This window comes from Canis lupus, chromosome 26, assembly GCF_011100685.1.
Source record: "Canis lupus familiaris isolate Mischka breed German Shepherd chromosome 26, alternate assembly UU_Cfam_GSD_1.0, whole genome shotgun sequence".
NCBI lineage: Eukaryota > Metazoa > Chordata > Mammalia > Carnivora > Canidae > Canis > Canis lupus.
In genome coordinates, this window is record NC_049247.1 from 5,260,267 (window position 1) to 5,825,916 (window position 565,650).

General features: G+C 52.9%; 3 protein-coding genes and 8 long non-coding RNA genes across 51 annotated transcripts; 5 read left to right on the forward strand and 6 right to left on the reverse strand.

Moving 5' to 3' along the window:
• Positions 1 to 281: 281 nt before the first annotated feature.
• Positions 282 to 86,835, forward strand: SCARB1 (scavenger receptor class B member 1). Of its 10 annotated transcripts, XM_038574750.1 has the most exons (15): positions 34,431 to 34,627; positions 36,843 to 36,904; positions 38,075 to 38,148; positions 52,208 to 52,365; positions 53,933 to 54,074; positions 57,078 to 57,281; positions 60,392 to 60,487; positions 62,028 to 62,143; positions 63,964 to 64,130; positions 70,183 to 70,301; positions 74,387 to 74,460; positions 78,274 to 78,325; positions 79,151 to 79,297; positions 81,757 to 81,885; positions 85,798 to 86,835. In XM_038574750.1, exons 1-14 carry the CDS (start codon positions 34,446 to 34,448, stop codon positions 81,883 to 81,885), a joined length of 1,722 nt encoding a protein of 573 aa, XP_038430678.1. In that variant the 5' UTR covers positions 34,431 to 34,445; the 3' UTR covers positions 85,798 to 86,835. The 10 variants fall into 10 exon arrangements, with proteins under 10 accessions (XP_038430680.1, XP_038430681.1, XP_038430683.1 ...); XM_038574752.1 differs by lacking the exons at positions 34,431 to 34,627; positions 36,843 to 36,904; positions 38,075 to 38,148 and adding exons at positions 282 to 391; positions 674 to 885; XM_038574754.1 differs by lacking the exons at positions 34,431 to 34,627; positions 36,843 to 36,904 and adding an exon at positions 29,501 to 29,567.
• LOC111092668 lies at positions 2,813 to 14,244 on the reverse strand. The gene is made up of 3 exons (XR_005379091.1): positions 13,952 to 14,244; positions 7,907 to 8,012; positions 2,813 to 3,435 (listed from the first exon to the last, which is right to left on the reverse strand). It is a non-coding gene; the product is annotated as an uncharacterized LOC111092668 (long non-coding RNA).
• A 20,432-nt stretch (positions 86,836 to 107,267) lies between the features above and the next one.
• LOC111092645 lies at positions 107,268 to 149,786 on the forward strand. 3 transcript variants are annotated; one of them, XR_005379094.1, is made up of 4 exons: positions 107,268 to 108,192; positions 116,309 to 116,395; positions 145,807 to 146,076; positions 146,167 to 146,430. It is a non-coding gene; the product is annotated as an uncharacterized LOC111092645 (long non-coding RNA). The 3 variants fall into 3 exon arrangements; XR_005379096.1 differs by lacking the exon at positions 107,268 to 108,192 and adding an exon at positions 115,903 to 116,159; XR_005379095.1 differs by lacking the exons at positions 107,268 to 108,192; positions 145,807 to 146,076; positions 146,167 to 146,430 and adding exons at positions 115,903 to 116,159; positions 149,387 to 149,786.
• Positions 149,787 to 150,494: 708 nt separating this feature from the next.
• Positions 150,495 to 154,510, reverse strand: LOC119866119. The gene is made up of 3 exons (XR_005379093.1): positions 154,336 to 154,510; positions 153,530 to 153,738; positions 150,495 to 153,022 (listed from the first exon to the last, which is right to left on the reverse strand). It is a non-coding gene; the product is annotated as an uncharacterized LOC119866119 (long non-coding RNA).
• Positions 152,777 to 155,572, forward strand: LOC119877580. The gene is made up of 3 exons (XR_005379092.1): positions 152,777 to 153,904; positions 154,024 to 154,131; positions 154,406 to 155,572. It is a non-coding gene; the product is annotated as an uncharacterized LOC119877580 (long non-coding RNA).
• A 48,521-nt stretch (positions 155,573 to 204,093) lies between these two features.
• On the forward strand, positions 204,094 to 204,664 carry LOC119866087. The gene is made up of 2 exons (XR_005378984.1): positions 204,094 to 204,217; positions 204,367 to 204,664. It is a non-coding gene; the product is annotated as an uncharacterized LOC119866087 (long non-coding RNA).
• A 39,457-nt stretch (positions 204,665 to 244,121) lies between these two features.
• LOC119866135 lies at positions 244,122 to 251,708 on the reverse strand. Its single transcript, XR_005379098.1, has 3 exons — positions 251,577 to 251,708; positions 245,434 to 245,619; positions 244,122 to 244,642 (listed from the first exon to the last, which is right to left on the reverse strand). It is a non-coding gene; the product is annotated as an uncharacterized LOC119866135 (long non-coding RNA).
• On the forward strand, positions 250,676 to 462,134 carry NCOR2 (nuclear receptor corepressor 2). Of its 29 annotated transcripts, none has more exons than XM_038574764.1 (49): positions 250,676 to 250,692; positions 279,802 to 279,849; positions 316,564 to 316,778; positions 324,352 to 324,479; positions 326,059 to 326,236; positions 332,315 to 332,494; positions 335,394 to 335,507; positions 344,853 to 344,909; positions 351,930 to 351,982; positions 361,559 to 361,625; positions 367,843 to 368,015; positions 368,956 to 369,049; positions 371,668 to 371,846; positions 375,186 to 375,240; positions 377,586 to 377,684; positions 392,651 to 392,811; positions 394,172 to 394,344; positions 396,460 to 396,522; positions 408,839 to 408,981; positions 416,113 to 416,260; positions 419,348 to 419,398; positions 420,431 to 421,064; positions 427,970 to 428,090; positions 429,007 to 429,163; positions 433,467 to 433,631; positions 434,412 to 434,551; positions 435,271 to 435,373; positions 435,608 to 435,712; positions 436,027 to 436,130; positions 439,796 to 439,946; positions 442,369 to 442,509; positions 442,903 to 442,989; positions 443,621 to 443,919; positions 445,468 to 445,822; positions 446,506 to 446,727; positions 447,318 to 447,569; positions 448,354 to 448,503; positions 448,640 to 448,789; positions 448,882 to 449,101; positions 450,731 to 451,272; positions 452,319 to 452,468; positions 452,700 to 452,845; positions 453,305 to 453,498; positions 454,355 to 454,504; positions 455,101 to 455,249; positions 456,053 to 456,106; positions 458,959 to 459,180; positions 460,193 to 460,372; positions 460,980 to 462,134. In XM_038574764.1, exons 3-49 carry the CDS (start codon positions 316,674 to 316,676, stop codon positions 461,159 to 461,161), a joined length of 7,746 nt encoding a protein of 2,581 aa, XP_038430692.1. In that variant the 5' UTR covers positions 250,676 to 250,692; positions 279,802 to 279,849; positions 316,564 to 316,673; the 3' UTR covers positions 461,162 to 462,134. The 29 variants fall into 29 exon arrangements, with proteins under 29 accessions (XP_038430692.1, XP_038430693.1, XP_038430691.1 ...); XM_038574763.1 differs by lacking the exons at positions 250,676 to 250,692; positions 279,802 to 279,849 and adding exons at positions 295,095 to 295,431; positions 295,721 to 295,777; XM_038574765.1 differs by lacking the exons at positions 250,676 to 250,692; positions 279,802 to 279,849 and adding an exon at positions 291,317 to 291,492.
• On the reverse strand, positions 302,664 to 308,275 carry LOC119866136. Its single transcript, XR_005379099.1, has 3 exons — positions 308,132 to 308,275; positions 307,152 to 307,266; positions 302,664 to 302,808 (listed from the first exon to the last, which is right to left on the reverse strand). It is a non-coding gene; the product is annotated as an uncharacterized LOC119866136 (long non-coding RNA).
• Positions 462,135 to 468,642: 6,508 nt separating the features above from the next.
• Positions 468,643 to 484,550, reverse strand: RFLNA (refilin A). Of its 2 annotated transcripts, XM_038574794.1 has the most exons (4): positions 484,240 to 484,368; positions 473,543 to 473,722; positions 472,016 to 472,125; positions 468,643 to 470,002 (listed from the first exon to the last, which is right to left on the reverse strand). In XM_038574794.1, exons 3-4 carry the CDS (start codon positions 472,087 to 472,089, stop codon positions 469,672 to 469,674), a joined length of 405 nt encoding a protein of 134 aa, XP_038430722.1. In that variant the 5' UTR covers positions 472,090 to 472,125; positions 473,543 to 473,722; positions 484,240 to 484,368; the 3' UTR covers positions 468,643 to 469,671. The 2 variants fall into 2 exon arrangements, with proteins under 2 accessions (XP_038430722.1, XP_038430721.1); XM_038574793.1 differs by lacking the exon at positions 473,543 to 473,722 and having other exon boundaries at positions 484,240 to 484,550.
• A 24,896-nt stretch (positions 484,551 to 509,446) lies between these two features.
• Positions 509,447 to 513,261, reverse strand: LOC106557806. Its single transcript, XR_005378985.1, has 3 exons — positions 513,182 to 513,261; positions 511,109 to 511,185; positions 509,447 to 509,710 (listed from the first exon to the last, which is right to left on the reverse strand). It is a non-coding gene; the product is annotated as an uncharacterized LOC106557806 (long non-coding RNA).
• Positions 513,262 to 565,650: the final 52,389 nt, after the last annotated feature.

Genomic DNA, 565,650 nt, shown 5'->3' on the forward strand with positions numbered 1-565,650 from the left:
ACAGATGGAAAGAAATGAAAGAATTCAAGAAATGTCAGAACAAGAGTGCAGAGTCGATGGGGACAGGACTGGAAGCAGGAGGAAGACCTCCCCGGTGAGGCTGTTACCCGCAAGACAAATCTCACAGTGTGCTCAGGTGGTGCAGGTGTCCAGGTCCTCTCGGGAAGCTTTCTGAGGATTGTGTTTCAGGAACTGGGTTCCCCTATCTCAGGGCCGGCAAGCCTGTTGCTGAAATAAACACTTTCCACCCTGACAACCTTTCTCCCTTGCCAGCAGGGCCGGACTGGGACAGAGGAGCATGAAGAGAAGTCCTTTCTCCCACGGAGCCAGCCGATTGCACTAACTCCAGTCCAGGTGGCAACATGAGAACCCACACAAAGTGCGAAATCAGGTGAGGCTGCCCCAAGGAAAGAGCAGAATGGGACACAGCCTGGGGCCTGTCTCAGACAGAGGCAGCTGGAGAAGAGGTCAGCGTGGGAGTCCCTCCCTGCCGGGCAAACGTGGGTCAAAACATTTGGCCCTCTGAAAGTTCCTTCTCCCTCTTCCCATGGCCTATCTTGAGTGAACATCAGATTGCTCTGGAAGGCATGTGAAAACACAGATCCCTAGACCTCGCCTGATTCAGCAGGTCTGGGCCACGAACCAAGAATTTGCATTTCTGTCACATTCCCAGGTAACCGGGTGCCTCTGCTCCTGGGAACGTGTGGAAAGCCACAGCCTGGGATGCGCGGCTCTCCGCCCTCGCTGCACACGCGGATCCCATTGGGAGCCAGAAACAAGAGCAAGCCCCATGCTGGACCCCAGGCCAGAGGATCTCCAAGGCGGGGGCCCAAGCTTGGCATGCCGTATAGACCTCAGGATTCTTCTGGCCAGCCAGACTTGAGGGTAACAGCCCAGTTCCTCCTGGTCCATCAGATGACAACTCAGAAAGTGTTCCCTGCCTCCCCCTAATGGGGTCAGGCCCCCTATTCATTCATTCATTCATTCATTCATTCATTCATTCATTCCACTAGCCATTATGCCCCCTAGATGCTGGGGCCTGCTGTGAGAAAAGGCAAGGTCTTTGCCCTTGTACTGCTTTTATACCAGTGGAGGCGATAGATAGTAATGATCAGACTGGACATTATCAGGGTGTCATGGAAATAAAACAAGGTGATGTGATAAGGCGTGTTTCTCTAGATACAATGGCCAGGGGAGGCCTCTCTGAGGAGGTGACATTGGAGTTGGACCTCCAGAGAACTGCAGTGGAGACCAGTTTAAAGCAGTGAGCACAGCACATGCCAAGGTCCTGTGGTGGGCATAAGCTGAACACATGGGAAGATCCACAGAGGCGAGGGTGGTGCAGCTCAGGGAGTGAAGGGTGGGTAGAAGAGGGGTGGGGAGGTGGCCTGGGGCCTTGTGGGCCCCAGGGAGGGGTGTGAACTTTATGCCTGTGCAATGGGAAGCCAGTGCAGGATTTAGACAGGAAGTAACTTGATCCTGTTTGCTTTGAAAAAGGGCCACTCTGCGACTCACCAAAGCGGATTCCTTTCCCTGAGAGCATTTCTCTTAGGTGCCAGTTTAGACTCAGTGGTGTGAGAGTAATATCTTTGTCCCTAGGGATCTGGAACCTGGCTGATATACCCCCATTTCTCCCTTGCCCATGGAAATGCTCGATAAACACAGTTAACCCAACGGCCCTGCAAGTGTCCAGTGGTCCCCTTGGCCCTACCCTGTCTCTGGCCAAAAGCCGTTTTGGCTGTTGGTTGGCAGCTGTGTCCAGAGTGGCGTCAGCATCCGTCGCTTGCCAGATAATATTTTTAGATGCTGCTTCTACCTAGGTTCCAGCCACCTGCAACAGATGCCTCAGTCTGGTGGCCAGGAATAATTCCCCCTCTGGAAAGAAACAGGCAACGTTGCTGTCTAGATCTGAGTGAATTTTTAAGACAGGCAAGGGCCTTTCTGTCTCCTAGAGGATTCTTTGTACTGACATTGGCATGTTCCTGCCAGCCGTGCAGTGGCCTCTGCCTGCCCTGATACTGTGGAGCGTGTGCCCGTGCCTCGTTGAGCCCCAGGGAGGGCAGTGGGTATTGCCAAGGAGGAGTCCACAACGGGAACTGCGGTTTTCTGGGCAGGACAGGCAGTGAAACAGATGGGACCTGCAGCAAATGAGCTGTGCAGTTAGGCTGCAGCACAAAAACTTGGCTTTCCTTTCAAAAGCCAGTGTGGTGTCAGGCCCACACATGGGGAGAGGTTAAGTGGTTCTATTGAGTTAAAAAGAGGAGCCTGAAAACTCAGCCCAGATTTCAATAAACCATTGCTCTTACACTTTGGACCTTGGAACAAAAGCCGAGAGAGAGAGAGAGAGAGAGAGAGAGAGAGAGAGAGAGAGAGAGAGAAAGGGAGGGAAGAAGAGAGGGAAAGTGGGGAGGAGGGAGGAGTGAAATTTGGACTATGAGCCTTTTGTGCACTTCAGATACTTCCCTGAAAGCTGCCATAACCATGCCACCCTCACATTCCGCATTTCAGTTCCTTGAACACACAAAATTTGTGCTCACCGTAGGGCCTTTGTACTTACTGTGCCCTCTGCCTGGAATCCTTTCCCTGGGTCTCCACATGGTTGGCTCGTCTTCATTCAATTCTTTGCTCAAATACCATCTTCTCAGAGAAGCCCTACCCTCACTCTCTCTATCAAACCACTCTTTTTTGTTTCTTTCTCAGCATTTTGCATTATCTGAAATTGTTTTATTTGCTTATTTATGGGCTTGTTTTTGTGTCTGCCTCCACCCACCAGAATGCACGTCTAGGAGAGAATGGACCTCTCTCATGATCTCCAGTGCCCAGAACTACTGTCCTGACACATAGAAGACACTCAGTAAACATTCACAGAATGAATCAATCAATAAAGCTGTTGATTGTGGCTGCTGGCTGCTGGCCAGAGGGTTTCATATCTGTATCCATTGAGATGCTTTTGGCTGAAAGTACTAGAAAGCACAAACTCAAACAGTTTAACAATGAAGACATTTATATTTCCATATAGGGGTAAGTCCTGCAATGGGGCAGCTCTGGAGTTCTCAGCTTCAGTGCCCAAGGATGGCCATCACAGAGGACCCAGGGCCTTCCCATCCTCTTTCTCTGGCATTTTCTGCATATAGGATGCAAGATGGCTGCCTCCTACCTAGGCATCTCACCCAGATGGGATGTCATCCAGCAGAAGAGGTGCAGAAAGCATCTTCTTCTCCAGCCCCTTTGAGACCATTTTTCCTGAGGTCCTCCAGCACACCACCTCCTTGTCTTATTGGCAGAATTTGGTCACGTTTCCAGCTCCTAAGCCAATCTGAGTGAGGTGAATGGTGTTCCCAAGTCTGGCTTAGCACCATCAGCATACTTTCCTGAGGGGTGCACAGGGGTCCCCCTTTTGGAGCATCCGTAGCCGCTTGGAGGAAGGCAGGCCCTCTGTTTTCAGTAGAGAAGGGAATGGGAGAGAATGAATTTTGAGAAGGTGGCCCATTGATGTCTATTACACATGAATTTATTTTTTATTATTTTAAAAGATTATATTTATTTATTCATGAGAGAGGCAGAGACGCAGGCAAAGGGTGAGGCAGGCTCCATGCAGGGAGCCCGATGTGGGACTCGATCCCGGGACCCCAGGATCACGTCCTGGGCCCAAGGCAGGTGTAAACCACTGAGCCACCAAGGGATCCCCTCCATTCATCTGTCGATGGACACCGAGGCTCCTTCCACAGTTTGGCTATTGTGGACATTGCTGCTATAAACATCGGGGTGCAGGTGTCCCGGTGTTTCACTGCATCTGTATCTTTGGGGTAAATCCCCAGCAGTGCAACTGCTGGGTCATAGGGCAGGTCTATTTTTAACTCTTTGAGGAACCTCCACACAGTTTTCCAGAGTGGCTGCACCAGTTCACATTCCCACCAACAGTGTAAGAGGGTTACCGTTTCTCCGCATCCTCTCCAGCATTTGTGGTTTCCTGCCTTGTTAATTTTCCCCCATTCTCACTGGTGTGAGGTGGTATCTCATTGTGGTTTTGATTTGTATTTCCCTGATGGCCAGTGATGCAGAGCATTTTCTCATGTGCATGTTGGCCATGTCTATGTCTTCCTCTGAGAGATTTCTATTCATGTCTTTTGCCCATTTCGTGATTGGATTGTTTGTTTCTTGGGTGTTGAGTTTAATACGTTCTTTATACATCTTGGAAACTAGCCCTTTATCTGATACGTCATTTGCAAATATCTTCTCCCATTCTGTAGGTTGTCTTTTAGTTTTGTTGACTTTTTTTTTTTTTTTTGCTGTGCAGAAGCTTTTTATCCTGATTAAGTCCTAGTAATTCATTTTGCTTTTGTTTCCCTTGCCTTCATGGATGTATCTTGCAATAAATTACTGTGGCCAAGTACAAAAAGGGTGTTGCCTGTGTTCTCCTCTAGGATTTTGATGGATTCTTGTCTCATATTTAGATCTTTCATCCACTTTGAGTTTATCTTTGTGTCTGGTGTAAGAGAATGGTCTAGTTTCATTCTTTTGCATGGGCCATATAAATATTTTAAACTTTTTGGCCCATAGGGTCTCTGTCACAACTACTTAACTCTGCCATGAAAGCAAGCAAGCAGCCATAAATGACACGTAGTGAATGTGCTTGGCTGTATTCCAATAAAACTTTATTTGTGAAAACAGGCTGTGGCCAGATTTGGCTGGTGGAGTGTAGTTTGATAATTCCTGGTTTAGAAAACTTAAATCAATAAAGGATTTTTTCAGGGGGAATGTTTCATCCTTGATTTTTTTTTCTTTTTTTTACAGTTACTGCTGCATGGTGATAATAAGAAGCAGACTGAGTTTGAGTGGGTTTTATTATTGTTTGTATGTATGTATGTGTGTATGTATTTATTTAAAAGATTTTATTTATTTATTTATGAGAGACACACACAGAGAGAGGCAGAGACACAGGCAGAGGGAGAAGCAGGCTCCATGCAGGGAGCCTGATGTGGGACTTGATCCCAGGTCTCCAGGATCACACCCCGGGCTGAAGGCGGGGATAAACCCCTGAACCATCCGGGCTGCCCTATTATTGTTTTTAAATGACCTAGAGGCACTGCATTGTGGGGGACTGTGTTCACTGTCTCAGCCTTGGTACACCTCCGATTCTCATTTTAAGAAGAGGCCACGCAGGTCTCAGAAGGGATACTTGGGACTCGGAGGTGCCCAGGGCTCAGCAGGGATGTCTGGAAAGTACAAAGTCCCCATCGATGGCGATGACGTGTGTCCCCTTCCCGCCCCTCTGCGTCGGGGGGGGGGGGGGGTCCTCTCTCTGGGACAGGCCCGGTGTGAGTCAGTGCTGCTCAGGGAAGCCAGTGGGTCGCCCCACTCACACTTGGCAGCACTTCTCCCTCCAGCCCAGGACAGGCCCAGGAAGGAACAGGTCCCTCCAGAGGGGACTTGACAGTTTGGAGGCCCACAGTCCCTGGAGGGGGAGAGATACGGAGAAATACCCTCTCCTGGAGGCTGCAGAGAACTCTCCAGAGGGTCCACTGGACCTGTTTTTCCTCCCCAAGCCCTCCCCACCCATATTTTATCTGCTACCTCCCTCTCCATTTCTTGGTCAAAGACCGACTCTCGGGTCTGCTTCACTATAGCTCAGCTTCCAGCCAGGCTCCTAAGAGATTTCTCAGAGCTCTGACCACATATCCTGTACTTCCTGGGGGTTCTTCTTCTATTCTTGCACGGCTCAAACTTTTATCATTGTGTGGATATCAATCCTTTTCAAGTGTGCAGTCTGTGGCCTCAGGTGCAGTCACATTTCTGTGTAGCCATCCCTACCATCCATCCCCCCGACCGGAGTCTCTGTCCCCAGGGAGCACCAAGGCCCCAGCCCCTGGCGCCCCCTCCTAGGTCCTGTCCCTAGGGCCCTGACTCCTCTGGGTGCCTCGTAGGTGGACTCGTGGGGGAACGTGTCCTGTCGCGGCCGGCTGCTCTCACACTCAGCGCTGTGTCCTCAGATCTCGTCCACGAGATAGCAGGTGTCAGGGCCGCGGGTTCCCATGGCTGCATCACATGCCAGCATATGGACGGAGCTCACTTTGTCCGCTCACTGGTCTGTGGACACCTGAGTTGCTTCTACTTTTTGGCTGTTGTGAATCACGCGATGCACGAGGGTTCCTTCTTCTCCATGTCTTCTCCAACATTTGTTATTTTCTGGGGTTTTTTGATTGGTTTTGTTTTGTTTTTTTTCCAGTAGCCACCCTAATGGGGATGAGGTGCTGTCTCACCTTGGCTTTGGTTTGTATCTCCCTAATGGTTTGTGATGTTGTGCCTCAGCTTTTCTTTTTTAAAGATTTTACTTATTAAAAAAAAAAAAAAAAGATTTGGGCAGCCTCTGTAGCACAGCGGTTTAGAGCCGCCTGCAGCCTGGGGTATGATCCTGGAGACCAGGGATTGAGTCCCACGTCGGGCTCCCTGCATGGAGCCCGCTTCTCTCTCTGCCCCCCCCCCGCCCCGTCTCTATGAATAAATAAAAAAAAATTAAAAAAGAGATTTTATTTATTTATTTGATGGAGAGAATGAGAGAGCACGAGCAGGGGGCATGGCAGAAGCAGGTTCCCTGCTGAGTAAGGAGCCTGACGCAGGGCTCGATCCCAGGACCCTGAGATCATGAGAGACCAAGGCAGATCAGATGCTTAACTGATGGACTCAGCTAAGTCCAATCGGACTTGGACTATTGGACTGAGCCACCCAGGCTCCCTTCTTTTCTTTTCTTTTCTTTTCTTTTCTTTTCTTTTCTTTTCTTTTCTTTTCTTTTCTTTTCTTTTCTTTTTTCTTTTCTTTTCTTTTCCTTTCTTTACTTTTTTCTTTCTTTCTTCCTTTCTTTCTTTTTTTATTTTTTCAGTAGGCTCCACACCTAATGTGGGGCTTTAACTCCAGACCCTGAGATCAAGAGCCGCATACTCCAGCTACTGAGCCAGCCAGGCGCCCCCTCCCTCCCTCAGCCTTTTAAAGCTTATCCTGGTCAGGATCCATCCTCATGTCTCCAGTTGGCACCGCGCTTCCAAATAGGAGCTTCTATCCTCTTATGAGCGGGCAGAAATGGAGCAGAGTTCTTAGCTCACGGCTGCTGGCTGAGTTCTCCCCACACACTTCCACCTTTGTCCTGGGAAGTGATTTTGCGTTGGAGGCTTAGCCCTTGTCAGAGAGGCAATATCTCAAGTGTTGAGAGCCAGGGGCAAAGGTAATGTTTGGTTGCCAGCTCTTAGAGAAGGAAGGTGGCTGGAGGCTCACAAGGTGTTAGATGATTCTGCAACAAGCTGAGATTTTCTCAGGGCAAGACTGAGTCTCCAGGGAGATGTCTGGGGGCTCTGAAGACCACTGATAGTTACCATGCCATAGGGGCATTTTTGCCCACTGAAGAAAAGCAGCTCCTAAGAAGTCATTTGCATCAGGAGGAGACATTGACATCTTCATTAAAATTTATCGGGGACACTTCTGCCCCAGGGTCTTTGCATGGACTGTTCCCTCTGCCTGGGAAGCTCTTCCTTAGAAATCTGTGTGGCTCATTCCTGCACTCATGCACTCACGAGAGTTGCATGCTCTACCAACTGAGCCAGCCAGGTGCCTTTGCATTTTAAAAAAAGTAAAAAAGAATCCAGTTGAATTAATTTTAATAGTGGATTTTATTTAATGCAACATATCTGAATGTTGTCATTTCAACGTGCAATCAATATAAAGATATTGAGACATTTTATATTCTTTCTTTTATATGAAGTCTTTGAGACCTGGCACGTGTATGACACAGTACCCCTCCCTTGGGAGGAGCTCCGGTGCTCAGGAGCCACGCGTGGCCAGTGTATTGGACAGTGCAGAGCTGACATGTTATAAAATTTACCAAGGATTATGTTTATCACTTATTGATCTTGCTTACCTGCTGGAATGTCATCTCTGCAAGGGCCAGGGAGCTTTGTCATGTTCACTGCTGGGTCCCTGGTACCTCACAGGGTGCCCGACTCATAGCAGGTGCTCAGTCAATGCTGGACGAATGAAAAAAAGAAGCAAATGTGAGCTCTGGCTCTGTCCTTGTCCAAACAGCAACCACGGTGGCAGATGTGGCCAAACACGACCGTCTCCTCTTCCTCAAGGGCTTTTTCTTTTCTTCCTGTCCTTTCCCTCATCTCTGCCTTCCCTCTACTCTACTACTTCCTCTTTTCCCATTCTCCACTGTTTCCTTCTCCCAACAAAGAGCGTCATTATTCATGTCCAGGCTCTGGAGGCAAGTGACTTCGGTTCTGTCCCTGCTCTGTCACTTCCCAGCTGCGACTCTTTTGAATCAAGTCATTTCTTTACATGCAGTACATCTGGTTTGGTGCCCCCGAGGGTAGTACTGAGTCTTGCTGGGCTGGGGTGGGGCAGACAGCATGTGGCTGCCTGCATAGAGTGATGATTCCATCTAATGCTGGCACCTTGCTAAGTATGTAATCAGCAGTATCTCACTTATCTCCAGGACTACCCCCGGAGGTGGGCACAGATGAAATCATCCTATTGTGCAGGGAAGGAGGCTAGAGTACAGAGAGTGGAAGCGACTTGCCAGAGGTCACCCCAGCTAATGCAGCCTGACTGCAAAGGCAGATTTTTAACCACTGAGTCTGGTAGCCATTGTTCATCAAAACATGTTAAGGACCTACTGTATGCCAGGCACTGTTCTAGGAATTGGGGACATAGTCATGGGCTAAATAGACAGATTCCTGCCTTTTTTTTTTTTTTTCAGATTCCTGCCTTTATGGAGCTTTTCCATTCTAGAAGGAGAGCCAATGCATTATGTAGTGTGCTGGAGGTGATAAGCACCATGCAGAAAAAGTAAAGCGGGGAAGGGAGATAGGGAGTATTGTGGGGTGTGGTGTGTAATTTAAAAAGAGTGCATAGGAAGGAAGTTCTTCCTGAGATGACGTTTAAGCAAGAACTTGAAGGGAGGGAGGGGGAGCTCCATGGGGTGTTTGAGAGAAGAGTAAAGGGACTGGTAAGTGCAAAGGCCCTGAAGCAGGAGTGAGGCGACAGGTTTGAGGAACACCCAGGAGGTAAAGCAGGTGGGACAGGATGGAGAGGGGACACGAGGTCAAGGGGATGATGGCGGGCTGTGGGGAGGCTGTGGTGAGGACTTCGGCTTGTACTCTGAGCAAGGGGGGAGCTGTAGGAAAGTTGTGATTTTTTTCAATGCAACTTTACTGACAGGTAGTTCATATAGCATATAATGCACTCATTTAACGGCTACAATTCACTGGATTTTAGCCTATTCACGGGGTCGTGTAACCACAATGGGGACATTTTCATCACACCAAAGAGAAGCCTGGTACACCTTTGCTCCTGATCCTCCCCATCTCTCCCCCATCCGGCCCCAAGCCAGGCCACCACTGATCTGCTTTTGATCTTGTGGATTTGCCTTTTCTGGACGTTTCCTATAAATGGAATCATACACTATGTGATCTTTTCTTTTTTAAAAAACGTACTTATTTATTTTAGAGAAAAGGGAGGGACAGAGGGAGAGAATCTTCAAGCAGACTCCCTGCGGGGAGTCAGTGCAGAGCCTGATGCAGGGCTCCATCCCATGACCCTGAGACACACAGAGAGAGGCAGAGACACAGGCAGAGGGAGAAGCAGGTTCCCTGCGGGGAGCCCGATGCGGAACTCGATCCCGGGTCTCCAGGATCACGCCCTGAGCCGAAGGCAGATGCTCAACCACTGAGCCACCCAGGCATCCCTCAGGGTAATGTTTTCAAAGTTCATCCACATTGTGGTATGTATCTGTACTTTTTCCCTTCTGGTGCCAAATAATGCTCCATTGTGTGATAGTCCATATTTCATTCGCCTGTTGGTCAGCTGAGGGACATGTGGCTGCCTCCACTTTTTAGCTGCTGAACCTAGGGCTGTAAAGATCCTGGGTGCATTTTTGTGTGGACGTGGTTCTCATTTCTCATGTATGTACCCCAGACTGGAGCAGCTGCGTGTTATTATTATTTTTTAAATATTTTATTTATTTGTTCATGAGAGGCAGAGAGAGCGAGACATAGCAGAGGGAGAAGCAGGCTCCCTGTGGGAAGCCCAATACAGGACTCACTCTCAGGACCCCGGGATCACACCCTGAGCCAAAGGCAGATGCTTAACCACTGAGTCACTCAGGTGTCCCAGCTGTCTTATGTTAAGTCTGCGTTTGGCCTTCTGAACGATGCTTTCCACCGTGGCCGCAAATCTACAATCCCACCGGTGGCATCGAAGGGTTCTGGTGTCCCCACAGTTTTGCCAATACTCACTATCTGTCCTTAGATCGAGGGTCGGGGGGGGGGACGTCTGAGCTGAGACTGAACGTCACTGGACTTGGTTTTTACAGGGTCCCTCTGGCATCCGCGTGGAAACTATCTTACTCTGATTCATCCTTCTTTCCTTCTGCGTTTTTGTCGGCTTTCCTTATCCCCGCAAGGCCTCGCTCTCTGAAGCATGACGAAGCCCTTTCTCCGGCTTCTTAGGTGGCACCCTCGTCCCCGTGACGCCCCCCCATCGGAAGTGACTCCCTTGGGTGAGATCACGGCTGGTCACGTGTCGCAGGCAGCCTTTCATCTCCACCCATGTCTCTTGTCAGGGGACAGGCCAGGCCTGCCGCGAGGGCACTCCTGCCACGTCCTTGAGGCTCTCTTGGGTAAGCACCACGCACATTGGGACCTTGAAAAGCTTGTAATAAGTAAAAGTTACATTGGGTGAGTTGGTCAAGGCGAATGAGCTCTATGAGGGAGGATGGGTGTCAAGGAAAGGGGAGGCATCCGGCCAGGGCCGACCCCATGTTGTAGTTCATTGGTTAGTCTCAAAAACCGCAAAGTCAATGAAATAAGACAATCCCCATAGCCGATGGCCGTTGAAGACCTTGGGGGAATTCAACGAACTAAGTTCATTCTTCCTCGAAGCTACCTGATTGATCAATGCCTTAAGTGAGCTAATCAATCGGTCACTTCAAGTCTTTAGTGTGTATGTAACATGTGCTGGGCATTGTCGCAGGTGCTGGGGATACAGCCGTTAGCAAAACCAGACCAGCTTCTGGCTTAGGAGCCGGGGGAGACAAAAGAGAATAAACAAGACACGTTCAGATAAAATGGGGTGGATTTGGTGCAGTGACTGGTGGGTTGGGGTTCCCATTTTGGATACAGAATAGTGAAGGCTTCTCTGAGGAGTGGACTTTGAACTGAAGCCTAGAGGAGGAGTGAGCCGTGGGAGGGTCTGGGGGAAGAGTGTTCTAGGCACAAGGTACAGCAAATGGAAAGGTCCTGTGGCAAGAGAAAGATGGGGCTGTTCAAGGAGCAGAAAGAGAGCCCAGGAGGCTGGGAGTACAGTGAACGAGTGGAGGGTCTGGGAGGTGGGGTAGAAAGGTGGGCAGGAGCCAGGTCGTGCAGGCCTTGGGACAACACAGGGCTCAGCTGTGCTCACCCGTTGGGGAAACTGATCTAAGCACTGCCACGATGTTCCAAGGATGCAGTTAATCCTCACAACAACCCTTAGAGAAAGGCTCTTATTGTCTCCACCCCACAAGTGAGAAAACTGAGGCCAAGAGCTAGCCAAGCGGCTTGCCCCGGGACTCTGCCTCAGGAAACCCTAAAGCACCGGTTTCCTGAGACTTGTTTCCCTCTGACACCACAGCCCTGCCCTGGCACCCCGATCCAGGTCAGGGGTTAGGCCCCTCCTGCACACACCCTGGGCAAGGTCAGGTCTCCTGAGGGGAAGAGTGCCAGGCAAGGCTCTCTGGTCGGTATGCAGCGGGTACTCAATAAATACTGACTCAGGCCAGGCCGTGTTGCTTTCTTCCAGGGCTGGGTGAGAGTTTCCGAAGGCCTCCTTCTGTGCCATTAGGGACTGGCCTGCCTTAGCCAGGTGCCGAGGACACTGCCTCCCACTCCGTGTAACTCTGGGACCAGTCCCTTGTCCTTTCAGTAGTCCTGTCTCGAGAATGAGAGGCTTGGCCTCCATCGGGGCTCCAGGAACTGTCAGGTGTGGAGTGGGGGGCAGGCTGCAGGGACTAGGAGGCAGGCCAGGTGGGGGCTGCAGAGGACTGCAGGGGAGCACATGCCCACCTGTTTTATTTTCTTGGAGCACTTGCTGTCTGCAATTATCCATTGCTCATTTGCTCACTTGCTCATCATCTGTGTCCCTCTTCATTAGAAAGCAGAGACTGAGGTCTGTTCCCTAACCTCTCTGTACGATTTCCTTCTCTGTAGAATGGAGCCATTCTGTGCAAGGCACTTAGCACAGGGCTCAGCATCTGGAAGGCTCTGCATCGGTTCATTCTAAAGTGCTTATTGTGAGCCAGGATTACCTGGCGGGCAGTGTCCCAGACAGAGCCTCTGCCCCCAGCATTCTAGTTGGGGGGGATGGTCAGAATGCAAAGAACAAATGAATGTGTAACATGCCAGGTGGTGCTCAGCGATAAGGGTGAGGGGCAGACTGGGAGAGCTGGCGCTATTTTGTTCTACACAAGGTGGCAGGGGAAGGCCTTTCTGATAAGGTGGCAGAGCAGTCATGAAGGAAGGAGCCAGGCAGATATCTGGGGGAACAGAGTGTCGAGCGGGGTGGGTGGGGGGGATGGGGGTGTATCAGGCCCTGAGGCGAGGCGGGAGTCTGCAGGGCCCGCTCAGCGAGAGCCAGGCTACAAGAGTGGGTGTGAGGCTGGGGGCTTGAGGGAGGAGAGCGCGGTCGCAGAGCTGGGGGTGGGGGCTCTGCAGAGCTGGGGGTGGGGGCTCTGGTGTTTCTGGTGAATTGGGAAACTCCCACGAAGTGTGATCAATGACGCTGGCCCTGACAGAGGAAGTGGGAGAGGAGGAGGGGCGGGGGGGCGAAGGGGGGGCGAAGGGGGGGCGGGAGGGTCCGGGGAGCCGCGGGATGAGGGCGGGCAGCAGGGGAGGGGAGCAGGTGAAGGGAGCAGCAGGAGCAGGGACACGGAGGAGGGGGGGCGGAGAGGCGAGAAGGCGGGGAGGCAGGGGGAGCCCAGCGCCGCCGCCACCCCTGCACGCGGAACGCGAGGCTCTCCCGCCGCCTCCCGCGGAAACGGAAGCGAGGGCGTGGGGCCCGAGACTACCCCCGCGGGGCGTGTCCCCGGACCGTCCGATCGGCGCCCCGCCCCGGCCCCGCCCCGGCCCCGCCCCGCCGGCCCCGCCGGCCCCGCCCCCCGCCGGCGCGCGCCCGAACCCGCGAGCCCAGGGCGTCCGGGGGCGGTCCGGCGGCGCGGCGATGGCTCATAAAGCCGCCGGCCACCTGCCGGGCCGCTCCTGCGTGCGCCGCGGCCGTGGTGGTGCCCCGCCGTCGCCGCGGCCCGCGTCCCCAGCGCCCCCGCCCGCCTCGCCCGGGTCCCGGTCCGCGTCGCCCCAGGGCGCAGAGCCGCGCGAGCGCCGGACGGGAGCCGGGGCGCGCAGACATGGGCAGCCGCAGCCGGGCGCGCTGGGCGGCCGCGGGGCTGGGCTTCACCGGGCTGCTGTGCGCCGTGCTGGGCGCCGTCATGATCGTGGTGGTGCCCACGCTCATCAAGCAGCAGGTCCTCAAGGTGGGTGAGGGGCGCCCGCCGCGGCCCGCGGGCGGCGGGGGCTGGAGCGCGGGGCGCCGACCAGGGGGGCGAGCGGGGTCGGCGCCCCGGGGCCCCGGGAGGCCGGAGCGCCCCGCGAGGACCCTCCCCGACGCAGGCGGCGGCCGGGCGCGGCGGGGGCGGCGGGGGCACCCGGCCTCTCCAGGAGGCGCGCAGGGGCGTCGGGGAGGCCTGAAGAAGAGACCACCGGAGCCTGATCCCCGTGAGGAGCCCGGCGCCCAGGACGGGCCTGGAGTGGGGCCACAATATGGTGCTGCCCTCGCCGCTTCCTCCGGCACCCGGAGGCCGAGCCTACTAAAACTGGGGCTGCACTTTGCCTTGTTTCCTGTGAGCCCTCCATTCATGTGCTCCTGTGAAACTCACATGGGTGCCGGGGCCTCCGCAGGAGGGTGCTCGCTAGAGCGCTCTGCAGTCGGCGAATCTCCCCACGGGAAGCCCTTCTCGGAGCCCGGGCGCTCAGTGCTCCCCGGCGTGGCCTCCCTGATGCAGATTGGAAACGATAAGCCGCTTTCTCCTTAGATTCACACGGAGGCAGGCACAAGCTCAAGGCTGCATAAGCAGAAGGCTTTCCTCTGATCTCAACCTTAGGCACGATTGCCCTTTCAACCATGGAGACAAATTAGCTGGCCCCAGACCAGCAGACTCTGCCCTGGGTGTCTGGACAGCCTGCTTCAATGAGCTGGAGTTAAGGAAGGCCAGGGGCAGTGCAGAGGATCACAGCATTTCAGAGCTTTGAATTTTTTTTTTTTTTATAAATTTTTATTTATTTATGATAGTCACACAGAGAGAGAGAGAGAGAGGCAGAGACACAGGCAGAGGGAGAAGCAGGCTCCATGCACCGGGAGCCCGACGTGGGATTCGATCCCGGATCTCCAGGATCGCGCCCTGGGCCAAAGGCAGGCGCCAAACCGCTGCGCCACCCAGGGATCCCCATTTCAGAGCTTTGTAGCCAGAGTCAGCACAAGCAGTGTGGGGAGGAGAAACTGAGGCTTGCCTTGCCCAGACACTGAGCTGGGTGGGATAAAGATATGGATAATGTCACTTGCTCGTCGACTTCTCTTTTCCCCTTAGCTTACTTCTTGAAGGTGGGTTTCTTAAGAATGAGACTTGTCTATATTTCATGCCTGTGCCTCCTGCCCAGTACAGTATGCCTGGGAATGAATGAATCACTGGATGAATGAACACTACAATCTGCTTTTATCTGGCTGCCCCTTCTTGGGACCTGGCCATCTTTTTTTTTTTTTTTTTTTAAATAAAGATTTTATTTATTTATTCATGACAGACACACAGAGAGAGGCAGAGACATAGGCAGAGGGAGAAGCAGGATCACGCCCTGATCCCAAGGCAGATGCTCAGCCACTGAGCCACCCAGGTGTCCCTGGGACTTGGCCATCTTTAAACATGGTGTGACGGCTGGCTTTTCTCAAGGTCTCTCGGAGTTATATTGACCACACTTTGTCCTTTTTTATTTTGTTTTTTTTGTTTTCAAGTCTTGTCCCATTCAGCCCTGTAGTCTGATTCCAAGGAGGTCCTGGCTGATGGTGACACTGAACCTTGAGTTCCTCTTCATTTTTTTTTTTTTTTTTTTAATTTTGCCTCTGGGGATGGCAGGAAAAACTAGTGTAGGGTTACCTTGGAGCGTTAGAACTGCTTTTTCTCTCCCATGGTGGCCAAGGGGTTATGCTTTTCAGAAAAGCTGTGTGAGCTCCATCTCAGTGAAAGCCCACGATGTGGTTTCTGTGAGGTGTGCATCCTGGAGACACTGTCACCCAGGTGGTATAAGCATAAGGAGCCATCATGACCCTGTGCAAAGAGCTTCTTTATTTGGGGGTGTGAGGGTGGGTGGGCTTTGTAAGTTGATGAAGAGTCTCATCGGCCCCATCGTCCTTGGACGGGCTTCAGGGTGATTTCTTTCCATGGATGTCGGTCAGGGTAAGGACCATCTGTTCTGTGCACCTCCAAATTCCCCACTCTAACTCTGGGCTTCCAAGGCGGAGAGTGCCAGGATCGTCAGTTGTGCTCGGGTTAGAATTTCCAGGCTTGAGGTTGAGTGAGAGCCACCCAGCATCCTATGTGAATATCCCAAAGATGATTGGTTTGGGTCTGAGTGGTGTGAAGGCAGGAAGGCAAGCCCAGCCCACGACAGCCACTTCTTGGGCAGCCCAGGCTGAGCCCCAGCCAAGTGCCTTCCCGTGGAAGAAGGATGTCTGTGTTCAGGGGACTGAGTGGGTGGGACACTAAGAGAGGGAGGGACTGCCTGTTGGTGTTTTCTTTGGCTGTACATGGCCATGTGCAACTTGAATGGGAGGCCTTGTGCTTTAATTTCTTTTTTTTTTTTTTTCTTTAAATTTATTTATGATAGTCACACAGAGAGAGAAAGAGAGAGAGAGGCAGAGAGAGAGGCATGCTCCATGCACCGGGAGCCTAACGTGGGACTCGATCCCGGGTCTCCAGGATCACGCCCTGGGCCAAAGGCAGGCGCCAAACCGCTGCGCCACCCAGGGATCCCTAATTTCTATTTTTTTAATGCTTTTTGGTTAACTAAAGGAGTCCGCGTATAGAAGAAATGAATTCTTGCTTGCAAAAAAAATTCAAAGGGAAGGAAAAATGTTCCCTCCATTTTATTCCCTTTCTCAGATAATACCACTATCGTTGGCGTGTATCTCTATATGTGCTGCCGAAGCAGCACTGGCGTGTATCTTTCTAGACCTCTGTTGATACATACGACGTGAGCACACATTTGTACACGTCGCTGTGTATTTTTGCATATACTGAGTGAGCTAAACTATGTATAAATATTCTGCAATTTGCTTTTTTTAAAAATACTTTATTTATTTATTAGAGACACAGAAACAGAGAGAGAGAGGCAGAGACACAGGCAGAGGGAGAAGCAGGCTCCATGCAGGGAGCCCGACGTGGGACTTGATCCCGGGTCTCCAGGATCATGCCCCTGGCCAAAGGCAGCGCTAAACTGCTAAGCCCCCGGCCAAGTGCCCCTCCCCTCCCCGCCCCACCTGACTGCCCTGTAATTTGCTTTTCAATTCATGGATATTTCTTGAAAATGTTTCCATGTCAGAATGTATAAATCTGTTATGTTTCTTTTTTCACTGCTGCATGGTATTCCTATCCCCTTCACTATCTCCCTGTGTATCTACTGACTGGTTATTGTCTCTGTCTCAAGCAGCTGGTGAATGTCCTGGTACACACCTCTCTGTGTTTGTATATGAATGCTTTGCCTAGGGTAGATTTCCAGAGTAGAAACCTCTAGACCACGAAGTAGGATGGGATTGAATTTTGACAGTTCCCACCCAATTGCCTTTCTGCAAAGCTCTAGCATTCATACCTCCAGCAAGAGTATGACACACCCAGTTCCCCCACATCTCTGCCATCACTGGAGATTATGCTGTATTGTGATCATTTTTTTGTTGTTGTTAATCTGCTGGGTTTGATTTACATTTCTCAGGTTGCTGATGGGATTGAGTAGGGATGTGATGCATTTTGAAACTGGTGTCAGTTTCCAGAGCCCAGGGTTGCAGATCTGGCTGTGCCATTTGCTAGCTGGGGACCTCACGCCAGTTACTTCACCTCTTCCTTCAGCTCCGAGTCGGGTCAGTTGTAGTTTGCCTGCCGGCAAGATTATAAAGTACAAAGGCGATTACATGTGTGACTAGTTTCTTATTTGAATCTGACCACAGCCTTGAGAAATAGATTGAGCTATGCTTTTGTTCTTTCCTACAGGTAAGGAAACTGAGGCATAGCAAAGGTGAACAGCTTGCTGGGGTTTATACAGCTTGTGGCGGTGGTAGGCCAGAGCCACAGTCCTGAGTCAGGCGCACAGGAAGTGAGGTGGGGGCCCTTCGTCTAGGGGATTGCTGGGCAGACGTTGGAAAGAAGGGACTAGATGTGTATGTGTTAGCACAGACAGTTTGTACAACATGTAAATAATTGAAAAACACTCAGGTGCTATTTATGGTTTTTTTTTGTTTAAAAAACATTTTTTTTTAATTTAAATTCAATTTGCCAAAAAAAAGAAAAAATAAATAAATTCAATTTGCCAACATACAGTATAACACCCAGTGCTCATCCCATCAAGTGCCCCCCTCAGTGGCCGTCACCCATCCCCCTACCCTCCTTCCACTATTTATGTTTTTTAAACAAATGTCACAAAACAATAATCTGTATTTTCAATGGGTGACTATTAGTGCAGGTAAAATCAGAGAAGGGGTGGAAGGGCACATGTCGGCCTGGCAGGGCAGAGGGGGAGCATCGGGCTGCGGCCACGGAGGACATACTTTATCTGTAATGCTTCTACTTTTTAAAAAAATATTTTATTTATTTATTCATGAGAGAGAGGGAGAAACACAGGCAGAGGGAGAAGCAGGCTCCATGCAGGGAGCCCGACGTGGGACTTGATCCTGGGTCTCCAGGATCATGCCCTTGGCCTAAGGCAAGTGCCAAACCGCTGACCACCCAGGGATCCCTGCTTCTACTTTTAAAGAGAATTTTTATTTACTTATTTATTTTGTAAAGATTTTATTTATTTATTCGTGAGAGACACACACACAGAGGCAGAGGGAGAAGCAGGCTCCATGCAGGGAACCCGATGTGGGACTCGATCCCAGGACTCCAGCATCACAACCTGAGCGGAAGGCAGATGCTCAGCTGCTGAGCCACCCAGGTGTCCCCCTACCTTTTCTTTTTTTAAACAAAGAGAATATTTGTTTGTTATGTGTTTAATTAAAAAGTAGTAAGGAATCCATAGCTTTCCCCAAAGAACGGCCAAAAGAATTAGCACCCAAACCGTGGGAGGCAGCAGAGGAGCCATGTGGGTTGAGGTCACCAGGAAAGGTCCAGGGGGAGAAGTGGGACTCATTCCTTCTACTTTCCCTCAGTAGGTAGGAGTGGACCGGAGGCGTCTAGCTGGAAGGCGCTAAGGAGTGCGGTCGTGAATTACTGTATGCCAGGCAGTGTTCAGAGCATCTTTGTGAATGTCATTGTCATCTTGTTTAGTCCTGGGAGAATCCTGGGACACTTCTCATTATCATTGTCAACAGTTAGGGAGACAGCGGCTTTGGAGAGGCATTTGCCCCAGGTAACCTTCCTGATGTGTGTGAAAATATCCAGGAAGGGCACATGGGTGGCTCAGTGGTTGAGCAACTGCCTTTGCCTGAGGTCATGATCCCAGGATCCTGGGATCGAGTCCCACATTGGGCTCCCCACAGGGAGCTTGCTTTTCTTCTTCTTCTTCTTTTTTTTTTTTTTTTAAAGATTTATTTATTTATTCATGAAAGACACAGACTGAGAGGGAGGCAGAGGGAGAAGCAGGCTCCTCACAGAGAGCCCGATGTGGGACTCCATCCTGGATCTTGGGATCACGACCTGAGCCAAAGGCAGGCGCTCAACCACTGAGTCACCCAGGTGTCCCTAAATACATAAAATCTTAAAAAAATATATCCTGGAGGAGGACCAGGAGAAATCTTATATCTCCTGTCTAGAACTGAGCCTGGCATGCGTGGTCCTGCATTGAATGGATAAGGATAGCACAGCCCAGGTCCCTGGCAGTGTATTTCCAAGTTAGCAGGTGTCTCTGGTCCAACTGGGAAGGCCCAGCAGTGGGAGGGGTCCCTTGCTGCCTGGCCCACAGGGGAAGGGGCTCGCCTGCTGGGCCACCATGAGATGATAGGCCTCTGAGCCTTCTCCACATGCAGGAGGGGAGCTGGGTCCCTTCTACTATCTTCAAGTTGGTTTTCTGGTTGGAATCAGCCTTGGGTGCTTTACCCACTAATAATTCCAGCTGCTGAAGGCTTCCTCAGCTTGTGTTTCCATCTCAGTAAATGACACCTCCATTAGCTTTCCCCAAGTGCAGAGGTGAAATCTTGGGCCATCCTTCATGCGATCTATCAGCAAATCCTATCGGCTTTATTTTCAAAGCATATCCGGATTCCAGCCCCTTTTCGGCGTCACCACTGCAACCTTCTCCATCTGTTGCCTGGACTGGGGCAGTAGTCTCATCTCTGGTCTCTGTAGACAGCCAGAGGGATCCTGATATAACAGTCATTAAAAAAAAAAAAAAAAAAAAAAAAGTCGTCAGATCATGTGCCCCCCCAGCTGACCACCCTTGGAGGTTCCCTGTGTTACTGTGAGCGAGTTCTGTCCTCAGTGGCCTGGAGTCCCGCACAGTCTGGGCCTCCTTCCCTCTCTTACTTCACCCTCTCTTGGCTCCCTGCTCACCTGCCGAGCTATCTCCTTGAAGTGTCTGCTTGCATTCCCCTCTGTCCAGATGGCTCACCCCCAGATATCTGTGTAGCCTGCCCCTCCTGGCCATAAAAGCAGCCTCCGTGATGTTTATTTGTGCGTCGTCTTTCTGCCTCACGAGCACGGCTGTGTGCTGGGGTAGGGGTGCACTGTGGCTCTCACTGCAGTGTCCCCGAGGGCCAGAGCAGCGCTTGCCTTTGCGGTCAGATGGTGGAGCAGAGAGGTGGTCAAGTGCTTTAGGTTGGCTTGTTTCCTTATCCTCTCTCCCCCCACAAGACTTGGGCTCAGACTCTGTTTTGCTCCCTCTTCCCTCAGCGAGAGCCACCCAGAGAACCTCAGGGATGTCATGCCCCTGGGGGGCTTTGTGCCCTCTGGCAAATTTCCTCTGCCCATCAGTTGAGAGGTGGGGGTTGATGCAGATAAAAGGTACTGAGCACTTCTTACTCACTGGGCACCGTTCGAAGTGTTTTACACGTAGTAGATCATACCGTTGGGAATCCAGATGGCTACTGTTGCCTCTTCTACTGAGGGAATGGGAAGCACAGAGCCATGAGGTCACTTGCCCCAGGTCAAACGGCTGACATGGCAGGACTGGGATTGCAATCCGGGGAGCCTGCTGCCCTGTAGATCCCGCCGTCCCTGCTCGGTGGTGCTCAGCGGCTGGAGTTCCTCCCTGGCAGCGGGGCGGGCAGGCCCTCCTCGTCCCCTCCCTCCGGGCCCACCTCTGCTTTTGCTTTCCCTGGCCAGCCAGAGGGCTCCCCGGCAGGCCTTTGTCCTTATAGCCACCTCCCCAGAACTGCCTCCGGGATGCGCTCCTTCCAGGGCAGCCTGGCACAGCTGGGCTGTGTTCTAGAACCACAGACATCAGGTCAGGGGAAGCTGGCAGGGCGGCCTCTCGGGCCTGTGGTCCCAACAAGCTCACGGTGGGCTTGGCCCGCTCTGCACCTCGGTGAAGCCCAGGCCGCCGTTGGGGGACACTTCAGAGCCACAGAGTGACCTCTCCCGTGCTCGCCCGCGGCCTCGGCCCCTGGCCAGATGGGGCCCCGCGGTGGCGCTGCCTGGGGGTGCGGATGGGAGGCTGGGCGGCACTCCCTCTCGGGGGCAGTTGGGAGCCCAGGTTGGTTTTGTTTCCTCTTTCCCAGAGGGGGACTTCCTGTTCCTCCCGGTGCATCAAGGGCTCCTCGTCCCACTCTATGGTGACAGCTGGAAACCATGGGCTATTTTTAGCTCCCCCGAGTCTGGTTTATTTTCATTTTCCCTCCCTGGCTCCATGAGGGCACATGTGTGCACATGGATGTTGGTGTGTGTGCACGTGTGCTGACTGCACTCATGACTGGTGACACATGAACGCATGTTGGCAGGTGCACACGCATGCATGTGATCATGTTCTGGAGCACATGTATGCACATGTCGGCATGTCAACAGGGAGTACGAGTGTCTGTGCATTGGCATACACGCGTATGTGTATGGACGTGTATACACACATGTTGATGTGCAGCCACACGTGGTGGCACACGTGCTTGCATATCTGGACACACTCGAGCATGCATGTTAGCATGTGTCCATGCGTGTTGGGGTGCGTGTATCCATGTGTGGTGATGTGCCCCATCACAGCCTGGCCCTCTCTTGGCCTGGCACGGGGGTGTGTCCATTGCATCTGGCTCTTCCCATTCCATGAAATGTTCCTTTCCCAGAATGACTAATACTCGCTGTGCCTCCACTCAGTGATTCAACATGATTAGCTAGAACTTGGTTCAGCTCAGTTACCTGGAATCACCTTGTTCTGGCCTTTCTCTAGCAACGAATGACACAGAAGTGAGTCATGAACCGGTGTCAGAGACTTGCTTGATGAAGTTTCCCTTGGGCCCATCCTGGTCACAGTGGACACAGGGCACAGGCATGTCCCCTCTGTCGTTGTCTGCGGGGCCTGCTGGTGGTCACCAGTGCCCAGAAGGGCCATCCCGTGTCCTTGGTCAGCTGCAGAGGGGCCCCTGGCTCATCAGCCACCCTCCAGGGCTGCTTTCCACTCCAAGGCCGATGCACACAGACTTCTGGTTCTTGATCTGAGAGCCGGGGGACTCTGGTGAGGAGTGTTGGGCCCCTGCCCAACCAGATCCACAAAGATCTGGTAACTTCAGCCCCATAAACACATTTATTGTGCAGAGAATTCCATTGTATGCCTAGGCCCAAAATAAAACAAAACAAAAGGAGATGATCTTTTATGTACCTCATTTCCCTCCCCCTTTTCAAACGTGACCTTGGCCTCCACTGGCCCTGGGAGTGGCTGGCAGGAGCAGAAATGCAAAGAGAAGCAAAATACCACAAAACAGTCCATTCTTGGCTTTGCAGCTTGACAGGGCTCAGCAGCTGGGATCACAGGGTATCCGGGGTGATTCTGATCCAGAGTTCAAGCTGGTGGGTCTGCCTAGCACCTGCCTGAACCCAGAGGTCCAGGATGTTGGTGACCCCAGGCCTGGCTGTCTATTTTGTGCCTCCTCCTCCTCCCTCCCCCCGCCCCACTGTGTCTTCCTGTTCTCCAGCAGCCTTGTGCTGGGGAGGGGGAAGGAACAGGAGTGGCCTGAACCTTGTTTGCTTCCTGGCATTTTGGGTGAAGTTCCTTCCACCTTTTCTGGAAGCGCCTAGAAAGACTCTTGAGACACTTTAAATGTCTGTTGTCTTGGTTTTCCTCTCACCTCCGTGGCCAGGCTCTTTGTCTCATTTCTTGGTGCCTCGTGATCTCCCTGACCCCTCGCTGTTGGTGTGACCTGGGGCTCAGCTCTTGGACATCCTTTCTGTGTCACGCATTCCCTGGGTGAGCTCAGCCAGTCTCGGGCAGTAAGTGGCATCTATGTCCTGGCTACTCCCAAATTGATGTCCCAGGCCCAGGCCTTTCTCCAGTCCCAGCCTCCGGCATCCAGTGGCCCACTCCGTTATCTCAGTTTGGGTAGTGGGAAGTGCTGGCAGGACCCTGCCCGACACCTGGCTCCTCATCACCACGCCCGGACCCTGTCCCTCTGGCCATATTCCTGTCTCCGTCTGTGGCTCCTCTGGCTACTAGCCGCCCAGGCTGAAAGCCTTGGACCCAGCCTCGATTCTTGTCCTTCTGTCTCTCTCTCACTTTGCACACTGGACCATCGGGACGTTTATGGCTTCCTTGTCACAGTATGTCCAGAATCCCACCACTTCTTGCCACACCCATGGCTACTGCCCCTCTCCAAGGGGCCACCAGTTCTCACCTGGATTCCCATGGGCCTCCCTGTGTTCACCTTTGCTCCCTGGCCGGGTTTTCTTCACACAGCAGCCCAAAAGAACCCCGTGAATTCTGCAGTCATATCACCATCCTCCTCTGTTCAAACCCCCCCACAGTGGGCCTGTGCCATCCCCCTGGGAGTCAAAGTCACATCCCTCTGTTGGCCCTCTAGGCTTGCACCATCCGCTCCTGACCCCTTCCTGCCCTCCCCTTCGCCTTACTCTGGCCATTCCTGAGACACACCAGCACATTCCAGCTCAGCTCTTCCCTCTGCCTTCAACTCTCTCCTGATGTGCAAGACTCGCTGTCCCACCATCTTCAGGGCTTTTTCTAGATCTCAGGTACTCTGGAGGCCCACCCTGACCTCCCCTGTTTCAATTTGCCGGCACCCTCCCTGATCCCCTGGGCTCTGATCCCTGCTTACCCCACTGTTTCTTCTGTAGCCTGTCACCCTGTGAGATACTACATAGCTGTGCATTGTGTTTGTCGTTTGTTGTCTATTTCTCCCCGCGAGGATGTGGGGCCCATGAGGGCAGGGACCTTGGTTTTGTTTGTTGCTGTGTCCCAAGCACCTGGAATGATGCCTAACACATAAATCATAGGTTCTCAAATATTTATTGAATGGATGTTTAGAAGACAAGGGTGGTTTCATAGGGAGGTTTGTGACTAGTGGTGGTTTGTGGTCCTGCACGGGGATGTGGGGCTGACTTCCCTCCCCTACATGGGCCCCACTGCAGATCTCTGGCAAGCTTCCTTACCGCGCTGTCTGCTCCTGCATCTTTTTGCCACTCTGCTGTCTGTTCTCTCTGCTGCAGCTGGAATGCTCTTTAGAAAATGTAAGTTGGGTCATTTCACTACTGTGATTAAAAACTTCTTGTGTGGCCGGAAGCCTATCTGCCCCCATAGCCTGAAAGTCTCCTCTTCATGGGCCCCTGCCTGTGTCAACTGTCAGAGTTCTTACCCTGTTCCAGCCCCATAGGCCTTTCTTTTCTTGCAGTGCCCCTGTGTTCTTTCCCACCCCAGGGCCTTTGCATGTGCTATTCCTGCTCCGTGGAATGCTTTCCCCCTGGCTCTTATGCTTGGTTCCTCTTTTATGCTTCAGCTCAAATGCAACCTCTTGAAAAAGATATGCCCTGACCACCAACCTGCCCCGTGAACCCCACTCCCACTGTCTACCCTGTCTGTGCTATAACCACTCTGTGTTACTCTCTTCCAAACCTTTGCCATTCTCAGAAGTTATATTGGTCATATGCTTGAGGTTCCATGAGACAGGGCCTTGTCTGTGTTGTTCATGTCCCATCGTTGGGGACCCTGGTCCAGGGCAGAGACCTGGCTGGCATAGGACTTTGGGCTGAGGCTGTAAGGGATCCCAGCAGGGACCCTCAAAAACATGAGCTTTGGAACTGGACTCCTTAGATTCCATTACTGGCTCTTCCACTCCTTTCTATGTGATGGTGGTGAGTTACTTAACCATTCTGGGCTCTGGTTTCCCCAGGCCCACCTCCTAGGGTTGTAGTGAAGAAAATGCAGGAATATACTTGCTATATAGCACAATGCCTGGCACAGAGGAGCCACCGGGAGCCTGGTCTCTGTGATGGGGTCCTGGATCCAGCACCTGAGTCTTAACAAGCCTCCTATGACTTCTCTGTGATTCTGGTGACTGGGTGGTTCCTGCTTTGCTTGACCCCTTCTCTGTCCCAACATGATTTACAAAGATGTCGTCAGGGCTGAGTGGTGGGTCAAGAAACAGCACCTGTCCTGGCTGAGGCGCTGGGGGAGGCATGGGAGCTGGTCTGGAGCCCCTTCCTTCTGCTTCCTGGAGGGAGCAGGGATGGTCACTTGCATGGGGTGAGGGGTGGGGGGAAGAGCATGTTTCCCTTCTGCTGCATTTAAGCCGAGAGTCAGCATTAAATTAAAGTGGAATCATTTATGTGCCAACTCTGGTCCCCACCAGCAGAGACTCTATGAGGCTGGAGAGGGAGACTCCGGTCCCTTCTGCTGATAATTTTACTTTGTAAGGGACAGTGGAGGTGTAGTCCAGGTGCCCTCACCCATGCAGAATCTTTACCTTGCACTCAGTGAATCATCTGTCGATTGGATTCTGGGTTCAGATCAGCCTGGAGAGCACAGAGGGAGGGTGGGGAGGGAATTTCTCATGGCCCTACTTTTCTTCCTGGGGACCCTGTAATGAGGCAACCGGCAGGCTGAATGCAATCCTGGAGTTAAAGATTCCTTTTTTGGGGTATGTGTGCTTCCGTATCACTCACCAGCGTCTCTATGTAGGGCCCACTTGCACTCTTCGGGGGAGAGACTGGCTGCTTTACAGTTCCCAGGGGTCTCTGGAGGGAACCTTGTGGAGGGAGTTGAAGGGTAATTAGAGAATTTTCCTAGTGACTGGGAAAAGGTGCTGTGAATGTTCATTGGCTCTGATAGGCTGGGCCTGTGTTTATGCACCCCTCGGAGCCAGTCACCTTGGCTTGAGAAATGGGCTGCAGTGATTGGCCCAGGGAGTTAGGTTGGTGGGCTGGTGCCCTAAATGAGAAGGAAGTGGGGTAGGTGGGGTGGGGTTGTTAGCAAGAGAGGAAAGGTAACAGGTAGCAAAAATGGTTGAAAGGCCCTTTGCCCCAGAATAGCTTTCCCTCTTCATGTCATTGCCTCAGTGACCCTGGCAGTTCCAGTGTTTGGTCCAATCGAAGACCTCTTGAGGGAGTGGTGACTTATCACCTAATTGTTTTTATCAGGGAAGGTTTCACAGTCTCTCAGATCATTTTATCTGGAACTCAGCTTCATTTTTAATTTTTCCTTTGGGGAAAACAAAACCCAGAGGGAGCGGGGATTTGCATGAGGCCACAGAGCAAATTGGCAATGAGTGCTGGCAGGGCAGATTGTCCCAGGTGAGCAGATGAAGTGGGATGCTGGGTGGAGGCCAGATGGGCCAGGGGAACAGGGCTTGGGAGAGGCTGAACAGTTGCAGGAGCACCTGGCATCCTCTATCCCTGTCTGCCATGTCCTGGCGGCAGGATTGGCAAGAGATGTTTTTTATAAACCGGGAGAGGCATCAGAGCTGGAGGTGTGCCAAAGTTCAGGCTTTGTCTGCCTTCGGTTGGCGGTTCCCAGGGTATGTGCTGGAGGGGAGGGTGGTGAGCGAGGGACGAGCTGAGACCCTGTGGCCTTTATCACAGTCTGCGCAGGTGCAGATGGGGGGGTTGACCTGGAACCCTCGTAGCCAGCAGTAATATTCTGCAGTGGGGCTTAGCACACCTATAAGCAGTAGTCCCTGGAGGAATGACTACCAGCCTGCTGGCCCTTGCCCCAAACGTTGGGGCACATCCTTCTTCAGTGAGGACAGTGTGGAGGTGTGTGGGGTAGGGGCCCCTGAGTGCATCCCTGACAGGTGCCCTGGGTGCCTACGTGGTCATTTCCATTTGGGTAAGAGGCATGGGGCAGAGTGGCAGGCTGGGAGCTGGTAGGGGGTACTGAATGAGGTGGTGCAGCAGGTCACTGCCAAGGTCCGTCTCGAGTTCTCAAATCCCTGGGGTTCTCTCCAGCCCTTGGCCAGGCTTTTGGCATCCAGAAGATAAGGTGGATCCAAGAGCGTGGGCCTTGGAGCCAGACAGTCTGGTTCAGATGCTATTGCTGCCATTTCCTAGTTGTGTGCTTTTGGGCAAGTGACTTAACCTCTCTGTGCCTTACTTTTTTCTCTGTAAAATGGAATTAATAAAAGTATCTCCTCTCTAGGGCTCTTAAAAAGTAGAGTTGGCATATGTAAAGCACTCAGGATAACAGCAAGTGTCACATGAGTGTTTGCTGTTGCTATTGCCTTAACCTTACGGACATGTGCTTATAGAAGGATTAGCCTGCCTCTGTTTCTCCTAAGTGGGATTGTACTGCACCCTCTTCCCTACGTCTTGCCATTCTCAGTGCATCGTTGTTGCTTTCTTTTCTAAAATCTTCCCAGCTCACCTGGGTAGCTCTCACTGGTCTGTCTGGAGGCCTGGGAAGCCTCCACCATGTGCATGTCCCAGCCATTCCTACGAGGGGCCATTTGGTTTTGTAAAACAACCAAAAAGCAGCCCATGTTTTTTTTGTTTTTTTTTTTCCCCACCTGAGGCTTTAGTTTGAAACATCTTATTTTGGAGAAATTGCCAGAACCGTGCAGGGGGCTGGCGTGAGCCCTCTCCCGAGCTCCGCTGATTGTTTGAGGTTTGTTTGTGAGGGGACCAGGCCAGTTTTTTTGGCAGGATGCCCCTCAATTTGGATCTGGCGGATTGTTTCCTCATGAGTGCACGTTTTCTTCCAACAGATTCCGACACAAAAGCCTCCTTGTATGAATCAGATGGGAGTAGGGCTCTTCTGGCTGAGTTGGGGTGGGTGTCTGACCCAACCCCCCGGCTTGGCAGCCCCACCTGCAGCAGGCCAGGACTCCAGGGAGAGTTTGAACACAAGCCCCCACTCCTCCACCCCCGAGACAGCAAGAGCCAGTGATGCCTTCTGGCCTTGCCCCTCTCAGTCGTCCCCCCTCCGCCAGCTTTCTGTTCTCACTCTGATTCCTGCCCCTTACGGGAAGCCCCCAGGCCCCAGGATCCTTCCAGCAGCCTTTTGCCCTCCCCGCCTTTGGATTAACCGTGGAAGCATGACCACCTGTGGGCTGCACCGGACACTCTCCTCTGCCTCTGGGCTGCAGAGCTGAGGGGGGCATCAGGGGGCCCTGGGACACTGGAGCGGGGGTGGGGGCGCCCCTCTGTTCTGCACCCCCCCAGCCCATCCCTCTGAGTCCTGTGGAAACCCTGTGCCCCATCAGCCTGGCCCCATCTGGCCTCTGGGCGGGTGCTGGAGGTCATGCTGGCCCTACTGGGCCCCGAGCCCGCTGCAGCCGGAATCCCTTGGCAGCTGCGGGAGACTCTGCATCCCCGGGACTTCCTTCGCCTGCCTGTTCCCAGGCTTCCTGGATTCCACCCACGGCGGCCTCTCGCTTCCTTGCTGCAACTCGGGAGTCTTTGATTTCTCTCTGGGGTGAAATAAAACGGGCTTCGAGGGAGGTGCCGGAGACACATGCAGTTAAGCAGAGACCTCACATCTGCGTGGTTGCCCCAAGACAGAAAAGCAGAACCCCGTGTACCCCCCAGAAGCCCCGCAGAGGAGCTGTTCCTGGCCTGTTTTGCTCCCTGTTGTGTTCTCCTGTCTGCATCTTGAGATTTGGTCTGAATGTCCGTTTTCCCAAAATTCATATATGGTAAACCTTACGCCCAGGTGATGGTATGAGGCCTTTGGGAAGTGATGGGGTCAGGAGGGTGGGGCCCTTATAAAAGCATTAGAGCCTTTTTATTTAGAGAGAAAGAGGGTAGAGGGATAAGCAGACTCCATACTGAGCAAAGAGCCCGACCCAGGGCTTGCTTGATCCAGTGACCTGAGCCAGCACCAAGAGTTGGAGGCTGAACCAACTGAGCCCCCCAGGCACCCCCATTAGTGCCCTTTTAAAAGAATCTCCAGGAGCCCCCTTGCTGCTTCTGCCAGGTGAGGGCACAGCAAAAAGCCTACGACTCAGAAGAGGGCTCTCACCCGACCATGCTGGCACCTTGACCTCAGACTCCCCGCCTCCAGAGTGTGAGAAACAAATGTCTGTTGTTTAGAAGCTGCCCTATTATGACATTTTGATCCAGCGGCCTGGGTGGCCTAAGACAGAAATTGGTACCCAGAAACTGGGGAAGGGGCCGTGGAACTGGGTAATGGGCAGAGGCTGGGAGAATTTGGGGCACAGGCTGGAGAGAGCCCACATTGCCACGAGCAGACCATTAAAATTAGCCCTGGTGAGGACTCGGAGAAAAGGGGAGCTGGCGAGAGCCCCCATCTTCTCAGAGAGCACCCTTCCTGATGGTCGTGGGCAGAGTATGGTCACCAGCGGACATGAGGACCTGCTTGGAAAGCAGAGTAGAGACCGTTGTTGAGAGAAGGGGGCAGAGAATGTGCTGGGTTGAGTGTGCGTCCTGGTATCTCGTGGAAGGAGCTTGCACTTGATGAAATTGGACACTGAGGCACAGTGTGGAAGGTGTGGCTTGCCTTCTGCGGGCGCTTGTAGTAAAATGTGAACAGAGGGGAGGCGACACATAGGTTGTTCATCAAAGGGGACCAGAACTGAGACATTTGGAAACTTCTCAGCCTGTCCATAGTGGAGACAATGAGAGAGCCTGTTCAGAAGAGAAGGCCAAGGGTGTGGCTAATGACCGTTTGATAAGGGGATCATTGTGGGTGTGAGGCAGACTTCATCACCCCAGCAGTGGGAAGACAGCCAGCGGGAACCGGAGGGGAAGGACAAGGACAGAGTGAGGGAAGGAAGCTGGAATTCTTAGATCTTTACGGGATGGACTGTGGGACCGTTCGGCCGCACCTGTGCTCTTCTTCAAGATGAGGGAAGGACCCCAGAAATGATTCAGAGGCCATCAGAGGAGGGGCATCACCTGGATTTCAACCAGCCAGGTGACTTCTGCCCCAGGGTGTAGAGGGGAGTGTAGGCGTGCTCTCCAGGCAGAGGGTGGTTGCCCAGTGGGGCTGCTGGATGGACTATGTTGGGGTGATGCCCAGCACCCCACGGACCCCAGGCAGGTGGAGCCAGCGCCGTGCAACTCCACCCACGACAGCTGCTGCATGGGCCGTGCCCAGCAAATTGCGGGACGGCTTGGCCACAGCCCCGGTGGACCCGGAAAAAAAGCAGGACATCAGCCTAGGGGCATTGTTTTCCAGCCTTGGGGTTTAGTGTTGCTTGCCCCGTTGGGTTTTGGGCTCCCCTTGGACCTGTTCTCCCATTTTTCTCCTTTTGGAATGAGACTGTCAAACCTGGATTGTGGTGTTCCAGAACCCTGCGTAGCATTTTTGATCTCACAGGCTCACACCTGACTTAGAGATTTAGAGATTGAGGTGAGGCTTTGGATTGACTTTGGAGTTGATGACTTGTGAGAAGGGCCTGGGTTTTTCGGAGCCAGGGTCAGATCACTATAGTCAACGTGTTTGTGTTCCCTTCATCTCACACACTGAACACCTGATGCTCTGGGCGATGGTATTAGGAGGTAGTTTGATCATGGGAGCAGAGAGCGAGAGCCGTTAGGTGCCACGGATGAGATCAGTGCCCTTATAAAAGAGACCCCAGGGAGTTTCCTGCCCCTTCCCCCATTCAAGACACGTTGAAAATCTGCAGCCAGAGGGACGGCTGTCCTCCGACCACGCTGGCACCCTCAGACTTCCAGGCTCCTTATTGTAAGAAATAAACATCTGGGCAGCCCCGGTGGCACAGCGGCTTAGTGCCACCTGCAGCCCAGGGCGTGATCCTGGAGACCCTGGATCGAGTCCCACGTCAGGCTCCCTGCATGGAGCCTGCTTCTCCCTCTGCCTGTGTCTCTGCCTCTCTCTCTCTCTCTGCATCTCTATGAATAAATAAATAAAAATCTTTAAAAAAAAAGAAAGAAATAAACATCTACTGAAATAAATAAGCCATCTCGTCTTATGGTATTTTGTTCTAACAGCTCAGCCCAGATGGTCTGAGACCCACATAGATACTTTTTGTATCTGTTTTTACTTCTCATTATGTTGGTGATATCTTGCCTTGTTGCTGCAAAAAGTCACACCTGATTTTCACGGTTGTACAATATACCGCGTGGCCATCTGGGTGTCTCCTGTTCATGGTGGCCGTGAGTCCCTGTGTGCTGGGTTGTGAGCACTCTTGGCCCTTGCCCCAGAGTGTCCTCACCCGTGTTCCCCAGGGGTCCACAGCAGGGGTAGGCCTGCCGGTCCTGGCATGTGCATCTTTAGCTCTGCTCTCACGTGCCCTTGGACATACCTGGAGTTGGGAGCCCTTGGGGAGGGCTCACCTGGGCTCACGGCTCGGGACTCTGAGTTGTGCTGTCCTGGAGTCGTGCTCTGGTCTTGAGGCCTGCCTGCATTGCTGCATGTGCACTCGGCTCAGTGCTTCCTGCTGCCCTTGGATTTCTTCATGTTTTGTTCTTTCCCTTCCTGCTGGTGCTGGTTTTGTGGGCTCTGGCCTCCATGAGCAGCAGACATCCCAGCCCCACACCTGTAGTTCTCGGGGACTTCCTCAGGATGCTGGCGGTGGATTGCTGGGTCGTAGAGTGCCAGAGAGCTGTCTTCATTCACCGTAGCTTCCAGAAGGGCAGTTGCTGTTCCTCCCACGTCCACGCCAGTGCCTGCTACATTCAGGCCTTCTTGAGCCTCTGTGGTTGCCATGGGTGTGGTTTTGATTTCCGTGTCGTAAGTTTCAGTCACCTTTCTTTTGTATGTCATTGGAGTTGCAGAATCCAAGGCTCAAAGTTTGAGGAGTCTGTTGGGGGTCACATAAAATGGACCCCAGGCCTTGGGTGTGGTTTAATTGGAAATCTCAGGCTCCTGGTGGCTGAGGCCAGCTAACTCCAGAGTGGCAGAGGTTGTGAGGTTCTCCAGAGAAAGCTCAGGGCACGAGGTTGGTGTGTGTCCAGGACCGGGAGAGAATGTGGCTGACCCCTCACCCCCTCTGTGCTGTTCAACACCAGCTTGGGTGTCCCCACCTGCTAATACTGGTATGTGACTGTGCATGTGTGTATTAATTTCCTAGGACCTCTGTGCTCACACGGCCATGTGCCTCTGTGTCCTCTCCTTGTCTTATAAGGCACTTGTCATTGGATTTAGGAAAAACTCATCTCCAGATCCTTAACTCGATTCCATCCGTAAAGATGCTATTTCCAAATAGGGTCACATTCTGAGGTCCCAGCTGGATGTGAATTCTGGGGGATGTTCTTCAACCCACCACAACATGTGTTTCTGATCCTCGGGCCTGCAGGTCCCTAGGTTCAAATTCAGCCCCCAGTTCTGGGGTTCTCTGGGAACTTGTTTTTTTTTTCCAACAGCTACTTGGGGCCTGTGCAGCAGGGCTGATTTTCTCAGCTCACATGGCCTCAGATGGCCCTCTTACTTGTCACGGCTGGACTGATGTGCTCTGCAGGCCAGTGCTTGCCCAGAAAGCCCCTGCTGACATCAGAAGTGAGATAAAGAAATAAAACAAGGGGTATGATTTTTAAAAATTGAAAGCATACAAAAAAACTAGTACAAGCTCAAAATAAGGTGCAATATGAAGAGCCACCGCTCCCTGCCCTGACAATGAGTATTTGCTCCAGTAGGTCCTTGGTAACTTGGTTTACTAGTTCCCTCCTAAAAGTCAGTGTTTGTGTCTTTTAGAGACTGGCACATCCTTCCTTCCCAGGCACACATGGTACATACTCGGCATGCCTTTCTCTGCCGTGGGTCTGGTACCTGGCGGTGGATCTTGGAGATCCTTGTTCTGGCATGTAGATCACCTCAGAGGGCCCTGGCTGGAGGCCCTCCCTCTTCCCTGTGGACTCTGTAAACAGAAGCTGCCGAAGCAGGGCTGTGGCTCCCTCATTCCCGCCAACACCTTGGGGAAGAGCTCGTTTCCCTGAGATCCATCTTACAAAAGCCTTCTTGCTTAGAAACATCTGTGTGTCTTCTGGAACTTTCTTGGGGGAGCATATTAGATTTCTAGGGCTGCCGTATCAAATGATCACACTTGGTAGTTTATTTTTTATTTTTATTTTAAAAGACTTATTTATTTATTTATCTATTTATTTATTTATGATAGAGAGAGAGAGAGAGAGAGAGAGAGGCAGAGACACAGGAGAAGGGAGAAGCAGGCTCCATGCCAGGATCCCGATGTGGGACTCGATCTTGGGACTCCAGGATTGCACCCTGGGCCAAAGGCAGGTGCTAAACCGCTGAGCCACCCAGGGATCCCCAGACTTGGTAGTTTAAAGCAATAAATACATCCTCTCTCAGCTCTGGAGGACAGACACCAGGATTCTAGACTTTTGGCCTGCCTCGCTCTTCTGGTGGCTCCAGGTGGCCCTTGGCTGGTGGCCACATCCCTCTAATCTTTGCCTCCCTTTTCACATGGCCCTTCTTGAATCTTGCCACTGGATTTGGGACCCACCATGTGATCCAGGATAATCTCATTTTGAGATACTTAGCTGAGTCTGCAAAGACCTTTCTTCCAAATAAGGTCAAATTAAGGGTCCAGGTAGACATGTCTTTTGAGGGGCCAGCATTCCTCTCCCTACAGGAAGGATGATACTAACAACAGCAGCTAGCATTGATTGAATGCTTGCTGTATGCCAGGCACCAAGCTGCACGTAGAACAGCTTATTATATCCTCATAATGCCTCCGTGGTGTGATTATGTGTGTATTCCCAGTGGAGTCACAGAGGCTCAGAGAGGTTGAGATACTGCCAGAGATCACACAGCTGCTGGTGGAAGTGGAGCCTGGATCAGCCCCTGTGCCCTCTGCTTTGGTTCCCAGGGTTGTAGCTCAGACCTGATTGGGGAGGTGTTTTGTGTGACCACACACTCCCAATTAGAAAATTTTATATAAGTAAATTGGTACCCAGCATTTAAAGATAGGCAGATTTATATGGAGATCTAGATTTGTAGCTGTTCATGAGAGTTAGCTGGGATCTGTTCTTTGGTTGGTTGAGGTCTGCTCGTTTCAGCAGGACGATGCTCTCCAGCTGTGTGGCTGTGGGCAAGTGACGCTTCTCCGGACGTCGGCTTCCTCATCTGTAAAACGGGGATAGTCATAGCCCTGGCCACACAGATGTTGTTGCGAGGGATAGATCAGTTTAGTAAATGGGACGTGATGGGCCCGGTGTATATTCAGCTGTGCGGTGGCTGCATCGGGCTGGCATTGTCAACACCAATTCCTAGGCTCTTTCTGGAGTAAATTCAGAATTTGTTCCTGGAGGCTGTCCAGCGGTCCTGGGTGATGGAAGAGATCCCAGAGGAAATCTGGGCCATCGGGAGCTCCTGAGCCCTTAAGCCCACCGCAAGCATCCTGCCTCAATTTCCCCATCTGTAAGGTGGGGGTGCTGTGAGGATCCATACAGCCGAGGACTGGGTGAACACAGTGCTTTGGGCACTACCCGTTCCTGATAAGAGCTGGGGGTGGTGATGGTGGGGGTGGTGAGGCACTGTGTGTTCAAAGGACATGGAACAGGACAGTGGCAGACCATTGAGGCTCGGGTAGGTGGCAGCAAGGGCCTGGAGGCGGGAAGGCTGTCCTTGGCAGGCAGCCTGGCCCTCACCATCTTCTCCCATAAGACGCAAGGACTGACGTCTCTGACCTCCCCTTGTGGCCAGGGAGCAGTGAGTGTGGTGGACGGTCAGCGGTCATGGCCACCTGTGTCCTTGGTGGGGGAGGAAGGAAGGCTGGGGCTGGACAGAGTCCAGCTGAGGTTTGAGATATCCTTCAACCCTGGGGGGCAGTGTTGGGAAGGGCTTCTTGAACCCTCTTGGTGGTTTTGGATGGCCTTGCATTTCTGCAACATCTCTGACTTTTTGAGAGCTCTCGCACCTATAGTCTGGTTGACCCACCGCGGTAGAGGCTGGGAAGGCTCCAGGGGGCCCCCTCCTCCCGCCAGGAGCACGCTTTGCATTCATCACCCTCTGCCTCAGCTGATTTCGGTCCCTGTGGATGGATGGGTCAGGTCGGTTTGTGAAGCAGGGAGTGGAACAGACAGGAAGGGGCAGGAGGGGGCCGAGTGATTAGGAAGGCTGCTCATTCCTTCGGCACGTGTTTGCTGAGCACGTACTGTGTGCTGGGCACAGGGCAGTGTAGGAGTGCCTTTGTGGGCAGAGCTGACCGGGCCCCCCTCTCAGCTACTGACATGGTAGCTGCAGGGAGGCCCGTGCACAGGCAGATAGAGAGGCTCACAAATGGTGTCTGAAGGGAGCAGGGCAGGTGAGCTGACCTTAGGGACTGGTGGGGTGGCTGGGTGGGCCTTTCTGAGGAGGGGTCAGGCATGGGAGTGGCTTCCTGGGTGCAGCATGAGCAAAGGCCCAGAGATGGGCAGGTGGTTACTTTAGTGTCTGAAGAGGAAATAGCCAGTGGGGCTGAGGATGGGGAGAGGCAGGCTGGGGCCTTGTAGGACATGGTGAGGAGGTTTCGATTTGATTCTAGTTTGTCGGGACACCTTCGGAAGACAGGAACAGATTTGAGATTTCTTTTGTAGGGAGAGCCACCGAGTTGTGCCAATGGACTGTTCTTGGGGTGTGAGGGATGGAGGTCGAGGACAGCTCGTAGACTTCTGTTTGAGGGGCTGTGGGATCTCTTCCAGGACAAAAATACCAGATAGGAGGACAATCAAGAGCAGACAGTGTGGCCTTAAATCTGGCCTTAATTTACTGGTAGGACCACTGAGCAACAAAAAACAAACAAAACAGACCAAGGACTTTAATAGAGATTTCTCTGGAAGAGATGCACAAATGACCAAAAGCATCTGAAAAGATGTTCATCACCATCGTCAGGAAAGTGCCAGCGGAAACCCCAGAGATCCCCCTCATACCCATCAGGATGGCGACCACAAAAAACCAGAAGCTCACCCATGTTGGCGAGGGTGTGGAGAAGTCGGAGCCCTGGTGCACTGCCGGTGGGGAGGTGGAATGGTGTGGCTCCTGTGGAAACGGGTGCGAGGTTCCTGGAAAAATCAGACATGGAATTGGCATATGACAGCAGTTCTGCTTCCAGACATCTCCCCCAAAGAACCGAGAGCAGACAAGCAGATATCTGCACACCCTTGTTCAGAACCACATGATTCACAACAGCCAAAAAGTGGAAGCAACTCAGGTGTCCACAGACCAGTGAGCGGACAAAGTGAGCTCCGTCCATATGCTGGCATGTGATGCAGCCATGGGAACCCGCGGCCCTGACACCTGCTATTCCGTGGACGAGATCTGAGGACACAGCGCTGAGTGTGAGAGCAGCCGGCCGCGACAGGACATGTCCCCCATGAGTCCACCTATGAGGCACCCAGAGGAGTCAGGGCCCTAGGGACAGGACCTAGGAGGGGGTGCCAGGGGCTGGGGCCTTGGTGCTCCCTGGGGACAGAGTTTCCTTTTTTTTTTTTTTTTTTTTTTAAAACCTTTCCTTTTGTTTGTTTTTTTTTAAGATTTTATTTATTTATGATAGTCACACAGAGAGAGAGAGAGAGGCAGAGACACAGGCAGAGGGAGAAGCAGGCTCCATGCAGGGAGCCCGATGTGGGATTCGATCCCGGGTCTCCAGGATCGCGCCCTGGGCCAAAGGCAGGCGCCAAACCGCTGCGCCACCCAGGGATCCCGGGACAGAGTTTCCTTTTGGGCCGATGAAAAAGTTCTGGGGACAGATGATGGGCCTGGTCGCACAACAAGGTCAGTGGGCTTGATGTCACTGAAATGTACACACCTAAAAATGGTGAAGTTGAGAAGTTTTACGCAATTAAAAAAAAATCGTGGTGGGTGAGACCGGAGGGGGAGTCGGGTTCACAGCTGTGGCCAGATCGCCCAGCCCACTGGCCATGGTCAGATTACAACATGCTGAGCTCTTGCAAAAGACTAAGGCTTTGAAGGAGGCAGCGGGGAGCTTCTGATTCCTCCAGTCTCAAACCTCTGTTGCCCCATTTTATGAGACCTTGGCAAGCTCCACACTGCGTTCTTGAACTGGAGCCAAGGCGAGCGAAGCAAGCTCATTTAGTAATAATTCTGGTGGCACGTTGAAGCCTGAGTGCCTTCTTCAGGGCGGGTCCCGGGTCACTTTGGTCGCTCTGTGGTGCTGCCTGGAAGGGAGGCGAAGACTCCCTGTGGCCGAGTGGCGGCCAAGGTGGAGACGACAGGGGCCAGCGAACTTTGGGAAGGACTAAATAGTAAATATTTTTTGCTCTGCAGGCCGAACAGGTTCTGTGTCACCCACGCTCACCTGTACCCCTGGACTGCAGGATATGCTACAGGTGATGCACCCCTGAGTGGGTGATGCTGTGTGCACTACAGCTTTATTTATGGGCACTGAGATGTGAATTTTAAAAAATATATATATATTTGGGGGAATCCCTGAGTGGCTCAGCAGTTTCGCGCCTGCCTTTGGCCCGGGGCGCGATCCTGGAGTCCCGGGATCGAGTCCCGCGTTGGGCTCCTGGCGTGGAGCCTGCTTCTCCCTCTGCCTGTCTCTCTCTCTCTCTCTCTCTGTCTATCATAAATAAAAACAAATCTTAAAAAAAAAAAAAAAAAAAAAATATATATATATATATATATATATTTGATTTATTTATTTGACAGAGAGAGAGAGTACAAGTAGGGGGAGCAGCAGAGGGAGAGGGAGGCAGATTCCTCCACTGAGCAGGGAGCCTGATGTGGGACTCGATCCCAGGAGCCAGAGATCATGACCTGAGCCGAAGGCAAATACTCAACTGACTGAACCATGCCGGCGCCCCCCTGAAATGCAAATTTTATGTAACTTTCACACGTCATGAAACAGTGTTCTTTCTGTACTTTTTTTCAAACATTAAGAAATGTAAAACCAGGAGTGCCCGTGTGGCTCAGTCAGTTGGGTGTCTGATGTTGGCTTGGGTCTTGATCTCAGGGTCCTGGGATCAAGCCCTCCCCACGTTGGGCTCCCTGCTTGGCGGCGAGCCTGCTGCTCCCCCTCCTTCTACCTCTCCCCCGCCTTGTGCATGCTCTCTCTCAAATAAATAAATAAAAATTCAGAAAAAAAATTAAAAAGAGAAGTCGACAGACCTATTGTGAGCCTCTGGGATGAGTGGAAGCGGGCGTCAGGACAGACTTGTCCTGTGGGCTGCAGTTTGCTGGACCCTGTCTTTGTTGCAAACACCCTGCTTTGTTATTGGAATGACGTTAAGGAATTAAAGGCCCTCTTCTCCTCTGCTTGACTCCTACGTGGAGAAGGGGTTCCCGAGGGTGATCTGTGCCTGCCGGAGAGAGCAAGGATGGGTGGACTACTGGATTTCATCACGGTGGCATATTTAGGGGGTCTGGAGGAGGCCCTGATTTGAGGGGTGGAGGGTGGGATTGGGCTTGATCCCCCCAGGGACGGGGCTGAGGACAGTGTGTGCCTCCCAGTGGTCCTCTGTTCATCAGTGATCCTTCCTCTTCCACACCTGCAGGGAGCCGTCCTGAGGCAGAAGTGGTTAGAGTGCAGGATTTGGGGCAGACTGGAGGTCACAACCCTCCAGTGCAAGTGAGTGGTTTATTTATTCATTTTTATTTATCAATACTATCATTTTTAAGATTTTATTTATTTGTGAGAGACACAGAGAGCGGCAGAGACCCTGGCAGAGGGGCAGGCAGGCTCCCGCGGGGTTGCCGGGATGCGGGGTATGTACGTGTTCTGCTGTAGCAGGTACTGCCCGACAGTATTCCAAGGTGGTTGGACCAGTTGGTTCTCCTGCCTGTGATCTGTGGGAGCCCTGGTGCGTGCTAGCGCACGTCCGTGAACACGTTGGGTGCCCCTGCGCTCCTCCGATTGAGTATCTGAGTCATTTCTGAACGCCAGATCTCCTCTCTCACTTCGTGCTCAGCTCCTGTTTCCTTGACGTGCCCCGTAACCCTGAGCACCGGTGGGGAGCACACGAGATGCTCAGGCAGGGTTGGAAGGAGTGAATGAGTGAGTGAAAGCTGTATTCCCCTCCTGCGTTGCTGGATGCAGGGACGGCGTGCAGGCTCAGGCCCCTGTGAGGGCGGCAGGCGGCAGAGCGCTGGGACGGCCTGGTGTCAGGGGCCTGGGAGCCGAGGGCCTTGTGACAGCCGGAGACGCACCTGCCAGCCAGCTCAGTTCCAGCAGGCTGCGGCCATGAGGGGACACACATCTCCCCGGTTTTCAAAAGTTGTCGGAAATCCGACATTTATCTTACCATTTAAAAAGTATTGTCAACAGATTCAGATGTTTTGAAATACCACGCGATCCAGAACTCATCCCCTGGCTGAATCTGGGTCCCCCTGGGGAACCTGCTGGCTTTTTGAGGGCTTTGACGGGACCCTCCTGGTTCTGATGCCATATCCCAGGACAGGGGAGGCTGGCTTCTGGGGGCTCCTCCCCACTGGTGTTCCTGGGTGGGGGTGTAGCTGGCTGGGTTCTTTGTGGAGTACGCCTCAGTGGATGATCTGCCACTGTCACGTCACTGTCCAGCAAGGCTGCCCTGTGGTCACTGAAGTCAGGAAGAGGCAGTGGCGGGCCTGTGGCAGGTCGGTCTGCAGCTGGAAGGTGTTTGAGGTCCAGAGTCATTTGTGAAAGCAGAGGCCTCCCCCCCAGCCCCTGCACAAGTTGGAAGAAGCCACCCAGAGTGTGTCCAGTCCTGGGTTCTCTTTTTCTTTTTTTAAGATTTTATTTATTTATTCATGAGAGACACAGAGAGAGGCAGAGACACAGGTGGAGGGAGAAGCAGGCTTCTTGCGGGGAGCCCAATGTGGGACTCGATCCCAGGACTTCGGGATCATGACCTGAGCCAAAGGCAGATGCTCAACCACTGAGGCCCCCAGGTGTCCCTGAAATAACTTTCTTTTTAGAACAGTTTTAGACATACAGAAAAATTGGGGAGAGAATACAGAGCTCCCACATTCCACACGCCCCATTTCCGTTGCTAACACCTTTCATCAGAGTGACCGGCTCGTCCCAGTAAGTGGACTGACGATGATGTGTTGACTGGGGTCCACACTCTGGCTTGCCTGGGTTTTTAGTTAATACCCTTTCTCCGCGCCAGGATTCTACGTGGGAGCCCTCGTCACCTCCGGTCACAGTGTCTCCCCAGGCTCCTCTAGGCTATGACGGCTTCTCAGATTCTCCTTGTTTCTGGTGACCTGGATATGGAAAGCTCAGGGATTTTGTAGGATATCCCTCTATTGGGATTCGTATGATGTTTTTCTCGGGATTAGACCAGAATTCTGGGTTTTTGGGAGGAAGACACAGAGGCAACATGTGCTTCTCACCACTTTGTGTCAGCCTGATGTCACAGTTGGGGTAGGTCCCGTTTCTAGTCCCTGTGGCACAGATGAGAAAGTGAGGAGCAGGCAGGGAGGCAGCTGTGGCCATCGGGCTGGGGCCCCTTTGCTTGTAGGGACGGCCCTCTGCCTCTCCTCTCTGTCCTGGTCCCTTGCAGCCTCCTCGCTGGTCTCCCAGAATCGGATTTGTTGGGACACCAGCACCCTTGCTGGGCCTCCGTGGGCTTAGGCTGTGCTTACCTTCTGAGAAGCGCTCACCTCCACCTTGAACATTTTTTGCTTTAATTTTTCTCTTTTTAAAAATCAGAATTTAGGGTCACCTGGGGGGCTCAGTTGGTGAAGCGCCTGCCTTTAGCTCAGGTCATGATCTCGGGGTCCTGGGATTGAGCCCTGAGACATGCTCCCTGCTCAGTGGGGAGCCTGCTTCTCCCTCTCCCTCTGCCCCTCCCCCTGCTTGTGCACACCCTCCTGTCTCTCTCCCTCTCTCTCTCTCTCTGTCTCATAGATAAATAAAATCTTTTTTTTTTTTAATTAGAATTTAACACCCATACAGGGGAGTACACAGTGTCAGCTGTAGCAGTGGATGAATTTTTATGTAGGTTTACATGCTTGTCATGCTCGTCTGGATCACCTGCCGAAGGCTGTCCTTCTCCTTCCCTGTCAGTGTTTGCCTTGGGGTACAGCTGCCCCCACCTCTGTCACCAGACTTCAGCTTTGCCCACTCGTGGGATCGTTGCTGGAACGGACTCCTCCAGCACGTTTTCCTGTGTTGAGCTTCTGTTGGTTGACATGGTGCTTGGTTCCTGTGTGTCATTGTGGGCATCCAGCGTCCACTCCTTTTCTCTGTTGGGTGGCATCGCATTGTCTGAACATGCCACCACTTGTCATCCTTCCCCTTGCTTGTGGACATTTGTGTTTCCAGGTTGGGGCTGTTATGAGTGAAGCTGCTGTTGACATTTGTGTGTGCATGGATATGTGTTTTCATTTCTCTGAGGAAAACCCTAGGAGTGGGATTGCTCTCTCATGGGGCAAAAGCCTGTTCTACTTTAGCAGATAATGCCAAACGTTTTCCAATGATGCACCTCTTACTCTTGCACCAGCAGTGTGAGCATTCTGGTTGCTCCATTCTGGGCCACCATTTGTTGTCATTTGTGTGTGTGTGTGTGTGTGTGTGTGTGTGTGTGTGTGTGTGTGTGTTAGCTATTCCAATATAGGCTGGAGAATCTCACTGTGAGTTTCATGGACACGTCGACAACGACTAGACCGCCTAGGAGCAGTGGGGTGGCTCCAAGAGGTTGTGGGGATCTAGTCTCCTATCTTTCTGTTCCACTATCCTTTGTTTGTAGCTTCTGTTCTCAAGGTTGCCTCATGATCTAAGGTGGCTGCTGTAGCTCCATCCATCATGACTGCAGTCCAGGCAGCAGGAAGGGGAACTCGTCAACAAATACATAGGCATTTGTGATGTTGATAATGCCGGGAAGACAAAATAGGGTGGTGGATAGAATGTGACTATGGAAAGGCCATTTTAGAAAGGATGTTTTTTTTCCTTTTCATTCGCCACAACAATCCCCATACTTAGAGCCTGATATGTAGTGGGAACTCAGTAAATGTTGTTGAGGGGAATGAAGAGTGTTCAGCGAAGTTCTCATTGAGAAGGTGACTTTAGATGTAAGGGTAAGGGGGTCACCAATGAAGACATGGGAGGGAAGATTGCCCCGGGCGAGCAAGCAGTCAGTGCAAAGGTCCTATGGCAGAAGCTTGCCTGATGGGCTCAGGAGCAGTGAGGTAGTTGATTGGGAGGACTGATTGCAGTGGTTATAGGGAGCCAGGTCACTCAAGACCTCATATCAGGTCACTATCAGGGATTTGAATTTTATTCTGAGGTAAAGAGGGAGCCATGGGAGGTGTTTGAGCAGGGGAATGACATGAGCTGACTTGTCTTTTAGAAGCATAACTCTGATCCTGGATGTAGAGCAGACCAGGAGCAAGAGCAGAAGCAGGAAAACCACTGTCAAAGTTAGCGCATCAGTCCAAGCAAGCAGGGCTGGGTGCGACGTGGTGTTGGAGAGAAGTGGATGGACTTCAGCATGTCTTGGAGAGAGCACAGCCAAGACATGCTGATGGAAAGGTGTTGGGTGGAAGGGAAGTTGAGGAGTCCGGGATGGCTCGATTTCCTAGCGGAAGAAACTCACCCCGTGGTCTTTGCAAACTGCTTGGGTTTCCTATAAACACTTTTTCTTTTAATTGTCTTTAAAAATCAGAAGAGAGGGATGCCTGGGTGGCTCAGCGGTTGAGGGCCACCTTCTACCCAGGGTGTGATCCCGGAGTCCTGGGATCGACTCCCACGTCGGGCTCCCTGCAGGGAGCCTGCTTCTCCCTCTGCCTGTGCCTCTGCCTCTCTCTCTCTCTCTGTGTCTCTCATGAAAAAATAAATAAAATCTTAAAAAGAAACAAAACTAGAAGAGAGGGGAACAGTAGGCAAGGGTGCGGTGTTCCCAGGCCTCAGACTGACTCAGCACATGCTCTGGTCTTCCCTGAGCTGGCGGCAGCACGCAGGGCGCGCCTCCCAGCCCCGGGATGCAGGAGGCGGTAAGCGCGACGTGCTGGCCCATCTGGAGCGGGCAGGGCCGGCCGGCTCAGAACTGGGCCAGGCCTGCCTCTTGGCCCCTTGGCTCACCTGCTCCCAAGTGTGTTTCTCTGGAGCCTGTTCCATCTTATCGCTGGGGGAGGGATTAGGTTTTGCAATTCAATGGCCGGGTCAAGTTAATGATTGTTTCCTGGGGCTGCCCTGAGCTGGGTGGGAGAGGCGGTAAGGATGCGGCCAGTGTGGGTACAGAACCCATGGGTCGGTCTCCCCCTGCCCGTGACCTCGGGGAGACACTTGGCCTTCAAGCCTCCACGGCTGTATCTGTTAAATGAGCCTTAGAGAATCCAGTGAGGTGAGGCAGGCACAAGTTACCGAATGCTGCTCTACAGATGGGTGATACGGCTCCCGGCTCCCCGTGTGTCCCCCAGCTCAGGGGCAGAGGCCCCATCTCGTGCATCCTCGTGTCCTCAGATTCCCGGTATAGCATCTAGCACGGGGTGGGTGATTGTGCGCAGGGTGATTAGCAGACCAGCCAGACTTGTTTCAGCGCGTTCCCGAAGATGTCTCAGGGGAGGTGGCACCTGATGAGTGGGGCTATGGTTTGGGTGCCCTGGGATCCCGGGCACAGGGGCGAGTGCTGTGGGAGTGGGGCTGAGCTGCCTTTCCAGAGTGGACTGGTGTGGGGAGAACGAGGTGAGGCCTTGAATACCGAGCACAGGGATTCATACTTGAAGCTGCCTCACATTGAGCACCTACTGCATGCACTTTTGGCTTCCCGGTGCTAAATCTCATCCACAGCTCTGCCAAGTAGGGGCGGTTACTATTCCCGTGCTGCAGACGAGAAAGCTGAGGCGCTAAGACACTGCTGGAGGCCTCAGAGCCAGGAAAGCGGAGGTGGGGCCCTGTCGGGTGTGTCCACACCTGTGCCACCTTTAGGGAGATAGTACAAACCACGAATGCTAGGGCTTTGTGTGATTTGGAATTTTGTTTTTTAAGATTTTATTTATTTATTCATGAGAGACACAGAGGCAGAGGGAGAAGCAAGCTCCTCACAGGGAGCCCAATGTGGGACTCAGTCCCAGGATCTCGGGATCACAACCTGAGCCAAAGGCAGACGCTCAACTGCTGAGCCACCCAGGCATCCCTGATTTGGAATTTTCTAGGAGCTACATGAGAAAAGGAGTAAGATGGGGGAATCCCTGGGTGGCTCAGCGGTTTGGCGCCTGCCTTTGGCCCAGGGTGTGATCGTGGAGTCCCGGGATTGAGTCCCGCGTTGGGCTCCTGGCATGGAGCCTGCTTCTCCCTCTGCCTGTGTCTCTGCCTCTCTCTTGCTCTCTCTCTATATCTATCATGAATAAATAAATAAAATCTTTAAAGAAAAAAAAAAAAAGAAAAGGAGTAAGAAACAGGTGAAATTAGTGTTATTTACCCAGTGCATCCAAAATATCAGCTCACCGTGTGATCAATATAAAAACAATTATTAAAAAAAATAAAAAATAAAATAAAAATAAAAACAATTATTGATGAGATAAATGTATATTCTTTGGCTTTCTTTTTTTAAAGATTTTACTTATTTACTTATGTATTTTTTAAGATTTGCTTATTTATTTGAGAGAAAGCATACAAGCAAGGACACAGGGAGAGGGAGAAGCAGACTCCCCACTGAGCAGGGAGCCTGACACGGGACTAGATCCCAGGACCCTGAGATCATGACCTGAGCTGAAGGCAGACGCTTCAGTGACTGAGCCACCCAAGCACTGCGGCTTTTTTTTCTTTTTCTTTTTGGACAAAGCCGGCCTGTAACTTATACCAGGCCCATCCCTGCTAGACTCGACACCTTGGAGCACTCGGTAGCAACACCTGGCAGGTGGCTGCTGCCTGGGCGGGCAGGTCTATACCATCGTGGCCCAGCCCTGCAGCTGCACCACCGACCCCTCCTGTGGACAGGGAGTTTCTGGGTAACCAAGGGTGTGCACCTTGGAAATTTCTACACTGGGCTTCTTTAAACAAAGAAAAGCCCACATGTGTGTTGATTAAATGAAAAATAAAGGGCGCATGGGGAAGCAGGGAATCTGCTTCTCTCTCTCCCTCCTGGTCATGCTCTCTCTCTCAAATAAATTAATAAAATCTTAAAAAACATTTTTTTTCTTAGTACGTCAGTTGCTTCTGGAGGCTGCAACTTCTTCAGCCTCGGTTGCAATGCTCCTCCTCAGAGAGGCCTTCCTGGATTGCCTTTTTTGACAGGTCGGCCCTCTTACTCTCCCTCTGGCTTTCTTTTTTCCCAGTGTCCTCAGGGCCTGAAGTTATGTCCTGCAAGGATTTGTTTATCTGGTGTTCATCAGTGCCCCTGGCCCCAGGGGTGTCACCTCCACCAGGGCTGGGCCTTGCTGCTGTCTTCTCTGGGGCATCTGCTGTGCTCAGGATGCTGCTGGGCCCCCAGCGTGTGCCCTGTGGGTGTTTAGGGAGCCGGTGAATGGTTGGGGTGCATGGTGCAACTTTCCACGACTATCTAGGACCCTGGAAGTCGTCGGGGACCTTCCTGCCTTGCAGTGAGCTTGAGGAGCCTTGTGGCGGTCTGGTGGGTGTGCCGAGGGGAGCACTGACGTAGGGCCCCAGCCTCACTTCCCCATTCTCTCTGGCGTCAGGGGAGTGAGGACGGGCCCTGGGAGCTTTGGACCAGGATGCCAGTCTGGCCAGGTGCGGGTTCAAGTGACGCTCAGGTCATTTAGCTTTGCCTTGGTCTTAGCCCCCGTATTGGGCTTTGTAGCATCCCCTGTCCCCCCGGAAAAGATATATCCAAGTTCTAACCCATTACCTGTGAATGTGACCTTATTTGAAAATAGGGTTTGGGGGCACCTGGGTGGCTCAGTGGTTAGGGTGTGATCCTGGGGTCCCAGGATTGAGTCTCACATCGGGCTCCCCTCAGGAAGCCTGCTTCTCCCTCTGCCTGTGTCCCTGCCTATCTTACGAATTAATAAATAAAATCTTTAAAAAAAAGAAAATAGGGCTTTTGCAGAAGAAATTAAGGTAAAGAGCAGGTGGGCCCTAAATCCAGTGAGAATTCCTTCTACAAGCACAGGGACACAGAGACAGGAAGGCAAGATCACAAGGAGGCAGAGGCTGGAGGGCCGTGGCCATGCCCAGGGACCACCGCAGCCTCTGGGGGCAGGAAGAGCAAGTTGGGACCCCCCAAGGTGTGACCTTGTGAGAACTGCCCCAGGGGTGATGCAGAGGCCTTGGTGCTGGGAGATGGGCCTGGTGAGGGCTCTGGAGCCTGGTTTTAGCAGGGGGCTGGGACTTTCTGGCTCTTTGGATTTGGCGAGAGATGCTTTTTTGGCTCCAAATGGAGGTCCCGTGCTTTGCCACTGGTGGCCAAGGGGCACTGAAGGTCCTGGGGGTCACGGGGCCCCTCTCAGCCTCTACTGCTCGCAGCTCAGAGCTTATCCCAGCTCCATCCTGGAGGCCAGGCTGAAGGTCTGAGTTCCCTGGAACGACAGGCACATGAGTCCCTGGCCTCTTCTGCCTTCCCTGGGGTCCCGGGCTTCTTTGTGGAGGGCAGGGCTGACCTGGGGTCCCTCCAGGTCTCTCTGTGAAGGGCAGGGCTGACTCAGGGTTCCCCCTGCCAGGCCTCTCTGTGGAGGGCAGGGCTGACCTGGGGTCCCCCTAGGCCTCTCTGTGGAGGCAGGGCTGACTCAGGGTTCCCCCCCCCAGGCCTCTCTGTGGAGGGCAGGGCTCCTCTCCTGCTCCCCCACTCTGCCTTGGGACTGCTGTTCTGCTCTCCCTGGGCAGTGTCTAGAGCCCCTCCCTGCCCACCTTGGGGGGTAGCTGGGGGCTGATGGAGGAGCCCATGGAGACTACCCTTGCTGGAGGATGGCCTGAGCTGCAACACCCATTGACCTTGTCCTCAGGCTGTGGCCTGGCCTATGAGGTCCAGAAAATTTTACCACCCAATTGTAATCGTACAGATTTACTTAATTGAACCATAGACTAATAGCTAAAATTGTCACTTTGGCCATCCTGTGTACCCTGAACTGCTGTCCTGGCCCAAGCTGGGGCCCAAGTAGGCCATGCTCTCTATGTATTAAAAAAAAAAAAAAATCTCTCTCAAGTAGGAGCTGTTTAAAACCCACACAAAGGAGGAAGCAGGTAACCACTCTTTAGACATTTCCACGTTGACATTAGTTGTTCCAGAGCTCACGTTGCTTGTTGACTCAGCAAAAGTTTGGGTACCAAGCACTGTTCTGGGCCCAGTGAATCAACAAACAAAGCAGATGAAGATCCTGTCCTTGTGAGGCTATGACCTAGCGGGGGAGACAGAGAAGGAACAGTAAACGTAATTATAAGCGACAAGGACCATCAGCAGGTTAAGGGAGTTTAGGAATTTGGGGGGTAGATCAGGTGAGAGATTTGACTATGTGGCCACCTTTGGAAGAGCATTAGAGGTAGAAAGAATAGCTAGTGCAAAGGCCCTGGGGCAGGAGTGTGCCTGCACTCATAAGGGCCAGCATCTTACAGACGGAATGGAATAGGATATAAGTTTCATATCTCTAGGGACCTTGTAAAAGTGAGATCACAGGATTTGTTCTTCTGTGACTGGCTTGTTCCACTCAGCATACTGTTCTCTGGGTTCATCTGTGGTGTGGCAGGTATCGGCCTCACCTTCCTTGTTAGGACTGAGGAACGTCCCATAGAATGCAGGTACTACACTGTGTTTGCCTGTTGGTCGAGCTGCTGTGAATAGTGCTGCAGGGAACACGGGTGTGCTCATGTACACGCTTTTTAACAGGTGACGAAAATATGTTCCATCTCTTGATTTTGGTTGTCAGACAAGAGGTGTTAACATTTGATAAACCTTGACAGGGCGCTCTTAAAAAGCATGAGTGTTATGGATGAACCTCGAAAACATGATACTGGGGGAAAGAAGCCACATGTGGCCTCTGCTTGTTTTTATTTTAATTTTTAATTTTTTAAAATTTAGGTTTTTAAAATTTATTCATGAGAGACACAGAGGTAGAGACACAAGCAGAGGAAGAAGCAAGCTCCCTGTGGGGAGCTCGATGCGAGATTCAATTCCAGGACTGGGATCACACACTGAGCCGAAGGCAGATGCTCAACTGCTGAGCCACCCAGGTGTCCTCCTCTGCTTGTTTTTAAGAAACAGGGTATTTTGGACATAAATGGACGACTCGTATGATTCTTTTATCAGAAAAAAGGGCAAATTTATAAAGTAGGTGAGGGGGTGCTAGGGACTAGGGGAGGGAGGGGAATGCTAACGGGGACAGGGTTTTGTTTTGGGTGATGAATATGTACTGGGCATAGACAGTGGTGGTGTTGGCACAATTCTGTGCATACATCTAAGCCACTGAATTAGACACTGTAAGTGGGTGACTTGTATGTGAATCACAAATCATTAAAGCATCAAGAAATGCCAGCATAATGTTTTCATGGTACACCCATACGTTCATCCTTTTAGGTGTGCGGCCCGCTGAGTTTTATCAGATGTGTACACCTCGCCCTTGTGGCACCTGAAATTAAGAGATGGGTTGTGTTCGTGACCCCCACGTAGTATCTGGATGCTGTTTTGCAGTTGGTCCCCTACCTGCACCTGAGCTCTGGCAACCACTGATCTGGCTTCTGTCCTGAATGTTTTCCTTTTTCCAGCTGTCCTGGAAATGGAATCATACTGTGTGTCGCTTTTTGCATCTGGCTTTTGTTACTTAACATGCGCTCTGGAGGTTCATCGGTGTGGCGGACGGTGGGTCGTCGGTTCCTGCTTGTGATCAAGCGGTGCTTCGTTGTTTGCGTATGTGGCAGTTCATTTATCTGTTGATGGACACTTGAGTTTTAAAATATGTTTTGGAAACATATTCATTATAGATGGGCATTAAAGTAGTCATGCTCCAAAGGCTTGAGAGCCTGTATGCAGGCTGTGGCCCCTCCAGGGATGCCCTCCCCGTCCTCTTCCCTGGCAAAGTCCAACTCACTCTTTTTCAGGACTCTGCTCTCATGTTCCCTCTTCCGGGCAGCCTTGCTGACTGTCCAGGAACGGGCTCGGAGGGTCTGGTTGGATGAGAGGCAGTGGTGTCTTCTTTTCCAGTCTTTGTACTCTGGGCTGTGGTCTTTGACCTTGGGGGGAAGGGGTGGGGATGGAATCGGCCACATCAGGTGAAAGGCCGTGAGCTTGGCCAGCACTGCTATCTAATCAGCCGCTTGGTCCAGTTGCCTCCGCTGCGATGCCGATCAAAACCAGTGCAAAGTCTGTCCCCAGCTGTGGGTGGGGGTGGGGCGGTGACAGTGATGGGGAGGAGGACAAGATGAGGCGGTCGCTACCTGGCTGACCTTCCAGTCGCTGGGGCTCGGCTATACCCTGTTCAGGCATTTTACCTGTATAAATTCACGTAAAACCTCACAGCGGCTCTGCGAGGTAAACCCTAGCATTGTGCTCATTCTACGGATGAAGAGATTGAGGCTCACGGAGGAGCAGTGACTTATCCACTGTCACCCAGCCAGAAGGCAGAGCTGGGTCATCGAATACTCACTGCGAGCCAGTGCCCCAGAGCCCGGAGCACCCTTTTGTTGGAGAGGGGGGGGGGGACATGTGGCTTTATCTGGTGACTCATTTCTTTGGCTGTGATTTGTCCTCAAAGCAGAGTGAGCTGGACAGTGGATGAGGGATTCTGGAGTTCTGAAAACTTCTCCGGGTCCAGATGAGCAACAGGGCTGGGGAGCGAGGCAGGAACCAGAAACTATTTTATTTTATTTTATTCTGTTTATTTATTTAAAAATTTTTATTTCTATTTAGAGAGAGGGAGTGTGCACGCACTCATGGGGCAGGGGGAGAGGGGCAGAGAGAGAGGGAGAGAGAGGATCCTAAGCAGGCTCCACGCCAAACACAGCTGGACACAGGGCCCCATCTCATGACCCTGAGATCACAACCTGAACCGAAACCAAGAGTCAGACGCTCAAGTGCCTGAGCTACCCAGGCGCCCCAGGAAACTGTCTTTTTAAAAACCACTTAGTTGAGGTATGATTGATATATTTTTTAAAAATGTAGATATTTAATGTATACAACTTGATGAGTTTGCAGATAAGTATACACCCTCGAAACCATCACCACAACTTATGCATAAAGATATCTGTCACCTCCAAAACTTTCTATGTGATTGTTATTATTACTTTAGTTATGCAAGACGAGTAAGCCTGGAGACCTGCCTACCGTACACCATTGTGTCTCCAGTTAAGAAGACTGCATCCAGGGGGATCCCTGGGTGGCTCAGTGGTTTAGCGCCTGCCTTTGGCCCAGGGCGTGATCCTGGAGACCCGGGATCAAGTCCCATGTTGGGCTCCCTGCATGGAGCCTACTTCTGTCTCTGCCTCTCTCTCTCTCTCTCTCTCTCTCTCTCTCTCTCTCGCTGTGTCTATCATAAATAAATAAATCTTAAAAAAAAAAAAGACTGCATCCTACACTTAAATATTTGCTAAGAGGGTAGGTCTTATGTTACATATTTTTATCTCTCTCTCTCTCTCTCTCACATACACACACACACACACACACACACACAGAAGAAGAAGGAACTGGGTCTGATGTGTTTTCTCTTGGTGGAGTGTCCTGGCGGAAGCCGGGCCAGGCAGGGACCCCCAGTTACTAGCCCTATGAGTGTCTTTTCTCTGGGGAGGGTATGGTGGAGAGGGCATGACGGGACTAGCAACCTCTTACTCCTCCCTTCGGGCCTGTTGAAGATTTGAGAGTTTCCATCCTGGGTGGACCCCATGCCAGCCCAGCAGCTGCTCACCTGAGGATGAATTCCACTCGCCAAGCCCGTGTCCCCGGGGTCTGGGAGGGTCACCTCTGCTGTCAGACCTGCTGTGTGGGGCCTGGGGAGAGCCACCCAACCGTTCCAGGCCTCCGTTTCCCCATTAGAAACATGGGGAAGGGGATCCCTGGGTGGCTCAGCGGTTTGGCGTCTGCCTTCGGTCCAGGGCATGGTCCTGGAGTCCCAGGATCAAGTCCCACATCGGGCTCCCTGCATGGAGCCTGCTTCTCCCTCTGCCTGTGTCTCTGCCTCTCTCTCTCTCTCTTTGGGTCTCTCATGAATAAATAAATAAAATCTTTAAAAAAAAAAAAAAGAAACATGGGGAGGTCACCCTCTTCCAGTTGATGATGCTGGCGATGTGCTGCAACAGGTATGGCAAAGGGGTGGCCCGTGTCCCAACTATGGCCTGAAGGTGTGCATTCGATTGGCCCCTGGGTGTGTTTGATCTTGAAAAAAAAATTGTTGGTATAGAAACAATAGGGAGATTCCACAGAGTCTTTGTTGCTTTGTCCAAATCATGTTTATGAGTCACCTTGATTTGTATGTGTTAGATGCTCTGGATATAAAAATGATCCTGTGGCTTCCATGGCTGGTAGGAAGATGTGTTTAGCAAATAAATGATTATTATACCCCCAAAACTCCAGATTTTATGTGAAATCTTCCAGTTTTTTATTCTTGGCAATTAATTCAACTTTTCTTCACTTAAGCATCATGTTGGTCAAGTGAGATATGGCTGAGGCTACAGAGTCATTGGTTTCCATTGTACAGATGGGGAAACTGAGGCTCAGGAGGTGACCATCTTGCCCCTGTGGCCCTGGGATCTGGCTATTTCCTTATTTGTTCCTTCCCAGAGTCTGCTGGTTGGGGACACGGGGCTGGGCCTGACCAGGCAGCTCCTGCCTTCCACCTCCTCTGGAGTCTCTCTGCCCATTGGTTTTGGCTATTTGGGGACCGTAGAGGTGGCTTCCTTGTCCTGGAAAGCCATGTTCAAAGGAACATGGAAGGTGGTGCTTGCTACCCAGGATGCTTAGCTTTGTGGTATCAGGTATCTATCTGATGGCTTGGGTCACTGTGTCAGACCCAGACTCTGAGCCTTGTGGGGCCCATGATGTGGCCGGCCATGTTGGGGGGGGATTGGGTGGTATGAGAGGGAACCTCCTTGTGACACTGCAGCAGGGGCTTGTAGAGCTGAGGAGCAAGGCAGGGATTAGAGGCCAGTGTATCTGTGTATCTGACAGACAAGCTGCAGACCTGTTTTCTTTGGCTCTGTCTTGGCACCTCCCTGCCTCAGGGCCTTTGCACTGGCCTTGCTTTTATGTGGAATTACCACCCCCACCCCCGCCCCGCCAAATCCATGTGTTCCCCTCACTGCCTTTTGTTTTAATTTTGTTGTTTTTGCTTGTGTTTTGCTTGTGTGACTACTGTTTAAAGTTGCAATCTTCTTCCCCACGCCCTGCCTCTCACACAGTACATGTTGTGCCTTCGTGTTTAATACCTCCTAGATTAAAGACACCACAGAGTTGGGATTGGGGTCTGTCTCGTTCACTCATTTATCCCCAGCCCTTAGAAACACGCCTGGCACGTAGTAGATGCTCCGTAGAGTGAATGAATGATGCACTTGGCCACAGGGAGCCCATAATCCCGCAGTCTGGCTGCAGCTATCTCCTGATCTCTGATCAGGCTTCTGTTACTAAAACACATTTTAAAAAGTAGCAGCAGGAATACATTGGCTGTGAACTGACACTCTGGAGCAGTGTGTGTGCAGAGCTTCCCCGCCACCCAGGAGCCACCTCCCGGATGCACTGGCGGGGCCTGGCCACGCAGGCTGGCTCTGGGCAGCCCTGGCGGGGGCCCCCACAAACCCTCCTCATGGCCCTGTTTGTTTTGCTCCCCCGCTGCAGAATGTGCGCATCGACCCCAATAGCCTGTCCTTCAACATGTGGAAGGAGATCCCTGTCCCCTTCTACCTGTCCGTCTACTTCTTCGACGTTGTCAACCCCGATGCAGTCCTCCTGGGGCAGAAGCCGCAGGTGCGGGAGCGCGGGCCCTACGTGTACAGGTGAGGATGGAGGGGGCTGAACTGGGGTGGACTGGGTCTCCCAGGTGGATAGTCTTTGTAGGGTTGGGGGTCATTTCCCCACTTTACAGAAAAAGAAACCGAGGCCCCTAGTTGTGGAGGGGTTTGCACAAAGTCAGTCTGCTTCCCCCAAGCTGGTGTTCTGGTGGTCAAGACCTGGCACTCTGGAGAGCAGCCTCCTGCAATCAGGCAAAGGGCATGCCTTCCCCGTGCCTCAGTTTCTCCATCTGTAAAATGAGGATGACAGTCTCCACCATGGAAGGGGGCGTTATGAGGAGTGGATGAGAAAGTGGGGCGCCCTTAGCACAGGGCTTGGTATGCAGTACGTGCCCAGTAAACGTTCCTTGCCAGCACATTATTACCACTGCTGCCACGGCCTCTTCGCTTGGTCGCAGTCTTTGGGAGAGCGCAGCTTGTTGAATCGGCTGGAGCAGTTTTCCGAGAGATGAGGGAGGACTGTTCTGGTATAAGGCCTGATTCCAGGCTCCCGCCCATCCTGCTTTCTGGGATGAACCCCGTTGCAGAACGGCCATCCCGGCGGAGCTTGTCCATGGAAGGCTTCTGTGTTGGTTTGCCAAAGTTCATGTTCATTTCTTCATTCTGGAAGCATATATTGAGCACCTCCTGTGTACTAGGCACTGTGCCAGTCACCGTGAAAGGCAGATCCAAGCCCCTGCCTGACAGAGCTGACATGGGAGAGAGTAAACATGTGAACAAATCAGGTGATCGTAAGTGTGGTGAGAGCAAGGAAGGTGAAGCATGGAGAGTGCTGGAGGGAGGGGCGTGGACAGAGTTGGTCTAACTGGAGAGTCAGGGAGGACCTCTGTCAAGGGGACACTTCCCTGAACGTGGGTGGTGAGAAGGGGGTGCCACCGTGTGAAAATATAGGGGGAAGAGGGCCCCAGGCAGAGGCGGCAGCCAGTGCAAGGGCCCTGAGTCAGGCAGAGTCTGGTAGTCCAGAAAGGAGAAGACCTGAGTGGCTGGTGTGGTATGAGTGAGGGGAAGAGTGGCAGAGGTGAGGCCCAGGCATTGGACGGGGTCAGGTGTGGGGATCTCGGAGGCCACCTTAGGAGCTCGATTTTATCCAGTATACAAGGGAGAGTTGTTGGGGAGAGGAGGACATGATCTGATTTCTACTTTTCAAAGATTCTCTGGCTACTTTGTGGAGAATGGATTGCAGAGCAAGAGCATGTAATGCAGCTGATACTTAACGTGCACTGACCCACTCCGTGCTCACCACGGCCCTGTGAAGTGGGTCTGGTTATCACCCCCATTTTATAGATGGGAAAACAGAGGCCCTGGAAGTGAGTAATGGAAACAGGATTAGAGCCTGGGCCCTCTGGCTCCAGAGTGCACATTCCTAACCACTGTGCTACCGATCTCCCTCAGAGAAGCAGGTGCACGCATGCACTGGGGAGTCTGTGAAGGATGTGGTGCTTGGCCTGGGGGAGGAGCATGTTGGGATTGGGGTGCTCTTTGGGGGGCTCCTGGCAAGTGCCCTGTCCCTGTGCTGCGAGGGCCTGCTGACCACCGACTTCCCTGCCCACAGGGAGTTCAGACACAAGAGCAACATCACCTTCAATGACAATGACACAGTGTCATTCCTTGAGTATCGCAGCTTCCAGTTCCAGCCTGACAAATCCCATGGCTTAGAGAGCGACTATATCGTCATGCCCAACATCCTGGTCTTGGTAAGGCTGCCCCCCGGCCGCGCCCCTGGCCCCAGCCCTCATCTCTGCCCCCAAGGGCTTCCATCTCTCTTCTCGCCTGCCCTCTCCCCCTGCCCGGGCTGGCGCTCAGTGTTAGGGTTGGGGGGGTACAGCCTGTGGCTCTTGGGACCCGGCTTGCCGCCCGCTGAGTTTCCCAGGCACATCCTTCTGCTCTGGGTTGGGGGTGTCAGCCAAAGTCCTTGTCTTTCCCTTCTCTCTCTACAAATCTAGAATCTTCACAGGGAGGTCCTGGTGGGAGACTTCATGGGGCCCCCGCAGGCCATGTCCTCTTCTGCAGCATTTGCAGGCAGGGCCTTTGTTCTCTGCAGGTGAGAACCCTAGCGGTAGCTGGATTCACTAACCACTAGCCATGGTGTGCCAAGGTCCCCGAGACCCCCTCCAGGCTTGCTGCCTCCCTGGGGGGCTCACAGGACTCAGCGCACTGTCCCACTCTTGTCTGTGATTCGTTACAGCAGAAGGGCAAAGGCAGCAGGGCAAAGGCAGCAAAGGGAAGAAAAAGCACATGGCGTGGAGACCAGCATCCAGCCTCCATGAGCTGTCCCAGGGGAGCCACACAGGCCACCCTTCGTTCCCCCAGCAACGAGTTGTGGTGGCACCTGTGAAGGGTTGTTGCCAAGGAAAACACTAGAGACTCCATGCCCAGGGCTTTTATTGGGGGCTGGTCACGCAGGCCCCTTCTGCCTGGCTCCTCCCAAGATTCAGATCCCCAGGTGGTCAGCATGAAGCACACTGTTTGTACACACAGTCCCGACACCACAAGCCCCCCATCAGTCAGGGAGTGCTGGGAGCCCCCTCGAAACCCAGACACCAGCCATGGGCCAACCTTGGGGGGGGTGGGCCTTTCTAGAGAGACAGAAGCCTCAGGCCTATTGTGTTCACTTTCTGCTAGCACTCAGTGTTTATGGGCCTAACACACATTCCCTTGTTTCCTTGCCGGTGATCCCAAGGCTGGCGCTGGGCCGGGCTCTGGATCTGAGGTGAGCTCGCCTGCTGAATCCATTGGCTGGACGGGACAGAAGAATAGGTGCATCCCAAAGCCTTACAGCTGCCTCCCCATTCCTCCCCATTCCTCCCCACCCCCAGGCACATCCTTCATTTTTGGCAGTGAAGGCACCTTCCCCCCACCGACCAGGTTGGCAATGCCTGTGTGATAGCGCCCCAGGGTTTGTGAGCATTTGTGAAAATGGACAGTCTCACATAGTCATGAAGAACAGAACCGGTATGAGCTGTTGGAAGATGGTGACTTTAAATATAAATTTCACATGGCTTTGACCTCAAAAATTTCCTTTGTAGGGCCGTGCCCTCTTGAGAGGATAACACAGAGAAAAGATGTTTGCACTCAAGGGTAGTTATTGTGGCAATAATGCAATGTCAGAGCACACTTCTAGAAACAACCTAAATATTGTTCCATCGTGTTTCACTGTGGGAATTTATTGCGGCCAGGCAGTGCCTGAGGACGCAGCCAGTAGTAGGAGGCAGGGCCGCAGGCAGTGGTGCGGAGCAGTCCCCAAGGTACACTGAAGTGAGGGAGAGGCAAGGTGCAGAACCCACACACGGTGCCACCGCTTATTATTTATGAAGGAGAAATACTTGCACACACACACCCACTTACACACATGTGCTTTTTCTTTATATGTTTCAAGTGGGGTGGGCAAGCTTCTTCTGTAAAGGGCCAGATAGTAGATATTTAGGCTTTGAGGGCCACGTGGTCTCTGTTGGAACTACTCAGCTCGGCCCGCTAACGCGAGAGGAGCCAAAGACAACATGAATGAGTAGGCATGGCTGTGTTCCAATAAAACTTTATTTCATAGGCACCAAAGGTGAGTTTCATATAACTTTCATGGGTTTTTTTGAATATTTGTTTTTTCCCCAACTATTTGAAAATACAAAAAAAAAATTCTTAACTTTCACACTGTACAGAAACAGGTGGTGGGCTGGCTTTGGCCCATGGACCATAGTGTGCTGGTCTCTGGTTGTGGATGTCTCTGGAGGAATACTCAAGAACTGATAGCAGTGGGCAGCCTTGGAGGAGAAGAATGGGAAGGGGAAGGACAGGGGTTGGACAGGGTTGTGTACTATATATCCTTTTGTGATTTTAAAAAATCCTGTGTTTATTACCTTTCAAAGATTATTATAATGGTAAGGAGATCCTGGTGATTTCCCAAGGAACCCAACCTCTTTGGCCCACGTTTTAGGAAATGCTGGCTGTGTTCACTTTCTTACCTTGGGATGAGGTGCCTTAAAAAAATAAACCAAGTGCCAAGACAATATCTCCAGAGGAGAACAGAAATTAAAAAATAAATTTCTGCATTCTAAGCACCTAGATATTGGGTAGAGCAGATCTTTGGGACTCTTGGCATTTGGGAGGGAGCTATAAGGAAGTGGAGTAGAATCTTAATTAAGATTCTTTTGGATACAAGGGGATAGTAAAAGATGCTCCAAACCGTCATGAGCAAAAAGGGAATCTATGGGCTCATGTTATAAAAAAAGGCAGAGGCTGGCTGCTTTCAGGTATGGCTTGATCTAGGGTGCAGATTGGGTTGCCCAGATTGAGTTGGTGCCCTGCTCTGGCAGACCTGCCCCTTAGGGTGATTATGGCCTTCAAGGAGGGAATAGGAAGCTCTCCCTTCTATCCGACAGCCCCCGTGGAATGTTTCCCACTTCTTGTGGCTCTGACTGGGCCCTGTACACATTCTCAAACCAGGCCCCTGCCATGTGCCTGCCTCTGGGACTGAGGATGGAGTTAACTTCTCCTGAATCTCGTAACACAGGTGGTCCTGTTACTGGAGGATTAGAGAGGATGGTTCTGGATGCCCCAGACACCCTACACATCTGCTGCAGACACCTTCCTGGGCCCGAAGTTCATTCCCATTGATGAACCCTGCCTCAGGCCTGGCCTCAAGTCAGGGATGTGTGGACCAGTTGTGTCTAGCCTGTAACCTGCAGTGTCCCCTTGCTCTGTAGGCTGCGGCGATGATGATGGAAGATAAGCCCATGAGCCTGAAGCTTATCATGACTTTGGCGTTCAGCACCCTTGGGGAGCGTGCCTTCATGAACCGCACCATAGGCGAGATCATGTGGGGCTATGAGGACCCCCTCATACACCTCATCAACAAGTACCTCCCAAACATGTTACCCTTCAAGGGCAAGTTTGGGCTATTTGCAGAGGTAAGTGTGGCCCAGTGACGAGTTCGGGGCCTGTGTCTTGTTCTCCGTTGACAGCCTGGCTGGGGACCTGGGGATAGTGGGTTGCAAATGGCAGAAGACCCAACTCAAACTGGCGTAAGACAAATAGAGAATTTTTGTTTTGTTTTAAGATTTTATTTATTTATTCATGAGAGACACAGAGGCAGAAACATAGGCAGAAGGAGAAGCAGACTCTCTGTGGGGAGCCCAATGCGGGACTCAATCCCGGGACCCTGAGATCACGACCTGAGCCGAAGGCAGATGCTCAACCACTGAGCCACGGGTGCCCTAGAAATAGAGAATCAATTGGTTTATATACCTGAAAACTCTAGGCATTGATTGAGGTGCAGCTTGATCAGGTTGAAATGATGTGATTGGGCTGGGCATGGACAGCTGAGGGCTGCTGCCGGCAGAAGGAGTGGCTGCTGGGGAGGCAGGTCCCAAATGCTGATTACGACGTTGCTCTCAGCTGCCTGCTTTTTTCTTTATCTTGACCCCCGTCACCTGGTAGTGATTGGGTGCCTGAGCTGTGATCTGATGCAGAGTCTGACTTCGGACTGCGGCTCCCTCTGCCATAGGTTTTTTTTTTTTTGTTTTTGTTTTTAATTTTTATTTATTTATGATAGTCACAGAGAGAGAGAGAGGCGCAGAGACACAGGCAGAGGGAGAAGCAGGCTCCATGCACCGGGAGCCCGATGTGGGATTCGATCCCGGGTCTCCAGGATCACACCCTGGGCCAAAGGTAGGCGCCAAACCTCTGCGCCACCCAGGGATCCCTGCCATAGGTTTTAACGAGCCCTCTGGGTTGCTCCAGACTCAGCCTCCCCTTTGGGCTCTGCTGATCTGTCTTGGGGGAAGCGGGAGGGAGAAATTGTGATCCTGTACCTGGCATGTGATAGACACTTAATACGTTTTTAATCAGGATGACAGGTTCTGAGTGTGTGGGTAAGTTGGCAAGTTTGGAGTAAGTGACATGATTCCTTTGAAAACATCTTGCAAACTTGTGAATGAATGAAAATTATTACAAAGTGAGTAGCATCCCTGTAATATATATTTGTGTATAATGGAAACCCCAAAATAACATTCCAGCAGTGACTGTTTAGTGTTGATGTGGTGTCTTCATATCCTCTGGGGATCTAGAATTCTTTGCTTTGTCATCCTTACAGTGTGATTCTCATACTCCAGATTACCACATGGCCCAAAATGGCTGCTAGAGCACCAGCTACCACATCCCAGGAAATATAAGAGGAAGGGAAGAAGTGGTTGGGGATGGAGAGGCAGGCAGGGGAGTTGAGGACAAAACAGCATGTGCCAGCTGTCTCCGTCTTTGGGAGGGAGAAAACCAATATCTACTTACTTTCTTTTTTTTTTTTTTTTCTTTTTTTTTTCTACTTACTTTCCTTTGGCCAGAATTTAGTCAAGGGGCCACGCCTCGCTGCAAGGGAAGCTGGGAAATGTAGCCTCTTAGCTGATGTCCTGAGTAAGGTTTGGGTTTTGTTACAAAGGAGAAAGGGGAGCAATAGACTTTGGGTACTAAGTGTCAGTCTCTGATATACTTTGTCTATAATGATTATTCTTCTAGGGTCCTTTTGGGGGAGCCTTTGTTAATAACAATAATAATAAAGACTAGCATTTGGAGCTCCTACTGTTTTTCAGGCGCCGCTTAACTGTGTGTATACATTTGCTCTCTTCGCACTCCCAGCGTCTCAGGGCTCCTGTTCTTCCCTTGTAATGGTTTAGGTCTAGGCTCATGAAGCTCAGAATGAATGGGTGACATGACTCAGATCTTAGGAGGCCAGAGCAGGGCTTTAGACCGGGCCCTGCCCTGGAGCCTGTTTGCCTAACTAGTCATTGATTTAGCCACTCAGCTGGTAAACAACCCTATTGAATTCTTAGTGTGTATTCCGTTACACGTTACATGTTACACGGAGGGAGCCGCCTGGGACTCAGGGAATCGGTGCTTCTAGATTTCGCCCTGCAGTCACTCATTTCTTGGTATTTTTTTTTTCTTAAGATTTATTTATTCATTCATTCAGAGAGAGCGAAGAGAGAGGCAGAGACACAGGCAGACATGCAGACACAGGCAGACACAGGCTTCCATGCAGGAAGCCCGATGTGGGACTCGATCCCGGGTCTCCAGGATCACACCCCAGGCTGCAGGCGGCGCTAAACTGCTGCGCCACCGGGGCTGCCCTCTTGGTATTTTTTTTTTATGTGTCTCTAATGTGTCTCTAATGTTATCAGAGAGAGGCAGAGCCATAGGCAGAGGGAGAAGCAGGCTCCCTGTGGGGAGCCTGATGCAGGACTCGATCCCAGGATCCTGGGATCACGACCTGAGCTGAAGGCAGACGCTCAGCCATTAAGCCACCCAGGCACCTGCTTTGTGTGTCTTTGCAGTAAATTAGACATGTGTTTTGTAGGGAAGAACCTCAGTGCCAAAGCCTGGGCCTTACTATCCAGAACATGTTCAGTAAGTGTAGGATCCTAAATCCACTAGGAGGGACCAGGTCATACTGTGGAGTAAGCAGCCCCAGAATGTCAGTGGCTTGATCCTGGTTCGTATGCCGTGTCAGTGTGGGTGACCAGGAGGCTCTCTGTTCTTTGTGGCCACTCAGGGACTCAGACTGAGGGAGGTCACAGCTAGACATACTTGCACGACCCCTACGCAGCAGCAGAAAGCAGGGTGACAAAAGCATGCCTGAGCTCCTAAAGCTTCCACCCCAGAAAGGGCATGCCCCGCCGCCCCATCTACTTCTGTCTCATTGACTGAAGAGGTCACATGACCATGCTTTATTTTAAGTTGGGGAGGAGGGTGAGGTGGTCATTCTGCTATTCACCTGGGAGAAGGAGACTTTCCGTGAGTTGGGAAAGGAAGATGGGGATGCTTTCAAGGGAGTGCCCCTTCTAGAAAGCCTTCCTCTTCTTGGTCCTCAGGCCCTGGAGATGCAGCACTGAACAAGGTATCAAGGCCTCTGTCCTCTGGGTGCAGTGGGGAATGGCCTCTAAGTGAACGGGTGGGCTTGAGGGCCGGGCCCCAGGGCCTTTGCACCGTCCTGAGGTTTAAGGATGGTGTTCTCTGTTGTTATCCACAGCTGAACAATTCTGATTCTGGGATCTTCACCGTGTTCACGGGGGTCAAAGACTTCAGCAGGATCCACCTCGTGGACAAGTGGAATGGGCTCAGCAAGGTGAGGGCAGGGCCACCTGGCTGTGCTCCATGTTTGTCTTCAAACTCTGGAGGGTGGTCACATCTGTGATGGAGAAGCTTCCGGAGGCGGGGCATCCCCCATGGTTAAGGCTCGACTAGCTCATCATCTGGATGGATGGGTGGGGGATGGAAACTCTACTTAGTTAGCACCTAGTGGGTACCAGGAAGTGAGTTATTACTTTCCTTTTGTTCCTAATTTACAAAATACCTCTAAGGTAACACACTGATGTTGTAACCAGCCATTGCATTAGAAGATATTATTGAGTTAAAAAAAAATCACACTTGAAACACAGGAAGACATTCACATTAAAAAAACAAAACAAGAGGGACAGATCTCATGTCCCCTTTGCACCATGTCTCACACCGGCCATCCTGCTCCCTGGCGCACAGAGGGAACCCAGTGGTGGGCAGTGGTGGGTATGGAATCCTGCCCGCTGGGACCCGTTCCACGCCCGTGTGTGTGCATAGACACATGGTGGATTTGCTGCTTCTTTGAACATGATGAAATCATTCTACGTGCACTGTTCCACAGCTTGATGTTTTCCACCTTAGTTTAAGCTTTTTCTCGTGATGCTTGCACGTGAGTGACAGTACATGGTGCTGCTGGTAGCTACGGAGTGCTCACCACGGTGGCCGCTGCCAGGACCGGGGCTCTGGGGCCCAGTGACACCCCCAGCCGTGCACAGAGTGGCCAGCTCGCCATTTGCAGCCGGCAATAACCATTCCCAGGGGAGCCTCTTTGACCCCTCTGGCTTGTTTTTTCATTGCACAGATATGTGTGCGCACATGACCAAACTTGCTCTGATGGCAGGGGGAGGGGTGCAGAAAGTGAGAAGTCTGTGGTTTTCTTCCAAGACTCACTTTCCAGAGGGAACTACTGTTTTGAGAGCTCCCCCCACCCCACGGTCCCCGGGGTGGCCATCATTATGATTTTAAATATATTTCTTCCTGTGTCACCTCTTTGCTTTATCTGTTTTTAATTATTATTTTTAAAAGATATTTGAGAGGGAGAGAACATGAGTGGGGGAAGGGGCAGAGGGAGAGGGAGAAGCCAACTCCCCCTGAGCAGAAAGCCCGGTGCGGGGATCGATCCCAGGACCCCAGGATCGTGACCTGAGCTGAAGGCAGACGCCTAACCCACTGAGCCCCCCAGGTACCCCCCCCTTTATCTGTTTTTAGGAAGTGTCTAGTGACTCCCTCCTTGAGAGGTGAGGATGCCACCTCTGCTGCCCACAGTGCCCCTTGGAGATGGGGGTGATTTTACAGACGAAGTTACTGAGTTCCCAGCACATTCAGGGTTCCACATTAGTGAGGGGCTGAGGTCAATGCTCCTGGCTGTGTGCACTGCCCTCTCTCGCCTCCCACGCTGCTGGCCTGTTTCCCTGAGGGAACTGGCTCCTGGGACAGAGTGGTCATGTTCACCCTGGGACCCCGGTCTGTGCAGTCACCACCCCACTTTGGGTGTGCAGCAGCACCCAGGAGGGCATTTCTGAGAGCCAGGTCTGAACGCTTCCCTGCAGGTCAACTTCTGGCATTCTGATCAGTGCAACATGATCAACGGGACTTCGGGACAGATGTGGGCACCGTTTATGACTCCTGAGACCTCGCTGGAATTCTACAGCCCTGAGGCCTGCCGGTAATTGCTGGAATGTTCTGGGGCCTGCTGGGCCTCCCGGGTAGCGGAAATCAGCTTTGTGGGTGCTCACAGCCTAATTGAGTGGCTTTTGGCGTGCAGTTGGGAAGCATTTGGCTCTTTGTTGGCCCTTGGCACTGTCTGGAGTTCTCCTAGGTTACGTCATGAAAAGCCAAAGTGCTTGTGATGCTTTGGCAGGCCCCAGAGAGGCTGCTGGCCATGCAGTGCTTGGTGCGGTGGTGGCGGTGGCAGTGGCAGTGGCAGCAGCAGGAAACCATCAGGTCGTAGAGGGCTGGGATTAGGTGAGCATGGGCTCCCTGTGGCTTCTCTCTGGCTGCCCTCATGTCCATCTGGATGCTGAGACATCTAGATGCCTCCCCTATGGCCCCTGCAGGCTCTAGACTATGGCCTCAGAGGCTTGCTTGGGGTAGTGGCTTCCAGGGGCCCCAGTGTAGGTGAGAAGAGACAGTGGACCCTAGGGCCCACCTCTGGCCACTGCCTGGCACTCTGCTCCATTCAGGCCACTCTGGAAAAATCCTTTACTTGAGATTTACTGATGTGAACTTGGACTCCTCTGCCTTCCCAGCAGACCTCTGTGGCACCTGCTGCATTAGGCAGAGACGGGATGGGCCCAGTTGCTGTTCCTGGGGGATTTATGTTCTGGCAGGGGGACTCAGGCAGACACACCGTGGGGCAGTGTCAGAGAGCCTGAAGGCCTGTGCTGTGTGTATGTTCACTTTTTAAAATTGGAAGTTTCATCCCAGAGAAGAGTGGCAAGAGCATGCCATTTCACTCCGTTTTGGGAGTTCTCTTTGGCCCTGTGCGCTCTGTCCCCAGACCTTTGGGGAGTACGTTGGCCATCTCAATACTTTAGTGGGTGTTTTCTAAAAACAAGGGTGTCTTCTTGCGCAACCACATTTCCATCACCAGCACCCTTGTCTGGGCTGGTGCTGTCCAGTCACAACACGGTGTCAGTCCTGTCTATACTCTTAAATTTTCTAGTGGCCATGTTAAAAAAAGTAACAAGAAGTAGGTGAAGTTGATTTTAATGATAGGTTTTATTTGGCCCACGGTATCCAAAATATTACCATTTCGGTGTGTAAACAATATCCACTGTTATTGAGATGTTTTACATTTTTTTTTTTTTGTATCAAGCTGTAGAAATCTGGAACGTGTTTTATGCTTACAGTGCATCCCACCCAGTGTCGCCCTGTCCAAGGGTCTCCGTGGACAGCAGGAAGGCAGGACGGTTATAATCTGAAGATCCTGTTCATGCTTAGAAGTGGAATAGAGCAGGGTTAATAGGATGAGGGGGCGTGCTGCTGCAGCCTGTGGAGGTGGCCGCTGAATCGCCACCCATGTGGAGAACTATAGTCTGATGTGTGAGCATCGGGGGAAGGGCAGATAGGGCAGCAGATGCAAAGGCCCGGGGGCAGGAGGAAGGATGTCTGAGCAATCGCCAGGAGGTTCGTGGGGTACAATACAGGGCAGCCAGAGGCTGGACCTCATAGAATCTGTTGAGCCACGGTGAGGATGACAGATCTTATTATAGATGAGATGGGAAGCCATTGCCGTTTTAAGTGTTCTTGTTTTAAAGCGCCACCTGCTCTCGGGGAACAGACGAGTGTGGGCTGGGAGGCTGGGAGAGCAAATAGCAGGCTGTTGGCAGTTCCCCGGGGTGGGGGGAGAGCCGGTGGCTGCGGGGACCCGGGGGCTGGCAGCACTGGCGGGGAGAAGTGGCTCGGCTGGGCTTACCTTCAGTAGGACGGGTCTCGCGGCCCGGTTCCCGAGGTCACCCCCACCCCCCAATCTGTCCCCTGCAGGTCCATGAAACTTATCTACAAGGAGTCGGGGACGTTCCAAGGCATCCCCACCTATCGCTTCGTGGCCCCCAGCACCTTATTCGCCAACGGCTCTGTCTACCCGCCCAACGAGGGCTTCTGCCCATGCCTGGAGTCTGGAATTCAGAACGTCAGCACCTGCAGGTTCAGTACGTGCCGTTTCCCACGGGAGGGCAGCGGGCGGGTCTCCTCCCAGGCTGCCACATCTCTGGCCTCTACTCCTGATAATCCCATTAGGCCGGAGATAAGGAAGAGAAGGGAAAAAAAGGCCGTGTAGATTAGTTGCTGTACTAATGAATTCCCACAATCTCAGTGGCCCAGCGACATAAACAACATAAACGTAGCATCTTAAACAGTTCAGAGGTCCGACGCAGGCCTAGGGCCCGGTGTCAGCAGGCCGTGTTCCTTTCCGGAGGTGCAGGGGGCCAGGTGGTGGGCTTTCTGAGGCTGGCCGGGGTTCCCTGGCTCCTGGCCCCGCGTCCGTCCTCACCGCCAGCAACTCCGTGTCTCTCTGATCCCATGTCCGAGGCCCCATCTCTCTCTCCGGTTCTGTCTTCTGGCTTAAAGACCCTGGAGACTATATCCCACCCCTCCCCCCCCCCCTACCCCGGGGATAATCCGCTTTTAGAGCCAGCTGATCTGCAGCCTCCATTCCCCCTGCGCTGCTCCCCGTTGCCCAGGGACCTGGTGTGTTCACAGGCTCTGCAGACAGGGACACGGATGGCTCTGGGGAGGCCTCGTCCCGCCTGCCACCCCAGGATATGTACCTCGAGGATGTGGCTTCGTGGGAGGGGCCCTTCGCTCCCTGTTGGGAGGGAAGGAAGCTGCCACCAGTCCGGCTGTTCCATAAGATCTCGTTGGCCCGTGTGTGGTTGTGGGCTGGAGTGTGAGGCCTCGTGCCAGCGGTGTCATCTGGCGTCACATTTTCAAGCTGTGTGCCAGTCCCCTGGAAGTCCGCCTCAATTGCTCAATTTGGACACCTGGCTGTCACCTCCAGTGCTCCCCCTCGTCCTTGCCCAGCGTATCAGGAAGCCCGTCAGCTCTGTCTGCAAACAAAAGGAGTCCCTACTCCCTCCCGCTACTCTGCCTCCCGTTAGCCCCTCTGTGACATTGCTGTCACCTTACACACCTACTGTTTCCCAGACTGTCCAGTGCCATCACTACCGGCCCTGGTCGGGGGGTGGCTCTGTAAATTGAAATTGGTTTGAATGCAATTAAATTAAAAGGCAGTGCCTTAGTCACACTGGCCACATTTCAAATGATCACCACCCATATGTGCCTAGTGACTTCTGTATGGGACGGCCAGTGCAGAAGGAGGGCATCCTCACCACTGTGGGACCTGTTCCGGAGAGCCGCCCGAGGGACCCTTCTAAAACACGGATTGCCAGCCAACGCTTTGCTTCAAATGTCTTACAGCTCCCCCCACACACATAAAGTGAAGCCCTGACCTGACCGTAGCCTCTGTGCTCTGCAGGATCTGGCCTGTGCCAGCCTCTCGAATATCATTTCTTCCTGTACTCCCCCCTGCCTTCAGCCCCCTGCCTTCTCCCTGTTTGTAGACTGTATCAAGTTTGGTCCTAACTCAGGGCCTTTGCATCAACTGTTCCCCCGCCTCAAAAGTTCTTTCCCCAGATATCCATGTGGATTTGTGTGGATTATTCCCTCCCCTCCTTTTGATCTATTCAGAGGCCACCTCCTCCAGGAGGCCTGCTGTGATTTCCCATACTAAAGTTGTCCCTCCTTACCCCTCTGTCCCCTCTATCCCTGCAAGCTGCTGTCTGTCATTCAGCCTCTGGTGTGTTCTTGCTGCCCATCACTCCCTGAAATCACTGTGTATTTTGTTTTACTTATTTATTGCCTGGGTCCTCCACCAGACTGTAAATGCTGCTGGCAGGGCTCTGTCCTCAGCTTCTAGAATTGTGACCAGTAGGTAGTATTTGAGTGTATGGGTGTGTGTGTGGTTTATCCTGCACTTAAAAAATTGAGGCTCAGGACTGGGACATGCCTGAGTCCCCACGGTTGGTAGGATAAGAAGCCACTCCTCATTTGACTGGGTCTTGCCTTCTGGGGGCCTGTCTGGCTGAAGCCACGTGTCCCACTGGAGATGGGGGTTTGAGAAGGGTAGTTGGCCACAGGGTTGTCCGGTTGGATGACTCCCAATGTTCAAGCAGAATGGGGTGCTCTGTAAGGTGAAGGGTTTGGAGCTGGGGTCTGGAGGTGCCCTCTCTGTCATGGCCTTGTGTGACCTATCTGGCCTCACCCTCTGTTTCATGCTTCCCTTCCTGGTGTCTGTGGGAATTTCTGCTTGTGGGATGGGGTGACAGAGACCTGCTGGGCTGTGTGCTACTGCTGCTGTGGCAGGTGACAGCCGCAGCAACCTAAGCCGTTAGGAGCACTCCATGGCTTGTGTGATTAAAGATCCCAGAGTAGGGATGCCTGGGTGGCTCAGTGGTTGAGCGTCTACGCCTTTGGCTTGGGTTGTGATCCTGGGGTCCTGGGGTCGAGTCCCATGGCCAGCTATGAGCCAATTACCAAGTCACACACTCAGCCCCTGACTCCATGGGTGGGACCAGCCCTGGCATAGCGTGGGAGGGGACAGTGGGTTCCAGAGCTGGGATGTGGGTTCCAGGAGAAAGGGTGGGTGCCAGGCAGGCATGGGCTATATAGGTCCATCCACGTCAGAGGGCTAGGGACGAGGTCTGCACTGCCCCATCTTAGCACATCTGCCAGAATAACCTCAGAAGTGCAAGGGAATTTTATTTTTTATTTATTTATTTATTTGTTTTTTAAAGATCTATATATTTATTTTAGAGGGAGCAGGGGTGCGGAGGGACAGGGGGGAATGAGAGACTGCTACAAGCAGATTCTGTGCTGAGCGCCAAGCCTGACGTGAAGCTCGATCTCACAACCCTGAGATCACGACCTGAGCCGAAATCTAGAGTCAGATGTCCACCTGACTGAGCCACTCAGGCACCCCTAGAAATGCAAAGGAATTTTAAACTATCTATGTAAATAAAATATTCTTTTTTTAATGTTGAAATAAACATGGGTGCAGAGGGTTGCCCAAAGGATGTGTGCAGGTTGAAATTCCACAAAACGCACACGCTGCTGTAACTAGCACTCGGATCGTGAAGCAGAACAGGAGTGGCCCCCCAGCAGCCCCCGGGCCCCTTCCCAGCACTGGCACGACGTCCAGCAGCACAGCTTTACTTGCCTCTGGTCTTTAGGTGAACAGGATCATACGGTGAACACTGCATTTGTCTCTCTTTCTGGCCTCTTCCACCCATTATTGTGTTGGTGGGGTCTGTCCGCATTGGGTGTTGTGGGCACCCTCTTCCTCATTGGATGATGTGCCACCGAGGGAGCGCACCATCGTGTCCTTACCCGTTCAGCCATTCACGGGCATCGGTGCTGCTGCCTTCTGACCATTAGCCCAGTGCTGCTGGGAACTTCCTGCCCGTGTCTTTCAGCACACTTTTGTCTGCATTTCTCTAACCTTTTGTCTGATGATAAGAAATACCAAACATTTCCCTTTTACGGCCTTGAACATTTCTTGGACCTGGAGGACTCTCACTCCTCAAACTTCCGTGCTGCTCGAGGCCCTCAGACCTGTTCATCAGACCTCTTCGTCGTAATCTGTGGTGACCCTGGGCAATGAGGTCTAGCTGGGCGAGCCATAAAGCTATAAATTAATGGCCACTTAATCCCTGTGCCGTTTGGAAATAAAATATAAAGGAATGCACACGTGCATGCTTGCTGGGAAGATGGGGAGCCTGGCTTGCTGTTAAAAGAACAAGCCTGCTTACTATCTGAAGCAAGAATTGTGTCATGGACGTTGGTCTGACCCATGTCAGGTGCCTCCGGCCTCCTTTGAGATTTACCGCCTTCAAGGGCCTGGTGTGGTGACCACTGCCCTTAGACGGTCTCAGTGTTGCCATCTGTAAATACGGGGCTCCTCGTGTTCGCTCTGGTGGTCTCTTTTCACAGCAGAGGTGGGAGGGTAAGGAAGGAGGGTTTCCAAATGATAGGGCATTGTATCTGGGGTACTCAAGGCAGCTTCGAGGCTCCGAGGAGATGGCTTAAAATAACATTAACTGATTTGGGAGAGAGGGTTAGTGAGAGAGTCGCTGTTGGTGTAAGAGGCCTTCCCAGCACCTATCTTTCTTTTTAAAAGATTTTTATTTTTTTTAAATTTTTTACTATTTTTAAAAGATTTTATTTAAAAACATTTTTAAAATTATTTTTTAAAGATTTTATTTTTTTTTAAAGATTTTATTTATTTGAGAGAAAGAGCAGAGTGAGAGAGTGACCATAAGCAGGGGGAGAGGCAGAGGGAGAGAGAAGGCAGGCTCCCTGCTGAGCAGGGCGTCTGAAACAGAGCTCAATCCCAAGACCTGGGATCATGACCTGAACCGAAGACAGATGCTTCACCGACTGAGCCACCCAGACTCAGCATTGATTTTGATTTTTAAGTAATCTCTGCATCCAGCATGGGGCTTGAACCTGCAGCTCCAAGATCAAGAGTCACAAGCTCCATCGACTGAGTGAGCCTGGTGCTCCCTGTCTTTCCTTTGAATCGAAAAGAGCAGGTCTCAGGCTCAAAGCCCCCATGCAGGCAACGGTATCTAGTTAGAATGTGCAACCTTCATTGTTTCTATTGTATTTCTTCCTATATTTGCTGTCTTATTGTGGCAAGTGTCTGTCAGTTATGGCTCAGATAGAAAGCCCTGCCTTAAAATATAGCTATTTAAATAATGGCATTTGGGTCAGAGCTGCACATTATATAATCGTGCAGGGGGACCCAGATATGGCAAAATTGAAGAGGTACTTGGCTGAATGAATCAATGTTGAGAAACACGAAGGCAATGAATGTAAAAGCATCCCGGGAAAGATAAAATCAGGCAGCAATGAAATGCCATCTTTTATTTCAGACTGATAGTTGGCCTTGCTAAGTGGAAGGAATCTAGATATTTGAGGCTGCCAGATACACATAACACAAATGGTGGTCACCTAGTAGGTGGTGGACGTGCTGTTGGTTTTACAGAGGAGACCTTGTGAGTTTTATTGTTGTTTTTTCCTTTTTTTTATATTGAGGTATAAAGTTCATATAACATAAAATTAACCATTTTTAAATTATGTACAGTTCAGTGGCGTTTAATACATTTACAAGATTGTGCATCTACTGTCTCTGTCTAGTACCAGAACATTCTTATCCTCCCAGAAGGAGACCCCATACCCTTTAGCAGTCACTCCCCATCTCCCATCCCCTAGTCCCTGGCTAGCACGATGTGTGGTGTTCTGTCTCTAGGATTTGTCTGTTCTGGATCCTCTTGGGTTTTCTGGGAGAGGCTCATTCTTTTCCTCGTTAACTCATTGTCCATCAGGCCTGTTAGACGTTATCCTGAGCACACGAGGATGCGCTGGCGTTTGCCTTGTGCGATCAGTTGATGGAGAGGTTTGTTTGGCTTCACGTTTCTGGGTGTGAATTGCTCACACAGAAGGGCCTGAGTCAGTCCTTATTCACACTTGCGTCCATCCAGTAGACTGGCTGCTGGGAGAGAAGGAGCAAAGCAGGTGTGTCTTCTCCCTTCCCATGGATGATAGGGAGACCTGGCTGCAGGCATTCACACCTCAGCGCCTCTGGGGGCTGCCGCATTGCCTACAGAAGACAGTCCAGGCTGCTTGGCTTGGCCATCAAGATGCCCCTCCCCCACCCAAGTTCGGATCTGGCCTCAACTTACCTTTCTGTCCTCATCTCCCATAATTCGCCTCCATGTACTGTCTGCTCCACGTGCCCTGTGCATTTTCCCATCTCCCTGCCTTTGCTTCTGCCATACTTTCCACCTGAAATGTTATTCTGTGGCCTTCCCTGTCTGGCATATTTTCACCATCCTCACTTCTTTCCTGTGATCTCCCCCACCCGAATCAGCAGCTCCTCTGTTATCATTCCTGTGGTACAGAGCTTGTCCATTCCTCATGGGGGGCATCTCTCGGGCCCTTGGTAGACATTTACAGACTGGGTGAGGGAATCCTCTCTGTCTAGGTATTGTTGTTTGCATCTTGCCATCATCTGGATGTTCTGCAGGCGGTGGTCCTCTTTAACTTCCTGTGCATCCCCAGGGCCTGGCACAATGCAGGCCTCTGGATGTGCCAAGGCTCTCCCTTGTCTGATGACCCCTCCCCCTCCCCTCTGCCTTCTAGATGCGCCCTTGTTTCTCTCCCACCCTCACTTCTACAATGCTGACCCGATGCTGGCAGAGGCAGTGCTTGGCCTCCACCCCAACCAAGAGGAGCATTCCTTATTCCTGGACATCCACCCGGTGAGCCCCTGCTTGTCAACCTGTGGAGGGTAGTGGGTGATTTCTGATTGGTGCCTACTTGGACCCCAGGCACTGAGCTCTTCTAGAGTGGGGGTGATGGGAAGCCTGGCTTTCCTTGGAATTGATTGCTACTAGAATATCAAGCCATTAGAGGTCCCTACTTTGCCCTGACTCCATAGTTCAAGGGGTTCATTATCTCTGTACAGGTAATTGTCTTTATAAAAGGACCATAAGACAGTAAATTAATTAGAATTATCAGTCTGCAAATTAGTGAGAGGAGCCCTCTGGCTGTGCCAACATATCAAAAAGATATAGGTCCCGACAAGAGCCTGGAATAACTTGCAAATAAATTGGGTTCTGGGGAATTTGTCCTCTGTGACATTCTGTCTACAGGTGGGGACCAAGCAGGTAGCAGACCCATACATGTGGCCCTCCCGTGGGCCTATCTGTACCTGGGTGTCTTACCTCTTAGTATCTCTGTCACTGTAAAATGTGCCCATTTAGAGTTACTGGCTTTTGCTGTTGATTAAAAAATCCTATGGGCTTCTTTTCAAGATTTTATTTATTCATAAGAGGGGCAGAGAGAGGGGCAGAGACACACTGTGGCAGAGGGAGAAGCAGGGTCCCTGCAGGGTGCCTGATCAGGACTTGATCCCAGGACCCTGGGATCACGACCTGAGCCGAAGGCAGATGGTCAACCACTGAGCCACCCAGGCATCCCATTCCTATGGTTTTCTTTTCTTTTCTTTTCTTTTCTTTTCTTTTCTTTTCTTTTCTTTTCTTTTCTTTTCTTTTCTTTTCTTTTCTTTTCTTTTTTCTTTTCTTTCTTCTTTTCTTTCTTTTCTTTTCCTTTCCTTTCCTTTCCTTTCCTTTCCTTTCCTTTCCTTTCCTTTCCTTTCTTTTCTTTTCTTTTCTTTCTTTTTTTTCTTTCTTTTCTTTCTTTCTTCAAGAGAGACACAGAGAGGGAGGCAAAGGCATAGGCAGAGGAAGAAGCAGGCTCCATTCAGGGAGCCCAATATGGGATTTGATCCTGGGACTCCAGGATCACCCCCTGAGCTGAAGGCAAGCTCTAAACTGCTGAGCCACGCAGGCATCCGCCAGTCCTATGGTTTTCTGTTTCGTGTGTGGCCACACAGGCTTTTGCTGAGCTCTTCTGCTGGATACTGTTCCATGTTGTTCCTCTGTGGACTCAGATCTTCTGGGCTCCTGACTCGACCCACCGGCCCCTGCAACTCCACGCTCTCCCTCTCTCTCTTTTCACTAAAATCCAGACTAGTTAAGTCAATTGTGACCACACACACTTCACATCCAGCAAATACTGCTCGCATACTCATGGTGCTGACACGAGGCAGAAATTTTCACACGCAGTAACTCTGTAAATATTCACAATTATTTAGGAAGGGATGAGCACTGCTACTCCTGTTGTGCAGATGGGGAAGCTGTGGTCCAGATAGGTCAAGTGATACAACTTGTAAATGGGATTTTTGGCTCCACAGAGGAAAGGTCCATTCTGTCTTGCTCATTGCCTGGATTCCAGCCGTTAGCACAGAGGCACTAGTATCTCAGTGGGTATGGGTTTATAAAATGACAGAGTAAGTGAGGGACAAAGCTGAATTCAGACAATTCAAACAAATAATTCAAAGCTAAATTCTGATGTCCCCACCTCATGTCCTCTGCTAATATCTAGTTAATTTTAATGAGATTGTTATTAATTAAATTGATAGCAATTAATACAACTGTGTTCTGTGTTCCAAATTAAGTTCATTTGTTATTGCTAGAAATGTTAAGGCTTTTCCATGTTGTCTTAACATTTTAACCGGTTTTTAAGTTTTTTGTTATAAAGCTAAGTTGACTGTTCACCTGTTTCTTTTTTAGTTGATTTATTTAATTAATTGATTTTTTAAAAGATTTATTTATTTGAGAGAGAGTGAGTGTGCACCGGTGTGAGGTGGGGGAGGGGCAGAGGAAAGAATCTCCAGCAGACTCCCTGCTGAGTGTGGAGCCCTATGCGGGGCTCAATCCCATGACCCTGACTGATATCATGACCTGAAATTAAGTCGAATGCTTAACCGATGAGCTGCCCAGGCGTCCCTGGTTCCTTTATTTTACTGCCCCCTCCCTCTCTCTGCCAGCTTCTGGGGGAATCCAGCAAGAACATGACTGGATTCTCACCCATGACTTTTATTCTAGTGCATGTCTTTCGCTTCTCCCCCCATGTTGGGGAACAGGTGGCTAAGATTGGGGAACCAGACAGATGCCAGTAGGTGTTTTGTTGCAGCCACAGTATAAACTGGCTTATTCTTTGGATTTGGGTCCGCTGGAGGCGCACAGGGAAAGGAAATGGCCTTTTGATTTTTGGTTGTTGATTTTGGGGGAGGAAGGGCATGGGACCAGTTTGCTGCCTGAGCAGCGTTAGCCTGGAAAACAGAATACCTGTTGGAATTGCTTTCCTGGTGGCTGCTTTTCTGCTCCTGCATCCAGGAAGGGTGTGGTAAAGGGAGTGTGTTCATGGTCCCATGTCTTGGTTCTGTAAAGTGCTGGGAATGGGTGGGGTTTTGCCCCCTAAGAAGGGGCCCCACAGCATTTGGAGGAGCAGGGGCCAAGGAGAGAAGGAAACGAATTTCCTGGGGAAGGAAGTGGCCCGGGGAAGGTGGGGGGACCTCCGAATATAAAGTCTGTTCTAGAAAGCAGGGTTGGGGGGGCGGGTTATGTCAGGGTCTCTAAGGCCACCCTCAAATTTGATGATTTGCTAGGTGGACTCCCAGGGCTCAGCATATAGTAGAAATAATAGCTGTAATTTATTTCAGGGAAAAGACAAAAGCACAAAGCAAAGGGAAAGGGCACCTGGGGTGAAACCAAGGGGTGGAGGCAACCAAACCAGGTACAGGGCCCTCTCCCATGGAGGGCACACAGGACACACTTAATTCCCCCAGCAGTGAGCTGTGTCACCTCCCAGGGGAGCCCATTACTGACTCAGTGCCCAGGGTGTTTACTGGGGGCTGCTCACACTGGCTCCCACTGCCTGGTACCTACCAAACTTCCAGACTCCCCACGGGAAAGCTGATGGCCAGCATAAATCATGCTGTGTGTACAAACAATCCAGGCGCAGTGAGCCCCCCCTTATCAGTTAGGGAACGGGTGGGGGGGCCCTCCCGAAGTCAAGCCAGCCACTGGCCAGCCTGGCCAACAGGCTTCTCCAGGAGTGCAGCCTTGGGCTTGCTATGTTAACACGTTACCACACAGGACGGACTTACTCCCATCCCTCCAGGTTCTTGGGTTCAAGCTCTCCCCCATCCAAGGAGCACGGCCTTTGCCCCGTCCCGCTGTGCCACCCAGGCCCACGAGGCCTGCTTATCAAGGAAGATAACGTCCTTTCCCACCCACGTACGTGGTCATCGAACAAGCATTTACGGTTCTGAGACTGGCACCTTATTTTGCCGTGCAGAAATTCTGGGAGCTGGTGGGGGCAATTAGCTCCTTTTGCTAATGAGGATGAGGAAACGGGCCTCCGTGGAGAAGCAGCAGCTGTGGCCTCCCTGACCTCAAACCTTGGTTCCTTCCTGCTTCGGGAGCCACCCCTCTGAGCTTGGTTATATGTGTATGTCACCTCTCCTGCTATTTTTGTATGCAAAAAAATTATCCAAAAAAAAAAAAAAGGTTTCCGCCACAAAGGAAGTTTGTTGTCACTGCCTCGAACTTGGAAATTAAAAAGTTCTTGAGAAAAAAGCAAAAGGCAACCATAAAATTAGACATGAAGGACCAATACACAAGGTTTGAGACAGGAAAAGTTGAAAAGTTGTGTGAATCCGGAGGAGAGTGACTTTTTCCACATGCAAATCTATTTTGTTTAGCTTAGCTGATGGACCGGGGGAGGAGGGTGAGTGCAGAAATGACATTCTACACCTGGGGAAGCCCGTGCACGGAAGAGGGAAGTGTGTGTTTGCCTGGAAGGGCTTGGAGTCAGGGGGTGGGGTGGGGAGGTGGGGGGAAGGCCCCTGTACCCACTGTCTGGAGCAGGGACAGGTGTCTGGAGTGTCCCCGGTGCTCCAGCGAGCGCAGGCCCCTCTCTGTGCTTGCCGCCACAGGTCACTGGGATCCCCATGAACTGCTCCGTGAAACTGCAGCTGAGCCTGTATATCAAGGCCATTAAAGGCATCGGGTAAGTGACCGTGGGGGCTGGGGCCGGGATCCCAGGGACGGGGGTCTCCCGAGGGACAAGCTAATGGGGAGGGAGATGGTCCTCCTGCATGTGGAGTCTGCTCCCTGCCCTGAAATCCTGGTTTTCTCTCTTAACATCTGTCTCCCAAATTCACCAGACCCTTGCATCCAAGTGGTTTCCCATTCAACAGAAAATTGGAAAAAAACAAAAAACAAAAAACAATCCTGGCAAAGCAAGTATTTGAACATGGAAACATACCAAATAGCATTTTAAAGTGTGACTCTTCACTTTATAGAAGACATTTTTTTAAGCCTTGATTTTGTTTTTGTTGTTGTTTGTTTTGGATAGCGAGCTTACGGAGATATAATTCACATACCATAAAAGCACCCTTTGAAAAGGTACATTTCAGGGTGATGGGACTAAGGAGGATACATGATGAGATGAACAGTGGGGGTTATACTATATATGTTGGCAATTTGAATTTATTTATTTATTTATTTATTTATTTTTTATTTTTTATTTTTTTATTTATGATAGTCACAGAGAGAGAGAGGCGCAGAGACACAGGCAGAGGGAGAAACAGGCTCCATGCACCGGGAGCCCGATGTGGGATTCGATCCCGGGTCTCCAGGATCGCGCCCTGGGCCAAAGGCAGGCGCCAAACCGCTGCGCCACCCAGGGATCCCCGGCAATTTGAATTTAAATCAAATATAAAAAAAGAAAAAAGGTACACTTCAGTGATTTGTAGCATATTCAGAGTTGTGCAGCCATTGCTCTGTCAAGTTTAGAACGTTTCCATCACCCCCAAAGACACCTGTCCCTGTTAGCAGCCATTGCCCCTCCCCTTCCCCCAGCCCCTGGCAACCCCTTGTCTACTTTCTGTCTATGGATTTGCCTGTTCTGGACACTTCCTATAAAGAGGATCATATAGTAATGACCTTCTGTGTCCAGCTTCTCACTCAGCATCATGCTTGCAAGGCTCATCCATGTTGTAGCAGCTTCTTCCTTTTTATGGCCAAATCTTATTCCATTGTCTGCAGTGGGCATGTTTCATTTATCAGCTGATGGATATTTGGGATTTTCTTGTTTTGGGCCATCATGAGCAATGCCTGCTCTGAGCATGCAGGTATACATTTCTGTGTGGATGCGTGCTTTCATTTCTTTTGGGTAGATGCCTTGGAGCAAAATTGCTGCATCAGAGAGAAACTCCACGTTTAGGCGTTGGAGGGGCTGCTGGGCTGTTGTGTACAGCAGCTGCCTCGTTGACCTTCCCGCCAGCAGTGTGGGAGCGCTCCAACCTCCATGTCCTCGTCAGCTCTTGTCAGAGCGTGGTGTTGTGATGGAGCTGGGCGAGACGGTGCACTGACTTAGTCATTATGGTAGCATCTGGGTTCTGGTTTTTGTCTTTTTTTTTTTTTTAAAGCATATTTGAAATAGTTTCATTAAAAAAATTTCCCTAGGAAGAATTTCTGGGCTGCAGGAATGTGAGCATCTCTTCAGCTTTGTAAAATGCCTTTCAGCTGGAAAGAATACGCGCCTCTCTTTTGCTCCCACCCTGGCTTTTAAGTTGTGCATTGTGAGGCTGTCAGAGGGTTTGCTCGTGGAAGATTTGTGGGTGGTCAAACGCCCTGCCACCAGGCATCTGCCACCCAGCCTCGGGCTTTGGGGCCCACACCACTTCATGGGGGCAGGAGGCAGCAGGTGACTGGGAAGAGCTGGGCAGACTGGGTGGGGAGGGCACCAAGGGCTAGCCCCTGCCTGCATCAGGGAGCTCATGCCTGCTGCCGCCCCATCCGATGCATCTTCAAATGCATTTTTCAAAATCTGAATTTTATCAGGGGCTTAATTTTCACCTATTGGAAGTGAATTTGAATTTTTTTTTAAAGGTTTTATGTATTCATGAGAGAGACAGAGAAACAGAGGCAGAGGGAAAAGCAGGCTCCCTGCAGGGAGCCCGATGTGGGGCTTGATCCCAGGACCCTAGGATCACACCCTGAGCCAAAGGCAGACGCTCAACCGCTGAGCCCCCCAGGTGCCCCGTGAGTTGGATTTCTTGACAAACGCTGCTCAAGCCAGCAGTACACGTGGGCCGCTGAGTTCTGCCTGTTGGTGACCCCAGGGCCTCTACCCTGACCTCTCTGGGCCTCTGTGTCTGCATCTGTTCAGGATGAGGCTATGCAGATGTCTGACCTCTAGTTCAGGCTGGAGCAGTGGCCTCCAGGGAGCTGGTCTAACAGCAGTGATTCCCACCATCCCCGAGGGCCAGTGGCAACGGGTGTGGGAAAAGACCGGAGGCACAGCTGCCCGCAAGCTGAGCTGTTTAACTGTGGCTTGTCTGGGGAACTTTTGTGTTGTTTGCCCACAAGATAAAGGCAGCAGAGTTGCATGCTATTTGCATTTAATTTACATCAGTTCTTACAAATTCGGATAAAAAAAGACCAACGTGGACCTTCTATTGTATTTCTGTAGTGTTTTTATTTTATTTTATTTTTTAAATTTATTTGAGAAAGAGCCCCAATCTGAGGGGAAGGGCAGAGGCAGAGGGCAAAGCAGACTCCCCACTGAGCAGAGAGCCCAGTGCGGGGCTGGATCCCAGGACCCCAAGATCATGACCTGAGCTGAAGGCAGATGCTTAACCCACTGAGCCACCCAGGTGCCCCTCTGTAATGTTTTCTGTGTCTCCTCTGTAGGTAATGCTGTGTAAATTCATTTCACTGCACAATACTCTACGTAATAGGTGGCCCAAGAGATGTTTAAGAGTGGTGATTGAGAGATTTTGGCCTTTTGTGTTGACTTTGGTTCTGTCCCCTACTGCATTCCATTTCCCCTGTGTCCAGCTATGCCTTCTATAAGCCAACCCACGCCTCCCGTCCTCCACAAGCAGCTGCAGAATATTTTCGTCCATTTGTTTGCTAGGATTTAACAATGACAGCAGTAACAAACCTGGAGCACTTTCTATATGGTGGGTGTTCCTCTAACCAGTCTGGTCATGTTACTGCATTTTGAGCAGTAGAGCCCCATGAGGAGTGCCATTGTAATCACCACTTTACAGAGGAGACAGAGAGGGTGGGGAGCGTGCCCAAGGTCACACAGTTAGCTAATAAGTGTTGTGTCAGGGGTCTCCAAGACCACTCTCAGGTTCGATGACTCAATGGGAAGACTCATAGGATTCAGCACATAGTCCTACCTGTGGCTGTGATTTATTACAGTGGAAGGATTCCAACAAAATCAACAAAGGAAAAGGTGCATGGGGTGAAGTCTGGATGAGCCACACAGTAGCCTCCAGAGCCCTCTCCCAGGAGAGTCATACAGGATACCCTTAATTCCTCCAGTAATGAGTTGTGACAATACGTGTGAAGTGTTTTTACCAGAGAAGCCCATTAGAGACTCAGTGCCCAGTGTGTTTATTGGGGCCTGGTCACGTAGGCAGCCTCTGTTCTGGCATGGACCCAGATTCCAGACTCTCCAAAGGAAAGCAGGAGGTGAGCATAAACCCTATTGTTAGTTCGCTGGGTACACTGCCATCCTGAATATCAAATTTGGGGTTTTGTTTCTAAAAGGAACAGAGGGACCTCAGCCAGGTCACTGGCAGTCCCCACCTTATAGGAGATGTGAATTTTTAATTCAGAAAGATATTACAGGTTGTCAAGTTGCTCCCTCCCAGGAAATGCCCATTACTCAAGCCTGCACCAATCCACTTGTTACAAAATCAAATCCCTCCTGACCCTGGAGCTTAGGATCACATGACCAAAGCTGCCTGACATTAAACACCCTGACAAAACTTCTTACTTGCTTTGTCTCACTTATTTCCAGACAAACGGGGAAGATCCAGCCCGTGGTCCTGCCATTGGTGTGGTTTGAAGAGGTGAGGCTGCTTCTGGTTGCCTGCCTGGGTGCCCTTGGGCACAGTGTTTGGGACCCCAGGCAGGAACCAGTGTGGGCTTTGGGGGCAAAGGGCTGTTTGTGGAGGGTAGGGGTAGGCTGGCAGCTGGAATGTAGGATGTAGAACAATCCATGAGAAGCTTCACAAAGTCCAAACCCTTCCTATCAGTTATCCCACTGCGTTGATAGGTGAGAAAGACAGAAGCTGCATGAAAACTGTAAAGCCCTGGTCCACAGTATAATTTTGAAAATGTGCTTGATCACTTCTCCTGAGAGAAGGGAAGTTGCTTTCCAGGGGGTCAGCTTTTCACTTGAACTTTTTTTTCTCCTGGCTTTTTGGGGTTGCTTCTGGCCAGTGCATCTTCAATCAAACAGAACTAGCATCCAAAGGAACAGCCTGTTCACATCACAGTCTGGACAGGTTTTTGGAGGCGGAGCTCTGCTCCATGTGGTCATTCAGGGACACTCATGCTCCTGCTGGCATGTGGTCCTGCCCTCTTCAAGATCCTCAGAACCCACCCCAATCCAGGAATTGGGACCCATGCAGGAGAGAATCCCGTGGCAGGTGTCTATGGGCCAGGTCCGAAGTTGTAGCATACTAGGCCCAAGTCCCATTGGCCAGAATATGATCGCATGGCCTTGCCCAGCTGCAAGGGAGTCTGGGAAATGTAGTCCCATTGTGTGGCCCCAAGGAAAATGAGACTCCCTTGCAAGCTCCATCACAGACCTGTGGTCCTGAGATGGGGAAGGGGTGGGGGGTCCGAGGATGTGTGGCTCCACGCATTTGTTTGCTGTTCTCCATCCCCAGAGCGGGGCAATGGAAGGCAAGCCCCTGAAGACCTTCTATACCCAGCTTGTGTTGATGCCCAATGTGTTGCACTACGCCCAGTACGTCCTCCTCGCGCTGGGCTGCATCCTGCTGCTCATCCCCATCATCCACCAGTTGCGGAGCCAAGTAGGTAGTGGCCAGAGTGAGGCCAGGGCTGAATGGCCCATTGCTTGCCTGCCGGGGGAAGGTGGGGCTCAGATGGGGTCCCCTGGGCATCCCTCCAGTCGTCCCCGCAGACACTCCCAGCCTAGAGCCCACCTTGGGCAGTGGTCCCACGTCTCTGCCTGGGGCAGGGGAGCTGTCACTGCATGCTTGCCTCTCTCACATCCCACAATGTCACTTTTCTGCTGGTCCTGGGAGGCCTGGGGACTCTCCCTGGGAAGGGCTGCCAGTGGGCTTCGGGTGATGAGACCTGGTACTTGAATACTTGAATGGTTTGTTCATCATGTCAGCACCTGTGGGTGCCAGGCTCTGCAGGGACGGGGCAGATAGCTGTGAACAAGACAGACATGGGCCCTGCTCTGGGGGAGCATGGTATTCTAGTTAGGGAGACACATGCAAACCGAGTAAACAGGAAAGGTAATTTCGCTGATGATAAAGATGTCAGAAAACGTGACAGACAAGGTCAGTGCTGTCCAGGAGAAATACGTGAGCCGGGTGTGTGATTTTAAATTTACATTTTCTAATAGCTATGTTAAGTAAAAAGAAATCAATTTTAATAATATATTTTGTTTAACTTGGAGAGGTCCAAAATACAACCACATCAACATGTAATCAATATAAAAAATATAAAAATATTTCACATTGTTTTTTCATGTTCAGCTTTCGAAATGCAGGGTGTATTTTATACCTACTGCAGGTTTTGATTTGGACTCATCCCATTTTAAAGGCTTAACAGCCATATGTGGCTACTGGACTGGACAGCACAGCACAGCATTCAAGGGGGTTGGGGACAGCTCTAGAGAGAGTGTCAGGAAAGGCTTCTCAGGAGGAGAGGTAGAAGTTAGCTCAGATGTGGATGGTGATGACGCACTCTGCACAGAGTCACAGAAGGAGTGCTCTGAGAGAAGGAATGGCCAGTGCAAAGGCCCCAAGGCCGAGGTGGGCGAGGCATGTGGGAGGGCCCTTAGGCCCCCATGGTGCCTGATTTCTTGCTTCAGCTTTGGCAAACAGCTCTTCTGACTTCTCTTTCTCGGGGGCAGCTTGCATGCTTGCTTGCTTGCTGGGGTCATGACAAACCTTCCCGGGTTTCAGGGAAGTTTGGGTTTCAGACCCTTTACCCGATTTGCCTTCCAAATTCCCCGTCCTCTAGTGGGGAAGGTTTGCCCTGGTGCGAGGGTGCGGGGGCCCATGCGCTCTCACCACACCATCGCTCTGCTGCTTGAGCTCCTGCTGACTGGTGGGTGTGAGCAGCCCGCTAGGGGCCCGGGAGGCCGGGCTGAGGAGGGCTGGCACTCCAGGGAACCCTATGGTTCTTAGGCTGATTTATGTTGGGAGGGCGGAAGGGACTAAAAGCCAAGGCTCCCAGCATGTGGATCCCTCCTTGGGTGTTTCCACTAGTGAAGATGCATTGCCACAGGCGGGGGTCCTGGGGACTGGCTGGTGAGGGGCCAGCCCAGCCTCCACCTCTGTTTCCTCTCTCCTGAGTCTCCATCAGAAGTGGGATGGGAAAGGAGAGTGAGGAAACCTATGTGAAATTGCTGGCTATAGGGCCCCTTCCCCCCAGGCCTGACCCCAGGTGAGCGTGTGGCCCCCAGACTCCCTGAGGATGCCACTGAGACTCCCTCCCCATGGGTGGCACTGGAGGCCACAGAATGGAAATTTATTCCATGACTTTTTATGTTGTTGTTGTTCGGAAGCTTAACGGGGGGGTCAGGCCTCACTTATTTTTATGTTATTTGTCCCGATTAAAAGAAAAAAAATTTATATGCTGATGAACTCAACATATTTTCATTTCACGCAGATTTTTCTTTTTAAGTCATTCCTTTCAAGTAGCAAGCCTCTTTAACAGAAAATTCTGTTCCTGGCCCATTTAAAACAAAGAACCAGCTCAGCCCGCTGGTTCTTCACCAGGGCGTCCTGCCCACTATGGCCCGTCTCCCCACCTTGTGTCCTGAGCCACACCTAGATGTGCAGGTGGGTAAACCCTTTCCTGCGTAGCTTGTCTGTTGGACCAAGCACGTTTTTTTGTTTTTGTTTTTGTTTTTGTTTTTGTTTTTGTTTTTGTTTTTTTAAAGATTTTATTTATTCATGAGAGACAGAGAGAGAGAGGCAGGGACACAGGCACAGGGAGAAGCAGGCTCCATGCAGGGAGCCTGATACGCGACTCGATCCCGGGTCTCCAGGATCATGCTTTGGGCTGAAGGCGGCGCTAAACCGCTGAGCCACCGGGCTGCCCCCGAGCACGTTTTCTGAAGGCATTTCTTCCCCTAGTGAAGGGCACCCATCCCCCAGGTCTCAGCATTCCCATTCATTCACAGTTGGGCTTAACACCCTGCTCTTTGCTTTCCAAAAATTGAAGAACCATGTCAACCTTTTGTGTTTGGCTGCGGCGTCAATTATAAATTAGCTTGGTTATCTTCTAGGAGAAATGCTATTTATTTTGGAGTAGTAGTAAAAAGGGCTCAAAGGATAAGGAGGCCATTCAGGCCTATTCTGAATCCCTGATGACACCAGCTCCCAAGGGCACTGTGCTACAAGAAGCAAGACTGTAGGTGGGTACCAGGTAACGCCTCGCGCCCCCCCTCCCACTCCCCTTCCTGTAGCGAGTAGAACTCTTGTGGCTTGAAACACTTTGGATCTCACACATTTCTTCAGCCTAAACTTCATCTGGAGTGTCTATAGACTGCAAATTCGTACTTATATATTTTTGTGTTCTGAGCCAATGGCTGTTTTGTGGTCCCAGGCCTGGTAGGAGGTGGAAGGCGATAGCACTCGGTGGGCTGCTGTCTCATTTGCACAGTTGTCTTAGGGAGGTAGGGTCAAGGTTCCAACCAGCTGCTCAAACCTCTGGTGCCCTAGACGCCTCTGAGAAAGTTGGCTCAAAGTGCAGAGCCCTGGGCATCCTTCTGGAGCCTCTGGAATGGATGGAGCCCAGGAATCCTTATTTTATTTTATTTTATTTTATTATTTTTTAATTTAATTTTATTTTATTATTTTATTTTATATTTTTTATTTATTTTATTTTATTTTATTTTATTTTATATTTTATTTTTAGGAATTCATATTTTAATGGACACCCCCAAGGGGATTCTGATGTAAATGATCAGTTGTTGGAGAAACGAGAGTCTAAATAAATCTGGGATGGGGATGCCGGGGTGGCTCAGTTGAGCATCAGACTCTTGATTTCAGCTCAGGTCATGATCTCAGGGTCGTGAGCTAGAGCCCCATGTTGGACTCCATGGGCATGGAGCCTGCTTAGGATCCTCTCTCCTCCTCTCCCTCTCTCCCTCTTCCCCCTCTACCACCCACCTCTGCTCACATATGCTCTCTCTCTCTCTCTCAAAACAAAACAAAACAAAAAACAAAAACAAAAACTACCCAAACCCTAAATCAATCAATCAATCTGGGATGACTGACCAGGAAAAAGAATTTCAGCATCAACTGAACACCAATTGCATACCCGGGATTCAGCCCGACGGTTGGTTTGCCAGGTAGAATAAAGACATGCAGATAAACACTCCCACCCTTTTAAGAAACAACAACAGAAGGATGTCCAAATTTCAATGCCAGATAACAATGAATATATTTTAGGGTAGGTGTGTGCCGTGCTGTCACTGGGACGTGCATATCCTGAAAACTGAATTGTTTACCTGACATTCAGCTTTAACTGGACCGATTTTATCTGGCAGCCTACCTGGGGAGAAGCATGCTTGTGCCCGTGGAAGTTCACCTTCTCCGTCGGGTTCCATTAGGTCTGAGGTCCTAGGAGAGCCGAGTCCTGCTCCTGCTCTGCTCCTGCTCGGGTTGGGGGTGGAATGCAGCAGGTGGAGGCCCGGCCCTAGAGTTTGGGGTCGGGCAGGGGCGACTCGCTCTATGTTTGTACCTCTGATAAATAGCTCTTACTTTGGTTTCTCAGAAATGTGCCGCCCCCTCAAGCTTCTGGGGCAAGCCTGCTTGGGTTTGAATAGCTTTCTTGAGAGCCACAGAGCGAGGGCGAGGCAACAGCCCTGCTCTTCTGGGCCAGTTGGCTGCCTCCACTTGGCTTCGATTGCCAGGACTGGAGGCGGAAATAAAATAGAAAATGCCAAGTCGTGGGCGCAGGTGCTGCAGGCCCTGCAAGGAGGGAGGGGCAGCTGTGTCCCCAGCCAGGCTCTGTGGGGCTCCTCCTGCCAATCGGGGAATAGGAGGATGGGCCCTGAGCATGTTAGAGCTGAGTATCCACGGGATGTCCTTGAGGGCACAGTCCTCGGGCTCAAAAGCCGGGTGTCCTAGCTGGAGACTTGTCTCCCTGTCTCCCAAGAATCTCTCTGGGATGCCTTATTGTGCATAGGTTGGCCCCTTGCTAGCCATGATTCCTTTTTGTGGAAACTTGGTTGGCGTTCTTAGGGTGCAGGGGTGGGGTCCTCAGGCACAGAGAAGGTGTTATTCCCTTTTAGCACAGATAGGGCTGGTGGTTGTGAGGCGAGAGCCCTGCGACTGCCAGGGACATAGCCAACACGTCCTGCCAGCCCAGCCCCCCTCCCAATAAAGTAAAGACAAGACTAGGGTCTCTTTTTTTTTTTTTTTTACCCACAGAACCTAATTTTAAAGTTATTAGGGGAGTTTTTGACTTAGAGATTCTACTGCCATTCCTTCTGGAAGGCAGCTCAGCCTCCACATCAGATGACGCTGCCCCTCCCCCCAGTCATGTTTGCTTGGGGAATGCAGTGTCCTGTAGGCTTTGGTTTGGGAGGCAAGTGCCTGGGAAGTGACCAACTAGTGGTCTTGGAGACCCAGAATCTCTGCATGGTGGGCTGCAGCCTGTGCTGAACCTCAGCATGGGTCCCTGGGGGAGGCCCCACCTCTTGCCTCGCACCGGGGCACGGGAGTAATCTTGAGGGGCTGCCCTGCTTGGGAGAAAGCAGGAAATGGGGGCCTGTCCCAGCCTAGGAGAGTATTTAGAGTATTTTTATGTCAATAAGAAAGACAGCCACTCTGTGCAGACCTGGCCAGCTCTAGGGCAGAGGGTTTGGCAAATGGAGCATGACAGCCCATTTGCAGCCCCCTTGGATAGGTGCCCTTGTGCAGTGAACATCTTGGACAACTGTACATGGAAGCCCTTCAGGGAAATGTTACTGGACCTTTCCTACCTTCTCAGTAATTTCTCTTCCATTCTAAGTCCTCACTCCTCTGCTAAACAAAAGTGAATAGGAAGAGGAGGAATATGGTTCATGTTCAGGTTCCTTGGGGATTTGTTACATGTGTCTTCCTTGGGGGTAGACCGGGGGTCTTTTTAGTCTGGTTTCTCTTTTTATTTCTCACCAAGGCTTTCTTAAATTGTGGCTCATGGGGCCACATTGCTGAAGTTCTGGCCACCCCAGGTGTCCCATGTTGCCCCTCTATGGTGGCGTGTTGGGGTGTGGGGGCCTTGTCTCACTCTGGCCTGGCCTGCCCACAACCCATATTCCTGCCCCTGGCTTGAATGGGCTCAGTCCTGGAAGCCTTTACATCTGTCTCCAAGGGAGAGGAGCCAGAGTGGGGGATTCGATTCTTCCCTTCCCTCTGTCCTGCCCAGAGTGGGGTGGAGGTTGATTCTCTTCACTGCCTGGAAAGCCAAGCCACTGGGGTTCGTGAACAAGCATAAGTGGATGGAGGTTCTGGGGGTACTCCAGCCCTTACTGCTGGGCCGGTGGGGGACCCCTCCCTTCTTCAGAGGAAGGAAGGCAGAGGGCTGAGAGGATGCAGAGATGGGTGTGGGTGGGACCCTTCCCAGTCCTTATCATCATTGCTGCCTTTAACAACTTAGTTGAGAAACTAAAAAAGAAAAAAATAAAATAAAAGTAGATAAATTACAGTCTCTGATATTCTCTGTCACCCAGACTCAACAACATTAATCATGAACATTCTGTTCTGTTTCACCTTTCCCCCCGGAGGCAGCCACTGCCAGGAATTCAGTGTGTCAGTTTTCCCCTCTAAGTCTGTATAAATATATCCGCGAACAATAGATGATTAAAATGATTTTCATGGGCCACCCTGCAGCTGGCTTTCCCCTCCTCGGGTTTCGGTTTGTGAAAGCTGTCCAGGTTCAATGCCATCTTGTGACTCTATTTTAAAAATGCACTCCTGGGTCGCTGGACATGTAGGGGGTTTCCAGTTTTTGTGCTCACGGTGCTGCAGAGAAGCCCTGGACTCCTTGCTTGGCCCTCCTCACCGGATCAGGCACGTCCTCTTGGGCTTCGGTTTTGGCAACCCCGGGAATGGGGCGAGGGCACGGCGAGATGGCGTGTAGGGAGACAGGAGGCTCTCGTAACTGCATTTCAGGGGTCTGTACGTCACTCCAGCCTTTTCTCATCTTGAGCTTGATACATGGGTGTTGCTGATGGGGGGCGGGCAGGGAGCTGCACCATGCTGGAGGATGTGGGTGCATGGCCAAGGGTGGGGCTGAGTGTCGGGCTTGGTGATCCAGCTCCCGTCTTTCTCCACAGGGTCCCAGAGATGCCACGAGCCAGCCCAGCGTGGCCACTCAGCCAGACCGGCTCCCCAGCCCCTACGCCCCGCTTCTTCAAGACTCTCTCCATGGACGGCCCATCAGTCCTACTAAAGTCTGAGCACCCCAGTTGCTACATGCGTGTCCACACACTGCACACCCCCAGCACACGTACACACACAAGTGCACAGGCGTGTGCAGGCACACTCAGGGATGGAGCCGCTGCTGACGAGACTCAGGGGGAGCCTCACTAACAAGAACTGTCTGGAACCTTCTGTCCAAGTGACCCACAGTGCTGTGGGCACTGGGTCCCCTCCCTCGAGTGAGCCCAGCCTGACCCATTCAGCCCAGGGGCCCAGGCTCCTGAAGGCTCAAGTCACCTCCCCCTGGTGCCCTATCCATAGTCACGAAATACTGCAGTCCCTGCTTGGTGGCTCAGCCACATAGGACAGGGCTTTTACTCTGGAGGGCTGGCTACTGTCCCCAAACCCAGCCTGGGAACACAGACTTCTTGTGCCAAAGCCATGTGGGCGGAGGCTGCCCGGTCCAGCCCAACCAGACCCGGAGCTTTGGCCATTGACCATCCACCTGGGCTGAAGGCGAGACACCTTTGCAAGGTCTCAGTCAACAGTGTGAACTCGAGATGCATCTCAAGGCTGCTCCAGCGGTCTCCTTCCCCAAGCAGACTTTAATCTCCCTCGAGTCTGCATGGGTACCAGGCTTGGGTGTCTGGGGCCCCATTCCTCTAGCCTAAACTGACATCTTCCTGTATGCTGAGCCAGCCACTCCCTGTTGGGGGTGGTGGGAGTCTCTGCCCCAAGCTGTCCCCAGCAAGGGCCCTCAGCGTTTGGGTGCCGGGGCAGAGGTGCAGAAGCCCAGCCGCATCAGTCTGGGTGTCTGGTCTGGTCGGGTGGGAGACCCATCCACCCGTGACTCCTGCTCCTCCCTCTGCCTCTTTTCTACTGTAAGAGAAGTGAAGTTTATCATCTTTTAAAAACAAATCACTGTTGAAGAATAAACCTTTTATAAACGTTAAGGCTTGAGTTTGTGATAGCCTGTGTGCGGGGGAGTGAGGGGCTTCCTGGGAAGATCTGGGCTCCTCGTCAATAGCTCCTTTCTGGTAGCTGCCAGGAGCGCCGGGGCTGCTGCCTTGCCTTCCCATTGTTTTCAAATTTCAACCTTGTTTATATTTAACATTTTATATAAATACTGCATGAATGCAGTTCTTGTTTAGGAAGAGCAGGATCCAAAGCTGCTTTGACCAGTATCCCAAGGTAACTTGCCACTTTGGCATGGAGCCCGGCTGGGCTTTTTTTCTGTGCATTTATATACAAATCAAGATGCCTGTAGGACATGCACAGTATTGTTCTGGGCTCTTGCTCTTTCTTGCTACATAAGAAGCAGAAAAGAAAAGCGGTTAAGACGAGGTATGGAACCCGATGGCCTGGGTTTGAGTCTGAGCTCTGCCTCTTACTTCGAGCAAGTCAATTTGACAGCTCAATGTCATTGGCTTGCCCACCTCTGCACCTGCCTCTGTCTGAGAGTGGCTTTGCGAGGATGCAGAAGTTAGTACGTGGAATGCTCTTAGAGCATAGGGGGCACATGGGAAGGGCTAGCTATATACATTTTCCATTATTACATTTCCTTTTTTTTTTTTTTTTTTTTTTTTTTTTTTTTTTTTTTTTATGATAGGCACACAGTGAGAGAGAGAGAGAGGCAGAGACACAGGCAGAGGGAGAAGCAGGCTCCATGCACCGGGAGCCTGACGTGGGATTCGATCCTGGGTCTCCAGGATCGCGCCCTGGGCCAAAGGCAGGCGCCAAACCGCTGCGCCACCCAGGGATCCCCATTATTACATTTCCTATTACGATTTACCATTTTGGGGTTTTCTCCACCCAAGCTGATGGTTCAGCTGTTTCTGTCTGGGACACTGTTCCCGGCCTCGACATATCGAGCTACCTCCTTGTAAGTGACAGCACAGTGTCCCAGGTGCAGATGCCTGCACAGCCCCTCTTGGTGGACATCTAAGCTGTTTCCAACTTTGTCCCACTGCAAACACACTTAGCATTCTGAGGGGCCGGCCTCTGCGGAACAGCCAGCTCCTGCACTATGCCCGGCACCCTGGGCGGGCTCTCTCTGGGCGAGGTGTGGAGGGGCAGCTGCGCAGTTCCTGGGCATGCTCCTGCAGCCTTCCGCCACTCCGAGGTGGCCCCCAGTGGGGATCAGCAGCCGGGGTCCCACGCTGGAAGTCTCAACAGAAGCCGAGGTTGACTGTGCACAGGGCAGAGCCCCACAAGAACAGGGTCATTTCTTCCAAAATCAGGAGAAACCCCAAATTTTAGGTCGAAAAAACGTTTTTAAACCACATATGTCTATTTTCATCTTGTAGCAGTGCTGTTGCAAAATGCAATTAAAAAAATTTTTTTTGAAAAAAATTTTTTTGGGTGGGAGTTTTTGTTTTTGCAAATATTTTAAAATATTTTTAATGCTGGAAGGAGCCTGCAGAGGTCGCCTGCAGCCCCTCCCCAGGCCGCAGGAGCCCCTTCTGGCTGAAGGCAGCGACCTACACCTGGCAACGGCTGCGTGCCCCTTGGGCTCCAGAAGGCCAGGCGTCTCTGTTCACAGGTGCTCCAGTGATGTCAGAAGTGCCATGATGACATAGGCAGCAGCTGGTGATGACGCAGAGACGCTCTGATAACACAGAGAGGCCTGTGATGGCTGGGGAGGTGCTGTAAGAAGTCAGAAGTGGCGTGATGGTGCGAGCCTTAGGCTGTGTGCAGGTAGCCCAGCAGGTGCAGACGCCGGGTTTAGGCTCGTGGGGGGCCTCGCCACCTCCGCCCCCGTGTGCCGCACACCCTCCCCAAGGCCTTTTGTGGGACCATCTACCTGCTTGCTCTGCTGTGGACCTTGGAGAGCTTCCATCTGATGTTTCAATAGCCATCCAGATGAACTTTTCCTCGCACTGTCGTCATGGCCGTTTTAAAATAAAACCATGGTCATCCCCGTTTGCACAGGCCTGATGGGACCTAAACATGATACCGCCACGGAAAAACACACATGCAAGCTACTGTCAGAAATGTTCACTTCCCCTGTCTGGAATGCCTTTCCTCCTCCCCTAGAAGTTCAGCAAAATGTTATAGAATGTATGCTTTTATTTTATTATTCATGAGAGACAGAGAGAGAGGCAGAGACACAGGCAGAGGGAGAAGCAGGCTCCATGCAGGGCACCTGATGTGGGACTCGACCCCGGGTCTCCAGGATCATACCCTGGGCTGCAGGCAGTGCTAAACTGCTGCGCCACCAGGGCTGCCTGAATTTATGCTTTTAATAAACTCTTTTAAATCATTCTGTAGTACTTCTTTGCAACCTAAATACCTTTAGAAGTTTAAATGAGTGTTTTAATTTCTTCTTGTGACCACAAAGGTTAACATTGTGCTGGTCCAGACTGCCGTTCTCTGTAGGTACAACTGACTAACAACATTATGCCTCATATTTGTTATCTATCACACAAAGAAGTTAAAACTATTGGAATGCATCTCCTGTTCATAGGTATTTTATATTTTCTTTTTTAAAAAACATATTTATTCACGAGAAACACACACAGAGAGAGGCAGAGACACAGGCAGAGGGAGAAGCAGGCTCCATGCAGGGAGCCTGACATGGGACTCGATCCTCGGTCTCCAGGATCACGCCCTGGGCGGAAGGCAGGCTCCAAGCCGCTGAGCCACCCGGGCATCCCTTTTTTTTTTTTTTTTTAAGATTTTATTTATTTATTCATGAGAGACCCACAGAGAGAGAGAGAGGCAGAGACACAGGCAGAGGGAGAGGCAGGCTCCATGCAGGGAGCCCGATGTGGGATTCGATCCAGGGGCCCCAAGATCACTACCTGACCACCTGACCAAGGCAGACACTCAATCACTGAGCCACCCAGGTGCCCCTACTTTTTATATTTTCTTAAATGTACAGTGTTACAGAAGTGTGTGTAGAGTTCTAGGAATTGTAACACATACACATCTGAGTAACCACCACCGACCAAGTTACAGAACAATTTTATGATCCCTCCAGATTTCCTCCTGCTTCTCCTTTGCAGTAAATCCTTCCCCTGAAGCCTAACCTCTGGCAACCAGACAGTTTTGCCTTTTTGAGAATGTCCTATAAATAGAATCACACGGTATTCGGATTTTTAAGCCTGCTTCTTTCACTTGCCTTGAGATTCGCACAGGTCCTTGTATGTATGAGTTCGTTTCTCTATTGCAGAGTAGGATGCCACTGTGTGCATGTACTGTGGGTCTGTAGCCATTCAGGAGTTGCAACGCCTCTAAAAGTGTTTCCAGGTTTTGGCAATTACGAATAATTCCTAGGAGTGGGATTGGTGAGCCATACGCTAACCCTGTGTTTAACATTTGAGGTGAGACTGGCAGACAATGTCCAGCAGTGATGGTATCCCGCATTCCCACCAGCAAGGTGTGAGGGCTTCACCTGTTTTGCATAATGGCCAGCATCTTGGTGTTTTAAAAACTTTTAGTCATTCGCAGTGGAATCTCATTGTGTGTTTTCAAAAATTTTTATCCATTTCATTTAGAGAGAGAGTGTGTGAGTGAGGCAGGGCCAGAGGCAGAGGGAGAGAGAGAGAGAATCTTCAAGCAGACTCCCCGCTGAGCATGAGCCCGACACCAGCCGGATCCCGGGATCCCAAGATCATGACCCGAGCCGAGGTCGGATGCTTAACTGACTGAGCCACCCAGGCGCCCCTTACTATGGTTTTTATTTCCCTGGAAATGCATCTCTTGATGATATGAATGCGAGTTCCACTTCACCCCTCATTGATTCATGTATCCTTCAGTGATGAAACTTTTTCTAGAAGGAGACCAAATTTGTTGTCATTTCCATTCTTATTTTGGTAGATGTAAGCTAGAGAAGTCTTGTTTACATAAATAAGCAACGAGGAGTTTACATGTCCTGATCGCCATGTCACTCAAATTTTAAACCCTTGAGTAACGGGGCAGAAATCATATGGTCATCTGTCATCAAGAAGTATTTTTGCTGATCTGTCTGCCGACAAGTCCATTTGACCTTTCGCACATTTGTAGAAAGCAACAAAGTGGAAACCACCCATCTGCAACAGGATTGCAACAGGATTACTCAATCTTTAGATTAGTTGTCCAAACCAGTATTCAGGAGTGTCCCTCCAGTGGGGACTAGGGGCAGCGGGTGCCTCAGGAAGAGGCTGGGAGGATGGTCTCCGCTGCCTGGGCCTGCTCTTGGGTAGACCTGCTGACGAAAAGCTCATGGGGGCCCAGCCTCCAAGGCGGTTCCCTTGAAACCCTCATTTGCTCTCCACGCCCCAGCTTAAGCTGATAACCTTGAGGATGCCGGACTTCCCAGCACACCCAGTACAGACATTTTTTAAACTTTTGCAGGTAGCTCTGCTTCCTTGTAGAAAAGAAAGAAAAAAAAGGGCAGTTATCCATAAAGCATGCTGTTGTGTGTGCATGCGCGCGCGTGTGTGTCCATGCCTGTGTGTGTGTGTGTGTGCCCATGTCCCAAAGGAGCACAGGATGTAAGAAGGGAATTTGCTCATCATTGTGTGAACATCTTGCTTCTTGATATCTTTGTAAGATTCAAGTTGATTTGTTATTTGGGATACATCCAATGACTTCATCCAGGGCTCAGTGAGGAAAGTGCCCTCTGGCCCAACGGCTACAAGGACCAGCGGTGCTGACAACCTCAAGAGACACTTGTCACACTTGAATGTGGCATTGGTTTGAGGAATTCTCAGGAATGTCTTTGACACTGAGACTCTTCCCCATTCTCTTACTTTACACCCTCACCCCACCTACCATGTGATTCTGTTAATATTTTTTTAAAAATCTGACTCATTTCTGAGCACCTGGGTGGCTCAGTGGTTGTGTCTGCCTTTGGCTCAGGTCATGATCCTGGAGTCCTGGGATCGAGTCCCGCATTGGGCTCCCCACAGGGAGCCTGCTTCTCCCTCTGCCTGTGTCTCTGCCTCTCTCTCTCTGTCTCTCAGGAATAAATAAATAAATACTAAAAAAATTCTTTGACTCATTTCTTAAAAAAGAATTTTCTTTTGAAAAAAAAAAAAAAAGAAGAAGAAGCCATTGTATCTAAACTTGTGGTCCAGTGGGCGAGTTACCTGTTTTCCAGTACCTATGAAAACAGATACATAACTAACTGTTCAAGTTTAAAGATGGTCATCCAGGTACCACTAGACCGGCCCTATGTGAGGACTCTGCACTGTTCCTTACTGTCTCCCACACTTGCCCATCTTCCCGCTCTGCTTGTGGACTACATGTTACCCTTGTATGGAAGGTTTCCCCCTGTCTCCTTCCGTCCTGGCCATCCTCAAAGGCTCAATTGCAGCCACACCATCTCCCCCAGGAAGCCTCCTTGATTTACTCCTGCTGGCCCACATTTCCCCCATCTTGGAATTCCTAGGACACTGTGTACCCTAGATGATACTAGAATGTTCTAGAATACTAGAAGTCCTAAGTCTAGATGCTATAGCCCCCAACCCCAACGGGCTGTAATGTAACGCTGGCCAAGATTGTGCAGAAACTGGGATATGTTTACCCAAGATGCTTACTTACATTCCTCTGCGTTCCTTCTTCCTTCACTCAGATGGTCATTCTCCCAACCTTGGTTGCGTTCTCACCACGCACTGTGAATAAAATCACGAGGGAGGCTCTCCTCTCTGAGAAAAAATGGGGAGCCCGACGTGGGATTCGATCCCGGGTCTCCAGGATCACGCCCTGGGCCAAAGGCAGGCGCTGAACCGCTGGGCCACCCAGGGATCCCCTGGGGATAATTTAATACCTGCCCTGCTGTATGGAGCCTAAAAGAGTTGGCGGCCCCATGGGAGGGGTTGAGGGCTGCTTGGGTGCGTCCTTGACTGATGCCCCTGGGTCCCTCCCCTGGAGGCTCCGCCGGCCTGGCCGCGTCCTCCCGGCTCCCGTGCATGTCCCCTGCGGTCCCTTCTGCATGCAGAGGCTTGAGGTCTTTCTGAAGTGTGACCCACCACTAGATTCACGCTTTGCTTAAGCCCGCGTGTCTTCTCCGCAGCTTGATCATCCAGGCCCCTCTTGGGGGCTGCGAGGAGAAGAGAAGGTCGCTCCCCTCCTCCGGCCGCGGTGAACGACCTCTGCGCAATTCCAGGCGGGGCCACTGGGGGGCGAGCTGCGCACACAGGTTGTTAGGAGCCCTGCGGGGGGGGGGGGGGGGGGGGGGGGGGGCGCATCAGCTCTTAGGGTGTTCCTTAAATTGGGGAGTGTTACCTGGGGTCGCAGCCTGGCTTCAGAAACTTGTAACCTGAAGAAATTGCATTTTGTGAAAATGGGCATTTTTGTCTAGGAAGCGTTTTCCTTAAGATTCTTCAGATTTTCAAAAGGGCCTTGACCCCTTCCAGGGGTATGACAGGCAAGAGTGACACCCCTAAAATAAAAACCAGGGTCATGTGATGTTCGCTGTAGGCTAATCCCTGTTCTGGTCCAGTGTCTGGTCAGCCTTGGGGAAATCTAACCTCTCTGAGCCTTGGGTTTCCCACCCATGAAATGGAAGTGAAGACTGAGAACCCTGGTGAGGGCGGAATCGGAATGGATGTGTGAGCATTCTCTCCGGGTTACGGGGTCCAGGACTATTACAAAAACGCTAAGCCTCCAGCAAGCATTTATTAGATCTCTCCGGTGTGGGGCCCTTGCTGGGTGCTAAGAGGGAGTCGAGCTGAGAGGGCTGTGTCTGTGCACGCATGCATTCATTCCTCAGCAAATGTTTCCCGGGAGCACACTATGCGCCAGGCAGTCATGTATATGCTGGGAGTGGTCTTGGGTTGAGTCTCTCAGCAGGAGAGGCTGAGGCAAAGGGGTGTCCTGAGCCAAGGGGTGTCCCAGGAGGACAGAGGAGGCTCTCACAGCCCAAGGGCACTTTTCCAAGAGTTTCGGAAATGGAAGCACATTGAAGCCAGGGGTGCCCAAAAACAGTCAAAAGGGATCTATTGGGATCTGTTATGGACCAGTGTTCTCTACCTCAGAAATGTGGTGGTGGATAAAGCAGAAGTCCCTGCCCTCATTCTAGTTGGAGAGACAGCAAACAAATGAAGGAAAAAGTAAGATACCCCCAGGGAGTGATGAATGTCAGGAAGGAGATAAAAGCAAGGTGGCATGATGACAGGGGATTGCTAGAAGTGTTTCTAGAAGTGTCCTCTGAGGGGGCCATTGATGCTGATTCATGAGGGATTTGAAGGAATCGGGAAAAGAGCACTTTAGGAACTGGAAACTACATGTACAAAGGCCCTGAGGTAGCAACATGTAGATCAGAAACAAGTGGGCTGTGGCTGGAGTGTAGTAAGCCGTGAGGGTGGCGGATTGGGAGGAAGATGAAGTGGAACGTCAGGCAGGGCCTTGTAGTGTGGATGTTTTTTTAAATAAAGATTTTATTTATTTATTCATGAGACACACACAGAGAGAGGCAGAGACATAGACAGAGAAGCAGGCTCCTCGTAGGGAGCCTAATGTGGGACTCCTGGGATCGAGTCCCAGGACCCCAGGATCACGCCCTGAGCTGAAGGCAGAGACGCTCAACCACCGAGCCACCCAGGTACCCTTGTAGTTCGGAAATTAAGCATAATAGGAACCAATGGAGGGTTTTAGGTTGGTGAGCGTCATGATGGCTGTTCTGCTGTGTGAGGAGTTGCAGTGGGACAGGTGTGGATTCAGGAGGGATCCAGCAGGAGACACTCTATGCTTTGAAACCTCTCCTGCCCCCTGCTCTTGCTGCATGACCCTCAAAGCACCCCTGCAATGGCTGAGGCAGGAGAATCAGGCCACTTTTGCAGGTGAGGAAACTGAGGCACATTCTTGCTTCCTGAGTCTGTCTTCTTGCTTCCTGAGTGACCCCTTTAGGGGAGGGTGCCTCCCCTTGCTCTTTGCTCTCAAAGTCCTGAGCACCTGACCTTTGCTTATAAGGCCTCTGTGTGTAAGCATTTGGTCCTGCTGGGCATCCTTCCTTCGACTCCATGCGCCTGAGGGCGGGCGCTATCTGTGGGGTCCCCTCTGCGTCCCCAGCACCTGGTCAGGTGTGTGTGCAAATGAGAGTTGTTGGATGAAGGAAGAAAGGATCAGATGGGAGAGGAGCTGGGAGTGTGACGGGGGCAGAAGAGAAGAGTGCAAGTGCGGCCGCGGCCACCAGGGGGCGCTGCGGGACTGAGCCACGACTGTATTTTGAGACTGAATAAATTACAGGTAAAAAATGAAAATTTGGGGGCACCTGGGTGGCTCAGCGGTTGATCATCTGCCTTCAGCTCAGGGCGTGATCCCGGGGTTCTGGGATCAAGTCTCGCGTCAGGCTCCCTGCATGGAGCCTGCTTCTCCCTCTGCCTGTGTCCCTGCCTCTCTCTGTCTCTCATGAATAAATAAATAAAATCTTTTTAAATGAAAATGAAGATTCGGCAGACCGGGGCTTCACAATTTGTGCTCCCTTGTACGTTTGCGATGAGCAAGCTGACAGCCTGTGCACAAGAGATGCCCTGCAATATACCTGTGTGAAGTTAGGGGGGGCTGTGGACATGGGAATTAGCAACGTCTGCACAAGGCAGGATTTGCTCACCGGAAATGACCTTGATTCTTTCAGTCTGGGTGGCGGGGCCTCACCTCCAGAGTGGCTCCCGAGTCTGAACGTGGGATTCCTGTGAGCTCAGGGCCCAGACCACACAGAGCTGCCCTTGGTCTCCTGCTGGGATGGACCCCGTCCTGATGAACACTTTGGGTGTCCCGCAGACGTAAAATGTCAGACCCGAGGGGGGCCCTGGTGTACAGCCTAAAACAGGTCGTTGCTAAAGTTGACTGAGCACTTGCTGCGCATGGTGCATTATTTTAAACTCCTGGTGTGAGCTCCTTTCATTCTCCCCACCACACAGGTAAGTGCCCTTGTCATCATCATCTGGTTTTACAGATGGAGAAACAGAGAGGCACCGAAGCACAGAGGCACAGAGGGGGAGTAAGTGTCTGAGGTCTTATGGCTGGCCAGAGTCTGAGCCCAGATATGCTCCGCCACTGGCTACGTGTCTCCTTGTCCAGTTAACCAGGACTCATCTCTATTGCTGGCCACCAGAGATGTCTGCCTTCTCTTATCCCCCCTGGAATCCCATGGGGGGTGACTGAATATAATTTCCAACCAAAGGGACAGGCAGGTCCTGGTTCTGGAGAGTCTGCAAAGGTGGGGAGATGAAAAGGGATAGCAAGGCTCAGATCCCCCAGACACAACCCCAGGGAGTCCATCTAAAGGGAGGCCCTGCATACCAGGGATGTACCAACCATTGTGGAAAGGCTCCCAGCAGGGGAACATTCAGGCTCATTCCAGAGAGGTTGAGAATGGAAGGGAAGAAAGGAGTAAGAATAAACATTTCTAAAAATAGTACTTGGCTCTCCAAACCCTACAACAAGGCTTGAAGAAGGGTGGCAGATGGGGGGAAGCAACTCAGGACTTTGGAATAGAGACCCCCCCCCCTTCAGCTTCGGTGTAGGTGGGGTTCCTGCCTCTCTGACTTCTTCCCTCTCTGCGGTTTAGGAACCAGCTGGGTGTGTGTGTGTGTGTGTGTGTGTCCAGGACCGCCGTATCTTCCTAAGGGTGAAGGCCAAATGGCAAGGTCTTGGAGTCCCCAGTCATGAGTTCTTCTAGATTCCATGGCACATTTGCCACAAAGCCTTAGCCACAGCCAACTTGACAATGTCCAGAAGTGCTTGGCTCAGGAAAAAGGGGAACTTCAAGACAGAGACATTTGTCTTCCACTTGAGGCAGCAGATGTGAGCAGCATTGGCCACGATGCACGTTTCTGCAAACTAGGTCTCATTTGCCTCGTCTACTTCCATTACGGAATGGGACTTCCTCTCCCCTAGGAAAACATTTCAGCAGATGGATTGGAATGATGTGCTGTGGAAGCTATGAGAGTGGAGGCCGGGCCTGCGGCAGTTTTCCAGAACTGTGGAACATTCTTTTGGTCGCTGGGATCTTCTGTCTGTTTCCATGACCCACCCCATCTGCTCATCCCTGGGCTGCAAGATTTCTTCCATTTTAGGGGACGGAGACTCCCTGATGAGATGCTAGTGTCTCTGGGTCTGTTTCATGGCCCAGAGCTCAGTTCTGTGGTCTCTTACTGTGGCCACAACAAGTTGTTTGAGGGAAGGGCATGATTTCTCCCATGATATCAGCCTTGAAGATCAGGCAGGCGGCAGGGTTTGGAAGCTAGAGCTGTTTGCTGGAGAGCTCATGCAAGTTCATTGTGTCGCTCATGTAAGTCGCTTGACCTCTCTGTGTCCCAGCCAACAGGCATTAGAATTCCTGCCCTGTTCATTTCCCAGGTCCTCATGAGGATTGTAAAGAAGGACCTCTTATGCACTTGACGCTGGAAATAGTTTGCAAAGAGGCTTTGAAATATGTTTGCAAAGTAGTGTTGGAACAAACCCTAACACCCAGCAGGCAGTTTATTGAAAGTGTCAGGTCTAGTGGAGCTGAGCTGTAATACTGGACATCACCAGGAGGTGTCACTGTCAAACACGTCACTGGCATCCTCATGCAGGTGAGTTCTTCATGTGGTTTTACTCTTCTTGTTTTTTTTTTTTAAAGATTTTATTTATTTATTCATGAGAGACACACAGAGAGAGGCAGAGACACAGGCAGAGGGAGAAGCAGCCTCCCTGCGAGGAGCCCAATGCGGGACTCCATCCCAGGACCCCAGGATCATGACCTGAGTCAAAGCTAGATGCTCAACCACTGAGCCACCCAGGTACCCCTCATGTGGCTTTTCTCTGAGTAAAACCAACCTCTTTAAATGATGTATGGAGATCAGTGCAGGTGAGCTTAAATGCTCACGGAACCAGGCAGCAGTATTTATGAGCCTGGAAGGCCAGGTGTTTGGTAGGGTAGCTTGAGTGCTAGCTAGAGGGTGGAGGTATGTCCTGCCCAGGGCTTGGCTGGACAGTCAGTGGGTGTGGGAGAGGCAGCTGGTGCTTTGCCATCCTCAAGGCAACACTTTGTCAACACTTTGATTTTTTAATTATCTTTTAAAAATATTTTATTTATTTATTAGAAAGAGAGAGAGAGAACAAGCAGGGGGAGTGGCAGAGGGAGAGGGAGAAGCAGGCTCCCCGCTGAGCAGGGAGCCCAACACGGGGCTCAATCCCAGGACCCCAGGATCATGACCTGAGCCAAAGGCAGAAGCTTAACTGACTGAGCCCCCCAGGTGCCCCTTGTCAACACTTTTAAAGGTACACAACTGACACCATAATGGCTAAGACTGATGAAATACGTGAAAGTGTGAAAATGTATTGTCAGACCTAGGCTTAAAGAGAGTGGCATTTTGTGTGTTGTGCTCTGGGTGAGCGACACCCCTCCCTTCACACGCCAGGCCTGGCTGCCCTTATGTCATTGGAGAACCTGGCTTTGCCTTCAGTCATGTCGACAGCTGCTTTATTAGGATGCAGGCTATTGTTGCCAAGTCTTCCAAATTTTTTTTTAATTTTCAGAAGAAGATGGTTTAAAAAAATATGAAATTTCCTGATTTTTAATTATTGGCAACAAACCCCGATTAAATAAAGAACTATGTGGGCCAAATGAAACACATCTTGGAAAAGACTTTCAGTTTTCGAGCAGTACTTGCCTTTGCTTGTTAGTTGTATGATCTAAGCATGCACATCTGTGGCTAGAAACCCCTTCCTGGAGGTGTGTGGGTGGGTGTCTTTCATCAGCCGAATTCATGGAACATGTTTATCTTATATACAAACCAAGTAAAAAAAAAAAAAAACACAAGTGAAAAAGATCCTACTTTGGGGTTTATAAGTGGTAACAAAGAAGACGTAGGTCTTTAGAGTCAGAACTGGATGTGAATCTCAGCTCTGCTATTTACTAGCTGTGTGACTGTGGGCAAGTCACTTAACCTCTCTGAACCTCAACATCCTCATCTATAAAAACGAGGCTAGCAAAAATACCAATGTGGTAGCCATGGGTAGTGTGTGCACCACATACTTCCAGTTTTTACCTTCTGGGCACATGGGAGATGGTGGTCCCTTGGCCCTCTTGAGGTTGGATGGGGTCCTGTGATTCCCATGAGAGGGGAGTGTTATTTGTAACACTTAGTGGGCTGCAGCATTTACCTACTGGTGTGAGAAGCTTCAGAACCCCTTTTCCCTCTGCTTCATCAGTGTGGGACCCAGAGTGAGGACTGCACAGAGCCCAGCCCCTCTGACTTCTGTAGAATGAGCAAGAAATAAACCTTCACTATTTTTTTTAAATTTTTATTTATTTATGATAGTCACAGAGAGAGAGAGAGAGAGAGGCAGAGACACAGGCAGAGGCAGAAGCAGGCTCCATGCACCGGGAGCCCGACGTGGGATTCGATCCCGGGTCTCCAGGATCGCACCCTGGGCCAAAGGCCTGCACCAAACCGCTGCGCCACCCAGGGATCCCAAAAACCTTCGCTATTTTAAGCTGCTAAAATCTTGGGAGATTTGTGTAACTACAGAGTGCATCACCTGGACCAGCCCGGCTGGTACAACCTACCTTTGGGAATGTAGGGAGGGTTCAACGAAATAACGTATCCAAGGGGCTTAGCACAGTATCCGTCACGTAATGAGCAGGAAATAAATGGTGGAGTCCTCTCGTTCCCTCAACAAATACTTGCTGAGGGCCTACTGCTTGCCGGCCCTATTCTAGGCACTGGAGTTAGAGGAGTGAACAATCAGACCCAGATTCCTGCCCCCCTGGGCTTGCATTCTCCTGACCTGTAGGCTCTCCTCCCTCAGCGGTGCATGAGCAGCATAGGGCCGTGGGCTTTGTCCTGAGCCCACTGAGGGATTGAAAGCAAGTCTGTAGACACCATCAATGGCAGACAGATGGGGGTTGGGGGTGTTCCTGGCTTTCTAGGAGGCCACAGGCGGATTGTGACCCTTTCCAGCCAGGTCCCCAGGATGCCTGCAGAAACGTCCGTCAGTAACGGAGGTCCTGGCGACTTCACCTGGGGAGTGAACAGAATGGCTGGTAGGAGACACATCCACACCTAAACCGGAAACTGTGCGAAAGGGGGGACACCAGGCGTTTCTAAAAGGACGCTCACATCCTTCAGATGCCTCTTAGTGCTTGGCTTATGTCTTTTAGTCCCTAGAGATTTATCCTACGAGGAGGAATTCACTGCATTTTACAGATGAGGCAGTTGAGGCTCAGAGTGGTGGAGCGAGCTGTCCAAAGCTGCACAGCAGGGTAGTGTGGCATCTGGGATTCAACCCCAGCTTGTGTGCCCCCCGTGCTGATCTCTCATGATATTCCGTCCTGGGCTCCCTTCTCAAGCAGACTCCCAGCCAAGGTACTCTTTGTGCTTTCTGGTTTTGGTTATTTTGTCCCTGTTGCCTGAGAACCTACTGTGTGCTGGCCCTGAGAGGCACTCAATCTGCATCCTCTCATTCCATGTTCACAAGGATCCACAGCAGTCACTATCACCCTTAATCCCATTTCACAGAAGAGGCCATCGAGGCTCGAGGATATGACCTGTCTAGCCAGGTGGCCAGCTGGTATCGGGCAGCTCTGCGGAACTGATGCTCTGGAAGCAGAGAGGGTGGTGTCAGAGGGAAGTAAAGGGTTGTGGAGCTTCAGGTGCACGTCCCCTGGGGGCTGATTGCCAGGGAGCTGCCCTGGCTTATTGTCTCTGGCCGTGACCCCAGGGCAGTGATAATTCTAGGGTAACTTCAGGTCATGTCCCAGGGGACAGGAGTGGCCTTGGACCAGACCAGAGGGTATACGTTAGTGACCTATAGACATGCTGACTTTAGCTTACACAGTGTTTAAAGTTGGGGGAGGGGCGGGGGTGGTGAAACAAAAACTAAATTAATGGCCAATACTTAAAACTCAGGGGATTTTGTATGAAATCTGCATTTCAGCTACTTTTGCAAAATCAGGAGATCTGGTCACACAGGGCCCTCTTGCCTGCCTAGCCGCTGCTCCCTGGGTCTGAGAAAGGGTGCATATTCTATGTCTTTGCTGGGCCAGCCTTGCTCCTAAATGCTGCCAGTGGTGGCATTTGACCCCTTGACCCTGCACTGAACCTGCCCTCTTAGAACAGACTTCTAGAAGCTGTCAGAGGGTTGTCCCGGACACGGGAACACATCAGTAGTGTGTGGACCACCCCCTGCTCTGTGACTGTCCCTCATTTCTACTCTGCTGCCACTTGAAAACGTCCCCTCGGATCTCAGTGTTGTATCTTGAGAAACAACACTGAGCAGCAAGGACCAAGCCAAGTGCAGAGGGCGAGGCCGAGGTAACCATGAGGATAACGATCATGTCCCTCCCTGCCTAAGACGTCGGGTCCTGATCCTCAGAACCCCAGACTGTGTGATCCTCCATGGCAAAGGGGCTTTGCGATGTGGTTCAGTTAAGGATCAGGACATGGAGCAAGGATCCAATCCCGGATCATGCAGGCAGCCCTATGTGGTCACAAGACTTACAAGAGGGAGCCCCCCGCCCCCCACCCCAAGTCAGAGCTGGAGGTGGGAGGGTGGAAGCGGAGGTTGCAAGGATGGACATGAAGGTGGGACAGGGGTCATGAGCCAAGGGATACGGGCGCCTGAGAAACTGGGAAAGATGAGAAACAGATGGTCCCCTGGGGCCTCCCGACGGAACACAGTCCTGCCGGCACCTTGCTTTGACTCCTGACCTTCAGAACTACAAGCAAATGAAGCAAGGCCTGCGGCTCTAAGCAGGCCAATGAACGCCAGGTTATTTGTTGGGGCAGCAATAGGACACAGGCAGGGTGAGATGCTCTGCGGCGGACGGGGGACCACAGGGCTGCATAGACCTGACAGGTCCCGCCCGGGGCCCAGTGTAGGCACCTCAATCTATGAAGTCCTCTCAGTAACCCTATGAGAATGTGAGGCCCAGAGAGGGAGAGCCACCTGACCCGGGTCACACAGCCTGTGGGCTCGGTATGGACTTGAAGCTGGGCCGTGGGGCTTCAGGTCTGCCCTCGTGGCTCTCACTGCTTTTTATAACCCAAGGTCAGAAGTACTTGGCTTTCTCTGTGCTGTGCTGTGGGCTGTGCTGTGCTGGTGTGCGCCGTTCGTCCTCCGGTCCCACTCCCTCCTTGTCCTGGAGGGTGACCGTGTGGCCTGCCCTTCCTCGGCCGCCTGGCAGGGCTCACGGATGGGCGGCCTCAGCGGGAGGTAGGGGGAGACTGGAGGCATGCAGCCTCAGAGCCCCCCTGCTCCTGCTGCCCAGGAGACGCAGTCACCTCCTCCGCAGCTCCCTCACCCCCACTCAGGTGTCACGTCCTCTCGCTGGCTGCCTCCTGCCCACGGTGGCCACAGCCCCCCGAGGGTGCTGGTGGGCCCCTGGGCACCTCTCTGCCCCTGCTCGGCACCTGCCTGCACCTCTGTCGGTAGTTCCCTTGATTAAAACCTCTCGGGATGCCTGGGTGGCTCAGTGGTTGAGCGTCTGCCTTTGGCCTGGGATCTGATCCCGGAGACCTGGGATCAAGTCCCACATCGGGCTCCCTGCATGGAGCCTGCTTCTCCCTCTGCCTGTGTCTCTGCCTCTCTCTGTGTGTGTCTCTCATGAATAAATAAATAAAATCTTTAAAAAATAATAAAAATAAATAAAAAAATAAAATAAAACCTCTCGAACCACTGGTTTGGATGCCAGTCCTGCTTGACGTTCGGAGGCCATTGAGGCTGGTCCCCACCGTGATCTCATGGGGTGGGTTTATGAACCCATTTTACAGCTGAGGCAACCAAGACCCAGCGAGGTTGATTTGCTCCCCCGAGGTGCCCAGGTGGCTAGCCATAGGGCCAGGAGGCTCTGCGCCCGGGGCCAGCCTCTGCCCTGTACACTGTCTCCCCAACCAAGTGGGCGTCCTCCTCCCCACAGCCTTGGGTTTCCTCCTCTGTCAAACCAAGAAGAAACATAACAAGTACCCGAAGTGTTGCTCTGTAGACAGGATTGTCTTTGTACTTACCCCCTACCCCCACTTTCTTCCAACCATCTAGAAACTGTGGGTTGGGGTCCATTTGCCCCTATGTGCATGTCTACTTTCTCCACAAAGCTGATACCTGTATGGTGTTCTAGCTTCTTCTCAAGCATGTAAAAGCTCCTAACATTCTCCATGGAGCCTTCCCTCAGAACCAGGCAGACCTGTGAGTCTCAGCCCTGACGCTGCTGGCCTTGGGCCATCCCGGCCACAGTAACACGCTTAGCAGCACTCCTGGCCTCGGCCCACTAGATGCCAGTAGTGCCCAACCCTTGGTGGTGACAACCAAAAGAACCGGTTCCAGACAGTGTCAGGTGTCCCCTGGGAGCAGAGGTGTCCCTTTCCTGAGAAGCACTGGTTCTGAGTTTGAGTTTTCACTGGTATCTGTTAGGAGCCACGAGGCTTTTCCAAGTGTGACTTTGCTTGGCCCTCCTTGCCCCAAAGCCTCCCCAGAAATATTCACATCTTAGCCTGACTTTTGGTTGCCCCTCGAATCTCCAAGAGCCCTTTCTGTCATTGCAAAGGGGGTGCCCACTATGTCTTTCGCTGCCCGTCCAAAGCCTGTGTTTGCCCAGTCTCTGAGGAACCCCTCCCCAAACCCTCCCTGTTCCCTCTGAACTTTGGCAAATGTTTCTTCCGCTCCTAACGACCCAGAGGAGTTGCAAAATGGGATTTCCTCCAGACGCTCTTCCCTCGACCTCCCTGCCCCTGGAGGGAATTAATTTCCTGGAAAAAAAAAAAAAAAAATCTCATAGTCCACCGTTCTGCAGGACTGGAGTTGGCGGGCTGTTATTCGGTGCTGGGGCTAGGGTCCTCCCTGACTTGGGGGATGGGGAGGGAGGGGAAGGCGTCCGGGACTGGCGGAAGCCCAGCTGCCGCCCTGAAAGCCTCCCTGCCACCTCCCGCCACCCTGTGAGCTTTGTCATTGAAGAGGCAGGACACACACGGGGCCCCAAGATATCCATTTGTCTCCCTCATTTGCAAGCACTGAATGAAATCGTTCAGCATTTCCCGACAGGACAGAATGCAGCAACTCCAAATGAGCTATTTATGGGCCATTTTTTTCAGCATTACTTGCATATTATAATTAAGAGATAATGTCAGTGGAATAGAACATTGTCACCGGGTAATGGTCTCCCGCTGCTTCCGAAATGTCAAGGCAAAGTCACAGCATTTATCAAAAATAAATGTTGGCGGGAAGACGCGACGTTTGTTTTCACAGCAGGGACATTAATCCCGGGACAACGATATGGCAATGTCTTTATTTCTCTTTTCCGGAGTGATGGATGCCGGCACGATCCTGTGTGATGGATGGAGGGTCTTGCTGGCTGCCGGGGGGCGGACAGTTGGGGCAGAGGTGCTGGCTGCCTGGCCGGGTGGCCACGTTTGGGTGGGGTTGGCTGTCCTCAGCCTCCGCCCAGAATCAGCAAATTCACTCTGCACCGATGTGCTGGCGGTGGCCTGTGGAGGTGTCCTGGCTCCCGATTGGGCAGGGAGTCTTCTGCAGCTGGCGGCGGCCTGCTGATTGGGCGGGCAGAGGGCGGACACTTGGCAGGTCCTCCTTCCTGCCACCATGCTGGTCCCTGGGGAGTGGGCACGGTGATGGAGAGGCGTACCCTGGGCAACCCCAGTTTCAGCATCGCTGCCCAAGAGAGGGCCAGCATGGGAAAGGGCAGCTGAGCCGGCCAGCCACCGGGCGGCCTCCTGGGGATCCGGGGCACAGGGACCTCTAACTCTGCAGGCAGCCTTCATGCCCCTGCTGCATGGCCTGCGAGGCTGACATCTCTTCTGCATGGCTCCCCCGAGTGATCTTGCTCAAGTGCACAGCTGATCCTGCAGCTGATCCTGAAATCCCCCTGGTCCCTTGGGACAAGGTCTCACCTTCTTGAGGGCTCCGATATAGCTTTCCCAAAGTCCTGGCAATTCCTCCAAGTGGCTGGCTCTGTCTCCCACCAGCAGAGGCCTTGACTCTTTCCTTCCCCTGGGACGCCCTTCTCTGCTCCTGCCTACACACAACCCCCAATTGAACTGTCTCCCATTTCTTCCTCAGGCCTCCAGTTCACCAACTCCTCTTCCAGGAAGCCCTCCCCGACCTCCCAAGCCTTGGATATGTGCTTCGGCTCTACTCTGAATCACACCAACATGACTGCTTGGAGTTTATATGAGTTACCTATTGGCAGAACAACACTACAAAACAAATCCCCCCAAATATCAGTGATCTCCAACAAGAAGCATTTCTTTGACTCTTGTGTTTGCAGGCCAGCAGATGAGGCTGGACACGGCTGGGGTCTTCTGTCTCAACTGGTGCACGTCTGGGAGTGGCTGGCCTGTGGCTGATGGAGGGTGGGATTGCTGGGGAGGGGGACGGCTCTGCATTGCTCCCCTGGTCTCTCCACCAGCAGGCTTGCCTGGGTGTGATCCCTGGTGATGGCAAAGGTGCAGGAGGGCAGGCAGGAGCATGGCAGGCCTCATGCAGCCTCCCGGGGAGCCGGCCCACCTGTACATCCATTGGCTGGAGCCGGTCTCAAGGCCAGTTCAGACTCGAGTTCAGACTCGAGGGCAGGGGAAATAAACTTTGCCGGCTTACTGTGAGGAACTGAAAGCCACATGGCAAAGGGCGTGGAGATGGGGTGGGGTAAGGAATTGGGATCCTCAAGGTGATCTGTCATGGTTTGAGTCAAGGTCTTACAACACACAGTGGGCACCTAAAAACTGCTGCACATCTATAGTGATTCTTCTGATGGTGGCGAAGACAGCGAGGTGCGTGCGTGTGTGCATGTGTGTATTGTGGTGAGAAGACACAGCATAAAATATATCGTCTTTCTCGTTTTTCAAGCAGGCAAGTAGGTGTTAGATGGATTCACATGGTTGTCAAATCTCCAGAACCCCTTTCATCTGTCAAACCGACACTCTGTCCCCACAAAACACCAACGTCCCAGCCCCACGCCCAGCCCTCCAAGCCCCTATCCTATGTCCCATCTTTATGCTTGCACCTCCTCCAGCTGCCTCGGGTCACTGGAATCACGCAGTATCTGGCCTCTTGTGATAGACTTCTTTCACTAAACGTGATGTCCATGAGGTTCATCTATGTTGTAGCAGGTGTCAGAATGCCCTTCCCTTCTAAGGCTGAATCCTGTTCCACGGTGCGCATAGACCACGTTTTGCTCGTCCATTCATCTGTGGAGGGACACGGGGACCGCTTTCGCATTTTAGCTGTTGTGAGTCGCGCTGCTACATACGTGGGTGTACAGAAACCCCTTCGAGATCCTGCCTCAGCCCCTTTGGGAGTATGCCCAGACGTGGGATTGCTGGATCAGGGTGCTGTGTGTTAGCTCAGTGGGGAAAGCCTTTGGAACGAGAACTGTGGTCCGCACGTTTGACAGAGCAGCAGCAAACTGGGCGAGCTCCGGGGTCAGGTGGCCTGCTTTAGTTCCCAGCTCTGCGGGTTCCTAATTGTGTTTTCTCAGGGGGGTCACTGCTCTGGCGCTCAGTTTTGTCCTCTGTGAAATGGCGATAAAGATAGTATTGATTCATAGAGAGAAAAGATGAAATGAGTAAGAAGAGTGCCTGGCACATAGCACACACTCAGTAAATAACACTCGTGTGTTGTTTTAGGCAAAGTTGTCTGATGATCGTGCATTTGACACCTCTCCCTACCCCCCAGCCCCGGGGGCGGGATGTGTTGTAGCCAACGGGTGGCTGTGGGAGATGCCTTCATTCTCTCTCAGAACACAGCCAGGGTTTCTCCACACGCGGGGAAGCCCCAGGACTGCGAGGCTGGAGTTTGGGGACCAGCCTGGGCCTTGGGAGGGGTGAGGGCTGTGGCGGTGGGCAGGGCAGGAGGGAGGTTTCCTGCCTCCGCAGATGTTCAGCGCCCTGATTCAGAGGCCTCCCCGGCCAAGCCTCCTCTTCCCCTGCGCAGATTGCAATTTGGGCCCGGCAGGAAGAGAGAAATGAGCTTGCATAATAGAGGAACATTTGGTTCTCTCGGCTGGGCCTGCAGAGGGGGAAGGTTTCTGTGCTCAAGTGCGCAGCGCGGGGGCAGACTGGAGAGGTTTCCTGCTGCCGGCGGTGGAGGGGGGCGGGGGGCCCAGTCCACCCAGGAGGAGGAGGTGCTGAGGTGGATGAGGGGGAAGCGGCTCTCCCTGCCCCCCACCACGGGGAAGGGCACACAGGGAGGGGGTAAGGGGCTCTGTTGTTTTCAGAGACAGGAGAGAGGGTTCAAGTGAAACCACCCAGGGCAGTGCTGTGGCCTCAGGAATGCTAAGCAAGCTCACAGCAGCAGCCGGCTGTCCCTCTGTCCCTGGGCCCTCCGGGACACTTCTCAGCTCAGGGAAATCTGTGTCCTCAGGACAGAGTTGAACATAAACTTCTTGATCTAAGGAGGTGGGTTGGAGCCTCCATGGTGGGCCCTCCCCAGGGCCATGGGGCTGGGAGAGAAAGAGAGAGAGAGAGAGAGAGAGAGAGAGAGAGAGAGAGAGAGAACTGAGCACAGACTGGCCAAGGTCAGGAGGTCGATTCCCAGATGCGACACCCCCCTTCCTAACTGGACCCCTGCCTCTGCTGTTTATTAGGGAATTGAGATAGGACAATCCCCCCTACGACCCTGGGGGGTTCAAGGCCAAGTGGGAACACAATCATGACTCTCTAAGGGCTTTTGTAATTCTCGATGTGTTGTTTGAGTCCCTGACCTGGTTTAGGCCTTGAGACAGCGCAGACTGCTGAGGAGCAGCTTCTCAGTCTTTGGACACCTATTTGCTGGGTACTGGCTCTATCCCAGGCCCTGCTCCAGGGGTTGGGGGTACCATGGCCAGCAGAGTGGATGAAGAGCCATGCACTCAGGGAGGTTATGTTCTAGGGAATGTAATGCAGAACGAGGACATACCTGACAAGACGTCACATCCATACGGAGGGCACAGGGATGCCCTTTGCTGTGTGACTTGGTACTTCTTCCCACCAAAGGGCGAAGGTGTATTTCCCACCCCTTGACTTTGGGTGTGGCCAAGTGATCTGCTTTGACTTTGTCCAAATGAATGAAGTGGAAGTGATTCTGTACTATTTCTGTCCCTGGCCCTCAAGGGACCTTGTACTTTTCTGTACCCTTACCATTGTGTGAGACAAACATGTCTTGGATTGGCACCCACTGATCCAAGGAGGTGGAACAGCCAAGCCTGGCCTGGATCAGCCAAGTGACGGAGGTGTCGATGATAATATGTGATTTTTTTTAAGATTTTATTTTTAAGTCATCTCTACACCCAATGTGGGTCTGGAACTTACAGCCCTGAGGTCAAGACTGGCATGTTCCACTGAATGAGCCAGTTCTGCTTCACATGAGCAGCTGACACCACTTCTGTTTATGACTTATCGGTCCAGGTAAGTCACACGGCTGGGCCAAACTTCTGGGGGTTGGGGTGGGAGTTGAAAAAAATCCATGTGATTGTTGTTTTAAGCCACTGAACTGAGGGGTTATTTGTTATGCAGCACACTGGTGGCAATAGCTAACTGATAAAACCAGCTCTTGACAAGTGCTATTATTAATTAACCTCATTCTATAGGCAAAGAAACTGAAGCCCAAAGAGGTGAGAAGAGCTTCTTAACATTATAATTAATGTGTCCAAGCCCAGACAGGAACCTAGCTGACTTGACTCCATTTGGCTTATTGATTCAGCACATTTTAAAAAAAGATTTTATGTATTTGAGAGAGAGAGAGAATGAGCAGGGGGGAGGGGTAGAGGGAGAAGGAGAAGCGGACTGCTTGCTGAACAGGGAGCATGACATGGGACTTGATCCCAGGATCCCAGGATCATGACCTGAGCCAAAGGCAGATGCTTAACCAACTAAGCCACCAAAATGCCCCATTTATCACGTTTTTATTGAGCAACTACTATGAGCTTGTAATTGTATTGGAAATTAGAGATAGCACAATGCAAAAGATACTCCTTTTGCAAGTAACCTTTGTTTTAAAAGGACTTCACTTTTCTTAGAGTTTCCACAAAAGTTAAGACTTGGGTCCCATCACTTGGTGTATATGCCTCTCCTGGAACCACTCACAGCTGTGACAAGATGCGGTGCTCTAATTGGCCAGGCTGGGTCACGTGTCCACCTGTGTTACTGGAAGAAAGGATGGCCTGACCTGAACCAGATGGACTTACAGCAAAGGAGAGGTGGTTTTCCCAGAGAAAGAGTGGGTGCTGTTAAATCTTAAGAGGGGGAAGTAGATGCTGGGCAGAAAAAAAAAGCAATGCTCACTCCAGATGTCTGAGGTCCTGACTGAGACCCCCCCACCAGCATCTCTGTGGTCCTCAGGGAAGGCCCCTTGGGTTCACAGCTGCTCCAGGCCTCCCCCTACCTCCGACATCCTCGCAGGAGCTCTGCCCGATGCTTGGAAGATCAGATGTGATTTATTCCTGGCATCTGTGTTACCACTTGCTGCGAGGTGCTTTGCAGTGGAACAGTAAGTCACAGGGCCATTTATCTTGTTGGCGGCTTCTGATGAAATGAGCAGCCTGAGCAGACAGGGCCTTTAACGAACACGATCAGGGCTGTTCATTTAGAAACCAGGAAACCTTGAAATTGGCTTTAATTGAAGGGGTGAGCAGAGAGGAGTTTGGCTGGGTTTGTTCAGATTGGAGACACCGCATCTCCAGAAAGGTCACAACGATGGGCAGATCTGGCTTTGAATCCTGGACTTGCCTATACATTTGACTTTGGGCAGGCTCTGTGACCTCTCCCAGGCTCGGTTTTCTCACTTGTGAAATGGATATGCATTGGTCAGTCCAGGGTCAGTTATGCTGTAGTAACAAACAACCCCCAAATGTCATGGCTTGAAACAGGCAAAGTTTGTTTTTTGTTTATGCTACATGTTTACCGTGGGTTGGCTGTGAGCTCTGCTCCACACTGCCTCACTCAGGCATCCAGACTGATGGAGCCTCCCAGCTACAGTGTGGAGCATTCCTGGGCATGGGGCAAATTGTGTGTACTGGTCCTTATAGGGTCTTCACATGAGCAGCTCACATCACTTCTGCTCACATCTCATTGGTCCAGGCAAATCACACAGCTGTGTGGAACTTCTGGTGGTAGACAGGGAAGTTGAGAAAAATCCTACTGTGTGACTGTTAGCAAGAAAACCAGAAGGGTTATTATTCATCAGAAAGCAATTCTGCTGAGCCATCCTAGAAGTCAGGGTTTTTCCTCTCCCTCCTGGAGATGCTAATTATCTGACGCTAATCCATTCCATACTTATGGGCCAGAGTCCTCACCCTCCCTCACTTCGCTGTCACTCCCTCTGCTGCGAATTTCAATGAACAGCAGTTATTATGCTGCTACATATTAAAGCAGGCCAGATTCGCATTTAAAGAATCCCTATGGTGGCCACTCTCAGGGGACCCAAATCTGGCCCAGAGAGGGCTGAGACCAAGTGTTTACCTCTCACTGTATCCCCAGAATCTAGAACTGTGCCTGGTACATGGTGAATGCTCAGTAATTACTTGTTGCCATTGTGAAATGATGCACCCAACATCACAGGCCCTGGAAAATGTCAGAGGCAGGATTCTAAGTGTTTACTGCTGCTGTCCCCATGGGTCACTGCTAATTATTGGGCACTCATCATGTGCCAGGCCTCCTGAGCCAACTGCCCCACATGCATTAACCCTTTAATCCTCTGAACAACCCCTGGCCCATTGTGGTTGACACAACTGTGTCAGGATTCTTTAAAAAAAAAAAAAAGAATCTTAAATTTCCCCCAGTTTTATTAAGATATAATTGACATATAACATTGTTGTAGTTTTGGGTGCACAACATGATGATTTGATATATGTGCATATTATGAAATCATCGCCATAATAAGTTTAGTTACCATCCATCATCACACATCGTTATAATTTTTTTTCTTAGAATGAGACTTTTAGGATTTACTCTCCTAGCAACTTTCAAATATACAATATGGTATTGCTAACTTCAGGCAAGAATCTTTACTGAGATATTCATTCCTGTTTATTCATCTTGCAATTTTCCCTCCTCTGATTCCAAGACAGTATCTAGCCCTTTGTATTTTCTTGAGTTTTGTTTTTGCCAAGCAGAAGGTAAAAGCTTCTGGAAGATAGTCCATCTCTCTGCTTTGTATTAATCTAGGCTCTCTAGAGAACCAGACCAACAGGATCTCTCTCTCACTCTCACTCTTTCTCTGTCTCTATCTATAGACTTACTATAAGGATTTGGCTCATGTGGTTACGGGGCCTGAGAAGTTTCAGTCTGCTATTTGAAAGCTGAAGACCCAGGAAGGCCAAGGGCGTAAGCTTCATCCAAGTGCGAGTCTAAAGCCAGGGGAAGACCAATGTTCCAGCCTCAAGACATTCAGGCAGAGAGAGCAAATTCTCCTTTATTCACCCTTTTGGTCTATTCAGATCTTCAACTGATTGGACAAGGCCCACCCACACAAAGGAGAGCCATCTGCTTTACTCAGCCTCCCAATTCAAATCTTAATCTCGTCCAAAAACACCCTCATGGACACCCAGAATAATGTCCAGCTAAATACCTCAGCAGCCCACATTCCAGTCTGATTGATACATAAGATTAACCATCACATGGTTTTGTGAAAACCCCAAGTATTAGGGTAGAATATCAGCTGCTATAATAGAATCCCCTGCCCCCCCAAAAAACCCCACATTGGTTGAAACAAGAGAGAAGCTTGTTTCTCTTTGATGGAAGAGTGCTGAGGGAGGTGTGGGCCCAGGGAAGCCGGGAGCTCAGCTCCACAGTCCTGGTGGGGGGGTGGAGGGAGGTGGGTCCTTCTATCTTATTCTAGCAACCCTGGGACATGGTCCTTCATGGCATGGGTGGAGTGGAGTCAGAGCTTTATCCACATCCAGCTCTCAGAAAGGGGGTGGCCAGGGGGTAGGCCCGTATTTCTGGTAAGCAGGTGATGCAGAAGCTGTACACACTGCTTCTGCTTGCATTCCGATGGGAGCAATGGGGACTGAAAGGTGTATCTCTGGCTCAGCAGCCATGGGTCAGTGGAAGTTTTCTCCCAGTGGGACAGGAAGCATCCCGAGTTCGTGGAGAAGCTGCTGTTGGCTCTGGAGGGGGACAGAGAGAGGGAAAGAGACTTTCACATGCTTGGGTCAGCAGGAAGGAGCCATTCCATGGAGGTGCCCCAGGGAGGTGACAGGATCTAGAAGCTGCATCATGTACCAGGAAGAGGGTGCTCTAAACAAAGAGGTTGCAGTGTGGACAAGCCTCTTATTCCCACAGAACAACACGGATGCTGAAGGTGGGGCTGCATGGTTCCCGATCCCAAGCATCTCAGGGGATCATTGACCAGAGGGACCTCTCAGACGTTTGCTGTCTGATGCAGCCCAGCATGGAGGAGTCCTAGTCCTGAGACTGAGACTGAATTTTCTATCATCTTGGAAGGATGAGGGCTTGGGATTGGCTCTATGTTGATTGGAAAGAAATAAAAATAGGTGTATCTTGCAGACCTGGATTTGTGGCCTGGGCTGTACACCCACTGCACTGATGTCCCTGTTTTACCGAGTGAGGAGACGTGCTCGGAGATGTCAGATCACTGACCCCTCATCACACAGCAAGTCTCCAATCACAGTGGGGTTTAGAGCGAGGCCTGCAGTTTGCAGACCTTACCCATACCACTGCTGGCCTTCCTACCCTGCTCGGTGTGCAGGTACCATGTGGGGTTTGAATGCAGGGCAGGAAGAAGGAATTAGGGTGGTGGTGGACTCTGGGAACCTCAGTAGATGGCTGTGATGTGTGACGTAGATTTACCAGGCATTCTAGAAAGTTCAGTAGGCTGCATCCTGGGAAGCCTCCCAAAGGTTCTTAACACGTATGTCTCAGAAGCAAAGGCTGTTTTTTAAACAAGTTGTCACCCACTTGGTCTCCCCACCCCAGGCTGGGCTGGAAACAGCTGTGAATTGTTTGAAGCTGCTCTTGCATCATGCTCCTCCCTCGCGGAGTACCTGCTTGGAGAACAGAAACCAACTCTCAGGCTTGACAGGGCCTGAGCTGGAGGATGCATGGCCGAGAGCTCAGTCTGGTCTGCCACTTCCAGGCCAGGCGGGTTAATTCATCTCTCTGAGCCTCAGTATCCTCATCTCTGAAATGGACCCAATAATGCCATTGCAGGTGCAGTTCAATGAGAAAACAGGTGCATGTCTTAGCCCCTTGTCTGGTGCAAGTAGAAAGAGCTCAGGGTAACGCTGGCATTTTCTTATAAAGTTGAATTTTCTGGTCTCGAGCGACTCAGCCATCTTTCTCTTAGGCACATGCCAAAGTGAAACTTGCCCTTGCCTCAGGCAGCGTGTGCAAGAATGTGCACAGCAGCGCTGTTCACTGTAGCGAAGCCTGGAGCCAACCGAAATACTCATGGGAAGGAACGTGGATAAATTGTGGCGTGTTCACAGGGTGGAATATTACACAGTAGTGGAAATTAATGCACATCATGTCCAGGCCAATGCACAATGGGTCTTAATGACAGTGTACAGCAAAATTTCCCGACTTCAGTGCTCTTATATTTTCTCATTATTGTTTTTCAACAGCAGTTTTACAGAGGCATAATTGACATATAATAAATCACGGGATTCAATGGATTTTAGTCTCTTCACAGACTTGTGCAACGACCACCACAATCAATTATTGCACATCTTCTTCACCCTAAAAGGAAACTGCAGGGATCCCTGGGTGGCTCAGCAGTTTAGAGCCTGCCTTCGGCCCAGGGCGTGATCCTGGAGTCCCGGGATCGAGTCCCACAAGGAGGCTCCTGCAGGGAGCCTGCTTCTCCCTCTGCCTGTGTCTCTGCCTCTCTCTGTGTGTGTCTCTCATGAATAAATAAATATAAAATCTTTAAAAGGAAACTCCATCCCGCTTAGCGGCCACGCCCTTAGGTCCACTGCCAACCCCCAGCAACTACCAGTCTGCTTCCTGTCTCCAGGACTGGCCCTTTCTGGACCCTTCATATCCGTGGAATCACACACCATGTGATCTTTTGTGTCCAGTTCTGTCCACCCAGCATGATGCCTCCAAAGTTCACCTGTGTTTGTAGCAGCTTCGCCTCTTGTTATGGTGGACTCGTAGTCTGTTGGATGGAGAGGCCACGTTTCCTTTAAATACTCACAGGTGACGGATGTTTGGGTTGTTCCCAGTTTTTGGCGATTGTGAATAGTGCTGCTGTGAAGATTTGTGTACAGATGTTTGTGTGGACCTCTGTTTTCATTTCCTCCGGCACTGCTGACATTTGGGGCAGGATAATTCTCTGTTGCAGGGGGCTGTCCGGGACACAGCAGGATGCTCAGCAGCACCCCTGGTGCCGACCCTCTAGACGTAGGTAGCACGGCACCTCCAGCCACTTGGGACCATCAACACTGTCTCCAGACATTGCCCAATGTTGCCCAGAGGCAAAATCGCCCCTGGCTGAGAATCAAGGGGGTAGAACAAGAGCATCCAGTCACAGAGGGCTACGAACAATACCATACTCTTGGTGAGCTTGAGAACACCTACGGCTTGGTACTGCATTATTCAGGGCAATGGTTCTCAACGTGTGGCCCTGGAGCAGCAGCCTCCTCTTGGGATGTGTTAGAAATGCAGATTCTCAGGCCCTGCTCCAGATCTTGGGAATCAGACGCTCTGGGGGTGGAGCCTGGAATCTGTTCCCACAGGTTTCTGGGTGATTCGGGGCACATGCCCACATGTACGCCAATAATCTGTAAGTAGAAAAACAAGGGAATGATGAACACACGCTCAGGGTTGTGTGCCTGGCCCAGGGTGAGGACAAGATGAATGTGCATGAAATCGAGGAATGGTGTTCACTTCTAGGAAGAGCTGGGGGCACGTGGGTACCCTCACGCGTCCTGCTCTTGTTCTGGTACAGGGGAGGGGCGTCAGAAGTGCCCAGTTATATTATGGAACAAGACATTTAAAAGTACAAACAGGGATCCCTGGGTGGCGCAGCGGTTTGGCGCCTGCTTTGGCCCGGGGCGCGATCCTGGAGACCCGGGATCGAATCCCACATCGGGCTCCCGGTGCATGGAGCCTGCTTCTCCCTCTGCCTGTGTCTCTGCCTCTCCCTCTGCCTGTGTCTCTGCCTCTCCCTCTGCCTGTGTCTCTGCCTCTCTCTCTCTCTGTGACTATCATTAAAAAAAAATAAAAGTACAAACAGAAGTGAAGAGACGGGCAGCTGGGTGGCTCAGTGGTTGAGGGTCTGCCTTCGGCTCAGGTCATGATCCCGGGGTCCTGGGATCGAGCTCCATGGTGGGCTTTGCACTCAGCGGGGAACCTGCTTCTCCCTCTCCCTCTGCCCCTCCCTCTGCTTGTGTTCTCTCTCTCTCTCTCAAAGAAATAAAATACCTACTTTTTTAAGATGAAGAGACAAACCAAACTATAAAATAAGAATAGGCACCCATCAATAATGGGAGTGAGTCGTGAGATTAGGATGACCCTGATTTTGTCATGAGATCCTGAAAGAACTAACGCTGGGCACTACTGCTATGTCTGAGTTTATTTGTTGAAAGGGGAGGAGAGGTCTTGCAGGGCCCCCACAATAAGGCCTCCCTCTGCTGCCTGGCTGGTCATCATGAGGTTTATCAGACGCCCCTTGGCTCTAGAAATTATGAGTAGTATGCTAGCTTACACACACACAGTCACACTGGTTCATGGTGTCCCATTTTACAGATAGGGAAACTGAGTCTGAGATTAATTGACTTGCTTGAGGGTTCAGTGGTTTGGGATTGGAGACTCAGTGCAGGCAAAGGGTCTATCGCTGGACCTTCAGGGGCTTGGGCAGGGTCACTCTGAACATCCAAGCCAAGGTCTCACTGGGATTTCTTCCAATGAAAGCCAAGTTCAAGATGTTTTGGTTTCTCTGTGAATGGCCCTAATCTTCTCTGTTATAGGCCTGGTTGGTTGGCTGGGGCTGTTGTTTCCTTGAAATACCCAAAAGATGAGGTCATAAGATCCAGAGAGGTGAAGACATCCCCCAAGATCCCCAGCAGAGGCAGGATTCTTAAGCAGCTCACCTCCTCCAGGAAGCCCTCTCCACCCCCCCCACCCCGCCCCATGCCTGCTGCATTCCCTCATCTCCTACAGAACTTGGGGGCTTAGGGACACATCCCCAGAGCCTCTTTGTCTTCCACCACAACTCAGTTGGTTGTCAGCCCTCCCAGGCAGAGCCCAAACTTTCATGTCTCTTCCCTCCCCTTCAGTAGATGCTCTGGATGTCAGTGGGCAGAGCAGAGACAGCCCTGAGGCTCATGCGGAAGGATTCCCGGAGCATTTGCCCCTTACTCCCCCACCTCGAAGCCTCTGAAGCAGAGGCACCCAGCTCTGCAAACAAAGTAAGCTGAGACAGGGAAGCTCCAACTCCCCAGACAACGCCTCAAGTGACTTTAGCTGCACTATGCGCCCAGAGCCCTGCCTGGATGAATGCATCCTAGACCGCCTATGGCCTTTCTCATGGTTTCGTCATGTCATCCCCATTTTACAGGTGCAGAAGCAGGCGCAGAGAGGCCGCCTGACTGGCCCGAGGTCATACAGCCACAGAGGAGCCTGGAGGTGGGTGGAGAGACTCCAGGTAGGCCGGTATTTATGGCTCCCATAAGGGAGGATACAGACCAAAGCCATGAGGCCCCTCAGACTGTTTTTAGGTTTGGGTCATGCCGTTTCTTCCAGGTTATATAGCCTGGGCGGGCAGCTCGAATCCTGGCCAAGGAATGTCACAGCGGCTCAGCAGGGCCAGGGTGGGGGCAGAGGAGGGAGTGGCGTCTTGGCAGGGGTAACAAATAGAGAGCAGATTGTGTTTTCCTTTGCTTCCACCCCCAGCAGGGGGAGGGGATGCACCGAACCCAATTACCCACTTACAATGGATGCTCTATTGTGGGATGAGGCAAGGTCAGGGCAGGCGGGTGAGGTGGGGCGGGGCGCAGCTCTGCCCCGGGCGCAGTGTCCCTGGCACAGCCGGTTGGCTGGGCCCCGGCTGACCTGGCTTCCTCCTGCGCCCCGCCTCCCTCTTCCTGGCTCACAAAGACCCAGCGTCTCTTTTCCAAAGCTGAGTGCTGCTCTCCAAGTAACCCTCATGCTCCCACTGTCTAGGACTTTCCACAAGAACCAAGGACCCTCCCCGGAGCACTCCAGGCTCCTTCATTCACTCCTCCCTCCCCCATCTCTGTCTCCACCTATCTTGTTAATGGTCTTGAAATGTTGATGGGTCAGGCAGCTTGGCTTCCATGGAGATTCACTCATTCTTCACCAGCCTGATAAGCACCCAGCACACATGGACGCTAAGGCTGTGTTCATCCACCTACTGTGCGGAGCACCCACTGTGTGTGGTCACTAGAGATACTTTCATTCATTCACCAAGTATCTGCGGAGCATGCACAGAGATACATGTGTTTATCAAATCTTTGTGGAGCACCTGCTGTGTGCTAAATGCTAGGGCTATGTGCATTCATTTGCCAAGTGTCCGTGGAGCCCCTACTTTGTGTCAGGTGTTTAGGATGCTGCAGCGAACAAGACAGACATGGTCTCAGGCATCCTGTAGTCCACTGCAGATGCTCAACCACAATTTGATGGGCATTTATTGCACACCAACTACATGTCGTGTTGTTAGGCTCTTGGAGGACACCATTGGAGATCATGGTGGTCAGTGTGGGTAGCAGGAGGATGAGCCAAAACTCAGATTCCGATGGGAATCCTGCCTCCATTACGAACTAAGTTTGTAACTTTGAAAGATTGATCTTACCTGCAGGATCTCAGTTTATTCACCTGTGAAACAGGCGGTACCCTCTTGCCTCATGAGGAAGGGCCTCCCTGAGACTGAAATCAACCCAGAAGAAACAGAGGGAATGAGTCTTGATGGTGCTGTTTTGAACCCCTGGATCCAGCTGTGCCTGAAGCTTGTGCAAATTCTGGACTTTTCAGTAACATGAGCCAGTAAATTCTCTTTGTTGCTTCAGTCACCTTGAATTGGGATTTTGTCACTTGAAACCAAGAGCTCTGACTCATAAGTAGGCCTTTGCTCCCCCCATATTTCATAGAACAGAAATCCCACTCATCCTGGCATATATGAACAGGGAAAATGAATTCCTTGGCTTTCTAAAAAGCTGATGAGAAATGAATAGTGGGAGAGGTGGCATGACCACTCCTTTCTTTTTGCTGTGTGAGGACATCCATTCTCCCGTGGCCCCCGACCTTGCCTCACTGAGCCAGAACAGAAATCACTTAACCTTCTGGGTCTTGGCTTTGAAAGGTTTATGATGGATGGTGCTCAGCCTCATGGGCAGAAATGGAAAATTCTCGGCTCTCTGGTCTGTCCCTTCCTTCTGCATTTCCAAGCTAGCCCAGGCCAGGATAGCTGGTGGTGAGCAAAACCTGCTGAGAATCTGAGGCTGCTAACTTTTCCCGTGAAGGGCCAAATAGTAAGTGTTTTAGGTTCCGTGGGCCGCAAGTTCTCTGTTGCACATTCTACTTTGTTTTTTGTTCTCTTGTTTCTGCTGTTTTGTTTTGTTTTGTTTCTTTAAAGATTTAATTTATTTATTCATGAGAGACACAGAAGGAGAGAGAGGCAGAGACACAGTCAGAGGGAGAAGCAGGCTCCATGCAGGGAGCCTGACGTGGGACTCCATCCCAGGTCTCTAGGATCACATTCGGGCTGAAGGCAGCGCTAAACCGCTAAGCCACCGGGGCTGCCCTGTTTTTTTTTTTTTTTTTTTTTTTACAACCCTTGAAACATGTAAGAAATTGAAAAATGTAAGAGGGCACCTGGGTAGCTCAGTTGGTTAAGCGTCTGCCTTCGGTTCAGGTCGTGATCTCAGGGTCCTGGGATCGAGTCCCACATCAGGCTCCCTGCTCAGTGGGGAGTCTGCTTCTCCCTTTCCTTCTGCTGCTCCTCCTGCCCATGCTCTTTTTCTCTCTATCTCATAAATAAATAAATAAATAAATAAATAAATAAATCTCTTTTTAAAAAAATGTAGGAAATCATACTTAGGCTGCACACAAACAGGCCATGGTCTAGATATGGCTCATGGTGATAGTTTGCCGATTCCTGGATTAGATTATGATAATGGAGACACATGGTCCTCCCTCCCTCCCTCCCTCCCCCCTCTCTTTTTCTTTCTTTCTTTTCAACAAAACCTTGTTCCTCTAAACCTAGGAAATATCCTGGAAATTCCAATATTTTGAGGTAAAAACTCCGATTTCCGTGTTGGCTCTGTGTTTTCTGTCTACCATGTGTCTCCTGGGCACTCACCACAATTTGTAACTACAGGGTTTATTTCTTTGATTGTTTTGGGGTTTCTGCCTCCTTGTTCTAGAAAGTAAGCTTCATGGTGAAGGAAAGCCCTGAGAGGCCCAGGGTCTGGGTTCCTGGCCACTGGGGACTGATCTCGGTGACTGGCGCCCGGCCAGAAGGTGTGGAAACCTGACGAGCGAACGTAGAGATGCTGGCTCTTGGCCGCGTGAGCAGAGCTGGGCGAGCGGGTGGCTGCCGGGAGCCGTCCCTGCAGAGGCAAACTCAATCCACTGTCCTGAATCACGCACTCGGGGAGGAGTGAGCTCTCCGTCCCTGGGGATAAGTGGAAGCCAGCTGCCTGCCAGGGCCAGCTTGCAGATGGGATTCCTGTCCCCAAAGGCAGGCCTTCCCCTGCCAGAGGACGCCTACAGCTCCTTGGCCTGCTTGAGAACTCCTGGCTAGGATTTGCTGGGATCCAGATTTGGCTTCTTAGGATCAGGTTGCTGCCAGGAGTCACCCCGTGATCTCCTACTTGTCGAGCAGAACTGGAGAGACATGTGGGTTCGGAAGTTCTCTCAGAGCCCTGCTCTCTGGGGAGCGTAAGCTCCGCAAATACTAGCAGCGGCCTTGTGAAATCCCGAGCCGTGCACTTGCCACTCACACGGCCTCCGTTCCAGTCGAGGGCGAAGCCAGAGCCCAGCGGGGATCAGGGCCTGGCAGGCCATGGAGTGTCCCCTGGGTGTGAGGAGCCCGACCTGGCTGGGCAGTCAAGGGTTCTCCCTTCTGTTTTTTTCTGGGTTTGGCAGCCACACCCCAAATCGGCAAACAGTTCCAGTGACTCACTCACCCTGATCATGCTGCTCGCACCTGTAAGATCTCCCTGGCTCATCTCAGGGTAGGTGTGAGCTGGTCGGAGGCCCAGAGCGCCTGGTGGCCGGACTGTGCCCCTGGCAGGTGCCCCGGGGGCATACTCACCTGCTTCCCTGCCCGTACACCATCCCAGGGATTTGCCACCGGGTTCCTTTTGACGGATGGGCTCCCAGGCTGGGCAGCTTGTTAAATATCTATCACATCACCCCTACAGGCCTCTTTGGGACAATGTGACCTCAATCCCTGACTTGCAGATTGAGGCTCCCCCATCTCTTATTTGAATTCCTCATGAGAGCCTCCCTTAAGAGGTGGGGCTCAGGTACATCCTTGTCAAGGTATTATCCCCCTTTCACAAAGGGGAAACTGAGGCACCAAAAGGTTGAGTGCCCAAGGTCACATGGCTTGGTTGCCTATTCAATTATTTATGTGTTTATGCGTCCGTTCAGTGATGGTGCTGGGGGTCAGAGGTGAAGGAGGCAGCCCCTGTCCTCACAGAGCATGGGGGCTGCCTGGGGCTGGGCACCGGCCACAGCAGGAACTTGGTTAAAATCCAGGGGTCCAGGAAGTCTGCCCCGAGGACCCCAGCTTGCAACCGCTCAGGGCTGAAGCAAGCAGCCCTATGCCAATTTCCAAACATCTTGGGCTTTTGGTGAAGATTAAGTAATTTATGTGTACCTACACTAGATGGAACAGAGCCCGGTACATACTAAGTGCTGTGTACGTATTGTTAATTGTTTTTTATTAATCTCATTTGACTATATAAACAAACAGCCTCATTTCTACTCAGTCCTTGAACATCAGTGGGAGACAGTAGCCAATCAAAGGTATAGATAGTGTTGGGAACAGTGTTCCAGGTAGAAGACTTCGTTCATGTGCAAAGACCTGTATCATTGCTGCACCTCAATGCATGGAGCGCTGAGTGCAGGGCTCAGTACCCACGGGGCAAAGGCTGAGCCCTGCCCTTTGGGGTTCACAGAGAATAAAGCAGGCCCTTTAATGTGAGGTGGGGAAGGAACAGAAAGATGCGTCTGGGGTGGGATGCAGAAGAGAGGGAAGGAGCCCTCCTCTTTCAGGCCTCATTTCTCAGATGTGTGTGGGAACAAGAACTGCAGGGATCCCGTTGATTAAAATGGGAGCTCGGTTCTGGGGATCCAGACACGCAGGTGTTCCTGGGAGATCTTTCTCCAGCAGCTCTCCTCAGTCTGTGAAAAGCCTCCTGGCGAGGTGGCTGCCCAGCCTTGCGGCGGTGGAAAATGAGGCGTCTGTCTTGTCTGAGTGTGCACAGGGACCCGCTGTGACTCTCATTTAAGAGCGAGGTGCTTCCTGACCAGAAATGACTCAGATAGATTTGTTGGCCGAGGGCTGCAGCTGCCATCCTGGGATTAATTTGGAAGTGCTGGCTCAGGATGGCGGGGCTGCTGGTGGCTCTCGAAGGTCAGGCCTTCTCTGAGTCTTCTGTCTGGGTCACTCTCAGGGCCTCTCTCTGAGGAAGCTGCCACCTCCAGAGAGGAAATGACTGGCCTGCAATTCACCCCTGGAAAATTCTGCTAAGGCTCCCCCACGCCCTTGTGTTCTAGTGATGGCTGCTGAGGGAGGGTGGGCGGGAGGGTGTATATTCGATTGTTCAATCAGCAACTTGTTACTCGATCAACAAATGCTTGTTCAGCGCCTCCAATGGGCCAGGCACTGTGCTGGGCCCGACGACACAGTTAAATAAGGTTTTGTCTCTGCTCTCAAAGGACTTCAGCCTCGGGACACCTGGGGGGTGCAGTCAGTTAAGCAACAGACTCCTGGTTTTGTCTCAGGTCGTGATCTCAGAGTCGTGAGATGGAGCCCCGCATGGGGCTTTGCACTCAGTGTGGAGTCTGCTTGAGATTCTCTCTGCCCCTCCCACCCCAACTCTTTCTCTCTCCCCAAAATAAATCTTAAAAAAAAAAAAAAAAGATTTCAGCCTCACATGACAGACATGCCAGCTGGTAATTACTCATCGTGACATTCTCACATGTTGAGACTTGTATCGGTCAGGCCCTCTTGTTTGCCAGTGATAAAACAAAACCTCAAAGTACCTTAGGCAAAAAAAGGTATTGTGGTTGGGGTCACTGGGCATGGGCATTAAGGAGGGCATGTGATGGGATGAGCACGGGGTATTAGATCAGACTAATCAACCACTGACCTCTACCTCTGAAACCAATAATACATTATATGTTCATTACTTGAATTTAAGTAAAACTTAAAAATATAGGGACACCTGGGTGGCTCAGTGGTTTAGCACCGCCTTCAGCCCAGGACGTGATCCTGAAGACCCAGAATCAAGTCCTGCATCGGGCTCCCTGCATGGAGCCTGCTTCTCCCTCTGCCTGTCTCTACCTCTCTCTGTGTGTCTCTCATGAATAAATAAATAAAATCTTAAAAAAAAACTTAAAAATATATATTAAAAAATAAAAATTTTTAAAAGGGGGAGAATAAATGTAGTGTAGCTAAAAATAACCACAGTTCTCTACAGCAGGGAGAATTCTCACTCAGCTCCAAGGTAGGAGGCAAGAGAGCTAGAGGGCATCAGGAGTTATTTTTTTTTTTAAGATTTAATTTATTTGTTCATGAGAGAGACACACACAGAGAGAGAGAAAGAGGCAGAGACACAGGCAGAGGGAGAGGCAGGCTCCACGCAGAGAGCCTGATGTGGGACTTGATCCGGGGTCTCCAGGATCATGCCCTGGGCTGCAGGCAGCGCTAAGCCGCTGTGCCATCGGGGCTGCCCGGGAGATTGGGTTTTATTCCCAATTTCCTGTCTCATGCACCGTGTGACATCAGGTAGGTGCTATCACTGTTCCCTCGCCTGTAAAATGGGACTGACACCACGGCCTTGCAACTTCCTGGGGCCAGGATCTTCCCTGAGTGACAGGCCAGCTTTGAACCCATCCTCCGCTACTGCAGACTAACCCGGGGATCCTGGATGGTGGGCGTGCTGAGCCTGGGGCCCTGGGGCGGGAGTGGGGTTAGGGAGCCCTTGAGTGTTTCTCAGTGGTTTTGCTTTATTGGGGCATTAAGTGGAATCTTCGTCTCTGACTCAGACTTCAAAGGAGATGGAACTTTGCGGCGCATCCTCCCTGGTCTGTTGATGGTGTGTGAGAAAGCGACGTGGCTCCTTCCTTTGCGGTCTGGGGGCTCCTGACCTGTCTGCACGTATCTCTTGCTGGCACGGTGCCAGCCGTGTTCCTCTGTCAGGGGTTCCTGTCAGAGGAAGGCTGGGACTTTGGCCTATTTTTTGAGAAGGAAGGGGCTCCTTCTGAGCCAGTGTGTCCCCTGGTTGACTCAGACTGGGTGCAAAGAGCCACATGACATATTAATCAGGACTTACTGGCTGCAAATGACAAGTCAAATCAAATGGATTCAAATCTCAGCTCCGCCTCTTACTAGCTGTGTGACCCTCGGCAAGTCACTTAACCTCTCTGCACGTCAGTTTCTGCATCTGTAAAAGGGAGGTGCCCTTCTGTGGGCAGCTGGATTTGCTTTCTGCGGCTGCAGCCACTAGGAATCCCTGGGGACCCCCACCCCACCCTGCTCAGTGAAGGGATTTTCTATTACATGCAGCCCAGTGGAATTCTAACTTCTGACTTGGCCCTTCCCTGGCCCTTTGTCCACTGACCACGAGGTGCCTGCTGGCTGCCTCCCAGACCTCTGCACGTGAGTCTGGCCTTCCTCTGGCGTGCCCCTGCTGCCCTGCACCTTTTTCTGATCACTCAAAGCCGGCTGCCTCACGCAGGGTGAGGAATCAGCAGTTTGTGCTGACAATTGGCCAGTGAAGGATTCCCGGTCAGACTGTGGATGCCCAGGTGCCTGCCCTCCTGGGGATTTGCTCCTATACCAGGCCAGGCCTCCACCAAAACCTTTGTCCTGAAGCTATCCTAAATCAGCTTTATTAAGAGGCAGAATCCTAAAACGGCCCCAAGGAGGGAGGGGGGTGGGAGGCTGCTTGTTTGATTGTTCAGCCAGCAAATTGTTATTCAATCAACAAACGTCCCTCTGTGCTGTGCCCACCTTGTATAATCCTCACCCCGTTGAGTGTGAATGTAATGGGACAGGCACTTCCTCGATCAGGTTACGTCGTATGTAAAAACCATGAAGTATGGTCACTCCCATGTGACAGTACATGGAAGTTTGTGGTAGTCGACAGGTCTTTGTTGGCTTTGAAGGGGTAAACGCCATGCTGGGGGCAGGGGTCTCTGAGAGCGGAGAGCCAGTACCCGCCGACCGCCGGCAAGGAAGTGGAGATCGCCGTCCTGCCCGGTTCTGCCCACAGCCAGAGGGTGCTGGTGAGGGGACTGTGAGCCTCAGATGAGACACATTGATTTCAGCTTGGTGAGGCCTGAGTGGAGGGCCCGGCCAGCCTGGCCTGCACCCCTGAGCCACAGCGACGGCAAGATGCTGAATTTGTGGTGAAGGAGTGAGGAGGATCCTTGGTACTCAGACCCATCAAAGTGTCTAATGTAACAGTCCTGTCTCCGTCTCTAAAGTGTACAGCCCTCCAATACCACTCTCTTCTTCTGGAGAAATCCATAGTGAGAGAGAGAGGAAAGAAGTTCAGCCTTTGTTTGGTCTATTGGTTTGGATTGGATTTGGCTGCAATTAATAGAAAACAGAAAATCCACTTAAGAGTTGATCAAATTAAAGAGCAGTTACTTTTCTCTTACCCTAAGAAGGCTGGAAGTGGGAAGGCCATTGATGGCTGCTGTCTTCAGGGACCCAGGCTCCTCCTCTTCTTTGGCATTATCATTCTTATCATGGCCTCTAACTTTGTCTCTTGGTGACAACCTGGCTGCTGTAGCTCCGATCATCACGTCTGCATGTAGGCAGGACGGTGGGGAGAGGGGCCAGGGCAGATTCAATAGGTGATTGGATAAATACACTGAAATATATCCATGCAATGAAATAAATAAATACTTAAATAAATATACTTAATAAATATACTAAATAAATATATTTAAATAAATACTTAAGTAGGAATGAGCTAGTGCCACCTACAACAACGTGGGTAAATCTCAAATTCATTTTGCTTTTTAGACACTTAGATGGCTTCCTAACTGCTCCCCCTGCCTCTAGGACGACCCGAAAAATAGTAAAACTTTTCTAGCAAGGCCCACAGTGCTCCCCGGGACTAGACTTAATATCCAGACTCAGAGAGAGCTGAGTGCACCAGGCCCTCCCTCCAAAGAGACCTGCAGGCAGCCTCAGCCGCAGACTGTCCTTTGTTCCTTGGGCTTTGGCACTCACACACCTTCTACCTGGAACCACCTCCCCGAGCTCTGCACCCACTGCCTCCTCCCTGCCCCGGATTCCAGCTCAGATGAAGGCTGCACAGGCAGGCCCTCCCTGACCTCCCAGCAGAGGAATCCCGCATCTTCAGCTTTGCTTTAGCCCCGCCCAGTGCTTTCTCTAAAATCGCCCCCTGAGTTTCTGAGTTTCTTTGTTTCTTGTCTGTCTCCCCTGGAGGATGGAGGCCCCGAGTCAGGGGTGTTCTGCCCACTGTCGTCTGGGGACCTTGGGGCACCAGGCACGGGGTGGCTGCTTCCTGGATCCTGGCCGAGGGGCCAAGGGCAAGTGCATGGCGCACACCTCTCGCTCGAGGCCGTGTCCCCCAGACCCAGAGCCACTCACACACGTGTCGTCCACTCACCTGGAGCTGCAGGTGCACACTGCCCCTCTCGTCTAAACCCGGCGCTGCCCCCCCTCCCGCCACCCCCGCTTTGGGTTGTTACTGATAGGCTGACCTCCCTGGTGGGAGCTGCTTCTGGGATTGCTGAGATGTTTCCCTCCAGGAAGTGAGAAACAAGGCTTTGAAGGTCGGAGGTGGGGGTGTGGAGGGGGTCTGGGCTGGGGCCGGTGCCAGGGAGGATCCGAGCTGTCCCCAGCCCCCAGCTCTGATCCAGATGTCTTGGGGGGTGGGGACAGGGGGCTCAGGACCCCCACTCAGGAAGCCTCGAGGGTGGGGCTTTCGTAAGGCACCTCTTGCTCCCAGCTGTGGCCCCTACTGGGCCGTCTTGCCAGGAGGGGGACATTGAAAACTAAGTTTTGGTGTTGGAGAGGAGGCCCTAAACTATCTCTCAGCTTCTGCCCTTCACCTGGGGTTGCTCTTGGGTCAGCAACTAGACATTCCTCAGATGGCGGCCAATTCAGCTGGACAGTAATCTGTGAGCCAGGCCGGCCCTGGTGGTCACCTTGCCAGCAACCATTTCCTTTCTAGCAGAGCCTGAGTTTTATTTGGAGGGTGAGCTGCCTTGTCCCAGAGGATTAATCAGATAGGTCTAAGGAAATCCTATTTCTAGTTGATCCAAAGTGGCCATGAGATATGCAGCTCTAGCAAGTGAGATATTAAGGGAATCCACCGGGGGCTGATTTCCTCCCTTTAATAAGAGAGGAGTGCATGAAAAGAAAGTTCCTCTTGCTGCCTTACCTTCCTTTCTTCACAGTTCACTGTTGTGTGAGGGAGTGTTGCCCGGAGCCACAGCAACCATTTTGTGACTATGAGGCAAACCGCGAGGCTGACCCACTGAGGATGGTGGAGCAGGAAGTCAGTAAGCTTCTAGATTTGTGGAATGCAAATCACTTGGAGATTTATACTCTCCGGACTTTTTTTTTTTAAGGTTTTATTTATTTATTCATGAGAGACAGAGAGAAAGAAAGGTACAGACATAGGCAGCAGGAGAAGCAGGCTCCCCACAAAGGAGCCCGATGTGGGACTTGATCCCAGAACCCAGGGATCACACCGTGAGCCAAAGGCAGACACTCAACCGCTGAGCCACCCAGGCGTCCCTCCAGACTTTTTATTATATGAGATCTTTAAATTTCCTTGTAGCTCTTACCTGCAGCCAGTGGCATCCCAAATCATTTGCAGGCATTTTATGTGGACTTCTCTTCCCTGCCTCCTTCCCCCTCAGTTAGGTAGTACTTGCTCATTTGGCAGAGCCCAGCTCAAATGTCACTTCCTCAGAGGAGCCTGCCCTGATTGCCTCCCTCCAAGAGCAGATCACACTTCCCTGCTTTAATGCTTTTTCTAGCATGGGTGACTTTACAAAGCCTCTGGAGCTCACAGTTGATAAATGCCAGGTGTGTACAGGAAACTGAACACGTCACACTCCACAAGACTGCTTGTTCCCACTCACAGAGATGCCTGGAGTCAGGCCTGGTGTTTTGCAGGTGCTCAGCAAATATTTGTTGAATGCATGAGTGAATATTCTGGATCTTAAAGATCTCACAGTTCAAAACTGTGATGAGATACCACTGCACTCCAGCTAGAATGACTTCATTGAAAAGATGGGAGGCCCTGGGACTCTCATACTCAGCTGGAAAGAATGCAAAATGGTGCAACCACTTTGGAAAACAGTTGGGGAGTTCCTGAAGAAGTTGGTCACACACCCACCATATGACCCAGTAATCCCACTCCTGGGTGTTTACGCAAAGAAATGAAGCGTACTTGTTCTTGTCCACCAACGTCCACAGTGGCTTTCTTGGTAGCAGCCAAAAACCAGAACCAGACCAATGGCCCGTCAACAGGTGAATGGATAAAACAAATGCTGGTTTATCCACACAATGGAATACTATGCAGCAAGAGTAGAGTGAACTACTGGTACTTGCAACAACACGGATGACTCCACGTCCTCATGCTGCACAGGAGAAGCCGGACAAGAGAAGCTGGCAGACAGGGCTGAGGATGAATGGGGTGGAGGCAGTGGGCCCTGGAGCCCAGTGAGGAGCTTCAGAGTGGAAGTCTGAGTCCTTATAGCATGCTGCGAGGTCAGTGAGATAGGGCCCTGAGACCCCCATGATTGCATTTTCTCCCTGTCTCTGGCTCCAGCCCTGCAGCCTCTGCTCTGCTCCCTGGACCCAGCAGGCTCCCTCCCACCGCAGGCCTTTGCACTGGCTGTTCCCTCTGCCCGGGACACTGTTCCCTCAGATGTAAACATGGCTCAGACCCCTCTTCGGTCTTGCCTTATGCTTGATTTCCTTTTAGGCAGTTCCCTCCATCTGGTAAAATTAAATGTATACACACATAAACAACAACGTGGATGGCTCTCAGAATACTTATGCTCCCTGAAAGAAGTCAGATGGAAGAGCCCTCCTGCGTGATTCCATTTACATGAAATCCCGTGTATATATATACACATTTCAATCACCTCTCTCTTGCATTCGGAAAGGTGTGGCCCAAAAAGATTGCCAGGGGCCACAGGTGGCTACTGAGCCCTTGAAATGTGGCTAGGGAGTCTGAGGAGGAACCGAATTGTAAATGTTGCTTTGTTGTAATTAATTTAAATTTAAAATGAAAAGAACCAAAGTGGCTTTGATGATGTGGGTGCAAATATTGAAGGAAAACGCTTTTTTGATGTTTGGTGCCTAGAAGACATTTAGGCCTCTGTGGAATAACCGGGGTAGGTCAGTCTACCTTTCAAACTGCCAGCTTTAGGAAATCCAAATACAGATCAAATGCTTCGGGTGGGGATTTGCAGCCACGGTGGGACGGTGGGACGGGCTGCAGTTGTAGAATACACACTGGCGTTCCAGATATTCATGTGAAAAAAAAAAGAAGAAAGTAAATATCTTGCGGATCATTTTTAAAAAATACTTTATTTATTTATTCATGAGAGACAGAGAAAGAGGCAGAGACACAGGCAGAAGGAGAAGCAGGCTCCATGCAGGGAGCCCCACATGGGACTCGATCCCAGGTCTCCAGGATTAGGCCCTGGGCCGAAGGCAGGCGCCAAACCTCTGAGCCACCCAGGGATACCGTTGTGGATCATTTTTCATGTGGATTAGAAGCCAAAAGGATGATGCTTGGGATCGATTAGGTTAAATAAAATATTACACTTAATTTCATTTCTTTCCTTTCCCTTTATGCATTTTATTAATGTGGCAACTGGGAGAATTTGGATTCCGTGTGTGGCTCACTTGTGTTTCCACGGAGTGGCGCTGCCCCGGAACGGCAGGGTGGTGAAGCCCACCTCTGCACTCACTACACCAACGGCTTCTAGAAGCTGGCCTGCTGTGCGCCTGGGTAGAAGGGCTCATCTGTCTGTCCGCAGAGGCAGGGCATTCCCACCCACAGGGGGGACGGCAGCTGCCGGGAGAGCCTGGGCACGATGAGTCAGTTCCTGCCTTAGGAAGGGGAACTCGGGCGTCTGCTCAGCCCTTGTCACCACAGCTCTTCCCCAGATCCCATGTGCCAGGCGCCTTTCTCCCTGCCCGCCCCTGCCGGATGGGGACTGGTTTGCATTATTTTGTACCCGAGGCCCGAGGGCATCTGAAGTTCACATCTGCTGGAAGGGGATCAGCCTGTGCCTTGTTCTCCCCATGAAACACGAATCAATACGGCATTGATCCGGAGGAGCCTGCCTTCCTTACCGAGTGCCTCTGAGCCGCGGGGTCCAGAGCCCGGGGTGGGGGAGCGGGGTCACAGACGGGCCGCTGCTTGGAGGACAGTTTGTGCACGCTGGCTCTCGGGTTTTTTTCCCCCAACATCAAAAAATATTATGGCCAAAAGTACATAACATAAAATGTACCCTTTCCATAATTTTTAGATGTACAGTTCAGTAGCACTAAGCACATGCCCATTGCTGTGTCTCCAGAATCTGTGCATTGCCGGCTCTCGGCAGGGCAGGGCGGGGCTGGTGCTGCAGGGTCATGGGAGAAGGCAGGTGTCTCGGCGGGGCTGGATTTCCTCCCCGCTTCTCTCTGGGGGCAAGACCTCAGGAAATGTCGCAACAGTCACGTAGGGTAATTCCAGGAGGCCTAATCAAGAGGCTATTTGCAAAGATGTGGGCAGGCATGGGGAAATCCTGGGTTAGAAATGGAGATGTTCCCACCCTGGGCTGGAAGGGCGGAGTGGGGGTTCCAGAAAACCAGCAGCAGTGAGAGTGGAGGCGGAGAGGTGCCCCTGGGGTGGAGAGGAACAGCCAGCCCAGGGTCTCCGCCTGGGCCTCCTCCATGGTCCTGCAGGGGCTGCCCGCTGGCCGAGGCCATCCAGAAGGCAGCAAGCGGCAGGCTGTGGGTGGTGTGGGTCAGCCTCAGGACAGAGAGCCGGGGCAGGAAGGAGGAGAGAGATGGGTAAGCAGAAGGAACTAGAACACAGGGCTGATTTGTTTCTTAGTGTAGTGAACACCTGTCTGCCTTCATAGCATCTGTTCCTCCTTCTTCTGGCAACTGCCCTACTTTTCATCAGACTCTGGCCTTGGTTCTCAGACTAGAGACGGTGCACACCCACCTCCAGGGACAATGATCTGGATGTAACATAAAATTCCCAGGAGCCATCTTGCCACCATGTGGCATCTGTGAATGAAGCCAACGTGGGGGAGGACCAGAGACTAGGGATGGGATGGGGTGGGGAGAGAGACTCAGAACTGATGATGTTACCTAAGCCCCTGGATCCAGCTTTGCCTGAAGCTGAACTATTCTTGGAATTTTAGTTACTTGAGCTAAAAAATCCCCTTTTTGCTTAAGCCATTTTGATTTGCACTGGCTTGCAAGAAAGATTCCCAACATTATCAGTTATTTTTTTTCCTTTTTCTTTTCTTCTTCTTCTTCTTCTTCTTTTTTTTTTTTTTTTTTTTTTTTTTTTTTTTTTTTAAGTCCAGCAAGAATGCTGAGCAAGCAGCAGATTCGGAGAGCACCAAGCCATCTTCTGCCTCTGGACTTTTGGGTCAGCATTATCTCAGCATCTCAGCATCAAGCCAGCAATGGGCCTGGAAAGGGTGGGGTCCGTCAGAGCCCATCCTGCCAAGCTGGGAGTGGCACAGGGAAGGCAAAACCCATTTGCCTGTTTCCTGGCATCAAGCGCCCCAGGGGAAGAGGTGGGGAGCCTGATGGCTAGAACACTGGCTCTGGGTCAGATAGATAGCAGGTCTGCTTCTTATTACCTATGTGGTCCTGAGCAATTGTTCACCTTGTGGGGCTCAGTTTTTGCCTTTGTAAAATGGACTAACATAGGAAAGAAAGGTGATAATGCTGGCACCGGCTCTTGGTAAGGCCCCAAGAGGGCTCCGGGCTTGAGTCCCAGCTCTGCTACTTCCTGGCTGTGGAAACTCAGGCATGCCCCTTCACCCTTCTGTGCCTCAGTTTCCTTTCCTAGAAAATGTAGATGGTGATAAAATTTCTTCTTTATAGAACTGTCACAGGGACTAAAGGATTGCATATAGATGAAGCCATTAGAACGGCACCAGGCACATGGTGAGAGTCCAGTAGCACCTGCTCTTTTACCCAAAGCCTGGTAGACAGTGTTACTATTGGCAAGGTTCATGATCCATCATGCTCTTGGCAATTCTCTATGAGGTCTCACTGAAGTCCCTCCCGAGGTAGCCAAAGACCATTTGGCTCTTGCATATGGCCCAACATTAAATATTTAACCTCCAAATGTCCCAGTTTCTGCATCTGCAAAATGGAGCATCAACAGTTCTTCACAGGGCTCTTATCAGGATGAAAAGAGGCCGTGCTCAGAGCAGCATGCACCCCATGCATGCACCCCATGCATGCACAGGACTCAGCAAATATGAACCATTATCAATAACAGTATTCCCACTCCCAGGAAGATCTCAGGGAAAAACCTGAGGCTCATGCCGTTCCAGTAGGCACAAGGGCCCAGACAGCTAGTTCCTTTACTCTGTGCTATAAAGAAAACAATAGGGCAGCCCTGGTGGCGCAGCAGTTTAGCGCCGCCTGTAGCCCAGGGTGTGATCCTGGAGACCTGGGATCGAGTCCCACATCGGGCTCCCTGCATGGAGCCTGCTTCTCCCTCTGCCTGTGTCTCTGAGTCTCTCATGAATAAATAAATAAATAAATACATACATACATACATACATACATACATATATATGGAAAACAAATTGATATATATGTGCACTTGTAGTTCTTGAAAGAGAAAGGAGGTGTTTGGAATTTTACGTTTTCAGCAGAAAAACATCAACTAGCTCCCCATGTCAGCCCCTGCCCTGTTCTACCAACTTCCTGACATTAACCAGCCCCCAAACATCCAACAGAGTCGAGTCACTCAATTCCTTGCTTGGTTTAAGAGGTCATGTAGGTCAGTGATATTCCAGTCTCTGGTGTCTCCCAGCCCAGTCTGAATCCCAGGCTGGCTGTATCGACTGGGTGACCTTGGGCAAGGCACTAGAAGAAGCCTTAAAGTCTTCATCTGGAAGATGGAGATAACTTCACTTACTCTGCAGTATTAGGGTACACATGGGAGCAGTGTCCCTCAAAAGACATTGGTTTTGGGATCCCTGGGTGGCTCAGCGGTTTAGCGCCTGCCTTTGGTTCAGGGCGTGGTCCTGGAATCCCGGGATCAAGTCCCACATTGGGCTCTCTGCATGAGTGTGCTTCTCTCTCTGCCTCTCTCTGTGTCTCTCATGAATAAATAAATAAATAAGTCCTAAAAACAAACAAACAGACATTGGTTTCTCCCTCACATGCAGGACTTATCAGTGCCTTTAATATGCCCAGTGTGCATCTCTAAGCTGGGATGAGAACATGTAGTTTTCCATGGAATCCCTTCTTCAAAGGCATCTTTGTGCTTCAATGAGTATGGCTCATGCTTGGTTGGTGATGAGGACTGTGGAGCACTCAGAGAGCGGAGTGTACAGCAGTTATTACACCACCTCTCTGACCCTTGCCCTCCAGCTGCAGGTAGGAGGGAACAGCTATCTGGTGTGGCTGGAAAGAAGATAAAAACCCAGCAAGCAAATGCGTCAATCAATTAACAAAGCATGGGAAAACACTTAGAAAAACAAAACTCTACCCCCTAGTGAAGAATGGGTTATCAGGTTAAACAGAAGGGGAGCCTGAGGAATAACACAGGCCCTTGAAGTTCTTTCGGAAGACCATCTGGAGAGTATGGAAATAGAGCGTTCAGTGCGGAGAGGTCAGGAGAAAGCAGCAGAATCAGACAAGTTTGCCAATACAACTAGATGTGTTCATTATCCATTGTTGTGTAACAAAGTACCACAAAATTAGCAGCTTGAAATGACACGCATTCGTTGGTTCTTTGGGTCATGAGGCGGGACGCAGCTTCGCAGGTTCCTCTGCAAGGCTGCTGTAAGTGTCGGCTCATCTGGAGGCCCAACTGGGGGTGGGTCTGTTTGCATGCTCACCCGGTTGTTGGCAGGATTCAGGTCTCTGAAGGCTGTCAGGTAGGGTAACACTGTTATGGGCTGAATTGTGTCCCCTCCAAAATTCACTTGGTCAAGTCTAACCTCCAGCCTCCAGAATGGAGAAATAAAGTTTAGTTGTTTAAACCCCTTCATCTGCCGTGTTTGCTATGCTAGCCCGCGCCGACTAATACGCCGGCAGTCCCAGTTTGCAAGAGGATGAGAGTTTCAGTTTTAAAACCAGTATAGTCCTGGGCAGGCCCGGGGTTTCCAAGGACGTGGGGCAAATCGGAAGGAGTCGGCTACCCGGGCTGCTGGGCTGAGGGCTCCCGGTTCTTGCTGCCCGCCAACCAGGGGCCACTGTCGGTTCTTAGCTGGTCATTGCTGGAGTCCACCCTTGGCTCTCTCATGGGGGCTTCCCACAGGGCCACCCGCTTTGTCAAAGCCAGCAAGGAGCCACAGGTCCCAGCAACGCTCCAGGAGAGGTGTGAGTGCCAGGTGGGAGGTCATAGGGACCACCCAGGGGCGGGGCAGCTACCCTTGCCGTCGTCCAGATTTGCTTGCGACTCTTAGAGATTGTTCAAGTCATAATAACAGTTAACATTCTGTGGTGCCTACTTGTGCCAGGCAGTGTTCTAAGGATGCATTTAATCCAGTACCGGTCAAGGAAAGGTTCGCTTTTGCCTTTTGCTGCAGTAAATGACCCCAGAATCTCAGCTAAACAATGACAGGTTTATTTATTTATTTATTTATTTTTAAATTTATTTTATTTTTTTTGGTTTTTGGCCCCTGGTAGGTCAGAGCAAATAGGTCTGCCCTGGGTAAACAGAGCAGTCATCCTTGGAAGGGAAGTGAATGTAGCGAATCATGGTGCGTTAGGCACAGGCTCTTAAAGGGACACATACCACTTTCATTGGAGTTGTGTGAACACACATACATTCAAGAGGGTGGGGAAATGCAGTCCCACTGTGTGCTGGGGCCGAGAACTGGAAAGCCAGCAGCTGGCTGAGGGGACACCCACTCATGACCATCCTGCATCCTCCACAGCTGTTATGAGTAGGTACAGTCATTAAGCACGTTTTTCAGAGGAGAAAGCCAAGGCTCAGAGCGGGTAGGTAACTTGCTCAAGGACATACAGTGTTTAAGTAGCTAAGCAAGGACATCATTCCACGTCCTGGAGAAAACCATCACATTTCTCATTCATTCTGTCTGTTTAGGGGCTACTCTGGGACTTGTGAGCGTGCACGTAGGCATGCATACACACACACACACACACACACACACACACACACACACACACCCAGACTGCACAGCAGGGTGCTGGTTTGGAGCATGCGGGGCTGTGGGAGGGCCCTTCCAGCCTCCCCTTGTTCCTTCTGCTGCTCAGCTGAGATCACTGTGATTTCCTGTTACTTTGTAATAATTTATGGCAAATCTAATGTGCCCGCCGCTGCATGAGCTCATCCGAATCCCCTTCTATTGTCTGAGCCTCATACCAGGAGACGTCCTCTGAGGGCCCTGGTATCATCACTCGGTGATTTATGGCGCCAGCTTCCCCGCCAATTGAGGCCGACCCAGTTGGAGGCTCGCCGCGCTCAGGAGAGACGGCAGAGAAAGATCTGGTCGGTTTGTTTTATCCCCAGAGGAGAACAAACCTGAGGAGCGAGGATTTTCAGAAGGCTCAAACCAGACAGCGCGTTACATTTTCTGCTGCTGTGTCCTTACAGAAACCTGGCTGGGCTACAGATGGCTCACAGGCATCCCAAGCTGACTGTGTTTAAAATTGACCTCCAACCTGCTCCTCCAGCCACCTCCCCGTCTCTGTGAATGCCAACTACACCTCCCATCGCCAGGCTAAAAACTTCAGAGTCATCCCTGATGCCTCTTGTTCTCATGCTCATTACAAAACCCTGTTGTTTTTATCTTCAAAATAGAACCAGAGTCTGACCACTTTTCACCACCCCCCTGTCCACACCCTGGTTCACACCACTGTCATCTCTTGCTTGGACTGGTGCAGTAGCCTCCTTCCCGGAGTCCTGGCAGACACCTTGGCCCACATGATAGATGAAAGCCAGAGGGATCCTGTTAAAATCCTAGTCATGGCTGGCTACTCCTGTGCTCGAAGGCCTCCCATGATTCCCACTGGCCTCAGAGTAAAAATGAGTTTTTGCTGTGAGCTCAGAGGCCCACATGCTCTACCCCCCTTCCCTTTCTGCCTTTACCTCCCAGGGTTGACCCCTGTGCTCACTCAGCATCACCCACACCAGCCTCCTTATAGTTCCTGACATTTATCAGGCACATGCCAGCCTCCAGGTCTTGGCGCTGGCTGTGCCCTCCTCCCTCAGATTCTTGTGGCTCATCTCTCATCTCTTTTAGAAACTTGTACCTCCTGGCATTCCCTGCCCTTGCCCTGGTTCGTCTTCTGTCCTTAGCACTTACCAGTATCTGACATATATATCTGATATACATCTAAAATACATATTTTGTATGTATTTTATTTTATTATTTTTATAGATTTTATTTATTTATTCATGAGAGACAGAGAGAGAGAGAGAGAGAGAGAGAGAGGCAGAGACACAGGCAGAGGGAGAAGCAGGCTCCACACAGGGAGCCTGATGTGGGACTCGATCCCTGGACTCTAGGATCAATCCCTGAGCTGAAGGCAGGTGCCAAACTGCTGAGCCACCCAAGCGTCCCTAAAATACGTATTTTTTTTTTTAAATACGTATTTTTAAATGCATGTTTCCCCTGCTACTTGAATGCTAGCATCTATAGGACAGGGAATCTTTCCATGTTGCTCAGTGCTGTATCCCTTGAACCTAGACAGCGCCTGGTACATAGTCGGTGCTCACTAAACTTTCACCGAGTGTGTGAATTCAGATGAGTTAAGCATGATCCTGAGGGTTCTCTGGGTCACAGCAGAAAGCCAGGCTGCTGTATACAGTCCAGTGATGGAATCGGGAGAAGGCAGAGGGGCCCCGGTGTTCCCGCCCACGTGGCCAGGGCCTCTGTCTCAAGGTCATCTGCAGGGCGGGGGTGGCCATGGTATTTCCCCCCTGGGATCGCTCTGGGGCTCAGCAGAATGGGTCTTTGTAGAGCACCTGCTACGGTGCCTGCCCCCGGCAGGGCAGAGGCTAACGAGTAGCCAGTTTATCTTGTTCCGTTGAGCCAGTGGGAGGGAGAGGGTAAAGGATACGCACCCCATCTCCCCGGAAGCAGCAGTCCCGCCCCGGCTGTGCTTTAAAGCAGAAACCTCTAAGAACTGCTTTGAGTTGCACTTGACTCATTAACAAAACCATACATTGTTCGTGTCTGTTGGGATCCAAGTTGACAGCTATTAACCTCGATTTTGCCGTTGTCTCCTCTACTGGGGAGGCAGCACGTTCCCTTTATAAGGTCTCAGGTGTTGTCTCCAGCCCTCAGAGCTGGCCGGCTCTGATGGCCATACCCGCGGGCCGGCGGCTGCAAGGCCCGAGGCCAGCGTTAGAGCGTGCCCCGGCACCGCCAGCCTCCCCCGCCAGCCTCCCCAGGCCTCTTCCCTTCTGTCACCAGTCCTCCCGTCCTAGCAGGATCTTTGCACCTGCCAAGCCCACCTCCCAGCGTGCCTTTCCCTTCCCTGTTCACAAGGCCATTCTCGCCGCCCTGTCTCTCGCATCTCAGCCATCCCCGGTCCCCAGGGGAGGCCTCCCTCGTCCCCGTCCCCGAGGCGAGCCGGGCATCCTCATTAGGGCTCAGCTGCCCTGCACGCGCTCCGAGTCTCCGCCCGCCCCACGCCCCGCGCCGCCCTGCTCGGTTCCGGTTCCCGGTTGCTGCTCCAGCACGCCCAGCGCTGCTGCCAGGGCGCCGGCTGGCAGACACTCAGTAAATATTTGTGGGATGTATGAACAAGCGGCCCACACTTGGTGTCTAGTAAACAATGGCTTCTTCAAGCAAATAGCACAGTCTGGTGCAGGGAGCGTGCGTGTGCCCCGTGGCCACCGCTCCCCGCCGGCCCGTTTTCACGCCTTTCCAGCTCCTCCCCGTCGGGGCTGGGGGTGTGGACGGGCTGACTCTCCCACCCTTTGACTTCGCCTTTAGCTGGCGGCTCTCCCCTAGTCCCCAGAGACCTTGCTGGGGGTTCCTGGCTCTCCGGCCCTCCTCTGTGGCCTCGGGGAGAGCCGCTGAGTGGCAGCTGGCCCGGGGGAGGGCGACCGAGCCTGAGGCCAGGGCCAGGGGAGCCCCCGGAGCGCCGGGCCCTGCCGCTGGCACGCACCAGCCACCTCCACGCTGCTGCTTGGCGCGCTGGGCTTCTGTGGCTGTTTGTTACACAGCTGGTCGGGGCGTTCAACAAAGGGCTGCTCGGTGTTCGAATGTGCAGCCTGAGAGCAAGAGAGGCGTCCAAAGAAGGCACCCAGCGCCACGTCTGGCACCCAGTAGGGATGCTCCCTTCCCCCACTTCCTCCCAGCAGTAGTGGGTGATGGAGGCCCATGTTTGGACATCTTGGTAACCTTTACGTGGTCGGCACTGGACTGTCATGACAGGTCACCCCAGCTGCCTTTGGTCACACGGGGCCCATCGTTCCCTCATTCTGTCCTGGCCAAGACTCTCGTCCCCGCGGTGAAGAGGCCCGGGTCTAGCAGAAGCCACTCCACAGTCCCGACCGTAGATGACTGCCCTCTGTGACAAACTGGAATGCTCTCTCTATCTGACTTGACTTCTATTTACTATAAATAGTCAAATAAGATCTCCCCCTCCCCTTCACGTGCAAAAACCATAATTATTTCAGTGCGATTCCCTGTCACCAGCCCTTTCAGAAGACACAATTAGTGCTGTCTGGGGATCCAATATTTCATGTTTGTACACAGTGATTGTTTCAGCAGAGAGGGTAGAGCAGGAACCTGGACCCGCGCGGGTCTCCAAGACACCGCTGCTCAGCCCCTGCGATGTAGAAGTGGGATTTTGCACAGCAAGCCGGGCCCTTTGCTTCCATCCTCCTCCCCACTGAGGTGTGCTCCCAGCCTGGTGGTTTCCAGGACTCGTGAGCACAGAGTCTGGGTCAGGCATGTGCAACTACAGATTTTGTAAGACGTGGTGGGCTTCCAGTGAGCTGGGCATGTGGGTTGGAGCCATATCCTGTTCCAGGGCCTGTCTCCGGCCACGGTGCTCAAACCAGATTTCCCAGAGGCTCCTGAAGTATTGCTGTTAGCCACCTGTTAGCAGGTGGGTGCTGTATCAGCTTCTCACTTAGACAGCCAGGCTGAGTGTGTGTAAAAGAAGGGGCAGGGCAGCCCCGGTGGCCCAGCGGTTTGGCGCTGCCTTTGGCCCGGGGTGTGATCCTGGAGTCCTGGGATCGAGTCCCACGTCGGGCTCCCTGCATGGAGCCTGCTTCTCTCCCTCTGCCTGTGTCTCTGCCCCTCTCTCTGTCTGTCATGAATAAATAAATAAAACCTTAAAAAAAAATAAAAGGAAGGGACAAGGAGGCAGGATGCTACAAGCTGCAAGTCTGTGCTTCCACGTGGCCCCCTGTGCCCTCACTCAGGCATAACCTCAGCCAAAGCAGGGCATTCCTCTGCACCCTGTTTCTTTGAAATAAGAGATCTTGGCTACTACTCGTCAAAGATGCAGATGCCCATGGGCTCCCATCCAGGGCTCCCCTCAGTGAGGGCTTCTGATCAGTTTATTCTAAAATTGCAGCCCTCCTGTCTTAGAACAAGTTTCCCGGGAAGCAAAGACTGAGACAAGGATCCTTACAGGGGTGATTTATAGGGGAAGAAGAGGCACGGTGGAGCCCAGAAGTCTAGGAAGCGAGTGGTCCCAGCTGATGAGCAGCCTCAGCCCGGTCCCACGCAGGGCCCTGGGCTTTGGAGGGTGTGCTGCACCAGCGTCAGACCCTCTGCAGCCAGTGGGTCAGCATGTATGTGTGTACGTGTTACAGTGGGAGGCTTTTGCTTTATTTTATGGTAAAATATACATGCTGTAGGCTGAAAATTTGTTTCCCCTGGAAAATTCATATGTTGGAATCCTACAATATGTGTCCTTTCGCATCTGGCTTGCTTAGCCGTATTTGTGAGGTTCATCCATACTCCAGCTTGGGTTAACACTTGTCTCCTTCTCTCCCCCCACTCCACTTCCCATATGTATTTTAAATAGACTTTAATTTTAGTTCTGGGTTCACAGCACCTTCATTCCTTTATATGGCCAAACAATATTCTATTGTATATATAAATCACATTTTATCTGTTCTTCCACTGAAGGACACTTCGGTTGCTCCCACCTTTTGGCTACTGTGGGTGGTGCTGTCATGAGCATAGGTGTGCAATTATCTGTTCATGTCCCTCCCGGGGGGCCCAGGCTTCTGTCCCCCCACCCATGGTGCCAGTCAGTGGGAGGGCGGGTACACCTGGGTGAGTAACCCCTGGCTCGGTGAGGGCTAGTCCCCAGGGGGTGAGGCAGCCGAGCCCCTCACAGCAATGCTCGGAGCAGCCAAGGAAAATGAGGGCTGGCCAGTAAAGGGACCTGGGGATGGGGTACTGAGAGGTCTCCCACACTTCCCACCCCTCACCTACCTCTGTGGCCTCACAAGGACTTCCCACCTTGATATGTGCAGTAATGCACTTACTTCCTTGCTGTCTGGCTCCCCTGCCTAAGAAGTGAGTGTCAGGAGCCCAGCACTGTGTCTGTTTTGCTCCTGGCGTGTAGTAGGGCTCAGTAGGCATGTGATGAATGAATGAATAGCCTGTGCTAAGCATTGCGCCAAGCGTTCTGTGCACACAATCTCTTAGAACTCTCACTGTAGGGGATCCCTGGGTGGCGCAGCGGTTTGGCGCCTGCCTTTGGCCCAGGGCGCGATCCTGGAGACCCGGGATCAAATCCCACATCGGGCTCCCGGTGCATGGAGCCTGCTTCTCCCTCTGCCTGTGTCTCTGCCTCTCTCTCTCTCTCTCTCTGTGACTATCATAAATAAATAAAAATTAAAAAAAAAAAAAAAAAAGAACTCTCACTGTAAGTCTGTGATCTCGGCACTGTGATTACACCTCTTTCACAGAAGGGGAAACTGAGGCTGGGGATGTTCAGTGAATTCCTCTATGTCACGAGGTTTATGAGTGGCAGAAGAGGGACATGAGCCCAGGGTTCCCACACTTCCGAGTGCGTGCTCCCAACAGCTGAGACACTTGGCCCCTTTACATTACAGAGTGGACCTGTCAACATGCGCTTCATTCATACTAAATCAACTGTGTGGTTGGAGAGAGAAATTTCAAAATGCAGACAACTGCCTAGTGCTGATGGACATTTGGGCTCTTTCCCCTTTCTGGCTATTTCAGGTAAAGCCAGTCAGGATGTTCCTGGTTATGTCCACTAACAAAGGTTAGCGCTCGTTTCTCTTGGGAGAATATCTGGGAGTGTGATCACTGAGTCATAGACCAGGCACATAGCCACTGACAGTTTTCCAAAGTCATGGTACCAATTTTCACTGCCACCCGCAATGTCCGGGAGGTCCAGCTGCTCCACATCCTTATCGACACTTGGCACTGCCAACCAGAGCTACATATTTTTGAGGTAACATGGCACCCAAACATTGTTCCAATGTGTATCTGTCAGGGTCCCATCAGGAAAATGGAAGCCACTCTAGGTGTTTCAACAAAAGGAACTTAATGGGGGATCCCTGGGTGGCGCAGTGGTTTGGTGCCTGCCTTTGGCCCAGGGCGCGATCCTGGAGACCTGGGATCGAATCCCACATCAGGCTCCCGGTGCATGGAGCCTGCTTCTCCCTCTGCCTGTGTCTCTGCCTCTCTCTCTCTCTCTCTCTGTGACTATCATAAATAAATAAAAATTAAAAAAAAAATTAAAAAAAAAAAAAAGGAACTTAATGTAGAGAATTGTCGCATAGGTGATGGGGGGGCCGAGAAGCCAGGAGTCAGCCCAGTGATCGGCAAAGGCAGGGAGCCACTGGCATTGCTAGACCAGAGGGACAAATGAAGGAGGCAGTGGTACCAGAATTAGAGATGAGGGTCCCCCAGGGGAACTAAAGCTTCAGCAGAGCATTTTGGCAGGAGCCGGAGGTATGGTAGAGATGGAGAAACCAGCCCAGGAGGAAAAGCAGGAGAAATACCCTGGGTACTCCCTTCCTCCTGCCTTCCAGTTCCAGCTGGCACCTCCCATTGGCTGACCCTGGGTGGAAGCCAGCTTATTGGACAGCCCAGCAAGTAAGGGTTATCCTCAGGCAGGCACGGGCAGGCTGCAGGGGAGCCCCTGGCTGTGCTGCTTCCCTGGGATGGTCCCAGGTAATGGTAATTTAAGAGACTTCTAAGGATAACTTTGATTATTTTAATTTTTAAAAGATTTTATTTATTTATTCATGAGAGACACAGAGAGAGGAAGAGACACAGGCGGAAGGAGAAGCAGGCTCCTTGCAGGGAGCCCGACGCGGGACTCCATCCCAGGACCTTGCAATCATGCCCTGAGCCAAAGGCAGATGCTCAACCACTGTGCCACCCAGCTGTGCAGATTATCTTAATTTGTTAACTGATATTTAAAATCTGGCTCGTTATGGTGCTCACTCTCAGGCCAAGTGTCCACTGGTCTCATGAGACAGTCCCTGCCCAAGATGCCTAAGAAAGCAGTGAGCTACCCTTTTCCTACAGAGGACTGAAGGGCCCTGGCAAGGAGCCTGGGCTGAAAGGCACCTCCCCTCTGACAGCTCTGTGACCTGGGCCAAGTTTCTCAGCCTCTCTGAGCTTCAGCTGTAATGACTTAGTCTACATAAAGCTCTTAGAGCAGACCCGGGCACACAGTAAACACTCAAAATAAATATTTCTTTGCTTTTCTTTTGTGAGCATCTGGGGTGGGTGCCCCCGGCACTTTTCACAACCGCAGCATGCATGAGCCCAGGCTCGTAGCTTTGAGGGTGAGGATATCTGGTATTAAGTAAAGGAACCCTCACAAAATGGACAAGTAGCTCCAAAATCTTCCTACAGAGAAGCAGCAGATGGAAGATAATTCTGGTAACACAAGAGCAGGTGAGCTGCAAGAAAACAGCTGAGTAATATAGAAGTTCATGTGCATAATTTACAAGTTAAGAGATATTCATATGGTGGGGGTTGGTGCTTAACATTTATTTTTATTGTCATGGGGTATGATCAGAAGTGTCTGGACCACTCTGGTATGGACTGACCTTCAAGAAAAGCAGGGTCGCAGAAGCCAGCCTTCATGGGATTTGTTAGAATGTGTTTCCGACTGCTAGTCGGTACCTTGAGTCATGCGCAGCAGAATTTTTGCTGGTACACAGTTCAGCTTTAAAAACATTTTTTTTGAATAGTTACACATTTATCGTAATGCGTACGAGAGAAAAATAAAATAGCACATATGCCTTTGGGCGATATTGGTGGAAAAAAAATCTTCCCAAAGACCTACAGAATTCCCATGTGTCCAGTATTTGTACATAAATTCTTGTGAAGTGTGGCCTCAGCTCTGTGTGAGCAAATATTCAGAGGAATGAACTTAGTGAGAACAAGAAAGTGGTTTTTACGACTGCCTATTGTTTATGGAGATGTTCTGTGTACCAGAAGCATTAAGGCACTCACAGAAGTGATGCCCGCCCACTCCGGTTTGGAGGCTGGGCGGGAGGGAGGGGCAGAGGATGCCTGTGTCTGTGGTGGGAGGAGGAAGGTTTTAGCTGGGTCTGAAACCTTTTATTTCTGTAAAAAGAGAGATCTGAAGTAAATTTAGCCAAATGTTAATATGTGTTTAATCCGAGCAGTGGGAGATATACAATCTGTTACATTATTAACTTTACCCTTTGTGTGTTTGAAATAGTTTGCTATTTCCAAAATAGGGAGAAAGTGAGTTTGGAATAGGGAGGGAGTAATAAATGTTGGAGTTTAGTTTGTTACTTGAAATATTTTTCCCCAAGAGCAGGATACCGGACATGTTAGAAGGATCTGAATCACACTCTGTACACATGCATTCAACATATACAAGTATAATGGGGTCCTTCTGTTACAACCTCGGTGATCAGTGCTAAGCCTTTGGGAACACCCTCAGAAAAGATCACTTCCTGGGCACCTGGGTAACTCAGTGGTTGAGCGTCTGCCTTTGGCTCAGGGCGTGATCCTGGGGTCCTGGGATCGAGTCCCACATCGGGCTCCCTGCAGGGAGCCTGCTTCTCCCTCTGCCTGTGTCTCTGCCTCTCTCTGTGTGTCTCTCATGAATAAATAAAATCTTTTTTAAAAAAGATCACTTCCTTTCAACCAAAACAAGACCATCTGGAGGCTATTCCAACCTCCCATGGAAACCTGTGACTACTCACTTTAGTGCCATTATTAATTAGGGAAATCTTTGATAGAGAACCTCAGTAATGGGGATTTTTAAAAAAATAGAAGTTCACTTCTCAGAGGTAAGTAAGCAAAATCAGGAAGGAGTTGTGGCTTCCCTCTTGTGGTCTAAAAGGGCTGCTGCCGCTCCAGCCATCTCATCTGAATTCCAGCCAGCAGAAAGGAGGAAGGCCAAAAGATGACCAGTCCTCTTCCCTTTAAGGATGCTCCCCAGAAATTAAACATACCTCCTCCGCTTACATCTCAGGGGCCAATGCTGAGTGATTTGGCCACACCCACCGGCAAGGGAGCCTAGAAAATGTCATCGCTTCCTGCCAGCTGTGTGCCCAGCTAAAAGTCAGGGTTTCTATTACTAAGGAAGAGGGGCCACTGGATACTGGGGAACAACTAGAGTGGGCTCTGCCACAGGGATGTGGGGGTGGGAGGCCTGCCTCCCAAGGAGGGTCCTGGGCCTTTGCCCTGTCACTGCCTCCTCCACCCCTGGAGCTCAGGTGGGGACCTGAGGGCCACCGCTGTGGACTTCCATCCCAGCAACGCTGCTAGGCCTGCCCCACGGTTCTTTGCTACATTCTTTGGTTGGCTCTAACTCCAGGATTTTGCTTAGTCACCCAGAACATGTGGAGCAAATTCAGGAAACTTTCAATAGAAATGAAAGCATTTTTTTTACCCCTCCATAAAAACAACAGGTACTCATTTTAGTAAACAGAAAAGAGAAATTGAAACGTGGAAAAGTAAAGAATTTACTTCAAGTTCCACCATCCAAAGACCATCAGTACTATAACTGTGTGAGGATGCTTCCTTCTAGGCTTATATCTACATATAATTGCCACATCTTTTTAGCCCGGTTAATAATCACTACGGTGCATATGCTTTTTATCTGATTTCTTCCTTTAGCATTGTCACGAGCTCTTCACCCTCGTTGCAACCCTGGTTAACGTGGCCTGCCTTCTGTACCAGCTGGTGGCTGGTGTCTTGGTTTGGTGGCATAACAGGGATAGTCCTGTTTCTTCTCCCTTTACTCCATCAGACCCTCATTTGAGCAAGATGTTTCTACGCCTTTTGCCTTGGGGAAGGGGTATAGCAGACAGAGCCTTCAAGTCACCTTCTGGATTTTGTTTCTCAAAGCCTCAAGCTTTGAGAGCCCCTAGAGCACAGGTTTCCAAAGTGGGGTGGCCCAGGGGGTGCCCAGGAGGATGCGCTGGGGGGTGGAGAGATTATTCCCAACAGAATTCCCCCCAACTGGCCCCCTGTTATCTGTTTGCACAACCCATTCCATCTCTCTCTCTCTCTCTCTCTCTCTCTCTCTCTCTCCCCCTCTTGCTTTCCCCCACCAGGAGCTGGAAGCCAAAAATTCACCCTTCCAGACCTCCCGGAAGCAAGGGTAGCTAGGGGAGAGGTGAGCTCACCTAGCTAATGAGAGGTGAGCAGAAGCTGGCCGGCAATTTCTGGGAGCGCCTTTGCTTCTCCACCAGCCCCACCCCCGTCCCTCCCCCTTCCAGCAAGCACCTCACCCCGTAAGAACTGTCTGTGGCCAGGAGCCGGAGCCCCCCAATGCTCCAGTGTCCCCACCATGCCCCGTTGCTCCCCGTCACTGTGGCCAGTCACCCACGGTTCCTCACTCGACTGTCAGCTCCAGGAGGGCAGGAAGGGGTCTCTTTTCTTCAGTCCTTTGTTCTGTGGGGCCCAGACCAGCACCTGACGCAGAGCCAAGTGCTTAGTAATCTTTGTCGAATGATCCATCTGCCAGGAGCTGCTGCCTTCTGTATGCTCGGCTTGATTAACGTTTGATGTTACCTGCTGGGTCCAGGTAGGCATTTCATTTTACGAGCCCCTGTTACACTGTAGCTTTTTAGTCTGTCCAAGTGGAAAGAATAATAATGATTCCCGACCTCTGAACGAGGTGTTAAGGGCTCCAAGCCCCAGCAGAACTTAGTAAGAGCAGAAGCTGACAAACTCGTCCTGTAAAGGGCCACACGATATTTTTGGGTTTCTGGGCCACATTGTCTTTTGCTTACGACTTCTCAACTTTACCAGCGTAGCAAGAAATCAGCCGCAGACAGTATGTAGTGAATGAGCCTGGCTGGCCGCGTGTCAATAAAACTGGATTGATAAATCGCAAGCACTGGGCCTGAGGGCTGTAGTTCGCTGGCCTCTGGTTTAGAGCTTGGAATCTAGAACCAGACAGTCTGGGGTTGAGTCGATTCACTAGTGGCGCAACTTTGGGCAATTGACTTAGTCTTTCTGTGAGTCAGTTTCCACATCTCTCAACTAGAGAGGGTGGGTCATTCCAGGTCCAGCAGGAGCCGGTGTTTCCCTCGGGTGGACCAGTGAAGGCTCCCTTCATGGAGGTGGGCAGGGTGCAGGGTAAAGGGGCTGGCAATCGCAGGTATGGTTTTCTCTCCTGGGTCTGAGGGGGTGGACGGAAGAAACGGCATTATAATCCTGCAGTGAGCACCGGAACCACAGACCAGGAGCCTGCCGGAAAAGCTGTGGTCCTGGAAGACAGAGCTGTTGCCAGAACTGATGAGACGAGAGAGACCTAGAGGAACGGACACCCCGGCCTCTCTCTCTTCTCCTGCCCTCCAGAGTCTTGCTGCTGCCTCCCCCTGGGAAACCTGGCCAGAAACCGAAGTGGGAGAGACTGGGTCAGCCTCCTGGTGCACCCAGCCCAGTGGAGTGTGGCTGCAGGGGCAGAGAGGGTATCCAGCACCCAGGCTGGTAATGACCTGATCATTGTGATTTTATTTATTTATTTATTTATTTATTTATTTATTTATTTATTTATTTATAAGATTTTGTTTATTTCAGAAGGAGACAGAGTGTGGGAGCTGGCGCAGAGAGAGAGGGACAAACAGCCTAAGTGTTCCCAATGCGGAGGCTCCATCCCACAACTCTGAGATCGTGACCTGAGCCGAAACCAAGAGTCGGCCACTCAGCTGACTGAGCCACCCAGGTATCCGTCTAATTCTGTTAAAAACACACCTATCTGGAGCACCTGGGTGGTGGCTCAGTCGGTTAAGTGTCTGCTTTTGGCTCAGGTTGTGATCTCAGGGTCCTGGGATTGAGCCCCGCATTGGGCTCCCTGCTCAGGGGGGAGCCTGCTTCTCCCTTTGCCTCTCCCCTTGCATGTGCTCATGCTCTCTCTCAATCTGTCAAATAAATAAAATCTTTAAAAAAACCCCACACCTGATGTTTGTGTATGCCATGTTCATAGCAGCGTTACTCACGACAGTCACAAGGGGAAGCACCCAAGCATCTGTCAATGAATAAAGTACATGAGCAAAATGTGGTCTGTGGGTGCAGTGGGGTAGTACTCAGCCTTGAAAAGGAAGGCGAGTCTGACACCTGCTGTCACATGCATGAACCCGGAAGACATGGTGCTGATGAAAGAAGCCAGTCACAAAAGGACAGATACTGTAGGATTGCGCTTACTTACACGGGGCACACGGAGAGTCCCATTCTTAGAAGGGCACATCCATAGGTTCGAGGCAGACATGAATTTTGGAGACTCCGTCCACCCCAGGCCCTGGGGTTGATGTGAGCCCATCAGTGCTCTGCGCTTGCAAGAGTTCTGTGCACCTGCCTGTGGCAAGTGCCAGAGCTGCCATTGTTATTCCACAGGAGAAATAGAAATCCCCCTCTTGTTTAAGCTGCTGCTTGTGGCGGGGGTGGGGGGGTGGGGGGTTCTGGTACAAGCTGCCAAATAAAAGCCTGTCAGGGCTGTGCACGCTCTGTGCCGGAGGCTGGCCAGAAGCCTGCCCCTTGCGAGGATCTTGCTCCATCCACAGCCCCCTCTCCTTGTCCCCACCCCCCACCCCCATTCAGCTGCATAATTCAGTGGGGAGGGCACAAGCTCCCAGTAAAACAGAGGAAGCTGCTCCCATTCTGGCTTTCCAACAAGGAGGGCTTAATGAGGCAATTAAGCAGAACTATTTTCTCTTTATCTCCCTCTCCATCTTCCTGAGCCTGTCAGAGCATGGAGCCTGGAGGGCCCTCAAAGATGAGGGGATCCTGTCCCTCTCCCCCACCACCCCCCAGCTTCAAGAATGGGAGAACAGGACTCAGAGAGGGACCAAGGTCACACAGCAAGTGGGCAGGACTGCCAGAGCCAGCACGCCCAGAGCCCCAGGACCCTGGCAGGTGAGGGGAGTGGAATGGGGATGGTAGTGGCTGGAAAGCTCAGGGCCCGGCCAGAGAGCCTGGTCACTGTGAGGTGCCTCCACTGTACCCACGTGAGGGTCTCGGACCCAGTGTGAGTCCCTGTCCCAGCTGAGTTTTCAAGAGAAACTAAATCCACGTTTGTAAGGCATACCATATAGTAATTCAAAGTTCTAGAAAACCCAGTATAGGCCAAACAAAGAGGTCCTTGCTGAAAATGCCTGCATTCAGATATTGCAATGCCCATGGTGAACACAGACAGCCCAGAGGGTGGATGGGGGAGGAGTGCAGGACCCAGCATGGTGGACACCTGGCTTCTCCTGGTCCCCTGAGTACTGAGGTGGGATTTTTTAAAAATATTTTATTTATTTATTCATGAGAGAGAGAGAGAGAGAGAGAGAGGCAGAGACACAGGCAGAGGGAGAAGCAGGCTCCATGCAGGGAGCCCGATGTGAGACTCGATCCCAGGACCCCAGGATCATGCCCTGGGCTGAAAGCAGATGCTAAACTGCTGAGTCACCCTGGCGTCCCGAGGTGGGATCTTTTTGGACTGCATACATTACTGTTCTCTCCAAGGGGTGTGTAGTAGCCTGTCATGCACTGCACAAGGGCACCCATGAAGAGGTCATCATAGGTGATTTCAGGCTCATGCTGGCTTGCTTGCTTGGTCGCTTATCCTGGAAGAAGCATCCACCACCTGTGGTAATGCATCCACCCAGAGGAGCTACTCTTTCTAATTCTCACAATGATGCCAGGGCAGTTTGGGTCCTCCAAGAAGATTCAAAGGGGGATTAGATGTGTGAGAGGTTGATTGGGGGAAATAGCTCTGAGGGGGGAAGGGGAGGAGGAGGAGGCTGGAGAGCCTTCAGGCTGAGATGCTGGCCTGACCTCCGTGGAGGAAAAGGGTGGAAGGAAGGTCAGGTAGGAGGGGCTTCGCAAAGTCCCAGGGAAGTTTTATACAGGCTGATCTTGAGTCCTGGAGCCAAGGCGCACCACCAGGGGCATCCCACATCCTAGCAGAAGGGCCTGTGTGTCACTTCCCTTCTGTGCTTAGTCGTTGGCGGGAGCCCCTGGCGATGCAGTGTGGATCCAGAGCATAGCACCAGGGCTGTCAGTTGACCACTTGCCCACAGTACAAGAGCCATGGGGCTCATGGTCAAGGCCACCACGCATGCTGCATGCTGTACTTGCTACCCGGTGCCCTGGTCTGTGAAGGCATGCAGGCCTGGGATTTATTTGATGTGTTATGCTTCAGGGTAGCCACGTGAGCAAATTTTGCATCAATATCACAGTAAATCTGAAAGTGCTGCAACGTAAGAGCATCTGTTGTCCTTGAAAGCTCCTTTACCCTGCAGGGTGACACCTCATGCCCAGGGGGAGTACATGGTTTTAGGGAGATGTATTCATTTCTTGTGGCTGCTGTGACAGATTGCCAGAACCTAGTAGCTTCACACAATACATATTCTTGTATACTTCTGGAGGTCAGAAGTCTAAAATGAGTCTCATGGGATAAAAATCATGGTATCTAGCAGGGCTGGGTCCTTCTGGAGGCCTTCGCTCCTCGAATCTTCTAGCTTCTAGAGGAGGCCTGCATCCCTTGGGCTGTTGCCCCTCCTCTATCTTCAGAACTGGCAACAGCTCCTCTGTTCTTTGGGGGGAGGACCTTTCCTGTCTTAGTCCTTATTCTACATGAGGTGACTGTCCTCTCTCCTCTCCAACTCAAGGATAAGCTTGGCTCATCAGAGTGGCTCATGACCTTGGCCAGGCCAAAGAGAGCTTCACCTGGGATTTGGGGTGGGCTTTTTTTCTGCAAGGTGGGTAAGTCAATAAAATGAAAATCTGGAGCTGCTTGTGTTCCTCCTGCCTCCAGGTATGAAGACCTTGCTTGAGAATGAAGTCGGCAGAGAAGAAAGGCGAATGGCTATTGACCTTGAGACCTGGATCCAGCTGTACCTGAAGCTAGCTAGACAGGCCCTAAAATTTTCAGATACTGAAATCAGAAATCCCCCTTTTGGCTTAGGCCAACTCAAACTGACTTTGTAATTCTTGTTACTAAGAGTCCTGACTGGTCTTCCCTTCTCCAATTTTGAATATCCAGCCCTGCAGAATTAACACACTAAATTCATATCAGCCTTGCTCGCTTTTCTTCCTCTCCCTTCTCTTCCCCCACCAGCTATGCTATTGGGTGATACATCCTAATGTATATTTAACAGTGGCTCAAAATCAAATTAATTTAGATTGGTTAATAAACTGTAACATCCGTTTCTAAATCAAGCTACATTTTCCTCTTGAGCAACTAAATTCATGCCTGTTGGTTTAATTTGTTGCTATTGTAATCCTTTAACGCTGATGAAATTATGGAAAGGTTTCTAGTGAAATTATCCAGATTTGATTAGGGTTGGACATATTAATATTTTTCCTTCCCAGCAGTCTTTGGAGAAGGATTGGCTAAGAGCATGCAGGTTCCACATGCTGTGGACTGTGATCTCAGAAGGCAGACTCATTCTGTCCCTTGGCAGATAATCCTTCTTTGGGTGTGCATTTATTGAGTGCTGGCTGTATGCACAGTCCTGGGTGTTAATGTTTTCAGTGGAGGCTCTGACAGAAGAAGAGCTCCTGGGAGCCTATGGAACGGTTGTGAGGGATTTAGGAATGCCTCCCTACTGCCCCACCTCTGGTTGTGGTGGGGCCTCATGTCTTGTTCACTGTAGCCCCAGTGCCACCGGAGTTGGGGCTCACATACAACATGATTTGACCTTGAGCTTGACCCTGAAGAATTTCCTGCTGACAAATCCCACCTCTCGACAACCCCATGGCAACCTGGCACAGGTGGAGGCAAGAGAGGAGGGAAAGGGAGAAGGTCCAAGGGGACCCAGCCACACAGAGAGGAGTGAAACCATGCAGGTGGGTCCTGCCCACACTGCCCCCTCCCCCCCACCCCACTGCTGGGGTTGCCCCACCCACCTGCTAACTCTATTTGTTCTGGAATGTGCCAGGCCTCGCCCCAAATAGCACATAATCTGCAGAGGAATCTGAAGTGTGCTTCCAGGTTCTCTACTTCAGGAAAGAGTGGGCTGGGCAGGGGCTGGGAGCTAAGAGTCACTGGATGAGGTCAGGCAGAGAGGCCCCATAGGAGGTTCCCCCACCTTGATGTGCAGCTAGTCTGTGGGGAGGGGGCTCCACTCACTGGGATTCTGGTGGGTGATTCCTGAACCTGGCAGAGTTCTCTGGAAGGGCTGCACCCCGTTCCTCCCCCCGGTGAGTGGTGAGCTGTGTGGGCAGAGTCTCTGTGCTAGGCTGGGTGCCTTTCTAATCCCCTGGGGGATAGAGCCAAGACCCACTCCCCAGCCTTTGGCTGTGGGCTCTCCTCTGCGGGCATGCCCTTTCCTTGTCTCTTGCCTGCTCCCCTTCATGCCAGGAGCCCAGACTCGAGTCTCTTCCTTCTCTGAGAAGCTTCCCCTTCTCCTTGGAATATGCTCTCCAGGCCCTGGGTGCTTCCCCTTCATAGGGTCAACCACAGTGCTAATTCAGAATGGTGAGATTATTTCCTTGTACCCAGCTCCCCTCGACCCCTGCCTGGCTGCAAAGTCAAGGGGAAGAGGAACCCCGCATTTGTAACCTGGAGTTGCCCTGTGGCCACAATGTGTTTAGTTGCCCTTGCACAGCTTTATGACTTTTAACAAGTTAATTGGGACCATTTAAAAAAAAAAAAAAAAGATTTATTTGAGAGAGAGAGAGTGCGTGAGAATACAAGCTGAGGGGAGAGGCAGAGGCAAAGAAATCCTTAAGCAGATTCCTCGCTGAGTGTAGAGCCAGATGTAGGGCTTGATCCCATGACCCTGAGATCATGGCCAGAGTCGAAGACAAGAGTTGCTGTTCAACTGACTGAGCCACCCAGGCACCCTTCATTGGCATTATTTTAAAGTTAGGAGATTTCATATGAAAATCGGGATTTGGGGCCTCTGTTTAGAAAATCAGAAGATTTGGTAACCTTGGGCCCTACATCCCTACATGAGGACAGTTGGCAGGAATTGGCCTTTAAACAGGGCAGGTGCTCTCTTGTTTGCCACACTCTCCACCAGCCCCTATTGCCCACACCCAAGCTGCTTCACCTGTTTAAATTGCTTGTCTGATCTCTGTAAATTGTGTGTTTCAACCTCTTGTCCACTCCTTGCATCCCGGCCTCTGTGCCTTTATGTCCAGTTAATCCTCGAAACAACCTGGTGGGACACATAGTCCACATTTTAAAGACAAGAAAAGTAAAGTTTAGGAGAGGTTCATACCCTTCCCAGGATCACACAAGTGAGTGGCAGAGACAGGATTTGAAGCACTGATTATCTGGTTCCCAGACTTGCAGTCCCTCCACAGCATCCCAAGCCTGCATCAACAGGGATGGAGAAAGCTTTTAATTTACAATGCCACCTATATTCTGGTCAGAATTCCTGCTCACTCCATGTAGAGGTGGAGATCAGAAAGTCAGATGCTCAGAGGGGTACACAAAGGAGGTGTAGGGGTGACCAGCCTTGGTCAGGGCCATCTTGGCTGGGCTGAGAATCTTTTGCAGGGCCCCTGATGTCTCCAGGACTTAAGAGGCTTAGGGCCCCAGCCTCCAGACCCAGAATCACCACCCACTCTGCCTTACATGTACACTACCACTGGTCCCTTCCTCCTGGTGTTTGGCTATTTACCATTCATTGGTTAAAAAAAGAAAAAAAAAGTATTGACCACCTGCTCTGTCCCAAGCCCCATACAAAGCCCTGTGTAGCTTCCACAATGAACTCAGAAATGACTCCGAGAGACTAAAAGAGATGAGTTCTCCCACCTTCTAGAACATCAGCTCCATGAGGGCAGGGCTATTGCCTATCTTGTGCCCCTGCTGTCGTCTCCCACAACCTAGAACATTCTCTGGCACACAGTGGGGGCTCAGCAAATGTTTGCTGAACGAAAAACAGTGCGGTAGCATCTTTCCCTACATTGGCTGATGGGAATTCTCAAAAGGAGCTCTTCTTATTATCCTTCCTTTTGAGGGGAGGCATCTGAGAGGGGAAGGAATGGCCTGCTTTGCTCAGCCTCTCGAGGCAGGGCCAGACGCAGAACGCAGAACGTGGGCCTCTTCTGCAGGCCCCTTCTGCATTTCCTTTTCAGCAGGCAACTGGAGTTCTTTCTTTCTTTCTTTCTTTCTTTCTTTCTTTCTTTCTTTCTTTCTTTCTTTCTTTCTTTCTTTCTTTCTCTCTTTCTTCTTTCTTTCTTCTTTTTTCTTTCTTTCTTCTTTCTTTCTTTTTCTTTCTTTCTTTCCTTTCTTTCTTTCTAACACAGCAGATTTTCAGAGCCTCTGGGTGATACCCAGTGACTAAACAGATGGGTGGAGAATAAATGTCTCTTGTCACAGCTCAGCAAAGTCCCCCCCCCAGGACACTCTGGGTGGCTCACCTCTTTGAAAGGGGGCCTCACCCCTTCTTCAGAAAGAGCTTCATTCTGGAATGCAAGCAGCATGGAGGAGTTGCTCCTGGAAGGGAATTTCGACATTCATCAGACGTAATTCTTTCCTTAAGTGAAATATTTAAACAGAGCTTCAAGGAATCCAACAAAAGAAAATGAGTTTTAGGGGAAATACACACAGACACACACACACACACACACACACACACACCACATTCTTTCCTCCAAACATAAGCTGGAAGGATTTTATCTGCTCTCAGAGGGAAAACTTGAGAGGTTTAATTTAAAACTTGGGCGGGCTCATGGCTTTTCAATGGGGGTGATTGTGCCATAGTCAGAGAATGAGATAATAAGAAAACGTTTTCGAGCCAGTGTTTGGTTTGGCTTCAGAAATTCAACCCAGCGTTCTTCTGAGAGCTTGCAGGCCTCGGGTGTAGCTGGGCTGGTGTCTCCCCTGGTCTGAGACCAGGTCTGCAATGACGCTTATACCGCCCGAGGCGCCCAGGGGACGCAGGGGAGGGCTTGGGCGCCGCCAGCTCGGCCCAGGACGCCCAGGACCCCACCGCCTCGTTACCTGGAACCCTGGCGACTGCGTAAAATAAGGGCTGAGCAAGGCAGGAGGATGATCCGCCATCATCTGGAAGCCCCTTGACAGGACAGCATCTTCCGATTTGTCAGGGTTCACAACTCTCCTCCTGTCTTCATCAACCCACTGGATGGAAAATCCAAACCAGCCTCCCCGGGGTGCAGGCTGCTCGGTGCTGCCTTCCTGGGATTCCTCCCCTGTGGGTTTTATCAGGTGGAAATGAGCAAAAGGACCGTGCAAACGACGACCTGCTTCTCCCCTTTGCTTTGCCTCTTTATTCTGCTCCAGGCTCTCTTGGGAAAATGCTCATTTCTGTGAGAACGGGCCTTCCCAGAGCCCAAACGCGGGGAGGAGGGAAACCCGGTAGGAGGAAAGAAAATGGGTGGCTTTTGTTCTGGAAAGGAGCCTTTTCAGGAGGGAGAGCCTGCTTTGTGGGTGGCTGGGCAGGAAGGGAGCTGTGAGGTCAAATCCTTGCTCCACAGGGTCTCCGGATGTTCTCAATTCAGAGGCAGCACATCCCTCCGGGGAACCTGGGTCACCCGCGGCTGGTCCCACCTGCACACCCCCTGCTGTGAACCCCAGCTGAGAAGGTAAGGCCTGATCTCAGGGAGTGTGCCTCTCAAAGGGCTGCTCACCTGTTCTGCAACTGGCTGCTGACTTTTGGAGACCCCCCAAAGGCTTCCTCTACTCAAGAATTCGCCCCCGAGCCCCACCCCTCAATGTACCTTAGGACTGGCCCTAACTTCGCCCCCAGCTCTCCCCCAACAACACCCATCCTTAACCCTTAACCTTACCCCCTTCTGAGGCCTGGGGAGCTGGAGGTGCACTCTGGCTCTCTTGGTGGCTGCCCCATTGTCCCCTCAGCCCCTCAGCCCTGCTTGGATCCCCTGAGCCAGCCTGCCCTCCGGGGCGATGCCAGCATCCCCGAGTGATGACACGACGACGACGACGGAGAGCTACGGCTGCTGCTGCGAGGATCCTCCACGTGTCAAACCCGCCCCGCCCTCTGAAGCCCACGTGGCAGCAGGATCACCCCCCCTCCCCCCCACGGAAGGCTCCAGGGCAGGATTCCCTTGCTCGTCTTTGGCTTCTGCCAGCAATCCACAGCATCCTCGGCTGCATCACTGGCTGTCCTCTCTCTGGGTCCCTGTGCCGTCATCACACGGTCTTCTTGCAGATTTGCCAGTCATTGATTTCAGAGCCACTCCTAATTCAGCAGGATCTCGACTTGATTTAATACCATCCACAGAGACCCTGTTTGCAAATAAGATCACGCTCACAGGTCTGGATGGGCATGGTTGGGGGGGGGGGTGGATACTATTCAGCCCCATAGACTCCGCCTGGGCCTATACTGGGTTGTACTTTCTGTGCTCCCCCCCATCCTCGGAGCAACCTGCGGCCACAGGCACAGCTAACATTCCCACGGTGCCGATGAGAGAGTAGGGGCTCAGAGCGGTTCAGTGGCAGGTGTCCGAGGTCACGCAGTTGGAGCAACAGTGATGCTGTGATTGGAACTCAGGGCAGCCTGACCCTGGAGCTGTCTGGCTCTGTGGAAACCTCTTGAATGTCTGGCCCTCCAAGCACTGAACCCAAGAGCAGCCCAAGTGAGAATCCTCTGGTTCACAAGCTCATTTCTTTGGGCCACTTGTTTCTAGAGCCTCTTACTAAGCAGTTGGCCCTGACCAGCCCATGTTGGGGGCACAAGGGATGAAAAGTTTCTTTGGGCAAATTTGTGGAGACAGCACAGAGTGGCGGGTGCTAGGAGGGCCTGCTAGGGGCTATGACATCTCCTCTGGGGTGAAGCGATGTCCTGGAACAAGATAGAGGTGGTGGCTGCACAACCTTGAATGTGCTAACCTCACGGAATTGTGCACTTTACCACACTTAATTTTATGTGACTTTTACCCAGGATTTTTTTTCTGTCTTCATATTTTTCCTTTATCTAAAAATCTCACCACTAGGAGCACCTGGGTGGCTCAGTGGTTGAGCATCTGCCTTTGGCTCAGGGTGTGATCCCAGGGTCCTGGGATTGAGTCCTGCTTCGGGCTCCTCGCGGAAGCCTGCTTCTCCCTCTGCCTGTGTCTTTGCCTCTGTGTCTCTTATGATTAAATAAATAAAATCTTTATAAGAAGTAAAATAAAATCTCACCACTAGAGTTAGTCTTTGGTCTTGAGGTGTTCTAAAGGCCACCATTGGGGTTTCTTCTTTTGTTGGAGATGTGGTGTCCAGGGGGCCCTAGTTAAAATGTAAGTATGTCTCCTGGGAGGTGGGGAGAGGGTGCCAAGCTATTACCAGAGTGGGGGCTGGGTTATCTCATTGGCCAGGTGTCACTGTCCAAAGCACGGGGAACAGGGTGCCAGACAGGTGAGCTGAACTGGTGTTTCTGGGAAAGGAATAGAGAAAGAGGGAGGGCAGCTAGGAGGCAGAATGTTGAAGTCCACCTGCTTTCCCTGTTTCAGCTGCTGGTGGGTCCTGCACATCCCCTTGCTCACTCCATCAACTGTCCCCAGGCCCCTGCCCTGCCTGCAGGGGCGGGGGGGAGCGGGGTGGCTGAACTGTCAGCCCCGGGAGCATAGCTTCCTGTGTATTTGCCGAAAGGCCTGATACAGCAATAGCTCAATTTTATTGATCGTGTCAATGGCAATAATTCAAGAAAGCTATTTAAATTCACGGGAGGAAGCCAGAGCAATTATCCGCGTCTGCATCAGATTCTCCATCATTTTTGTTGTTGGCTATTGAGCGAGGAGACAGACATTTTGTGTAAGGCTGATGTGGCAGCAAGGGGGCTGGTGAGGGCTGGGGTTTTGTTTGCAGCCTGGAAAAAAAAATCATAATCAACAGTTCGCCAGATATAAATCTATATGCACAAAGGTTTACGGGGCGTTATCACAGGGCGTGCGGGCACCCAGCGGTTTAAATTCATTTTGTCCCTAATCCCAGCCAAATCCCCTTGGCATATTCCCGCAGTCCCTATTTCAGCACATAATAACATTGTGATTTGTGATGGAGCAGGTGATTTTTTTTGCAGTCTTTCCCCTGTAGTTAAACTTTAATGAAAGCTTAAATCACACCGGAATTCTTGCGGGTGACAAGCAGATGAGATCAGTAGAAGGCACGGCGAGTCTGGCTGGGTGGCCTGTGAGGTTGGGGGGGGTAGTGAGAGGGAAGAGGACCCCACCCCTGCCACCACAGTGCCTTGCACCCCATCACACAGCATCCTCTCTGGGCAGGAGTCATGATTAATTCAGCTCTAAATCCCTGGCTCCTGGCATAGTGCCTGGTACACAGCAGGTGCTCAATGAATAATTGAACAAATGAATGAGCTGGGTGGGTTGTTGACTTTACGTGGAAGTTGACCAAACGCTATTGCTCCTGGATGTCATGATGCCATGGTATTTTCTCTGTCTGTGCTGGACATCTTCTATTTGCATCTGCAGGTCTGCTCTCCACCCGTTTTCCATTCTGATCTATTATATCCCCTGGGGTCCTCAGCCCTCTGGCATCTAGGGAGAGCCAGCCAATGGGAGGCACCAGCTGGAGGCTGGAGGCGGGTAGAGAACAAGGATGGGGTACTTATGCCCCAGCTGTCTCTCTGCCTGCCTCCAGTTGACCAGTTGACCATGTCCCTCCTATTGGGAGGCTCCTGTCCTAGAGCCGGACTTTAGATTCCAGTAATGCCCTCACCCTTACCCCCTGCAGGTGCATTAGCCCTTCCTCAGTGTGCTGTTGGGGTTGGGGGCAGGCAGGGGAGAGGTTTACCAGGCCCTGCCCACACTTTTACAAATAGTCATTTTGTTAGCTTTTCTCAATTTCCCTCTGAGGGTGCCTTGTTTTTTATTGGGATCCTAACTGACACCATATCTAAGCCATTATGTTCCAATGATTATCGTTTTAAAATAAATTCACGTGTTTTCACTCAAGTACCGACTTTGCTTTGCTGCAAGTCAGCAGTTCTCAAAAGGTGGTGACAGACTAGCAGCCTCCGAATCCCCTGGGAAATGCAAATTCTTGGGCCCCTCCCAGACCAGCTGAGTCAGACACTCCACAGGTGGGCTTAGCTACCTGTGTTTTCACGAATCCTCCAGAGGATTGTTGACTCACAATCAAGCCAAGAACCACTGCTTGGATAATTCCTGCAAATCATAGGTTTGGTGTGTGATCCACATTAGTGGTTGCCTTCCCAGTATCCATTTTCCTTTCTTTTCTTTTCTTTTCTTTTCTTTTCTTTTCTTTTCTTTTCTTTTCTTTTCTTTTCTTTTCTTCTTTCTTTCATTTCTTTCTTTCCCTTTCCTTTCTTTCATTTTCTTTTCTTTTTTCTTTTCTTTCTTTCCTCTTCTTTCTCTTCTTCTTTCTTTCTTTCTCTAATAAAACCACAATTTTGTATAGGATAGCAGTATGCCCAGTTTGAACTCCACCTTTCCCTCTGCAAATAGGGAATTGACACAGTTCTGGCCAATGAAATATAAGTGGGTGTCTTTGGTGGCCTTTCTGAGAAAGCTCCTTAAAAAGTAGAGAGGAGCACCTGGGTGGCTCATTTGGTTGGGCATCTGGCTCTTGGTTTCAGCTCAGGTCATGGTATCAGGGTTCTGAGATCAAGCCCCATGTTGGGCTCCCCACTTGGCAGTGAGTCAGCTTCTCTCCCTCTCTCTCTGCCCCTCTCCCTGCTCACACTCTCTCTTTCTAAAATGAATGCACAAATCTTTTTTTTTTAAAAAGTGGAGAGTAGGGACCGGGAGCAGAAGCTGGTACAGAGCTTTTGCCTTTTGCTCTTTCCCTTTTTTCTGCCCGGACTTAAGATGAAATGCTGGAGGTAGAGCAGCCACCTTGTGACCAAAGATAACCACTAGAATGAAAGATTTTTTTTTTTAGAATGAAAGATTTTAGATAAAAGTCTGAATTTTGATGGCACAGTGGAACTGTCTCTTAACAAAGAGAGAGCTTATTTGGGGAAGCCACTGTTATTTGAGGTTTTTGGTATATGTAGCCAAATGCAATTCCTAGTTAAAATAAGCATATAACTGTGACAATAAAAAGTGCTCATCTGTATGTGCCACTCCAAATTGTCTTGCAGATCATAAAACTCTGCTTGAATGAGAACTTCATTGTGAAAGGCAAGATGCCACTATAGATTGGGAGAAAAAAAAAAAAAAAAAGGCTTGCCTGACACAGAGCTGAGTACACAGCAGATTCTGGGTTTTAGGTATCTGTTTATATCCATATCCTGACAAGAGGATTTGAAAAACTTCTGGAGTCAAGTTAAGCTGAAATTATATTGGAAGAGGAACCAAGGAGCTCAAATGGCATTTTCTCCATCATCATCAGCATTGCCATCATCGTTAACCACAAAATCTCTAGAATGGCCAATGTTTACAAGGCCATGTGCCAGGCACTAGGGACTCCAAAGGCACTAGTGGCCTGACCTAAACTCCAAGTTGCTCACTGTGCAGGCAAGAAGTGAGTCCAAGAGGTCATTGGAGCTGGGCAATCCGGGAAGACCACACAGAGGAGGTGGCATTTGGATTGGCAGTCAGGGGAACAGAGAATGTGCATTAATTTAATATCTGCTTATTCCAGGCATTGTGTAGAGGCTACTGCCAGTCTCATAACTTCTCTGTGTTAAAGGGATCACCACAAGGAAACAGGCTCAGAGAAACAAAGTGATTTGCTGATGTCACACAGCCTCTTAGGGGTAGAGGTCCAACTCTGAACTGTGAGAACCCAAGCTGAGCCTATCCACATTATGAATGGGGCTTCACTAGGACACAGAGATGCCAGAGAGGCAACCCCAACCCCAGAGAGACCACAGCTTCTTAATGCAGCCAATGGCTCAGAATCTATCAGAAACCTCCAAAGAGTCTTTAATTATCCACATTTTCTGGAAGAGGAAACTGGTTCAGAGAGGTGAATCCACTTTCTCAGGGTTACACAGCTAGAGGAGCAGAGCAAGGGTTTAGACCTAGGTCCATGGGGCTCCAGGGGCTCTGAGTGTACTGTGGATCCCAGGAAGGCTTCATGGAGGAAGAGGACTAGATTTATTGTTGTTTTTGCTTGAAAGACAGCTTACTTCGCTGTTGTTGCTATTTATTTTTTATTACCCTTCACACTTGTTAATCCCCTCAATCTTCCACAACCATGTGAAGTTTTTTACCCCATTTTACAGAAAGGGAAACTGAGGCAGGCTGTTATTCAACCTCTCTGTTCTTTACTTTTTGGGCATTTCTCTTATGCCCCATTCAGCAGGCAGCCCAGTACCCCGGGCAAGATTTCTGTGCAATTGTAGGTGAGTGCAAGCAGTAGAGGCTTCCGTCTTGATCAGCTGAGACTTTGTTGGCGACCACCTAATCTCACTGATGGACTCTCATGCAACTCTCCTCCCCTTGTGGCTCCCACAGGGCATGTCGGTGGCCTTCTTGCCCAGACTCTTTCCTCCTGGAAGGAAATTCTCCCCTGCTGTGTCCCACTGGGGAGTCACTCCTTCCTTGTTCTTTGCTTATGTGGTTTGAGTGAGTGAAACTGTGTCGTCACAAGCCATTGGGTTGGGGATAGTCATGTGACCTAGCTGCATGGCCCAGGCTGAGCCAATGAGAACCTTCCCTGGAACTTTTGCTGGAACCACTTGGGAAAAAGATCTCTTTCCCTACTGAGTTGTTACACCAGTGGGATGTAATCGAAGCTGCCTGAGAACGAAATAGCCTGGAGCAAAGAAGGAGGGACTGATGGCATTATCTGTGCCCCTGAATCCAGCCATGTCTGAAATCGACCCTGGATTTTTCAGTTACACGAAACAAGAAATCTGAGAGCTGGCATTCTATCTCTGGTAGCTGATTGTCCTGACGCACAAGGCCTCATTTCTAAGATTCCTCTTCCCCATCCCCAGGCTGGGTCATTTCTGGCTTCAGCAGACTTTGCTGAGGATTGGGAGCAAGGGAGGGGTTTTATAAACCACGCTGCTCAGACTCCCTGCCTCCCCTGTCTTCTGGTTCCCTTCTTCCCCTACTCCAGAAACTATATCTCCTAAACTTTCCCATGCAGCCCACTCACCAAGCTTGGACTCCCATCACCTTTCCAAACCCTCATCATTGTGTCTTAGGGAGCAAATGGGTATCCACTCTTTCCCCACATCCTGGCCTCAGAGAACAACCGGCTTTGGGCTTTGCCATGTCCACTCTTCCCTTCCGCTTTGTGAAGAGCCTAAAGGCACCAGAAGTTCTAAGTTCAAATCCCAGCCCAGCCCCTCTATGCAGCAGCTGTGTGACCTTTGGCAGGTTACCTAACGCTCTCTGTGTGGCATAACCTGGTCTGTAAAATGGGGACACATATGATGTCTTTTTCTTAGGTTTGCTGTGAGGATTAATTGAGTGATTTATGGAAAATGCTCAGAAGCAAGCCTTGTGCTAGAGCGTTTGTTTCATAGTTATTAAGAGGAGGCAATGTAGGAATTCACGTTCCTGCTGACATGAATTACACTACCTCCCTCAGAAGGCAGAAGCAGTTTCCAACCCTCGAACCCAGTACATCTCGGGTTTCTTCTGCTCAAGCAGAAAGGAGAGGCCTGAGAGGATGTGGGGTTGGGGAGGCAGGTAAGGGGAGGGAGAGGCTCCGGGCTCAAACCTGGGAATCAGGAGCTATTACTGGTCTTTGAGTCCAGGGAGGTATGCGGTGGTGCCACATTCTTGCTATCACTGAGGGATTCCAGCCGCCCTGCTCCTGCACCGGTGATAAAGGAGCGGCTGCTCCTGGGTGAGCTGAGAGCCTCCTAACAGCTGACGTGGAGATGAAAAAAGGACTCAATCAAGCTAACAGCCCTTCCTGGCTGCCCCGCAGTGATTGAGCTTTGTGCTGAGCCGGGGAAAATACTGGCCAGTGAAGTGTTCTTGCTCTCTGGGGAGCAGCTGGGAGAGGAGTGGCAGCCGCTGGGTCAGGCTGCCCACTTGAGCAGGGCGCGAGCCTCCGTGGGCTGCCGAGAGGGGAGGTTTATTCCCAGCGCCCCTCCTCGCCTGGAACAACCACATGCTCATGCTCATGGAGATGACACACACTTTACGGAGAGTGGCCTCACTGTATTCCACTGCACAGACAAGGAAACTGAGACCCAGAGCAGGCCGGTAGCCCCCTCAGGGTCATGTGCCTGGGAAGTTCCAAATGTGGACCAGGTCTGTCTGACTCCAAATTCTGGGTAATTTTGGTTATGCTGCTGGTGTCACAGATCTGTGAGCAAAGGGGCACAGGAGCTGGTGTGGAGTGGAAAAGCCAATTTGGGAAGTAGATTAGAGAAGGCCAAGCCTGGGGGGAGGGGCGCTTTGCCAGCAAGATGATGAGGGTGACCTGCAGGAGGAACAGCGCTTTGTGTGTGCGCGCGCACATGAGAAAGAGAAGCAGAGACAGAAACAGAATTATCAGCCTCTTTCTTGATTCTTCAGAATTCCCTGATGTTCCAGATCACTTCCAGGGCTGTGAAATGTCCACACATTTATTCATTCAACAGATACATACATTTAAGTGAGTGCTTACTACATACCAGGCACTATGCTAAACTCTGGGAAATCTAGCAGAGGACAGGACAGGACAGGACACAAAAATCTGATCCTTCATGGAGTGTGTATACTTGTGGGGTAGAGGGACAAAAGTTAAATAAGGAAGGACCAAAAAAAAAAAAAAAAGGTAAACAGTAAAAAGCAGAGTCTCAGGAGTAAAGCAGGGGTGGTAGGATAGGTCACTGGCTTGTGTGGGGCGGGGCTACTCTAAGATGAGCTTGGAAGGCTTCTTGGAGGAGGTGATGTGTAAACTGGAATGTTTGATGTGTCTGTGTGTCAGGAAAGAGCCCAGGGCTGGGCACCTGCAGGCTGGGGCTGGGTGAGCCGACCTCTGACACCCTTCACCTTCACACGGAGGGAGAGAGATTGAACAGAAGGCCTGTAGATGATTTCAGATGCAGCTGACGACGTCTGCCTGCAACTTCCAGGGAGACCCTGAGCCAGTGTCATCCACTAAGTCACTCCCAGATTTCTGGCCCCTCACCCTCCAGAAACAGGGATAATACCTCACTGAGGTGAAAGCTGCAAGGTTTAGGGGCATCTTGTTACACAGCACAGGCGACTAGTGCAAGAGCTACCTCTGATGGAGACGTTCTTCCTGAGAGTGAGAAAACCTCTGCAAAACTTGCCAGCAGTTGAACCCTTTGTGTCACACAAATCTCTGGCTGGGAGCATGGTCACCTTGGACCAGTCAGGACGCTTGCCCTGGGCAGGGCTCTCCAGGGCCGTGGAGGATGGTGGATCCTGGAGCAAAACCAGGGAAGAGGGTGGACACCAGCATTTCCTCCCGCCTCCAGAGCCTCCCGTGCTTTCAGCCTCAGTATGTCCTTCAGTGCCAACAGCTACCTTATTGGGCAGTAACTACGCCCGGGTTCTCACCTGCAAGGAGCTCTGGCTTCACCGTGCTCTCACATCCGCTTGCCCTCATCTTAGCCTCTGCACGAGCTGGCCCGCCGCATGGCATGCTTCTAATGCCCCTGTTGCCAGCTCAAGTCCCACCTTTCCTGCAAGACCTGGCAGGTTCCACCTCCTCTGAGAAGCCTTCCAAGACTCCCACCCAGAGATTCCCCCGACAGATGGGGTGATGTAATCACTACCACCGCCTGCACTTACCCATCCCGTGAACCTGCTGATTCGTTTCTAGTTGGTCTCTCCTCTGCCAGCCCCGTTAGAACGGAAGCTCCAGAAAGGCTGAGATGGGGTGGGTCTTGTTACTCTATTGCTTAGAAGGGGTCTGGCCACTTTGAACCCTGGCCACAGGGTTCAAATGCTGCTCCTCTGGTTATGGGCTGTGTGGCCTTGGGCAAGCTGCTTAACTTCTCTGGACTTCAGTTTCCTCATCTGCGAGATAGAGATGATAATAGTACTTCCCTCACAAGGGTGCAGGGACAGTTCAGTGCAACCTGTGTGCCCAATGCTTGGCATTTAATATGCTCTCATTAATGAATTAATGAGTTACACAGAGCCTCCTCTCCTCCACTATTGGAGCTGACTCCCTTTGCTGTGGGCTGGGGCTCAGGAGAGAGATGTCCTCTCTCTCTCTCTGTCTTCTTGTTGCAGTTGCTGGCAGCCACCCCGGCTTTGATCCAAAGGGTGAGTTCCACGTCTTATGGGCCGGCCAACTCTGACCATGATGCAGATAGTTGGAGCCTGATCCCCTGAGTCCCTGGCAAGAGATGGCCTTTCTCGAATGTGTGCTTCTTTCTAGACAAGCTGTCTGGCCGGAGCTTACTTCCTCAGGTAGCTCCATGCAGGAGGCCTTCCCATGTGTCACCCAACGGTACCTCTGTGCCCAGGCTCGGGGCACAGGAAAGCAGGCCAGGCTCAGTAGGAATCAGACCCCAGTCTCCCTTGGCTTCTGTCCACTCAGTGCTGCCCTGGGGGATTGCTATTGAGGGCAAGACTCTGGGTTCTTTGTAAAATAACAGAAATAACAATGACACCATTTGCGGAGCACTCCCCATGTGCCAGGCTCTGCGCCAGATAGATTGTTTCAGGGAACTGGCACAGCAGCCCTGTGAGTGGGTTGTAGCACTGACTCCACTTTACAGAGGAGGATCAGAAGCACTGAGGGTGAGGCACTGGCCCGAGGGGACAGGAGGGAGCCAGGCCTGGAGACTGACAAGCTGGAGACATTCTCGAGGGCTGGGCCGTGGGCTGGAGCTACCGCAGCTGAGAATAGGAAGACTCTGGGCTTGGGGTCAGGCTGGCCTGAGTGAATCTGGCTCCTCCCCCACCAGGCTAGCTCTTCAGGCCCCAGGGCCTCAGTATCCTTATCAGTGAGATGTAGTTGGATGTGGCTCCCCTTCTAGACTGTTCAGAGCCTTGCAGGAACAATGAACCTGGAGCCCTTGGTATACCTGCTATATGTGTATACCTGCAAAGAGTAGATGCTCAGTAAATGACAGCTGGAAAGACAGCAGGAGGATGTAATTCCATCAGATATCCTCAGAAAGCAGGCCTCTCATTGTCCCTCACTTTTTTCAAGGTGCAGACTTTGAAGAACCAGTTACTTTCAAGTGGGAATAAGAAAGAGGAAGGAAGAGAGGAAGGAACATTAGGTATGATTTTTGGTTGCAGGTGATGGCAAACCTAACCCCATATTGTAAACAAACAGGGTTTAATTTTTCCATATAAAGAGAAGTCTGGAAGGCAGGAGAGTTGGTTCTGGGTCACCATCCGTGTTTCTCCAGGCCTTTCCCTCAGATCACAAGGTGGCTGCCATGACTCCAGGCATCACATCCACATTCAAAGCAGGAAAAAAGGCACAGGGGACATTAACTATCTTTTCTTTTTTTTTTTTTTAAGATTTTATTTATTTATTTATTTATTTATTTATTTATTTATTTATTTATGAGATAGATACACACAGAGAGAGAGGCAGTGACACAGGCAGAGGAAGAAGCAGGCTCCCTGCAAGGAGCTTGTTATAGGACTCCATCCCAGATCCCAGGATCACGCCCTGAGCCAAAGGCAGACGCTCAACCACTGAGCAACCCAGGTGTCCCTGCTTTTTTTTTTTTTAATCAAGGGAAGCAAAAACATTTCCCACAGTCTCCCCAGTTGCCTTCTGCTTCCATCTCATTGGCCAAAACCGCAAGGAGCCTGGTAAAGCAGAGGGTTAGCTTTTCTAGACCTAGTGGTAGATGCAGGCATGGAGAAAAAGGCTGGGAACAGGTGGTGGGTCAGTCCCAGTGTCTGTCACAGAGAGCCCATCCATTGCCAATTTCTTTGGATTTGGGACAACCGCACAATGCTCAATAAAGTTAGAAGCACAAACCTTGGAGCTGGAGTTCAGATCCCAGCCTTTGGCCATTTCTTCGCTATGTGACTCGGGCAAGTTACCTAACCGTGCTGTACCTCAGATTCCTTATCTGTAAAATGGCAACCACATGAGTACTTCCCTTGGTGGGTCCTTATCTGGGTGAAATGTTACTGTATGCAAAGTGCTCTATAGGGGTCAGCTACCGTTTCTCCCACTGTCTCCCCTCCCAGACCCCAACATGGATGAACACCGACACATTGTCCTGGTTTTTATGTGACTCATTATGGATTAACACATGCATCAAAACTAGACCCCGTGGGATGATGGAGACCTGGCCGACTCCACAAGGCAAACTATAGCCTCCCCCATTTGCCTTGCGAATTCCCTCACATGAAACCAGGGGACCGAAACAGCTCAGCCTTTTCTCCATCTAAACCAGTCCACTTCCTCCTCCTTTATGGAGGGCACAGGGCTGCACAGAATATTACTTAAAAGAATAGAAAAGGCATTCCAGAATCCACTGCTAATAGAATTACTCTAAAAGCATTTCTCCCCTGTTCGAAGTTAAGTCGTTCTTAATGATGATAAACGCCCCCTGCTGCTGCCTGGCCCTTCCAGGGCCGAGGATCCTTCAAAGGCGTGTGTCTCGGCCTCCCGCCAGGCTCCTGGTTTTCTATGTGCTCTGAGGTAGTCTGGGCACCAAAAGCAGCACTTTGGCCGTTGGCAGGGGGCAGGCACTGGGAGGCATCTAGAGTCGTCTGCGTGCTGTCCCGGGGAAGCAAATGGGCAGCCTGCTGTCTTCTGACCTCCTGGGTTCCTCTTGATGAGCTTTCAAAAACAAAGGCTACAGGGAGAAGACAATACGCTATTGACGGGTACCTGAGGAAGATGCTGGGATGTCTGGCTCATTTATGCTGGGTAAGGCCCAAATCCTGGAGGCTGTTCTGTAGATTTTGACGCTTGGAACGATATTCTGGTTTTCACTGGGTGAGTCACTCTTCAGAGACAGAGAACTGTGTTGTTGGCAGTTTCGTTCTGACTTTACGACAACCCATGCCCTTCCTTCCTCACTCCCTTTATGCCAGCTCATAAAAGCATTCAGTACCTGCAGTGGAGAGAGGCCTGGTTTCTCTTGATCTGCTTCTGGAAGACCCTTTGTAGGACTTTCTTTGGAAATGTGGGCAAACTGTAGTGTACCTAGCATTGCTTTTTGAATTACCAGGCACCACTTCTGTGGAACGGGTCATGGAGCTTTGAAGGTTTGACATTCTGGAGTCCTCTGGATGTGCAGCTGACCAGCCGAAGGAATGTTTCACCCTCAGGGCCTTTTTGGAGCTGGGGACATTCCAGCCCATAGTACTGGGGCCTGCATTTACTTTACCAACACAAGCTCAGTTGTAGTCTAGAGTCTGTGGGTAACAGGGCAACTCAGATCTCTTGCCCAGTAAGCCCAGATCTTACTGGTTTTCCCAAAAGTCCTCACTGTATCACATACAAACTATAGTGTACATTCCAATGAATTATGTCCTAAGAATTTCTTTAAAATATTTTATTTATTTATTCTTGAGAGACACAAAGAGAGAGAGAGAGAGAGAGAGAGGCAGGGACATAGGCAGAGGGAGAAGCAGGCTCCCTGCTGGGAGCTTGATGCAGGACTTGATCCCAGGACGCCGGGATCATGACCTGAGCCGAAGGCAGGTGCTTAACCACTGAGCTACCCAGGTGTCCCATGTCCTAAGAATTTAAGGTGGTCACAAACGGACCATTTTGACCCAGACAGTCATAACAGTTCTACACTGTGTGTCCAGGGCTATGGAGCACTACACAGGCATTATGAATGATGGGGTGACATCTGTGTGTTTGGCATGAAATAATGTCCCAGGCAAGCAGGGAGATGAAAAAAACAAGTCATGGAACACTAGAGAACAGAAAAAAAGGGAAAAAAAGAAAAAAAGTTAAAAATAAAATCAAGAATTTTTCTGTGGGGAGGTGAGAGTCAAGGGACGTCTGGGTGGCTCAGTGGTTGAGTGCCTGCCTTCAGCCCAGGGTGTGATCCTGGGGTCCTGGGATCGAGTCCCACATTGGGCACCCCGCAGGGAGTCGGCTTCTCCCTCTGCCTGTGTCCCTGCCTCTCTCATGAATAAATAAATAAATAAAATCTTTAACAAAAAAGGATTTGGGCAGGGAGATGAGCTTTCCTCTCTGAGAGGCCCCTCTCATGTTACTTGGTGGCTCTAGGACAGAAGTCCTCTGGCCAAGCAGGTTCCTTCCTGCCTGGTATGATGAGCTGAGATTAAAGGCTCTGTTGACGCACAAAGGAACAGTTTCATCTGGAAAATTCTATGGCATGGTGAGTCTTGCCAGGCCATTAATGCAGGGACCTGGGGATTCCTGAGTGTTCATGAAGAGCTCAGAGGGGTGGGGTGGAGAGGGGCCTGTTCCGTGGGGTAGTTAATTTTTACTGAGAACCTGCTAGGTGCCAGGCCCCATTCTAGGCACCAAAGACACAGCCAAGAGATAAATAAATGGATGTGTGAGAATTCTAACCAGTTGTGGGGTCTACGAAGATGATCAAAAATTTGATGGTATTGAATGTGACTGAGGCTTGGGGATGGGGGGCATGTCTACTTTCGGCTGTGTGCCTAAGAAGTCGTCTCTCAGGAAGGGACATTTGCACAGAAATCTGAACAAAATAAGGGGGCGAGCTTGAGTGTCCATGGGAAGAGCATTCCGGCAGAGGGCACAGCAAGGTGCCGAGGCTACAGGGGGCTTGGCATGTTCCAGAAAGAGCAGGGAGGTCAGCGTAGCTGAAATCTGATGGTTTGGGTGGGGCGGGGGCAAACGGTGGGAAATGGGGTCTGTGCAGATGTAATCAGGTTAAGATGGGTAATGAGGGTGGGTGTGAATTCAGGAGTCTTGGTGTCCTCATCAGAAGCAGGGAGACACAGGAAAAGGTCACATGCAATGGAAGGCAGGGGTGAGACGGATGCAGACACAGCTGGCAGCACCTGGGGCCACCCGAGGCTGGAGCAGGCAAGGCAGGACCCTCCCCTACAGCCTCTGGGGTGTCCAGGCCTGCCTGCACTGTGGCTTCGGACCTCTGACTTCCGGACTCTGCTTGAAGGCATCCAGCTCAGGGCTGGGGTGGGACGGGATGGGGCCGTTAGAACAGCCCCGGGACGCTAACACACCACGCTTAGCAGGGAGGGTGCTAAGGGCCCGAGGGGTGACACGACTGGCCATGGCCACACAGCCGGTCAAGGCCACTGTCAGGACTTGAACTTAGCCACACTCGGGTGTCAATCCAGCGCGACCTCCCCTCTGTCCCCACCTGTGCTCTGCGGGGCTGGGGCGTCTCACAGACGCTGGGCATCTGGTCAAATGCAGGACCTGGTCCAGGGGCTTGGGCGGGCCTGAGTGGGCCCGGCCTGAGGCTGATTGGGCAGCTGAGGGACCACGCTTTGAACAGCAAAGCACTTGAGGATGACTTAGCTGTGACCTCACAGCCTAGTGTTCTGTTCAGTGTTCATCCCTCAGGGACAATGACTCAGTCCAGCTCAGGGGTGAATCCCGATTAATTTAGCCAGGAGTCAGCAAACTGATTTTCTGGAGAGTCAGATAATAATTCTTTCAGGCTTCACAGGCCAGATAGTCTCTGTTGCAGCTACTCAGCTCTGCCGTTGTAGCATGAGCTCAGTCGTATGAAAGGAAAAAACTGTGTGGCTGCCCACCAATGAAACAGACTTGGGGCTGCGTTTGCTGACCCCTGGTCTAAGCCAATCGATGCCCCCTATGCCCCTTGCCAGGGGTTCATGGGACCCAAATCTAGCCAATGAGATGTGACGGGGGCTCCACCTGAGGTTTATGGGGAATCTTTACTTGCTTTAAAAAGAGAGAAACTCGGGGCACCTGGGTGGCCCAGTTGGTTAAGCATCTGCCTTCAGTTCAGGTCATGATCCCGGGGTCCTGGGATTGAGCCCCCCACATCGAGCTCCTGACTCAGCAGGGAGCCTGCTTTTCTATCTCTCTCTGCTACTCCCCCTGCTTGTGCTCTCTCTCTCTCTCTCTCTCTCTCAAATATATAAATAAAATATTTTTTGAGAGAGAGAGAAACATGAGGAAGAGATGACTGGTTCATCTGGGGCTGCCCTTTGGCCTGGTGGGATAAGATGACTGGATCTGCTGCAGCCATTTTGGGACCTTGCGGGGAGTGATCCACAATGAGGGTGGCAGAAGACAGACGGGAAGACCCTGGTCCTGAAGCCACCGCTAAGCTGCTGAATCAACTCGCCCAGGAGCTCCTTCACCACAGGACTTATTATGGAAGATTTAACCCTGCATCCTTGTTAAAGGTGTCTGAATTGGAGTTTATCTGTTATTTGCTGCCCAAGACGTCCTGTTACAACCTTCTCCAGGGGCCCAGGCCTTTGAGCTGCAAACCTCCTCTTCCCCAAATTAGCACTGTCTTCTTTAGGCCCTGCAGACAGTCACCCAGGCCGAATTGGGAGTCTAGAGATTTGGCTCCCTGCTCCAAATCTGTGTGACTTTGACCAGACCATCGGCCTCCCAACTGCAACGTGAAGGCAACTCTACTGGTCAGACAGGTTCCCTGTGAGGTCCTAGGCAGGTAAAGCTCACAATAGCTAGGACAGTGACTTAACACCCTGGGGATTCTTGGGGTTCCACCCACACATCCCGGGTCTCTGGCTCCCATCCTGTAATCCCCCAGGCCTTCAACTTCTGTACTTTCACCTAGCTTCTGTGTCTGACTTTCGGGCTCCTGGAAGTGCTTTGCTCCCCATGGCAGACAGCGTGACTGCCTGGGACTTGTCATCCCTCTGGGGCCGTCCTTAGGTGACCACTGACAGATGGTGGGTCTGGGCCCTTGCCTTGAGGCGAGAGGAACTCTGAGGTGGAGCTCGCACTCCAGAGTCCCCTACTCTCAGGCTGCGGGGCTCGGGATGGTGCCTCAAGTGGCACCTCAGCTTGGCATCCCCTCCTTCTCTGTCCCGTTTCTCTGCTGGCCTCCCTGGAGCACCTGTTCACAATCCTCATCTCAGGATCTGTTGCTAGGGGAAACTGAGGTAAGCCCCAGGCCTTACCTGCTGGAAGTGCTGTGTGCATGTGAACTGATCTGATCCTCCCTAGGACTCTCCCAAGTGAGTGCTATTATCCCATATTGCCGAAGGGGAGACTGAAGACCAGAGAGGCTGAGTAACTTGTCCAGGGTCACACAGCTTGATTCACGCCAGAGTTTGTGTCTGAACCACTGTTCTGTACTACGTGATGGAGTTCTGGGGCCAGAAATCTTCGGTTTGAACACTGTGACGCCCAGCAAATACTATTGCCCCTTCCGATCTTTCATCTATTAAATGGGCTATGTGAGAATAAAGTGATCAACATTTGTAAAGGGGTAGGGAGGTGATACTTATCAGCTGGTCTTGTTTGTTATTGAGAGGGCTGTCTGAGCTGGCTTTGCAGGGCTGGTGTTGTGAGGGGGTGAGGCCCCCAGGGACCCCTGTGGGAGAGAAGGGAGAGGAGGAGGCCAGCTGAGCCTCTCAGCCCACCAATGCCCAGGAGGGCAGGACAAGGAGGCCCACGCGGAGTGAGGGCAGCCAGCCCTGTTGCCATGGCAGCAGCCCTAGCAGGTTCCCAGCTGTCCAGCACCCTGTAGGGTCGCCACCCACCTCCCGGGCCAGGGCAGCCAGGTGGCTGGAGGGCCTGCAGAGCCAGCGGTGGCCTCCTGATTTACAGTGGGCGCCACTTCTGGTTTGAGGCACACGCGAGTCACTCACTTATACCCCAATACGGTGGCCTGGGACAAGGAAACCTCAGGCCTGTCCCCGAGGCCCAATTAGCAGGAAGGAGCTGCGGCAGCCTGGAGGGGGCCAGTCCCTGAGGCTGGCCCTGCTAGGGGACCCTGCCATCTGTCTGTCCAGGAGGCAGGAGCAAGGGAGGTTTGAATCCAGCTCAGTCACTTTCTAGCTGGGTGGCCTTGGGCAACTGGCTTTATCTCTCTGGGGCTCGGTTTCATCATCCAAGAGAAATAAATAACAGTAATGAAACAGCCTCACAGAACCTGCCATAGAGGGTTGCTGTGGGGACCCCATGTCTGCAGGGGCTCTGCATAGATCTGACTTGATGAACATGCACTGCGAGCTGGGTGCTGTTTTAAGCACTTTGGCACAAGCCCTGGAATCTTCTGCAGTCCGCAATGTTCTATCACTTTTGCTCCTCTGAATACATAGGGAAACCGAGGCACAGGGACGTTAAGTCACTTGCCCCAGTGAGGCCTCTGCTTTCTTGCAGTGCTTCTCTGCTCCCCTGAACAGGGGCCCTCAGGTATCAGCCGGGACACTTGAACAGGCAATTATTGGGCACCTACTGAATGCAGGCATGGTTCTGGCCACCAGGGTGAGTGGGGATGAATTGAGGCAGGGCTGAGACCCTCAGAAAGAAGACAGCCCCGAGACCCTGAGTTCTCTGCTCCTCTAGGATTTTTCCATCCTGGTTTAAGGAGGGGGGTTAAGCATGGCCCACAACCTCTGCCCTCTGAAAGGGCAGCAACACACAGTGTACCGGCAATGCTGGTAAGCTCAGCTCTTCTGCCTAATGGCTTCTTTGGGGGAAATATTAGATCAAATCATTCCAATTCCCTGCCAAGTTGTTTGTGCCCCCCTCCCCCCTTCCCACTCCAGCCAGATGTCTCCTCCCTGCCTCCTTCCCAGGGAGGAGGAGTGCATGGATCCTCAGTGGCACAAGCAAGGGGCTCAAGTTCTAGGGCCACCCGGGGGTCTCTGCTGGGGCATGGCTAGTGTCTGCACCCCCGGAATTCCAGAGTCCCAGGAACCAGAGCTCACCCTGCCAGTGGTGATGAGAATGTGCCCCAGAGAGCCCCTTGGGTGGGCCACCTCCTCCCCTGTTCCTTCTAGATCCTCTCCTCCCAGATCCTGCTCCTCCCAGATCTCCCTCTCAGATCTCCCTCCCAGATCCCACTCCCAGATCCCCCTCACGTATCTCTCCCTCCCAGATCCCCCTCCCAGATCCTGCTCCTCTCAGATCTCCCTCCCAGATCTCTCTCCTAGATCTCCCTCCAGGCCACTGTAGCCTGGCTCTGGAAGCTTGGCCAAGGGCTTCTCTGAGCCTCAGTTTCCTTGTCTGTGACATGGGGCTGCTGACCCCTGCTCCACTGAGAAACCCCCCCAACCTGTTTTGCAAACCTGAAGTAATGAAGAGAAAGTGCTTTATAAACCAGAAACCTATCCTTGTGACTCATTTCTGTCCTACCTTCCTGGCTCACCCAGTGTAGAGTGGCCGAAAAATATGTGAGTGTGAAACTCTCCTCCTCCTCCTCTTCGTACCTCTTTCCTTCCCTCTCCTTCCCTACCCCCTTCCCCCCCTTCCCCCCCCTCCTCCCTCCTCCTTCTTTCCCTCTCTCCCCTTCCCCTCCTTACCCCTCCTTCTTTCTCTCCCCTTCCCTTTCCCCTTTCCCTCCTCCTCCCTTCCCTCTTTCCCTCCCCTTCCCTCCTTCTCCCTCCCCCTCTCTCTCCTCCTCATTCCCTACCCCCCTCCTCTCCCCCTACCCTCTTCCCCTCCCTTTCCCTCCCCCTTCCTTCCTTCCTCCCTCCCAGCTCCCTCCCCCCTTCCTCTCTACTTCACTCTCTTCTGGCTTTTACAGAAAAGAAATCCTCAGCTCAGAGCAGTGTTCCCCTGGGGGTTCCACCCCATGGTGGGTGGTGGGGACCCTAGAGGCTGGATCAGCCCTCTGGAGCTGCGGCTGCCTGAGGAGGGAGCATTCTTCTCTGCAATGTCGCGGTCATCCTCAGCACTTTTCATGTTCAAAGTGTTTCCTCGGTGCTAAATAATTAATTCTTGCCACGCTCTGTGAGAGGGAATAAATAAATGTCACTTGTACAGGGTGACTAAGCCTGTGGGGCGTCAAGGCTGACAGCTTCAGGGGCACGGAGGGTTCGGCTGGGGACGGTAGCAGAGGCTCAGCCCTGGGCCCCAGGCTCAGAAGCATCCCCCACCCCCACCCCACGTGTCTCCATTTTTCTAGCTGCGAAATGGGAATCATCCTGGTGCTCATGTCCCAGACTCACCAAGACAAGTTCAAACACAGCCTCCCAAACACAGGTGGAGGTTGGTCTTGAGGCTTCCTGTCTGGGATGTGCTCCCCTAGGGTCTCCTGCCACAGACTCCTCCCCTCCTCACTCCTGCCCTTTCCAGGCTCACCTGCTCCAGCTCAGCAGCCTTGATTCCCCAGGACATTGGGCACACAGAGCCTGTCCACCTTGGGCCTTTCCAGGCTGTTCCCTTCCCCTGGGAGCCTGGGTGCTGGCTCCTCACTTCACCCAGGTCTCTGCTCCATGTCACTTCCTCCAAGAAGCCTTCCCTGACTGTCCCATCTAGAATGATCAAATGAATAAGAGTGGCATTGTCTCTCTCCTCACTCCTATTTTCCTTCTGGCATCCTGTCCATTAGTCACTGTTGCTCATCTGCGCCCTCACTCTGGAGACTTCAAGCTCTGCGCCGGCACCAGGTCCTTCTCACTCACCACTGCATCCCTAATGCCTGGCACATAGTAGGTACTTAACAAAGAGCTTGTGCACTGCTGTGTTCTCAGGGCCTAGACCAACTCCCGGCACATAGTAAGTACTCAATAAACACTTGTTTGATCCTGTTGCCATCAGCTGACACACAGTAGATGTCTCACATGTATTTGTTCTGTTTGTGGCCATATCCCTGATTGCTATGAAAGTGCCTGGCACATCGTAGGTGCTCAACAGATACTTATTTTGTCCTTTATCGTGTCTTTAGTGCCTAACAAATGCCTATCTTTAGGCACTTGGTGTTTAGTGAATGAAACAATGAATGGATAGTTGGATGAAACCTCAGAATCTTCCAGAACAGTGATGCCTACATTATGAGGTGAGAGGTGGGCCAGGGAAGGGGCCACGGCAGCTGTGCCTGGTGGGCCTGCCTCTGCCTGGGTTGCATCCGGTCAGCTCGCTCTAAGGAGCGGCCCCCCAGGCTGTCAGGCAGCACATGGCTTCAGCACGCTCTGCCAGCTTTGAGGAGGCTCGCCCCAGCACCAGGCCTGGCCACGCCGGGAGGAGGGGGACTGCAGATGGCTGGCCATCTGGCCGCACAGAAGGCTGTCTGGGCAGGCGCCCCCGCACGGGCCCACGCTATACTTCCTCTTCCTCTCTGTTCAGTGGGGCCGGTGGGGAGCTCCAGGGCACAGCAAGGGGTCCTTGTCCCCCTCCCAGACTTCTGGTCTCATCTGGGTGCTCTGGAACGTGTCGAGTCTGCATCTGGCCCCAGGGTCCAGGCTGGGCTGGGCTGTTGGGTGTCAAGAAGAGTGTGACCGGGACGTCCAGGGCTGGGCCAGGAGGGCTGTGAGGACCGAACTACTAAACCCTCACCCAGAGGAGGCCAGACAGCTGACTATTCCTTCTACCCAGGGTTGACCTAGACCAGATGGTGCTGGTGCCGGACCCCTAGGCCTCACTGTGACGATAGAGCACACAGAGCAGAGGACAGGCAGGCGGGACCCGGGGTCAGAGCACAGAAGCATGTCTGTGTGTGCATACATGTGTGTGCAAGTATGCATCTGGATGTCTGTGGATGCGTGGCAGGAGATGCAATTGGGAAATGGCTTGGCTTGGTTATGTTCTGTTTGTGATTGAGTTTGTGGTGCGTGGTGCATATTTCTGTGACTTTCTCTGCATGTGAGGATACACACATTCATCTGTGTGTGTGCCTGGAATATCTGCATGCATGTGTATGTGCATACATGTGCACACATGTGCATTCAGTGGTCATGCATGTTCTGCAAAAGAATATGATTGTATGTATATGTGTGTGTGTGTATCCATGGACCGCACACACAGCCATGAATTTATGGACGTGTGTATATTTGTATATATAGACGTGTGCGCGCGCGCGTGTGTGTGCGCACATTTGTGTTTAGGGATGTGTGTGTGTGGGGGTGAATGTGTGTGTAGACATTCAGGCCAGATCACTTGGATTCACATTCCAGGCCTGCCCCTTATGGGCACCTTTAGGTGAGTGGCTCTGGACTGTGGTAGGGCAGCACAGATTCTGTGCAAACCCCAGTGATCTTGGGCTCTTCCTGGGGGTTGGAGGTGGGTTCCGAGAGTCAAGGAAGATTTCCTGAAGAGAGAAACATTTGAACTGGGTCTTGAAGGATGAGTAGGAGTTCAATGGTCAGAGGAAGTTTAGGAAAATTATCTGGAGAGACAGCCCAGCATTTAAGAAGTCTGATTCTAGCCCTGGGGCCGGCTGCCATCTTCTCTCCCTAAATGGTGCAGAAAGCCTCCCTACTGGTCTCTAACCCCCTTTCTGAACTGTATTCTCAGCTTGGGACACATTCCTGCACTTCCTCAAGACCTTTTCCATGGGCCAGCCCCTTGGTTTCTCTGTGCCTGTCTTTGCTTTCCTGAGGCTGCTGGCAGCTGTTTTAAGGGCTGAATTCCTCCCTTGCTCCTCATCACACAGATGAAGAAGGTGACACCCAGCAAGGTACCTCCATGTGCTCCGTGTTGTAAGTCACAGAGGAACCAGGAACAGAAGGGTTTCCCGAGGCCTGGCCCAGGCTCTGTTAGAGGCACCACAATGTGGATTTACAATGTTTTGCAAAGTTTAGCTCAGACTTGGAATTTAAACCCAGCATCTCCTTCGACAAACATGTTGTAGAAGCAATATTCTAATGTCATTAATCGAACACCTTCGTTTGGGCACTGTGTGTCCGTCTCAGGAGACACAGCAGTGACCAGGGCAGAAGCAGTTCCTTTGAGAACTGGCAGCTCAGACCTGTGCTGTCCGGTTTGGTCTCTGCCAGCCCCGTTGGTCTTTACGAGAGGGAGGCAGGAGGGTCTGAGTCGGAGAAGATGAACATGGAAGCAGAGGGCAGAGCGATGTGGGGCCATGAGCCAGGGAATGCAGGCAGCCTCTAGAAGCCGGAAAGGCAAGTAAACATTTTCACTCAAAGCCTCCAGAAGGAACACAGCTCTGTGGACAAGGAGGGCTCTGACCAACGAGGCCTGTTTTGGACTTCTGTCCTCCAGAACTGTGTGATTCACTTGTGTAGTTTTAAGCCAGTATGTTTGTGGACATTTGTTACAGCAGCAAGAGCAAACTAATACCTGGATTATTTAAATTTAATTAAATTTCAGATTCAGTTCCCCTGCTGCACCAGCCGCATTCCCAGTGCTCAGTAGCCATGAACGGGTGCCTTAAAACAACAGAAACGTTTTTCTCTGACATTTGGGAGTCCAAAGCCCTGAATTCAAGGTGTGGGCAGGGCTGTGCTTCCTCTGGAGGCTCTAGGGAAGGAGCCTTCCTGCCTCTTCCTGCTTCTGGCGGCTGTGGCTTCCTCAGTGTTCCTGGGTTGTAGTGGCATCACTCACTCCAGTCTCTGCCACTGACATCCCTCTGGGCGTCACTGTATCCAAACTTCCCTCTTCCTATAGAGACACCAACCGTTGGATTGGGCCCCCCCTAAATCCGGTGTGACCTCATTTTAATCTGATTCCATCTGCATAGCCCCTATTTCCAAGTGAGGTCACACTCACAGGTAGATAGGAATTGGTTTTTGTTTGGGGGGAGGAGGTGGAGACACTATTCAACACAGTACAGGCCCTCAGCAATTATCCAGGGACCTGGTGGGAGTAGACCTGTGCTGGGTAATCAGGAGCACAGACTCAAGCTGGAGGTCTGGATTCAAATCCCAGCTTTGCCACTAACTGGCTGTGTGACCTTTTGGTGGGTCCCCTTGGCTGGGTTGTCGAGCATTAAGAGAGATAGAGCACGGAACCCCTTGGAGTCGCCTCGAGCACACAGAGATCCCCGCTCTGAGCCTCCGCTGTTGTCATAATTTACGATCTTGCCCAAATGGTTGGGAAGACCCGGGGTGGATGCAGACACAGCATTAAATAATCTTCAACAGCAAGAAAGTCACTCCCTTTTCTCTCTCCATTCTTCTGCCAACTTCAAGGAGAAGGTCTCTGCGGGGTGCTGATGTGTCTCTGAGGCCCGGGCTAAGGCTGGCTCAGCTACCTTTTCAATAAAACAAGAGAAAGTCTCTGTCTCAAAAAACTGTCAGGTGAGAGGATGGAAACTAGGTTTTGGAGATCCTCTTTGTTTTGTCGGGTTTATTTTCACGGTCCCCTTCTGTTCAGAGCAAGTGATGCTGGCTTTCCAGTTATGGGGTGACCTAAGCTTTCCTTTCTAAGTCCATTTCTTGCCGAAAGAGAAAGCAAGCGGTTGGTTTTACAGAATGGAGGAAATCGCAGTTCTGGCATGAGGGAGGCAGGATCTGCTCCCCCGGGGGGCACGGGGCAGGGACGGTGGTGAGCAGAGCTGTGTGCTGGTGCCCCAGTGCCCCAGGGGCAGGCAGCTGCCTGGGCTTTCAGGTCCGGAGTGGAATGTTGCCTTGTAGGAGTCAATGATTCGATCCTCTGCATTAGCTTCTGATCTGTGTGGACTCCACCTGGGGATAATTCACATCCAGCACCATCTCCCTTCTGGAGGTGACCTGCCTAGAGTAGCTGGACCAAACGGAAATCAGGAAGTCCCCTGGGACCTGAGTTAGGGGACCAAGGGCTGAATGGGGCCAGGAAATGGGGGAGTCTCCTAATCTCAGCAAAAGGAAATTCTCTGGCTCAATTTATGCAAGTACTTAGCAAGTTCACTGTCAAGGTTTTAATTTGCTCTCTCCTTTCAGAGAATGACAAGTTCCATTCACAAGTTGGTGAGAGAGGCACCTGGGTGGCTCAGCGGTTGAGCTTCTGCCATTGGCCCAGAGTATGATCCCGAGGTCCAGGGATCGAGTCCCACATTGGGCTCCCTGTGAGGAACCTGCTTCTCCCTCTGCCTGTGTCTCTGCCTCAATCTCTCTCTCTGAGTCTCTCATGAATAAATAAATAAAATCTTAAAAAAAAAAAAAAAAAGCCAGTGAGAGTGGGCAGGACCTGAGCTTATGGAAGGGTCAACACAGTGGAGGAGAGCCTGTCCCCACAGCTTAGGGGGCTGCCACTTGATCCTGGGAAATTCATAGCAGGTGCCCAGCGGTGTGGAGGCCTGCTTCTAAGAGCAGCCCCCCGGCTGTGTGCTGCTCAGCACATTCGGGGACCCCGGCATGGCCTCTCCTCTCTCTAGGGGACAGGCTAGCGTTACCCGGGCATGCAAGCACGTGGGACTGTGTTGTATCAACAGGCCACGGTAGCTCCCGTGTGAGCCTCTGCCCACAATCCCCCAACTAGCCCACTCTTCCAGTGTCTGTTGCTGTGTGACAAGTCACCCCAAACTTAGTGGATTCTATTGTCATGTCAGGGTTCTGGCCTTGACAGGGCTCAGCTGGGGGTTCTCCAGCGGGTTTCTCAGGTCTGCTCGCGCAGAGACAGGGCTCAGGTCTGCTGCATGCTTGCCCACGTACACACCTTGCAACTCCTACGGTTGACCCAGCCTGCCAGCTGGGACCTCAGCTGGGGCTGTGGCGTTACAGATGTCTTAGGCTTCCTCATGACATGGGGTCTCCAAGAAAAAGTGGCCCAGGAGGGTCAGGAGGAAGCTGTATCGCCTTCCATAATGTAGCCTTAGAAGTCCTGTCGTGTCGCCTCCACCATAGCCACAACCCTGGCCACTCGATGGCAGGAGTGACAACAACACAGAGTAAAGAAAGTTTGTGAAATGAGGCAGCCTTAGAAAACACAGGGCCACCCCCACCTTTCCAGCTCAGATCCTTCCAGCCTCTGATTCTGTGGACCTCCATCAGGTCAGGCACCTGCTGCATGCCAGCTGCTTTCACCGACATTAGTACGTTAACTGCCCACGACTCCCCTTTGCGGTTCATCTGTAATATTCCTGTTTTACAGCAGCAGGCTCTGAGGGTCGGATAGTCTAAGGGGCTGCCCTGGGTTCCACAGTTGCTCAGCAGATTTGGGGATTGTCAGTTCCTTTGGATGCTTTTTCTGGCCACAACCCTTGCATTTCCTCAGAGACAACCCCTCCCTCACTGCAGACGACATGGTCTGGGTTAGACTGGTTCTGCCCATTGGACCAGAGATGGCCATGTGGCTAGGGCCTGGCCAGTCAGAATTTTCTAAGCCTGTGGCCTCAATGATTGATTCAAGGAAAATCAGGTGACCCAGTTTGGCCCAGTCAGAGGTCATCCCAGAACTGTGGCAGAAACAGTTGGGAAGAGAGAATTTGGGATGACTAACCATGGAATTCAGCTGGGTCTGCCGGGATGCCTTTTCCATCCTGAGGCAAGGCCTGCCTGAAAATTAAGCCAACATAAACAAAAACAACCATGAGACAGAAAGAAAGAGCATTGGAGGCCAGTGCTTGAGCTCCTGGATCCAGCCATACCTGAGGCTGGCCCTACCCTTGCTTGGACTTTGTGGTTACAAAAGCCAATTGCTTTTATTTTTTAACTGAAGCCAGTTTGGGTTGGAGGTTCTACTAACTATGACTCTTGGCTTATAAAGAGGCAGAAGAAAATTTTCCATGATGTCCTCCCTACAGATACCAACTCACAGCTTCTTTCCTTGACTCTGACCATTGGAGTTTATGGCTTTTTTTTTTTTTAAGATTTTTATTTATTTATTCATGAAAGACACAGAGAGAGAGGCAGAGACACAGGCATAGGGAGAAGTAGGCTCCATGCAGGGAGCCCGATGTGGGACTCGATCCCAGGACTCTGGGATCATGCCCTGAGCTGAAGGCAGGCACTTAACTGCTGAGCTGCCCAGGCATCCCATGGAGTTGATGGCTTTGGTCTGTGTTCTTTCTGGGGATGGCCCCCCTGACCAACACCATGCCCTGTTCTGCAGCCACAGACACTCGAAATTTCATCACCAGGACTTCACTCTTGGGTTAAGCATCGCTCCCCTCAAATGATTGTTTTAAAATCTTGATTCGCTGAGAGCAGAACTCAGTCACTCTGGCCCACAGGAAGATGGATGAGGGCAGACAGTGCAATGGGTAAGGAGTGATCAGGGACATTCTTGGGGACAGTCGGCTCGATATAGAGACAGACGGTGGGGCGGGGGGGACGGGGCAGGGCGGGCCAGAGCCAGCACAGCCTATGTCCAAGTGAGGCCCACACTTAGCATCTCCCTCTCTGGCCTGTCGCAGGTACTGGTAGATCCACGCTGGTGTGTGGCTGGGGCAGGGTTATTCTTCGTTGTCATGTGGTCCTCCACTGAATGGGTGTACTGCAATTTGCCTACCCCTTCTGTTGATAGACATTCAGGTAGTTCCCAGGAAGCCCCTTTTTTTAAATGTTAACAGATGTCACCTGATGCCAAGCAGTAATATCTGAGAAAGCACGGGGGGGGGGGGGGGCGCTAGCTATATTGTATCAGCGCACAGTAAAATAAATGCATGAGTATTTATTAAAATTAAAAGTGTCCAGCACCATCCGTCTCCGGCATGGGGCCCGCCCTGGCCCAGCTAGGGGAATCCCTGTGGCCGTGGCTGGGTCGTTAGTTGAGGACCCACTGCCGGCCTTGCGATGGGCCTGGGAGCTAAGCTCCCCTGCCCACCCCTCCTCAGCCCTGGACAACAGGCCTTCTGGAAGCGGCCCTGGCCCCCGCCCGTCCTCAGATGGACGGAGACATTGAGCCCAATTCATCTTGCCTTCAAAGAGCTCCTGTCTGAACCAGGCTCCCGGGTGAAGCCCCAGCCAAACCCTCGCCTAGGAAAGCACACTGGGCCCTTGTCTAGCCGTTGGCCGCCTCGGGGAGGTCAGCCCAGCTGCCAGGGCAGGATCCCTGGCGCAGCCACACAGCGCGGCGCGGGGGGCCTCCTCTGGGACCTCCCCCCAGCTCCAGGCCTGCAGAGGCCCAGGCACTGGGGAAGGAGGGAGGCCTTCCACGGGGAATCCCATGTGTGAGCGCCCGCCGACTACTGGGAGGGGCCGGTCCCTCCGCCTGGGTGCAGCACGTGCCCCTGTTGGCCCCCGGGAACGACACACACTCCAGGTCACTTTCTTCCTCTTGGGACCCGAACTGCTCCTGCCCACCCAGAGCTTTCCTGTCCGCCGTTAAGTGCCTCCAGACTGAAGGAGAATGATTCTCCTGCTAAGAAGCCAGTCTTGGGACCTGCCCACGTTCAAGGGGAGAGGATCATACTGGGATTCTGGACCCTGGGAGATGGCCAGGATCAGAGTCTTAGAGTCTGTCTACTATACAGCTCCTTCTCCACCTCTGGGGGCCCCCAGAAGCTGGCAGAGTCTGCAACTCCCCACTAGAGTCTCACCCACCCTCACTGCTCCAGATGCCACCCATGGGCCAGTCACTTGCACATTAACATCTCCCACCCAGGCCACTGCCTTCCCAGTGGACGCTCCACCCGTGTACTTAATATTGCCACCTGGGTGTTTTGGAGGGACCTCAGCCTGTCCCCAGCCACTCTCTCCCACCTGAGCTCCAGACCTCAGTCTCGGTGAGGCTGAGGGGATGCACTTCTAGAGCATCTTCCTGGGCTCCTGGACAGAGTCAGAGCTGGCCCGTGTGGGGGAGGCCGTGTGGGGAGGGCCTCCTGGGGGCTGTGACAGTGAGTACACCCACGTGTCTACCCCCCATCCCCACCCCCACCCCCAGCAAACAGGCTTGCAGACAGGCCGCTTTCCCAGGCCACCATCTGGTGGGCCGCCGCGGCCCGTGAGCCCTCCAGGTCTCCGCCCCAGGCCGGGCTTGGCGTCTCCGAGGGGGCGGGGCCGGGGGCGGGTTAATGGGCAGGTGAACGGATGCCGGGGAGACTTAACCCGGTGCTGATTCACGCTTTTCGCCCGGGCCTGGAGGAAGCGGCGGACCCATGTGCTCTGCCTCCTGCATTTATTTCAGACTTTCCTGTGAAGAGGCCTGGTGGGAGGAGGGCCAGGGTGGGGAGGAGGGAGAAGACTCAGTGTGAGCTCGTCCACCCACCAGGAAACTCGCAAAAAAAAAAAAAAAAAAAAAGGAGTCCCAGGAAATTGCCTTGCAGGGAGGGGGCAGAGAGCGGAGCCGAGCTCCATTCTCTGGCTTCTAATAGGAGGCAGGAAAAGAAAATCATTGTGCAAATTAGCAGCGCTCTCTCCCCCGGGCCTGCTTCCCCTCGGCAAGCACCGAGCACGCGCTCCCACGTCCTGCCGCCGCGCCAGGGCCTCGTTAATTAAACGGCCGCGCACATGTCACGGTTCATTAGGCGGAGTGTGCAAGACGCCGCTGCCTCCGCGCCCCTCCCCCCGCCTGCGCCCCGCCCGGACCCCTCGGACCCCTCGGACCCCGGACCCAGCCGGCCGAGAGCCGCCCCGCCCTCAGCGGACCGATGCCCCCGCGTCCTTGTCGCGCCAGGTGATGGAGACTTTTAATTTCCATCACGCTCGTCCAGCCGAGCTCTGTTTTAAATCACTTTAACAGCAGATTAAAAATATATAAGCTGATATTAGAGGACATTCTCAGGGCCTTTATAAGTACCTTAAATCAAAACTTTGGCTTAATTGCTCTCCGGGGGTTAGAGGAGGCTGGGTGGGGGGGAAGGGGGAGTCAGGTGAGCCCCGGGGGAGGGGAGGGGCAGGGAGAGGGGGACAAGCCGGGGTGGGGGGTGTGGAGGGTAGAGAGTGGGCAAGACTGGGAGTGGGGCCTCCTCCCCACCCTCTGCCCTCCTCACCCCCCACCCCTGTCCAGACCCCACCTGCCACAGTCCAGACTGGCAGGGAAGGTGAGCGGTGAACAAGTAACAAAGTGACAACCACCACTGTGGATCACAGGCTATGTGTCAGGCACTGTTCCAGGCTTATAGACTCTCCTGCAATCCTCACAACAACCCTATGGGATTATTATAACCCTCATTTTTTTTAATACTTTTTTTATTTATTCATGAGATACAGAGAGAAAGAGAGGTAGAGACACAGGCAGAGGGAGAAGCAGGCTCCCTGCGGGGAGCCCGATGTGGGACTCGATCACAGGACCCCGGGATCACACCCTGGGCCAAAGGCAGATGCCCAACTGCTGAGCCACCCAGGCTCATGACCCTCATTTTATAAATGCAGCCAAGAGGTTTGGTGACTTGGTCAAGGTCACACTGCGCTTCAGTAAGAGAGCCAGGATTTGGATCCCAGCAGCCTGGCTCCAGAGTCTGTGGTCTATCCGTAATGCTTTCTGCCTGACTCTCTAAACGTCAAGAGTCAAGACAGGAAAGTTTCCAAGGAGAGATGCTGGGGGTGGGGGAGCATAACTAGGGCTTGACTTCATCCAGGGGGCTCAGAGGAGGCTTTCTGGAGCAGGGATGTTTAACAGGGATCTGGTGTGAATAAGAGACTGGCAAAGTGGAATGGGAAGTAGGTGGCAAGGAAGAGAGAACAGCAAGTGCAAAGGCCCTGAGGTAGGTGCTTGTTTGCTATGATTGGGGAACAAAAAGTTTAATGTGGCTGAAGCTAGACCAAGGCTTAAGGGCAGAAGGGACCAGGCATGTTGAGGGTTTCTGGTGGCACCCCTCACCCAAAGAGGTCCACAGGCTGTCACTGTCGGGAGTTCCACAACCGGACTCTCTGTGGTACAGGGTGGGAGAAGAGTGGGAAGATCCTAGACTCCTCAGGGTTCTGCTTTCACAGAACGGGGCTCTAAACAGAAAGGCAGTGGAAGTCTAGAAGGCTCCAGAGAATTCTGGTTCTCCCCCATCTGGGCCTATTGAGGTCCCAGGAACAACCATGATGCAGAGGGTTGATGACGTGCGTTGGTCTGCATGACTTGCCTGTCTGAGAGCGGAGGGACAGATGGTGGTGGCCTGGGAGGCTTAGCCAGGGAGATGGCGGCCGGGGGTGGGCTCAGGAGCCAAGGCCTGGCTGTGAAATGTCTCCAAGTCCCAGAGTGTCTGAGCCAGGACAGCCGTTTGCTGGTCCAGGGCCGGGCGAGGCCAGAACCTGAATGACCTGGAGTCTGTGCTCACATCTGTTTCTGTCACACCCGTATCTGCTCTAGCACCAGTCCTGCTGGCAACTCCCGAGAGCCGTCGAGGCTGTGACCGCTTCTCTCCCGGCACTCACCAGGCGCCGGCCACCACCACCACTTGCTAGGACTCACAGCCCTCTCTGCGGCCCGTCACCCCTAGGGTCTTCTCTCCACAGTGCAGCAAAGGGGTCCTGCTAAATCTAAGTCAGGGCATGTCGCTCTTCCCCTCACACACCTACAGTCGACTCTCCACCTCACTGGAGTAGAAGTCAGCCCTCAGGCCAACAGGGCGACAGGCCAAATACAATCTGACCCCAAATCATCCCTCAGGCCTCAAGCTAAGCTCCTCCCGCTCTCCCCCTTCCTCATCTCTGATCTCCCTGGCTGCATGGCTGCGCTGGGACACACCAACCAGATGTCTGCTCGAGGGCCTTTGCATTGGCTGTTCCTGGAATATCCCTGGGTTCCTGCCTAGTTCTCCCCTTTACCTCCTTTTTTCTTGAATGTCACCCTTTCTGGGAGGCCTGAGCTCCCTATTTAAAATTATGCCTGCCTCCCATGCTCCCTCCCACCCTCCCTGCTGTATTTGGCTTCATAGCATTTATCATTCTCTGATATATCTTTTATTTAATTTGTTTATTTTGTGTATTGTCTACTATGGAGAGTGGAAGTGTCATAAAGGTGAGGATTTCTTTTCTTTCTTTCTTTCTTTCTTTCTTTCTTTCTTTCTTTCTTTCTTTCTTTCTTTCTTTCTTTCTTTCCTTCTTCTTTCTTTCTTTTTTTCTTTTTTTCTCTTTTGTCTCCAGGGCTAAGGACAGTGCCTGTCACCACACAGACATAGATTGTATATTTATGAATGAATGAGGAGAGGGGGTGCCACTTCCAGGGCAGATGTCAGCGACCAAACAAAGCTGCAGTCTGTGAGCAGACCCCTGGGGACACCTCACTAGCCCACACTCCACCCCTCCCTGCAGTCCTCGGATGGGGAGGCCATCAGCGTGGTAGTGGGGGCACTCGTACTTGCAGTCTCGCAGGGTCTCCTGGCATTGATGGGGCTGTGGGAGGCTCGCAGGTGGCCGCCCTGGGACTCTGCGGTGGGCATGCTTGCTTTGGCCTGCTCAGCACCTGTCCTCCTCCTTCTAGCTTTGACATTTCCATTTTACTTTGGGGACCATCTGTCTCCCAGTTTCAGGCCAGGAGGAGAAGGAGGGATTCTATACACCCCCAATTTCCAGGGCCAATTAGTAGCGTGCATTCCTTTGCCCACAGTGATTGGCTCAGGGATGGCCATGTGACCTGAAGCGGACCAGTGAGAGTCAGCCCTGCAACTTTTGCGCAGACTACTGGAGCAGAGAAGCTTTTGTGTCCGTGGAGCCTGCTGAGCTAGAGGGATAGAAGCTAGGTGCTCCTGGGCTTGCGCGTGTCATCTTTTGGGGAGAGGTTGCAAAGGCAAACAGGATTGAGAGATGATGAGAAAGCAAGTCTTGGGATCTTTCTTTGAGTCCCTAGATCCGGCCATTCCTGAAGTCACCGATCCCTAAAACTTTCCAGTTACATGACCCAATGAATTCTCTTCTCTCTCTCTCTCTCTCTCTTTTAAATATTTTATTTATTTATCCATGAGAGACACAGAGAGAGAGGCAGAGACACAGGCAGAGGGAGAAGCAGGCTCCATGCAGGGAGCCCCACGTGGGACTCCATCCCGGGTCTCCAGGATCATGCCCTGGACTGAAGGTGGCGCTAAACCGCTGAGCCACCGGGGCTGCCCTTTCTTCTCTGTTTATACCGGAGAGTGTTGGGGTTTCTGGCATTTGTCACCCAGAGTCATGAGCAGACAGTGGCTCAAGAGATTGCCATGTGTTGTTCAATCTCATTGTGACACAGAAGACTGGCACAGGATCAGAGGTTTCCCTGAACCTGCCATGGAACCCAGGCTGACCCTCTCTGCCTGGAGGCTTACAGATTCTCTCGTACATTAGCTGGTGAACTCGGGGCAGTCACTTGCCCTGTCAGAGGCATGCCGGCTTCATCACCTGGAACACAGGGTAATAACTGCCCAGTGATGTCGGCAAATGGTCTTTATAACCTCAGCACTTATATAAAACCCACTATTGCCTCAGGTCCTGCGTTTCACCTCCCATGACTCTTATCCCTAAGTAGTCACACTGGCTTTTCATTTGGTTTCTTGACCACAACAAACTCATCTCCACCTCAGAGCCTTTGCACTTGCTGTTCCCACTGCCTGGAACACTCTCCCCTGAAATTTAGACATGGCTGGATCCTACTTCATCTTCAAGACTCAGCTCAAATGTCATCTCCTCCACGAAGTCCTCCCTGACCTTCTCCTAAGGTCCTTGCTTACCCCATCTCCCTATCTTACTCTTTCTAGTCCTTATCATTTCTGTACTAACTCCTTTGTGAATTAATGTCTGCCTCCTCTTACAAACCTACAAACTGCGAACACAGAGCTTGCCCTTTGCTGTGTGTTACATACCAGCAGGCATACAGTTGGTGCTCAGTGACTCTTTAGGGACTGACCACGTGACCTCAGGCTAGCCACTTACCCTCTCGGAGGCCACCTTCTTTTTCTCATCTGTAACTTGGCACCTTCATTCATGCCTGGCACTTGGGATCCAGTGAAATGAAGATGGCTCTGTAACCTCTCAAATTATGCTGCAATCATACTAAAAAATGAGGGCTGCTTATTTGGTTGGGGACAGGTCTTTCCACCCTTGCCACAAACCCTCATCTTTCCCCATCCCTAATCCAACCCTATAGGAGGAATTCTGCTTGCTACACAGGCTTCAATCCAAGAGGGCTTCCTGGAGGAGGGGGCATTCTCTACTCAGCTTTATCAGTCCCTGGGGCTCCAGGGTAGGTTCCTTCCTTTCAAAGCCTCCTCCTCCTCCCCTGCTCCCTTTCTAGAGTCCTGAGGCTTTTCCTCTGCAAGCCCTCACCACTGTCATGGCCCACCCCCCCCCCCCCCGCCCCCACCCCCGCCCCTGAACATTTTCTTCAAGAATGCAAGCCCCGGTCAAGGGCACGGCCTCCTCCCCCTGCATCCCCCCCCCTTGCCTGGGGAATTAGACTCTGGGCCACACCATCTGTCTGAAAACAATTAGCAATAAACGCCAGCACACTGGGGCTCTGGGTCACCCGGGGATGGAGCGGTGGGGGTTATAAATCCAGAAGGTTCCCAGCTGAATCAGCCTTCCTGTCCATGGGCCAAGAAAAATCCTCCCTGCGGCCCTGGGGAGAGAGCTTCCCGGCTGCCTCTTGCGGGATGCAGGATGCTGGATGGCGAGGAGCCTCTGAAGGAGCCTCACAGAGCCCCGGCCTCGGCCCGGGAGGCGGCGGGGACCATCTGGCAGGGCACGGGACTCGTCCGGGCCAGACGGAGGAGCAGCCTTATTTGCTGTGTATTGTGTGTTCCGTTTCTGAAAACACTCCACGCATATGCTTCAAGTGCAAGGCTAGCAGCCAGCGGGCCAGGGTGGGTGGGCGGGGTGCTTCCGAGGGAATGGGGGGCGGGCGGGGCCTGTCCCGGGCTCGGGAGGCCCCTACGCACCGGCTCCCTCTCCTGCCGCAGCCTGTGTCTACGGTTCCCAGCTAAGGCTGTCCAGCCCTGCTCAGATGTCACTTCCCCTTACAAGAGACGGGGAGCCCACTTTGCCAAACTCAGCTGAGTTTATCTACATGAGGTTTGGCTCAGTGAGCTGTTTTTTAATTTTGGTAATTTGAATAAGTTGCTACTGTATAAAAGCCAGGAGATTCTACATAAAAATCTGGATGTTCAGCTTCTTTTGAAAAATCAAAAAACCTGGCCAGCCTGTGCTGTCAGCATGGCCACAATCAGCCCGCGGTAGGTGGGAAGAGAGTGGGTGGCTGCCCCTTTAGTCTGGTCTGACTTTTCTGTTCCAATCACTTGCTCATTCATTCACTCATTCAAAAGCATTGGGACCTGTCACTGTGCCTGAGTCTTTATGGCATTTAGATTCTCACAGGGGAGACAGACGCTAAACCCTAGACCAGCGCATATATAATATAATGTCACATGGTGATAAGTGTTACTAAGGAAATATATAGCAGGGAAAGGGAACGGGTGTGGGAGGGACTGCTGCTGTTTCACACAAGAGGCCAGGGAAGGCAGACCCATCAGGCCTGAATAAGATAGAGGAGCCCCAAGACAAAGGAAGGTATTCTTGCTTAAAGAACAGCAGGTGCAAAGGCCCTGAGGCTGGAAGCTGGTGTGAAGCAGCAAAAAAAAAATGCCAGTGTGGCTGGAAGGGAGTGAGTGAGGGGTGGCCAGCCCTCCTTTGGGATAGGTGACCTGGACAGGCCAGGGTTTGTGGTACCCCAGGGGGAGCCCTATTGCTGCTTTGGACTCTAGGTAATCCAGATAGTGAATCCTGGGAGGTTTCCCAAATGGAGCCCAACCTTGCAGACTCCAGGTGGTTTGATCTGGATTCTCAGCTTCTTGCAAACCAGCTTTGAGTGTCCTGGTTTGGGGCTTGTGAGGGGGTTTCCCCAGAGGCAGTGCTCCTTTAGTGGTTAAGACTCCAGGTGCTTGCGTTCAGATAGCCTCTACCCCCACCCCACCCCTACCCCTCACCTCGGGCAGGGACTTCACTTCTTGGGCCTAAGTCTCCCCATCCGCAAAAACTAGAACCCACATTAGGGGGTTGTTGCTCTACTAAATTAATACCTGTGTGCAAGTCGATGTATATTTTTATATCAATGCAAAATGTTTAGACAGGTGCCAGGCACACAGAGAGTGCCGTGTAACTTAGCTCTTTTAGTTTAAGGAGCCAAGGAAGATTATGGTTTAAGGGAACCGTTCTCCAGCATTGTGGTCTCTGGAGCCTGTGAAGCTGGAAACTTATCGAGATCCCCAAAGAGATCTCTGTTTACATGGGTCCTATTATTTGGTGTTTATTCAATTAGAGACTGAAATCAGTAAAATTTTAAAATGTGCATTTATTCATTTGTTTAAAAAGAAATGCAATATGCTCATTACACGTTAATGTCAATAATGTAAGAAGTCAGTGAGCAGAGTGGCACTGTTTCACTCCGTGCAAATCTCCTTAATGTTTGTACACGGAAGGGAGGGATCTGTCATCTTTGCTGAAGAACGGGAGGAAAGCCAGATTACTGACTTGGGCCTGCCAAAGGAAGACCCATGGAGCCCCCCATAAAGGGCCTCGGACTCTAGGGTCCTTGGCCCACATTGTTAGAACCACTGGTTTCGGGCAGCCTGGGTGGCTCAGCAGTTTAGCGCCGCCTTCGGCCCAGAACATGATCCTGGAGTCCCAGGATCGAGTCCCACGTCAGGCTCCCTGCGTGGAGCCTGCTTCTCCCTCTGCCTGTGTCTCTGCCTCCCTCTCTCTGTGTCTCTCATGAATAAATACATAAAATCTTAAGAAAAAAAAAAAAAAAGAACCACTGGTTTCGGGATGGGGGCCCTTCAGGCCAGTGAGTGAGCGCGCAGCTTGGTGTTTCCCTGCTGCAAGATGGGGCAGGGCTCTGGGAGGTGCTGGGCCCCCCAGATGGGAGGGAGGTGAGGCCCAGCCCACGTCTGGTGCCCCTGGCAGTGGGTGAGGCGGCCAGTACGGGGGGAGTTGTAACCCAGAATGCTGTGAGCCCTACTGGGGGGTATGCAGGCCTTTGGGGAGCCTAACACTGTGCCTTGTCAGGGGAAGGAGCTGGAGTCACCTGCTGCTGCCAGAGAGCCTCCGTACTAATCAGAATGTTCATCCTGGCCCCTCTGAGCCCTGAGGTGCCCCCCCTAGTCTGGCTCACTCAGCACTGGCTCTGAGGGGACGAGGATCACTGAGAGTTCGCTTCAGTGGCTGCGGCTTCATCATCTCCATCATATACAGGAGGAAACTGAGCCTCCCGCCGCCCCGCACGGGGTCAGGGTTGTGGGTGGTGGCAGAGCCTGGGAGGGCCTCCTGAGCCTGGGGGTGCCAGGGCTGAGATGGTCGCCTCCCCAGCGTGAGGCTGTAGGGCTCTAGTGGGCGCTGCGCTGGGGGCTGGGAGATCCAGGGGCTCAGGAAAGGGAGCTGCCACGGAGAAGCGGGGAAGCACCTGCCGCTCCCCCACAGCTCTCAGAGCCTCGCTTTCTTGTTTGTAAACTGGGGGCGATGACCCTGAGGATGGATGGCGTGCACACACACACACACACACACACATACACGCCGGGCCCTGGCCCCCTGCGGCCTCCCCACCCGCAGGAATTTCCCCAGGGCTCACTTTGGGTGCCTTCACGTAATGACCGTTTAGGCAAGTGCCGCCTCGTGGGGCACTCGCATCTTTGCTGTGTCCCTGGTGGTCTTGACTTCCTTGACCCCTCTTGGCAGCTCTGTGTGGGGTGTGGCATCCTGATTCCCATTCTACAGAAGACAAAACTGAGGCGGGGTGTCAAGTGCCAGCCCAAAGACACACACGCTCTGCCATCGCAAAACAAGGGAACGAGGCAGATGGATGAGAGTTCTCCCAGGAATAGGAAAGAGAGTCAAAATCCCAGTGTGACGTCCCCGACTGCCCTGGCTTGCTCTACATGGAGGGGTTCCTGGGACATGAGACTCTCAATGTATTCCTGGGACAGTCCCGAGTAAGTCAGGGTCATTCTATCCCTATTTCCCATCCCACACCTGGGAGGGTGGAAGAAAAGAGGGTTTTGAACAAAGCCCCAAAGTGCCCCACCCACGGGCCCCGGCTCCAGCCTCCCCTCCTTGAGCCCCAGTGAAATGGATCTTCTGGCCCAAGTGGGGGCTGCAGGGTGGGCCAGGCAGCTGCAGAGGCATGTGGGGGCAGGCACGTCCCCTCAGGCTTGCCAGAATGACCTCATTCACTTATCCCGGGATTTTATTAAGATGATCATACCAGCTGACGGGGGAGGCAGGCCAGGCCTAGAGGAAGGGTGCGTTGCAGGCGCTGGCCACACACCAGAGGGGTTGACAGATGGCCCCGGGTGACCTAGGATGCTCCGCTTCCACGCTGGAATCAATCCTTGCACAAGCAGACGGCACGGAACCCTGCCTTGTTGAGCCTGAGATCCTCTGGGCACTGACAGCAAAGAAGTGACCATTGACACCAATTTCCACCTGGAATTCCCTGAAATGCCCACCTCCTTCCCCACACTTACCACAACCTGATGCTGAGGAGACCAAAGGAATTTATCTGGAGACAGATCTGCTACTTCCTGGCTATGTGTCCTTGAGCAACTGCCTAAAATCTCTGAACCGGTTTCCTTGTCTGTACATAAGGCTGTGTTTATTTATTTATTTTTAAAGATTTTATTTATTTATTTATTTATTTATTTATTTATTTATTTATTTATTTTTAAAGATTTTATTTATTCATGATAGTCACACAGAGAGAGACAGAGAGGCAGAGACACAGGCAGAGGGAGAAGCAGGCTCCATGCACCGGGAGCCCGATGTGGGATTCGATCCCGGGTCCCCAGGATCACGCCCCGGGCCAAAGGCAGGCGCCAAACCGCTGCGCCACCCAGGGATCCCAGATTTTATTTATTTATTCATGAGAGACACACACAGAGAGAGGCAGAGACATAGGCAGAGAGAGAAGCAGGCTCCCTGCGGGGAGCCCGATGTGGGACTCGATTCCAGGACCCCAGGATCACGCCCTGAGCTGAAGGCAGACGCTGAGCCACCCAGGCGGCCATAAGGCTGTGTTTAGTTGATTTTCTTGTTACTTGGTTCATTCTCTCTCCTTTGACTATCTCACTTGCTGTGTAAGGAATGGATTGTTTGGTTGTTTTACATCAGAATGAAGGCTCAGAGAGCCAGAGTGACTTGTTCAGAGTCCCAGAGCTCTAGGGTGAAGTGGGATTTGAACGTGACTTTGCCAGGCTAATGCCCATCCCCTCCAGCACACCTGGGCTACCCAAGAAGGTGAATAAAATGAGAGCACCCCATCAGAGAGGTGATTACTCCTTGCTTCTCAAACTGTGGTGTCTGGCAGCAGCAGGCCCACCTGGGTGTTTGCCAGACATGCAGAACCTCAGGCCCCACCAGAAACCAGCTGAATCTTGTCTTTCAACAGTCTCCCCAAATGACTAATGTGCACAGTAAAGTTTAAGAAACACTGGGCTAGCTTGAGGTTTCCTGGAGTATGTGCAGGGAAATGAGAGTAAATGTGATTAAAAGAAAAGTTACTGAGGGGAGGAGGGTTTGTGCCCAAATCAATCTGGGAAGGGCAAGGTTAAACAAAGAGAGAGTGCAGGACTTATCAGGGCATTCATTCATTCATTTATGAGAGACACAGAGAGAGAGGCAGAGACACAGGCAGAGGGAGAAGCAGGCTCCATGCAGGGAGCCCGATGTGGGACTCAATCCCGGAACCCCGGGATCATTCCCTGGGCCGAAGGCAGGCACTAAACCGCTGAGCCACCCAGGGATCCCCTTATCAGGGGTTTTATTTTTTTAATTTATTTTATTTTATTTTTTAAAATATTTTATTTATTTATTCGTGAGAGATACACAGAGAGAGGCAGAGACACAGGTGGAGGGAGAAGCAGGCTCCATGGAGGGAGCCCGATGTGGGACTTGATCCCGGGTCTCCAGGATCATGCCCTGGGCTGAAAGAGGCGCTAAACCACTGAGCCACCAGAGCTGCCCCTTATCAAGGCTTTTAATGTGGGAGTATACATTGTGTTTCTGGAGGAGACATATTGCAATTATATCACAGCACTAATGCTTTTTAAGAAACTCCTCAAGTTCTGCTGAATATACTGGGGGTGGGGGAACCTGGGTCCTGGAGATCCTAATGATAAAATCACAGCTCCCATGTATTCAGCACTTGTTATGCATCAGTCCCTGGGCTCCTCTACACGGTAGTGTGTGACTTTCATCCTCAAAGTTACCTCAACATTCAAGGGGGCTCCTGGAACTCCAGCCATTGTGTCTGCATCCCAGCAGCAGGAAGGAGAAGAGACCACTGTCCCCTGAGTCATCCTCCTTTGAGGAGCCTTTCTGGAAGTTCCACTACACACTTCTGCCTTCATTCACCGGCTAGACTTAGCCACAAGGAAGGCTGGGAAAGGTCACTCAGCTAAAAATCAACATCAAAATGCCTTTTTAGTTTTTTCTGCTCAGATAAACCTGAGAAATGTTGAGAAACACAAAAGGAAATGGGCTTCCTTACTCCAGGACTCTTCCAAGCAAATCAAGGAGCTACTGATAACAGAAGCCCCAGTTTGAAATGCCTTCCTCCAGAAAGTTGTATTATCTCACAGCACAGGAAGAGAGAGAGACGGTGTCGGGGCTGGTTGATTCGGCAGCTCACCATTGCTACTGAAGACCTGGGCCCTTTGTGGGTTTGCACCCTACTACCTTGGGGCTCACCGCCAAGTGGTGCAAGATTGCTGCTGTTGAGCCAGGCATCCAGCACAAGGCCCGAGGGCAGGAGAGTGAATATCCTTTCCTCGGGGCTAGTGTAAACACAAGGAGGGCTTCCCCGCAGCCATAGGACACACTTCTCTGATCCACCAATAGAACTTATTGCGCGACCTCTCCCAGGCCAATTGTGAACAGGGGAGGCCTGGGGGGGAGGGGCGGGGACACGGTTCATCTACTCGCTGTCCGGCCGTGGGACCCTGAGTTAGCCCCTGGACAAGATGAAGCTTCTATTGGAAGGGGAAGGGTTAATGAGGCAACACTGTGCTGGCCATGGAGACCATGGTCGTGCAGACACATTCCCTGGGATCCCCACACGTGGCGCGGGCGGAAGGCGCCCCAGCCCCTGTCCAGAGGGCTGGCTCCTGGTGGGGAAGGGGGCTGGATGGGGGGGGCCAGGGCATTTGTGCCAAGAGAGGGAGAAGAGATGGCATGAGGTCTGATTTCCCCGACCTGCGTGTCGGAAACACGGTAGTGAGTACTTTCCGCACACCAAAGCAGCGCCTGTTAGGATGGAGGTGAAGATGTCGCTCGGGTCCCCCTCCCAGGAAGGGCCTGTCGCCCCGGCCGGGGGGCTCTGCTGGCACCTGGCCTCAGCTCAGCCTCTCAGGACCCCGGGTCATGAGCCTCCCGGAGCTCTCCTCGCCCCCTCACCCAGTGGTTCTCAACAGGGGATTTTGCCCCCTGGGGGACATTTGGCAAGGTCTGGAGACATTTCTGGTGTCACAACGCTGGCATCTGGGGGGGCTGAGGTCAGGGATGCTGGCGAAAACATCCTGCGGTGTACAGAAGCCCCCGTAACAAAAAGGACGACAGGGCTGCAGGTGTCGGAGGAGGAGCCGGGGGCTGAGGAAGACAGGGTAAGACCCCGCCGCTGGTGCCCCGCGGGACCCTCTGGGAGGCCGGTCCAGGGTGGCGGTGGCTGAGCTGCCCTCTGCCTTCCCCGTGCTCCTTCCTGCCCTTCCTGTTCATCGCAAGGTTAATCCCAAAGGCACACCCTGATAGGCGGTGCATCTCTGTGTCCTCGGAGTCTGCAGCCCCGGAGTGCAAGCGGAGACACTGGTTCTTCAAGAACGTTCCAGCAAGGCGAAAGTCTGCTATGCATTCTGTAGGCAGTGAGAACTGCAAACGTCTCACTCCCAGGATACTACAAGTCATCACCGGTGGATGTTCATCCTGAGGTGGGCTTTTTCCTTCTCCCCAGGCATCTGGTGGGTACCTGTTCTTTGTGCGGGACAACTTGCAAGCCCCGTTTCTGGTAACCACACCTGGCCTTCTCTTGGGGACCCTTCTATGCTCAGGCCACTAGATTTGCCAGGACCCGACTCCTTGCGACCCCCTCCCCCCCACACTCCCCTAGAGATGGGCTTGTAGCCCCTGCCTAATTAGTAGTCCCATCTCCTGACCTCTGTGATTGGTCCAGCAGTGGGCATCTATTCCAAGCAAGACAGATGAGTGTCAGCCTGAGGAATCTGTTGGAAGAACTGAGAAAGAAGAATGCATTCTACTCTTGCAGCTCCGCTGGTAGAACAGAAACCTGGAGCTACCTGGAGCCCTCAGGTGGAGAGAGATTGCTTGAGAATAAAGCCAGAAACAAGCTGAGCAGAGAGATAGGGAGGCTGAGATGGAATCCTGCAAAGGTAGTGGGCCCTGGATCAAGCCACACCTGAAGACACACTCCTGGATTTTTTTTCTTAATAGCCAGAACAATAATTTCCCTTTTTTTTTGGTAATCAAGTCCCTGTTGTGAGTTGAATTGTGTTCCTTCCCCCTAAATGGTATGTCAAAGCCCTAACCTCCAGGATCTCAGAATTTGACTGTATTGAAAAATAGGGTCTTTACATAAGTTATCAAGTTAGGATGAGGCTATTAGGGTGAACTCTAATCCTGTATGGCTGCAGTCACTATAGCAAAGTGAAATTTGGGCACCGAGACAGACATGCACTGAATGTGCACGCCATGTGACTGGAATGATATGTTTACAAGCCAAGGAATGCCTACAATTGCCAGCAAACACCAAGAGGCTAGGAGAGGCAAGGAAGGTTCTTCCCTAGAATCATCAGAGCATGTCCTTGCTGAACCTTGATTTTAGATTTCTGGCCTCCAGATCTGTGAGGAAATAAATTCCTGTTGGTTTTAAGTCCCCTGGTTTCTTGTGCATTGTTATGGCAGTCTAGGAAACTAATATAGTCACATTAGTTGGTCTCTGTCACTTGGAAGCAAGAATTCTGAATAGCACAGTGTTATAGCAACATACAAGCAATTATTTGCAAAAATAGTAAGTTTCTTATTTGAAATACCAGAATCTAGCTTTTTAGGTAGGACCCAGACTACTTATACAGACTTCACATCCTTCCATCTTCTTTTCCCATCGTATACCCTACTGTGTCTCACAAGCTGCATCCCACTCCCATCTCCATAGAATGTGTGATCATTTGGACTCTGTGGTTGGGCCAAATACACCTTCGATTATCCCTGTAAAAGGTTTTATTTATTTATTTTTTCCATGATGATGTCCCAGAGTGTCACAAATACCACTCATACATGAGGTTAAGTAGAACACCCAACTATTTTTTGCTTTAGTGGTTAATATTCTAATGTGTGTTCAAACACTGTAACTGGCTCATCCAACCTGAGATTTCACAAATCTCATTGTTCAATGAGTCCCGGCACTCAAACAGGAAAATTGGAAGAGTTTATGGAAGGGACAGTGTAGGAAGGTGGAAGCAGGGTGTATGTTTGGGAAATCAAGAAGGAATGATGCAGTGCTCAAGGCTAGCATGAGCAGGGAGCTGTTGCCAGAAGACGTGTAGAGGAAGTAGCTCCTGGAACCCAGAGGGAGCTGTAGCTTTAGGAGAGGAGTGACCTTCAGCAGAAGAACACAGCCCCTGGTATAAACGTGGCGAGAGGGAAAGGGAGGTGGGGGAAATACCCCAACTTCTCTCCTGCTGCCTGCCAGCTTCCATCGGTGCCTCCCATTGGCTGAACCCTGCAGAGTGCAAGGGAGCCTGGGTAATGTAGTCCTCAGGGTCAGCCCCCCCTCCCCCCACCGTGCGTAGAGCAGGGAAGGTCAGGAGAGTCGATGCAAGAGCCAGAATACTTAAAATGAGGCTATGTAAATGTAAATTAAAAAAAAAAAAACAACGTAAATACCCCCCATCTCCCTCCCCCCCGCCCCCCCTGCCCTCTGCTCTGCCCTCACTGGTCAACCTCCACCAGAGCAGAGGGGAGGAGGCCAGTCGATGCAGGCCACCTGGGTCAGCCCGAGGAGCAGAGCAAGGAGCACAAGAGAGTGAGGTCATCACAAGGAACCACCCTCCTTTGATGGCTGAGGAGCGGGATGAGGTCAATCCCTTGCAGCAGGACCCGAGCCCACAAGCAGCAGAGTCGGGATCTGAACCCGGGACCGGAGGCTCCGGGCGCCGGCTGGGCCCGCCGTGCTGGAGGCAGGGCACGCCGGTGTCGGGAGCGGCCACGTGAGCGCACGGCGTGTGCCAGCGTGTGTGAGTGCTCTGGCTGCTGCTTCGCACGCCCACTCGCCCACTCGGAGCCGCTGCGCCTGGTCCCCGGGCACGTGTTTCTGTGGGCGTTCTCTTTTTTCCGATCTCTGTTACCACCAGCAAGTCTCAGAAGCAGCCAGAGAGAGGGAGACAGAGACGAAATGACACTTCTACTAAACAGGAACCATCTCCCACCATCTCCGCACGCTCCGGTGCCTCTGTGTCTAATTAGGGGTGGTGGCGTTCGGGGTGTGAACGTGAGCACCGCTCGCTCTGCAGGCGGCGGGGGCGAGGCGGGCGCCCCGAGGCCCGGGAAGCAGGGGCTCCTCCGCGGGCCCTGGGCGGCTGTGCCCGCGCCCGGGTGGCAGCGGCCCGCGTGCGCACCGAGGCGTCCCCAGCCCCGCGGGGAGCGCCGAGCCCTCTCTCATCGGTGTTATCACATGGATCCTTGAACCCAGTGGGAGGGGGAAAGGGATTTAGTGCAGGTGAGGACCGGCTCCCTAGGATTTCATTTCACCTTTGCAGCAACCAGGGAGCTCCGGCTACACCCAGCGGAGTGACAGAGTCACCGCCAGTGGAGCTGGGCTCCAGGGCAGCCCCAGAACTCTGCGTAAAGGGTCCCCGTGGCAGGACCAGGTCCTGGTGGAAATCTTGGGTTCTGGAGCCCCGGTGACTGGGTTAGAGCCCCACCTCTGCCGTTTCTGTGCCTTATGACAGGTGCCTTACGCGCTCCGTGCCTCCGTTTCATCATTTGTAAAGTGGGAGTGACAACAGTACCCCTCCAGGGGTCAGGGAGAGAATGCAGTGCGAAGAGCTTGGCACTGCGCCTGGTACATGATGGGCTCACAAGCAGCAACTTGTCATTTGCAAACATTGTCACTGCAGGGGCGCCTGGGGGGCTCAGGTCATGTTCCCGGGGTCCCAAGATGGAGCCCCACATGGGGCGGGCTTCCTGCTCAGCGGGGAGCCTGTTTGTCCCTTGGCCCCTCCCCCAGCCCCTGCTCATGCTGGTGCACACTCTCTTAAAAAAATAAATTAAAAATCTTTAAAAAAACCAACTAAACCATTGTCACTCCACCTTGGGATGGGACATTTGCTTCTCTGTTCTACCTCCAGAACCTCCCTGGCACCCTCCTTGGGCACATCAGAGCTGGAATATTTGTGGAATGAATAATTGATTGACTTGGGCTAGCTGCTGAGTGGAAAGCATTCAGATCCAAAGGCTTGTAAGATACGATTTAACTCTGATGGGGCTGGAGCTTCGCTGGGAGGCAAGGGGGCGCTGGAACCCTCCCATGAGGGCTGATAGGAAGGAGCTGGGGCTTCCCACCAATAGCCAGGACCCAAGCTTTGCTGTTCTAGGCTGTATCATGTACACCCAGATTCCTGTGTTGAATCCTTGAGCCCCGGTACCTTGGAGTGGGACTGAATTTGGAAATGAGACCTTCAAAGAGATGATGAAGTTAACACGAGGCTGTTGAGGTGGCCCTCATCCAACCTAAGTGCTGTTCCTGTAAGAAGAGGAAGAGATACGAGGGACGAGGGACGCATGCACAGAGGAAAGGCCATCTGAGGACACAGTAAGAACACAGGCATTTGCAAGCCAACGAGGGAGGCCAGGAGAATCAGACCTGCTGGCGCCTTGACCTTGGACTTCTAGCCTCTAACACTGTGAAACCATAAAGTTCTGTTATTTAAGCCCCCCAGGCTGTGGTGGTTTGTTCCTAACACACCTGGCAACAGCCATCAAGAGCGCTGTCTTAGAAGCAGCTCCTCCAGCACCGGTCAAACCTTTGGGTGGGGCAGCCCCAGCCCACACCCTCCCTGCAATCTCACAAGAGACCCCAAAGCAGAACCAGAGAAGCTGCTCTCGAATTCCTGACACACAAAAAAACTACATGAGATAAATACTTAGGTTGGTTTAAATTGGTAAGTTCAAGGGCATTTTGTTCTGCAGCAGTGGCTAGCAAATACACCTGCCACAGAAGGGGCTGTGTCTAGCTCCCAGGCTCAGCTCAACCCACACGGCCCGGGGCCTGGAACGGATAGAGAGACACATCTTGCTTTTTGATTCAATGACTGCTTTATGCTTGGCATATAATTAATGCTCAACAAACACTTGTTGATGAATGAATAACGAACCCTCAGTGTTGCAGACACCTCCCAGGCAGATGGATCCTTAATCAGGACTACATTTTTCCCCAGGACTATTTTTAAAGTCCAGCAAGGAAAGACACCCTGAACATTTCCCTTAGCGACTTTTCTAAACGTCTAGCTACCCTTGATGTCATGAATTTTCCGCTCATACACACACACCTGGTTTTCATCAATTGCAGCTAAAACTCCTCTTTTTCTTTCTTTTGGCTTTTTGCTTAATCCGTTATTTGCTGAGCAAACATTTACTGAGTACCATTGCTTAGCCACGTCCTCTGAGGTGGCCTCAATGACAGGTGTCTCTTTGCCTGTGAGGGGTGAGAATGTGCACTGGGACTCAGAGGGCCTGAGTTCCACTTTCTTCCTGGTACTGGGGATTTAGTTTTCCCATTTATAAAAACGAGAGCTTTGTGCTTGACTGGGGGCAGCAAGGAGCTTTCATCATGTGCCAGTTCCTCGCAGTTGAAAGTGCCTGCCTCAAGGTCCAGGTTGAAGATCCTGAGGCCATGTTCAAACTCAGTGGGGAAGAGAGTTGGGATAGATTAGTGATGTCTGCCTGGGTGTGGCACAGGAAAGTGCTGGGTATTTGCCAACCCCAAGCTTGGCTGGCTCAGAATTTCCTGCAAATTTTGACTGTCTCTGACCTCGGGACACTTAATAGGCCTGTGTGGAATATCTACACACAGACAAGAAGCTGGTGGCTGTTGTAGCCAAGATCCATGGAGATTTCCGCACAGGGAAATGGTAGCTGGGGCCAGAGAGCCTTCCCAGTAGGTCAGTGCATTCAGAGCCTGGCTGGCGTGCTGATGGGGGCTTTTCCAGGCACTGAGAGCAGAAGGCATGGGCATGAACCAGGGGTGTTGACTCTGCTAGTCCTGGACATCCCAAGGTGTGAGAAGAGAGACGCCCCTTCCCCTGAGGTCTTAGAGCCTGTTTGGGCCTGAGGGTGGGGCTCTTCTTGGAGGAATTCATTGCATATCTGCATCTACCCAGACAAATTCTGAGCTTTGGGGAGTTGAATTATGTTCAGACTGAGGCCCTGTGGAGATGCAATATTGATAAAAGTAGAATAACGATATCCACATTGACCAGCAATAATTGACAGCTTACTATATGCTGGGTGTGGTGAAAGTAGTTCCTATGGCTTTTTCCATGTGACCTCCAGGACGCTCCAAGACGCTAGTGCAAGAGGCTCAACGCCTGCAGTCTACAGCAGCCAGAGTGGCCTTTGCAAACATCAACCAGACCATACCACCGCCCTGCTCTACATTCCAATGGCTCCCAGTGCTCCCAGAAGATCTGCGCTTGTCACATGACCTCCAAAGCCTGTGCCCACCTCTCCATCTCATGACCTACCCCCTTCCCTTCCATTCACTCTGCTCCATTCTCAAGGGCCTTCCTTCTGCTCTGCAGAAGGATTAGTTCCTGCCTCGGGGCCTTTGCATTTGCTGTTCCCCTCTGCCCAGAATACCTTTCCCCTAGATGTCTGCATATCACTGTTCACTTCTCACATCCACTGCCTTGCCTGGCCTCCTTTTCTAAATAGCCTGGACTCTCCCCATGGTTCGCTGCACCTCTTTCTGCTGTGTCTTCTTCCTCACCATCGTGTCTCCCTGACATTATTACGGAGTGTTTCTTGTTCATCTGCTGTGGCCTGTCTCTCCCTGTCCTAGAAGTAACCTCCATGGAGACCCCTCCCCAGTGAGGGGTCCTCGCTGCCTAAGGACCACCTCCAGGCCTTTCACCATAGCAGAGAGAACAACGATGTCCCCGCGGGGCGGTCCACCTGGCCACCTGAAGGTGGACGACAAAACACCATGATCCTAGCCTGAGAAGTGGCCTCTGGGAGGACGATCTCCCCCAGGACGGTCAGGACAGGAGGCCCAGAGATTGATTCCCCTTTGGGAAACCACCACCATTGTTCACCCCTTGCCACAGAAGAGGAGGTGAGAGAAGGCCGTAATGTTAGCACGCAGCACCAGTGCCAAGCCCCGCCACGAGCACTTTAGCCGAATTGACTCATGTACTTGTCACAACAGCCTGTGAGAACGAGAAGTCGTCACTTCCTGGAGGCCGGTCTTCCCTCATCACTGAAATCAAAACATTTCCAACCACCAGGGGCTGGTCAGAGTTTAAGTGGTGATGGTTTTTCTGAGTGGGGCATCATGTTACAGCACGGCCAACATCAGTGGTGGCTTCGTTTTGATGAAATACCGTATCATTGCCCCTACTTTCCAGCTGAGAAAACGGGGCCCAAGACCAAGGCGCGTGGAGTGGGGGAACCCAGGGGCCAGCCCAGGGCTCAGGGAGGCTGGCTCTTGCTGCATTTGAACGTGTCCATCTTGAGCCAGAGCTGCTGGACGCCAGCGCCCCTGGGGACACCTGGAAAGTGCCACGTATGCCTCAGTGGCCCAGCATGCACAGGGGAGCACACAGCCCTGGGCAGCCTGACTGTCATTCTATTTATTGCCCGGGTGAAAAACATCTTGGCATTTTCCAGAGATCGTTTTGGCAGCCAACTGATCTTTATCTTCAGAGGCAGAGATGAAAGACGCCTGGCGAGGACAGGTGGACGCCCAACACGTCTCCCTTTTGTAGAGGCCCTGGGGCGGGGGAAACAGGGAGGCCGGGCCTGCTCGGCATGACCACTGTCCTGAGGCTGGGATACCCACCACCCCCGCCACCCCCAGTCAGGCAGGTGACCGAGAACAGGGCGTGCCATGGCCTGACCACAGGGGTCTGGGAGGATGGGGGCTCCCAGGCTCTGAAGTCCACGATCACACCTACCCTGCACCCCTGTGACTCCAGGTGAATAAGAACAAAATGGGGAGAAAGACTAACTTCTAAAGACTAACTGCAGCAGTTAGAAGCTGAAGTAGGCCAAGAGAGCTGAGTTCCAGTTAACAGCTGTGTGACGTTGGGCAAGTCATGTTACCTCCTGGGCTTCATTTTCCTCATCTGAATAGCGAGGACAATAACAGTGACCACTTGAATGAATTGTTAGGGAAATTAAATGAGTTAATATATATGAGTTGGTTAAAAAACAGTGCTTGGGGGGATCCCCGGGTGGCTCAGTGGTTTAGCGGCTGCCTTTGGCCCAGGGCGCGATCCTGGAGACCTGGGATTGAGTCCCACGTCAGGCTCCCGGCATGGAGCCTGCTTCTCCCTCCTCCTGTGTCTCTACGTCTCTCTCTCTCTCTCTCTCTCTCTGTCTATGATAAATAAATAAATAAATCTTAAAAAAAAAAAAACAGTGCTTGGCATATAGTTAGTATGTTGTAAAAGTTACCCACAATCATAGGTCCACATCAATGAGGAGAAAAAAGGACAGAAATACACTAAAATCGCAGTGGTGTTAACTGCAGTACCACAGGGCAACAGAAGGCCTTTATTTTCTTGCTTAGAGCTCAAATTTTTTTCTAAACATTTTATAATAAACATCCTTTCTATTGTCCTAAAAAATAACCTGCTTTGGGGGCACCTGGGTGGCTCAGTTGGTTAAGTTCAGTTCAGGGTCCTGGGATGAGCAGGGAGCTTGCTTCTCCCTCTCCTCTGCCCCCACCCCCCACCTGCTCCTATTCTCTCTCAAATACATAAAATCTAAAATAAATAAATAAATAAATATATACATACATACATAACCCCCTTTGAAACCTGTAAGATGGAATTTCCTTTAATGAGGTGTCCTTTGTTGCCCTGTTGCCTCTGGAGGTGATGGTCTACCTTGGAGTTCATGGTTCTGGACTTCAGCAGGCAGGAAAGAAGGGGTCGGAGGCCTGGATGACACTGGGGTAGGAGACTGGACATAAAGGGTTACTTGGTGTGGGGTCCCAGGACTTCCAAACTTGGTGCCAGGGACATCGTATTTGGAAGTTCCTACTAAAACTGAACTTCACCTCTGCCCTAACCCAGTAATTCCACTGTTCCCAGTAATTCCACCTTTTCCCGGGGAAATACCTCTGGGGATGTTAATGGGAGCTCTCTTCACCATCACCCAAGCAACCCGGGTGTCCTGCAACAGGAGAATGGAAACATCGGTGGTGGTGGCTCACAATGCGATGTTACGTAGCCAGGAGAAAGAGCTGTCTGCAGCCGTACCCAGCGCTGTAGAGGACGCTCATAAATGCAGCGGTGGGGAGGGAAAGCTAGACACACGAGCGCACGTAGCTCTGATTCCATTTATACAAAACACAGAAGCCGAGATTTGGTTGTAGCGATGGAGGTCAGGATGGTGGTTACCTACGGGGAGGAACGTGGGGTAGTGGCTGAGGGAGGTGAAGGGGCTTCTAGTTCATCTGTCTGGGTGTTGGCCACAGTAAGGGCTTACTCACTTCTGGAAGTATATTGCTCTGAGCACTTACAGGTTATTTATTTGTTAAAAAAAAATTAGTATTTTTAAAAATATTTATTTACTTTAGAGAGAGAGAGAGAGAAAGATTGAGAGAGAGGCCAGGGAGGGTGAGAGATAGAGGGAGAGGGAGAGAGAGAATCTCAAGCAGACTCCGTGCTGAGCATGGAGGAGCACATGGGGCTTGATCTCAGGACCCTAAGATCATGACCTGAGCTGAAACCAAGAGTCAGATGCTTGACCGACTGAACTACTCAGGTGCCCCAACACTTACAATTTATGCCCTCTTTTGTATGACTCATATTTCGGGAAAGATATGGGGAACAAAAGAGAGATACAAGATCAAGACGATTTCCTCTTTCTGTTGGACATTGCTGTGTTTGCCTAAAAGGCTGGAACTGCAGCAGCCATTTTGTGACTATGGGGCTGAGTACAAAGCAAGGTCAGCAGAGCAGTAAGATGGAAGGATCCTGGATTCTTGGTGACTGGAGAGGTGGGTCTGAGTTCCTTTCCCTTGAACCTGGGTGGGTCTTTGTGACTGCTTTGACCTGTGGGTACAGAGGAAGTGAAGCTGCATGACTTTGCAGCTTGGTCATAAAGGTGATATGATCTCTACTTCGCTTTCTTTTGGGGCATGCTCAGGACACCAAGCCAAGAACTGCACTGTAAGAAGTCTGGCTTTCCTAAGGCCATCCTGCTGGAAATAACACATGAAGCTGAAGGCAGATACCCAAGGTGTGCCCACTGTTAGAGTCTTCCCAGCCCAGTGCCAGATGTATAAAAGAAGATGGCATCCAGATGACCTAGCATGAGCCACTGACGCCATCAGCTGAACTGTCTGGGACACCTGGAGCTTAGAATGCCCTGCAGAGCAACTCCCAAATTCATGACTCACAGAAATTGGGACATAATAAATGATTATTATTGCTTTAAGCCTCTACATCTAGGGTGACTTGTGTGGTCATAGACACCTGACATGCTACCTTCATTCTGAGACATCATCAAATGATGCAAGTCTTTTTATAGTTTAAGCCAGGGTTGGCAAAATGTTCTAGTAAAGGACCAGATGGTCAATACTTGAGGCTTTGTAGACCTGACAATCTCGGTCACAACTAGTTAGCTCTGCTGTTGGAACATGAAAGCTACCAGAGGCAATACGCAAACAAATGGGCATAACTTGGTTCCAATAAAGCTTTATTAACAAAACATAGAGGCAGCCCATGAGCAATAGATTGATGACCCCTGGCTTAAGCCATTTTTGAGTTAGATTACCTGTTACTTGCAACCCAAAGCATGCCACTGGTTATAACTACCTAGAGAGCCTGAGGCTAAGGGCAGCCAGGAGAAGGGGTGGGCAGATATGCATGGGCTCTGGGTATGTGTGCATTGATTCTAGGTGTGGGTACACAGGTTCTGGGCAGGTGTGCATGGGCTCTGGGAAGTTGTGCATGGGCTCCAGGTGTGTGTAAACAGGTTTTGGGTATGTGTGTATGGTCTCTAGGTGTGTGTCTACAGGCTCTGGGTGTGGTGCTAGGTGTGTGTGCATGGGTTCTGGGTGTGTATGAATGGGCTCTGGGAAGTTGTGCATGGGCTCCAGGTGTGTGTAAACAGGTTTTGGGTGTGTGTGTATGGTCTCTAGGTGTGTGTCTACAGGCTCTGGATGTGGTGTTAGGTGTGTGTGCATGGGCTCTGGGTGTGTATGCATGGGCTCTGGGAAGTTGTGCATGGGCTCCAGGTGTGTGTGCCCAGGCTCTGGGTGTGTGTGCATGGGCTCTAAGTGTATACACACAAGCTCTAGGTGAATGTGCATGGGCTCCTGAGTGGGTGTGCATGGGCTCTGAGTATGCGTCCATGGGCTCTGGGCAGTTGTGCATGGGCTGTAGGTATGCGTGCCCAGGCTCTGGGTGTGTGTGCATGGGCTCTAGATGTGTGTACACAGGCTCTGGGCAGGTGTGCATGGGCTCTGGGTGTCCATGCACAGGCTCTGGGTGTATGCATGGGCCCTGGGTGGGGCCCCACCCCTTCACCATCTTATCTGCTCAGACAAGAAGGGCTGGGCTTGAAGAACATTTCTTATCAAGAGATTACCAGCTCCCTCCTTTCCTCCTTGCTGACTCTAGAATCTCTGGAATCCTTCCTACCAGACGCTGAGCCAGGCAGGCAGGCAGACAGGAGCATGAGAGCCTTTTCTGAATGGGGACCTTACAGCTAAAGCCAGGGGTGGGACAGGCCCATGAAAGAGAAGAAAGGACAGAGATGTGCCATGGGGTGCCCTCCCTCCCGCACCCCTTTCCTCTGGTTCCCATGGGCCTGGAGTGACGATCATGTAGGGACAGTTTCCTATGTGCCGAGTGCTGTATTCGGTGTTTACAAACCTATAACGTGGGGAAGAACTCTCAGGGGTGAACATTCTTCTTAGCCCCATTTCATGAATGAGGAACTGGGCAGATAGAGAGGGGAAGTCACTGTCCCCAGGACACACAGCAAGACGGAGGAGTCACCCAAGCGGGCAGCTCCACGCCCAGACAGGATGACTGTTCAACCTGAGCCAGAAACCCGCTAAAGAGAGATGTGCTCAGCCACGTCCCAAGGCCATAAATCTCTCCCACCAGGGCCCTGCCCCCGGTCCTCCCAGGTGCCGCCCAAGCCCCCTGCCAGCCCTGCGCTGTGTTGCTGCCGCTGGCTGCTTCTGTGCTCATCCTGTTTGTTCCTATTATGTCAAGAAACCATTATAATTTTATGTTTTTTAGATGAACATTTTTGCTCAAGGGCATAGTAATTAGCACATGACTGGGAATTTAACTATTCTGGGCCATAGTGAGGAAAAGTTTTCCCCAGTAAATCTTTGGGAAGGCCTGGAGGCTACCACATGGCCCATGCAGACCCCCAACCCCCAGGATGAGAGGCTTCTGTAAGGTGCACACAGGCTGGGTAAGGACGAGGCTGCCTTGTGCACCAGCCTCGCCAGCCACCACTCTAGGGATGTGCAGGTCATGCATCCTGTCCCTCTGGGTCTTTGCCAGAGAGCTACTCTCCCCTCTTCCTTTTTCCCTAGACTGTGCCTGGCACAAAGTTGCTCAATAAATGCATATAATGGAATGAACGGGCAGAGGTTGCAAACCAGTGGCCAATAGGTCAGATCTAGCCCTTGATGCACTGAATCAAGCCAGAACAATATATTTTTCTACAACTTTAATAAGTCACTGCCATCTGATGAGGAGGGCATTTGACAAGCATCTAAACTTTCAGATTCTCTAGAGAAGTCAGGATTTCTGGCCACATTGGGTCCATATTCCCATGTAGCAGCAAGTGGTGGAGGTGGAATGGGGTTATCCTCTCTAGAGGGGCCTGGGCTCTGGTTTGCCATAGTCCCCGCCACTCCCTATTGCCTCACAGCTAACCACTGCTCTCATGTTACCCATCTGGCCAGCTGAGCATTCGGGTTTGGGACTCTTGATTTAGAAAGGCTCCCCCCTCGTGACTTAACACATGTGAGTCTCCCGTTCACTTGACAGTTTGGGATTCAGGGGGGTATTTAGGTGAAGGGCCCTCCTTTCTCCCAGTCCTTCATGTCTCAGGCTCCTGCCACCTCATGGTTCCACCATGTTCATGAGTTCTACTGTGCCTGCAGCTCCCAGTAGTGGGACAAGAAAGAAATCAGAGAGCATACAGGGGAGGTTTGGAGGGTCAGCCTACAAGTGGCCCACACCCCTTGACTCACCTTCCATTGGCCAGAGCTCAGACACAGAGCTCAGACACAGGGCTACACAGGGCTACACAGACACAGCTCAGACACAGTGAAGGAGGCTGGGGAACGCCATCCTGCTGCTCCTCCTTAGGGGAGAAGAGTAGATGCTGATGAACAGATGATGGTGTCTGTTCCAACTACTGACTTCTTCCCCCAGCCCTGGAAGCCATCACCTCTTCCTGGGCTCACAGGCTGGCTCATTGTTATACATATTTTCCCCAGATCTTTTGTTTGGGGCATCAACTTTGTGTCTGGAGCTCTTCATTGCTCTGACTTTGCAGCTCAAAAGCCCAGATTCTTGCAACTCAAAAACTCTGGCTTCTGAAACAGAATAGCCTTTTGAATGCTTTTCTACTCTGTTTCCCCTTCCATGGGCAATGAAGTCCTGGCGGTCTAGTCTGGCAGAGGGCAAAAGGCAAAGAAGGAATCACTGGTATAAAAAGCATTGGTTAGAAATAGAATCCTGCCCAAGGTCATATATGAAGGACAACATGCCCTGGCAGGACCCAGAGATTCCACTCGTAGACATCTGCCTGAGAGAAATGAGAACATATGTCCCATAGAGTCTCTTACACACAAACATGCACAGCAGCTTTATTTGCAGTCACTAAGCACTGGGAACAGCTCAGTGTCCATCAGCTGGTGGACAGATAAATGATGGTGCATGCATACGATGGAACCCTGTTCAGCAGTGAAAAGGAGAGATCTGTCGGTCCATGCAGCGACATAGGTTAGTCCCCTGTACTGACGGGGGGGCCACAAAGAATTATTTTTGGCTTTGTGCAATGTAGCATCTCAGCATCTCTACTCTTGTAGTGTGGAAGAAGCTAAGACATAGACTCGTACATAAATGAGTGAGTGTGGCTGCATTCTAACCGAACTTTATTTATGGGCATTGAGATTTCAATTTCATATGCCTTTCATGAAATGTGGTTCTTCTTTTGATTTTCCTCAACCATTAAAAAGTGAAAAAACCCAGGGGCGCCTGGGTGGCTCAGCAGTTGAGCGTCTGCCTTCAGCTCAAGGTGTGATCCCGGGGTCCTGGGATCAAATCCTCCATCGAGCTCCCTGCATGGAGCCTGCTTCTCCCTCTGCCTGTGTCTCTGCCTCTGTGTGTGTGTGTGTGTCTCATGAATAAATAAATAAATGAAATCTTAAAAAAATGTGAAAACCCAGATATTCTCATTCATCAGTGGTAAGAATGCAAAATAGTATAGTTACTTTAAAGACAGTACTTTTGGTGGTTTCTTACAAAACTAAACATACTCTTACCATACAATCCAGCAGGCGGGCTCCTATGTATTTACCCAAATGAATTGAAGACTTAACGTCCATCTAAAAAACTGCACAGGGATGTTCATAGAGGCTTTATTCCTAATCTCCCCAGCTGGAAGCAACCAAGACACCCTTCAGTAGGTCAAGGGATAAACTGTGGTCCATCTGGACAAGGAGATGTTATTCATCACTAAAAAGAAATGAGCTATCAAGCCACGAAAAGACACGGAGGAACCTTAAATACATATGGCGAAGTGAAAGGAGCCAGTCTGGAAAGGCTATAGACTGTAGGATTCCAACTCTAGGACATTCTGGAAAAGGCATAACTATAAAGACAGTGGAGATGCCAGTGGTCGCTGTAGATCAGAGGGGAGGGAGGGAGGAACAGGCAGAGCCCAGAGGACTTTTAAAGCAGTGCAAGTATTCCTTCCGGCTGATACTATCATGGTAGGCACCTGTCGAGCATTTGTCCCACCCCATAGCGCTGAACTACACCAAGAGTGATCCCTAATGTAAACTGCGGACTGTAGTAATAACGATTCACCAATATTGGCTCATCTATCAGAACAAACGTATCATACTAATGCAAGATGTTAATAACAGGGGAGACTGTGTATCGGGGGTTGGGGTTTGGAGTAGGGTACTTCCATGGAACCCTCTGCGCTCTCTGCTCAATTTTCTGTAAATCTGAGCTTATACTAGAAAAATAAAGTTTAGGGATCCCTGGGTGGCGCAGCAGTTTAGCGCCTGCCTTTGGCTCAGGGCGCGATCCTGGAGACCCGGGATCAAATCCCACGTCGGGCTCCCGGTGCATGGAGCCTGCTCCTCCCTCTTCCTGTGTCTCTGCCTCTCTCTCTCTGTGACTATCATAAATAAATAAAAAAAATAAAAGAAAAATAAAGTTTATTCATTATTTTTTGAAAAACGTAATAAAAGTAAAAAAACATTCTTAGCTTACAGGCCTTAAAAAAGCAGGCAGCAGGGACGCCTGTGTGGCTCAGTGGTTGAGCGTCTGCCTTCAGCTCAGGTCATGGTCCCGGGATCTGGGGATCGAGCCCCACATCAAGCTTCTCACAGGGAGCCTGCTTCTCCCTCTGCCTATCTCTCTGCCTCTCTCTGTGTATATCTCTCATGCATAAATGGAAAAATCTTAAAAAAAAAAAAAAAAAAAAAAAAGCAGGCAGCAGGCCTGGTCTGGCCCTGGGGCGGCAGGACCCCAAGGCGACTGCTTAGGGAAAGAAGCCAGGCCTGCAGAGCACAGTGTGCAATCCATTTGCATTAGAGTCCAGAGAAACAAAGCTGCTCTATAATGACATAAAGCAGATGGGGGGCTTCCTGGTGGGGATGGGGGTGAGTGAGAAGGGACACAAGGTAGCTTTGGGAATGACAGAAGTGTCTTCTGTGTTGGCTGGAGTGCTGGCTTCATGGTATGGGCATCACACGTCTGAATTGTGCACTCTACGTGGCTGCATTTTATGAAAGCACATCGAGGGACCCCCAACCAGCCCGTTGGCTCGTGGGGGTCAGGGCTGTGTCTGTCTTGCTCACTGCCTGGTGAGACTGAGGACATGCTCAGGGCAGTTCTGCATGAATGCATGAAGTAAGATCCATCCCACAGTCCGGGGCGGGGAGCAGGTGGGACAGGCTGTAACCAGTGGGAGATGTTCGAGCTAGGATTTGAGGATGAATCAGGTGCACAGGCTGCCTGCCATAAAGGGGGAAATAACCAGGCAAAGGGGAGGAGGCGGGAAGGGCCTGTGAGTTTGAGGAAGCAGCTGGATGTAGCCTGAGATGAGGTTAGGAGGTCAGGCTGAGGGTTGAGGCACTTTCTCTCCAGGGCAGAGAAATCTGGGTGGTTTGTGTTCCTTTGTACTTACTACTCATCCCTATAGGCCGGACCCTGCATTCAGGGTGGTGGCCCCAGGCCCTTGGTCCTTCTGTCGGGGCAGGGGTGGTGGGGCTTCCATGTCCCGAGGCTGAAAGTGGAAGTTTCTGGGTCTAGAGACAGGTTTTGGGGCAAGCTGGTCCAGGGAAAAAGTTATCCTGACCCATCCCAAGGAGAGTGGCAAGAGTAGGTTTGGGGAGGGTTTCTATAAACATGGGTATTTGCAAGGCGTATAAATTCTTGCTGCTGTAACAAATGACCACAAACTTAGTGGCTTAAAGCAACACAAATGTATTATCTCAGTTCTGGGGGCAGAACACCGAAACAGATCCATCTGCTTTCCTCTTCCAGCTTCAGACACACCTGCATTTTTGGGCTCCTCTGTCTCCCTCTCATAAGGAGAGGGACCTTCGGCCACCAGGATAATCCGGGACTATCTCTTCATCTGAAAGTCCCTTTTGCATGTATAATGAGTTAAATTTTGCTCCTGAAATTCAGACCTGGCAGCCATAACCCCCAGTACATTGGAGAAAGGGCCTCTACCCAGCTAATTAGGTTAAAACGAGGGATGCCAGGGTGGCCATCTCTGTGCAAAGCAATCTGCTCCAGAGCTAGACCTGCACCCGTCCTCGACCCCTCCACCAGCCTGGGTCCTTCCGCGGCCCCCTCTGGCTGCTTGGGAGCTTCGGTCCTATCCCTCAGGCCCTGGAGCTTCTCACCGAGCAGTTGTCAGCCCAGCCCACGGCCTTCTTTTCTGTCCTGCCTGTGAGGGGCCTGGCTGCTGCAGGAGTAGCCCCGAAGCCCTGCCTCACTGTCACCGCTGGCTTCCTTGTCTCAGACAAGAGGCTGCCCTCAACATTCTGGAAAAAATAAGTTGCTTCCCTGGAGGGCTCTCTGACAGGAAACCAGAGCCCTCTTCTTTGCAGCCTCCTGCCCCTTGAGAGATGGCAGGCAGCTCCTGCCCACCTCCCAGCGGGGAATGCCAGCTTCAAAGCTTTGCAGGGGCGGGCGCTGGGGGCTGCCTGTGGCACGTCCCAGACATGCGTATGTAGGGGTCATGGTGCATGGTGCTTTGAGGAACCCCCTAATCCCAGCTCTTTCATTCATCCATTGTTTGTCTACTGATTCCTCCTGCTGCCCTAGGAACTGGGGCCGTAGCAGTAAAGGAGAAAGAGCATAGACAAACAAACAAGGCAACTCCTGGATTCTGGGCGGTGGGAAGGGGTAACTCCATAAAACTAAGGGGTAAGGAAGCGTGATACAAGATACTCAACAGGTACGGCTGCTCTGGAAAGGCCACTGGGGTCTTCCTATTTGAGGTGATCTTTGACCAAACAGTGCCAAGATCTAGCAAAGGGAGAATGGTAGGTACAAAGGCCTGGTAGGAAACTGGCTGGTACAAAAGCCCTGTGGCAGGACCAATCAGGTGTATTCAAGGGCCCATTAGGAGGCCTGGCCTGTGTGGCTGGAGCAGAAGCTCTAGGCCCAATACAGAGCCTCTCACAGCTCTCAGCTCCTTCCCCATTCCAGCCCAAAACCACTGCTCAGCATTCAAAGCCCTCCACCATGTGGGCCCCACCCACCTTCCCACCACACCTCCCCATTCTCTGTGACCTCTGGGGTTTTCCTGCATCCTTGCTTTTGTTCATATTGCACTAGGATTTGAGTTTGTTTTTTGGACAAGAAGGAGTGAGTGTGCATTCCTTAGGATGGACACGTTTCTCAGAGTCACTCCCTTGGAGGATCGAGGTGGGAGTGGCAGCTGGCCCGAGGAACCCCTCTAGAAGAAAGGAGTGCACGGGATAACTGGCTGGGGCTGGAGGTGGGACACACAGAGGGAGACCTAGTAGGACAAAACGGAGGGCATTTCAACCTCAGAGCACTTGGCTGTCTTGTGCTGGCTCTGTGGACCTTCCACCTCTGGGGGTGGGGGGCAGGTGCCACCGCCTCTGAGGTCACCCCCAAGTCTCTCTGGGCTTCTCTCTTAGGCTGCTGGGGGCGTGCACACAGCAAACATAGCTGCCGCAGTTCTGGAGACTGGAAGCTCAGGATCAAGATTCAGTGTGTGGAGAGGCCTGCTTCCTAAGAACATGGGCAGTCATCTTCTTGCTGTGTCCTTGCTGGTTAAAGGGGCGAGGGGGCTCTCCAGGGCTTCTTTCATGAGGGTGCTAATCCCCTCGTGGAGGCTCCACCCTCGTGACTCAGTCCCCTCCGACTTCCTGATACTGGGGATTAAGTTTCATTCAGTATATGAACTTTGTAGGACACAGATATTCAGTCCTCATCAGCCTCAGCGGAGGCATCTGGAGGATGGGTATAACACTGGTAAGTCGGTTTCCGGACACTCAGAAGAGTAACTTGATCTCGCTGATGAGATGGAAGTTGTGGGAGGGGGGGGGGGCTCATGGAAACTCCCACTTGGCCCCTGGCAAGTTTGTCTTAGCTGTTTGCTCTCAAATTCTTCAGGGCAGTGGGAGGCTCCTCATGAGATCTCTCCTGCCCCCCCATCCCAGGTCCTGGGGAGGAGCCGTGCCTGGTACGCTCCCACCAGCCGTGCTTGCCCGTGATGCTCCCGCTCCGCTCATTCCAGGGGATCCTAAGTGCCAGCAGAGCAGGGGGCCAGCCTTGAACTCAGCAAAGAGGAACGCTTGACTCATTTCCAGCTGGAAGGCTGTGCCATGGCTGGGGATTTATGAGGCTGCTCTAAGTAAATGCTCAGCGCTTTTGTGAAGGGGGAAGGGCGCGTGCAAGCCGATTTCCACCGGATCTGTGTCCCTTCCCCAGACAGCAGCTCAAGGCCTCTGCAGCCTCCATTGCTCAGTCAGCCAGAAAAGATGCCATGGTTGCGAGACCACGGCCCGGGGACAGCCCGCCTCTGCCTCCAGCATTCTGCAGTTGGGAAGACCAGAAAGTTCTGGAGATGGATGGGGGTGATGGTTGCACAACCCTGTGAATGTCTCCATGCAACACTGACTCCCCCTCCCACAGGCCCTGACAGCCGCCCTTCTACTTCCGGAGTCCACAAAGCAGACTCTCCCAGGGGGGTCTCCCAGGGACCTCCTGGATGCAGAATCACACTGTAGCTGTCCTCTGCGTCTGGCTTCCTCGATTGGCGTTGTGTCCTTGAGGTACCCTGTGTTGACATCCATGTGTCTGAAGCTCCCCTCCCCACCCCTTCCCCTCCTCCTCCTTCTCCAGGTACAAGTGCGTGGGGGGTGGGAGTGGGCTGGAAGACCCAATATTTGGACATTCTCTTTGCTTGGATTCTAGATCATCAGATACTATGTCAATGGTCATGCCAGCTGGGTATGTTATGAAAAACACCGATTTGATTCTTTCTGATGCCATAATATGTCTGCGAGCTAGTCCATTTTTTAAGTTCACTTTTGTAAGGATGGCACCAACAGCCTGCAGGGGCAGCTCTCAGACTGTTTGGCAGATGATGCCCACAGCAGAAGAGGGGACTTTTTAAGGCTGAATAATACTCCACATACGTACATCATTCTGTTCACCTGTTCATCTGCCAATGACCTTGTAGCAGCTCCTTGCATGGTGATACTTGTGAGCAATGGTTGGGCTCTTTTGTTACCTTCAGTATATCCAGAAGCACCTTCACCAGTAGTTTTGATGGCACGGTGTCCCATGCTGGGGGGACGGGGGACAGCTGGGCCTCCCACACGTGGCTGGTGGGGGCGCAGAGTGGCACAGCTGCTTGGAAAACAGCTGGTGGTTTCCTGCAGAGGTGAAGCTAACACCCACCCATCCTAGATGCTCACTATGAGGAACACGGCATGCGCCCACTGGGGGCCTGCACCCGATCCCTCGCAGTGGCCCTACTCAGCACTGCCCCAGGGTAAAAACAAGCCGAGGGTCCAGCCCCCGAAGAGCAGATCCACAAACCGTGGGCCTTCAGCACAGTGGAATATTATCCAGCCATGAAGAGGAAATGAGGCACGCCATACGGTGGGTATGAATGGACACTGGAAACATGCAGCACGAAGGAAGCCTGACACAAAGGGACATGTGGTGGAGGGTTCCACTGACATGAAGTGTCCCTAATGGGCGAATCCGTGGAGACCGCTTGCAGCCGGGGGTTGGGGGAAGGAGAAAGGTTAAAGCACCTGCTAAGGAGACTGGGCTTTCCTTTTGGGCTGAGGGAAAATGTGCTGGAATCAGGTGGTGGTGATGGTTGCATAGCCGTGTGACTATACTAAACCCACATAATCATACACTTAAGGAAAAAATGAGGGGCTGATCTGGAAACCAATATTGCTCCCATTTTACAGATAAGAACACTGAGGCTCAGAGACTCAACACTTTGCCTGAGGCAATGGAGCTAGCTGTGGGAAAGCAAGGATTTGAAGCCCGCTGGTTCTGCCTCCAAAGCCCCACGGGTAACCCCACACCATCAGGGGCTCCTCAGGTCTGGGGCACACATCTTTGCCTCCCTGCACCTCTGTTTCCAAATCCGTGCAATGGGCATGGTTCGAAGAGGCGCGAAGGCATGAGCACCGCCTGGAGCAAGCCATCCGGCCGCATAACACCCCTCCTCTACTTCAGGAAAGGGCAGCCACGCAGCAGCGCAGTTCTCCGGGCCGGGAGGCTGTGGGACTCCGGGGGGCGCGGCCACCTCCCGGCAGCTGTCCCCGCGATGGGGGGGTGGGGGGGTGGGGATCGGCCAGGCAAGACGTTCCTGCTGCGGTGCGTGGGTGTTTCCCGACACCCCCTTTTGTGCAAACACATCCCCGTTGCCATGGCGAGGGGCACCCTCTTCCATCTAGAGTGACAGCCACCACCTTGCTGGGACCGGAGCCAGCGCAGCCCAAGGGCAGATTAGTCCTGCCAGAGCAAGTCGGGCTCTGCGGGCTCTGCGCCTCCGGGAAGGCCAGCTGCACGGCGCCTTCTCTTCCCCCCTGCGGCTCCTCCCAAGGGGGCAAAACGAGGGCACACGGGGCCTCTCCCAGAGCGTCACCCTGTCTTCTGAGGCACTCTGGGCGGGGAGCGTGTGGGCTCCCGTGGCTGCAGTCCAAGCGCCTCTGTTTCCAAGCTCTGTGACCTTCAGCTTTGCTCGGTTTCCTGGGAAAGGGTAGACATCAACACCTCCCTGCAGCCTTGTTTTAAGGAATCATGTATTCATTCAATCAACATTGCTGCACCCCAACTAAATGCCAGACACTGGGGTGAGAGCAAGGAGTCAGAGGCAAAGCCCCTGCCCTCCTTGTTAACAAACAAATGAACTTGAGCATTTCTTTTAGGAGCAGTGCCCTGCAGTCAGGAACCCCAGGTGATGGGACCAGGGATAACAGGGAGAGGTGATGGGACTTTAGCCTGGAGCAGGGGCTATGGAGGATCTTTCTTTCTTTCTTTTTTTTTTTTTTAAGATTTCTTTATTTGCTTATTTATGATAGACAGAGAGAGAGAGAGAGAGAGAGAAAGAGAGAGAGAGAGGCAGAGACACAGGAGGAGGGAGAAGCAGGCTCGATGCTGGGAGCCCGACGCGGGACTCGATCCCGGGACTCCAGGACCGTGCCCTGGGCCAAAGGCAGGCGCTAAACCGCTGAGCCACCCAGGGATCCCCTATGGAGGATCTTTCTGAGGAAGTGGCAGTGAGAAAATCTGGGGGACAAGCGGTAGGCAGAGGAACAACACATGCAAAGGCCCTGGGGCAGCAATGGGCTTGGCATGTTTAAGGAACAAGAAGGTCCATGTGGTATCACAGACAGAGCCTAAGGGAGAGCAGGGTCGGGTCAGAAGCAAGGAGGGAAGGAAGGCCAGAGACCAGTCAGGTGGGGCATGTGGGCTGCAATGAAGAGTCCAGATTTTGATCTGAGAGCACAGAGAAGAGACTGGAAGGATGTAGGCCAGGGGATGGCCAGATCTTCCCATTCAACATGGTTTCTGCCCCTCGCCTTGGATGAGTGTATTTCAGTTTCACAAACTGCACTTTTCTTTTTTAAGATTTTATTTATTTATTCATGAGAGAGACACAGAGTTAGAGAGAGGCAGAGACACAGGCAGAGGGAGAAGCAGGCTCCATGCAGGGAGCCTGATGTGGGACTCGATCCCGGGTCTCCAGGACCATGCCCTGGGCCACAGGCAGGTGCTAAACTGCTGAGCCACCCAGGGATCCCCACAAACTGCACTTTGAAACGTAAAACTGGGCTCAATAAATCTCATTAGAACAAATCATGGACCTTCACGAAATGGGCAAGTAGTCATCCCTGAGAACTTCAGTTCAGTCAGCGTGGGCAGAAGCGAAATCATCACACTTACTGATGTAACCTGGCCTTTGGCTCCAGTTTGGCTGCAAAACCTAAAAAAAAAAAAACCTTTTGCCAAAACCTAACAATGGCTCGAGACTCCAACAGATATTTGTACACTTGTGTTCATGGCAGCATCACAATAGTGAGCCGTGGAGATAACTTGTGCCCATCGACGGATGAGCAGAGAAACAAGAGTGGTCTATGCAGGCAGGGGAGTGGTATTCAGCCCTAAAGAGGAAGGAGACCCTGACACCTGCTGTAACATGGATGGACCTGGAGGACGTGATGCCCATTGAAAGCAGCCAGTCCCCAAAAGGACACCCGCTGTATGATTCCACCATATGAGGCCTCTCCAACAGTGAGATCCATGGACAGGAAGTAGGAGGCGGTGCCCAGGCTAGGAGAGGGGGATGCGGAGTTAGTATTTCATGGGGATGGAGTCTCAGTTCGGGAAGATGAGAGACTTCTGGAGATGAAGGTGGTGACAGCTGCACAATGTGAATGTGCTTAATGCCACTGAACTCTACACTTAACAGTGGTAAAATGGCAAATGTCATGTTATGTATATTTTCCCATAATAAAAAAAAAAGCAGCCCCAAAGATGTGAATATGATGCAAATCGCTGACTAAATATTTCTTGATCAGAATATTCGTAACCCTTGGCAGGTAGGATTGTAAAATGACCTCAAATAACCCATATCTTTGTATAATTCACTCCCCTTTAATTGAGCACGGGGATCCACAACTTGTTTGTAACAAAAAGAGGACGGTAAAGGAGTTTTGCAGATGTAAGTAAAGTCCCCAATCAGCTGACCTTGCACTAATCAAAAGGGCAGTTATCCTTGGTGGGCCTGGTCTAATCAGGCAAACCCTGAAGAGAGAGTCCAGCAGTGAGAAGCAGGGTGCTTGCAGACCCTTTAAGCAAGCTGCTGTGACTTCCACAGCCACAGGGAAGTGAAGTCCGCTGGGGGCATGTGGCTGCTTGCGGGGGACCCTTCCTGAGCCGGGCCTCCAGAGGAGAGCACAGCCCAACCTTTACCTGGTTGGAGCCCAGTGGGATTCCTCGCTGAGAGCCAGCAAAAACCATGCCCGGATCCTGCTTGGCAAAGCCAGGGAGCAAATACACGTGTGTCACTTTGAATGGTTTAGTCTGTCACAATTTGTTATGTGGCAGTGGGTAACTAACACACAACCTGAAGCAGAACAGGCGCAGGTGAAGAGGGCACGGGATGTCAAGTGGGTATCTCAGGGCCGAGTCCTGGTGGCATCTCTCCTGCGCCACGTGACCTCAGACAGGTGGCACCTGGTGGTCCTCGTACGGCTTCTGGAGGCAGCTGCCTGGGTCTCAGCTACAGCCCCCTCCAGGAATGTGGGACTCTGGGCAAGTGACCCCGCCATGCCTCAGTTTCCACATCTATAAACGGGGCTGCATCCTAGAAATGTTGAAAGGATGAAGTGAACGTCTCTGTGTGCATCTGTGTCTGGTGCAGGGTAACAGAAGCTGTGATGACATGTTATATGTAGACATGTTGTATGTAGGGAATAGGCCCCTAAGCCCTGAGGGTCTTCCATGGAAAAGCCCAGCCTCGTGGCGAGATGCCCGCGGGGCGCAGGGACCCCACCTAGCCTGTCACAGAGGTTTTCTAAGAACAGGTGGGGCTTCCCTGCACAGGTGGAGGTGGCGAGAGGGAACAGGGGCATAGTGGGGCCTCCCTCGGACCTGTCACTCCCTTCACTGCAGAGACTCAGGTCCCCCCCAGCCCCATTTCCCTACCCACCCCACCCCTGCGCCCTCGCCCCAGGAAGGCAGGAAGCTAGCTCCACGTGAAGCTCAGGTGTCCAAGCAGCTCGCCAGGGCCCTGGTGCTTTCCTCTCCAGGCCTTGCTCCACACTGGGCCTGGCCCTTGGCTGACTCCAGCTAAGTGGCAGGCAAGGCTGTGGCTTGGGAAAATCACTGTGAGAAGCCACTGGGTGGAGGCTCGAGCCCAAAGAATGTTCCAAAAACAAGAACTGTTGCTCATGGAGCTGCATGGCTAAAGGAGAGAGGGGAGGGACCAGAGACGGGCAAGCAGACAGAGAGGAACTGCCAAAGGTTTGCTCCAAGATGGAACACCTTCCCTCTCTGACCCTGACTTTCAGGACTGATGTTTGTAGTAAGGTTGTGAGTGCTTAGGGTTCTGGGGTCTTTGAGCTACCGGGATCCGCATGGTGGGGCCCAGATAGGTAGAGGGTGATGGGAGGGTTTTGGGAAGTGGGACACAGGATGGGAGGGCTGGGAGTTACCTGACTCTAGCTCAAATCCTACTGACCACTCACTCGCTGTGGGACCTGGGGCCCCTTCTCAGACAGGCTGTGCCTCAGTTTCCTCCTCTGTAGAATGAGGATGGTGACAGTCTTACTATGTTGGGACAAGGTGTGTAAAATGCATGGTACACAGAGACTGGTTAGATGTTGTTGTGTTGATTTGATCATTTTGGGTTTCTAAACACACCCAAAGCAGGGACCTTGCCAAGCAACGTGGGCTGGAAGCTCCTGCGTAGAACACAACAAAGAGACTGCTAGACCTGCCAGGTCCCGTTAAATAAGTGATTAGCACCAGCATAGAAATCACAGCCCTTACTGACCCCTGGAGTCAACTGGTAATGGCTCCCGGGAGGCCAGCTCCAGTGAAACAGGTTCCTGGGAAACACAGGAAAACTGGGCCATGCTGCCTCCTCCAGGTAGCCCTCCAGTCTGTCCAATGGAGAGGGCAAGGGATGGGGCAGTCTAGGCATGCTCACCCTCACATATACCCTCACAGACGCTTGCGGAGTGCCTCACACTCACAAGGACACACCCAGACCTACCCTCAGGCCTAGAACGCAAGAAGGATGCAATATTAACCTTTAAAGGCAAGGTGTTACAACTCCCATTTCGTGCAGAGGGAGACTGAGACCAAAGAGTTTCAATGGTCTGCCTGGGGCCACCCAACAGGAAGTGGCAGAAGTGACACTGAACCCAGGAGACTGGCACCAGTCCAGACCACTGCCCCAAACAACACCTCCGAGCATGTGTCCTCCCCGGGGCATGGCAGGCAAGGGCAGGGCAGGGGCAGCTCTGGCACCTTGTGTTGGTGGTGGCGCTTTGTTTTCCTTCCTGGCTCTGCAGTTACATTAACCCAGCTCTGCTTTCAGGTGTTAAGCAGCCTGGAGTCGGGGTGGGGGTGGTTAAGTATTGTTGTGATGGGGCTTTAGAGCCAGGAAGGGGAAGGGACAGCAGGGAGCTGACCTGCTGGTCCTGAGTGCCCTTCCCAGGAAGCCACTGTGGACTCTGGGCCCCTGGAATTGTGCAGTGTTGAGTCTGCACAGCCTCCCATGGCAACCCTGACTGAGAACTGTCTAAAGTGGAGCATCTTAAAAAAAAAAAAAAATAGAGTGGAGCATCTTGGGTGTGGAGAGGCCCCACTCAGGCCTCTGTCAGTGGCAGCATCTGTCACTTAGAAATACCAGGGACTCCCTGCAAATGACCATCTGGCCATTTTTCTGAAGCTTCCTGGCCATAGAGCTATGTGCCTCATGCCTCAGCCCCACAATTCAGGCATCTCAGCACCCCCAATTCACAGACAAGCAAACCGAGGCACAGAGAGAGGAAGCTGCTTGGCCCAGGTGGCCTGTCCCTTTGGCCCTTCTGAGACTGCCCTGGGGCTGACACTTCCTCCCCTCCTAGGAGGTGGACGGCCAGGCCCTAAGAGGGCCTCCTGGGCACTGCATGTCCTTTGAAGTCCCAGCCAGCAGACGGGGCCAACCCGTTTCCTCCTGGACTGCTGCCTAGCCTCTCAGGGCTGCGGAGGAGAGGGGTGGAGGCCGCAGGGCAGGGGGCATGTTTTGTTCTATTTAATGTGTCTTTCTAGATTTTTCAGTTGTGTGTATGTACATGTCAAGCATCTTTCTCAAAGGGCACAGTGAAGGACACATCCTGTCTCCCCTGGTCCTCAGGTGCCCACCACTGCTCTGCCCCTGGGGCATCTGCCATCCGCAGTGTCTGTGTGTCCTTTCAGAGGTGACCTGTGAGTGCACACGCAGAAATGTACAGACATGAGTACCAGCGATGAGGCCCTTCCACCCTCTCCTGCACCCACTGAACAATATAGCTTAAAAAATTTCTCAAGCCATCATCCCAGTCCCAGCACCAGAGAAACATCAGCCCGGTCCCCCCTGGGGAGCCTCCTACACAATCCATGACCAGAGCTGCTAAAAACTGCCCAGGCCATCGCAAACAAGGAAAGTCTGCAAAGCCGGCGCAGCTGAGATGCCCAAGGAGGCGTGCCGCCTAAATGTGGTGTCGTGTGCTGGATGGGATCCCAGAGAGAAGGAGGACATTGAGGGAAAAGAGAGACAATCTGAATGAAATGTGGACTTTAGTGATTAATAAGGTACCAGTATTGGTTTGTTTGTTGTGGCAAATGTCGCATATGAATATGATGTTAATAATGGGAAATGGGGTGCCAGGTGTCCTATCTTCACAATTTGTCTGTAAATCTAAAACTGTTCTATAAAATAGTTTATTTTTTAAAAAACAATCCAGTGAGTACACCAAAGGTTACTATATGTACTATATGCTCTTAACTATTATCTATTTTAACTCTGAATTAAAAAATACGAAACAGGAACGACACAGGAAGCCTAGATCTTCAAGGTGGCTCTGTGCCCTGACTGTGAGACGGCCTCACCCGTTGTGATGGCTGTATAGTGTCCCTCCCTCTGGAAGTCCTGTAGCTGACATACTGGGTCCCCTATCAGCAGGCACCAGGCTTGCTGTGAGGCTTTCGCTGTGCATTTTTGTCTGTCCGTGGCTCCATACCCCGTCCCAGCATCTCTGCCCATGCTCCTACCATAGGTTCTAGGGACCGACTGTTCCTTGCCCCTTCCTGCTTCCTCGGCTTGCAGAAAGTCCAGTCTTGGCCTCTGTTGTCTCATGATGTCACTCCCGTGTGATTCCGTGTCTTCATTACAGAGCTCTCCTCGATTATAAGGACACCAGTCCTACTGCATTTAGGGCCCACCCTGCTCTAGCATGACCTCATCCTAACTACTTACATCTACAGTGAACCTATTTCCAAATAAGGTCACATTCTAAATTCCTGGAAGTTAGAACTTCAGCAGTCTTTAGGTGGGACACTCTTCGATCCAGAACAGGGGGGAAACAGCATTCCAAGCAGAGGGAATGGCGGTTGCAAAGACCCTGAGGCAGGAGAGGGCTATTGGTCTCAGACCTTTGTTTCCTGCAAAACTTGTTCATGAGGAAAAGCCTGAGGCTGAATTCTGAGTTGGGCAGGGAGAGGGTGGCAAGAAGCACTGTGCCCCACCCCCAATCCAGTTGATAGCCTCCCGAAATTTGCCAACTCTCCCTAGACTCTGCCTCCACCTCTCTTCTCTTCCTCCCTCCTTCCGGCTCAGGCAGCCAGACCCTCTTATCGCCCATGCACACTGCTTCCTTTTTAGCCAAGGTCGTTATTTTAACACCTGCTGGGAAGACCAACAGGCGCTCTCCTGGGGGTGGGGGTGGAGGTGGGGGAAGTACTTGAGGAGATGCTGTTTGCCAGGCTGATCCCCAGGTTTCATCAGGGTGCTGGGCGGGGCGGGTACTGGCTGGATGATCTGCATGTCTTTACCCACATCTGTTGGCACTGCAGCCTGGCAGGCTGGAGGGGCCAGGACGGGGTGGGGGGCATTTCTCCATTTGTAGTCCCTCCCCTCCTCAGTCTTCCCTCTGTCCACGTGCTTGCTTGCCCTTCTAGAAACTGGCTTGAGCTTCTCTTGGTGGAAAAAGTTGGATTCCAAGAAAGGAAAAGCAGACGCTGCCAGGTCTGTCAAAGCTTAGTCCCAAACTGGTATTAATTCACTTCCACCACCTCTTATTGGTCAAAGCATTCAAGGAGCCCACCCACTTTGGGGGGGGGGGGGCTCCGTCCCTGGTGGGAGGAGCTTCAGGTACCTGTAGGCAGGAGAGGTGTGCTGATAGCCATCTTTGCAGGGAACCCTTGCTCCCCCGCTGCCTGCCTCCAGCTGGCCTGGCAAGGCCTCTGAGGCTGCGGAGGACAGCATGTCCCCATCGTGGGATGCTAGGAAGATGCACAGGCTCCAAAGAGTCTTGTTTTATATAAAAAAACAAAACAAAACAGGGAGGGGGTATGATATCCCACCAGAGGCAAGCATCCCAGCCAGTTGGCACTGCAATCTGACTGGGAGGCTGAGCACACAAATTAGATGTTTATGAGAATAAACAGTCATTAAACTCGAGAAGTAGAAGGGAAATAAACACCATCTCAAGATATTTCACTAATTTGGACCTGAATTCTGCCTGCCTGTGAATTGTGCACATTGCAAGCCCTCTAAGCATCCTTCCTGTGCACCTCGGTCTGCTCCTTTGTCAGATGAGGACAAGAAAAGCACTAAACTTGGGGTCATCAGAAGAGCTGAATGAGGAAATATACACAAATCGAATGAAACTGTGCCCAGCGCCTAGAAGGTGTTCAGGAAATGTAAGCTATAGTTTTCATATATTCATGCATTCATTCATTCAACAAATATTTGGAGGGCCCCTGGCAGTGGAAGTCCTTTGCCTAGTGTTGAGAATATAAAGGCTGGGCTTGAGTCCCTGTATCAGCTGATGCCCCACCCAGAGGGGGTGCTAGGGAACGGGCTTCCTGAGGAATGAACAAACAGAGCACTGACTCTGCTCTCAAAAGCTCCAGCCTAGAGAGGAGACAGACTGGTAAATAAATCATTACAAGCCCTACAACAAGAAATGCAAAAGAGTTTGAGGTATGGGTTTCACCCAAAGGAAAAAGGACTAGCCATTTTCTTCTTTTTTCTTTTTTTTAAAGATTTATTTATTGTTTTTTAGAGAAAGCACAGGATTTGGGGCAGAGGGAGAAGGAGAAACTCAAGCAGATTCCCCGTTGAGTGCAGAGCCCACCGTGGGACTCCATCTCACCACCTTGAGATCATGACCAGAGCCCAAATCAAGAGTCAGATGCTTAACCAACTGAGCCACCCAGGTGCCCCAAAGGAACTGGCTTTAATGGAACTGCAGATCCAGTGGCCAAGGTAGGGAAAGGCTCTGCGAACAGGATGTTGTCCTGGACCTCTTTAAATGGTACCAGGTCGATGATGGCCTCTGACCCCAGTCAGGAGACGAGAGAGCCCTCTTACTCGATCTTCAGACTTTGGGCTTCCCCTTTGCTTCTGTGCCCTTAGCCCCTGAACAAGGGGCTCCTGGTTCCTGGTAGGAGCTATAGGTGGCAGGGATGGGGCCGGGCAGCCATGGTGGAGAGGGTTTTATATCGGGAGGGCTTCCAAGTCTATCTGTAGGGCAAGTTAATGAGTGACTCTGGATATTTAATCAAAACCAGACACCACCTCACAGATGTCTGCTACAAGCAGCTCTGACCTCTGTAGAGGTGCTTCCACAGAGACACAGCCCCAGAGGGTTTCCAGTGGCTTCTGGCCAAGAGGTGGGGATCTGCAGGTCCCAGCATTTGGGGCCTTGAGTATAGGCTACACGTCAGATCTCCAGTGGCAGTCAGGGAGCCAGGCTTCTAGATCGTTGTCTGTGCATCTAGAATGGGGCCCCTGTCCAGGCCGACCACATAATTTGTGGGGCCTGGTGCAAAATAAAAACAGATGGTCCTTTGTTCAAACATGATGATGAAGTTCAAGATGGTGACAGCAGAGCATTAAACCAGTCATGGGACCTTCTGAGTGTGGGTCCCTCTGTCACCATACCCTCATCAGCCCCCAAATGGCCAGAGCACACAGTAGAAGCACACAGCAGGGTGGGGAAAGTCGAGATGTGTTTGGATTCTTACACTTGTGAGTTGTCCAGATGGGGAATGGGGATGAGGGGAGCTGGATTCCGGGGCCCCAGTCTCTTGGCCTCTCCTCACTTTTCCAATCTACCTACTGGGTACCAACAATCCTGTCTTCCTGCCCTCCCTCTCCCCCCAGGGGATGCAGGCCTGGTGGCAAAACAAAGTAAACTCTCAAGGGCCGTAAAATACAAAGAGCGATTGTGTCTGCTCTTAGCTTTGACCTCAAAAGCAGGTGTTGTTGAGTGAGTAGTGTATATGGTGCTAAACTGAGGTCACTGCCTTGCATCTAAGAGGTGCTAAATAAGTGCTGATTCCCAGACTTGAGTTGTATTGTACAGGTGGAGGAGCTGGGAAGCCCTTACCTGCCCTTTGGCACTTTCTGTGGCCCCTCCTTGCTGTTGGCTGCTCCACTGGGGAAGAGAAGAGGGTGGGAGGCAGATGGGGAAGTAGGAGGCATTAATGCTTCTATCCTGGAGGACCTGAGAAAGCTGGATAGACACACTGACCGGACCCAGCTGTGGAGAGAGGCTCTGGATCCAGAAAAAAATGAGAAGTTACCCCCTGTTCAGCCCAAAAGGAACCAAGCACTCCAGATCCATCAGATTAAATAAAACTCACCTCTCTCCATGGTCCCCTGGGCCCTGTAAGATCTGGCCTGCCCACTCTCCCTGCTCCTACTATTCTCTGGCTTCCTTACTGCTCCTTGAATATAGCAAGTGCATTGCTGCCTCAGGGCCTTTGCACTTGCAGTTCCGCTACCTGGTGTTCTCCTCTCTCAGATATTTGCAAGGCTCAATTCTGCTTTGTTCTCTCTGTTCAAATGCAGCAGCGCCCCTCCCTGCCACTCCTTTCCCTCTGTTCTACTCTGGTTTCCATGAGGCACTCTTTATAACATCATATTTGTTTGTTGTCTTTCTCCTAATGCCAGCTTCCTGGAAACAGAGACTCATCTGTCTTGTTTACCATTGTGCTGCAAAAAATATAATATATGCACAAATGTTAAGGCAGCTCCTTGTCATACCAAGGAGAGGGGTACTTGTCCCAGTGTTTTTTTTTTTTTTTTATATATAAACTTCAGTATAAAAGTTCAGAGGTACAAATTAAATAGTCAAATGTTTACTTGCCCATTTGTATTAGTAAAAGAGTTACATGTGCCTATTTATGTCTATTTAAAGTCACATGTTATATAAGCAACATCATACATTAAGAAATATTTCTTTTTGTTCTGTGCTTACATTCATGTAATGCTGTAATGTGTTTTGAGCACCCCCGCCCGTGCCTTTGACATGGTGGTTTGAGTCATCAAACAGAACTTGGCTGAGCCCATCTGTTCTCCTTATGTCTAGAACTTTTCAGACATGGTGTTTTTTGAATCTGCATATGACGCAGCCACTGGAAATGTTATCCTAGGCCACAAATACCCTTTTGCATAAATTAGGACATTGGTTGTTTCATTTCCTTTGTGAGTGTATATTATTGATGAGCTCCAGCAAGTAGCTGCTTACTATGTTACTTTTTAAAGGGATCTTTAAAAGGTCTGTTTATTGCGATATCCAACACTTATGAATGCAAAGTCATACTGCCCCCAGCCCCCGATTAATGGCTAGATCTGATTAAATTTCTTGGTGTCCTCTCTGGAGGGGGGATTTGAGGACATGACATACAAGAATCCCATGCAGCACACATAGTTTGAGGTGGTTTCAGGCTGAGGCTCTGGTTCTCATGGGGCTGTTTGTTTAGAATCACCTGGGGGAGCTTTTCACATCTATGGATGTTCCTGGCTTCTGGGTTCCACTCCTGAACCAACAGGATCAAGGTCCTGGGTCAGGGGACAGGCATCTATAGTTCTAAAAGCTCCTCAGGTGATTCTAATATCTAGCCAGGCAGAGGCCCATGAGGCTAATTTTGATAATGACAGATCAGTGGTTCCCCAAGTGTGGTCCCTGGACCAGCAGCACCAGTACTACCTGGGAACTTGCTAGAACTGCAGCTTCTCAGCTCCAGCCTACACCTGTGCTGAATCAGACACTTGGGGGCGGGGCCCAGCAAACTCTGTATTTGCATAAACCCTCCAGGGGCTCCTGATGCTCAAATTGGGAAACTGCTGCTCCAGACCAGGCTTTGATGTTTAAAAAAAAAAAAAAAAAAGAAAAAGTTAATGAAACAGAAATAAAAAACTACCAGGCTTTGTAAGGACTCAAATATCAGGTCACTGCTGTTTCTCTGAAGGATGGCTATTCTCTTTGTTGAGGGATTGAAGGAGTTAGTGTCTCTTTGATGATGAGCATTCTGGGTCCCAGGCACTGGGGTGCTTTGCACCGATGCTTTGCATCGATGCTTTGCACGATGCCCCAGTCAGATGGGTTCTAGTATTATATTCAGTTTATAGGCAAGGGAACTGAGGTTAAAGCAGAAAATCTTTGCTCGAAGTCCTGCTTTGGGGGAGGTGGTGTGGGTGCTTCGTAGGGCCAGTCCCCAAGCCCATGCTATTTACTATGACACCTGTCTGCTGCTGCAGGGGCTGAGGTCCTGGGGTCAGTTACCCTGGCCCTCAGGGTGTGGCTTCCTCCATCTTGAACGCAGGGCAGGACATCCCCGGCTTGGCATCAGCTGCCCGAAAGCAACACTTCTCTGGCCTCAGAGGGCTCGCTGAACAGGAAGGCTTTGCCAACTGAAGTCCAGGCAGGGGAGCCCAAGGTGGACTGGGGACTCTCTTACATGAAGAGGTTTTGCTGAGGGATGCCTGGGTGGCTCAGTGGTTGAGTGTCTGCCTTTGGCTCAGGTTGTGATCCCGGGGTCCTGGGATCGAGTCCCACCCACATCGGGCTCCCTGCATGGAGCCTGCTTCTCCTTCTGCCTGTGTCTCTGCCTCTCTCTCTGTGTCTCTCATGAATAAATAAATAAAGTCTTAAAAAAAAAAAGAACAGGGATTTTGCTGAGAGCCCTTGTGAGGTAGAGTGCTTCCCACACACATCAATCTCATTGCTTCCGAAGGAAAATAAAACTGCAGAAGGAAGCACTAGATGCCATCTGGGACAGCTAACATGAGAAAGACTGCTAATACCCAGTGCTGGCGAGGATGTGGGTAACGACCCCTCACACATTGCCAGCGGGGATGCAAAGTGGTGTAGCTGCTCTGCAGACACTGTTTCACAATTTCTTCTAGAGCAAAACATATGGTTACCATAAGACCCAGCAATCCACTTCCTGGGTATTTAACCCCAGAGAAATGAAAACACATGTCCACACAAGGGCTTGGACATTGAGATTCGTCGTCACATTCTTCATAATCACCCAACACGGGCAATAAGCCCCGTGCCCAGAAACAAGTGAACGACGATCACACGGCAACACACCCACGCCAGCACACCCACGCCAAAGGGAGCTATTCAGCCATGAAAGTCATGAACTCTCCATGCGTGCCACAACACGGATGCATCTCAGAAACGTTATGCAGAATGAAAGAAACCAGATATAAAACCGTACATACCCTAGGATTCCAATGATATGAAACTCTAGAACAGGCAACTCTAACTCAGATGGGTGGTTGCCAGGGGGCCAAGTGAGGGTGGGGTGGCCACAGGGGTACTTCCTGGGGTGCTAGAAGTCTTAGATGTCTTTACTGGAGAGAACTGTGTACATATGTAAAAATTCACTGCATTTTTCTGCACATAGGCTATATATACCAATTAAAAAAGAGAAAAGACTCTTAAAAGTGCCCATCCAGTAGCTCATTTGTGGTTCATAGAAACAGTCCTCGATACACAAATGCCTTGAAAAATGGCCCCATTCTATAAGGTGAGGTCCTGGCCCCCTGCGGGCTGGCTGGTCTCCGCACGGGTTGGTGAAGTCAAAATCCAGGACTCTTTCTGGCCATTCTCAGGAATCTTGCCCTCTCCTCTGGGCCCTGGAGAAATGTCCTGAGTTTGTGACCCCTGAGAGCAGCACTTCACATCTATCCTGTGAGCCTGCCATAGGGAGATTTAATGGCCCCAGGGTAAGGCCTTTGGGATTTGCAGTAACCTGGGTGTGCCCAGGGCTTTTCCTGGATGCCGAAGAGAGAGGCTAAACTTCCCGTGACGCTGATGCAGGGATAGTCCCCTAAAAGAAGGAATGGTTCCACCTCCTACACAGATTTCAAACTCCTTTTATCATTTTTGGTGAGAACTCTGTCTATAGCAAACTGGCTCTAGAGCCTAACTCTTGTACAGGTAAACTGAAAGTAGTTTTGATAAGGTTTTTAGGTGGGCACAGGGCTTTCCAGGAATCAAATGAGTATCAAAATCAAGGGGCAACTATACTCTGTTCTGTTCAGAGCCATGCCAAGAGTCTTATGCCCCTCTGGCAAGCCATGTGGCTGATGAAGTCACCACTAGTGATACAGGAGTCAGCACCACCCACACACCTGTGTGAGTCTGCACATTACCTGGGGTATTCAGGGTGACTTTGCACACAGGTGCAAGCTCACTGCGTGGGCCATCAGGGTAACTGTATTTGAGCATTTACCTATAGAAATATGCATTATTTTATTTATTTATTTTTAAAGATGCTATTTATTTATTTATTTATTTTGAAGATGTTATTTATTTGAGAGAGAGAACAAGTTGGGGGAGGAGCAGAGGGAGAGGGACAAGAAGACTCTGGCTGAGCTCAGAACCTGGCTCAGGGCTTGATCCCAGGACCCCGAGATCATGCCTAGGCCAAAAACTCAACCAACTGGGCCACCCCAGTGCCCTGAAATATGTATTATTTTAATAGGAATTAATTTCCTTGATCTTTCAGGCAGGGCATGTGTGTATTTTATTTTTGGTACATACCATATGTAGGTAGCTCCTATAAGTCATGAGTCACATTTCAGGATCGTGGAGGCGACAGTTCAAACATTTGGCTTAAAAGGGGGCGTTGAGATCTAGTGAACCCTTGAGCCTCAAGAAGCATGCATAGGATTTTTCACTGTAGACTTGTTTGTAATTGGGGAAAATCGAACACCACACATAGGTCTGCCAAGGGGTGACTTAAAAAATACACCATGGCAGTTGAAATGAATGAACTCGATGTAAGTTCATCAACACGGCTTACTGCAAAAACATAATAAGGAACAGAAAATGCTAATTACAAAATAATTCATGCAATAGTACACTATGTAGGTAAAGTTTTAGAACATGCAGCACTGTGCTGTACACTGCGTGTGGCTGCCCCCAGCGCAGGAGACCAATGGCTGGAGCCGTTCACACAGCAACTTCAGGATGGTGCTTGGCTCTGGGGAGGGGGCCACCTGAGGGGAAGGGGGCCAGTGAGCTTCATCTGCATCTGTTCCGTTTGATTGCTTTACAATGTGTCTGAAGTAATTTGGGCAAAGGGAGCCCTTTGGTAAATGTGGGGGTGTCGAGGGGTGTTCACGGTAGAATTCTCTGTTCCTGGGGCGCCTGGGGGGCATCTGCCTTCCGCTCAGGTCATGATCCCGGGGTCTTGGGATTGGGTCCCACATGGGGCTCCCTGCTCAGTGAGGAGTCTGCTTCTCCCTCCTCCTCTCCTTCTGCTCCTCCTCCCCGGCTTGCTCTCTCTTTCTCTCTGTCAAATAAAGAAATAAAATCTTAAAAAAGAGAATTCTCTGTTCCTCAGCCATGGGTGTTTAAAGTATTGATAATAATCTATCACATTAAAAAAATCTATCACATATCATATATTGATTTATAATAAGCCAAATGAATCAAGCAGGTTGCTAAACCCTTGTGAAAATCCACAAGATTAAGGAGCGGGTCAGACCGGAGGGTTTCCCTCCCAGGGTCATGGGTGAGCGGAGGCCATGTCCTCCCTCCTCTCTTTCCTCTCGCCTGGTTTCTTACCTCCACACAATGATCAGGTCCCGAGGGCCGCCAGTAGGGTTCCCGTGGCAGGCCCTGCAGTGACGGCTGCTGCTACCACAGGCACAGCCCTCCCTCTACCTGCTGTTTCTTGCCGGACTCACCTGCCCAGTAGGCACATGGCCTCCACTTCCCCCAGAAGAGCCTGCCTTGCAGAGAGGCAGAGCTACTTGCTCAAGGGCGCACAGCAAGCCGGTGGAAGGCCCGGCCGGTCTGACTCTGGCCCTTGTCACTCCCCTGCCTCGACAATAAGAAAACTCTCATCATGTGTGACAGGAGGTCTCGGGTTCCCCCCCCCCCCCCAGGCATGGTGGCCAGACTCTGGCTCCATGAGTCCACTGGGGAGGCCGGGGGTGGGCACTCTCCTGGGGCCAGGGCATCATGGGTATGGCTAGCACACACAGTTTTCCCCAGGAGGCCCCAGGAGACACCCTTTCATGTGTTGTCAGTCAGAACGAGGGTGAACATCTCCCCACGAGTCTAACACGCTCCCCAGACAGGGGTTGTCAGGGGCCGCCCGCTGCACGGGAGGGCGTTGGGGCCTCTGTCAGTAAGTGCCCTTCCTGCTGCGGGTAACGATGTTTGACTAGAAGGTTCTGTGAGAAGGGGTCAGTGTAATCTCACAAAATCAAAGGTGGAGATACGGGCAGGCGGTCGTAGGACTAGTGGTGGGCTCAGTAGCACCAGCAAGGACCTGAGACCTGTCCTCTCCTCCACCGGGGCCCATCTTCAGCTCACCGCCTGGGCCACACTTCTTCCTGCACTTGTGTTCTTCAGGGAGGGAGAACCTTTCCCAGACTTCCCTCAGGTCCACTGCCCAGAACTAGGTCACGGGGCCTGTCCTGGCTCAGACTGGGCGTCTGGGGTTGGTCTCCTCAGAAGTGGACTCCTAGGTGACACTTCTGTGTGGGTGATTTATTGCTAAGGTCACGCTCCTGGCACAATGAGGGAGGGCATGGGGAAGCAAGGCAGGCCAAGGGGGCAGTTTGGGGTTAAGTCCTGGCCTCAGCCTGGTCCCACAGGGAACTGTGGGCATCGGGGGCACCACCCCAAGGCCGGGCTTTTGTTCCTGTGCCAGCTGGGCCTGCCAGACAGCTGCGCCAGGGGATGTCAGCGCCAGGCAGGGAGGCTGGGAGCCTCCGGCAGCCCGGAGTCAGCCCTCTGGAGAGTCAGCAGAGAGCGCACAGAACCCCAGGCCGAGGCGCAGATTCCTCAGGGTGGCCCAGAGATGGGGCAGGCACCGGCAGGGTTCCCTGCCCCGGGGAAGCAGCGAGCTGGAAGGTTCCCTCCCCGCTGTAGGGGGCAGCCACTCCCATCACGAGCAAGTCGGGGAGAGTGGCCACTGGGAATGCAAATGACAGCATCTGCCAGAGGACCAGCCACCAGAGGACTGCCGCTGGCCACAAGTGACCACTAGGCGCAGGCCAAGGGGAGGCAGGAGGCCACGCCAGACAACAGTGCCCCCTCCCTTCCTTCCCATCCTCTGCGGGGGTCCCCAGAGCCCGCTCTTGCCCACTCAGCAGGCGGCCTAAGAGCCAGCAGAACCTGAGCCGGCCCACGGGAAGGGGAAGCTCTGTCGACAACCCAGGCTGAACCCTGGGGCACCAGAGCCCAGAGGGCATGGGGTGGAGCCTCCCCCCCCCACTTCTGCCTTCACTGGGTGCCCAGGGAAAAATGCAAGTTCCAAATGGATTGCTGGCCGTGGTCTATTAGTTCTCTTTAATTCCTTTCTCAGTAATAAAGGGAAAGGTTATTAGCACAAGGTGGCTGGTAATAAGCTAATTACGGTGCTGGCAGATCGGGGGCGTGAGGAGGCCGAGGCGGTGCTCCCGGTCTCTCCTGAGCCAGCGGTTCTGAATGATTACGGATGGGACAAAGCCGTCGCCGGCTTGCTGTGTTATTCACTTGGCCGATTTGCCCGGCCACAAATGCCCAGATGGATGCCTTTGAACTCCTGGGCCCTCTGCATGCCTTCTCTCGTCCCGAGGTGTGTGGCAGAAACACAGAGGACTATGGAAACACAGACGCCAGGGGACACTCGACACCGACTGTTTCTCTACTTCCCTGGACTCAATGACCTTATCGGCGAGGCCGGGGCTTGCTTTCTCTCTGCCAATATATATGGGCCCTTGGCCTGCCTCGCGGCAGGTTGTCATCTGAATGGCTCTCTGGGGCTGCGTGGGAGGAACGGGGAAATTTGGGACAGGGGCCACCCAGGCCAGGGTGTGGGGGAGGGAATGAAGGCTCGAGGTTGTGGGTTTAAGTCCCCTCAAGGCCTGGGAGCTATGACTCTTGTGCCAGCGGGGAGAGGACGGAAGGCATCGATGACTCATGGCAATGTGCCCCAAACACAAAGGCTGGGAGGCTGTCCAGACCACAGAGACCAACTCATCCTGGTTTGTCTGGGACTTTCTGGGTTTTAGTACGAAAGGTCCCTCATCCTGGGAAACCCCCCCACTCCAGGGAAACTGGGACGATTGTTCAGTCTATCTATTCCAGACAGCATAAGCAAGGGAGCTGCCTGGAGGTAGGGGGTGCAGCCCTGGGTGTCAGACAACACGGGGGCTGAACCGGGCTTCCACTGACCCTCCTATGCCCCACTCTGCTTCCTGAAAAATGGAGTAAGTTACCTCAAAGGAGTCAATAGAATGAAGCAGAGAAATGTAAATGCCCGGAATAGAGGGAGGTCTCAAACATATCACTGATGTGGGTTGGTGTCAGGAGATGATTGTGTTCTCATCACTGATGATGGGAGACCACGATGAAGGCCTTTTACAGATGGAAATTAGTGGGGACAGGGCTGCCCTTGACTTCAGGGAAGAAAATTAAGAACATCCACCCCGGGTGGCTGTTCCGGCTGCGTTACGTGAAGTGAGAAGCCAGCGGGGGGGTGGCTTAGTGTGTAGTGTGTAGCTCTGAGAAGAGCATGGATTTCGATGTAAAACCAATAAGGGATAAGCTCCATTTATAGATCATTCAGCAAATAGGAGGCCAAAAAAAGGGGATAGTAGGCTGTGTTCATGTGACAAGGAAGGGTGTCATTAGTCATTAGGGAGACGTAAATCAAAACCACCATGAGATACCATTTCACATCCATTAGGATGGTTGTAAGAAAAACAGAAAAACAAGTGCTGGTGAGGATGCAGAAAAACTGGAACCCTCACACACTCCTGGTAGGAATATCAAACGGTACAGCCTCTGTGGGAAACAGTATGGCAGTTCAAAATATTAAACGCGCATGACTCAGCAATTTTACCTCAAGATAGACCCCCAAATAACTGAAAACAGAGCCTCAAATAAATGCTTGCACGTGAATGTTCACAGCAGCGTTGCTCACCTATCGCCAAAAAGTAGAAACAGCCTAGTGGTCCATCAACAGGTGCGTGGATAAACAAGATGTCTCTCCATTCAATGGAATTGGAATATTTTTCATCCATAAAACAGAATGGAGTATTCATACCTGCTACAGTCTGGATGAACTTAATAACAAGTATGCTGAGTGGAAGAAGCCAGATGCAGGCAACCGAATATACTGGATGATTCTATTTATAGGAAATGTCCAGGATAGGTAAATCTATGGAGACAATAGATTGGGAATTGGTTGCCAGGAGCTGGGAGGAAGGATGAGGGGCAATTGATATATGAGTGTGAGTTTCCTTCTGGAGTGATAAGAATGTTCTGGAACTAGATAGTAGGCATGGTTGCAAATGGACTCAGTGTCACTAATGGTAAATTTTATGTTTTCATCTTTTACCACAAATACACAAAAAAAGGGCACTTGGGTGGCTCAGTGGTTGAGAATCTGCCTTTGGCTCAGGTCGTGATCCCTGAGTCCTGGGATGGAGTCCCACATAGAGCTCCCCACAGGAAGCCTGCCTCTCCCTCCCTCTGCCTATGTCTCTGCCTCTCACTGTGTCTCTCATGAATAAATAAATACAATCTTTAAAAGAAAAAAAATACAAATACACAGAAAAAGGCAATGGGGTGCCCCTGGCTGGCTCAGTTGGTGGAGCATGTGGCTCTTGATCTCGAGGTTGTGAGTTCAAGCCTTACATTGGGTGTAGAGGTGACTTCAAAATCTGAAAAAGGTAGGGGGAGGATACAGGCCAATGCATCCATGTACACACATATATCCTGGCATATACACAAAATACCTTTGGGAGGAAATGCTGATGGGCATGGTTGTTTCTAAGGATGGGAATCAGGGGGCTAGGGGCAGGGAGGGGGCATATTTTTAATTGCATATCTTTTGGACCGGTTGGAACTTATTTTATCATATGCATATGTTACTTAAAAAAAGTAATAAGGTCTCCAGGTGAATTTTACAAGAAAAATAATGTACAAAATTCAGAGGGAAAAATGAGATGTCAGAGACAGACTCCCTGTGGGAGGAGACGGGGTCATGTGGTCAGACAACAGGAAGAATGCTGAATCACTCATCTTTGATGCAGCTCTGCCTTCACCACTGAGGACAAATGTTCTTTCAAATCCCACGGGAGGAAGATATGTTCTAAAGAGAGAATTGAATTCACGGCTTGCCTGGAGACAGTAAGGAGGGACCCAGAAGAAACCGCTGGATAGAAAGTGGAGCCTGAAGACGGGCGAGGACTCCAATTTTCTAAAAGGGAAGATAATATGGATTTTGGAAACCCCAGATGGGGTATGTCTGACAGCAAGAGCTCTTACCAGAATTCTGGAACAGAGCTTTACACAGATGGCTTGTGACTGTTTAGAAGAAAATATGATAATCACGAGAAGCTAACACAGGTTCACTAAGCTACCTTGTGTCGGCTAATGTCAATTTCCTGTTTTCACAGGGGACCACCCTGGTAGAGCAGATGGCCACTTAGGACTCTGCCCTCCTAAAGGATCTGTAGAACAGTGGTTTTATTATCTTTATGGTAGAAATTGTTATCAGTTTCTTGATTATCTGCCTTGTGTTTTCTGCATCTGCTTTATCTGGCAATACTATTCCTATCCCACAGGTTCTTAGGTCATTTCCCCGAATAATTATCCATTTGTAAGCTACTCAGACTTATTTTTAATAACCTATATTAATCAAGAATCTTTTGGTTGCCAGGGAAAGAAATCCAGTTCAAATAATTATAAACAGAAATGTCTGCAAGTGTACCAGTTTCAGGTATGGCTGGATCCTGGTGTTTAAATGATATCATAGGGCATCTGAATCTTGCCCTGTATTGGATCTGCTTTGTCTTATATTTGGTTTCATTCTAAGATTGGATTTCCTCAAGTGGAGTTAAGATGATGCCAATAGCTGTTGGATTACCTCTTATCACCTTGGCAACCTGAGCAGCCGCAGTATCTGGGCCAGCTCTGATTGGCCCAGCTGGGTCTTACACCCATCCCTGTACCAGTTACCATGATGGCTTGTTAGTCTATGTCCTCCACACAAATCACAGTAGGGATTAATTCATTTATCCATAAGAAAAGAGAAATTCCCTAAAGGAAATTTGAGATGCCATTATTGGGAAAGGAAGGAATGGGTACTGGTCAAGCAAAAACACAGCCTAATCAAATTATGATTAGTTATGCAAATATCATGCAAGGAGGACAGGCCTAGATGGCATCCCAAAGTCAAAATGAGCCTGCTATTGTTTCCTTGTGTTCCATCCTTCCATTAACACAGAAAACTAACTGGTAGTACTCTGGCCCGTGAAAACTACACGGAGCTTTTGTGGGATTTGTTTGTACATGGACCACACAGGTGAACACATGCTAGGCCTTTCTGTCTAGAAGTGAATGCTGTATAGGAGAGGAAGGGGTCTGGTAGTGGGAAGGCAGGTAGGGCTGAGACCAGAGACGTGGTGCCCGGGCATCAAGCTGTATGTCTAGTTCCAGACGGAAGCTGTGGATCTCTCCTCTTCTGCACTCTCCTCTGGGCATGATGATTTCCTGGGTATGCCCCTGGCAGAGGTAGGACCCATGGCTTACAGTCTCACTGATCAAGGAGCAACAGACGTTTGGATATGGAATGTCAAGTAGATGTCATCCAAGGGCAAGCTGCCACTTGTTTGCAACAATCTCTTTGATGTTGCATTGTAAAGGATTAATGGCTTTCTCTGGAATCAATGGACAAGAACCCTGAGATTGATTAGCCATGTCTGCCCTGGGAACTGCCTATGGAGGGATAGAAGGCACACCTCATACTTGCTGCAACTGAGCCAGGACTTCCCAAAGTTATTCCAGGGAGAGGGGGTGTTAGGAGGCCACCCAGCAACTGAAGACAGATGTATTTCCATCAAAAGCAAAATGAAATAATCTCTAAGTGAAGAGTACTTTTTATGTCCCGTCTGTTCTCCTAAGCCTCTTCTCTTAAGTCTACATTATCACAACAGGTGTTTGCTGTTCATTTGACTCCAACCACTAAAAATAGACATGACAATAATGATGATATAAGACAGACTCCCAGACTTCAGTCATTCCTGAAAACCTGCACATTTTCATAAACCAGTGTACCGATTGTTTAGCTAATATTTTTCTTTACAGTGCTTCACTTTCAGAATCTTTTTTTTGAAGATTTTATTAATTTACTTGCAAGAGAGAGACAGAGGGAGCAGATCAGGGGGAGGGGCAGAGGGAGAAGGAGAAGCAGACTCCCCAATAAGTAGGGAGCCCAATGCAGGGCTTGATCCCAGGACCCTGAGATCATGACCTGAGCCAAAGTCAGATGCTTAACCAACTGAGCCACCCAGGAGCCCTTGGAACTTTTTATTGAGGTGTATTATATATACAGAAAAGACATAGGTCTTTAGTGCATGGCTTCAAGAATTCATGAAACAAACACACCAGTCTAACCAGCACTCACTGCAAGAAACACCACAGTCCCAGCTTCCCCAGGACTTCCCCTGCCCAGACTCTTTTTCTATCACTACCCTCAAGTGTGACCCCTACATGACTTCTTTTTTTTTTTTTTAAGGATTTATTTATTTATTCATGGGAGACATGGAGAGAGAAAGGCAGAGACACAGGCAGAGGGAGAAGCAGGCTCCATGCGGGGAGCCCGATATGGGACTCGATTCCGGGTCTCCAGGGTCAGGCCCTGGGCTGAAGGCAGACGCTCAACCGCTGAGCCACCCAGGTGTCCTGCTACCATGACTTCTAACTCCAGGTTAGTTTTGCCTGATTTGAGGCTTTAAATGAATAGAATCTTAGAGTTGGGTCCCTTCTCGGCCTGGTTTTCTCCATGTTCTTATAAGTAGCTGTGGTATAGTCTTCCATGGTGTAAATACGCCACGATTTATTTATACATTCCAGGTTGATGGACATTTGGGGTAGTTTATATTCTGAATAAATCTTGTGTGGACGTCTTTGTGCATGTGTTTTTATGAACAGTGGACACATTTCTAAAGGGATAGAAATGGCTGGGTCGTGAGGCAGACATATGTTCAGACATAGCAGATAAGAGTTTTCCAAAGTGGTCGAACCATTTTACACTCTCACCTGAATGTATGAGAATTTGCCCCAACTTTTTATTTTATTTTATTTACTTTATTATGTGATTTTTATTTTTTGGTGTCAATATTTCAAAGGACAGAATAGTGCCATTGAAGCTTATTTTAAGAAGGAAATTGTATAGCTATGGTAAAAGTCAGTATCACTTGCCACAAATAAAAGGTTATAATAGCTATTATAAAAACTAATAACTATTAAAAAGGTTCATCTGAAACCTATTAAAAAGTTCACCACCTGAAATTACCTCACATGCTATCAGTGGTATGGACATCACCCGTCAGGAAAGACTGATGGTTCTTACCCGGCAGAAAGGACCCGGGCTTTATTGGGGTCCTAAGACCGTCCACTGACAATTAGCCTACCCCCAGCCCCAGGAAGGGCCTCCACAGGTCTGTGAGCTACCCAATCTCTGTTTTCTGCGATGGGGTACACTAATGCATCTCCAGGCTGACCCTCAGGGCCCATGAGATCCCAGCTCAGGCCCTGCTTCTCTGTGTCTGCTCTGGGATATCTGAGCCCCCACTGCTCTACTTCTCTGACCCTCTGTCTCTTCACCTGCCTGTCGTGGTTAACAAAGGCAAAGGTGAGAGAGGTCCCTTATGCCAAACATGTAGCCCAGCATCTCCTTTTTAGTAAACACCACTCACATTCTGGTTTGTTCTGGGCAGCATGCTCAAGCAAGTTCTTTCCTCACCAGCTTCTAGGATGAGTCTTGAAAGGCAGTCATCTTTAGTCACTTTTCATTTTCACCAGGGGTGGGGGAAGACTGGAAAGAAGTCTTCCACAGGCAAGGCAACGGAATAAGAATAGATGTTCTGGGCACCCTTGGGGGTGAAGAGAAAGGTAGTAGTAGCTAGGCTTGTTCAGAGCCGGGCTCTGCATGGTTAACTCATGACATTGTCACAATAATCCTGTGAACTAGGTCCCTTTAATATACCCCTTTACAGATGGGGGAACTGAGGCCTGGGGAATGATTCAGAGGGAATGTGGCAGAGCCAAGATTTGACCCCAACCATCTGATGCTGGAGCAATCATCCCCTTCTCTCTTGCTGGGGAAGCCATGATTTTATTTAGGGGTCTATGCGTCTCTGTGTGGTTCAAGAAAGTGTGACACACTCCTGGATGGGGGGTGGGGTGGGGGGTGGGGGCAGGGTGGCTCTGGATTGATCTCAGGTATTTGCTCTGATCCTTTCCCGGGGACTGGCTGAGCAATGGCCATGCAACCCAGGTGTAGCCAATGAGACACGAGCCAATGAGCCAATGAGACATGAGCGACAAAGCCTGCGGTAGGCTTTGGGGAGATTTCCTGTTCTCCATGCCCCCGCCTTGTGTCTGCATGTATTAGCTGGTGCAATGGCAGTCATTTTGTGGTTATGAAGGAATTTGGGATGAGAACAAAGCTGAGGGTGGAAAGATCCTGGGGTCCACGACAATGGCGCTTTTAACCTGACTTAGGACTACCCCTCCTCCTGACTTCTTGTCATGTGAAATAGCAAATGATCTCACTGTGTAAGCTCATTTGAGCTGGGGGTTCTGTTACTTGCATTGACATGGAAATGATAGAGGGATGGTCAGCTTTGTGCAGACAAGGATATTCTCCCGTTTTGGTTGCCGCTGTATCTCCAGTGTCTGGAACACTGCTTGGCATAGAGTAGGCACTCAATTAGTGTTTGTTAAATGAATCGATGCAGCAGAGAAGCTGAAGCATGAAAATGTAGGTCCAAACAATAAGCACAGCACAAGCCAGAATCCCCAAACGGTGGTGGTGACTGTGGGTTTTACAGTCTGACAAATTGGGTTCAGGGCAGAGCCCTCAACTTTTGGGCCAGCTGACCTTAGGCAAATTCTCCCACCTCAGCTTTTTTGTGCATAAGATAGATCTGGGAGGCAGAATAATGCCTCCTCCAAAGATGTCCCTGTCCTTATCCCCGGAATCTGGGAACCTGTGACCTTACGCAGCAGAGGGGCTTTGCAGTAGTAATGAGGTCAAGGATCTTGAGATGGAGAGATTACCCTGGATGATCCAGGTGGCCCAATGCAAACATGAGGGGCCCTACAAGAGGGAGGCAGGAGGGTCAGCGTCAGAGAGGAGATGTGAGGACCGAGCGAGGGGTTGGGGGATGAGGGGCCACCAGCCTCTAAACTCTGGAAAAAGCAAGGAAATGGATTCTCTTCAGGGCCTCCCAAAACAACACGGCTTTGCAGACACCTGGATCCTAGCCCCAGAAGACTCGTTTCGGACTTCTGACATCCACATCTATAAAGTCGTATGTTTTTGTCATTCGAAGCCACTGAATTTCTGGTAATTTGTTACAGCGGTGACGGGAGATTTATACCACAAGGCGGGTAATTGTGTCTACTTCCAAGAGTTCTGGCAGGGGTTCAGGAAGCGCAAGCATGGACTCGGCATGTTGTGAGAGCCCCGCTAGCCATAGCTGTTACTCACCAGTTCCAGCTCTAGCCGCTCCTCTGCCAGGAAGCCACCCCTGATTCCTCCAGCTCACGCCCAGCGCCCCTTCCTGGTCACTACGAATAAAAGGAGTACAGCTGACATTTCTGTGGCTCCAACACCATGTTAAAGGCCTTACCTTGCTATCTCATTTGATCTTCAGGACCACCCCGTGAGGGGGGTGCTTATATGAGACCCATTTCACAGAGGAGAAACTGAGACATGGAGAGGTTAAGAAAAATAACGGGATGGGGTGAGGAGGCCTGATCCACCTACACTGGACATCTTCATGGGCTTGGCTTGGACTGGGATGGCCTGGAGAGAAGATGGGCCCTGCAACCCCAGGTGCGCCTTTCCATAAATAGCTTCAAAGAAATCACAGGGAGCATGGACAGCAAATGTCCTTGCATGCCGCTGCCAAAGCAAACTGTTTTGCAGGTACCAGCGGGCTCACTCCTTTCTCCTGGCCCAGACTTGTCTCCACACCCAGCCCTGCAGGTGTCTCTGTGCTGGGACGCAGGGGGTTGGGTCCCCCACACATTGCCTTCTGAACCTCTCTGGTACCCGTCCCCTCCTCCCTGCTGTACTGTCCCTGTCCTGACACAGCATTTCTTTCGCCAAGGCCTCCTGCCTCATGTTGCTCAAAGGGATAACCATTCTGAAACATGACCCAGGCCAGAGTACAGTCCTGCTGAAAACCCCTCGGGGTCTCTCCAGTGCCTGCAGGCGAAGTCTGGACTCCTTGCTGTGGTGTACAAGGACATTTATGCTTGCCAGGCTTGTCCAACCTGCCTCAGGACCTTTGCACTTATTGCCCCTGTCTGAAATGTCGTTTCCATGGATATCTTGCAGCTGGCTCTCTCTTTGCCTTCAAGTCTGTGCCCCACTGTCACCTCCCTAAAGAGGGCTTCCCCAACCACCCTCTGCTTTATTCTTCTTCCTTCAACATTAGCTGAAATTACAACATGCCATTATATGTCAATTTGTTTCTTTGATATCTCTCACTGGAAGATGGTCTCTATGAGATCAGGGAGTTCATGTCAGGTCTCTACCTCCCCACCCGGCTGACTGCAGATCATGAGACTTGTCAGCTTCCATAACACATGAGCCAACTCCTTGTAATTTCTCTCTCTCTCTACTTATTTGTATTTATATCCTATTGGTTCTGATTCTCTGGAGAACCCTGACGAATGTGGAAGGCAATAGTTCTAGGAGAAAAATTAAGCAGAAGAGGAGGATTGGGAGCTTTGCCGAAGGGCTTGTTTTAGCAAGTAGGCAGAGTGTCTTTCATCCAGGACCTGCAGAAGGTGAGAAAGCAAGTCTGAAGGGCAGGAATGGTCAGTGCAAAGGCACTGAGGCAGCACTGTAGATGTGTTTGAAGAGGCCAGTGCTATGGAACACCATCCAGGGTGGCGGGAGGAGTGGGGGTGATGAGGTCAGACGAGGTTGGGGGGGGGGATCAGGATGTCCCTACCTGGATGCTTTCCCTTCCTGCTGCTGTCCTTCTGGCTTTTCTTTCTCCTACACCATCTAGCAAAATCGATTGTCCTAAGCTAGCAGGTGCTATGACAAGGATGATTCATACCAGCCAGATTCTGCGTTATGTTCTAAAGCACTGGCCGTGGTGGGGCCAAGGAACCACAGTTTTGGCTACAGTGACATCAACCCTGCACCCTCTGTGGCTGTTTAGTTCATCAGCGGTGTGAATGCCTCCACTGAGCGGTGGAAATTACCATCAAAACAATGACCCAACTAGATCTTGTGGGATGGTGCGGGTGCGGGGGTGGGGGGCACTTCCGGAGCCGGACAGAGCCAGGTAAATGTGAACTGCCTCTGATGGCATTGGGCTGGTGATTTATCTCCCTGAGCCTCAGTCTCCTCACCCGGACGGGGGATGGTAGCAGTGCCCATCTTATCTTGTTGTCTGGAGGCTCCGTAAGATACAATGAATAACTGATGCTTATAAAGCACTTATTATGTGCCAGATATCACCCACTCTACTTGCATTCATTCATTTTCACAGTAATCCTCTGAAGGAGGGTCTGTCATTGTTCCCCATTTTACAAATTAGGAAACCGGCTCAGCAAGATTGAGTAACTTGCCCAAAGTCACCATCCCGCCGGGCAGTGTGGCCACAGAGTATATGAGCCTAGTCCTCAGGCTGCACAGCCCATCACTGGAAACGCTCGGTGAGCCCACAGCCCATTATAGAAAGAGCTCTTGAAGCATGTGCTTTAAGATTCTGAAGGGTACCTGCTCTTTGGGGTTTCCAAGGGTATTCAGCTGCATTGGCTCACTGAATTCCTGAAAACACTTGGTAAGGGGTCCAGCCCATTTTACAGATGGAAGACACTGAGGCTCAGGGAGGAAAAATGAGCTGTTCATCCCACCACTCCAGCCTCTCCAGCCAAACAAGTCTTCTCTCCACTCTTCGAAGACACCGAGTCACTTTTCCTGGGATGGCCTCAGCACTTGCTGTTCCTTCCACCTGGAATGCTGTGCCCTCACCTTCTGGCTGCCTCCTTCTCAAGCTTTGTAAACCGTCTTACATGTCACCTCCTTAGGGAGACCCTCCATGCCTGCTCACCCAAATCTCAAACCTGTTTGTCTTCCCTCTAGCTAAGTCCTCAAGTTCCTTGCTTTGTGGAGATCACCACCACTGTTAATTGTATTCTTTCTTTACTGACTCCCTAAATCTTGCATGGAAGAGAATGAGTCCTGTGTGGGGTTGGGGTGTGTGTAGATTAAGTTGCCTCTGCACCTGAGGCAGAGAACTTCCAGGCATGACACTCTGAGACATACAGCAGAAGCAGGTGGCCAGAAAGCTGGTGCCTTGTCCCAGGCAGGAAGCCACTCTCTCAGTGACATACCACCTCCCTCAGATGCGGGTTCCAGAACCCATCCCACTGCTGCAGTGCCCCCAGTCCAAAGGCTGGGCCCTCTGTCTACCCTGGGGACTTAGTTCCGAATTCTACCATTACATATGGTTTGTTGGAACCAGAGTCCATAGGGAACCTTCCCTGCAAGGAGTCTGGAGACTGTACTTGTTGGCTTCTACCTTCCTGGCAGGCAAGCCAAGAAGAGGGAGGTGTGACATCCTGGCACTGCACTGTAGCTAGCTAGCTCCGCGGGCGGGAGTCTTGTTCCCTGCTCCGTCCATGGGCCAGCCCAATTCCATCAAGGGACTGAATGAGGTGTTAGGGGTTGAACCCAGACTTGTCTGATTCAAAACTCCAGCTCCCTTCCATTTGAACTTGCTCTCTCTCACTCGTTGGGCCCTCACTTGAGGGTTTTGGAGCCCCAGACGCTCTGTGTGTGCAATGCTGGCAGTTCAGAGCTTCCTCGAGGATGCCTGACTCAGAAGGCTCCACACTTGCCGTGGGGCTTGAACTCAGGACCCTGAGATCAAGAGTCATGTGCTCTATGGACTGAGCCAGCTGGGCGCCCCAGAAAGGCTGGTATTTTTTATTTTATTTTTTTAAAATCTTTATTTTTTTTTTAATTTTTATTTATTTATGATAGTCACACAGAGAGAGAGAGAGGCAGAGACACAGGCAGAGGGAGAAGCAGGCTCCATACACCGGGAGCCCGACGTGGGACTCGATCCCGGGTCTCCAGGATCGCGCCCTGGGCCAAAGGCAGGCACTAAACCGCTGCGCCACCCAGGGATCCCGAAAGGCTGGTATTTTTTAAATGAGAATTAGGATTGACTGTGTGAGGCAGGAGCCAAAGGGGACCCAGGAGACACGAAACTGCTCAGCTCCAAGACTGTAAGTCTTCCTAGCTGAGCACGAACCTCTATGCTCTGCTCTTTCCTTGATTAGGGACCTGAGCTCTGGGCCCATAGGCAGGATGCGGGCCACTTGGAGAAGCAGGTGGGGCAGCCACAGCAGTGCAGTTTCTCCCTAGCTCTTCCAACTTCCTGGGGCTTTTGTCGGCTTCCCAGGCCTAACTGGGAGGTCAGGCCACCCAGGGGCTAATTCCTGACATTCTCTGGGAGGCTGAGAAATAGCAAATGTGGTGCAAAGATGCTGGCAAGGAGACCTCCTTGAATCTCAGGAAAAATACCCAGAAGCGCTCACAGGGATGTCCAAAAGCAGATGTCCACACTTGAAAGAAAAAGAGACAAAGAAAGAACGAATGAACGAGTTTTCATCATGCATCTTTAAGCAGGGAATGGGCAGAGCAAGTCTCCATCCCTGACCTCAACTCCAGCTCCCAGGCATCCCCCTACCCAGAGGCAACCTCTGGTAGCATCTCTCAATCATCCTGTTCCCCCCAAGCTCATCCCTCCCTCCTCACCTCCCACTCCATCCTGTTCTCCTCATACTGGCCTCCTCCTTGGTCCTTGAATAGGCCAAGTGCATTCCTATCACAGGGCATATGCACTGGCTGTGCCCTCTGCCCAGATACTGTATGGCTCTCTCCCTCCCCCTCTCAGCAAGGCCAGCCCTGACCTCCCTACCTCTGTACACAGTCTTTCCACATTTTTTTCCTCTCTAATACATTGTATAATATATTTGGTTTTCCTAATGCATCTCCCCCACTGTTAGAATGTGGGCTCCATGAGGGCAGAGACTTTGCTTATCTTGGTCACTGCTGAATTCTCTCCACCGGCCATGGCGCCCTGCACATAGTAGGTACTCCTGCATTAGTGACTACCCTTCAGAAGTCTCCATGCATGGACAAGCATGGATATGCACATTTATTCCACCTCTTTTTTTTTGTTTGCACGAGAGGTACCATTTTCCATACCCCTGCCTGCACCTGCTTCTGTGCTAAACAATGTATCTTGGAGCTCTGCCCGCTTCAGAACTCACAGTCTGTCCTCATGCTTGTCCACAGCTGCCTAACTGTTTCACTGGATGGACACCCAGGACACGCAGCCAGCCCCACTGACTTCGCTCAGGTGACCCCAGCCTCTGGCCACCAAAAGGGAGGCTGCATGGATCACGGTCCTCCCTCGATGTCTCCTCTTGAGGTTGCACTTCTCTGGTTCCATCCCTCTGGTGCTTGAGAGTGGAGCCTCAGGCAGATGCTCCAGGGGGCAGGGTAGGGGGCAGGAGCACACTCCAGAGATGCAGCCCTGGGAGAAAACGAGTTGTTTATCTTCAGAGATGATTGGGCCTATCAGACAGGGGCTTGATCTCCTTCTCTGCTTCCTTCTTTCTGAAATGTACACAGTGTCATCAATAAAGGTGCAGACATGAGAGGAAGCGGGGGTGACACTACAGTTTCTTGCAGCAAGGGGTGCAGGGTGACTGGGGGCTCTGAGTGACATCCTCAGGGATGCTTTTGCAGGATTGTGAGATTAGAAGGGGCCCTGGACTCCCATTATTCTGGAAAGATGGAGATCTGGGAAGATCCTGACCCTTCAAAATCCTGAGTTGTGAAACGTAACTTTGTTTTTGAACACCAGGATATGTTTTCTTACCCTTTAAAGAGTTTCTAGCATTCAGGTGTCCTCGATGCAACTTCTTATTTGGAGTGTTAACTTCCCACTGGATGCTGGGTCCTGAGGGCTGGGCTTGACTTCCTTCACTGCTCTGTCCTACAGTGCCCAGCACTCAATAGGCACTTACTACGTATTAAATGAACAAACGATGAGGCATTCATTGAAAGCAGGCTTTCCCTCCTCCTGCCTACAATTTTGAAAGAGGGTCCCTGTTCACTAAAGAAGTTTCTACTTCCTGCCCCCTGTCAACCCCTCCATTTTGGGTAGAGACCACTGACTGCTGAATGGAAGACTGGCCTGGGCAGCTCATGCTTTGTGTGTGTGGGGGGAGGGGGTGGGTCACAGACAGGCTGGCACTCACTGAATGCAGCCCACCCAGTCATTTGGTATTTGGTTTGTGTTTTAAAGTGAGGGTGAACATGACAGCTCGGGTATGGGTGCAGGGGTGTACTGCAGGCCCCGCCTGTCCCTGCTGTTCACCTCTTCCCTGGCTTGCTGTTCCTGCCAGGCTCTGTGGGCTTTTGAGTTTGAAATTGCTGTTTAAAGCATGTCCAAAGTATGAACATTGTATGTGAGATTTCTCATGTGCCCATGGTTCTGGTATGTATGCAAGGCTGGCCTGGGAATGTTCATCAGGGTGTCTTTTGGTTTGTCCCCGATAGAGGCCCAGAGAGTGAGGGCTTTCCTCTGCATGCGCTCTGACAGCCAGCCCAGGGCTTTTGGGGTGGCTCAAGGAGGCTCAAGTCATTGTAACCTCCAGCCTGTGTTTTTCTCCAGGCCTGTCCAGGAGCATACTTTTGGGGCAGAAAGTTTGATCTGACATCATAGTTGCCCATATGGACTGTTAGCCTGAATGGGTTTCTCCTGGGGGTCAGATCCTGGGTTGGGGATGAAGGATCCTCCATATCTACCCAGAGGCTGAGACAGTGGAGAGAGGTGAAGTCTTTACTGTGAAACATGCCAGAGGGATGAGTGCTAGAAAACTGGGATGCAGAGACCAGTCATTCCCACTTAAGTCCAGATTCTGCAAGGCCAAGCCTGATCCCCAGCCAGTGTCCTCCATGTTGCATGAATTCATTATTCACTGTTCATTCACTGTCAACACTTTTTAACTGCTGTCTATTGTGTGCTGGTAATACAGCAGTGGGCTAGACAGATGAGGTCTCTGCTCTCATGGAGCTGACATTCTGGTGATAGAAGACGATATGTAAGTGATAAATGCCCAGGATAATTTTAGGTGGTGATAAATGGTGAAGAAAATATACACGGTGATGGGGTAGTTAGTGCCTTGGGACTTTTGATAGAGGGCCAGTGAGAACTTCTTTAAGGAGATGACATTGAACTGGGACTAGAACATAGGAGACAGCTATCTTAGGCAGAGGAACTAGCAAGTACAAAGGTCCTGAGGCAGGAATGAGTTTGACTAGTTTGCTAATTATTTAGGAGGGAATGGTCGAATGATTTGAAGGATAGTGGCAACATAACCTAAGGGCAGAATTTGTCCCTGGGATGGCAGAGCTCCCTGGATGCATGGGACATCTCACCATGTTCCCAGCTGGTCAGAACCCATGTGCCATATGCTGCTCAATGTCCTTGGGCAGCTTCCCTTTATCTTAGTCTCCTCACCTATAAAATGGGTATATTGACAGTCTTTCCCTCATGATGATGAGATGTTTGGGAGGCTCTTAGTTAGCATAATTATTAACCCCCATCCCAGCCCAGGGTGTAAGGCCCCTCTAGGGAGGCTGTTTGGGGGCAGAGTGTTCTTTGGCAATCTTTCAAAGCTGCTCTTCCATTAGTTACATGAGAAGCCCTGGGGTGGCTGCTCAGAGCCCAGTAGCAAATGGTAAAGTGCTGCAGAGTAGTATCCAGGGTGCTGCTGGGTGCTGATGTGTGGGGGTCTGGGGGTGGGCAGCGGCTCCGCTGAGACCCCTTCCAGTTCATCCCTGCAGAGCCATGGTTTGGAGTGCCCATCTGGAATCACTTGGAGAATGAGTCTATCAGTTAGGTCCTTAATCTCTCTGGGTCTCAGTTTCCCCATCTGTAATGTCAGGTCAATACTAGGAACCCACTGTCTGAGGGCTTCTGAGGTGGGGGGGAACAGTGCGATCCTGAGGACATGTACTTATTCCCTGTAGCCCAAGAGGGTGGGATTAATAACCAGAGGGACAGAGGAGGGCTAGAAAGAGCACAAATCACAAATCATCCTGAGAAAAAAGGCCTTGCTTCTCCTGGCTTCAGTTTTTCCATCTGCAACATAGCTGGGCCAGAGGACACTGACATCGGAGTCTGTGCTTGGCTCCCTTTGAGGGGTTTCCAAGTGGCCCCTGGGACATTTAAAGCCGACAGTTCCCCTGCCTGGCCTGCCTGCCCCACCACCTATGCCCACAGCCTTGGCCAAAGCCCCTGGGGAACCACTGGGAGGCAGACCCTGGGCAAAGGAACCCCTGAAGGTACCCCAAACCCTCCTCCTCTGGTGCCAAATCCCAGAGCAGATCTCAGGAGCGGGGCAGCCCGGGTGGCTCAGCGGTTTGACTTCGACCCAGGTCGTGACCCTGGAGACCCCGGATCGGATCCAGTCCCACGTCGTCGGGCTCCCTGCGTGGGAGCCTCTGCCTGTGTCTCTGCCCCCCCTACACCCCCCCCCCCCCCCCCCCCGTCTCTCATGAATAAATAAATAAAATCTTAAAAAAAAAAAAAAAGATCTCAGGAGCCTTCTCAGGTGACACTCTGGGGGAGGGGCAGGGAGGATGCAAAAGGAGGGCTGCCCAGTCCCCACCCTACCCTCCTGGCCCTGTCTTCCCCAGGCCCCTTGGAGGACTCCGCCTTCCTTTTGCAGGTCTGGCTTTCTGCCTGAGGATTCCCACAGTTTGGTTGGTGGCAGTGGAGCTGGTGAGGCCAGGATGGGGAGGTAGGGGACCACTGACCCATGTCCCCTTCTCATTCCAAACTGTGAACTGTGCCTCTTCCCTCCACATGTACTTCCCCTTTTTCCAGATTTTGTCAGCCCCAGGTGCTCCCTCTTTTCCCCCAATAAAAGGAAAACTAGCAGCCTGAGGGGGCAGAGAAGGACAAATTGCTACAGGGGAGGCAGGCAACCCCTGCCTGCTGGCAGGAGGCACGCCTGGGCCCCTGGAAACCGCATGGCTGCCTCCCCACCGCAGCCATTCCCCACACCCCCTGGGGGTTCTCAGATGTTGGCAGATGGCAGAACTGAATCTGCTGAGACTTCGCTCCAAAAAAGGAAAGCTGAACCGAAAACAAAAATTCAAACTCTCCAACATCTTAGGGGAAAGGAGAGGAGGAGGGAGGCTCCAGGCCTGGGGCTCCCGGTGCCCTCTGCTGTTTAAAAAAAATCTTCTCCAGCTTGGGAGGGCCACCTGGGAGGGGGTGAGCCGGGACACACAATTGTCAGGGAGGCCAGAGAGGTTCTTGCTGGAACTGCGAGTGTCTGTACATGTGCCTGAGGTGACCTCACATGCTTGTGAGGGTGTGCTCCTGGATGTGCGTGTGTGTCCCTGTGTACCTGACCACAAGCTTGCAGCATTTAGTCTGTGCATTTGTGTCCTCGGAGGTCCCAAAATGGATGTACACTCAACGACACATTATTGAGTCCCTACTGTGTGGAAAGGCAAGTGCACAGATAGCCAAAAATGCCGTCCCTGGTGAACAGGACATTCTGGTGTGCGTGCCTGCCCGTGTATGGAACTTGTGTCTGTCTGTGTCTCGTGTTTATCTGTGGGTGATCTGACACTTGAGTCTATGCCTCGGGCTAGGCGCACGTCTGCGGTGCGTTGTGAGTTTCCTCGTGTGATCACTGAGCACATCTGCTGTCCCACGAGGCCCAGGGTGTGAAAGTCTGCAGCTGAGAGGTTAGGCTCCCACGACGCGCGGCAGTCCCCGGGGTGGGCTCTACCGCGCGGGGCCCTGCGCCTCGGCGGGTGGCCCTCCCTGCACACCCCCTCCCCACGCACGGCCACTCTAGAGTTATAATTTAATAGCTGAAACGCGATTCCAGTTAAGTATCTGGGGCTGGGGAGGAGGAGGGCGCGAAGCCCCACCGGAGAAGGAGGAGGGGGCGGGATGGGAGGCGCTTTCCCCCTCCTCCCTCCCTCAGGGAGCTGCTAGAAGAAACGGCGTCGCGCCCAAGTGTAAGGGTGTGTGTGTGTGTGCGCGCGTGTGTGCGCGCGCGCGTGGCAACGTGAGCGCGCGCGAGTGGGTGCGCGCAGGGCCAGGGGAGGCGACGCGGGCCCTTTAAGGAGCCCGAGGGGGCCGGGCCGGGGAGCGTCGGTGCGGGCGGGGAGCCGGGAGCTGCGAGGCCGAGCCACCGCCCCCCGGGCTCCCGCCCCGCCCCCTCCTCCCCCTCCCGCCGCCGCCGCCGCCGCCGCCGACACCGCCGCCGCCGCCGCCGCCGCCGCCGCCGGGGAGCGGAGCCGCGGGCAGGCCCGGCCGCACCGGAGCCCCGCGTCCGCCCGCGCCCCGCCCGAGCCGTGCGCCCGCGCCCTGCGCCCCGCGATGCGCTCCGAGTGGTGGGCCGGGGGCCCTGGGCAGGCGCCCTAGGAGGCGGCGGCGGGAGGATCGCGCCCCGGCTGGAGGCCGGGCCTGCTGCGCGCCCCCAGCCCGTTCGGCACCGCCACTTGCCTGAGCGCCCGGGCGGCCAGAGCGCGCCCCGAGCCCGGGCGCCGCCGCCGCCACCGCAGCGAGGTGAGTCGGGGCCGCGGGGAGGCGCGGGGCGCGCTTCCGGGGGGATCGGGGAAGGTCGGGCGGCGCACGCGGCGGAGTTGGCGGGGCCCCTGCACTCCTGAGTTGGCGCTCTCGGGGGTGGCCTGCTGGGGAGCGAGGCGCCCCGTGGCCGCTGCGGCCCGCGTGCGTGGGGGCGCTGGCGCTGGGGAACTTAGGGGAACTCCAGCTACCCTGCGAGGGGGCGGGAAGGGGGGAAGTGGCGTGGGGTGGGCCCGCGGGGGGACGCCCTGGAAATGCGCAGGGCAGCCCCCCGCCGTGCGCCCAGCCCTGTGGGCCTGGCCGCATGCGCCTCCCTCCTCCCCAAGTAGCCCCAGGCTCGGGGGTGACACTGCGTCTTATTTTCCAGCAGGCAGCGCGGGCTTGGGGAGCCCCTGGAGATGGCACCCGGCGCTCCCCGGCCTGGCTGCTGGGGGAGGGCGCGGGGCGGGTTCCCGCCAGCGGGGGGCGGGGGCCGCTCCCGGGCGGGAGAGCAGAGGGCGCTGGGTGGGGGGTCCCCCCGGGAGAGGCGCCCCGGCCCCCCCCGCCCCCGCGGGCCGGTGTTCCTGCTGTCTGGGCCTGCCTCCCGCGGCTGGTGACGCCTCATTGGGCCGCCTCCTGGTCCCTCCCCCGGGCTGTGCGGATACTTGGGATGCCACTAGTTTGGGAAGTTGGAATTCAGAGCTGATCCCACTCGGGCTGGACCTGGAGGCCCCAGGCCCCAGTGCTGGGAGAGCATCCCCAGAGACCTGCGCAGGGGTGGGGGGACTCGTGGGGCGCGCCTTCCTCACCCCGGGCGCTGGCAGTAAAAAGCCGGAGGGAGGGAGAGAGAGAGGGCAAGGCGGGCGGGAGGGAGAGACAGGCTGTACCTGTGAGCTGCCGTCGCCCGGGCCCAATTAGCGTGGGGCGCCCGGCGGTATTTTTACATTGTAGGTTTATTTTTTTGGAAGCCAGTGTCCTCCCGCCGCCTGTCGCGCGCTCCGGCTCTCCGAGGGTCTGGTTGCAGGCAGCGGAGGCGGATCTGTGCAGTGGGCTCAGCCTCCTCCTTTCCTCCCCCTCCTACTCCTCCCCTCCCCCTCGTTGGTGAGAACTGGTTTTATTATGATTATTTTTTTTCCCTTTTTGCAGATTTGGAGGAAGGATGTGTGAGGGAGGGAGGGGGGGAGGGGTGAGGATCCCTGTGGGCTGGATGGGGGAGTTCTGGGCACGTTGGGATGTGTTATCGGTGGCCTTGACTTTGCCCTTTTTAAAACCAGATCTGGGTCTTCGCGGCTGCTTTGATATAAGGGGCTCTCAGGACCAGGCGTGAGCTAGGAGGGCGTCCCAGGGCATTGTTGTGTACCTCGTCGTGGGTGGCCTTTTTTTCTTTTCTTTTTTCTTTCTTTCTTTCTTTCTTTCTTTCTTTCTTTCTTTCTTTCTTTCTTTCTTTCTTTCTTCTTTCTTTCTTTCTTTCCTCTCTCTCTCTCTCTTTTTCTTTCTTTCTTTTCTTTTTCTTTGATGGAGTGGGGAAAGCAATCAGAGAAAGGAAGAGATGTGAGCTGGGATAGCCGAGCCTTTTTGACAGCCTACTCTGCAACTCAACTCCCCGGGTTCAAATCTTTCTCCGGGTTCAAATCTTTCTTTTGTCACTTATCTGGCTGGGTGACCCTGGACACATTACTTAACCTGTCTGTGCCTTAGTCTTCTCAGCTGCAAAGTAGGGTAACGGTATTCCCAAGTCCCTAGGGTTGTTGTGAGAACCAGAGAGTAGTATTTGTGTGCATGTTACCATGACCACTGTTTTGTTATTATTAATTACCATTACTAGGTTCTAAAACTTGACTTTTAATCCAACGGCCTGGAAATCTTGAGAGCCGGGGCCGTCTTGCCTCTTGCTGGGGAGTGGGGGGACCAGGTGGAGGGAGGACGCCTTCTCCCCACCGGTGCCCTCCGCTTTTGCCGGTGCCGATGGAGCCGGGGCAGGTGCTGCCTGCCGCCCATTGAGCGGATGCACAGACCGAGCCGGGTGGCGGGGCGCACGCAGGCCCGGGAGCAGGTCCGGGAGTAGGTCCTGGAGCAGGCGCCGAGATGCGAGGGCATCCCGGGCGCTGTCTGGCTTCCCCGCCAGCCGCCTTGTCCCTGCTTGGAAATTTACCGCCGCCGCCGCCGCCGCCGCCGCCGCCGCCGCCGCCGGGTGCCCGGGGAATCTGCGGTGCCCAGACATGGGGGCGGGAGCCAGCGGGCCTCAGCCCTGGCCTCTTCCCACTGAGCTATTTATGCTTGCTCCGGGATCAATACTATTGATAAATCCATGTAAATGGTAATGTGACTGTCAGGTCCCGGTGAGGGATGGAGACCCCCCTCTGGGGCTGCGCGCATCCCCCTCCCTCCCTGGTCGAGGGTTCGCCTGCGTGGAAAGGATTTATTTGGCATAATCTGTTCTTTTCCCCCAATTAATAACACTTATACCACCTCCTAAAGATTTCTGAGAGCTCTGGAAACACGCATTTAGCTGCATGAAAGCCCTGAGCCTAGCCGGGGAGGGCGGGATTGTTCCAGGGCACGGGGTGGGGGCTTGGGCTCACTGGCACTCACCCGCTGGCACAGTGGAAAGCCTCCCCCCCACTCCCCCTGGGAGTCGTGGCCCCCAGTGCCTTGCCATTCAGGCTGCCTGGGCTGGAATACTCCCCCACCAACTGCCCGGTGGGGGTGTCCCTTATTCTGTGTTCCCACCCCCACCTGAGGCCTGTGGGTGAGATTGGTGGTTCACGCTGAGATTTGGGAATGGGAGGGTCCACCTTCAGGAGAACCCAGCCTGAGGAGCTTCTGTCTATGAGAAGCAGAAGCGCTCCAGGCAGGAGCCCACAGGCCCTTCCCTCCTCCAGCTCTCTGAACAACCGCCACCCCCCCCCATGGCACTCTGCCTCCTACGAGAGGGTTGAGAGCTTTTATTTGTCTGTTTTTCTCTTCTCTGTTTCCTTTTCATGTCTCAGCCGCTAACAGCAGCCTCCCCAGGTGACACCTCTGAAGGGAACAGCTTGCAGGAGCTGGTAATTCCTGCCCCACCTGCCCCAGGGAGGGGGTACTAGGAGGGGGGCCTGGGGAGGGCCAGCTGCCCAGGGCCAGGCCAGGCTGTCATCCTAGGAGGCCTTGCACCATGCGTGGGTATGTGGGGTCCCCAGGGATGTGATGCTTAGGGAGGGTCAGCGGCATCCTCTGAGGATCCTTGGGGGCGTCTGGAAGGGATTTTATCCCATCATTGGGCTCCTGCTCTTGGAGCTGGAGGTATTGTACATAACACAAAATACTCTATTAGGAACAGCCAACACATACCAGGCACTCACGGTGTGCCAGGCTCTGCCCCCACCAGGAATCCAGTCCTTCAGCTCTTGTGAGGTCAGTGCTATCATTATCCCATTTTATAGATAGTGAAATCGACAAGGCACAGAGTGGTTTAGTGACTTGCCCAAGGTCACACACTTAAGCTGTGGAACCAAAAATTAACACCTGGGATTGATTGCTCATGATCATGTTGGTACAGCACTAGCAGGCTACAGACCTGCTCTGTGGAACTGCTGGACAGGTTAGAAAGAAAAGAATTGTTTCTTATTGGAGCAGCACCTACAGATCTTTGCCCCAGGGGGGCAGGAGAGACATGGGGAGGGGAAAGTGCCTGAGGCAGGCCTAGCGTTTCTTTGAAGTCTCATTTTATCTTGAACATTCATGCAAATTTGGTATTCGCTTTGGCGGCTGTGTTTATTTTGAAATGAAAACATGGTTTTGAATTATTTAGCAGGGTGGATAACGGGGCTCCAGAAAGTGGTATCAGAGGAGTGCCGTGGCCTGGAGTTTCCGCATGCTGCCTGGCGTGCAGCCCTTGGGTGTTTCTGTAGCAGGCCTTGAGAGGGTCTGAGGTGGAAGGCAGCTTTTACTCATTTTACAGATGAGGGCACAGGTCAGAGGGGCCAGGCCAGCCCAAGGTCACACAGTGGTGTGACTTTTGCTTACAGTGATCAACATCATTGTGGTTACTCACCCAGTTGGGCTCAGGCGAGCCACCCTGGAGGAAGGCTCTTTCGTTTCATAGATCCGTAAAGAATCCTAAACAAACAGCAGAGGACAGACTAGGCATATTTAGTTCCTGATCCTCATGGAGGCAGCCAATTTAGCAGGTTCTGGTGCGCTCAAGCCCCAACTCAGCAATATACACGCAGTGTGCCCAGGGGCTGGCCCCTGCTTCTCAGAGTTTGGGTTCCCTGGTCTGTAAAATGGGTACATCGCTCACAGCTGGTGGGGTGGTGGAGAGGATTACAGGGCAGAAAGTGTGAGCATTGGGTTTGATGTTTGGCTCTGTAGCTTTCAGCTGTTTTGACTCTGAGCAAGTTTAACTTCCTTGAGCCTCAGTTTCCTCATCTGTAAGATGGGGATGGTGATGATAATGATGATGATGATGATCATCCTTCTGCCTTTATTGCTATGAGGACCTGATGTGTGTTGCAAGAGCTGCTGTTTATTATTTCGGCTCACCTTGTCAGAGCCAGAATGCTTCCTTGTAGAATTTATTGTGGGAACCTGGGTCATTACCCCAAGGCTGTTTGGTCATTTCTCCCTCTAAGGGGCTCCTGGGAAGGAGGATGCTCTAACAGAACGGGGTCTTGGGGTCCTGGCTATAGAAAGGGCTCCTTTGAAGTCAGACCTGGGTTCAAATTCTGCTTCCTTCAGCCAATAACTTGAGTGAAGTCTCTGACCCTTGGGCCTCTGTTTCCTTACCCTTGAGTAGGACATAACATCCAGCTCCGTGGATAGTGTGTAGCAGCACTGTCTAGTCAGCTTTCTGCTTTCGGGGACGGTGTCCTGGACCTGCGCTGCCTGTAGCCACTGGGCACACGTGGCTCTTGAGCTCCTGATATATGGCTAACAGGACTGAACTGGCAATTTTATTTCATTTTTTTAAAGGTTTTATTTATTTATTCATGAGAGACACAGAGAGAGGGAGAGGGGGAGAGAGAGAGAGAGAGACAGAGATGCAGAGACACAGGCAGAGGGAGAAGCAGGCTCCATGCAAGGGACCTGACTGGGGACTTGATCCTGGGTCTCCAGGATCATGCCCTGGGCTGAAGGCTGAGCCACCCGGGCTGCCCTATCTCATTTTAATTAACTTAAATTTAAATAGCCACATGTGGCTGTGGCTAATGGCTGCCTAATCAGATGGCTCGAGGCTGGATGATGGGAGTCAGAGTCTGTGCAGGAACAGGGCTTGGCTCTTAACATCTGATTTTTTCCCTTTTTCATGTTTCTTGTCTCTGCCAGGTCCCAATGGGGCACCATCATATCTTGGTGGCTGCCACCACATTCTTGGGACCTGTTTCCCAGACAGCCCCTGGCTAACCCTAATGCTGACCCAGGCTCCTCCAGCCTCTGTCCTCCTGCCCGTGCTCCTGATCTCACTGCCTCCTTCTGTCCCTACCAGCCTCTGGGGCTGCTCCATCCAGTCAACCTTTCTGCCATGTGGGGAGGAGGGAGGAACATTCTAGATCTGCCCTATCCAACACCATTGCTGTAGCTGCATGTGGCACTGAGCACTTGAAGTGACTGCAACCAAGGAATGGAATTCCATTTTTTACTTAATTTTGATACATTTAGCTAGTCCTATGTGGCCTGTGGCTACTGTCTCCTTTGGGTGGCATGGTTTTAGTGCCTCCTCTGTGGACTCGGGGCCAAACGCCAGTTTTCAGACCACTGGTTAACATTCTCTTCCTGGCCCTGTAGGCAGCAGGCCTGAGTGCCCCTGAGGCCAGGATCTCTTTGCCCGGACTCTCCCTCCCCATTTGCTTCCCTGGCTGTTATTTCTCAAGTACAGAAGCAGCTCCAGGTCTGTGCAAAGCGTGGGCAGCTCTCACTTCTGAGGGCCGAGCTCTGGTGCATGGGCCTCGGGCCTGGAGGGGCTCACAGAGACTATTGCCTCCCCCCCCCCGCCCCCCGCCATTTGTTTTCACAAGTGCAGACAATAGGGAAGGCCTACTGTCCATAAGTGTTTCATAGTTTTTTTCTGAAGAATGAATGCATGACATAACAACTAGATTAACTTTTTTTTTTTTTCCGTTGGGGGATAATGTCCCTTTCTATTGCCATTTGAAAAACATAAGAAACTAAAAAGTAATGCATTCAAAACTCCATTACTTTCTTTGGGCTTTATGAAAAGTAATTTTTATAAGAGAGAATGCCTGGGCCTGTTAGAAAGTTAAAACAGTTCATGAAGGTGTCAGGGGAGGTCTTCTGGTTTCTGCCCTCCATGCAAGGCAGTTTCCCCTCAGAGACCCTGGGCTTATGCCTGCTTAAATGGACACAAGTAATATCATACCCTAGTCACATCTTGCTTTCTTCCCCTAAGTTAAAACATATCTTGGGGCTTATTCTGGAACATATAGAGCAAGTGTCAGCAAACTACTAGCCCACAGGCCAAAACCAGCCCACCTCCTGTTTTTGTGGGTGGGGGGGAGCAGAGGGAGAGAGAATCTTAAGCAGACTTCACGTCCAGAGTAGAGCCTGATGTAGGGCTTGATCTCACGACTTTGAGATCATGATGTGAGTTGAAATCAAGAGTTAGACGCTCAACCAACCAAGCCACCCAGGTGCCCCACCCCCCAACCTCATCTCCTGTCTTTGTATGGTGTGCATGCTAAGGATGGTTTGTGCATTTTTTAATGGCTGAAAAAATAACAGGAAGATAATATTTCGTGACCTGTGAAATTCTATGAAATTTAAATTTCAGTGTCTATAATAAAGTTTTATTGGCACACAGCCACACCTATGCATTAGTGTGTTGTCTGAGTCTGTTTTCAAGCTATAGATGAAAAGTTGCAGAATTGTGACAGAGGCCCAAAGGCTTGCCAGGCCTCACGTTTTTATTGCCAGTCCCTGCTACAGAGCTACTTCATTCTTTTTTTTTTTTTAAACATAGAATTTTTATTTGTGTGAGGATTTTAACTTTTTAAAAAAAAATTGTTCATGAGAGACACAGAGAGAGAGAGGGGGAGAGAGAGAGAGAGAGAGAGAGAGAGAGGCAGAGGGAGAAGCAGGCTCCATGCAGGGAGCCTGATGTGGGACTTGATCCCAGGTCTCTAGGATCAGGCCCTGGGCTGAAGGCAGCGCTAAACCACTGAGCCACCCAGGCTGCCCTACATCATTCTTTTTAACTTCAGAACAACCTTCTGGGGTTTTCACTGTTGATGAAACTGGGATCCCAGGGAGGATTGTGAATTTAAGAGTCACACTGAGCAGGCCCTGAAAACTCCTGCTTTTGGCCTGGCTAACTGTTCTTGCTCATGGTTATAATTCATCGTTGTAGGATTCGGTAGCAAGGGTGGGGGGATGTTAAGGCATCAGGCAGTGTAGACTGATTTTTATGATGCCTGAAGCTGTGATTCTTGCTGTACAGCGTTATGTGGTTGCTGACACACTTTCAGTGTGGTGCATCTTGTTTACCTCTTTGCTTTGGCCATCAGGAAACTCGGAGCCAGATTTGCAGCCTATATTCAGCAATGTGGTCTGGTCTGTATTTCTGTTTTACCCACTTCATCCTGATTTTACATTAGCTTGTCCCTGGTTTTTCTCTTTGCCCTGACCTCCCTCTCTGATACTATCTTACCACATGCATTCCTGAAAGTTGTCTCATCTCTGGAGGGGTGCCCTGGAGCAGGCAGAAGGAGTCAAGAAAAGCAAAACACTCTGAGATGTTTTCATGCTCATGTCCTGTGGGTGTCTGTGGGGTGGTGGGTCACCCCACTGGGGGAGATAACACCCTGGAGTCTCCTGATAGATGATCCCAGGAGGACATCAAGCTTGGCCCTGTGGAGTGTCTTAACTAAGGCCAGACCCTGGGCGATAACCAGGATCTTCGGATGCACATGTTGGGTTGGATTTGGGAAGATGACAGTGAGTGATGAGAAGGGTGACAGATGTCCCCGTTGGAGGCCCTGGAGAAGGCCCTGGAGTCGAGCAGGTGTCGGGCTCACTACTCTGGGGTCAAGTGTCATTTCTGTCTCTTCTATGTCTGGGGCCCTGGGGCCCAGCGATCTCCAAATTTTAGGGTGGTAGTCCTATGGGTGTGTCCACACTGAGAGAGGGACACCTAGGGCATCTCTTCTGAGCCTCCTTGCTCTGCTGATGTTTTCAATAGCCTCTGTCTCCTCCTGCTGATCCTGGGATACTTCTTGGAGCTGGGAAGGAAGTGGGGGAAAGAGTAAGCTATAGGGTGAGTTGTAGAAAGTGGAAGTAGGGGAGACTGGGCAGCTGGCTGCCTGGTTGTGTGTGTGCATGTGTGGGTGCATGTGTGTGCTATGCTGGAGGTGGCTGGGAGGCTTGGAGGCTTTGGGGGGTCAGTCTGTCCTGTGGCCTGGTGGCCGAGCCTTTCTGCCTCTGGTTTCCCAGGATTGGCCCATGGCCCTGAGTCCTGGGTCTGCCTCTTACTAGCTGTGTGATGTGACCTGGACAAGCAATGGAGCCTCTGTGCACAGCTCCTCAATTTATCCACCAGTGAAATGGGGTGATGGATGACACTTCCTCAGAAGATGTAGTAGAGCAAAGGGGGCCAAGAGGCTGCCTGGGGCCAAGGCGCTCCTGCAGCCTGCGACCTCACCTCTCTCTCCTGTCCATGGCTCGTGCACCCAGGGAGCCCACCTGGGGCCAGGCAGCTGGATCCAAGGGTCTCCTGCTGGTGGCTCACAGATGTCCTAAGGAACCTCAGGCCCAAACAGTCCCCAACTGGACCCAGTGTGGGGCACAGGCCAGAGACCCCGGGGTCGCCCATGCTGCCCTCCTGGCTGCCCTCCTGGCGCTTCCAGTAGCCCCCTCCCTGGTCTGCTTGTGGCCTTTGTGTCCCCACGGACCTTCTGTGGGTGCAGCTGTGCATGGGGCCCTGGTGGTACTGTGCCTGGACCTTACTCAGAGTCTTGAAAGGCTTCCCACCACCTTTCACTGCTTTGGAGGCCTGTCTGCCCAGGCGGCTGCTGACCTCTGACCTCCTCTGGGCGGGGTGGGGGTGTGGGGTGGGGGGTGGGGCGGGGGCCAGCAATCGCTGTGCTGGGCTGGGGGCCGGGAGAGGGGAGGCTCTGGCTGGGCAGGGCGGGATGCATGGCGGGGTGGGGTGGGGAGTGGATTTTTCTCTGTGGCCCAGGAAGCCTCTCTGGAAGCTGCGGTCTGGAGCAGCAGGCCTGGAGGCCGGGCCCATGGGGAGGGGTTGCCCCGGCTTGTCCTCACTCTGAACTCCGGTGCCCGCCACAGACCCTCCGGGAGCATCGCCCAGTGCCGCGGTGGTGTCTCCGTGGCCATGGCAACCGCCTGGAACCAGGGCCCTGTTCATTAGGCTAACGAGGCAAGCCTGCTGGGCCGAGGCAGGGAGCCAGTGGGAGCCAGGACCCCATGGCCGGGCTCGGCTGGTCTAGGGGGCCACAGGGCCTGGCGGGAATCTGGGCCCCCCTCTGGGGTCCTAGGGACTTGGCCAGGCCCACAGGATGGGGTTCTGGCGGGCACTGGGTGTGAGGGTGACTCGTGTGTGGGCAGCTACTATGACCACCTGAACTGGCTGCGGGGGAGATGTAAGCAGGGAGTGGTGGGGAGGTGCCTACTTTGGCCTTCCCCCACCCCCACCCAGTAGTTTTAGGCATTTCCCCACCTCTACTCTACACCCAACCTAGGCCATTGTGCTGGATTGAATAGTGCCCCCAAGTTCCCATTCCCCCAGAACTTTGGAATGGGACCTTATGTGGAGATAGGGTTGTTTCAGCTGCACCTGAGATGAGGTGCTGGGGTAGCGTAGGCCCCAAATCCAGCATGGTGGGTGTCATTTTTAAGCAGAGGAGCAGGCCATGTGAAGAGAGGCAGACATGGGAGTGTCATGTCTCTGAGCCCAGGAGTGCTGAGGATTGCGGGCTGGAAGACCCATAGAGTCTCCGGATGGAATCACCCGCTGACAACTGCGGAACTGTGAGTTCTGCAGAGCAGAGCTGGGTGCCTGGGCTTTGGGATGACACGGTGACCAGCCTCAGTTTCCCCATCCATAAAATGGGTGCACAGTCAGATGACTTGGCTCCAGAAGGTGCTGAGGGGTTGAGTCAGATCACGCATGAAGGAGCTTGCTGCCTTCTTTTTTTTTTTTATTTGCTGCCTTCTTTTGCTGAGGGCGCAGAGAAAGACCTCAACACGGGTTGGCACGCATGCTGCTGGTATTTGCGGTGTGGAAGTTCCCTTTGCCATCGTGCAGGAAGGCTGGGATATTGCAGCCAGACAACCCCAGGTGCCTGGGGGACTTAAAGCCTGTCTCCACAGGCAGGTGGCTTCTGGGTGCTACTTTGGCCTGAGATGGCACCTTTCCCACCCCCAGAAGGGAGCTCTGCAGGGGCCCAAACTAGGCCCAGGCAGTGTTTGGGGGGATTCATTTCTGCTATCTGGTATGCGAGGAGAGACACTTGTAAACTCCAAGAAACGCAGGGCCTGAAAACACCTCCCTTGGGTAGAATTCGGTTGTTTGGTACTTCAGTTTCTACATCTATAAAATGGGGGCAGCTGCATCCCTGCCTCATTGGGGAGTGGGGTGGAGTAGGGTATTGGGTGCCTCTGACCACCTGCAGTAGATAGGTGTGCACGCCAGCCCCCCCCCCCGCCCCTGTGCCTGGTCTCTGGGTGGGATTGGGTTATAGCCGGCTGGGGAGCCCAGTGGGCTGCTCACCGAGCGCCTATTAAGTGGCAACTCACTTAAGCCCCACAGTGACTCCCACGTGGCCAGAACTGTTCCTTTCCCTGTTGCGTGGTGGGGAAACTAAGGCACTTGGTAGTAGTGTGAATGGCTTAGGGCACTCAGCTGGTAAGTGTCCTCCATGGTAGGCAGTTGTCACAGGTGGGGGCTGGCCTTTTCTTGGCTCTCTGTTTCCCTTGGACTGCGAGTCTGAGGGGGTGGCCTGGGTGTACCTGTATCCAGCCCTGAGCATCTCTGGCCATTCTTCCCCTAATCCAGCCTGTCTCCCTTGGGGTCACCCTTGCAGGCTCCTGGGCTGTGGCTGGCTCTGCCATGCAGGAAGCTGACCCTGCTGTCTAGGCTATAAATAGCAGCTGCAGCATAGTGGCGGCCAGGAAGCTGCATCTCAGGGCACCTGGGCTCTGGCTGCTGCCCCTTTGCTGCAGCGCCTCCCAGAACCGTCCTTCTTCCGGTGGGAATGCCAAAGTGGAAGCATGTGTGCACCCCAGCATTGTGCTGCATGTTTGCTGTGTGACCTTTGTGTTCTCAATGCCCTCTCTGTGCCCCTGAGCCCCCAGCCATGTGTTTAGGACGCCTCTCTGCTTTCTGTGCTATAACACATGTTCCCAGGGTGTCTGGAGGGTGGCTGGGAGGTATGCAGGGCAGGGTGGGTTGTTTGTCTTTGAGAGGGGGTCAGATGGTTTTAGCTTTGGAGGTGGGGGAGGTTAGTGGGAGGGGTAATCCAGGGAATCTGGGGAGGGGACATGGGACCTGTCTAGATGGGTGTGGGGGAACATGAAGAGGTGGAGCTGCCTGGAAGGTCCTGGACTGGGGATGACCATGGGGTGCACTGGGCATCTGAGACCCATCCCCACTACTCGGTTCCCGTGTGACTTTTGCATGGCTTCTTTGGGCCTCAGCATACTCCTCAGATTTCCTGGCAGGAAAGAGGCACACAAAGCTTTCAAGCAAGAAAGAGCCATTTCATTGTTCCCTCTGTCATCTTCTGTGTTTTCATGGTTAATATTGCTAATGTCCTTGTGTTGTTAGGGGGCAGGGCTCCTCTTGCCCCTCTCTGGACTGTCAGGTCCTTGGGGGCCCTCGCTCCTGCAATTTCCTGAGTGGCTTTGCTGCTGGGCACTTTGGTGGCCTCTGCTCCCCCAGTCCCTGCTGACTGCCCTGCCTGGTTTCTGGCAGATGCCAGCTGCGCAGTGAAGGCTAGGGCTTGATCCTTTGGACATTTCCCAAGCGCGAGCCTCATGCTGCAGGGCCGGCGTACCTTGCAAAGCCTTCCACCTTCATGGAGGTTACCTGTCTTGTCGGTGTACATATCGTCCATGGCCTAGAGTGCACGAACACGAAGTCTAGGTTTCATTAGGGTGGCTTCCCTGTTGGCAGTCTTGCTAGATTGTGGGATACAATCCCAGGGCGATTTGTGACTGGTCCAAAAAAAAGAAAGAAAGCTTGCCTAAGATTATTGATTGATGAGTTATCATCTTAGAGAGGGAAGTCTCTAGTGATAAGCCACAGGACTCTACCTGATTCACATTTTCATCAAAGGCTAGACTTGACACCTGTGGAGTATGTGTTTCCCGGGCAGGTGACGGAACTGGCCAGGCCTGCTCATGCTCTGTAGGAGAGGCAGTCATGTGGGCCTGGCAGCTGCCTTCTGGAGTTCAGGGTTTGGGGGGGAGGTGCGGCCATAGGAGCAGTTTCCTTGAAGCCTGTGGTCAGGAGAATAATGATCTCTCCCACAGTTGTCCATGTCCTAGTTCCCAGCAACCGTGAAGGTCTTGTCACCCGGCAAAGGGGAATTCAGGCGGTGGCTGGGATTAAGGCTGCTAATCAAGCCGACCTTGAGATGGGAAGCTACCCTGGATAATCCTGGTGGGCTCCAACTCTCCCCAAGGGTCCTTAGGAGGAGGAAGCAGGAGGTCAGAGCGGACGGAGCCTGAAAGATGCTATCCTGCTGGTTTTGAGGATGAAGGAAGGGGCACAGAGCCAGGGAATGCAGGCAGCCTCTGGAAGCCGGAAAGGGCCAGGATCGGATTCTCCTGGGGAGCCTCCAGAAGGAGCGCAGGCCTGCCGACACCTTGACTTGTAGCCCTGCTTTGGACTTGTGATCTCCAGAAATGCAATAATAAATTTTATACTGTTTTAAGTCACTAAGTGTGTGGTCATTTATTACAGCAGCCAGAGGAAACTCATACGTGGCCTGCATCTTTCCTGAGACCAGCAGCTGGGAGCAATGTGGTCATTTATTTATTTATTTAAAAAGATGGATTTGTTTATTTGAGAGAGAGAGAGGGATCGAGCAGGTGCGAGCAGGGGAGGGACAGAGAGAGAGGGAGCTTGATCCCATGACCCTGATACCATGACCTGACCCTGAGATCATGACCTGAGCTGAAATCATGTCAGACACTCAACCAACTGCACCACCCAGGTGCCCCACAATGTGGTCATTTAGATGCTGGTGTGTCCCTACTGCCAGTGACCTTGGAGTCAAGTGACTGCTCTGGGGTCTTGGCCTCAACCTAGAGCTGTGGGTAAGGGACTCTGAGCCAAGAGAGGGAACTATAAAGGGCTACTAGGGAAAAACTGACATACAAAACAAATCTGGAAGCAGGGAGGTGACCCTTTGGGAGCTTTGGAGAGGGAAAGAGGTAGTGTGAGGTAAGGATGTTGGTGTGTGTGTGTGTGTGTGTTTTCTTTTTTCTTAATTACTTCGAATCCAGTGTGGTACCTGGCCCCAGCGATGGCCAGAAAAATAACACATCCTCAGCCTATCCACCAACCTGTGATGAGCCATGGATGATTCTTCTGGGTGTGGTCTCCCAAGGGGCAGGTGTACCAGATTCTTGGAGCAGACAGGTGATGCCACACGCTGCTTCCTTCTTGGCTTTATTGAAAAGAGGGAAAAAAAAAATGGCCCACACCTCTGGCTCCGAAGGCCTCTGGGCCTGTGTCCAGAAACCTGAAGCCTGCAATTAAATGAAACTAGATCCGTAGGTGGGGAGAGCTTCTCCTGCCCAGAGAGGCTCCAGAGACTAGGCCCTGGGGACCTGCTGCTGATGGATGGACTGTGGGGGGTCTGGGGGCACAGAGAAGCTGCCTCAGGGAAAGGGGAGAGGGTGGGAATGTACCAGCCAGCCTCAGTCCAAGAGGCCAGGCTCAGGGCCACCACTAAGGTGGCTGCCTTTTATTAAAACAGAAAATTGCAGGTGACTTTCTGGTCACCCGAGTCCCTTCCCTGGAGGTCACCACTTCTCCACTAGATATGTGCTCTTCTAATCCACATTTTCATGCTTCACAAGCCTCTCTGTGGATCTCTGCATGGCTTGGGGCCCTGTCCCATCTCTGGGCTGAAGAATGCATGTGGCCATGTTTTTCTGTGTGCGATGCTCTGCAGTTTGCTGTTAAGGGGAGCCATAGGACTTGGCCAGTTTTGTAGGTCAAAAGTGCTCGAATATCGACAGCTTTTATATAATTCAAGCTAGTAATTTCCTGTCCGTGCTTAGACAGCCGGCGGAGCGGAGTAGCTACAAGCAGGGATTTGATGGTGCGTGGGCTCCCACCCCATGTGAAACAAGGATCGAAATACTTACTACCTACGTTCCAGATGTGTTTTGAGGATTAGAAGTGTAACATACAAGGCATTTAAAACCACGTAGCTATAGTTATTATTATTATTCTTATATTTTTTTAAAAAATTATGATTTTGCAGTGTGTTGGTGGAGTTTGAGCTAGTTGATGGATTTTAACTTGTGTACAGATTATATTTTGTCATGGGGATGCATGACATGTGATTGGTGTATTCCATGGAGATGCCACTTGAGTTGATTGCAGTGTTTGGACCTTCTCTGAGCACCTCAGGGTGCTCATGTGCGTCCTGTCTCCTCCACATATTCTTGGGACTGGAATCTTTGGCTTGTGGCTTTTCCAGACATTGCCAGCTGGTGCTGCCCTGGGGCTACACTGGCTGACTCTCTCTGTTTTGGGGTGTGGGATCTCCCTACGGCCAAGCCCTTGGGTGGGGCATGTGGTTTGATAGCTGTCTTACAAAAAAAAAGACTGTTGGTTTTTAGAAGCAGAACAAACATGTTCTCTGTAAGTTGGAAAATTAAGAAACAAAAAGCCTGCACATAAAAAAATCCAGCTACATTCCCGCACCCCAGAGAGGGAGCATTGGCATCTTGGTGTATGTGGGTTTTGATGAAAGGGATCAGCTCTGATCTCTGCTGCCCTGAAGTGACCATGGGGCAAGGGAGCAGTGAAATATGGGGATTCTGCGGCCTCCACTCGAGACCCAGCAGGCGAGAATACTCAGGGATCGGGAGGGATTTGGTGGCTTGGAGTAGGACTTTGCATCAGCTGGATCCGGGACCCACCTCTGCCTTACAGTAGCTGTGTGACATGCATGGCTCATGGAACCTCAAAGACCCACAACTTTGTTTCCTTGCAGTGTTTTTGTGCATCCCCGTACACAGTAGGTACACAATTGATGCTTGAAGGAATGCAGTATAGTAGGGTCTCTCAGCCTAGGCACTACTGACATTTGGGTGAGATAATTCTGATCTAGCGGCTGTCCTGTGCATTCAAGGGTATTGAGCAGCATCCCTGGTCTCTGCCCACCCGGTAGATGGTCCCCCCCCCCCACCCAATGTGATAACCAGAAAGGACTTCAGGACACTCGCTGCCCAATGTCCTTGGGGGCTGGGGTTGGTGGGCACAGTTGCCACTCCAGGACCCTTGTGGTACATGATAGGACCTCAGAGAGGACTGTCTGGAAGACAGAGAAGCCCAGGACAGTTTTCCATGGAGTCTCTGCCCAGTGTGTAGGTTTTCTTCATTCAGATGCTTTAAGCACCTACTGTGTGCTGGGAGCTGTCCTAGGTGCTGCTAGGATTCGTCTGGGAACGAGGCAGGCAGGTGGTCTCTCTTGTTTCCTGGGCATAGCTGGACACTGTGCACTAACCATGGCTTGGCCTTGGGATATGGTGGTGACTTAAGGCCTATTCCTGCCTTAGTCTCCCCTCTCTATGACATGGGGCAAAGGTTGTCCTGAGGGTTGCAGGTGACCCTTTGAAGAACTCTGTTACCTTGGGCTGGCTGTTTCCTTTCTGGGCCTTGGTTTCCCCATCTGGAGAGTGGTGTTTGTGGTAGCACCTACCTCCTGGGCTGCCTTGGGGATTTGTGAGTTCTTTGCTCAGGCACATAGCACACAGTAGGTACCTTGTGACGGCGGGCAGATGATGTGTGCAGAGACTCTGAAGGCCAGTGTGCAGGCATCTGCCCTTGGGTTATCACAGCCTGCTGGGTGGGGGCGGGGCGTGCTGGTGGAATGCCCCCCGGCATCCTCTCTGTGCCTGGCCATGCGAGTGGGGGTCTTGGCGGGAGGGAGAGTCCAGCTGCCCTCCTCCCCAGGCCTGTAAGGAGCCGGCTCAGTGGAGATCCCTAAGGCGATTAAGTGGGTTCATTTGATCCTGAACGTGAACTTGAGCAGGCGGCTTATCTCCTGGAGATGAAAGCCAGGCAAGCGATGAGCCACCTGGCCCAGGCAGGGAGTGTGGGATTTTATCCTCCACTCTTTGCCCAGCTGAGGCCTGTGCTGGGGGCGTTTGCCCTACCTGCCCCCGGCCCCTTCGGCTGCATGTTCAGGCTGTGTGCTTTTGATGTTTGTCTGATACTGGCGGGCACATGCCACAGTAATTCATTTGACCCTTTCAATCTCATGAACTAGCAACCATCATCACTTTCTCTGTGTTATAGGCAAATAGTTAAGGCTCAGAGAGGTCAGCTGACTTTTCCAGGGTCACACAGCATCTTGACACCCCCAACGATATTTGCCGCATATATGGGCAACAACCCCTTTTATTCCTGGGTACTGAGATTCCTGCTTCATACACTCTGACTTTACACAGGGTTAACAACAACAAGAAAAATCAGTGTAATGCCCCCATTGTAGTATAAAGGGAAATGTAAGGAAGGAGCTGCAGGCTCCCACTCAAATGAGTAAGTGCAGATTTGAGAGAAGTGAGTGCAGAAGGGTTTTTGTTCTGGAAATACATGAAAGTGACTTAAAGAAAAGAAAAAAAGCAAGTGTTTGAATTGGTTCTGGCAGGTTTTTATAATGGCCAGGTCATTTGAAAATTGTGTGGGGAGGATGACTTTCACGGCGTGGGCCTGTTTTCCCGGGCTGAGTGCCCAGCGCACGACAGCCATCATCATCTGCGTGTGTTTCTGGCATGTTCCAGGTGGGGACACCGCCTCTGAGACCCTCGCTGATCTAACCACGTGGAAACGGTAATAGTGACAGCTGTCACATGACCACTTGTCCAGAAGCCTTCCTGGTAACGATGGATAACATGTGCTGGGAGTGGGACCGCTGCCTCGGAGACCCCTGTCCGCTTTTCTTTTCTTTTTTTTTTTTTATATTTTATTTATTTATTCATGAGAGACATAGAGAGAGAGGTAGAGACATAGGCAGAAGAAGAGGCAGGCTCCTCTAGTGGAGCGCCATGTGGGACTCGATCCCGGGACTCCAGGATCACGCCCTGAGCTGAAGGCAGAAGCTCAACCGCTGAGCCACCTGGGCATTGCCCCGTGTCCGCCTTTCAGTTGGTGATAACAAAAGCAGTGATGGCAGACCCCGCCTCCTTTGTCCCCTTCTGGCTCGGATTTCTGCAGTGGCTTCTTGCTGGCCCCTGAGTCCACTCTTGTCCTTGCGGTGCTGCAGCCAGAGGGAAGCTGTCTGAGGGAGGAGGTGCCTCAGGGTCCGGCTCTCCAGGCCCTGCCACCGCCTCCTCGGGGAAGAAAGCCAGAGGCCCTGAGGCCTGGGCGGCTCCTGCTACCTTCACACTTCTTTCCACCTGGGCATTTGCACTTGCTGTTCCCCACCTGGCATGCTGCCTCCTTGCTGTCATTAATGTCAGCTCTGATGTCACCCTCAGGAGGGCCACCCATCACTATCGTTGCTCCCCACATACCGTCTGCAGTTGCTGTGTGAAGCTCCTCAGTGGATTTATATTCCCTCATGTCTTGATGGCCTTCCCATGTCAGAGGTCACCTCCTAGGCAGCAGGAGCTACGTTTGTCTGTCTTGTCCGCGGTGGGGCCCTCGGGGTCTGGAATGGTGCCGGGACATAGGGGCTCATTCTGTGTTGTTGAGTCCCTTCGCAGGGCTGGCTGGGTCCCTTCGCAGTGAGATGGGGCCTGGCTGGGCCAGGTCTCTGTGGGCCTGGCCCAGGGGAAGGGGAGGCTGGACACAGGGCCCTTGTCCCTCAGTGGCTTCCAGCCTGTCTGGAACTGGCCAGACCCGTGCCTGCTGCTTCCTGCCCAGGGAGAGAGGCTCTTAGGGAGTCAGGGTGCAGATGGGGTCAGCGGGGTGGGGTTGCTTCCAGGGTTCATTTGGTAACATCTGAAGATACTTATGGTTGTCACAAGGCGGGGTAGAGGGCAGGGGGCAGGGAGTGCCCCAGGCCTAGTGTGCTGGGGCCAGAGATGCTGTAAACACCCTATAGGGCAAGAGCAGCTCCCGCAGGGAAGAATGATCCAGCCCAAGTGTCAGAGTGCAAGGACCTGGCATCAGGCCTCGGATGCTCAGCATCTGGGCTGTGCTCAGAGCAGGGGAGGACCGGGCAGACCTAGGTCCTCATTGCATGCTGTGTCTGCATATCTGTGACCCAGAGTGTGCCCCCGGGCAGGGTGTCTAGGCATCCCAGAGTTGCGTGTCAGGTCTGTTACCAGCACAGGCTGGCCATCAGCTGCCTTGGTGATGGGTCTCCCACATCTGCAGGGTTCCCACAGCCTGGCTGCTGGAGCCTCTCCTTTTCCCAGGGCTGAGAGCCAGCTGGGGGCCCTGCAAACACAGTTGTTGCTGTGGGAGGTCCCCCTGCAACCATCCCCTTCAGGGCCCCTTTTACAGATGGCAAGGCCAAGGCCCAGAGTGGGTTAGGCGTTGGCTCAGGGTTGCACAGCACCATAGGGGCTGGACTTAGGAGGCCTGATATTTGAGCAGGGAATGCCAGCTCTCCAGGTTCCATGGTCTCCTGCCTCTGTCTGTCTGGCTCCTCCCACTGACCAGATTCCACATCCCCTCCAGTCATTATGGCTATTTGTTTTATAATTTTTTTGTTTGTTTGTTTTATAATTTTACGAATTAAAAAAAATATTTCGTGTCTGTACCTGGTCATGTTGCATTTCTGTATTATTTATGATGTTTTTTTTTATTTTAAAAATATGTTATTGTTCTATTCATATAAGGAATACTATTCAGTCACAAATAGGATTGAAGTGGGGGATCCCTGGGTGGCGCAGCGGTTTGGCGCCTGCCTTTGGCCCAGGGCGCGATCCTGGAGACCCGGGATCGAATCCCACGTCGGGCTCCCGGTGCATGGAGCCTGCTTCTCTCTCTGCTCGCCCCTCTCTCTCTCTCTCTCTGTGACTATCATAAATTAAAAAAAAAAAAAAAAGATTAAAAAAATAAATAAATAAAAAAAAAGGATTGAAGTGCTGGTACATTTATAATGTGGATGAACCTTGCAAACATGTGGAGTGAAAAAAGCCAGACAGAAGGCCACACCTATCAGATTCCGTTGAAATGAAGTGTCCAGAACAAGCAAACCTGTAGAGACAGGGGGCAGATAAGTGGTTGCTGGAGGGGGTGCTGGGGGTACGGAGGTGACTGCTCATGGGCAGTGGGGGCTCCTTCCCTTTCATGTCTGGGGAATGTTCTGGAACTAGATAGGGATTGTGGTTGCACAACACTGTGAATGTCATCGGTGCACCAAGTTGTTCACTTTATAATGGTAATTTTGTGTTATGTGAATTTTGCCTCAATAAAAAAACCAATCTGGGAACTGAAAAAAGATAGTATTTATTAAGCTTTTACTCCATGCTAGACACCGTATACATTTGCTTACTGAGTCAACCCCATGAGTGAGAGTTTCCATTTCACAGGCAAGGGGCAGGCACAGAGATGTTAAGCAGCATGCCCAGGGTCACACAGCTGGAAAGCAGAGGATCCGGGGCTGGATCCTCAGGTCCCCACGTCTGTGTTCCATGGCCTCCCCGTGGCCTGGAAAATGGTAGAAGTCTGTGCTTTGGTGGGGCTCCCCTGCCTGCCTGCCCTGCAGCCATGAACACCCCTGTTCGCCCCCTCCCCCACCCTCCCTTCAAAAGCAGGAACTTTCCAACACGGGGTCGGGTGCTGTGATTCAGTGTGGCTTGCTCTGGGGAGCATGGGGGGGCGCTGGGCTGTTTTCAGTTTCTGCTGAGTTTCTTGCTCTGACTCAGTGCTGCCCCTGGCCCCAGTGACCTGGGCTTCTGAACACCTGCTGAGCTGAGCTCTTGCTCATGTGAGCCATCAGAAGGAACCAGATTTGAGACCGTCACTTGCTGGCTTCTCTGGGCCTTGGCTTTCCTTTCTGTGTAGCGGGGGCATGGAAGGAGGTGTTTATTGATAGCTCTCACATCAATTAGTGGATGTGAGGGGCTGCACATGTCTGTGTGTGTGTGTCAGGCCCCTCTGTTCTCCAGGACGACCAGCTGCTGAGCCTGGTGGGTGAACGAATGGTGGCCACTGAAGCCTCCACCTCCCACCCATTGGGTCCTGCTGTAGAGGCTGGGATGGGAGCCTGTGCCCTGTGTCATCTCATCCTTGCCTGGCTCAAGGGGCTGAGTCTGGGTGTATCTGGTTCTGGGGGAGTTGATTGATGTCTGAATAGATTGGAGGCCGAGCTCCGGTCTCTGGGGAGGCAGGCTGGTTGACCTGAGCCCCCGACCTGATCTTGAACAGTGCTTCATGCTGGCCCACAGAGCAGCACCCAGCATCATCCTTGTTTTCTTTCTTTCTTTCTTTCTTTCTTTCTTTCTTTCTTTCTTTCTTTCTTTCTTTCTTTCTTTCTTTCTTTCTTTCTTTCTTTCCTTTCTTTCTTTCTTTTCTTTCTTTTCTTCTTTTTCTTTCTTTTCTTCTTTTTCTTTTTCTTTCTTTCTTTTTCTTTTCTTTTCTTTTCTTTTTTTTCTTTTCTATTCTTTTCTTTCTTTCTTAGATTTTATGTATTCATGAGAGACACACAGAGAGGCAGAGACATAGGCAGAGGGAGAAGCAGGCCATGCAGGGAGCCCAATGTAGGATTCGATCCCAGGACCCTGGGATCACGACCTGAGCCGAAGGCAGGCGCTCAACCACTGAGCCACCCAGGTGTCCCTCATCCCTGCTTTATTGATGGGCAGCTGGGATTGATGGGGAAACAGGTTTGCAGAAGCAAGGTGACTTCCTCAGGCTTTTCAGAATGGCTGGGCTGGGGTCTGAGCCTCAGCCAACCTTACTTTAGCTGTTCTGGTTATTATTGTTTTGTACTGGAGGAAACAGCTTCAGAGAAGTTCAGCCACGAGTTTGGGGTTGTCCAGCTAGAACCTGGGTTGAATCCAGGTGTCAGGCCAGGTCCTGGGCTTCAGGGGCTCTGGATACAGGCTCCCTTGCTGGGCTTTCCTGTTCTGTCTGTGCAGTGAGCACTGCCTGAGGGATTGTCTGGACCCTCCTGGTGCATAGGTCTCTGGGCTGGTGTCAGCATGCAAGCCAGTGGGGAGCATGCAGAGGGAGGCCAGGAGAGGGAGGGGGAAGGAGGGAGGGAGGGAAGGATGATGGAGGAAATGCGCAAGGACCCTGATCTCTCTCCGAACCAGGTCAGCAGGAACCATCCTGCCCGCCCTGGGTTTCTGGAGTCCCTGGAGCATCCCTTGGGCCTCGGGTGACAAATCTCTTTCACCGTCTCTTGACCTGGACAATTAATTGCTTCTGGCGATCGATGGCTCCACGGCACCCCTGCTCTCCCAGGCAGCCCCCAGCCTCGCCCTGCAGCCACTAATGGCCCAGACCCCACTCTGGGGGCGGGGAGCCTGGGCCGGAGGCAGGAAAGGCTCTGCAGTGTTTTCCTTCTGGCTGACCATCAGGATCCGGTGGCAGGCGGCCTCTTTGAGGGGAACCCAGCTGCTAATATCTTGGAGTGCTTGCTTTGTGCTCTCCGAGAGGCAGAGACTGAATTATCTTTACAGTGAGGGGGTCCCTGAAAGGCATCCAGATGCTTCTAGAAGTTTCCATTCCCTTCCATTCCTAGCGCACCACTCCCAGAGGGCCTGCTCTCTTGTCTCCTGCCCCCCAGGGGGCTTCTGGGCAGGGGTATCTAGCAGAGGTCATGTTGTATGGTTATATGGATGCCTGGATGCAGATCTCAGCTGTGGGAGGCCTGAGCGAGTTTTCTGACCTCTGCCTCATTGCCCCCATCTATAAAATGGGGAGGGCTGTAGCTTGGTTATAAGTATTAGCCATTTAATAAGCACAAAGGGCAGAGCCGTGTGCCTGGCAGGGGAGCTCCAGGTCTCTGTGGGCTGTCATTGCCGGTGGTGGACAGATGGATGGACAGATGGCTTCTCCATGCTGGCGCCTCCATGGGCCTGGAGGGAAGCCCCTGGTCCTCCCGGCCTGGTCAGCACCGGCCTGCCTTGGCCTGTGCTTGGCGGGGAGCCAGGCTGCCGAAGCCTCGAGCTGGGCCCCGCCTGCCCCCTTCCCTCCGATAGCCCAGCTCCTTCCTGGCGTCTGATTTTTCCTGGCGGTAGCTGTCCTTGAAGATGGCCCCACGCCCTGAGTGAGGAGATGGGCAGGAGGCTTCAGAGAAGCATGTTTGGGGCTGTAGAGGGTGGAGGATGGGGCAGCTGAGCATATGCCCAGTTTCCAACCTCCCCACCCCTCAAAGGCTGTGCAAACTCGCAGGCTGCTGACCCTCTCTAGGCCTTAGTTTCTCTGTCTTTGAAACAAGGTCAGGATCTTGCCCCTTGCTGGGCTGTGAAGGTGGCCCGGAGCCTGGCAGTGGGTGCCTGCTGAGGGGGTGTTACCATGAGGATGACTGTGTGATTGTTTGCCTGTCCACTTCCGTCCACAGCCCCTGGCCTTGCTGTGGCTGCCACTGTCCTGGCAAGTGGTAGGGGATCGGGCCGAGAGGGCTCCATCTGGCTGGCATGTGCCACCCGCCTCCTGCCCCCCAGCACCTGCCAGCTGCTGCAGTCCAGTGGGGAATCAGAGACCTGGCCAGCTCTCGGTGATTGCCTCTCTGCAGCTTCCAGGAGAGCCGGCGCAGGCCGGCATGCCTCAGCTGTCACTTGAGAAGGAAAATAAAATGTCCCAGTGGCTTCTAAATGGAAGGGCTGCAGAGCCTGCCTCCCGCTCCAGCTGTCTGGGCTGCTGGCCACCACGGTGATGGGGATGGCCCGCCCCTTGCCCCTGTTTATCTGATGTGAAGAGATATGCCTGGTGGCCCTAGAGGCTCCCCCAGGTCTTCCTCTGCTTCCTTCCATCCCCAAATGCCTCAGGGCCCTGGCCTGCTTCCAGCCTGGTGCCTGGGTCAAATGGTGCCTGAAGTCCCCAAATCCAATTGGCAGGGACCACTTCTGGAGGTCATTCTTGCCTCTTTTGGGCCAGTACCCGGATCTGGGGTCTCCTCGGTTCAGCTTGTGGCTTCTGGAGAGCTGTCTGGCTCGGCTAATGCTGCTGGCTATTGGGACCATTGGGAGGCTTGCATGGGTATCATGTCGCTTTGCTCGAAGGGGCAGGCACCACAGTGGTCCCCAGGCTTTGGGTGATTTTGTAGAACTTGCCCTGTGCCTGCTGAAGGGGGTTTGTCATGGGCAGAGGGTGCTACAGGCAGAGAAGCTCCTCTCCAAGGGCCAGTACTGGAGGTCCTGCCCTGGAGCAGCAGAGCTGGGCAGGGGGACCCGGGCAGGGGGCAATGCCTGGGGGCAGGGGTGCTGCGGGTGTGCCGTGGCACCTGCTCCTTGTGAGGTCCCAGTCTGTGCCTCTGCACTGACAGTGGAGTGCAGTGAGGGCACCCGCCCTCAGCAGGGACCCCTGACGATATGGGCAGTTGGCCCTGAGATCCCTTCTTGGAGCCTCACTCTGTCCCGAAGAGGGGCGGTAACAGTTCCAGAGAGAGGCTGCAGGAAAGATTGGGCTGGATCAGCGCTGCCTGGCCCGGGGTCTGACCTAACGCAGGCAGAGGTTGCTCCCTGACTGTGACATTCCTGACACTCAGCCCCCAAGTGGGGGTTAAGACTACCAGGGCTCCCATCCTGACTTCACTCTCTGGCCCAACCTCCCTGGGTCTCAGTTTTCTCATCCGTAAAGTGGGAATGGTAGAGAACCTGTTTGAAGGCTTGTTGGAGTTTAGTAAGGAAAGGCTCAGCCTGGGGCTGCCACTGAGTAGTCAGTTAGGACCACTATTGTTATTAGTTGTTGGTTTTGTGGCTGCAGCCAGACTGGATGTGGCTGAGTGTGTAGGAGTGAGGGCTGCCTTGAGGAAGGGGGACATTGGGCTGGTACACACGGGTGGGATTCTGGGGGGTGTGGGAGGTGTGTGGTGGTGGTGGGGGCTTATCTGTCGGGGGAGGAGATTGGTGGAAGACAGCAGGCAGGTCCGGGGCCCCACTGTGTGCCTGGCCCCATGATGCACCCACTGCATGCCGGGTATTGTGTTGGGTGTGTTGTGAGCTGGTTGGGCCAGGCCCTCTCTCAGCCCTGCTGTCAGCTGCACCGCATGGTGTTGGCTTTGCTGTGCATTGGCCCTCCCCTGTACCCCACCTCTTCTATTCTGAGTCTCACCATGCTGGTCCTACTCTGCATCTGGCCTCAGGTAGACACTTGTAGCCAGCGTGAGGGATGAGTCTGGTCCTTTCCTGGGGGACTCAGGTCTGCAGGGGGTGGCCAGACAGAGCCTTTGGGTGAGGTGGCATTGAGGCTAGAACATGCCTGGACCATCCAGAAAGACTTACTTGTGGGGGTGGCGGGGGGTGGGGAGAAGGGGAGAGAGCGTGACAGAGCTGGGCTTTGAGGGATGTGAGGGAGTTCTCTGGAGCGGTCACTTGCTGTCAGTCTGCCTCACTGTGAAATGAGCATATTAGGGAGGAATTTGCTGGGGTCCTTGGAGAGTCTCCCCCCTTGGAGAGTCAAGAAAGCTCCCAGCTCTAGCCCTTGTTCTTTAAGCCTCTCGCTGAGCCCCTTGGGACAGGTGACCCTCCCGAGCCAAATTTCTTCCTGGAGAGCAGCTTCTTGGAGTGTGGCTCAGGTCCCCAGGAGGATGACATGTTGAAAGTGCTTGTTGTGGCAGTAGGTTTGTCGAGCACCTGTGCCATGCTGGGTGCTGTTCTGTACTGGCTCCTTCACGGGGCACTGTACCTTATGGGGAGTGGGGGCCCCTGTTGCCACGCCTCAGGTTACAGATGGGGAGCTAGAGGCACGGGGAGATGAGGTGACTCGGGTGCCCCATTGCAGAAGTGGCTTGAGCGGGGACTGGAACCTGGGCTACCTCCGGCCCCACCTTGCCTGTTGTCTGCAGGCAAGACCAGGGGGTGCCCCATCAACACCTGCTCTCTTTCCTTATACCTCAAAAATGTGCCTCCTGGGGGCCCTGCCTGCATGCTGTGCCGTGACCACCCAGAGCCCCCAGCTGTTGCATTCATGACTGCATCCTTGCTCAGGGGCTTTGTCAAGCCTGTGGACTGACTGAAGGGTGATGGTGTCCTGGTCGAAGCAGAGCAGCTGCCCTGAAGTTTGAATTCTGGCGAGCTCTGTCCTCCTGGCTCTGTGGCCTTGGACTGGTGACTGCCTGTCTTTGAGTGGGACGAATGGACACGTTGGGCCGGCTTCCTGGAGGAGGAAAAGGTGATGCTTGTGCTTGTCCTGGGAGGGCAGAGGAGGAGGATGAGGGTGCATTTGGCAGAGGCCTGAGGGAGCTTGTGTTGGGGCTGGGGAGCTGAGTCTCAGCCCATGGGCCCTGGGGGCCAATGAAATACTTGAGCTAGAGTGGCTGTGGGCTTAGGAGAAGGAGCCCTCCTCGGATCTGCTTTGCCGGGGAACAAATTGGGTCAGCCCCTGGGAGAAGAGGAGGACAGGAGGGGGCTAGAATTAAGCATTTGTGGCCGAGCCAGGCCAGGACTGCCCCTGGGGAGCAAAGGAGGAAGGGTGCCTGGTCCCCCCACGTGCTCAGTGAGTGGAGCCTGCACCGAGTGCATGAGCGTGAGGTGCCCATGAGCATGGACCAGGGAGAGAGCGTGTGAAGGGAAGAGGCACGGGCCAGTGGTGGAGTGGCTGAGGGTGTGCACGGGTGTGAACAAGTGTGTGAGTGTGAGTGCCAGCATGACGGAGATGGTGGGTGAGGGATGTGGAACCTGGTTGGGCTGTGGCAGCTGCTCCCTGGCCCGTGGGGCACAGGGGTCAGTGTTGCCCCCTCTCACAGAGGACCCTGGGCAGAGGGAGGTCCTGGGGGTACAGCTCCATGCAGAGAGGTGTGAGCCACGGCCATACTGGGGGAGCTCCAGCAAGTGCCTCCCCTGCTGCCCTGCCTTGTGTTCTGGCTCCCATCACCCAAAGAGCGTGTACCTGGGTTCGAATCCCAGCTCCTTCACTTTCTGGCTGTGTGACCTTGGGCGAATTGCCTCGACTCTCTGAGCCTCAGCTGCCTGGGCTGGAAAACAGGTCCCGGTGGTCATGAGGGTTCCACGAGGTGCCTCGTGAGAAGCAGTTGGAACACAGACAGGGCCTAGGTGGCTGTATTTCTCTTCTTCCTACCCTGTCTAGAGCTGACCAGGGCTCTCTGACCATGGCCAAGCTGACAAGCCGAGCTCCCTCCCTGCCTGCCCTGTGGATTCTGCTTGCAGGGTGCTCCATCCCATGCACTTCTCCCGCCTCCCCTGGTGACCCACCTAGGCCGGTGCAAGAGCTTCCTCTTGGCCATCGGCTTCTACCCACTGCCCCCACCCATTCTGCGCTGCACAGCTGGAATGCACGCTCCAGATCCTAGCGGGAGCTTGTGCCTTCTGGGCAAGCAAACCCTCACAGGGGTCCCACTGATCCGGGAACAGAGCTGGTGTCTGTGGGGCTCTTTATCACCTTCCCTATCTCCCTGAGCTCACATGCTCCATCTGCTCCAGCTGTGGCTCCAGCTGCAGCCCCGGGGGTTCCTCCCCAACTCCGAGCTTTGTCCCCTGTCTCTGCTCCCACCTGTCCCCCAGTCCTCATGTCCTCGCCTGGAAAGACCGGGGAATTCTTTAGTTGGGAACTGCGCTCTGGACTTGTGTGTGGCTCAGTCATTGCTGGGAGATGCCCGATCTCCCGGTGGGCCATGTGACCCTGGGGTGGGCCGGGCTGGTCCTCACCCCATGCTGCCAGGTACTCGGGCCTGGGGGTTGCAGGAAGAACTGGCTGCAGTTGGGGGAAGGTATATGCAAAGAAGATGGGGTCTGAGCCCTGAGCTATGGTCTGGGGAGAGCGCCCGCTGGGCCTGACCCTGCCTGGCCCTTTACGGGGCTTTTGGGAGCCCAGTTCTGGACTATGGAGTCATGCCTGGGCACTCCCTGTTCCAGCTGTCCTGCGGGGGCCTGTCTCTGGGGCTGCTGCAGATGGCAGGACCAAGTGCCAAGCTTAGGGGCATCGTAATGAAAAAAACTTAACAAAAAAACATGGGGGTGGAAAGAAAGGGGGTGTGTCTCCCTTGAGCCACCTTCAGCTGCTCCTTTTTTAGGGATCTGAAGGGGCTGCCAGGGCAGACGGGCAGCCAGCCCCCGGGTAGGGGTAATGGTAGAGCCTGGCGGCAAAAGAATGCTTGCGGTATGCTCTGGCTCTGCGAGCACTTTGCATCCACTCTGAGGCCAGGGACTTTAGCAGCCTTCCCAGGAACCTGGATGTTGAGGTGTTCGCGCATGAGCGGGCTGTGGAGACATTGTGGGGAGCGGGCCTGTTTTCTGGTTGGGAAGATTGAATTCAGAGAGTGCTGGGGGGCTTGCTAAAAGGTCACATCTGTTAGTTGGACTAGAGCCAGGTTTCTGGACTCTCTGCCCAGTGCTCTGCCTGCGTACTATTTCTTTACAATTTTTTATTCCCGTGTGAAAGCTAACACGGTAACACAAAAACATGGGTGCAGGTTAATGAATAATTATCAAGCAGACACCACATAGCCCCCCTGCTTTTGCCCCAGTGGTGACCAGCATCCTAGCTTTTTTTTTTTTTAAATTTTACTTATTTATTCATGAGAGACACAGAGCATGAGAGAGACAGAGAGAGAGAGAGAGAGAGAGAGAGAGAGGGAGAGAGGCAGACACAGGCCAAGGGAGAAGCAGGCTCCATGTAGGGAACCCGACGTGGGACTTGATCCTGGGTCTCTAGGATCACACCCTGGGCTGAAGGCAGCGCTAAACCGCTGGGCCACTGGAGCTGCCCAGCATCCTAGCTTTTTGTGGGACTCTCCTTTATTCTGTCTGGCGTGACCACCTCTGTGGGCCTCTGTACGTGTGAAAGTTGGGTTTTGCCTTTCCCGGAATCGTGTAGGTTGAACGATGGTGTGTGCAGCCGCGTGCAGCCCTTTGAGCCTGGCGTCTGCTCGGCACGTTAGCCTGAGTTCCTTCCATCTGGTTGTGTGCACCCGTACGTTGTTGCATGTTACCGGGGAGGAGCAGTGTTCTGGGGTACGCCTGTTGGTGGACAGCTGGATTGTTTGCAGATTTGGGGGGATTACGAATAAAGCCCTAACAGACGTTTGCGCAGAGTCTTTATGAGGCGTGGTGGTTTCATTTCTCCCATGTAACTGCCCAGGGGTAGGATTGCTGGGTCCCTGATCACCAGACACTTGGTGTCTGTCTGGCTTTCATCTTAACCATCCCGGTCAGTGTGTAGTTAGCGGACCCTGGGGGTTTTAACTTAAATTTTCCTGATGGCTAGTGACCTCCAACAGTTTTTCATGTGCTCACGGGCCATTCGTATATCAACTTTTGTGAAGTGCTCTCAAGTCTTTTGTCTGCTTTTCTCTTGGGTTGACTGGCTCTTTCTTGTTTCTTTGTGGTATTCCTTTATATATTCTGGACACTGGTTTTCATTGGACTGTTTCTGACTTTGAATGGTGATGTGGAAATTCATGAGTGAGAATAGCAGGTGTGCTCTTTCAGGTATCCCTCACTGGTGCCTAGGGTCCTCTTGAGAAGTTTGTGGGGCACGTAGTTCACAGTGACACTGTGATCTGGGCTCCTAGCTCCTCGGTGGCCCTCCTCGTTGTAACCACACAGCCCGGTTTGGAATCCCAGCTCTGTGACTTCCTGGCAGTGGGACTGGGGGCCACGAGACTTTGATTCTCTGAGGCTCTGTGTCCCTGTCTGTCACCTCTGGTAGCACTGCCTGCCTCACAGGGTGGTGGCAGGGAAGTGCGTGGCCTCCCACGTGCGGCGTACCAGGCACAGACCGGTGGGCCGCACTGTTGCTGCCCACATGTTGATGTGGCTGTGCCATACATAGCTCATGTGTGGAGGCTGCTGACTTTTTACTAACAAGACTCGTATTTTCTCCTGCAGGTCTCCCGGGCTCTTTGAGGACTCGGAGTTGCTTGGAGGCTGATTCTGGTAGGTTCACAGCTGTCCCCACTCATTGCCTCCAGCAGACTCATGTGGCTGGGACCTTCTCGTGGGTGGGATCAGGAATTTCTGGGGAAGCAGAGATTCCTCCTGGTGGATGTGGTTGGCGGCCCAGTGTGACCTTGTGGGGTGGGATCTGGCACCGTAGTTGCCCAGGGTGGGGAATGGTTGGGGCACTTGGGGTCCCCTGGGGACGGGTTATGATGCCTGAGAGAAGGGGCAGTTCCTGACAGTGTAGATGTGGGATGGTGGGTTTTCTCTGTCTCTGGGGTTCATGGGCACATTGCTGTTGTGCTCTGAGGGTCGCTGCAGGCTTGGGAATGGACGGGCCTGTGGAAAGGCCCTGGTGTTGGGGTGGCAGGTATTGGAGGACGTCCTCGGGCTAGACATCCGTGTGCCAACGTGGCCGCCATACCAGTGTTCCAAGCCCCAGCACTGCCACTTTGATGCTGGGCACCCAGGGCAGGTCACTTCATCTCTCTAGGCCTCCATTTCTCCACCTGTCAAGTAGGGGCGCCATCCGTACCACCTCATAGCATGGCAGTGATGGTTAAATGAGCTGATACAGGACAGAGCCTGGCATGGTGTGGGTGCTCCAGAAGCTTGTACCGCGGCTAGTGCTTTCCAGGTGTCGCCCATTTTGTGGGTCTCACAGTAATGCTCCCAAACGGGCTGCTTTCCGCATTTTACAAACCAGGAAACGAGGCACAGATGGGTCACCTGTCCCATATCTCAGCTAGAAGCTAAGAGCTGGGGCTTGAACCCTTTGTCGACCCTCCCAGGGAACCTGGCATATTCTTCCAACATGCTCATTTGGCAGCAAGCAGAGTAAGGCCCATAATGGGTAGGCCTGTGCCCACTGCCCGCATCTCCACCTGGTACATTGGATGGCTGGGGCTCTCCACCAGGGGGGTGGGGTAGGGGTCATACGGGCACTGGCGGGGTTTGGAAACCTCAGCGGGGAGGGAAGGCAGTCCAGGAGTGGGTCACGCGTGGTGGACAAAAGCTTGGAGCCAGGAATTCGGACATTGGTCTGGCTGGCACACAGTGTCGTTTATATCACATTGATTTTTAACTAGGAGAGGCATGGTGCTCCTGGGCAGGGACTCTGGAGTCTGGCTGTCTGCGTGCCAATCTCTCTTGGCCACTTATTATCTCTGTGACCCTAGCCATGGCTCTCTGTCACCCTGTGCCTCAGTTTTCCTACCTATGAAGTGGGGATATACCCAAATCTCTTCTCCCACAACCCCACAGGACTAATGATGAGTGGATTGTTGCTAAGATTTCTGTGTTTTTGTAATTTTTTTTTAAGCAGCTGGGAGACCTGTAGTGGAGGGAGCTACATCCACGGCCCCCTCTCCCCATGCCTGATCCCCATCCCTGGAGTCATGGGGCTTGGCTGGGGGAGGACAGACTACTGACCCAGGCCTGGCAACACCAAGGCCATGTCCTGGGAGACCCTGGTGGGCAAGCCAAGGATGCTCTATTCTCCTGCCTAAGAGTTGAAAGATTTGGAGAACTAGTGGAGGATGCCTCCCAGAGGGGCTGTGGGGAGGGGGTCCTGGGTCACAAGGTGAGCACCCAGCCCCAGCCCATGCCCTGGAGGAAGGGGTGGTCAGTGAGGGTGGCCTCATAAGTGGCAGCTAGGCCCCTTCCTGGCTCCATGGTTCCGTGACACTGAGTACAAGTCAGCGTGGTGGGGCGTGCATTTCTGTGAGCATGTGGTGCTTAGCAGGTAGTAAGTGCTTGTTCACTGCTCCCTGGGTCGTTCTTTACCTCTTACTGACAGAGCTGTTCCTCTGGGAGTGAAGAGGGGATGTCAGCCTGGCCTGGCCCCAAGGAGGGTTTGAGGGGGGCTGAGCCACTGGCAGAGCCCCAGCCTGACCAGCAGCTTCCATGGCAGGGCTGAGATCAAGCACTTTGTGCTTCTCTGGGTTTCTTTTTTTTTTTTTTTTTTTAAAGTTTAATTTTTATTTATGATAGTCACAGAGAGAGAGAGAGAGGCACAGAGACACAGGCAGAGGGAGAAGCAGGCTCCATGCACCGGGAGCCCGATGTGGGACTCGATCCCGGGTCTCCAGGATCGCACCCTGGGCCAAAGGCAGGCGCCAAACCGCTGCGCCACCCAGGGATCCCGCTTCTCTGGGTTTCAAAGCACCTCTCACCTTTGCCCCCTCTCCCCCCATCAAAGCCATACTGGGTGCAGGTGGGGACCTGGGAGGAATAGCCAGGGTTGCCTGTGCATCCCCATTCTGCATAGGGGTAAACTGAGGCTGAGAAGCAAGCAGAGGGTGTTCCAGCCCTTGTCCCTGACTGACACCCAGCCTGAAGCTGATGTCCTGGCTTCCCTGGTGGTTCTGCAGTGGGTAGGCCTCCCACAGACCTGGGCATGAATCCACTCCCAAGCCTCAGTTTTCTCATCTGCCAGATGGGTGTCCTACAGGGCTGTTGAGGGGATTGCTGGCCCCATAACAGGGCTCAGCACGTTCTGGCTCAGGCCTGGCTGCTGTTGAGAGGTTTTCCTCCTCTTCAGAAGACGTTCACTCACGAGAGTGATTATTTCTAAAGCACCTACTGTGTGCCAGGTGCTGTTTCAGGTGGTGGAGATGGAGCTGTGTGTTGGGTGGATGAGCACTCCGTCCTCCCTGGATGAGCAGGTAGTAAGCACGTTACATACACACAGTGTGTCCTGTGGTGGTGGTGGGGGGGCGCAGGTGTGAAGAGCCAGCAGGAAAGGGGTTTTTTGGAAGGGCGTGTGTGGCTGGGGGTTGCAGTTTCTAATGGCTGGTAGACAGGGTAGTCCTACTTGAGAAGGTGGCATTGGAGCAGAGACCTGCAGGAGGGGAGGAAGGGAGCATGCAGGTCTCTGGAGGAAGGGTGTCCCGGGCAGAGGGAACATCTCATGGAAGGGCTCTGAGGCTGTGTGGAATGGGGTTCTTGGTTTGCAGGAGACTTGTGAAGTGGGGGGGTCTTCTTGGGGCAGGGGTCTCTCCCTTGCCGCCCACCCCCTGGGAGGCTAGAGGGATAAACAGGCTTGTAGGTTGCCTGTTTCCTGAGCCAGGCCCTCCCCTGGGCCCCAAGCAGTGAGTCTCATCATGGAGGTGGAGAGATGTGGGCATCACTGGAGGTATCCCCCAAAGGTGATGAGTCTAGCCAGGTTTGGGTGCTTCTGAGGTTGAAGGGAGACAGCCTTGCCCCCGGGGGCTAAGGGGCAGGGGAGGTCCCCTTCCTCCTCCTCCTCTGCCTCCTGGGCCTCCATCAATCTGCCTTACTGGCCTAATGGGGAACCTTCCTCCTATGGCTGAGTTATCTGCTTGTCATGCCGTAGCCCACCCGAGGACGATAAAAGGGCTTTTTGTCTGCAAGCACTTAGCTTCCTCCTCTGGGGCGATCCATCATGCCTGAGGAGGGAGGGAGGCAGACAGATGGGGGAGGGGGCAGAGGGGGTCCCAGGAGCCCCCCCCTGCAGGATCCAAGTGGCTCCTCGGCCTAGAGACTTGGCCTGTCTGGGGACAGGCAGGGATAGCTGGGAGGGGGCCACGGAAGGGCATGGAGGCAGAGCGACAAATGGAGACAGGGATGCCGTGTGGACCCTTGCCCCACAACTCCGTGTTGGCAGCTTGGGGGCCTTTCTGAGACCCTCACCTGGGGTGGTCTAGGGGGGTCAGAGCTGGGGGGTGGGGGAGTGGGCATTTCTGAAATAAGAGGTAGCCCACGAGATGGGTGGAGGCCAAGGAGGACCTGTGTCCGAGATGGTAATATAACAGCTGCAGCAAACATCGCGGCTCTCACGTCGCCTGAGACCCCCCCTTCTAAGCACCTCATGGGATTATCTCATTTAATCCTGAGAGCCACCCCATGAAATGGGGACCGTTGTTGTTCTGTTCTATAGGTGAGGAAATCAAGGCTCAAGCAAGGTGTTGGGAGGTCCCCAAGCATGAAAGCCGCAGAGGGAGGGTTTGAACTTGGGGAGCCCGGCTCTGGAATCTTTGTGCTGGTGCATGTCACTGGAGGAGGTGGCATTTGGTTTGCGTGCCCCTGAGCCAGGTGTAGGGGTTGACCCTGGTGGCCGGGGGAGGGGGCCTTTCGGCATCCTAGGTGGAGGAGCTGTAGGATCCCTGGTGCAGTGAGTGGGTGGGGCTTGCCAGGTAGCTCATGGTGGTGTAGAGATTGGGTGGGGGGGGGGGGGGGTATGGGTGGAGGCTGAAAGCAGATGAGGGACTGGGGTAGCCAGGCTTTCTGGGTACCCTGGGGAGGAAGATCTGGACCCAGCAACCTGCAGGCAGACAAGTGTCCAGGTGTGTATGTTGGGAGGCTGGGCGGAAGGTTGGAGGGGGCTCAGCCGTGCAGGATCACACCTCTTGGAACTCCTGTTGGTCCCACTTGGGCGGTGGGTCCACTAGCTTTGTCCCTGGCTGGCCGGGGTCCCTGTCCCTCCACTGGGTGGAGGAAGTGATGTCTGGGGGTTCTCTGCCTTGGGCTAGCTGTCCTTCCTCCTTTCCTTCCTTCCCCCTCTTCCCCACCCCCTTCACTCCATTCCTCTCCATCTCTCCCTCCCCTTCCTCCCTCCATAACCCCCTCCTACTTTCCTCCCCTTCCCACAACCCCCCTCCTTTTCCCCACAGGCCACCCTCAAATGACAGCAATTAATGGTGCCTCTGATGGCGGGCTGGGAGGACGAGGCTGACAGTTGAGCGTGTCTGCCTGTGGCTGGCCCTCTAATCGGGCCCCGGGGACGCCCCCTCCTGCCATGGCTCCCAGGCGCCGCCTGCCCGCTCCATCACTCACACGGTAGCAGGGAGCAGGGGCCGCCCTTGGCGGGCAGTCGCGTGTGAGCTGGTGAGGAAGCTACCCCCCCACCCAGTCCCTGTCATCCTTTTATTATTATCTTTTTTCTTTTCTAAATGGGGGGCTCTGGGGTGACCCTTGTCCTACCCCAGTTAATGTGCATGTGATGGCCAGGCCACCGACATGCCCTCCTCCCCCGGGACATCCTCTCTGCTGGCCAGCTCCTGTCCCCAAATGACCTCTTGGGTACTGTGCCGCCCTCAGGGCCAGCCCCTTCCCACAGGGCCCCCCTTCTTTTGTGTCTGCTCTCTTGGGTGGAGTCGAGGAGCCTTGTCCTGTTCTGGACGCTGGGCATCAGTTAAATGCTGCAACCCTGGCAGCCAGGAGCCTTCAGTGGTGGGGGTCACTACCCAGACCTGGCGTCTTAGCTGGTTGTGGGTCTTGTGTGTGTTGTGGGGTGGGGGCAAGAACCCTGGCCGGTCCTGTCCACACTGGGCCTGGCGCTTGCTCATTCATCATTTTGCAGCAGCAATAATGAGGCCCCTGCTGTATGCCACAGCCTGCAGCTGGTGCTTTTCACCTCGGTTCATTTTATTCTACAATAACTCTCTGAGGAGAGTGCTATTTATAATGCTGCTTTTGTAGAGGGGGAGCCTGACAGGCAAGAGGCAAAGTGATTTGCCCTAAATGACCCAGCAAGGAAGGGATAAATCTGGGATGCAACCGTGACCTTCCTTGTTCAGGGCTCATAATTCAGGGCCATGAGGGCAACTTGGATGTACAGTGAGGGAAACAGCAGACCTGACTGGGAAGTGGGGAAGGAGCGCTGGGGGCACCTAAGTGGGGTTAGTGGTGTTGATTTATACATGTGTCTTTCTCTGTTGTGGTTAACAAAAATCAGCCTTATTGAGACATGATTAACCTGGAGTATAAGACACACCCATTTTAAGGCTTCACTTCTGTTAAGTCCAGACGACTGAAAACACTCACATAACAACCACAACAATCAAGATATGGAGTGTTTCCATCTACCCCAACAGAATCCCCATTCCCCCCACCAGAAGCACCCACTGATCTGCCACCGCAGAAGCTCTAGAATCTTCTAGATTTTTCAGAATAAAATGATAAAGAATGCATTTTTTAGTGTGTTTTGCTTCTTTCTGCATGTTTCTGAGATTCATCTGTGTCTTGGGACGTACCAGTAAGTCCTTTTTTATTGCTGAGTAATAATAGCCCACATGTGAATGTGCTGCAGCTCATTTATCCCTTCATGAGTTATGGGCATAGAGGTTGTTTCCAGTTTGGGACTCTTGGGAATAAAGCTAGCAAGTCTTTATGCCTTCAACTGCTTTTTCTTCCCTTACTGCATTGGTAGAGACCCAGGGCTATGCTGGGTGGCAGCAGTTGGGTGTTTAGGGTTAGCTAGCTGTGGGAGTTGCTCTCTACACTCCCATTTTACAGATGAGTAAACTGAGGGCTCTGAGCAGTTAGGTGACTTATCTGAAGTGTGCTGCGAGAGTTGAGTGCTCTTTTTCCCCCTTGGAGCTGGGGCGTACCAGGCCCATGTGTTGCACTAAGGCCTTTGCTGGTCCAGAGGGTCGAGCCGGGAATTGATGGCTAGGCGGGACAAGAACCACCCCCTCTTCCCCAAGGGTTTCCTCTGCTGCTGAGTGAGGGTGTGGTAGAGGTACCTTGCCTTCCGGGTCAGGCACTGTCTGCTGGCACTGCTGAGCGTGAACGGCAGGCCTTGCGTGATCCCGTTGTCTTGGGCAAAGTCACGCAGGCATTCCGGGAGTTATTTTTGGGGCAAGGCAGGAGCATGACATACGAGAGCCCAGGAATGGGGATGAGGACAAAGAGGGGAGCCTTCTCCTCCTCCTCCCTCACCTGAGGGGTGTTAGCTAAGATGACTTTTCGGGGAAGGAGGCCCGTAAATTAAATAAGCAATCCCGTAAATAAATAAGTAATGAAGTTAGTGGGGTGCCTAATTACATCAAATTCATAATTATGGATGGATGCCTGCCCGATAATTGTACTTGTTTTTAATCTTTGGCTCCAACACGCGTCTCTTTCCATCTGACAGTAATCCCTGCCCCAGCTGGAGGGAGGAGGGAGGCACTGCCTTGCAGGGCTCCCATTGAGCCTGGTGATGGGCCCCCCCTGGTGCCAGGGATCCAGGCAGACTTGTCTTCATCTTGCAGTCAGGTTTAAAAACCTATGCAAGTTTTGTAATCGCTGTAAATGACAGTAATAATAACACAGTTTGTAATAGTAATCCTGTTGCACTTTACATGTTATAATTTAATCTTCCAAAACCCTCTGTAAAGCAGAGATTGTTATCATCCCCATTTTATAGATGAGGAACCCGAGAAACAGAGAGGTTAAGTGACCTGCCTGAGGTCACACAGCCAGTGAGATTCAAACCCAGGCTGTCTATGTTGGGGCCCACGTCCTTCCCATTCTCCTGCCTCAATGTCTGGGTCATCCTGAGTGGGACTTCTGCTGTCTCTGTGCTGGGCGCTTTATGCATTTACTGTTGTTTCCTCAGCACATCCCTTTGAGGGAGATAGATGCTAATTTAGGGTGGCTCAAGGCCTCGCGAGGCTTTAAATGCTAAAAAGATTATGTCATGCTTTCCACGATTGCCATAAATCAAACAGAAACCATTCTGAACCATAAAATAAAAATGTTTGTTTTTCATTTAAAGACAAAGCAAGCCCATTGCTGAATTAAAATGACCTTCTTTCTAGATCTTGTCTTTCCCTTTTGGTGGCTTTGACTTGCTGGCACTGTGGACACTCCTCACCCTGCCAGGGGCTCTGTGTTGATGATCATTAGACCCATTTTCCAGATGATGGAACCAGGCTCCAGGAGGTGGCAGGACCTGAGTGAGGTCATAGTGGGTGGCGCTGGGCTTGCATTCTAACCAGCCCTTCCCCCCTGGCTTGGGGAATGGAGACCACCTCAGTACCTGCTGTGGAGGGGCTGCCTCTCTTGCCTGAGAAGTGAAGGGGGTCCCTGCTATGCTGGGTGGCCATGGTGAGTCCAGTTAGCCGTCTGTCTGATGGGAAGAGGAGACCAGCGGTGCCCATTTCATTCTGGGGATGTGGGGGTGGCTGGGGGCGGTGTTGTTATCACATGCAGTCCATGCAGACCCCGGACCGCCAGCCAGGCTTGACATCTTTTCTTTCACGCTGTTTGCCCTCTGTCTTGGGACATCTGAATTCTGAGCCCTTGGTATGCCTGGGCCTCTCTGGGGGAGTTGTCCTGCAGACTGCAGGGAGGGAACACCCTTTGGTTTCTGGGGAGTGCTCATGCAGCCAGATGGGGCCTGTGTTTTTGGCAGAGGCTGTGGTTTGGGCTGGCCTGGGGCATGCATTCCCCTGTGCTGACTTCAGGTTCTGGGGTTTGGGCTCTCTCCCTGCCCTCTTGCTGCAACCTGGGACACAGAGGAATTGAGGACAGACTCACATGAAGAGTTGTATATCTTCATGGTGCTCTGGGGGATGGAGCAATCTAGAGAGGCTGCCTGGAAGGGCTGGAGCAGGCATGTTGAGCAATAATGAACTTAGCTTGGAGGAATCAGTGTGAGTAAAACACTCCAAACGAGACCTAGCATAGAGCAAATACTGTGTTTATTACCAAAGCTAACATTTCCTGACCATTTGCTTGCCTTAGTGCTATGCGAGGGTTTACCATTGCCACCATCACTGACATTAACTTAATTTCTAATGATTTCTGGCCATTTATTCTATGCCATGCTGTGATCTGAGTGTGTCGTATACGTTCATTCATATGGCAGCCCTGTGAGGTAGGTGCTCTGTTTTATACGTGGGGAAGCTGGGGGCGCAGAGAGGTTAAGTGACTTGCCCAAGGTCATACCGCTGGCAGAGTTGGGATTTGAACCCAGGCAGAGTGACTCTGTGCACCTGCTGTTAATTGTGGGGATTGTGCAGGCGTCACCTGTAGCTACCCCTGAGCCTAGAGCCAGACTAGATCTCTTGGCAGGGCTGCACCACCCATGGGCCAGGCTCCATATGCCACGTAGGGCTCTCAGGCATGCGTCAGCTGTTCTGGCCTGGGCGGGACTGGTCAGGATTTGAGGGGTCTGTTTTCTGCCTCCCTGCAGCCAGGCTGGTGTCCCAGTGGCCTTCTGGGGTGGGGCGGGGTATGTATACACAGCAAACAAGATGCCGGGGCCCCGCCTTGTGGATCCCATGGGCTGAAAGGGAGATCGGCAGTGCACAAAACAAATGTGGTGTTCCAAAATGGGGATATGCTGGCTGTGGGATAATGCAGGGTGGGTGACAACGCTGGTTTTGTGGGGAGGCTCATTTTAGGTCAAGGAATCAAGAGTGGTCTCGATGGAGGTGGCATTGGAACTGGGACCTAGACAACGAGAAGGAAGCAGGCATATGAAAAGAAGAGGAATGAGTGTCCTAGGTGTGGGAATAGTTTGTGCAAAGGCCCTGAGGCCATAATGTTTCAAGAATGTCGAGGAGGCCTACATGGCTGGAATGGAGCTAGGGGCAGCAGGAATGCTTCTCTGGATCTGAGGCTGTTCTATAGACCTCGGAGGTTGGATTCTTTCACATGTAAGGCAGAAACCAAGTTTAAAGGCTTTTGCTTCTCCCGTTTGTTCTTTTGTTCATTGATTAATTTACATTTATTGGGCACATGGAATGTTCTGGACATTGGTAGGCCACTGGGATCAAAATGATGGAAAAAGCAGGCATTGTCCATGCCTTTGAGGAGTTCAGTGTCCAGAGGGAGAGTGTTAGTAAAACAGGTGATACGGATGGTGGTAAGGGTCATGCTGTGGAGTTCAGGCTATCACTGGGGTATAATAAGGTCTGAATTTGTCTGTGGTCAGGACAGGCCTTCTTGGACAAGTGTGTCAATTGAGGGAAGACCCAAAGGTGATTGGTTAGGACTCCTGAGTCGTGGTAGAGTCACACTTAGGCTGGTTTGGGCCACAAGGAGGAATTAATAGGTGCTCACAAGGGCAAGGTTCAGGGTACGACAAGTTCGGGCATGGCTGGATCCAGTGGCTCAAACTGTGCCTTGGGGAAGCTGACTCTGTCTCAGCTCTGCTTCCTTCTGTGTGGGCCTTGTTTATAGGTAGGTTTATGCTACCAGTATAGCCAGCCAGGGGAAGGAGTCATCTGAAGCCCCAAGAGTGCCATTCCTTTCTCTTGTTTGTTATCCTTGCTGAGTGAGACCTTCAGTACTTGTTCAGCTATTTTCAACAGCTATGGGAGGTGGCTGGGGTGGGGGGAGGGGTTGGCCCAAACCAGATGCGATCAAAGAAGGGAATGAGGCAAAAGGGAGGGGTGGGGATTGTGGCTAACTGGCATGCTGGATATTCTGATTTTCTTCTTCAGCTAGAAATCTGGATTTTATGAGCAATGTCTTAATTTTTAAAAAACACTGTGTGTGCCAGAAAGAGCTTCCCTGTTGGCTGCAGCTGGCTGTCATCATTTTGTGGCCTCTGTTTTTAATGATGACTTTCATCTCAAAGTATTTTGCCCTTCATGATCTGGGGGCAGGGTATCCCATGGAATGTAACAGAAAGTCCCAGGGCTTGGGAAGTCACATTTAACGCCTCTGGAGATCCCATTTCTAAAAGTTGGGGCCCAAGGCCCTAGTAGTCCCTGCTAGAGCCCTCCAGTGGAGTTTGAGAGTCTGAGGGCCGTAAATCCTCGGGGTTAGTGACATAAGCTTGGGTACTACATTCCCTGTGTTCTAACCCTTGCCACTTCTAGCTTCCAGACCTGGGCAAGTCGCTTCACCCCTGTTCCTGGGTTTCCCCATCTGTAGAATGGGTCGGCTGTGCTCCTTAGTATTGCCCTAAGGCATAAAGGAGCACATGGAAGCCTGTTTCCCCAGTGCCTGGTGTGTTGGGAGTGTGTGTGTTCCCCTGGGCTGGTATTATCTGTCCTTCCTGGTTTGGGTCCTGAGGTCCAGCTGGCAGAGGCCAGGAGCATTCCCTGACACCTCCTCCTTCCTCTGCTGCTGGGGCGTGGGCTCCCGGGGCCCCAGAACAGGCAGCCATCCGCCAGTTGCTCTGTGCCCTTTGCTGCGGGATGGCATTGCACTTGGACATGAGTGAGCAGTTAGCCCTGCCCACTGCAGCTCACAGCTGCTCTGGGTGGGGGTGGCCCCTTTGTAAAACAAAAACAGCACACAGGAAAAGAGCCCTATGGGACACGGCTTCTGTAGGTGGATGAAATGGTGGAGAAGGAAGGGTGCATCTTGGTCTGGCAAAGTCTCCTCCGTTCTGGGGCCAAGGCTGTGGCCCGTTTTGGCCTCCCTTTCAAGGAGGTCCATTTTGTGCAAGCCTTTTGGCGAGTGGCTCAGGGAAGGGGGGTCTCAGGGACCCCCTCTCTCAGGGAAGGTGGTCTGGGTTCCTCACTGTCTGCTTTTAGCTGGCTTCAGCCTCAAGAGGGCCGGCTGTGGAGTCCCTGGGGGGGATTCCTTGAGAGGCCCATGGGCCTGTCCCTGCACCTTCCGGCCTGGTTCCCTGGACTCAGTGCAGAAGGGAGAGGGGAGGCCCAGCACGTTGCTGAGCAAAGCATCTGATGCTGCGGAATCCAGTCTTGATCACGTAGTGGGTTGAGTTGTGTCTGCTTGGGTCCTGTAAATGTGACCTTGTTTGGACAGAGGGTCTTTGCAGATGCGATCAAGTCGAGCGTCTTGAGATGAGATCATCCTAGATTACGATGGGCCCAAAGTCTGACGACAGAAGTCCTTAAAAGAGAAGATACACAGAGAAGGCCCTTTGAAGATGGGAGCAGAGACAACGAGCAGAGGACCGCCCGGGGCCACCATAAGCTGGATGAGGTGAGGCAGGATCCTCCCCAGAGCCTGGATTTTGGGCTCCTGGCCTCCAGAGCTGTGAGAGAATAAATAGCTCTTGCTTTGAGCTATCCCCCCGCCCCCAGGTTTGTTGTAGTTTGTTTCAGCTGCCCTCGGACACCGATGCAGTTTTGTGAATTTTAAAGGCCTGTGTGTGGCCTCCTAGGCCTTGTACGTCTGCACCCTGGGACCCTCACCGGCCATCCCAGCCACGGTGGCCTCCTGGCTGCAGGGCCTTTGCTCTAGCTGTTTCCTCTGCCTGGCACCCTGTTTGCTGAGAAGTTTCCACATCTGTCTGTCTTCTCCAGCCAGGCTGCTGCTGAATGGCCACCACTTCAGAAACCATTTGTTACGTGAATTACATCACATCTTCATCTGCTGTTGACTCCTGACCTCTTCCCGTGTTGGCTTCACGAGGGCAGGGGTCTTTGTCTTCAACTCCTCTGTCTGCCCAGTCACCTTGGTGGACAGTAGGGCCTCTGTATGTGTTTGTTGGGTGGCAGACTGGGGTCAGAGGCTCTTAGCTTATTGAACAGAGGTAAAACTCACATCATGTAAAATTAACCATTTTAAAGCAAACAATTCATTGTTTTTTTTTTTTTTTTTAATTCGCAAGTGATGTTGAACACAACCAATACCTTCCTCTAGTTCTAAAATATTTTCATCACCTTCTAGAGGAGACCCAGAAGCCATTTTCAGCCATTCCTGCATTTCTCCTACCCGCGGCCCCTGGAGACCACCTGCTTTCTCGTGTCTGTGGACCTGCCTGTTCTGGAAATTTTATATCAGTGGCATCACACAATATGTGACCTTTTGTGTATGACCTCATGCATGGAGTGTCATGTTTTTGAGACTCCCTCACGTTGTGGCAGGTGTCACGGCTTCCTTCCTTTTTATGACTGCGTCCTCCTGTCCCATTGTGCGGGCTCTGAGTGCTGGGTTGCGGGATAGGAGAAGGAATGTGGGAACAGGCTCATGTCTCTAGCTCTTGTTCGTTCGTTCTTTCTTTCTTTCTTTCTTTCTTTCTTTCTTTCTTTCTTTCTTTCTTCTTTCTTTTCTTTCTTTCTTTCTTTCTTTCTTTCTTTCTTTCTTTCTTTCTTTCTTTCTTTCTCTTTCTTTCTTTCTTTCTTTCTTTCTTTCTTTCTTTCTTTCTTTCTTTCTTTCTTTCTTTTTTTATATTTATTAGAGAGAGAGAGAGAGAGAGCGCACGCACAAGCAGGGGGAGCAGCAGACAGAGGGAGAAGCAGGCTCCCTGCTGAGCAAGGAGCCTGATGTGGGGCTCCATCCCAGGACTCTGAGATCATGACCTGAGCTGAAGGCAGATGCCCAATCAGCCGAGCCCCCCAGGCACCCCTTTCTCTTGCTCTTTCTTTCTCTTCCCTCAGCTCCAATTCTGCTTCTGTGGGGAGGGAGGAAGTGTATGGGGGGGTCCCTTCCACTGGGGCCAGATCCTGTGGTTCCCTGAGCCCCGCAGCAGGTATGGTTTCTGTTGACCCTGAGAGAGGCAGCAGGCAGCATGCCCCCATTTCACAGCCAAGCAGAGCAATGCCTGCAGAGAGTCCTTCCTGCCTCCTCTCGGGGACCCCTTTGCCTCTCCAACTATGCCTCCATGGCTTCCACCAAAGCGTGTCTTGTTAAATTCTTCACTGATCTTTCCCGGTGTGCAAAGCTTTGTCTCGCAGACAGGTTCCTGGGGACAGTCTCTGTCAGAGGCTTGGGAGAATGAGGTGTTCCTTTGCCAGGCAGTGGACCTCTTGCTAACTTACTCTGAACGTAAGCTCAGGTTCTTTTGTCTAGAGGGACCTGCATGTCACCGTTTCTGGTTGGTGATGATTTGCCATGTTCATGAAGTCACTCAACAAATTGTCCATGGCCCAGCATCTCGGGCACAAGACGAAGAAGTGACCGTGGAATGACACGGCCCAGCGTTGAACCTGCCACAAGCATAAATAGCTCTGGTGGGGGTGTGGATGCGTTCCTCCTGGTTCCCGGGCCAGCTTCTGTGAAGGTTTGGGTCCAAGCCTGTGTCCAAAACAAACAGAAAAGAACAAAAGGAACCTGTGAGTCCTGCTGCTGCTGCTGCTGCTTCAGGCTCTGCTTCCTGGCTGTGTTTTGGTGGGGCTGGTTTCACCCGTTCCTGGGTTTTGTGATCTGACGGTTACAATGAGAGCCAACAGGCAGGAGACAGCCGCCAGATCTGGGGAGTAAAAAAGTGGCTTTGTATTGCCTATCTCTCTCTGTGGCTCAGCTTCCCCATCTTCGAGGCTGTGGAGGAGTGAGGTCCCCATCGTGGCTTTCAGGGCAGGTCCTAGCAGCCCTCCCCTAACACTCTAAGGGAGTTGCCTTGGGAAAGGCAGGAGGGTGAGTTGACAAAAGTCAACACCATATGGCCCCTGTAGGGCCTCTTTACTGGTCTCCTGGCAGCCACGCTGACCCCCTCGCTAGGCCAGTGGCCATAGGCCTTCGTCTCTTGTAAATCTGATCTGCCCCAGACCCTCTGTAGCTCCTTATGGACTGTACCACGTGGCAGGATGAGTGCGGGCCAGGCTTGCCCTTTTCAAACCCAAGCCCAGCCACTTTCCAGCTGTATGACCTTGGGCAGCCTGCTTAACCTCTTTGGGCCCATTCCCTTCTCTGTGTTTTGGGGTTCAGAAGTGCACTGGCCTTTTGTCAGGCTGTGGCAAGGACAGATGAGCTCACAGGTGAAGTGCCCTATGCAGTGCTGGGCACCTTGTATGCTGCCTCCAGGGTCATCGTCATGATTGCCCTTGGGAGCCTTTCCAGTCTGCGGAGTTAAGTGACCTGCCCAGTGTCTTGTTGACCTACTTCCCCCTCTGCTCCTGTTACCCCCTGACCTCATCTCTCTCTGCCTCACTGTATCTACTCCAGCCTCCTCTCTGCTTCTGCAACACGCTGGACGTGGTCCCGCCTCCAGACCTTGGCTGTGCTTCCTGCCTACAGCGTCCTGCCCCACATCCCCGGGGAACCCCCTTCCCTCCCCTAGTCGTCCCTGGGGATGCCATCTTGGGCAAATGTCCTGGGGCCTCGAGTTCTGGTTGCTAGGGGGCGGGGGCGTGAATCTGGAGACCCCCCAGGGGATCCAGCCGCTTCCCTTGGTGGCCACCGCAGGGAGTACTGTGGGAAGCAGAGCCCAGCCTGCCCCTGCTACAGATGGGAAGTTGACACCCAGAGGAGCTCAGACTTGTTTCTGAGTCATACAGCCGGTTGCGGCCAAGGTTCAGACCCCTGGCTGACCACCAGAGCATCCATTTTGGCCCGTGTGCGTGTGTGTGTGCGTGTGCATGCGTGTGTGTGTGGGGGGGGGGTTGGCTTTGTTCACCCTCTGGGCCTGTCACCGAGATGACCCTCGTTCAGAATACCAATGCGAGGGGGTCATGTTTGCTTTTCCTGCGATTACAAGTAGGGCAGAAATATTTTTGAGGCAGAGCCTGCTCCTCCGCCATGTCACTCTGGAGGCCTGGAGGCCAAGGAGGAACCCGGCCCGGCTCTGGTTCCCGGCCAGGCCCTCCGGGGAGGAGGCGGGCAGGTCCGGCTCCCGGGAGGACGGGTCCGGCCGGGAGGAAGCCCGTTGAAGTAGGAGAATTCGGGCCGGGAGCTCGCTTTCGCCCGCGAGGAGGGAATAGTGAAGAGGTTTTTCTACCAAGCTATAAAAAGGCCTCCCAGCGTTTCAGCTCCTGAGTGTCGGCTGGAAGCCCGCCAGGGTTACCATGGCGATGAGGAATTATTACTTACTGCCAAGGCTGGGAGAAAAAGCGAGTACTTTTGGCTTCCGAACAAGAGGAGTGGACTTATGTAATTCTCTGTGTTTATAGGCCCGGAGTGGCAGGAGGCGAGGAGGGACCGCGGAGGCCCGGCACCAAGCTCTGGCCCCGCTGCGGGGTCGGCGGCCGGGGCTCGTGCCTGGTGGGCCTGGGGCTGCGGGCCGGGTGGGGGGCAGCGGGCCGGGGGAGGGGGCGCGTGGGGCCGGGCCTGGCCGCGGGGCCTCCTCGGCCGGGCGCCGTAGTCTCGCGGGAAGGCGAGCGGCCGCTTTCCGCGTCGGTCCCGCAGGAAGGATGGCTTTGATGTTGGACACCGGGTGTCTTCTGGAAGCCAACAGAACAGTCTGTGTGTGTGGACTCCACTGACCCACTTGCTGGCACATTTTACTTCTTTTTCTTTTTCTTTCTTTCTTTCTTTTTTTTTTTTGTGGGAGAGTTACTTCAAGTTGTGTTGGGAGCTGACGTGAGTGGAAGGCTGGTCATGTGCTCTGGTAAGAGAAGTTTCTGGGCTTGGTGGTGGGCAGGGAGTCGCAGAGCGTCCAGGTCGTGGCCCAGGAGGGGTGGGCAAAGACCGGGAGGCACCGGGGCATCTGTCCGGGGGCCGCCGGGCTCACCCTGGCCACGGTGGCCTCAGGTGGCCGGCCCTGTGTCGGGCGGGTGGCGATGGCGGGGTGGCGCTGGGGGACGCAGGGCCGGCGGTCGCAGTGGACCGAGTGGCTGGGGTCCGGAGCAGGGCGCCCTGCGGGAAGGGCTTGTGGCCGCCGTCTGGCCGCCGGGGTGGATGTGCAGGGTGCGGACTGAGCTGCCCGGAACCGGGGTGCACACTTCCTTGCAGGAGAGCGGGCAGGGCCGAGGGATCGGGGTGCTCCTGGCGCTGTGGCTGCGGGGTGGGGGTGGGCTGGGGGGCCTCGGGATCTGGGTGATGGGCTCCCTGGCTGCAGGGGGCAGGAGAGGGGAGCCAGGTGCAGGCAGCGCTGCGGCTGCCCCGGCGCCCGCTCCCACCGCGGTGGCGCTTGGCCGGGTGCCCATGTCTGGTTTGAAATCAGCGCCACCAGCCCAGGCTTGCCCAGGGACCTGGCAGCGAGGAACCGGCATAAACACTGGAAAGTTGGAAGGGCTTCCTGAGCTCACAAGGAGCCTTCAGTTGCAGGCACAGGGGATGAGGGAGGGATTTGTCCTGAGGTCTGGGTGCGCCAGGACCGTTGGGAGGTAGCGGATCGTCTCGTGGGGGCCTGGAGCCCAGGCCAGGGAGGGCTGGCTTCCCAAGATGGCATCTCTCATTTGCCATGGACCTGAGTTTGAATCCTGTTTCCATCCCTTTTTTACACTGGGTGGTCTTGCCTCACCTGTGTGAGCCTGTTCCTTTGTCTGTAAAATGGGGCAATAGTTGGGGGGGGGATCACTCAGGCTTTGGGATGAGGTGAGAGAGAGCTGCAGCCTCCTGGTTCCCTCTGGGGCCAGATTACTGGGGTTCACATCCCAGTGAAACACTTCATGGCTGTGTCTGGCCTTGGACAGATTATTTCACGTCTCCGAGCCTCAGTTTTCTTCCATTTGTCTCCACCCCAGAAGTGGTTGTGTGGCTCAAGGTGGCCCCGCGCTGCCCCTTGTGTAAGGTGTGAGGTCACAGAACTCCACTTTCTTGTCCATACAGCGGGAGTGGCTTGCAGGTGCACGGTGGTGGTGGGGAGCCAAGACTTGCCTGAGCAGGGCCCCTGTGGGCTGGTGTGGGGAGGTTCCTTTAGTGTAGACCATAAGCTTGGATTTAAGTTAGCTATACCTTGGGCTTCACCGATATTTCCTTTCTTCTCTGTCGAGAACCCTGTAGATTTGGAAACCACTGTATAGATCACGGGAGGCGGAGAGGGTCCTTCCTCAAGCCCCAGGCTCTGTTTGCATTTGGGCCTGGGCTGGGCGCCCTGGAGCTGTCCCAGTGTGTGCTTGTTTTGCTCCATCCCCCACCAAGCAGGGGCCAGGCACCCCTACTGCCTGGCGTGGCATGGGGGTTGGGCAGGCAGGGCTAGCTCTCCCGCCGAGGGTGGCAGTCATCCTGTGTTTGTAAGTGACACCGGATGCTGGGCTGGTGGCTGGCTCAGGGCTTCTCCTCCTGGGCCAGCAGGAGCCCGCAGGGAGTTCCCCAGGTGTCCAGGCGTTCCACACCAGCTGCCTGCTGTCCGGTTGTCCTCCAGCCTCTCCTGGGGACCTTGGGAAAGCCTCTGTAGCAGGGGGCCCCATGAGTGTCACCTTGCTTGACCTATTTGGGTCAGCCGCAGAGCTGGGTTGTGGGTGTCCCAGCCTTGCCCTGAGGGTTTCAGTGACTTGACGCCCCTCCCATCTGCTCTGAGGTGCAGGTGCATAGTGCTCAACACACACTCATATACACACAAATGAGTGCATGTAAAACCAGTGAGGTCTGAATTAGGTCAATTGTGTCAATGTCAATCTTCTGGTCCTGACATGGGCTTCTCTAGGGACGTTCCCATTGGGGGAGGGTGGCTGAGGATACGCAGGGTCAAGCTTTCTTTTTTCTTATGACTGTCTATGAATCTATAGTGATCTAGGGAGACAAAGAGTAGAGGCTCAAGGCCAGGCTGTCCTGGGTTCGAATTCAGATCTGCCTGTTGGTAGCTGTGTGCATTAGAGCAAGTGGCTTGGCCCCTCCAGGCCTCAGTCCTCATTTGTAAACTGGAGATAACATTTGGTATGTTGTGGGGTGTGAGGGAAGGTGAAATGAGGTGACCACGCAAGGTGTTAAGAAAGGCACTGGTGTGTGCCCAGTGCTGCGCGGGGGGTGCTCTTTGAGTATCATCCCTGATGCGATTACTGTGTTTCTCCCCTCGCTGACTCATTCCACACCTGAGTTGGCTGAGACATGGGAGGGTGCTATATGATCTCTGCTTCTCAGACGAGGACACTGAGGCTTGGGTCAGGTGACCCACCCAAGAGCACAGAGTTTGTAAGGGCTGGGGCTAGACTTGACCTTAGCCAGAGCCTGTGAGCCCTGGTTCCTCTTCTCCTGTCCTTACCTGTAGGCTGGGCTTGGAGGCTGGGATGGGCGGTGTTGGCTAGGCTCATGAACTGTGAAAACCAGAGAGCCCTGACCTCTGGACCGCTCATTCTTCTCACTTCCTGGGCCCTTCCAGAGTCTGCCCCCTCTCAGCCACCTCTGAGGCCTGTGGGGTCACTCCTGTGATAGCCACACTTGCTTCCTCTTTCCTCCTTGCTCTCTGTCCTCTGGGCTGCATTTTTTCCTTTCTTGCTGTTTCCTGTGGCAAGGTACTGGTTTCTCTTGGACCCCTTCGCACCTCCACGGTGGATGTAACTAGCTCACCCTAGAGTGAGCTGGGTTATCCCCAGCTGGTGCTTAAGCATGAGAAATGCGTTTCTGTTCAGCCAAAGCTAATCTGAGGCTAGACACATCTCTGGAGACTCCTGAGAGAGGGCTTACAGATTTTTGTTTCCCTTACAACTGACTAGTAACTGGGCTTGGGCCTTCAAGTGTCCCCAGAGGTCCAGGCAGGGCTTGCTTTATTCCTAAGGATTTGGGAGGGTTCCAGACCATCCCAGGCTGGGGACAGGGTACTGGCAGGCCCTGCTGGGGCTGAGTCGGGAAGGGTGTCCACAATCATGTCCAATAATGGAGGCTGTGTCTGAGGCTCGGGGAGCACCACTCATAGCTCAGGGTCTCAGGTTCTGGGATTTTCTGGGCAGAGCCTGGAGGGCAGGGAGTGGGCTGAGTTGGGGACATTCCAGCCTCATGAGCATCTTGACTGTTTCTTGGAAACTCCGATCATGGTCCTGCCATTGAACCTTTGTACTTGTTGTATGTTCTTCCTGTAACACTCTTGCCTCAGGCCTCTGCTCAAATGTGGCCTTCTGAGCAGGGCCCTGACCTCCCCAAAGTTACTCCTGCCCCCTTGTACCATTGTCACTTGGGATTTATCATGTGTCTATCGCCATGTCCCCCTAACCCCTTCACCCAGGATTTTGTTCCTCTTGGTCACTGCAGTATCTCTAGTGCTGGGCATGTCATAGGTGCTCTGCAAATGATTGTGCCTGACTCAGCATCCCCCACGGACTGTGGATCTGGGCCTGTCCCCTTGCAGTGAATGAGGCCTTTTTGGGGATGGATGTGCTTCAGCTGTGCCTCCTGGCAAGTCACACCCATGAAGGCTCTGGCTAGGGAGACTCAGGTCCATATCATCCCAGAAGTTCTGCATTTGAGGGCTGAGAATGCATTTTGGGGACTCAGGGTATATTAGAGTCCTTTGAAAAGCAGTTCTTGTGTTTGTGCTCAAGAGTGCCCTGTAGCAACTACACCTCCAGAAGGTGTGCATCTCCTAGATAAAGTCAGAGAGGTGGAGGTTGTGAGCAAAGCAAGAGGGGGGCCTGGTGACATGGGGCATAAGCTTCGTGTATTGAGGGCTGATGAAGCAGGGCAACCATTGCGCACATGTTAATTTATGGAGTTCTTCTAACAACGCTCTGAGTCACAGAGAGGTGAGCATCTTGCCCAAAGACACACAGCTGCAGGCACCAAGTATTAGTAGGTAGACGGCATTTTGTAAGCAGCCAGGCGAAAAAGGGCCCCTTTCCCACTCTGAGCGAGCCCTACTTATCCAATCTGAGGCCCAGAGATGCCCAAACTCTTCTGGAAGGCCTGGAGTTGATTTCTCAGCCTGGCTCAGAAGCTAGAAGGCTGGAGGAGCTGCCCCCCGCCCCAGTTGTCCATTTGCATAACAATGAGCCTTTTGTCCCTGGGTCCAGCCTCCTTCCCAGGCTAATAACATAATTCCCGGCCTGTGATGTCATAATGGGCCCTTTCTGCTGGGGTTGGAGGCTGGGCAGGCAGCTGTGTAGGCTGGGCCCCAGTGGGTAATAAATAGAGAGGTGCTGATTATCGGGGGCCGGACGTGCTGTCCTTGCAGGACGTTGTTTCATCCTCCAGGAGTGGGATCTGCTTCTCTTTGACACAGGAGCAAACAGATTCAGAGTTTGTTCAGCTCCCTGGCTGAACCACTTTGCGCCTCTTCTTGGCCTGTGAAGTGAGGGTGAGTCATCCCTGGTTGGCCCTCTCTTGGAGGCGTGGGTGTGAGAGTCCCTGGCTTCCTGTAAACGTGAGGGAGGCCCCTGTGCCCAGCAGCTCCTGTGGTAGGACTGCTCAGAGCAAGTGGGCTCAGACTCTGGGCCTGTGGCTGGCTTCTCTCTGTGTCTCAGTTTCCTTGTTTACATAGCGGGGGCTCCTGCCCAGGGTTTGGTGGTGGGCCTCGGCAGGAAGCAAGCTCCCTGTCAGGGGGTGGCATCAGGAAAGGCTGCTGTGTCACGGAGTGAACGGCAGCCCCCCGAAAAGATAAGCACAGGCATTAATACCCGTCTCCTCTCCCATGTGACCTGCTTTGGGAAGAGGGTCTTTGCAGACGTTTCTTGAGATGAGGTCATTTGGATTCCCCGAGGGAGCCTTGTATTCAGTGACCAGTGTCCTGATGAGGGACGGAAGAGAAGGCACACAGAGGATGCTGTGTGAAGACGGGCAGAGACCAGGGTGACGTGGCCAGAAGCTGGAGAAGGCAAGAGGGATCCTGCCCCAGAGCCTTCGGAGGGATTGTGGCCTGCCCACACCTTGATGTTGGACATTGGGCCTCCAGACCTGGGAGAGAATAAATTTCTGTTGTTTTATAGCCACCCGGATTCTGGTCATTTGTTACATGCGTAGACCTGACCAGCTAACACAGCCAGGGATGCCAGTGCTTCGGAGGTGGGAGGGAGTACTCCCCGGGGAAGGGGCGTGGGGGGTACTCTTCCACATCCCAAGCTGAGGGCCCAGGACCTAGTGAGGTAGCTGGGATAGCTGAGAATACTGCTTTGTGCCCAGTGGTGTGGGCAGCCCTGTCAGAGGGGTCCAGAACCCAAATCCACAAATCCCCGATCCTGCCTACTGCCTGCCGCTAGCTCTCCCTCCTTGGGCATCCCTGCTAAGGAGGATATAACCTGGAGGCAAGAGGCTCCCCAGATTCCATGCTGAGCCTTCCCTAAGCCCTGAACACTCATTTCCCACATGCCTGGCCACTCATCTATCACCTGGGTTGCAGCCATCCTCTGCCCTGCACCTCCCTGCCCCCTAACCTGCCTCCTTTGCTAGGAGTCCTTCACAAGCGGGGACATTGAAGCCCAGAGGAGGCAGGCTACAGCCCTCGGTGGTGGTGATGGCCTTCAGAGTCTTAGCCATGGCTAGTGGGTGGGCTGGCATTGCAGCTTCCAGGAGGAAGGGGTCAGAGCCCTGACCACATTGAAAGCTGTAAGAGAGCAGGCAGTGCAGACATGGGTAAGTTCTTGGGACACGCTGGCCTAGTGTAGGTGACACCCCAAAATCTGACTTTAAGTAGACCCCTTCTCAGCCTCAGTTTCTATGTTCAGAGAGTGGCCTTCAAGCTTTGGCTTGGAGTCTACAATAATGCTCTGTGTTCGTGGATTCAACAAGCATTTATGGAGGGCCTGCTGTGTGCCTTGAGCTGGAACTCAGTGACAGACAGAATAGGTATGGCTCCTGCCTTCATGGACCTTACCTGTGGGGTTGTGGGGAGATGGGAAATAAGGCAGCAGGGGCTTTGGGAATGAGGATTCCAGATCCTGATGAGGGAGGTAACAGAGCAGGGAGTTGGGGGAGGACTGAAGATGCCACCTTCTCCTTCTGGGACCAGGGGTGGGGATTTGCAACGAGCTCTGGGGGGCTAGCCAGATGGACATGGAGATGGCTGTGGCCCATCAGCAGTGACTTGTGGTTGCCTCCAGCTGGCAACCTCCAGTGACTTGGCCTGGACCAATGAGCAGTGATGTTGGCTACAAGACCAATGAGACCCTGACACCGGCCTGGTGGGAGAGGCAGGGATCTTCTCCAGCTTGAGCAGGGAGGCTGGGGTACGCTGGCAATGGACTCCCAGGACACAGTGGATAAGAGGTGGATGCTGGAGAGGGCTAGCCTGGGTTTGCATCCAGGCTCTGTCACTTGCCTACTATGTGACCTCCAGCAAGTTACTTAACCTCTCTGTGCCTCAACTGTGTTTCCCATGGGTATTGTAATGATTAAATGAACTGGTGATAGTGAGCACCATGTTAGCAATTAACTATGTTGATGAGTGCAAGGTGCTCACTTTGAGTTGGTTACCAGGACTGCTCAGGACCTGGAATCTGGAAGTAGAATTTGTTAATCTTCCTGTGGTCCTGTCCTGCCTGTGGAACACTGAAAAGCTTTCTTTGACCCCAGAACCTCAGTCCCCTATCTGTGAAAGGGTAGTGTAACTAACTTGTGGCTACAGGGAGGTTGGGAGGAAAAGAGGACCCTCTGGGGTCAGGGGTTGGGGGATCAGGATCTTTACCTGCTGCTGGTTTGACTCCTGATCACCACTCTCCAGGCCGAGAGCAACTGCTGTTCTACAGCTCAGGCAGCGGGCTCCAGCAGGGATGAGGCCCAAGGTGTGTCTGTGGATGCAGCCTTCACGACCTGGCTTCTGGACTGTGGTCCTGTCTGAAGGGAGAGATGGGGAGGGAGAGAGAGAGAGAGGGTGTAGCACTCGCCAGCTTGGGATTTTCCTCCAGAAATCCCTCCAGAAACAGAGGCCAGAGCCTCCACTTACCGCCTGGGGCTTGGTGGGTGGGGGTGTGCTTTCTGCTGAGGGGCAACCCAGATCTGAGTTAGCTAGGAGGGGCAGTCTTTTTTTTTTTTTTTTTTTTAAAGATTTTATTTATTTATTCATGAAAGAGAGAGAGAGATTGAGAGGCAGAGACACAGGCAGAGGAAGAAGCAGGCTCCATGCAGGGAGCCCGATGTGGGACTCGATCCCAGGTCTCCAGGATCATGCCCTGGGCCAAAGGCAGGCGCTAAACCGCTGAGCCACCCAGGGATCCCCGGAGGGGCAGTCTTTATCTGCAAAGTTGCTGCCTGCTGGGTCCCACCCTGGGCGACTGACGGCTCTGGACTGGTCCAGGAGGTGCTTCCTATGCCAGGCTCCTGCCCGGCCTCTTCCTCCCAGGCTGAGTCTGTCCTAGGCTCCCGTCTCACTTCTCTTGCCTCCTCCTTGGCTGGCCTGGGAGAGCTCCCTCCTCACGCAGGCGGGGGGGGGGGGGGGGGGGGGGGGGGGGGGGGGGGGTCTAGAGGGAGGGTAGAAATATGGTTCCAGGGAGATTCACAGGTTAGAATCTGGGTTTTCGGGGGTTGCTATTAGGTGTTTTGGTTACAGTTGGCAGACTCCCTGCTCCTCCCACATTTAGCACAAAAGGCTCAGCATAAGCTTTAGGCACAGTTGGATCTAGGGGTTCAGGTGATTGAGGTGCTCCCCATGTCCAGTCCCTGGTAGCCTAAAACAAATCATCACAACCTTGCAGCCCAGCGGAAGGGAATCCTGTTGTTATTCCCGATACTACAACAAAAGTCAGAGTGAGCTTTATGGGCTCAGGTTAAGAGTTAAAAGCATTTCCCTAAAGCAGTGACGGTGGCCCTGGTAGTGGTAGTGCTGGGGCGCTGCTGAGAGTATGCTGCTTGCCTGGACCTGGGAAGCGGGGGAGGGGGGGTCAGCTTCCTTCCGAGTCCAGGTTGGAGGGTACAGGGCCGTTGTAACCCAAGAGACATGAGGGTGCATTTTGCAAGGAGTGGGTGGGCAGGCAGACAACAGCTACTGGCCACAGCCAGCTCACTGCATGTGTTGGAGATGAGCCAGCTTGGGGTCCCTGTCCAGTCCCCCCTTCAACAGCCAGTGTGTGTCCTTTAGAGTGGGGGTGTTACTGAATGTGCACTGGGTAAGTGGCTTCGGCCCCTCCCACTCCCTGTTTTAATTAGGGGCTTCTCCGGTCCCCCTCCAAGCCATTGGGAGAACATTCCTGCCTGTCATTCTCCTTGCCAACCCCCCCCCCCCCCCCCCCCCCCCCCCCCGCCCGCCCAGCTCCCCTGGGCTTCGCTGGGCTGTCTCTTGTGGCTTTCAACTGACCACATGTCAGAAGCCACAGGTCACCTCCTGGCAGCCCACGGGCTGTATTTGGATGTCAGACTGATTTATTGGGTTGGGTTTATAGTCCATGTTTTTGAAATAAAAATTGTAAATTGAGGGGTGTCTCAAAATCAGACTTTCTTTGCCTGAAACACTTGGAAGCTGTGATCCCTTGGGCCATAGTCTTGAGTGTCTATGATGTGCCCCCCAGCTGGGGCTGAGCGGCAGCCACCCCCTTCCTGTGTCCTTTCACACATGACAGCCACCACCTGCCTCCCTGCTTGGCATGACTCCAGTCTGGCCCTGTGTGTTCTCATCAGGGTATGGTATTCTCGGCCTGCCCTCCTTCCTCTTTTCCCCTCCTTGTTTCTGGCTTGGGACCCTCTCCCCTGGAGCCTTGTTAGTCTCGCTCCTTCTACAAACTGATAATCAGATCCCAGGGGAATGCTCGTCAGTCCTGGGCACTGAAGCCTTTGTTTGCATCTGGAACTCCTGGCTGCAGGGGCTGGAGGGCCCTTTGGATTCTCTATCATTGCTCCATCATCAGAGACTAACTGATGAGCGAAAGCCCTCAGGGATGCCGAGGGGCTCCTGTGATCCACGTTGGAGCATTGCAAAGAGCTGATCGAAATGGACCGTTCCCCCTTGGCCTGGCACCTAGGGGGCAGGAGAGGCCTCCCGGCCAGGCATGTGGGAGATGGAATCTGGAGGCCAGGGATGGGGTGGGGTACAGAGAGGGGGCCTGTTGTTGAGTGGGTGGGCTCCTAGCCCTGCAGGCTGTTGCTGGCCAAGCTATTCTTAGCAGCGGGAACATTTGTCCTCCTTCACATGTGGTGGAGGATGTCCCCCAGAGATCTGCCCTGAAATACTCAGGACGACCCCATAAATTCCTCAGAAGGCTGTCCTTGAGGGACCAGTGTGTTTGGAGGAGGGGCTGGAGGAGGCGTTTCCGGCAGCTGCACAGCTGTAGACACATTTGCCAGATGTTGATGCAGGGAAGTTGGTGGGAACCCAGAGTCAAGCTGCCCCTTGACTGGCAGTGGCCCCCTGCACCCTCAGGGTCTTGGTGAATGATGGGTGGAGCTGACAGCCTGGCAGCCCCTCCCTGCATCCTGGCCTTTCAGTCATCTCCCAGACTGCCCAGGTTGGGAGCAAGGTCTTGACTCTGGTCCCTCTCAGTGCCTGGCAAGGAGGGGCTGCTGCATGCCAAGACTCCTGGCAGGGCCTCTGGCAACGCCATCTCTCTTGTGGGGCAGTCTTGGGCAGTTGGAGCCACCACAGAGTAATACCAGCCCAGCTAGATGACTTGACTAGCAATCAGAGAGGTCTCCCTGGAGGAGGTATGTGGTTTGTTTTGTTTTTCTTATTTTTAAAAAACTTTAAATTGTGGTAAAATAACAATTTTACCATCTCAACCATTTTTAAGTGTATAGTTCAGTAGCATTAAGTACATTCACATGGTTGTGCAATCATCCACCACCTTCGTCTCCAGAACTTTCTCATCCTGCAAAACAGAAACTGTTCCTGTTAAATGCTAACTCCCATACTCCTTCTTCCAGGTCCTGGGAGCCACCCTTCTACTTTGTGTCTTTATGAATCTAACTATTCTAGGCACCTCCTATGAGTGAAATCATAGTGTGTCCTTTTGTGTCTGGCTTATTTCACTCAGCAGAATGTCTAGAGCTGTGCGCTGTGGCCCATTTACTCCTGGGTTCCCATCCAGGAAGTGAAGTGGTCAGACCCAGGACCCCAAGCCCCACATCCTCAACGATCCCCAGGGCCTGGATTAGTAATGCTGTCCCAGGCTCTGTGAGTGGGTGAGCATCCACTGTGAGCGGGCACTGTGCTGAGCCCCAACACACCCTGCCACGACTGGCCCCTACTGTCCACCCTGCAGTGGGCCTTGATCTACTGTGAGGCCCCTGGGGTGGAGGGTCCAGCGGTTTGGTTTGCCCAGGCTGGTGCCAGTGTCCCCCTGCCACTGCCTGGACACCAGCATCTTCTTTGGTTCCCCCCTTCCCTCTGCAGAAAAAATCGCTGTTGGGAAGGCCAGATGGAAGAGCAGGGCCTAATGGAAAACACATCTCTCTCAGGACGCCCAGAACCTAATGAGGAAGAGCCAGGAAAAATCCGGCGTCATGTTTGTGAGACACCCAGGAGGGAGGGATAGCGCGGCATGGCTCTCGTGTGGAACCTTGTGACCTCGTGTGCGGGGACGGCTTGTCCTGATTGTGGCTTCCCTCTCCTCACTTCCTTTTAAAATTAAAAGAGGGAAAAGGGGGTCCAGGAGGAAGTGATTTTGAGCATATCTGGCTGGGGCTGGGCGACCTGGACACAAATGTACCAATTAAATTAGAGACAGAAACGGGCCTCTTCGGTGGCCCCAAGCAGTGCCACGCTGCTTCTGCTTACTGTGGACAGTGTGCAGGGCTGGACCTGGCTGCCTCTGGCTGTGTGACCTCAGGCAAGTGAGCTCACCTCCCTGAGCCTCGGCTTCTCGGTCTGTTGAACGGGGTGGTCCAGTTTGGCGAGGGAAGTTGGAGCCTTCCCCTGTGTGGGTGCCTGATACACATCACCTGTGAAGCAGGTGGAGCTGCCGATTCCAAGGCAGGTAGGAGGGACCTGGGAGGGCTGCACCAAGCAGAATTGGGGGGTGGCAGAGGTTCTTGTGCTGGCTGGGGATCCTTTACAGGGGAGGTGAGAGGTGGGGTGGGTGCTGGGGGTGTGTTTGGATCCAGGCCTCTGTCTTTCCTGGAAGGCTGGTGTAGGCTGTGGCCAGTCCAGGGCTCTGTTCTTGCACCTGGACCTGGAGCTTTGGTCCTCACGGCTCTGGGTGTGGTTCCCCTGGAATGTCTGAAGTGGGCTTGGTCCAGGTCGCTCTGCTCACCTCCCTGGGTGCCCGGACCTTGTGGGCTATGGGATCCAGCCTTGGAGGGCAGAGTCGGGCCATGGGGCACCAGCCTGCCGAGTGCTTGCCTCTTTTTGGGCCTCAGTTTCCCCACCTGCAGAAGGAGAGTGTTGAGTGAGGGCAGCCCCTTCCTCACTAGTCCAGACCCTGTGAGGCGAGGCTCACCCCTCCCTCGGGGAGCTCTCTGCCTTCCTCTGTGTTCAGGTGTGGGTCTCCCCAGTCCTGCATAGCCTCCATGCTCTGGGAACTTGCTCTGCCATTTATTTGGTCAGGCCCAGCCTTGGTTTGCTCATCTGCAAAGTGGGGAGGGTGATAGCATCTGCCAAAAGATTAATATTGCCACCATTATTATCATTAACTTGCCTCCCCCACGCCCACCCCCAACTCCCCATGTTTTGAGTGGCGGAGGGTACTTGAGCCCTCGCCCTTATTTGGGGAACTCTTCTGTGGGTGTTGAGCTTCCTGTGGTTCTTTTCTCAATGAACCTTTCTACCTGTCTCTCCTTGTTCTGATTCTGGAGTTTGAGACTGGATGTGGTTTTCCCCAGGGTCCTTTTTGCCCAGCAGTCTGGGGCTTGGGGGGCAGTTGTGCAGGTTTGGGGGTTCATGGGGGTGATGGTGCTCGTGTGTCCACAGCCTTGGCTGGCAGGGAGCCTGATATAGGAGTATTGGTGGAATAAGGCCATGCTTGGGTCTGGGGGTTGCTTTAAAAAGAGACCCAAAAAACCATGGATAGTGGGACAGTTAAATTGATGTCTATCCACTGATTTGTCTGTCCATCTATCCATCCATCCATTCATCCATCTCCCCCCTCCTCCCTCCCTCCCTCCCTCCCTCCCTCCCTTCCTTCCTTCCTTCCTTCCTTCCTTCCTTCCTTCCTTCCTTCCTTCCTTCCTTCCTTCATCTATCTGTCTATCCACCCACCCCACCTTCCCCCTCCATCCATCCTCTGTTGAGTACCTTGGGTGAGGAGGTGCTTCTTCTGTTGGGACAGGCCTGTCATTGGATGTGAGTTCTGGTTGGCAGCAGTTTTTGTCCAACTGGTCCACTGATATGACCTCAGTGCTCAGCACAGTGCCCGCACATCAGAGATGCTCAAATAAGTTCCTGATTGACCAGAATGGGACAGAGACCCACTTGGGGTGGGTTTGTCTTCACTGGCCTCAGTTTGGGGGTGGGCAGGCAGGACTCCTGTGAGTGGCACTCTGGGTTCTGAGTACAGTGACCACAGGCCCCTCAGGGCTGCTGCTCTTTGGACAGAGGTGTGAGCAAGTCTTGGTTGGGTTCCTGGCTCGTTTTTGGGGAGCCCAGAGAGCTCTCTGCTGGGTCAGTGCCGTTGCTGCTGGGCCTGCCTATATGAATGGGTGGGCAGGGGCTTGTTTTCTATGGGATCCTGAATGGTGGCTTTAACAGTGTTAAGATTCTGGGTGGGTTGATCCTTTTACCCACATATGATACACAGAGGCCTGGACCCATTACTCCCTGATGGGAGACACAGCTGAAATTCCTTTAACCCAGGGGCACCTACCCTTCCAGGGTAGGCTTGATGGGGAGACCTTGAGCATCACCGCTGCCCAGAGGGGTGGCCCTTCCCTTTCTCACTTTGAGTGAAAGCCTGTGTGACATGACCTCACAGGGCCCTGCCTTGTTCCTCCCTGCTGTTCTTTCTCCCCCTCAGGGCCTCTGAGCTGTCTGTTCCCTCTGCCTGGAACAGCTTCCTCAGACATCTGCATGCTTCTCTTCTCCCCTTTCTCTCCCTTTCCACCTCTTTGCCCAAAGACACTTTCTGGTGAAGCTGTCCTGACCACACACACCCCCATCCCCTGTCGGCCCTCCTCATGCCTCTTGCTTCTGTTTTTCTCCACACCACAAACACCTTCCAGCATTCCTGCTGTGACTGCTGTCTTGCCTGCTTGAATGGCAGCTCAGCAAAGGCAGTGTTTGGGATCTTTTACTTGCTACTGCATTTCAGTACCTGCCCCCAAAGTTTCCTGGTTGGTTCCTGGTGGTTGACGGTGGTGAGCTGCTGGGGCTGGGGACAGGGCACCCTGTCTTCAGAGCGCCGTGCAGGCTCCTCTGAGCTCACTGGGGCCACCTCCTGTGGGGCTTTCTGTGTTGTGGACCCAGCTGAGAGCCAGCTCCCTGAGCGTCCGTTCTGTGCCAGGAGGCCCTGCTGAAGGTGGCAGGAGATACTTGGCCAGCTCCCTGTTTTTACAGCACACCAGAAACTAGAACCTCAAGGTGTCAACAGCTTCGTTCTAGCTGGTGTTTCTGCCACATCTTAACCTTACATCCCGGAACAGCTTCCGTGCTCACGTTCCCTGTGTTGGCTGGCTTTGGCTCTCTTCTCCGGGGGGGCCAGGCTGTTTGGTAGATGTTTGTTGGATGCCTACTGTGTGCCAGGCACTGTGCCAGGCTTGGAATTATAGCAGTGAACAAAAAATATTTATTGAGCACCTACCATATTGGGTTAAATGGGGTTCCCCCCCCTTAATTCATGTCCACCCAGAATCTGGGAATGTGATCTTGTTTGGAGAGAGGGTCTTTGCAGATGAGGGTATCCTGGATGAGGGTGGGCCTGGAACCCAATGACTGGGGTCCTACTTAGAGGAGAGGATGCACAGACAGCAGGGGCCAGGCCAGGTATGATCAGCAGAGACTGAAGTGAGGTGGCCATAGGCCAAGGGGTGCCTGGGGCCACTAGCAGCTGGAGAAGGCTGGAAGGATCCTGGAGCTTCTAGGTGGGGGAGCGTGGCCCTGCCCACATCTTGACTTGGGACTCCTGGCCTCCAAAACAGTGAGAGAGAAGGCATTTGGTTTGTTTTTAGCCATCTAGTACATGGTCATTTGTTTTTCGAGGTTCCAGAGCACCAGCATACCTACTACGTGCCAGATGCTCGCAGGGATTCAGCAGCAACTTGTGTAGTCACTTCCTGATGGTCACACACTCTTCTAGATGCTTGCTGAAGGGCAGAGGTGAGGTGGGGTTCCCGGTGTATCAGTGTCCCTGCAGCCTGGACAGGAGGCCGTGGGGGCATGGCTACAGGAAACCCTGTCCCTGTGTGGGCCCCATGGCTCCTGCCGGCACCCTGGACGGTTCTGGTAAGCGTGCATGTGTGCATGTGTGTGTGTACATGTGCTGTGGGCTTCTGCTGGGCTGACAGCTGTGTTACTTCTGAGGCTCCCACACCCTCTGGAGTTCTGATGTTGGCACCCAGTCGTCACAGGAAAGTTAGGTACGTGTGGCACAGATAGCTGGCCTTTCATCTTCTCCGGGGCCTGGGCTCAGGTCTGAAGGCTCCCAGGCACATTTCTGCGCTCTTAGCACCTTAGCGGGAATCCCCCCTTTGTTCCCCCACTCTCAGACACACCCCAGCCCTGGCTTGCTGTAATTCCACCCTCCCCGGAGCCGATGCAGGCTGCACACGACATGGAAAATCTGTGGAATGTGCCTCGGTGAGGCCTCAGCGTCCTGCCTGGGGCCTGAGAGGAATGTGGGGGCAGGAGGCTCTGGCCTTACCTGGTGTTACTGGCGCTTGCCTGGACAGGTCCACTTGGTGAGCACCTGCTGTGTGCCAGGCCCGCTGAGCGGCTGCAGGGATGAAGCAGGGAGCAAGGTGGACAGAACCCGCAGCACTGAACTTCCTCTTGCAGATCTGGAAGCCTTACCAAGCCACACAGTGGATGTGACAAGGAATGTGAGGTTAGGATTGTGGGGTGCTGCCACACTGGACCCGCAGCCTGTGGGCTCTCTCTTGTGGGTTGCTGAGTGGCCCGTGCTGGGTGCCGCCTCCGGGGCAGGTATGGTAGAGGGCCATGCTGGAGCCCCTGCGGTGTTGGTGGGGGGACCCCCTCTGTGGGCCATTCACTGGGAGCCCCATTTCTGGACTGTGTACAGGATCCCCTGCCGTGGGCAGCCCTGGAGATCTTGGCCCTCCCCTGGCTGGCTCGGTGGCCCTGGTGTCGTGGTTTGTGGGTTGGATGTGTAAGGCCTGGTTGGGCCTCTGGTGTCCCTGTCTGGGGCCCTGGGGCTCGGAACCATCCCAGCCCCTGGCTCAGCAAGTTCTTGCTTGAGTGCTGTCTTTTCTCTTGACTTTGCTGAGTTGGCCTCATTGAGCGCCTGCTGTTTACTGGGCATGATGGCAGAGCTTCCCAAGGCTGCTGTCCTTCCAACAGGCCAGTGGAGCAAGAGCTCTTGATACATAGCTGAGGAAGCAGACTCAGAGGTAGGAGGCACCCTGCCTGGGAAAGGGACAAAGGACCCCTGTCCCTGGGAGGCCAAGTGGCGAGCTCCGTCCCGACTTTCCTGCCGTGTGCTGCTGCTTCTCTGTTACTGCTGTTCCAGTCCTGCCAGCATCGCATCTTGCTTGGATGTCTGCAGGAGCACCTGGGTCTCCTGATTCTCTGCAGTGCCTGCTTGGAAAACACACTGACCCTTTATTTCCCAGCCATTGGCTCCTCAGGGCCCTTAGAACAGAATCCATCCTTGCCTTGGCCCGCGAACCTGAGTGACTGCCTGCCCTCCCTGCTTTGTGCTCACTCAAAGAGTTTCTCAAGCACGTGGCGCCCAGTCTCACCTCTGGGCTCCTGGTCAGACGGTGGCGCCATCTGACTCCCCCTGACTGTCTCGTGCCCATTCTCTTCTTGATGCCCCCTCGCCCTCCCCAAGGCTGGGGTAGACTGAGCTTCCTTCTCTGAGCTCACAGTCTGGTGCTTGTCTGCCCCCTGCCGCACCCCGCCGGGGCACTGAGCCCTCTGTGGCTGGGCCCTGCCTCATTCACTAGCTTGGGGCTCAGCTTGCAGTGGGGACCTCAAAGTTTCTGTAAATAAGCAGATGCCCACCACCCTCTCCTGACCCTAAAGCCACCAACACTCGCAGTGGTACCGGAGCTGCTGTGTCGCATACCTGCTTCGGTCTCGGTTCTTCTTCTTCCAGCCCAGCCCAGATCCAGGCATCCTCTCCTCCCCCTGTCTTTGATGAAGGAGTGTCCCATTTCTTCCCGTCACTCACATTCAAACCTTGATGAAGTCAATACTTAATTTGTTTTTCCATTCACAATATTATGCAAATACTACCTCACTGCGTTGGGGAGCCCACTGCCCGTGAGCAGTCCTTGGCCACCCCTGTCCTGGCAGCCACCAATCTGTTTTCTGTCTCCGTAGGTTTGCCTATTCTGGATACTTCCTGCACGTGAACTCATGCCCCACCTAGCCTTTTGTGACCTACTTCTTTGACTTAGAGTGATGTTTTCAAGGTTCATCCGTGGCATGGCCTGTGTTAATGTTCATTTCTTTTTGTGACCAAATCGTGTTCCACTGTCTGGATGGACCACAGTTTGTTTATCCATTCATCTGTTGATGGACTTTTGGGCTGTTTCCACCTTTTGGCTGCTGTGAACAATGTGGCTATGGACGTTCATATACATGTATTTGTTTGAGTCCCAGTTGTCTGTTCTTTTGGGTATGTGCCCAGGAGTGGAATTGTTGGGTCATTTGGTAATTCTATGTTTAACTTTTGGAGGAACCGCCAAAATGGTTTCCTAAAAAAATAAATAAATAAATAAAAAAATAAAAAAAAAATTTTTTTTTTTTTTTCGAGCTGGCAATAAATGTGACTGAGGTTGGGAGGGATGGAAATCGGATTTATTAAATCAGCTCGTGGTGAATGAGGGAGGCACTCAGAATCTCCTAGTTTTGGGGACAACATGTGTGTGAGAACATGGGGCCAGGGAGCTGCTGGGGTGACCTGTTGATGGCTGAAGCACACAGTGGTGTGGCTTGCTTCAGCAAGCTTGGTGGTGGACACACAGTGAGTCTAGAGGGAGTGGGAAGGTAGCCAGACCCTGGCCTTGGAGTGAGAAGGGTAGGGATACCAGCGAAGATTCTCCAGAGCTGCTTTGGAAAGGTGTCACCTTTCTGGCTTCTGGAGCCCACAGGCTGGGAGCCCATTGTATGTGTGAGCATCTGTCTAGTGGAGGCCTGCCTTCTCCAGTTGGCGTTTTGTTAGGCAAAGGAAGTTAGGAAAGCTATGGGTAAATTAGACTCCTCTGCCACTTTCTGCAGTGCAGAATCAAATAGCAATTTGGAAGTTGCCCAGCAATGCTCTTGGAGGAGGGGCAAGCAGTGTGAGCATCTTCCCACCCAAGTGCTGGCCTCATCTCCTCAGTGACAGTGGGCCACTGCTGAAAGCCCAGAGAGAGGGCAGAATGAAATTTGCATCGCTGCATTGTATGACCAGGGTCTGCTTGGGCTTTGAGATGAGCCGGCACATGAGAATTCTGGAATGGGGTCCAGCAGCAGTGGCCACCCCTGGCCCTCCCCAGACAAGTCCAGTTTCATGTCTCTGGGCTGCAGGACAGATGCCATGTTGCCCTTTGTGGGAATTGGCAGGGCAGCTGTTCCCCCCACTTCCACAGCAGAGCATCAGTATCACTGGGCTGGAGCTACTACAGAGCTGGTTCTAGTGAGAGTGATACTAGTTGCTCCTGTTAGCTGAGCAGGATGTGTTCCCATGCTCATAAAAATTAGACGGTACATCCTGTGGGCTGACACAAGCCCACGTGGGCAACTTCCTGAGGTGCTCGTGGGTGCACTGGGCTGTGACTCCTTTCTTCCCTGGGTGAGTCAGAACTTTTGGTGGCAAATTACAGAAACCCAGGTTGGGCTGGTGAAGGCAAAACACACAGGAATGTCTCCGCTCTCCTAAACCAGTGAGCAGGCTTCGACTGTGTTCAGGTATGGCTGCCATCAGGACCTGGACCGCGCTCTCACCATCCTCAGCTCTGTCTTCCTGCCAGATGGTGTCGCCGTTGGGCAGGCACTGCCCTGCGGTGGCCCTGAGAACGGCAGGCTTTCATCCTCCCAGCTTCCTCCCAAGCAGAGTGCACCTGTTCTTGGTTTCCTCCAGTGAAAGTCTCAAGGCCGCCTCTCATTGGCCCAGTTTGGGTCACATGCTCATCCTCCAACCAATCCCTGGCCCAGGGGATGCAGGAGTCTGATTGGCCAGGCCGGGATCACATGACCACTCCCAGAGCCTGGGGAGGGAGGATGGCTCCTGGAAAGGTCTTGCCGAATCTCCCGTCGTGGAAGATGGGGGCGGGGAGTGGAAGGCAGTCAGACCCCGGGTCAGGGGTTTCCTAACCCTTCTCAGCCCGCCCTCCCAGCGTTCTTTCGTGTTAGACCCCCAGCAGGCACATCACCCGTGGAGGGTCAGTTGCGGGAGGACAGCGGTGAGCCGCGGGCCGGGGCAGGGCGATGAGGGAGGCCAGGAGGTTTCGGGGAGCTGGGGGTGCGACCTATTTACCTGATGGCAGGAGATGCAACCCCAGCCGGCCGCAGAACGCGGGAGCACGGAGGGGGTGCCTGCGCCATCTCGGGTTTTCCTCAGCTGGGGTGGGCTGCACGTGGCGGGGCCTGGGGGGCACACGTTTCCCGGGTGGGTGCTGAGGGTGGAGGGCGAAGGAGGCCTGGCCGTGCCGTCCTGTCTCCTGGGGCTTGCGCCGGCTGGGCCGGTGGTGCCCCCGACCGGCTGATGGAGCCGGGGCCTAGGCGGGAGGAGGCCCCCAGAGATTCCCCAGCAGAGGCAGCTCCTGACTCTGGTCTCCGTGTCCTCTTGACGTGAGTCCTTTGGTCTTCCCGAGCCCCAGTTTCCCCACCTGTAAAGACTGGACCGTCTCTTGAGATTCTTTCTAGCCTGGACACGGGTGGTTTCTCTCCCGCGGAAGGCACCGTTTACCTGCACCCCAGCAGCCTTTTGGGGCCCCCTGGCTCTTATCTGTGTCCTCAGCTGTTTCCCCAGCCCCCCACTGCCCAATCCCCCCACTCCCAGCTCTGCTCCTACACAGGGTCATACTGTGACCTGTGACCTGCACCCTGCCGGAGCTGACCCTGTCCACCGCTTCTCAGGACACTTTTCTGCGCCTCACCCTGGCCATGCCTCTCAGCACGGGTGCCCAGCGGTCTGCCTGAACTGGGTGCTTCTGGAGAACTTGGCCCTGGTGACTCAGAAACTGTAGAGGTCATAGGGTGAGGCCGGGGGGCTGAGGGGCGGTGGGTAGTGCTGCCAGAGTGGGGGTTCCGTGGGGTGAGGCCGGGGGGCTGAGGGGCGGTGGGTAGTGCTGCCAGAGTGGGGGTTCCGTGGGGTGAGGCCGGGGGGCTGAGGGGCGGTGGGTAGTGCTGACAGAGTGGGGGTTCCGTGGGGGTGAGGCCGGGGAGCTGAGGGGCGATGGGTAGTGCTGCCAGAGTGGGGGTTCCGTGGGGTGAGGCCGGGGGGCTGAGGGGCGGTGGGTAGTGCTGCCAGAGTGGGGGTTCCGTGGGGTGAGGCCGGGGAGCTGAGGGGCGATGGGTAGTGCTGCCAGAGTGGGGGTTCCGTGGGGTGAGGCCGGGGGGCTGAGGGGCGGTGGGTAGTGCTGCCAGAGTGGGGGTTCCGTGGGGTGAGGCCGGGGGGCTGAGGGGCGGTGGGTAGTGCTGCCAGAGTGGGGGTTCCGTGGGGGTGAGGCCGGGGGGCTGAGGGGCAGTGGGTAGTGCTGCCAGAGTGGGGGTTCCGTGGAGTGAGGCCGGGGAGCTGAGGGGCGATGGGTAGTGCTGCCAGAGTGGGGGTTCCATGGGGTGAGGCCGGGGGGCTGAGGGGCGGTGGGTAGTGCTGCCAGAGTGGGGGTTCCGTGGGGGTGAGGCTGGGGGGCTGAGGGGCAGTGGGTAGTGCTGCCAGAGTGGGGGTTCCATGGGGTGAGGCCGGGGGGCTGAGGGGCGGTGGGTAGTGCTGCCAGAGTGGGGGTTCCGTGGGGTGAGGCCGGGGGGCTGAGGGGCGATGGGTAGTGCTGCCAGAGTGGGGGTTCCATGGGGTGAGGCCGGGGGGCTGAGGGGCAGTGGGTAGTGCTGCCAGAGTGGGGGTTCCATGGGGTGAGGCCGGGGGGCTGAGGGGCGGTGGGTAGTGCTGCCAGAGTGGGGGTTCCGTGGAGTGAGGCCGGGGAGCTGAGGGGCGATGGGTAGTGCTGCCAGAGTGGGGGTTCCATGGGGTGAGGCCGGGGGGCTGAGGGGCAGTGGGTAGTGCTGCCAGAGTGGGGGTTCCGTGGGGTGAGGCCGGGGGGCTGAGGGGCGGTGGGAAGTGCTGCCAGAGTGGGGGTTCCGTGGGGGTGAGGCTGGGGAGCTGAGGGGCTTTCCCTGATGTGGTGCATGTTGCCACTGCTGCCTGGGCTATGGCTCAGGGGTCCCTCAAATGCCAGTCGCATCTCTTGCTGTCAGTGGGCAAGAGGGACCCAGTGGCTCGGAGAAGGGTCAGGAGGACCTGCATGCTGTCTTCCTTGGAGTAGATGAACTACCAGGGGCCCTACCAGGGTGTCTGGAGGGGCCATTGCTCTGTGGCTGATTGTGTTTCTTTTCTGGTTTACTCTCAGGTGGTTGTGACAGGGCGGCCCACCCACAGATGCCGAGGACTGGCTTTTAATCTTGGTGGTCACTGAGAGGGACATTACTGGGACCCAAGAGTCCCTGGACACTCACCACCATGTCGGGATCCACGCAGCCTGTGGCGCAGACGTGGAGGGCCGCTGAGCCCCGCTACCCGCCCCATGGCATTTCCTACCCCGTGCAGATTGCTCGGCCCCACACGGTAAGTAAGGGGTGCATATGTGTTCCCTGGGGCCACCTTTGGGGCCTTCTTCTCTCATCGAGGTCTCCATAAGGGCTGGTGCATCTCTAGTGGTATCTGGCCAGGGCTCACTGTGTCCCCTGAGGGGAAGTGAGCTGCCACGGCAGAGACTGCTGGCATCTGGAACTTCCAGTACAATCTCTTAGCTCCCACTTTAGAGCTGGGAAGATGGAGACCGTTGTTGCCAGGTTGAGCTGGGATCTCTGTCTCCATAGGCCTCAGTGGAATTTACATGTGAACATGGAGCACACACTGTATACATTTTGCTGGCAGCCCAGCCTCTCCAAAACTCTTTGCTTTTTGAGGTGGCCTATGGGGGGGAATATTGCTGATAACCCCTTGCCTCCCTGATCCTTGACCCTGGGGCTCATTCACTCTGGTGATGGCTCGGGGCTGTGAGATGATGAAGCTCAGAACACATCAGTGTCTCCGAAGCCCTGATTTGGGGATCCAGGTATTGTTTGGCTCACTGAGGAGCCACTCCATCTCTGGGGGATGACCTACCTGTGGAGAGGCTCACGTGCTCTCATGTGCCGGCTTGCACATGTGTGTGCTCTCGATCAGCTTTCCTAAGCTGTGCCTGCTCTGTCCATCCACCAGTAGGGCCCATTTCCTGCCTTCAGCTCTAGCTGCATGGTACAGCTGTAAGGATGGGCCTTTGGTTCTGCTCTGTGGACATTTATTGGGTACGTTGGTGCTTGCCAGAGGGCTCTTAGGGCCTTGGGCCTCCCCATTTGACCAACTGGCAGCTCAGTGAGGGGATGTGGGGCCTTGTGGGCATAGCTGGGGGAAAGGCTGGCTCTGCTGGCCTGTGTTTGTGTGCGTGTGTCTGTGTGTACGTGCACATGCATGTGTGTATACTGCTTGGCATGGTTTCTCATGAGAAGAGAGGGAGTGGCATGGGAGGGCATTTCTATCAGTGAGCATGTGAACCCACTGGCCGAGAGTGGGGGGTGTCCCAGACACAGTGACCTCTTGAGAATTTGGCCTCCCACCCTCTACCCCCGGGTGCTTCTTGAGCCAGCAGGGCTAAATGGGCACCTTATGGAGCCCTGTGACAAGAGCTTGCCCCTGGGTAGAGTCTTTGGATTCCCACAGACTGCCCAATGAAAGGGCAGCTCATGTTATTATCCTATTTTGCAGATGAGGGGACTGAGGCCAGGAGATTAAACCATAGGCCTCAGGGGAGATCACTGCCGGGAGACAGTCAGCTTCAGCTTCAGGATTCTGAGCCCCCGTCACGGAGGCTCTATTAATTGGGCACCTGCTGTGTGCCCAGGACCAAAGAGTGTGCTCCTGGGGGCGAGTTATTATCATGTAGTGTTGTTGTAGTCTTTATCGTGATCACCAGCAACAACAACAACGCTGCGACCTCTCATTTACCTCTGGCAGGACAGACGTTCTGTTCAGAGTCTTCTCTGCGGACAGCAGCACTTGCTGCTCCGAATCATTGTGAGTGGGTCTTTTAGCTCTCTATTTGTAGAGGAGGAATGTTCTGTGAGGAAGCAGGCCCACTTGCTCATGCTTTCTGAGCTCAGTTTTTTATCCATAAGACAGGGTCACAAGAGCACTTGTCTCCTAGATTCTCGTGGGGATTAAATGAAACGATGGATAAAGTGTTTATGGCAGCACCTGGCACACACTCTGCCCGACATGTCCGTTTGATGTTATTATTCCTTGTTATTGTCACTGTTACTGCAGCCTCCTGGAGGGGCTGCCTCTCCCGGGGACCCGTGGCCGATGCTTCTGTCTTCTGTCTTGATTCTCATTCCCTGCTGCTAGGTTCCCACCCCTCTGCCATCCCCTTCCCTGTGGGCACAACCCTGGGAAGTCCTCTGGTCTCTATAGCCCCCGCTCTCCCTCCTACCTTCCCTTCTGTCGTTTGCCTCATCTAGGCCCTCAGCTGGGCACTCTCCCGGTCATCTGGGGTCACTGGCTGACCCATAACATCTCCTTTTCTTCCCCTGCTGGGCTGTCAGTGACGCAGGATATGGCTGGACAGGACCCAGCAGTCACCACCCACTAGAAGCAGGAGGCTGAGGCCAGGGGTGAATGGGCCCCTAGGGTGGCTGTGGGATGGGGTGTTCCTGTCCCGTGTGTGGTGGCAGCTGTGGGGCCCCAATCCCTGACCACCCTGCCTTGTGCTGGGATGGCATAGCCCTGCTTGTCACCTGAAAGGCAGGAGCAAGAATTCTGGGCATCCCGGGGGTTGTGGGGGGTCTCCTGGGCATGTGTTCCGGCTGGAGCTATTTGCCCTTAGCTGGTGGGAGGTCAGCATTGGGTCTGTAATCTGGAGGTTCCCCTCCCCCCTCCCGCCCCCAGTGCAATCCACATGCCCTCTAATCCCTTTTCATCAGCCTATTTTACAGGTGGGCTTTGTGAGATGCCTCCCTTTTCCAAGTCTAGAAGACAGAGGGTGGAAGAAAGGGGAAATCAAGGCACAGGGAGATAAATGCTCCATCTGAGAGCCAGGCAGGAGCCCAGTGTCCTGGCTCCTAGCATAGTAGCCAAGGCAGGAAGCTGGGAAGAAGGGGAGGAGCCTGTACCCAGTGACCTCTGACCTTCCTGGGGCTCAGTTCTCTCTGACATATACTCCTAAAAGGCTTACCTTCTGGGATAGCCCGTGCTGGCTCCAGAGGCCTCTTGCAGGGTGCTCTGGCTCAAGGCTGCTTGGATGGGGCTTTGAATATCTCTGTTCCTTCCAACCTACTGAGTGACACTGGGCTGCTCACTTAACCCAATAGAGCAACCTGAGTTTTCCTATCTGCAGTATGGAGTTGTGGGTCTGAGCCTCAGGGGAGGATGTTTGCAAGGTGCTCAGGGTGGTATCTGCATGCAGTAAGCATGTTGTAGACCTTTCTTTCCTCCTGGCAGGGTGACAGAGCCCCAGGGAGAGCCTCTTTTTCCTTGGGGCTGCAGGACCCTGGACTCTGAGGGACTCTGGACTGTCTCATCTGCTGGCCCACACCTCCAGGCTGCCTGCTGTGCTCTGCACAGCACAGATGGAAGGCATAATTCCAGGTGTGCTTGCAGACAGAGGCCTGGACCCAGGGCTGTGGAAATCCCACTGTTCTTCTGACCACTTCAGGAGCGTGCTTGGCCTCTCTGAATACCAACTTAGGCACAGTGCGTGTTGCTCGTTGAATATGATCTGCCCTACCCATGGAATCTGTGTCCTGTTCTCTCCACCTCTGTGGTCTTGGCTTCCCTCCCTCACAGAATCAGGACCCCACATCTTTCCCTGAGGGTCTCCCAGGATTGAAGCCCCGACATACCCTCCTTGCCTTGCTTCTTATCAGTCTTTCTGCAATTTCTCCTCCCAAGTCCACAGGAACCATTTGAACTTCCCTGAGTTCTTGGAGTCCTTGTGCTAAATGAATGTGTTCAAGTCAAAAGGTGCAAGGCCTGACTTTAGCACTACCCCTTTCTGCTGTGTGGCCCTGGGCAAGTTACTTAATCTGTGCCTCACTGTAGAAGGGTAGTTAGGAGTACAGCTTTTGGAGCCAGACTGCTCACATTCATGTCCTGCCTAAAAGACATCCTGGCTGTGGAATTTTGGACAAGTGGCCTTACCACCTTATGCCTCAGTTTCCCCATTATCTGAGCAAGGTAATTAAGGGATTTTCAGGGTCAGGTTAGCTGATGTAGGCAGAGGCCTTTGCACAGTGCCTGGATAGAATTAGCACACAGTGGTATCAAATAATGGTGATGTTGATTTCAACGATGGTGTTGTTATGACAACATAGCATGGGTATCCTTTTCCACCTTGCCTTTGGGCTCTTCTTCTGGAGGAGGGGTCAGCAAACCTTCCCTGTGAGTATTGCAGGCTCTTCAGGCCATTTGGGCCCTGTCACAACTGCTTGGCTCTGCTGCCCTTGTAGCTTGAGAGCAGCCCGCCCAGATGCAGAGGGATGGCTGAGTGCCGAGCCAGGCTTTGGCCTTGGGCCCCATTTCTGACTCCTGCCCTGGATTGGTGCTTGTCAAACTCTTTGTGGGAAGGCTCAATCTGGTGAACTTGCAGATTGCCCCCAGCTGGTACATGGTTGTGCTGCATGTGCCCCAGTTCTTGGATGCGGGGGTGGGTTGTGGCTGGCTGTGGCACAAACGCGTGTGTCTTCTGTATCCTCCTCGTCACAGGCCAGCAGCGTCATGGGCCCCACGTGGAGCTGCGCTGCCCTGGCTTCAGGGTCAGGGATCCAGGAGCCTGCCTGGGCCAGAGGGATCACCTCATGTGCCAGTACTATTGTAGGCCCTGGGAACAGAGCTGTGAGCAAACCAGAAGCATCCCTGCCTCTGGCAGCTAGTGTTCCCATGGGGGAACAATGAGCAGGGGAGGAAAGGGGAGGGATGGCTGAGGTTGCAGGGGTCCTAATTGAAGTCAGGAGTCGGGGAAGGATGCCTCACTGAGAAGCTGACATTGGAGTCAAAACCTGAAGGGAACTAGAGGGCCAGGCATGGGGAAATGTGGCTAAAGAATGTTCTAGGTAGAGGGAATAGCACATGCAAAGGCCCTGAAGTGGGAGCCATCTTGATCGTAGCCCCTACTTCTCCAGGAGGGACCTGTGAGTTCTTTGCCTGCCATGTACAGTTCCAGATGTTTCTTCAGCCCCTTCTGGGGTGAGAAGCCCTATCCCAGGGATCATTGAGGAGCATGCCTCCTCCTAACACAGCCGCAAGGAAAATCCTCCCAGTCCCTCCTTCAGATATCTCCCAGAGTCCAGGCCCAGTTTGGATTTGACCTGATGTGCAATGTCCCAGCCCCTCTGTCCATGTAACCTCACAGGAGAATCTGGGCAGAGACATGCCAGATGGGGTTCCCTCCTGGCTACACTGCTTTTCCACAGCCCCATGTCACCTACCTGGGGAGTTTAGGGGCACAGTTTATTGGCTAGCCCCAATTCCCAGTGTCAGAGGCACTATGGCTGGAGAGAAGCCAGCAGAGGCAAGTCAGAGCCTCACCTGGAGACTCTTTTCCTCTGATTTTCTTTCTTTTTTTTTTTTTTTCCTCTGATTTTCTGAGCAGGAGCTCTGGAAGCACGTAGCAAGGGCAGGGCAGGCCTCTTCTCCCCGAGTCTGGTTCGCTGCTGTCGTTCAGGACTGGCCCCCTGTTCCTGCCTGTTCCTCAGCAGGAAGCCAGCTTGGGCCAGTCTTGGGGCTCAGAGCCTCCCCTCCTTACTGTGTGACCTGGAAAAGTCACTTAACTTCTCTGTACCTGATTTCTCATGTTGCTATGGGACTATGTGTGATACCTCGTGGTGGTATTGTAGGGATTACGTTAGTGTGTTTCAAACTTTTAGTGGCAAATGGACACAGGCAATTTGTGTACAATGGGTATTCTTGCTATTTTAACTCCCAAAGAGTTCTCATGCTCCGAGATGTGGCTGGGAGGCTTGTAGCCCAAGTGCCTGAGGTATCCAATCTCAAGTGAGCCCCACCTTGGGTCAGTTTCTCTCTTGGGGTCTCCCCAGTTTTTGCCTTCCTGTGGAGCATCCAGACACCCTTGGGGGTTCCTGGGTTCAGCCTCGGGGACCTGCTTCAGGCCCTGTGGTGGAGTTTCATGAGGACCCTGCACAAATGGCCCCAAGATGCTCTTTGGAGGGACTTTGCAGACAAACATCTCCCTCTTGGGTCCTAAACTGAGAAACGGAGGCCAGAAAGTTTGTGAAGTGGCTTCTTTCCCCCTCCTCCTCATCGAGGGCCCCATTTGCCATGTGCCTTTTCTGCCTCCATTGGCAGGTGTAGGCACTGTCTTGCTGTGGCCCTTTCCCAGGGGATCGGATTGTCTGTCTCTCTGCCGCTTTGCTCATTTTGCTTTTGTGTGAAAGAGCCGGTTGGAGAAAATTTTCCTCCTGGCAGACTGCAAAGCCTGCTGATTCCTTCTCACACCTCTGTACGTGCGCGCGAGATCTTTGCCTGGCAGCCTTGCCGGCGTGATCCCAGAGGCCCTCACTCCCTCCCTCGAGGCCTTTCTTCCTCCTCCTCCTTCCCGCCTGCCGCCCTGCACGAGCACCTGGTGCCTCATGCTAGATGTTGCAGAGTGGGGCAGGAGGGATGTGCTGAAACCTTCTCTGCCTTTTGGAAGCTGCCCTTCATCTTGGGGGGTGATGCTTTGGAGAGTTAAGGTGGGGTGAGTGGTAGGAGGCACAAAGGCCTCTTTCCCAGGTAGGTGCCTCCTTCAAAGATAAGGAAACCTAAATCTCAGAGGGTTTGAGCATCGGACAGCCCCCTCCAGCCTGAGGCACCTTGTAGCTGTACCCTACGTTGGGCTTCCTCAATGTTTCCAGCCTCTGAAGTTGACAGGGTCCCTGTTCATTCCATTTATTCATCTGCTCTAACCTTTGGCCTCTCAGCCTTCTAGATGCTTGGTTTGGAGGATCTGAAACACATACATTCCTAGCACACCTGCCTAGTATCATCTGATCTCTTTGCAGAAATAACCACTTAAAAAACAAAAACCAAATAACAGAAGACTTACTAGGTGTTTAGGGAAAATTGGGAGAATTAAGAGAGGTGCCAAGAAGGAAATAAGTCATACGTGGTGCTGCTCTTCCTAAGCCTCATCTGTGTCAGACATCACTAATTGATTGTCACACATAGTAGAACTGAGTGTTCTAGGCAGACAGCGCTGATCGATTTGGGTTACTATGGTGTGAAGCCAGTCCTGTTTGCTCTTTTGAGAGACTTGTTTTTATCCTTTTAAAGTTTTTTTTAAAGATGTATTTACTTATTTGCAAGAATGAGAGAGCACAAGTGGGGGGTGGAGGGAAAGGGAGAGGATCTCAAGCAGACACCCCACTGAGCGTGGAACTCCCCAGAGGGCTCAACTTCATGACCCTAAGATCATGATGTGAGTCAAAATCAAGAACCGGACACTTGACCAACTGAGCCATCCAGTTGCTCCTCCATCCTTATTTTAAAAAAACCTTTTAATGTGTCTATAGTCAGAATGTAGTCGATAATCAGAATATATCTAGTTTGTTAGTGTTCAGTTTTTCCTCAGATGGTCAGGGACACTAGGTGGCATTTTACTGAAGAAGGAGGGTTTTGCTTGCAGTGTATCCTGGTGACTTTGATCTGTGCTATATATGACATACATGTGTGGCTTTTCCTGTCACACAGCAGACAGGGGAGTCCCAAGGTGGTGCCTTGTCTTGGAAGCTGGCCTTTGAGTCTCACAGCCCGGTGGTGTCGGCAGTGTCCTGCCTGTGCTTCTCGGTCTCACGCATGCACCCTGCTCCTTTAGTGGCCTGGTTGGTAGACCTGCAGTCTGTGGCTTTTCCAGCTGTCTGCTGACACGTGGACTTGGCTGTGTCCTCTGGAAAGAGGGCATAATCGCAGAGCACTGTGGGTACCAGTGTGGCGGGGAGTGAGGGTTGGAGGCCGTCAGCCCTAGGTACACACTCTGGCCACTCTAGGCTTCAGGAGCTGTGTGGGGATGTGGGCCTGAGCAGGGAGCATGTGACTCTGCCGCCTCTGCCTGCCACTGTGAAGTGGGCAGTTTTCGCTTGCTCACTTCCTGGGCCTCCTGCTGCAGGACGTCGGGCTGCTCGAGTACCAGCACCACCCCCGTGACTACACCTCACACCTGTCACCTGGCTCCATCATCCAGCCGCAGAGGAGGAGGCCCTCCCTGCTGTCTGAATTTCAGCCTGGGAATGAAAGGTAAGGAGAGGCTGGCATGTTGCCTGGCTCAGAGCTGTGGCATCATGTCTCAGGTCGGAGGATGGAGGGCTGTGTTGGGGCAGGAGCAGGCAGGGTTGGTGTGAAATGAGGGGTCACTTGGGCTGTGTGCTTCCCCTTGTCCTCGTGCAGCTGTGACTTGGCAAAGATGGGGATGAGCAGGATGAGCCATGTGGAACCTCTGACTTCCTACCAAGGGCCTTCAGTGGTCTCTGGATGTGTGGCTAGGCGGGAGGGGTTGACCACCAAGATGTGCAGGGGCAGTGCTGGGGTGCTAGTTGAGAGGGACATGTCCACACCTGGGTGCTCACGGGGAGCCCCTTCCTTCCCTCCCTCTGTCCTCCTCTTTTCTGCCTCTTGCTACCAGACGAGGTCCTCTGGCAGATGTCTGCCTATCTGGGCTGGCCTGTGTTTCCTTAAGACCCTTAAGTAGGAGGGAGGGAGCCAGTGCAGTGGGATGGGGACCCCAGTGAGAGGAGGACCGAGGTCAGAGCAGGGCCCCAAGGTGCCAGAGATAGTAACAGCACTAACTGCTAAGAGTCTTGACATCTGGCACATGCTGGTTCATTCGAGGCTGTGGGCACACAGCGGGATCCAGGTAAATGGCCCTTCCTGGGGGGGGCCCCACAGTCTAGCAGGGAGATGCATCACAGAGACCACACAAAATGACCCCAGAATGAGGCATGTGACTATTACCTATGGGGTGGGGAAGGTATTACCTCTCTGGCCAGAGTGGCCAGGAAAGGCCTCTCACAGGAGGGGTGCTTGTCTAGTGTGTAGCTGACCAGACAGCTGGGTAAAGGTACTCCAGACAGAGGGAACAGCACATGCAAAGGCCCAGAGATAAGAAGGCACTTGGAGTGTTCAGGGAGGGCGTGAGCTTAAAAGGCATTTCAGCAGAGACACTGTTTAGGCTGTCTGGTAAGGAGCCGTAGCTGGAGATGGAGTATGCGAGTCTCGGCTCTGCTGTGTGTGCTCAGGCAAGGCATGCCCTCTCTGGGCCAATTTTGTCCTCTGCAAATGGGGGAGCAGGTTAAGGAGAGCCAGTTGGGAGTGATTAGGTTGGACAGCTCGCATCTCTGCCCCAGGCAGCCTGGCTAGGTTGAGTCAAGAAGGAGGCGAAGGCAGGGTTAGCAGCCAGAGTGCTGTGGTTGGCTAGTGATGTCTGCCCTGGGTGGATGATGTGCATATAACATCACCTATGTTATTATCTGCGCTGGACCCACAAGGCTTTTCAGATTTGCTGTGCCCATGAATCACCCTGGGGCTCTTGTTTCAATGCAGAGTCTGGCTCTGTAGCCCCGGGGTGGGACTCCAGACTCTTGTTTGTAACTAGCTCCGGGTGGGACTGATGCTGCTGGTCATGGGCCACACTCGCTAATGAGGGAATTGCCAGTACATCCTCTTTCTGTGAACATAATGAACATAGGCTCGCAGGAAGATAGATCTGTGCCCTTCCACAGGTGGGCACTGCTCTCTGAGGGTCCAAGAGGGTGTGGTGCCCAGCAGGTGCTCATCAGGAGAATGGTAGATATGATACCCTGTGTCCTTGCCTCCATAGGTCCCAGGAGCTTCACCTGCGACCTGAGTCCCACTCATACCTGCCCGAGCTGGGCAAGTCAGAGATGGAGTTCATTGAGAGCAAGCGCCCTCGCCTGGAGCTGCTGCCTGACCCCCTGCTGCGACCCTCACCCCTGCTGGCTGCGGGCCAGCCCGGGGCCTCCGAGGACCTGTCCAAGGTAAGGCCTGGCTCCAGACGGGCCCTGCTGAGGATTCAGTTTTCTTCTGTGATTAGACTGGGTGCAAAGCGACGGGTTGGTGTGTTGGACTGAGGCACAGCTCAGGCAAGCGTCCAAGAGGGAGGGCTGAGTGCAGGGCACAGTGCAGCTGGGCAGAGGCCAGGCCTGGGCTGAGGTTGGCTCTGCAGGGCACTCCTGGCCCAGAGAGGGACCACACCTGCCTAGGTCACAGTTTCCCCTGTGCCCTAGAGAGCTCTTCTGATTTACTCCTCTTTAAAACAGAAAGTCGAGCTGAGACAGGGGGGTGAGGATGTGTAGAGATTACTGTGGGAGGTTCTTCTGCCATTTCAGTAAGTCTTAGGACAGTTGAGGTTGGAAGCTTCTTTGGTCTCCATTTACACAGAGCCAAGCTGATGGAGGTGCTAATGGAGCAGTTTCCGGGCTGCCCCGAAACTCTTGTTCTACTGTCACTGCCTGGGATGGGGCAGGGACGGTGGCCAGGTGACATGCTCATTCTTGGCCGGCTGAGTGATGATGGATGTCACTTCTGCATGTGCTGTTTCCGTTCAGTGTCTTCACCACCGTGGGGACACATGTTAGCTCATTAACAGTCTCCCAGCTGCTGGGTGAGGTCAGTCCTCATGCAGCACTGGTGGGTGTGGGAGCCAGGCCAGGCGATGGAAGTGGACCATTTGAGCCTGCTGGGTCCTCTTCTCTGTCTGATGCTGGATGGGATTGGATGGTGGGGTTTCTGGCCAAGGCAGGTCCTCCACTGGGAGGCTGGCATAAAAGAGGTGTTCCCGTGGTGGTGGTGGTGATGATAAGTTAACATTAAGTGAGCGTGTCAGGTAGTGTGCCAGCTGTGAGTGTCATTCCTTTGTGTCTTCCCAGCCCCGTGAAGTGTGATCACAGAGCATACTTTCTCTAAAGGGGCCCAGCTTAAGAGAGAAAGCCACTCACCCACGGTCGCTGGGAAGTGGGCACCGAAGGCCAGGCAGCCTGGGTCTGCCACCCCTCCCTGCCTACCAGGCTGTCCTGCTGCGGGCTGCCTGCCTCCATCCTCCCGGTGCCTGCAATCCCCCCTCCCCAACCCCGACTGCTCAGCTTGCTGGGAGGGATGTTGCTGTTAGAAGAACTGTTTCCCTAAGTGGGCCTTGGATGGTAGGAGAGTGGGATATGTGTGAAGGGCTTAGGGCCATGCCATTAGCCAGGCCATGGGCCACACTGGGAACTTTGATTTCTTTCGTAGAGACTGGGGCCCCCAATGGGTTGTGCTCCCCAGCTCCTGTCCGGTTCTGCCCAGAGAACAGGCTGACAGTTATCTCTGGCTAGCCCCCATCAGGCCTCTACTGCCCGCCTGGACTGGCTCTCTGGAATAGTGGCTCAGAGCCTTCAGACCTGTGAATTCTTCTGAGGATGTCTATGCCTCGAAGTAGCTCTGTGATTCTATCCTTGTTCCTCTTGTAGCTGCCTGGGGAGTCTTGTCTTTGTGTCTGTTTCTGTCTGTCTCTATCTTCTCTTCCTGGCCCCTGGGGTTCAGGGAAGGGATAGGCCCAGCACTGGGGCCTGCCTAGACCAACTATTGTAATTGGTCCAGGCTGCTTATGAAGAGCATTTGGAAAGTTTGAGCAGATTTTGGGCAAGGGAAGAAGCCAGGGGAGAACACAATTCTGAAAGTGTTCAGATGTTTTTTGCATCTGCTTTGTGGAATTCAGCTGGATGCAGGGGACTGGAATTCAGTGGGATTTTTTTTACAGCCCTGTTCCACCCCCCCCCCCCCCCAGCTGTGTTCCTTTTTCATATGAAAATGTTCTGTTTTATAATGCTTCCCTGCCCTTGAGCCTCTGGAGTTTTGTGGTATCAGGCTTCCTTTGGAATTCACCAAACTCTGTTTTAGGGGACTCAAGAGTCATCACATACAGAACCATTTCTGAAAGTCCCTTTGTCTTTTGGGGCTTTGTTGGCTGAAAAAGACAGAAAACTCATGTCAGACTAACTTAAGAATGTATCCTGGCTCATATAACTGGAATCCAGGGTTGGTTGACTTCAGGTACAGCTTGATCCAGATGATAGGATGTCACCAGGTCCCCATCTCTGTCCCTGTCTTGGGTCTGCCATTTTCTACGTGGTCTTAGTGTGTTAACAATAAGAAGGCAGTTTGCGATTCCAGGCCTTCCTCTTCCTATGTTGAAGGCCAGCATAAAGGGAGAGGCTTCCCTCCATCCCCGTATTTCCAGCCACAGCTCTTTCCCTCCTTGCCTGTGTGTGGGGTCCTTGCCCATCCTGGAACCCATCATTGTGACTCCAGAGTAGACTCTGGGTGCCTGAGGCCAGCTCCGCCCCTTCCTGAAGCTGGGATTAAGGGGACCTTACCAGCTACAGGGTTTTTGCTGCCTCTATGTCTTTAATTTTGCATAGTGAGTTTTCTCTTCTGTGTTGGCCTGAATTTTACACCGAGGGCATCTGATGGGGAAAATGGTGCCAATTGCTACCTGGTGACCGGCTGGGGTATGAGTTTGTTGTTTTGCTCCTGTGGCTTTGGGCTGAAGTGAAGGCCAGCAGCCATCGGGAGAACCATCTGGAGGCCCAGTAGCCAGTAGACCCAGCTTGGTCCCATTCCTGGAAAACTCAAGTTATGGAGAAAGTGCTCTTTGCTCATGGGTGTGCTGCTGCTTTTTAAGTTGAGGTAAAATTCACAGAATCTGAAATTAACCTTGTGAAAGTGAACAGTCCGTGGCATTTAATACCTTCACAGTGCTGGCCAGCCCCCACTTCTCCTCATTCCAAAACATTTTTTTCACCCCGACAGGAGACCCTATACCCATATGCAGTCACTCCTCATTCCTTCCTCCCCAGCCCCTGGCAACCACCAGTCTGCTCTCTTTCCTTCTGGATTTGCCTGTTCTGGACGTTTCCTATCAATGGAATCCTCTAATGAGGCCATTTCTGTCTGGCTTCTTTCTCTCAGCTTCATGTCCTTCCTTCCTTCCTTCTTCCTTCCTTCCTTCCCATTTTTTTAAAGATTTTATTTATTTATTCATGAGAGGCACAGAGAGGGAGAGAGAGAGATAGAGAGAAAGGCATAGACCCAGGCAGAGGGAGAAGCAGGCTCCATGCTGGGAGCCCGATGTGGGACTCGATCCCGGGTCTCCAGGATCGCACCCTGGGCTGCAGGTGGTGCTAAACTGCTACGCCACTGGGGTTGCCCAGCTTCATGTTCTTTGGGTTCATCCATGTTATGGCATGGATTGGGGCTTCTCCATTCCTCTTTAGGGCCGAATCATGTTCCATTATATGATGATCCACGTTTTCTTTGTTCAGCCATTGATGGACCCACTTGTGCATTTTTGGTGAGAATAAAAGCTAAGCCTGAACCTCAAATGACCAGAAGCCATTGAAGAAGGTGGATCTTACCCAGCAAGAATTTAAGGAAAAGTTTCCAGCAGCTTTTCCAGTGGTTTCCAGCAGTTGCCAGTTGCTTCATCTAAGCCTTGTGCTGACTGCCAGCTTTGGAATGGGCTCTTCTTTTGCTAGTGTTGCTTTTGAGAACTGTTCCTGTGTGGGGGTGCTGTTTGTCTTCCTTCTTAGTTATGGTGTACCATCAGAGAGGGGAGGGGAGGTGTTTCTTACAACAGGTAATACTATTGGGCTCCAGGACCCACGTCACTGCCACCTTTTGTCTCCAGAACCCTGAGAAATGGCTGAATCTGCAGGGAGAGCCTAGCCAAGTGCCCTTGATACATGGAGGAACCAGTAGATCTCAGGGGCAGGGGGAGGTGGCCATGGAAGGGGAGTCTGATTTCTACTGGCCCAGAGGTGGAGTTGGGTGCTGTGGGCAGAGGGGATGGCTTGTGCAAAGGCCCTCAGATGCTGGAGCACATGAATGGATTCTGGTTTGGTATGTGTGGGCCCAGGTGCCCATGGTGCCTGTATCCACCGGCTTGGCCCTCCTGTTGAGGAGTAGTTAGAGTCCCAAGCCCACTGCATATTTTTCTAGGGAAGTTTTCTTCTACACACAGTTTTGACACTAATTTCAGGGAGTCCTGGGCGCTGGAAGAGATCTTGCTCTTGTTTTTTTTTTGCCCAGCCTTGCAGTTCCTTGGGATGAAAAATGGTCTGGACCTTGTCTCTGCTATGGAACGCCCTGCAGCCTGGTCTCATGTTCTGCCTACCTGATTGAGGCTCAGCCTCAGCCTCTTATGCCCTCCAAGCCAGGGTTCCTTAGCATTGTGGCTGGTGACCTCAGGCATGTTGCTGAACCTTACGGGGTCTTTTCTTCATCTGGGAAATGGGAAAAGCAGTATTCCTCCTTCACAGGATATTTGTGACAATTACCTGAGTTCAGACTTGTGAATTACTACGGGCAGAGGTTGGGAGGCTTGGTGGGCTCTAAACTTAGTGCTCAGCCTGTTGTAAATAAAGTATTATTGGCCATGCTCATTCATTTGTGCCTTGTTTGTGGCTGCTTTCCCAGTACAATGGTGGGTAAGTAGTTGGACAGTCCAAAATGCAAACCTGAATCGAATTATTCTTCCACCTGGCTTTTGCTGGTCACTGGCTTAGAGCTGTGCTGGGCATGTGCTTCCAGGTTCCCGGGTTCCTCGTCCGTGAGGTGGGGACAAAGTGGCAGCCCCCTGTAGGGCTGCTGTAGGTGTGCTGGGAATGAGGATGGGCTGAGTGAGGAGTGGTACCTGGTTTGATTTCTGGGACCTCCCTGTGGACCTGAGCAGCGTGGGGGCCAGGTGGTTGAGGGCCTTGGGGCCTTTTCTGCATTTCCCCCGAGCATTCTGAGTGTGGAAGGCCTAGAGTCCTGATACCAGCTTTCCCCATGTCACAGATGGACACGATGAGGACAGAAGGCAAACCCGGGGACGTCCTGAGAACCTCGGGCCGTGTGGACCTTGGGAGGGCCTGTGGGGGGGGGAGGGGTGGCCACATGATGGCACGGCCTCTGCTCGTCCTGAGATGGGGAGCACTTGGCAGCCCATGGGGCTGCAGTTGTCCCAGGGAATAATGTGTCCTCTGTCCTCTGGGTGCAGCTGCCATGGGGGCGGGGAGGCGGCAGCCAAGAGCTCTTGCTGGGGCCTCCTCGGCCAGCAGCTGCCGGCGTGGCCTTGAGGATGGCTCAGGCATAGGCTGGGTTCTGCCTGTGCTGGCCGCCAGGCCCGAAACCTGGGTTTTGGGGCAGGACAGTCCCAGCCCCCGCTTATGAGGCGCCTTACAGTCTGCCAGGCTCTGAGCTGAACTCTTTGTACACATTAGCTCATCCCAGCCACACAGCAGCCTGGGCGCAGGCAGGAGTTGTCCCATTGTACAGATGAGGAAGCTGAGACAGGGAGCGAGTGCCTGAGGTGCTTTTGGTCACAGTGCTGGGGGGTGGCTGAGTGGACTGGGATCTGAACCTGGGGCCTTGCACATCTGTGCTCCAGAGGCAAGGACTGGGTTTTGTTTTGTTTTGTTTGTTTTAACCTCCTCCTCCCCAGAGTATTCCTGGCACAGCTTGGGGCTCAGTAAACCCCAGTTGGAATGAGTGGGTCGATGGATAACCTAATGAAGGATTCCCCTGTTTGATCTAATTTTGAAAACTTTGTTATACAAAGAGTAATCCTCAAAGAAGAAAAGCAGAAGAATACTGGACAATGAAACAAGGAAAGTTGAAAGCTTCTCCCCCAGTGTCCATAGCTCCTTGCACCTCTGTCTTGTTCTCCTTGGTCTTGGGTCTCTGTGTGCATTTACAAAACTGGGCTTGCAGCCTATGTGCTATTCAGACTGTGTGCTATGAACAAATGTTCACGGAGGGTCAGCTGAGGCCAGGCTTTGGGGGCTTGGACATGGGGTCTTGGTGCTTGTTCTTGGGGAGTTTGGTTCAGTGGGAGAACATGGCCAGGTAGGTGGAGCACGAGAGAGATGTGTTGTGGGAGGAGGGAAGAGGGGAGGCTTCATGGCTTGAGGAGAGGTTGTGAAAACTTCTATAGTGCTGGGGCCTGAGGTCATGGCTGGAAACCTGGGGAGCATGGCAGGGCATGCTGGCTGGGATGCCCTCTGCACTGATTCCATGCTTCTCTTCTCTCCACGCAGGATCGCAGCCTGGCAGGCAAGCTGGAGCCTGTGTCTCCTCCCAGCCCGCCACACGCTGACCCTGAGCTGGAGCTGGTACCTCCGCGGCTCTCCAAGGAGGAGCTGATCCAGAACATGGACCGGGTGGACCGTGAGATCACTATGGTGGAGCAGCAGATCTCCAAGCTGAAGAAGAAGCAGGTGCGGATGGGTGGGGTGGTGGCGCCTCGGGAGAGAATACTGGGAGTAGTAGTGAATGTGTGCCGAGCCTGCCCACGTGTCCTCTCATTTTCCTGCCCTTACGTCCACTGCGCAAGAGTGCTATTCTGTGCACAGAGGTAGCTTTTGTGTGACACGCTCCTGGTTTGGTTGAATAACTGAACTTCTAGCTTAGTGTAATTTGAATTAAACGACACACACCTACACTTGAATAAGCCTCAAGTGGCTACTGTACCAGCTGGCACAGGGCTGCAAGGTGAGGCTAGGCTTCACAGCCAGGCTTTCAGTGTTCTGTTCTCATTGCTGCCACCCCCCACCCTCCAGTGATGTGGGGAGGACAGTTACCCTCACCGGCCTCTGGCCGAGGCCCTGGAACCTGAGTGGGCAGGGCCTCCCAGCTCTGCCTTTAAACAGTCACCTCCCCTCAGCTGCAGTTTTCTTTCTGTGAAATGGGCACAGATTTGATAGCCCATCATAGGGTTGTAAGGAGGGAACGGGGTCATGTGGTAAAAAAGGGTCTTTATGGTAACCGTTGAGACCAGAGAAAAGTTAACATAAAGATTTGTGATGTTAATTCTGTAGTTTAATTTTTAACATTAACTGATATAAAATTAACTGATGATCTACATTTTCCCAGACCCTCTCAGGCTTCCCTTGGCATCTTTAGGTACCTGCTCAGACGCCCCCTCCACAATGGTGCCCTCCTGGCCTTTGTAGGAGCCCTCATCCCCAGCTACCCTCTATTCTGGGGCCAGCAAATCCAGCCAAATCTGGCTTGATGCCTGTTTTTGTAAAAGTTGTATTGGCACACAGTCACGTTCATATGTGTTGTTTGTGGCTGCCTTTAAGATACAGTGTTGGGCAACTATCCCTTGTGTTTAGTTTTAGGACAGCCACCAGTCTGCATCATGTTTCTGTCTTCTGAATATTTCCTAGAAGTCGAATCCTATAATACATCACCTTGTGTGTCTGGCTGCTTTCACTTGGTGAAAGGCTCATATTGTAGCTGATGTCAGTATGTCCTTCCTTTTTTTTTTTTTTTTTTTTAAAGTAATCTCTATGCCCGACATGGGGCTCAAACTCACGACCCCAAGATCGAAAGCCACATGCTTCACCAAGCCAGCCCAGCTCCCCGTTTTAAGGCCACATAATACCCTTTGTGTGGCTGGACCGCATTCTGATCCCCATTCATCTGATAGAGGCTGGGGTTGCTTCCATCGTTTGAATGTCGTGAACACAGGGGCTGTGAACACTTGGTTCACGTTTTTGCTTGTGCATCTTTTTTTGGTTCCTTGGGCTACATACCTGGGAGTAGATTGGCCAGATCATATAGTAACCCCATGTGTGACAATTGGAGGAGCCACCAGACTGTCTCCTATGGCCACTGTGTCTCCTCGTGTTCCCGGCAGCCAAGCAAGGGCCCTCAGTTCCCTCACAGCCTCACTGACGCTTGTTGCCCAAGTTCCTGTTTTCCTTCTAGCCTTCCTGGCGGGTAGAGGTGGGATTGTGGCTTCAATTTGCCTTCAATAGCCAGTGTCTGACTGGCTGTGTGTAGCAGCACATTATGTGCTTCAGTGACTTGGTCAAGGCTCACAGAGCTGGTGAGCGATTGAGTGAGGTTCGATTCCAGCCTTGGCGGAGTTCTGTGTCACCAAGATCTCTGTGCGCCTCAGGTGGTATCTCTCCTTGGTGCTTCCTGGAGGGCCACCTTCACAAATTGTAGAGAATCTGCTTCCTGGCTGTAATGCTTCTTCCACCTCTTGGCTTCCATTGTTTTGCACTTCAGGGGGTTTTTCCCAGGTTTTGCCAGATTCTGGCTGCCCTTCTGGAAGCTACCGCCAGGGGTCACTGTGGGACTGAAGCAGCTTGGCTCTACCAGCCAGGCCTTCCTTGGTGCCAGCGGAAGCCAGGACTAGATTTTCTGGCTCTTTCTGTGTGGCTCTTGTCTTGGCCGCCTTTTTGAGTTTCTCTTGGTTTGTTCCATGGTCAGTAGTTGTGGGTAGATTATGCATTACGAGCAGAAAATGGTGTTCTGCTCTCATTCAGGATGCCCTGTCAGATTGCACACACCCAGGCATTGGTCTTCTGTGGGACTGTGGACCAATGTCTTAAGCTCTCTAGTCTTCACTTTGTCTTTTCAGAGGAAAGTGGACAGCAGCATGAAGGGATGTTCTATGGTGTTTGGGGGAGGAGGGTCCAGCGTGAAGAGCACAGGGCAGATGAGGATGAGGATGTGCTTGGTTGGTGCTGTGTCCGTTGTGTGCCTCTGCACGTTTTAACCTTTCTACCTGCTTTCCAGGGTGGAGGCTTTAATTATCCCTTGTTTCCAGGTGAGGAAAGTGAAGCTCAGGGAAATTTAGCAATTTCCAACTTAGAGAGTAAGGAAGTACTTGAACTAGGATTCCAGTCCACACAGCTGGGCTCCAGAGTCCATGCAGCCTCCCCTGATGGTGATGGTCCTTGTAGTGATGAGGAGGCTAGCCACTGGCTTTTAGCGAGCCCCCGGCCATGCTGTCTATGCACAAAGTTGTCAGAGAGGCACGGTGATAAGCCCCATTTTACAGACCAGGAAACGGCAGCATGGTGCACCCAGCAGCCTGCTTTTACTCACCTAGCTCATAAGTGGCCAAAATGGGATTCGAATCCAGGAAGGCTAGCCACATAGTTGAGAGCCTGGAATGGGCCCTTCCCCACCCAGCTGGGGCCTCTCCAGAGCTCGGGGTCCCCTGGTGACTCAGAGGAAATGGTTAGCAGCCTGACTTCCTGTGCGAGTCCACTGGGCCTGCTGGGTTGCGTGGTGCCGCCCCTCTACCATGGGGGTGCTACATCTTGCCTTCCGCCCGCCAGGGTGCTCACCGCTGCACTCTCCCCCTTTCCACAGCAACAGCTGGAGGAGGAGGCTGCCAAACCCCCAGAGCCCGAGAAGCCGGTGTCGCCGCCACCCATTGAGTCAAAGCATCGCAGCCTGGTGCAGATCATCTACGACGAGAACCGGGTATGCCCTACCCCAGCCTGTGGGGGCCCCCACTCCCTGTTCTCCCATTGGCCCTGGGCCGACTGCCGGGTGGGATGCAGGTGTCGCTGGGAAGGACCACCTTTCTCCCTGGGCCTCAGCATTTCTGTCTGAGAAACGGGGACCTCTGCAATAGCCCATGTATGCACAGATCTGGGTTGGGGAGTGGGAGCAGGAAGGGGCAGCCCATCTTGGTGTGGCTCTGGCTGTTCTGCTCAGGTGTACTGACTGGTATGGACTGTGGCTGGCCTGTGTGATTCAGTGTGGAAGTGTAGGCATCAAGTTGTAGGAGAGCCTCAGAAGCCAGTTGATTGGAAGGTCAGGGTGAGAAGGGTGGGGCGATCAGTTCAGCACTCAGAAACTGAGGCCCAGAGAGGTTGAGTGACTTGTCCAAAGCCATACAGCTGGAAAATGGTAGACCTGGGACTTGAACCCATGAGCCGTCAGGTCCTAGATCATGAACACTGGCCTCTGTTGATGTTTAGCTCTGCAGGGGGCCTTTGGCATGGTTGAACACAGTATCTGAGGCAGGCTGTGTGGGCCCCCAGAGGTCTGGAGGGCAGGTACTGGCTGATTGGAGGGGCTTGGTCTTGGGGGGATGACTTAGAGTAGCAGAACAGAGTGTCTCCAGGGGCTAAAGCCCGAGGGCCCAAGGTGCCCTGAACTGGAACCTGGTTTTTGGTGAGGCAAGGACCTTGTCATCTGAATCAGGCATCTGGGAGCCCAGCTCCCCTGGTTTATGGTTGACTCTTTGCAGATGTGCCCAGGGCCTGTGGATGTGAGTCCTCTCCCTTATTTTACAGATGAGGAAACATCTGTCCCCACAGAGGGACTGTTTTTTTTTTTTAAGATTTTATTTATTTATTCATGAGAGACACAGAGAGAGACAGAGACATAGGCAGAGGGAGAAGAAACAGGCTCTATGCAGGAGCCTGATGCGGGACTCAATCCTGGAACTCCGGGATCATGTCCTGAGCCGAAGGCAGACAGATGCTCAACCGCTGAGCCACCTAGGCGTCCCTACAGAGGGACTGTTTCTTGTCTGAGGTCACACATTGAAGCGTGACATATGGGGGACCTCTTCTCCCTGCCTTGTCTTCTCTGGTTCCCCCTTCCAGCCTGGGGGTCCTTGTGGTCCTTCTCAGCTGTCTCTGCTGTGGGATATGCCCCTGGCTGCGGGAATCAGTGCTCAGAATCCACGTGGGGGCTGGGGAGGACTGGGGCCTAGGAACTTGTGTTTGGTGCTCGTGGCTGTAGTTCCAGGTGAGGAACTACTGGAATAATTGGTTTGGCAATGCTTCCACCTTTTGAGGCAGCAATAGATGCAGGGTGTGGCCTGCTGGAGGCCTAGAGCTGTATGCTGGGCCTTGTGGGGCTGGTTACCCTCCTCACCTACTCACCCTTCCTGACCCCCACCCCAAGTAATACTTTTTTTTTTTTTTTTTTTTTTTTTTTTTTTATTAAATTTTTTTAATTTTATTTATTTATGATAGTCACATAGAGAGAGAGAGAGAGGCAGAGACATAGGCAGAGGGAGAAGCAGGCTCCATGCACCGGGAGCCTGACGTGGGATTCGATCCCGGGTCTCCAGGATCGCGCCCTGGGCCAAAGGCAGGCGCCAAACCGCTGCGCCACCCAGGGATCCCCCACCCCAAGTAATACTAATAACACTTGTGACAAGAGGAGAGCCGATGGGTCACGTGTGCTTTAGCCAGATGCCCTGGGTTCATATCCTGTCTTTACCACTCCCTGGCTCTGTGACCTTGGGCAACTCACTTAAACCTCCCCATGACTCACCTGCAGAGTGATGATAATTATAGCAGCACCCTTGCATGGTGGCGTGGGAATGAAATGAGTTCATCACAGAGTGCCCTTAGAACAATGTCTGGCACTGAACAAGTGCTAGCTGGCGCAGTTATTGTTGCCAGTGCTCATTTCTGGTTATTGCTTACATTATGTATGGTTTCACTGAATTCTCTCCAGACCTGTATGAAACAAGTACTATTATTCTCTTCATTTTACTCGTAAAGAAGCAGAGGCTAAGAGAGGGAAGATGAGCTGCCTGAAATTACACAGCAAGCGAGCTTTGAGGCTGGAAATCAGAGCCATTATTAAGCTGACTCCAGGAGCCTATTGTGGAGGAGATAAGGGCAGGGCCCCTGGGTGTCGCCCTGGACGGCCCCGCTGCCTACCCTCCCTGATCTTCAGGTGAGGGAGCAGGCATGCTTTACTCCAGCAGCCGTAGAGGCAGGTTGGTGGCTTTTGCCCAGGATGTCAGCACAGTGCCCTTGGTCCTTGTCGGAGACCAGGAGACCCCAGCAGGCTGCGGCCCCCAGCCCTTCCCAGCCAGGTGGACTTGAAGGCACAGGCTTTTGGTGCCCACTGTAGGAAGAAGCTTGCTCCACTTCTCAGCTCTGAGACTGGCCTGCTATTCCCTCCGGTCTGTCCTTGAGTTCCTAGGGTCTGTCCTTGGGGTTTCACCAGCTTTTCCCCAAAGAGCTGTGGCTGCAGATTGGGTTGGTCTTTGGCGACTTGGCCTCAGCACTCCCTCCCCCAAGACCAGTGAAGGCACCCCCCCTTCCAGTTCTTTCTCAGGATGGTCTCCCTGCCAGAATTCCCGCCTCCTTCCGTTTAGATTTTCTGCAGTTTCTCTGTGAGTGGGCAGGTGGGGGGAGGCAGAGGGGGCTTGGATTCCAGGCCAGTCCATGCCCGAATGAGCTGGGTGGTTTATTTTAGTCTCAGGTCTTTGGTTGCACTGGGTCCCGGCCATATTCTTGAAGTCATGGGGTTGATGTGGCCGAGATGGCTGGAAGAAGGGCTTTGTAAACTGTAAAGTGCTAGCTCTACTAGGAAGGCTCCAGGAAGTCAAGACTCTTGGATACAAGAGACAAAAACTCAAAAAAAAAAAAAAAAAAAGAGACAAAAACTCAGCTCAAACTGATTGAGGCCCGAGAGGGGTTATTGATGAGAGGTCTTGTAATGCAAGTTGGTGTTCATTGCTTCAGGTATGGGTGGATCCAGGCACTTAAATGGAGATGTTTGGGAGCTCCCCATCCCCATCCTGGCTTTCTCCATGCCAGGGTCATTCTCAGGCAGAGTTCCCCAGGACATGGAAAAGCTGCTGCCACCTTAGGTCCACCTACCTCCCAGGGTGGATAGGAAATAGTCCTCATGTTGGCGCTTGCTGGTTGGCTGGAGTCACATGCTTATTTCTCAGCCAGAGCCAGGCCTGGTAGGGGAGGAGGTGTGTGTGGGGGGTCTGAATACACTGATTGGTCAGGGCTGGGTCTCAGGCCCACCCTTGCATCTTGGAATGCTGTCAGCCCCACCGCCGCTCCATCCCAGGGACTAGATGGAGGGAGATTCTCCTGAGATGAGAGGAGGCTGGCCAGGCACGTGCAGCCCCCAACCCCGGGCTGGTGATGACCTTGGTGGGGTCCCAGAGTGCTGGTGTTGCCCACTGTGCCCCAGCACCTTGAATGCTGGGGGCTCAAGCTCAATTCCTGGATTTCATTCCGATGGTGACCTGATGGTGTAGGAGTGGGTAGGTTAGGTTAAACTGAAGCTCTGGTAATTGCCCCGAGGCCTCATAGCTGGCGAGTAGTGGCAGGTTAGGACTCTGGTTCCTGGGATGCTGAGAGCATACCCCTGTCGGTCAAGTGCGGGTGCCCTAGGGCGCATTACACTCATCCTCTTCATCCATCCATCCATCCATCCATCCATTCAGGAGCCCTGTAATAGAACACTTGCCTCGTGCCTGCCACAGGGGGCAGGGGTGCACAGTAGTGGCCCACTCACATTGATTCTCTGGTAGGGGGGGACACAATCATACCCACATACCACCACACCTGGGCATCCCATTGATTGGAGGATTTTGGCCCTCATTGTCCCTGAATTCCCGTTTTTCTCCATTTACGCCCTCACTCTGCCCCAGCCTTCTTGCCGCAGGAACTTTGCACTGGCTGTGCCTTCTGCCTGGAGCTCTTTTTTCACACTGGGCTTACTTACTTGCTCCTTCAGCTCTTTGCTCAGATGTCCCCTTTTCAGCAGGGCCTGTTGTGATCCTCTGTTTGATCCTGAAAGCCCTTCATGGGATGTTTGTCCTCTTCCTTTCTCTTTTTCCCTCATTCCCACTCTACTGGACATGATTCATATTTGATTTATTCTGTTTATTGTAAACAGAAGTTCTGTGAGAGCAGGGATCTTTGCCTCTGTTTCCCAGCTGGATCCCCAGCACGGAGCAGTGCCCAGCAAACAGTGGGTACTCAGCAAACATTTTTTGAATGAATGAAGGATGGCAGAGAGGAGGGGAGACTCTTTCCCCTGGAAGAGTCCTCTGGTTTTGGGGGTGCTTTTGGTCCCTGGCCCCCAGTGGAGGTTAGCATGGAAGGGGGTCCCTCCATGTGGGCTGAATTGGGGCCTGGAGGCTGGGTGGGCAGGAAGCCCCTCAGCTGCTTTTGGCAGGAGCAGCCAGAATTTACAGCCCCTTGGGGGATCAATAGGATTAAATTTTAATCCTCCTTCCTTCCCTGCTGGTTCCTCTGAGAGGTGGATGACAAGGGTCTGTCTCTAAATGCCTTGCCGGCTGGAAAACGCAGCTTCCCTACCAGGCAGGGCCTGGCTGGCTGGCTTTTCTGCATGTTGGACTTGGTTGGGCTCATTATCCATTCGGGGCACATGGCTGAGGCACCCAGGCCGTGCAGAGGGAGCCAGTTGAGCAAGGAAGGCTTTCCCAGCCTCCCAGGAGCTGCCTCTGTGGGCAGGGCTGGGCAGGTGCACACAGATGGCAGGACAGGAGGCAGAGTTGTGCAGGGTCCCTGGGGGGAGGAATGGGGGATGGGGTGGGCCGACATCCCTGAGGAGAGTGCATCCTGGGGGAGATCCCAGTCCAGGCAGAGGCTCAGAGAGGGGACAGGGTCTCATTTGATCTTCAGAGGGAGTGTGTGAAGGCCAGGAGGTAGAGGCCTTGTGGGTCTAGGAGCATGCTCACACTTGAGAGTTCGAGTAAAACAAACATGTGGCACTACTGCAGGCTGCACAGATGAGGGTCACGTAGCATGGCGCTGATGCTGGAGGGAGTCTGGGCGGTGGGCAGGACTTGCACTGGGTCTGCAGATATGGGTGCTGTTGGGACGAGCCAGAAGGATAGAGGGTTAGGAGGCTGTTTATGGGGGCACAGCACCTCTGTGCACGTATGTGTGCATGTGTCTGAGGGGACCTGGGGGTGACTGTGTGCATGTGTGCGTGAGTCAGCACATGTGGGGCACACCTGTGGTTATTTGTGTGGTGCTCAGTGATGAGGGAATCAGAGTAAGACCCACGTTTTCTTTTGCCATACATTTCAAGCATCCTAGGAGTAAGAATTTTGTTTTTTCTAAAGACTTATTTATTTATTTTACAGAGCTCATGTGCATGTGTGTACATGCGCACTGGCATGCAGGGGAGGGGCGGAGGGGCCGGGGGCATAGGGAGAGTCTTAAGCAGATTCCATGCTCAGCACCTATTGATGCAGGTGACTGTGGGGTTTCATGACCTGGGCACCCAGGTTCTCTGGCCACTGGGACCACGGGGTCCCCTGCACGAGTGCAGTCTCTTGTCAGACCCTAACCTGCCGCCCCAGTGCCTGGTGAGGGACCTGCTCCTACCTGCCTGTTGGCATGAGCTCCTAGGTTTGCCCTCTGGTTGCTGAGCAGGGCACCCTCTGGCAGGGGCCTCCCAAAGGCCAGGCATAGTGGGGCCCCATGGGTCCTCTGAGAGGTTTGGTTTTGGTTCTCAAGGTGTCTTACCTGATCACCTGTGGAGCTCAGCTGAGGGGGTGGGAGGGACTATCAGGTGCTGGACACAATCTGGCCCACACCTGTGTTCCTGGCCATGCCCCTTGCTAGGCGTGGGAGAATTCCCCTCTATTTGAAGGGAGGCATTAAGAGAGAAGTGACAACGTGCATGTCACTTTGTTCCTTGCAGAGAATGTCCTTGTCAAAGTCCAGGAGGTTTGGTAGCTTGGATGAGTGTAGACATTTTGCCGGTGGTGGACCAAGGCCCGGGATAGGTAGAGTGGCTGGACGAAGCTTAGAGCAGAGCTGACTCCCAGATGTTGCCTCTGGTGGACAGATGTGACAAGAAAGCCCTGCCTGTGTAGGGGAGAGGCCCAATAGGCAGGACATCCCCCCAGCTCCCCATGAACTGACAAGTAGATTCCTCCCACTCCACCCCTTCAAGCTGAGCCATGAAGTGGGATGGGGGTGGGGGTGGGGATGAAGCAGGAGCAGGGGTGTGGTGGCATGGGGAGAGGAAATGCCCCCAGGGAGCCATGAAGAGGTGGGCCTGCTGTGTCCCATCCTTTACCCGCCACTGGACCTGTGTACTTCAGGTGGGCTGCATGACCCAAATCTCAGCTTTCTTGTGTGTAAATGGGCTGATGCTAGAACCTTCTGAATAGAGTTCTTGCAGGAATCCAAATACGTGGGGCATGTGGAAGATCCAGTAGAGGGCCTGGCTTAGTGTGAGCCATGGTCTTGTGCTTGTTGTCAACCACAGTAATAGCGATAGGCAACCCTTACTATATAGTGCCTACTGTGTGCCAGATCCTGATTTCAGGGTGTTACAGCTGCCCAAGGTGGTGCTCTGGTCACCCGTTCTCCAGAGGAGGAAGCTGAGGCTCAGGGAGATGGAGGGACTTGACCAAGGCCACGCAGTTAGTAAGTGGACTTGAACCTGGGCCAGCTGGCTCTGCGCCCCTTGCTCTGGGGCAGCACATTGTCCAACCCTGCCAGTGCTGCAGCAACTTTGGGGTAATTTCAGGATCGGTTTCAGTGAGTAAACTGGGGGAGAGTGGTGTCATCTTTGGAAAATTGAAGTGCATCTTAAAAGGCCCCAGGGTCGCTGAGGGCTGAGCTGTGGAGCTTGGGGAAGTGTTAGGAGCAGAGACACTCCTGTACCAGGCATGTGCTGGCAAGCTGGCTGCTCGGGGCACCCCGTCTCCTGCACTCCCTGTGATTGGCAAGTGGGGAAGGGACTCCTCCCTGCTTTCTTCTCCAGCGCCTACAAGAAGCCCCCTCTCTGGGTGCCCATGGTCCTGAGAGTGATGATGTGGTTGAAGATGGAATCTGCTATGGTTTGTAGGACATGGGCTCCCCCCCCGCCATGGGCCTGGTACCAAGATCCAAGACCCATGCTTACCTGTGTGATGCGGCACTGTCCAGGGGCCCAGCCACTCCAGCCACTCCTTTATCTAGTTGCTGCTGACCCCCACAGAACCTCATGAATGCACAGAAACTCTGATTCATCCCTCAAAGACCACCTTATGCATCCCAATTGTTACCTTTCTGGAGACACTTGAGCCTTGCTTTCATGCCTTGCATGCCCACCACACATACCTTTCTCTGCTGAGCTTCCTAGGCTGCCATCGCTACTCCTGACCAGCTGCTCATTGGACTTGGGGTTATTGCAGGCAGGGGCTGGGCCTCATTCATTTTGTGTTTTGCCCCCATGCTCAGTACAGAGTGGGTGCTAGTCACGATAGTCACATGATCGTGAAATACAAGAAGAATCCTAGAAAGGGTATCTCTGAGCGCCTCTATCCTCCTCCCCCTCCCCGGCTGGAGGCACCAGCTCTGAGGTAATTGCAGTTTAGGGAGCTGCTCTATCCCCTCTCTACCCCATCCCTTTTTTCACTTGACCTGGCTCAGGAACTCTAGCCTCATGGTAACCCTCCCTTGTTTTTTGGCATGGCCAGGGCAGGGGTGGTTGGCAATGACTGTCAGGATGGTGCCAGTCCCAAGCCCAGGAGAGGCCCTGTGTGGGCCTTGGCCCTTGTCTGTCTTTCTTCTTGGAGCCTGGAGGTCAGCAGGAATTTTTCTCCTTATGTTATCTTTCCATGCCTCAGTTTTGTGGTCTGCTAAATGGGGACACATCTCATATCTGCCTCATGTTGTGCTTGTGTGTGATTTAAGTCTTGATAACATGTGCTCTGTGGTCATGTTTGGCTCATAGTAGGTCCTTGGTGACGTGGCAATTATTACAGTAATGATTTGCCCCCTGATTTTTTTGGCCCCCAGCCACATGCTGAGGCTGCTGGTCTTGGGGTTTTGATTCTGCACAAAGGGGCTGAGAGCATGGCTCATTCTTGGTTGGGCTGGGCCCAGGGCTCTAAGTGGAGCTAGTTGTTGGGGCCAGCTTAAGCCCACCTACATACCCACGGTCTGTCACCAGGGGCTAAGAGGGGGGATGAGTTGGCTTTCAGCACTCCTCCTCCCCACTGTGACACCAGGAGCCCAGGCCTCAGATTCTGTTGTTAGCCGTGTTTCCCAGGACTCTGGGAGCGTCCCCTTTTAGTGGGTCTGGACTTGGGAATTGTTGCTGGTGACTTGCTTGGCCTGTTGTCCTGGCTCTTTGCAGATACTAGATGGTCTCCCTGAGGTGGACTGAGTCAGGAGCAGCCAGCCTCTCCTGAGTCATAGGAGGACTCAGGTCTGCCCCCATGCACGCCATGGGTACCCCACTTTCCACGGCACATGGTGGCCCAGATCTGATGATAACCCTGCTAAAGCCACCGTCCATAGCTCTCTGCCCATCCCTTAACCCAGCTGGCCCCAGGCCATCCCCTGGGCCTCCTGAGAGCAGGCCCTGGTGGTCCCAGGCGGGGGGCCCGTGGGGTCTGGCACAGGCACAATGTCCGCCTTTATGGCCGGGCCTGGAGGTCCAGCCTGCTGCATTCACAGCCACTGAGCATTTTCTGCCACATGTTCCTGTTTTCCTAATAAGTCCTGGGTTGTGAGTGGGGAGGGAGGTGGGGAGGCCCCTGGGCAGCTCAGAAATAGTCACATGATTGTGAAATACAAGAATCCTAGAAAGGGTATCTCTGAGCGCCTCTATCCCCCCCCCCCCCCCCCCCGCCCCGGCTGGCGGCACCAGCTCTGAGGTAATTGCAGACACCCAGCCAGCTCCCAGGCGGAGGAAGGCATCTTGGGCCTGGCAGAGTGGCCTGCTGGCGAGGGGCTGTGCCCACAGCACTGGGCCCTGGGGGACGTGGGCCTGGAGTGGGGGGGCCAGGCAGCAGAGAACACCGTGTGTTTGTTAGAATCGAAACTTGGCCGGCTTGCCAGGGCCGCTGCAAGGGGTGTTGAGGCCCCTCTGTTTGTTTCTAGCCTGGGGAGGGTTTGCAGGGGGATCCTGCCTACACCCCTCACCCTCTGGGGCTGTGGATTGGCTGCTGGGTTGGGCAGCTGCCTGCTGTTCTGGAGGCCTCTATTTATAATCTGGTTTTTTTTTTTTTTTTTTTTTTTTTTTTTTTTTTTTTAATTTTTCCTCCTCTCCATCACCCTGCAGAAGAAGGCCGAAGCTGCACATCGGATTCTGGAAGGCCTGGGACCTCAGGTGGAGCTGGTGAGCTGGGGTACAGGGTGGGCAGCTCTGGGCAGGGGTGGCTAGAAAGGTGGGCAGGGCTGCAGGTGGGCGTGGAGGGGAAGGAGGAAGTCAGCTGTTGCCAAGGCTGCCCTGTCCTCTGGAGGAGGCAGGAAATACACCCTTCTGATAAGAGGGACTGGCTGATAGCAGGCGGGTGGGTGGGCCTGCCATGCTGGGCTGGGGGTGGGGAGGAAGGGAGCTGGCTCTCCTGCAGTCAGGACACAGTGGAGTCCAGCGCAGTTGGACTGGCTTGGCATAGGAAGCCCATACCCCGGGCCAGGTGATCTCTGCTACTGAATAGGTGTGTGGACCTAGGCAGTTCTCTTAACCAACCTATCCCTCAGTTTCCTCATCTGTAAATGGCAGTAATAACACAGGTCCCATTGGGTTGTATTGAAGATTAACCATATTGATTTTTGCGAAGCACTGAACACAGTGCCTGGCGGACTGTAAGCACTGAGCATTTATATTTTATCTTACTCATATTAGTGTTGTCTGCAAGTTTTCTGATGGGAAATGCCCTCTCAGCAGCAGAGCTGGGAAGCAGACCCCAGGCCTCTTCTCTCTCAGGCACCCAATCACATGCCTGTGTCCTCAACACCTTTATGTGTCAGAGAGAGACGTTGAGGGAACTCCCAGCTGATGGGAAGCCTCAGCCCCAGGAGAAGTGGGCAGAGCCCCACCTGCCCAGGACCAGTCAGTGGGACCAGCCTGTGTCCCACTGGGCAGGTTGGCTCAGAGCTGCAGGGCAGCATGTAGGGGCATACGCATGGGCTGGCCATGTGGGGCCCCATGCACGTGGCACGTCTAAGGGGATATGTGTGCATGCTCATGCCTAATAGTCTTCTGCATCTGGAGCCTAATTCTGAACTTGGCTCCACCGTGTGTTTGCTGAGTAGCCTTGAGAAGAGGACTGGGTTTTCTTCTCTGTGGAATGGGAAGACCAGGATCTTTGGGGGATGGGGTAAGATACTACACTGTTAAGGCTCAGTTAGCACAGCCTTGCTTTGTCGTAAGTGGTTCGTTGTTGTGAACACTTAGGAGGGTTGAGCTGTTTGCCCCTGGGATTGTTTCTTCAGTGAAGCTGTGCCCTAGCCTGGAGTCCATGTGCTTGGGCCACGGGGAGGCAGGGCGCATCCCGGGTTCTCTCAGAGGACAGGGCCAGGCAGGCAATGGATGGCTTCTAGGGCTCTGGGATGGGTGGCAGGCACCCCTCCTGGGGCTTGTTTCCCTGTTGGATGTGATTTCTGGGATGTCTCTAAGACCCCCCCTTTTTTTATTGAGATATAACCCACAAGTTATACAATTCATCCACTTAAAGTGTATGGTTAAGTATTTTGTAGTATGTTCATGGGTGTGTGTGACATCTCCATAGGCAACCTTAGAACGTTTCACTATCTCAGAAAGAACTCCATGTTCTTAACTGTCACCGCCTTATCTTTCCATCTCTCCCCCCCCCCCCCCACGTCCCACCACTCACTTGCTCTCATTTGCTGTCTCTGCAGCCTTGCCTGCTGGAGAGTTCGTATCAATGGACATATACACCATGTGGCCTTTTGTGACTGGCTTCTTTCACTCAGTGTAATGTCCTCAGGGTTCATCTATGTTGTAGCATGTGTCAGGACTTCATTCCTATTTAGGGCTGAATAATATTCCACTGTGGGTACATCACATCTGTTACCTCATTTATGCATTGGTGGACATTAGGCTGTCTGTGCTTTGGGCCATCACAAATAGAGTGGCCTTGAACGTTACCATACAAGTCTCTGCATGGGCAGCTTTTCGTTGCTTTTGGTTGTATACCTGGGACCAGAATTGGTACATCATGGTTGCTCTATGTGTGGCCTCTTGAGGATTGCCGGACTGTTACCCCAAGCTGTAAGCCATCTTCCATTCCCACCAGTATGCTGCTGCTTGCCCCAGTTTCCCCTCTTGCCAGCAGAGATGGCAGGACTGAAGGCAGTACCCAACCATTTCTAGACCTGGCGGCTCTCCCTCTCCCCTTTTCTGACCTAATGAGTCCCAGGGGCATCCTGAGTGGAGGTGTGGGTGCAGGTTGCTGTGTCCAGATGCCCGAGGAATGCCCAGGGCCAGGCTGCCCTCCTGGCGAAGTCAGAGAACACCCAATCCCTGACCCCAAGGCCTTGCAGCCTGTCTCTGGGCTGAGTGCTCAGGGGAGCAGCGTCAGCCTCCCAGTGAGTGTTGTGAGGCCGCCCACTGGGCTCACAATCCAAGTGATCCTTTTCTGGGTCTTCCAGGGGGAGGGGTTGTCCCCTCCTTGGGGATCTCCAAGCGGAGATTCCATCAAGGCTGGGGATGCAGGAGGCTGAGGTCTGGAGTGTCTGTTTTGGCGGGCTGTGTGGCTGTCACTGGAGCCTCCTGAAGTGACCTCAGTGGGTTCTTGGTTTGGTGGCCTTCAGTGGGGCTTTGCAGAGGACTCACAGTGACAGAGTGCCTGCTTTGTGTCTGGCCTCGTAGAGGGGTCACTGTCCATTTTCTAGATGAGGCTTGGAGAGGGCAGTTCCTTGTCTGAGGTCACAGAACAAGAAATGAGGCAGAGAGGTATGCTGAACTTGTGGGATTGCGGCCAGCTGAGGTCTGCCCTCTGTCTTGGTCACCAGAAGGCCCCACTGAGCAGAAGTGTCCTCCAAGGAGAGGCAGCTCAGAGGTGTAGCCCGTGCACAGGTTCCTTCATGGAGGCAGGGCCTGGTGCTGCTGATCCTAGGCCTTCTGGACACCGGGCCGCACCGTTGGGGAGTGCAGCTCCACACTGGTCTCATCTGCAGCCAAGGCGCCCTTGGCCTAGGGACAGGCTGTGGGGGTGGGGGGGGGCCTTCAGGATAAGGATGGGTGCTCTCTGACTTTGTGGGAGGGCAGCCAGGGGGCCAAGGGGAAATTTGCAATGGAAAGCAAGTGAATAGCATGGACTGGGTTGAGTACTCACCCACTCCATCCCAGGCCTGCTAGTCCCATATCCCCCAGTATCCGCCCCCCCACCCCCACCCCAGTCCCTGAACTGCCCCCTGGGGTGCGGGGGGGAGGAGGGGATACTGGGGGGGGGGGGAGGGGGGGAGGGGGGACTGAGGGAGTTAACTGGGGGTGTTATGAGGCCTGGAGGAGGGGCGCTATGGGGGGGGAGGGTGTGGGCCGCTGCAGCCCCCACCCTCTCTCCCCCGCGGCTTTGAGTCATCGCTTTCCTTCCTGTTCAGAGGTGCTATTTTAAGAACGTGGTGTCACCAGAGGGTTGAGGGCCGGGGCTGACACTTCATTTCTTAGCAGCTCGGTCCACCTGGGTTGCTGGCTGTTCTTGGCCACCCTGCCAGCTGGCTGCAGTCAGGCCCAAAGGGGACCACCCCCCCTTCCTTCTCCCGGAGACCAGTGCTGCTTTCCTTGTCATGTCTGCTTTATAGCCTTGCAGGTCCCCCGCCTTGCACTCTCTTTCTGCCCTCTGAATTGTTGGGCTGTGCCCCCATTTTTGGAGGAGGAGATGGAGGTGTGGGGAGGGCAAAGAGACAGGCCTGGGGCCCCCAGCCAGGAGAGTGGGTCTTCCCGGCGGTACCTTGGTCTTTGCCTGTGGGAGGGAGCTTCCCTCTTGGGTGTTGTGTCCCCCTGAAGGAGGTTGGGGGGCTGGAGTCTGTGAGGTAGGGAGAGGTGGAGGAAAGCCACCGTGGGTGTGAGTGAGGTGAAAGTCCTGTCCTGGCTGCCATATTGGGACTTATCTCCTGGGACCCAGGGAGGCCTTGCCTGGCCCTTGTGCAGCACCCCCTGCAGGTGGCCAAGAGAGCTATAAGGGAGCCTCCCTTGGACCCTGCCTTTTTCTGAGCTGTGCACCTGCCAAGGATGGGATGTGGCCCCTCTGACCCCCATCCCACTCGGGCCTTCAAGAGGGGCTGCCCCAGGAGTCTGTCACCATGGTAACGAACAGCCTGCCAGGTGCTCTGGGCCCAGACACTTCCTTCCCTCCTGAGACTCACTTTACCTCGAAGAGCGCTCAGTGAGTGCCTCCTTGGGGGAAAGCCCCTGTGATTAGAGGCTGTGAGCCCCACAGTGTTCCCTGAGTTCCCAGTGTTGAAAACCACCTGAGGGCCAGGCTGCTCTGTCCTCATCTTTACCTAGCAGGGCAGGTGGCCACAGGTGAAGGTGGGTTTGGCAGGTCACAGGCCAACTGTGACCCAGTTGCACCTCAGAAACCTATCTCCCCTTTTCTGGCCCAACCTAATATATAGAGGTAGTCCCTGCTTGCTGTCCATCACTCATTCCTAGAGTCTCTGTATGTGGTCCTTCAGGCCCTCTTGGCCTCCTTAGGCTGTGGAGACATTGCTGTTTGCCATCTTTAAAACCAAAACAGCACAAATCAGCCACCAAGCCTGAAATTTCCTGGGTTCCTCAAAAGCCCTGTGAGGTGGTTCCTGTGCCCATTTCCCAGATGAGAAGACTGAGGCCCAGAGTGTGGACCACATGTGACCAAGGTCACACAGCCAGCGAGGGAGGTGCCATCTTTTAAATCAGGGCATCTGTTTGTTCCTGGAAACTGAACCTTTGGGTCAAGCCCTCTCCCCACTGGCCTGTATTTTATGGGTGTGCAGAAACTCAAAGGACCTAATGCAGCATCAGTCAGGGTTAAACATGCATGTTTAGTGCTTGAAAATTTGGCCTGAGGATCTTTGTAGGGCCCCTTGCTGCTCTGAGGTGAGTGCTGTTGGCCTTCATTGGTAATGCCTTGCCTCCTTCTAGTTGAGAAACTTCATGAGTCTTACTGTGAGCTCTATAGTTGCCCTCCTGTTCAAACCCAGAGTGAACTTCAAACCTCCCCGCTTCTGGCTGAGCACCTAGGAAGGGCAGCCGACCCAATGTGGGGGGAGACGGCCTGTACCAGCCATGGGGTGACATCTCTGTCCCTGGGGGGCATAGTTGAGCTCAGAGCCAGGGGTCAGTTGTCATGGAGGGAATCTGAGGGACATGGGGAGGGAGTGACATTGTCCTCAGCCAGGGCTGCCTGCAGTGCCTCATCCATAGGTCTGTGAGTGCCCAAGGCAGTGGAGGGCCCTCTTTGAGGACCCTGCTCTTCCGTGGAGGACAAGTGGCCTGTTCCTGGGGAACAGAGCAGGTGGGGCCCTGTGGCTGTGCTGCTTGTGGGTGGTCTCCATCGACTGGGATTCTCAAGACATTTGGGGGTGTTAGGAGGTGTAGCCGGCTCCATTCCTGGGGAGAAGTTCTAGGGCAGAGACTTATGTGCCCTTTTCATTTGCCCCGGGGCCCTGTCCTGAGGCTGCACCTGTCCTGCTTGACCCCTCACACTCTGTACCTGGTTCATCTACCGTGATCATCCATATGGCTGCCCTAGGAGACTCCTGCTGTGTGTGTGAGTGTGAGGAGGAGGGAATGGCAGGGGAGAGGGTCATGTACACACACAGGCACACACACGGAGGAAGACAACCAGAGAGGGCACAGGCAGGGACAGCAGACCCCTGTCTCCAGTGCCAAAGTTGAGACAGGATTCCAGTTGTAGCTCATTTCTTCCCAGGTGTGGACACACATTTTAACCTCTCAGGGACTTGATTTTCTCCTTCCTAAAATGGGGACAATAATTGTATCAGCTGCTGCTGTGTAACAAACTAGCCTCAGATTTAGTGGCTTGAAATATGCACCGTTTCCTGTCTTCCATGAGTGTAGAAGTCAGCTGAGCATTTCTGTTGATTATGTTCTCAGCTGGACAGTCGGCTGGTCGCCCCAGCTTAGCCTTGGCTGGGATGGCACTCCTGTACCCTGTGTCGTCTCTCTGCTTCCAGCAGGCCAGGCCTGGTGTGTTCTCTGACCAGGAGCAGAAGAACAAGAGAGGAAGCAGAAATGCAAACGTGCATTTTCAAGCCTCTGCTTTCATTAAGTTTGCAAGCGTTTCATTGGCCAGAGCAAGGGTGTGGCTGGTTACGGGAGGCAGGAAAAATTGGGGTCATTAATACATCATTGCACCCTGATGGTGACAGTAATGACATGGACAGTCTTGGGCATTTCCTTCACCAGGAACTGGGCTGAGAGCTGCATGTGTGCCACCACATTTGATCTTCACAAGGACTCTGAGTTTAACTCCATCTACAGATGAGCACCTGGGGCAGAGGTGGCTTATGTGACTCACCCAGAGACACATGGCTGGAGAGTGGCAGAGCCAGGCTATAGACCCAGGCCATGCCCATGAGAGGGGAGACACACGGTGGCTGGCTCTGCACGTAGCCTTTTGCAGCTGCTGCTGCCTCCTGTCACACACACTTGATGCCATATGTGGGTCCAGGGCCCTCCTGCCCTCTGTGTGCGATTCTGCTGCCCATACGCCCTCCTGTCCCACTCCTTTCTTCCGGGGGGTACATTTAGCTTGCTTCTGATGTATCATCGTTATGAACTGTGCCATCTGGGCGTGGCGGTGTCCTCCCCTGGCGGGATACAATACTCAAACATTCTTGGACATCTGCAGGAGGGGAGGGGGCTGTAGGGCATACACATCTTCCTTCCTTGACAGTTGTTGCCTTGCTGCTCTGCAGAGCATGTGTACCCAACTCTGGGTCCCCGGCTGTCATGAGCCCTTCCTATCCTTCCCTCACTCTCATGGGCTCTGGCAGCATCTGGCCCTATTCCTCTGCCAGGCAGTGGGGCAGCATGGTGTCTTAGCATGGTTTGGATGCTGAGAAGTTGAGCAGCTTTCCGTGTCGGCACTCAGACACCTTGGACGCTCAGGGCAGCACTCCCCAGTGTCCTGCAGAGGAGCTGTGGCAGCCGTGGTGGGGCATCATGGCACCCACAGCTGCGCCCACAGGGTTACAGCCCGTTCCCGGCTGGGGCTGCAGGCTGGGTCCCTGTGTCCTGTTTCATGCCTGCCGGCGGCTGCTCCCCACCCCAGTGCACAGCTCCCTGGAGCCAGGGCCTGGGGCACTGGGGCCAAGGTTGCCCAGGACTGCAGTGTGGCACCCGGCTTGGCTCTGAAGTGCTTTCCTCTCTCTTCCTCTGCAGCCATTGTACAACCAGCCCTCTGATACCAGGCAGTATCATGAGAACATCAAAATGTAAGTACTCGTGGGCAGCCGTGCAGACGCATGGTGGGCGTGGGGACAGGCTGTTTGGCCTCAGAGATCTGGGGTGGGAGGTGGGTTCTCAGTTCCCAAAAGGTCTCCCAGGCAGGGCCAGGTGCCAGAGGAAGGGCCAGGAAGGGGCAGTTTGGGCAGGAATTCTGGACTGGGTAGTGCTGAGATCATGGTCAGAGGAGGCCTGGGGCAGGGAGGGGAAGAGGAGTGGCCCCATGAAACTTGGGGGACACAGACCTTCAGCTGGGGAGGGCAGGCGAGGATGCTGCATGCACAGCCCTGGAGACACAGAGATGGAGGGCTGCAAAGCCTCATCCCACTTGAACAGGTAGAAGCTGTTCTTGGTGGAAAGTGAGCTCAAGATGATTGGGTGGGGTGGCCCTGGGACAAGTGGGGCCCTGTGGTTTGGGCTCTGATGTAATAAGCATATTTGGGAATGCTCTACAGTCTGCTCAGGGGGTCTTTCTGTGGCATATGGCTCAGTATGGAGCAGCTGTGAGCACTAATCCAGACCCGGAGGTTTGAGGTGGCCAATACGGAATACCCCAATGATGGGGCCTTTTGCTGGATGGATGCTAGGAGTGAAGAAATATCAATTAAGTGCCATGTGTAGTTGGTGTGTGCTGAGCTGGCATAATGGGGCAACAGAATTGCGTTGGAGGCTGGTGGCTTCATGTCTTCAAGCTGGGAGTAAAGCACTGCAGATGTGGCTGCGGGAAGAAGGTAGGCTTTGGGGGGTGGGGGATGCGTTAATGGGAGCATAGCCTTGTTGGCTGAAGAGAGAATATTGTTATCCAGGGAGCCCAAAAGGTAAAAGGGGCTGAGACCTTGGCCCTTGAGGAACATGTGGTTGTGGGCACTCAAGGTGTTAGGTTGGAGGTAGACTCTATGTGTTTGATGTGTTTGAATTGTTCAGGGTTCATCATTGTGGGAGGGTGCAGGCGTTTTTGTGACCTCAGAGCATAGTACTTAGCTTGTCCAGTGGGCAGTCCAGCCTGGTCTGACTGTCCAAGGTGTTCATTGCGATAGTGAGCTCCCCATCCCTGGAGGCATGCAAACTTCCCAATAGTTTTTAAATATTTACTGGTGTTGGTCTAGTTGACAGAGAAGTCTCTTCTTTCGTGGCTGCTGGACTCTTATGACTGGACCAAGCTCTGGTGACCAAAATGGGCGCCCCCTAGCAGCTCCCAGTGACTGATGGAGCAGCCTGGAAAACCTCTTGTTGCCAGTGAGGTCGTTGGTCCATTTGGGCTCAGGAACACCTGCTGAGGATGCCTCACCTGTACCACTGGCAGGTCCCCCTCAGCCCATGGCTGGCAGGGGCTGCAGAGTGGCCTGCTCAGGAGGCACTGATACAGTGCTAGGATTTCTGTGTCTGATATGGCCTGTGATTTTGTGTGGCCTTGTGGATGTATTCGCAGCCCGGGTACCCAGCCCTCCTAGACTCCACAGGCCACCTGAATCCCTTCTAGACTCCTTGCGATCTGCCTTCCCTGGGGCCACTGCTAGGGGTGAGGGGGGCCTTAGATGAGGGTACGTAAGGGCAGAGGGACTTTTAGGGCTATGACAGCTGGTTTGGGGCTCCGCGGTGGGTGTTTTCATCTGAGCAGGGCTGCTGGAAGCACTCATTCATTCATTCATTCATTCATTCATTCATTCGCTTAGCACACATTTGTAGAACACCTACTGTGTGCCAGGCCCTCTTCTAGGACCTGGGGATTCAGCTCTGAACAGAACAAAGGTCTATGCTTTCCTCAAGCTTTATCTAGCAGTGGAGACAAAAAGTGAGTTAAACAAATAAGATACCTGCAGACGAAAAGTACTGTGCTCACATAACCATCTTAAGCTCTTTATGTTTTGATACATCTAGTTGTGTTTTCCCTTTTGACATAATAGTTTTTGTAGTAATGTCATCATACTGAAATCTTACACGAATTGTTCGCTAAGAAATGAGTAATATTTGAAGCAGAATAACATGGATGATTTCTGTTTATAAAAACCACCATAAAATCCAAACAAGAAAGAAAAAAGGTATCCATAGTAATATTTTAGCAGATAAGGTGTTGCCACGTCTCTGGTTAAGCAGAAGAAAGCTATAAACTTGCTGAAGCCAGTGCCCTATTTTTGCACTCCCCAGTCCTCATCAGAGAACAGTTCTGGTCTCCTGGAGTACGTTCTGGCTAAGTAGGTGACTGCCTGGTGACATGTGTTCCAAACCCAAATCACAGATGGACATGTTTCAGTTTAAAATATAGAGATGAATAATTTTAAGATATCTTACATAAGTGGTGAATTTTATGTTAGAAGAATATATCTGTAAGCAAATTATTTGAACCGATTTATTGTTAGAATTTTGATTTTGTTCCCAGTTTTCCACAAAAATCCTAATGATCTCTGTATTTTTAATTTGAATGTGATCATCAGCAAATTAGCGCATTCACTTTAAAGAATGCTATGCAAGGGGGGCCTGGGTGGCTTAGTCGGTTAAGCATCCAACTCTTCATTTCGGCTCAGGTCATGCATGATCTTGGGGTCATGAGATCGAGCCCCACTTTGGGCTTCATGCTGGGTATGCCTGCTTAAGATTCTCTCTCTTCCTCTGCCCCTATCTCTTTCCCTCTTTCTCAGAAAAAAAAAAAAAAAAAAAAAGAATGCTATGCAGATGGCAGATATGGTAGGTAGGTGGCTTTAGCCAGAGGATCAGGGTTGGACCTGACAACAAAGGGGACACTTGGGGGCTGAGTGGCAGCTGGCCATGTGACCTCCCTGGCAAGTGGAACAAGCAGTGCAAAGACCTTGGCACTGGACTGAGCTGGTGAGATCCCAGAGAAGGCCAGTGTGGCCTGTGGGGTAGGTGAGGGAAAGACGGTGCCAGGCAGATCACCCAGGACTGATGAGGAGTTCAGGTCATATTATTTATGTGTGAAGGGAGGCCAGAGATGATATTTATGCTGGGAAGTGGTGTATTGGGTTTTTACTTTTAAAGCTCACTCTGGTGGCTCTGGAGAGAAAGGACTGGTTGTCGGGAGGCCTTGGTGGAGATAGCCATGGCCATCCAGGCAAGCAGTGGCAGGCCCGGGTGCTGTGGGAGCTGCCAGGGGTGTGGTGTGGAGGGGCAGGGACAGAGAAGTCTCGTGGCTGCAGAGGTCAGGGGCCTGGACAGATGTGAGTACAGTGAAATCTGAGATGACGCTGATGAAACCCAAGGGCCGGTTGAGGGCCATGAGCATCTGGCTAGCCACTGACTCTCAGTGCCTCGGTTTCCCCATCTGTGAGGTAGGAATAAGAGTAGCTCCTGCCTCCTAGGGTTGCTGAGGATTCAGTGAGTTACTGTCCCTGAGGTGCTGAGCTCAGTGTCAGGCACGTGGGATCATCTTGTGATCTTTCTTCTTCTTGCTGTTTTATCCATGTATTCCTGTCCTTTGTTCATCCAGCCAGTATTTATTGAGCGCTCACTGTGTGCTCGGCACTGTTCTGGGCCCTGGGGATGCAGGAGTGGATGGGTCTGACATTCTGTGACCTGGTGACAGCTTGATAAGGACAGTGAGAGCCCATTCCATCTCCCTGCCCCCGCTGCTGTCATTGGGCCAGGTGGGAGGTTACCCCTTCCCCAAGGACCTTGCTCTGTCACTTTAATTTCCCTGTGTGTGTGCGCGCTGGGGCTGCACAGTTAAAGTTAATTTCACGCTTGACTTCCTGCCGCGCTGGCAATTTCAGACGTGTCCAAGTCACCTGTGCCCACCTCTGCTGCGCTCCCTCTGCCACCTGCGTCATGGGGTGGTGTGGGGGTGTCTGCCGTGGATGATCGGCCCTTCTCAGGCTCTGGGAAGCAAGAGAAGAGGCCAGGGCAGCCCCGGGGAGAACTAATTGGGCACGCCACTGCAGGACCTGCCAGGATTGCTGTTCAGGGAGCTCAGTGCCTTCTCAGAGGACCCCTGCGATTCTCCAAAGGGGTCTGAGGTTGGTGCCTGGGGGACAGTTACTGATATGTGTGCTCTGCTGTGTGCTGTGCCTTTCCCTGCTACGCCCTCCTCTGGTGGTAGAACCCAGGCACTGGCCTTGTTCCTCTCGCCTCCCTGGGGCCTGGAGGCCTGCGGGTTCCCGGTGTTCTCTTCCCCGTTTTTCTTGTCTTGATGCCCCATTTCATCCCTCCTCCTGCCTCACTTGGGGGTTGGCTGATTGGAGCCGGCAGCCCTAGAGCTGTGCAGGTGGAAAGGGCACCTGGGACAACAGGTTTTTGTGGTCTTGCTCTGGAGGTTCAGAAATGTTAAGTAACTTCACTAGGGTCATAGAGCCAAATTCCTAGACCAACCAGGTCTGCACACCCACCCTATTACCTCTCCTGGGTCTCCGGTCTGGCCTCTGCCCCTTGCTAGTCCGGTGGCCTTGGGCAAGTCACCTTGCTTGTCCGTATGTAGGTTTCAGACCATCAGTTACTCCCTCAGATGGATTCTTCTCAAGGTGTTCAGAGCCCTGCTCAGGCAGGCTTCCTCTGGAGCCAGCAGCTGGGGGTCTGGCTCTCCCTGAATGCCCCTCCTCACCCCCTCTAAATCCATCATCACCCTCACTCCCCTAGAACTCAATGCTGTCATTTTCCCATTTTCTATTGGTCTGCTTCTCCCAAGCCTCAGTGCAAACCTCTCTTCTTCCAGGAAGCCTCCCTGATTGCCCTAAGCTTTCCTATTTTATAACCCTGTGGTTCCAGGCCTGGCCAGACTCTCCTCAAACTTCCAGAGTTTCCAGCCCCTTATTGCTCCCTTCTAGGTTTTGTATCTCCTTCTGGGCCCAGCAGCAGTTGACGAGGCCTATGTTTCCTTACAGATTGTGCTTTTATAAACTCTGACTTCTCCAGGAAATGATAGCTATCCTTTGCATCCCTGTAAATGCCTCCACTGGCAAACTCATCATGTTGCTGGTTTGTCAGCCTTTCTAGAGCCCTCTTATGACTATGTTGCCTATTTTTGCCAGAAAAAAATCATAGCAGAAAAGATTTGTCTGTAGGAAGCTATTTGCATCTCCAATACCAAAACATTCCTTGGGACAAAATAAACACTCCAAAAACGTTTGCCAGAAGAATGTTGAACTAGTGGACACCCTAAGCCAGATGTCTAGGGGATTGCGACCAGAGGCATGCCCATGGGGCTGAGAGGGAAAGGTAGAGTGGGGAGGGCTGGTGGGAGGCAGTAGGGAGTGGCAGGGACTGTGGTGAATGGTGAGCTCATCATCCTTGTAAAGGGGTGGTCAAGCCTCAGTCCCCAGCCTGTGGCCATGAGGGGGTGTAGCAGACTGCCTGGTCTTATAAAAGAAGCTTTAAGTTCAGCTTTTTACACAACAGCTTCTGGTTTTCAATACTGGCAACGAATTCAGATTTTTTAGAAAGCATGGCAGTCCAAACAATGCTTTCATGGACTGGCTCTGCTTGGTGGACTGTGCCCATTTGCAACCTGTGGACTTGACATTTGTCCTCTTTGGCAGTAAGTGGATGCCTCTGGGTGCCAGGCACAGTGCTTGCTTTGGAAGGAAATTCGGATCCACTGGGGAGAACTGCCCTGCAGTAGCTGTGGGGAACAGAGGTAGCTACAGGAGTTACCTCTGCCCCGTGAGACTTTGTACTCACTGAGTCCCTCCCAGGGTGCAGCCAGGGCACCGCAGCTGGTTGAAGACTGGCCTTGGCTGCATCTGCTTCCTCAGGCAGCTGGGTCAAGTTACCCCAAACCGAGCAGCTGGAAACCACAGCAGCTTATTCTTTCCCAGCTCTGGAAGCCAGCAGTTGGGGATGAAGCGGTGATGGGACCCTGGTCTCTCCTGGGGAGCCTTCCATGCCTTTCCCAGCTTCTGGAGTTTGCTGGCTCCCTGAGCATCCCTTGGCTTATAGACACTCCACTATCTCCTCTCTGTCTTCTCATGTCATCCTGCCTTTATGTGTGTCCTCCTCCAAGTCCACACTTCGCCTTTTTATAAGGACGCCATTCATAAGGGATGAGGGTCACCCTCCTGACTGCATGCTAACTTGATGACCTCTGTAAAGACCCGGTTTCCAGATCAGGTCGAATTCTGAGGTACAGGGGGTTGGGACTCCCAATGTCACTGAGTGTGGAGAGACCCATTTCAACTTGTAACATACACCATGCCCCCTGCAAGGTCTACAGTAAATTGTATTTGGTCGTACTATGGCATTTCAACATAGATCATGACCCTGTTTGGTTTCTTTTTAAGCATCTATTTTAAAATAGCTAGATTTAGGGGCTCCTGGGTGCCTCAGTCGGTTAAGCATCTAACTCTTGATTTCTGCTCAGGTCATGGTTGCAGGGTCATGAGATTGAGCCCCCATGTCTGGCTCCATACTCCCCGGCAAGTCTGCTTGAGATTCTCTCCCTCTCCCTCTGCTGCTCCCTCTTTCTCTCTAAATAAATAAATAAAATATTAAAAATAAAAAGCTAGATTTACAGAAGAGTGGCAAAGATAGTATAAAGAATTTCCCATATACCTTCTGGCCAGCATCCCCTAATATGAACATCTTCTGTTAAGTGAGGCTGCATTCGTCAGAACTGATAATGTGGCGGTGGAACAGTGCTCAGTGCCAACCCAGAGACTTTCTTTGGATTTTTCCGGTCCGGGATCTGATTGCAGATTCCTACTTTGCACTCTGTCCTTGTGTCTCCTTGGTCCACAGGTGACAGTTTTTCCATCTTCCCCTGACTTTCCTGACCCTTTTGAAGAGCTGTTTTCAGGGCTTGGGCAGAATGTCTCTTGATTTGGGTTTGCCTGGTGCTTTCTCATGAAGGGGCAGGGCATAGATTTGGGGGGAGAGCCCCACAGAGGTGAGGAGCCACCCTTCCCATCAGGACTCGTCAGAGGTGCCATCACCTCCGTGCATGGCTATCTTGCTCTCCTGTGTTCAGTGCTTTAGAAGCAAGTAAGGATCCAGGCTGCCATCATGGGGTGGAGGGCTCCCTTCCACCTCCTGCAGGAGGAGCATCATAGGATTTGTGGCCGTAAGTGAAAACTGCTCAATGACTAGCAACTATTTGGGAGAAGAGACTTTGAAGCTATGCAAATTCTGGTTTTTCCTTAAAGCGTGGCCAGTTGTACCATTCACATGTGGATCTTCCGGCGGCAGGTGGGCTGAAGTGTTCTAGTGGTTCTAGTGGTGACTTTCCATCTCCTGCCTTCCTTGTAAGCGGATTCTGTAAGAAACATTTGCTCCTTCTTCCTTATTTATTTATTCAGTTTTTTATTTATATCAGCACGCGGACTCATGGATATTTATTTTGTTCTTTGGGTTTGGATCCAGCGCTGGGGTTACTTATTTTGGTGCTTATATTTTCCCAGCTTTAGCAGTCCGAAGCTCAGGCTGGGTCTTTGTCCCTCTGATCTTTTAATTTTGTCATCTTCTTTTTAGCACTTCTTTACTTAAAGATGTTCTGGGCTCTTCTTGTGTATGCCTGTCCCAGCTCTGGAGAGAAATGGCTTATTTGTTGTGGAGAATCCTGTGAAGAAGCAAGACCTTGGTGCTCCCCGGCTCCCTGCCCTGGGCTGTCCTTGCTTCTCGGCCTTCTCAGCTGCCCATCTTTTTAAAAGCCCTTCACCCTGCCCAAACCAAAACCTCATACAGCCAGCCCTGCCAGCCTCACTGTCCCTTGCCCCTCCCCAGTTCTCTCCAACCATATAGCCTTTCTTGTTCCCACCCCAGGCCTCTGTACTTAGAATCCTCTGCCTGTGGTGCCCTTCCCTCCACATCTTTCCACAGCTAGGTGCTTCTGGTGATCCAAATCTCAGCCCCCAGCCCTCTCACCACTGCACCTAAAGTAGCTACATTCTCCCATCCCACCTACTCACTACCCCCACTCCCATGTTTGAGTTTCTGAATCCATGATGATGTGGACTGTCCTGCTTACTGTCCATGTGACCCCTCTGAGTGTCACCTCCGTGAGGGCTGGGGACTTTACACTACTCAAAGCTATGTCCCAAGTGCCTAGAAGAGTGCCAGCACATAGTAGGTACTCCATAAACATCTGTTGAATGACTGAGGATGTGAAAACATGATGTTATTGAATTCGTTTTTCAGATGAGGGTATTGAGGTTGGAGGCCCTCTAAGGTTGCTGGAACACCTCGTCACAGAATGAAGTGTTCTGGTTTCAGCCTTTGTGACTGAGGATCCTGGTGCCCACCCTTTTGGGGACAGCACAGGGGAGGCTGATGACAGTGGGAAGGCCCTGGCTAACATGAGGCCAGAATGACCCCGGGAGGCAGGGTAACCCGTCCCCCTCCACCTCCCAGGACCCTCTTAGAAGTGGCATGGTATTTCTTTCTCAGGAGGTGGAGAGTAAACAGGGCTCTGAACCCTGTTGGGGTCCATGGGGAGTTCCAGAGAGGTGATGCTGCCCACACATTCACTGTGCCTATCCCTCCGAATTAAGAGGGGACATGTAGGCTTGTTAGCATCCCTGGACTTGAGACCAGGTAATGAGGATGCTGACTTCTGTTGGAGATCACTGGGGGTTGGGGAGAGTACTTGTTTGGCCTGGGACTCCAGTGTGGGTACAGACCCTGAGGACAGCTGGGCCTGACAGTGGGGCCTTCTGAAGTGGTGGCTTCTGGCTGCAGGGGCCTGGAGGCAGAGAGGGACTCTGTATGAGGTGCCTGTGTCTGATTGTTTCCAGCCCTTCAGCCCCCCGTGAGGCATGTGTTGGGGGAGCTTTGTCCCATCAGGGCCTGGGGACTCCTACCATCTTGGTCTTTTTTCTGAGGTTGGGGTTTTGGGTGGCTCCTGGAACCTCCTAGAGGCTGGATGGGAAATGGCATGTAAGCTCTTTGTGGGGTTTGGACACTACTGAGAAGATGAAGTTGGAGTACCCCTCCTCAGAGAAGCTGTCATAGCTGTATCCCTGGATCGCGGTGAGCAAGGTCTGGGTCTCCCCAGGCTACTTACTAAGGCCTGTCTGACGACCCAGGCCCACCCAGGTGTTGGTAGCACTCACTTGTGTGGGGAGGCCATGGAGAGGGGCTGAGGGGAAGGGGGCTTACCAAGGGGTCCTGCCTCACGGGCTGTAGCATGGGTAGCCCATGCTGCCCTACTTATGTGACATTGACTGCCACAGGCTAAGGGTGCCCCAGAGGCCAGAATGTGCTGCTTAGTTGGAGGCAGACTGGGAGACACTCGTCTCTGTGGCCACAGACCTCAGGGTCTTGATCTCTCTGGCCCATGTTCCTGGTCTGAGCCTGTGGATGTTTCTCTGTGGCTAGTTTTCTAGAAGGGATCCTGGGTGTGCATGGCAGGGGATGGCAGCTCCAGGAGGGCAGGAAGCCTCAACACCCCACCCTCTGGGAACCCTTCTTCTGCACATTGTGCTCAGTCTGAAATGTGGGAGAGCTCGCTGGGAGGGAGAGGATGCACATTGGCATTTCATGGTTCCCTTGTGGGGCCGTGGGCTGTCTTTTAGGTCAGTAAAGGGGCAAACTTAGGGCTTGCTGTCAGGAAACAGCTCAGTGAAGGATAAGATATGTGAAACCCTGTATGACTGACCTGCCCCATTTGCTGTTTTTCTCTTGCTTAGAAACCAGGCGATGCGGAAAAAGTTAATCTTGTACTTCAAGAGGAGGAACCACGCTCGGAAACAATGGGTAAGCCACCGCTGGAGTCTCCCTGGTCGCTCCCCTGGGCCAGGCTTCCTGGACAGTCAGGTAGTCCAGGCACTTGAGGCCGTGCCCGTGGAACCTCCTGGCCTGCAGCTGTCTCTCTGCATGTTCAGGCTATGAAGAAAGGCCAGGGATAGCGGGGCAGATGGGAAGCGTGGCAGCTGCTTTGATGAAGCCAGGGCTTGGGACGCAGCTACCCGAGGAGGCCTGGGGCCCGGAATTCTGCTGCTCCTTTTCCAGCCTGGAAGGGGAGAAAGCAGTATGTTGGCCTGGAAAATTGGCTGCTGTCAGAGGACCCGTGGGCTTTCCAGGCAGGAAGAGAGAAGTTTGTTGGAAGAGTTGGGGGTGGGGTAGGCCATGTGTTGGTGGAGGTGACTGCAGGGCACTCCCTTAGAGATGAGGTTTTCCTGGCTCAGGAAAATGAGGGTGTTCAGAAGAAGTGAGGCTCCCTTGCTTGCTCTGGTGGGCAGTGGCTACATCACTACAGCCAGGGGTGGGACTCCTGCATCAGCCACATGCTCTGGCCTCTCATCTGGGACGGGGGCCCAAGGCGAAGAGAGTGTGCATGAGGGAACACAGGCAGTTGTGGTTCGGGGGGGCTGTTTACATCACTGATTCACTGTGGGGGGGACTAGGGCCCTGCGATGGAGGGGAAGTCACTCATTAGTACTCTTCGCCGTGAGGGAAGAGCTGGCTCAGATGAGCTTACCCAGTATAGGAATTTGTGGCTGAAAGAGTCCTTTGGGTGGAGTTCAGGAGTCATTCGATCCCGTTTTACCTTCATTTCTGTGCAGTTTTTCTTCAACTCTCTATGTTAGCACATTGACAGATGGGTTTCTCTGTGGGACCTGAATTCCTGCGGCAGATCTGAGTCTTCTAGAGCCAGAGGAAGAGCTGTCCTTTCTCAGACCATCTCACCAAAGCTCCAGTTGGACCACTTGAGGGCATGATTCCTCTAAACCAGTTTCTAAACTGACCGTGTTCTGGCCCCAGACCCCAGTTGGGTCCCAGAAGAGAGGAGACGCTTCTGGAACAGATGGCAGGTGGCTGGGAAGCTGGCAGGTGGTCCTCTGGACCCCAGTGTTCCATGGAGTGAGAAGTGGTGGGCATCTCGCCTTTCCTTTCTCAGTTTCCTCAGATCCCCAGATTGACCACATGGAGACCAGAGGTGGCATGGGTGGGTTTCTTGAAAGTGGGTGTTTCATCTTACTCATTGAGTTAAATATACAGCCAGGACCTGCCACAAGCCTGGTACAGTGGCTGAGCAGAGGAGGCACAGTGAGAAGTGCTGTGTGGAGGCCTGGAGTGGGAACAGCCTGCATGTCCCGCGTGGTAGCCTCAGTACTGAAGTGGGAATGACAGGAAGGACCAGCTGTGTGGAAATCTGGAGCATCAGGCAGAGGGCACAGCAAGTGCAAAGGCCCTGAGGTTGGAGCCAGCTTGGGTAGGATGGGACAGAATGCAGCAGGCAAGTCTGTAGTGCACTGTGTGACTTGGGGGTCAGCAGTTGATGTGAATGACATGGGAGCCAGATTGCCTTCAGCAGGATGAACCATTCAGATTTTATTTTAAATGCAATGGGACCCTTAATTTATTCTTCTAAGTGGATTCTTGATAAACAATATGAAGTCTTTATTGTGAGAATTTCAAACAGGAAATTGGACAAAATACAGTGAGCACCTGTATTCCCACCGAGTGGAGTCAGTCATGGGGTCATGGCTAATGCTTCTTTGCTGTGTGTGCACGTGCATGTATGTGCACATGTGCATGAGTGTGAATATTTTTGTCTAACAAGTAGGGAGTAGGTGCAGGCACCTGGGCCTCTCTCCCTAACGCCTCTGTACCCATCTCCTGAGAGGATGGGAAGTTCTGTTCTCACCGCACTGAAGAACCAATAGCCATTCCCTGCCATCTTCCAGCCTCAGCCACATTTCTGTCCACTGTTGCCCTGTCTGGGGTGGGGTTCATTTTAGGCAGGAGGAAGAAATTTTGATGTGCATTTTAGAAGGATCCCTGTGGTTGCTTGGGGGTCCCTTGAGGTGGAGGGGAAAGTAGTCTTATTTGAAATTCAGGGTGGCTCTGAGGCCAGGCTGAGCCCATCCTGCAATGGCAGGGCATTCTTGTTCTTGTTGTTCTGTAATGAACCCAAAGCCCCTGATGCATTGTCTTCATCGAGGATGGGGAGGGTCCAGATGGTCCAGATGGTCCCCCAGACCTTAGACCTGCATGCCCTGCCCCCACTGTGAACCAACCTCCTTTAGACGTAAAGGTTCCAGGGACCACACAGGTCAGCTGCCCACACTGCCTGCACTCCGGCCTTGTGCAAAGAGCCAAGGCTTTGCCCCCAGAAGGACATTGACATAAACCTCCTCAGCTTGTCCTATCCTTCCCTGGGAGCTGAGCTCAGCCCTGGGAGGCCGGACTGGGGGGTAGGGGTGGGGGTAAGGCTCTGCTGAGAATATCGGGGCTCAGGTTCAGCCCACCCACCATGGCCTGCCGTGTGTGATCTGGGGAGTGCAGTCTCCACCCCGAGCCTTACTCTTCCTCTTCTTCTTCTTCAAAATGGGGTGGGGTGCAGTGAGGCTGGAGGCACGTGCTTGCTGCAAGAGCATTTAGAGTGGTGCCTGGTGAAGGGGGCGCTTTGACAGCGATGGTGGCTGTGTGGGATGGGTAAGCCAGGAGGTGTGCCCAGCATGGAGGGTGGGTGTACCTGTTTCCTGAGGCTGCTGTAACATGACCATAAGCCAGGCTGCTGAAGACAATAGAAATATATTCTCTGGTGGTTCCAGAGACCAGAATTCCAAAGTTAAGATGTGAGCAAGACTGTGTTCCCACCAGAGGCTGTGAGGTGGATCCCTTCTGCTTCTCCCAGCCCCTGGGGGTCCCTGTGTCCCTCTGGTCTCAGCCTCTGTATCCACAGGGCCATCTCCTGGTCTCTTACATGGACACCTGATTACATGGTTCAGAGCTCACCTTAATCCAGGATGACCTCATCTCAAGTGCTTTGTCAAACAAGCTCAAGTAATCTCCAGATTCTGGGAGGTCACCCTTCAGCCCACCACAGTGGGCACTGGCTTATTTTCAGCATAGTCTGCCTTTCTGCTTTCCTTGGCTTGTCCCCACCCACCTTGTAATTTATGTACATCAAGAGGCAGCTGAAGGTTTCTTCACCCCTCTTCCATCCTTCACACCTCTCAGGAGTATTCCCGGCTTCCCTTTGAGCATTGGGGCTTTTCCTGGACCTGCCCCAGCAGCCGTGGCTTGCTTCTGCAGCCTGAGCACTGGGTAGGCTGGAGGCCGGGGAGAGTCGCAGCCTGTCACCCTTATCCCTCATGAACATGCTGTGGGGGAGGCCGGGAGCCCTGGTGCTCAGGACAGTTGATGCACAGAACATTTTGAGCTTCTGTGACCATGTCCTGCTGAGCCCTGCAGGCAGCCTATGGGTTAGGAGGTGACCACAGAGGCCAGCCCCTCTGGCCAGCTAGCTGCAGCTGCCCTTCTCTGACACGAACTTCCTTTCCCCCAGCGCTTGGCCTGGGACTGCCTTCTCCTGTGTTCAGGGAGCCCCATCACCCATTGCTTCCCTCAGTGCAGAGCTGCATCACACCTGGCAGGGCAGGCAGGAAGGTTTCAAATCTTGGTGCTATTAGACATGTGGGGCAAATCATTTAACTTTTGGCCTCAGTTTCCTTCTCTGCTCGATGAGGATATTAACACCCATTCATTGGGTCACTGAGTGAGAGGCTGCATGCAGTGTACCCAGGGTGCCGCCTGGCATAGAGTGGGCACTCAGAACTGTCAACTGCAGGCGGCTAGGCAGTCCCTATGGGATGGGAAAAGAACAACCATGTGCATCTGATTTCAAAATGGATCACAAAGTTATAGTAACCAGGACAGTGTGGTTCTGGCATAAGGGCAGACCCGAGACCAGTGGGACAGCATGGAATAGCCTGAAAATAAGCCCTCACACCTGTGGCTAGGTGATTTTTCACAAGAGGCTGAATCCATTCAGTGAGAAGGATGGTCTCTTCAGCAAGTGTTGTGGGGATGACGAGGTATCCACGTGCAGAGTAGAGTTGGATCCCCACCCCCCAGAACTGACGCAAACACTCAGTCAACTGAAGCCCTAAATGTGAGAGCCGAAACCATAAAATTCCTAGGGAGAAGCACAGCAGTGACTCTTCATGACCTTGGGTGTGGCAGTGACTACTCGGGTATGACACCAAAAACACCAGCAGCAAGGGGCGAGCAGGTGCTCTGGATGCCATCAGAGTAACTGTGGGCTGCTGCTGCTGGGATCCTGGCCTCTGCTCCTACACTGAGCGATGCCAGGCACAGGGCTGGGGTACCTGGGCCCTGAGTCCCCTGGCACCAGGGATGGTAGTTGCAGCCTGTGTGGGTTTGAGTGAATCTGTCTGCAGGAAGGAATGTTTAGCCAGTGGCAGAGGTGAGGGCAGGGGTGGCAAGGGTGAACTCCGGCTGCCAGAAAGCGAGAGGTTGGGGGTGACATGTCCTCATAAGACACAGAGACTGTGGTCATGGGCATGGTGGCCCTGCTCCTCGTCCCCTGCAGAGATTTGCTGCTGGCACCCCCTCACACTGGCTTAGCTCTGGCCCAGCATCTGGAGCGTGAGTGTGTGTGTGAGCATGAGGTGGAGATTCCCTTCCTTCCCTGATCAGTGGGTCTACCTCATGGAAAACCCACTGAGCATTCATGCTCCCCGGGGAAGGGCTGCCACCTCTCGCAGGGCACTGTCCCCAGGAGCTCGGTGCAGTGGACACAGGCCGTGTGTGTCTTCTCTGGCAACTGTATGATTTTCCTATGCTGATTGGGTGACCGTTTCTCCCCATCTCCCCATCTGACCTGTTTTCTCACTCTTGTTTATCAGACTGCGGCCTCTCAGGCAGGAGTGGGGTGGGGTGGGTCCCCTGCTATGATGGTGACAGGGCTGTCAGTATCCTCCCCTCCCCAGTCCCCATGCCCGGTGGGGTGCTGTCTGCACCGCAGAGCCACGAACACTGTGGCTGTTGTCTGCTACTGGAACCACATCCTGATCTCTATCGGGTTCTTGGAGCAGCCCACATATGTATGGGACTCCTGGGAGCTGGGGTCATGTTTCATGCCCTGCCAAAGCTGGCTTGACATCCCCTTGGGTATGGATGCCCTGCTGTGTTTGCTGAGGACCAAGGTCACAGGTTGCCTTACATAGGTTGAAATGCAGGATGGGGTGAGGTGTCTGATCACAAGGACGAAAGAGGGGTTTTCTGATTATGCTGAAGCATTGAAAGGGCGTTCAAGCGAGACTCCCAGACCATGCCATCTGTCTAGCACAGCTGTTTGAGACAGGGAGATTGGGGTCTTATGGGCAGCTTATTGCTCCCCACCTGCTCAAGGTCTCGGTCACCTTGGAGATGTGGAAGGCAGGCAGCTATGTTCCTGGCTGGCTGGGGGTCTTTTAGTGAGGACATAAAATAGGTGGCACTGTGAATAGACATAGAGAGGGACTACGTTGTCCAGGAGAAGTGGTAGAGGCTTCTTCCTGGGAGCTGCTCAGGACTTCACATAGACTCCCTAGGCCTGGGATCATGGCTGAGCCTGAGGCCAGAGAATGAGGAACTTTTCAGAAAGAGGATGCTTTCTAGGGGGCGCCCTGAACCTGACAGACACACCAGAGCCTGTGTTAACATCATTTCCTTTCATGATGGAAATGGCCTTTGTGTGTGCTGCCCACTCCAGATGAGAATCCTTCCCACATGCAGCTATGGAGCACGGGAAATGTGTTTCGAGGGACCAGGGTCTGAATATTAAATGTTACTTAATGTGATTTGAACTTAGTCATGTGTAGCTGGTGGCAGCTGCATCAGATGAGGCGTTTCTAGGAGGCCAGGCCAGTGGACCATCTCCCAGGGTAGGAGGCAGCCAGGCCCTTAGGGAGGGATGGTAGAGGCTTCTTCCCAGGAGCTGCTTGGGAGCAGCAGCTGGGTTTTCTTGGGGCCCAGGTCTGCCCAGGTCTCTGTGTGATCATGTGTGTCTCCTGTGTGTGGCCGTGTGTGTCTGCATCTCAGCTTGCTCCTGTCTGCCTGTGTGATGGTGTGTGCCCATGTGCATGCAGAGCGGGCTGGGAGCACAGAGGGGAGTGGGGCTGGCGTCCAGATGGAGGATGAACCGCTGATCAGTGCTCCCCATGCTGTGCTCACCCAGGAACAAAAGTTCTGCCAGCGCTATGACCAGCTCATGGAAGCCTGGGAGAAGAAGGTGGAGCGCATTGAGAACAACCCCCGGCGACGCGCCAAGGAGAGCAAGGTGCGCGAATACTACGAGAAGCAGTTCCCTGAGATCCGCAAGCAGCGCGAGCTGCAGGAGCGCATGCAGAGGTGAGCCAGGGGCTGGAGCCTGACCCTCCTCCTTCCTTGCTTCCTCCCGCATCCCACCTTGCCCATTCCTCCCAGATGCCTCAAGGACCTGGGTCAGCAGAAGAGCCCTGGCTGCTGTGAAACAGCCCAGCAGGGTCTCAAACTGGTGGCCCAGGGACTGTATGAGGCTCTTGGATGTGCCATGCAGCACCTGCTTGGCTTTAGTGCTTATTTGAAACTCAAACATGTTTTGGTGGAGCAAGGTCCCCTTCTCATGTGCCATGGGCTAGCACCTGCCAGCCTTGTTCATTTATGTGGCCTGTATGGCCCCTGAAGGGAGTGGAGTTTGAGATCCTGGGTGTAGATCAGAGGCAAGAGGACTGCCTGCCCCTCACTTGGAAGCTGGATCAGGATGCTGGTCTCTGGGCTTATGTGGGGGTCATGAGGATAGTGTGAGATCCTGCATAGGAGTGCTCATTGCCCAATAGGGGTGCTTGGTGATGTGTAGCTGTGCTTCTGTTGTTCCACAGATAGGGTGACGGGCAGTGAGCTTTGATAATGCCGCTTCCATCCTTTCCTGGACACTCACAGGCCACATCTCACTGAATGCCCCCTCCCAGCCCTGGGAGCCAGGGGCCACTCTATCCCCCTGTTACAGGGGAGGAGACTGAGGCACAAATCCTGGAGCAGTGGGGCTGGGCTTTCGGGGGCATCTTAGGAGAGAAGATGGGACTGGGTCCCTGTGGCATTCCTGGGTCAGGGTTGGGGCTCCATGCCCTCCCCTGGACTTCTCAGCCTGGGGTGGTCCCTGTGGGTAGGAGAGGCCTGGTCCCTTTGTACCTCCCTCCTTCCCACCTACACTCTGCCTCTGGTGAAGTTCTGGGCTTGGTCTATGCTGTGGTGCCTGCTGGAGTCCCGGCTGCCAAGGGGCCGGTCTTGAGTATGTCCCTTTGGTCTCCAGCAGGGTGGGCCAGCGGGGCAGCGGGCTCTCCATGTCGGCCGCCCGCAGTGAGCACGAGGTGTCTGAGATCATCGATGGCCTCTCAGAGCAGGAGGTAAGAGCACAGCCTTGACTCTGGCCTTGACTTCATTCCCTTCCATCCCCCATCCCTGGGAGCTTCCTGACAGGAAGCAGAATTCACCCTGATGGTAGAAATCAAGGGGCTTGTCCCTGAAGTGTGGGCAGAATCAGTGCAGGGTATTGTGGCATGGGGGCGGTGGCCATCACCTTTCTCCAAGCCTAAAGGACAAATGGAGAAAGGGGTGTTGCTATGCTACAGCCATCTGGCAGGACATGGCCAGGGCGGGTCATAGCATGATGCCACAGTAGGGAGGAAGCTGGGGGATTATTACCCCCGCCTCTTGTATCTCCTGTCTTGCAGTACCTCCCATTGGCTGAGCCCAACCAGAAGCCAGAGGTAGGGGTGCCTGAGAACTGTGCTTTCTAGGTCAGCCTCTCAGCACCCAGACTGGGGGCAGATGTGATAGTTCCCAGCACACCCCACTGGCGGCCTTCTGGTAGGACCCCGGCCCTGCCAGCACGAGCACACTCTCTTTGTTCTCTTGGACCCCCTGGGCATGCCTGGACAACCAGAGCTCAGCCTTGGTGACCCTGGCCATGGTCTTGGGGCCCAGAGATGATCAGTATGCAGAGGAGGCATTTGCCTAGGGAAGTGTTGGTGCCAGCCTGGCCCCTCCTGAGTCTTACAGGTCAAGATTCTAATGTGCCAGTCCCCCCACCTGCTTGTGCCCAACCCCACAGTAGACGTGAGAGAGCCTTGTGAAAGGAGGGAGCACGTCCTTCTTCCCCAGGGACTCTGATCCGGTAGTGCAGCAGCCCCTAGCAACCCAAGGTCATTTAAGTCAAAGTTAACTAAAGTGATAGAAAACTAAAACTTTGGTTCCGTGGCATACCAGGCACATGTTCCGTGCTCAGCACCCACGTGTAGTTCATGGCTGCCACACTGGACAGGGCAGGCAGTGAATACCTGCATTGCCGCAGCACTGCTCTAGGCTGCTGATTCTCACACTGGACAGACTGTTGAGTCCTAGGGAAGGGGTGCCCTGTTCAGTTTTCCAGGCCCTGCCCCTAGAGGTTCTGATGTAGCTAATCTGGAGTGGAGCCCAGGACTCTGCATTTTTTACCAAGTTACCCACATGATTCTGATGCAGGTGATTCAGACAGTCTGGCCATGAAAAGAGATCTTCTTTTTAAAACTTCACATGGTATGTCCCTTTTCTGAATGCCATTCGGTCCAGAGAAAGCAGAACTCAGCCCTTGGCCACAATCATACCTGCAGGTTGGCTCCAGCTCCTGTCACGCCGATGCTATGGCTGCATGCACATCCCACAGGGGTGTGGACACGAGTTCAGTTTGCCTTGGAAGCAAGAGGGGGGTGGGTGGCCCTCTCCCAGTGTTTCCTGCCTGATGGCCAAGGGTGAGTAGCATCTCAGCCGACCATGTCCTCTGTCCCCAGCCCCCATGCCAGAGGCCTACTTCCCTGGGTCCTGGCCACATGAGAATATAGCCACTGGCCTCCTGAGAATGTTGAAGGGATGGCATTGGGGTGGGGTGGTGGGAAAAAGGGATTTAGAGCTGAGACTTCAACTGACTGGAGGTTCCCTGGGAGGGTAGGAAGGAGGGGGCGGGGCAGGAGGAGAGATGCAGTCACAGCGCACACCTCAGAAGACAGACCCCTGAGTGGGCACAGCAGGGGTTCCTGCCTGGAGACAGCTCTGCCTGTGACATACCTGTGCTGTGCCATTAGTGCTCATGCGGGGTGCCAAGGATGATGGGAGAGGTGTTGGTACCAGAGGGCTGTGCCAAGTACTGGGAGGCTCAGGCCTCCTGGGGCAGGGGTCCTCCTGGGGCAGGGGTCCTCCCGGAGCTGGTGCTCAAGGCTCTGTGTTCCTGCTAGGAATCCCAAATGCCAAAGGAGAGGTTGGCTGCGGGAGGGCAGGCAACGCAGATCCTTTGAACTAGCTGACCTTGGCCATGCTGGGCCTTTGTCTGCCTCCTCAGATGGGTAATTAATCGCCGGTAATGGGCTGGCTGCAGAGATTTGGGGAAATGAGCCCAGCTGAGTGGTGGCTCAGAGCCTCTTAATAGCCATCCCGATGCATTATGAGTGAACACCCGACTCCTACCATGCATGGGGCCGGGCAGGCTAGATCCCAAGTGGGCATGCTTGAAGGAGCAAGTGCCAGGGCTGGGAGGGTGGCAGGGAGGAAATGGGTCCATGGTCTCACTGGCCCCTCTCTCTGCACTGCGTGCCCTCGGAGCCTGGATGGCCAGGCCTGTCTCCCCAGCTAGTTTCACCCAGCTGGGTGAACATCTTTCCTGTCATGTTTTATGGCACTTGCATTTCCAAAGGGAAGATGCATTGCCCCTCTCTCGCTGCAGATAAGGCCTCTGCTGCTCCTTGCATTTAATTTATAGCCCCATCCACCATAAACCTGTCTGGGGCTGCCTTTAAATTCTCCCTCCCCCTGGCATTTGGCTCTTACTATTTTCCAGTCATCCTTCCCTTTCTGTCTGGCTCGGCACTTTCCCACTCTTGCTGGGCAGGTCTGTACTCTCGCCTGGGGCCCCAGTGCCCGCCCCTGCCCCTTCCCCAGGCTGCCCTCTGGAGCCCTCTGACCCCGGCCCTCTGCCTTCTCCTCCTCCCTCCAGAACCTGGAGAAGCAGATGCGCCAGCTGGCTGTGATCCCACCGATGTTGTACGATGCTGACCAGCAGCGCATCAAGTTCATCAACATGAATGGGCTCATGGATGACCCCATGAAGGTGTATAAAGACCGCCAGGTCATGAACATGTGGAGCGAGCAGGAGAAGGAGACGTTCCGGGAGAAGTGAGTCCCCCGTTGCTGGGGTGTGGGCCCTACGGCCCTCTTGGCCCTCTCTTGTCCTGGGAAGCCCTTCCTGTCAAGGCAGGCGTGGATGGGATTCCTGGGGCTGCCGTGATGAATGACCACAAGCCAGGTGGCTTACAGCAACAGGAATTTTCCCTCACTGCTCCAGAGGTGTGGGCAGGGCTGGGTCCTTCTGGAGGCTCCAAGGGAGAATCTGCCTGGCACCTCTCCCCTGGCCCCTGTGGGCTCCCGGCAGCCGGCATCATTCCTTGGCTGCATCATTCCCTCCTGCCTCCATCCCATGGTCTTTCCTGTGTGTCTCTCTGTCCCCAGTTGTACTGGGTACAGGTCCCACTGTAATCCAGTGTCACTGCATTGTAACTAATCACATCCTCAGAGAACTTGTTTCCAAATAAGGTCACATTTAGAGGCTCTGGGTGGATGTAAAATTTGGGGCATGCTCTTCAACCTAGTACAAAGTGTGAGGGCAGCCTTATATGAAATGGGGCCATGTATATCAGAAGAACGAGGCTGGAGGATCTTGGAGGCTGGGCCAGAGGGCAGAGATTTGTGGCTGGCTGATGGCTCTTTGGTTTCCATTTTACTCTGAGAGTGATTGTTGAGCATGTCCTCTGTCCCAGACACAGTGCACATGTGTTTTGGGTTTTGTGAGTTTGTCCCTCTATCCCTCATAATAGCATTGCTAGGCCATTCCAATTGCACAGGTGAGGAAACAGAGACTCAGAGAGGTTAAGACACTAAATGAAGGCCACACAGCCTATAAACGTTGAGGCAGGCTTTAGGCTCCCTCATCATCAGGGCAAGGGCTCAGCAGCAGGGGAGAGGCTTGTTGGGGAGGGAGATGGAGCCATGGGGCAGGGGAGATTGGGAAAGCAGAGGCAAGAGTTGAGTGCTAAGAGGTGAGGCTCAGAGCTTCTAAAAGGAAAGAGCCACAAGACTGGAGTGTTTTGGGGAGATGAGTGAGGAGTTGCTGGATGGATAAAACCCTGTCTTCTCAACCAGACTCAGAAGTTGTATCCAGGGGCCCACACAGGTGCCAGGCGCAGGCCCCGGAGAGGTGGGAGGGCGGGAAGCGAGGCTTGGGCAGAGGCCTCAGAGCTTGGGCAGAGGCGGCAGAGTTTGGCCAGCAGGGTACATTGGAAACAGACTCTGCCTGCTTAGCGGCTGGACCTCCACTTCTGCTTCCCGAGAAGGCCTCATGGCCAGGGGACGAAACTCCTATTCTCCAGCTACCGCTGTGGGCCAGGCCAGGGTCGGGGCCCCAAAGTGCCTGCTGGGCCTCAGGGACGAGGATGATTCTGGGTAATGGGCAACACGGATGGTGGGGGGGGTGGTGTTCTAGCTGCACAGACGCCGGGACACAAAAGTGTAGGAGCAGTTGATGAGGGTCTGGGCAGGAGAATTGTGTTTTTCAGAAAAGCTTATGAGTCTGGAAATTCTAAAACATCTGTAAGAAAAAGAGGGGTAGTATAACAAGGCCTCAAGTGCCTGCCACAGACTGAGCAGTTTTCAGGGAATAGCACTTTGGGGAGTGGGTCCCAGGGGCTTTTGGGGTTGACTCCTTGGAGACAGAAAACCTAGTTGCTTGGGGGCTCATTTCTTGGTCCTCATGATCCCCAGTGCGATCGTTCTGGTGCATAGTCAAGTCCCCAGGGTAAGCGACGGTATAGTGCTAAGAATTACTGTGGTGTTAGGGATCTAAATACTCCATGATATGTTTGACATTTTTATTTATTTATACTTTCTTTTAAAAAAAAATAAGGGTGCTTCTGGTGTGTTTTCTGTGTTCCAGCTTTTCTGAAGAGTTCATGTTTGCTCTTCTCACCTAATGAGTTCATTGTTATTTCAGAAGAACAGAGCAGCCAGGGAGGGGCTCGCTGGGCTCCTATCCGCTGAGCCTCAGCTTCGTGCCATGCATCTTTCCCGGAGAGTGTTCCTGGTCAAGACCTCATTTTCCAAAGAATCGATGGCACTCAGGCCTCTGGAAATCATGTGCCAGTGGCATAGAGCCCCACCATTTAGTGGCTTAGTCCCCTCCAGTAGCCACTCTCCTCTTGGAACCTCAGTTTCCATGTCTGTAAGATGGGTATAGCAACAGTGCCTCCCTTGTTTAGCTGCCGAGAGGTGCCCAGTGGGTAGGAAGTTCTTAGGAAGTTTTGGCAGAGGATCCAGGGCTAGGATGGAGGGCACTGGAAGAGGTGAGCTAGATAAGGTTTCCAGATTTGAAATCTGGTCTCCTGGGACCCCATCTCTCCTTGGGGAAACCTTGAGGAACGGATCTAGAGGGGAAGGAAATGTCACTGGGGCAGGGAGAGGAAGGGGACTGTCTGGAAAAGAAGGGCGTTCGGCTGGCTCCAGCTTTGCAAGCTGCCTGAGGCAGGATCCCAGGCGGGGAAGCCTGCCACTCGACTCTAAGCTTCCTCCTGGAAGAAAGAAGAGGCCATTCCGGATTCTCTGGTGTCTGCTTGGGGAGCAGGGGAGGGGCCTGTTGGCCTCCTGCCCAGCCATCTGGAGGGCCGGGCGGGAGAGCACCGGGCGCTGGCCCAGGCTCCCTCAAGGGGACTGGGGCCCCCGCCTCACCAGCAACTCCTTCCCTCCCCGGGGGAGGCTGTGGGGCGGTGGCGCGTCGTGGGGACCGACCGGCAGGCCAAGGCTGGGCCTGGGCCAAGGACTCCACCCAGCATCCCTAGGGCCTCAGCGGCCGTGACCCACATCTCCGCCCCCACTGCCCGCCTGCTCCTGTGGCCCTGACATTTCAGCCTTGCCGAGCCTTTCCCAGTAATTCCGCAGGCTTCGCAGGAAGCCACTTGATGGGGTGCCAGCTCCCCGCACCCCCTCTGGTATAAGTCCTTTCTTGCCACCTCCTCGCGGGCACCCGGAGCCTGTGCTCCCGCCTCGCCCAGGGAGGCCTGCAGCTCGCCGCCTGACTTGTGGTCTGGCTGTGGGGGCCCGCGTGGGCCGGGTGAGGCCCGGCTTCCCAGACCCGGCCGGAGATAGAAACAAAGGCAGATTTTAAAAGGGGGGGAACCCCACCAAAGAGCTGCATGCAATGTCCTCATTTTTCCTGGAAGCTGCCTCCAGCAGGACAAACAAATATATTTTCAAAGGCGCTAAAACCAGTGACTCACTCCAAGGAACGCCCTCTCTTACCCTCGGCCCGCCCGCCCTTCCCACACCCCCCTGGGCTTAATTGCTCCGAGTGGGGCGGCGCCCGCCCAGCCGGGCCCGCGGAGATGGCAGGCGCCCGGGTGCTCGGCGCCCGCCCAGCTGGGAAGCCCCCTGTGCCTGGGCCTCACGCCCGCCCTTCTCCTTCCGCAGGTTCATGCAGCACCCCAAGAACTTCGGCCTGATCGCATCGTTCCTGGAGAGGAAGGTGAGTGGCCACCCCAAGCGCAGCCGGCAGCCCAGCTGCCCCGCCCGCCCCGCCACCTCTCTGGGGTCCACTCTGATAGGCGACCGTTGGCCCTGGGGCAGAGGACCCTCCCTTCCTGCCCACAGAGCTTGCCCCTGTTCTGTCTGTCCTTCCCTGCTTCCCCCCCTCTGTCCTCCTGCTCCTTCCTTGGAGAAGCAGCCGTGGGCCCCGCCCCTGCCGTCCAAGGGGGTGGAGCACCAGTGAGGAAACCCCAGGAGAGCTGAATGCACCGGCTTCCATCCAGCTAGCTCCTCAGACGTGGCACCAGCGTCCTTGCACGTTGGGCATGGGTTCTGGAAGCCATGCTGTGCCCGGCGTCCCCGTTAGGGTTTTATAGGCAAGAGTGGCATTCTTTCAGGGGGCTGCTCCCTCTGATGGTCATGGTATGCTTTCTGACACCGATGCCAGCCAGGCCTGTGGTCTGTAAGTTCTCATCCTATTTGGATAGACCTTTGTATAGAACTGCCACCTGAACCTTGCCTTGCCCCCAAACCCAGAGCAAACCAGTGCCCCCTCTCGCTCTGGCTCCTACCTGGCAGGTGGACAGAGTGTCCTAACAGAATGGCAGAGACCTCCTTTGCACTCTTCACTCTTTGTTGGGTGGGGCAGTGCTGGGAGTGGGGGGAAGCTGGGTTGGATCTGGATGAGACCCTGTGTGTTGGCCTTGGCCCTGGGAACCCTGGTGTTGTTGGGCAGAGCAGGAAGGGCTCCAGCCAAGGTTTCCTTCTGAGCTGCAGTCCTGGGTGTTTTAGGCCACACTCCTTTGAATCAGGTTTGTCAGAGAGGAGGGTCATCTGCCCACCCCCAGCTTTGCTAATACCCGCCTGCTGGAGGCCTCATGCTTTTTAGTTGAGAGAGGGCCGTCTGAGCAGGAGCCAGGCGGTTATTTTAAAGTTGAACAGTTGTCCCCGACATCTGTCCTTAATGAGCTGATAACCATAGAAGGAGGGAGATGGGGCAGTGTGGGGAAACGGAATCTCTCCATGCCTGAAAAACCGGCATGGGAAAGCAAGCCCCATAAATAGCCTTTCCTCTGAATTCATGATGGCTTCATGCTGCGGGTGTGGACAGTCCAGGAGGCTCTAGGTCAGGGCTCCCCAGGGATGGACGCAAGGCTTTCAGAAGTTGGTCCTTGAGCAGCATTGCTTGGGAATGGGAGAATCAGAGTCTCTACCCTGGAGAGTAAACTTTTTGGTGTACTTTGGCTAAGAGGCAGCTCAGGATAGGACTTAAATAGAGCTTCCAGAAGGATCTAAAGCAGGGATTGCCAATGGTGCCCCATGCCCTTGGGGAGAGGCGTGTTCTGAGTGAGGCCAGCAGCAGGGTGGGAACTTGCCCACCTGCAGGGACAGCTGCTGCGTAGGGTCAAAGTCAGCCTGTTGTCCTCCAACATGGAAGGCGCTCCCCTGAATTGTTCAAGGGGAAGTCGGACACCCACATTACCCAATTTGCAAATACTGGTGTCTGATAACATAATGATTTTCTCAACTGCTGTGTGGGCTGCATTGGGGGGCCAGGTTTACCTGGGAAGTAGCCTCTGTTCATGTACATTCTAGGAGGTGTCAAAGGCCGTGGGGTTTGAGGCCCTGCCTGCCTCTGCCCCCAGCAGCCTTGACAGGATGACCCTCAGAGGTAAGCTGTCATCTGGAGCTGGTTCAGGGTCGCAGATGGCAGGCACCACCATGTTGAGTCTCATTGCTTTGAGGACACCCTGTCATTGGTCCTGTTTGGGCAAGAAGGTGGTGGGGTTCAGGGAGGGCCAGTCACAAACTCAGCAAGTGGCACCAGGGTTCAGACCCAGATGGGTGTGGAAAAGACCAAGGCAGAGAAAATTATAAACATTCCGAGAGACAAAGAGTTGCTTGGGGACATTATAGTCTGGCTGGATCACAAAGCTTGGAAGAGGTTACTCAGGGCCCCAGACGTTTGGGAAGAAGAAGCTGGACTGAGAGAAAGGAGACCCAGGCCCAAGTTGGGGCAGACCTTTGAGTTTGCCCGACTGGGAGCTTGGAGGGGCTGGAGAGGGGGCAGGTGACCCCTTGGCTATTTCAGTTATGGATAGCAGCAAGAGCAGTAGGACCAGGTAGCACTTCTGTAACATGTCCCGAGTGCTCCGTCTTCATGACCGCTCTGGCAAGTATGTGCTCTGAGCATCCCTGTTACATAGGCGAGAAGGCGCAGTGACCTGCCCAAGGTCACCCTGTTCTGGGTGGAGGAGGCAGGATTTGAACCCAGATCTCCAGCTCCTGGCCACCTGCTCTGACCACCCACACTGTACACAGCATCATTTTCTTTCTGTCCCACAGACTGTGGCTGAGTGTGTCCTCTATTACTACCTGACCAAGAAGAATGAGAACTATAAGAGCCTGGTGAGGAGGAGCTACCGGCGCCGCGGCAAGAGCCAGGTGAGAGGCAGGGCAGAGTGGTTAGCTGTGGGACCAGTTCCCAGCATGCTCCTATGCGGCCATTTGCAAGATGGGTGGTGACCATCTGCACATGTTGCTCTGTAGCAGGCTCCCTCAGTTTGGGCCTCCTCACTGATGGCCAGGAAACCCTCTCTGGGGGTGTTAGGCCTACCCAGGCAGCCCAGAAGAGTATTAGGAAAAAGACCACTTCCATTCTCAGCCTGGAAAATTCTAGAACTCCTGGCTTGGTGAATCATGATCTCTGTGGTGAACGGGTCATATCCCCAGAGTGAGGACTGGGTTCTCTGCATGACTGGCTCACAAATTTAACATTTGAAAAATGTTTATAGTTTTTTTAGCGTGTTTTTATGCATATTTGAAAGCAAAAAATAGCCAGTACATCAACTTGAAACCTTTCAGACATCACTGTTTAGGATGAGACTTATGTTAGAGAGGGCTTGGCAAGCTATGGCTTGTAGGCCAAGTCCCGTCTACCCCTTCTTCTGTGAATAAAGTTTTATTGATACACAGTCATGTCCATTCATTTGCATATTGCCGTGGCAGCTTTTCTATTACAGCAGCAGAGTGGAGTAGTTACGATAGAAACTATAAAACCTAAGGTATGTACTGACTGATCCTTTCCAGAAAATGCTGACCTCTGAGTTAGAAAGCAAGGAGTTGGTTTTAAATAACATTTGGCAAATAATGGTAAAGATGGTGGGGGTCTGTAGCACACAGGTGAAAGGAGGTGCCTGGGTAATCAGTGCTTGGGAGACAGGGAGAGGGGATGGATTCACTTCACTTCCAGGCCATTGAGCATTGGCTCAGGGCAGGTGCTAGGAGTACAGGACTCAGGGAAGAGGTGGGGTTCCACCGTTGGAGGACAGACTTGGGCTGGGCATGCAGATGGCTTTGGGGTGCTGCCATTTGAAGCTGCTTGGAACTGGTGGAGGCGTGTCCTTCCTGGGCCCTTTGGCCTGGGGTACCCAGGGAAGTGTGATGAAGGCCAGGAGTAGCAGAAGCTGGGAGGAGAATGTCCTGGGGTTTTCTCCCTAATGTTGGCGTCTTCTCTTCCTCACACTGGTCAGGGCAAGGTCCTGAGGTATCATGCGTAGCCATCCTTGCTGGGGTCCTGGTACCCACTGTGAAACAGCCACTTTGTGATTGGGTCCCACACATGGGTTCTTAACTGGCATCTTTCTCCTGTGCTTTGGGGAATTGTGCTTCTGCAGTGTGGACCCACCTCCTTGTTGGCTAAGCCACATGTAATTAAGAGAGCAAATTTGTTGACGGGGGAATAAGTAACCCCTCTCTGCACTCATGGGTAAATAATCAGGACTGAGTATCGGTTCTCACGGGCTGGGTCATTGAAGCGTGAGTGTGTTTAGTTAGTTGATGGATAGGTTTTTCCTTGAGTGTTGTGTGACCACAGTTGGCCAGCCTGCTGGCCCATCTAACAGGTGTGTAAAAGCGAGTCTTCCTGGCTTGGAGCTATTTAATTCCAAAGAGCTAGCTGTGGTGTTTTAGAAATTAAAGCACAGTCAGGGATTTTCTAGGCTGAGAAGCACAAATGCAAATAAATTCCAGGCAGGGAGCATAAATATGCTGAGGCATGAGAGGCAATAGGGAGTGGTGGGGTCTGTGGCAAAATAGAGGGGGAGCTAAAGGCCTTTAGCAGCGTTATTTAAAAATCATCATCAGAGATTTGCTGAGCACCTACTATGTGCCAGTTCTCCTACTAGTCTTCCCAGCCCTTGTGCCTTCACCCTACTGCTTTTGTGGGGTCACTGTGGCTGGGCTCATGAGGCCCTTCCTGGTGGCTGGGCTGAGGGATCTGGAGGAGAAGGGGTTCTGACTCAGATGGGGAGAACCATGGAGGGAGATGAGGACTAATGTGTGTTGAAGTCATTTAGGGAGGGGGGAACCCCGGACAAGTCCCAGGATGCGTGTGGGTGTCCGTGTCCTGCATCTTTGGTTCTGGCTGCCATGCCTTTCATTCTGTGGTGTTAATTCTGTTTATGGGATGTTTGTATGCTAGGAATAGGGATCTCCTTTGGTTATATTGGCGGTCTGCCTGAGAGTCTCCATAGAGTATAGAGACCCTCAAAAATGAGTTTAAGGAGCAGCCTCTTGTTGGACCAGAACAGAGGTGAGGGTGTCCTGGTCAGAGGGAAGAGCAGGTGCAAAGGCACTGGGGCATGAGAGAGCACAGTGCCCTCAGAGTATTTGGACCAGGGGTCTTAACACCTTCCAGGCTCTTAAATAAATGAACAATTGGAGAAAAATGATGGGACCCTGGTTTTTACTCATATTTGATGAGTGACTAGTAGTGTTTCTGTACTCTATGGAAAATAGAAGCACAAATGTGATGGTATGTGGCAGCTCAGACTTGATCTCAGCTTCTGTGAGAGGCCACAGTGGTGAGGCCTGTAGCCGGCATAGAGAACTTGTGCCCCATGTCTGCCCCAGCTGATGTTTGGCCAAGTGGCCTCGTGCTGCCAGTGCTGATTTTTGATGATGAGCTGGAGATCAGAGTTTATGTGAAATTGTCTGAGTTTTCAATCTTTGGTTGCATGAAAAACAACAAGACGTTGACGGTAGAGACCAAATAACCTGTTTGCTCTTTTTTTTTTTTAATTAAGTTCTTAATTTTAAGACCAGTTTAATTTAAACCTGTTAATTCCAGGTGTGCAACATAGCGATTCTACACTTCTTACGTTACTCAGTGCTCATTGTGATAAGTATACTCTTGATCATATTTGCTCTCCATCTGTCCTCAGGCCCCAGTATTGAGAGTAGGGCTTAGGTGGGGGCAGTAAAGAGGGAATTGTTTGACTTGGGGCAGAGGCCAGACCAGGCAAGGCCAGGGCGCCGGGGAGCCCTAGAATGTTTTATAGCAGAGGAGAAACATCTGTTCCCTCTCTTTGTCTGCATTGCCTTGGATTAGCCATAGTGTCTGCACTGCTTCTCTGGTGAGGTTTTGCCCTCTGCCCAAGCCAGAGCCTCAGGATGGAGAAAGGATGCCTCTGTGCTCTGCCTCTCGAAAAAAGACAGGAAGAAGCTGGCAGAAGGTCCCTGTCTCCCGGCTCACCCCTCCCTCTCATCAGCCAGGGATACTGGTGTGCCTCTGAGACCCAGGCCCTGCCTGGGATGGAGATACATGGGCACATCCTGGATGGGCTGCTGTGCCCGTCAGGCTCACTGCCCTCACCACCACCCACTGGCCCTGTTCGTAAATATGGAGTAAGTGGATCAACGCAAGTGTTGACTTTGGGGCTGTAAGTCTTTTCTCTGCCCCGTGACAGTGAAATAAATGGCACACCCAGGTCCCTCGGCCCCTCTCATGAATCTGAGATGCAATTCCTGCTGGAGTCCAAGCTTCCTTATTTCTCCTTGGTTTTACAAAACTTGTGATCCTGCTGGTAAACCTCCCATTTAGGAGAGTAGGGATTCCCACAGCCTGGCCTGGAGTGGGCAGGGGTGTGTCCATGTGGGTGCCTCTGGTTGCATGGACAGACGGGCGCAGGAGGTGGTGGTCTCCCACGGGCTGAGAACAGGAGACTGGGAGCAGACAGGAGGAGAGGCTGCGGAGACCCACTGCATGCCCAACCAGCGGGTGAGAAGGGTGTGGGGACTGCGGAACGGCTGCGCCCAGATGACCTCTCTGCTGCCTCATCCTTGTGTCTGACCAGCACGCACCCCACCCCTGGCAGCTCTGGGCCTTGGCAGTCTTAGGCCCCAGCGCACAAGTCCCACCCTGTGTCCCCTTCCCTTTGCCCATTTCCCTGTCCCGACTCTCCTATCTGTGTGGGCTTCTGAGTAAAGAGCCTAGCCTTTTATTTCCACCCCGGAGACGGCCCCCTCACCTCCCTGAGCAGCCACAGGAAGACAGACATTGGGTGGCCTCGGGGGCAGAGCCTCCGCTGCCAGGAGGTAGCTGCTCCCTTCCCCCTGCTCCTCCTCAGGTAGATGGGGGCTGAGCCATCGGTCATGTATTTATTTCTTGAGGGGAGCAAGTCAGGCTTCCTGGGTCCCTTTAGTTTTAGAGGAGGACTTAGTTGTCTCAGCCAGTATTTGCCTTGTTGGGGAGTTGCTAGGAGGCCAGCGAGACAGGGGAGCCCTGTCAGAATTGCCAGGCACTGGCCTTGCAGTGTGATGGGACAGCGACACTGCTGGCCACTCACGGCACCAGGATCAGTGTGAGGGGTGGATACCATCATCCCTGCTTTATGGGTGAGCAGGTAGAAGGTGCAGGGAGGTGAGGAACCTGCTCTTAGTGTCATAGTCAGGATGCTAACCCAGCACAGACTGCCATGGGAGCCCAAGGGCAGGGGGGACCCTGGTGGTCCCATTTGCCATGTTTTGGCCGTGGAAGCTGCCCCTCATTGACCTTGTCGGCCTGTAGGTTCCTTGGTCTGTTGTAGGCTCTGCTGCATCAGGGAGCAGATGGGTCTTGCTGTGGGTGGGAGTGCTCCCCGGAGCCCCCATCTACATCATGGCACCAGGCCTGTCTGGGTCTCCATCTCTGCTCCCTAGGAAGCTGTTATTGGCCTCATGTGCACCTGACTTCTGGGGGGCCAGTGGCTGGAAATACTGTCTCTCAGTTCTCCTGTGCTCCCTGGACCGTGAGCGTCTCTGGGAGACACAGAGTGCTGTCTCTCTCTCTCAGGCTCTCTTGCAGTCCCTCTTAGCACCCCCAGCTGCGTGCCTGTCCTTTCCTCCCCCTGGTGGCAGTAGCTGTGGAGGCTGTGGCATCTGTCTGTGGTTCCTGTGGCTTGGGCCCACACTGTGGCTAAGGATGGCCGTGAGGGGCCACTCAGCTTCTCAGCCCGACAAGTGCTCCTTGATGGGCCCTCCCTGCCAGGTGTCAGATGCACAGTACCGTGTGTTCATCTAAGGGCATTTATTGAGTGCCTACCGCCATGTCAGGACTAGAAGTTTTACCCTCAGAGCCACACCAAACCATGATCTTTCAGGAAGCTAGAGTGAAGGCATCAGTCCAGCATGGCTGTCTTGATGCCTCACAGACTATCCCAATGAAGAGCTGTGAGATGGGTGCCAGGTGGCTTGATGGCTTCTTTAGGCTGGGTGGTCCCACCTGCCACCTTGTAGAAGGTGCATCTTCTGCATTGGCTGGCTCTTAGCCCAGGCCCAGAAATGAGGGTGCTCCTGATGTCTTTGCCAGTGCCCTTCTTCTCACTATTCCTGTTTTAGTGGGATCGAGGTGGGTTCCAGGCTCAAATCCCCACATCTGGGTAGGAGAGGAACCCACAGGGCCAATGGGAGGAAGCTATTTCCCCCAGAATGGAGGGGATACTACCGCCTGCTCTGGACTGGCTGCAGTCTGTGTCCCCAGGCTGTCCCCTCCTGGGGTCCCAGGATGAGTCACAAACCTGAGACAGAGCTGGCATCCAGCTGAGGGTCTCCCAACTGTCACCAGGAGGTGACTGCTGGGCTATGCTCTTCCTTGGGACTCGAGAGCCTACCTCTCTAACCTCTAGCCTCATCCAGTGCTGGCTGCTGGTCGGGGACCACTCAGAACCTCAGCCTGTGGGATATTTACTGAGAAGGGCCCCCGAGGAAGGGAGAGGGAGGGAGCAGGGGGGTAGAAGAGGAAATTGAGGCAAGGCACAGGATCACTGGCCACATAGACCAACCACAGTTGAAGGATGGGGAGGAGAAGATGACTGTGAAGGTAGCATGAGCTGAAATGGCCCTTCTTTTTTTTAAATTTTTAAAAGATTTTATTTATTTATTCATAGAGATGCAGAGAGAGAGAGAGAGAGAGGCAGAGACACAGGCAGAGGGAGAAGCAGGCTCCATGCAGGGAGCCCGATGTGGGACTCCATCCCGGGTCTCCAGGATCACGCCCTGGGCTGCAGGCGGTGCTAAATCGCTGAGCCACCAGGGCTGCCCTGAAATGGCCCTTCTGAGGTGTCCTGAGGTGGGCAGGCAGGGCCAGGTCTCGGTCCACAGGCCGTGCACAGCTGAGGGCATTTGCCGCAGTGGGGGGCAGGCAGCAGGCATCTTGTAGAAGGGGACCCGGCCCGACCATCCAGGGGACAAACCCTGTGCATTTTCATCTATGCAAATGATACTTCCCAGGGTCATGACTTCCTTGAATGCTTAATCACAGCGTTGTGTAGCAAGACATCATTGCATCTGCTCAGATGACACCTTGTCTGGTCACACCCTCATCACACACCCTGCACCAAGCCATTTGTTCATCATGTTGGTCACCTTTTGAAAGCTTGAATGGTTACAAAAGCAGAATGTAAAACTCCTTGATGAAAAGCATCACCCATTGGATGTCTCTGTGCTCAGACCCTCAGACAGCTGCGTTTTCCTGAGAGGGATGAGGCCCACCCTGGCATCCACTGCATGGGTGCTTGACTCTGGAGGCAAGGCCTGTGCACTGGCCATTGGGGCACCAGAATCACCCTTGTGTTCATCAGAGGGAGCCGTCCACCTTCTGGAAACTTACCCATATTCTGACAGAGAAAGATGCAGGCCAAGCCGTAGACTTTTAGAACGCTTCATGCCCACCCCCTGGACCCTGCACACCTGACCTTTGGCAAGTGGGAGCTGAGCCCTCAGGTACTTGACCCTGGCCCATGAGACCCAACCATGAGTGGCAGGTGAGCTTGTGGGCTGGGCCCAAGCCAGAGCATCCTCTCCATGAGGTGAATTACTGACTGAGGCTGTGACAGTTTATAGTTTATGATTCATGGACAGAGGGGCCCCATTATCCCAGCTAATTGCAGAACCAGAGCCCAGGAATGCTGTGGTCAGTAGTCAGCCTAACTATGGAGATCATCAGGTACTGAGAGTGTGAGGCAGATTTGGGCCAGGCAGCAGGGCCCATCCTGCTGTGGCTGTGACCAAGGGGCTCTCGTGGCCATCCAGGCGATGGCAGGGGCTATGCCACGGAGGATGTGTGTTCCTGGCACCCCCAGGCAGCTGAGCCCAGCCTTCTAGCCTGTCCCTGGGGCATCCATGGGGGACATGCAGGGGGCCCCACTTCCCTCCTGCCCTTTGGCCTGTGCATCCTTACGTTCCATGGCTCTGCTCTGTGGCCCAGTCCTCCCACCTCTGACCAGATGCTTACCCCAGGCTTCTATGTTTTCTAGGTTGATCTCCCTCTCTCACCCTCTTTCTTCCCTCTGTGTTCTGTCTCCCAGACTCCTTCCCCACGTGTGAGTCTCTATATCTCTGTTCCCTCTGTGCCTGCATCCCTATCTGTCCCCCCTCCTCTCCCCAATCATTGTCCCCGCCCCTCTGAGCCTCCTCTCCCAGCTCCTTGCCAAAGAGACAGGTGACCTTGTTTCGGTTGCTGTGGCACTCCCGAGGCTCCTGTGCCTGTGGCAGCTCTCACAGGGGACAGTATGACCTGGAAGGCTGCTCCAGGGCAGACCCAGCCAAGCACGGTCCACATAGGGAGGGGGCAGCTGCTGTGCAGTTGGAGCTGGTTCCCAGAGCCAGGCTGCTTCCCCCTCTCCCCCCCGCAACCAATGAGATCACCGGAGGGCTTTCCCTGGTGCAGTCTGGCAGGGATGTGTGGCAGGCCAGATATGGCCATACTGACTCTGGGCTGGGCTGTCCCTCCTGGCCCACTGGCTAAGTGTGAGTGTACTTGTCCCAGGCTGCTACCCGGAGCCCAGATGGGCCTCCAGCCTGGGGGTCTTTCTGACTTTCCTGGGCGGCCCAGGCCTGTCAGAGGCGGTGCTTCTGTACTTCTGGGAGCAAGTGGGGCCAGGCCAGACTGCCCAGTTCTAGGGCTCCAGTGAGCAGATGTCTCTGATTCCTGCCCAGAAAGGGGAGACCTGTGGGAGGCTCCTCCGGGTGCACAGCCCCCCACATGCATTCCAGGGACCACTGTCCTCAGGAGGGTAGGTGGGCTCCCAGGAGGCAGGAGAGGCCATACCCTAGGGAGCAAGCAAACTGGGCTGCTGTTTTGGGAGAAGACAAACATGGCCTTCTCATGGGCCGTGACATGGTGCAGGGGACACCTGGCTGTCTGCCGGCCTTGTCCAGGGCAGACCACATCAAAAGCGTCGAAAGACATGGAAAATGTGAGCCCAGCCCAGAAAATGTGAGCGTGGATCATTTGGACCGCAGGGGGTTGATAGATGAGGGGCTGATGGGCCCCACATCCGGGCCTCTCAAGCTGGGCTGCCAAGAGTCAGGAAATAGTTCCCAGAAGAGCAGCATCTGTGTGGGTCTATGCCAATGCAGGCCACAGCAGGACAGGCTCCCTTGGCCTTGACAGCTTGTGGATCATCCTGGGTGGATGGTGGCCATGTTGGAGACCTTGTGTCATGCCTTCACACTGTCCCCATTCTAGGTGATTCCACAGTGAACCAGACAGATGAGGTCCCCAGAGCTGATACATCCATGTGGGAGATGGGCAGTGCATAAGTAAATTAGCATGATTCTTTGAGGTGGTGGTAAGGGCTACAGGATGTCAGTAGATAGCTGATGTGAGGGAGGGCAGCTTTTAGGGAGCTGACCTCGAAGGCTCCTCTGAGGAGGTGTCATTTGGGCTTAAACTTGAGCGATAAGAAGGAACCAGCCAGGCAGAGCTGGAGGGAGAATTCCAGGCAGCGAGTGCAAAGGTCCTGAGGTAGGGATAAACATGGCATCTTCCAGGAAGCAGCGGGGAGCAGCCCCAAGGGAAGTGCGTAAAGTGAGCAGGTCTGGGCAGGGGCTGGATCACATGGCTTTGTGGTCTGGCAGACTGCTGATTTTATTCCCAGTGGCAGGACAGGATCTGATTGACAATTTAAAACAGAGCTTTGGCTGCCACAACTACACATCTCCCTGCAGGCAGAACAGACGTCACGTGTGTGTGTGTGTGTGTGTGTGTGTGTGTGTGTGTGTGTGTGTGTGTGTATAAATGCTACTCAAGTTTTGTCGGCATATCTGTTTGCAGGGGAGTGCTGGTAAGTGTTTAGCAAGCAGCCTTTTGAGGGCAAAGCCCCGATTTGTAGCACGTAACAGTTGCCTTGGTATCAATACTCCCACCGTGCCCCATCTAAGCTACTAAAGTGATGTCACCAAAGGTGGAACTGGGAGGGGACGCGCCTAGCGTGGTGCCCCATCCCACTTCTGCTATGTGGATGTCGCTGATGTAAATACCATGAAGAGCGTAGATAGCAGATACATGTAGTTAAATAATTGGGAAGTGATGCATTTTGAGTACTTACTGTCTTTGTTTTTAAGTTCTTTAAGTGTAAGGTTATGTACTTTTGTTTTTAATAATGGGTGTGTTTAACGGCTTGCCTGCGAAATCCCTGAAAGTTGAACTCTGCTCTCGTGAGCTGGTCTGAGCCAGCTCCAGCACACCGCTGTCTAGATTCTGGGGGCATCCCTGTCTGTGTTTCTCCGGGAGGGACAGACGGACTGGAGGAGGAGGGTAGGGGGCCGAGGTGGGGGCCAAGGTGGCAGCCTCCCCGACCAGAAGACCCCTTTGTGTCTTGCGTCTGATCTCTGACCCCAACCCCAGTTCTCCTGCCTGCCTTGGGCTCCTAGGCACTCTTGTCCCCAGTGCTGAGAGACAGGAGGTGTCATGAGGACAAAGGCCCTCTCAGGATTTGCTCCCTGGAGGCACATAGTCTCTGCTCAGTGATGTGTTTGTTCAGTGAGTGGATGAGATGGTGGTGCCTTGGGCGCTGCTGTGTAGGGGGTGTCAGAAAACTCTCATGACACGTTTCTGAGGACCTGTCATCTGAGGATTAAGTCTCATCAGCTCTTACTGGGATTTGTTGGCACCGTTTTTCACTGGACTCTCTCTTTCTGGAACTGATGCCCATGCCTCCCTCGATCGGCTACTGTGTTGCCCTACAACATGGGGCAGAAGATGTCATCCCCCGCCTACCCCTCCACCTCTGACAAAAGACTTCGGTGGCTGTCCACTGCCACCAGGGTGGCACCTATATGTCTGAGTGTGGGTGTTAAAGGTGGCCAGGTTCTGCAGCCATGTCCACTATATCGTATGTCATGTGGTAAGGTACTTGTTTTCATGTTGCCGTGCCTTTGCCCAGGCAGGTCCCCTCCCTGCAGCATTCCCCTCATCCTTGTCAACCAAAAGCCTCTGGGGACTCAGAGATCTCCTTCCCTGTCCCTGTGGATCCGGAGGAACTGTCACCATGTTAACTGCTGTGCCTCTCAAAAGTGTTATCAGCACTGAGCCTCCGTCAGCTGGGGCACTAGCTCTGGAAGGTTAGGGACTGCACTTTTTGTGGTGTGGTGTCCCCCTTGTGGGCTCAGAGCACACATGTGAAGGGAATGATCAAGTGGTAGCACAGTTTGGCTTGAAGGGGGGTAGGGGTAGGGCATGATCTCCTAGCCCAGGGTAGGAGAACACCTACCTGCCTATAGGATCTTGCAACCTTGGGTGAGCTCCTTGACTTCTCATGACCTTGTGTCCTCTTCTATAAAACTGCTTCTATAAAGAGGCAGTCTCAGGGTTGTTGGGAGGATTTTGTCATCTCACAGGTATAATGAGGGAAAGGAGGCTTCGTGAATCGATTATTGTTTTTATCCATGCTGTTTTCCAAGCAGCCCTGGTCTGGGGCTTCAGCACAGTACAGGCTCAGTTACGGTTGCTTGTCCTGCACTCAGTGCTCTGGAAGCAGGGGTCCCTCAGGGATTTGCACTGATGGCTCTGGCTAACCATACGTCTGGTCAGGTTTTCTGCAAAGCTGTGCAGTGGTTTGGGAGGGACATTCCCGACCGAGCACTGGGCATGAAGCCCATTGTGAGTCTGACCACTGATGTGTCTGGAAAGCAAAGGTAGACCCCTTATCATGAGTTCCAGAGTCATTTGAGATGGTGGAGTTTGGGCTCTGGTTCTTCTCCCAGGTCCACAGGTGTCACCTGCTGCCAGTGGCAAGGGCCCTGGGTGTATTTTGTGAAATAAGGATCTGTGAAAGCCTTGTTCCTCCGTGTGGTCCAAGAACTAGCAGCATAGCCTCTCCAGGAAGCTACCTAGAAATGCAGAGGCTCGGACCCACCCCAGACACGCTGAATTTGCATTTTCCCACTATCCCCGGCTGATTTGTGTACAGTTTAGATTGAGCAGCGCTGGTCTGGAGCAGGGGTGGACAAGGTATGGCTTCGCAGGCCAAATCTGGCCCACTGCCTCTTTTGTAAATAAAGTTTTATTGGCACACAGCTATGCCTTTTTGTTTGCATTTTAGTTGCTTTCAAGTTACAAACCATGTAGCATCAAGTAGTTGCAATAGAAACCAGTGGACCTGTGGCCATAAGGTATTAACTACGTGGCTCTTACGGAAAAAGTCGGTTGGCTCCTTGTCTAAAGCACTATTTCTCACGCTTGGCTGCCCATTAGACTAACCTGGGGATTTGTGATTGGTGTGGGTGTGGCCTGGGCATCAGGACTTCCAGAGATTCCCAGGTGACCCATATGTGCTGCTTTTGGGCCGTGGGAACGTGGGCTCTGAACTGCTTCTGAAAGCCAGCAAGTGCGATTCCACAGCCATGGATGGCCTGAGGTCCAGACGTGGAACGGGAGTGGGTGTTCATCCTCGCTCATTTAACAGTCCTCTCGTTTGCTGCTCTAGACCATTGAAGGCTTTTGGAGACTAACCTGGCTGTGGAGGGCCTTTGAGTTGGGACCTCAACTCACCCCATAAGTGTGGAGTGAATAGAGCACCCCTAAGTCAGCCCGTTGACCTTCTGCAGGCAATAGGAGGCCAGGCAGATGATTGTTACTATGCCTGCCGAGTCTCACCCACTGGAAAATGTGTTTAAGGCCAGGATGGACCTGGGATTCCTCCCTTTCACCCCCTGCAGTGGTGCCATTCAGCTTTGGGTGCTGAGACACCTCTCCTAAGGGAGATGGTGGTCAGGTCACACGAAACCATGAGCCCATCTGGGGGCTCTGTGCCATGGCTCCATGGTGGCCTCAGAGGTGCTGCGCTAGCAGGTATTGGCTGCACGTCCCTGCCTCCCTGACCCCTGCTTAGGGCTTGGTAATGTGTCCGGGTATGGGCAGCGGTGCCTGGTTCTGGGATTATAAGCCTGAGTGGGAAGTGGTGGGAACCATGACCAGGCTCTAATGCTGATAGGGACTTCTGGGCCTCCCCACAAGGTGGGTCCAGAGCACTGGCTGGGGGCTGGTAGAGGGGTGAGGGGCACACCAGGGTGGTTGGAGATGGCGGGAGAGGGGGTCAGGTATGGCTGGGGTTAACTCAGGCCTAGGTTGCAATCCTGGCACTCCTCTTTACGAGGTTTGTCACTTGCCTTTTCTGTGCCTCACTTTATTCTTCTGTAAAATGGGAGAATGAAGGGGTTAGTATAGGAGGTGATAGAAGGACATGTGTGTGGCACTTTGAGCTATTTTTGTTATTTGTGCTGTGATGTGGTTGATGATACAGGGGTAGGGGAGATTACATTACAGGCTGGTCTGGGCTCAGGTGGAGGCTCGAGGAGTCTTGAATGGGGGACAAGGTGGGCTGGGCAGGAAGGGACAAGGATGCCTAAAGACCACTCCACCAAGGCTGTAGATCCTGGTCAGAGACTCCAAATGGGGCTTTGGGGATAATGGGACCATGCCCGCCTTCCCTGGGCCATCACCTTTCCTCCCCCGAGACCATAAGGCTTTGCTTCTCTGCAGGATGTGGACAGGGGTCACTGCCCTTTCTGTCTGAGGTTGGCTAAGAGCATTAAGAAGGATAGTGGTGGCAAGGTGCTTGTTGTGGTGCCAGGGACAGGGCGCCTCCATGGAGCCCCAGTCACCACCACTCTTGGTTTTTCATCTCCATCACTATCCTCAGGACCTCATAGGGCCAGGAGCTAGTTGATAGCTCCATGATGGGCGTATAGTAAGCCCTTGGGAAACGCAGGCATCTCCCTAGCGAGGCTTCTGCAGGATTCTGAGGCAGGAGGGCCACAGGAAGGCATGTAGCTGGGTGCTGGCTGGGGTACAGACATCCCTGGGATTCTGCCCCTGTTAGGAGGCGCTGGTGCAGGGCCAGGCCTCAGTGGTGGGGAGCCACAGCTCCTGGCCGTGCTGGGATGGACAGTGGCCTCTGTGGAGGAGGAGACCTTAGTGGGCTTTGAGGACCCACCGGCCTAGATCCAGGGGATGATGACAGATGCCTCCTGGAGGGTGGCCCAGAGTTGGGCCCACATGACCATTGGGAGCAACAGCAAGAAAAGGTTCGGAGTGAGGCTGCCACCCAGGTGGGGGTCTGGGTGTGGATTCAGCTGAAGGCTGTGTTGGGAGATGCCAAGCTTCTTGCGGTTGGAAAGCCCCTGCCCTGCCCAGACCCTGGTGTCAGATTACCAGGTGTTGTAGAAGTCAGCAAATCAGACAGGTGGAGACAGTAGTCACGCTGGTGGCCCATAGGGCAGGGAACTGCTCCCCAGTCAGCCACAGTATCTGTCCTGCCCTGGAGCCAGGTCCCTGACCCGGGCTCACCAGGAGAGTGTGTAGAGGGCCTGCTGTGTTGGAACAAACCGGGAAACCTCTGTCCCTGCTTCTGCCTGCTGGGATGGACAGCTCCAGAAGAGACTTTGCCTTTTGGGTGTGAGAGGTAGCCATAGCTCCTAGGCTGTGGAAAATTTATGCTTTAGTGTTTGGGGGGTGCTGGCGGTGGCGAGGGACAGGCTAGTTAAGGGACACCGGGCCAGCCACCAGAAATTGGTAGCAACATGGTGGGTGGGGGAGAGGCTGTTCTGAGTCTAGCTGTTATGCTCCCTTGCCTCCTCTTAAAGAGTAGAGGAGGTTCTTGGAGAGAGGGAGGCAGACCCAAACCAGGCGGTCTCAGGGTGGCTGCTGCTACAGCTTCAAAGAACATGGGGTTCCCTGCAGACCTGTGCTCTGGGCCCCAGCATCCACAGGATGCCCCTGCCGGCCCGTGCTCTGCTGCTTCCTAAATTCCAGCTGCACCAGAAGGTTTAGAGAGGGGGTCGCAGGCTGAGGCAGCCTGTGTGTTCCTGATGGGGAGGAAAGATACAGAGAGGGAGTGAAACCCCGCCTGCCCCCACTTTCTCCATCTGCTTGGGTTTCTTTCTTCTTGTTTGAGAATTGGTATGACCATACCCCTACCACACACTTGAAAGGCTTTTCAGTGGGTTTGTTTTCATTTCACTTGTATCATTGGCTTGGAAAGATGGTCTGGATTGGCAGTTGCCTGTAGAGAGGACTTTGGGTGGCTGAGGGGATCCGTGTGTGCTTTAAAAGAAATCGGGTAGGGCAGAAAGGAAGTTCTTCCCCAGGCAACCTCTGGGGAAGGAGGGAGCTGCCTTTACTTCCTCCCCTGTCCTGCCAGGTTCGGCAGCCCAGTGTGACGGGGCATATGAAATCATATGGGAGGGAGGAGGCTGGTTTGCTGTGAGCCCCTTTGATCTTCCCTTAAAGTAGAGGCTCGCTTCCCCTTGACGTGAGGAGATGGAGCCACTGCTGCAAGAGTGACTCCTCGACATGGCAGCAAGCACCAGGATACTGCTCCACCTGCCCATTTTACAGATGTGGTGACAAGCAGGCCTGAGCTTCGTCAGGGATGTGTCCCCAGGTCCCCTGGTGCTTACGTGCTCTGGCCATGCTGTTGATAGCGTCAGTCCCCCTTTAACACTCTCACCAGACACCAGATCCTTGAGGGTTCTCTCATTTCGGCCTCTTGGCCCCTGGCTGAGGTTGAGGCGTGCTGAATAGAGCACAGAGAGGTCAAGACCCTCATCTAGGGTCACACAGCCACCCAGTGGAGGAGGTGTGAGTTGAGTTCAGGCTTCTGATCTCTGCTCGTCGCCCCGGGTTCCTGCCTCCCAGATCCCAGGGGCTGCAGGACCCCCAGCCATTGCAAAGGCCTCTCCCTGGCCTAGCAGTGGGGCCTGCTGCTGACTTGGTCTGTCTCCCCTCCTCTGCCAGCTCCCTCAGCTCAGGTGTGGAGACTCACTTACTCACTGTTCTTCCTCCCCCACCCTGCCCTGGGACCCAGCAGCAGCAACAGCAACAGCAGCAGCAGCAGCAGCAGCAGCAGCAGCAGCAGCAGATGCCCCGGAGCAGCCAGGAGGAGAAGGAGGAGAAGGAGAAGGACAAGGAGGCCGAGAAGGAGGAGGAGAAGCCCGATGTGGAGAACGACAAGGAGGAGCTGAACAAGTAAGGTGGCCCGGCCACACGGCTGCCCAGCTGGAGCCTAGCCTGCCTCCCATGAGGGAACAAGGTGGTCTGCACCCCGCTGGAGGCCAGGCCCCCTGGGGCCGACTCTGCAGAGGCGCTGGAGGACAGCGGTTTGGCATAGGCGGATTGCCTGCTGGCAAGGGAGGCTTCTTTGGCTCCAGCTGAACCTGACAGCCCCCCTTCCAGAAGCCTGCCTGGCCCCCTCCTCTCGCCTCCCGGCTGCCCTCTCCTCCTCAAACCCTCCAGAGACCTCAGAGACTGATAGCTCATTTGAGCTCTACTCCTGAGCTAATAAATCTAGGCGATGACTTTGGAGCTCTTTGCCTGCTCGTCTCCTCCCCTTCCTCCGCCAAGCCTCCCGAGATGCCAGGCGGGGGAAGGGGGATCAGAGGGGCTGGCTGGAGGATTAGGTATGCAGGCGGGCACTGCCCTCACCTTTTTAGAATTATCGCTGTCAGCATGAGTTCTTGCAGATCAAGGCATAGCCTCCTGTGCCTGCCAGGGGCGGGTGCCGAGCACAGCCAGCTGGAGATTCACGCCAGAGAGGGGGGCGGGCACGGCTGAGTGCCAGATACCTGGGATAGGCTCAGGAATGTGGCTTCAGAGAACATCTGGCTTCGTTACCCCCTGTCTCCCAGACGTCCAGGGAGGGCCTTCAGGAAGATGAATGGGAGGCGGCCCCACAGTAAACCCTTCTGAGTTGGCTTCCGAGAAAGCCCCAGCCGTGGATACGGATACGGAGATCTCATGCACCCCCACACACCTGGCTCAGCTGCAGAAGCCCAGCAGGAGACTTCCCTTTTGTGAATGCTGCAAGGCATGGTGGCCCTCAATAATACTGCAAGCAAAGCTGGTGCCATTTCTAGAGCCCCAGTGAGCATCTCTGCTTTGAGAAGTGTAGTGGACTTGTGGGTTGTACCTGCCTACCCCCACGCAGGTAATCCAGTAGTCTTGCAGGCAGATGGCAGAGTGCATCTCTGTTTTGGTGTGTAAGGTGGTCTTGTAGAGAGCCACTGGTCTGTGCACATCCATCCAGTTAACTACCAGCTCCCAGCCCTGGTTTGGAGAATATAAAGCTGTGGTAGCTGTTAGCTCACAGGTCCGTTTGGACAAACACAGCAATGCCGCAGAGAGCTGGTAGCCACAGCCTCTCTTCTGGTGAAGAAGGCTTGCAAATTGCTGCCCTCTAGCCCTTACCCTGAGCTTTCCTGGCTCCTAGCCTCTCAGTAGTACAAAACCCCTGGCAGCCAGCACACATCGAACTAAAGAAAAGCAGGCCTCTTGCAACTGTCACTTGCTGGTTCAGGTGAAGCCATCCCTATCTCCCTCTGGCCTTTAGGGAGAAGACGGATGACACCTCTGGGGAGGACAATGATGAGAAGGAAGCAGTGGCCTCCAAAGGCCGCAAAACTGCCAACAGCCAGGGAAGACGCAAAGGACGTATCACCCGCTCCATGGCCAATGAGGCCAACAGTGAGGAGGCCATCACCCCGCAACAGAGCGCTGAGCTGGGTGAGTTTCAGGCCAGGGAGGACGGGTGGGTTCCAAACCGCAGCTTTGGCTTCTGAACTCACTGCATGGGGCAGGACCTGGGGCAAGCTCCTGGACTTCCTTGTGTGTTGGGGTCCTCATCTACACTGCTTGCTGTATGTGGGGGAGAACCTATGATGGTGCGTCAGCTCTAGTTACCCCAGAACTCAGAACTGGGAGGGTTCACATAAAAATCCAGATTACTGGTTTGGGTTCTGTTTTTTAATCAGAAAATCTGGCCACTCTTGGCCCCCATTTCCACTGAATAGCCACCACTACTGTTTAGAAGGACCTGGGCACAGACTGTACCCCCCTGCCCTGCCCTAGCCCCATAGGCCCCTGAGTCTGCACTCACTTCTGTGGACCTCAGTTTCTCTGCTCCTCCAGGTACTCTGAACCTCACCACCCCCACCTCAACTTGTTGAGGGTGTGTGGGGAGAAATGGATTGAATAGCAGTTCTCAAGTTCAGCCACAGGGGGGCAGCCAACATGTGTCTCTCCTCTCCATACTATGTTGGCTGTTGGTGGGGGCTGGCCTTCCCACCTCTGTGGGAGCCCCCATCCAGGGCGCTGATGGCTCAGGTAGAGGCCCAGCCACCAGGATACCTTCCTAGGGTAGGAACTGATGGAGATGATGTTTTGTTCTCATGGATGCTCCCTACCCCACACACAGGGTCCGTGCCAGACACCTGTCCCTTCTTCCCATGGGAGATAATTTGTACCCATTTCATAGATGGGCTGTTTAAGGCTTAGAGAAAGGATGTTGCCTCCATAGTCATGGGGTTAGCTGGGATTCAAACTCAGCCCCATTGGCCACAGGTTTCATATGACTCCTGTAGGTTTTTGCTGGCTACCCCCTGGTGCCTAGAGGCCAATGGCCATTGCAGTTAGTGGTGGGCCAAACTCATAGGAAGCTCCTCTCAGGCCCCAGGCTGATGTTGGAGCTAGTCTACCGGGTGGAAAGTACCACCCTGGTCCCTCCGATAGACTATTCCAACATGCCCACCCCAAGCTGAGACTTCATAGCTTCCCTCTGAGGATCCCGTTGCAAAAGAAGGGGAAAGTTGGTGAGCTCTCACAAAAATGTCATGCCGTGGCAGCAGGGAGTGGGGGAGGCTGCCCTGGCTGAGGGTGGGGTGCCCTTCTTGGCTTGAGCTGCTCTTTCTCATTCCCTCTTGCTGGGACTTCCTACACTGGTCAGCCAGCCTCTGTTGGCTGGCTCTGGGCCTGGTGCTGTTCCCGACACTGAGTCCATGTGGCTGGCCTCTCATGTCTGCCCCCTTCATGAGGTCTTTTTTTTTTCTTTTTCTTTTTTTAAGATTTTTATTTATTTATTCATGAGAGACAGAGAGAGAGAGAGGCAGAGACAGAGGCAGAGGGAGAAGCAGGCTCCCTGTGGGGACCCTGATGTGGGACTCAATCCCAGGACCCCAGGATCACGACCTGAGCCAAAGGTAGACATTCAACCACTGAGCTACCCTGGCACCCCTCCCTTCATGAAGTCTTAAGCAATTTATAGGGAGAGACCTGGGCTCATATCTGGGGGACCTTGGAGGAGAGACCCCAAAACTGCCACAGTAGAGGCCTGGCCAATTCTATGTGATGTCAAGGGCCGCCATGTCGCTTCTAAAGCTTCATCCTTACACAGGGGGACTTTGGGGAGAATATGGCAGTTGTCCTATAAAGCGGCATTGTCAATGAGTGACCTTACAAGCCCCAGGGGACAATTGGCCATGTCTGGAACCATTTTTAACTGTCACAGTTGGAGTGAGGACTCCTGGCATCTAGTGGGTTAAAACAGGGATTAACAGCAGAGAATCACTGGTATCAGCAAGTCCATGCTCTGATGAGACCCCTGCCCACCCAAAGCTCATGTCCCTGGTCCCCCTGACCTTTATGCAGTCACCATGCTCTCAGGTGGGTTACCCCCTTCTCAACCAGGTGCATGCAGAGATAGCTCTCATAGTCCAGGGCCTGGGCCATCTCAGTTTCCTTTCCTGTAAAATGGGCTGATTATATCACCCCCACACTAGCGGGCTGTCTGTGAGCTGGACCACCCCTTGGGCTGCTGCCAATGCACCTTGTCTTCCTTTTCAGCTTCAATGGAAATGAATGAGAGTTCTCGCTGGACTGAAGAAGAAATGGAGACAGCCAAGAAAGGTGAGGGTTCTCTGAGGGCTCTGACCAGTTTCAATTGGCATCCAAGTGCTGGGGAGGATGTGGCACATTGGGCCTTGAACCAGGTGCTATGGTGCCATCTGGAGGGGTATGCTCTGCTTTTGGGCTGTTCTCAGGTTGGTCTCTCTTCCTTGGCCAATAGCTGCTTTGTCAGACTCCACATTGTGTCCCTAGGGTGACATCGAGGCACAGCTCAGAAATGGTACAGCTCGTGCTGTGCCGGCGAGTCAGTGGATAGCTTCTGTGCCTTCCAGGGTCAGCACATTGTGGCCCTGTAGATATTGGTGGCAGCACACTTGGGCGTCTTGGAGAGGAGGTACAGAGAGCTTGGTGGCAGCCACCACGATGGGGTCACCGAGGCAGGGCTGGAGGCGGCTGGTGGCCATGTGCAGTAGCGCTGACCTCATGTCCCCCCTTAGAAGCCAGCCATGTGTTCCTTGAAGCCAGAACAGCAGGGTCCTTCACTTCCTGCTTCAGCGACCTATCTACCTCTGTTTCCCATCTGTGAATTGGGAGGGGCATCAGGGTTGGCCATGAGGAAGCAGAGATAACAAGCACTGAGGGTCCTGAGGGTGCGTCCCACATTGCCAGGACTGCGTCCCTGTGGATTCCCCTTGTCTCTGGACCGATCCCTCCTTTGCTTGTGCCCAGCACTGACAGGAAGGTTGAGGATAGGTGGAGCCTGACCCTCTGTTTACCTGACTGCTCTATTTACTCTGATTGCAGCGCCCAGAGTGGCTCTTGTTTCCATCCCATTTCACAGAGGAGGAAGTGAGGAGTGAGGCCCAGGATGGCCCAGGTCCAGGAGCTGGTGCATGGAGGGGTGGGGAGCAAGCCTGGGCCTCCGGGTTATGACTCACAGAGGGAACAAATGACCTTTCTCGTGAGGGCCCTAGGTGCACAAGGGCAGTGGTGTGAGGACTGTAGCCTCTGAGCCAGGATGTACCTGGGCTGGCTGCCCTGCCCTGCCTCCACTGTCCACCCTAGGAAGGGGATGCTCAGTGGCTTGGGTGCTCTTCCCTGGGGCTTCAGCAGCTGACCAGGAGCAACCCCAGACCTGAGCAGGCCATATCCTCCCAGTTGCTGTCTGGGCGCTCCTCCCCCTGCCCTCCCGAGGCCCCAGCCCCCTCTTCTGAACTCCCTGCCTTCAGTTGAGGCAGACCCTCAGCAGCACTCAGGAGAGGAGCTGCCCTGCCTCTTCGCCTAGGCCAAGGCCCTGGAACGTGAGAGATTTCCAGCACATCAGAGCAGTACACCTGGTGCCTAGGTGTCGTCTTTACCTGCAGGGTGCCGGGGTGCTGGTTAGCCCCCTGGGTGGGGGGGGGGCACACTGTTGTTTTTCTCTGTCCACTTTGTGGTTTCCAGGATGGATCACACCATTGGGTGCAAAGGAGGCCTCACTGACATTGTGTGAGTTTTTTTCACTGTCTTATGTAACTTTGGTAAATACGTATAACATAAGATTTACTGTTTTGACTATTTAAAAGTGTGTAGTTCAGTGGCATTAAGTATATTCACAGTATTGTGCAACTGTCACCTCTGTCTAGTTCCAGAACGTTTTATCACCCCAGACGGAAACCCCGTACCCACAAGCAGTCACACCCAGCCCCCAAGGCCTGCCAGCCTCTGGCAGCCACTAATCTGCTTTCCGTCTCTGTGGATTTGCCTTCAGGACTTTCACATGAATGGAATCCTGCAGTACGTGCCCGTCTGTGTCTGGCTTCTCTCACTCAGCATTGTGTTTTCGAAGTTCATCAGTGTTGTAGCATGCAGGCTTCATTCCTTGTATGGCCAAGCTCTGTTCCACCGTGGGGATGGACTACATCCCCCTGATGTGTTCATTCATCCATTGGTCAACGGTCATGGTGGTTTCCACCTCTTGGCTATTATGAACAGAGCTGCCAGGAACATTTGTATAGGATTATTTATTAACCACACGTGAGATCCCTGTGTCTCAGCCATTGGCAGCGATGTTGGCCAGCACCCCCCCCCCCACCCCACACACACACACACACACACACACACACACACACACCCCAACCCATTGGGGCAGTGAGGGGCTCCATGTGCACACCCCAGGACTGCCAGCCTGTATTCCCACAGCCCCTCATCCCCCACAGAGTGTCTTCTGTTGTCTCGGCGGCTCCATCCCTGGCTCCCTTCTTGTTGCCTGGGAACCGAGAGTTGGCCAAGTTGGCTGCTGTCCTCTCCCTCTGGGAAGGGCAGATCTGGGGAATGGGAGGTCGGCAGGGATGACTCACTAGCTGAGACAGGAGTGCGCCCCACTGTCTCAAGGTTGGGTCCTTACAGCGGCAGTGAGCTCATCCTGGGTCCTGCCTACAGAGACGGCAGTGCGAGAACCCCCTGGGGACTGTGCACGGCCAAGGCCCTGCTCAGTGACATTTGTAATAATTCGATGAGCACCAGCGTGCTCGACTGCCGTGAATTACAGCAATCTGGACAATTACTGCTCAGGGTGGCTGCTAATGGCTTTGTGTTCCAGGTGGCGGGAGGGGGCAGGGCGGGAGGCAGGTGCTAGTAGCCCCGGTGACTTTTCTCCACCATGGGCAGAGGTGGGGAGGTCAGGAATGCTCTGGAGCCCCCTATCCGGCCCCCAGAAAACCCAGGAAGGGACTAAAAAAGCAGCTATGCTTCAGGCAGATGGCATGCACTCATCCTGCTGGCCATCCCTCCCATCGACCCAGTGCTTCACCCTTTGTGGGGGGTACCCAGAGATGAGCCAGACTGAAGTACCCCAGGAGACATCTAGCAGCCTGGCCTTGAAGGTTGAGCAGCAGAGAGAAACCAAGCCTTTTAGCTCCATGACCTCAGGCTAGTCCATCAACCTCTCTGTGTCTCTTTCTTCATCAGTACTGTAAGAATTAGAGTATCACCCACCATGGGAGTTTCCTGGAGCTTCCCCTAACCACATACAAACAGAGGGGCTTAGAAACGGCAGCAGGGTGCTCTCTCCCAGCTCTGGAGGTGGGAGGACTGAAGTCAAGGTGTGGGCAGAGCGGTGTTCCCACTGGGGGCTCTGGGAGGGCACCCACCTGGCTACTCTAGCCTCCAGGGATGTGGTCCCTGGCGTTCCATGGCTCGTGGGTACACGGCCCCCTCCTCTGCCTCTGTCTTCATGTGGCTGTCTTCCCTCTGTGTGTCTGTGTCCAAATCCCCCTCTCCTTACAACGACCCACCTTAACCCGGGTGTTCTCATCTCAATTTGCTCATATCCGTAAACAGTCTTTTTCTCAATAAGGTTACTTTTATAGGTGGCAGATGAACATGAAATTTGGAGGGAACACAGTTCAATCTGGTAAAGCCGCCATTGGGGTTCTGTGGAAAAAACAAAACAGCAACAGAAGAGCTTAGGTCAGTCATGTGTCAGGCATATTGAGGTCCCCATCACCATTTATAACACTAACCAGTTCCTCAGCCATGTGACCCTGGCCTGGCCTTTCCCTGTCTTGGCCTTGTTTCACCCTCCTCTGGCATGTGACCAGGATGCCATCCCACAGGGGCATCATAAAAGGGGGGAGGCGTGAACCATAAACGTACAGCATACAGTAGGCACTCAGAAGTGGTAGGCCCCACAGTTCAATACCAAAACTCTGGAGCCTTTCTTGCTGTGTCCAAGTCATGGCTCTGCCCCTAAAGGGGTATGTGACCCCAAGCAAGTGTCTGCCTTTTCAGGGCTTTGGCTCCTTATGTGCATGTGGGGGAAGTGGGCTGAAGGTAAGTGACGTGCTGAGCTCATGTAACCTGATGCTTGGAGGAGTTTCAATGAGGCCAGAGATGGTCCCCTCCGAGGCAGAGGCCCGGGACTGGCACCCAGAGCACAGATAATCAGTAACCCTACTGGGTGTTCCTCAGGTCGCATCATCCCTACCAACCTCATGAGGCAGATGCTCCATTATTAGTTCCTTTATTCAGATTTGGAAACCAAGGCTTAGAGAGGTTAAATGAGCTGTCCTGGGTCACACAGCTGTCAGTTGGTGGATTCGAACTCAGGTACTCTAGTTACAGAGTGGGAATGGGGCTGGTGTGAGGTTTGAATGAGTTAGCCTTGGCTACTATCAGATAATGAGGGGCACCTAGGTGGCTCAAGTTGGTTAAGTGTCCAACTCTTGATTTCTGCTTAGCTCATGATCTCAGGGTCATGGGATCGAGTCCCATGTTGAGCTCCCTGCTCAGCAGGGAGTCTGCTTGAGTTTCTCTCTCTCCCTCCCCCTCCCCTGCTCACGTGTACGTGATTATACTCTTCCTCTCTTTAAATACATAAATAAAATCTTTAAAAATTTCAAATAATGAGGGAGGGAAGAGCATCCCAGCAGCAGGAACAGCACATGCAAAGGCCTTGTGGCAGGGGTACTGTGGTCAAGTAAGAAGATGTAGAAACGGGGAGTGAGGGCGAGAGAGTCAAGAGATGGAAAGACTTTTGGGGTCCTGGCCTTACCAGCTGTAGGATGGAGTTTGGCTCTGACTCTAAGAGCATGGGGAGGGCCAGAACCTGGGGAGAGGGTGAAGCAGGGGACGGACATAGCAGCTGCAGGGTTCTGGGTGGGCAGATGGGCACCTCATTTTCTTGTGTGCAGGGAATCAGGCAGGGCTGCCTGCCCTAGGGCTCATACCAAGTAGGCACTGAGCATGTACAGGAAGCAGCCTCCCCAGGAACCAGGCAGCTCCAGGGAGCTGGCCGCCCGCCCTCAGGCTCAGCGCCATGCTGGGCAGGAGGGGCAGGCCAGGCGCTGGGCTGGGATGTGAGGCTCTCGTTCCCCTGGGAAAGGTCAGCCTGGCCTGGCTCAGAGTCTTGACCCAGCTGTGCGGGAGGCCCGGGGCTCTGCTGGCAGCTCCTCTTGGTCCCCAGCATCTCTTCTCTGGTGGGCAGAACGCCAGCTGTGGAGGGGGTGGGGAAGCCCCTGGTCACACCATTCCAGACCAGGAATAGGTACGGGCCCAGCTCCAAGCTGCCAGCCCTGCCCTCCCCTGGCCTCTAGCGGCCTGCCTGGTAAGGGGAGAGATGCCAGATTGACCTGGCTCAGTGTGGAAGCTGCTTCAGGGCTGGCTTCAGGGAGCCCCAGGCAAGCCCCTCCAGGCTGGGTGGAGCTGAGACAGGCCCCAGAACTCTCTCTCTCTCAGTAACTCTAGGCCTGCAGGACTTGCTGGCCACAACCACCTACCGGGCCCACGCGCTCCCCCGCCCCCCTTTCATGGAGAGTAAAGGAGAAACCACTAATCACTTTGCACCTTCAAAGTGCTTGTTGTGCACACTGGTTGGTTTAATTAGTTTTTACGGATGAAGAGTCTAAGGTTCAGTAAGGGGAGGTGTGAGCCCCCAGCCACAGAGCTCAGAAAAGCAGGCCCTCCTCACATACGTGTCCGTCATCACAGTCTCCTCCTGCCCCTACTGCAGGGACCAGACAGGGAGCAGCCTGTGCGCTCCACCTGGACTACGGCACATACGCCTGCTGAGGCTCGTGATGGGCAGAGCGGTGCAGTGGGCTAGGTTCCCCTGTGCTGGGCCACCTCTGATGCCGGGACCAGTGAGGGCCCATATGGGGACAGGGCTACCCCTCAGCGTGGGTGTCCGAGGGAGGCTGACGCAGAGGGGGGGCTGCATTAGGGTCGTTAGAAGGGATGGTGAGGCACCCCAGGGCTGACACTGGTGAGGAGCCGCTGCCACCCTTGGACTGCTCTGGAGGATCCCATCTTGGGCACGTTGCGTCCCAACCCGGATACTTCTGGCATGTGATGGTTTCTGCATGACCTCAGGGTAGAGGAGATGACCAGGCTCAGGGGCGGGCTCCAAACCCCTCTGCTGCTCCTTGTCAGCCCCCTTGAAAATACGGTCAGGCATCTACCGTCCCGCTTCACTCCCAGGAGGAAAATCCGCACGTCCACACTCAAGCTGGTAACTCCTCAGGGAGAGAGACACATGGCAGTTTACACAGTAACGATGATACCTGTTTGCACGTAGTAAGTGTTCCCTAGTTTGAGCACTTTGCGTGAATTACCGTACCAGGCCAGCGCTCCAAATATGTGGCCGTCCATGACTTCTGCTTTGCAGATGAGAAAATCGAGGCCCAGAGGGCTGAGTGGATGAGCCGGCATGCATGCAACAAATGATGCAGAGCTGCTCGGCCCCAGGAGCGTGCTCTCTGCTGTGCCCTGTTGAAAGACTTGATGCTGAACATGTAACGTGGCATTTTCCCGGAGTGGTAGGCAAGGCCACATTAGGTCACCCACAGGTGACTTCTTTTCATCGTGTCTGCTGCATTGTGTGTTGGAAGAAGAGGTTGCTATTAGACATCCTGTCGATGATGTGTGTGGCTATAATTGCTGAAACTGGGGCGTATTTTTAAGAGCATAGATGGAAAGAAAAAGGCAGGTAAGTCAAAGTTCAGGCACGAAGTTGTCTCGCCAGGATCCTGACGGGATTTCAAGACTAGCCAGAGTTTTGGAAGCTCTGACACAGAGCCGGTGCCCAATAGAGTTGCCAGTTGAATGGCTGCTTCCGTGTCTAACCCACCCAGGACTTGGGGTTTCTGAAAGAAGGAAGTGCCAGGATGTAGCACTGAGCCTGCTGGGTTTTTTTCCCCTCTCCTTCGACAGTGCTTTGGGCAGAAAATTTTGTTTTGCAAACTGGAGTTTCTTTTGGAAAATGGGAGCTGGCAGGAGGGGTAGGGATGTGTCCCTCTTGCAGACCACCTGTGCTCTTCATGGAGGGAACAGAAAGCCTCAGGGTAGGAAGGGGCTGGCTGGGGTGGGGGAGCTAGTGTATTTCCTGGAAGGGGGTGCTGGTTTCCAGAGAGAGCAGCTGTGGGATCCCTGGGACCCCGATGGATGGTAGTGTGCCCATGGGTGCTGCCAGGGCCCTCCCTGCCCTGTGTGTCTGAACTCACCAGTGGTGGGCTGGGGCTTGGCTGTTGGAGCGGGTTCACAAACCCTCGGGAGAGCTGCCTGTGGCAGGGACCTTGAGAAGGATGGGGCAGGGACAGAAGCCTGAGTCACTGCTCCCATAAGGACAGTTTGTCACAGGCCCCTGCGCAGTGCATGGAAAGCTTCCCTCGACGGTGTCCAGAGCAGTCGGTGGCCACACTGAGCCCCCAGGACACAGCGTTGAGGTGCCCCTCCTGCCACCCCTGCAGCTACCCACTGCTCCTTTGTCTCATTTGGAGCTCCAAGTATGTGACTCAGACCTCCTGGCTTGACTTCCTGTCTTGGTCAATTTCACTTCCTAGTTCCTGCCTCCTGACTCTTCAGAATGAAACTCTTTTCCTTAGAAATTAGAAGTGAGGTTGGGGAATCCAGACCGCAGGGGACATTGGGAGAATCTGCCATCTGGGCACAGGCACAGACAGAATTGCTTATGGGCATGCCCCTAGCTGTGAGAGGTGGGCATTGTCTCCAGCCTCATCTGGTGAGGGTCCAGGGGACCCTGTTGGGATAAACAGTCAGCCCCCTCCTCTCAGGAGCTCCTTCTCAGGAGCCTCAGAGAGATGGCCCCCAGACCCAGACCCTTGGGGAGTCTGGAACTTTGTTCATTTGCCAAGTGCCTTCTGCATGCCTAGCAGTGTGGGTGCAGAGACATGACAGTCAGTGAGCAGTGGAGCAAAGGATCTAATTTCTGGGAGCGATAGTTCCCTGGAGGTAATAAAGCCTCATGATGGCAGTGTGTCTAGGGGGATGGCTTCAGAGAAGCTGGTCAGGGAAGGCTTCTCTGAGGAGGTATCACTTGAGCTGAAGGAGGACAGAGTCAGGTTTGTGAAAAAGGCATGCAGGTAGAGAGAATAGCTGGTGCAGATGTCCTGGGTCACACTCAAGGGCTGGGCATATAAAAGGTCCCATAAAAACCATAAAAGGTGGCTGGAGTGGGTGAGGAAGGGGAGAAGTAGGAAGCAGGCTGGCCACGGGGGTGGGGCTGCTTCTGCAGGGCCTCATGTACCACACAGGAGCCTTTGGATTTTATTCAGAGAGGCATGGGTTGTCGTTGGAAGATTTTAAGTAGAGGAGAGACACTGTGGGATTGGCGTTCATAAAAGTTCACTTGGACTTCTCTGCAGGGTATGGACTGCGGAACTAAGCAGAAAGTCCTAGATCTTTGTCATGGTTGGGATCCCAGGATGAGGGCTGGGTGCAGAGGTGCGTCAGGGATGTCCGTCGTTCCTTGGGTTCCTATGGGCAGGGCATAAAAGCTGAGGGCTAAAGGGACAAGCAGGTCAGTGACCCTGGAGTTGGAGAAATCGGTCATGACCTGAATCCGGCTCCAAAGTTCAACCCCGTTAACTTTCAAACTCCCAGGAGCTGCTTATGACCTTTCTAGCAGGTGTTTATATGGGGCCAGGCTGCTCAGGTTGTCAGGGGTGCCTCACTGAGAGTGGAAAGAGGCGGCCTTGGTCCAGAGACCCTCAGGCAGCAGAGAACCATCTGGGATCTTGAAGCCCTTCCCCCAGCCCTCAGTGGTTGGAGGTCTCATTTGCACTCCAAAAGAGGCTCCTCAAATCCTGAGCTTCTTCCTGGAATGTGAAGCCAGGCCTGCCCACCCACAGACCAGCGGGTGCTAGAAGGAGACCGCATGGCCCCCGTCCTGCGGTCCCAGACGTCCAGAGTGTCCCACGGAGAGCCTGGCCAGCCGTGGCAGCATCGGGCCGGGTTGGGGGCAGACTGCGGGTGGAACTGGCGCAGGGGAATGACAGCGGAAGAAGCTGTTTGCTCCCCGTCTGCTGGGGTGGAGAAGCTCTGTTTTTCTGAACCCTCATCTGTTCTTACCACTGCTGCTGACGCCGCCACCGCCACGGATGGGGAGAGAGGGAGGAGGAAGCCAGTGCCAAGTTGGCCCGCCCCTTCTGAACCTGGGCTTCTGCCACGCTCCCCCGCCCGCCCGCTCCCGCGAGCCTCCGTCTGGAGGTCACATTCAGCCCTGACGACGCGTCTCTCGCTGGGTCAGGCAGCGGGGAGATCCAGCCCAGGCGCGCGGCGAGCCGGCTCAGGACACCGCTGCCCCGTCAGCCTTGGCTCTCTGGGTTCCGCCCAGCAGGGTGTCCGGGGACTGGGGGCTCCCAGCCGGCACCCCTTGCTGAGCGCCTGTTCAGGGCGCACTTGTGCCTGGAGGAGCCTTGGACGCCGTGCACCCTGGTGACGCCTGGCACGGGGCACGAGCACACAACTGACAAGTTCCGCCGCCCGCCCCCATCGGCGAAGGGCACCTCGCACGCCCGCAGCTGCGGGGGAGTGGGGAGGACGATGTCAGGACTGGCAGCGCCGGGGAGCGGGTGGTAGGAGCCCTGGGCCACCAGCACCAGGGGCGGGCGGTGCGGAGCTGCTTCCCCGCCCTTCTCTGAGCCAGCCTCCGCCCGCCTGCCCGCCCTCCTTCCCCCCTCCCCCTCCCTCCCTCCCTCCCTCCCTCCCTCCGTCCCTCCCGCCGCCACTGCCGCTGCTGCCGCCGTTGGACAGAAGGATGTGAGGCAGAGCTGAGCCGGAGCAGACGCCAGCCACAGCCTGCTCCAGCCACAAGCCTCGCAGAGCCGGCATCGGCATCGGGGCCGCCCAGCCTCCCGCCTCCCAGCCCACTGCTCCCAGCTCCACTCCCTGGAGCATCCTCCAAGCCGTATGTTTCCGGAAAACTTGGCCGAGGGGGAGACGCAGATGAGAGGATGTGAGTGAGGCCCCAGGAGGGGCTTGGGGTTGCTTTGGGAGCTGGTGACAGGGACCTGGCTGTGGCCACCAGGCCCGGGACTTGGGAGTTCTGCACCCGTGGGACCCCATCCCCATCCTTTGCCTGGGGCCCCCTTCCCCCTGCCTCTTTGGCTGTCAGGCAGGGGCTTTTAGGGTGGGAGGGCAGGACCTCCATTTGCTTGGGGCAAGCCCTGGGGGTCTTGGTTGGTGCATGCTCAAAGGTGCACTCTCGCTTTTCAGGTGGATGGGCGTTGGGGGGCTTTCAGCCAGGTCTAGTGTGGGTGGTCTGCAAGGCTCAGTGAGGCTGTGCCCAGCATCCTCAGCCTGGGAGCAGGAACCAGAGGGGGTCCCAGGCAGTTGTTTGAGGGCACTCACCCCAGCCTCTCACAAAGCTGCTAGGGAACCAAGACCCAAGCGGGTGGCTGGGACGGAGTGGGTGGCTGACTCTACACAGCTCTTTCCAGGCCAGGGCTTCTGGACAGCCTCGAACAGTACTCCTTTTTGAGCCACCACTCGCTCTAGGGAAGGGCTGGGTGACCCTGTCACCCTCACCTCCTGCTGTCGCTGCTGCCACAAGTGGAGTTAATTAGGACCCTAAATCCCCGGCCAGCCTCCAAACCACCTCCTTATTGATGTGTTGAGTTTGGAAATGCCAACCTCTCTGGGGTCCGGCTAACCCCTGCACCACCCCCCCTTCCGCCGCTCCAGCAGGCCCAGATGGGAGACCCGCCCTCTCCCGCCCAGGGTTCTGGCCCGACGTGTTTGCCTGGGCTCTCTTGGCCCCGACTGGGGAAATATAAATAAACTCGCGTCCCGTCGTCCTCCGCCAGGTTCTGTGGAAGTGGCAGCTGCTGCTGGCGCAGGCTGAGGGAAAGGTCAGGGGGCTGGGTGACACTTGATCCCATGCCCCAGCCCTCCCTCCAAGCCTGTCCTTGAGGAACCCTGAGGAGCCCGCTGTGAAGCCACGTGGCCCATAGCCTCCGCAGGGGAGCAGGTGGCCTGTCGGGCTGGCACCACCTCACCACACAGTGTCCAGAGGCAGGAGAGCAGAAAACCTGGGTCCTCATTCCCCCTTTGCCCTTGGCTTGTCCCCAGAAGCTCAAGAGTGGCTCTGGCTCCTTCTCCCATCTGGGGATGGGGACAGTCACGGCCTCGGCAGCAGGGGTGAGATGGAAGCACGTCTCTGAAGGGCTCTGCAAACTCCAGGTCACTCGGCCGTGTGATGTGGCGTCTTGTCGTTTCTTGTTGCAGTTTTATTTTAATGAGAGCTGTGTGTGTGCTGAGCTATTGGCACATGATAGGATGGATGGATGGATGGATGGACGGACGGACAAACGAGGCACAGAAAGTGCAAACACGCAGATTGTTGGCCCCTCCAGCTCCTGTACCCCTACAAAATTCCAGTCGTAGCCTCCCTGTTTGCAGCTTGATTTGATTCAAGGAAAATGGCCTCAAACTTCATTATGGGAAATCTTTCATTAGCCGTTAGCCGTTAAAAGTCTAGCTCTGGGGCTTAGAGACTGCTGTATTCCAGTGTGACTCAGGCTTCCCACCTGCTGCCCTTGGGGGCCCAGTCCTGCCCCACAGCCCTTGGAGATCTAGAGCCTGCCTTCTGTCTCTTGGGCAGCCACCGGGAAGTGGCCGCCTACCTGCTCAGGCTGACCTGGCCGCACAGGGCATGCTGCCGATGTATAAAGAGATGCTGCTGCGTGTGGCGTGCCTGTGTGTGCCAGGAGCTCCGTGGGCAGGTGGATTGAGACCTGGGGCCAGGTGTCCCATGTGCGGCTTCTGTGAGCAGGAGGCTGTGTTTTTTGCTGAGACTGGTATTTACAGCATTGAAACCAGAATAGGTTATGGAGTGGGGGTGAGTATGGCCCTGGCCCGAGTTTGTGGGGCTGGGGAGAACTTTCTCTGACCTGGGTGGGTTTGGGATGGAGTCTGTTGATTCTTGGGGATTTCTCCCCATATCAGGGGTCTGTGAGGCTGTGAAAGCTCACAGACATTGGGGGGGCCAGTTTTCGGGGGGCCGTTCTACTCCCAGACCCTTGAACCAGCCTTGTGGGCCTCAAGCCCATGGTGGGCCCCAGGCCCAAAGGTGCCCCAGTTAACCTGGGTGAAGAGACTCCTGGCTCCAGCTCACACTCGCCTGGACCCCACCCTCCCTCCCCTGCTCACACGTTCCTTCCTTTCCTCTGGCCTTGGCCTGGTGCAGCCGGAAAACAACACTGTCTCCCGAGGCCTGAGGCCTCATCTGCAGCTGTGAGGGAGTGTCAGTGCTAGGTCACGACAGCCAGGGGAGGCAGGGGAGGTGGGAGCCTGGGCGGGGTCTGTGCCCAGACCTCAGCTCCTAGCCACCAGAATCCTCGATGGTGGTCTTGGGAGGGGTGCACCCAGGGCGAACAGCCCCTTGCCCCTCTCTTCTCCGTTCCTGGAGCCTGGGCCCTGCCCAGGTAGCCTGGGTGGGGGATGGGGGTAGCCAGGTCGCCATATCCACCCCTCTGGCGCCCCCCACCTCCACTGGTCTGCTTCCAGAGTCTTGGAACCGCATGCAGAGCCTCAGTCCGGGCTGCAGGCTGTGGGCACAGGCCTCCTGCTGCCCTTCACCTGCCACCCTCTGCCACAGGTCTTCTGGAACACGGCCGGAACTGGTCGGCCATCGCTCGGATGGTGGGCTCCAAGACGGTGTCTCAATGTAAGAACTTCTACTTCAACTACAAGAAGAGACAGAATCTGGATGAGATCCTGCAGCAGCACAAGCTGAAGATGGTGAGCACTCTGCCCTGCCTCCTGGGGTCTCTTGGGGGGCTGCACCCTGGGTGCCCTGGGTCGGGAGCAGGTATTCACCAGCACCTCGGGATTGGGGGTGCCCTGGGCTGGCTGCAGGGATTGTTGTGTTCCGCACATCCCCTCCTGGGCACTGGGCCGACCCTGTGTGCCAGGCCCATCCTCCTGTTTCCCTGCCTCCGCTCCCTTGCTCTCCTGGGTTCCACACCTCTGGGTGTGTGGGGAAGGAGCACCGTGGGCCAGACACCACCTCATCAAGGATCGTGGCAGTCAGTGCCTTAGAACGAAGGCCCAGAGGCAGATGAACCCCAAGCAAGTGTCTCTCCCATCCTGTTTGACCTCATAATCTTAGGGCTGCCTCAGTAGGGGGGAGGGACAGGTCAGGGAGCAGTGGGCCCAGCCCTGGCCTCCCCCCGCCCTCCCGCAGCCCTCTGGCCTCGAGGGAAGGCCGGGGGAGGCCAGGAGCACGAGAAGGGCGGGCTGGCCTTGCTGAGCATGTAAATGGTCTCTATGGAGAGACTGCTTCCTCCACAGCCGATACTGTGAAGGGAGGGCCGGGTGGGGGGCAGCCTCTTCCCTTCCTCCTCTCTGTCTTTCTTTCTCTCTTTCCCCACCCCCTCTCTTCCTCCCTCCCTGACTCCTGCCCCTTTGGACACATTTACAACATGCCTGCATGGTCACTATTTCAGATATGGGGAAACTGAGGCTCAGCAAGGCTCATAAACAACAGACTTGGGTCAACCACACCTGTATGACCCAGGGACCCGTGTTCTGCATCACCAGGCTACGTATTTCCTTATATATGTGAAGGTATAAGAAGGGGGTCCTCAGCTCTCCTCCTCAGGCCTGCCTGCTGCCCCCTCCCCTCCATCAGGCTGCCTGTTGCTGCGTGTAAAGTACAGGCAGCCTGTCCTGGGACGAGACGGCCCTGAACTGCTGCTCCCATGCAGCCTGCTGAGATGCACAGACTATTGAGGTCACCTGGCATGGCAGGCAGGCCGGGCATAGAATCACCCCACTTGAACTGTGCTTGAGTGCTGCGCAGAGTTTAAGGGCAGCCTCCTCGGCTGCCCTGGGTGGGAATCTTACTGGATTGAGTATGTAAGCAGCTGCTGGCTGCTCAAGGCCAGCGGAGACTGTGTCATGCCCCTGTGGGCAGCGCTGAGGCCGAACCTCATCTCCAGTTGGGCTCTTGTCTACTCCCTGTTGCCCATCATATCTGGTGAAGCCAGACCTCCCTCACCTTCCCTGCCTGCTGCTCAACTGGCCTTAGTGCTCCTTGAGCTTCTGGCAGTGCTTCCTGGTACACCAGGAGCTTTACATTTTCCTGGATTTTCTAGGACTCCGGTTTCCACAGGGAGGAAGTCTTATGAAAGCCTGACGGCACAGAGCACTTGTCTTTAACACCTGTTGAAATCTCTTAGAGCAGGAGGATGGCTGAGCCCAAGGGGAGCAGCCTATGTGTGTAGCAGCTAGAGATTAACTGCGGGGGGGGGGGGGGGGGGGGGGCAGTCCTGACAAGAGGTGGTCTTCTTGCCCTTCCCCTCCTCCTCCCCCTAGCCCCTGCTCCTCCCAGCCAACATGGACACCAGCCCAGCCATGGCTCAGGCTGTTAGGGGTATAGGCCTCCTCTCCCAGACTCCCTCATTCATGGCACGGTCCTGCTATGCCCCCAGGGACCCCAGAACCTGAGTGTGGGTTCAGGGGTAAGAGTGGGGCCAAGTCCCAGCTTCATGACTTGGCACCTGTGTGACCTCAGGTGACAGCTTTGTCCCAGTGAGCCTTAGTTTCGTCCTTTGTAAAGTGGGGGCATAACGGCCCTTACCCCCGAGAATTCTGCTGAGGATTAAATGAGTCACCACTTCTGAGGACCCAAGTGTCTACCAGAGGGGAGCACTCTGTGAGGGGTGGCTGCCCTGACTGCTACCACTGGTGGTGGTAGTAGTAGTGGTAGTATTTTATTTTAAAGCCACCGATCCCCTTTTTTTCTTAGGGGTGTGGGAGGCACTCTCTCAAATGGAGTGTGCAGGAGCAGCCATTGTAGGGACTCTGGCCTAGAAGACCCTGATTCTAATCCAGATCTTGCCACTTAGTAGCTGTGTGACCTTGGGCAAGCAACTTATTCTCTCTGTGCTCAGTTTTCCCAACTATACAGTGGGGACAATACTAGTGCCCACCTCAGAGGGCTTTTATGGCACTCATCTGAGTGGATGGGTGTAAGGGCTTAGAACAGGGCCTGGCACGTTCTGAGTGCCCCACACGTGAGAGCCACAGCTGTGATGGTATCATGGCCACCAGACAGCCAGTGGCTGGGTCTCGTGTCTCCCTGGGTGCTTGGTTGTATATGGAGAGCAGCTACTCCTGGACTGGCTGAGTGAGTGATTGGTCAGCTGATTGATTGATTGAGCCAGTCAGTGTCTTTCATCTGAATAGATAGCCTAGCAGAATGGTGTAAAGCAGGGCTCTGGGCTAGAGGGCCCACACCCTAGCAGTGTCAGCAGCTGGGTGGTGCCTGCAGGCACACGGCGCCCCCCTCTGTGCCTCAGTGTTCCCTGTAGAGGGAAGGGAAGACCAGGACCCACCCTTAGGGTTGTGAGGAGCAGAGGAGTCCTATGTGAGGGGCAGTGCCTTGCCCTGGGCCAGTGCTCAGGGTGTGTGGGACATCATCCTCACTGTGCAGTCAGTGAGCCTTTCTTGAGCACCCACTGGGTGCCAGGGAAGCAGTGCGCATGGGGTTTTTCTGCTGGGCATTCCTTTAGGGGACAGCGGGAAGCCATCTGCCGGGATTGAGCTCAAAGTGGGTTGTACTGGTCTGAGAGAAGTAAAGCTGATGCTGACGGAGAAGGCTGCCCTCCTCGTTGTCTGATCCTGAGTACTGATGGGTGGACCACTACAGGGTGATGAGGCCAGGAGACCACAGAGGGGGTTCGACCCTGGGTCTGTAGGCGCGTCCCTTCGTGGACCCATCCTCCACTAGCCATGGCTCACACAGGACCCAGCAAAGCAGAGTCATACTGGGTGAGCTGTGGACCTAGTACATCAGGCCAGAAGATGGGGGCCAGCAAACCATGTCCTGAGGCCTACAGATGGGTGAATCTTGCTGACCACTTATTGTTGAGAAAAGGCAATTTGGGTGCATGCAGCTGGTTCTCGTTCCCAGCTGACCTTGAAGGAATCACGGAGGAATCACCGTGAGCAGTTCCAGGGACCCATTGCGGGAAGTTGGGCTCTGCCTGGGTCCATCCATCCTGCCAGTGGCCACCCATGCTGCAGGGATGAGTTCCCTGTCACTGGAGTATGTAAGCAGGCCTCACAAGATGCTGCTGAACTCCATGACCTCCGCCTGCTGCCCCTCCCCGGCACTCTCCAAGGCCCCAGGAGGAAGCTAGGTCCCTACTAGTCCTGAATCAACAGCAGCCACCTCTGGCCACTGGCCAGGCCCTGTCTGGAGCTCAGAAAGACATGTCACTCTTGTCCAGTGCAGGAAGGAGCAGGGGAAGCAGAGGGTCAGCGGGTGTCCCCTCCCGCTTTACGCCAAGCCTGGCCTGAATATGGCCACAGGGCGACGTCAGCAGGAAGCAGGATCGGGTGGGCAGGCGGAGCGTGGCCCAGTTATGTAACATTTGGCAGTAGTGACTTCTCCGAGGTTTCCCTCCCCCTTGTTATGGCCGAAGGTTACCCTTTCCTCCCATCTGCAAATCCAGGCCCTGGGGCTCAGCTTCCATGTTTCTCTGTCTCAGCCCAGGCCCTGCCTTGCCTTGTTTTCCTCTGTTGTCTCCTCCGTCTGAGGCTGCATAAGCCTGCAGAGGGACCTTGTCCAGGCAACAGAGTGCTTAAACCTGACCTGCGTTCAAATCTGGGCTACTTGACTTAGGAGCTGTGTGATCTCAGGAAGGTGTCTTTGCCTCTCTGAGCCGGTGTCTTTTTCAAGTTCAGTTCATCTAAAATAGTTACAGACCACCTGTTTGGAGATGCCAGGCCCTATTTCAGGGATCCTGGGAATACAGCAGAGAACAAAGATTACTAGCTCTTAAGAAGGAACTGATTCTATTTCAAGAGACAGATTAACATACAAATAATTTCTGATTGTGGTCTGAAGGTGATAAGGTGAGGGATATAGTAGAGAGTGATTGATGGGGGGGTATGAGGATTAGCTGATTTTGACACGGTAGTAAGGAAGACCTCTCTGAGGAGGTGATGTCTGAGCAAAGCCCTGATTGAGGTGAGTCATACTAGTATCTAGTAGGAGAAGGTTATCCAGGCAGAGGAATAGCCTGTGCAAAGGCCCTGTGGTTGGGACACTGTGCACATGTTTGCACAAGGAGGCCAGTGTGTTTCTAGCAGGATGACCAAGGAGGGTAGGGGTGGACGAGTATTTTGAAGAGGTGAGTGGGGTCCAGGTCTAGAATATGCAGGGCTATATTATGGAGTGGGGAGGACTTGGGGTCTTATACGCAGGATTTCAGGGAGCCCCCGGAGAGTTTGAAGCAGGGAGCAGCATACTCTGGCTTGCCTGCAGAGCAGCTGTGTAGATCCATTGACTCAATCCAGGAAAATGCTAGGCACATAGTAGGTACTCAGTCAACAGCAGATGTAATTATACTGGTTTTGCCAGCATCTCCTGTTCCACACACACCTCCTGGTTTGGAGGTACGGGGCCACATGTGGAAGGATTTGGTGTAATTCCTCAGGCACTCAGTAAATCCTAGCCTTTCAGTGTGGCCTTGTGCTGATGGAAACTGTGACTTCTCATACTTGTGCCACTTGGCCTGATGTGTCCTGGACTGCAGGTTCTGGCCAACCCTCCTGGACTTGAGTCCCCAGGAAGATGCACATCCTGGCCAGGCCCCCAGGAGCTCCTGTTCCCTGCCAGGCTCCTGATCGCCTGCCTCACCCAGCCTGAGCACAGGAGTGAGTCCCTGTCTGCTAAAAATAGATTGGGGAAGAAGGGGATCCCTCAGCCTCACCCACAGAACCCACATGCCACACAACTTTCTCGCGCCTCCATGAGCTCCAGCCGGGCCTCTGGGAGAAGTTGGGGTTTGGGGCAGGGCTGGGCCAACCCCTGGAGGTGGGTGGATGGCGGAGCTGAGTGTTCCTGCAGTGGCCAGGGGACATTCAGCAGGGTGGGGCTCTGGCCCTGGCCTGGTGGTGACGGAAACCGTGACTAATGGGCAAACAGATGTTTGCCTTTTTCTCCCCGTGTTCAGAGCTCCTAAACTCAGAGGACCCCCATTTGCTTAGGAAGGTGGTAGGACAGGAATTGATCCCACCCCCAGGCTGAGGTTGGGGCTTTGGCACCCCTCCTGAGGCCTATTCCCACCCCAGCTGCTGGTGCCTGGAGGAGACAGGGCATTTGCTCCAAGAGTGGACCCTATCATGTTTGGGGTAAGGTGGCTTTTCCACAGGGGGCTGGGGAATTGGTAGAAGGGAGGTGCATTTGTTTCCTGTTTCCTATAATAGTACCATAAACTAGAGGTGACTTAAAACAATACAAACTTACTCTGTCACAATTCTGGAGGCAAAAATCTGAAATGGAGGTGTCTATAGGGTCCTGCTCCCTCTGGAGGCTCCCAGGAGAAGCCTGCTTTGCTCCTCTAGCTTCTGAGGGTGGCCGGTCGTGCTGGATGGTCTTTGGCTTATAGACACATGGCTCCCCGTGTGCCTCTGTGGCCAAATTCTTCTCTTCTTACAAGGACCCCAGTCATCAGACTCAGGGCCCACCCTAATCCAGTATGACCACATCTCAACTAATTACATCTGCAAAGAGCTTGTTTCTGAATAAAGTCATGTTCTGAGGTTTGGGTGGACATGGATTCTGGGGGAATGATGTTTCACCCAGTCTGAGGGGCTTCACTGAGACTGCTAGCATGTCTGGGGTTGTCGTGGGTTCTGCTTCCTTCCTTGGAGACCCCACGGGGCTCAGGCTGAGACCCTCCTGTCACACCAGCTGTATTGGGGGCAGTCGTCCCCTCTTAGGAACCAGTCTACCGCCTGTGGGAGTCCCTGGTCACCCTGAGACCTAGCACTCTGCCGCCACCTGTATACCAACTCTGTTAACTGTGTGTTTAAGCCCCAGAAGCCACCCATTCAGCCAGCCAGCCAGCCAGCAGATGTGCTCTGAACCTCTGCTGGCTCAGCATGGGAGGTAAAGAAACGCCCCCCAAAGTGCCCCACCCAGTGAGGTGCAAAGGCAGGAGCTGCTAGGAGGAGTGAGAAGCTTGTTTGTCCCCAATCTGGGGGGTGGGCTTCCGGGAACCGGGGTCCTGTGTGGAGGGATATGAAAGGCCCTGCATGAGAGCCTCTTTTCTTTACCCCGAATACACTGAGTGGGGCCCCACCTCAGGGGTTCGTACTTGCAGTTCCCTCCACCTGGACTACCATCGTTTAGGGCTTTGTTTGGCTAGCTCTCTCAGTGCTCAGACTCCGCTCACATGCCACCTCCTCCAAGAAGCCTCCCCCATCCCATCTTGCTCACGTCCCCACCTCTGAGTCTCTTTTTCTTAAGTGACGTGTTATTTGTTGGTCTCCCTGACTGGAAGACCTTTGTGGGCAGGGACCTGTCTACCTCCTTCATTGTGTGTCCTCAGCCTTGATGCAGTCCTGGTACATAGGAGGTGCCATATAAAGACTAGCATAGTGAGTCGATGAAATTCCCAAGCCAGCCCTGTCTCCCGGGGCTTGGTGAGGGGCAGAGATGACATGCAGGGAAGGTTGACTCATTAGTGTGCTCCACACGTAGTGACTCTGCCTGGCAGGGTATCCTCCAAGGCGTATGCTCTGGCTGTGGTAATCAGAGGGACTGGAGTGATCACAGGGGCCCTTTAGGCAGAGGCAGCCCTTCCTCACTGGTCCCAGCAGGATGTCAGGGCAGCCGGGAGGCCAGGTTGTGCTATACATGTATCTGGGACTTGGTGGAAGAATAAAGCCCTCAGTAAAAACAACTACTGGCATGCTTGGCCACTGCTGGGTGGGTGGGGGTAGGGGTAGGGTTGCCTCATGGCCACACATCTGGGATTGCTGTCTGTTGCACTATGGCGTCCTCGGGCACAGGGAGTCCTCGGGCTGACAGCCCAGGCCCAGGATCTGACCGTCACTGTCCCTGTGCCCTAGGAGAAGGAGAGGAATGCACGGAGGAAGAAGAAGAAAGCCCCAGCTGCTGCCAGTGAGGAGGCTGCCTTCCCACCTGTGGTGGAGGACGAGGAGATGGAGGCATCGGGTGCAAGCGGGAATGAGGAGGAGATGGCAGAGGAGGCAGAAGGTGAGGGGCAGGAACTGACCTGTCCCAGAAGTGTCTGGGTCCTTCTGAGACGAGGCCTAGACTGCCTTGGAGGGAGAGCATGGTGATGGTGGTGACAATGGTAGTGATAATGGTAATGGTGATGATAAGGGTGGTGGTAATGGTGATGATGATACTGGTGATGATGGTGGTGGTGGTGGTGGTGGTGGTGGTGGTAATGATGGTGATGGTGACAGTGATGATAGTAGTGATTGGTGGTGATGGTGATGAATGTGGTGGTGGCGGTGGTGGTATGATGATGGTGTTGGTAGTGATGATAGTAGTGAATGATGGTGTTGGTGGTGGTGATGATAGTAGTGATTGGTGATGGTGGTGATGAATTTGGTGGTGGTGGTGGTGATGGTGATGATGGTGGTGGTAGTAATGGTGATGGTAGTGATGGTGGTGATGATGATGGTAATGATGGCGATGGTGGCAGTGATGATAGTGATTGGTGGTGATGGTGATGAATGTGGTGGTGTTATAATGGTGGTGGTGGTAGCAGTGATGATTGTGATGGTAGTGATGATGGCAGTGGTGGTGGTGATTGATGATGGTGATAATGGTGGTGGTTGTGATGATGGTGATGATGGTGGTAGTAGTGATGATGGTGGTGGTGTTACTCCCAAGTACCCCATTTTGGATTACATGGGTCTGTACCTGCCCCACATGGCATGATGCCCCTAAAGACCCCAACCCCTGCTTAGCAGCATGTCTGTGTCTTACTTGTTGTCTTTCTGCCCAGAACTGCCCAAGTTGGGCCCTCATGTTCCTAGTGAACAGAACCTTCCTTCTTCCTGCCGCTGCCTCGAGTGCCTTCCTATTCCTTCTATCTGCCTGCCTCTGCATTCAAACTCCCAAGCTTCTGCCAACATGGTATAGGAAGGTGGGAGTCACCTCCTGGCTCCTCAAGCCAGGCCTACAAATACGTTCAAGCTCTGCCAGCCCCCAGGGCATTCACTGACCTGGACCCTATTTCCTGGTTGAAAACAGAGAATTGGGCCATGTGGTTGCTGTTGTCTCAAGTTGGGGATGGGTCTGGGGACAGAGTCTGGCCCCTTTCTGCTCTGGGTCTCTCTTGTCCAAGTTGGTGACAGGCCTGGCCAGTGTCTGATGGAGGGCTGCAAATCCCTCTGCCTTCATTTTCTTGGTCCTGGGTTTATAACCAGAAAAAAGAGAAGGAAACAGAAACCCAATCCCACTCTTTAAATATCCTCCCAGCTGCTCTGTGGACAGGATGCAGCCCTGGTGGGAAAGTAGAAGGAAGCCAGACTTTGGCTCAGCATTAAGACTAGAACGAACACTGCCCAGTAAGAGAGCTGTGTGGTAGTGAACTCCCCGTCACTTGTAGGGTTCTCATACTGCAGCAGGGGATGAAGGAGGGTCATTCTGTGCTGGGGTGATGGGAGGGCTGTTCTGGTGGAGCTGAGGCTCTGTGACCACCTGATGGCTCTGAGTGGATCCTGTGCAGCAGGGTAGGAAAATCCTGCACAAAGGAACAGGGTGATACTCCCATCTCATGGATGAGCTTTGAAACTGAGGACCAGGGAGAGGAGAATCGCTTTCACGGGGTATCATGTAACTGGTAGACTTGGAGTTGGACAGTCCAGCCTGTGTTTGCCATGTAACCCTGTGCTTTCTGACCATGGGGCAGAGGTGGGGGGGGGTCGGTCAGGGAGGTTCTGGACTAGGGCCTGAGGTCACCCCTATGGAACCTTCTAGAAAGCCTAGCCAGCCCCAGCAACATGACAGACCCCTCCAGGGAGCTGGCAGCAAGTGCCTTTGTTGCATCTAGGCGGAGATGAACCATCCAGGGAGAGAGGATTCATTCTCTGTTCAGTGTCTCAGCAATGATCATGGTCTCCCCAGCCTAATCAGACGGGCAGCCTTGAGTTCATCTCATGAACCATCACAGTGACCCAGTGGAGTAGGTTCTCTTGTCACTCTGTTTACAGATGAGGAAACTGAGGCACAGAGTGGTCACCCATGGTCATACAGTTGACTTGCTTGGGGACTAGGGTTCAAACTAGTCAGAAGTGCAGATCCTCAGGCCCCTCCTGAATCTTCTGATGAGGCAGCACTTCGGGAGAGGGTGAGCCCCCCCCCCCCCATCTGAGTCTTCACAGCCCCTGCCTCGGGCGCATGCTCGCGCTTGAGAACTCCTCATGGGACAAGTCTCTCAGTAAGGGAGAGGGCCTAGTAATAACCTCCCATTTTGTTGATGAGCAGACTGAGATTCTGGGAGTTAAGCCACTTGTCCAAGGGGTGTCCACACTGGCCCCAACACCTTGATGTCTGTTAAGTGAGAACAAAGAAGTGGCATCACAAGTCCTCACTCAGGGGTAGGAATTCTGTGGTTAGAGACACGGGACACAGGGTCAGCCCTCTCCTGCCCCCGTGCAGTATGGCCTGGGGCACGTGACTCGGCCCCTCTATGCCTCAGTTTCTTGCTCTGCAAATGAGATGCTGCTTGTCCTGTTCTTCGGGGTTGCTGAGGATTAAATGAGTCATGAGCATGAAAGGCTCTGCACAGCTTAGCACCCATAGAAGAAGCCCTGTTGTTCCAATGATGATTTTTGGGAGTGGTGGACCCTGAAGGGAGGTGAGCAGTGGCAGAGGCAGGGGCCAATGAGGGCAGCGGAGGCTGCAGGAAGCCTTTGCCCACGGCCATGGCAGCCCCTGTCCACCTGGCTCTGTCACTGAGCAGTGGGATGGAGTCCAGGGCTCCAAAGGCCACTCCTGCAGCCCTGCCCACCTCTGGGGTCAGCACTCCCACCCTTAGAGTCCTGGGGACTCAGATCCAGAGAAGGCTAGTAACTTGTCCAAGGATACTATCCCAGGAGTGGGCGGGACTGGCTCCTCACCCTACACTACCCAATTGTTGGGCAAGGCTGCTGCAGGCCACCTGTGGGTCACTCCAAGATGAGGACCACTGTGGGTCCCCCTGCTGCCTGCCAGGCCCCAGGTCCCCCTGCCCCCCCCGCCCCCCCTCCCCCCCATGGCCACCTCTTCTCTCCTGCCTGTTGCTTTTGCCACCTTGCTTCTAATCCTTCTCTCGCTTCCTTCCAGCCTTACACGCCTCTGGGAACGAGGTGCCCAGAGGGGAATGCAGTGGTCCAGGTATGAATGTGGCCAGCTGGCCTGGGGGTGCGGTAGGGGTAAGGCTGTGCCGGGGTCAGGGGCATCCTGAGGTCACCTGTCCTCAGCGTGGGGCCCCACTTCTGTGAGCATGCCTCTGTGAGAGCCAACATTGGTGCAGCCATGGCCTCTGTCCCCCTCCCAGTGTAGTATCTGTTCCCCGTGCTGTTCCCTGACTCACTCTTGCAGATCTGTGCACTTAGCTCCACTGTTCTCTTGATTTTCACCAGTGTTTTCATCCGTGACTTTCACCTTGTTTGATTTCCGAACAGCAGGGGTTTTCATATATCCCTATTTTACACAAAATGGGGGAATTTGAGACCCAAAGAAGTGACAGAAGTGTTTTTCTTAAGGCTGAAGAGCCAGGTCGGAGGCCAGCCACCCTTGTCCTTCCTTGCCTTTCATCTGTATGCACATTCAGTCACTCACTTAACACTTCCTGTGCACTGCTATGTGCTGGGCCGTGTAGGAAGCAGATGGGGGATGCTATCGGGCTCTTTCTCCTTAGGCTCCTCAGAGTTCACCGGCCCATTTTACGTTGTCGTGTCATAACGACACAATAGCAAATAGTCACCAAGTGTCACCCTGTGCTGCTACACCTCCTGGCTTCCTTACCCTGTAAGCTCTACAGATGAAAGCAAGGCAGGCCCAGAGATAGCCTGCGTTACCGTGGCTGGGCTTCCAGTGTGGGCAGAGCCAGAGGTGGAATGCAGATGAAGCTCCATAGCCCTGGCTGTGTAGGGGTGCCAGCAACCCCAGGGGCCGGAAGTTAGTGACGTGGCTGGGCTCCAGGGTCAGCATGGGGAGAACGGGGCAGGGGGAGGGCAGGGCCCCAGGACCGTGATGGGCCAGCTGCCTGAGTGTGTCAGAGCTTCGGGGCTGTTGAGATGTCAAGCTGCATCCTGAGTTCGTGTCCTGGACCCGAGATGGGCAGGTCTGGCTGTGAGGAAGGCCGTGCCTGCCTCCATCTCTGAGCCCCCGGCACCACTCACTCTTCTTCTTTTTCCCCCACAGCCACCGTCAACAACAGTTCTGACACAGAGAGCATCCCCTCCCCCCGCACTGAGGCTGCCAAGGACACAGGACAGAATGGGCCCAAGCCCCCGCCTGGCCCAGGCACTGATGTGCTACCCCCTGAGCCACCCACCCCGCCGCCAGAGGACGCTCTGGTATCCTCCGAGCCTGGCCCGGCCCCTGAAACCACCAGCCTGCCCACGCCTCCGCCAGCACCTGCATCACCCACTGCACCCCCTCCCGTGGTCCCCAAGGAGGAGAAGGAGGAGGAGGATGCTGCGGCCCCCCTGGTGGCGGAGGAGGAGGAACAGAAGCCCCCTGTGGCCCAAGAGATGGCTGTGGACATGGGCAAGACGGAAGAGCCTGGTGAGGCATCCCCTGCAGAGCCCATCAAGAGTGAATGCAAAGAGGAGGCCACAGAGGAGGGGCCCGACAAGGGCAAGGGGGGTTCTGAGCCCAGCGCGGAGGCCGAGGCCACACCCGAGGGGGCCCTCAAGGTGGAGAAGAAAGAGGGCGGCGGCCCTGGGGGCAAAGCTCCCACAGCCAAGGGCGCCGGAGCCCCCCAGGACAGCGACTCCAGTGCCACCTGCAGTGCAGATGAGGTGGACGAGCCCGAGGGGGGCGACAAGAACAGGTGAGTGGGCACACCGGGTGGGACTCTTATCTCCTGCCAGCACCAGGGCAGCTGCACGCAGGCTGCCTCGGTGCCTGCCCTCGGGGCGTGTGGCCCAGCTGGAGGAGGGGATTGCACCAGGCAGGGCTGGGTGGCTGGAGGCGTGGCGCAGGCTCCACCGATTGCTCTTACTCCTTCAGCTCCTGCTGATGGCCTACCGTGCTTGACCTTCCTCCGCTCGTAGGTGCATCACTCCCGTCTGCCACCATCTTTGTGGGGTGTTTTCCTGCTATGTCTACAGGCCCCAATTTTTTTTTTCTTATGAGGATACCATCATTGGATTCGGGTCCACCCAAATTAGGTCACATTCACAGGTCCCTGGCTGTTTGGACTTAAGCTTGTTTGAGGGGCGGGGGCTGGGGGGCACAATTCTATCCTTAACAGGGCAGGAACAGCAGGTGCCGGGGCCTGGGGGTGGAAGGAGCATGTGTGATTCAGGCCAAGTGGTGGAGCCAGTGAGGGTCGGCAGGCTGCACTAACTCATGGCTGCAGATTGTTCTCAGGGGAATGCCCCAGTCAGCTGGGTGTGACTGACGCTCTGAAACTAGCTGGAGAATGCAGAGAATTCAGTGGGGGTCAGAGAGGCCCACGGAGATGGCTGCCATGTCCCCGCAGCCAGTGATGCAGGTCTGTCTGCAGCCAGTTGTGACAGACTCCTGAGCTCACTAGTGGCTCACATCCCATCTGCCAAGGGTCAGGGTGCAGGAACTGGGAGCCCCTGTCCTGGCTCGAGCTGATGGAGCCATTGAGGCTGCTCTCTTGCTGGGGTGGCCTGGAGGGACCCCCCCAAACCATGCTGCCCTCTTTGGGTACTGCTGTCTCTGAGATGTGTTCCTCCATTTCTCTCCTTTGTCTCTGCTCTTGGTGCGGGGTACCCGTCCCCACCTTGCACCCAAGGCCCCTGGAGCACTGGGTTTTACCCACGTGTGGCACAGATGGTCGAGGGCTCTGAGCCTCTGAGACCCCCAGCCAGGACCAGAGCTCGTACCCCACATTGGGGCCGAGCCAAGCAGCTGAGGGCAGAGGTGCAGACCCACTCCCACCCACATCTGGACCCTGGGCCAACGTTTTCTAGTGAGGCAGGTGGGTCATTTTTATTTTGACTAAAACCGATGCGGTCTGTTGTCTCTCCTCTCCTGTCTCTTGGAAAGTTCTGGGCAGAGTGAGAGGGAGGAAAATCTGACTTTCAGATCGCCGAGTTCTTGTGGAGCCTTTCCCCTGTCCCGTGATTCACCTTGGGGCATGTGAACATGGTGAGCTCAAGAACTCTTCATGTGAGACTCAGATTCATCCAGAGCTCTGTGGGTCTCTGTATGTGCCACAGAAGGAAGTGGGCCAGATTGTCCTCAGTTTCCTGTGTCCGGGAGTCCCTGGGAGTCCCCACTGTCAGGAAGCTGGTCTGGTGGGTAGCCCCGTGACCAGGAAAGGCCAGACCAACAGGCTTCCGAGGGCTCAGAAGTTCCTGAGCTTCTTGCCCTTGGAAACCAGTATGCACAGTGGCCCGGTCCTCTGGGGAAGGCCCACAGCCAGGGCCTGCTGCTACGTTCACTCTTTGTGCCTGGGTAATGGGGTCAGGGTGGATGGCTCCCCACCCTGCTCCTGCTGGCCATGAGGACGGAGTCATGGAAACGTGTTTCTGCTCTTAGCGGGAAGAGTGCTGAGCTCATGAGGCAACCATGCTGATAAGCAAGCCTCCTGGAGTCTCTGTTTTGGGTTCGCGTGGCCTGCCCAAGACCCAAGGCTGGGCTGAACCCCGCTAACGCCCCGGATCCCTCTGGCCATGCCTGAAGCCCTGGAGGCTACTCTCTGCCTCCCTCTCTCCCCCAACAGCCCCACCCAGGGACGTATCCCTCCCTCCCCAAGCTGGGTCTGGCTCCACCCACTCTTCCTGCCTGAATGTCCAGCGTTCCATCCCCAAGGAGCAGCGGCTGTGGGCTGGGAGTCAGGACACCTGGTTTGTCATGCCCTGTGTGACCGAGGCTGGTCCCCCACCCTCAGAGCCAGGCTGGACTTAGGCCAGGCTGCTGACCTCTTCCTGGCTGGCCGCCTGCCACCCCTCCCTCCCTCTAGCCGTGGCCGTGCAGGCAAGATGCGTCAGAGCATGCCCTGGCAGCCACAGCCTCCCGGAAGGGCTGGCGGGACGGATGGGCCCCTCCTCGACCCCAGGTCCTGGCCGCCCGCCCACCACCCTCCTTCCCACCTGGCAACCCTGGTGTGGTGAGCTTGGTGTCCCCGGACAGGCCCAAGATGCATCTCGTCCTGGCCTCTGCCAGACGACCTTTGGAGAGAAAACCTATTCTGCTTTTACTTTCCGTCACCTTCTGCCAGCCAGGTCTGCCTGGGAGCTTTCTTGGCTGATGACCAGAGATAGTGGCTTTGATTGCAGAGCCTTGAGCTTGCCTGCCCTCCTCTGTCCCAGTTTCTGGAGAGGGTACCTGGGCACCTCGGGTGGGTTGGGGACTTCGGAAAGCCCCTTCCCTGGGGCCTCAGTTTTCTATAAGGTAGGTGTGGAATCCCCACTTTTGGGCTTACTGCGAGCATAATGGAGGTCATAGCAAAAACTGCAGCCTGGTGCCAGGCCCATACACACTAGGTTTGCTACCTTTGGGTCTGTTTTAGGAACACTGAAAGTTTACTCCAAGAGCAGGCTAGATTGTGGCTTCCACTGTGCCCCTGAAATTGTGAAAGCATCCCAACAGCAATTTACCTTTTATTTCTTTATTCCGTAAATGATTGACTGGGCACCAGTGTGTGCCGGACGCCCTTCTATGTGCGAGGGATGCTGGGAACAGTACAGATGAGTCCTGATGTCAGAGTTCTTCCCTTCTGGTGAGAGTGCCTAGTATGGAACAGAAACATTGAAAAAAAACAAAATAGCTGCTCTTATGATAAGTGGGTGATGGGAAGATTGGGGTGCTGGCCAGGGGCTGTGTGGGGAACAGTCAGGGAGGCCTCTCTGAGGAGGTGGCATGGGAGGGTGATCAGAGCCTATAGTGTGTGTGGGGGGGGAGGGTAGGAGGGAATAGCCAGTGCAAAGGCCCTGCGACTGTATGAGCTTATGTTCAGTAGAGGGCATAGAGGCCTGTGGCAGAGTGGAGTGAGGGAGAGGGCAGGAGAGGAAGTGACAGGTGGGCAGGGACCTGGCCCCACAGGGAGCAACATAACTACGTCTATGCAGACATTGTTCACAGCCAGCCTTCCATCACTCTCCAGCCCCAGTTGCAGCAGGGATGATCTCAGCCTGGTGATCATGGAGAAGCCAAGGAGAGCACTTAGCAGGCAGAGAGGTGTGCCCTGTTGCAGACCCAGGGTGTCCCCAGTCCCCCTCCCCCAGCCCTCCAGTGTGGGAAGAAAACCCACTGTGATTTTAAGATTGTGTGACCCACTCAGCCCCTGCTGCTCACGGTGCTTCATGTATGGTTGCTTAGAGGGCAGGGGGGTAACTGTTCTCATTCCCATTTTATAGATGGAGAAACCAAGGCCCATTGGTTTAGTCCTATAGCCAAAGGTGGGATTTGAACAGGAGCATGAGCCCTGAGCCACTCCCAGCTGTGTTGCCGGCCTCCCCTCTCCTCTTGGGTCACATGCCTGGTGCCAGGCTCCGAGAGCCCTGACCCGCCCGGGCCTCCCGAGAGGAAAATAAAAGCTGCTGTCTTCCAAGAAAACAAAGGAAAGAGAACAGGCAGGGCCATCCCAAGGAGGGCTCCTGGAGGCGGTGCTCACCAGCCACGGCTGCTGAAACAAGTGGGCAAGTGGGAGCCACGTCAGTGCTAAGTATCTTCCTGCTCCTTTGGGGTTCCAGACCCTAAGGCTTGCCAAGGACTTGAACCTACACCCTTGTTCTTGGATGCTGCCCTCTTACAGTGAGAGGTCGGGCTGGCATCAGGAGGCCACTCATAAATGGTGAAGTGCTGCACCATGATCCAAGGCCCACTGAGCTCCTGCCCTCACTCCATGGGGGACTCAGGAAACAGGAGTCTGGGTCTCTGCTGAGACTGGCTGCTTGCTGAAAGTGTTTGAGGGGCAGTCCCTGTTCCCTTCTTTCTGGTGTGGCTTGTCCCTCCCTGGGTGAGGAGCTGTGGGGAAACCAAGGCAGGGCTCAAACCCCAGGGAATGGCCCTCGTTGGCTGGCAATCAGGGTGGGACACAAACACTTCATTTCATATGTGTTATAAAAACATACTTATGCTGATATGAAATGTTACTTTTTAGCTTTAATGTGTATGTTTCACGGTAGTTTTGTATTTTTGTACACCTGTCCAATACAAAGTCCAATAGAACGTCATTCTTAGAACAGTGCAGTTAATCTCTTGATTTCCTGGCTAGCATATAGTACGTTCTTTATTTTCTTCTCATGACAGCTTTATGGAGCAATAATTCAGCTAGTGTACAATTCAGCCGTTCAGGTGTGCAGTTGAGCGGATTTGAGCCTGTTTAGAGGCGTGCGACCATCACTGCCGTTGAACTCCAGAACGTTTCCGTCACCCCAGAAAAAAAGCCTTTGCCCCTCAGCATCACTCCACGTTCCACCCCCAGCCCCTGGCCTCCACTCACCTCTCTTCCGTCTGCGGATTCTCTTCCGGATGTTTCATATCAATGGATTTGCATAACATGTGGCCTTTTGTGTCTGGCTGCTTTCACTTGGCATCTTGTTCTCAGGGTCCATCCATGGTGTAGCAGGTGTAGCTACTCATTCCTTTTTGTGGTTGAATCACAGTCCACTGTGTGAACAGACCGTGTGTTGGTCATCCTTTTATGCATGTTTGGGTATCTGGGTGCTTTCCTCCCATTGGCTACAGTGATGGTGCTGCTGCCATCCTGGTAAACAGGTTTTTCTGTGGGCCTGTGTTCTTGGTTCTTTTGGGCACACACCCAGGAGTGGGATTGTCAGGTCAGACAGTAACTGTGTTTTGCCTCTTGAGAACTGCCAGACTTCTTCCAAAGCGGCACAGTCATATTCATTTTTAAATTGAAGTTTACAAATGTGGGTTGGTTTAAATGGGTGCTGGAAGGCAGAGGGGAGGGGAGACCGCGTGTGGTGGCTGTTGAGGTAGGGTGGCAGCAGCAGGACAGCTGATGACATGAGTGTTTAGTCCCATTAGGAAGCGTGGGCCTGGAGGCCCAAGTGGAGGGGAGTGGGGAGGAATGGCCGCTACAGGAAAGGCCCTGAAACCCTCAGAGCATGAGCAGGGTGTGGAAGGCTGGAGAGGTGAGGGCGGGAGGGAGAGTGAGCAAGTGGGGAGGACCATAGAGGCCGGCCGAGCATGGAAAAGTCAGGATGACCTTCCCCTGTGCCCGGCCCTGCCTGCACGCCTTGGGTAGCCCCAGCAGGCAGCACCATGTCTGTCTTTGCTCAGCCAAGCGTGTGGCAGATGCGGGTGGGAGGCAGGTACCCACAGGACAGCCTGTCATGGCCATGGCTCGGCAGCCCCACCACCATAGAGAGTGGAGGGCACCTAGGCCCCAAGTCAAGTGTCTGCCCTGCTCCATCCACAGGAAAGAGGCATGTTGTCCTCATCACGGGGGTATGGCACCAGCTGCTGGGTTGCAGAGTGGCTTGAGCCACATCCTGGTTGTCACAGCTCTAACCTGGAAGGCAGTGGCTATGGCTTACAGTCTACACATGGAATGACCCAGTATGATCGAAGCACACAACAGGGGTATGCCAACAGGACCTTCTGGCTTGGGGGACCCAGCCTTAGCTTGGCCCTCTGGGTGAATCCCAGCCCATGGCCGATGCCCTCATGCACCGTGTTTGGTCATCTGTGGCATCCTGCAGGCAGACACTGGATCCTGGGTCTCTGTGCTCCGCAAGCATAGCACCAGGTCTGTTGTGTGTTCAGCAAGTACAGATCGTAGGAGAGAGTCAAGAACTAGGCAGGAACCTGGCAGCCCCAGTGGGTGGTTGAGGGTCTGAGGCTGGGGCAGATTGAGCTCCTGCCTTGGAGACCTCATGCCAACTAGGGAGCCAGATGGGATTTGGAGCAAGTTGCTGTGCCCAATACTCTGGGATTTCCTAGAAATCCCTGAAGACATCCTGAAGGAAGTGACACCCGTGAACAGCTCAGGAGCCACCCCGCAGGGTAGGCTCTGCCCAGGTGCAGCCCTCAATGGGAGGGACCCTTCCCCTGGTATCTGCTTCGGCCCCACTGTGTGCCCTGTCCTGGTGCCCAGCTCTGCATGTCCACAGCAGATGGATGTGACCTCGTTTTGGGGAACCCAGTGCTCACAGGCCTGGTTCAGCTCATGGCCATATTTTTCGCTAATAGGTAGACAGTTTTATTGCTGACCAACCCTTCCACACAAAGCCTGCAGTCTACCTGCTTTAAGCTCTTATGTAAATGGTAAGATTCTAGTTAGTGGAGCATTCTGGCTAAGTGGGTAGGTTTCTGTCCTCTGGTAAGTGGGATCCACTCAACTCCATGCCCTGGTGCCTGAGCCCCTCACACTCGGGTGATGAATAATCTCTCTGAATCTCTTAAGCTCACCAAACCTTAATCTAGTTGATTCTTTGGCTTTCCCGTAGCTTCCAAAGGGCTTTGCATGGTGCAGGCCCGAAGTCTGGGCTTCCCTGGGATTTTGCCTGCTGTGGGCTCTCTCAGAGGAGTGTTTGATCCTGGCCTGGGCCTTTGGGCTGCGGTTGGAACGGATCTCAGCTCCTCATGGAGCCAGCAGAGACCAGAGGAAGGAGGGAGGGAGGAGTCCCCTTCCCCCTGGTCCCCACCCAGAGTCCTGGTTGATATCCTCTGCCAGGTGACCCTGGACAATTGCCTCCCTTCTGGCAGTCCTTCCAGCCCGGTTATATAGGGCTGGAGCCAGGAGAGGCCAGCTGTGAGCCTATGGGCTGACCCTTGTCTTTCCCTCAGGCTGCTGTCACCGCGGCCCAGCCTCCTCACCCCGACCAGTGACGCCAGGGCCAATGCCTCACCCCAGAAGCCTCTGGACCTGAAGCAGCTGAAGCAGCGGGCAGCTGCCATACCCCCAATTGTGAGTGCCCAGGCACCCCCCTCCCACACCCCAGGACTCCTGCCAAGGAAGGCCACAGCCTCTGTGCCCCCCGCCCTTCCCCTCTGGTTCAATAAGGCAGTATATCAGGGCAGGTGCACAGTTCCATGGGGGTGGAGGTGGGCAGCACCTGCAGCCTCCCTCTCCTCAGCTCTTCCCAGCAGCCTCCTGTTTGCTGGCAAAATCCCCATGGAGATGAGGCAGGAACAGCTCCAGAGAGCTGGCAGTCGTGTAGGGTGGGGCCCTGGAGGAACCAGGGAACTTGTGGCCCACAGGGCTGCCTTCTACCCTTCCAGCAGGGTACCCCTGCTGGCCCTTGGAGCTGGAGTGGCCCTGCCCAACCCTGCCTCCCAAGGGTTCTCCAGAGCTCCCCCAGACCAGGGAAGGCAGGAGATCTCCTGGCTGTCACAGCACCGTGGGGAGAAGGGTGGGGTCCCACCCACCCATTCAGAACATGATGCCCTTTGAGGAGGCCTTCCAGAAGAATCTCCAGGCTACATGAGCAGCCCCTTGGAGGAGCCCTTTCCTCTCTGAGGAAGTGTTCCTGGGCTTCCCAAGTACAGCTGGGGGCTGCGGGCTGAGGGGCTCTCTGAGTGAGGGGCACAGTGTGAGCTAGGCTATACTGGCAGCTCCCAGGGCTGGGTCAATCCCCATCTCTCTCAGACCCACAGGGTCCTAGAGCCTGGGCTCCCTACTAGGTAGCTGAGATGCGCGGCCACATCCTACACACTTTGTGCAAAGACCTACCTTCCTGTCTCCTAAGCCATGTGCTCTTGGCTACCTCACTGCCATCCATGGCTTTCAGGCTTCTCGTGTGCAGGGGGCCTGGAAGGCTATTCTCGATCTCTGTGCCTCATGGAAGGCCTGTTAAGATATTCACGTCTCCCACTTCTCTCAGCAGGTCACCAAAGTCCACGAGCCCCCCCGGGAGGATGCAGCTCCCCCTGCTCTGCCACCACCACAGCCCTTGCAGCCAGAGAACGACACCCCCCAGCAGCCCAGCAGCAGCCCTCGAGGCAAAAGCAGGAGCCCTGTGCCTCCTGCCGACAAGGAGGGTGAGTGTGTGCCCGTGGCCACGGCGGTGAGTAGGGGTATGACAGTGATGAGGGGTAAGGGGTGTCTATGCATCCACAGCAGCCATGGCAGACTTGAAGCAGAGAATGGCAGGGCAGGCCAGCTGAAACAGGCAGGTGGAGGGGAAGAAGGCAGGGCATGGGGGGAACCACAGTGAATCTGAGGACTCCTGCTCTTCCTAACGTAGGCACATACTGGCTTTAGCCAAGTCACCATGGGGCAGAACAGGCCTGCCTCTGTGCTTCCAGGGAAGCCAGAAATCCATGTTCTCACCTGAGATGTGGTTTTTTAATGTTGGCAACTTTAAAACATTTTCAAAAGCATTGTATATACACGTACATACGTCTGTGACTCAGGCTCTGATTCCATGTGATTCAGCCCACACATGAGCTTCTAGAATCATGCATAAGGCTCAGTGCCCAGCTGGCAGCAACTCTGGGGCCTGGGCAGGAAGCACTGCCCCCTCGAGGTCTCATCCTGACCTTATTCTAGGCCGAGGTCACTGGGTTCACTGGGGAGCCCGTGGGGTAATTCCCTGAGCAGCTGTGTTGTAGCAAGTGCCCAGGGCATGCTTTATTTTTGCCACGTGAAGCTCAAGGTCAGGAGACAGGTAAGCAGGGTTTCTTGTTCTCTGGATGTTCTGTCTCTGCCTCCCTTTCCCCACTGGACCCAAGAAGTTCCAGGCCTGTGTCCCCAAAGAGGCACCCTCCCAGAGCAGCCTGGCATGCCACATGTGCCGTGTGCATCATGGGTGTCGGGCGCTGGTCCTCCAGAGACTCCCCCACACTGGGCTAACCTAGGCTTCTACTAGCTGCTCTAGGGGTATAAGGACAACAGGACCCCAGCCCCCTCCCTGAGCAGCACAGTGCCAGTGCCATCTGCGCACCCCCTTCTTGGGTAGAGCAGCCCTTCTCTAGAAAGCCAGGCTGGCCCTTGGCCACAGGCCTCTTGAGGGGGGTGCTGCTTACCTGTGTGAGGACAAAGAGGAAGGCTGTCCCTGAAGGAAGATGGCTCCACGCTTCCCACAAGTGACACAGGCCTGCCAGATATTCCCTGTTTCATCAGCCTGCCCTCTTGCCTCCCTGTGGCCGCTTCCACCTGCTGCAGGAAGTCTCAGACGCCACCCACATGGGTGGCCATGCATCCTGGCCAGCACACAGACTGTCTTGTGGCCACTGGGCCAGGACATTTGTTGAACACCTGCGATGGCCAAGTCGTATGCTAAGCGGTGGGGGTTCAGGAGTGAGCAGGATGAAGTCTTTGATTCAGGGAGCTCTTTCTCTAATTGAGAAGGATATTAAGCCAGGATACATACAAAGGAAGCAAGATGACTTTAGATTTGTTCATGCAATTAAAATAGAACAAAGCAGGGTGAGGAGGGGTCTCTGTGGAGATAATGAGTCAGTCATGGGAAGATATAGGGGAAGGGCATTCCAGACAGTGGAAATAGCATGCGCAAAGGCCCTGGGGGTAGGGATAAGCTTGGTGTGTTTCGGGAGCTTCCAGAAGGTCGCTGTGGCTGTGGAAAGGGTAAGATGGAGAGTCAAGGAGGGAAATGGGGACCCATGATTGTGTAAAGCCTCGTAGGCCATAGTTTTTGTCTCAGGTGTGGGAGAAGCCTTGTCAGAGGAATTTTAATATATTTGTGTTATGGGGGATAATCTGATTTTTATTTTGGAAAGATCTCTCTCTCTCTCTCTCTCTCTCTCTGGTCATTGTTGAGGGTAAGGGCTACAGGGAGTCGTGGGCAGATGGAGGAGGCCACAGTGCTATTCCTGACCAGCTGTGGTGGCAGCCTGGACTGCAGGGGTGACCATGGAGGTAGGGAGGAAGGGGGAGCACTAGGAGTCTGTTTCAGAGGCAGAGCCTGTGGGGTCTGTGGATGGTCTCATGTGGGGATGAGGGCAGGGCGTGTGCCTTCTCTAAGGACCCTGCCAGCCCCCCATACTAGGACCAGGACACCTCGTGGTAGGGATGGGGTTTGCTGGACAAGAGCGAAGTATGGCTCTGGAGGACATTCCAGGCTTGGGGCACCAGCCCAGGGGTTTGCTGTGTAATGATGCCTGGGGCCCAAACAGTTCTGGCCAGTGTCAGATGTGAGCAGGGCTAGGCAGCCCGTGGGTGGCTGGGCACCACTCAGGGCCAGCCAGGACCTGCTGGGACAGACCATAGACCCTGTCCTGGGAGAAAGTGAGCTGCCACCAGTGGTTTCTGAGTCTAGCCAAGGGTTGTGCCTTTTCCTGGAATGGCTCCCCACAGTAGACAGTGCCCCTGGCATCAGGTGCTGTGTGCTTTTCTCATGTGGTCTGGGTTGCTGCTCAGTGCCTGTAGGCACATGTGTGAACTTGACACCCAGCACTACCTCTCTGGTCTCTCAGGAGCCTTCCCTGCTGCCTGGCTCTTGCATGGAGCAGCTCAGCCAAGCCAGTCGCTCAGCTCCCCTGGGGGCCAGCTGGAGGAACAGGTTGTCTCTCCAGGCTCTCGGCCTCCTGCCCAGCCTGGCCCAGCCGCAGATTTCCCTTCCAGCACTGGAGCCCACCCCCGCCCGGCACAGCCCAAGCTGAGCTGCAGAAAGCATCCGAGGTGCACATAGGATCGGGCAGCTGGACAGGCAAGGCCTGGGTGTTCACGGCAGGCCCTGTGGGGGCGCCTCTTTGAGGGGCTGTGGAATCCCTCCACTGACTTGTTCTCTGCACCTGTGACCCTCTCTTGTGGGCTGCTCATTTCACCAGGGCATAGGCCCGGGGGGCGGGGTGGGTGGTGGTGGTAGGGGGGGATGACGACTCAGTCTCTCTTAGGAGAGAGGGAAGATCTGGAGAATACACGCCTCCACTGCCACCTGCTGTGCCCACAGCAGGCATCACTAATCGATGCTAACACTCTGCTGCCATACCTCGTTGGGCTTTCAGAACCTCCCTCTGTCATCTGGAGGTGGCCCAAGAGATGACACCTTCCTACTATTCCTGTCCCAGGAGTTAGAGAGTTCTGGTGTTTCCAAGTTATGTCTCCTGCCTGATTTCTCAGCCAGTTCTCAAGGGAGAGGTCCAGAGCTTGGGGCAGATTTCAGTAGAGTGGGAGGCGAGGGGCAGGGGGAAACGCCATGATGGTGGACCTGAGTCCCTGGCCTTCGGTCTACACGGTGTACCTAGGCCTGAGAATCTGGGGCCAGTGGTAGTTCATCTTCCTGTGGGCAGGGCATCTAGTGAAGGCTAAGATCACAGTCTATAGCCTGATTGCCTGGGCTCGAAGCTCCCTCCCTTGCCAGCTGTGGGCCTTTGACCAGGTGACCTCAACTCTCCTGGCCTTGGTTTTCCCATCTGTAAAATGGGGATGATGGTAGTTCTGTTTAGGGTGTAGTGAGGATAAACAAGTCGGTGCACACAAGCACTTGGAGAAGTTCTGGCCCATGGGAGGCTCTGGGAGGGTATTACCTTCCTGTCATGTTTTCTGCAGCTACACAGGCCAAGAAGTTGAGCATTCAAATCCTGACTTGGCCAGATGTTTGCTGGTGACCTTACAAAACTCCATTGATGTGTCTGTACCTATTTCTCTCTCTGTATGACAGATCTGGTAACAGTCTCTTTCTCACAAGCCTACTAATAAGCTAAGGAGGCTCCTTGGGTCCACGCTGGTAGGATGCTTAGCACAGTGCCTGACACATAGTACATGTTCAACAAATAGGCTGCCATGGTGGTGGTAGTTCTCCAGAGTGGACCCCTGGCCACCCCTCCTGCCAGGGTGTACGTACCCTAGAAAGCCTTCATCATTGTGTACAGGCCAACCAGCTTTTTCTAGAGAGAGCTGGACAGTAAATATTTTAGACTTAATGGGCCAGACAGTCTGCTGCAACTGCTTAGCTCTGCCATAGACAATAAATAAATGGGCGGACACAACCATGCTCCAGAACAAGTGTCTGTACAAAAGCAGGCAGCAGGCCCTGTGCCACCGGTTGCCAGCCCCTGCTTTGGAGGTTTGTCCACGGCCCCTTGCTTGCCTGGCACACTGGAACTGAGAAGCTCCCGAGGATCTCAAAGGCTGCCAAGAACCCCAGCCCAGAGACACATTCCTGTGCCAGGCAGAATATCACAAGGGCTCAGGGCAGTGCCAGGCTGCAGACTTGGTGGGCTCCCAACATAGACCCCTACTACTCTTGGCCCAGACCCCATTCTCACCCCAGGCCAGTACTGTGGGCACAGAGGGCCTTGGTTGAGCAGGGGTGGCCAGGGCCGTTGGGTCCCTGAGGGCTGGCCAAGGATGGCTGACTGCCCTGCCTCGTCCTCTCAGCAGAGAAGCCTGTGTTCTTCCCGGCCTTTGCACCCGAGGGCCAGAAGCTGCCCACGGAGGCCCCATGCTGGACGTCAGGCCTGCCCTTCCCTGTGCCCCCTCGTGAGGTGATCAAGGCCTCCCCGCACACCCCTGACCCTTCGGCCTTCTCCTACGCCCCACCTGGTGAGTAGCTTGGCCCACGCGTGGGCTCTTCAGCTGCCATGCTGAGTCAGCCAGCACAGTGCCAACTATTTGCACTGGTTTTGAACTACATGTAAAAGGATCTTAGAGTGTGATGGGACCCAATGAGAGGGATGGTTTGGTCTATGAAAGAAAAGATCTGTTGAGATTTGAGAAATTTGCAGGACTAGGATTGAAGCCACTGGCAATAGGGAGCCATAGGAGGTGCTTGAGCTGGTGAGGGGTAGCCCAAGAGTGGGGGGGCTCTGTCTTCTACCAGTGATGTAGAGCTAAAGAATGGATACATGGAAAGAAAAGCCTGGGGAGACCACAAGCACCAGGTCAGATGAAACTGAAAGCTGAGTCAGAGATTAAGACTTTCTGGGAGCAGTGGAGAGCCATGGAAGGTTCACAGCAGCGGGGAGGATGTGAACCAGAAGACTTCAGAAAGATCCCTTTGGTTCCTGGGAAGGAAATGGGTAGTGGCTGGGGCAGGGCAGAGGTAGGGTAGTGGGTAAAGTGGGAACAGGGAGACCAATTAAAGGGTCTGGGCCAGAGGTGAGGGGCTTGGGCCAGGGACCAGGCTATTACAGGGTGGAGGGAGGCTTCTGAGTGTGGCATCTGAACCAAAGACACAGCAACTCATCAGGACAGAGATGGGAGGAGCAGCAGAGGGGCATGTGTGGACAGGAAGCTGCCTGGGCGGGGGGGGGGGGGGGGGTCTGTCTGGCAGGGGCATGACCGTTGCTGGGGCCCCATGATGGACACATGTGTGCCCTACAGGTCACCCACTGCCTCTGGGCCTCCACGACAGTGTCCGGCCCGTCCTGCCACGCCCACCCACCATCTCCAACCCGCCGCCCCTCATCTCCTCTACTAAGCACCCCAGCGTCCTTGAGAGGCAGATGAGTGCTATCTCCCAGGTGAGGCGGGAGGGTTAGCACCCCCACCCCCCAGGAGCATCTGTGTGGCCTGTTGCCCAGAGAATAGCCCCTTCCTCTTTTAGGGGTTCGGTCTTTCCATCTATAAAGTGGGGGCATTGGAAGCAATGATAGCCAGGAGGGAACTGGGCCCTCAAGGGGCCAGGGTCACCTCTCTGCCCAGCACTGCTGGAGTGTGAGCTGGCTGGAGCTTGCTTCTGGCACTTAGGACCTTGGGACTCTGGGGTAGTCAAGAGCATGGGCTGTACAGCCAGACTGTGTAGCCTTGGGCAAGTTACAGAATCTTTCTGTGCCTCGGTTTCCGCTCTGTGAAATTGAAGATTGAATGCACTAGACACATAGCATGTGGTGAGCCTGTCTGGGACTATCTGCCCCTTCGCCCCCCTGACCTATCCACCTGTGTGGTGAGGGATGGGGGCGAAGTATCCACTCTGTCCAAGACCACATGTATGCACCATTTCCTTTAAACCATACCAGGTCATGATGGCCACTTCACAGGTGAGGGGATCAAGGCTCAGGAGAGCCAGGGACTTGTCCATGATCACTCAGCTGAGCAGCTCCTCTGACCTGCATGTGATTCTGAGGTTCCCCTCCTCTTAGGCTCTTGTGGAAGGGGATGTCAGGGCACTCTGGCTGGGCTTGGGCATGTGGTAGAGGGACTGAGGGGGCCCCTGTGACCCCAGGACCTCTGCCCCTCACAGGGAATGTCAGTGCAGCTCCATGTCCCATACTCCGAGCACGCCAAGGCTCCTGTGGGCCCCATCACCATGGGGCTGCCCCTCGCCATGGACCCCAAGAAGCTGGGTAAGGATCTGGGCCCTCTACCTGGATGGCCCAGGCTTGGCTTTAGCTGTCCGTATTGGGGGCATGAGGGAAAGCAGCTTGGCCCCTGGGACTGTGGCCTGAACTTGAGGGGAGGGTGGCACTCCAAATCCCTGGCACTGCTGGACCTCAGCCCCTGGGTAGGATTAGGTGGGGGCCCTCCCTCCAAGTCTGTACCCTAGTGGTGTGTGGCTCACTGCTCTTGCCCATCCCCAGCGCCCTTCAGCGGAGTGAAGCAGGAGCAGCTGTCCCCACGGGGCCAGGCTGGGCCACCGGAGAGCCTGGGGGTACCCACAGCCCAAGAGACGTCTGTGCTGAGAGGTGAGGGCATGAGGGGTGGGCATGAGGCCTGGAGTCTGCCCTACATCCCCAACAGCTGCCCCTCAGCTCTTTGGAGAAAGGTTGAGACAGGAACAGGATCTTTTATCCAGAATCTGCTGAACACTGTCCGTTCCCAGAGGATCCCAAAGCTTATCTTCATAATTGTTCACCCATTTAGGGGCATGGGGTCTTCTGCACCGAGACACCAAGGGGGTCTTGTGGGTCACCAGGAGCACGGTCAGGGTGGCTTTTAGGACTGGGACCTGGGAAGGGGCTGCAGACACCCTTTATGCCCTGTGTCTCTTGTCTTTTAGGGACGTCCCTGGGCTCGGTTCCAGGAGGAAGTATCACCAAGGGCATTCCCAGCACGCGGGTGCCTCCTGAGAGCCCCATCACGTACCGCGGCTCCATCACCCACGTAGGTGTCCTGGGCCACTGCTTGAGGGCTGGGGGAGGCCCAGCGGGCAGCATCTCCAGACGCAGCCCTGACCGCAGGCAGAGCAGTGGGCTAGCCCATCTCTTCCCTCTGGCATCACTTTGTGGCACCTGTCCTGATGGATGGGGTGATGTCCTGGGGATGGCAACTCATGGTCATTTCTCTTGTGTACTCGGAGCCAGCACTTGAAGTGCTGAACAAAACACAAAACTCACTACTCCCAAGGAGCTGGCAGGGTAGCAGAGGGCAGTAGACAGGGGGAAAACTGCACAGATGGCTTCAGGGTACCCAGGGCTTCAAATTTAGTAAAATACTGAGATTAAGAATGCTTGGGGCCAGCTCGGCCACACAGGTTAGTGGGGAGACTTGTGGAGGATGAGCCCCACAGGCATCTCAGGGAACAACATTCCCGGTTCGGGGAACGGCATATGGGAGTGTCTCTGGCTTGCACAAGGATCAGTGAGAGGCTGTGGTGTCTGGAGCATGAACAGAGCTCCTTGGGGTGTCGGGGTGTCAGTAGGCAGGTGCTCTGCACTTGGGCCACACTGTGGCCCATCGTGTGCTGTCATTATCCTCCCCTTTTGTGACTTAAGTCCCAGAAAACAAAGAGGTTTGTTCTTGTGCCAGCCTTGACCTTGTGGTGTTGGCAGCCTGAGGGCTAGAGGCAAGCGTTCTAGCCCTACTTACCTCTGCAGCAGGGAGTGCCTAACGACATCTGCCCCGTCCCTGTCCCCGGGTTTGCAGAGGGAGCTGATTGGAAGGCCCTCCGGTGTTAGGGTTGGGGGGATCAGTTCTCCACTTGACAGAGGTCGGGGTGGGGGAGGGGTGTGGAGTGGGGCCTCCCCGTGCCCCTGGGATCATTTAACCCTCTCCTCCCTGGCTAGCGAGCAGGAAGTGGGGTCCTGAGCAGCCTGGGCTTTCTTTTCCTTTCCCTTCTACCCAGCTCCAGACAAGACACTTTACACTGGCACAGAGTCCATGCTATTGCAGCTCATTTTAGAGATAAGAAGAGCGAAGCTCAGAGATTAGACCCGAGGTCACATAGCTAGTAAGTAATGGACTCAGTTTTGTGCCAAATGCATCTGGCTCTCGAATGCCGTGTCAGAGGGCGAGGAGCTAAGACACAGATGTGTGCATGCCCAGAAGTACATGCTCAGACATACTTGCATACAGAGACAGGCACACACATGGATATAATGCAGGTGCACTCACATGTACAGGGCATATGGACAAACAGACACATGGGCTCACCAACACAAAGACACATGGACAGGAGCAGTCACGCACGCACAGCACATCCTGCCCCACCCACACGCACGTTTGTGGTGGAGCTTCAGGCCATAGGCTGGCCTGTAGTGAGGTGTGTTTGAGCCCAGTGGCCTCAGATCACACCACAGAGGAGAAAGCTGTAGATTTTGAAATAACAGGCTTTGGGAGGCTGTTTCCTCAGCTTCGCTGAGTGCAAAGAACAGGTACCTGGGGCAAAAGTCAGGCCAGGGTGTTCAGGTCTCAGCTGTGCTGCACACTTGCTGAAGCAGGGAGCAGTCTTCCTGCCTCGGTTTCCCCTCTAGTAAAAGTACTCCTCACTGTTTCTTTTCTTGTGGAGTTTCTTTTCTTGTGATTGAATGGTTGACATGTGCAGGCCCTAGACACCCGTCCACCCCAGGTTTCCAGGCAACTATTACCCACACCATCTCAGTCACTTGCACCCCTTCGATTGTCTTTGGCGCAGAGGGTGGCAGCTGCCCAAATGCATGAGAGTCAGACTTTCCCACAGCCTGGCCACCGGGTGGTGATGAAATCATGCCCGGACCACACACGTGTGCAGACAGACGCATACATCTGCAACCCCAGCGGGCACTGGCAGGCAGGGATCGCGATATCCCCCCGGAGGCTCCAGGAAGCCCCAGCACTGTGCTCCCCCAGTGTTACCCCCACCCTGGGAGTGATGCTCGCTGGGGCCCACCCTATGAGGCTGCAAGCTCTTGTCCCTGAAACAGGCCTCAGGCAAACAGTGTCCACACTCACACAAGTCTGTCCAGTGTATTGTCCCCAGGGGCAGGGTCTGCAGTCCTTCAGGTTTCTGTCCTCTGTTGGAGTAGGAGAGCACCTGTAAACAGTGTAGCCTGAGGACACGGACCACCTTCAGCCCCAGCAGGAGAGCCCCTCCCCATCATCCCCTGTGCTATTTGGTAAGCCACTACTCTCCGCAGTATGTACCCCATTCTGACAACACCCAGTGCTGGTATCAGCTGCTTCCAGAGGGGATGTCACTGCCGTGTCCTCCTATTTTGCCCCTGGACTGCCGCCCAGTGATCGCCTGTTTACACTACAGTGTGCACAGTCATTTCAGAGTGTGGCAGGGCGCCCGTGTGCATTTAGAGGCTCTTGCTGTTATCCTTGCAAATCAAGGTCTGCAGCAAAAGCCCAAGGGGTTGCCGGTTGTTGCCCTTCCCCCCCAGGGGGATGTTTCTCAGCAGAGGAGTTCCCACGGGGAGACTGGTTGGGCTTCACTGGTCCAGGGTTTGGCACACAGTAGGACCCCACATCTGTGAAAAGGCCTGTGGAATCACAGACCTCTTGACTTGGGGGACAGCTTATCTGTGCCAAGTGCCTTTGAGAATTGCACATGCAGAGATTATTTCCATTCTGTAGATGTACAGATGTCCAGGCTCAGAGAGGCAGAGTGACTTGACAGAAGTCACACAGCAACTCCCTGGTAAAGCCACTGTTTGCCATCCAGCCATCTGACTCCACACTCTGTTCTGATCCCTGTGCTCGTGTTCTTGAAAATTGCCTAAGGCAGGATGCTACTTCACATGGCTGCTTTCTCTCTGCTTGAATACCTCCCCTTGTGGGGAGCCCACACAAGGCAGTGGTTCTCCACTGAGGGTAGTTTTGCCTCCTGGGGGACATTAGGCAATGTCTAAGGACATCTTTGATGGTCACACTTTGGGAAGGGGGCAGATTGGGGTGCACAGTGCAGCTCTGACGTCCAGTGGGTGCAGGCCAGGGATGCTGCTAAACGTCCTGCGATGCCTAGAACAGCGCCCTACAACAAAGAATCAACTGGCCCCACATGGCATAGTGTCGAAGGGGAGAAACCCTGGTTTGGGGAAGTGGGGGTGCGTGGTGCACATTCACAGGCATAGCACGGGAGCCAAATTAGCAGGGGTGAGTAGTGAAACATTAGGGCTCTGAGGACAGGCAGGAACCGACTCCAGAGCTGCACTGCCTGGGTTCCAGTTTTGCCCCTGGATGGAGTCACCTAACCATTAAGTGCCTCAGTTTCCCCCTCTGAAACAGGCATAACAATAGCCTTAGGGTGATTGCCAGGATTAAATTAGTTAATATATATAAGGTGCTCCTAGTGGTTCCTGTGACACTGTGGGCACTCTGTAAGTTGCGACATGCTGGTGTCCTGTGTGGTTGCGGTCCACTGGGCCTGGTCTCCCCCCCTCTGAAGCAGCACATGTATGAACACGTGCACTGGTAGAGCTGGCACGTGTGAACGTGTGTGTGTGTGTGTGTGTGTGTGTATGTGGAGGTACACGTGTATGTAAGCTGGTCACGCCCACGTCGTGCTTGGGGAGTGTTGGGGTCCCTGGGTGGAGCCTGCCGGGTGCTCACCCCCTCTGTGCCTCCAGGGCACTCCAGCTGATGTCCTGTATAAAGGCACCATCACCAGGATCATCGGTGAAGACAGCCCCAGTCGCCTGGACCGCAGCCGGGAGGACAGCCTGCCTAAGGGCCACGTCATCTACGAGGGCAAGAAGGGCCACGTCTTGTCCTACGAGGGTGAGTCCATCCTAGTGTTCCCAGCCTCAAGGAGCTGGCGGTGGCAGCCTGGGGGCCAGCAAGGCCTGTGCCTTCCTTCTTCCCATCCACAGGAGTCTTCAGTGCCCAGAAAGAATCTTTAGTTGGAGGGCTGATGGGGGCATGGGAGGACAGTTGGCCACACATCCACGTGGTATATTAGGCGGGGACACAGCAGATGAAGCCCCCCTCAGAGAGCTCAGGACACCCACATGTGACTCAAATAGGAAGTCACCTTGTGAACTCTATGAGTCACAGAAATCTGTTCCTACAGCATAGCTTGTCCCCAGGACCTCAAGCTCTGGTGTCTCTGGAGTTGGTCAAAAGAGGAGGGTCTAGAAAAACAACATCAGGGTAAAAGGCAGCCAGATGTGTTTGGAAACACAGATCTGGGGAGTTTGTGCCCCTCCCATCGGCCTAGGTGGTCAGGAACCAGGCATATTGTCTGGCGAAGCATGTTGTCACCATTTTATGGATCTACAGGGACAGCCAGTGGTCCTTCTGTGTGGCCACCCTTGTGGCCCCTTGAGAGACCAGATCCCCTTGGGATCAGGGGAGGAGGATGTTTGGCCCCTTGAGGTAGCTTCACAGGGAGCCAGGGCTGGGTGACAGGCAGCATGAAGCATGAGAGAGAGGTGGTGACCTCTTTGTCCCTGCAGGCATGTAAGCCAGTGGCAGGTAAGGGTTGGCTTGCCTTTCACCTCCGCTTGGTTATTTACAATTTAGGAGACAAACTTGTGGCCAGCTGTGCTAGAAGCATAGTGGCAGAACTGAGGCCCAGAGAGCGGAAGCCCAGCACTTCCTGCAAATGGTGTACTCTAGTTGGTAGCCTGTGGGTGGCTACCAAGGTGACGACCAGAGTGACCCTCCACTTCCCCCTGTCTCTCACCCCCCTTTCCTTTCCTGGGTTCAGGTTCCATAACCAAGGAGCCCTGCATGGAGGGAGTTAGGGGAGCACAGAGCCAGGATGTGGGTTTTCCAGCATCCCTGGACACCCAGGGCTGTGAAGTGACACATAACTAATGGGCAGGCACCCTCTCAGCAGCTGGCCCTAAATTGCTTCTCTTCTGGTGAGTGGGCATCGGCCTGTGCCCACCTGCCCCCTCAGTCCTGGTACCAGGTGGCCGAGGGACAGGCCAGCAGCTATATCTTGGGCACCAGCATCAGTACGTGGCTAAGGGGACCTGCAAGCCAAGGCAGACAGGCTGGGAGAGTGCCACCTCGGCTCCGGTCCCCACGCCCCTTCTGGAGCCCCTGTGTTTGTCTGGTTACCATCTAGGAAGTGCATTTGCACCAGGGCTTTTCATCTTTCCTAGGCTACCTGGAGCCAGGTGGCCCGGAGAGCACAGGCCGGGTGGAAGGCAGCAGGGGTGTGGAGCCCTGGCAGCCCAGACAGCGACTGTTGTCACCGTGTATGGATGTGAGCCCATCAGCTGGATTTCTCATCTCTCCATATATATTTTTTTTTTTTTTGATCTGAAGTCTTTGTTTAAACATCAACAATTAATTCTGAAAAAAATTGAGAGCAGCGGCCCAGTCTGTCTATAGGCCACCAATGTGTAACCTGTGGAGTGGATCCCATAAAGTAACAGGAGGGAGAGGACCTGTTCTCTTTGAGGGGCAAGACTGAAGTTCTGGGAAGCTTACTTCTGATGCCCTGGACTCTGCTGCTCTGGGGAGGAGAGGCCCCTGGACGAGCCCTAGCCTGCTGGGCAAAGCCAGGCCCTCCTCTGCTCAGGGTGTCCCTCCCAGCTTTCAGACCCTCAGCCAGTCTGGGGGACTAGGGGTCCAGCCAGAGGTCTCTGGCCCCAGAGGGTTCATCCTGGCTTAGCAAGGCCACATATGCTGTGGGCAGCCCCCCACCCCCACCAGATGTACACTATCCTCATGTGGACTTGTTATAACACTCATGCGTGTGTGTGCTCATATATGCACATGGACACAGGCATGTGGGTATATTTGCGCTTTGTTCTCAGCGGCTCAGCATGTGTGCACATGTTCACACACGTGCACACTCACACACTCCCACATGCAAATGCTAATGCATAAGTGGTCATGCATATCCCGTATGTTCATACTCTGCTGCTGGATCTCTGCTCACATACACATGTGCACTCATGTTCCTGTCACAAGTCAGCACCCCTGTGAGGCTGTTTGAATAGAGGCTTATATGGCTGCCGGTGGTCAGAGGCACACCCATGAACAGTGGGTTGGGGTTCAGGGAACAGGAAGCCTTTCTATCTGTTAAATCCCTTGGACTTGAGAGAGACTGCTGGGTGGGGCCCTGTCGTCAGGCCTCAGCACTGCCATTGACCTCTGTCCCCAGGCCCCAGTTGGTTTGCTGGTCTTGGGCCCTGTGCACCAGACCTGCATCCCCTCGCCATGAGCACGGTCTGGTTTCCAGGTGGCATGTCGGTGTCCCAGTGCTCCAAGGAGGATGGCAGGAGCAGCTCAGGGCCTCCCCACGAGACCGCTGCCCCCAAGCGCACCTACGACATGATGGAGGGCCGTGTCAGCAGGGCCATCTCCTCAGCCAGCATTGAAGGTGGGTGCCCTGCCTGGCTCCCTACTCCAGCTGAACAATGCCAGGGGGCCCAGGACCTGCCCTGTGGGGCTTCCCAGCTCATTGGGTCATAGCAGCAAAGAGAATTTGTCTGTCAGTGCCCCCTGGATGGGTGTGGTGGGACAGTTTGCCTGATTTTCTAGAGAGCTAAACTGAGGCTGGGTTTTGCTGAGGCTCCCCCATTTGGAGCAGGGCCCCGGAGATGGGACACTGCTTGCTGGATCCAGTGCTGCCACTGCTGCCAGCATCATGGGGACTGCTGTCAATGGATGGAGGAACCCGTGCCGGGAAGGGTGGTTCTGACCGCAGCCCCTGTCTCTGCCCAAGGCTGGCTGAGGGACCTGTGTGACCATGATGCTCTTATCCCTCCCCCAGGTCTCATGGGCCGTGCCATCCCGCCTGAGCGACACAGCCCCCACCATCTCAAAGAGCAGCACCATATCCGAGGCTCCATCACACAAGGTGCCCCCCCACACACACTGCCCTCACAGTGGCTGCAACAAGGGTACAGAGGTTTAGTCAAGATGAGCAGGGGAGGGAGGAGGGGGACGAGCTGGAGTGCTGTGGGAAAGGCGTGTAACACGTGTGCATGGCCAGTACAGGTGCAACTTGAAGTGCAGAGCAAGGGCATGTCTTCTTGAAAAACAAAAGTAGAAAGCAGAGTACTGCCCATCAGTCCTGTCCTTCGTGGGCATTGTTTATTGAGCATCTGTTTGGTGCTTGGCACGAATGCAAGTGCTACACCTCTGTTAGCGTGTGCGACCCGTATTATCACTCATGAACAGTTCTCAGCAGCTGCTGTTACCATGCCACTCAGATTCTCTTGGCTAGTGGCAGCAAGCCAGCTCTGTGGGCCCCATTTTATGTTTTTTATCTGCAGTGTCTCATCGAATGAGCATGGCTTGGTGAGGTGTTTCTTACATATGAAGGGGCTGAAGCTCAGAGAGGTCAGGTCATGAGTTCGAGGCCACACAGCGAGTGAGGATGGGAACCCTGGTAGTATGGCTCCAGAAACTCCGGCACGTGGAGATCCCAGTTAGGACAGGCACGGTAGGGTGCAGAGTCAAGGGTCAGCTCCTTATCCCCCTGGCAGGGATTCCACGGTCCTACGTGGAGGCCCAGGAAGACTACCTCCGCCGGGAGGCCAAGCTCCTGAAGCGCGAGGGCACGCCGCCCCCTCCGCCCCCACCCCCGCGAGACCTGGCTGAGGCCTACAAGGCCCGACCCCTGGAGGCCCTGGGGCCCCTGAAGCTGAAGCCGGCCCATGAAGGGCTGGTGGCCACGGTGAAGGAGGCCGGTCGCTCCATCCATGAGATCCCACGGGAGGAGTTGCGGCGCACGCCTGAGCTGCCCCTGGCCCCGAGGCCGCTCAAGGAGGGCTCCATCACACAGGTAATGGCACCAGAGCCAGGCAGGCTGGACCAAGAAGGCATGGGGGGAGTATTAGCTGTGCTCTGGTCTCTATAAATGGGGAGACTGAGGCTAAGACTCCGTGAGCATCTTGCCTGAGTTTACACAGCTGCTTGTTACTGAGCCTTTGCCACACGCATTCCAGATTCCAGGCTATAGGCTTTATATCCACGACCTTGTTTGATTGTATTTATGCTCCTGTGAAGTTCATACCTATTATCCCCATTCTTCAGGTGGAGCACCTGAGGCCCACAGAGTTCAAGCAGCCTGCCAAACTCCCAGAACTAGTCATAAAAATAAGTGGCTGCTGCTGATTGGATTTCTGTCATGGGCCAGGCCCTGCCTGAGCACTTAGCATCATGTCCTGTTCAGCCCCCACAACCACTCTCTGAGGTAGTTCTCTTACTGCTCTCATTTTGTCAGTGCATAAGTGGAGGTTCACAGACATGAAGCGGCTTATCCAGGGTCACACAGCAAGTGAATGGCAGTTGTGAACCTCAAATCCAGATGTGCCTAAATCTACAACATCTTTGCTTCTTGGTGTCTACTTCCCCCATCAGCAGGCTGCACCCCTGTGGCCCCTACACATCAGAAGGCCCCAACCTATTAGGATATGACCCACTCCAGTCGTGTGAGGAGCTGGACAGTGGCCCTTACGAGTGGCCACTGTCTCTTCCCGTGGGCAGAGGGGGCCTGATGGAATGAGGAGGGAGAGTGGGAATCATCCCAGGGGCTGTGTGGCTGTGGGATGGACAGGACTGGGGAGGGTATCCTGGAAGAGGTCCCAGCTGGGGTAAAGGTGCACAGTGCTGGGAGAAGCTGTGGGGAGATGATCCAATGCCAGGGGACCAGTTAGGCTCTCACCTTCATGGCAAGAGCCCACTATGGACCCAAAAGGGAGGTCAGTCTGATTCTACAGGATTCTTAAAAGCAGGGTGTTTCCCTTTCTTATGAAAGTAATTAAAAGGTCCATAAATAAGCTCTGAGTTCTATCACTTGTAGAGACAAAGGGCCCCACTGTACCCTAGTTTCCAAGCCTGTGTCAACTGGGTGGGGGTTTCTCCCAGGTGGCCGAGTTGCGCTCTGGTCCATGACCCTCTGTTTCTTCAGCTGTCCCTTCTGGCCAGAGAGCAAACAAACCTCAGCCCTGACCTCTGAGCCTTGGGCCACAGGCAGTGGAGCTGGGTTTTGCTGCTGAGTTTTCTGGCGTGCCCCTGAGCGTGCCATAGAGGGTCCCAGGCTGACGGGAGGGATGTTGTCCCCGCGTGGGGTGCTGAGACTGCAGGGGCCAACAGGGGGTCCTCTACTTGCTCCAGGAAGGGCTGGCCTGTGAACGTTACGCCCTTTCTATAGCCTCCAGGTAGCTTTGGGGTCCAAGACAGGGGCGGGCAGGGAAGTGACAAGTGTGCTCATCTTAGGTTTAGCAAAGCCCCCTGCCCCTGGAGGCGTGAAATGTGCTCCTGTTTTATGGCTGAGAAACTGAGGTTCAGAGAGGTGATATGGCCGGTGCTCACAACCCATTCTCCCCAGGGCACCCCGCTCAAGTATGACACTGGCACATCCTCTGCCGGCTCCAAAAAGCATGATGTGCGCTCCATCATCGGCAGCCCTGGCCGCACATTCCCACCCGTGCACCCACTGGATGTGATGGCTGATGCCCGGGCACTGGAGCGTGCCTGCTACGAGGAGAGCCTGAAGAGCCGGCCGGGGGCGGCTGGCAGCTCAGGGGGCTCCATCACCCGGGGGGCCCCGGTCATCGTGCCCGAGCTGGGCAAGCCACGCCAGAGCCCCCTGACCTACGAGGAGCACGGGGCACCCTTTGCTGGCCACCTGCCACGCGGCTCGCCTGTGACCACGCGGGAGCCCACCCCCCGCCTACAGGAGGGTACGTGGGGTACAGGTTGGGGTACGAGTGCCAGGGCCCCAGGCTCAGTGAGCCAGCTTCTTCCTCTCTGTTCCTTGCTCAGAGCCTTTGCACCTGCTCTTCCCTCTGCCTGAAACCCCCACTTTCCGATTGTTACCTAAATGGCTTCTTTTTATCCTTCTGGTGGTCTCTGTTCAAAATCACATTCTCGGGGAGGCTCTAAGGAGCCTCCACTATTCTGGTCACATTTTAAATTTTCTCTGGAGCATTTATCACTCAGAAATTTTTGTTTGAAAACTAGTTTATCACCTTTCTCCAGTGGTAAGTGTCTGCTCCATGTGGGCCAGGTTTCCTGCCTGTTTTGCCCACTGGGGTGGCTCCAATTCTTAGAACATTGCTTGGCATTTAGTAGAGGCTCTGTAAAGATTTTTTGATTGTTTGAATGAGTGAATGAAAGAGAACAAAGGAGAGCAGGAGTGAGTGTATTTTTTAAAAGAACAAAAACACAGAAGCAAGTGAGTAGATGAAAGAACACAGAACCTGAAGTAAAGAAACGGGAAGGCAAGGTCCTGGTCCCTGGATCCCAGAGAGCCTACCCTCAAATGGCCTCCCATAATCCCTGGCCTCAGCGGACCCTGTGTTGGGGGCTGTGACAGCCCTGCCACGGAGGCCTGATGCTAACCTCCCTTGGCCTGTCCCCACAGGCAGCCTCTCATCTAGCAAGGCATCGCAGGACCGGAAGCTGACGTCGACGCCCCGTGAGATTGCCAAGTCCCCCCACAGCGCCGTTCCTGAGCACCATCCCCACCCCATCTCGCCCTATGAGCACCTGCTTCGGGGTGTGAGTGGCGTGGACCTATACCGCGGCCACATCCCTCTGGCCTTCGATCCCACCTCCATACCCCGTGGAATCCCTCTTGATGCAGGTGATTGCCCCAGACTCATAGAATCCTACAGCATAGGGTCAGAGGCTTCATCAGTGTCAGCCCAGGGACTTCTCAGGGATCAGCTCAGCTCTGGTAGATGGGGAAACAAGTGTAAGGGTGGAGAGACCCAGCAGTAATGAATGCAGTCACGTAAATAGTTTAGGTTAGAACAGAATCTCTCTTAGGAGTCTGAGGGATATATGGGGTTAAATATTTTTCAGTGGTTTTCTTTTCCTGCAGAACTTACCAGTGCCTTTAAAACTGCAAATGTATCAAAAGAGGGTTGAAGTATTGAATGTTCCTCAAATGAACATGGTCTGAAAATCTGTTTAGAAGGATGCCTCCCCTAGGTATCTTAGTGATCTACATTTTGGATGCCCTTTGTTTGGGGAAACTTGGATCTGAAAAAGTTATTAGTAGAAGGTACCCCCATGTGTGTGGGGAGCGGAGGTGGTTCTATGTCTAGGCTCTCAATTCTGTGTTGTGGGGGTGTTTTGGGGAGAAACTGTCAGGTATGGGAGTGGGGGGCGTAAAGACGGGTGGGGAGACATTCTTCCACCAGCCTGACCTTGCCTTTCTCTTCCCTGCAGCCGCTGCCTATTACCTGCCCCGACACTTGGCCCCCAACCCTACCTACCCGCACCTGTATCCACCGTACCTCATCCGAGGCTACCCTGACACGGCAGCGCTGGAGAACCGCCAGACAATCATCAACGATTACATCACCTCACAGCAGATGCACCACAATGCGGCCACCGCCATGGCCCAGCGAGCTGACATGCTAAGGGGCCTCTCACCCCGCGAGTCCTCACTGGCTCTCAACTATGCCGCCGGACCTCGAGGTGAGTAGGGCTGGACACTTGCTGGCAAGTGGGTGAGCAGACCCTCCCCATCCAGAATCGGCCTTAGTCCTCATCTACCCAGGCCTGCTTGAGGGTGCAAAGACACATGTATGCTTGCTGAGATGGTGGTGTGGTCCCCTTAGAGGTCTGGGAGGTGGGATTGCCCTGAGCGCACACACAGACCTGGTGGGTGATTGTGAGTGTGGGTGTGTGTCTGGTAGCCATGTGCATCCTGTATGCACACATGGGAGGTGTGCACGGGCCTCTGTGTACTCTTGGTATATGGGGTCCTTGGCATTAAAAAAAAGAGAGGGTCTAAATAGGAGACTGTTAGAATTTCCCAATCCCTTGACTTGCAAACAACCCATGGTTGCATTGTAAGTGCATTGGAGTCATCCTCTGGAAACACTTTTGGAACAAGCAAGTACCAGTCAGAGTCCATTTGGAAAAACCAGTCAGTCTAGTTGTTTCAGACAATGAGGACTGAACATGAGGAACTGATTGTATGGGGCCAGAGGCTGGAAGAGCAGAAGAGTGTACCAGGGTAATGCAGGGATGCCACCTGCAGGACACCACTCCTGGGGTCTGGGAGCCAAGGGGAGGTGGGATGGGGAGAGCCTGGCATTCAGAAAAGGGTCCAGGGGGGCTGGTGCTCAGAAGCAGGAGGGAGTGGCCTGGCTATGCTGCTGCTCACGAGGGCGTGCTGCACTCCACCGCTGGGGTGGTCAGCTGGCAAGTGGCCTGGCCCCTACTGCCCCTCCTGCAACCCCGCCTCCTCTTGCAGGCATCATCGACCTGTCCCAAGTGCCACATCTACCTGTGCTGGTTCCTCCGACACCAGGCACACCCGCCACCGCCATGGACCGTCTCGCCTACCTCCCCACAGCACCCCAACACTTCAGCAGCCGACTTAGCAGCTCCCCACTTTCCCCAGGTAACACCCCTGCCCCTGTCCTGGGTCAGGACCCCTGCGTCCACAGAGGGTGGCTGGGTGTCCTCTCTCCACCCCCAAAGACAGGTCCAGGCCCTCCCTGAGCACTGGGCTGAATCACAGGACTTTTGGTTGGCAGGAGGTCCCACTCACTTGACAAAACCCTCTGCCACCTCCTCGTCTGAGAGGGAGCGGGAGCGAGATCGAGATCGGGAGCGTGAACGGGAGCGTGAGAAGTCCATCCTCACATCCACAACCACAGTGGAGCACGCTCCCATCTGGAGACCTGGTAGGGCATCAGAGGTCCCTGCCCCAGCCTTTGGGGGTCCTCGTGGGCCATGTGAAGCCTGCCTCCCTGACGCCACAGCCTGTCCCCACCAGGTACAGAGCAGAGCAGCAGCAGCAGTGGCAGCGGGGGTGGGGGCAGCAGCAGTGGTGGCAGCCGCCCCGCCTCCCACTCCCACTCCCACCAGCACTCGCCCATCTCACCCCGGACCCAGGACACCATCCAGCAGAGACCCAGCGTGCTACACAACACGGGCATGAAGGGCATCATCACCTCCGTGGAGCCTAGCACACCCACGGTCCTGAGGTGGGCCAGGTTGGCACAAGGGAGGGGACAGGTGGGTGGGCCAGTGGTTGGTTGGTGGATGCAAAGGTGGATGGATGAGTTGGGAGATAGATGGTGGGGTGAATGATGGGTAGGAAAGTAGGTAGATGGATGGTGGGTCAGTGAGTAGGTAGCAGGAGGGCCCACAGATGGTGAATGAAGACGATACATGGGTAGGTGGAAGGAAGGGCAGGTGAGAGGGTAGATGGATAGGTGATGGGTAGGTGAACAGGCAGATATTTTGGAGGTGAATGGATAGGAGATGGGGTTAGAAGGTTAGGTGGATGGACAAAGTGGGTGAGTGAGTAGACAAATGGATTATGAGTGGGTAAGTGGGTGGATGACAGGTGGTAAGTAAGTGGATAGGTGGGTGCCATGGTGTGGATATGGCTGGGCTTAATGAATGGGTAGGTGGGTGGGTATTAGGTGAGTGGGTAGATAGATGGAGGGGGAGGGGGCAAATGGAAGGGTGAATGAATAACAATAGAGGTTGAATGAGAGGTGAGTAGGTAGGTGGGTAGATGAGCATGCAGACAGTTGGGTGGGTAGATGGTGAGTTGGGTGGATAGGTGGCAGGTTGTGGGGGAGGTTGGATGAGTAGGTGGGTAGATTGTTGGGTTCAAAGATAGAGTCTGTGGAAAGGAGAGGGACAGATGAGCAAGGGCTGTGGGGAGAGATTCTCCTGGTCCTCCCCTGACTTTAGCAGGGCTCTTTAGGGAGGAGATGGTGTCTGTCTTGCCTGGGTAAAAATGGGAGAGCCTCCACAGGCCCCATGTGTGCCCCTCAGAGTCCACTCACTCCCACAAGGGGCCCAGGTCCCCTCCAGTGACACCCACGCCCCAGGGACTGGGAGCAGAACTGACTGATGGAGGGGAAGGGAGCTTCCCTGGTATCCCGTCCCACCCAGGGTCCTATTCCGAGGCAGGTGCTTCTTCCAAGGTGAAGTTTGCTTTCATACGAGTACCCACACCCGTTTGGCTGCTCTGATCACACTCACCACCCAACCACAATTCCAGTTAGGGGAATTGACAGCTTTGTTCCCCAGAAGTACTGGCTTTGTCCTCAGTGACTCAGGCACCCAGCAGGTACACAAGACAGAAGCACCTAGCTGCTTAGAGCACGGTTAGTACTCACATAGGAAGGCCAGCTATTTGTCTATACCAGCAATGAGTTGATTAGAAACTGTCATGAGGCAGTCGGGCCTTTCCCATTGGCAGCTAGAGTGAGGGTTAGTGAAAAACAGGGAACCTCCTCACAGAGACACTGGGCTTGACAGGCCCTGAGGGCTGGAGTTGGGCCAGTTCGAATCCCAGCCCCTCAATGTCTAGAGCAGTTCCTAGAACAGTGCCTGACACATGGCAGGCAGTTAGTGGGAAGCCTGGGAACGATGGAGATCGTGAATAAATGAGCAGGTGAATGTATGGGTGGGTAAGGCCATACCAGGCAGGACCTCGCAGGCCGGGTCAGGAGGGCAGATTTATCCCAGGGCAGTGGGGACCCATCAGGGTGTGGAAGTGTGAGGGAGTGACTGTGCCTCAGTCTCCTGGGCTCTCCCCCTACCCCCCACCCCACCCCAGGGTGGCTTCCCCAGCCCCCTTACCACCTTCTCTCCTCCCCCAGGTCCACCTCCACCTCCTCGCCTGTCCGCCCGGCTGCCACATTCCCACCCACCACCCACTGTCCACTGGGCGGCACTCTCGACGGGGTCTACCCCACCCTCATGGAGCCCGTCTTGCCGCCCAAGGAGGCCCCAAGGGTTGCACGGCCGGAGCGGCCCCGGGCAGACGCTGGCCACGCCTTCCTTGCCAAGCCTCAGGCCCGAGTCGGGCTGGAGCCTGCCTCCCCCCCCAGCAAGGGCTCCGAGCCGCGGCCCCTGGCACCCCCCGGCTCCAGTCACTCGGCCATCGCCCGCACCCCAGCAAAGAGCCTCGCACCCCACCACGCCGGCCCGGACCAGCCTGCGCCGCCCGCCTCGACCACGGACCTGCATCGGGAAAAGACTCAAAGTAAACCCTTTTCCATCCAGGAACTGGAGCTCCGTTCTCTGGGTAAGACCACCCTGACAGCGGCCACCTTCATAGACGCGATAATCATGCGTCAAATTGCTCACGATAAAGGGCCGCGAGAAGGAGGTTCGCTGGCCAACGACTCCCCTCGCGATGGTAAGACTTCCGGCCCCGCCGCCCACCCACCCCGTCTTGTGGCCTAAAGATATTTTCAGATCTCTTGCTTTTTATTTTTCCCCCCGTTTTTCGTTGGTTTTGGTATTTTGTTTTTAAACTCGTCCTCGTCGATTGCACGCTCTGATGGTTATTCCTCAAGCTGCCACCCACGCCACCCCCCCCCCATTGGGGGGCACCTCATCATTTGCACATTGTTTTATCATGATTTTTTTTTTTTTTTGGATTTTCGCTTTTTTTTCCTTTAATGAATGGATCTGTGATTTTGACTTCAACTGCGCCTCCCATCTCCCAACCTTTGCGCCTGTGTTTGGGGAGCAGGGAGTGGGGCTGCGGGCTTGGGCTGACGCCTGCTGCTGTACGGGTGAGTCTGATTTGGAGGACGCCCACCAAGGCAGACTGTCCAGAAGACAGGGAGGGGAGGGAGGCTCCTGACTCTCCAGGAGGAGCTGACCCCTGTACCCTGCCTGGTTTGTGAGGGAGTATTGGGGTGCTCTGGCCCCACACGCCCCTGTTGACCTGCTGCCCAGCATCCCCTGGGAGGAGAGTTCTCTGGCCCTTGCCTCCCATCTCTGGCCCCAGCTCTGGACTCCTGGTAGCTGGAACTGGGGGCTACAGGGAATGCGGCCCAGGCGGGGTCCTGGGACCTGAGTGTCACTCCCTGCCGTACCTCCCACTGATCATACTCCTGCATCTCCTTCCATAGAGACTCCTCTTCCCCCAGCCCCCACCATCTGGATGGGTCTGTGTTTCTCATTGTCCTTCTCCATCTCCTGGCCTATCTGCCTGTGTATCTATCCATGTTTTTCTTCCACCTGTCACTCTCCCCACCATTCTAGCTCTCTCCGTTCTTGATGTACCCCCACCCCTGACTGGCCAGCAGCCCCTGCTCCGGCTCGCAACTTCTATCTGCCCACTGCCCCCACTCCGGCCTGGGGGCCCCAGCCAGCATGGGAGGGCGGGCCAGGAGGGGCAGCCCTAGCCCCAGGTCCTGGCACTGGCCTGACCCACGGCCTTGCCCACACTAGGTTACCATGGTGGCAGCTACAGCCCCGACGGAGTGGAGCCCATAAGCCCTGTGAGTTCACCCAGCCTGACACACGACAAGGGGCTCCCCAAGCACCTCGAGGAGCTCGACAAGAGTCACCTGGAGGGGGACCTGCGGCACAAGCAGCCAGGTAGGCTACCCCACCACTCCCTCAAACATCCCACTTACCACCACCCTGTGAGAGAGGGGTCGCCGTCACCCCATCATGCAGGTAGGAAAACCAAGGGCACTGGGGAGGGAGGAGTTGGCCCCACCCCACAGCTCACAGGGTCGAGCTGGGTTTCAGTGATGCGCCCCCAGTCAGGCACACACCTCAGCCACCCCTCCTCCCATGGCCTAAACAGCTCTGCTCTGTCTACAGGCCCCGGGAAGCTCAGCGGTGAGGCTGCACACCTTTCACACCTGCGGCCACTGCCTGAGAGCCAGTCCTCGTCCAGCCCGCTGCTCCAGACCACCCCAGGGGTCAAAGGTCACCAGAGGGTGGTCACCCTGGCACAGCACATCAGTGTAACTACCCCTTCTCTGCCACCCCTCCTCATCACCTTTGAACCTGGGCCAGGACATGGTCCTGGGGAAGGGTCGGGGAGGGTCACACACAGCCTCTTGGTCTGGTGGGTAAACTGAGTCCTGGCAGACTGGACCCAGGATGTGGGGGTTGGCAAGGGCAAGCCCTCAAACTCAGATGTGGTAACCGCCCCGTCCTCCAGCTGATGGAGCCTGGGATGCGTGAGTCCATGATCCATATCTTATATATACTGGCCAGTGGAATCTGACCCATCCAGGGGCCACCACCCTGCGCACACAGGGACCATGAGGCTTCTGTAGGCAGGCCTGAAGCACCCAGAAAGCCAGGAACCAAGCCTAGTTCTGTACCTGAAGTTCAACCTAGCCTTTGCCCACCCTGAAGGTTCCGGTGGGGTGGCTGCTGCCTGACCCTGTGCCTCTGCTCTGACCTTTGGCCTGCAGGAGGTCATCACACAGGATTACACGCGGCACCATCCACAGCAGCTCAACGCGCCCCTCCCTGCCCCCCTCTACTCCTTCCCTGGAGCCAGCTGCCCGGTCCTGGACCTGCGCCGCCCACCCAGCGACCTCTACCTCCCACCCCCAGACCATGGCGCCCCAGCTCGTGGCTCACCCCACAGTGAAGGGGGCAAAAGGTAAGTGTCAGGGACAGGTGGCCTTGTTGTTCCGCTTCTGGGAGGCTTTCATCATATGTCTGTGGGGAAGGGTTGAACAAGTGCAAGACGCCCCTGTTATGCATGCACAGAGGAGAAACTGAGGCTGAGGGAAATGCGGGAGTTTGCTCAAGGGCACAGTGCCAGTAGGTAGTAGCTGACATGTGCATCACAATCTGTGGGCTCCGGACACCGAGCTAATAAGCACTTCACACATGTTACTGGAATTCTTACCACCAGCCCAGCAAGTGCAGGCAATATTATCCCCATTTCACCAATGAAGGCACCGAGGTATGGAGAGGGAATCCATTCATCCACAGGTGCACAGCCAGTAAGTGGCAGAGCCAGGATTCGAACCAGAGCTCTGTGCTCTTAGCAGCCTCCCTGGAGACACACACACTCATCTCTGGGTCCCCCAGGAGTGCTGGGCTTTGGGGCAGTCCCTTCTCTCTGTTGAAGGGATCCACTCAAGGTGCCACATGAGTCAGGCACAAGGGTGGGAAGGCAACAGGACATCCTTGGGGGAACAGTGGGGGACCTGGCATGGGCTGCAGCAGGGGTCAGCTACCACCCATGGGCCAAGTCCAGCCCACAGTCCAGGAGCTAAAAGTGGTCTTATATTTTTAAAAGATGGTAAAAGAAGAAACTACAGCGGAGACCACACGTGGCCCACAAAGCTTAAAAGAGCAGCCCTCCGGCCCTCTGTGGGAAGAGTGGCCGAGCTCTGACATGGAGCGGGGCAGGGCTGGGACAGCAGTGGAGAGAGGGGCGCATCCCTGTGTCATCTTGGGGTGGAGCACTGGACTCTGAGTACAGCCAGCACCCTCTGTCTGTTCAGGTCTCCAGAGCCAAGCAAGACGTCAGCCCTGGGCAGCAGCGAGGATGCTATCGAACCTGTGTCCCCACCAGAGGGCTTGGCAGAGCCCGGGCATCCCCGAAGCACCATGTACCCGCTGCTGTACCGGGATGGGGAGCAGGCCGAGACCAGGTACCTCCGTGACGCCCCTGCTCTCCTGGGGCTCGACTCGCGGCTGCGCTGCACCACTCTGCAGTTGGGGGTTCACAAGCACTTCGTGTGTGGCTCAGGGATCTCGGGCTGCTAAGCAGGTGTCCCAGCTCGAGGGACCTCCATGGCAGAATGCGTGCCTTGAACTGCGGTATCTGGGCTCAGGCCAGGCCCCTACTTGGGGCACTTGCTGAAGACCTGAGAAATCAGGAGCTAAACGTCTAGGCCAGTCAGGTGGGTGGAGATAGGAGGCAGCCAGGACTGTGGGCCGTAGGAAAGGTGCGCTCTGGTTGCACGCGCAGTTCCTGAGGCCCTTTCCAAGGCGCCGGGCTGTTGCAGGTAGACTAGCATGGCCCCTCAGAGCAACTGGGGCTCTCCAGAGGCAGTCCAAGCCCAGACACATGAACTGCAGAGAAGATTGCAGGAGACGGAATCCCTAAGAGATTAAGGATGTAGGCGTGGGGTAGGAGAAGCTTGGTTCTGAGTTTCTAAGACATGGCAGGTAATGAGTGCCCCATCAACGAAGGTATGCAAGCTTAGCACTAAGCAAGCCAACCTGGGACATCTGATTTTTGCAGCAGGATGGGCTCCAAGTCCCCAGGCAACACCAGCCAGCCACCCGCCTTCTTCAGCAAACTGACTGAGAGCAACTCTGCCATGGTCAAATCTAAAAAACAGGAGATCAACAAGAAGCTGAACACTCACAACCGGAATGAGCCCGAGTACAGTAAGCCATGCGCCTGCCCCCCTCCCCGTCCCCGTCCCACCCCCCACCCCCCCACCCCAGGAAGCAGGAGCCTCTATGGGGTTGGAGGCCTGCACAGGGCTAGAACCCACAGAATACTTTCCAAAGCTTGGTGGCCCCACCGACCACCTGTCCCACTGACCCTTCACCCCACATTCAGGGAGCTCCGGGTGGCTTCTCCTTTGCTGGCGGTGCTGGCTGCTACAGGATGTGGTGCCCGGCACACTATGGGCATGTGGTGAATTCCTGCAGGAATGGGTGTGTGCCAAGCCCCATCCTGGGTATCAGGGATTGGGGGCCTGCCCGCCCAAGGGTCCTGTGTGTATTCCCAGCTAACAGTGCTCATCACACATGTTTTTTCCATTTATGGGGCTGCTGGATGTAAGTCCTAACTCCCCCACCCTTAGCACAGTGCCTGGCACATAGCAGATCACAGCACGTGTAGAAGCTGCCACAGGCCCTAGCTGGGGGCTCATTAGCTGGTAGGGGAGTCTGGGGGCATTGTAGGGCCTTTCCTGAAACTTTCTGGGGCTAGACCATTGCAGGCTGGTAGCGCCAGAGCCCTGCCAAGTGCAGTCTGTGGGCCAGCAGGTCAGCAGCCCTGGCAAGCTGGTTGGAGATGCAGCATATGTAGCCCTGCCCCAGACCTTGTGAATCTGTATACACTGAATGGATTCCCCACATGGTGCACCTTGCCTAGACTAGAGGACAGGTGGGGGCAGGTGACTGCCCCTAGGACCAGTGGGCCCTTAGGCCTTACCCATCTTGTCACCTGCTCCCCCCAGATATCGGCCAGCCCGGGACGGAGATCTTCAACATGCCTGCCATCACCGGAGCAGGTAACTGTCCAGCCTGGGCTACATGGCCGCCAGCCCCCTCCCCACTTTCCCCATCCCCTGTCATGGCTGCGTGCTGGGGAGGTTAAGCTGGTGTGTGGGATCTGGAAGGAGACTTAGGGAGTGTGGCTTTCACCCTAGCCATAGTCATGATGAAGGGGAAGCCTTTTAGGTCAAGTGTATCCTTATCCTTCCCTCTGGACTTGGCAAACCCAGCAGTGGGGAAATACACATAAGGCTGGCAAGGCTTTGCAAGGAGTCTACATTGGAGTTACATTTCAAGGCCTCCCAGTATGTTTAGTACAGAGTCAGGTGCACACACAACTATCTGGAAACACCAGCTCTAAGGCGGGGCCTCTGGTGGAGATCTGAGTGTGGACCGGGAGTGTGGGCGTGTGCTTGGTGCACACAGGCTTCTCTAACAGTCCAAGTGAGCATTTTTATAGAGAACATCAGTTGTACTCGAACATTCAGACCAGCTCGGGGAACAACGAAGATGTATTATGGAGATGGGTGAAAACTCCCACACGTTTTGAAACTAAAGCTTCAGCCTGCTATGATATTTTGGACTTGGCAGATGCTGAGGGTTGGGTCCCCAGCCTCTGGTAGGGGCCACAGTGTGTGTTTCTCCTGCTGCGCAGAAGGACCAGGGGTGGGGTTTTAGGGACATGCCTTCCAAAGTCCAGCATACAGAGACTGAGCCCAGACCAGCTCAGGACTGGTGCCTCCGTGGGCAGACCCTGTCCAGTGGGGTGGGGGTGCCAGGGTCGTTGGCAGGGCTGTGTCCTCTATGTCCTGGGCCTTCAGTGGGAATCTGAGGCCAGAGGAGCAGAGAGGAGATAGGCTGGCCTTCCCTGGGGCCATGAGAGGCCTCAAGCCCTGGGAATGTGGTGAGCAAAAGACAACCATTGGATTTTATCAAAATTGAAGGTAATCAGAACCTCCAAGTGGGGGTTTTAACCAAGGCTCATCTATCTACCCAGAGACTAGATCCAGGGGGCTTCACTGGGCCTCGGACAACAGGGAGGAGACAATTTGGTCGAACCAACAAGACGGTTAGAAATGAATGTTTCCAGAATGTTGTAAATCTTGACACAGGCAGTGGACACACCAGATACTTCTGTCCATAGAGATCCATGCAGGGGTATGATGAAGATCTGTGCTGAGACTTCTGTGTAAATCATATTTGACTTTTCTGTAAGCAGTTTAGCATGCGTGTGCACACACATTTCCCCGGGCCCCAGTCTCTGTTGCTTGGCCCCACATCAGACTTTGCCTTTGTAACTGGAGGCAGTCAAGCTTCCTTCCTGCCTGGCACTGTCAGATCCCACACCTGCGACCTTGAGTGGAAGCCTCCGGAGCATCTGGGATCGCTAGATCCACCAAGAAACTGCCGCAGCCTGTACAGCTCACATCATCTTTTCCACTTCGCACTATTTTCTTAGCCTGGAGGATCACAAATTTTTTTTTTTCCCGGTGCCCACCCCATGCTGGAAATACTGCGTTTTCTTGAGAGACATGGCTCCCCAGCCCCCCGACTCACTTTTTTTTAAGTGCTGGTGAAATGTGCCTGAGACACAGCTAAAAAGGTAGAGAATGTGTCCCAGGCTGTGACCAAGTTTGGAGCTAAAAGGAAGAAAGGAAAAACAAAACGCAGGGAGCAAACGGTTACTGCCCAGAAATGTGATCCTCAAAGCCACTGAGAAGCCGTCAGTGTAGTTCATAGACGAGCCGGGGGCAGAAAGACCCACTTGCCGGCTGCCTGGTATTCACGCACTTCGCCAGAGTGGAAGTTTTAAAATCCTTGCAGATGTTGCCCAAGGACGGCAGGCAGAGGGGACTTGAGCTTCGTTGGCAAAATCTGGTTTAGCAAAAATGCTGAGAAGAGATGCCCCCAGGGTTTGTGAAAGTCCCCAGAATGATCTACAAGAAAATGAGAAAGGGACAGAACACCTGGTGAATGACAAAGGCTGAGTTCACGTGGCTACATAGTGGGTGTCTGCAGGGACTGTTGGGGACCAGTCTGTTGATTCGACCACTTTGTGACGAGATCACCGGGCTGAGGGCGGTCATGCAAGCGTCTCTAGCTCTGCCCTGTCCCCCCGCACGCACCGTAACTGCATGGCTACGACCCCCACCTCACCTCACCGTCCGTCTCTGCACCTCTTTCTCTTAGTGGCTCCCGGGTGGGGAAAGGCGGGGGAGGAGAGTTAGGCTCAGCTTGGGGGGCAGCTGGTGGGGGTGTGCTGAGGGTCCCGGACCTCGTGGGGGTCACCTTCCCTTCCAGAGTCTCTTCCTCAGCCCCCGCCAGCCCCAGGAGACCCAGGGTGGACCCACACACACACCCAGTCCCAAGCTCTGGCTTGACCTGGTTTCCCAGCTGTGTCTCCCCAGAGTATCCTTCTGATTCCCACCCCCTGACACACACACACACACACACACACACACACACACACACACCCCTTCCCCGATTCCATCTCAAGGCCCCTTGGAATTTTAGAAGAGAAGCAGCCCCAGCTGGGATTTGTGGGGCCAGCGGGGCTTCTGATACCCCAGAGGGCAGAGTGGGAGAGACTGGGGGGTGGTCACCTTGCCTCCCAAGCCCCTAATCCCCAGGGCCCAAGTCTACCCCATCAACACGCTGCAGGAAAATGAGGGCGGGGGGGGGGGGGGGGAACTAGGGAAATGAAGAAACATGTTGCTTTGCCAAAATGTGTTCACTGTGTATTCTCTCTTCTCCTCTCTCTCCCTTCTCTCTGCTTCTCTCTCCCTCCGTCTGTTGTCCCTCCGGCCCTTCCTGGCCCCCGTGTGTGTGTGTATGTGTGTGTGTGTGTGTGTGTGTGTCTCTCTCCCAGGCCTTATGACCTGCAGAAGCCAGGCGGTGCAGGAGCATGCCAGCACCAACATGGGGCTGGAGGCCATTATTAGAAAGGCGCTCATGGGTAAATATGATCAGTGGGAGGAGCCCCCGCTCAGCGCCAATGCTTTTAACCCTCTGAATGCCAGTGCCAGCCTGCCCGCTGCTATACCCATAACCGCTGCTGACGGACGGAGCGAACACGCACTCACCTCGCCAGGTCTGCAGGCCTCCCCTGCCTCGGCCCTCCAGCCCCACCCGCCCCGCCTGTCCCCATCCCAGTGTCCGTAATCTTGTGCCTCCGCGGTCCTCTGACCAGCCCCCTCCAGCTTTGGAGCTTGTGACTTTATTTTTGTGCCTGTTTGACGTGGTTCTGGAGTCGGCTAATCCCCATCTGGGCGGGCACGGCCCCAGCCCCCACCCATCCCCCCTTCCCACTAGGTCCAAAGGAGCTGCTGCTTTTCTAAAAACACTCACTGCTGTCCGAGCCCTGCCCTGCCTTCCTCCCCTGCTGGACACAGGTCCCTGGGATGCCTGCGTCCGGGCCCATTTTGTGTCTCCTTGGGGGAAATCAGGCTAGAGCAAAGGGCCCACCTCTGGGTCAGGGTGACCCCTGGGCTTGTGGCAGCCTGGCTCGTGACAGCCAGGCCCGTGGGCTGGACATCCACTGGGGCCACCTGTGTGTGACCCTGGCTGACTTGAGATCTGATGGTGAGGAGACCACTGTCTGTGTGCCAGGCCCAAACTCCGAGGAGTCAGGGAAGCCAGAGGAGCCAGCTCCCTCTCTGTACCTCTGCATGTCTGAGCAAGGGCTGAGCAGGGAGACCTAGGGCCCATTTGTCCAACCTGGACGGTTTGGTCCCAGGAAGAGTTTCTGGACTTAGTGGGGGCCCAGGCCTGGCCCCAGGGGTCCCAGCTTCTCTGCAAAGGGCCTATAGCCTTCCCAGCCCCAGCACAGTCCTGGGGCAATGGTCCGGGTCAAGCCAGAGGCCTAAGGCTTCGTGCCCCGGATGGCAGGTGGGCCTCAGGGCAGCCTGAGTGGCTTTTGAAAGTAGTTCATCCCACTTCCCTAGTAGAAACCCACCTCCAGAATCAGGCCCAGGGCTGGGTCTGTCCATCAGGTTGACGCGTCCTGCCCCTCCTGGGGGCCTCCCCACCACCGCCACCCCTACCCCCACATGAGTGCCATCTCCACAATCTGACATCACCCTTTTCCATGTGTCCCCTCACAGGTGGTGGTGGAAAGGCCAAAGTCTCTGGCAGACCCAGCAGCCGAAAAGCCAAGTCCCCAGCCCCGGGCCTGGCATCTGGGGACCGGCCGCCCTCCGTGTCTTCGGTACACTCGGAGGGGGACTGCAACCGCCGGACCCCGCTCACCAACCGCGTGTGGGAGGACCGGCCTTCATCGGCAGGTGCGCATCGGGGAGCGGTGGGTGCGTGGGCCTGCTGGCTGCCCATAGGCAGGGGGCCCAGGTCATCAGGGGTGCCTGAGCACCTACTGTGTGCATGCAGACTGTGTGCTCTGACCTCTTTTATGAGAACTGGGGCCCAGGTAGGGAGAGGGGGTGTGTTGCATGCTGTCCAGGGAGGCTGGCCTCTGGTCCTGACCGGAGAAGAGGGAAGGTTCAGGGAGCGAGGAGGGAGCCGATACCACAGGCTTTGCTGGTCATGGAGCCAAGTTTGCTTCGTGAGCATGAGGAGGCCCTGGAAGGTTGTAAATGGGGAAGTGCTTGATCTGATGTAGGTTCAAGAGAGCCCTTGGCTGTAGAAGAGACCCAAGGAGCAAGGGCAGGAACTGCAGAGAGGCCGCTGCTGGTCTAGGTGAAGGTGGTCAGGGCATGATGATGGGGCGGGGGTGGCATTGGTGAGGAGACCCTTGTGGTTTTGAGAAACCTCGCAGGGGTTAAGAGGTGTTGGGACAGCGGCCAGACATGGGAAGCTGAGGTGAGGTGGGCAGGTGGGCCTGGAGTGCCCAGCCCATGGGGGCCTCCTGATGGTCTCTCCTGGTCTTTCTGGCAGGTTCCACACCATTTCCTTACAACCCCCTGATCATGCGGCTCCAGGCGGGTGTCATGGCCTCCCCACCCCCACCTGGCCTCCCTGCAGGCAGCGGGCCCCTTGCCGGCCCCCACCATGCCTGGGACGAGGAGCCCAAGCCGCTGCTCTGCTCTCAGTACGAGACGCTCTCCGACAGCGAGTGACTGTCAGAACGGGGTGGGGGGCGGCACCGGGACCCAGCGAGTGGCCAGAACAGCGGGGCAAGGAGTGGGGCAGCCGCCGACTTCCCCCACTGAGGAAGGAGCCCCTGAGTCTGCCTGCGCGCCCGTCCGTCCGTCCAGAGCTGGCATCCTTGCCTGTCTAAAGCCTTAACTACGACTCCCGCCCCGGGCTGGTCCTGTGCAGTGACCTTACTCAGGGGATGTTTACCTGGTGCTCGGGAGGGGAGGGGCCAGGGAGGGGGCGCGGTGGTGTGTGGTGGCCACACGCACGCAGCCGGGGCGGCCAGGGACCCAAAGCAGGATGACCACGCACCTCCCACGCCACTGCCTCCCCCCTTATCACATTTGGAACCAAAGTCTAAACTGAGCTAGCAGCCCCCGCACCCTCCCTTGTCCCCATTCCGCTTCTCGCTCTGGACAGACGGACACGGGCCCTGTTCAGCCCCCCACGCTCTTGTCCCGGGCTCCATGGACTGCCCCAGTCAACGAGACTGCCGGAAACCCAGTTGGGCCGGATGGGTGGGCGAAAGGGTGCGGTCTGGGGCGAGCGGACGCTCCGAGGAACTGGACTATCTGTCTCGCACAGCGTCGCCGCAGCGGTGGGAAGGAAAGGCAGGTGTAAATGATGTATTGGTTTACAGGGTATATTTTTGATACCTTCAATGAATTAATTCAGATGTTTTACGCAAGGAAGGACTTTACCCAGTATTATTGCTGCTGTGCTTTCGATCTCTGCTTATCGTTCAAGAGACGTGTGCAGGCCACCAGGCAGTGAGCCCATCGGCCACAGGCCTGGGGGGGCGGGGCTGCGGCTCGTGAGCACCCTGCGCCCTCCCTCCTTCCCTTCCTTGGGCAGAATAAACTTGATGGGTATTCTGTGACCGCCACCTGCGCACGGCGGTGGCGTTCTGTCATTTACACACATTGTTCTCATTAAAAAGCGAATTATACTCAAGTGACAAAGGTGTCTTCTCTAGCTTGGACAGGGCGGCCAGAGGGCGGGCACCTGGAGTTTCGGGGGACAGCAGGAGCCATAACCTGGAGGGGCAAGGAAATCTCCCCCCGAACGAAATGCCCCCGACATGTTCCCTCTGCGGTTGAGTTATTTCTGCCCAGGGTCGGAGAGTCACCGTGAGGGCATCCCACAGTCACACCCGTGGTTAGGGTGTTAGACATTCCTCCCTGGGAAGGGACGGTACCAAGTATGCACACCAGTGTGTGCACCCTGTGTGTGTGTAGGGGTATGGTGTCCTCACGCCCCTGGGGGGAGGGCTCCCCGCTCTCACACCCATGGAGAGAGCATCACACTTACGGTGAGGATGTTCAGGTTCACCACCATCGATCCGTAATCGTTAAATACTTTTAATTTCATTCGTGCCAACATCGTATTAAGAATCGGACCCCTTGCCGTCACCACCTTCTTCAAACACGAGACAGAAGAGACAGCAGTCCTCACCAGCTTGTGTCTTGAAATAGCCACCAAGTTGCTTCTTGCAGTTTTAGTGTGACACATCCCCAAAACGAGTCTGCTCTTCACCTCCCGTGTTCCTTATGAGCAGAGCCTGGGTTTCAGACGGGCTGCCATTCTCGGCCTTGGGCAGATGCGGTGTCTGTCTGCCATGGGCACTGGCAGCGTCCCTGTCACCCCTCACCTACGTACACCTTGTCGGCACCCCTGGCCTCTGCTGCATCCTCCAGACTCGCCCGGTCCTGGCTCACAGGTGCCAGTCTCAGCCCCCACTGCCCGGCTGGGTGGGTGTGATTGAGGAAGGACATTCGGGAATCCTTGCTGCCCACCGTCCCATCTGCATGCCTGTGTGTGCAGGTACCCACCGTCTGTCCACCCAGAGGGAGGAGCACCCTCCGGTGCTCTTCCCCCTAGTCTGGCCTGGCCTAAGTGCCCCCCTGCAGCCGAGAGCCAAGTAGCCACCTGTCAGCCACCCCCGTGTTACTGGTCTGAATTCAGAAAAACTCCACCCCAGCAGAGCCAAGGCCAGCCCTGCTCTGTGGGGTGAGCAGCCACCGACTTGTGTCCCTCTCAGGTTCTGTCTGCTGAATGAGGCTAGGCCACAGCCCCTCGACTGCCTAACGTGCACACAGACAGCAGGCAGCTAGGACATGCACACCGTGGGAAGGCCTCTGGCTGCCGTGCCTAGTCCTGGGTCTGCTCTTGGGGGTGGCCCTGGGTCTCCAGGACCCTGAAACCCTTGGGAGCTTTGAGGACTTTGGAAGGGGGGTCCTCTGCCCCTCATAGGGGTCAGGAGCTAGAGATGAAGCTTATAAGGTCTTCTAAGCAGGGCAGGTTCTCTTTCTGCTCATCATGCCGAGCCTGGATGTCATGGTCCTGGAATATGCCCTGTCCCTGCCTTTTGGCCTCTCAGCCCTGTGGGTGCTGGCCCCTTGGTCCACCCGGGGAGGGACCCAGGCTGTCCCAGCCTGTTTGCAAACAGGTGTGTCTGGCCAAGGGAATAGTCGGAACCAGTCTTGCAAGGCTCCAGTGAGGAGTCGCCAGCAAGGGTGGCTGCAGGCCCAGGGCACCCCTGGCCCTCACCAGACGTCAGACCCCAGCCCTACCCTCAGCACTGTAGAGACCCCATGGGATTTGGGCAGGCATAGAGAGAACCAGGATCCACTGGAGGCAGAAATCGCCATCCCCTCCCCAGCCTCCAGTCTGGTGCTACCTAGCTTCCTGGGGTAGCCAGCACCCCACCTCCCCACTGCTGAGGGTGTGTATCCGGGAGGCCCCAGGAATGGGGCAGAGGACGGGTCTAAGTCCAGGTAACTGCCCAACCTCCCTGGCACTCTGTATCACCCTAAGTTTCTCCTGCAGGCCTGTGCCATGAGGCAAGATGAGCAGAGGCCTGGAGCCTGGCCTAGTGATAATGTTCTGTGTAGCCTTGGGGACATTGTGAGTGCCTGCCCCCAGTGGCAGTGGGCCTTGTGCTCCTCCATCTACAGCATCTGGCCAGGCATCTGGACTGTATGTACTATTGAGGCCGGCAGGCAGGTGGCAGTGTCGGGCCAGCAAAGGGTCTTGTCCTGGCTGGGACCTGCCTGGTCAGCATATAGGTCAGCCCCATCTGGAGCCCGGGGCAGGTCAGCTTGTGTTGACCACGCCAGCCACCAGGATTTGGCCACACATGCTGGTGCCACCCAGAATCCCTTGGCCCCTCCCTAAGCTGCAGTCAGACCAGAGTGATGGGGGTGGGGCACAAGTCTCAGTCCACACGGTCATCTCTGCCAGCCTCTGACCCCATGGCCTCAGAGCTGACACTATCTAGCACTTCTGTCTCCTCTGAGGGCTGGTGGCCCTGACCCAACACAGGGGTGTTTGCAGGGTATAGGGAGAGCTCATGGCCTCCTGTCACCTGGGGAGGGCCCACTCTGTCTTCCAAGCCCAACCAACCAGTCCTCAACCCCCCAAGAACTCATTAGACTCCCATATTGTTTGGTTTTCTCACTACTCCATCTTTATTTTATTTTTTAAAAGATTTTATTTATTCATGAGAGGCAGAGAGAGGCAGAGACACAGGCAGAGGGAGACGGGCTGCCTGTTGGGAGCCCAATGATGGACTCGATCCCAGCACCTGGGGATCACGACCTACGCTCAACTGCTGAGCCACCCAGGGGTCCTCACTGCTCCATCTTTAAAACAGAGGCCTGTGCTGTTCCCCTGACCTTCATCTCCCTGGAAAACTCCTACACACACTTCAAAACCCAGCTGGAACAGTGCCTCTTCTAAGAACTCCTACCTCTCCATCTTCTCTCTCCTCTGGGTCTCCAGTAACGCACTGCAGGCTCCCCATGTCCCGAACCGGATAGAGCCCCTCAAGGCAGAGCTCTTGTTTTCCCCTTCTGCCCTGTTGTGGACTGAGCTCCCCGGGCGACTGTTAAGCTGAACAGACTCTGTAAGAAGCAGATCTAATAGGAAACCAGCATGTGATTTGTAAGGTGAAGGACAGTTGTTGACAAATGTCCACATGTCTTAGGACATTGGGAGGTTGGTTAAATGCACATTCCCGCGCCCCACCTAGAGAACGTGGAAGTGAATAGGTAGGTCTAGGATGCAGCCTGAGAACCTGTGTTCTTGACAAACAGATCGGGTGTTTCTGCTGGGGTGGGCTGCCAGCCGTCACCGTGGTGGCGGGGGTGGGTGTCCAAGGTCGGAGCTGGACCTTCGCCTGGCGCCTGGCTTCTCCCCTCTGCCCGGCCCGCAGGCCTCCGCTCAGGGCACACGTAGAAGGAGGCCCAGCCTAAAGAGCTGCTGCCCGCAGGGAAGGCAGGAACAGACCAGTCCCCGAGGCACCGGGCTTGGCTCAGGAAAGCCCTCCTGGGGCTGGATGACACAGACACTGACAACTGGAGCAGTCAGGGTGGCTTCCTGGAGGTGGTGGTTCTTGGAGGAGTAGGGGGATGGGCTGAATGGAGGGAGCCTGCCTGGGCAAAGGCTGGGAGGTGAGACCCAGTGGGACATTTGGGAGACAAGGGAGGCCACATGTGAGTCAGTGGGGGCCCAGGAGTTTCTGAGAGAGGATGAGCCCAACAAGGTGATTTGCTGCTTTTCTGAAATTGGGGTGACGTTAGCTTGCAAGCATCTTGGATGGATTGAGAGAGAGAAGCCTCCGAGACCAGTGGGGGCCAGGATGGGGTTCACAGGGCAGAGGAGAGTAGGATGGAGCCCCCTGGCCAGGAGCGGGTGAGGGCAGGGAACAGGAGCAGGCATCCTCACCAGCCACTGAATGGCTGTGTGACCCTGACGCCGTCACGTGCACCCTCTGTGCCTCAGTGTCCTCCTCTGTAAGGGAGATGATGCGATCTGTGGTTCTCTTGCAGAGACACCGCGCACTCCCCTGGGCGGGAGTCAGGGCAACCCGGCAAGGAGCAGACCGAAAGGGCTGGATAGAAAATGAAAGGAGGATACTGCAGGTGGGCTGGCAGCTGGCAGCGGGGACTCTTGTTTGCATGTCTGGGGAGTAAAGGGACTGCCAGCAGCTGGGGCCGAGGGGGCGTCCCTGACCATCTTGTCCTTGAGGCCGAGGAGGGTCATCCTTGGGGGGGATTTTTGGGAGGGGAGGATTCTCCAGGAAACCTGAGGGCTTGGCAGCCATGTGACAGGTCCTCCCTTCTCACCTCCGGAGGTGGGCCAGGTCCTGCTCCCTCCTTAGGATTTCTCACCTGCGACCTCCCAGGGTCACGGTGAAGATGAAAGAAGATGAACGTGCCAAAGGTGACCTGAGGCCTTGAGGGCTTGCTGGCTGCTCACGTCACATCACTCCTACTCGGGGAGGCACAGGACCCTGTCGAGTCCCAAGGATGGGGGCGCCTGTTTAGGGGGGCTGCTGAGTTTGATTCAAGGCTTATGTTTGGGCCCAGAGGCAGCCCTCCGTGGAGGTTTCTGCCCCACCCCCAGGGAGGCTCTGGCCAGCGGGGATCAGCAGCAGCTGTTCCCACCCCCCACAGTGGGGGGGGGGGCGGGGGGCCATAAGCATATGTGTCCCCCGGCATACGCTTTGAGATGTGAAGTGACCTGTTCTTTTTCCTGCCACCAGCCCACCCCCAGTGCCATCTCCTGCTCCCTGGGGGACTTCGGGAGTGACCTCTGCCCCCTGGGGGCTTGCCCAGCACATCTAGATCTACCGTGTGTGGGTGTGTGGGTGTGTGGAGAACAGGGAAGGGTAGAGGGGCCTCTGCGGGGTGCAGCCTGAGCCCCGGCAGCAGGGGCCACTGGGCTCCAGTCTCTATTGTGGGGGGCGGGGTGGTGGAAATGCCAAGGATCTAGGTAAAACCTGCACCTCCTTCTACCTGGCCTCTGGGTCCTCTGGGTGCCCAGGAAACCCGAGGCACACTTGGGGGCTTTCCAGGGAGGTGTTCTTGTTTCCCACTTTCTCCATCTCCCAGGCTGGCCTCTCTGAGCCCCCTGTGTAGACAGGGAGCAGTCCGGGACTCCCGTGTCCATAGTGAAGGCAAAAGCTATCGACAGGGTCAAAACGACTTCTGCAGACACCAAGTGCAAGATGCCGGCTTGCTCTGCTCTCCGGGCCAGCGCACCGCCTGTCCTCCACGGCACCCAGGATGGAGGTGGCGCTGGGAAAGGGAACGAGGGGGCACGATCCCGGTGCCCCAAGAGCAAGGACTCATGCTAGGGGTCCCTGGCAGTGGCTGGAAACCTGCACACCTTGGAAGTTCCTTCTTGAAGGGTGACCCCAAGGGTACCTCCAAGGTTGCTGGATTCATTGGCACCCTAACTGCACATGTCATGAGGCCCAGCCCATTCTTCCTTCAAGTGGCAAGAGATCAAGGTTGTGGTTGAAATGGAGCTCATGCAGTTGGATTTATCAGGTACAAACAAAGTGACCCCTAGCGTGCATGTCTGCACAGAATCCCATGTCTAAAAGGGCTGAGTTCTCAGGGTCCCCAAGGCTGTGTTTGAGTCCTGCTGGTCCACACAGCCAGCAGAGGCCTCAGGAGTCTTCCTCACAGTGACGTCGGAAGCCTGTCCTTGGCCCTCCTGGTTTTCACCCCCGGCCCCACCTTGCAGACACCATCCACCAGCAAGGCAGGTAGCCAAATGGGTAAGATCTGGCCCTGCTTCCCAGTAGCTGTGTGATCTTGGGCACATGACTTACTTAACCTCTCTGTGCCTTCCTCCTCTGTAAAATGGAGATACAGTAGTGCCCATCTCAGCAGGTAAGGCTGAACAGAGTTAAGCCACCAGGGATGTTTAATAAAGCCTCGGGAGCGTGCTGGGCACTGCACGAGTCAGCTGGCACAGCTTTACCACGACTGTGCTCTTACACATGGCCAGGCTCAGGCTCCAGCATCAGGAGGCCACAATTGACCCTGCTCATTGTACTCGTGACCCACCCCCTCCAAGGAGGGACCTGTCACCTGCAAAGCCTCTTATATCAAAAGACACCCCACCTGCTCTGCCCACCAACTCCAGAGCCCCAGAGGGGCAAGCTCCAATCTGACTTTTCAATTCCCAGAGGACATTGTCTTGTTGCTGCCGGGACCCCAGCAGCCCCTCCAAAGATGTGGACAAGATGGAGAGAAGTTATAACATGGGTGGGGACCACCTTCTTTGCAGAGACAGCTGGGGCCCTCCTCCAGGGACCAGGAGAGTGGGGAGTATTGGTGCAGGGGGCTGGGATGCTGAGCGCAAAGCATCTGGACACCAAAAATGCAGATCCCCAGGCCCATCTCAGAACCACCCCAGACCCAAGTCCTATGGTGGGACCTAGGTCTCTGCATGTATTCACCAGCTCTTTGGGTGAAGCCTTGCCCATTTTGGGTACAGGGTTCCCAGCCTCACCACCCACCTGGGGCTGAAGGAGGCAGGGTTCCCCAAAGTTAAGCCTGAGTGGGAAGGAAAGGGGGCAGCCACAGAGTACAGGGCCTCTGAAAACCTGCCCACCCCGCCCCAGGGGATCGGAGGGGCTCAGAAACACAGAAGAGGGAGCCTCTTCAGGTTTGCACATTTTATTAAGATAATATCAGTCAAGTTTTTAAGTTATTTCTTTGTTAATCAGACTGGAGAGAACATGCACCATCTGTTAGATATATAAAAATATATCAGGCACTTTGCCTCTCTTTCGTGTGAGCTGTGAGCTGCTTCTCTCATCCCCGTGTGGGGCTGAAGCCCCCGAGAGCCTTTCGGCCCCCGTCGTGGGGGGGTGAGCAGGTCAGGGGGCCCCTCGGCGGCCACGCTGGGGGCTCCTGGGGCGCCAGTCTGGGCAGCACTGCCCCATGGCCCCAGCCCCTGGCGCGTCCTGGCATCACACGCAAGGCGAGCCCTGCAGTCCTTGGGGCTGTGCGTGTGGCATCACCATGGGCAGGAGCCCCCATGGTGTCTCTCTAAGCCGACGACTGAGCCTGGACCCTCACACAGGTGACTGGTGGCCATTCTGGAAGCTTCGACGCCTCCCCTTGGCACCTGGTGCAAAGGCTCTGGCATGAGAGTCCTGTTTCTGAGGGGGTCTTGGGGACAGAGGTTAGTGGGACGCCAGGGGGGCGAAGCTCCAGATGCAGAGCTCAAAGGCCTCAATTTAGGCGGGCTGCGCCCTCAATCCTCTGCAGGATGCGGGCGGCTTGGGTCTTCGCTGGCACTAGCCCTGCTTCCACCCCTGAGCCCCGGCCAAGCCCCCTTCGCTCAGCCTGGGCCTCCATCAGAGCACCGGTGAAGGGCCAGCTCTGGAGACCCCTCCTCCCGGGAGGCGGGGCTGTCTGGGAGGCACCCCTCTTCCCTCACACTCAGCCTGGGAGCCAGGGTCTCGCGGAGCTGCAGAGGATGTGGCCTTCCCTCTGTGGGTCCCCCGGGCCGCCGCCTGCCGCAGCTTCAGGGAGCCCCACCCGCGCCGCTCCACCCGTCCGTGTGCCAGTGAGGCAGAGGTGTCTACAGAGCGGCCACAGGGACCAGGCCTCCCCCACCTCCCTCCTGCCCCGGCTCCGGCCTGACCCCAGAGTCCGCCTTGGGCCCCCTGCCCGGGCCAAGGTCAGAGCAGCGCCGCGGGCCCCAGGAGGCGGGGGTGCTGGCACAGCTGGAGCTGTACGCTGGAGGTGAACCGGCGGCTGGCTCGGCCCAGGCTGCAGCGCAGGGTGGTCCGGAAGGTGCTCCTGGCGTGCTTGGGGAAGATGATGGTGGTGCTGCGGAAGCGCAGGGCCCGGGGCCGCGGCTCCAGGGTCAGCTGGCTGCAGTAGCTGCGCCACGAGCAGTTGGGTGCCGCCACGATCGTCTCACTGTAGGCCGTGACCGTGGGCACCGGCACGTAGAAGACATTGTCCTGGAAGTGCTTCTCCGAGGTGTACCTGACCTCCGAGTTGCAGCTGGGGAGGCGGGGGAGGAGGCGGGCTGAGCCCAGGATGAGGGGGGCCGCCCGATGCCCTCCCGCACCTCCTCCTGCCCCTCCGCCCCACCCACCGGAATGGCCTGGGCTCTTCGGAACGTCAGGATCAAAGGGCAGAGGAAGCATGTCACTAAAGAGGTGGGAAAGCTCAGTGCAGCACGTGACCCCGGCTGGATCCCAGGTCAGCTAAACATAGGCCACGAAGGGACATCTGGGGACAATGGATGAAATCTGTGCCATGTGGATATGGGTGGCGGTGTCACTAGGTGAGAGGATGTCCCTGCCCTCCAGGAAGGGCGCTGGAGTATTGGGGGCTAAAGGTCAGGATGCCACCAACTGCCTCCCCAGTGGTTCAGAAAAGTTTCATTTACAAAGAGAGCATGCAGGTGTTCAAGCAAACAGGAGAAAAACATAAAGAAGCAGCGAATCTATTTAACGGGTACTCAAGGGTTCCTTGCACTCTCCCTGCCACTTTTCTGCAAGTTTGAAATTATATCAAAATAAGTTTCCCTCAGGACGCCTGGGTGGCTCAGTGGTTAAGCATCTGCCTTCGGCTCAGGGCGTGATCCTGGAGTCCGAGGATTGAGTCCTACGTCCGGCTCCCTGCAGGGAGCCTGCTTCTCTCTCTGCCTCTCTCTCTCTATCTCTCTCTCTCTCTCCCTCCCTCTCTCGCTCTCTGTGTCTCTCATGAATAAATAAATTTATAAATAAATAAATAAATTTATAATAAATAAATAAATTTATTCATGAGAGACACAGAGAGCGAGAGAGGCTGAGACACAGGCAGAGGGAGAAGCAGGCTCCATGCAGGGAGCCCGATGCGGGACTCGATCCCGGGACTCCAGGACCATGCCCTGGACCAAAGGCAGGTGCTAAACTGCTGAGCCACCCAGGGATCCCCAAATAAAATCTTTAAAAAGAAAAAGTTACTTTCCAAAAAAGTAGCTTCAGCTAGATGCGTGACCCCTGTACCAGTAAGCAACTGCTCTGCTTCCAGAACTCCAGAAAACCAAACTGCAAGCAAAAGCTCCAGGGTGGGGCAGTGGAGATTGTACTTGCCTCGTTCCCCAACATATCCCCACAGACGATCAGTTCGTGAAGGCGATCAGAGGCCCCAAGAGTCAAGGCAGTGCTCATCCACCCATGTGGGGGCGGCTGATAATCTTAGTTCATGTTTAGATAATACAGGTTCTTTGGGAAATGCAAATGGTCAAGTAGAGCCACCTGTCCCCTGGGGCCACATCCAGTGCTGGAGGGGCAGGAGGCAGTGGGTCGTCTCCCTGGCTGGCCCAGGTGGACGCAGACAAATCCATCCCGAGCATCCTGTGGCTATGTGGGCAAGACCCGTGGCCCCTGGGCTCCACCTTCTGGAATACTGATCCCCAGAAGCCCTTCCAGGAGGGCAAACCAATGCAGAAAGTCTCCTGGTGGTGTCACCCTAACTCAGAAGTCCAGATGCACTTAAGATGCCTTATAGGTGAGAGCGCCCCTAAGACAGATGTGGTCGAGGACTCCTCAGGAGACAAAGGAGACACTACAATCCCAGGAACACCCAGCAAATCTCACGTGACACCTGCCAAACCCTGAGCAGAAAAGGGGGCCCCCAGCTACCTGTGAGGTTCAGTCTGGATACTGAGAAATCTGGCAGGACTGGAGGAAGGAGGGAACTACATTAGCTGTGGGAGTGTTGATCACTGTGCAACTCTGGAAGATTGTATTAAAATAAAAGCAGCCAGATGTGGGGAGAAGGGAAGTGGGGCAAGGGCCCGATGCCAACCTGGAGATGGGAGACAGAGAAGATCCCCTTGGGTCCGAGTCTCTTAGCATCAGTTCATCTCTGGCCAAGACACAGCCTTGCCTCCTCAGGGAGCAGCACCCAGAGGGCTGCCTAGAGTGGGGGGAGCCTGCTGGGCCCAGAGCCTGGCCCCCCTCCCCACTGGGGGGTCGGGACCAGTTCCTGCCACACCCCTACCCGCCCAGCGGCCCCACTCACCGGATCTCGTGCATGGGCTCTGGGTGCACCTCGATGCCCTCCCCGAAGAACACAGGCAGCATCCGGGGCCTCATCTCAAGCGCTGGGGAATTCGGGGGGAGGGCAGGGGGCTGTAGGGAGAGCCACAGACATGGGGTTATGCAGCCCTTTGGCACCGTGGCCCCAGCTCTCCACTGGGCACAAGGGCCGCCCCGCATCCTTCCAGCCCTGGCTTGGCCTCTGGGAGCCTGCTCTACAGGGTCCATCAGGAAGCCCACCCCTGGGGCACCTGGATGACTCAGTGGTTGAGTGTCTGCCTTCCGCCCAGGGCGTGATCCTGGAGTCCCAGGGTCGAGTCTCACGTCAGGCTCCCTGCATGGAGCCTGCTTCTCTCTCTGCCTGTGTCTCTGCCTCTCTCTGTGTGTGTCTCTCATGAATAAAATCTTAAAAAAAAAAAAAAAAAAAAAGCCCACCCCAGCACACCCACCTGGGCCCTGGGCTCCCCACCCACCAGCCTGACCCCAGTTCCCAGACACCTCAATGCGAGGATGTGGTGATGGCCTCTCCCTGCCACCCCCAGCCACAGCACACCCAGGAGCCCAGCTCAGAGCCCCGGGGACACTCTCAGGGAAGCCCCGACTCAAGGGCCCCCGAGCTGCCCCTGTGCTGACGCAGGTGGTTGGGAGCCCTACGAGAGGCTGAACTGTGTCATCTTCACTCCTGACCCTGCCTAGTGCAGCGCCAGGCTGAGGGCCACCACCCCGGTGTCTGTGACACACCTGCCGGGAGGAGTGAAGGTCCTCAGCAAGCGGCTGACACCTGCTCAGGAAGAGGACCAGGAGCCACCCCCTCGGAGACCAGCCAGGGCACCACCACAACCTCATCCCGCGGCTCTCCCCATCCCTCCAGTGGGAATCGTTCAGGGCCGGCTGCGAGTGGGGCCCTGAGCTGGGGCCTGTACACGTCTGCCAACCCGCCCTCAGCGCCTCCTCCTGCGTCACTTCCAGTGTGGTCAGCGTGGCTCGTGACCGCCAGCCTGTCAGCCGCGAGCTCCAGCTCTGCCTTCCACTCGTGTGGGGGGAACCGTGCTTCCCAGCCCTGCTGTGGACGACAGGCCTGTGGCGAGTGCCCGTGACGCATGTCACCCCTGGGCCCTGAGTTTCACACTAGGGTGAGGTCCCCCATTGTTAACCTTTCCTCCCAGTGTGACGTGCAGAATGACAGCCGCTTTGCCAGCCCGAGACCCTCAGTTCCTCTGAAAGGCAGACTGTCCAGGTCTCGACATCACGGTCAGCCCGTGATGGGTGTGGAGTGAGAGCCAGAAAGAAACCTCTGCCATCTGTCTGACACCACTGCCATCTGGGGATGTTTGTTAAGCAGCATTACCCGGCCAGTGTAGCAGTCGTCCCCCGCTAGGCCACTCACCGGCCTGCCTCCACTGTAACTCCATGTGCCACACCAAGTCCTGAACGAGTTCAGGGGATGTGGATGTAGGTCTTTCATTTAATTCATTTACTGAACCCGTCTGTGCTCTACCGGGATCCATACCGTGGTTGCCACAGTGAGCGAGAAGATGGCCTCCTTGCTCCTGCAGACCTTGCTGCCCGAATCCTCCACTAGTCTTCAAATGATCCCTTAAGCAGACTAAAGTTCCAACCGTGGTGAGGGCTGTAATCACTGGGCGGGTTGGAGGGGGGATTGACCATCAGGAAATCCAGGAGGGCTTCCCTGTGGAAGTGACACTTGAGATGTGATCTTTAGGGTGGAGTTAACTCTGGCCCCACAGGTCATGGGGCCTGCACTTTCATGTGTCCTGGAATGCCACCCAATCAGGGATCACCTCAGTCCAACAGCACTGCGACACCAGCACACCCACCTCCCCTGCTCCACCTGCTGAGGCCCACCAGGCCAAGGGGACAGATGAAGCCAAGCCCCAGATGCCCCTCAGTCACTGCCCATCCACAGCTCCCACTGTGTCCACCTGCCACCTACTCTCTGAGTGTGCTTCACCTTTGGAATCTATCCCTCTTCCTTTTTACTTCAAATACCTGTCCCAGCCCCACCCTAGACAGATGAAGGCCTGGGGTTACCTGTAAACCACGTGCATACATCCTGCCACTAAGAGGGAGCTTTCCCCACCTCTCCTAAAATCCGCATGCCCTGGGGACACTGGTCTGGGGTTGCCCTGCCCAGCACAGTAGTCACTAGCTGCAAGGGGTGACTGCAATTTAACCTGATTACAATTAAACAAATGACAAATTCCACTCCTCAGCCACCCCGGCTGCCACTTGGAGTGCCCAGCAGCCACACGAAGTCGTGGTTCTTGTATTGCTCAGTGCACATCCAGAACATTCCCACTCTCGCAGGAAGTCCTCTTGGACAACACTGTTCTAGGGGATATTCATTTTACCCTAATACGCAAGAGCAGGGGCTCCGCCTGCAGGCTAGCCCCCACCCCCAGACGGGACAAGACCAGGTCCTGCCTGGTTACTGACTTGAGATTTCCTGTACCTGCCCCTCCCCAGGCCCAGGTCCTCCCGGGGCCTCCCCTGGAGGAGGATAAATCACAGCAGCCGGTGCTTTCTGAGCTCTAACTGCACCAGGCACTGCTCCGGGCACTCCCTCCATGCGTTCCCTCATCCGACCGCAGACAGCTGCTCTGAGCACGCCCATTTTATAGATGCTGAAACAGGGGCCCAGAGTGACCAAGTAACTCACCTGAGGCCACACAGCCGGGAAGGAGCGGAACTGGGATGCGAACCCTGGGTCTGGCCCCAGAGTCCATGCCCTCACTCCCACGCCTCAGCCGTCTCTCGCGTGCGTGGGACCGGCACCTGCCCTGTCGCAACACTCAGAGCTGGCATGCCCTCGCACCCAGGATCCCCGCACCTCCCCTCGGGCCTCTGCCGGCGCATCCTCACCCCCTCGGCCACACCCCTGTCGCCTCTGTGCCTCCATTTGTGCTGCTTCCTGCTCCAGGGACATCCTTCTGGTTCCTTCTCATCTGCTCCAATGTGACTCAACTCAGGCGCCCTCTCCTGCCTCCCGCCGCCCTCTGCGGGGTCCCTGGGCTCCCACCTGCTGCCTTGATTGCTGTGACCCTTTTGTGTGCCTGTCACCATCCAGACCGAGAGCTCCATAAGGATCGAGACTGAGGGCCTACCCCAGGGCCTACTGTTGAGAGGTGAGGCGCAAACGTGTGGAGAAGCCCCCACTGCCTCATCAGCTCCAGGGCCATGCCCACGCCTGTCTGGTGTCAGCTACGGACAGGATCACCCACAGCCCCTCCCCAGACGGTCACAGTGTCCCCAGAACAAGAGCCAAGGGCCACAGGGAGAAAGGATGCGAAGCTTGGCAAAGGAGGAGGTCCCCGGAAGCCCCCAGTAGCTGTCCTTAAGCCGGCCCCGTGTCTCACTGGCATTTCCACACTGTGATGGCCACAGAGGGCCAACTGCTGCCCCTTCCTGGGCATGGCAGGTGGAGTAAGGCCCCAAAGATGTGCGCGCCCTGATCCCCAGGGCTGTGATGGGGTTTGGTTAGGGATCTTGAGATGGGCAGGGGATCGAGGTGGCACCAGGCACCAGGTGGCCTGGCGCTATCACAGAGGTCCTTATCCGAGGGATGTAGGGGTCAGGTTCGGATTGAAGATGCCTTACAAACGGGAAAGGCCACAAGCTGAGGGATGCAGGTGGCCTCTAGAAGGTGAAAGAGACAAGGGACGATTCTCCCCTCAACCTTCCAGAAAGGAATACAGCCTTGCCGAAACCCTTGATTGGAGCCCGTAAGACCCCTTCAGACTTCTGACTTTTGGAACCATAAGATAAAATTTTGGTGGTCTGTCTCCACGGCAGTAGGAAGCCACACACCACACAGGTCGGGGTAGACAACTCCTCTCTCTGGCCAGCAGCCTCCACGTCTCTGAAGTGGGTGATGGGTCACAGTGACACCTAAACAAGTCAAAGCCTGCGAATGTGTGGGCCAATGCCTGACACAAAGTAAGCGCTGTATAAAAACTGGCTTGTGTTACAAATCCTCCTTTTACATCAAGATCTGGGGTGGGGGAGTCCTCCCTGGACAGCAGCAAAACCCACACCCTTGTGAGCTCTGAGACACTACCTCTACCTTCCAGAAGCAAGCACACGCTATTCCAGGAGACTGGATTTAAAGGGGTAGAGGGACTGTGACAAGACTGAAGCCCTTCGGGCCTCCTCCATGGCTCATCTGGTTACGCCAACTGGCCCCAGCCGTAAAGCTGCATGACTTAATATTTATAAAAGTAATTCTCTCTCCCCAAAGGCATTACCTAAAGAGTGGCATTTCCCCCAAAGGTGTGCAAGTGTTTGCTGAGCACCTACTATGTGCCAGACCCTGTGTGGGTGGGATGAGGCACAGTGCCTCCGGGGACACCTCTTGTCCAGGAAGGCATGACATTGGCTATAGGAGAAAACGGAATGACGCAGGCATGTGAGGGCAGGTGAACATGGGTGCTAAGTTATCTGGAGATGTTTCTTCTGTCCAGATCGATGGAACAGCTGGCGAGAAAGAGAAGAAGCCTGATGCTGGTTTTAATCACCCCACTCTCCTCTCCTCCCGAAAGAATAACTTCCAAGCTAAGGAGCAGGGAGGACGTCTTCAAGGGGCAGAGCCTTCCGGGCTGTTGCAGAGCTGAGCAGTGCTATCCCCCTGGGGTCGACCCAGGATAAAGAAACTGCCAGACCTTCTGGAACCTCCCTGAGTGCCCCGCGAGAGCAGCCCCATTCCGGCCGGATCTCACTCCCTGACTGGCTGCCAAGAGAGGAGACAAGACTCACTTCACAGGCTGGGCTGGGAAGCCGGAGCTCTGGGCGCTGCTTTCCAAAGGGCCCAGTGGAAAAACATCTAAAATCTACCCAAACTGGAAGTGCTGCAAAAGAGATATGAGAAGCCAGCGAAAACCCAGACACAGGCTGGCATCCAGAGGGCCTGGGTGGCGAGACAGCTCCGGAAGTCCCCACGAGGCCCAAGGACAGCCCTCGGGGCTCCAGGGACAGGCGCAGGAGGAAGACAGTGGCGGCCGCGCAGCGCTTGGCCTCCCCGGCAGCCACCGGCCCGTCCGGAAGCTCCAAGCGGAGCCTTTCTGGAGGCAGAGTTATTTTAACATCAAAATGGCAGTGCCAGCCCCATGGAACCCGGCCAGCCTGGAGAGTGGGCAAGGAAAGCGCCTCTCACAGCCAAGAAAGCACACCGCGGGCCCTGGACGGAGGACTTGCCAACCACCCTGGAACAGACACTCCTGCAGGACTGGGTCGCTCTCTGATGGGAGTCACCAGGCTGGGGGGAATGGGGCGCGCTCCCCCAGGGGGCCCACCGCCACTACTCCTGCTCCACCAGCCGTGGGCCTCCCCGGAGCAAAGAGAGCCCCCAGACAGCCCACCGCCCTCCCCCACCCTCCCCCGATCGTTCCCCCAGATGCCCGGATTCCTGTTCCATCCCAACGAGGACCCGCTGACAGCTGCTCAGCTACCTGCTCTCTGTGCCGTTAGCGAGGCCCACCCACAGGGCTGGCCAGTGACCGAGGGGGGTCCGGATCCCCTCGCAGCAGGGGCAGAAGAGGAATGCCTAAGTCCCAGGCACGGAGCAGCTGAGACCACCAGGCCCCTTGGATGCTGCCCTCTGTACCCGGGTGGATGCACACAGCTGGCCCAGCCTCCAGCCCCAGCTCCCAGCTGGGAGGGCCCTGTAGTATCTGGGGGAGCAGGCCGGCGGGGGCGGGCAGGGCAGGCCTCAGAAGGAGCGGGATCCGGAGGCGCACCTGCCTCTGCCAGTGATTCATGTGCCTCCCCAGGAGCCGCCAGGGCGAGGATAAATACTTGCCGGCTGGCAGTGCAAATACCCGGTGCTCTGGAGCAGCCCCCTCCTGGCTACGGTACAGGGCACGGCCCATGGGACGGCAAAGAAAGATAACCGTTCAGTCGTGAGAGCTCCGTGCCATTGGGTGACAGCCCAACCTGCCCAGAGGTCCCCACCTGGCTTCCAGGGACACTCAGGGACAGCCCAGCAGCGTCCGTGACCAACCCGGGGGGACACACGGCCATGAGCTCTGGGTTCTGTCAGGGAACAAGAAGCCCCATCGATGGAGGGTGTGTGACAGAAGGAGGGGTCCAGAGCCCCTGCTGCTCCTGGAGAGAGGAAGCCTGTTAGGGACACCCCCAATGACACGGGGGAGAGCTGTCCTCCCCAAAGCCACACAGAACCTTTGCAATGGCTAGAATGGCCGTTTCTCTGGGTTACTGACCTCAGCGGCCAGCGATGGCTCCTTTTTTTTTTTTTTTTTTTTTTGCTATCCGAATTAAACGTGATTATCTTCGGTGTGCATTTGGGATTTGTTGACCGTGACCTTCACCCACGAGGAAAGTGATCCAAGGAGGAGACATTCAAGTGTTGCCATTCTTATGATAGGGCCTTGGGCCACGTGGCAAATCCCAGGGCAATGGGGAGGGTGTTCCTTAGGCTCGTTGCCCTCCTCTGACATGGTACCACAGTGGAGGTGAATGAGTCTGGCTAGGGAAGCCCAGGAGACCCCAACATGGGGTGGGCCCTCCCCAGAGGGCCGCAAAGTATCATGGGCCCAGCACAGACCCCACAGGCCTGGGGTCTGACACCCAAGGCAGCAAAACTAAGAAAACACAAACATCAGATCGGAGGCAGGGCTCAAGGACCAGCCTGACCCACACCAGCAGGACAGTGGGGGGGGGCAGGTTGGCCTGTGACCACCACCAAGGAGGCAATTGGCAAGCATACCCTATTTGGAAATAGGGTCTTTGCAAATGTGAGGTCCTACTGGATGAGGCTGGGCCCCAAATCCTGTTCCTCGTACTCGAGGAAGCTATAGGACACAGGAGACACAGCGCATGAGCTATAGGACTCAGGAGACACAGCGCATGAGGACAGGCCAGAGATTGGACACCAAGGACTGCCGGCCACCATCAGTAGCTGGAAACGACACACGGGAGGGATCCTCCTCCAGAGCCTCTGCAGGGAGCGCAGCCCTGGCTCCAGGATAGGAGGAGTGTCTGTCGTCTTTGGCCTCCCCAGTTGTGACCCGGCTGTACAGTCCCAGGGAGCTACTGCGGGCACCTGCGAGGCCTGCCCGCCTGCAAAAGCCGATTTCTGAAGCAAGGTGGCACCTGCTTACTCCCACATCTCCAGAGCACCTGGAAGGGTGTGGGCCTATTTGTCCTCTTGCCACATGGGAGCTACAGCCAGAGCTTCTCACACAGGTGAGCCCACCATGGGAACGTGGGGCTCTGCAGACCCTGCTGGAGGCCAAGGCGTCCAGGGCTAAGCAGATGAGAGTGGAAGGGAGGCACCCTTCCTCCCCGTCCTCCTCCCAACCGGCCTTTCTGCAAATGGACTCCTCCCACCTTGCCTGACACACCTGGCTCCCTTCCCCCGTGAGCTTGCTCGGACACCTTCACCAGTCAGAGACACACTGATGAGCTTGCAAGGGGGACAGGGGACTGAACTCTCCATCTGTCCATTCATCCATCCAACTGTCCATTTCTCTATCCACCTGTCTGTCCATCCATCCATGTGTCCATCCATCCATTTGCCCATTCACATTTCTATTCTTCTGTCCATCTGACCATCCATCCTTCATCCTTCCCAAGCCCAGACACTAACTCCGGAAATCTCGGCCTCCCTCTATCATCCTTGGTATTACCATCACAGTCCAGAAACAGAAAAGAGAAAATCCAGGACTCCTGGTGGGGTGGGGCGAGTGGTGACAGCCAAGCTCCTAGGAGGTGGCTGAGACTATGGGTGTTCTCAAAGAGCTGGTGGCCCCAGGAAATTTCCCTGGACGGGGCACAGACCTCTCACTCCCGACCACTGGTCCTACCTACACCTGGCCCACAGGGCTCTTCCCAGGATCTGGGTCCAGGGAACTGGCAACTCATCCTTAGGGAAATTCTCAGGTGTGCCCCTCAGAAGTCCATTCAGCACATCAACAGTCCTGGGAGACCTCATGGGATGATGGGAGCGAGCACGACAGAGCCCGGCTGCCAGCTCTGATGGAGCCCGGGGCAACAGAACCCCATCTCCACATCTGTGTGATGACTGCCCAGACCGTCACCTCCTACCTCCAATACCTAGTGGGCTGTGTCCCTCGTCTGCGACAGACTCCACATCTGTCCACATTCCATCCACCCCACAGGTGGCTGTTCTCTCAAATGTGCACCCAGAAAGCACGGTCTGAGACCCCAAATGCTGTTCGTGGGCTCCCCGAGGACATAGCTCCTGCACTGCCCATGTTAATGGGAGGGGTGCGTGGTCTCTGCTGGTGGCTCCCAGCCAGCCTGTCCCTCTCCCCAGAGTGTCCCTCGATCCCCACAGCTAGGCCTGGCAGGCCAGGGAGGTGGGAGCAAGGACATGGGTGTCTGCTCAACCTCAAGGCGGTGGTCCAGGCCCCAGGAGCTTGCGGTATGGCATGTGTCTTGCTCACAAGGTGTCTCCCCTGGGCTGGTTCAAGCACTTGTGGGATGACTGCAGCTGACAAGTGAGCCCTCCTGAGCCTTGGCTGTCCCTCTGTCCTGCAGGAGAGCAGGGCACCTGCGTGGGCGAGCCCCGCACAGATCCCATGCCTCAGGGCATCTTGCTCAGTCAAGTCTGATTTGAGTCTCTAATTTAAGGGGTTGTAGAGGTTCAGGATGCTTTTTGAAAGAAAAAAATAAAACAGTCACAAGGACATTTTTAAAGGACCAAATGGAGTTTTACTTTCTGGCCTCAGCTTGGCCCACAAGTCTCTGCTCTGGCCTCTGCTAGCCTCCTCACTGCTCCTCAAACACTCCTACCTTGCTCCCACCTCAGGACCTTTGCACTTGCCATCCATCCCCTTGGACTGGCACACACCTCAGCCCTATAACCATAAAGCCCATGTCCTCACTTTTTTCTGGTTTCTGATAACCATCATTTCCTTGACCACCCAGGCTAGGCCATCTCACCCCTATCCAGTCTTATGTCTTTTTTTTTTTTTTAATTTTTATTTATTTATGATAGTCACAGAGAGAGAGAGAGAGAGGCAGAGACACAGGCAGAGGGAGAAGCAGGCTCCAGGCACCGGGAGCCCGACGTGGGACTCAATCCCGGGTCTCCAGGATCGTGCCCTGGGCCAAAGGCAGGCGCCAAACCACTGCGCCACCCAGGGATCCCCCAGTCTTGTGTCTTAAGCCACCTGGTATTATGTCCCACTTAATCTGGTGACTGTGTCTCTCCCACTAGAACAGCTTTCCATGAGGGCAGGGACTGTGCATGTCTTGTTCAGCACTATGTCACCCACAGTCCAAAACAGTGCACAACATACTGTCGGCGCTCAGTTAAGTGTGGGTGCAGTGAAGGAGCGAGTCCTACATCTTCATTTGATTTGGGAATCACCAGGAACGCTTCTCTCTTTGCTCCAAAGAGTGAGCAAGGAAATCCCATGGTCTAGGCGGGGTGGGGAGGTGCATTCACACCCAGCCTGGCCCGGGTGCCTCCACTGGCCTGGGTGGGAGCGGTCTCGCAGCCAGCCAGACACCCAGCGTCAATGGGGCATTGTGCAGACAGTGGTGAGCCCAGCCTCTGAAAACAAAGCGAGGGCTGGGGAATGGGATGGGCCTCTTTGATGAAATGAAGCGTGAGCAAATTGAACATTCATGTCCAGCATAATAAGCAGAGTGACAAGTCCCCAAGCCTTCACCAGCTAGGGATTGGGGATGGCACTTGCCGCTCATGCCCTGGCTCGGGCATGTGTCCTCAACTTCTGCTGGGGACACAGCACCGGGCACCAAGTGTCAGAACACCCCGTGCAGAACAGGCTGACACCCAGGTCTATATGGTATGGCACATGACACCAAGGGGATGCCAGAGGAAACCAGGCCCCACTTGCCACCAGCCCCTGCTTGGGCATTGGAAACCATCAGCTCCAAGACATGGGACAGGTTTCTGTCCCCGTCCTCAGAGATGTGCAAGATGGGCAGTGGATGACCTGCCCACGTCTACACCTGGAAGCATCCTCAGTGAGTCAGGAGCGAGCGGAGTGCTGTTGTTAAACACCAGATTAGTGACTTTGCGGGAAGTGTGCCAGGAGGGCGAGTGCCCTGTGGGTTAGGGGGTAGGGCCCCAGCTGCAGGGTGGGGGGAGCTGGGGGGCCACTGAGAAGATGTTGCCCATGGCAACCATTTCCTATTTATTAAAAACAGCATCTCAAAACCCCATAGGTTCACAGGCATTTTGTTTTTTAATTGAAAAAAATAATAATCAACCCGTACAAGGTAGTTAATTAGCTACAGAGTGAAAAGGACGATACTATAAGATTTAAACGTAGACACTCCAGATCCAAATTCCCTGGGTTCTATCCCAGCAAGTCCACTTACCAACAACTGGGTGACCTTGGGTAAGTCCCTAACCTCTGCGTCCATGTGCCCCTTGGGAAATGGGGCAGTAAGAGCACACTTCACTGGGATACTTTGGAAAGCAGATGGGCCAACGTATGGCAAGGAGCGTTTCTGGCCTGGGGTAAGGGCTCCCTAAATGCCAGAGAGCATTACCTGTGCGGAAACAGCCCTAGGATTTGCCTTCAAGCCAAATTAAAAAGATCAGGGACAGCGTGGTTCCATACCTGGCAACCAGGGAGCAAGGAAGGGAAAAAAACTAAAATCAACCAGAACAGCCAAGTAAGCCAGGCACACCGTTCTTATGGCTGCCCATGGCTGGCCTGGCTGGCCTGGCTGGCAGAGAAAACTTCCAGAAAACTCTCTTTAAGGAGGACTCTAGGTCATCCAAAAAATAAAGGGGAAGACTGGCTCTCTGTCCCTTTGTCTGTCTTGTCATGGTAGACACCACCGGGTTTACTCCCCACGTGCGCAGCCCAAATACCCCCCACACAGCGGGGCCAGGTCCAAGCCCCCCCTGCAGAGAAGCAGGCGCGTTCACATGGCACAATCAAATTCATGGCAAGACAGTGGTTCCCAAATCAGGCTGCGCATCAGAATTATCTGGGGAGGTTTTGAAAATCCTGGCACTCGGGTCATAGTCTATACCTGCGAAACGTGGATGTCTGGTGGGAGGTGGGCTTCGGTGTCGTGAGAGATGCCAACACCGGGTCAAGTTTGGGGGCATCAGATCAAGGAATGAGGGAGGCGCAAGTGAAACTCATGTTGTGGGGCTTGAGGAGAGGAAAGCCCTCCTTCCTGCTGTGGGGGAGGGGGGGGATTTTCAGCTAGGGGGAGGCATTTTGTGCCCTGGGAGGTGCCAGGTGAGCAAGCATCACAGGGGCCCCAGGAAAGCAGAGATCGGCTGGAGCCATGCCAGCACCCACACTTGGCAGAAAAGTTAAGATGTGCAGGGAGCAGGCAGGAGCAGGGGAAATGCCCCTGGGATCCTTAGCAACCTCCCAATTTCACCTTGTCATTTCTCAGGCCGGGGAGGTGCTGAATCCCATCCACCATCCACTCTGCTCCGGCCTGCAGTGTCCCCTGACCCCGACTCTGTCCCACCGCTGCTGGGTGCCCCCCCAAATCCACCTAAAGGCCCCTTTAGGTCCAACAGGGGAGAAAACTCTCAGGTCTCCTGCCCTGGGGTTCCAGCAGCCCCCAGGCATGCCTCTGTTCCACGTCAACATCCCTCAACATCCAGAGAAGGAAGGGTTACTGTTGGGTTTGGTTTAAAAAAAAAAAAAAAAAGTAAAATAAATAAATAAATAAAGCTTTCAGGCTGGCAGCGCTGGAACAGTAAACAGGGACCTGGCTCTGGGTGTCCGCAGCATGCTTCAGCTGGGGTGCAGGGCCACCGAGCCGCCCGCCAGCCTCTCTGGGGATTCCGGACCTGGGCCTTCAGCCCCTGCCCCTTCTTGGCTGACAGCTCGGTGGAGAGGCCCCGGCGCCAGGGAGAGGGGTCCGGTCCCGGGGTCAGGCCGCGCCGCCTCCACCTCCGTGCCCCGCGGCCCCCAGCACCACGTCCCCGGGAGGGCCGTCACCTGTCCCCCTTGCGGTGGGCGGCTGGGGACCTCGGAGGAAGAACCCCGCCCGCCCGGGGCACCGCGCCCGGGGCCCCACCCCCGCGAGAGCGGCCCGGCCCCTGCCCGGCCCCTGCCCGGCCCCTGCCCTGCCCCGGCCCCTGCCCCGGCCCCTGCCCCTGCCCCTGCCCGGCCCCTGCCCTGCCCCGGCCCCGCTGTCCTGGCCCCTCGCCCCTCGCCGCCCCGACCCGGTTCCACGCCGAGGCGCGCTTACCGCTCTGGCCTCGCCGGCTCCGGGGGGCTCCAAGGGGGCGCCGGCGGCCCCCGCGCGGGCGTCGAGGATGCCGGGCGCCAGGGAGTAGAAGGGCGGGCTGGGGCTGGGGCTGGGCGGCAGCCCGGAGTCGGGGCTGTCCAGCAGGCCCTCCCGGCTCTTCTCCCGGAGGCTCTCCTCCATGCCCTGCAGATGCAGGTGGCCCACCATGTCTGGGGGCGCGGGCCGCGGACCCCGGCTCCTCGGGGGGCTCCTCCACCCGCTCGGGCCCGGGCCGGACCGGACGAGCGCGGCGCGCGCGGGACCCGCGGCCAGAGCCCAGCGGCGGCGCGTCAGGCCCGGCGCCCCCCGAGCCCCGGCTCCCGGCCGCCGCCGCCGCCGCCGCCCGCCGGACCTCGGCTCCGCGCTCCGAGCCCGCCCGCTCCGCACCTTCCCGGCCCGCGCCTCCTTTTCTAGGCGCCTCCCCTCCCCTCCCTCCTCCTCCCCTCCCCTCCCTCTTCCTCCTCCCCTCCCTCCCTCTTGCTCCCCTCCCCTCCCTCCCTCCTCCTCCCCTCCCTCCTGCTCCCCTCCCCTCCCTCGTCCTCCTCCCCTCCCTCCCTCCTGCTCCCCTCCCTCCCTCTTGCTCCCCTCCCCTCCCTCCCTCCTCCTCCCCTCCCTCCTGCTCCCCTCCCCTCCCTCGTCCTCCTCCCCTCCCTCCCTCCTGCTCCCCTCCCTCCTGCTCCCCTCCCCTCCCTCCCTCCTGCTCCCCTCCCCTCCCTCCTCCTCCCCTCCCTCCCTCCTCCTCCCCTCCCCTCCCTCCTGCTCCCCTCCCCTCCCTCCCTCCTGCTCCCCTCCCCTCCCTCCCTCCTGCTCCCCTCCCTCCCTCCTGCTCCCCTCCCCTCGCCTCCCTCCCTCCTGCTCCCCTCGCCTCCCTCCTCCTCCCCTCCCTCCCTCCTGCTCCCCTCCCCTCCCTCCCTCCTGCTCCCCTCCCTCCCTCTTGCTCCCCTCCCCTCCCCTCCCTCCTCCTCCCCTCCCCTCCCTCCTCCTCCCCTCCCCTCCCTCCTCCTTCCCTCCCCTCCCCCTCCTTCCCCTCCCTCCCCTCCGTCCTCCTCCCCTCCCCTCCCTCCCCCTCCGGTCCCCTGCCCTCCTCCCCTCTCCTGCCCCCCCCATGCCCGCGCGGTGGGCACCGGCCTCCGCCTGCCTCACCCCTCCGGCCGCCGCGCCCAGGGACCGCAGCGCGCTGTCCGGGCGCCCCCTCCCCGTGCACACCCCAGGGCCTGGGGGTCCCCAAGTCACCCCGAGTGCTGGCGGCAGTCGTGTTTGATGCGGCCACCCGAGGTCAGAGCGCAGGAATCTTTAGAAGCCTCCACTTCTAAAGAGTCCCGAGTCCGGTGGAGGAGAAACAAGGTGCCTGAAGGCCCCTGGGGGGCGGGGACCTGCCCCTGAGCGGCCTCTTCCCAAGCAGAGTGCCCACCCTTCGTTTAGGTTCTAAAGGGCCCATGGCCTGCACTGGGGACCCGGGTCTGGATGGTCTGATTATCCGGTGACAACCGGGCCTTTGGGGTGGAAAGCTCTGGGTGGAAATGGGGCCCCTGGCAGCAGGGGAGGTGAGAAACCCTTTCTGGAATCCTGGAGCATCTGTCCATTTTCACATTTCCTCCTACCAAGTTCTTTCTCCTGAACAAGGGTATCCCATCCCCGGTCTGTCTTTTCTTCCCTCCTAGGGGAGGGCACTTGCTTCCTTTTCTTCAGGTAACTTCTGCTCCCATCCACCCACCCACTCACACAGCCCCACACCTCTCCCAGGGATCCAGCCTTCCATTCTGAAGGCAGAGCACCCAGGGTGCCCACAAATTGCTTTGAAAAGGGCAGGAATGGAGGGAGCGGTGAGGCTAGAGGGAGAAGGAAGGTATGGATGGATGTGCCAGCTCGGGTTGCCAGGCTCTGCTCCTTGTGTTCCTTAAAGCAGGTTCACGGGGTCAAGCCTGATCAGGGCCCCACTGCACCCTAAGCCCTGGGTAGGATAGCCTGACCCTGGGGAACCTTGTTTGGTGAAAGGGTGGTGGACACACCAGGAAGCAGAGCGGGTGAGTCTAGTGAAGGACATTCATTCATAAGGCACCTCAAGCAAGCAGAACTGGAGGGACAGTTGATGGTTCTGGTGGTCAGGGAAGGCAGCTCTGAGGTGACACTTTAAGATGAGACCTCAACCATCAAGCAGCACGTGGGAGATAGAATTTAAACAGCAGGGACAACAGGGTCGCCCCCTCCCAAGGCTAGAGTGCCTGCAGCGCATTCCAGGAAGGGCAGGGTAGCTTCCCGAGAGTTCTGGGGCACTCAGAGAGACTTGTTTCAGGTGAATTTACAACCCATTTCCATATCAACTAGGGAGAGCATGGGGGAAGTCTGCTGCTCCAACAGACTCAACCAGAGGTTTGGATATATGGAACATTCTGCAGGTAAAAAAACTAGAATTGACTCCATTTGCTTCAAATCTTACTAGGCAAGACGGGCCTTCCATGGGCCACTCGATTGTCGGGGGGACTGCTGTCATCTCATAGGGCAAAAGTGAGAGGCTGTGCTTTCCAGATCATGAACACATTAAGATTCACCTCCTCCTGCAGGAGAGGGCTTGCTTCAATCGTGGCCACTTCTTGGCCATCCTAGAGAGAAGTCTTTGACAAACAGCTGATTACTTCTGATCACAGGGATGTGAACGGTGACGCGCAGGCAGCAGCATCTCCCAGGGCCTGGTGTGGAGGTAGGTAGGGTAAGGTGCGTGGGCTGTTTATTTAAAATTTTGAGATTTTGCTCACCTTGAAAATTTTTGTGTCAATTTTGACAATCCAAATGGCCTTCAAAAGTAAAATCATATTTGTCCTGATTTCCACATTTGGGACATTTCCAGAAATTTTGTGTCCTTGGTGAGTGTCTCACCCACCTCACCTGATCCCGGCTGCCTAGTGCCATTCACACTGATCAGGAGCACTTTCTGACGATGCCCACTTGGGTTCTGGAAGTTTTCCGGCACCCCCACACAACTTCCCACCTGTGTGGAATAATGTTGGAAACGTGTATACATCCAGGGGCAGAAAAAACTTGCCTACAATTCAAATGTCAAACACCAGAGTTAGTGGCCCACACAAATGATCCTGGGGACCGTGACCTCTGACCTAATGGCCTCCACTGCTGCAGGCTGGAGGCTGCCTGTCCCCTGAAAGCCTGTTCTGTAAAACCTTCTATTTCTCACAGCGCCAGATGGTCTTCAAATGTCAAAGAAGGGAGGAAAGGCCAAAATTTCCATAAATTAGCTTGAGCCAGAGGCTAGCAGGAGGGTGGGTGGGCTGCTCTCTTGGCCAGCCTCAAGGGGAAAGGGGGCTTGAACCTTTCCTCTGCGATGTGAAGCCAGAGAAATAAAAAGGGGCAGTCTCTGAAGATCTAAGTGCTTACTTTGGGCCAGGTGCTGTGGAGCAGGGCAGCAGGGGCAGGAGGAGGCGATCTCAGGTTTTCAGAGATGGGTGGGTATGTGGTGCTCAAGGATTTGGACTTTTTTGGAATTTATCTGCCAGGAGATTGGGAGTCTGCAGAAGTTTTGAAGCAGTTTTTAGGAATGATTGTATCCAAACTGCTTCCAAAGTTCAATCAAAGACAGGAGAAGAGAGATTGGATATATAATAGAAAAAAGCAGATATTTCATAGAAAAGAGGTATTGGGGTACACTACAAGGGGTCCTACATGTGTGTCCCATGCTGGAGGAAAGGGCAGACCCCCATACCACACACCTCTGGACTGGACATTCATCCAGGAGCTTGTGAAGTCACCTGTTTTTAAGAACACATGGTAGGGTGATTGCAAGCTCTGGGGACTCACCCAGCATTCCAGCACCCCAGCATCAGGGGGACTTTCCCAGGCTGCTTTGTGAGAGGGAAGCTCAAGGCTCCAAGAAATGCCAGAAGATGAATGGGAAGGGCATGCAGAAATAAAGGCTTTTTCAAAAAAAATAAAATAAAAAATAAAAAATAAAGGCTTTTTCATTGAGAGTCGTTAGCCACTTGTTCCAAGCAGCTTTGGAGAACATTCATAAAAGTAGAGCTGAGCATTCATGGATAGCTTACAAAGGCCTCTGCACACGTATTGTCTTGCACTTGAACCCCACAAGCTACCCCGACACCCTAGATGGATGTGGATTACTTCTATTTTAAAATAAAGCAGATCAAGCCACGGAGGCTCAGAGAGGTTAAGTGACTTGACAGAGATCACACAACTACCAAGTAGAAAGCCAGGATGGAGGTTGTTAGGATGGATGTGGGGGAAGGTTGTCAGTGGGTCCCAATGTATCATGAAATAGTGAGGCTGGAGGACTGAGGTTCTAATGCCTGATGATGAGGCATGTTTGTGGCCTGCAGAGACGCCTCCAAAGCAAACAAGCCCATCTAGGGGATTGTGCCACAGACCCCAAAGGCCCAGGCTGAGTTGAAAGCAATGATCCTACTCTTGTGACATAGTGATCGTTCACGGATACTTCCCACTCTTGCCCACTCCCCTGGAAGTGCCTTGAGGACAGGGCTGGGCACTCCCATCTCCTGGTGGGCTGTGCACACCATACTGCACAAGTCTAATTACTCATACTTCCTCAACACACCGAGGAGGGTCCTAGTGACCCACCTAGCAGTCCCTGGGGAGGTGCTGGCTGGCTGGCTGGTTTCATGGGGTATAGCTCCCATAATCTGGAGAGACTGGCAGAGAGTTGCATCACCTTCAGAGATGACAAGATGGAAGCTCAGAGAAGGTAACTATTCCACCTAAACTCACACAGCAGAGCCTCTCTTAAAACTCTTAATGCTTTCTAGCTGTGTGATTTGGGCAGTTTGCAATGCCCTCTCTGTGCCCGAGTGTCTGCTCCATAAAGCAGGGTTTAAATAAAGAGATCGAATGAGTACTGAATATACCAGGATTAAATATAACTGGCGTATGCTTCTAGGCGTGCCAGGCTCGGGCTGAACCCTAGGCACGACGCCAGTGAAAATTCTCCAGGCTTTTTTCCAGCCTTTGCTCAATCACGGCATCACCTTGCCTGATTGAAGTGACCAAAGCAATCAATATATGAAGTATACACACATGTACACGTGTACATACGCACAAACACGCACACACAGGGCACAGATATACATGGCAAACACGCACAGACACACACAGACTCGTACTCACATGTATGTAGATACACATTTTTTTTTTCTTAGGAAGAGAAAAGAAGGGGGCAAAATGTGAGCAAAATCTTTATCTTCGGTATGGAGAGCCCATAGATTTTGTCTGCCTTTAGGGACCCATGGCTGGCAGTAATCACACATTATTCAGCATTTGAAAGGAGTGTTGGGAAGACTAAGTGGAATTCAAACAGGCAGAGCAAGAGGAGGGCAGTTTCTTTTTTATCATAAGCTCCCAACCGCTCCTACTTGAGCTGTTCGCAAGGGCATGTGCTCTGCTGAAAGAAGGTTTTACGTTCAAGGCCCAGGCCACACGACCGTGACTTTGTGTGTGTGTGTGTGTGTCCCAAGCAGGGCCGGGGTCTGGGGCCAGGCCAGCGGATGCCCCTCCCCGCCTGGCCTAACAGGGCCATCAGATTGTCCGCAGCACCGCTGCTCAGTCCCCCGCATGAGCTACAGACGTCCCCACGGGGCCGTGGCTTCGATAATGACTCACATCTTCATTTTTAGCACGGTCCTCGGGCTTTGCCCGGCAGCTGCAGGTCTGGGGTCAGGGCCTGCTTCTGGCCTCACTGGCTGCTGGCCCGGGCCCACGGCGGCAGAGCCCATTTCTGAGACCGGCCCCTGCCCACCTGCCCACCTGGGGACCAGAGGGGTCCAGGTGCATCTGGAAGCGGGGGGGGGGGGGGGGGGGGGGGGGGGGGGGGGGGGACCTGTACTGCTGACATCTGAATGTGTGTGTGTCTGGAATACACTCAGGGTTCCCCCTGCTTCCAGCAAAATAATGAAAATGCTGCTCCCGGGGTCCGCCGCCAACTTCCCAGCTTGGCCTGCCTGCTGCTCTTCCCCTTCCCTTTCCAGAAGCGGGCTGGTGCCACGTGTCACCGCTGCGTGCTGGGGAGTCCGCAGCAGAAAAGGCTTGCGTGGCTGCTAACGTGCCGGTTCACACCTTCGGGTTTAAGGAGTTTTAGCTGAAAAGGCCTCTTCTCGCCAGCTGCTCCCAAGCTTGAGTAAACAAAAAAAACCTATTTATGTCCTCAGAGCACTTCATTAAGGCAGGGCAGGGATACAATGGGGACAGAGTGTAGTGAAAACGCAGTCCTTCCCATCAGGAGACGGCCACCTGCCCAGGCTAGTTGCCTGTTCCCAGGGAAGCCAGGTCCCCCCTAATTTTGGATTTATAAAGTTGAAAGGATAGTATAATGAAGACCCAAGCACGCTTCACCTCCATTCATCATTGGTTGACATGTTGACTCATCGGCCTCTCGATCTTTCTCTTTCCCGGTGTGTGCACGCGTGCGTGATCCCGACACTGTTGTCTTGTCTGTTTCTCTGAACCATTGAAGAGTTCGTGGCAGACATCATGATCCTTAACCCCAATACCTAAGTGGCATCTTTAAGAACAAAGATGATTTCCTACATATACACAATTATATGACTGACACCAAAGGAATTTGACACTGGTGCAAAGATATTATATGGCCTCTATTTTATATCAAATCCCCTCTACCACCAACCCCCACTGCTGCCCAATTATCCCAATAATACCTCTGAAAGCTGCTTTCTTTTTCAATGCAGGGCCATGAGGAGACCATTCTGCACAGGGCTCTTGTGTTTCTGCACATCTTTTGAGGAGAGGACCTGGCTGTGCTCTGCTTAGACTGTCTTTTTTTTTTCTTAAAGATTTTATTTATTTATTCACAAGAGACACAGAGAGAGAGAGAGAGGCAGAGACACAGGCAGAGGGAGAAGCAGGCCCCATGCGGGGAGCCTGACGTGGGACTCGATCCCAGGACCCCGGGATCACGAACCTGAGCAGAAGGCAGATGCTCAACCACCGAGCCACCCAGGCGCCCCTGGAGTGTCATTTCAAGGATGTTTGTATGGAGAACAGACTCAACAGGTCGAGAAACTGTCTCTCTCCAAGCAAAGGATAGGTGTGCTCATGGTCCAGTATAAAAAGCATAATATCTCCATCTGGGGAAAAGATCGAGCAGGCTTCTGCCCTTTATAAAACATTTGGGGGAAGTTCAAAAATCTCATATTTTAAAAATAAATGGATGGATTAAGTTCCACATCAGTCTCCCTGCATGGAGCCTGCTTCTCCCTCTGCCTGTGTCTCTGCCTCTTTCTGTGTCTCTCATGAATAAATAAAATCTTTAAAAATAAATAAATAAATAAATAAATAAATAAATAAATAAAACATTTGGGTTCCCTCAGCTCAGGCCTCTTCTGCTATGATGACAGGCACTGTGTGTGCAGGTGCCACTTGGCCTTCTTTGAGTGGCCCTGTCGAACTGGGGCTTGAGAAATGGCACGGGAAGATGCCTCTGGCTGTGTAATAATAGCATCCTTAGCCTCTGACCCAGGAGGCTCGTGTCTCCTGCCAGATCCAGGCGCCTGCGGCAGGCTAACTACTTAGCTGGCCAGGAAAGTGAAACCGCAGATGCTTCACGGTCTTTGATTGTCATTTTCAGATAAGGGTATGAGTCAGTTCACACCCCAAATCATCATTTCTCTTATCTCCTTTAATCTAGAATAGTCCCATGCTTTCCTCTGTCTCTTCAGACAGTGAAAGTTGTAAAGAATTCAGGCTAGTAATTGTGTAAAAGGCTCATGATCCAGGATGCCTGGGTGACTCCGTCAATTAAGCGTCTGCCTTCAGCTCAGGTCATGATCCCAGGGTCCTGGGGTCGAGCCCTCACATTGGGGCTCCTTGCTTAGCGGGGAGTCTGCTTCTTCCTCTGCCCCTCCCTCCTGCTCCTGCTCTTTCTCTCTCTCTGCCTCTCTCTCACAAATAAATAAATAAAATCTTAAAAAAAAAAAGTCCCACAATCCACATTTGTCTGATGGCTTCCTTGAGATTAGACTTAGGATAAACACTTATGCAAGAATTTTACAGGGCTGTTGTTGAGGCATCCACAACAGGAGGGATGTCACATTGGCTCAGGACTGACCCCACTAACGTCTCGTCTCTCGGTTGAAGTGCTGTCTGCTACGTTGCTTTCTGGTAAAGTTGTCTTTCCCTTTGTGATTTACCAGGAATCTGTGGGGAGCTGCTAGGACACCACAGGAATAGCCCGTTCCCTCAGCAAACCCTAGTTAGTCTAGCTGCCGAGGGCATGGTGCCGGGTGACAGCCCCGATCCGATGATGATGATGATGATGATGATGATGATGATAATGATGATGATGCTTTCTTCTTGCCACAGAGATTACATGGCCTGTAGAGCTTAAAATAGCTTCTACCCAGTGGTCCCTTACAGAAGGAGTTTGCAGAACCCCGTGAGTGGTGGGTGATGGGGCAGAAGGTGAACCCAGCAGTCACCTTCAGTAGGTCCCCTCCGACACAGTCATCTCTCTACACCACCACTTTCGTTATATTTTCCAAATGTTTAGGGGTGGAGGGCTCTCTTGCTCTCAAGCTGCACATACACGCAAACATCTCTAGAACTCGACACAGCAGATGAGAAGCCACCCCTTCTGCCGGCCCCTGGCTTGGCAAGTCTCCACAAGGCAACTTGCTCTGGGGTCTTCCTAATGTGGGACGCCACCCAAACTGGCCCCAAATTATTTTCTCTGACTAGAAACTGTGATGCCACATAGTTGGTGAGCATGTCTACCCAAAACCATAACATTAAAATACACTTCTTGATTGAGAAGGTTTGGGGGATGAAGAAGTTGTTACAGTGAAAAACAAGGAGTCCTCCCCAAAAGCGCTCTGGCTTTTTAAGAAGGCATCATGGCAGATGCTCGATAACCCCAACGGTGATCTTGAGCTCCGTCTGAACAATGAGGCAGACAGGGCATCTGTGCACATTAAAAATAACCCAACACTAAATCTAGCTTGGTCAGAGCTGAGGCAAGATCAGAGTGGCTGCAAGGGCGCAGAGGAGCCAATGGGCCCTTCCCCAGTTCCTGCCCAAGCCAGAGCTCAGAGAGGGAGGGAGCACAGCAACAGGGGCCCCTCACCAGTGCCCCTGGGTGAGTGCCTCACAGAGAAATAGGTTTCTATTCATTCCTCAAGGAAGACACAAGTCCGGGCAGATACTCTGGCTGCATGGTTTTCTGCAGAACTGAAGACAAAGGTCATTGAGTGGGAAGCAAAGGATGGCTCTGGCTCCCAGGGGGATGGATGCCTGGGGGCTTCAGGGAGGGCGGAGCTTGTGCAGCAGACTCTGAGGAGAGGGGCATGGCCTGGGGGAGGCCAAGGCTCAGCAATGCTAGCCCTGCAGTGCAGAGATGCCAAGAGAAAGGGAGAGGGGCTTGCTTCATCCCTTCAATCTGCTGTTATTATTGAGCACCTCCTGTACGCTCAACATTGGGGATACAGCCACCGACAAGTCAAACTCGGCCCCCATTCTTATGATGGTTACAATCTGGGGAGGGGGAGAAAATAATTAAATAAGGTAATTTCAGAGAGTTATAATACCATACAAATAAAATGGGATGATGGGATAGAGAGTAACCAGAGTAAGGCCAGTTGTGAAGGAACAGAGGAGGGACAGGACAGATGGACCGCGGTGCTGTGTGCACAAGGAGGAGGAAGGGAGATGGGTGACCGTGCAAAGCCAGCATGTTGCCTTTGCTCCTAAGTGATTCCTTCTCGTCTCTATGTGCTGGACCTGGCACCTCGGCGAGCGTTGTGTGTGTATAGTTCTTTATCCACAACTGGATTATAAACTTCTCAAAGGCAGAGTATGTGCCTTCTTTTCCTTCGTTCTGCATGGCTCTTTCCACAGGGCTCTGTACACAGGGGGCTCATTAACTATCATTTAAACGAATGGATGGATGGACAACAGGTGGGTGGACAGATGGATGGATTCTCAAACTAGCACATGTCTCTCTGCAATTAGCCATGTTCGTATTTAGCTCAGGTTGGATCAATTTTTTGTGCGTGCCCAGGTGAGGCACAGAGGTGAGCATGCACGGTCACTTAACTCAAAAAACATTTCTGACCCTCAGGCTTTTCTTTTTTTTTTTTTTTTAAGATTTTATTTCATTCATTCATTTGAGACACAGAGAGAGACAGAGACACAGGCAGAGGGAGAAGCAGGCTTCCTGAGGGGACCCCGATGCAGGACTCGATCCCTGGACCCCAGGATCACACCCCGAGCTGAAGGCAGATGCTCAGCCACTGAGCCACCCATGTGTCCCCACTCAGGCTTTTCTAAAGTGAGGCTCAGCAAGTTTGCGAAGTGCCTGTAGGAGTTTTGGTAAAAGGCAGGACTTTCCTGCTCCGTAGGGGGACACACAGATGCCTTACATAGACACACCAACCCAGAGATGAACAGGAACCAGGAGGTGATGTTGAAAAAAGGAGGAGAAAGAGTCGGGAAGCCTGGCCACCTGGCTGGAGCTCACGGGCTCTTCCAGAGGACCTGGCTGGCTGGAGTTTCCCAGGCTCTGGGCACTTCAGTGTGACCACGCAATTGAGCTCCGACCCCTGGCAGGTGGGTGCGGTCGACATGCACTCCTCTAAGCCTGGCCCACACAAGCTTCTCTCAATCCCTTCTCCATCCCTGGCTGAAGGGGGAGGACTCCAAAGATGTCACTGAGGGTGGAGCCCCAAAACACTGTGTGGACCAGCCCTGCGGGCAGACAACCATTCAGCCACTGGGCCTGGAGGCTGTGGGCAGCCGCTGCACTGCTTTGCCTCCAACACAGAAGAGGAGGGGAAGGTGAGAAGTAGGGGCTCTTCCTTTATACAGCAGACTCCAGAAGAAGGACACCTCAACTCAGTGGAGTCTAGGACAGGGACGTGAAATAATCCTCTCTGTGACCCCAGCCTGGTGGACACTCACGGGGAAGGAAGAGCAGATGAGGGACGGTGACCAGAACCAGGACGTCTGATGTGGAGCCGCTTGCTGTGGGTTCAAAAATCCCATATTTTAAAAATAAATGGATGGGGCACCTGGGTGGCTCAATAGTTGAGCACCTGCCTTCGGCTCAGGTCATGACCCTGGGGTCCCCGGATCAAGTCCTGCATCAGGCTCCCCGCAGGGAACCTGCTTCTCCCTTTGCCTGTGTCTCTGCTTCTCTCTCTGTGTGTCTCATGAATAAATACATTTTAAAAAATGAATGGATAAAAGAAAGAGAGAGGTTTGATGGGAACTTCATCTTGAAAAAGAAATCTAAGGTGGTAAAAATCCAAAATACAATACTTGCATGTTAATTTAACAAAGTGTGGAAACTCTGCTTTTACTCTTGGGGTAAATGACAAGGGATGACTTTTCTTTTCCTTGCCATGTTCTCTCCCAGAGAAATTTCCTAGGGGCCCATCCTTCCCTTCACATCTGACTTCTTTGCAGCTCTGTACCTCATCTCTTTCCAGGGGCTTCTCTTAATCCTTTGAAATTCAAATCACTGTCTCACAGGCTAGATTTAACAGCGCTGGTTTAAAACTTGGATGGGCCAAAGTCCCTCGTTCCTCGTCCCTCCCCGAATGACTGCTGGATGCAGGATGCTCTGTCACCACCGCCACACAAGGGACAGGTTCCAAAATGCATCTCTCTTTATTTCCTCCAGGGCCTGCCCAACAAGCCCTCTGCAACTGCCACGTCACCCCCCCCACACACACACACTTTCAAAGTGGAGCCTTGCAAGGGGAGAGACCTCCCGTAGAACTTAAGCAGCCAACCTGCCTTTGGAGCACTTTGCAGACATGAACTGAGGTTGGAGTCCTGACCTTGGTTCTTCTGGGAGGTTCCCAGGCAGCTGTTTACCCTGATTCCCGGCCATCCCCTGTGTTTCCTACTACTGTTTTTCTAGCCTACTTAGTTTTTCAGGGGGAAAATATCACAGTGGGTAGGAAGTTTTTGCTCAAAAGCCAAACAAAGAGAAGAAAAACAAGAGCAAAGGGAAAGAAGGTTTAAAAAAAAAAAGCCTCTGAGAAATACCGAATGCTCTTGTTAAGCAAATAATTTCCCGGGGCTTCTTAACTCTGCAAGGAAACCCCAGCAAAAATAAATCCAAGCTAAAAAAAATACCTGCCCCCCACACACCCTGTTCCAGATTTACTTTCTGTGCCTTGGCTAGAGTTTGCCCACGGTGGAGCTCCTGATACCTGCCTGTGTCAAGAGCACAGTGAAGACTGCATAGAAGCCAGCTGGTCAAGAATGCTGGACACCTGGAAGCTTCTTAGACCCTCTCCTCTTGCCTGGGCTCTGGAAGTGGGTTTTCTACTGTCATTCTTAATGCCTTGGCTTCTAATCAAAGAGGAAGTGGAGGGTAAGGAAGTGTTTGACTCGGAACCAAACAGGCTGGATTTTTCTTAGGGCTTTGCTCAGATGTCACCTCCTCAGGATGCCTTCCCTGACCATCCTGCCTAGTCGTCCCTCCTTTCCTCCCCAGCCTCTGCCATGACCCTGCTTTACGCTCTTCCTAGAATGTATTGGCATCGAAAATCATGGGGCTCACTTTTTTGTCTGTCACCCACACTAGCAGGCAACTCCACGGAGGAAGGAACTTTACCTGCCTTGCCGCTGATCAATCCCCAGCATCTGGAAGAGTGTTGGGGACATCTCAGGTGCTCAGTAAATGCTGAATTAAATTGAATCCTTGTTTGCCTGGGTGACTCACTGGTTGAGCATCTGTCTTCAGCTCAGGGTGTGATCCCAGGGTCCTGGGATGGAGTCCCTCATTGGGCTCCTCACAGGGAGCCTGCTTCTCCCTCTGCCTGTGTCTCTGCCTCTCTCTGTGTGTTTCTCATGAATAAATAAATAAAATATAAAAAATAAAAATTAAATACATCGAATCCTTAAGTTAAAAACATTTAAGAGGAAATGATAGAAGACATTGCATTCCAGAAGGATTGGACCCTACCTCCTAGGAGTTTCTTTGCAAAAACATCATATATATAGTTATACACACACACACACACACACACACATATATAGTTTTATAGTTATATATAGTTATATATAAAGTTTTATATACACACACATACCCACACGTATGTATACATGAACTATTTTTCTATCAGTAATTCAATGGAAGCAACTTTTGCAAAGCATGGAATGAAATAACCAGAGTCATTGTAAAGAATACAATGAGGTGATTTTGTAAATTACTTAACAAAATGTCTGTTGCATCATGAGTGCTCAACAAATATTGGCATTTACTAGCAACTACTCATACTGAGCTCATGGTCAACAAAATCCTTGTCTATTCCATGCATGCTCTTATAGCTTCCATTTCTAGTCCTTCTGGTTTTTTGAAATGTGGTTTGATCTCGCCTACAATTCACCTTGTTATACTCTGCCAAAAATATGTCACCCCCCCACTAAAAAATCCTCACCATTCATCAGCCTATTTTTCCCAGCTTTGTGTCATCGTTGAATGTAACCAGCATACCTTTGAAGGCCTTATGAAAAATCATTGCTAAAAATGTTGAACTGAATGGAACAAGGGCAGAGTCCTATGGCATGCCACTAGAGACCGTTCTGCAGGTTGGCATCAATGGTATTAAATCAGTCTGTCTTGGCTCGTCATTCTGATGGTTACAAAACCATTTAATCATGCTCTCTCTGAGTCACTTTTCCCCATCTTGTTCATGAGAAATAACCTTGTCAATGCCTTGCTGAAATGTGAGTACACTTAGATTTCCAGAATTCCTCTGATGTATCACTCCTGTGACCCAGAGTAACCTTATCAAATAACTCAACCACCTCTGTCAGGTGTGACTTGTTCTAAGTGAACCCATATTGGCTTCCAGAGATCACTCTCTTATTTTATAAATTCAGAAACGGTGCTGTGAATAACAGGTTCAGAGCTGAAGCTAAGCTCCACATCAGGACCATATACCCGAAAATCTCAGTGGCTTATAACAACAAAGGCTTATTGCTCATACTATGCATCCATCAAAGGCTGCAGTCTTTATTCTGGGAAACCAGGCTTGTGGTAGGCAGGAAAGAAAAGCGGAAGACTTTACAGTGGCCCTGAGGGCTCCCGCCTGGAAGCGAACCACATTTCTTGCGCTTACTCTATTGGCTGAAACGAGCCATATGGTCAAGCCTGCTGTCAATGGCACAGGCACATAGGGAATATAGGGATTGGCAGGGCTATCTTGCACAATAATACCATCTACGACTCTGCCAAGAGCGGAATCCACCTCTTACCTTTTTAGAAAATTGGGTATTTCCCAATACTATAGTTTCTGGAATGATCAAACTAACAACAGTGGAATCATATGATACATCAACATTCTGAGAACCCCACAATATGATCTGGACATTTATGTGAGACTCTGACCTGCCGGGACACTCATGGTAGATGAGTCGCATTCCACTTGTCCACCCAGTTGCTGGAGTAGAGAGACCCCAGATGTCTCCTCAGCTCCCTCCTTCAGTGGAACCCCAGGTCCTGTAGATTTCCTCTGAAACATCTCAAAGTTCTCTTTGTCCCCAACACTATGGCAATGCCTGAGTTTAAAATCAAATCACCCCTGCTCTGGACTCATGAAATCACCTCCTAATGGACCCGTGGTGGCCCCACTGCCCGCCTCAGCCCGTCTTCCTCCAGCTGGTTGAGGAATCTTTTGAAATTCAAGGACAACCATGATCCTCTCTTCCTTTTTTTTTTTTTTTTTAAGATTTTATTTATTTATTCATGAGAAACATCCAGAGGGAGAGAGAAATAGAGGCATAGGCAGAGGGAGAAGTAGGCTCCATGCAGGGAGCCTGATGTGGGACTCGATCCCCAGGACTCCAGCATCACACCCTGAGCTGGAAGGTAGACGCTTAACCACTGAGCCACCCAGGCCTCCCTCTTCTTTTTTTTTTTTTTTTTTTTTTAAACTTTTTGCTGATGCTGTGCCCTTACCCGTGGGCTAACATCCAAACTCCTCAAGGGACAATGCAACATGACAGTCAAGAGCAGGATTTTCACATCTGCCTGTTCGGGTTGCAAGCTGAGATCCACGCTGTGTGACTGCTAGGAAGCCTCTCCACCTCTCTGAGCCCTCTGTTCCCTCACCTGCAAAATGGTGACACAGGCTTCTGTGAGATAACGAGATTAATTTAAATGAGATAATGCATGGAAAACACTTAACCAAGGTCTAGTGCATTGTAAATGCTCTGTAAGTGGCAGCCAATACTGTTACCACAATTTTTTTTTTTTCTGAAAAGGCTTTATTACACGAGGTAGTGTGTGTGTGGGGGTGTTATCACAATTTTGATACCACAAGACCCCATTCTAGCCACTTCCGCTCTGCCCCTACCTCCCCCAACACCTCTTTCCACCTTTGTGCTGTTGTGTTGTCCTCAGGACATGCCATGCCCTTCAATGTTGGGGCTCTGATATGTGTTCCTTCTGCTTGAAATGCCCTCCTTCCAGGAAAACGTGGGAGTGTGGGGAGGACAGTCTCCAGCTCTTATGCAGCTTTACTCATGACTACCAAAACCTGGAAGCCACAGAGATGCCCTTCCGCAGGTGGATGGGTAACTGTGGCACAACTGGACACATTATTTAAAAAAAAAGCTATCTAGCCATGAAAAGGCATGGAGGAATCTTAAATGCATATCACCAAGTGAAAGAAGCCAGTCTGAAAAGGCTGCATACGTGTGATTCCAACTGTGGGACATTCTGGAAAAGGTAAAACCATAGAGGCAATGAGATTAGCAGTTGTCAGGGACTGGGGGTGGCGAGGAGGGTGAAAAGGTGGAGCTCTGAGGGCCTAGGGGGCAGTGAAACTATTCTAAGAGTGTGAGGGAGGACGTGTGACATTATGCACTTGTTAAAACCCAGAGAGCAAGAGCGAATCCAACACAGAGCTGTGGACTTTAGTTAGTAACAGTATATCAAATATCGATTCATCAGCTATTTCAAATGCATCACACCAGTGCAAGATGTCAGCAAGGGGAGTAGTCTGCGCTGGGACCGGCTGTACGGCAGGCCCTGCTCGAGTTTCCGCCTCTGCCACTGACCTTACACATCACCATCTAATGTATCGCTTGGGCCAGTTCCTTGGCCTCTCTGAGCCTCAATTTCCTGGGCTGTAAATGGGGATCATGATAGCGTCTATCACATAGGGTCGCTCTAGGAGTGCAGCAAGTCAGTATGGGCACCGACGTGCTTGCGAGTGCCAGCTGCCCTTACACCTTCATCACGTGGCCCCACCGGGGCGTCCGTGGTGCCGTGGAAGGTTGGCAGCACAGAGGGGACAGGTGGGGTAGGGCATCACCACCACTCGCGCCCCCGGGGGCAGATGGAACCCTGGGCAGCTGGGACGCCACTAGGACCTGGGCTCCGGTTCTCTTGTCCAAGGGAGGGGCGCTTGCTCAGTCCTCCTGGGCAGAAGGCTGAAGACTGGGAGGCCCCAGCACCCCGTTCTCCTCGGCTGAAGAGGGAGAAGCTCTTGGGCAGTCAAATACAACATTCCCGAAGGGCGGCAGTGGTGGCACAGCAGAACCCGGGGTGACGCAGGGCGGGCTCAGGCTCCAGACCCACGCTGGCCGCTCTGGACTCTCTTGTCTGCCACTTGGGACCCTCCAGCTGCTCGCAGCAGGGATGAGCCGTGCAGTGGCCTCGCCCAGCTGTGTGTGCGTGCAGGAGGACACATGCAGGACCTCGGCTGGCCCGCGAAGCCCAGGAGTGTGGCGAGCTAACAGCCACGGGCCACCGATGGGGTCAGCTCCCTTCCCACTGTCCTGACGTTGCACTTCATGACTTGTCCGAAGGCCCTGTAGGATGGCGCCCCAGTTCACGATGATGCCCATGCAGGATGGTGCTCCCTCCTTGGTGCCGCCTCCTTCCCTGCTTGCGCTGCTCCCACCCCTCACCCCTCTTCTCTGAGACCACATCCCCAAACAAACTACCTGCTCGCAAGCCAGCACCCCGAGCTCTGCTTTGGGGCTGAACCAGGCTAATATACTGGCTGACCCCAAGTGATCCCTGGACTATCCCCGTCTCTTACGCACACATGTGCACATACACACACCATTGTGTTCCCACCGCCCTCCCCAACACAAGCCAAACCCCATCGACAAGGAAAGGATTTCCCACATGATGGCCACGAACACCCAAATGAAGCGGAACCTGCTCCCCAGGGTGGGAGTCGGATATGCTATGGGCTCACTGTGACCCTAACGCATGTGAAGTGGTGGGTATACAACCAGCTGGGACACGGAAGTTTCTGGAGGAAGGGAGGGCTGAAGTCTGGTGGACGAGCCATAGACGTGTGCCCTAAATTACGATATTTTCCTTCTCGCTGTAGAATGAATGTGGCCTCAGACAGATGCTGCCCCGCAGCTGTTGATGGCGGGGGGCCCCATGGCAGGCCAATGACTTTGAAACGGGATTGGAATGGAATCTGACAAAGGGGCCACTGTCTTTGAGGGAACCTGACATGAGCCCAGCAGAGCCTGAGTGGCGGGAGTTTGCACAGCTGCAGCTGTGGGAGCTGACCGGGGCCGTAGCTTTGGGCATTAAACCTGACACTTTCCAGATGCACGGCGCCCTCCCTTTCGCACCAGCCGCAGCGCTCTGTCCCCAGGTACATACACGCGCGCGCACACACACACACACACACACACACACACACACACACGACACGATTCTGTAAATGCCGCATTGTGCTAGAGACCTCAGGCCTCTCCTGCGAGCTCCACACCCGGACCTGAAGGTGGGTCCCCATGTGGAGCTGGAGATTTATGAGCTGGATTTCAAAATAGTTCAAGTTCAAAGTCGGCTCAACAGCAGCTGGCACTCTGACCGCCACCATTCTTCAAGCGTGGCTCCAGGTTCGGTGGTGAGGGGATGTTGAGTTTGCCCTCCGGAAAGTTCTTTTTCAACCAGACTAGGGGTCAGCCCTGAGATCTCCACCGAGGGAAAGGGGGGTTTAGCAGGAGTTTGGGGGTGCAAGAGGGTATCCCTACAATGCCATTCCTTCTCAGTCCCCATCGGGGCTTGAGCAAAGCCCACGTGGCCCCCAGTGTACAGCAATGGACAGGCCACATGTGGACCCCAGCTGCCCTGGGAACCCTGGGGGTGGGGGTTTACAAACCCCTACTGTAGCACAAACCTTCTCTGGCTCCATCCACTATGGAAATTACCCCCCTCAGCAGCCTGATTGGAGGGTGGGAGATAGTAATGCACTAGAGCTCCATGGTGATGGGGCCCAAGTGACAGAGGTGGGCAGGGACACTTGAACATTCTCTTGGGCAGGAGGTGGCTTCCTTGGCTGGACAACTCCCCAGACATGATCCCACCTTGGGGTCTCCGAGCTCACGGAGGCAGGAGAAGTCAGGCAGGGGCTCCAAGTCCAGGAGAGAGTGGCCTCCCTGCTAGAACAGATACAGGGACATCATCTCCCTCAAATGCCTCGTGGGTGGTGAAAGGTAAAATGGTGGGAGGAGGGGACAAGTTGCAGGGAGTCCTCGCTGAGTCAACGGTGCTGACTCACAGGGTATGTTTCCTCCTGGGACAAACCTGAGGACACTGGGGACACTGGCCCACTCAGGGGAGCTGGAAGGGAACGCCGGAGGCTCAGAGGTCCCAGCACTCACACTCGAGAGGCCCCAGGAAGCAGCGAGCACACTTTCATTCCTTCATTTATTAAGGCATTTATTCGTGTGTACTCTTCAGTGGGCCCTGAGTGTAGAATAAACCATCGCTAGATCTTCCTCATTTTAATGGGGTATAATTTCCCCGTGTCGGGGGCACACATCACAATTGTCCAGCTTGATGCATTTTGCATCACACAGATACCTGTGTGACGACAGCTCACCCAACACCCTAGTTTGAGCTGAGCTCCTTACTACTAATCAACCATGAGCTCCCAGGCTCATCAGAATTATTGCCCCGAGGGGGAGGCTGCCACCAGCCGCCTGGTCCACATACACCTGTGGGCCTCCTGCACCTGCCTCTCTGGGCCTCTGTTTCTACCGTGAGGACGTGGCTCTCTAGGCCTGGACCGCTACTTCCAGGAGCCGGAGCAGCTCTGGTCTCTGGGACTTCCTGGAGAGCCACTTACTAGGTAAGCAGGTGACACTTGTCAGGAAGACAGACAGAGCGGGACCCCCTGATTCACGTCCCCAGGCTGGCCCCCAGGAGACTGGGTGGCGATCTCACCCTCAAGCACCGCTAGGAGCCTCTGGAGGCTGGCAGGCTTTGAGGGGCCCCCTGGCGCCCCCCTGGCGCCCCCCTGGTGCCTGAGGCTGTCCCTGTGGCCACTAGGCACCTGTCTCCTCACCCAGAGCCCTCCCCCACTCCATAGAACAAATGGAAACTATAAAACTTTTTGCAGAAAAAAAGGGGGGTTGGTTGGTGTCCAGCGCTCAGCAGGTGTTCAATAAAGCATCACCACTGATGTCCTTGTCACCTCTGTGTGGCAACCGTACTTTCTGTGTCCTCTTGGACATGTTTCTGTAGAGTTTACATGTTCTCCATTGAATCGGTGTTACACTTAGATCGGGGAAACATGACATTAGAAAGAGGGAGGGACAGAGAAGAAAGGATGGAGGGAGACAAGAAGGGAGGGAGGGGGGAAACGGGGAGGGGAGGGGGGAGGTCAGGATGGCGGGTTAGGGTCAGGCAGGACAGCTGTGCCCCGTCCACCACGGACCTTCCCAGCTTCTAGAACCACATCCCCAGGCCCAGGGCGATGGCCTTTTCCAAAGAGCTGATGCGAGGGCAGCCCCAGCGAAGGCATGTATGCCTTCAGGATACTTCAGTCTCCACCTGGAGTGTATCCTTAGAATGTTCCAGAAGGTTCTTGAAGTGGGGTGGCTTGGTTACACCCTGGTTTCTGGTGGAGTAAGAGGCCGAAATCTGGAGACAGAGCAGAGATGTGGTGAAGCAGGCCGCCCCTCAGCCGGTGACGTTCTAGGCTCTCAAGTAAAAACCAGTGATTGGAGGTGGGGAGCCAGCATCTCTGCTGACACCACTTCTGCAGACCTACCTGCTGGAGGGGGGCCTGAGGGTCACACAAGTAAGGCTCCCTCCACCCTGCAGGCAGCCAGCAAGATCTCAGCCCGGCACCCAGCACATTCCACACACCACTCCTATCTTTCCTGATTTCTAACAAAGAAGCCTCATCAGGGCACCACCTGGCACCATCTGGAAGCCCTCAGCTGAACGGGAAGATGCCCCCTTTCTTCTCAGGGCAGGGCCGTCATCAGGGTTGTTTCTACACCCCGGCCCCATCACAGTAGTGCTCTTGCTTGCTCACCCTGGCTTGCTCTTGCTGTGTTGCTCTCTCTTTCTCAGGATTCCTGCCAAGGGCAGGATCACGGTAGCACCAACTGATGACCTGGAGGCATTCGAGGCCCCCCCATATTCTGCATCGGTGCCACCCTGCACCCCCCCCCCCCCAAATAAAAACAGAATCAGAATAAAGGCAAGGAGCTGCCGGGCAGGTGCAGCCAGAGGACAGGCTCTGTGGTGACCTCACTTCCAGACTGCTGCCCCCCAGGGATTTTGGGGGATGGGGATGTGGCCGCATGTATAGGCTGAGGCCCCAGCATCATGGAGGGGGCACACTGGAAGTTTTGGGAATGCTGGGCCTGGCACTGTGGGGGATGAGAAGGAGGTGCCAAGTCCTGGCACCAAAAAGCATCCAGGTGCTGCACCCCCTGTTTCATGCCGGAGGCCCTTTGGTAGATGGTGGGGCCCCAAAAGATGCCTGCGTCACGTTTCTGCAAACTGTGAATGTGACCCTATTCAGAAAAAGGGTCTGCGCAGAGACTTGATCACGCTCTTGAGATGAGGAGATAACCCTGGATTATCCAGGTGGCCCTTAAATAAAACCACAAGTATCCTTATAAAGAAGAGGAGAGGAAGGAGATGTAGGGGAGGGGGCGGTGGAGACAGACACAGAGACCCAAAGGATGCCTGGGCCCCGGGGGCTAGGAGGCATTACATTTCTGTTGCTTAAAGCCACCAACTTTGTGGTCATTTGTGTGGCAGCCCCGAGCATGAAGACAAACTTCTTCCTAAATAATAAAATACAGAGGACTGTAGAGGAAGCTCGTAATACGGAAATGCAATTATCAAAACACTTTCTGAAAACCCAAATTTGTAATGTAGTAATATATAACATGTACATAAATGTTTTTGCTTCTTAGTTTTTGTTGAGGTCTGTTTTACACAGTTACTGGCACATTTTTAAAACTGTGGTCAAATATGTGTCACAGAATTTACCATTTTAACCATTTTTTAAGTGTACAGTTCAGTAGCATTGAACACATTCGTGTTGTCATACAGCCAGGAGCACCATCCATCTCCAGAACTTTTTCATCTTCCCAAACTGATACTTCATACCCACTAAACGCTAACTCCCCATTCCTCCACCCCAGGTCCTAGCAACCCCCATTCTACTCCTGTCCCCATGAATTCAACTCTTCCCAGCACATCATGTAGGTGGAATTGTACAATATTTGTCCTTTTGTATTAATTTAATGTAGTTCTTTAGTAACATAATAAACAAGATGCGGCACTGAGACTAGTAAATGCCACACGTTCAAAGAAGTGAGGGGCATAAACCATAGGACCCATATAGGACTTCTGTGAGCATAAGAGCCTCATAAAGGGACACTGTAGCCAATAAAGCTGGAGAAATGGGATGGGGGTTAAGGGCAATAGTACAGAGGACAGAAAAGGCTTAGACCAAAGGAAAGAAAGCCAGTTAGTGGGCTACTGCACCAGTCCTACCAAAACCTGATAAACACCTAAACCAAGGTGACAGAAGCAGGAATAACAAGGAGGAAACAGACGAGAGATGTGCTCGGGAGAGAGTCTGGGTGTGTGTGTGCAGGCAACGGACCAGGTGTGAGGCTGAGGGAGGAGGAGGGGCTGACCGGTCTCCAAAGTACCAAGCCTGGCAACTGGGTGAATAGGGAGAAATATGCAAGGCTTGAAGGGACAAGAGCATTAGCTTGGCTTGGAAATACCAAGCTGAAGGGCTGGATGACTTCCAGAATGTGGGGCCCCAGTGAGCATACAGCCATGATCCCGAGAAGTTTCCAAACTTGTCCTGATGTCAGGAATCACCCCAGGGCCCCAAGGCCAGCTGTAGAATCTCTGGAGTTGGAGCCAGGAGTCTGGGCTGGAGGGAGCACCCCGGTGGTACTTAGGATGGAGCAAGCCTAGTAATACCAGAACAGTGGGGTTTGGAAGACCAGGCTTGAGGCCAAGTTCATTTACCTAGCACTGATTTCAGTGGTTCTCAAAATGTGCTTCAGGGACCTAGTCCCACGGGCACTCAATTCTTGATGGAACACCACAAGGGAAAAGCAACACCCCACGGGCGTTTTGCCTTTTAGAAGAGCCAAGGCTGTTGTGCAGATATGGAATCCTACCCCCATTTATAGGCTAAGAGGGAACTTGACCAAACACTCCCCAGAAAGTATCTGTTATGGGCTGAACCGTGTCCCCAAAAGAGATGTCCCCAGTCCTAACCTTTGTGAGCGTGGCCTCATTTGGAAATAGTCTTTGTAGATGTCACTGAGTTCAGACGAGGTCGTTGGGGCGGGTCCTGATGCAGGACCCCTGTGACCGTGTATGAAGACACTTTGAGAGTAAAGATATTGTTTTGAGCTCCTCCGTTTGTGCTGCTTCGTCGCGGAGCCCCAGGAAACCAACACAGCCTCTGGGGCGCTTCGTGAATCAGGTACGGACATTGGTACATTCGCGGGGTCGTACAACCATGACCACCGTCTCCAGAACTTTGTCATCTTCCCAAACTCTGCATCAGTTAGGCAGTAGCTCCTCGTCCTCCCTCCTCCGGCTCCTGGCGATCGCTATACTCTCCAGTCCACTTTCTGTCTCTGGGTTTGCGTATCAGCGGGATCACCATAGTCGTCCTTTTGCGTCTGGCTTCTCTGGCCCAGCATCACGTTCCCAAGGTCACCCACGTTCCGGCGTGGGTCGCTAGTTCACGCCACCGCGTGGCTGCACCCCGTCTCGTTTCTCCCTTCACCCATTGATGGTCGTGGTGGGAGGGGGGTTGCACGTTTGCTCCGTAAGGAAAGCAATGCCACTCTTACAACGGTTACGCCTCGGCACTCCCGGATCCCCACAGCGGGGATTGGTTGGCTGGAAACAACGAACACAGGGTGTTTCCTTCTTAGCCCCAGAGAAGCCGCCTCGTGGGGCCGACGAGGCAGCAGCCGCGAGGGGCAGGCGGGAAGGAGCCATGAGACCGTGGACAAGGGGAACAGGAGGCATGTTGGGGTGTTTGGGGTCTGGGGCTGCTGCAGAGATGTTTATATTCCGAATCCCAAATGCTGGGAACGCACTTCTGAAGATGAGTTTCTTGGAGAAAGAGAAAGGCAGATCTCTAAGTTAAAGACTTAAAAAAGTAAGCTCACAGTCAGAGCTGAGGCCGGGGGAGGGGAGAAGCAGGTGGGGATGGAGACCACATCGCGGGCCGGTTGCGGCTTCATCTTCTCTGCATCGGAGGCGGGAGCCCGGGCCACGTGAGCTCATCGACACCCAGGGAGCCCTCTGAATTCTCCTCCTGACACCCGGCTCTCCTGCTGTATCCACCCCTTGTTGTATTTCTTTTTTTTTTTTTCTTTTTAAGATTTTATTTATAAAAAAAAAAAAAAAAAAAAAAAAAAAAAAAAAAAAAGATTTTATTTATTTATTCATGAGAGACCCAGAGAGAGAGAGAGAGAGGCAGAGGCGCAGGCAGAGGGAGAAGCAGGCTCCCTGCAGGGAGCCCGATGTGGGACTCGATCCCGGGTCTCCAGGATCAGGCCCTGGGCTGAAGGCGGCGCTAAACCGCTGGGCCACCCGGGCTGCCCCCCTGTTGTATTTCTAACCTCACGGTGTCACTTTGCTTTCAGTGTGTCCCTTGTCGACAGCCTGCAGTTGGATTTCGTGTTTTGAGTCCGCATCACACGCTGTCTCTGCACCAGCAAACCAACTCACATTTCCACGGCGAACACCGTCTGCATTGCTCCTCTCACCTCGTCGTATGTTGTTTTGTTGTTTTCACAATGTCCGTTATCCAATAGCCTTTACAGATGGATACCATTTCCTTCTTTTTCTTTCTAGCGAAGTGGTGTTGGTTACTTGGACGCTAGCCTTTCAATAAAGGATAGTCAGGTCTCTATAATTATCAAGGTCAGGAATGAAACGGTCTTCATGTAAAACGAGACAAATAATGTCAAATCATTTTCCACCTTCCGCTGCTCGATCCCGGTTTTCATGTGTATGTGATTTTAGAATATTATCTCGATTTTTAAACATCATGAGATTTTCTTTCACTAATAATTTCTGATGGATCTGATTTTGTGGGCTGCCAATCCTTTTGCTAGTTATTCAGATGCTGTCGTTCATTTCTACCAACGTCTTCTTAGCAGTTTTCATCTGTTTATCTTTTTTTCCCCCTGAACTGGGCAAGCTCCTTGTTTGTTCTCCAGATTGTGTGTTGTCTCTGCTTTGATTTCTCTAACAAACTGTCTGAAACAGTCACTGTGGTTTTTCTTTTCGTATGAATTCCTCCTTCTCTTATCCAGATCCCTTGTTACTTTGTCCTGCTTTTCATCTCTGCTTGCAGAGACTGGTCTTGTGAGTTATGCTGGCGTTTCGCTCTTATTCCGGGGGCCAGCGGCTCCACATGCCTGTCTGTTCCTCAGTGCACTGGACACTGGACAGAAGTGTGTGGTCTTGGATGAAATGAGACAGAGAAGAAAGTTGTGAGATTCTGCTCTAGTTGGTCTTATTCGTTTAGAGGGTGTCACAATTCATTTGTTATCATTTATTTTTATTTTTTTAATTTTTAAAAAAAGATTTTATTTATTTATTCATGAGAGTCACACAGAGGGAGAGGCAGACACAGGCAGAGGGAGAAGCAGGCTCCCTGCAGAGAGCCCAATGTGGGACCCGAACTCGGGTCTCCAGGATCACGCCCTGGGCCGAAGGCAGTGCTAAACTGCTGAGCCACCCAGAGATCCCCCATTTCTTTTTAATAAGTGGTGGTGATAGCAGATACTGGTGAGCTTCTCTTTGTGTCACATTTTTATTTTGGAAAATATTTGGAAATATTGTCATATCTTATTTGGAATCACATTTATTATACAATGTTAGTAAAAGTTGGGATCTCATCTGTGGGCCCTAACAGAAAAAAGCTATTGCCCGTGTCTGGTACCCTTACATTTGCAGTGAGAGGATAAACTAGACCCCGAGACATGAGCCCAGGAAGACAGGAGGCTACAAAAGTTGTCCAGGTGAGAATCGATGAAGGCCTGGACACCATGCTGATGGCGGGAACAGGGAAGAATGGACAGCTTGGAAGATGTCGATTCCACCTTCTTACAAGACCCGCTGACCTACTAACCGAAGACTCTGGAAAGGAGGAAGGAGAGAAGTAGTGGCCACGACTTTGCAGCCTGGCCCCGAGGGTGACGGTGCCTCTGGGACAGGCTGACGCCGAGGAGGCCGCAGGGCCCCGGACCGACCGCTGCCCGGGAACAGTCCACTCCCGGGACAAGAGCAGAGCTGCGGGGAAGGTGCGGAGCGGCCCCGGGCGGGGCGGGACGCGGTCACGGGAGGAAGGCCCACAGCAGGCGCAGCAGCACAGCCGCCCTGCAGCCTTGCGGCTAGGGGCGCTGGCACTGGTCGGCTGGGGCCGCCCACGCAGAACACCACCGCCCAGGTGGCTCAAACCGGGGACATTTATTTCCTGCCGTCCGGGGCTGGAAGTCCGAGGTCAAGGTGCTGGCGGGTTGGGCATCTATCTGGTGAGAACCGCTTCCTGGCTGGCAGAGGGCTGCCTTCTCCCTGTGTCCTCATGCGGTGGCGGGAGGGGGCTCCGGGGTCTCCTCTTCTCCCTATAAGGGCCCTGGTCCCATCATGGGGGCCCCACACTCATGGCCTCATCTAATCCTAATCACCCCCAAAGGCCCCATCTCCCGACACCTTCACTCTGGGAGTTGGGCTTCCACATATGAATCTGAGGGACGGGGCAGTGTCATTTATAGCTCCAATTTTCTGTAACATCCCACCCCGACCCCTTGAGAATATTGTCCACTGCAGGAAGTTAACTCCACCTTGATCTTCAGTGAGGATTGGATGAACGTTCCAGATGAACTGAACCACTGACATTCTTGGACATGTGGATTAAATATCTGAGTTTTCCTTAAGATGACCTAGATGCCCAAACCACCCAAATGTCCATCAATGCATCAACAGATAAGCAAAATGTGGCCCATCCACACAACGGAGTACTATTTGTCCATAAGAGGAAAGGAAGTATAGACACCTGCTATCATGGGGATGACCCTTGAAAACACGGTGCTGAGTGCAAGGAGCCTGACACGCAGGCCACATAAATATATAATTGCACAGGTACGAGATGTCTAGAGTAGGTAAATCCATAAAGACAGGAAGCAATGGAAGGTTACCAAGCGATGGAAGGGAGAATAGGGAATGACTATTTAATGGATTTGGGGTTTTCTTTTGGAGTGACGAGGATGTCTTGGAATAAGAAGGGGGTGGCAGTTGTACAACATTATGAATGTACCAAGTAGCATTGAATCGTTTACATAAAAATGGTTCATTTTATGTCACGTGAATTGCACTTCAATAAAAAACTTTAATAAAAGTGAAACATTAAAACAAAAAAAAATGAAAAAGAGAGATCCTTGGATATTGGATTAGCTCAAAGCAAAAGTAACATTGCCCATCTACCCAAGTGACTTAAAAATGCATACATTTATTCATCATTATTTCATAAGAACTTACTTTGTGCCAGACATTGTTCTAGACCTTGGGATATAGCCATGAACAAGCAAAGTCCTTGCCCTCCTGGAGTTGACAATCTAGGTGAGAAACAATAAACACAGAACTGTGAAATGTAGCTTCAGGAGACAATGAGAGCTCTGGGGAAAAAGTGACATAACAAGTGGTAAGTGAAGAAGACAGGCCATCTTTGAAACAGAGTGACCAGTGAAGGCTCTTTTTTAGGCAGTGACATTTGAGCAGAGATCTCATTAAAATGAAGGAGCAAGGTACATACATATCTGGGGGAAAATTTTTCCAGGCAGAGGGAAGAGCAAGTGCAAAGGTCCTGAGGTAGGAAGGAACTTGATGTATTTGAGATGAGCAAGGTGGCCAGTGTGGCTGGACCAGCATGACCAGGCAAAGATGGTTGGAGATGAAGTCAGGGAAAGGTTGGAGCCCAGATCATTGTGGGCTTTACAAACCAGGTGAGGAACTTCGATTTTATTCTAAGTTTACCAGGAAGCAGATGAAGGAGTTTTGAGTAGGAGAACGACACAACGGATTTGTGTTTTGCAGAGCACTAGGGCTTCTGTGGAAAGGAGAGGAAGCAAGTAGGAGAAGAGGACCAGCTAGGAGGTTCTGGGGTGCCCCAGGTTAGCACACCCCAAGACTCTGGCTCACGTGGTCTGAGCATCCTCCCGCATACTCCACAATGCCTAAGGTGGCCACAGGTGGTGGCTTGTCCTTTTTTGCGCCTCTGACCACTTTGACAGTTTGATGGGCCCCAGAATAATGTTTTTAAATGCATAACATTTAATCCAGATGTTTGCAAAGAAAACTGCACAAAAACAGTTATCACAATATTAAACAGACTAAGGATGCCATAATTACACGGGTTTCCCTAGAGGCGCATTAAATGATGCAACCACCAGCAGGTCTGAACTTCTGTAACTCTGGAGTAGTGACAAGTGTAAGAGATACTTTGAGATGGCTGCAACAGCTGCCGTGTGACATACAAAAATCTCTCTGCCTTTTGTTCGTTTGTTTGTTTTTCTCTCTGCCTTTTGTAGGGAATAAAGTCACAGTCTGTGTTAACTATTGTGGTTTGTAATAGAAGGAAATCCCAATGGAAGGAATGTAAATGTATCAGAGGCTGGCGACGTGGAGATGGAGATTCCCCCAGGCTAGTTCTCAAACCGGGTGAGGAGCGGTGTGCAAGGGGCCAAGCCTTGCCCCCTCCCAGGGTGCCTCCAGACCTCATCATAGGGGGCCTAGGGAGTGGGTCCTGCAGGCAGCTCCAAGGGGCAGCCCTCAGCCTCAGCATCCCCTCTGCTCTCCCCAGGGCTCTGCTCTCTCCCACGCTGCTGCTCCCTTTCTCGGCCCAAAGGGGTGCACAATCTTTTGCTGCCTTCCTGTAATGGCTTGCACACATTTGGAGCATTCTCAGGCTGGGGTGAGAAAATGAGCAAGTCACGGCTCTGTATGCTCTGTGCCTTCTCACTCTGAAGCGTGAGGACGCGGGAGGCGAAGGCCGCTCGATGGCCGCTTTGTGGAAAATGCCCCCGACCCTCAGCACAAGTTTACAACCTGAAGCTGTGGCTGGGTGCTTTACAAACGTTACAAATCCTTACGTCTCTGTGAGGTGGAGCTATTATTGCACCCATTTTATATATGGGGAGACTGAGGCACAAGAGATGGCACAGTTCGAACGTTGCAGAGCTGGGGTTCCCACCTGAGCAGCCCCTGTTCGTAACCACGAGACCAAACCACACAGTGAGTACCCGATAAAGGGTAGCTGTGTTTATTACCATACACTTTGTGTTTACCACCATATATTCATGTCTGATGTGTTGCTGTTGGTCCACCCCCAACACCATCTCAGGGCAGCTCTCCCATGGGTGCCTCGGAGGTAGGCTTGCCAGGCAATGCAGGGACACCCAGTTAAATTTGAGCATCAGAAACACTACACGTAGTTTTTGGTATAAGTATGTCCCCACTGACCAATACATGGTTGCTTCCAGTGTGGATCTCTTAAGAATTGAAGTGTAAGGCTTTGTGTGGATGTCTCTCCGCTTCTCTTGGGTGGATACCTACCGGTGGGATTTCATCCCAAGCAGCAAAGAATTAGTGTTCCTGTTGCTCACATCCTCAGACGTTTAGCTGCGGCTGCCTGAACGGATAAGAAATGGCACCTCTTTGAACTTTGGCTCCCTCTCACCTTCCTCCTGCGTCCCACCCCTATTTCATGCACCAGGAAAATTAAAAGCTGCTGCATTCATAAGTCCACTCTAGTGATGAAGGATGTGCAGGAAGGAAGATCCAGAAGGCACTGGCATGCTGTTGTTCAGGGAGCGGAATTCTCCCAGAAGGTGAGAATTCTCCCAGGGGCTGAGAGAGAACGTGGGTCATGAGTGCCCTCCCACCCTGGGGAGCAGGCTCGAGGTGCAAGGGGCAGGCTCCCCACTCAGGCATGGTGGTCGCTCTGTTCTCTTGCAACAACAGTGCACCAGTGGCAATGGAGCACTTGGCTCAGCCGGGGGCTCTACTAAGGGCTCCAGGAGGAAGATTGCCCCTAATCCTATTCCAACTCCTGGTGGCAAGACTTTTTCCCCAGTGCCAGTGAGGGACCTGGAGGCATAGAGTATACTAAATGCCCAGGCTTTATTTGGCCAAGGTCACCTTGCCTTGGCACCCAGGCATTCTGTCTCAAATCTCCTTTCTTCATTATTTGCATGGTCTGCTTTTCCGGCCTCACCTCCCCTTCTCAGGGACTCCCAACTTTTCCTGCCCCCTACCTCCACAGAGGTCACAACCCCAATTTCAACCCATGTTGGGGGCAAAGCTTTTGTCCCTCACCTGACGCAATGGTTCTGTCTTTATCGATAGCTTACCTGGTCGCCCAGAAAGAGGACCCAGTGTCCCAGGTCTGTACTTATGAAGATGAGGCCCTTCATGTCTGGAAGGCAGGATCACAGTCAGATTTCTGGTGGGATGGGGTGTTACTTAAGCCTCATCTCAAATTCTGGAATAAAGGCATGATCAAAGGCCAGGCCTCAGATGTGTGCTCTAATGCAATCAAGTGATTTCAGAGGGAAATTGTGGCATCCCTACTGGCCCCTGGAGCCACCCACAAGAGAGCCAGCTAAAAATGGCAGGAGAGGGTAGGGGCCATTTCAAGGCAAGACGTTCCCACCTACAACCACCCCTGCCCCTGTGGTTTTCCACATCAGTGGGACCTTATTTTCTGTTCTTGGAAATGTTCCAGAATCCTCCCAAGCTGGGTCACTGAGTAACGAGATGCAGACTACTTTAATTTGCTTTCCAACGAGACCCAATTATATCCACACATTCCTCCTTTCTTCCCCCTGCCTGGCTGCTAAGTCAGTAACTTAGTCCACAGTAGCCTAGTTTTGTTATTTATAAAGGCCAGCCTGCTATGGGGTCTTTATTCACTGGTTCACCATGAAACCTTTTAAAAGAGACCTGGAAAGAATTTGTTGTGGGGTAAAGGGTTGGGGGCAGCCAACCCAGTAAATAGTTCAGCTCCCCCCTCCCTTTCTTCATTCCCAAGACCATTAAATGAATAAAAGCACTAAAGAGTGCATGTTTCTGAGCAATCTTTCTTAGTTATGGGCCCGGAGCCAAGAAGTGTGCTACAGATTTTCCCTTATAAATTAATACATTGTAATGTGCAACATAAAATGAACATGGTGTAACTGAGGTGCATTCTGGTTCTTCTGTACAGCATTTGTACACTTAAGATTTTACGAAGATTCTGAGCAAATTCTGTTATGAAGGGCTGGCAGGTAGCAGAAACTACACAAAATGGCAAATCTGCAGCACGGATGTAGGAAGAGTGGACTCCAGGTTCTGAATCCTGTTATCTTTCATTAGATTTTCATTTTTAAGGTTTTTATTTATTCATTCATGAGAGATACAGAGAGAGAGAGAGAGGCAGAGACACAGGCAGAGGGAGAAGCAGGCTCCATGCACCGGGAGCCCGATGCGGGACTCGATCCTGGGACTCCAGGATCAGGACCTGAGTGAAAGGCAGACGCTCAACTGCTGAGCCACCCGGGCGCCCGAGATATAAAGTGTTCCTAACTATGTGGGTCATAGTTTGAAAAGTTGGACAAATCCTGCTGTCTTAGGTTAGGCCTGTGTAACAAAACGTCACACCCTGGGGTGGGGGGCCCTCAAACAACACACATTTGTTTCTCACAGCCCCGGAAGCTGCAAGTCCAAGACCAAGGGGCCAGCAGATTTGGCAGGTAATGAGGGGGCTTCCTAGTTGGCAGACGCGTTCCCCGCCCCCCCCCCCCCCCCCCCCCCCCCCGTGTGCTCACATGGCGAAGCGGGAGGGACCTCTCGCTGGGCCTCTTCCCCAGCTTATGGAGATACCATTAACTTAGAACATTGTATAAGTTTAAGGTGTTTGATGTAATGATTTGATGCACGTTTCTATTTGAAACGATTGCCACACTAAGGTTGGTGAACGCCTCCTCACATAATGACCATTTGGGAGGGGTGAGAAGAATTAAGACTTATTTCTTGTCACCTTTCAAGTCCACAATATATTACTGTGAACTGCAGTCCCCATGCTGTCCATCAGATCCCCAGGACTTACTCATCTTAGAACTGGAAGTTTATCTCCTCCACCAACACCCCCCACCCCATTTTCCCCACTGTCAGCCCCTGGTGACCATCCCTCTACTGTTTCTGTGAGCTTGACTTTTCCAGATTCTACATATAAGTGAGATCAGATAGTATTTGTCTTTTTCTGTCTTATTTCACTTAGCGTAAAGCCTTCTACATTCATCTAGGTTGTCACAAAGAACAGTAGTTTTTTCTTTTTTGTGTGGCTAATATTTCATTGTGTGCGTGTGGACTCACTCACCCGTTGATTGGCACTTGGGTTGTTTCCATGAATCATACTCAAACTGTGAATAATGCTGCAAGGAGTAAGTGACTGCAGATAACTCTACAAGATAGTGATTTTTATTTCCTTTCAATAATCCCAGAAGTGGATTGCTGGATCCTATGGTAACTCTATTTTTAATTTTTTTGAGGAACCTCTGTACTGTTTGCCACAGTGACTGCACCAGTTTCCATGCTCTGGGATTCCTTCTATAAGGGTGCTCATTTTACTGGTGAGGGTCGAACCCCCTCCCAGAGGCCCCACCTCCTTATACCATCATGTTGGGGGTAGGTTTTCACACATGAGTTGTGAGCCTCTAGCAGCTGCTTTACAGAATATATTTAGGAGTGAGTCTGCAGGGCCTTCCCGGTTTCAATTTTGCTTGATGCTGCCAAAATGCTCTTCAAATGGTTATAGCGATTTGCACCCCATTTTTCTTAGATTTTCATGGTTCCTCCCACTGCTCTAAAGCACAAAGCTTGCTAATGAGAATTAAGATCAATTTATTGCCTTACAGGATGCTAGAAATTAAAATCACAGCCTCCTAGGGAGCTTCAGAGAACACAGAGATCAATCTCTCTAGTCATGTTTCCTTGCCAGGAAACAGTGTGCCAGGATAAGTGGATCTGGATCCTGAGAGAAAGTACCTCTTCTGGGCATTCAGGGAAAGAGGATGATAATGACATATGCTCTCTCACCACCAGCCCTCTATGATCTCCACCTACCTAAAAACACCAAGAGACACGTCAACTTGTGTTTAGCCCCATCAACTTAATTTCATGCTTAACGACAATAACAACACTCTTTGGAGAAATATGAGTCCAGAGCCTTCACTATATAACTTTCATCATGCCCAAGATGCAACCCAAAATTACTCAATATACAAAGAACCAGAAACATGTGGCTTACTCTCAAGAGAAATGCCAGTCCAGGGAGACTACCTTGAGACCATCTAGATTTGGGGATGATCCCATAAGGGTTTTACAGTGACTCTTAGTATTGTGTTCAATGGTATAAAGGAAAATATGGTCACAATGAATAAAAAAGATGGGAAATCTCAGGAGAGAAACAGAAACTATATATATATATATATATATATATATATATATATATATATATATATAAAGAACCACATGGAAATTGTAGAACTGAAATATACAGTCCATGGAGGTCAGTGTGTTGTCTCACCTGCAAGTGGGGACCTCAAGGTCCTTGTTGGATTAGCTTCATTTCGAATTTACAGAATGAGTCTTCCTCTGGGGAACACACATAAGTATTTGCACAAACCATTTACCCTTTCCTGAAGCTTCCTCTGGCATCTTCACTCCTCTCTTAGAGCACCTGCTCCCTCCTCTGTTCTCTAACAGACTTCTATTGTTTCCCTCTGCTCAGCATTCATTCCCCATTCCCGATTTTCCTTTGGTGAGACCACTTGTCTTCCACATTTAATTCTTCTGGCTTGAGAAGAGCTGGCCCTTCTCCCTGGCACCAGGAATGGGCCCATCAGCCAGACCTGGCCATTCAGTACATTTCCAGCCTGTAACCATGTAAAGGGGTCACACTAGACAGGGATGTGAGTGAAACAAAGCCAATGTGAACCCTCCCAAGGATTTTGGTTGACATTTTTGGGCAGAAGATTTTACTGCTGGGTCCCTAAATGGGCACCGTGTAAGCTGGGAGCTTTTGGCAGCCACTTTGTCACCCATCTAAGAATGACCACACAGGAGAAAGAAGAACCAAGAGGTAGAGAGAGGTCAATTCCTGATAGCATGGTTTGGGTACCCGTATCCACCATGTCTGAATGGATGTTAACAACAATAACAATCTTTGGAGAAATATTAAAGAGTCCACTGACTTTAGATTTTGCAGTGAAGTGAGCCAATAAATTTCCTTTTCTGTTTTTGTTGACTTGAGTTGCATTTCTGTCACTGATAGCTGAAAAAGCCAGTCAGATATAATTCCCATCACTGTAATCACATGATGGTCCTGACACATCAACTGGACAGGGGGAGTCCTGAAGGGGCAGGGGACATTCTGCTTTAGTTCGCATTCCAATACCTAGAATATTACATAAAAGGTAGAAAGTTCTCGATTGTGTTCACCAAGTGAATGAGCAACTTGAATGCATCTTAGTAAACTCAGCCCTTTGGAATGATGTTTTGCCCAGGTTGTGCATTTTGTGTCTGACCTTATTCAGGTCTCATAAGATATTAATGTCCCCATTTTATAGCTGGCAACACTAAAGATTTTGGAAGTATTGTAGCATACCCGAGGTCTTGAAGACAATAAATAATGGAGTAGAGATTGTGCAGCCAAAGGGTTCGTCTTCAGAACCCTATTCTTGCCCATCCAGGCAGATCACTCCCCACTTCATAGGGTCCACACCTGGGTGGAAGTGTTATTTTGTTTTAATGTGATGAAGAAACAATGAGGCAGATGTAGGGTAAAAACAGAGGGGTACAGAAAGTTCCCTCCTTCATGGAAAGAGGAAGGAAGTTACCTGTATCCAATAAAGAATTAGCAAAAAGGAAGATACTAGAAAACAATAATACAATGCATCCCAAGGAATTGAGAATGACTCACCGGTGGAACAGAGCAGTATCACAAGTCCTGTGCTGATTTTCTGGGACCCCCACAGCCACAAAGTGAGGAGTCCGAACACAGAAATGTCTCATTTTGGTGGCTGGAATCCAAGATGAAGGGGTTGGCAAGGCCATGCTCCCTTTGAAGCCTTGGAAAGACTGTGTCCCAGGCCTCACTGCCAACTTCTGGAAGTTCCTTGGCTCCTGGAGACACAGATCTAGTCTTCACATGACATCTCCCTGTGTGTGTGTGTGTGTGTGTGTGTGTCCAAATTTCCCCAGTAAAAGGATAGCAGTCCTACTGGGTTAGGGCCACCCCCGCCCCGTCACCTCATCTAAACCAATTATGTCTGTAAAGACCCTCTTTCTGAATCAGGTCCTATTCTCAAGTTTTGGGTTTAGAGCTTCAACATATGAATCTGGAAGGGCCCAGTTCAGCCCATATAACTCCTTATTATAGAATGACATAGTGTCAACTTTAAAAATTGTTTCCAACTTACTCTGGTTGAGTACTAGCGGGCCATGGAAATAGAGATGTGCTTGCTCTTCAGTTCCCAAGTGTCTATCCTCCATCCTACTCTCCTGTAATATGTGTGTACACACACCTGCCCATGCACACACTCTCACAATCTGCCTGTATGTGCTCGCACACATACCTATCCATGCACACACTCACACACCTGCCCATGCGTACACACACCTGCCTTGCATACACACGCCCACACACCTGTCTGCATACACACACCTGCTCGAGCTCACACACACACACCCACTGGCCCATGCATGCATACACACACACACTCTTACACACATGCTCACATGAAGGTTAAATTTCCACAGAGCGACAAGCAGGGTTAAATTGAGGGGGGGAACCTAACTTGGAAAAACTGACTTTGGATTTTAACCAATCTCCCAATGTTTGAAAAATAGTCTGAGGATTTCAGGGAGCCCAGAGCTGAGCCAGCTCCTCAGCCCTTCAGCGGCCCCTGAGGCTCACGGCTGTGCCTTTTGGCTTTGTTCCAAGTCTCCTGCACAAGAGCACAGTGTGGGTGGGTGAGGCGTCTGGGGCAAAGACATAGATATTATTATTTTGGCCCCTTCCTCGTGCTGGCAGCGACAGTTCCCAGTACCCCCCAAAAAAGCCAGTCTTTAAGTCAAAGCCAGAGGTGTAACTGATGGAGCAGAGTGGCAAAGATGCCCCATTTCCCTGAAATAATACTACACTGTTTCTGCCCTACAGCAAGGCTGACGAGGTGCTGGCCAGCAGCTCTCCAGGCCTGGGCTCGGGGGAGGACGGGGGGGGGGGGGGCGGGGGGGGGGGAGAGTTCTAAGCTTTCTCTGACCCAGCCCCCAACACTCAGCCCTGCTCCAGGTGGCCTTCACTGCCCACCCACCCTCACCCCTGGCACCCCTCCCGTCCCACTCACTGTGCTTGGGGCACTGTCTTAGAAGCTGGTTGTGGTTTTCTTTCTCTAGACTACAAGCTCCTACAAGGACGTACGCTTCCTTGTCCACTGCCTGACACACGAGAGTCCTTAAATTGGATGGAGTGGATGGATGGATGTGCTAGGAAGAGCAATTGCATCGGTGTGTCTAACCAAGATGCTGGCTGGACCCACGTCCCCTTGCCAGGACCAAAGTGCCCACTCCACCTGCCCAGGAGAAGGCCTGAGAAGCTCCCATAAGAAGGGGTGGCAGCTCGTAAAATGGCCAGGTAAAAAGCCTGTCACACACTCGGATTCTCAGGATTTCTGTCCAGGGATAGAGAAGCAGTTGGTCCATCAGGAGTGGATGGAAGTCAAGAGCCACAGAGGGAGCCCTGGGGGCATGAGCCATGGAAGCTGTGCGTGAGGCCGATGTCTGGAGGAGACATAGGCTTGAGCAAGCAGAGGAGCAACCATGTTGCCATAGAAGGTTGAAACCACAAGGGGACAGAAGCTTCCAGCAAGTATTGTGCATAGCATAGAACAATGGAGAAAAGGTCATCAGAGGAGGAGACAAGGTGGTGGAACTTGTGAAGAGACAGAGGCTGAGCCAGGAAATGGCCACATCCCCAGGCCAGCAGGGGACACACGAGCTAGCATGGCTGACAAGACACACTGATCACTAAAAGGATCCAGCGTCACCTTCCCGTTCCCCAGCCCCATCACAGGCTCCAAGAGGCTGGGATGTCCCCTCTCCCCGGACCTCTGGGAGATGTCACTCAACTTTATTTCTGAATGCAAACTTGAAAGCTAGTTGTGGGTGGAGCAAGCCAGTGTGAGTGCCTTCCCTTCCAGAGGCCAGGACCCTCAGAGTTGGAGCAGCCAGCATTTGCTGACAGGAGCTGGGACCTCCCCTCCTTCCCTACATTTACGAGAAACCAACTTGCTTGGCTCGTGTCCCCGAAATCTTGTGGCCTGCATTCTCTGAAATTGGGTTTATTTATTCATTTAAATTGGATTCTGGCATTTGCTTGTGTTTGTTCTCTCCATAAAGACCTTTTTATTTGGGTCCTGGAGGACTGTTTACTGTTTAGCACGTATGGTACAAAGGAGGGACTGGATCGCAGACTCCATGTTACACTCCAGTGATGGGGCTCTGAGGGGCGCCGGCATGGGGCTCTGCACCCCAGGGTACCTCTCTCCTTGGGGCCACTGACAAGGGCTCCATCTAGCTAAGACCGGCCAGCTTCAGACAGGAGGAGGTGGACTCCCCTCCCACCTCCAGGCACACATAGTTGTGGGTATCATTTGGGAGCAAGCTGGATTGCAGTTCTAAACAGTCCTTCATCAGAGAAGAACATTCTTAAGTTTTTTGTTTGTTTGTTTTATTTTTATTCTAAAGGGTTGAGAAGATTGAAGACTGGGTAGGAAGCATGGCGGGATGAGAGCCACTGGTGAACGGTTTTAGCCCAAGGGTGTAGGCAGCAGCTGGACTTGCTGGGGAGCCCGACCAGGGAGCATGCCCATCGGTCAAAGTGGAGGAATGATCATCAGATCCAGCAATTGTGCTCTTTGGTATTTACCCAGAGGAGCTGAAAACTTATGTCCACACCAAAACATGTATGTTTAGCAACATTATTCATAATTGCCCAAACTTGGAAGCAGCCAAGATGCCCTTGGGTAGGTGATGGATAATTAAAGTGTGCTCCATCCAGACAATGGAATATTATTTTGGGCTCCAAAGAAATGAGCTAGCAAGCCATGAAAAGACACAGTGGAAGCTTTAAATCCTCTGATGAGGTGGAAAAAAAGCCAATGTGAACACTACGTACCGCATGATTCCAACTAAGGGACATTCTGGAAAAGGGCAAAAGTATGGAGACGGTTCAGAGATTGGTGGTTGCCAGGGGTTGAGGGTTGAAGGGGAAGGATGAACAGGTGGAACACAGGAGGACTTTTAGGGCAGTGAAGACACTCTGTAGACTATGATGATGGGTATCTGCTATACATCTGTCCAGACCTGCAGCGTGTTCAACAGTGAGAGGGAATATCATATAAGCCATGTGCCATGGTGATGGTAACTTGGTCTAGGTTCCTCAGGTGTCACCAATGTACCATCTGGTGGGATGCTGGTCGGGGGAGGCTGTGTGAAGGCTGGGGGTACATGGGAACCCTTGGTACCTTCCCCTCAATTCCCCTGTGAGCCTGAAAAGGCTCTAACAAACAAAAGTCTTTGAAAAAAGAAGTAAAAGTAGTAGTAGGAAAAGGAAGAAGAAGAAGAAGAAGAAGAAGAAGAAGAAGAAGAAGAAGAAGAAAAAGAAGAAGAAGAAGGAAAAGAAGAAGAAATGGGAATGAAATATGTGGGCTACTCACGTGAGTTGCATCAAGAAGGAGAGAAATTGAATAGTAAGGAGTAAGAAAAGTACAAGTAAAGATATTTTTCCTTTGAGAACTGGGAGAGCCAAGCATGTTAGAAGGAAGGGTTTGTGGGGATAGAGGGCAAGGTGCTACAGAGGATGGACAGGGGAAAACCAAACCCTGATGGGAAAGACAAGGAGTCAGACTCCAGAGTAAGTGGAAAATGACCTTTGATTTATATACTGAAGGCTTGGGATGTGGCAGGCAGGGCGCTAAGCACTTTACACAGAACACTGCATTTAATCCTTTTAACAGAGTCCCCGTTCTCCAGATTAGAAGAGTGAGGCTTACGTAAGGTAGAGGACCTATCTACAGCCACACTGGGTGGATTTGGACAGGGTTTCCCGTGTGTCCGTCCAAGGGGAAACATCTTACCCTCCAGCCAAGGATGGAGGAAGGATGCACTTGAGCAACAGGGTTCAATCAAGAGAAACAGGACACAAGCCACAAATGTGAACCATGTGCATCTTTTAAATTTTTTGGTAGCCGACACAAGGCTAAAAAAATGGGTGAAATTAATTGTAATGATATATTTTATGTAACACAATATATTTAAAATGTTACTTCAACATGTAATCAATATATACATTATTAATTAGACATATTACATTATTTTTCACACTAAGCCTGTGAAATCTGCCATGTATTTTAAATTTAGGGCACATCTCAGTATGGATGAACCTCACTTCTGGGCTCCACAGCCCCTGTGGCCAGTAGCTACCACCCTGGAAAGCCAAAGTTAGAGCATGACTCCTTTAAGAAGTACTGAGTGCTATGCTGGGGCTCTAAAATGAGGAATCTTCTAGGTGGTTTCATGTCCAAGACTTGGTACATATTTTTTTGATGAACTTTTTAATTTGAAATAATTTTAGATTTACAGAGACATTGTACTGCAATGTACCTTGAGCTCCAAAATGTTCCTGTGATCAACAGGGTCCAGCATTTCCAGGGCACAGGACTGTGGGGGTCTTGAGAAGTCAGATCCAATTACTCTGATGATTTAAGGCAAAATTTCCAGCAAACTACTTGAACTGAGACTGTGGAATGTTCTGGAGTCGGTGATAACACTGTGAGCTGTAAAATTTCTAACCTGTGATTCATTTTTCTAATTATACCATACTTCCTCTCTGGGTGAACAACAGCTTCTTGTCAAACATTTACTCTGAGGTGTGGCTGGGGAATGGGCAGAGAATGGAGGGCACCCAGACAATTGACCAGAGTCAACAGCCACTCTGGGGGTCCCATAGTATCTGTTGGCTGCTGGATGACTGTGGCAGCACCGTCCAGGGAAAATCAAATGTGGGCTGCATGTGTAATTTTATATTTTCTACTAATCACATTAAAAGGGTGAAAAGAAGCAGGTCAAGTTAATTTTAATAATACATTATTTGGGCAGCTTGGGTGGCTCAGATGTTTAGTATCGTCCTCAGCCCCAGGGCGTGATCCTGGGGACCCCAGATCGAGTCCCACATCAGGCTCCCCACATGTAGCCTGCTTCTCTCTCTGCCTGTATCTCTGCCTCTCTCTCTCTCTCATGAATAAATAAATAAAATCTTTAAAAAATACATTATTTAATCCAGTACATCTAAAATATTATTCCAACACACAATCAAAAAAAAAAAAAAAACTATTGGGACACCTGGGTGGCTCAGTGGTTAAACATCTGCCTTTGGCCGAGATCATGATCCCAGGGTTCTGGGATCAAGTCTTACATTGGGCTTCCCGCAGGGAGCCTGCTTCCTCCTCTGCCTTTGTCTCTGCCTCTCTCTCTGTGTCTTTCATGAATAAATAAATAAAATATTTTTTTTAAAGATTTTTAAAAATTTATTCATTAATGACACAGAGTGAGAGAGAGAGACAGAGACAGGCAGAGGGAGAAGCAGGCTCCATGCAGGGAGCCCGACGTGGGACTCGATCCTGGGACCCCAGAATCACGTCCTGGGCCGAAGGCAGGTGCTAAACTGCTAAGCCACTCAGGGATCCCCTAAATAAAATCTTTTTTAAAAAAAACCTAATAATGAGATGTTTTACATTCTTTTTTAGGGGTACTAAGTCTTCAATATCCAATGTGCATTTTGTACTTATGCACAAGTCAATTTGGATGTTTTACATCTATATTGGAAATGTGTAGATTTTCTAATCGAAAAAATAGTAAATTTCATAAAAATACACAGTTGAAAAGCTATATTCACCAACCAGAGTTATTATAAACATACTTAAAGCTTTCTAATAACACAATCAAATATCAGTTTTTAAATTTAAATTGACTAAAATTAAATTAAACTAAAAATCCAGTTTCTCTTTTTTTTTTTTTATTTATTTATGATAGGCACACAGTGAGAGAGAGAGAGGCAGAGACACAGGCAGAGGGAGAAGCAGGCTCCATGCACCGGGAGCCCGATGTGGGATTCGATCCTGGGTCTCCAGGATCGCGCCCTGGGCCAAAGGCAGGCGCCAAACCGCTGCGCCACCCAGGGATCCCAAAAATCCAGTTTCTCAGTCAAACCACCCACATTTCAAGTGCTACTAGCCATGTAAGTCACAGGCTACCATATTGGACAATAATGATGACATCTCCCATCAACATCCAATGGTTGATTCCACTTTAGCTTCTGCCTTCCTGCCCCCAAACTCTTTCCCAGGCTAGAACTTAGTTGGTTTGCCTGTGATTCTTCTTTCCTTGCTTTATACCTTTCACCCAGATATGTCTTTGCCAATATGGTTGGCTTCAGCCAAAGGTTTCTGTTTCTAAGATGGAGGCATTGTTTTTGTAGACTTCTGTCAACCGTTCTTATGGAAACTACTCAAAGGGCTGTAATGTAGTTTGTAGGTCCTCTGCCCAATGCCATGGGCATGTTCTACACAGACATTGAAGAGGAAAATCATTTTCTACATTGCCCTCTTGATTTTTTCCTATTCCCCCTTTGGCATTGAACCACAAGCCACCACTTCCACAGTGATGGCAGACTGTGTTTGTCTTGGCATCTCGATAATGAGAGCCCTCCGAGCCTTAGTTGTGCTTTTGTGAGTACGACTCACCCATTTTCTATTCCTGGTGGCTGACAGAGACTCACTTACTGAATTTTGGGTCTTCTCTAAGTGACTAAATTAGAGTAAGCAAATAAATAAAAGAGGAAATAGAGTTTTAGAAAACGTATTTATGAACCACTCAAATTTAATATACAACATCCTCAGCCACAAACACTTTCCTGGAGAATTTGAGCAAAGCCATAAAAAGATTGATCTTCCTGGCAGGGGAAAATCCTCACCTATCTGTTTCCAGTCTGGTGGACATTGCACAAGGGAGTTAGTGCTGTAGCAAGATGGGGGTTCCCTAACGTTCTTCAGAAATTTTATCTCTAAGACAACTTGTGGCACCCTTAGGGTATTTCAAGCATGGAGGCAATTTAAAGTTGTCTCATCTGTGTGATAGTGGTAGGTGTGGGGATGATAGTAGTGATAATGGTGACAGTGATGATGGTGATGGTGGTGATGATGATGATGGCGATGATGGTGACAATGGTAAGGGTGATGATGGTGATGGTGATGATGATGGTGATGGTGATGGTGGTGATGATGATGGTGGTGATGGTGGTAATGACAGTGGTGGTGGTGATGGTAAAAGCAGTTGTGACAGTCAATGTATTGGTGGTGGTGAATTCCATAAAATGTGAGTTGCCCATTGGGATAGGTGGTGTCTTTCATTTTTGTATCTCTAATTCAGCTTTCAGCTCAGTAAGTGTTATTTAATTGAAGACAGATACTATAATTAAATAATTGGTTGGAAGAAGATCACTCAAATCTACTAGAGAACTAAATGGGAAACAAGGCATAGGTCTGGAGCCCTAAGATAGAAAAAAAAATTAAAGTCTGACCAGGCAGGAAAAGAGAGGGAGAAATTGGATGCTTACACCCATGTCCCCAGTACTTCACCAATTCATCCAACCACCATCCCCCTGGGATGTCAAATTCCAGCTCATGAGGTCATCATAGCAGTAGGTTAGGGTGATAGAGTCAATAGCTAAACACACAACTCAAAGGTTGGTAACTTTCTATGATTACTGCAGGCCCTGCCAATGGGACTCATGTTTAGTTTCTTTAACATTTTCTAAATGTCAATCATTTGCTTATCAGGTGAGATATATATATATATTTGTGCTATGTGGGTGTGCCAGCTATACCAGGATCAGGAAGCTTCTTCTGTAAAGGGCCAGTCTGTATTTCAAGCTCCATGGGCTGGATGGTCTCTGTTGTAGCTACTCCATTCTACTGTTGTAGGCTTTAAGCAGTCAGAGTAATAGAACATGTACATAATGAGTGTGGCTACGTGTCAATAAAACTTTATTGACAAAAACAGGCTGCAGACTAGATTTGACCCAAGGTTGGCAGTCCTAACCCGCACTATTATACTATTATTTACAAAATATATTAAGGACTCACTGTAAGAAAAAAAAAAAGCTACAACAAACTAATTTAAAAGAAAGTTTCATATCTGTCCCCTAAATGCAAAAGCAAGAGCCCACGCCTTACACAAACAACTGGAAAGGTAAAAACAAAATGGAATATTACTCACCCATTAAAAACAACAAATACTCACCATTTGCTTTGACGTGGATAGAACTGGAGGGTATTATGCTGAATGAAATAAGTCAATCGGAGAAGGACAAACATTATATGGTCTCATTCATTTGAGGAATATAAAAAATAGTGAAAGGGCATAAAGGGGGAAGGAGAAAAAATAAGTGGGAAATATCAGAGAGGGAGACAGAACATGAAAGACTCCTAACTTTGGGAAACGAACTAGGGGTGGTAGAAGGGGGAGGTGGGCGGAGGGTGGGGGTGACTGGGTGGCGGGCAATTGAGGGGGGCACTTGATGGGATGAGCACTGGGTGTTATTCTGTATGTTGACAAATTGAACACCAATAAAAAATAAATTTATTTAAAAAATAAACATATATATTGAATATAAAAAACAAACAAACAAACAAAAAACAATGTTCAATTCCAACTAGGAGGAAGAGCTAGGCAAAATCTGCAGCCTGAGGCTTAAACTTGGTTGTTAAAAAAAAAAAAAAAAAAAGGAAAATTGGGAGAAATCCTGGAGAAGCATTAAAGACTCATCAGTGCCAGGCTGAGTCTTTCTCCTTGTAAGACTCAGCTGGGTGAAAGTAAACAGGAAGGAGATGGTTTTTTCACCATGTGACTTCAGCCCATTTAAGTCCATTCAGTTTTCTAGAGGAAATAGTCTTGCTGCTCCCCAGCAGTGACTACTTCCAAGAACCCCGGTGTTGTTTGTTGCAGAGGCTAAGCAATGACTATGAGGACTTTGCCTTTTAAGAAGTCAGCATCCGAAACTGTGTGAGGCACCCAGGCAGAGTGCCTTCCAAGAGGCAGGGCCCCCCAGGACAGGCCACATGCGCGGGCTGTAGGATCTGCCCTCCCTGGTCAGGAGGAGAGAAGACAATCCCTCCTGCTAGGTTATTACCAGTGACAGGCCCTGCTGGGGAGCCCCACTCTGAGGATGACCCGGGATGCGCCACCCTGGCACCGGGATGAGCATGGAAGGCCCAGCCTGACTCAGCCAGCCCCGCCCCGTCTGGCAGCATGCTGTCTGCACTGCGCCAGTGAACCCCAGGTCGGCAGCGGCTTTGTGTGGGAGGTGGTAACTGAGCAGCAGAGGTCATAAAGCCTGTGTCCTGGGGACCCAGCTGGTCCCAGAGCAGGAGGGCCCAGGGTTTCTGCAGGCGACCCTGGTACTCCTAAGTTTCACCCCATCCGAAGAAATAAATCAGGTGCAAGCCAAACATGGCCCAGGGCAGCAAAGTGGATGCTTTTTAGCTCAAGAATTATCAGCCACAGTCACAGTGAGATGGATTCAGGGCACAGGCTTATGCACGGAGTGCCAGCACGCTGCACAAAGAGACGGGGAAGAGGTAGAACCTTGGAGACTTTTGGGGACCAGGCCTGGAACCCACCCTGCCTGGAGCCTGAGAGACTCCTGCAGGGCCTTGTGGGGTTCATCAGAGCCCCTCATGGGGCTCCAAAGCATGGTGCTGGAGCCTTGGGAGCTCTGAGACTCAAGCAGGGTTCCCGCCTGCTTAGGATCCTTATGCTTCCCCATCATCCAACAGGGACAGAAGGGGACCAAGAGCGGAGGAGATGTGGCTGCTATACCGCCATGCCCTCAGCACACCCAGCTGCAAGTGCCAGGGAGTTCATGCCTCCGCCCCTCCGCCCCTCCGCCCACAGGAACACCCCGAGGGGTGACCAGGAGTACCCCTGGTTGCTCTAAGGCACATTCCCCCCATCTTCCAGGGCTCCCCTTCCTTGTGGCTGCTTCCTGATGTCACCTTCCAACATACTCCTTGCACTCAAATTCTTGTCTTAGGGGCTTTATGTTTTCACATCTTATGGTTAAGGTTTTAATCCTGCTTGAGTTGATCTTTGTATATGGTGCCAAGTAAGGATCCAATTTTATTCTTTTGTATGTGGGTATCCAGTCTCTCTGACACCATTTATTAAAGAGATAATCGGGATGCCTGGGTGGCTCAGCAGTTGAGCATCTGCCTTCGATTCAGGGTAGGGATCCTCGGATCCAAGAATCGACTCCCGTATCTGGCTCCCTACGAGGAGCCTGCTTCTCCCTCTGCCTGTGTTTCTCATGAATAAATAAATAAAATCTTTAAATAAAATAAAATAAAATAAAATAAAATAAAATAAAATAAAAAATAAAGAGACAATTTTTCCCCATGTGTGTCCCCAGCACCCTTGGCAAAGAGTAACTGACCATAGTGGCACCTGGGTGGCTCAGTGGTTGAGCGTCTGCCTTCAGCTCAGGTCGTGATCTTGGGATCCCGGGATCGAGTCCCACATCAGGCTCCCCACAGGGAGCCTGCTTCTCCCTCTGCCTGTGTCTCTGCCCTTCTCTGTGTGTCTCTTATGAATAAATAAACACATTTTTTAAAAAGAGTAACTGACTGTATTTGCTTGGGTTTATTTCTGGGCTCTCTATTTTGTTTTATTGATCTATGTGTCTGTTTTCAGGTCAGCAATACTGTTTTGACTACTGTATCTTTATAATATAATTAGAAATCAGAAAATTTGATACCCATAGCTTTGTTCATCTTTCCCAAGATTGCGTTGGCTATTCAGAGTCTTTTGGGATTCCATATGAATTTTAGAATTTTTTTTCTATTTCTGTGAAAATGCGGTTAGAATTTTGATAGGGGTTGCACTGAATCTGTAGATTACTTCCAAATGTATGGACATTTTCATGATATTAATTCTCCTGTTCCGTGAACCCGGACATTTCTGCATCACAAAGGAAACAACGCAATGAAAAGGCAACTTACAGAAGGAGAGAAATTATTTGCACTATTCAACAGGGGGGCTGGTATTCCAAATATATAAGGAACTCATACAGTTCAATAACAAAAAAAAATAGTAACAACCTGCTTTAAAAAATGGGCAGAAACCTCGAATAGATGCTTTTTTTCAAAGAAGACCTACAGATGCCGACAGGTACACGGCTCCATGCCACTCATCATGGAGAGTGGTGATACACAAGGAGATACCACCTCATACTTGTCAGGATGGCTATTCCCAGAAAGATAAGAAACGGCAGGTGTTGGCGAGGATGTGGAGGAGAAGGAGCCCTCAAGCACTGTTGGTGGAAATGCAAACTGGTGCGGTCACTGTGAAAGACAGTAGGAAGGTTCCTCAAAAAACTAAAAGAACTACACTATGATCCAGCAATCACAGTTCTGGGTATATATCCAAAGGAACTGAAATCACTGTCTTAAAGGGATAGCTACTCTCATATGTTCGCCACAGCATTACTCACAATAGCCAAGGTACGGGAACAACCTAAATATCCCTTGGCGGATGAGGATAAAGATGTGATGTCTATTTACAGTGGAATATTACTCAGGGGAGAGAAGGAAGGGAATCCTGCCATTTGCAACAACGTGGATAAACCTAGAGGACATTGTGTTTCATGAAACAAACCAGACACAGAAAGACCAATACAGCTGATCCTTGAACAACGCGAGGGTTGGGGTGCTGACCCCCACACGATCAAAAATCCACGGGTAACTTTTGATGCCCCCAATTTAACTACCCATGCCTACTGTTGACCAAAAGCCTTCTGGTAACATAAACAGTCAATGATTACATATTTTGTATGTAGTATGTATTATATACTGTATTCTCAAAGTAAGCCAGAGAAAATAAAATGTTATTAAATAAATCATAAGGGGGGCACCTGGGTGGCCCAGTTGGTTGAACATCTGCCTTTGGCTCAGGGCATGTTCCCCGGATCCAGGGATCAAGTCCCATATCTGACTCCCTGCGAGGAGCCTGCTTCTCCCTCTGCCTGTGTCTCTGCCTCTCTCTGTATTTCTCATGAATAAATAAATAAATAAAATCTTTTTTTAAAAAAAGAAATTTGCTAAGAGAGCAGATCTCAAGTGTTCTCACCATGCACAAAACCAGGTGACATGGTAACGTGATAGGTTAATTAGCTTGATTGTGGTGATCATTTCAAAATGTATGGGTATTTCCACACATCACCTTGCACACCTTACCTATGTACAATGAGGATTGGTCAGTCATACCTCAAAAAAGCAGGGAAAAATAGACTTATTTTTTAAATCCATAAAAAAGTCTACGTACTCTACAAATTCATTTATATAAAATTCTATAAGAAGCAAAAAAAAAAAAAATCCATGATTGCCTGGGGCTGGGGGTTGGAGGTGAGTCTTGAAGGTAAAGAGGCAGAAAGGCACTTGTGGGAGTGATTGGAAGGCTCTAGATGATGTTTGTGGTGCTGGTGACATGACACCAATTTGGTACACAATTACTAAAACCCACTGAATTGTACTTCTTTTTCTTTTTTTTTTAAGTGGGCTCCATGCAGGGCTTGAACTCACATCTCTGAGATCGAGATCTGAGCTGAGATCACGAGTCGGATGCTTAACTGACTGAGCCATCCAGGCACCCCACTAAACTGTACTCTTGGATGAAGCCCAATCAAGCTGGAAGAATAAGTTACATAGGGATCCCTGGGTGGCGCAGTGGTTTAGCGCCTGCCTTTGGCCCAGGGCGCGATCCTGGAGACCCGGGATCAAATCCCACGTCGGGCTCCCGGTGCATGGAGCCTGCTTCTCCCTCTGCCTGTGTCTCTGCCTCTCTCTCTCTCTCTCTCTCTCTGTGACTATCATAAATAAATAAAAATTAAAAAAAAATAAAAAAAAGAATAAGTTATATAGCATAGCAAGTGGCTGCAAAGAGAGATGAAGAGGCGAGGTATTGATGTAACACCCCCCGGGAAGGAGTTACAGGGGTCACAGGCACCCTATGGTCTCCTGGGAGTGCCTGTGCCCCAGAACAGCCTGGCTGGAAGCAGGGTTAGGAGGGTTGGGAGGGCCACCATGGCCCTTGCCCCCTCCCTCCCCGGGCGCCCCCACGTCCCGGGCATGGTGTGGGCAGGGGCTGGCCAGCCTGAACGGGGCTCAGAGCTCTGGGAGGACACAGAGCCCTGTTGTTACCTGGAAAGCCAACGTGCTGAGGTCAGAAGCCTCCCAGTCTCAGCCCGTCTCCCAAACAAGTACAAATGATATGTCAGCCTGTGCCAACCGACAGAGTCAAATAAATACCCCCCCGCCCCGGGTGTCCAGACTCCTGCCTGCGGCCCTCTCCTTCACCTGCCACCCAAGCAAAGACTCCAAGGCCTCGCTTGCTGCAGGCCCCCCCTTGCAATTAGCTAGGAGGGCAGATGGATTCCGCCTTTGAAATGTTTTCACATGCGTTTTGCCCTTTCGACTCTGCCCCCACCCATGCCCTCTTGCTCAGGCCATGACAGGAGTCTCCCTGCCTCCGCCCTCCTGGCTGCATGGGGTCCACAGAGCCCCAGAGGGACACAGAAGCACAGCGTCGCCTGGCCTGCCCCCGCTGTGAGGCATCGAATGTCTCCCCACCGCCTCAAGGATGATGGGATGTATCGCTTTGCCTTCTCCTAGCACTGCTTCGCTTAAACGGCCCATTCCCTTCAGCTGCTTGGCTGCAAGCACATCCATCAGCACTTTCCTTCACAAGGATGATGAGGCATTTCAGACATTCAGGAAGTGTACACACACAGACCCCTCTGTACCTGCCACCCATGTTTTTTTTTTGTTTTTTAAGATTTCATCCATTTATTAATGAGAGACACAGAGAGAGAGACAGAGACACAGGCAGAGGGAGAAGCAGGCTCCATGCAGGGAGCCCGATGTGGGACTCGATCCCGGGACTCCAAGATCCTGCCCTGGGCCGAAGGCAGATGCTCAACTGCTGAGCCACCCAGGCATCCCACCGCCACCCATGTTTAAGAGAGAAAATACTTGGGATCATTTGAGACCCTCGGGTACCCTCCTTGGAGGGCACCCACCCCCACTCTGGCAGTGTCCCCATCCTGATCTGGTATTTATCATTCCCAGACATGTCTTCCACCATTCGCTTCCTGGGCCATATCTCCTAAGCTAGACTCAATGTACTGTTTCACTTGCTTTAAAAAAACTTCTATCTCTGCTATGATTTCATGGGTCCCCTTAAGGACAGATCCTAAGAGGATTTGGTACAAAGAGTGTATGTGGGAGGTGATCCCAGGACAGCCAGCAAGAGGTGAGGGCTGGGGAAAGGGAGCCAGATGGAGAGCAAAGAAGTGGGAGCTTTGGAGGGGACGTTAAGTGGGCATCTGGGCTCCGTTCCCCTGGTGCAGGGTGCATCTCAGAGTTGTCCCACTGGGGGCCAGGAGCTGGGTCATACATCCACCCCCACTCCCGCACCTCAAGGTTGACGGTAGCTCCTGCGGGCAGAGACAGTCCTCAGGGAGGGATGGCAGGTGTCTGAGCTGGGAAGCAGCAGGTGCATGTGGAGTCAGGCTTTGCACCAAGGTGCCCAGGTGTGCGGGAGGCTACGTGTTCTTCTGCAGTTTGGTCGTTCTTTCAGACGCTCTTTTTGAAACATATTCATTCGAAATGTGGCCGGTCCAAGCAGAGATAAGCTGTGAATGTAAAATGCATACTGGATCCCAAAGACGTGCGGTGACAAAAATGCGAAACATTAACAACGTTGTGTAGTGATTATATGTTGAAACAAAAACATGTTACGTAAGTTGGATTCAATACAATATTTATTCAAATTTATTTCACCTGTTTCTTTTGACTTTTTTTTTAATGTGGCTACTTGAAAATGTAAAATATACATATTTTGTATTGTGGCTCACGTTTTATTTCTAGTGGACAGTGCTGTTCTGGATTATTCATTTGCCTTGTCATGTGCTCTCTCACATGCTTTGCTGTCCTTTCATTCATTCATACCATTCTGGATGGTAAACCTCTTGAGAGATGGGCTGCATCTTGTGCACCTCTCTTGCCTCCAGCCCAGAGATCATGGTAATTTAGGTAGATCATGGCAATTTAGGCAGCATGGTCTTTCTAGAGGCAGATCTGACCATGTCAGCACTGACCCAATCTCAGCTCTGTCTGATGTGCTTCAAGGCCCTATGGGGTCCAGCTGTGTCCCACGTTTACCCACTCCTGCCATTCTGTACCCTGGCTGCCCTGGCCTCCTCTTCTGCTTGTGCCTGCTGCAGGACCTTTGCATGTGCCATTCTCTCTGCTGGGATGCCCTTTCTTTCCTTCCTTGCCTGGAAATTTGTATTCATCCTTCAGATCTGAGCTCAAATCAAGGCTCAGGACCCCAGGTAGCTCCCCAACACCTAAAACAGGACAACCTCCACAAAAGCATCTTCTTGAGCTAATTTATATGCCCCCCAGGGGATCCCTGACTCCACTCATCATCCAGGTAACACCCCTGCAACATGCTCCCCACACTAGCTAGGGGAGGACATGTGAACCTGGGGATCCTATACCTGGTCTCCAGTGTCTCCGAAGTGGAATTTCGGTCCAAGAATAACATTGGTAATAAGATGCCTCATGTCAATTTTATGGGCTGCAAATACCTTCTAGTTACACCCTGAGGTAAGTTACAGGCCTGAGCAGACCCCGAGAAGCTGCCAAGATGTTTTTCAGTCACCCTTCTAAAAATGTCTTTGTCCTTGACTTTGGGGCTGGCCACTCCTGGCCCGGGGGCAGGGGGAGCGGCCTTCCAGCTAGGACATGACCGGGGCTACGAGGCCACTGTCAGGGCAAGCAAGCTCGCTCCAGGCAGCCAAACAATTGCCCTTATCTGGCGCTGGGACATCTGAGCCACAGTACTAATGCGAGCTTCTTTCTTGTCTGTCAGGCTTGCCAGCCTTTGGTGAACTTGATGCCAGATTTCACATAGAAACAAAGAACCTCTTCCCCTGAGGCCCAAGGGAAAAACAGGTGAGCTGCTATCCTATCTGTAACGGAAAGCGGGCAGAAAGGACATCGCCCAACCAAGCCACAGGGCAGCACTGGGCTGCCCATGGCGCTCCACTTCGCTCTTCCTCCATGCTCTCATTTCAAAAAACTGAAGCCCAGCGTTTACAGCAAGGTATATGGACCTGGTGTAGACAGCTCACTAAATTTCCATGAAGCAAACACACCCGAATGAAAACCAGCACCTTCCTGGGGCCCCACATGCCCTCCTGGGGGCCTGCCCCAGGTCCTCTGTACACCCACGTAACCACCGTCCTGTCCTGACTCCTAACCCTGTGGGGACGGTTGCTGGTATCCAAACTCGGCGTACACGGAATCACACGGTGTGCACACTTCCCTGTCTTGCTCAACGTCGTGTTCGTGATTCACGGTGTTGTGTGCAGCAGATGCGGGCCGCTCCCCTTCTCTATAACACTGCACCGTGGGAAGAGACCATATTTGTCCTGTTCACCTGTTGATGGATCTTTGGATGGTTCCCAAGTTTTTGGCTGTTTCAAAGAGCCCTGCTATGAACATCCCAGTACATGATTTTTGGTGAGCATCTGTGCACGTTTCTACACCTACCTACCCTGGGCTGGGTCCCAGGGTAGGTGTATGTTAATCATTTTAAGAAGCTGCCAAACTGTCTCCCAAAGTGCTGGTAGCATGCTGCATTCCCGAGCGCGTAGAATGAGAGCTCCCGTTGCTCTGCATCCTCGCCAGCACTTGGTGTGGGCAAGTGCTTGTCATGTCAGCCACTTTAGTGGGCAGGTGCCAGAAGGTATGGATATGAAATGTCCATAATAAAAATGTTGGGAATTTGGGTGAGGGGAGGCTAACGCTACTTTCTATGTGTGGGAGGCTTAGGAAGGCACAGAGGGAAGTCTGTCTCTTGTGTTTGTTTGTTGGTCACTCTCTTTTATTTTTTGAGCAGGTTTAGGCTTTGACACATATAAAAAGGAATATGATGAATAAGATGTGTCTCTGGTGAACACATCAGGAGGCCCAGCTCTCCAGCTCCGTCCCATCCCCAGGCTCCCAACCACCCCTGGGGAGCTGCACCCTGGTGGGTCGGGTGCGCTCCTGGCAGGCACCCTGCCATTTTCCCATCACCAGGGGAGCATGGGAGCCGTCCCAGGCCAGGGGAGGACAGGCTCATTCTCAGCTCATAAACTCCCTCCCTGGCATTTACAACCAGTGTTTGATCTTTCAAAGGAGTGCTCTCAATTGCTCACCAAGTTCCCTGGGGCTGCAGGGTTATTTATGGCCTGTGCAGCATACCCTCACCCTGCCCACTTTATTTAGTTATTTATTTATACAGACGTATATTTTCTCCCAATTGCATTTGGTGCCAGGGTGATGAAAGTGGAACAGGCATGAGCTCATGGGCAGCAGGCGTCTGGGCAGCTGCAGGGACTAGGGGGCTGAGCTGACAGCTGGCCCTTCCCTGGGTCAGCTTATTTGGGGGTCCTCTCTCTGGCTGGCAGGGGGAAGGGGGATGGGATTTGGTTTTTCAGAAAAGCTTTCCACACCCACTCCAGAGGCAAGTTAACTATGGGATAACAGCCTGGACTTTGAGGGTGAAGCACATGGGTTCAAAGCCTCTCTCCATTACCTTTATGCCTCAGTTTCCACATCTGCCAAATGGGCCTGCCAAGTTAAATGCAATGATTACTACAAAGTGCTTAGAGCAACATCTGGACCTCAGCAAGGGCACCGTAAGGGTCAGATGCTATTATTAACAGCACGCGTGACAGGGCGAATGGCATCACAGCTCTCAGGTAGCCAACTCACCCTGGCTGCCAGACATTGGACACGCCGGACTTGGGTGCTAAGCCCAGGAAAGTCCCAGCAGACTGGGACATGTCAGTTACCCTACAGAGCCTTATTTGTGGATGAAACCCTTTCCTTTACAGCAGCGGAAAGTGCCAATGAGGAAGTAAATTCTGATTAGGCATTTATTTGTTCAATAACTATTTATTACCATCTGTCCCATGCCAGGCACTGTTCAAGATGCTGGGAACACAGGAGAAGAATAAAACAATGCCTCTGCTGCCCGAATGGAGCTGGCATTCCAGTGGACAAGAGATGTAATGAATGAACAAACAAATAAATAAATAACACCAGGTAGTGGTGGCTGCTGACAGGCACAGTAAGGCCCTGCGGTAGGGATATGTTATCTCTGAAATGCTTTAAGAAGGCAATAGTCTGATAGGTTCCATGTCGACCAACCTTAATCATCACCACTTGGAAGGCAATGCCAGGCATTATAGGGATGGAAAATGAGCAACATTAGTCACATCTTGGAAAGTTACAGGTGGGGCTCAGGAAAGTGTACCTGAGAAAGGCAGTATGGCATCATGAGAAGGACATTGTGAGAAGGTCAAAGATGAGGGAGACCTGGGCCTCCATTTGGATGCTGGGTGACCATGGTCAAGTCATATAACCTCTCTGGACTTCTGTTTTCTCAGGCTTAAAATGGGGAATCCAAGAAAAAATCATTCTAAATCGGCCACAAGGCCTGATTTTAAGACACCACGTTAGAAGGCTGTGACACTGTTGGAGGCCCTGCAGGCAGACCTGTAGTTCCCTGAGAGCATTTCTACCTGGCAATCATGGAGGCCTGGGGCAGGGGGCCCTGGGGAACTCAAAATCTCAGAGCTTTCTTCCGGAAGCCCCCTGGCACCTGTGCCCATCTGAGAAATGGGACATTTGAGGCTCAGAAGGAGTAAGTAAGAGAAGGGTAGGAGAAACAGATGCTTCTGTTTGCTGGGGTCTCCTGGGCAGAGGAGAATAAATTGCAAGTTCATTTCAAAAATCACCTTCTGATTTTTGGCCTTGATGCTGGGGGTTCAGGTCTAGCCTTTGCCTGTCCATCCAAAGCTGCTTTTCTTTACCTGAAAATTCACAGTTCTGGCTCTGTCTAAAGTGGGAAAGAAGTCTGATTTTCTGGCTTGGCTACCACAATGGGATAACAACCGTGCCCCTCATCCATTTGGTTTTTCAGACAAAGCGGTGTGTTGTCTGTCATGACATGGCCTTCTCCTGGCTCTCCTTGGAAAGATGGAGTTGAGGGTGGCCAAGTCAATGGTCTGCCCCATGATTCAAGGAGGGAGAGGCTGCCCCATCAACAGACATTTCCCCAGGGGGTGGGGGGCAGAGCCCCAATTCGTACCATAGACCTTTGCCTCACGGGTATGGCTGATAGGACAGAAGGGGCAACTCAATGTCAGTGGCCAAGCCATTGGCTGGCCAGCAACCAATGGGGAAGCTTAGCATGAAGGTTCTGCCCAAACAGGACAAGCGAGACCAAGAGGGAGAATTTGAATTGGGGATGTGGAGGGCACCAGGTAATTGGTGACTGGAACAGAAAGGCATGATGCTAAGAGGATGTGACATGAGCAGGAGGGGCACAGGTGACTAACCTAATACAAACCTATGACCAAGATAATCTGAACAGAATTCAAGGGTGTCTGAGTGACAGAGAGGATATGTAGGATGATGTGCAGAGAAAAGCTGAAACAAGGAGAGTAACTTAGTCTTGCCAGTGGGTCGGCTCTGGAGGGAAACTCCTCAGGTCCCATTTCTGGGGTTTGTACCTTCTTGGTAATTAGGAATTTCCAGTACCCATCTCTAAAGGGACCCATATCCCATGGTTGCTGCACATAGCCATGTAGGGTGTGCAATGTATGTCTTGGGGAAGGGGGTGCCATGCATAAGTAATAGCACCTCCTGCAACTGTGCAGTGTGCAACAAGTACAACTGTGCATGACAGCACTGACCAGAGGCTGGTATTCTTGACATTCAGTGACTGCCAAACATGTATTGTATTGTATGTTAATTTATTCATTCATTCAACACATAATTTTTAGGTATGTTCTCACTCCCTGGCACTGCTTAAGGCACTGGGGATTCAAGAATAAGGGACTAATTCCTGGTTTCATGACAAGTGGGGAGAGAGAGAACAAACAAATAAAGAAGATAATTTCAGAGTAACAAATGCTATGAAGATGAAACAGAGTGATATGAGAGAGAGTGACTTGAAGGTGAAAGGGGCCATATATGTTAGGTGGTCAGGGAAGCCCTAGGGAAGGTCCCTAAAGAGGGGACATTTGAGCATAGATTTAAGGAATAAGTAGAGGTCTAGCCCTCAAAGAACTGAAGGAGTGGTGTTCTGTGTATTCTGTGCAAAGGCCCTGAGGCTGGAATTGACCCAGACAGGGCTTTATATGGTTTATTCTAATTGTGATAGAATGCATGGGCAAGGCATTAAGCATTTATGCGCTTTGCAGTGCTCTCATTACCTGAGCAAGCACGTGTGTTCGTCTCTTTTCCTTGCAACCACCATGGCTGAAGCGGTAGAGCTTGCTGGAGTATTATATTCCTCTACTCCTCTAAAAGGGTCCATCTTCAGATCAAATGAGGTTTCAAGGAGTTTACTCATGAGCCATGTCAGATTAGCTCCTTGAAGAATGACTTTTACTGGATTGACTTTCATGCAAGATTATTTCAAGAAGCCCTCATGGAAATTCTATATTTGCATTTGTTCTAAACTGGTTGTCAAGAGCACTGTAACTCGATATCTCTCATATAAAGCCCAACATAAGAAATTTATTTTAGTGCTCGGTATCAGAAATAAACCGAAGAATTGCTTTCTCTCACGACAGAGAAGAGATTTCCTGTGTTTCTCTTTTTGACCTGGCTGCCAGGAAGCTCAGGGCTGAATCATATGCTCCATCATAGAAACTGTTAATCCTTATAGTTGGCACAGTTACTCCCTCTTTCACTGGACCTAACTTGCTGTTTCTGTTATACTAACCTTTCTTATTTTTTAATGATTTTTTTTTTCTGTTGTGAGCTCTCTCCTTTTTTGGAAAGAAGTAGGGAGGGATGTAAATAAAAGCTTTATTCATCTGATGTGTAAGCAAATGTAGGCAAAGTCTGCTTGACCTAGTTCCCCAAGACCCAGGACTTGTAAATTCAAACATACCTAAAGAAAAACAAACACAAATTTCATTTCTTAGAATTAGCTTTGGGGTTAGAAATGAAAACAAATATATCTCCTGGAATAGCTCATTATTCTCTCATGCCCCGACATTTGCTGCTGTTTGTGGGCTGAGACAAGCCCACTTTATTCCTAATACCGCCTCCCTGGGTGGTGTCTATGTCTGAGCAGAGTGACACGACCCTTCTAAAAGAGAACAGTGGACCCAGCAAAGCAGAACAGAAACTATTTTCAATTAAAAAGTAGTTCCTGCACAGGCTGACAGCTCACCCGAGCTACCTCTGACAGTCTGGTAACCTATAATTTTTCTTTGCAAGGACAATTATGTCCCTTCAAATGGCAGCATAATTAACCAGGCCTATTAAATAAAGGCTCCCACATTTGTGTCGTTCTGCTGGGATGGTTCCCGGAGCTGGGGCCGGGTGAGACCTGTCACCGTGCCCGCTAACGAGCCCCTGCAAGGAGAGGCCGCATCAGGAGGAGGACCCCCCCCACACACACACACACCAGGTTGCTCCTATCTTGTAACATCTTATCCTCACTCCTGGGGAAGGAATTAGCACCAGCAATTACACTTACACTCATTTTCTCCCGAAAATGCAATCCACCCCTCACCCTGAAAATAAGCAGGCAAGATTGAGGAACAGTCCAGAATGCAAACCGGTGGTGTTTAGAAGTTAAAACAGACCAGCAGCTCTCTGAATGTGGTTCCCGGTTGCGCAGCAGCATCCCCAGACCTGGTGGCTGATAAAAATGCAGCTTCTGGGATCCCTGGGTGGCTCGGCAGTTTAGCACCTGCCTTCAGCCCAGGGCATGATCCTGGAGTCCTGGGATCGAGTCCCACATGGAGCCTGTTTCTGTCTGTCTCTCATGAATCAATAAATTTAAAAAATCTTTTTTAAAAAATGCAGCTTCTTTGGCCCAACCCCAGACCCTTCAGCCAGTCAGATATTCAGAGTGGCCTGGAAATTTGTGTTTCTATGGGCCCTCCAGGAGATTCTGATGCATGCTCAAGTTTGAGAAGCCTGGAATGGAGCAAAGCATCATGGGTTTGTTAATTTTGGAAGGCTTGAGACCTGCTAATCTAATCCATACACTTAGCCCGAGATGGGGGTTGGGAAGTCATAGGAAGGACTGAGCCTCTGTTCGGGTCAGCTTGCTCTGTCCCATGGCTTGTCTCTGCATTAACGGAGTGAGGGAAAGACGGCTGGGGGGCGGGGGTGGGGATCTGAAGGGCAGGAAAGAGAGGAGGAAGAGGGTGTGAGAATATGCAGCCATGTTTTCAAACTCCACAGGTGATGAACTCAAGACCAAGGATCCAACAAGGGGATTAGTGTGCAGAATGAACTGTGGAGAGAGGAACACAGATGGAGTTGTGGGACAAGACCACATTTCATCCACAGTGGTTCTCCTCGGGGGTGACTGTGGCCCCCACTCCTTCCCAGGGATACCTGGCCACTCAGGCCTCCTTTCTGCTCCAGTTTGTGTCTTTTGAAGGTCACTCTAGTGGCCAGCATGAAGATGAATGGATTGTGGGCACAGGATGTGGAGGCTGTCCCTGCTGTCCGGGTGAGTGCTGGCGGTGGCCTCCTGGAAAGGACAAAGAGCAGAAGTTTCCACTTGATGGGAAGAGAAGCATAATTTGCAAGTTCATGTCTGAATCCCAACATGGGCTTGATGCTGAAGGCCTAAATCTGGCACTTACCAGTTCATCCAAAGCTGCTTTTTTGTGAAAAATTATAGCTTTGCCTTGTGTGGACACAGGTGGATAGAATGCCTGATTTCCTTGTTGGGTTTTCACAGTGGGATAGGACCCACAGGCTACTCTGGCAGCAAAGTAGTGGGAGAGATGGGGAAGTGAGGCGAGAGAGGGTTTTCGAGGTTTACTGATGCACTGCATTCGAGGGGGGATAGCAGAGTCCCAGATGGCTTCTGGAGGGCAGGCTGTACCCTCTAACAGCTGAGAGGGTCAAGAGGAAGGAAACTTAGTAGGAGACCCCGTTGAATGGAAGTCACTAAGGTATTCAGCTCCTGATACTCCATTCATTCTCTGGGGACCAGGTTATGGACAGACCCCCTGGGAGAGCCAGGGCCCCTTCTCAAGCCAGGAAGGATGCCAAGACCTCCCTGCCACCAAATTTCGCCAGCATCCTACGCAGCCTGGAGAGCCCTACAGAGACCATGGATGAAATCCAACCATCATGTGGCATCTGTAATATCTGGAGATTAGGAAGCCAGTGAGGGCTGTGCGTGATTTTTCACATTCATTCTGCAGCACGACAGGGGCCCCCCGGAGCCAACAATGGCGCCAGGAGGGTTTTCACGAACGGACGTGAGCAAGCGAAATTTTCCATTACTTTCATTGCCCTAAAATCGTACGAACAAGCTCTGGCCCACATTTGAACTTTCCAGAATAAGGCAATTATTGTTTTTCTCTTTTGTTTTTCTTGGTTCCCTGCTGCTGAGTCTCTGGGCTGGGCTGTTCTGGAATTTTTGTAGAAGGATTTCTAAGCACATTTGTTGATTCTGGTCTGTGATGACGGTGGATGTGCACAGGAGACAGAGTCCCATGCTGGGCATGTGTCCGGAACCAAACTACAAGCATCTCCCGCAGACCCTGCAGGGGGCTGCCATTTATCCGCTGGGTTAAGTGGACCCCTTCACATGTTCATCATTCTCAAGCCTTGGAGCCCAGAGAGGGTAAAGGACTTGCCTGAGGTCACACAGCAAAGCAATCCACACACCTTCCTTATTCTACGCTTCTGTGCTGAGGAGGGAAGAATCATTCTCCGGGGAAGACTGCCATCGGTTATATTTACGTAAGAGTTTGGTCATAAAGAGGACAATTCAAAAATGGAATGGATTGTTTTTTGATTAAGCGAGCTCTTCCTTGATGGACACCAAGAGCCCCATGGAGGGGAACCGGTGGGGTGCTAATGCTGCCCCAAATGGCTCCCACGAGATCATCTTGTACCTCTCACCAGCACATGTTCAGTGACATCTCATTAGTAACTTAAGATTGGTCATGGTAAGAGTATTTACACCACAGAAATTGGCTAATACTACAAACCAAGGCTTTTTTTTTTTTTTTTTTAAAGAGCCAACTGTTCAAAATTTAACAGCACACTCCTAAGGATTCATTCATTCATCTCACAAACCCTGATCAAGCATCTAATATATACTTGACACTATGCTAGATGTTGGCTCTCAAAAAATCGAAGGAGACTCTACTTTTTAAAGAATTGCATCACGTGGAAAGGGAGATAAATACCCACACTTCATCTTCAGTCAGGAGACCCCTTAATTACTTAGAACCAACAACAAAAATAGTAGCACTGGCGAGAGTCCCGTTCTAATCCTGCAAGCGTGGGAAGCCGCCCAGCTCAACACATGGATCTTTTTTTTTTTTTTTTTAAGATTTTATATATTTATTCATGAGAGACACAGAAAGAGAGAGGCAGAGACACAGGCAGAGGGAGAAGCAGGCTCCACTCAGGGAGCCCGACACAGGACTCGATCCTGGGACTCCGGGGTCACGCCCTGAGCCAAAGGCATACGCTTAACCACTGAGCCACCCAGGGATCCCCAGCACATGGATCTTTATTTCCCCTTCTCCTCTTTTATCTTACCATGGAGACAGGGCACTGAGTAGTGATGGAGGACACACTGACCCGGGGGGACAGGACAGGCGTCACGTGATGACCCGAGTGTGACAGTATTTAGTGAGCACTAATTATGTGTTACTGTACCGTGCATAGTACAAGGGAGGGCTCTGGATGTGCTAGGGGCACATGTGACCCCTACCACAGTTTGTAAGGTCAGTGGAAGGGTGTATCCCTGTCCCCCAGCATATACTAACCCCTCACGTCCACTGCTGCCCACCCCACACTCCCACCCTGTCAAACTTAGGTGCGGCCATGTGACACATGTCAGCCAATGAAATGTGAGCCTCGGGGATGTGTTTCATTTCTAGGTGAAAGCCTTAAGAGACAGTCTGTGCTTTGTTTTACAATCTGGCTCCTTTTTCAGGAGGCTGGTCCTGTTCCCGATGGACGCTCCAGAGCCTGGTCCTGCAGTGAGGTTGAAGGGGAGCAGAACTCCATCCCTGCCTCCCTCGAAGGACCCGGAGCAAGTGTGACAACTAATTCTTTGCCATGAGCAACAGAGAGTTTCGGATCATCTGTTACTACAAACTAGCCTCATATGTCCTGATTGGTACCAGGCAGGTAACAGTCACTCCCCCGTGCTGTAAATGAGGAGACTGATAGCCAGAGAGGTTCAGTGATACTCCCAAGCTCACACAGCAAGCAAAGGACGGGACTGGAACTTAAACCCAAGAAGGCTGGTGCCAGAATTTGAGCTGTGAACCACTCCCGGGTAGAACAGTGAGGGAGTCAGCTGACTTTTAGTTCTAATCTTGAGTGACATTTTGGGTCCTCAAAAAAACCTAAAACTCATTGCCCTGAGTCTCTTTCCAATCCACAATTCCTAAAACCCTTGTTTATTTTAAAGAAGAATGCATTCCATATGTTTCTGACCCTCTTTCCTCTAAGCCTCTCTAACTGCGTTTGGGCAGAGTATGATATCCAGAGAAACTTGTGGATTATAATTTTTTTTCTTCAGTAAGAGAAAGTCAGATGTTGCCTCCAGGCAGTGTGACCCAAGCAAGCTCCTGAGGGTGAGACAGACGGGGTGTTCTCTACCCACCTCTCCAAGCACTACAGCTTTAGAAATGACAGGAGAAGTGGGGTCCCTGGGTGGCTCGGTCGGTTGAGCATCTGACTCTTGGTTTTGGCTCAGGTCATGATCTCAGGGTTCTGGGATCAAGCCCCATGTCGAGCACCTTGCTCTGTGGGGAGTCTGCTTGTCTCCCTCTTCCTCTGCCCTTCCCCTATCTCAAGCTCTCTCTCTCTCTTTCAAAATAAATAAATAAATAAATAAATAAATAAATAAATAAATAAATAAATACCTCTTTTAAAAAAGGGAAAGAAAGAAAGAAATGACTGGAGAAGGAAGAATATTTTCAAAAAAATCCCAAGAAAGCCAGTTATAGTAGATGGCAGAGGATACCTATTTTGGAGGGGTATAGGGTGAATTCTTGTTTGTCCATCTCATGAGAGATGTGATGGCTTTATCTGACTCTCTTTAAACACACACACACACACACACACACTGGGGAGTGGGAGAGGCTGGAGAAGACCAGTGAGCAGGAGTTCCCAGACTGGTTGGTTGCAGGTTATCGTGGGTGGAATGATGGCTCCTTAGAAGATATGTCAACACCCACACCTCTGGAGCCTGTGCATATGACCTTATTTGGAAAAAAAGGTCTTTGCAGATGTGATTAAGTCAAGGATCTTGAGATGAGATCACGCTGGATTAGCCAGGTGGACCCTAACTTCAATGACAAGTGTCCTTATGAGAGAAAGGCCTGGGGAGATTTGAGACAGGGAACGGAAGGATGTTGAGGATGTAGCATGAGCCAAGGAATGCCACCAGAAGCTGGAAGATTTTCCACTAGAACCTTCTGAAGCACTGTGGCTGTGACCTTGATTTCGGCCCGGTGATCTTGATTTTGGACTTCTGGCCTTCAAAACTGTGTGAGAATAAATTCCTGTTGTTTTAAGCCTCCAAGTTTGTGGCAATTGGTTATGGAGCCCTAAAGAAACTAGTACATGGGGCTCTTCACATTCTTAAAACTTGCTGAGGATTCTCTAAAAGCTTTGCTTTCTACAAAGCTTTTCTGCCCTGTAGCTGTTGATACTTATTTGTTAGAAATTAAAACTGATACATTTAAAGAAGATCTAGGTATTCATTTACTTAAAAATAACAACATGGCTATCACATGTTGACATGAACAAAATATACTTTTCAGAACAAATAAGTTTCCCGAAGAAAAAAGATTCAGCGAGAAGAGTGGCACAGTTTTATATTTCTTCAACGCCTGTAATCCAGAGACAATCCAAATTTTGTTCATCCAAAAATAGCTGGGTTTCTTACGTCTGCTCCTGCATCCAATCTGTTGCGATATGTCGTTTTGTTTAAAGAATGTGAAGAGAACTCTGCCACACAATGATAGCTCATTTGGAAGGAGGAAGCAGAACTGCAACAGCCTTTCTAGATAATTGTGGATGTGTCCTGTCGCTTCTGGGAAACACTGTACACTCACAAGAGAATGAGAGCAAAACAGGCAATTCTCCTAGTTCTATTACAAAAAGAGCACTGATGGCATAGACCTTAGAAAGGGGTTCCTCAGGGTTTCCCTGAACCACACTTTGAGAATGGATGTCCTAGAGGCAGGAAAGGGAAGAAAGCGACATTCAAGGGAAGAAAATGGCTCCTCACCCTCCTGCCCTCGAGGAGTGAAGGCTCAGAGCCCGGCGAGTAGAGCCAGTGCGGTTCCTCCAGCAGCCCCAGTAGAAGGGTCCTCAGTTCCTGTTTTGGCCCAGGACTAGCGAGCGAGCTGTGCAAGCTTGTGCTCCACAGGGTGGGGCAGCCGAGGGCTCCTGGCCTGGCTGAGACCTATATCCCAGGACCCCTGTCAACACAGCCGCCCGAAGCTCCCTCAGAGACAAAACAGGGTGACACCACCCGCCCGCCCTACTCCACAGACTCAGTGTGAGGCCTGCTGAGAGCACAACAGGTGAAGGGCCTTAGGAAAACAGGAAAGGTTCTCAGGTCGATAAAGCTCCCGTTTTCAATGGGTCATAAGGGGACAAGTTTCTCCACCGGCTTTGGCGTTGGTTATTCGTTTCTTGGGGTAAATCACCAAACAATTCTATCTTGGTTTCCTTACCCATAAAATAAGGCTGGTGCCATCACCCTGTCTCCTTCCTCCTGTTACTATCCATCGAGATAAAGTATGCTGAGGTGTTTTGAGGAAGTCAAGACAACAGAGAAATGAAAAGCCCTTCCCTCCCTTCTCTCCAGAGACATTTAAGGAATCCCTAGCACGTGGGTGTAGTGATACCAGCGAGAAAGACACTGGCTGGTCCTGCCCTCATGTGCAGAGATTACATGTATGCAAATTATATGCAAATAAACACCCCCACTACACCGAGTTCTCCCACCTGACCGGGAATTCCGGGGGTCCTGGCTTTCCCCTAGCGGTCAGTGGCACCTAAGTGGCAACGTCACACTGATGTGCTTTGCCAGAACAATCCTACCTACGACAGCGGCACTAGGAGAGTGTTAAGCTGTGGTTTTTTGATAGGTGTTGCCAACTCCATTGGCGACAGGGGACTCGTGTTGGAAGAGCTGGAATCAAGTTATGACCGGATAAGGGCATTAATCTCAGCTCTGGGGTATGGTCTTTTTGACTCAGCTTGGGGCAGGAAGGGGAACTGGGCAAGAGAGAGGTATCAGTATCGTTCCCAGCTGCTTGCCACTGTCTTCTCACATCCAGGGTCATCCTGCATGTATTCCTCTTTCTTTAAAGTCCTGCTAAATCTCAGCCTATGGTCCAGGCACTGCTCTAAATGCCTTACCTGTCTTACCTAATCTAGCCTCAGAGCGCAGTGTCCCCACTGCAATGAACAGGGCCACGATCGCAGCAGGACGTGTCGCAGACCATGGTAGATTCCCAACATAAAGACATTCACATCATTGCAGAAAACAGTAAACACATGGGACTGAAGATGCGGAGGATCAACAAAATGGAAGAGTCTAAAAGCATGAGCAAATATTGAGGAAGAAAAGTAACAGAACACTGAAAGAAAAATGAAAATTCAACTTCCCAAGTAGAAATGATGCCTACTGGCGGATATTTCTGGGGACTTCCCTGCTGTAATGATCAAGCCACAAGTCAGTCTTCAAGAAGCACCAAAGAAAGTGATGATCACTAACAAAGTGGTCTGTGTTGATGTCATTCAACTGTGCTGGCATCAGAAGGCTATCCTGACCCTTGCAGACCTTCACAAGACTTACCACCTATGCACCGTCTTACCAGAAGAAATGGGAAAAGAACTTTAAAAACTCTTGTCGGTTGGGAAAAGTATATATGAAGGCCAGAAAAGTTTAGACAAAACAAATAATGCAAACTTCAGGGGAATGCTTCTTTTGTTTGATGGAAATATAGGCATCTAACTTTGCTCCCTCTCAAAACCTCACTAAAACTACAAGAAAAGCATTTGTTGTTTTGCTTTTGTCTTGTTTTGTTCTTTTCCTTTCTTATTTACATCTTCAACCTTCAGGGAGGAGAGGTGAGGGGAGGAGAGAGAGAATAGCAAGAAAATTTTGGAAGCTGAGAGGTGGATGGTTGGGTTGTAAACTGACTTAGCAAACTCAAAAACACCAAATCCTAAAAACAAGTCCATTTCTCATGGGTGACAAGAAAATGCAGATATTTCCCATTTAAACTTACTATTTATATCATTGAAAACAAGACGTTCCCAAATTAAAATCCTTCTGGGTATGTGAGATAGAAGAAGCCTTGCGGACAGAAAACCAAATCAAGTAACCAACAAGAAAAGCAAAACCATCATAACAATAAATGTGAATAGTTGAGAATGGCTGCACCAGCTGGCATTCCCCCCTGCAGTGGAAGAATGTTCCCCTTTCTCTGCATCCTCGCCAACATCTGTCATTTCCTGACTTGGTCATTTTATCCATTCTCACTGGTGTGAGGTGGTATCTCATTGTGGTTTTGACTTGTATTTCTCTGATGCCGAGTGATGTTGAACATTTTTTGGTTCCTCAAAAAATTGTTAATAGAGCTACCCTATGACCCAACAATTGCACTACTAGGGATTTACCCCAAGGATACAAATGTAGTGATCCAAAGGGACTCCTGCACCCCAATGTTTATAGCAGCAATGTCCACAAGAGCCAAACTATGGAAAGAGCCCAGATGTCCATCAACAGATGAGTAGATAAAGAAGATGTGGCATATATATACAATGAAATATTACTCAGCCATCAGAAAATGAAATCTTGCCATTTGCAATAACATGGATGGAACTAGAGGATATTATGCTAAGTGAAATAAATCAGTCAGAGAAAGAAAATTATCATATGATCTCACTCCTATGTGGAATTTAAGAAACAAAACAGGATCATAGAGGAAAAGAGGAAAAAATAAAACAAGACAAAATCAGAGAGGGAGACAAACCAGAAGAGACTCTTCATCACAGGAAACAAATTGAGGGTCACTGGAGAGGAGGGGGATGGAAGGATGGATAGGGTGACTGGGTGATGGACATTAAGGTGGGCATGTGATGGAATGAGCACTGGGTGTTCTATAAGACTGATGATCACTGAACTCTACCTCTGAAACCAATAATACATTATATATTGATTAGCTGAATTTAAATTAAAAAATTTTTAATTAAAAAATGTAAATAAAAAAATGTAAATAGTTGGCAGTGTTAAAAGGCAGTGTTTCAAAGTGGTCATTTATAACAGATACAAAAAGCAAATAGGTAAAGAGAGGCTAAAAATCATGGCAAGTGATTTTCAATCAACTTCACATAAAAGGAAAGGGATTAATGTCTAATAATACAGTGTGTATAAAGCAAAATTTTCATCAAGATAAAGATTATTCACTGTTAAAAAACTAGAGTTAATAATGAAATAAAGATCAACTAAGTAACAATAGTGTAAAGTGAATAGAATAAAAACTAGTAGCAATATATGGACAGATTAATAAAAGCAGAGTGGTCTATGGACCTGCAAGCCCATAAGTAAGTAAAGGAAATAAACAGTAAATTACCTCCACACAACTTACAGACCTGCCAAAATTACACTGTACAAGCAAGAATCAGACCTTCTTTGGAGTGTTCATGTTTTTATATAAAAATTCCCCCCAGAAATTCCATTTGTTCAACAGAAACAAAATACATATGTGTACAAATGTTTGCATATTTCATAAACCCTGGAGTGGTGTAAGGTTTTGGCACTAAGGGACAATCCGAATGTTTTATCACTTGGACAGGTCAAAATTTGCTGATAAACATTCCTTTGGGACAGAAAGTAAATGATTTACTAGACCTCAAACCAAGTGGCTCAAGATGGGAAATCCATTTCCTCCAATCCTCCGACGGGAGCAGCTTGGAGACCCCTTAGAGCTAAAATTCCCAGCCTGCCCCGCATCCCATTGTGTGTGCTTGTGTGTGTGCATGTGTGAGTGCATTTGTGTGTGTGCGTGCATGGATACAGGAAGGGCTCTTTACTTCTTAGTGTCAAACCCCTCTGGCTGAGCTCTCTTGCTCAAGTCACACCAAAGCAGTTCATTTGGGTTTCATTGGCAGACTCTGAAGTTTGATACAGACGGAGAAGTCTCCCTGGGAGCTTTTGACCTGTGACAAGAGATTTCAAGGTCACAGGGAAGACTTATTGAAAAAACATGCCACTCCTAGGAAAGGGAGCCTCTGGATATTTTGACATTTTCTTACGAGGTTATGGTTATGTTCTCCACAGACAAAAGAGGTTGCAGGGTAAGAAAAACAAGAAGAAACAAATGTTTGGCACCCTCCATCTTGGGGGAACCTTTCCTCTATTCTTGTCAAAAATATGCAGTTCCAACAAATCTTCAACCTTTCAGAAGGTGGATTTGGTTTTTTTGTAAAGAGCCTAATGTAATTCAGAGCTCAGCATAGTGCATAAGTACGGTAATTTATCTTGTTAATGATGTCATTATTAAAGCAGGTATAGCTCAATAAGATTGATTTTCGTGTGTAATTTACAGGCTGCCCTGAAAAGAAATTTATAAAGATAATATTAATAGCAGTACCATCGCTAGAACAAGCGTGAAAACAATTCAAGGTCATTACTTTGAAGGAAAACACTTGTTTAAGTTAAAAGATGTCAGACAGTTGTCCAAAAAGTTTGGATTTATTGTTTTATAGATCACTATATCCTTGAAAAACAGAAAAAAAAATTCGCTGTTGGCTTTTCTCTGATTATGGAAGAGATATATTGAAATTGTACATAGTAAAATACAGAAGAACACTGAGAAGACAGTAAGTCACCCAAACTATTTCCCAAAGATATTTATAGTTCAGATGTTGATGTGGATCACTCCATTCCGCCCCTCTGCCCCAATTACAGACCTTTTATTTGGAGACGAATCTCAAGAGACTTTACTTCTTCAGATTTCTTTTCTCTTTAATGTTATGTATAATGAATGAAGAAAGATTTTTCTTTTCAATAAACACAAATTTCATTCTTGTTTTCGAAAGCCATTTTTAGCTTGCCTTTAAAAAACAGTGCCTTTATGCCTTGGGTGTACCAGCAGAATTGTCTCATCTTCGCTAATTCACCACTAGGAAGCATGTTGGGAAGAGAATCTCTGGCAATCTTTTCCCTAACTTCCATAGACTCTCGGCAAGTGCTTCTCCTACATAAATCCTAAGTAATTAATTGAATTTTCCCCCTTCCCTAAGGCTGCAAAGAAGATAGAAGACCCTGGGCAACATCACCTGCCCATAATCCAACAATAAGAGATAGCACACACAGCAAGCTGACACATGCTGAGCACCGTGCCAAGTGTTTTCCATGCTTTTCCTCATTTTACCCTCAAAATAACTCCATCCACGAGATGGATGGTATTGTTTTCCCACTTGGCAGATAAGGAAATTGGGCTAAGTCGCTGACTCAGTCCTGTGGCTGGTGAGAGGTGGAGCCCAGACCTCCATGAAAGACTGTCTGGACAGAAGTCCACACCCAAACACTGCAAGAGTCACCTCTTCTCTGTTTCGAAGCCACCTGGAACCTACTCAACCAGAGGGTCACCTGCTCCCCACCTCCACCCTGCAGGCTTCTGGGGGCCCTGGGCAGCCAGACCTCCCCAGGCCCTCTGAAATTCTCCTTCCGACTTCCTTCAACAGGCAGGATTGTCCGATTCCCACCAAGCCCCTGGATGAGGGCTGGCTTGCTCACCCTTCCTCAGCTAAAAATCCGAGCAAGTAAGAAATACAGCATGAACAAGGGAAAAGGAGAGGGTGGGAGTTCAACGTGCAGTAAAATTAGCACATTTAAAAGATTTCATTCAGGGAACTTTTTCCATAGTCAAATTTCTTGTTTTCTAGTTGCTTGGTTTCCATTGAAAGGCAATTTCTAGTCACCTTTGGCTCCACTTGGTTTTTGCAGATGACTCAGCCGTTCCCTTAATTCATTCATGGGCTGCTAATACTGTTTTGCGTACCAGGTGGAGGAGGGCTAATGAGAGGGTTAGGTTAGGTGGTCTCTCCACTGGTTCACAGAATGGGGACAGCTGGGGTGGCTCCGTCTGCCCAGGTGACAGAAAATTCCCTCATGGCCATCTCAGGCACCCCAAACTGCACAAAGATCCAGAGCCTACGTGATGAGGGCTTTAATTCATCCTGAATGGAAGGTTCCAGGAAAATGCAATTAGCATCAAATCATTGAGGGGAAATTGGTTATGGGAGGAGAATATACCAAGTGTTGGCCCCTAGAACTTCCTCCAGTAACGGCGACGTTCTCCATCTGTGCCATCCAATATGGTAGCCACCCGCCACCTGCAGCTACTGAGCCCTTGACATGGGGCCAGTGTGACGGAGCAACTGAATTTTTCATTTTATTTAACTTAAACTTAAAGAGCCACATGCAGCTAGTGTCACTATTGGCACAGCTACGTGCAAATACCCATGCCTGACGGAAGAAGAGGAAAGTCAGAAAAGCTGCCCTCATGCAGATGCTTTTCGAGAAATGTCACTATGAAAATGTCCCTTTAAGTCCCCTTCCAACCGCGCCAAGAGATCAAATGGTTTTATTTAGAGCTACTGCTGTGGAAAGTGCTCATTTGGACTTTATAAACACTGGTTTCCCCAAGTCAGACTCATTATTGCTTAAGGAGTTTAAACCCATCAAGCGAGAGTAAACAAAACAAAACAAAGCTCTAAGTGTTTCTAAACCCATACACCAGCTCCAGTTCAAGCAGACAATTGAAATATCCAAGTGACAGGATGACACCTGAAGCTGAATGCTGATGGCGTGAAATTCTTGTTTTGCGTGAATATTTCTAATTTTCATTAAGAACGTTGTTTTTTCATTGCCTTTGAAATAAGCACAGTGCTTCAGAGAGGAAATAAAGCCACATTTTTCTTTTCCTGGACCTGTGATTCCGGGTCTGGGCGAACAAGTTTGTAAGAAACTGAAAGCCAAAGTGAGTGAGGCTCATGCTCCAAACATTGGCCTAGGACTGTGTCCCTTGCAGGCCTGCCTTGTGGGTGGGGGGACGTGGATGGGAGCAGGAGGGGCAGCTCAGGGCAAAGTGATGGTCCAGAAGGGAAAGTCAAATAAATAATATCGCCCTGTGGGGGCTCCCTGCCTGTGGGCCAAGGGCGACTAGGACTCAACAAATTTAAGAGGCTCCTCACCAGAAAGAACTGTGCAAAAGCTGGGACGTTTCTCTGCTCTGACACTTTCCTTTCTTTCCACCACTGGACCAGGCACGAGGGAGCCCGATTGCCATGTGACAGGCGCCTTTTGTCAAACTGTTGTTCAGTAATGACCTTGAGGTGTTTTTTGCCTCCAGAGCACTCTGTAATTCCTGTTAACCCAGAGGATGTCAGAGGCAGGGTGGAGGTCCTTCGGCTGACCATTAGAGCAAAGGGCTGTGGAGCTGGGGACCCAGGTCCCACAAAGGTCCCCCAAGCAACTCCTGGGGAAATCCTCTGAATGCCAATCATTTCTGCTTTCCCTGGTTGCCCCACCACCTTTCTCTTGATCCTGGATTTCCTTTCTTGCTCTTTCCCCCTTTTTCACTCTGTCCTATTTTTGCCGAAGGGCTCCAAAATCTGTCCCCAGTTCAGCCACTGCCCCTCTCGACCACCCCCATTGGAACCCAAACACCCTTCCTTGCTCACCCAGACAATGACAACAGCCTTCTTGTGGGCTCCCCTTCCACTCTTGCTCCCCTGAAATCCATTCCCCACACAAGAGCCAATATAACATGATCTTTGCAAGAACACAAATCTGATTATACCATCACCCTAAACCAACTATTCCTGAATACCCTAAAAGTATGTCTTTCAAACCATGTTGACACTAATGCCTTTAAAACATTTCACGTCACGACCCAGATACACACCTGTGACTGCATCAACAGGCAACTAGAGTCATCCCTGCCCCATGCAATGCACTCTGATGTTTTCTACACATCCCATCCTATCCTATCCATTCTGTTCTGTTCTATTTTATTGATGTTTAATTGTAAACACAACCCATTAAACTGATTTTGTAACCCATACAAGGGTTTCACTTATACTAGAATAAAATCTATACTCCCTTCACAAACCAATAAGGCCCTCCGTGATCTGACCTCTCTCACCTCCCAGGCTGCCTTGCTCCTGTCTTCCCCATGCCCAAACTGGCCTGCAATGGGGTGAGCTTGTCCCTACTTTCAGGTCTTTGCATTCGCTATTCCCTCTGCTGGGAACATAGGCCCTCCAGAACTCCAGGCCCTACTCTTAGCTCACATCAGGCTTCTCCCACTCTGACCATCCTCCCTAAAGAAGCCACACTCATCCCCTTTTGTCTCATCCTGTGGCTTTATTTTGTACTTACTGTGTGTCACGATTTGAACTGTCTTTGAATGTGTGGTCTTTTTCACGATTGTTTCCCTGCCCTGCCCCCTGAGAACAGAAGCTCCAGCTCCACCCAGCATCCTGCATCCATGGCTCTCACACTTCACCAAGCATCACAATCACCTGAGGTGGGGGTGCCTGTGAGCACTCAGGACATGGGACCCATCCCAGAGTTCCCCCCCCTTGCCGGTCTGAGACAGAGCAGCAGAATCTGCATTTTCAACAAGTTCCCAGGTGATGCTGTTGCCACTGGTCCAGTGACCATGTGTGAAAACAGCAATGCCCCCACATAGGTGCCCAATGACTGTCCATGTCAGAGGGGAGAGCGGGGACTCTATTTCACATGTGTGGTATTTAATGTTTGAATTGTGAGATGTAGCCCCAGCGCTATTATCGTAAACTTGCCCAAATGCCCAGATCTTACTTCTTTGTATATAAATAAGAAATTTGAACTAGCTGGTCTCTTATTTTGCTGTCACTTCCATAAATGGTTTTTTAAGAAATTGATTGTACAACACTCTGCATTTGTTTTTCTGGCCCCTGAGACCATTATCCAAATAGTACATTAATTTCTTCCAATCAGTCCTGATAGTAGCATCAAAAGCTTTGTGCTGAAGAATTACACGCAAATGCTCATTTTTCAACAATTTAATTTTTGTCCATAATCACCAAAATATGGGAACAACCCAAACATCGGTAAGCAAATTGTGGCACATCCATACAAAAGCACCAAACTATTGATACACACAACAACTTGGACGATTCTCAAAATAGTTATGCTGAGTGAGGAAGCCAGACCAAAAAAAAGTACCTGCTGTCTGTGTGTGTGATTTCTATGCTACTGTAGAAAAGACAAATAAATCTACTTCAGTGATTAAACGCAAAGCCGTTGTTGCCTGAGCGGGTGTGTGTGGAGGGGAGTTGAATGGGCAGAGCCCAAGGGAACATGTGGGGGAGGCTGTGATGTTGTTTGGTGTCTTGGTTGCGGCAGTGGTCACCTGGTGTACATACATTTGTCAGAACTCAGTCACTGTCCACGTGAAACGGATGCATTTTATTACATGTAAATGAAACTTCAATGAAGATGCTTTAAATTTTAAAAACAACTGAAGTGAGAAATTCAAATCCTGAACCCGCAATAAAATTACCCACTCCCTGATTATTTGTTAACTCCAGAGTGAAACAGATGTCCACCTATCTACAATGGAGAATTTATTAGGGGAACTTTTCTCACAGGGCAAGCACCGTGACAGCACACGAGCCATCTTCTGAGATCTCATTTCCTTTCTAAAGCTTCTCCCTGAAGACCAAATCCACCGGAGAAGTGATCTTCAAAAAGCTGTGTCCCTCAGTTCCTTACTACTTCTGAAAACGCACACAGCTTGGCCTGCTGCTCTTAGAGCAGCTACATAACCTCTGTTGAATTTCCTGTGGTTGTTCTCAACAGCCTCACTGTCCTTTGAAGATGAAAAAGATCAAGGGGTCAGAAAAGCCAGGTGAAGTAGGCAAGGGGGTGGCTTGCATTCTAAACCCTACAAAAAGTTGAATCCAAGAGAGATGACTTTCCACTTCCTGAGTGTCCTCTCGGGGCCTGGGAGGCAGACTGGGGCATTGCTCTGGACCTGCGGGTAGCTATATATAGGAGAGGTTGGCGGAGGCTTTGTTGGTGGACGGGATGGAAATGAACTTGGAATAGCTGGAGACGGTGCTGGCTGGCCTGGGTTTGGAAGTCACTGAGGTCAACAGATTTCTGGTGTCAGCCCAGAGAAGGACTTTCCACTGGGCAGTGTGTGCTCTGCACTGGGCCGCTTCACACAAGGTGACACTCTATGTTTGGCAGGGTGGAGGCCAGCTTCTCCAGAGCAGCCTGGGCAAAGCCCCAGGAAGGCCGGGCTTTGGCTCAGGACACAGCTGTTCCATCCCCAGCCCAGGAAGAGAGCAAACCGGAGGTGACTACTTCAGGGCCCCAAGAACCCACCCTGTCCTCTTCTGGGGTAGCTTGATAAGGAGATCCAGAAGATGGAGGTTTGTGTGTTTTATTTCTCACAGAAGCAATATCACCAAGTGCCAATGCATCTCTAAAAGTAGCATTATGATTAATTGGGGAGGGCTTACCCTGGTTACTTGCAAAATTTACACACTAAAAAAAATCACATTTAAGAAATTCCAGATAAGAATACCTTAAATAACATAAATATTTATTTCTCTTCCATAGAATATAAATATGTAGTTAGGCAATCTTGATTGATGGCTAAGGTACCCCTTGATGTTAAGACCCCTGATGTTAAGATGTTGTTTCTCTGCCATTCTCCACACTGGGATTTTTGCTCAAGTTTCAAAGTGATTGCTTAAGCTCCAGCCATCAAATCTTTATCCTAGTCAGAAGGAAAGGAGGGACAAATATCAGAGTGCCATGCCCCTTTAAAGATATTTCCTGAAAACTACCTATCATTCTTCTACATGAATCTCATTGCTAGTTAATCCCTTGGCCAGACCTAGCTGCAAGAGAGGCTGGGAGATATAGTCTTGATTTCAGTGACCGTATACCCTGTTAAAAATTAGGAGGACTCATCCTGGTGGAAATGATACCATGTGACTTCTGGGGCATGGTCATACAAGGATGCAGCTTCCAGTGGCTTCTCTTTGGGTGCTTGCTCTTGGAAACCAGCTGCCAGGCTGTAAGGAATCCCAAGCAGCCACATGGAGAGGCCACGTATAAGTGATAGTCCCAGCTGAGGCTCCACCCATAAGCAGCATCAACTCATAGATGGAGCCCCCAGACACCATGAGAAAATCTCTCCTCCTGCTAATTCCTGGAATGGCTAACCCTGGGGTTGCTTCTTCAGGCAGCAAATTGGCACAGAAGGCTAACAGAGTTTGGACATTATTCTGTAAGTGGCAGAGGGAGTTTTATGAAGAGTTTTATGAAGGGGAATAAAACAGGAAATAAGGTCCCTACAGCGCCTCCCCCAGTACCTGCTTGCCTCTGGCTCTTCCTCTTCCCTCCCCCAGAGGAGAAGCTGCTGACCTGATTACGAGCACTGACCCAACTAGCATGAAGTTCTATGTTAATTCCTCCTCTGTTATGTCTTGTGTGTACAGTGCTACCGTGCTGCGGTACCCACGGAGGAGGTGTCTTACAGGGCATGATCCAGACATTCTTGTTTGTAATTCCATTCAACAAGTCTTCCCTTCGTATCCCAGGTGATCTGGTCAGGGTGTGTTTTGGATGCACATCTCTGGCATAAAGGATGCAGCTAGGAAGGCGACCGGCCTAGAGGTGGGAGCTCAATTAAGAGGCTACTGCCATTTGCAGCTGAGAAATTAAGCATTTCAAAATGTGGGCAGGGTTAGAAAGGAGAGAAAGGAGTTTTGGAAAATATTGGGGAGGTAAAATTGACAGAGCTTGGATATCAACTGGATGGGTGGGGAGAGAGGAGTGAGGAGTTTGGGATAATTCTGACATTTCTTTTTGTTGTTGTTTTTGTTTTTTGGGTTTTTAAAATAAATTTATTTTTTATTGGTGTTCAATTTGCCAACATATAGAATAACACCCAGTGCTCATCCCATCAAGTGCTCCCCTCAGTGCCCGTCACCCAGTCACCCCTACCCCCCGCCCACCTCCCCTTCCACCACCCCTAGTTCGTTTCCCAGAGTTAGGAGTCTCTCATGTTCTGTCTCCCTCCCTGATATTTCCCACTCATTTTTTTCTCCTTTCCCCTTTATTCCCTTTCACTATTTTTTATATTCCCCAAATGAATGAATGGGCAGCCCCGGTGGCACAGTGGTTTAATGCCACCTGCAGCCCGGGGTGTGATCCTGGAGACCTGGGACTGAGTCCCACATCGGGCTCCCTACATGGAGCCTGCTTCTCCCTTTGCCTGTGTCTCTGCCTCTCTCTCTCGCTCTGTGTCTTTCATGAATAAATAAAAAAATTTTAAATCTTAAAAAAAAATTCTGACATTTCTGACTTAGGGGGAGCAGCTGGTAATGCCATAAAGCATAGTTTGGAAAGGTGGATGAGTTTGTTTGGGGATATGTCAAGTTTGACCAGCCAGCCAGGTGGAGATGTCTGGTGGGTGTGAGTGTGTGTGTGGGGGTGAGATTCTTCATCTGGGGAGGGAGGGGGTCAGGTGTCAATATGCTGGCCAAAAGCATACCAATCATTATGTAATAGGGTGCATCAAAGGCTTGAAGAACACAAGTGCCACCATCTAGAGGCTCAGCTCACCCTGAGGCTATGAGCAGAACTGGGAAGGTCCAGAGGTGGTGTTGGAATGGACAAAACAGGCTGTACTTGATCAACAGTGGCAGGCTGATTGACACTGGCAGGCTGATGATTGACAGTGGCAGGCTGATTGCAAAACTGACCCTGATTCTGCACCTCTCCCTACCCACACCCCTTGCAAAGTGACTTTGTAGCCTCTCCTCTCAAGACAAGGAGTCCATTTCTACCGGACCTCCCCTTGATTTGAGCTCAGCTGTATGACTTGTTTTGACCAATGAGCTGTGGTAGAAGCAATGTTACTCGCCCACTGGAGGAGAAGAGACCATATGGGACTGAGCTGAATCATTCCAGCCATGGCCAAGTTCAACCAGCCAGCCCCCAGCTGACCTGCCTGCTGCAGATGCACAGCACAAATCAGCTAAGGTCAGCTAAGCCCAGGCCAAATCAGAACTCCCCAGCTGAGCAACAGGCTCATGAGTAGAACAGTAAGTGGCTGTTGTCTCAAACCATTATGTTTGGGATGGTTTATTACACAGTGTGTGTAACTGATACACAGACCCTGGGAAGTAAGGGAAGGTCTGTGTCATAGAGCTTGTTTACATGGAGATGTTATATCCAAATAGAATAAACTAGGTATATGTCAAGGAGGTAACCATCCTGTCCTCACTCCTGGAACTTTGGTGATATCACCTATTCCTTTGTGCCAATCCCATTGGAGGACCTCCGGAGTGAAAGAGTGACTTCACAACATGGTTAGTAGGCTAGATAATTCTTTGTGGTGGGAGGTTATCCCCTGCATTGGAGGGTTTTAGCAGCATCTCTGGCCTCCACCCACCAGACCCTAGCAACATGTCTCCTACCCCAGTTATGACAACAAAAATGTCTTGACATTGACAAATGTTCCCTGGGGAGTAAAAATCACCCCAAGTTTAAACCACTGGGCTACAGGATTCCAGAAAAAAGTGTGAGACCAGCCCTCATAGAACAAACTGGAAGACCAATATGGCTGCTGCAAGGGCACATGCATTCAGTCACTCATTTGTGCATTCATAAGCAATGGCTGCATGCCTACTATATGCTGGCCACTGTCCCAGCTGCTAGAGGGGGTCCCAGGTCCTGTCTCAGAGAACTCATAATCTATTGGCCACAAACAAGTAGACTAGTGCAAGCCCTGGGACATCAGAGAAGAGGCATTTAAGATTACTGTAGATTGAGATTAACATGCAGTTGAGTGGGAAGCATTCAGGGGAAACTTCCTGGAGGAGGTGGCTTCTTAGCTGAAGATTAAGAGCTGAGTCAGACTTCTTCAGGATAAAAGGGAGTGTTTGGGGCATATGGGAACAGAATACATGACAGGTTCTGCAGATAATTAGACATAACTGATGTATGGGGTGAAGGGAGCAGACTGGAGACATCTTAAGGGAGACACAACCCATTATCCTGGGAAGTTGTGATTATCCAACTGCTCCCAGCCACACATCACTTCCCACGAATCTGCCATGAGATAGAAAGCAGACACAGGCATCCAAGTTTCTGCAACAGAGTTGGAGCCAGGTCCTGGGGAGGGCTTTACCCAGCCAGCAGGGTTCAGGCAGAGGACTGAGGGGAAAACAAGGCTTCACTGTGGGTCCCACCACGTGGGAAGGCCCAGCCCAGCCACTCCTAAGGGCTGGCACACAGCTGCATCCGAGAAGACGTGAAAAGCAACATTGTGGACAGGCTGGGCAGGAGGGAGCTCTGAGCGCCTTGCATTCCTGCCTTCGTACTCCCTTGATCCAAAAGAACCTTTGTGCTGAAAGACAGAATCCAGCAGCCTTCCACCCAGCCTCTATCTCAAGGCAGGTAAACGGAAATACCGTTCATTCAGCAAATATTGACCAAGGACTTGCGTGCACAAGGCTTTCCATGAGGTGTGGCTGAGAATAGAGTCTCCAGGTTTATCAGGAAGCAGGCTGATAGTATAGGCCATTCAACAGAAATTTCTAGAAAAAATTCGTTGTGTATCTGCAATGTGCCAGACCCCAGTTTTAGGGATATGATGTTGAACAAGACAGGAAAATTTGCTGGCATCATTGTGCTTACATTTCAGCAAGGGGGGACAGAGAGTAAACCAGTAAATCAAAAAACAAGAGCATATCAGAGGGTGGTAAGTACTTCTCAGGAGATAGCGAAATGGGATAATGAGATAGAAAGGATTCAAACCAGGTAGGGTGGCCACAGACAGCCTCTCTGAGTGACAGGTGGGCTGGGGCCAAAGGGATTTATTTATTCATTCAACCTATGTTTATGGAGCACTGCCCAGGCGCCAGGCACTGGAACATATCAATGGACAAAATCGATAAAGATTCCCATGTCGTGGAGCCAATATCCTGGGATGAGGGGAGCTGAGCAAATAGCAATTCACTAACAAATAAATCACACTAAATGCTGGAAGGTGATTAAATGCAATGGGAACAAGAAAACGTGGGGCAGGAGGAAAGAGGTGCCACAGCTGAGGCTCAGGGGGTGGAAGAGGGCAGGGCAGAGGCTGGTTGGAGCGAATCCTGCTGGGTGACATCAAAGCAAAGAGGTAAAAGAAGGAGCCATGTAGGTATCTGGGGAAGAGTGTCCCAAGCAAGCCCCGACAATTCACAGGAACCATGAGACATAATAACAAATTGCTGCTTTCAGCAACTAAGCTTAGAGATGCTTGTTATGCAGCAGGGGATGACAGGAGAACCTAACTAAGCTCAGCAGCTGGCCCAGAATCTTCCTCCAGTAGCTCCCTCAACCAAGCTGAGCCACATGGGCTCCACATAAGCAACCACCTAATATTCTCAGGTCCAATTTCCTTGGTTCCTTTTACTCGGAGTCATTATCCTGGCTCTGTCAGTATCCAGACCTGCCTCACCTCTGAAATCTTAGACCCCAGCATCCCTCAGGGAACCAGAGCCTTCAGCCCCTTGTTCCCCTCATGGCTTCAGTTCCTTCCCTCATGGGCCTCTCATCCACCCACTCAAAGACCCTCAGAGTCCCAGAACCCCTTCCACTGTTGACTGCACTTTGTAAGCCTCTCTTGGTATCACTCCTTTTCCATTCTTGCCGCCCTTTCCTCAGGATGAGCCTTCCTCATTCCCCCCCACCACCACCCCTGGGTTACTGCAGGAACATCCCTCTTACAGCTCTGAGCATGCTCTTTCTGAACACAAATGTGGATCCCTGAAAAAGTCCAAGCACCTGTGTATTCCTATGGGCCCTTGTAAGGACCCCCTCTCCCACTTCCCTTCCCTATAGAGCTGTGGTGACTCTGAAGACATGCAGGTCCCCAGGTGGATCACGCTTCCCCACTGCTTCTCACATGCACAAGCTGGCTCTTTGCCTAGTTCCTTTCCTCCACTTTGTCTTGGGGTGCATGCCTCTCATCAAATATCGCCTTTTCTGGGAAGCCTTCTCTGCTATCACCAAGCAGCATTTAGAATCCCTTAATCAAAGTTCTCAATTCATCTGCATAATAGTTCTGGTCATATTGATTTGTCCCTGCTCTTTACTTGTGGGTCTCTCCCATTATGGAGACTATGAGCCTCCTGAGGGCAAAGCTACTGCCTCAGCCATCCAGAACCTAATGCAGCATCTAGCATAGGGTAAGGATTTATCTGAATGAAAGGTCAGCAAACTACAGTCCACAGCCAAACCCAGCCTGACCTCTGTTTTGTTTGGCACATCATGCATTTTACAGATGAACATATGCAATCAATTTGATGACAGGGGACACTAACTGCAAACTCCAATTCAGCAAAATGTCATTCTTTCCCCCCAGAATAATTCCATTCTTCTCATTAGCAGATTTATATTATAGAACATTGTGCTCAATTATTAGTAGTATATTTTGAATTCCATCAATAAAAATTCAACTGAAATTTGTTCTATCTCTTGTTATATGAGAGCCTACTTAATATCCTCAATTTTTCTCTTGGCCCCCAAAGTTTAGAGCATTTATTAGCTGGCTCTTTAGAGACTGAGTTTGCCAATTGTGTTGAGACCTGAATTTTCAAGTGCTGCCTTGACATCTTTGAGTCTCCAGAGCCCCAAAGGCCTGACCGTAAGCTCCTTGCTATCTCCAGACATACCCCCCACACAGTGGAGAAGCCTCACCCAACCTAACCGGTGTCACTTCCCTGCCAGCCTGTGAGAGTATTCAAACAAGCTGTGACCTCCTCCCATGGGAACCTGTTAACTCAAAGCCCGCCTCCCCTCCTGCAGCTCCTGCTGGTCTACTCTGCTACAGAGCCGAGCACAACCCCCCCACGTGGCCCTGCGTATTGTCCTCCTCCCCCAGGCTGTGAGTGAGAGAGGCTCACAGAGTGCCACCGACCTCCTCTGTCCAGTGGCAGGTTCAGTGTTTTGTGCTTGGTCATCTCATACTATTCAGAGCCAGGGGGGTCCTTCCTTCACCAACAGGGTCAGAACACCAACCCCTAGTCTAATGAATGGATGAATTTGCCTGGTTCTGGAACCTGTTTGATTTTCCTGTGCCCCCCACCCACCAGCCTGCAGTTCCCTTGTCCCCCGTGGCTCTTAAGCCCCGTCCCAGATCCTGCGCCCCACTCCCCTCTGCCCTAACACCATGGCACCACCTCTCGTGTATGCTCCTTCTGTCTGGAAGAGTAAACCACCACATCCTGCCAGCTCGCTCTTAAAATCTTCTTGAAAGCTCAGCCCTGCCCCTCCCTTGCCCAGACCCCCTTGATCCAAGAAACAGAAGTGACTTTCTGAGCATTCTGAGGTTGGAAGCGTTTGACGGCCGGTCTGTCTAAAAGCTGCATCAATAAGCTTCATGTGCTTATGAAAAGCCCAGTGTGAGGAGGTGGGTTGGGGGTGCGTTTTTAAGGCAACGCTGCCAGCTTCCTTCTTATTGGAAGCCTGATGGGCTTACATGACACCTGAGAAAACAAAGCAGGAACTGTGCATGCGGCGTGTTGATAAAGTGATCCGAAGGGGGGAAAAATCCGCGAATGTGCCTCAGTCCTAGGGACAGAACATTGGACCCTTTGTGTTTCTTTACAGCTAGCAGCCAACTCAAAAACAACAAACAGAAACCTCTCTCCACCTTCGCTCAGCCCGAGAAAACCCAGTCAGCCACCGTGTTTATTCTGGAGCAAATGCTGAAGGGACTGTTGTCTGAAACGTTGGAAATGTGGGCACTTATCAAACATCTTCTGCTGTCTCCCTGGCTCTGCGGGCAGGAAAGGAGCAAGGCACGTTGTGCATTTGTGCAGACACAGCAAATTGAAAACTCCCGAATATGCCCAAATCATGGGGCAGAACACTGGATACCTTGGACCATGCATGGGTGGCCCGGTGCGTGGATGGGAAGTGGGGTGCAGGAGAGGTGGGGAGAGATGTCTCTACTCTTGTGCTCCACTAGGGATCCTCAAGAAAGAGCCAGGCTCTTGCTCCTATGTGGCAAATATCCAAAAGAGTTGACCAGATGGCTCTTTCAAGTTCTCCTGGATAGAGGCCAGAACAGATGTTGGCTGAAGGTGGCACAGACATGGTTGGTTGGCACTACAAAGGAAAGGGTGTGCACCATGTAGGGAGCACAGGCTGGGTCCCATGAGGGGAGATGCATCAAGGACCAGACAGGAAACTGTTCAATGTCCACAGATTCTTCCCTTCCGAGTATGCACCTCCCTTTGCAATGTGACTTTGTCTTTCCTCCTTTCCAGAGGCAGGGTCTATTTCTCCATCTCCTTGAATCTGGACTGGATCTGTGACTTGCCTTTACCAGCAGGATTGGGCAGGAATGGCATGCCCTTGGAGCCTAGCCCTTAAGAGTCTTTGTAGCTTCCTGTCCTCTTGGAATGCCACCTAAGACTGCCATGCAGAGAGGCCAGCCAAGCTAGCCAACTGGAAGATGGGAGGCCACACAGAGGAGAGCCAGGGCCAGTGCTGGCTCCCTGCAAGACTCATAAGATAGGTCATCTTGCACTGCACAGCCCAGCAGACCATCCGGCTGAATGCATGTGAGTCAACCCCAATGAAACCTGCAGGAGAATCTCAGAGTCAACTGGCAAAACCATGAGAAGTTTGTTAATTTAAAACACTAGGTTTGGTGAGTGGTCTATTACCTATCAGGCAGAGATAACCGATACACGTAGACGATCAAAGAATGATACATGTCAGAGTAGTGCTGTCCAATAGAGAAATAAGGAAAGCTACATTCATAATTGAGTTTTCTAGTAGTCACATTAAAAAAGGTAAAAAGAAATAGGTGAAATTCATTTTATTTATTTTGTTTTATTTTATTTTATTAAGATTTTATTTATTTATTCATGAGAGACACAAAGGGAGAGAGAGGCAGAGACACAGGCAGAGGGAGAAGTAGGCTCCATGCTGGGAGCCCGACGCGGAACTCCATCCCGGGACTCCAGGATCAGCCCTGGGCCAAATGCAGGCGCCAAACCACTGAGCCACCCAGGGATCCCCCAGTGAAATTCATTTTAATGACATAGTTTATTCATCTCGATTTATCCAAAATATTTCTAATTTCAGTACATGATCAATACAGAAAATATTATCAGGTATTTTACATTCTTTCTTTCATACTAAGTCTATGAAATCCAGTGTGTACTTTACACCTACAGCGCATCTCAGTTCCAACTGGATGAGTTTTAAGTGCTCAGTCATCACATGTAGTGAGTGGTTGCCTTATTGAAAACCAGCTTCCAGTCCAGAAGCTGAATGGGAAGTATGGACACTGGGGTCAGCATGACAAGGGCAAGGTAGGGGGTTCTGAGGGGCTCAGACAAGGAATAATAGGGTCTGAACTGGTGTCCACTGGAATAGAGAGAAGGGGATGGGCTCTGGTGATAGTCCAGAGGTAGAAATCAATAGCTGTTGTGGGTTGAGTGGTGGCCCCACAAAAGTTATGTCCACTGAGAAGCAGTAAGTGTGACCTTATGTGAAAATGTATCTTTATAGACGTGATTAAATAAAGGGTCTAGAGAAGCAGCGATCCTGGATTATTGGAATGGGACTTAAATCCAATAGCAGGTGTCCTTGTAGGAAGAGGGGAGCACACA

What these genes read in the sequence shown, in the direction of transcription:
- NCOR2 (XM_038574764.1), top strand. Translation starts at nt 316,674, where the DNA reads ATGTCGGGATCCACGCAGCCTGTGGCGCAGACGTGGAGGGCCGCTGAG. An exon ending in CAGCTGCCATACCCCCAATT is followed by an intron (nt 428,091 to 429,006) that starts GTGAGTGCCCAG and finishes CACTTCTCTCAG; the next exon opens with CAGGTCACCAAAGTCCACGA. An exon ending in ACCGCGGCTCCATCACCCAC is followed by an intron (nt 436,131 to 439,795) that starts GTAGGTGTCCTG and finishes CTGTGCCTCCAG; the next exon opens with GGCACTCCAGCTGATGTCCT.
- SCARB1 (XM_038574750.1), top strand. Translation starts at nt 34,446, where the DNA reads ATGGCCTTGCATTTCTGCAACATCTCTGACTTTTTGAGAGCTCTCGCA. An exon ending in CGCGGGCCCTACGTGTACAG is followed by an intron (nt 52,366 to 53,932) that starts GTGAGGATGGAG and finishes CCCTGCCCACAG; the next exon opens with GGAGTTCAGACACAAGAGCA. An exon ending in CATTGGTGTGGTTTGAAGAG is followed by an intron (nt 78,326 to 79,150) that starts GTGAGGCTGCTT and finishes CTCCATCCCCAG; the next exon opens with AGCGGGGCAATGGAAGGCAA.
- RFLNA (XM_038574793.1), bottom strand. Translation starts at nt 484,446, where the DNA reads ATGGTGGGCCACCTGCATCTGCAGGGCATGGAGGAGAGCCTCCGGGAG. An exon ending in GAGCCGGCGAGGCCAGAGCG is followed by an intron (nt 472,126 to 484,239) that starts GTAAGCGCGCCT and finishes CTCTCCCTACAG; the next exon opens with CCCCCTGCCCTCCCCCCGAA. An exon ending in GAGCCCATGCACGAGATCCG is followed by an intron (nt 470,003 to 472,015) that starts GTGAGTGGGGCC and finishes CCGCCTCCCCAG; the next exon opens with CTGCAACTCGGAGGTCAGGT.